We start from the raw sequence: 505,297 nt of genomic DNA, 5'->3' as shown, positions 1-505,297 counted from the left end.
GACTTTTTACAATGTACTAATTTTCATCTGTTTTAACTTACTACCTACTACCCTTCAGATCTCGCTGTTATTTGGGTTGCTTATTTCGTTTACACGTACAATTTTATCATCCAAGTCGACCTTTCGGAGATGATAATACTTTTTAAGGTTAGGGTTATCTTTCTTTAGTTATTGTTAAGTTTTGCATAAAATATTTTGTTACTCACTCGGCTTGATTATGATTATGAAGCTGCGTTTGAATTGACTCATAAAGGCCCACTATTTGAGCTTTATTTATGTTAAAAACATGGTCTTTATCAGCAAGCAAAAAAGCATTTCTGGAAGGATGCAAAATTACGGTATGAAGTTGGAGCCATCGAGAGACATTACAAATGCATCTGCAACGAACTTTACATCTGTATTTGCAAAACCCATTGATGTACCTCTTCCTTCACTAAATTTTCAACAGTTCAAATTACTGCCCAAGTCATGAAAGCGTCTTCATCAATATTTACGCTACTCGTGGTTTAAAACCAAATTTACGACGGGAATGGATTTGCTTCCAGACATCCCTCAAAAAAGCTGTGGATGCTCTTTTCAAACACGTCTCCTCACATCTTCAGTCTTGTTCTCCAGGAATCAGTATACCCGCGATGTTGGAAAATATCTCGCATAACTTTCCGCTATAAGTGAGGTGCTAGATATGACAATACAATATTGATATCCTGGTTTGAAATCATTTCAGTTCTTCTCTGGGGGTGTCCCAGAGGTCGAATTTGGAACCTTTCATTTTTTAATACTTCTTAATGATGTTAGTTTCTCAATGTTTACTCTACGTAGGCGAAAACATATCAATACTGTCTTTAATTGGGGTAATTCAAATTTCTGTACCTAAATACAGTCTATGATGGTTTCTCGAAAGATACAAGCAGTTCATTTTGTATTCTCAATAAACAAGAAATTTTGAAGAAGATATGATGCAACAGTTGATTTAGATTCTAAACTCACATTTAACATTCATGAAGTATGTGAACTTTCTTTCAAGTTACCCGTGTTCTTAAAAAATGTGTTTTCTCATTCACCCTAACGTAGTTCAAATAGGAAAAAAAATGCTCTCAGGTTCTACAACGTACATGGTTAAACCCAGTAACATATTCAGCACAAGAATTTTATTCAATACCAAAGAAGAACAGATACTGGTTTCCTAAGTAAGTAGCCTCATTACTTATATAAACTAAAATTTTTAAGTGCCCATTAAAATTTCAGTTGTATGGAGAAAAATTACCTGAAAGACCTTTGCCGTCTGAACCACTTCTAAGCACACGCAAGCAGCAATATTTTACGTTAACTGTTTGCAAAATATGAGGGAATTTAATGTACAGTTTTATGCAGAGGACAATACAAGTATAAAAAGAATTTAAACTATTCAAAATAGTAATAGTAATAGTAATAGTAATTTATTATTCAACGGGACCATGCCCAGTTACAGAATAATATTAAAAATAATATATATAAACATGAAAATAACAAAAATATTGACAGAAAAAAAACATTAAATTAAATTAATTGTCATGACTTTGTGACTATCATGAAAGATGTCGTTGGACAAATGGATGTTTATGGAATGAACTTCTCTTCATTAAAACAAATTGCAACCGAATCGATAAACTTGCAAAAGAATTCAGGAAAAACTCTGTAAAAGTTCTAGGAAAATTGGGGCAAGCAATATTTAAAAAGTGTTTAAACTTTCTGTAAAAAAGTATTAGTTTTTAAGTCTTATTGGTAAATATTGCTCAAGTTTTAGACGTCTGTGTAGGAATTAATTAGAAAAATATGTCATAGTAAACTGTAGTAGACTATTTCTTTAACTTTTGTGTTATTTGTTTGTTTACAGAATTTGTTTAATAATTGTACATATTTTACACAAAACTGTCATATTCAACATGCATTATATAATGTATACGTGTATATATAAATCATCGTGCACACAATATACATTATTGAGTCCTTATGCTTTAACGTGATTGGTCATTTCCGTAATAGAGCAGCTAGTACAAATCTAGAGCAGCCGGACAGCAGTCGTGCACAGTACACTAAATATCCGAATTTAAATGGGGACGGATTTCAATCGGAGCGGATGTGCTGAAACCCTTTGAGAAGAGATTAGATTCAATTGCGCGGATATGAGAGCGAGCTCTTGATCAATCAATCACCTTTCCACTTTGCGCCCCTCTATCATTGCAGACAAATATTTCTTTAATGGTTTTTTTAATTAAAGATCTCATCGGTGGCCCACGAGAGAGGAGGATGATTGGATTAAATTGCTCGCCAATATTGACTGCTAGACTATATTAAATTTTTCAAGGAAATTAACGGAGCCTCATTAAAATAACGCTAACTGACGGTTTTTCCGCTTATGGATATTGGCTGCCCGGGGGACATATTTATATCAAATTTATTGGGAAAATTTGGCTGACCTCGTTTTTAGAACGAATTGGATTTGCATTTTTTAATAATTAACGTTTGTGGAGAAGTTTATGGTTTTGAGTTAGTTGCTGGCATCAAGCAACATGTGTAAATAATAATAGTAATAATAGGTGTAACTAGATATATGAGAAAACTGTTTATTTAATACAATTTCACAATAATCGATGCCGGTCGAACTTATTCATATATCGGTGTTTGAGAATCTACCAATTTCGAACTGTCGTTTGGGGGAATTTTATCCACGTTTATAGGTAATAAGACAATATATTTGTAAAACAAAGTTTAAACATGAAATAATTATTGCTTCTCTTTGCAATTAGCAGGTAATATTAGGTGTTGACTGTAGGAGTGGCATTTTTTTGGCTCCGTGTTAATTATTCATAGAGGCAATAAAGAGCTTCCTTAAGATAAATATGAAATTTTCCGCTAAGAGTAATATTTGGCGCAAAAAGACGTTAAATGAGGAAAACATTCAACAAGTGATGAAGTCTAAATATTACATTGCTTGACCTTAGCAACGCAATAAAGTACGGAAGCAGCCTTTATTAAAATTTAATCTAACAAATAAGACAAAGTCTAACTCAATTTACGGTCGCTGCGAAGCTATATTCACGGCTAAATTTCAGCGGAAACCCTAAAAGGAAAAATTATAAAATATTAGTCAAAAACGAGCGGAATGAATTTTTTTCTAATCTAATAATAACCATTTTTGCAGAGTCGGTGTGAAATGTACTAATTAACCCATTCTGTAGCAGCCAGTTTAATATGAACTGTAAATTTGCATGCGGCCTGCATATTTTAAAATGGAAATGTTATTTTTTGGAGGAGGGATAAACAAACCATTATCTTTCGGGCCATAATCACCCATTTTTAAATGTATGCGTTCAACTGACCGTTAATGAAAATAATAATTGCATTGAATCAAATGTCAGATTATTTGAAATTTAAATTTGTTTCATGTAATTAAATTGTCACATTGAATTTATTATGCTAACTTTGATATTATTTTAGCGTGCGCTGGGTATGTTTTTGGTGTTTGTTTTATTAATTAATTATAATGTCTACACTACAAATAATGTTAATATAATTAAAGCAATAAGTTGAAAAAATAATTTCACGTTTTCATGCACAAATAATAACTGCTTTAGAGCTTTGTACACAAACGTGGTTGTGGTTTCGTAATAAATGATACAAACAGAATACAGGATTAAATTCGACACCATGTTTGTTTTCTTAATCTCTGGTGACCTGTTTGATATTTATAGTTTGTAGTGTTGTAGTTCGTAATTAAAAAAAAATAAGTACAAAATGGTGAAATAATATTGAAAAAATTACATCAAGAAAATTAAGTTTCCCTTGCTTTAACTCAAAGTGGAGGAAATATTGTTAATCAAGTGATTATAATATAAATAATAATTATCTGATTCTGATTTCTGTCGAAAATTTCTCGCCTCCCGTACGAATTGCACTTATGTACGGTCACTGCTGGCAACGATTACAACCAGTGACGCAATTCCTTCCACGACGAACGGAACGCACAGAGAACCGCAATTCAACATCATCCGTGACGAGAAGACTGCCTCGAACGCCGCAGTTAACCCCACCCTGCGAAGTTGCAGATTGCGTGACAGTGATGTTCATCAAACTCTATATTGGACTTGTGCATGTATATAACAATGAAATGCTTTTACCACCCCTACAATGTTCTTTTTTGTCAATATTGTTTATTTCAACACAGACAACTGACTCCAAAGACAGAAATATTAAATGCTTACCAATTTTTCCGTTAAATGTAGAACAAACAATTCGATATAAGAAAAAATTTTAAAATTGTGTCTACGAGTTGAGGGATAAACAGATTAGCAATTTACGATTTCTACGATAACCTTACAGCGTTTTCAAGAATTCAGAGTAGTCGGTTTTCTATTTTCCAAAAAAGAAATATAATTTTTGAATTTTGACTTTCTTGAAAATTTCTAAATTTTGCCTATAAAACTAAGGATGTAAAAAAATTGTCTAAGTTTATTTAGAACGAACTTCTCTATCTCTTGAGTTGCGATGCAACAAATTCCGTTTTTCAAGAAATTATAAAATTTGATTTTGCGAAATTTAATGCCTTGATGATTGACACTCTATAAGCCATAAACATAAAGATAATACCACTCACAGTGTAAGAAAAAAAAATTACGCGTAAATTGATCAAGTCCACGACCTTCACATTACAAGCAGGTAAGTGTTAATTTTTTTACCCTACGGGCTTAAAAGATTCTTGACATTACAATTTTTTTCCTAATTAACAAAAACCAAATAAATACATTTTATAAACCAAATAACTCATTTTAACCTTTACCCCATCCCCCCTTACCCCAGCCTTACTCTTGTCCTCTCCACTTCTTTCATCCATTCCACCCCTCTTCCGTCTTCATTCAATATTTCTGTCACACTCTCCTCTCTTTCGTCCAAAACATTTCACTTTCTATTCCTTTCACTCTTACACTAGTCACTGTCTCTCTATAAATCTCTCTTGCTGCTACAAATTACTTTTCACTCAATCCTCTTCTTTCCATGCATTCCCACAAACACTCTCTGTCCACCGTATCAAACGCGGCTTTTAGGTCTACAAACAGTGCATATACCCCACCTCCTTCCTTTAGCAACTCTTTTTCTATTAGATGATGCAGGATATATACATTGTCCATAGCCCTACCTCTTCTAAATTATTATATATATAATTCTCTACTTTTTCTTTACTACACTTTTTATCAATTGGGCATATTTGCCTTACTCTCCATTCCCTGGGAAAACCTTTACCCGTCCACACATCATTCATTAACTCGCTCAATCTTTCAATCATCCCATCCGTCCCAAATACCCACACTTCGTTTACCAACCCATCCCTCCCCGGTGCTTTTCCTCTTTTCAGTGTTCCTACTTATTTTCCTACTTCTTCTACTCGAATCTCAGCCTCCCTTTCTCTACCACCAAACCCGGTTTTACTATCTTGCACTACAATTCTCTTTTCCTTTCCATTCAACAGTTCCATAAAATGTTTCTTCCACTGTATTATAGGTATGTCTTGACTAATCGTGATTTTGTTCTTCTGTTCTTTATTTATATACTGCCATGCCTGTTGCTCAGTTCGTATGGCTTTAATTTTTTCTTCTTCTTCTTGCTGTATCTCTTCTTTCTTTTCTTTCCATCGTTTTCTATAATTATTTTTTGTTTGCCAGTACTCTTCTTTTATAACTTTCACCCTTTTCCACCTTCGTAAACATTTCCTTGCTTCTGTTTTTAAATCTCTGCATCTGCTATCCCACCATCTGCTTCTCTTTTCTAAATTTCTCGTTACAATTTCTTTTCTTATGGCTGCTTTTTCAATTTCTCTTTTTAATTCTTCCATTTTCTTTTCAGTTCCTTTTTCTTTAAATTCCACTTCCAACATTTTTTTTTTTATAATGCTCAATTCCTTTTTCATTCCATACCCATATCTTCTTCTCTTTTCCTACTTCATTCCTTAAGCATCCGCTCCCTCTACTTATGCCCCTCACTTTTACTTCTAGTGGCATGTGATCGGAGTCCACTCTTTCTCCTATCTTGAATGTTTCTACCTCTTCTTCTGTTAATCCGTTTACTATTATGTAGTCTATTACCGATTCCCCTCTTTTACCTATCCAGGTAAATTCCTCCTCCTCGTCCCCTTCCTTCACCCCATTCAAGACTTCCCAACCTCTTTCTTCAATTAATTCCCATAGCAATTTTCCGTCTTTGTTTTCTACTTTATCTTTCGATTTTCATCTGTTTTCCCCGTCTTCTTCCCTGCTTTTGTTTCCTATTCTGGCGTTAAAGTCCCCTCCTAACAGTAGAAATTCTTCTTCGGACTCTTCGATTTTTTCTTGTTTTTCTTGTTTCGTGTTTCTCATTCCTCTACTATATATTGTGCAGATTCTCCATTTTTTTTTATTTACAGTCAATTTTCTTTCAACCATGCCTTCCATTTCTATCGCCGCCTCTTCTATTTCTTTTATATCTTTCTTCACTCCTGTCATGATTCTACCTTCTGCTCTACCCTTGCGTTTTTCTTTTTTTGCCCCTTGTAATTTCCACTGAAATTCCTTTGGCAACACGTCTTTCAGTTTGTTCCAGCCTCTCTCTAGTATCCATGTTTCTGTTAGTCCCACAAAATCAAAATTTTTCACGTAGTCCCAAAATAAATTATCTTTCTTTTTCAGACTCGCAATATTCCAATAGAGTAATTTTAAACCACGTTTATCTTCCCCATTCTTCTTTCCCATTCCCCTATTATGTACAAAATCTACATTCTTAAACCTAAAGTCTTTATTTGTCCTATCATTATTACCGCTCCCCTTTGTGCTTTTTTCTTCGGTTAGTGCTGACTTGATTTGCGAAATTTTTCTTCCAATTTTCCTTAATTGTCATTCCATGTATGTATGCATTTTGTCCCCTACTTCCAGCTTCTTATATCCCACCTTTGTTGTATATCCTTTTTTTCTTTCCTTTTTAGCTATCTCCCTAATTCCTTTTTGAATTTTTTGCTCTTGTACTGTCCAATCGTTATCAATATATATTCTCTTTCCTCTCAGTTTATTTTTATTCTTCATCATCTCTTGTTTTTCCTCCCAAAGCGTCATAGCCAGTATTTTCTTGCTTTCCTATTTCCTTATAATTATTGTTTCCAACACTTTTACTTCTACCTCAATTTCCTTTTTCAAAAATTCCTCTACTTCTTTTGCATCTGTTTTTTCCCTTATTTCCATACGCCAAATTATGAAATTGTTTCTTCTTTCTTGTTTCTCTTTTTTTTCTAACTTCTTCTCTAAATTATTGATTTATTCTTCGAAGGTTCTCTCCTTTTCTTTCCATTCTTCTCTTTCTCTTTCCAGTATTCCATTTATTGTCTGTAATTCTTTTTTTACCCCTCTATTCTCTTCTCTCAGTTGTTTGATTTCTTCCATTAGTTGTTTCATCATTTCCATCAACGGATCTTGTCCTTGCTTTATTTGTTCTCTTTCTTCCATTTTCAATGTTTTCGCTGACTCTTTGCTCACTATCAGCTCTTTCTCGCCAGGCCACAAAAACGTCACCAATCTTATCACTCTCAATCGTTTTCTGATTCGACATAACCTTGCTGTTTTTCTTGTCTCACCAGTTGCACTCGCTTTTTTTTTACGAAATATTCTCTTGTGCTGCTTCTACTATCACGCAATCACACTTGTTACCCCTGAAAAATCACTGTTTACTATGACTTTAACTTCAGCTGTTGCTAACAATGTGCACTCGCTCGCTGCTCAATCAAGCAGATCTCACTAATTATTACACTATCGGATTTCGGGACAGCTCAAGGCCGGTCAAGTCAGATTAGTTAATTTAAACTATTATTATAAAATTTCGATTTTTTTTGTGAAAATTTGGGTGACCGGAGGAAAAACTCAAAGCGGATTCACTGACTGGCGTGAGTAAAACTCAACAATTTATTTCTCAGTTGTACTAGCTTACACGACTAACTATATATTTACAGAATAATTCCGAATCGACTGGAATGGATTTGACTGGGCTCAAATTTTCTCACTGACTGGACTCGACTGGATAAGACTAGACTGGCCAGCTCTATACGGTGGTCTCCATTTAAACCCATACGTTCCTTTTTAGGTATTTCCCGATCGAGGTTGTTCTGGAGTGTCCATCGCAAATTCCGCTTCAAGACTTTTCTTTATTCGAGCGCCGCCGTCGATGATCATGAGTCACCGCCACATACCAGAAAACCTATTGACGTTGTACCAGGATGGCGTATGGGTTTATTTCTTAACAATACATATAATATTTGACAAAACTCGGCCCAGTAATAAAAAAAAATCAGCTCAGGTGATAGACGCACTGAAAAGGGAGATCTATTTTTTCAAACTCTAGAGGCCATGAAACGCCGAGAAAACATGAAAGTAGCCGCTCGCCAAATGGACCCTATTACAATACTTCCTTAGCTCCGGAATTAGAAAATATTTCTAGTTTGCAGTTTATAAACATATAATTACATCAAGTGGTATAAAATTAATGGACCAGTATAGTACGAGTACATGTAGTGACAAATAGTCCGTCTGAGAGGCTAGAATATTTTGTTAATTTAAACGCATAAGTAAATACGTATTCAAAATTGAAAGATCAAGTTTACTATTCACATAGTTTGTAAGTTTTTTTGAACAGTCTGATCATGTTAGAATAGAATCGCAGAAATCGTTTCATATTTTCACCAGACTTATTATTGCATGCCATTTCGAGGTCTCTCCAACTATGGAAATATTTTTTGAGTTTTAACTGAAAATTATGGCTGTAATTCTATAAAATTAAAACAACTTGTTGATAACTTATTTTATTATTGCATATATTATATTTATATATCTACAAATAAAATTCTGTCTCATTTCAGACAATAAAGAATCTTTGTTATAAGTTTTTGTTTTGAATATTCACTTGGGGTAGTGCTTATTCGGGTGACTTTTAAAAAATTACAGTCTAATTTTTATCATGCAAAAAAACTGTCAAAGAGAACAGAAGGGGTTAGGGTAACAACATCAAATAAAAATTTTAATTTTTTGGCATTTAGGGTCTCCCAACAGAATAAATAAAAAACAGTAGTATTACAAAATTAAATTTAGTCCGATATTTTAAAAATGAAACATGAAAAATTTTGGTGATTTATTTGGAAAAGAACAACTGGCATGATAAATTCTGCAGAAAAACATCCTAATACGTTAAATACTGTATTAGCTCACATAAGAACTATTTTGGATGATTTAAATTCAAGAACCGATGTACATTCCAAGAATAGGCAACAATATCGTCGAACTGCAGTTCGGATGCAGGGGTTCGTTAATATTTCATATGTTGTACATCGGGTACATTCCATTGTGCTAATGTGAATATGTTCCACCCAAACATGTTCTGCATATTTTAATAAAACATTCACAGTCTAAACCAAACTTGCACCTGTCCTCTTTTTTTAATTTCAGTTCCCATCAAGGCATCCAATATCGTAATCTCGTTTCTTCCATACACGCTGCAGTTTTTTTGTTTTAAAATGACGAAGAGGTTATTTTACAGAAAATTGCTGACATAAGCTCTGCGGAAAATTCCACGTGTTTGAGAATAAAATAATATATAACATCGCAATAATTTCAATTATTTTTCTAATTTCGTCCTTTATATGTTATCTCGAACAAATTGCGTTTCTGGTCAATTTCTCATACCGAGAACGGCTCTCGGTGAGGTACTCGTATAACAAAATTGAAAAAATTTCCCGCGTATTACGTTATTACATTCTTGAAAAAGATACCGTAGATTTTTCAGATCGTCCTGAAATAATTCCTTGTTCCGCAATATTTATGTTACATGAAATTTCTTTTATTTCATTATTCTGCATTTCGTGCGATCACATCTCGGAATAGTAAAGTAGGCTTGCCGTAGAACAGAACTTATTTAATTTATGATATCGATGTCTAGCAAAGCATGAGAAAGGCATTAAAAGGACTGGTGAAGAGAAAAGTGATGGATATTTTATTACACATCCTAATGCAATTTGCAGCATGCACTTTACATGAAGTTTCCTTGTGAATTATTGATGGCAGTCATTTTCTGTAGGATCAGAAAAATGCGCCGACGAATTTCTCCAGTCGAGTCCGTTTGTTCCATTTTTCTTATTACATTATCCCACTTTTTATAATGATTAGATAAATCAGACAAAAAAATGCTTCCTATTTTCTCGAGGAAACATTACTTTACAACTGTTTTTCATTGTTAATTTGAAGTGGTATGTCGTAAATTCATAATTTTCTGTAGTTGGATGTTTCTATATATAGCATCGTTGTTACAGTTTTAAATGAAATATCAATTTAAACCACCAAGAAAGATGAATGACAGCAAATCGAATAAAAGCCAAAAGTGGGTTTACTCGATTGGAATACTACGTCGTAAAAATAACGCTGAAAATATGATTGACGTTCAGTCCTGGAAACTTAATTCATTTTTTCGTATTGACTAAACTTTAAGACATTATAGAATCATTTAATTCTGAAGATCTGGTTAGTCATAATATATGATAACATTCCTTCAAAAGTAATATTTACCAACTTTCTACGATTTTCATGTAACCTCACGCTCGGAAAATTCTTCAAAAAGATATTTATTTCTTGGCCAAAAATTATGACTCTGTCATCGTGACTATAAATGTTAAGAAAATTTGAGTTTCTTTTGGCCATTATGTTTTCAAAAGCAAAATCGGGAAATATGTGACTGATGACTAAAATGTGTTACATTTATTAAATATGAACGTCAGAATAAGACAATGTTTTTTATTACATAATAAGTTGCAAAATTACTTTAAACATGGGAACATTTTAAGAAAAAAAATTATTAAAATCATAAAAGCAATATGGTTGCATTACGAACTTGTAGCTTCAACAGCAATATTTAATTATTGTATCACGAAGTCAGTAACTTTTATTTACTGTACACAACTAGCATAAACTTCTTTAAATAAATTTCTAATTGTGTAATTTTTTTTCTATAATTTTTCGTGTTCTAATGATGGCAAAACACATGTCAACAAAAATTCATGTCAAAAGTATTAAAAGTCATTTCGAAAACGGAAAACCTACGTTATTCTCTGAAAACAAATAACATGACAAAAAATATTTACACACATAGTTGCCGAAGAAACATTGAAGAAAATTACATTAAACATTATATGTTGCTATATGACTTTTTCATTATCTAATGACCACTAATGAGAAAAAGTGGAAAATAAATTTCAGAGTTTGATGGGAAAAAACACTAAAACATAAAATGTTATTATTTAGCTATAAAAATTATACAGTTTGCTTTACATGACTCTGACTTCCATTGCCACATCCAGACTATAAAATGTAACCCGTGTATATAGAATCTGCAGCATTTTCGGTCGTAAGGAAACTTTAAACCAACGAGTAAATTGTAAAATAGAATAATGGAGTATGTTTTACGAAAAGAATGGCGTGCTGTATTTTACCCTCACACTACCTTAACACCACAAATAGTTTAACAACCGGCTCAGGTACTGTGGAATGAAATTTAAAGGTTTGTGTTTGAACCGATACAACAACTTATTGGCTATATTGGTAACGTATTTCCTAACACTGATTTAATTATCATCGAGTATAATGCGTTTATTCATCGCCTGCAGAAATATTATTGCGTCACCTCAAAAACAGGGGGCGCAAATTCCAAGGAGCTGCCGTCCGCAGACATACGGACAATATGAAATATATTCAAGGAAAAGAGTGTATTACTATCAGTGTATATGCTTAGCATCAATTGTTTGTGTTTACACATCGAAAGAATGTCGCGTAGAAATTTGTTTAATTTGAATGAGCTGTCTCCTCAAAACAGAGGACTAAAATTATTAATTAATCCACAATGGAACAAAATGTTTTGAATACGATTATTATTGTTACGTTGATCGGTGAATAAAATCGGCGTGGGTTAAACTCAACAATTTATTTCTTAGTAACTCAAATTCACACGACTTATCTACAAAATAATTGCGGCGCGCTTGTCTGGATTTATTCGACACTCGCTGGACTCGACTTGTTAACTCAACTGGCTGAATAATAATCATTCCCGACGGTGGCCTCTATTTAAATCTATACATTTCTCTCGATGGATCGAGAATGCCGCTTCGAGGGTTTTCTGAGCCTGTCACGACATCCGTTTCCAGGGTTTCCTTTAGCGAACGCCGTGCCGACCGGCCGATGAGTCATACTACATACTGGAAGAAACACATACATACTAGAAGACCCATAGGCGTCGTACCGGGGCGGCGTATGGGTTTATTTCGTAACACTGCTACCTCCTTAGTTCTGATTGTCCCGAATCTTCATTTTAGTCTTTGGCCCTCGTCGAATTCTGTAAACGACATCGTTGATTCCTGTCACGACAGCATATGAAGATTCCCAGTCTGGCGACAATTTCGGGCAACGACCTTTCCTTCTTCGGGGATTATAAAGCCATACCAAATCCCCTGCCTGGAATTCTAGTGAGTTAACCTTAAGGTCATAGCGTGTTTTCATTCTGTCACTCGCCACCCGGATCTTGTGGCGCACCGTTTCCTGAACGCTCAGCAGCTTCTCCTTCAAGTCATCGACGTAATCTATGACCTTAGGTTCTTCACTCGGCACATGAAGTTCTCTTCCGAAAACTATCCGCGCCGGTGTCTGACCCGTCGTGTCATAGACAGCTGAACGGTAAGCCAATAGAAACAGTTGGAGGTGTCGATCCCAATCTTTCTGATGTTCGGCCACTACCTTCGAAAGATGTTCTTCCATGGTACGATTGAACCGATTGTGGGTGCAACGGCGTAGTTCGTGTCTTCTATATCCCTAGGACTTCAGTCACCCTTTGGAATAGGTTTGACTCGAAGTTTTTGCCTTGGTCCGAATGGAGTTCCAGTGGGACCCCAAACCTGCTGATACAATTGTCAATCAGCGTTGTTGCACCCGTCGTGGCTTCTTGGTCGCGTATGGTATAAGCTTCGGGCCATATGCTGAAGTAATCGCTAACGACCTAATGGTACTTATTGCCGTCCTCGGTCACATTCTCGACACACAGGGAGTCCCACCGAGCCCATGACGCCTTGAAAGAGGGTGACTCGTCTGATATTTCCCACTAAGCTGGCCGTTCCGCCCCATATTTTTTCCATTTGATCAACGGCCCGATATCAACGTCTTCCTCTTGGTCTCTTCTAAGCTGTGCTGTAGTCCACTCTTCATCTTCTACGACTGCTGTCCTTCCATAATTGAACGACGTTTCACGCTGCTCGCCATCTAGCCACTTGTCCTTCGGGATTCTTCATCTGAAGCAGCCATGTGAAAGCTGCGTGATCGGTTCTAATCAGGAATTCTCGTCCATAGAGATAATACTTGTGAAAGTATTCAACAGCTCCGACAATCGCCCACAACTCCTTCCTCGTAGCACAGTAGTTCTTCTCGGATTTCGAAAGTACGTTGCTGAAATACTCGGTGAATTTTTCCTCGTTGTTCTGCGCCTGTGGCAATGCAGCACCTATTCCGATGTTGCTCGAGTCTCTCCCTGTCGAAGATGAGTATTCCTGATGATTGAGGATAGAATAGAATCGGACTAAAGCATAGTGCGTTCTTCACTCTTTTAAACTGAGACTTCAAATTCGTTAGCCTGTGCAGAGGAGCAGCAATATCAGCAAACCCGTTGACAAATCTTCTGTAGTACGTGCACCATCCCAAGAAATTCCGGACTTCGTGCTTATGTCTTGGTCTTGGCCAATCGCGCATTGCCCTGATTTTCGTTTCGGTAGTCTTGAACCCGTTTGTCGAAACACTATGCTCCAGAAATCCTACTTCTTTTTAGAAGAGGAGGCATTTCTTCGGATTCAGCTTCAAGTTTGCCTCCTTCATTCGACTAAATACTTCTACCAAGTTAGTTAAGTGGTTCTCGAATATCTTTCCCATTACCATGATGTCTTCTAAATAAACCAAACATGTTTTCCATGTTAGCCTTCGTAATACCATCTCCATTAGTCTCTCAAAAGTAGCCAGAGTATTACACAGTCCAAAAGGCATTACGGTAAATTGATACAAGCCGCTCCCGGCAGTCTACGCTGAATCTCGTCAACCCATCTTTTTTGGTGACTAGCACTACAGGCAAAGACCATCAACTGTTTGGTTCCTCAATAACGCCGTGCATCCAGCATGTTCCGTATAACTTTTTCGGCTTATTCTTGTTTTGCCAAAGGTACTCTTCGCGTGTTCGTTTCTTCTCCAGTGTTTATCCGATGTGGCACTATGTTAGTGCGCCCAGAAGACTCTCCAGATGCAAACATTCCTCTGTGTTTCTGCAGAAACTCTCTTGCTACATTACGTTTATGATCGGTTAGATGACCAAGCTCTAGGGCAGGAACTTCTAAGTTGCCTTTTCTTTCTAATTCAGTGTTGTCAGGAAGTCCTCCATTATAATGCACTATCTTCGTGACTAGTTCACAGATGGCAAGAACCTCCCCATTCTTGATGTTCCTGGGTTTGGGAAAAACATTTGCGACGCGTACAGGGATTCTTGAGATTCTTCTTGGGTGTGTGTGGTGGTTGAATAATGCTGAGGACAAATCCGGGTTGGATTTCTGCTCTAACTGGAACAGTCGTCTTTGCATTCCCTCTGACTTTCACATTCTGGCACGCGATCAATCTTATAGGCTTGGATTCAGGATAAACTCTTCATTGCCAAGGCGTAGGACTTTCTCCCCTGGATCGACCGTCAATTCATGGCGGCTAATCAAATCCATTCCCAGAATGAAGTCATCTTCGATGCCAGCCGCAAGGGCGCGATGTCTTATCTTCAGCTGTAGAATTCTACTTCTGCCTGGCCCATGGTTGGTGCCGACTGTCCAGTGACTGTCTTCAATCTGATAGTTTCGGATGAAGTCGCTAGGTCTTTAGCTCTCACAAGTCTTCGATGTATAATTGATACCTCAGCGCTAGTATCGATAGTGATTGCTGCGGTAGTTGGACCACTGCCTCTGGTGTGTTCACTTCCTTGGGGGCCTTATTCACAGCAGCCAGCACATCCACCAAAGTAATGGCTGTTTTTAGTTTGCCTACAGATTCCTTTCCGCATCGCATCGCATTTGAGATGCTCCTGGCTCCAACACCTATAGGATTCTAGGGTTTTCCTACGAGGCATACCATTCATCAATTCTTGAGATATACCATCCATTTGTTGTGACAGTTTTTCCAATATCTTCTTTATTCCGTCGTTTTCTTCCATCTCTAGTTCTGCTACTCTGACTTTGTGGCATGTTCTTGAAGAACTGTACACCGCCTCCACTTCCAGCGCATGAATCAAGGGTTCTGATGATGTCTGATACCTTGACAGCTGTAGGACCTTCTTAACTTCAACGTTTACGAAGGTTTCTACCGCAAGCCGTCCTTGAAAAGTTGGTGGTGCGTCGATGTATGTAAGACTTATCAGTCTATTCACATCTGCTTCAGATTCTTGAAGGGACTCTCCAACTTTCTGGGTTCTTGTCTTCACTTAGGTTGCAAAAACCTGTCTCAAATGTTCATCCCCAAATCGAAGTTTCAAAGCAGCATTTAGGGCACTATATCTGTTTCTATCTTCTTCAGACAGAGTTTGGAATATCTCCAGCGCTGCACCTCGCAACGCTATTACCAAGGCTGAAGCTTTCTGTTCTTTTTCCCAAAGGTTCGCCGTCGCTGCTGCCTCAAACTGCTTTTTGTACAATGACCAAGGTGTCTACCATCATAGGTGTGTGGTTGAATCTGTTCAAATTTCTTCATTTTACTCTCCACGCTCTCTATACACATTCCACTGATTTTTCTAACTCACTCTTTAAATGATGTTTCATTGAGACCATTTTCGTCCTACAATATTTTCCATATTTTCCAAATTTGTTTTTACGTCCTTCATTTCTTCTCTGATTTCTTGTATTTCATTATTGTTTGCTTCCACTTCCTTGTGGAATTTTTCACTTAGGCTGGTGATTATGTCATCTTTTTGCTTGTCTATTTTTTCGTCCATCTTTTCCATTCTTGCGTCCATTTTTTCGTTCATTTCTTTGTTTCTTACGTCCACTTCTTTGTTTCTTGCATCCATGTTTTCGTGTATTTCTTTGTTTCTTGCGTCCATTTTTTCGTTCATTTTTTGTCCATATTTTCCATTTTTGCGTTAATTTGTTCGCCTCTTGCATCCATTTTTTCCATTCTTGCCCCCGTATCTGCCAGCATAGCCATGAGCTTTTTGTCCATTTTCGCAGTTTGAGCTCTTGTCTCGACAGGCATAAATTCTTTCGAATTCTTTTCCGATCTGCCGGGATGTCGTAAAACCAGTTATTAATCTCAAATCTCACTCCTGACACCAGTGTTACGTTGTACGGGTGAATGAAATCGGCGTATATGAAACTCAACAATTTATTTCTTAACAACTCGAATTACACACTAACTATTACAGCGATTCCGTACAAAATAACTTCGTAACTTAAATACATTCGCTCACTCGATTCTTGACTGAATGAATCATTCCCGAAGGTGGCCTCTATTTAAATCCATATTTCGGTGATCGAGCTCTTTCTCGAATTGAGTATTCGCGACTTCCGCTTCCAGGCTTTTCGGGCACCATTTCAAGACTTTTTCTGATGAGTCATACTACATACGAGAAGAAACGCGTACATACTAGACGACCCATAGGCGTCGTACAGGGGCGGCGTATGGGTTTATTTCGTAACAATATAGAAATAAGTTTCTATTTACGTCCGTTTGTGGTCTGTCGTCTGTCAATCGTCTGTTTGTGACTTGTTATTTATGTTATAATACAGGGTGTCTCTTTTATTTAACTCCTGTAACTATTTTATTCTTAAAGATAAACCTGTAGTTCTTTGAGCAAATTTGTATCATTTGAAAAGATCTGCGTGACGGCATTCTCACATTTTTATTATCGCTTCCGGTAGAAACGGAAATGATGTCAACTTTATTTCTTTTTATGGAACACTAGGTATATTTTTTCATAATTGGAAAGATTATTTTTTTATAAAAAATCAAAAGCACCCAATATTCTAAAATTAATACTTTAAAAGTTTTTCAATAAAATGGACGAAAATTCATATTTATTCATAACAATCTAGTAGCTTAAAAAAATTGACATTGATATAATGCATTCATATAAGTGATCTTTTAAAATGATACAAATTTGCTCAAAAAAAAAAAAATTACAGCGGTTGTATCAAATAGAAGAAACACGTGGTATAAACTTTCAAATTACTCGCCTTATTTCCGTGACATTGCAGTGACTCCTAAGTGTTTATCCTTCTTAAAGCCATCCCAAAATTTTGCTAAGAAAATTTCTTGAAATTTTATGTTTTATCCTAGTCCTGTGTTTGTGGTTTAATAATTTATTGATATATTTTTTACTTTACTATTACGAGTTGTGGTAAAAATTGTTGAATGAAAATATATTTTTCCTTATGGTTGTGTTGTTCTACTGTTCTACGAGTAGAAATACTGTTTTAGATTCGATTCCAGGTATCTTCATTTATATTATTATTATTATTAATATTATATCACAAATGGTACATTTAATGTTATGGTGTCTCAATTTAAAATTTAAATCAGGCAAGGTCATCAATAAAAATTTGGGTACATTTGACGCCGTTACTAGATAACTGTTTAAAGAAAAACGAATCTCATTTGACTCCACGGTCCTCCTTCAGCGAGTATAGTTAATGTAAGATCAGTTAATTAACGAGTATATAATCTTAAATGTTGTGAATTTTGACTATGCCTAATTGCCTATATAATTTTTATTTCGCTGTTTGTAAATTCGCACGTTAGGTTTTTAATCGTTAATGGTCGTAATTTCACTTATTCAGGCTCAACTTATTTTATTACCGATAAATATCTAAAGTTCTGATGATTTTATTTGAGTTATTAGGTATATTTTTCGTAATGCGTAATTACTCACTCCATATTTAAAATAGTTCGTTTATTGACATTTAAACGTTAAACCATTTTGAAAGCAAGGACACTTGAATTAATACATGATTTAACATCAAGAAGTAAACTCTTTGTTGTTTGAAACTCTTGATGAAGCGTGGCCGTGATAATAACTTGAGTATTATCATACAGTTATTTTAAAACGATTTCTTTTTTCTTTGTGTATTTATTTTAAATTTATGATGTTCAAATATTTGCATCAATCTGTAACATTTGTTGATTCTTGAAAGGTGGAGGTTTTTGTAGCTAAATCAATAAATCCTTCAGGCTTATTTTACAGCTTTTTCTATAGTTTACAGTTTAATCAAAGGTCACTTTTCCAACGTTAGAGGTCACCTCTTTGCATTTGAATGCGTTTCGCCATACAAAAAAGATATAAAGGGATCCATTTTGTTGACTACCACAGTGTAAGGCCTAATTTTGAATTTATCTACTATGTTCTAGCACAATATATTTCTCGTATTTCACTAACGTTTAACAGAGCTGTTAAAACATCCAACCTGGGTGCTCTAGCAGCTTCATTGAATTTCGTAATAGAATTGGTGTAATTTATGTTTTGAAGATTGCTAGTTACAATTTATTAGTATTGTTTTACGTATATAAAAAATGTAATACTGTCTCAAAAATTAAAGCCTCCACTGACATTAATTCAATGTGTTTATGCTCCATAAGCCAGGGAAGTTACATGTAAATAACATTTTTTTTTTCACGTGTAAAGTGAATTCTATCCAACGTTCTAGCATGTTCACTGGTTTAATTGATCGAATGGATGCCTGTTGGTCTATGTAATTATCCCGGTGTATTATTCACATCAGATTAATTGCTAATTAATCTGAAGTTTTAATTTTTAAGTAACACGGTATACTAATATATTACTTCAACTCTCCAACTTGATAGCTTGAAAGTAATGATCAAGCCGTTTTTAGACCCAAAAGCCCTTTTTTCGGTTGTATAAATGTCACACGCTATCAATATATGCGGACTGCCCCTATAAGAACCCCGAAAAAATAATTTCCACAATTTATGGGGAGCCGAAACACCCACACTGCGACATATACGTGTTGTATATTAAAAAAGCTCCTCCTGCGCTGATTTAACGCACCCTCCATTACACCCTCCCACGGAATTGAAATATCTGCTTAAGATTTTCCTCCATCACGCAGTGGTTCTAATTCCCCTTTGGGCTCCATGTTGGATCTTCCGATCTAATTATTATGTCACCCAATGCCGGATGATCTCGAAGCGAACAGGTAGACTCGGGAATGCGCCTCTCATCGACGTAATATTCCTCTAAACTGAAATCCCAACAGCTGTATGAGGAATTCGAAAGCAATCTCACGTAGAGCGCTGTACAGCCACATTCCTGATGAAATTTAGCGGAGCAGCACGCAACAGTCTAACCAACTTGATACATCCGCAAGACACTAATTTAGCAGCTTGACACATGAACATTAAAGACATTTTCACAAAAGAGGGGAATCGACTTGCGAAATTTGCACTAAACTTTGAATTCCGGCAGGGGGAGACGTTCGAGTTGCGAACCGTGATAGCTACGTTAAAAATAGATTATTTGACACTTGATACGGGTACAGCTTTGTTTTTGTGCGGTTTTATTTCAAAGTCGAAGCGAGGAAACATGAAAAGGGTATCTGCAACGAAAAAACATTACAGTTTCTTTGACGCGAAGTAAGATATAATGAGCGTAAATTGATACGGTTCTATTTTATGCAAGGAACTGCTGGAAATAGATACTTATTGAATTTAAAGAAACCCAAGGCTGTCGCATCTTAATGTCGTTATTTCTCGAAACAAAGGTGTGGGGAAGTTGAACTAACACCACACTTTTTAATAAAACACGCTGTAAACTTTAAGGAAAAAAGATATTCTGAACATGTGCTGCAACAGTTTTAGCATAGTTTTCTGGATTGGAAAAATTACTTCCTTTTGTAAACTGGTCAGCACTTTGTGGTTAAAATATTTAATTCAGTGAACTCGCTTTGTAGTTATAAAAATTGCAAACTGTTTAACTTGGTGTTTACAATGTTCGATCGATTTTAGGATAATGGACGAATATGAATCACTAGGCTATTGTCGATAGAGGACAGGGTTAGTTTTAAATAATAAACAGAGTTATCTAATTAGCTCGGTCTTGACAGAAAAAAACAAACAATCGTTTGAAGACAACTTAGCTAATAAACAAAATTCACTGACGCTTATGTCCGCCAACCAATATCATCTAAAGTTTCGACACCTCTAATGAAAAATACAGCGGGAAACTTGTAAGTTGGTGACACTTTTGCTGACCTCATCCAACTTATTTATTCCTGCGAACCACCAATTTTTTACCTAGGTGTCCTTGCTACACGAAACACAACTTTAATGACGGAATATTCGTCCTATTGGGGAAGCTTTAGACGAATTAATTTTTCACCAAATTACCCTATTCCAGACCATATCTCCGCCTAGATACTGAAAAATCTATTAATATCTCTCTTATTCTCTATGCACAATCGCCCTTTCAGAATGGTATATTATTTTTCGATTTTTATGTGAAGGAAGACTGTATCATAATCAATGTATTATGTGTTGTTTGAAAAAAAAAAAACGTACCTAACTATAAATTCCCTCCTCCTTGTACAATTAGACAAGTTTTGTTTTTTCTGCGTAAATATGATTTACTTGGCAAAATTTTGAAGTGACGTCATCAAATTTTTCGTGCAGAGCATCAGACAAATGTTGGTTACTGTTTTATCATTTACACGATAGTTTTCAAATAGATCTAAAATTTTACGACAATTACTTCAGTAGTTTCTCACTATTACAAACTTCTATGTTGTCCGAAAAACTTTGACTTTTAGAAAATATTGATACGTTGATGAGATTAAGGTGTATTAAAATTGGAACAAACGAGTTCTAATTGCTGATATTGTCGTTCTAGAGTAATCTCACAACAAGCATAAACCTTATGCTTTGTTTCAGCGGTTCTGATTTTTTTTATTAATTGGTTCGATAAATATGTACTTAATTGTATTATTTCAGTTTACCTTCGTGAACTGATTTTCATTGTGTTTAACATTGTTATTAATTTTTTTAATAATATTCATGATAGAAGAGTCAGTATCTAATTAAAGTAGCAATTCCAAAATTTTGCTGATACTAGTTCTATTGCTTCTATAAAGAATGTGTTAAGCACATTTGACTTACATCACATACGATATCTACGAACACGTTTGATAAACTAAATCACTATATATTCTCGCGAAAAAACTAAAGCTAATCAATTTTTCTGACCCGTTGCTAGATGTCGTAATTTTACTTCTAGTTGTTTCATACCATGCTCCGGTGTGCTACAAGGGTTTAATTTAAGTCCGAGTTGTTTTCATTTTTATTAACAAGATTACTAGAATGTGTGAGAAATTATTGTATTCTATGACCTCAAACTATATATAATCAAATTAGAAGTGTCATAGATTAGAAAGTATTTCAAATTCATGATCCTGAAAGTTTCTGGCGTCCTTGATGAAGCTATTCAAATTTGGTTTGATCTGGAAAATCTGGAAAATAAAAAGTTTTTATTGTCTAAGTACGATGTTCCTTCAGGCAGCATGTTGGTGAATGTCAACTCTAATGTCCAAAAAAATGCTTAATCGTAATAGGGAATCCTAGTTCCGGCTTTCATCGTGGCAGGGAAGGAATAACAAGAAGATGGATAGTTTAGATTAGATATTATCTGTTCTATGGTAAACAAAATTTTGGAAAGCATGGAAGTCTCGCACTCAATTTTTTTGTACTAAGGGAGCGAAATTAAAGAACTGGTTTTTCTGGATGTGAAATATAAGAATTAAATTCCGTTATTAACAGACTTATTGCTATGAAATTTTAAATATAAATTATCCACAACTTACTCTATACCTATAATGTAGAGAGGGAAGCGACGGCAGAGGCGTGCGCCGCACGAGAGAAGACGATTCGCCGCGCAAAGAGCCAGCGAAAACATTGAAAATGGAAGAAAGAGAACAAATAAAGCAAGGACAAGAGCCGTTGATGGAAATGATGAAACAACTAATGGAAGAAATGAAACAACTGAGAGAAGAAAATACAGGGGTAAAAAAAGAATTACAGACAATAAATGGAATACTGGAAAAAGAAAGAGAAGAATGGAAAGAAAAGGAGAGAAGCTTCGAAGAAAGAATCAATAATTTAGAGAAGAAGTTGGAAAAAAAAGAGAGGCAAGAGAGAAGAAACAATTTCATAATTAGGGGTATGGAAATAAGGGAAAAAACAGAGGTAGAGGAATTTTTGAAAAAAGAACTTGAGGTAGAAGTAAAAGTGTTGGAAACAATAATTACAGGGAAAGAGGAAAGCAAGAAAATACTGGTTAAGACGCTTTGGGAGGAAAAAGAAGAGGTGATGAAGAATAAAAATAAACTGAGAGGAAAGAGAATATATATAGATAATGATTGGATAGTACAAGAGCAAAAAATTCAAAAAGGAATTAGAGAGGTAGCTAAAGAGGAAAGAAAAAAAGGATACACAACAAGTATGGGATATAAGAAGCTGGAAGTAGGAGACAAAATGTATACATGGAATAACAATAAAGGAAAATTGGAAGAAAAATTTCGCAAATGAAGTCAGCACTAACCGAAGAAAAAAAACACAAAGGGGAGGGGTAGTAATGATAGGACAAATAAAGACTTTAGGTTTAAGAATTTAGATTTTGTACATAATAGGGGAATGGGAAAGAAGAATGGGGAAGATAAACGTGGTTTAAAATTACTCTTTTGGAATATTGCGCGTCTGAAAGAGAAAGATAATTTATTTTGGAACTAGGTGAAAAATTTTGATTTTGTGGTACTAACAGAAACATGGATACTAGAGAGAGGCTGAAACAAACTGAAAAACGTGTTAACAAACGAATTTCAGTGGAAATTGCAAGGGGCAAAAAAAGAAAATTCAAGGGTAGAGCAAAAGGTGAAATCATGACAGGAGTGAAGAAAAATATAAAAGAAATAGAAGAGGGGGCGATAGAAATGGAAGGCATGGTTGAAAGAAAATTGACTGTAAATAAAAAAAGATGGAGAATCTGCACAATATATAGTAGAGGAATGAGAAACACGAAACAAAAAATACAAGAAAAAATCGAAGAGTCCGAAGAAGAATTTCTACTGTTAGGAGGGGACTTTAATGCCAGATAGGGAACAAAAGCAGGGAAGACGACGGGAAAAACACACAAACATCGAAAGATAAAGTAGAAAACAAAGATCGAAAATTGCTATGGGAATTAATTGAAGAAAGAGGTTGGGAAGTCTTGAATGGGGTCAAGGAAGGGGACGAGGAGGGGAAATGTACCTGGATAGGTAAAAGAGGGGAATCGGTAATAGACTACGTAATAGTAAACGGATTAGCGAAAGAAGAGGTAGAAACATTCAAAATAGGAGAAAGACTGGACTCCGATCACATGCCACTAGAAGTAAAATTGAGGGGCATAAATAGAAGGAGCGGATGCTTAAGTAATAAAGTAGGAAAAGAGAAGAAGATATAGGTATCGAATGAAAAAGGAATTGCGCATTATAAAAAAAATGTTGGAAGTGGAATTTAAAGAAAAAGGAACTGAAAAGACAATGGAAGAATTAAAAAGAGAAACTGACAAAGCAGCCATAAGAAAAGAAATTGTAACGAGAAATTTAGAAAAGAGAAACAGATGGTGGGATAGCAGATGCAGAGATTTAAAAACAGAAGCAAGGAAATGTTTACGAAGGTGGAAAAAGGGGAAAGGTAGAAAAGAAGAGTACTGGCAAGCAAAAAATAGTTATAGAAAACGATGCAAAGAAAAGAAAGAAGAGATACAGCAAGAAGAAGAAGAAAAAAAAAGAACAAAATCACGATTAGTGAAGGCATACCTATAATACATTTAATGGAACTGTCGAATGGAACGGAAGAGAGAATTGTAGGGCAAGATAGTAAAACCGGGATTGGTGGTAGAGAAAAGGAGGCTGAGATGCGAGTAGAGAAAGTATGAAAACAAGTAGGAAGACTGAAAAGAGGAAAAGCACCGGGGAGGGATGGGTTGGTAAACGAAGTGTGGATATTTGGGACGGATGGGATGATTGAAAGATTGAGCGAGTTAATGAATGATGTGTGGACGTACAAAGGTTTTCGCAGGGAATGGAGAGTAGGGCAAATACATATGCCCAATTCATAAAAAGGGTAATAAAGAAAAAGTACAGAATTATCGGGGAATAACTCTCCTAAATACGGCATATAAACTGAACGCAATGGTGTTAAATGAAAGGTTGGTGACAGAGATGAACGAAAAGAGTATTTTACCGGAAAGCCAAGCGAGATTTAGAAGAGGTAGAGGGGCTATAGCAATGTATATATCCTGCATCATCTAATAGAAAAAGCGTTGCCAAAGAAAGGAGGTTGGGTATATGCACTGTTTCTAGACCTAAGAGCCGCGTTTGATACGGTGGACAGAGAGTGTTTGTTGGAATGCATGGTGAGAAGAGGACTGAGTGAAAAGTTAATTGTAGCAGCAAGAGAGATCTATAGATAGACAGGGACTGGTGTGACAGTGGGAGGAGTAGAAAGTGAAATGCTTTGGACGACGAAAGGTTTGAGACAGGGATGTCCATTAAGTCCCAGTCTGTTTGCTTGCTACATAAGCGATATCGAGGAAATGTTTAGAGGAGTACAAGCGAGAGGAATTGTGGTGGGGAGAGAAAAGGAATGGTGTTTGGCATTTCCAGATGATTTGGTAATATTGGCGAAGGATGAGTGTGGAATGAATGAGATGAAAAAAATCTGCAAATGTACTTTAAAAGAAAGAAACTGGAGGTAAATGTAAAAAAAAATGATGGTGTTTAGAAAAAAGGGAAGAAAAGGGGAGTTAACCTAAAACAGGGTATATCGGAAATGGGTTCAAAGAGCGAGAGCACAGATCAGAGAGACAGAAAGAGAGCGGCGGAGGAAGACATATTTAGAAACTAGAAGATTCGGTGTGGGTTTCTTGATCAGTATGGAGATGAAGGTGAGGTTAAAGAGTTTTACACCGCTGTCTGGCAGATTATGTTATATGGAATTTGAAGAAGGAGGGAGAGTGGCACTGCTGAATGTGTACCGACCCACAGAGGAGAAAAGCGAAGAGGAAAAGGATACATTCTATAAAGGGATCGAGGCTGCTTTTAACTGTATGAAAAAGGGGGCAATAAGGGTAGTGATGGGAGATTTCAATGCGAAGGTGGGAAAGGAGGGCATATACAAACACATAACCCGGAGTGAAAGTAGGTACCAGGAAAGCAATGACAATGGGAAAAGATTAATGGAATTTGCGGAGGAGAATTGTTTAAAAATTATGAGCACACACTTTTGAAGAAAGGACATACATAAAGTTACGTGGGTCTCACTGGATGGCAGGTATAACAATCAGATCGATCACGTGTTGATTGATGAAAAAATGTAAAAGCCTAATTAAGAACGTAAAATCGAGACGAGGCGCAAGTGTGGAGTCCGACGATTATCTGGTACAAGTAGACTGAACAAATAAGTTGGCGAACAGAGTGAAAGAAAAAATTTGGGGGGAAAGAAAGTACGATGTGGGAAAACTAGTAGAGGTAAAGGTGCAGAGAACATACCAAGAAGAGATAGAACGAAACCTCGGATATGAAGGTGAGTAAAACACGCAGAGCAACGAAGGGAATGGGAAAAAATTGTGAGGGCAAGTAGTGTATCCTCTAGGGAAGCAATACCCTTAAAAACGAGACGCAAATGCAATAAATGGTGGGAAGCAGATCGTGAAAAATAGGCAGAACAGAAAGGTATTCTAAGGCTAAAAGCATTACAAACAGAAACTGAGCAAGATGTAATAGCATACAGGAACTTGAGGAAAAAGACAAAGATGTTATACAGGCAAAAGAAGAGGAACTGCGAAGAACAAAAGATGCAAAGGATGCAGGAATATTACAGAAGGAAAGAAATGCGCAAACTTTATAAGGAAGTAAATAAAGGAAAAAGGCTACGTCAAGTGAATCTTATCAAGGGGATGGATAGCGCACTAACTGGGGATGAGACAGGAATGCGAGATAGATGGATGGAACATTTTAAACACATACTGATTGAGGATGATCATAACTTGGAGGAGTGTGATCAGGAGGACAGCGAAGATCAAATTGGGGAATGTAGCAAACCAACCGAGAATGAGGTAAATGACATTTTGAATAAGCTAAAGAACAACAAGAGCCCAGGCGGAAATGGAATAGCAACGGAGAATATAAGGTATGAGGGGGAAAGCTAAAACATAGGATATATGAATTAGTAAAAACCGTATGGAAGAAAAAGAGTATGCCAAAAAGCTGATAGAGCACCACAATAGTCCCTCTCCACAAAAAAGGAGATATTAGAGAATGTAATAATTTCCGAGGGATATCCCTACTCGACGTGGTTTACGAAGTATTAGCGACCCTCATGAAAATGAGAATTGAAAGCGTCGTGGATCCGTAGATAGGCGAGATCAAGCGGGGTTCAGGAAGGGAAGAGGCACAGGACCAGATCTTCAGTATGAAAGAAGTGCTAATGAACTGTTACGAATATAAGATCCCAGCGATGGTTTTGTTTATAGACTTTAAGAAGGCATACGACTCTGTGAGTAGGAAGCAACTATTGAAGGCGATGAGGGAATTTGGAGTATCGCCGAAATTGGTCAACTTAACAAGGATGACGCTGAAGTTAACTACAGGCAGGGTGAAAGTTAATGGAAAATTGTCGGATAGTTTCGAAATAAAAACGGGGTTGCGGCAAGCTGACCCTTTGTCAACGCTGTTGTTTAATATAGTCTTCGAAAAAATTATTAGAATGGGGAATTTAAACTGAGAGGGACACTTGGGTTTTAACAGTCATCAAGTGGTGGCATATGCAGATGATATAGATATAATAGCAAGAGGAAAAACACTCTAAAAGACATCACCACCAAACTGATTGAAACAGCACAGAAAATGGGCTTGCATATCAACCAAGAGAAAAGTAACCTTTTAATACTGGGAATTAAGGCAGAACTTACAACGCTGGATATAGAATACAGTGGAGGATAAGCAAGTTTTAAGGAAGTGAAGGAATTTATTTATTTATTTGGGAAGTAGATTATCGAACAATTGCGACGAAGAGAGCGAGATAGAATGGAGATTACTAAAAGGGAACAAATGTGCAGGAGAACTAAATAGGTGTATTGGGGCGAGGAAAATATTCAGGAATATAAAGGAACGGGTGTACGAAACAATAATAGGCCTACCATAGTATATGGATGCGAAGTATTGCGAAGCCTGGATTCTAAATAAGAAACTAGAACAGAAATTGCTTAAGTAGGAGAGAAAAATCCTCGGAAGAATATGCGGAGGGAAAAAAGTAGGTGAAGGGTATGAAAGAAGGGAAAACAAAGAAATTTATGACTTATATGGCAAAATTGACATCTTGGAGGTAATAAAAGGAAGAAGATTGGAGTGGCTGGGGCATATGGAGAGGATGCCTGATCCTGGTGGTAAAACAAAAATTGGACAGGCAACAAGAGGGAACAAGAAAAAAGGAAGACCGATATTAAGATGAGGACAAAGACTGCTGAAAGACATTGAAGAAAGAAAAATCAAGAATTGGAAAAGAGAGGCAACGGACAAGAAGTTTTCGAACAAACTCATGTAATATAACTCCGAGCGAAAGCGTGTGCGGCTTTCTCAGAGTTTGCATAGTTACTTTTTTTAAGTAGCCATATTGGAATGGGGGATTTTTCTAAATCCAAGTCGAACAAGACTCCGAATTCCCGAACAACTCCAGATCACTGCTATCAACTTCCTGGGGCAGATCGCTGTTGCTTCGCCTGTAAAATCGCTGCCATCCCACCAGCTACAGATGTTCTTGGGTCTACAACCAGCTAAGTCCATTAGCGTTTTTGTCGCCTTTGAAATATCGCAAAATTTGATTTTCGCTTTGGTTGAGACATAATTTTATTTCTTTGCGTTCAATAATTAATAATTGAAAGCAGTGGTGAAAACCGCGTTACGAAATTTCCATTAATAATCGAGATATTAATTTTTAAAGAGAAGGGAAACAAATTTTACGAAAATGCTAAAAAGAAGATGACGATAAAGTGTTTTTAAGAAAACTGCTCTTGCGTTATATGGCTAAAGGCGTGGACAGCTTATATTGGGTGATTTATATCGATTGTAATATTTTTGAGAATCGGACGTTCGATTCAAAAGAGAAAGTATTTAGACCGATTTTTGCTTATGAACGTCACAGGATATCCAGCGCTTCTGGAATTTTTACCTTCACATTCGCCATTTTGCCATTTTTGTGTTTACAATTTAGACTTTATTTGACATAGGTCGATACAAGGCTATCAAAAGCATGGGCATTAAAAGTCGTGGATATGACTCGATTACAATCATTTAAAATCAACCGTTACTTAAAATTTCATAACAAAAAGTGTACTAACAACGGAGACATTACATTCTCAAAATATATTGAAAATTCCATAAACCAAAGGTGATAGTTTTTTTTTCCGGAGATGTTTATAACTATAACATTGTTACCTCCTGAGCGTAAGCTAAGGAGGTATTGTAATCGAAACCATTACACGATAGGCTACTTTTATATTGTCTCGACGTTTCATGGTCTCTAAGGTGCGAAAAAATGGGTCTCCCATTTCCGTCTGTCTGTCTGCCTGTCTGTCTGTCAGATATTCTTCGAAACTACTGATCTGTTTGTTGTAAAATTTTGTGTTTATATTAGGAATTCCGTGTGGAAGGTAAAACGCTAACTAAAATTTGGATAATGAGCCTCAACAACAATAAGATGACGTCATCTCCAGAATTTACATCAGTAAATATTATTTAAATTTTAGAAAAGACGATACTTCTGCACATGTGGTTGATGAATACGTGTTGAGTTTTTACTCTAAATATTGTTATAAAATTTTATAACATTTAGCAATTTAGATTTGAAACTGTAAAACCGAATGCTCCGAGGTTTTGCAGATTTTTTAATTTATCGTAAGCATGGTAAATCTCTATCCGCATTTTTTAGTTTATGCCCCGTCAAAAAGTTATTTTATAATTTAACTTTGAAACCGTAAAACCGAATCCTCTGAAATTTTTTAAGATTATTAGAAACTTGGTAAATCGTTAAAAAAATGTATCCGTCATCTACTATTTGGCCAAATGAATGTTCTTGAAACTTGTGAGTGTTTTTGGAAAAAACCGAGCGCGGTAAATCAGTTCACTCTTCTGCGTTGAGGAGACAAAATCAGTCAAATTTCTTTTTCTTTTAACCGTTGATGCTTCTAATCTAAACGTGCCAATAATCGAATGCTATATAAACATAGACAGTCGATGTTAAGCATATACTGAGAATCTGAGAATATCTGCATTTGTTCCCGTTGGTTATCTGCTTTAAATACATTTCATATTGTACACGCGTCTGCGGACCACGCCCCCTGGAATTTGCACCCCTGAGGCACAGGGACTGTGGGAGTGTTAATTACGCCCCCGGTTTTTACCTTATAGACGTTACCACAAAACGAATATCGCAACATCAAATTTTATAATTTTTAATTAAGAGAGACTTTCGGATTATATTTTAAGAGCGAAGGAAGTTCTGTTGGAATAAAAAACCTTTGATAATTTTTTTGGGGTACAGAATTAGTTACAGATTGCACGTAATTACTGCTTTTCTTTTTGCGGATTTCTGAAGTTTATAACACTTTGTGTATGAAATTAACATAAAATAGACAACAATAGATAGAATAATTTTGTAATTTAATTATTTTCAGTTGTACAGAGTGTTCTGCTTTTAACGCTAACACAACTTATTTTTTTCAATTAAAATACCATATATATTTTTATATAGTCTAACGACCCTTTTAGAAAAACTATGATAAGCAAGTTTCAAAAAGTAAACGGAACTTGAACTCAGAAAGAAGGAAAAAGAATGAAAACGTTTGGACAAACGTTCCAGCCACAATCTGTCTACGATCTGAAAGATCGCTCGCCTTTTACGTTTCCGTGTATTTACCACTCCTGCTCTCCCCCTAACAAAACTACCTTCAAACAAAAAGTAACCTTCCATGTACCAATTATCACCGTAGATTTCTTCCCCACCCAGAAGGCAACTTTCTCAATTTCATTACTTATTTAATTTGACTCTGTGCCAGCTACGTCGTCAACCCTTCTTCGACTCGTTTCGCTCCGTCACCGCCACCACCCCCAGCATAATTGTTTCGAAGATTCCCCCAAGATAGTTTGTAGGACATTTTGGCGGTTTCTGTTTTCCCGTCCGGAAGAATACATTTAGTTGAATTCAGTTTGATGTGATTACGGCTTGCGGCGGGTTTAAAGTGGTGAAGTTAGGGTAATATTTCAGGGGGCGGAGCGCTGACAGGTAAGACCGGTAAAGTTAGCAATTGTGGCGGCGTGTCGCGGTTGCGGCAGAACCTCCCGGAACGGAAACGGAACTGTTCCCTAACGCACGTAGCGCATCGTACAACCCTCTCCGAGTGCCCATTAGATTACCTAGACTTGTTCAAGAATTAGCGACTAATTGCTCAAGCCTGGTGGTGATGAGACGGCCGATCCGGGATTCTTTTGCGGATCGAATCGGGCCATTGCTGCAGATTAAATTTCCGGTGGGTATGAGCACGATTCATCATCCCCGGAGAATTCGACGCAAATATCGACATTATGAAAATGACAAGACTGTGGAGAAAGGTAAAACGAACGAGGGTAGCGGTCGGGATGCGGCGGGAGACAACAAATTATAAAATTGACACCTAGGTGCTGATTTCATTTTTGGAAAACACTTGATGGAGTCCATTCTTTTGCTATTTCTTGAGCAAAAATAGTTCAAAATTTGGATTAGCCACGGAAAAGTGAAATCCTTACTGATTAAATTAGCTATTGAAGAACAAGGCAGCTATTGAAGAACATTGAATTTTAATGAAATTTTAATGTACTCTGATAAAATATTTTGTGCAAATAATTTAATTTGTGTTGTATAGGGATTTCTGAGTGAGAATTGAGCAATAACTTCTAAATTCACTTTGACATTTCGATTTTCCTTCCAAGGAAGCGATTGTCGAACGTTTTAAAATACGATTTTTAAAGCCTTTTTACAGTGAATGGGTGCGAAGCAACGATTTGAAAAAAAATACTGGTCGAAAGCTCTTGTTCAATTCCACAAATGCATCGTTCAATAATAATAGCTTTAAAGTGATCTGGAGAGATATTATAAAATAAAAACCAATTCTCATCCTCTAAGGGAATGAAAAAGGGTGTGGCTAAATTTGTATGTGAAAAAATATTTTTATGGTAATGTTTACTTAAAACTTGGTACTAATGCTCTTCAATACAAATAATGAAAGACATATTTAACCACTCACCGAGATTCAACCCCTAAGATGGTGAAAAGTGGTGCAAGGTTTGTATGGAAAAAATATTTCTATTATAAATTTAAATTTTTACGTGAAACTTGGTATTAATACTCTTCAAAACAAATAACGAAACATGTATTTTAGCATTTTCCGAGATTTAACCCCTAAGGGGGTGAAAAGTGATGGTAAGTCTGTATGGGAAAATTTTTCTGTTGTGAATTTTTACACGAAATTTGGAATTAATGCATAATGAAACACGTATTTAAGCCTCTTCCGAGATTCAACCCCTCAGGAGGTGAAAAGTGGTGGCTAAGTTTGTAGGTATCGGAAAAATATTTTTATTGTAAAATTTTTACATGGAACTTGGTGCTAATTCTCTTCAACACAAAAATGAAACACGTATTTCAGCTTTTTTGGCGATTCCACCCCTAAAAAGATGAAAAGAGGTGACAAAGTTGGTATGAGGAAAAGTACTCTTATGGCAACTTTGACTTGAAACTTTGTATTAATACTCTTCAACATATTTTTTAATTGAAACTTGGTAAGAGTGGTCTTCAACATTACGAATCTTCTACGCGAGCGAAGTCGTGGGCGAAAAGGTAGTAGTAGCTATATTGTCACTTTTTGTCAAAATAAATACATTTTAAACTTAAAATAAAATATACTCTTATATTCGTTATCGAAAAAAGAACTTCAAGTTCGTTTTCTGCATTGAATTTTCAACAGAATAGTTACATTTTCGGTCTTAGTAGAGTCAATTTTAATTTTTTTTCGGAAAAATTTTGTCAATTAAATTCTCATTTTTCTTAGTTATTTGAAGATCTCGCCTAAAAGCACCTCCAGATTCATAATCTAAATCGAATTCTTCGTATGATTTTTATTTTTCCGCCTAAATAAAGCCGTTTTTTAGATTCCTTTTACCAAATTTTAAAAATTATATGCCCCTTTTACAGCGGTATTTGAAGAGATTTTCCAAAAAATTTCATATTCATAATTTAAGTAAATTGCCTATATTTTCATAATTTTTTTTTAAAGAATAAAGGCGTTTTTTGGATTTTTTTTAATTAAAGTCGAATTTATAATCTGCGTTGAATTTTCTATACGCTAGTCTTTTTTTCGATTTGAATACAGTAAAATTATATTTAGTACTTTTTGGAAAAATTTTGACAATTAAGTTCTCATTTTTCTCGATTACTTGAAGGTCTTTCCTAAAAGCAGCTTCAGATTCATAACCTACCTCGAATTCTTTATACATGTGATACTGTTTTTTCCACCCACATAAAGCCGTGTTATTACAATATTTTGAAAAAAATTTGCACAATAAATTCCCGTTTATCACAGCAAGTAGAAGATTTATCACAGAAAAGACTTTATATTCATAATTCAAATAGAATATTCTGTTTTGTTACTTTTTGCCAAAATCAACACACTTTCAATTTTTTTTTTTTCAAATTCTGATTTTTTTTTAAAATAGGATCTTATTTTCGTTATCGAACAATGAACTTTAACTTCGTTACCTGTATTGAATTTTTCATATAATAGTTACTTTTTCGGTCTTAGTAGAGTAAATTTTAAAATTTTTTCGGAAAAATTTTGTCAATTAAATTCTCATTTTTTTTTAGTTATTTGAAGGTCTATCCGAAAAGGTACTTCAGATTCATAATCTAAAAGAATTTTTTATGTCATTTTGCTTTTTCCGCCTAAATGAAAGCATTTTTTAGAGTTTTTTGACAACAGTTTGAAAATTGTATTCTCGTTTTTCGGGGTTATTTGAAGAGCTATGTCAAAAACAATTTTGTATTCATAATTTGCGCTGAATTGTCTATAGTTTGACACTTTTTTGCCAAAATAAAAGCGTTTTTTACATTTTTTTGGGTTTGTCTTTTTTTAATTAGATTATCATTCGAAGAGTTATGGAAAGTTAAACTCAAATTTGTAATCTGCGTTGAATTTTTGAACAATTTGAAAATTAAATTATCGTTTTTCACAGTTACTTGAAGCTGTGTTTAGGAAAAAAAATCAGAATATAATTTACTGAAAAGATTTTAAGGATCGACTTCTGTTTCATTTAATTATGTTAATAAATAATTCATATGTTACAATACGTTTCTTAATGACAATCTTAAATTTTGGAAGTTCTTTTCGACACTAGTAGTGAGTTAAATAGATCGAGCTATACACGAACAGAATTTTCTCAGTCCCTGTGCTACAAGATGTGAATAATGTTCGTTGTATTAAATGCTTTTAATGATAAAAGGAACAGAAATCCAGAAGTTTCACAGCGTTTATCGAAAACGTGAGTAAAGTTTCGTGAGATGAGATGGTATTTTTCAATGGATGCAATATAAATTATTATTATATCGCTCCATTGTTTCACAGGAATCTCTAATGCCTTTAAGATGTTCGATTAATATTAATTTGAATTAAAAATATTTTATAGTTATGTTTGTGTGTTTTTAATATTAGGACCCATCTGAGGTGAACAGGTAGCTCGAACTTACAGCCTCGGTAGAGCAATTCACTATTTCTTCTGACGCCAAATCGTTCCAACGATCGAGGGCACGATCCAGAACACCCGTTAAGAAAAACTTGTGTTGATACCTTTCAAAATTTGCTGCAAAAGCCAAGAAATGCATCCAACCTTGGGCTTTCAAAAAACAACAGTCGATGGCGGAAAACAACTAATCTCATTGGTTGAAACGACACAACACAATCCGGCCAAACTTAATTCTTGCTGTCTTTTTATAACAAACAAAATCACCAACAACAAATTTCAAACAACAAAGAGTACGGCCTGTACCACTGGCCGGTCTTTTGGTGCGGCATTTCTTATCGGCGGCTCGTACGATAGTCGAAGACCAAAGGGTTGGGCTGACCGTTTCACATCTGCCTTTATCCCACTTGAACATTTTTTCGTTTGTTAAAATGTGAACGTCAAATGTCATTTTTTGTATTTAAGATGGTAATGATGTACCCATCCATGCTCTGAAGTACCTTTATTTCGTTGCCTACTTATGCTCCGAAAATATTTGCCCTGTTACTAAAAATGGCAAATTGTAATTTCAACTCCTACTCCAAATATATATATTTTTGTTGTACACCCGTTAGTACCTACCTACGATAGGGAGCTTTTAGCCGCATACTCCGTTATCAAACATTTTCGTTATTGTCTAGAAGCACGAAATTTCATTTTGTATACTGTTCAAAAACCGTTAACTTTTGCGTTCCTACAAAAAAGCGGCAAAGCTACGCCAAGACAATTGCGTCACCTCGACTTCATAGGTCAATTTACAACAGACATAAAATACCTTCCAGGTAAATACAATATTCCTACTGATTTTTTCTTTAGAACCGTTTCTTCAATCTCTAACACCGCTGCAATCTCTTTGGAAAACATAGCTAGACTTCAAACATCAGATCCTGAGCTTAGATTCCTAATAGTATATTAAAGAACGAGTTTCATAAGGCAAATATTGAGGCACGAATCCGAGTTTATAGAACGAGCGGCGAAGCCGCGAGTTATATAAAGGATGAGTGCCTCAATGGCCTTATGAACGAGTTATTTATACTATTTTTTCTACCGCACACGTTTTTTCCCAAAATTTAATTGAAATTTGCATTTTTTTTAATCTGGGGACTTTTGTCGTGGTTGGTGATGGGTCGGTCTGACACTAACCACGAAATATTTGAGGTTCGAATTTTCACAACAACAATTGTAATTCGAACCAATTCGAGTTTTTGTAATTTAAAATTGGTTAAAATGTCTTGCGAAGAAGTTACGTGTCCGGAAACATGGAAAATTTTAAGTTTAGATTTGCCACTGACATTCACCTGACATTTCTCGTCATTGCTACCAATCTTACCGATCTAAATTACACCAGATCTATTAAAGAACGCCTTTCCTCTATTAACGAACTGCTGTGACGTCATTTGCGTGCGTTAATAGCTCTATTAGAAAACCAAAAAACGTGGGCGGTAGAAAAAAGAAAATAATAGCACTTCACTGCTCCTCACCACAGTCACATTTCCTGACGGTACCGAGCTTACTGTCGAATCTTCAACAGACAAAGTGAGCGCCTGCTTGGCATTGGAAATGCGAAGACACCCCCTTGCCATCTTACATAATCCAGTTCACTCAGGATTCCGGGGATTCGTTAAACTAATACATCAGCGTTTTATTTGGCCATCTCTTAGAAAAGACGTCGGTGTATAGGCCTAAACCTGCATTCCTTGCCAACGTGTTAAAGTTACAAGACTACCAGCAGTGAAATAGGGGAATACCCAGATTTTCGCATGTACATATCGACATTGTTCGGCCCTTACCTCCGTCCAATAATTTTGTGTATTTAGTAACGATGATAGACAGATATTCACGATGGGCGCAAGCAGTACCAATTAACGACATAACGGCCGAAAATATTTTTAAAAATTATTAATTTAACTAGTGATCGTTATTTTATTAAAGAACTGTTCACTATTGTATAAATTACCAAAAAAAAGAACACAAATAAAGGCAGAATTAAATTTAATTTAACAAAATAACAGAAACAGAGCGACAATTTGAGAGACGTCTGTAAGAGTTAACGGCATTCTTTTCGCGTTAAAACGTTTCTTTCTTTTTTTGTTCATTTGTACAACATGTGTGTCAATAGTGATATATATAATCAATAAACCTCTTGTACCTTTCGGTGTCGAGGTAACAAAAATTTCAATAATTCTTAAGAAATTTCAACTAATTATCAATTCAGAAATACTAATTACAGTGTTGTAACGTATTATTTTATATCACTGATAAAACTTTTCCACTCTGTTCTGTCCCTGCACCGTACTGATGCTTGTTGCCAGGATGTGTTATTTCTGACCAGAATCCTAATTATGGTACCGTTCTAATCTGCTCTGGGTCTCCCTACACGCCTCTTTCCTGTTCCTCTTCCCAGACTTTCTTTACCTGCCTATTTTCACCCATCCTGTTCAGATGCCCAAACCAGCGTAGTTGGGACTGTTCAATAATTCTAATAGCACTATTAACATTTAGCTCCTGTCTTATTGTTTCATTCCTAATCTTGTCTAGTCGAGTTTTTCCTGCGATTCTTCTTAGGAATTTCATTTCTGCCGCCTGTATCTTACTTTTTTGCTTTTCACTTAATATCCAGGTTTCACTGCCGTAGAGGTGAGTAGGCAAGTATATGGACTTAGAAACAGCTAGTTTTGTTTTTCGACTGACTTCTTTCTTGTTAATGAAACCATTCTTAAAATTCATGTAGACTCCCGCTGCTGCCGATATTCTCGCATTAATTTCTCTATCCAGTTTTCCATTTGAATCAGTTATGGTACCCAAGTATTTAAATTTTGTTACCTGCTGGATTCTCGACCTCCCTAAACGTATGTCTATTTGCTTATTATCTCTAGCCACAACCATGGCTTTGGTTTTGTCTTTATTAATTGCTATTTTCGATTCTTCTAAGACCTCATTCCATTTGTTTAAGGAGTTTTGGAGTTGCTTTTCTGAACTAGCTATTAAGGTGATGTCATCTGCAAAAGTACAATTTACGATTTGCTGTCTTTGTAGATGTTTATACCCGACTGTGGTTTTGTTGGTTTCTTCTTCGCATTTGCAGATGATTTCGTTCATGAAGATGATGAATAGTAGTGGGCTTAGCACTCCTCCTTGTCTAACACCCTTTGTAGTTGCAAATCTAGTTGATTTCATATTGTGGGCCCTAACTATATTCCAATTGTTTCTGTATAACGATTTTATGGCTTCTAATAAGTTGTTGTCGGTGTTATGTTTTTCTAGAGCTCTCCATATAAGATTTCTTGGGACTTTGTCAAATGCCTTTTGTAGGTCAATAAAGCATAGGTAAAGTTCTTTGTCATCCTTCTTATATTTCTCCATGCATTGTCTGATCGTGAATATATGATCTTGAACGCTGTGGTCCGGCCTAAAACCGCTTTGTGCATCGTTCAGTGAATCTTCTACTGTTGATCTCAGCCTTATTTCCAAAATTCTTTCATATATTTTTGCTGCCACGCTTAATAATGAAATCCCTCTATAATTTCCGCATTCTATATAATTTCCTTTCTTATGTACTGGTATGATCGCTGCAGTGGACCAATCCTCGGGCACTCTCCTTGATCTCCATGCTGTTTGTAGTATCTTGTGTAGATATTTAGTGCCAGTTCTGCCCATATATATATTTGATCATCTCTGGTTTGATCATGTCAATACCTGCCGCTTTGCCGTTTTTCAATGATTTAATTGCCGATGTTACTTCGTCTATGTGGATGTCGTTTTCTGTGATCTCAGCTTTAGGTTCTGATACCGTTGTGCCATCGTAGTTTGATGCTTCCTGATTATTTTCTGTTCCTTCGAGCAATTCGGTGAAGTACTCCTTCCATCTGTCGAGAATTTCCGTGGGGTTGTTGAGAATCTGTCCTTCTTTGTTAATGATTTGACTCACTGATTTGTTTTCTTCTTGTCTCAATCGCTTTAGGTTCGCATAGAAAAGTTTTTGGTTACTTTTTCTGTTCTCCTCCATTTTTTCCACAAATTCTTCCCACTCCTTTGCTTTTTCTTTTTTAATTGTGATTTTGGCAATGCTTCTGCACGTTTTATATTCCTCATATGATTCTATAGTCCCTAATTGGTGGTACTTTTTCCAAGCATCTTTCTTTTTCTTTACTGCTTCTTGTGTTTTTTTGTTCCACCAGTGGGTCTTTTTCTTCCTTCCCCCTGTTGTCACAGTTCCGCAAACTGACTCTGCCGCTTTATGTAGTATCCCTTTGTAGCAGCCCCACATTTGTTCTAGGTTGTAATCACTATCTCTATTTTCCAAATCTATTATCATTGTGTTTATTTGCCTCTGGTAATCTCGTCTTCCTTCTACTTCAGCTAGTTTATATACTTTCGTGCTTTTCTTTGCTTTCTTGGCAGTTCTAATCATTCTTGGCTCTTCCTGGATTCCTAACTTGTGTCAATAGTGAATGGTTCTTTAATCAAATAACTCAATCACTAGTTAAATTAATAATTTTTAAAGTAGTTTTGCGAAATTTTTCAGGATGACCGGTTTTTTTTTGCCGGTCAGTGTAAATATGTGTAATTTTTGACGAATGAATTGGTTTTATCAATTTATGATAAACAACTTTTAAGGAATCACTTGAATCATTTAATAGAAGCACTGTGCCTCGCTTGGTCAGTACAAATGTGGAAATATTAATTACACTGGTCAACAAAATTCAATTTTTTCTCTCTAACTTTGACATAATTGTAATGTTTTCGTTTAATTTGTCTCTGTGTTTGTAACAAATGGCATAAACCTTACAACTTAGCTCAATTAAAAAGAAAAATGCATATTTGATGTTAAAAACAAAAAATCAGGTAAAACAATTTAATTTTTGTATATTTAACGGCAAAAAGTGATGTATTAACAAAAGAACAACCATAATTAAGAAAAAAACAACGATTTTAGTTTAAAAAACGAAAAAAACAAAAGAAACAGCTAGGGCCGACGTTTTTTCGGTTGCCTCCTATAGATTTCATTGGAGATCGCTCGCTTGATGATCCCGCAGTATTCTTCGAGCATTTAGGTGTTCCATCGATCTTGGTAACGTTTTTCTATCCACAAAATGCCCAGATGGAAGCGTTCTCTATGTCCGTCATGCACGTCGTCATAATTTTTGGGGAAAAAATCAAGATGCGAATACATAAAATGCACTTTTAAGAATATGTTAATTAAAAATTTTTTATATGATGATAACATGTTTTCTACTTACTAAACGTAGTTTTCTTATTGTTTCCCAAGAAGTTTGTAGCAATTTGATCACAAAAAAATACACCTTATAGAAAGTTTCGTATTACTCAATAGTACGATTTTTGTATTTTTCAAAGGATAATATTTTAAGATTACTTTTAAATGAGAGCTAAGTTTTGGTTTAGCCGTTTATAATATCATTTAAAATTGTTAATTAAATAATAATTGGCTGCTACAATAAAAGTTAGAGCTTAGCTGTTGACCAGTGTTATTATTAATTAATTACCTTTACCCTAGAAATCTATATTGGTTTGCAGGTGAACGATTTTAAGTGGTATTTTTATTTAACGAAAATAATTGTGCCACCATTTGCATCCGAGAACACTCAGGTTATTTTATGACAAGACGTAATAAGAATCCTTCGCTTTTTTGTAGGCAACGGATTGTGTTCTTAATCTCGCGTATCTTTTTAATTTCTTTCGGTAGATCTCAAAACCGGAAAATTCTCCATAGTTACACAAAAAGTGCGAAGGGTGTTAGTTTCGTCACGACTGAAAGTGTTCCACCTCACTTGCAGCTAAAATCTGCAGCTGAGATTTCTCTTAGTACAAGTAAACAAACACCCGGCTTGCACCGAGTTGGCTATTTAATGGTAAGTAAATTTCCCACGCATTCACCTAATGAGAAATTAAATAGTTAACTTTCTGGTAAGTTTGTTCGCGGGAATTAGTTCAGGAGTAGGTTTGTGGAAATGTACCCACAATATTGCTCCTGCAATTTTTGTAGATGTGGGAATACCGATATAAAAAACCTTTGTAATTAAACCTTTCATTACCTTCAAGAATGAAAACAAATACATTTTTCAGAAAGTCAAAAGTTGCGTCTGTTGAGGAATACTTTTTAAACAGCTTTGTTTTCATTTCTTAGTAAATATTATTTACTTGATACTTTACTTAATATTAAAAAAAAACAGTTTTCATGTTTATGAAGAGCAAAAAACAAGCTTAGAAACACCCATCGTAATCTTTGTCGTACTTTTCATCAGGATTTGGACAAACCACTTCAAATTATTAAACCACAGAAAAAATCAAATTGAATTAAAAGATCCGATCTCCTACAGTTTTTTTAGAAGTACATTTAACTTTCCAACTTATCAAGTTTCAGTAAATAAATCAGAAAAACTCTCCCTTAATCACTTAATATTACGTGAACATGTTGCTATGTATGCTTTCTAATGTGGATTTGTTGATAAATAATAAACACTGCGACCGCACATTAATCAGAAACACCCAAAACCAGTGAACCATCCTCTTTAATCTTTGCTGTTATGTTGTGGGATATCTGTGTTCGTAAGTCTCTACCCTATTTGTATCAAATATTAATATTTCGTAGAGAACTGAAGCTTCTTGCAAAGTGAAATATCTACATTAGATTGTAAGACACGGTTTATTGTGAATAATTGGTTTACCAAGTTTTAAGCAGAATGAATGATATGCGTGTGTTAAAACGAGGGCGATTAATAATGGAAACTAATGGGTGTGGATAGCAACAGTAAGTACAAGCATTAATCCCTAATTATTTGGACAAGCCAAAAATAATGCGTAGTTTTGGAACGAATTTAATGATTTTAATCATAAATGTAGTAAACTGATTGATGATGTTTGCATCGAAAAAATCTTGAAGACTAAAATCTGCTTTTTTAAACTCGATATCAAATCCAATAATTACTCAAGAAAAATAAAAAATACTTCTCCGATTTTACAGTGGGATAAATTTTACTATCTTGAAGTGCAGTTTAATTTATTTTTCCATTCCTCTGTCACATTCTGCAGATAGAAATAGTAATTTAAGATTTTTGTGTGTTGATAATGTTAACTGAGTTACGATAACACTAAAAGCTTAAATGAAGTTTTAACTGTAAGTTATGGCTTTCCATTACGTACGTCCATGTCGTACAACATCTCTTTTTCACGACGTACTATTCAACTAAAACAAGGAAAAAATCATTTATTATTGACATAGTATAATGTGTTCTTATTTTATTATTGTACATTATTAAAGCACGTGAAGAGGAAACTGCTCAAGTTTCAAAACATAAATTAAATATATATACGCCGGATATTAAAGTTTCCTTTGTGACAGTAATTCTATTCTTAATGGAAACTGTGAAAGTCAGTTTTAATGGTAAATTGAGTATTTCACAAAAAGAATAGCACAAAAGCTTTAACTGTTATTGAGTTTGCACTGCTGTCTTCATTTTTATACACAAAGTTTCTGTTTTTTGTCGAAATCTAAATATAATTATTTTTCAACAGACTGTCGCCATTTAATTGTAGACAGTTTTCTTTTAAATGGTTCTGAGTTGCCGGATTTTGTCTAGGTCATAATATAACCCTAAAGTGCATTATGTTCATCCAAAAATCTTTCATACATATTTACAATTATGACTGGAATTTTTTAAATATAATACTGAAGCTATAGAGACATCCAATAAAATTACTGTATAATAAAAAAATTATGACGGAGACGACAACGTAAAATAAACATACCTAACTAATCTAAATCTTTTGATTGCCTACTTATGTAAATAATTTCAGTTTTAATATATCGGTAAATATAAAGTAAATGGTGAGCTTCTCAATTTTGAAAAAGGTCGGATATTTGGAATTCTTTTGTGATCGAAGTAGTGTATTTTAACACATTATATAACGGACAAACAATCAGGATTTGAGTGACACTTTCAAGTTGATGAAGGTTACACATAAATCGATGTTCAATGATTTTAATTTAAGTAAATTAAGTTGATAAAATATAGACGCACATCACTCTTCGGTGACTTTAATTTTATTAGCAATTAGTTTTATATTATTAAAAGTAGGTATATTTCGTTCCAACTTATTTTTTAAGAAACACGGTAAAAATCAAATTTAATGACAAATTGAATAATAATTTGAAAATATGGCCAAAAGTGTCTTCCTTGTGTTTTTTTCTTATATTATTCTGTACACTTTATGTTTTGGAAAATGATTTTCATAAAACTGGTTACAACTTGTTGAATTGAGTCGGTAAAATTTAGTGAAATTGGAAAAAATCTTACGTGCAACACGAGATACAAGTTTTTTATGAGTTGACGTGTCCATACTATGTTCGCTTCGATGAGCAGTCTGATGCCTAGAGATAAAAAGAAATACTCGTGTCGCCTCCCACATCAATAACTATTCCCTTTGAATAAGGATATATTTACCTCACATTCGCATGTAGTAAAAGATTTATATTTCTTGGTGTATAAGTCAATCCAAAGATAGTAAAAGTAACGGCATTAATAGAACCTAAGACTAACTAATAACAATACTTTTAGCAACAGGTTAATTAAAATTCTAGCTTAGTGTTATTTCATTTAGTTAAATCTTAACGGAGATTATTATTCAGAAATTTCTCACTCCGTCAATTTTACACTGAAAGTTTCTATAGTTACGTTGTTTTAATAGACGTATAAAATCCAACAGTATTATCACTTTTTCGTTTAGAGTTCATTAACAATTTGGAAATCGTACTTTTACCAGTTTCAGTTTCTAAGTGTGTTTCGAATAAGACGTCCTATATTTTACAACAGTTTCAAACTTGTCTTAATGAAACTTTCTCTTAATACTGGATTTATCAGGACTTACCTTCGTAATTTTTGTGTTGAGTTTTTTTATTTGGTAGGAGGTTTTATTTTTGTGCTGTTAAAGAATAATGAACAGTTTATATAAAGTAATAATGTGAAGAAAAAATTGGTCGAAAGCTGTTTCAATAGAACTTTCCTCGCACCTAAAGTACAGTGAAACATATCCAGCATTTTTGAGTTGACATCTTCTTTTACTTTACTTTTGTGATGACGCCATCAACATTTTTGCAAGAACACGTATATCAACTTGGATTGGTGCACTGTAATACTAAAAATAACAGTATTGTATTCTCAAAATTTTCTGGGAAAATAGAGTGAGCCGCTCCTGACTTAACAAAATAAATTGACACAATCGTTAATTTTTTTGAGCCACTTAAATTAACAAATGTTAGGCCCGCCTACCCGCCCCCTATTTTCTCAGAGGATATGTCTTTTGCCAAAATAAGACTTATGTTAGCAAGTACTAGCCGCGCCCACCCACCCTTTATTTTCTGAGAGGGTAGTACTTGCTAGTTCTTGCTAAGATAAGTCTTATTTTGATAAATGACATATCCTTTGAGAAAACAGGGGCGGGTGGGCGGGGCTAGTACTTGCTCAGATAAGACTGATTTTGCCCCTATTAAACTTGTAAAAATTTAAAAGTGTATTAAATTGCATATTTCCATAGTAACGAGCTAAATTTGTAAATCTGATTGGATATTTATTTTTCAACAATTCACTTATTAATTTTTCTGAGACAACCTGTATAAGTAAATTTAAAAAATATGAATTATATTTTAAAAATAAATCACAAGTATAGACTATGTTATTTGATACAATTTTAAACCAATTTACTATGTACAATTTTGAAGTGATGTCATCATATTAGCGGTGGGGACGATTAGAGAAATTTTGGTTAGCGTTTTACCATTTACATGATATACCTAATATAAATACAAAATTTGACAACTTTCGGAGATTATCTGTCTAATAAAAATCCGGGACGGCAGACAGACGGACAGACGGACAGACAGACGGAAATGGGAGACCTATTTCTTCATCCTCTAGGGGTCATGATAGGTCGAGAAAATGTAAAAGTAGAGAGTCGACCGACGGTTTTGATTACAATACTTCCTTTGCTTACGCTCGGGAAGTAAAAATTTAAACACGGAAACATGAAATATATTTCGTTAAACAGAACGGCAACAGTGTTGGTTAATTTTCGAGTAAAACACCCTGTATAAGCGGAAATAAGGTATAACGTGTGTATATTTCAGTTAATAGAGCTCGACCCTGAACCGTAGAACACTAATCACTATCTCCGGCTACATGTTTTATAGTATAGTACAAATTTTCTTAAAATATTTTGTATTATCGAATGGTAATACATATATTAAGTAATAACAGAGCTAATATGTGTTATCAAGTTTTGTTATATCTACCTTAATTATTTGAGAACGTAGAAAATTAGAAGCAAATTATTTTTAAATATCTTATGATCTTGTTTTACAAGCGAAATGTTTATTTAATTTCAAAATTTGGCTGTGTTGCTGATGTTAAATAATGAATAACTAAAAACAGTTACGTTGAAAGTTTGTGATTTTAATAATTACAAAGCAAAATTATTTGGAGCTTTCGTTTTTGCTATTGAAATTAAACATAAAAAATTCATATTCCACGTGAATTGAGGTACGAAACTCTTCCCTAACTCATTCGACAAAATTCAAAATACAATTAGGGTAAACAAGTATCTTGATGTTAAATAATTAGAGTCTAAACATACAATTTTTTCAGTGCGTTTTTTGGTAGTAATTAACCGTTCTTAAAAAGCAATATAAGACTTAAATATTTTTCAAATTTTATCTGGTTAAAATATTGACTTTTGGCTGAATTTTCCTCGTAAAGTATTTCAATACGTTAATTATTATTTAACACAAGGCATCTCATGGAATAAATGTAGGTCCTTTCTGAAGGGTATTTTGTTGTCAGTGATTGGACAATTTTCACTCTAACCTATTATGTTTCGATATAAAAATGATTTAGAGCAAAAGTCAGTATTCCTTAGGGAACTCTTTTCAGGATATATGTACTTTCTTCTTTAAAAGGAACCTCGCAACAAGATTATCAGAGCACTTCGAAGTCTTTTTAACAACTTATCATTAATATCTATATTTCATCCTTCAATATATGCCTTTATCTGCTTTTGTTCTGATTATAAACATTTGCCATACTTATTTTCTTAGTGCTCTATTGTTACAAATGAATTTTATACGAGCACAAACACATAAAACAACTGTCATTGCTTTTAATTTTCCATCGTGAATATTTTTTTTTTATTATTTGTAGGATCAAAACGGTTGTTTCGTGAAAGCTGCGGTCATACCAGTATATGAATTAAAATAAAGGAATAACTCAAAGTTTGATGCTTCAACAAAGACAAAAAAGTGAGCTTTGAATAGTTTCATATATCTAAGTAGTACTAACAATAATTAAAACTGTTTGGTCATAGCTACGTTTTTGATAATCCGTTGGGTTAATCTATTAGGATTAAATTTCCAAACTCATTTTCACTGATTTCTTCCCAACAAGTCTGAATTTGCTCAAATAATTCATCAGTAGTTTGTGGTCTAAAATGTTGCCGATTGTTACGAAATAAACCCATACGCCGCCCCGGTACGAGGCCTATGGGCCGTCGAGAGCTTTCTAGTATGTACGGCGATGATGACTCATTGTCGGTGACGCCGGCCGGAGAAGAGCTTGGAAGCGAATGGGTGCTCTCGAAGGTCTAGTACAAGGTTTAAGTAGAGGCCACCGTCGGGAACGAGGATTATTATTCAGTTGACTCCGTCAGCAAGGAGTCCACTGAACGAATTCAGTTGCGCCGGGATTATTTTGTACATAATCTCTGTGTAATCAGTCTTGTAAATTCGAGTTATTAAGAATTAAATTGTTGAGTTTACTATATATTTTCTTAACAATTGAGACCCTAATATTTTTAATGCGGTTCTAATCAAAGCTATACTGCGAACCATGCTTTTATAATGTTAATAGTGTGGCCTAGGCAATTATCTTGTTGATAAATTAATTCATTATTTGGAAACCACAGTTCTATTGATGACAGCATCACATTTTTCAAAATATTTTTATAATTATTAGCGTTCTACCTGCCGTGTATCTCCAGCATACTCTAATTTCGCAGAAGCTAAACCACCTCCACACAGTAACCAAAAAGCGGCCAAACTAATACGGCAAATTATTTATGTACCGCTCATTAAATCTTGCATTATCCGGTCCACAGACGCGCATTCGCCCATTAGAGGTTGACTGAAGGGTTTTTTCGTCACTAAATCTTACTTGTTCCCAAAATCGGAAACCAAGATTTAATTTAACTAATTTCAAGCAATTAGTTATTGTGATTGTTTGCATTTTAAATAATTTAAAAGAGCAACATCTTCTTCAGAATTTGGTTTTCTAACTCCATGTGAGTCATATGTGAAAATTATAGTTGCATATGATGATACTGACCAATTAATATTAGACAACCTTTTTGACAAATCGTGTGACTAAATTGTCACAAAGTACATCGATCAATTTGGATACGTTCAGTGTAATGCTAATGATAACAATATTGTATTTCCAAATTTTTAAGAAAATACAGTTAGCCGTTCCTGATTTAATCAATAAAATAAATTCACTCATTCATTAATTTTTATGAGTCACTCTGAATAAACAATTCAAAATTTAATTTGAAATTAAAACGAATTGCTTTTTAAAATTTCCAGTAAGTGCCTTCTTGAATCGATCGATAAAAACGAAAGTTTCGTTCAAAATTAACACTAATTTGGGTCCGTTGGTTGTTTGGTTCTTCGTATTGTTGGTGTCAGTTTCATGACCAGAATTTAAAAGTATCTGTATGGTAGCTATAGCTACACTTTATTTTCTTTTCCTGTTTTCGTTAACTGGTAAAAGTTAAGAAGTACTTTGAGAACACAATATTTAATTTTAAACATAGTTTGTGTCTTTGACGTTCCGACGAAATAACAATGGAAGTGAAAATTAGGCTTTCGCATTCTGTCCCCTCCATCTGATGCTTAAAGTTGTGCGAAACCGGGACACGAAAAATCCTTCTTTATCGAGGTGTTAGATAGAATCGATATAATATACAGCCTTCGAGATGTGTTTCAAACAAATAAAATAAATTTTCCAACCTCTCCGGCTCCAAAAGCCCCGTCGCAGACCTACGAAAGGGAAGAGCGAGAAGTTCGCCGCAGCCGCAAACCCTCATAGAAATTACAAAGTGTATCCTTCTCGACGAGTTTTAAATAAATTTCCGAGATTGGCGCACGTCATCGGGCAGTTTGTCGTTTTGTCGTATATTTATGCGGAAGTGGATGACCCGGTGTGTGTATGGCAGAATCCTCGTGCGATTTTCGACTTTATATATGATATGGTATATTAGATAAGTGTCAGCGCGGATCAGGCACGAAGCAGAAAACGGTGCGTGACGAGGAAATAAATCAAGGGAAAAGTGTGATATGGCCACTTCCTTTGCGCACTGTGAAGCTGCGATTCCGCATTCGCGTAACAAACGAAGTATAATGGGCCGGAAGTCTTTCCTGCGTGAAGAGTGCGAAAAAAATGCATGGCTGCTGGGATTCCAGCCAGAGACAGACTTTGTGTTTCAGTAAGTAGAAAATTCAACTTGTTTGCCAACTGAGGTGGATCTTCGTATGTAGGTGTGAGTTTCACGTCGATATTTTTATTGGGATCTCTGGGGATTCGGAGCAGACGGAAATTATTGAACAACAAACTTCAGATTTTGACAGCTTTAGGCGGGAACCTGGTGCTGGGGTATGCTTCGAAAGCTGAATGGGATGGGACTGCGGCGATTTTCTTCCTATCGCATTAGAAGTGAAACAACTCTTTTAAAAAGACGTGGTTGTCGTTTTTAATTTGTTACTTACAGCTTGCTGGTATAAATTTTCGTATGTCACGGCTTCTATAGTGAAACGAGAATTGTCACTGCGTAGCACTAGGCCAAAGTAGGGATAAAAATAATAGCGATCGACAGAAAAGGGACACGACAAAATGTCCTCTGACAGAAATGAGATGCAAATAGAAATAAAAATGTTCTGTCGACAGTGTGGCTATAAGCGGCGTGTGATAAAACGGCATTTCAACGACGTGCGAGCTACAAAATATCGACCAACAAAGGACAGGTAAAGTGCATGGATATTTATACGAAGTTTACTCCTTCGTACCCTGTTTAATTTTTCGGGTCGTTTAGGCACTCTTTAAGCGACAGAGCGGCTTATGTATAGTCGAGGAAATCTAAAGTGGCAGATTTAACCTTTAAACCCTCCATAAGATTATCATAAATGTAATAACTTCTGTTGAATCATGTCTCTTTACACATAAACAGCTGCATAGGAGCGGGATGAAAATGAGTCAAGCGAAGCGGCGTTGAAAGTAGGGACAGGTAGAGAAGACTGACATTTGCCAATATTCATTGTTTTTTTTAAATTAAATAGTTATACGAAAATAAGTTAATTGAAAAGAGCAGAATTATTTCAAAGCAGCTAATAAAGAAATTTCATGAATTACAGTTGCAACGTATCGACAGCTCGTTCCATGTTAACTAAATTACAGTAAATAGAAAGTTGACAACCCACAAAACATTGGACATTGTTAAGAAAATAAATGTTCTGACATATTTCATACAAATACGGATAAGAAAAGAAGGAAAATTATACCACCAAAGAATTTCTCGTTTCTTTAATGTTAAAATTGGATAATATAATAACACTTCATCATACTTTTATCAATATACCATTGATGCAGCACAAGTCTAAACATAAACAAACAATGAGACAACAAATCAGCAAAAAAAGTACATGCAAAGTAGATAACAACAAAGCTTGTGCTGAACACATAAGGATCTGCAATGTTTACGTGATCTGACAGCAGGTATTATTCTAATCTTTTTTTTCTCAAGGATAAACACACTGTGGCCCATAGAAGAGTTGCCTCAGAAAGTAACACCATAATTCAAATCCGAGTGAAACACTCCAAAGTATGCATTCCGAAGAACTTCGCAAGTCAATAGGTATTGCAGCCTCCTAAATAAGAAAATTACCAAAGCCAATTTACCACGTAAAGATTCAATATGCTAACAGTAAACACCATTTTAGTCTACTATCCGGATGTATTCCAAGTAGCTTAACAGAAGTACGATTAGTACTATTAGTGTCAATCATAACGTTTTGTGATTTATCATCATTAAGCTTGAGTTTATTAATTGTGCACAAGGCAAAATCTTTATTTTCTAGTTGAGCTGATTTACGACTTAGGTGATCTACACGATTATGCAGACACATCAGAGTAGTGTCATCTAGGCAGCAAGTAGTAATACAAGTATAAAATTATGAATAGTAATGGCCCTAAAATACTACCACGCGGGACTCCTTTGCTCATTCTTTCAACATTCGAACTGACTCCAATCTCTTGGATTATTGAAAGCGTTTTTTAAGATAAAATTTTAAGAGTGATAACGGGATGGCTCTCACACCATTATATTCTAGCTTCATTAACAATAGATCACGGTCCATGCGATCGAATGCTTTGCTTAGATCGCGTAGTGTAACCGAAGTTCTGTCTCCCTTTTCTAAATTATCTACAGCATATGGGATAACTTACCTTCCCGCCATAGTTTTTCCCAAATTCGAACTATCCTGGGCTGAATAAATCATTATCACCAAAAAAAGAATGTAGCCTCTTTTTGATAACTTTCTCTAAAACTTTAGGTAAAATAGGTTTTATTGAAATTGGTCTATAGCTGTGAGTACTATTTCTATCACCTTTTTTGAATACAGGTATCACTTTTATTAGCGTCAGTAAACATATCTTTAACAAAACATTCATTTACTAATGACGTTAATGAACAGGTGACCACTTCAGCAGTACTTTTGAAGATTTCAGCATTGATTACTAAGTATTATAAATAAGTATAAAAAAATTTGGAATTGTGTAAAAATAAAATTTCATTAAAAATTTCAGCTTAAGTGACAAATACTAAGAGAAAGCTAGTGTAGTATGTGTTGCATATTATGAGCTCGTGCAGTTATCATAGGTAAGTCAATTTGCCTGTCTAGCAACTGAATAAAAAAATCTGGACGTTTCGGGTAAAAACTGAATACGGATTCATAAACTACATGGGTAGGACCATATTATTTCATACAATTTAAAGGCCATTTTCTAGGTCCAATTATGAAGTGACGTCATCACATGGGCATGATTAGACAAATTTTGGTTAGCGTTTGACCATCTACATGATATTCCTAATATAAATACAAAATTTGACAACTTTAGGCCCAGTACTTTCGGAGATTATCTATATAATTAATATCCGGGACGGCAGACAGACGGACGGATAGACAGACGTACAGACGGACGGAAACGGGAGACTTTAAATAGTTTTTATGTATTACATCTGTTTCATCCTTTGTAACCGAACAAATTATTTTAAGAGTAGAAAAAGTTGTAGGTAAATTGTGGGTCTGCATGGAACAGTTTTAAGAGGAAAACATTTATGTTATTAATATTATCTGAATAAATTTTGATTAAAAGATTTGATCCCTGATCAATACTTAAAGTATTGTCAATGCACTGCCAGCTGACATTTTGCATTTCATTTTTAAATTGTTGTAATTTAATTTTACTCACTATTCTTCTTACATCTCGAGCGTAATCAAATGAAGTATTGTAATCGAGTCTGTCGGTCGACTCTCTACTTTTGCATTTTCTCGACTTATCATGACCCCAAGAGGACGAAGAAATAGGTCTCCCGGTTCCGTCTGTCTGTCCGTCTGTCTGTCTGCCGTCCCGGATTTATATTACACACATAATCTCCGAAAGTACTGAGCCGATTGTTGTCAAATTTTGTATTTATATTAGATATATCATTAGAATGTAAAACGCTAACCAAAATTTGTCTAATCATGCGCACCACTAATGTGTGTCACTTCAAAATTGTACATAGTAATTGGGTTCAAATGTATCAAAAAACATAGTCGTACACAAGTCTTTATAACTCCGAATTGAGATTTTACTCGAAACGTCCAGATTTTTGGAAAAAAAATCAAAATTATGAAACAACAGTTTCACATTTAATTTGGAATCTACAAAACCGAATGCTTTGAAATTTTGAAATCTTGCAGATGGTTTACTGTTATGGTAAGCCTGACAAAATTTTAATCACAATATATTTACTTGTCCCCTCCAAAAAATTGATGACGTCAGCTCAAAAGTTTGCCGAAAAAATCCTATCTAAAACGTACAAAATATGATGAGCCCGTACTTGTAATTTATCATTCCATTCATATTTTTTGGATTTGCATATACAGGTGACTCAAAAATATTAATGAATGTGTGAGTTTATTTTATTAATTTAATCAGAAATTACAAGACCGAATGATTTGAAATTATGGGGGTGTGTTAAATTTATCATACGGACGGTAAATTTGTGATCAAAATGTATTTACCCATCCCCCCTAAAAAATTAATGAAGCCACCCCAAAATTTTGCAGAAAAAATGTTATCTTAAATGTGTAAAAAATGATGAGTCTATACTTGTGATTTATCACTGCATTAATATTTTTTAGATTTGCTTATGCAGGGTGTCTGAAAAAAATTAATGACTGAGACAATTAATTTTATTGATTAAATCAAGAATTGCAAAACTGAATACTTTGAAATCTTTCAGACGCCTTAAAGTCATTGTAAGCATCTGTTTATTTCCCCCAGAAAATTGATGACGTTATCTCAAATTTTGCGGCATAAGTTCTACCCAAAATGTGCAAATATGACTTTTTACTTGTGATTCATGATAGCATTCATATTTTTTATTGATCAAATTAAGAGCGGGTCATCCTATTTTCTCCAAAATGTGAAAATACAAACGTTTTTATTTAATAAGGATTATAATAATGATATTAAGAACATTTTGTCGATTGTAGCTTACTAGTTAATTGTTTTTTTCCTCTGTTTTGAGGGGTCAAACCTATTCAAATCAAAATAATTTGTACGTGACATTCTTCCGATGTATAAACATAAACACTGTCAAGTTGTTTTTCTAATCGAGGATAATCTAAAGACGTAGGAAGGCTAGAGGATGCTCCCCTAGACACAGACAAGTTATTATTAACCAAATGTGCATTACAGCATCCAAAAACCAAATAAAATGTAGTGTTTTATTCAATAAACGGAAGTCAGAGCAATAAAAAGTCTGGACCGTTGCATTGTCATCCGGTTATTGCAATTCGTAGAAACCATGTTTTAGTTTAGTTTGTGTTTCACCGTCACGTCTACAGGTTGATATCAGTGTTATCGCTATTTGTCTTAAATTACAAGTACTATACAGGATGTTCAGTTTATCTGTTCACTTTATCTGTTCACTTTATCTGTTCACACCTGACAATTTTTGCATAGGCAACATATTATACATCCCAGAGACGACTTCGTGCAATTCGATTTATTTTAAAATGCCCCTCTACAAAAATGTAATACGAAAAAAACATAATAGGCACGCAGTCGTCATGTTTCCCACGGCTAGGGAAGTACTGTCTAAACTCTTTAAACTAATTTTTTTGCAAAAATGATAAGGAGATTCACATTTCACAAAATTAGACGACATTACTCCCCCATGATTAGAGAGTTTTCGTTCAATGACATTGGCCGTATAGCAGCGTTCCTTAAGTTAGTTATTATGTTATCAATGCATGTTGCTGAGGAAGTAGTAACCTTAGTGGGCTCATTAATAGCAGTATTGAACCCAAATTGAGGCAGAATATTGGCATGTTCCTTACGTTTAGTTGGTTTATCATTAATATCAATATTAAAATCATCGACCAAAATTGTTTTATTGTATTTGTCACTAAAGAATTCAAGTAAATTCTTTAACTTTTCAAAGAACAAGGTGGAATTTCTTAAACCTGATGTGCATATACATACAATCACCGAATTTGAAATAAGAAATTTGCCATTTTCCAAGCCGCTTGTTCCACACCACCTTTCTTTCAACTTCTCCGGCGTATCCTCCTGTGCAGCTCCCCTTTCGACGGCTTCGTATATTCTGATCCTTTCATGCACTATTAGGTCCAGCAGTGGTGTTCCCGCTAGAACCTGCAGCACCTCCGTGGCCAAAGTTCGGTATGCGATGCATATTCGTATCGCCAACATTCTTTGGAAGCTCTCTCCCATTGTCTGGTATTTCTTATGCCCCAGAGTTCTCTTTTAGTCCGGTACCCCAAATGTCATTTCTATGTTAATGTTTTCGGCTACCTCGAACCAGCGCCCATTTCGGTAGCTTAAGATCATTCTGCGTAGATACGAAGTTTTTCAGTGATTTCCATAAGACCTCCCCAAGGAACTGCGTTAAAGGTGTTTTGAACGTCAAAAGTGACGAATATGCAGTTTCTAGTGTTGGTATGTTTGACACGTTTGCTTCGTGACAAAGACTTGCAGCCTTTTCATTGCGTCCTGACTTGACATTTCCGTCTGAAGCCGAATTGCCTTTCTGACAGGCAACCACTGTCTTCTGTTGCTTTGTTAGGTCTCGTAAGCACCAGATGTTCCAAAAGTTTACTACATACGTCTAGTAGACACAGTGGTCGTTATTTCACTACGCTTATATTGTTACCCTCGGTTGCTTTAAGTGTGAGGACTACGCGTGCTCTCTTCCATATTTTCGGAATTTCCCCTTTACTTCAGGCAGACCTCAGGTGTTACAGTTAGTATAATCATAACGAGTTCAGGTGTCGTGCCGTCCGGACCAGGGGCTTTCTTTGGTTTGATCTTTTCAGCATATAATTCCAGCTCCCTCATGGTGAATAATGGGATTTCATCCTGCTTTACATTTAATTTTTTCCATTCGGACCTTATGACGCTTGGAAATTGTTGCTCGACAAGTTTCTATTTCTCCTCGTCGCTCATGATAGCATGCTGCATCACCTGTATCTTTTTTGTAGCGATTTTGTAAGCGTCTCCCTAGACATACACACATACATACATAGGACTTTATTCATGATATAATGATACATGATTAGTAGGAGTCTAGCCATAGGCTATTCCACTCAACCTTACAAAATAAATATTAAATGCAAAAACAATAAAATAATAAAATTAACTTACAGATGCAATAGCTAGGAAGAAAATAATAAACTAAATATGTAATAACCACAACAAAAATATATATTTCACACAATAATTTAACAATAAATATTAAGAATTAGGATACAGAATATATATCTACAAATATAGGCGTCCTAGATAGCTAAATTTATGACGAATCAGAGTGCAACAGAATGTTTTTTATTTTTTTCCGAAAGCTGTTCACAGAAGTACAGTACAGCAATTCAGAATTAAACTTATTATAAGACTTAATAATGTTAAATGACAATGATTTACAAAAAATAGAGGTAGAAGGTCTTGGCATTGACAACTGCTTAAGGTTCCTTAGACCTGGTTTATAGAAACCGAAGTTAAAGTTAATTCGCGATTAACTTTTAATTGAGGTTCGTTGCTAGGCGACGTGCAGGTTTTAACCAATCACGAGCTCCCATTTCACATTTTAATCCAGTGTTAAATTAATCGAGGATTAAATATTTAACTTGCGCTTCTATAAACCGGCCCTTAGTATCTAAAATACTTTGTCTTGAGCGAAACTTCCTACGCAAGTACGGAAGAGATGGAGTTTTAAACAACCGATATACAAAAACCGCTAAATCATACGAGTACGTCCAGCTTCATCCACCCAAATTCACGAATTTTGGCTGACACATGGTCATATTTTCTCAACCCAAAAATAAAGCGCCAGTAGTTATTTTGAGTTTTTTGAAGACGATTTTTGTCAACACAATCAAGAAATGGATAGTATATTATAAAACAGTAGTTAATATGAGATAATAGTAACGCTTCGCACAATTTTTTCCTGAGTTTGACGTTCATAATTAGAAAATTGGAATAAAGCATTTTTAGCGCAAATAACATTTTTTTATGACGTTTGAAACATGAGATTTAAATTTAAAACCATCATCAATAAAGAGACCTAAGTTCTTTACAGATTGCAAAATAGGCAACTTCTTATTTCCAATTCGAATATCTATATTATTGGCAATAGCCATTCGGAGTTTTTTAGGTGCAAAGCACATTAGTTTGCATTTACCAGCATTAAGTTTTAAGTTGATTGAAGACGCAACTTTAATAATATTCACAAGATTATATACAATATCATTACACGCATCCTCAACTAGGGAAGGTTGAAAATGAAGCAAAAATTGCGTATCGTCAGCAAACGCTCTTTTTTAATTGATGAACGCATGCTTAGCAATTGGGCAGTACATATAATAAATAAGATGGGTCTTAAGATCGATCCCTGAGGGACACCCGATGTAATTAAGGCTAATTTAGATTTTACCGATTCAAGCACAACTTGTTGATAACGATTGGAGAGATATGATCTCAAAAAAATAGTCGAAGTTAAATCAAAACCATAGTCCTGCAATTTAGCACATAGTAGATCGTGATCCAGCGTATCAAAAACCTTAGAGAAGTCTAGAAAGGTAGCTACAGCTGCATAGTTTTTATCAATGGAGTCTATACAGTCATCCACTGTGACTGCTAAAATAGAAGTTGTACTGAAAGCTATACGAAAACCAGATTGATCTTTTGTTAGAATGCCGTCAGCAGAGATGTAATTATAAACCTGTTTATAAATAACTTTCTCAAGGATTTTTGATAACGCTGGAAGGATACTTATAGGTCGTAAATCAGATAACGATTTGACAACAGATGATTTGGGAACAGGACGGACAAAGGCCATTTTCCAACTTTGTGGAAAAAAAAACAGTCTCTAAACAGCAATTGATAATGTGAACCATATGTTTACATATGACAGAGAAGCATAATTTGATCATCATATCCTGACGCATTTGATTTTAGAGCAGAAATTATGTCTAAAACCTCATCTTCCGTAGTGAGCGAAAATTTGAAATTACTTCCATCACGGTATTTTTTCTTCCGAATTTCATCAGTTGCATCCTTACAGTTATGTGGTGGAGTAAAAACTGAAGAAAAATAATCATTGATTTCACTGGGGCTAAATGAACATGTATCCGAAAATTTGTTAGTATGCTGGATATTAAGACGTTTGAGGGATGCCCACAAACCTTTTTTGTTCATAGACTGAGCCTGAAAAGTAAGAAGAGCTCTTTTTTCTCGTCTAATTGCTGCTAATGTGAGATTTCTTAATTTTTTATAGTAAGTCCAGTCGTCCACTGTTCGAGATTTTTTATATGAACTTAAAGCATTGTTGCGCAGTGTCAAGAGTTCCTTGATTGAAGGCGTTAACCAAGGTGCATAAGGTTTCGTAAGAACTGCTGTTTTTACAGGTGCATGTAGGTTAAATAATTCAGTGATGCATTCATTGAGATATTGGACCTTGTCATCAATACTGATTAAATAAAAAATGTTGTCAAACGGCGCTGAATGTAGATCAAGTAAGAACTGATCATGAATGAAATGTTTAAAATCGCGGTATGTAACAATTTTAGGCGAAATATTCGGGACATCAATTTTTAATGTGCTGTATGCTAACTGTTGGTCCGAAATTAGATCGGCATTAATTACACCACTTTCATATATAAACAAATATGGGATCAACTAAAGTAGCAGATGTTGCGGTAACTCTTGTACTTTCAGTAATAACTTTTCTAAAATCATATGTGGTAAAACATTCCTGTAACCTGTTGTCAAAATCAAAATCGATATTCAGGTCGCCAGTAATGATAATATTACATCTCTAAGATTTCGTGGCAAAGTCTTTTCCAGGCCGATTCTCTGGACATTCCTATTAGTTTCCTCAGTTTCTTCCTGCATTTTTTGTACTTGCTCCACCACTCAAGCTTCTCGGTTTCGTCTGTCGTACTTTTCCAGTTTTGTCTTACCACAACTCTTTTATTCCTCAGGCATTCTCTCCTTGGTGCGGCTATTTCCGCATTCCACCAATATATATTCTTCCTGTTCGTTTCTCCCTTGCTCTTGGCGAAAGTAGCATTACACAGCTTTTGCATTTGGCGGATCCAGTTTTCAATATTTGTCTGATCATTTCAGCTTTCTTCTAGTTTATCTACGCCCCCACGGAAATTAGCGAGGAGATCTGGTTTGATGATCCATTTGGTAGTGAAGCTGTAAGTTCCCTGTCTTTGCGACTCAAAAGTGATGTGGTGGTGGTCACTTCCTCCTCTGAGAGTACTCTCCATTTTCCTATATTTTTTGCCACTGTGGGTGTACTTATCGTACCGTCGACTAAAGTGCCCTTTTCAGTTCCAAAAAAGGTTGGAATCTCTCCTGTGTCGTGCACTATTAATTAGATTCAGCAATCCATGGTCTTGTCAGTCGTAGAAAACAGGATCCAGGGGGGTAAACTCAACTTGGAGGGGGGTTATTTTTTAAATGCAACTGACAAAAAAAATCACAGAATTAATTAATTATCATTTTTATTACAAAAATGTACGTCGCATGCATTTATTTGATTCATTGTGAGTCAAGGGCAGGTATTGCACTGGTGCCTCCGTACAGCACTTGGGTGTGCATGTTTTGTATTTTCTCGATATCATAGCCATAAACAAAAGATCAAATAAACCCAATCGTCATTGCACACTTTCGATAGAGGGTGTAATTTTCAGCATTCATTTTCAAGCTTATGAAGAAGGTATATTCTGTTTGTGAAAATAAGAATCACTTCTAATCAGACTTGTATATTTCCACATTTTTGTTCCAAAAATCAATCTTTCTTTAACTTTATTCTAAGTCGACTTCAATATATATGATAAAAATAACCACTTGATTTGCATACTTTACTCATCTTTTTGGACAGAGGTTTTAAAATGTGTCTACTCTCTCGATAGTGAACTTCCCGTTAATGAATCAGAAGCTTAAATGACGAATGAGGGTGTCGGGTTGCCTACATTTACAAAAAATGGACTATCTAAGTTTTGCTTTAATCACTAAAAAATGGATAGTTTAACAAAAGATTAAAGATTATGCTGATGTAAGTAGACAATAATATTGTTAGTGTCAGCAGTTTTGTAATAAAAAAAAATTGTTTTTCGGTATTGTTATATTTTTTATTTTTTTTATTTCCAACAAGGAACGTGTTGTATAAATCTTCAAGTGTTATGTAAGAACGAAATTGGAAAATGAGTTCTGCTTTACTTTAGTGACTGCAAGGAGGATCCGGGATCATAAACACTGATGATGTAATTAAAATTTATTCAAAACAACTACTCTCCCGAGAGATTTGTGTCGCTGGGCGTACCGCAGGGGTCGCTGTTAGATCCTGTCTTGTTTATTATTGTTGTTAACGATTTGTAAAATATATGGGTCTTACGGGAAAGTAGTTTCTTATGCAGATGATATTAACATCTTAGTGTCATGTAAAAACATATGTGATGTAATAGAGCGTGGTAATTTACCAACTGAGACATTAAAGAGGTATTGTGCTATAAATGGACTAAAATTAAATTCGATGAAGACCTACTACATGCGTTTTATACCTAAAAATGTTACTTTAGACCACAACCTTCTTTTCCGTTTGGGAGAATATTCCATATTGTCTTTAGATAAAACTAAATTTTTAGGAATCACTATTGATTCTAAACTCACGTGGAATGCACACATAGATACAGTTTGTGAAGAGATCAGCAAAGCATGTCACCTGCTTAGAAGTTTAAAAAATTATGTCTCAATACATGTGTTGCTTAAAGTTTACTTTGCTGTTGTACAGTCAAGGCTGTTCTACGGAATTTTGTATTGGGGATCTTCCTCCTCATGGGATAAATTATTTAGAATGCAGAAACTTGTATTGAGAATCATATTTAATCTGCGCCCAATGGAATCCTGTAAGCCATTTTTTTGTTGGTTTAGAATCTTAACAGTACCAGCACTTTACATTTTATCTGTGCTTATAAATGTAAAGGAAAACATAGCATGGTATCAGAGAGTTGAAGAGGTGCAAGATTATAATTTAAGAGACAATAATAGCTTACGATTGCCATTCTCAAGATTAGAAATCGGTAAACAACATCCAGATTATATGGGAATTTTATGTTAAATAAAATTAGGAAAATTATAGTAAATTGTGATAGGTTAAGCGTAGATTTATTTAAGATTAAGGTTATGATGCACTTAAACCTAAAGGCCTATTATAATACTGAGGAATTTTTTAATTCATAAACTTTATGTTGACGTAGCCGATGTACACCTTTTGTATCTGTGCTAAATAAACCATTATTATTATTATTAATATTAAAGATTCGGGAATGAGGAACAAAAGCGATTTGAATTTGTTATTTAATTAATACATTTATGCTTTTGCTTTTTTCTATTCGGTGTGTTATTTTTTCATCGACTAAAAGCCTCTGTATTAAATGTAAGGATGACCTATGCTACAGAATACAACTGTGCACGTCTGATGTCGAAGTTGATTCAGTCTAAAATTGCCTCTTAAGAGTTGCTGCCTTTTGTGCAGTTTCATGCTCTACGTCAAAGTACTCGTAATGGTTGTTGCAGTTTTCCATCAATCCTAAACACAAATAGCCTAAGAAAAGCACCTTTAGCTTTGATGTTTGATACCGCCAATACGTTTCAAGATATTTTTATTTTTTTGATTTCAGTTAGAATAGAATTATTTATTTAACACATTTTAATTATTTCTGTTTGATACATAATTGTAATTTCTCTTCTGCCTGCAAAACGAGTGTTTGTAAGTCCATCGGTACTATCGTCGGTTTGCACTTCGCCAGAAATTCTCTTCTTTACAAACTTTACATGAACAAAAATATGTAATATTTAAAATTTTAATTTCTTTTAATATGACGATTCAAGTACTGAAACATTTTGTATAGAAAAGACTCTTTATTTTAAACATTTTAGGTAAATAAATTTTAAATTGTTTGACCGTTCACAGGAAATAATTCTTCCGATTTCATTTTAAAATTGTTCGTACTGAATTTCAATTTGCGTCAAATACTAGATGACATACTTACCAATTTTCTTTTAAAATATGTGCAATCTAAAGCATCTATGACTCGTGGAAATCTACAATTTGATGAAAACTTTATTGCAGTGGGGACTCTTCGTCTCCTGTTCCGGAAAATTGAATGTACGCTCTCGCACATTTGCAATAGGTCTTGTAACTTTCAGTTTATTGTAGCCTATTTACCCACAGTAATCTTTTTATCTTTTTAACAGCTCTAAAATCCTCAGTTATAGTTAAAAAACTGAGAATAGCAAATATCCCATTTTCATTGAAGCGAGGAGGTGTTTCTTATAACAAATAGATTAGCATGGTGCAAGTTGCTCGACTGACATGACTACATATTTTACATAGCTACTAGAGATTTTTCTATTATATATATATTTGCACTCATATTACCTTTTGTTTTAAATAAGGCGCCCCACCTGAGAATCTTCTCAGTGCCTCGACATCTGTGGTGAAATTTATTTTCAACTTGACTTCTTCAAAAGCTAAAGGTTCCAATTTTTATTGTTTTGGTTTTACTAGTGTTAATTATATATTTAATTTCTTTCAACTATTATCAGTATTAATGATGACAGTTCAGTGTTTGGAGCCATAGTGAATCAAAATTTTCGTGATCAAGTGTCAGAAAAGGATTTTTTTCGGTTGACTAATTAACAATAATTTTACTTCAACCAAAATCGATATTCGGAAGTAGTAATTTGAAGAGCTCGAAAAGTTCTAATTTATCACTATCGATACCCAAGCTTACATAAATCGTAAACCTGTAAATGAACCTATCAAAATTTAAAAAGGAGTTTTAAAAATACTAGGATAATTGTTTTCACTACCCATTATACAGTCTTCACGCTAACAACCTAGAAAATATATGGTAAAATTTATAAAGACGTCAGTCTAATTTGGTAGTTGGCTGAAGTGAATCCAGATCATTGCGGCAGATTTACGATAATTTTATGCACTTTACGCGAAATTCCTAAATTTATGAGGCTAAAAGCATGGAAACATGTGGCGACTATATGCTAAAACATTTTAATGTCGATTTTAGGTGCGGTTAAGCCGAAATATTCACTGGAAACGTGAATCTTCATTCACTAATACGAATTCTTGTTCGCTTTCATTGCTTTCAACTAACGATAAATTTTTGCCTCGTCATGTATGTATCAAAACTATATTTTGGTAATTTGAAATGGATAAACAATCTTAAATATATGATATGCATTTATCGCGAAAGAAAAAAGTAACATATTGGCTTATATGACTGACTCATAGTCATAGGTTACTACATATCAGTTTTGAAATGGTATGGAAGCTAATGAAAAAGCTGTATTTCTAATTCATGTTCGCAATCGTGTATTTACCTCAGGTGAAATTGCTCTTTATGAAATATTTGTTATGATTCTAAAATCGATACACATATTTCAAACCAATTTCCAACTTTGTTGAAAGTTTGGGATAATTTTTTACATCAACATGAAAAGAAATTTCCGGCGCAAATTTACATTAAGAAACACAAAGAGCACATCACGTTTTTTTAGGCTATAATAAAAAATGTAAACGTATCTCAACCAAACACTCATCAGTTTTACTTACCTAACTTTAAATTATCCTCAAGGCAAATGGACCGAATTAAAGTATGAAAACATTACACCTTTTTTTAAATTAACAGTTGGCTGTGAGTGCTATCAGACAGTAAATCGGTTAAAATGTATTATTTTTGTTGCATATAATTTGATTATGTCTTCCACGTCAGCTATTTTGGTTTTCCAATTATTGGAAAATAAAATATCAGAATACTATTTAAGATAGTCAAGCGCTAAACCTGTTCAGCTTTAAATAAACCATTCTAGCACATATGGATACCATCCAAATTATTCGTTAACCAATTTCCTCTCATGGATGTACTGTAGCATTTCCCGGAAAAGCTGTTTCGAATCCAACACACCCTTCGCCGCTTTCCGGAAATGTATTTCTGACTAAATATGCCACATGTAATTAAAAATAACTAATCTCGTTTACGAATCTGATAGATGGTGGGTGTCCATTTTTTGTAAAATATTTCAATTTTTATCATAAATTTGGTTGTAATAAAATTGTAAAAATAATTCAGCGATACGTTGAACGTAAAAAAGTGTGAAAATTATGCATATTTAAAAAACAGTGTAAATATCTTTAATTTGCAAAATTTCTGCACGTTTGGCTTGTAAAAATTTTGCTTGGGGTCCAATTGGTTTCTGCAGGTATATTCAACGAATCAGAGGATGAAAAATTCTCAAGCAAGCTGTTACACATTGCATAAATTTACTTAATTGTAGGCAGATACTGAAATTAGATATCCGCAAAGTTTATTCTTGCAAAAGCATGGAATGTTAGGGGTCTTCAGAAATTGTTTATATGTAGATACCGGAAATAATATGAAGCTCTGAAAGATATTCTGACTTCCTTTGAAGACAGTAACTTTTAGTCGTTGAAATAGAAGAGAAATATATCTTGACATTCGTTACATTATGTCGTAGGATTACATGTACATCACAATTTGTTACTACCTACGAATTAATCCGCGTCAATAACTTCTAGGTAGTTTCATTAGATTACTGAACTAAACGGTACATCGCAATTGACATGGTATCATGTTCCTAGACCTATTAAATGTAGACAGGTATAAAATGTCGATTTCAATTAAGGTTAAGTGCTGTTTAAAGAATTCAATTTTTCAATAGAGGTACACCGTTTTCAGTGATATTATCCTTGAAACAACATTAAATGAATAAGAATGTCTATATAAGAGAATGTTCTCACACATAATGCACAGCAACCACAGAATTTAAATATTGAAGATAAACATTTTCACATTCATGCCACTATAATGGGCATTGCTTTCACAGCAGATCTAGAAATTATGGGAAGAAGAGGAAATTTTCGGTTGCCGCCGACTGAAACTAAATGTCATTAAAAAGCTCAAATGTAAAAAGAGACCATAGTATTTGACGAACTACCGCCCACTAATCGTTATAACCGCATGTCGATGACTTAAATTATTTTTTTCACACCAATCCATTTTCTTTCATTTTAATCCCCAGTTATTGCAATGTAATGGCTGTTTTTAATCCCTAGGGAGTTAAAAACTTAACTCCCACTTCATAAAAAGACAGGTAGGAAATTAGAAACAACAGGTATTTAATTCCTTGATACGCATTACATACTATTAATACTACATATTTTTGCTGCATAAGTATATTGATACGATCGTTACACTCTAAATTACTCAATTTTGAGAGGTTAATGTTTCTAGTAGATCTAGTGGTTCCGCTTGTAATGAATATATTTTTGAAGTATTTGCCTCCGCTTCGTCAAAACTAGACAAAATCTTCCTTGAAACTTGTATTGTAGCCCTCCGCAGCAATAGAGGACTTCCATCTACCATGATTCCTTAAAGTTAGTAGATCTCCACCGCCGTCAACTAAAAATGATGCTGAGGAGCGGCGGAAGCAATGTCCCGTGTATGGAGCAAAATCTGGTAACTGTAAGAATTCAGCTATCAGCTTGGGAACTTTAGAGAAAGTATCTTTTCCCACCGCATGTAATAAAAATCTTTTGTGTGGCACCTTCTTTGGTCTCAGATCTTTATACATCTTGTATAATTGTAAATAACGTGTGTTCCTTCTCTCGTCATCGACAACGGTAAATAATTTAGGCTTTTTGGTTTTCGTATCTGGAATGTTAACAACAAGAACAGAACCACGATCTTCTATATGATCGATCTGCATATCAGCTAATTCGGCAGTTCTACAACTACAATAAGTAAACTTCTTTTGATATTTTAGAACTTTTTAGGAAAATGTGGAAAATGGAAATTGAGAAGAAAAATCCGTCGAAATTTTAAGTCTAAAATCTACTAGTTTATTCAAATCATGTCTGCATCGTTTAACCAAATAAACCATTCTAAATATTTACAACGCGTTAAAGTAAATAGAAGACTGTTAGAATTAATAACTTATTAAAGGAATTAAAGGTTTAACGAAAATTCCCTACAACTCTATGGCAAACAGTTAATTATGGAATTATGCCAGGAAGTGAAGAAGTGACAAAAGTACTGCTCGAAGTCGAAAGATGGTGGAATATGTTTCCGTTGTAACAAAATTTTAACAGTTATTTTTGTACCTAAATGAAAATTGAAATATTAAACTCGAGTTCGAAAATTTCAAAGCAAAGCGAAGCGAGCTAAGAGACTTTTGGGTTATGTTACATACAATATTTTTCCTACGGATGGGGCTGTAACAGAAAATAATAATAGAAAACTGAACATAACATGTTACAATTACATTATTTATAAACACGTTGTAACATGCTACTTTTACTTGCCGGCAGACAAATAAAAATACTAAAGGGCCTAAAAAATATGGTAGTGTGGAGGTGGTTAAATTAAGTATAACTGGTTTATTTTCTTTTCGATTTTTTAGGCGCCAGCTGATATGAGACGATTTCTTTGCCGGCTGCTACAAGCTGCACGGGGTGTCTCTCTGCATCCCTGGGTGCCGTATCACCCAAAACTCTTTTCTTACACTTTTTTCTTTCCTCTCGCCTTCTCTCTTCTATTTACCAGAGTACCGTCGTACTGTTTTGAGGATGATCTTCCCTTCCTTTCTACTCTTTGTCGACACCCCAAATAGTGTAACCCTTCTTCTCTCTTTCCATTCTTACTTTACTATCGCTTTTTCTTCACGCATCTACTCTCCACTTCACCTCTTTTGCTAATCAAACAAATAACATCTCTCCAAGTACGATCATAGTAAGCCTACGTGAACCTAAAATATCGGTACGAATTCCGAATGTAACAATACGCCATCTGCCAATCAAAGACACGCGTGTACGGCTCCAATTAAAAGTCAACCTTAAATACAGATTTATTAAGATCCCTCATGACCGGGTCAGAAGTTTCCCTAAGAGGGGGAGGATTAGAGGAGTCTTCCATTTTGAGAGGATTCGGTCGAGGCGATCCGAAGGATCAAGTTGTGTCGTGAAGATCAGAAGGTGTCCTGAAAAGACATCTACAATTTTTTTCGGGTGTTTAGCTCCTAAGCTCCACCTATCCTAACGCACTTGTAGCGCTCTTTTCAACCAAAATAAGATTTAAATTATACCGACCGCAGAGAACTGCCCACTTATTTATTTAACTGTCCACTCAATAATTTTACCGCCCAAATAATAATTGCACTGCCCCTGTAGGATTAAATAATTAATCAAGTTCTTCTATAATACTGACCAAGTTTTACTTTTACTATTTTTTTTTCAATTACTATAATGATTACTATTATTATTATAATTTAATTGTTTTTTTACTATTTTGATTTAATTACTGCCTAAATAATTAATCCCCTCTTGAAAATCTCGTTCCAACTACCGGTATCGTCCCATCACTTTTTTATATCGTTTAGGGTTGCATTACGCAACGAACTATCGTTACTTCTTTTGCGTCGCTATATTGAAATAGAGCGATTTTCCAAAATCCAAGTCGAAAAAGACGCCGAATATAGCTTCCCGAACAACTTCAGATCGCTCACATCAACTTCCTAGGGCAGATCGCTGTTGTTTCGCCTGTAAGATCGCTGCCATCCCACCAGCTGCAGATGTCTTTGGGTCTAAAACCAGCTAAGTCGTTTATCGTTCTTATCCCCTTTGAAATATCGCAAAATTTGACTTTCGCTTTGGTTGAGACTTATAATTCTATTTCTTTGCATTCAATAATAATTAGTAATTAGATAAGTTTCTTACACCTTGAAACGTCAATCAGTACTGAGTGGTCATAATAGTATTCAATAGTATCCTTAAGGACCTCCATGTTATAGGGGCACGTTTCAGCTTTATTTTGTTGATTCGTTTTTCTATATTATAGTTCCATATTATTTCTCCATATTGTAATTTTCTATGTTAATTTTTTTGTTGCTTCAATATTTTTAAGCTTATCGCTATCGCTCATTCTATCACATTAATACGAAGTTTGTTATATGCTTTCAACACTTCAATTTCACATAGAATCTAAACTTTTATTTTTGTATTATATTCATCTAGTTTAGAAGATTAATTTAATTGTTAAAAATCAAATATCTTAGTTATTTTAATTTAAATTTCCTAATTTAATTGACCCAATTTATTCTACAACTTTTGTACAAACTTATGACGGCTGGAACTGGAAATCCTGTCGACTGTTAATTTACTCATTTTTAAATTTAATTAATTAAAGTTGACCTTATTTAATTCGTTGTGTTAATTTTGAACAAAACCAAGATAATAATCTGAATACGCAAGCACTGTTGATTTCAAAAAGTATATCTCTACATAAAATTTATTATGCAAGTGGATTTTTCTCATTTTTAACAAACTATAAGATTCGCTAATAAACTTTTGAAATTACTGAACGAATAGAAAATCAAATTAAGAATTGATACTGAAAACAAAACATAGCCGTCCGGCAGCCGGAGATCTTTATGTAGAAGGATGACTAGTTGCAAGTCATAAATTACTGAAACCACCGGAAGTGACCAATTTTGCATTTTGCACAATCTCGAAATCATATGCGTTAACCAATGCTCAGGCGAAGACGAAGCATGCCTATAAATCCGCCTCCGGTCCGACGCCGCACAAGTACAGACAATTTACAGTAGATAATAATCAACGAGAAAAATGGCCTCTCAGTGCCATGCGTAACTTGAAGTATTTATGTTTATATATTTATATATTGGAAGAATGCGTATTCTCACATTTTCGAGAATTTGGGGTGACTCGTTCGATCAATAGAAAATGAGAGAGTGATTAATTTTATTAAAGTTATTTTATCTAAACAAAAAAAAAAAAAAGGAATGGCCCTCTAGTTTGAGCCCGTGGATCTGTGAAGAAAAAACTTTCCCACTGAGCTACGCCGGCTGTAACAAGGTTGCGTATTATATTGGTAAAGAACAAAGCGGATTAAACAGTACACAAATATATTTACATATAATAAACAAAATCTAATAAAGCATTCTATCGTCCTACTCGTCGTGCTATAATATGCCGTATTAAACATGTAATATGTACTATTTTTTACTTCCCGAGCGTAAGCAAAGGAAGTATTGTAATCGAGTCCGTCGGCCGACTCTCTACTTTTACGTTTTCTCGATCTTTCATGACCCCTAGAAGACGAAGAAATAGGTCTCCCATTTCCGTCTGTCTGTCCGTCCGTCTGTCCGTCTGTCCGTCTGTTGTCCCGGATTTTTATTAGACAGATAATCTCCGAAAGTACTCGACCGATTGTTGTGAAATTTTGTACTTATATTAAGAATATCATGTAGATGGTAAAACGCTGACCAAAATTTGTCTAATCATCCCCACCACTAATGCGATGACGTCACTTCAAAATTGTACATAGTAAATGGGTTTTCAATTGTATAAAATAACATAGTCCTACACATGTAGTTTACAACTCTGAATCGACTTTTCACCCGAAACGTCCAGATTTTTGGAAAAAAAATCAAAATTATAAAACAACATTTTGAAATTTAATTTTTAATCTGCTAACCAGAATGCTTTGAAATGTTGCAGATGTTTTAAGGCTATAAAGAGCATCATAAATCTTTAGTCAAAAAATATTTGCTTATCCCCTCCAAAAACTTGATGACGTCAGCTCAAAAGTTTGTGGAATAAATCATACCTAAAATGTACAAAATATGATGAGCCTGTACTTGTGATCTATCATTCCATTCATATTTTTTGGATTTGCATATACAGGTGACTCAAAAAAATTAATGAATGCGTAAATATATTTTATTGATTTAATCAGGAACTACAAAACCGAATGCTCTGAAATCTTGCAGATGTTTTAAGGTCATAAAGAGCATAATAAATGTTTAGTCAAAATATATTTGCTTATCCCCTCCAAAAACTTGATGACGTCAGCTCGAAAGTTTGCCGAATAAATCATATCTAAAATGTACAAAATATGATGAGCCTGTACTTGTCATTTATCACTCCATTCATATTTTTTGGATTTGCATATACAGAGTGACTCAAAAAAATTAATGAATGCGTAAATATATTTTATTGATTTAATCAGGAACTACAAAACGGAATGCTCTGACATCTTGCAGATGTTTTAAGGTTATAAAGGGCATAATAAATGTTTAGTCAAAATATATTTGCTTATCCCCTCCAAAAACTTGATGACGTCAGCTCGAAAATTTGCCGAATAAATCATATCTAAAATGTACAAAATATGATCAGTCTGTACTTGTGATCTATCACTCCATTCATATTTTTTGGATTTGCATATACAGGGTGATTCAAGAAAATAAATGAAAGCGTAAATTTATTTTACTGATTTACTCAGGAACTACAAAACCGAATGCTTCGAAATCTTGAAGACATTTTAAAATTATCATAAGCATGGTAAATTTTTGATCAAAACGTATTTGGTCGTCCCCCCTAAAAAATTTATGATGTCACCACAAAATTTAGCTGAAAAAATCCTATCTAAAATGTACAAAATATGGTGAGTCTCTTCTCGTGATTTATCATTCCATTCAATTTTTTTCGATTTGCATATACAGGGTGACTCAAAAAAATTAATGAATGCGTAAATTTATTTTATTGATTTAATCAGGAACTACAAAAACGAATGCTTTGAAATCTTGCAGATGTTTTAAGGTTATAAAGAGCATAATAAATTTTTAGTCAAAATATATTTGGTTATCTTCTACAAAAAAACTGATGACGTCAGCTCAAAAGTTTGCCGAATAAATCGTATCTAAAATGTACAAAATATGATGAGTCTGTACTTGTGATTTATCATTCCATTCATATTTGTGGATTTGCATATGCAGGGTGACTCAAAAAAATTAATGAAGGCGTGAATTTATTTTATCGATTTAATCAGGAATTACAAAACCGAATGCTTTGAAATCTTGGGAATATTTTAAAGTTATTATAAGCATGGTAAACTTTTGTTCAAAATGTATTTGTTCATCCCTCCTAAAAAAATTGATGACGTCACCCTTAAATTTTGCTGAATAAATCCTATCTAAAATGCAAAAAATATGATGAGTTTGTACTTGTGATTTATCATTCCATTCATATTTTTTAGATTTTCTTAAGAGGTGGTTCAAAAAAATTAATGAAGTCAATTTATTTTATTGATTAAATTAAAGGCAACACTTATTATTAGCATTACACCCCAACCAACCCAATTTGGTAGACACAAAATTTGTTAAAGGAAAAACTCGGTTGAAACATAAGGGTAGCACGCTTATTTACATCGACCTTAACATTACAGACCTGCATTTGTTTTATGCGTTCACTTGATTCCGCGAATGTTAAATAGACATGTTTATAATCAACCAATTGTGAATTTCACCGTCAAGAATTAAAATAAAACCCAATGTTTTATATAATAAGCGGAAGTCGAAGCAATAAAACCGACGGTCGTTTTGTTTACAGTTTCTCTGTTTGGCTCTCACGTATGCTGTTACGCCTGTCATCTTAAATTAAGAATGTTTATACATACACGATTTTCAGTTGCCTCTGATACGTAGGTATACGTGAGTAAATTGTTTCGTTATTTTATTGATTATTACAAATCAATATTCAAACGACCCAATTCATTTTCCCGAAAATTTGAGAATATAATAATTTTATTCTTAGTATTACACTACATCTATCCCAACTGATATACGTGTCCTTGCAAAAATGTTGATGACGTCATCGCAATTTTTTTTTAAATTCCCACTACAAAAATGTAATGAGAAAAAAAACACAATAGGCATGCAGTCGTCAAGTTTCCGACAGCGAGGGAAGTACTGTCTAAACTCTTTAGACCAATTTTTCTATTTTGCACAAGATTTTATAAAAGAAAAATTGGCAAGTCACTCGATAAACTCGATTACTAAATTTCCTTAGCGAACGCTCGGAAAGTAAAAATTCGAAATTCTGTTATAGTTTAGAATTGTTGAATGTGATATGCGTAGATAGCAACACTGTCAATTATCAATTGATATTAATGTGGAATACAGTTTCAAATCATTCATAGCGGAAGCTCCTGTAACCTGAAAGTGCTTCGAGTGCCAGCTTTAGTGTTCATCACGAGCTACCCAGACGTGATTTTGACCACATTAAGTACACTAGCAACATCAAGCACAACCAAAATGTGTTTACCTAAGGCCGCCAAGTACTTCCATCATTGCAAAGGATGTACCGTTATTCTAACAACTATAAATTTTACACAGATTGCAATTAAAAGACTACGTATATATTTCTTGATTTAATATTTATTTCTTGTGTAAAATTGTAATTAAAGTGTTTGAAATAATTTTTAAATGAGATATGTTATTACGTTTTTGACGAGTTACAATGTGTCTAGAAACAACTTCCAAAAAAACCTTTTCGCACTAACGTGTATCTTGCGGGACAGGATATGTACCTCTGAATTTTTTAAAAACGATGTCGAAGATCTCTGAAAACAATGCTCTATATACATGGAAGCGTCAAACGATTTCAAAAATATTGATGCCCACAGGTCATTTAATTCATTGGCCATTTCTAAAGGTAATAAAAAATCCCCGATGATCAGTTTGCGGGGGACGCAAACCATTATGTTTCCAGACAATTACCACTAAATACTTTCTCTCCAATTTTCCATAGATAATTAAAAATCGTCGAAGTTTTGGCCCTTCTACGGGGTACTGTTTTAATAAAATATCCCCTTTTTTCTTCCACGTCATCGAATAATACTCGACTCATTTCGTCTATCCTGCAGCCCCAACTATTTCAGAGAGTAACCCTGTCTTAAAAAATTCCATGTGTTAGGGCAGTTGCTTGCTTTAGCGGAATATACCTAACTCTATCATCAAAAATATTTTATCCGCTTCTGTTAGAAAATTTTTAATATTTTTCTTGGTTAGCGCATTAAATTTTTTAGTTTTTTAGTTCTATGACTACTTTTAAAAGTGCAGTAAGATTAATGGTAAAACATATTAACTAACCTCGAAAACGGCAAAGGCGATTGTGAGAACGACGACAAAAACCCGAACGCCTCCGAACATGAAGTCACTCGACATCGACAGCTGCCAGATGAGATGTTAATCAAACAAGTCTCTAACGATCACCCGCAACCAGAACGCTCCGGGGCGCCTAAGAATAGAAAAAAGACCAGTCGAAAGAAGAGTCACAAACGAAAATCGCAAAACCTAACATTAAGACGAGCAAGAAAATTATTGGAGCGGCGCCGGTCAAAGCCGTGGAACTTGGACAAAACGACACGATATTCGCTGCGGTGGCACGAAGAGCATACATTTATGTGGGAAACGTTAATCCAAAAGTGACAGAAGATACCGTACGCAAGTACCTCGAGAGTAAGAAACCACAACATCACTTGTAGTAGAAAATATTCTCAAGCGGGAGGGGGCACACAAAAAAAACATAGCAGGCAATCTGGAGGTTCAAAGTGGCGTTGGACAAATGCGTCGCTTAAAAAAATACGTCAAAAATATGTTTCCCAGAAATGAGATCAAACCTGTGGCGTTGTGCAAATAATGGTCTAAATCCAAGGGATAAAATGCACGTCCCCCATGACCCACAAAGTTGTTAAAACAAAGAATTTACCTGATGTTAAATTATGCCACACTTTATCAAGGATTCAAACAAAGAGTTTACATTACGTTAAATTATGCCTTGATCCAAGTGACTGGCTACTTAAAACCATTAGCTTTGAGAGTTTATGCCTTAGACTGTCCTCAGCTTATCCCAAACAAAACACATGATAAATAAATAACACAAAATGTATCAGGCGTTGCGAGGAAAACTGCTCGGTGATTATCCACGTTATCCACGTTGCGCCAAAGATATCTCAGTGATATGATGATGATATGATGATAATAACTGCCTAAGGGAGAAATTTTTAATCCCCCTGTACCTCAGTGCACGATATTATGAATTCTACCACACTTTCACGGTCTTTTTCCCAAAGTAGGACAACGTTAGGTTAATTTAACTGCCGTTAGTGAAATATCTTGTGTGAGGAATTAAGAAGTGTTATAATGTAATAGTTAAAATAAGCATCCAGAAACTTATTCATAACTTTGTAAATAAAGGCATTTACTAGGAGATTTCATGAAATTCACTTAGTCAGGATAATACTGACTGCAGTTGAGGTCATGTCTACGGAACCACTCGATAAAAAGTCAAGTTGGTAGCACTGTTGTATGTTTTGTTCATCTATTTATTAAAATAAAATACTAACTGACAATGGGGCAATCTAACCTGTCAAATTTTTGACACATGTTTCCCCCAGACACCCGAAAAGGTCACTTACACCAAATAAATTTTGAAAATTTACATTAGGGAGTGGTTCTATAGAAAACATCTGAACTGTAGGCGAATTTCATGAAATCTCCTAGTAAATGCTCTACCTCAATAAATTCCTGATTGTTAAACTATGTTAGATCTAGTTAACGATTAAACTCCTAACATGAACTGTGCATTTACAAATAATAAAACAAATTTACACAACGCGTTAGCGTCGGTCCAAAATTCACTTACTTCCGCTTGAAAAAAACCGCAAGAATTAGCTACGCATGTTGGGGAAACTGTGGCTTCGTCGTCGTTACGATTAATTTTCGTTAAACAACGAGCCAAATAAACTTAACCTAGCTAACTCACCGCGTCTTTTCACCATGCTTTCACTTACAAAACCAAAACAACAGTGAACCAACCCTCTAACTAAAATTCCTGCAGAACTGCCCACTACCCAAAAAGCGCTAACGTGCACATGGTTGCCTATGTTTAACGGTGTTAATTTTTTCAGTGCGAAATTTTTAATTCAAAAACAGTATATCCGCCAATAATTGCAATATAGACGCTGAAAACTTAAATGACTATTTCACAAATGTCCCAGAACAAATAATTAAACAAGAGTTGTTTGTAAAAAAACACAAAAATGCACATTTGTTGGTGATTTCCTAGATAATTTGTTTACGAATCCACAATCACCATCAATTTTTTAAATTATTTAAGGTAAGTTCACGAGAAAAAAAAAATGTAAAATACTAATGCATAAAATACGTTTAAGATTTAAGACACGTGTATGAATGTCTTACCCGTGAAATAAGACCTCGCATCCGCAAATTTGTATGGATAATAATCGACCGGAGCCTACTTGGTTCTGTTAATTATGCCGCGTCACTGATTATACGACAGTTGATGGGCTCCTGTTATTGAAGGGAATATGATTAACAGCCATTCAGAAACATGTACATTGGATCATCTAAACTACATTACCCACTATTACGCTTTTCCAGACACAAGCTAAAATAAAAGATATCTTGTTCAATCCGCAGTTGTAAACCGACTTTCTTGAAACCTCCATCGAATCTGCCATTTAGGTTACAATATAGGTACAGACACTTTAGTTTTACTGCAATAATTTCATCGATTCTGAAAATAAACAATAAATATTTATAGGTCCCTCATATCCGTCGGTTTATACCCGTTGCCGTGGCACTTACCTCTAAAATAGCATGTTACCGATTCAGTTTTTTCCGAATTACAAATACATACAAGAGAATTTCTTTTTTTCTCCTCCGACAACACAGCTTCCAAAGCACATAGTTAAAATTTCCATCAGTTCAGTAAGTGGGAAGGTAATTGGTGCGCGTTTTCCATCGGAATCGGATCGAGCCGAGAGAACAGAAACGGTGGTATTACGGCTAAAGTTAGCACTAATCTGATTACTGGGTTACAGCAATCGCTTCTGCGATTAATCGAAAACTCCAACTACTACTCCACAACGTTAACCTATTCGCAACTTGTGTAACACTTGCTGTTACAAATAAATTAATGATTGCCTTCTTAGGTGGAGCAGTCGCAAGACGTCAAAGGCCGTTAATGGGGGAATCTGGATTAAAATAAATTTGGGCAATTAAAATTAATGGCAAACGGCGGAGGAGATTGATTTTGTAAAGCGTATACAGTGTATAGTTTCTGGTGAAAAAGCGAACCCAAAAGTGCTAGTTACTAAATAACGTTCCAATTTACACACGAAGAATTTAAAGGGCAATTCCAAGAATTGATAGTCATTTAATTCACCTTACTAATTGAATAAAGATGAGCCATTTAAAAGACAAATTCTCGTTTGGCAAACACTGATAACAGACGTTAATATAGGTTACTATCAATATAGTTAGTTAAAGTAAGTAAGTTATATATTTTCAGTTTAATGGAAACCGCACTTTGGTATCGGATGCAACTTTTTCTTATTTGATATTACAATTACATACTTTTTGTCAGTGGAATTCCAAACAACATGTTCTCTTTGTGTGTGGAAACATATGAACATTATTGAATGCAAGCACCAGTTGTTCTTGATGAAATGTATGTCAACTAGTGTTACGTTTATTTGTTAATGCACAGCAGTGCAGGAAACTGAGTTCGGAAATTTCGAAGTTATACATATGTATGCTTTGTGAAGTTTCGTAATACGGTAGATTAACTTCCTGAATAATAACTGTTTATTTAATGAGTGTTTTTTTTGTAACTTAGTTATAATTTATTTGATACAAAATTTTACATCATGTTTGCTCACCAACAAAACGGAGGAAAAAGGAAATAAAAAAAAACTTACAGTGATTTTTTAATTCTCGCGAGAACATTTCTTAACTTGACGTCAGTTTAGGTTTTCTATTTTTAATTTTTTTTCTATAAGGCAATTATTGCAATAAAGTGAAATACGTGTCTAGTGTACCCTTAACTAATTTTTAGCCACTTCTGTATCTAGTGTATTTCTGAAATTTTTGTATATACAAGAAAAATACTATCGATTACAACATCAACTTTATATATACAGTTTTAAAGAATAAATATTTCGTTTGAATTCTTGTTACAACAAACACATTTATTAAGTCGTTAAGTAGTGATTTGACAATGTAACTATTTCTCCCTTAACATTCGTATTTTTATATCTATTTAGAGTAAGAATGCTGAAGAAATAAGGTACAATACATTGAATAAGTAATCGACCGATATATAAAGCCTAACAGCAAGATTTACCCTTTAAATGCTGATTTCCTTTCCTTTCGCGATGATCCTTCCAGACTCCTTCCTCATGGACACATTATAACACTCACCTTTCACTTTAACTCCGAAGCCAAATTATTTTTAACAAAAATAAACCCCTTAAACAAACTAATTTAGACACCGCACACGCCCTCCACAAATTTAAAACCAACAGAACTTTTGGATGCGTACCACGAAAATGAACAAAAAATTCTCGCCCATACCATATCACCATATCAGAAATTTTTTGCAGTTTTTATTCATCGAGCATTACACAGTAAATGAATTATACTTAAAATACTTCTGTATTATTCATTAGCAGAACATAATATTTGCGCTGTGTGAAGGAATAACAAATCACGAATTTTACAAACAATTTGTCAAAATTAAAAAAAAAATCTCGATTTAAATGCGTCGTTCGAAAATATTTTATTTTTCGACAGTTAATGACACAACATAGAATTCAAATTTTTCCACTATTTCTGCCAAAATACTCATGCAAAATTTTTGCAACTATCAAACGGCGGAAAATTAAACATTTGAATAATGCTATAGATAGATATATTGAATAAGAAATTACGAATTTTTTCGACGGCTATTTTTTTCGTATTCTAGGGGTCATGAAACGTCGAGAAAACATAAAATGGCCAATGGACTCGATAACTATACTTCCTTAGCGGGAAGAAAATTATGAGAAAACTAACGTTAACTGAATGTCAGTTGATGATTTTAAAATACATATCCACGACGTAATAATAATAATATTTTTAATAATTTTCAAGTGTCGGTCTCGCTGAAAATAAAACTATTTCTGTAAATTATTAAAAATGATGCACAATTGAAAAGTCAGAAGCGAGTAAGGCAAGGATGCACCGGACGCACTTCAGACGGGTAGATAGGATGAATAAATTTCGACCGCCCAACTTTATTTATAAACAACGACGTCATAACAAAACGCATCTGTGCGTGATGTTCGACGTCCCGCATGCTGTTGAATGCCCCAAGGTCATCAAAAAAGATTATGAGTGCAAAAAATTTATTTACAGCACATTATCAACGGAAATACATTACATCGGAAGAATGTCACGTAGACATTTGTTTAATTTCAATGAGTTTATCGCCCCAAAACAGATGACTAAAGTTATTTCTAAGCCTCCATTGAACAAAATATTCTGAATGTTATTATTATAATTCTTACCTTATCATTATTATTTTATCGTTATAAAGACGAGCGTATTCTCACAATTTCCAGAAAATGGGGTAGCTCGTTCTTAATTTAATCAATAGTAAATTGACTGATTCATTAATTTTTTTGAGTCACTTGTTTAAGCAAATCTAAAAAATATCAATGCAATGATTAAAAGTCTGTTCATATTTTGCACATTTCCGAAAGAATTTATTCGGCAAAATTTTGAGACGCCGCAATCAATTTTTTGGGGTTGATAAACAGATACATTTTCATTAAAAAGTTACCATGCTTACAATAAGTTCAAAACGTCAAGATTTCAAAGTATTCAGTTTTGAAATTCTTGATTTAATCGATAAAATAAATTTACTCAGTCATTAATTTTTTTCACACATCCCGTATAAGCAAATCTAAAAAATATTTATGCAATGATAAATCACAATTGTAGACTCATCATACTTTGCACAATCCACATACAAAAAAAGGATTTATTCAGCAAAATTTTGAGGTGATGTCATCAATTTTTTGGAGGGACAAGTAAATATATTTTGAATAAAAACTTATCATGCTTATCATAACTGTAAACCATCTGCATGATTTCAAACCATTGAGTTTTGCAGATTCCAAATTAAATGTCAAAATTTTTTGATTTTTTTTTTTAATCTGGACGGTTCGGGTAAAATCTCAATTCGGAGTCCTAAACTACATGTGTAAGACTATGTTATTTGATACAATTTAAAACCCATTCACTATGTACAATTTTGAAGTGACGTCATCATATTAGTCGTGGGGACGATTAGTCAAATTTTGGTTAGCGTTTTACCATTCACATGATATACCTAATATAAGTGCAAAATTTGACAACAATCGGCTCAGTACTTTCGGAGATTATCTGTGTAATAAAAATCCGGGACGACAGACAGACGAACAGACAGACGGACAGACGGACAGACAGACGGAAACGGGAGACCTATTTCTTCGTCCTCTAGGGGTCATGATAGGTCGAGAAAATGTAAAAGTAGAGAGTCGGATGACGGACTCGATCAGAATACTTCCTTTGCTTATGCTCCGGAAGTAAAAATCCAATAAAATAAAATCTAACAAAGAAATCGGGTAATTGGGGGGTATAAGAAGCAACGCTGGCATTTTTGAAAAAGCTCGGCGATCAACGAGAAGATGATTAACAGTTTTTATTGCTATGTATTTTCCAAACAAAACGTATTTCCGTAAATCACGAAGAACAAAAAAATCGTAAAATAATCCAAAGAATAACAACCGAACTTTTGCTGCTTGTTTAGTAAACACCTTGTATAGTATTAATACGAAATAAACCCAAACGCCGCCCCGGTACGGACCTATGCGCCGTTGAGAGCTTTCTGGTATGTGAGGTGGCCGGGCGACGGTTCCATAAAGACAAGTCTGGGACGGGTTACCGGAAGTCACGATTGCGGGACCTAGAAAAACCTCGAAGCGGCGTTCTCGATCCATCGAGAGGAACGTATAGATTTAAATACAGGCCACCGTCGGGGACGATCATTATTCAGTCAATTCAGTCCACGAGAGTACGGTCACGTTGCGCCGGAATTATTTTGTACACAATCACTGTGCGAGCAGTCGTGTAAATTCGAGTTATTAAGAAATAAATTGTTGAGTTTTACCCACGCCGATTTCAATTACCAATTATCGTAACAGTATATTGTGACGACTATTAGGTTATTACCCTACCATTGTCTAAACAATGTCAGCGTGGTTGGTAAAACGTGTCGACAGTTTTTGTAATTTTGCATGTTATTAAACACCATAGGGTGTCGTGCACCGAGTGATCGAAGAAGATTCCTGTTTAATGTACATCAATTAACGACTAGAAATTCTTTAAACACAATGAAAACGGGGAAATAATAGAAATGAAGAGGTGATTTCAGGAATCAAACCCGGAACCTTCGAAATTCAAAGCGGAGCGCTTTCCGGTTATTCTTTACAGTCTGTGATGAAAACGTTGATATCATAGTTTTTATGTAGGAGTATCAAGCATCATTCTGCTTCCACGAATTGTCCAGGGAATACTATTGAGAACAATAAAACTATAACAAAAAGATACAATTTACTGAATGTTGTGTAATTCTGAAGTCTTACGTTCACTATTACTGTTTCACTAAAATTTAAAAAAAAATTCTTGATGTAGACTCAAAGAGAAATTATAAAATTTCATTTTAGAATTTTATAATTTTTGCTATAACCTATATGCGTATGTTTGAAAATTTGAAATTTTAAGTGAAAAAATATTTACGTCATGAAATTTTTGGTGGGCATGAACAAATCAAACGGAAACGGAAAACCAAGTAACTAAAACTTTAAACAAAATAAATTATAGTTAAAATAAATTGGCAATAAACTGATAACTATTAAAGTTATTTTTCAGAGGCTGTCAATTCATTCAATTACTTTGTAACCAAGTATAAAATCGATTATAAATTATATTGGACCTAATTTATTCCATTTAATGTCTGTCGTGATTTCAAGAATGTGGAAAAAGTGTTCACCGTGGTGTTCAGTGTATTTAAATAAACTATGGTACATACTAATATTGCAACTATAAAAATAAAGGCACAGGAGGGAAACGTGAAGAAATATGTATTGTAATACTCTTAATAATGACATCAAAATTGTCTCCAACAATGAACAATTACAAGGTTTACTAAACTTGTGGTATAACTTTTGTTTTATTGTACTCTGTGAGATAAGATTAATTGTTGATATTTTCACGTACAAGAAAGATATTTTAATGACGTATTCATTTCGTATAATTGAAACTTTACCTGAAAGCCAAATTCAGGTACAACCTTCTGCGCGACAAATTGCTCGCTGGGAATCGAAAGAGTGATTCGGTTAATTTAGGCTCACACAAGATTAAATAAAATGTACAGTAATCTAAAGCTAAAACGTAAATAATACAAACAATGTGTATCACCGCGCAAACAAACAAACTGACGACGAATTACAATGGCACTGGTTTCCGACTCGAGGGATTTACCGGTCCCCCTGCCAGAGAATGTGCATCGAGTCACATGTTCTCCTGAGGTACACAACTAGATGGACTTTAATTAAATTAAATAACTCCTGTTACTAGCACGTGTCCGCTATGTTTTGAGTAGTTAACTTAGCTACGGGAGGATAGCAGGACGGCATTCTCTTTGTGCTGTGCGAACTTCTGCCTTCTATTCCTAATTTAGAGTTCCTTGATCACATGTTGAGTCTGGTTCGGTCGCAGGATTTCCAGACACGTTGCGATTGCATTTCTACTCTCTGCTATCGTAAACATTCGGTGTGCGAATTAGATCAGTACGAACAGACGGAAAGGTTTGTTACGAACTTGATATGAAATACTGCAGTATTGGAAGGCATACACCAAGTATAAAATAGTTTTGGTTTAACAATATTGAAGAAGAAATTTTCAGCCACAGAAAATGGAACTATTCATAACATTCTCATACTTGTGTCTTCTCGAAAGCAGAATGGGAAATTTGGGAGTATTTGTAAGTGATGAAGTTACTTGAGGATGATCGAACAAGTTTTGGTTAACGCTTTACTATCTGCACGAAAATCCTAGTATATTTAGAAAATTTGGTAACAGTGGGCCCGGTAGTTTCTAGTTTCGGTATTAAAAATATCTAGAACATTAAAAAATCTGAAATAATTTCTATCGATAATGTTTAATGAAAATTTATATTTTATTTTTTTAAACTATGACTGGATTTTCACTTCAAATTGCATGTAATTTTAATCATCGTATGTGTCCAATGCATTGTCGTTTATAGATATTACTAGCTAGAAACTCCTACACACTGAATGCCAACGATTTATTACATATCTACCTGTCTCAAAATAAAGTAAGAACATCAATTCTGAAAGCTTTTTGTCCTGTTTAAGCTCTCTTTTTGTACACGAGATCGTTTCTTATTGATTGATGTCAACATACACCCACTTGTCTATTGCCACAAGAGATACAACTGTTTTATGACTTTGGTTTTTCGAAACAAAGAGCTTCTTAAACTAATATCTCTATAAATAATTCGGTACGTACCACCCAAATACAAAAAAGTTTGTATGTAAGTTTGGGATGGTGTCATACATTCCCATCTAATACGCTGCATTATTCGCTACAAGATACAACGAAGTCAAAGTCATAAAAGCACTATATTTCTTGTGTCAGAATACAAAAATTTGATTTTTGGAGAAACGATTGTCATTTTCCATCCACAATCATTTGTAAAAGTTGAATTAGTAACACCTTGTTTCACAGGGTGATCCTAGTCAGTCAACCTTAGTTTAAACGTCTTATTTTGGAATCTAGTGTTTCTGTTGTTCTGTCAGACCAAACTGTAACCATTGTAAGACTTTCACAACTAGGATCGAAGAGTAGCTAACAATTACATATACAGAAAGTTAGAAGTTTTTCTTTATCATCTGTTAAACTAAAGCGTTTTTGATCATTTGGTACTCTTTGATACTCATGGGAAAGATGTCTATTAATATGAGAAGCGTAGTATTTCATACAAATATTCATCACTTGGCCATGTACGACCACGTAATAGAAAAAGGAAAATTTAGCTTAAATCAAGGGGCCAGAAAATTCATCCCTTACAAAACTTAGTTACATATCTATATAGAAATTGCTGAGCCTTTTCAGTAATCTATAAACAGTAAGTAAAGCAAAGACAAAAGAAAACTCTAGGATTTATGAAATGAACTGTAAAGCTATTGCTGACATTTTTTTTTTAGATATACAGGTCATCATAAATTATTGTAGTCAAGGAAGGCCATGAATTTGTTAAGATTGTGTGCCGCCTCTTACAGTTTTGTGGAAACGATTACACTAATATTGGAATTTTTATTTTTAACTCCACATTAGTGACTGCACAGTTTAGGTGCCAACGCTTCGTCAGATTCGCTGAGGAGACAAACTCATTCAAATCCAACGGATTTCTACGTGACATTTTTGCGATCTATAAACATAAACTATTGAAATTAAGTATACTATTATCAGGGGCGGCTCATGACTTGAAAAGTTGATGAGGCAAAGCACAATACGCTCCAAAATATAAATAAATCAAGATTACTTAAATATTTTCTACTTAGTCAAATAAACAAATTTGTAAACTCATTTAACTGTCCACCAAGAACCAACGTGAAGGTGTAAGGAACTCTTGTAAGGAAAGGATGGGAATGACAGGACAAAAGGAAAGGGAAACGTGGTCAGAAAAAACTAATATAACTTAAAAAAAACAAAATTAAAATAAACTTTAAAGAAAACATATCGAAAAAAATCAAATACAACATAAAATAAACCTAATTTGATTTATAACAAAAAACAAAACGAAAAACATATAAAACATAAATACTCTGGATTTATTTTAAACTTTTTTATAGATCAATTAACGATTTACTCAAATCAGGAACCGGCCGTTTTAATTCCTTAACTACCTACAATTTATCATCATACGTGAAAGTAGAAAAAACAGAACTGCTATTGTCATTTAACGTTAGTAGAGAAAAATTCCGATTTACTCGTAATCTTAAATAACGATTACCGAAATCAAATTATGACAAGCACAAAGCACTAACGCGACACACGCAAACGTAGGCACTTTTAAGACAAAATTCTGTTACCGAAATTTTGAATCAATTTATACACACACAGATTTGTGGCAAAACAATCAACGGCCTAATTTTGAATACTTCTGCAAATGCAGACTGCATTGTAATCGCACGTTCTCCGCGCGCAAATATTGTTGTTCATCTCTTTTGCAAGCACGGAAATGAGGCTAGCCTCAATTTTGTCTTTTTTCAACTCATACCGCTTATGAGTGTATTGCAGGTTGCTTGCCTATTAATGATATGATTTCTATATCTGCTTTAGAGGCAAGCTTCAAGTTTGCCTCATTCGCGTCACAAAATACATGTTGTGTCGAGTGTTTCAGCGCGCTGTTTAATTAAGGGAGCAACGAGTACCTACTGAGATAAAAATAAGAATATAATTTTACATATTTATTTTTAAAATTTTAGAAAAAAGACACAAATTATTGGCCGAAATGTGTCGTTAAAAAATAGTAAAAATCTTAATAAGGCGTAAAATTCATTGGTGAGGCACTGCCTCACCTGCCTCATAGGACAAGCCGCCCCTGACTATTATTGTCTTTGCATGTGCGGACCACGTCCCCTTGGAATTTGATCTCCCACAACGCAAGGGCTACGGAGTGTTATTTATGCCGATAGTTTTTACTTTATGGAGGTTATCACAAAAAAAAAACAATTGCAAAATAATTTTTTATCATTTTTCGAAGAAGCGGAATTTATTGGACTGTACTTCAGGCGAGAGACAAATTCTGTCGAAATAAACTTCGACCAGATTTTTATAATCAATTTGCGAATGATTTTTATGTCTCTCAGGTTACAAGTCTTAATTAATTTTAGAGGTAGCATCAATACACAAATAATACTATTGTTACGAAATAAACCCATACGACGCTCCGGCACGACGTCTATGGGTCTTCTAGTATGTATATGTTTCTTCTAGTATGTAGTATGACTCATCGGCCGAACGACGCGGCATTCGCTAAAGAAAGGCTTGGAAGCCGAAGTCGTGATGGATTCGAGAATGACCTCGATTGCGAAACATCGAGAAGGGAATGCTGGTTTAAATGGAGCCCACCTTCGGGAACGAGATTAAGTCTTTAAATTTATTGATGAATAAAGGTGCTTTATAGTAAGATTAAGACTGTGAAATTCTGATCGCTTAATAAGAAGTTGTTTTAAATAATCTGGACTATTCAGTTTATAGGATACATCCTAAAAGGTACTGACAACTGAATTAAAATTTTAAAATTTTTTCAGAGTTATATACAGGAGTAACATGATCAAACCTACTTATGTTGAATGCAAATCGTAAGCAACAATTGCATAATACCTTGATCTTGTTCTTAAATTTACCATTAAGAAAACTAAAATATACCACACAATAATAATCTAGTAGACTTAAAATGAAACTGTCAATTAATGTCCATTTTTCTTTAGTCGGTAAAATGTGTCTATATTGATGTAAGCTACGCAATATGAAATAGCCATTCTTACACTTTATAATAACATGTTTTTGAAAGTTCAAATGTGAATCTATTAACAGACCTAAGTTTTTTTTTTCGCACATGCTGATATTAATTACTTTGCCGTGAATTCTAATATCGCTACTTAATAAAGATAGAGCTTCTGCGCGTAACACATGCATTTACATTTATTTGCATTGAGACGTAAACCATTATTTGAGGACCATTCTGACGTACGTTCCAGGTTCTTGTTTAGTAAGGATACCGCTGAGTTAATATCTTGAGGATTACAAAAGACATACATTTGTGTATCGTCCGCGTATAGATGAGCAGAGACGTCTGAGGATAGACAGGATGGTAAATCTGCAGTAAAAATGGTGAAAAGCATTGCAGACAGAGAGATACCTTGAGAGACTCCTACATTCTTTTCAATTTCTGACGACACGTTATCTTCTAATTTGACGACTTGCGTTCTATTCGATAAATAGCTGTTGAACCAATTGCAGAATGCTTCGGCTAGATCATAGTTCTAAGTTTCGCTAAAAGTAGTTGATGATTCACCATGTCGAATGCCTTACTGTACTCCAGGAGCGTTAGTATACATAACTGGGAGCCATCGAGAGCTGCCCAGGCAACATGATGTCGTCTTTTTCACGTGAATAAATGGTCATCATTTACGTCATAGTGACCAAAGATTTCACGTGATATTGACGTACCAATGACGGTCAAATGTCTCGTCTAGATGACGTCATTTTCTCACGAACTATTGACGTGATGTACTGATGTCTTAGAGTCGTCATTTTGTAACGAATTATTGACGTGATTTACTGACGTCCTAGAGACGGCATTTATTGTCCATTTTAAGACGTTTTTTATATTTTGATTTTTAGAAAAAAATATACATAAAACGCTAAAATAATTTTATTTTTTTATATTGTTTAGCTTAAATAAAATATAATAATTCGTTATAATCACCAAGTAAAGCCCAAAACAAAGTATATATTAATTAAAGTTAAAACAAATTAGTGTAAAAAAATTAAATTTACTACAATTTTGTACAACCAACAATGAACTTCAATAAACAAATAAAAAATATGTCAATTAAACAAATTAAAGATAAACCACTCCTAAGAACACAAACAAATCTACATACAGGTAATTACGAGTATAATTAGTATAAATCAAAAAAAGGATATTGTACAACATATAATCAAAAATAAATGCAATAAAATATGCTATTTAAAGAAAAATCAGTTTTAAAAACACAAAGAAATCTATTTAGTTACAAAGAATATTAAAAAAAAGTACATATAATAAACTATAGATGAGTCTTAAAAGCACAAACAAATCTATTTACAAAAAATATTTAAAAAAAACTAGAATAAAGGGAACAGACAACTGAATCGCATTGTTGAAGTAACTTGATTGAAAATGCACCGTAAAACCACAGTATATGTAAAACTATCTAATTCACGACGACTTGACTGTCCCCAACACACAAAAAAGTACCGTTAAGAATTAATTCTGTTTTAACAATCATATCAATAACCTAAGTTTTTTAAGTTTGCCTCAATTTATTGCACTGAAAAGAAAAACCCGTTAGAGTGCATGGATTAATGGAAATGCAATCATAGCAAGCATTTGACTATTATTAAATTTAAGGGATTACAGCTTAAAGCAGAAGACAAATTCTGTATTTTAAAAATGCTAAATTTACTTGAATCTAACGGATAATCGTAAAACGGTTGCATTGACAAAAACGTACAGCCTATCAGGAAAATCTCGTTGTCAATACTTTTTGGAATGAAGCGAAATGTGTATGTGTAAATAGTAAGTTACCAAAAAGTATCGTAGTATTACAGGCATCTACCGGTATATAATATCCAATATTAATGTTATATATGTATATGTGAATTCATTGTATTTTTTTAATTTACAAAGAAATCTGCTTGTTCTAATATGCAGACATAATCTTGTAATTCGTCAAAATTTGTTTAGGTGTGGTTTTGGCGGCATAATTTCTATTTTTGTTTTCTTTTTCAGTTGTCAGATTTGATGACGTTTCCATGTTGGAGATTTTTTCACTCGTTTCCTTTAGCATTTCTTTCGTTTCGCACATGTGTTTTGTATTTCTTTCAAATCTAAAATAAAATTATGTTCATTAGCATTATGAAGGCTACTTTTTAAAGAATACGACGACCCACATCTAATTGATCATATAATCTATAAAAAATGACGAAGAAAGGACGGCCTTTTGACGTCATTAATTGACGTCAGATGTAAGTCATTAAAATCTCGTCATTTTCACGTGATTTTTTGGGCGAATGACGTCGCCGACGAGTTATGACCAAAAATTGACGTGAATTAGACGACAGTCTGCTGCTTGGGTGTCGAGATGTCAGAAGTTGTTTTCAGTAAGGCGATCCAAGTGCTGCAATTTCTTCTGAAACCAGACTGATATGAAGGTAGAAAATTAAATTCATTCATGTATTTCGTAATTCGGTAGGCGATAATCTTCTCAACTATTTTAGATGTGACTGGCAATAGACTAATCGGACGCAATTCTGTCAGTTTAGTTGCTTTCGTAACTTTGGCTAGCGGAACAACAACACACTTTAGGAACCATACCTAATAAAAAGGATGTATTAATTAAATGAGTAATTATGTCTACACAGAAAGGAAAAATAAGTTTAAGCATCTGCAGACTTATGTTGTCCAATCCGGTGGCGTTAGATTTTATAGATAATAGAGCATTTTTGACTTCTTCCGCAGTTACTAATGTAAGTTCTAAAGTTTGATGTGGATTGTGGTGTCTATTGTAATTAAGGAATTCACACCAAATTGGGATCAATAGAGATTAAAGTAGTTTTTTCTCTAGATTGAATATACTTTTTCCTTGCTTTGTCTTTGAGTTTGATTATTTCCTTTATTGTCGGTTATATAAGGTTTAGCAGGTCTCTTAGTGGTGGTAGTTTTGAGAGGAGCATGAACGTCGAAGAGGGCTATTATTGCTGAGTTAAAAAAAGATAACTTGTCAATAGATTCAAGATTAATAATATGATTCCAGTTTATAAGGGAGGCATCTCGAGAAAATTCATTTGTATCAAAATACTTAAAACTTCTATAGGTAACCGTATTAATTTTATCTTTTGGAGGCTGCGAGTTGATTTCACCAAAAGTTTTGTCACTCACACACTGCTGAGGCGTTTTCGGCAACCCAAACATGATAATGTTTTTCTTTCTTTTCTGTCTCGCTACTGCTTCTTGTATTATATCTTCTGTTGAAACATAGATTCTGGTTTAGGTTGTTCTAGAGATGATTTAATATTGACAATTTGAGTCTTGAAATCCTCTCTTAATTTATCGACTTGGGCATTGAATTCAGATTGAATCATTACAATTACATTTTTAATATCTCTAAATTGCACCATATGTGTTACTAAAAATTTTCACAGGTTTAGACTTTGTTTTGGTTAGTTTTATTCCGTCTTCGGATACACCGAGGCAACTTATATGTAGTGCCCCTTGACATGCATCACATTGCAAGCTGGATGGGTTTTTTGCTTTGCTGAATATGCCACAATTTAGACAGGAATTCATTATTATCAGTTTTATTGATTGGGAAAAAGAAAAACAAGGATACAACTTTTCACACTTTGCGATCCTTCAAAGTGATTATCAGTTTAAGTGTAAAAACTTCTAAAGATAGTGGGCGCAAAATCAATTCGATACGAACCCTTCTTTATTAGGCTGGCATTAAATTTCGTAAGACTGCTCAAAACTCGCATAAGGGTAGTCGAAACAATGTGCGCTTTTATCAGCTGGATGATCTTGCCTGGAGCTAACGGATGGTGTACACTTCACCCCAGTTGATTCAGTCGAACCACGAGTCCAGCGAATGTTAAGAAGAGCCAGCCAAGTTGCGCTGGAATTAGTTTGTACATAATTGTTGTGCAGTTAGTCGTGTAAATTTGAGTTAGTAAGAAATAAATTGTTGAGTTTTACCCACGGCGATTTTATTCGTCTGCGCAACGTAACACTATAAAGAACGTATCTGTATGAAGAAAATGATAATCATCCTAACCAGCTGAATGCAACAAGGCTCGATTGTAGTTCCAGTAACTAAATCTTAGTTAACACTACGTACGTTAACGATTATTGTTTTTTCTAAATTGTCCTTTGTAGAAATGAGTTTACATCTAATGTGTAGTACGACGGCGCTGGATATGCTTGAATTTGAAGAAAAAAACGAAACTTTAGATTTAGATTTACTCTTCTTCAATAAGTTACTGTGGGGGAAAAAAACACTGTGTTCTGTGCAAGAGAGGTTCGGTTCTGATTTTTCTCAATAATATCGCCAAAACTATTATTGTGATACGTAAGCATACTTTAGATACAGTAATCGCTGCTGAATCCACATTTGGAACGACAGTAATTTGGTAACTGGTCGCTTTTTACCAAATTTACGTTGTTTTTCGACCAGTTTTTATTTCTACTGTTTGTAGTGAGGTGGGCTATCAGCTTCATTTTTAATGAAGTTTGTTGGGCTGCCTACTCTACTCTCAGAATAAGGATGTCAACACAGTATAGATATGAATTGATCTCTATACTGTGATGTCAACAATGAATGTATTCCCAGACAAAGACCACGCAATTATTTTAGGCGGAGTTGATGACATCAAATTGTCTGAATATGTAAGTGCAGTAGGTACCCTAGTGCAACCAAAAAACGTCGTTTTCGCGTCTCGGATTGCTAATAACCGCATATGTGTTTATTTAAGCAGCAAATCCCTTGTAGACAAAGTTGTAACTGATCATCCTGTGTTAACGATACAAAATCATTTAATTGACATAAGGCGTCTCATCAATCCTGCTAGAAGAATAATATTATCAAATGTTTGCCCTTCAATCCCGCACGATATTTTCGTCAATAGTATCAAGACCCTAGGGTTCATGGTTATCTCTCCTATGACTTTCTTAAGAGCAGGTCTTCCTGGAGGTGAATATGCCCATGTACTAAGTTTTAGGAGACAAATATTTGTGCAGCCGGACGACAACATTGAATTACCATGATCTCTGCTTATAAAATTTGAGGGCACAAATTATAGAATATTTTTAAGTTACGACAACGTTTGTTATAAGTGTAGACAATTGGGACATATAACAAATGACTGCCCACAAAATAATGAAGCAACTGCTGAAAGGGCTAATGCACAAACTGAGCCTATTTTCCCCGAGCAGAATACACCTACTAACGATATCCCTCGGACATCATCTGCAGCCTACGCAGAGTGGTGGCGAGTAATAAAAGAACTAAAGATTCATCTCCAGTTGAAGATGCAGGTCCCTTGGACTTTTCACTTAAATCACCGGACTCTTTAGGAAATTTAGATACGGAAGAAACGTCTCATAAGAAACTTAAACCTAGTGAATCTTTAGAAAGCTTAACGTCACTTGCAGAAAAATTTATCCCAGCAAAGCAGATTATTGAGAATACAGATCATGAATTTCTCTTGGATTTTGATCAACTAATCGAAGTGATGGACAACATCAATCAGCAACCAGATCCTATAGAATATCTCCTCGATTTTACATCTAATATAGAAGGTGTAGTATTTATGTTGCATGAGATATGTATACCCGGCATTACAATACAGAAATGTCAAAAGTAGATGTTTAAATATTCAACGAAAGTTACGGAAGGCCTTCTCACGTCAAATGGACATGTTCAACACTGCGAAAAGCAATACTGGGAAGACACAAACGACAGCACTTCTTTCGCAAAATTCAGTGACCAACAAATGAATGATAATACTCCTAATACTAATAATTTTACTAGCTCGGTAGTTTAGACTAATATAGCTTCGCTGACTGCCCAATTTAATGAACTTTGTGCGTTTGTATTTTATGATTATGAAAAACCAGCGTTTATTTTTTTATCTGAAACCTGGCTCTCAGCTGCTTTGCCTGACAGTATAATTGCCATTAATGGGTATACAGTTTTTAGGAGTGACCGTGTTGGTAAAAGAGGAGGTGGTGTTTGCATTTACGTATCAGACGCTGTATTGGTCAAATTTTTTGTAGATCCTTTAAATGTTAATACCAAAGGAATTGATTCTCTTTTTTTAAAAATTTCTAATAGGTCCATCAATTTTGTCATCGGTTGCATTTATCGTCCTCCAGACTCATTATTACCTCACGATTCTAATTTATTTGCGATGTTTTCGGATGTAGCTTCAAATAATAATCACCTATTTTTATTTGGTGATTTTAACATGCCTCAAGTAACATGGCCTATAAATATTTCTCAATGCTTAAGTAATGCATCACAAACGTTACGTGAATTACTCATCGATAGTCACTTAACGCAGTTAGTAGATCAACCTACTCGATATAGATTGCAGCAACAACCCTCGAAATTAGATCTTCTTATAAAATCGGATGAAAACTTACTAGCCAATTTAGAATATTTAGACCCTATTGGAAAATCAGATCATTCGGTCTTGTAGGCGGAATTACAGATGTGTTTTATATGGAATAGCAAGGTTATGGTATACCAGAAAAGAATTGTCGACTTTAGTGCACTGGATAATGAACTAAATAAACTAAACTGGTCATCATGATTCACCGGCTCTTCTGTATGTGACAATTGGGACATTTTTAAGCAAAAGTTTAACGACTTAATAGAATCTAAGTCAAAAACGATAACACTGAAAAAGTCATATAAAAAGCCATGGATATATAATAGAATCCTTAAGCTTATCAACAGGAAAAGATGTTTATGGCGTAGATTCAGAAGAACAAGTAGTCAGGCGGATTATAATGTACATCGAGTAGTCTCAAAGTAGCTGTCAAAAATTATCAAAGATGCCAGAAATAAATATGAGAAAACAATTGGTGAAAACAAAGATCCTAAAAGTTTTTACAAGTATATCAAGTGTGCTCTATCAAGCCCTGTCAGAACTCCACAATTGCGCGATTCTAAATGGGTTCTTATAGATCGTCACGAAGTCATTTCCAATATGTTCGCCAAGTCATTTTCTGAGGCATTTGTATGTGAGCCTCCCACAGTCTCATCTACCGTTTACTCACCGCCTAACTCCGATCAACTTACAAATGTGGGTGTTACCGAAACTGCGGTTTATGAAAGACTAAAAAGATAAAATATATCTACCTCTCCTGGCCCGGATAATATCTCCGCAAATGTTTTAAATAACTGCGCGACCTCACTTTGTAAACCCTTGCGTTTCTTAATGAACGAATCTTTGGAGTCAAGAGTTCTTCCACTAGATTGGAGAACTGCAACAGTTAAACCGATTTATAAATCAGGCGACAAATTTGATCCGGCCAACTACCGCCCGATTAGTTTAACATCATTGGTGGTGAAGATAATGGAAGCTATAATCTACGAGAAAACGCTAGACTTTTTGCAGAAACATAAGATAATCCCTTCACAGCAGCATGGGTTCGTACCAGGGAAGTCTGTTTCCTCCAACTTGTTGTGTTGTCTATCGGATTGGTCACTGGAGGTGAATCGTGGCAACTCGGTAGATGTTGCATATCTTGACTTCTCCAAAGCTTTTGACCGGGTACCCAAACGGCGGCTTTTATTCAAGCTTCAACATTACGGTATTAGTGGTCTTCTTCACCGGTGGATTGAATCTTTCCTCACTGATCGTATTTTCAAATTCACGGTCGGAAACTGTTTTAGTCTTTCCGCCCCAGTTTTAAGTGGCGTCCCTCAGGGCTCCACTTTAGGCCCTCTTCTTTTTATTACATATGTCGCCGATCTCAGTGGTATATTAAAGTCTCCTCATGCGTTTTATGCAGATGACTTAAAAATATATGGTATTTCATCTGACCATCAGAAAATAAAAAGAGATTTGACTATAACTGAACGATGGTGTGAAGATTAGTTACCTCCTCTCTTACCAGTAAGTGCAAATTATTATATATTGGAAAAAATAATCCTAGGCATAGATACTTTATTAATAACGTGGAACTCTCGACATGTGATGAGTACCTGGACCTAGGGGTGTTGATTACATCAAGTCTATCGTGGTCAGAGCATTTAACTCGTATTATTGCTAAGGCAAATAAGATCATTTATTTAGTATCTAAAACTTTTGTCCAACCTAGTGTTCAAACGACAGCAAAAATTTATAAAACTTATATTCGCCCAATAGTAGAATTTGCAAATAACGTTTGAACTCGTGTTCTGGAAAGAGATAAGAAACTATTGGAATCTACTCAACGCAGAGTAACCAGAATGCCGTATGGTATAAATCGTCCGCAATACTTGGATAGACTAGCCACCATGAACCTAACTTCACTCTCTGTTAGAAGAACAAGAGGAGATGTTATTACAACTTTTCAGCCTTTAACAACTGCAAATTCACCTATTAGGCACCTATTTTCACTCAATCCTGATACACGAACTAGAGGACATATTTTCAAGCTTCAAAAAGAGAATTTCAAAACCCGGAGTAGACAGCACTTTTTGTCAAATAGAGTTTTTGATCCTTGGAACTCACTACCGGACTATGTAGTTTTAAGTAATTCTGTAATGTCATTTAAAATTAACTATGACCATTACTGCACTGAATAACTTTATATTGCTACTTTTATTATAGTTTTGTAAATAATAGGCTGCGCGGGCATAACAGGTTTAACCTCTGCCCGAACGCATTTATTTAATAATAATAATAATAATATTTTTTCTTATGCGTCGACATTTCAAAAAATAAGAGATTTTAAAAAGAATTTACAATTTAGAAAAATAAACGTTAAGTTTTATGGTAATAGTTTGTCTAATTTTCTAGTCTAGATATGCGCCAGTTTTAGTTCTGTAAGATGAGGGAATCTACAGGGCAAGTTTTGAGGTGTGATATTTCAATCAGTATTTGAACGTTGAAATTTCCCATCGATTACACATTTAACCTTCAAACTACCGGGTGGGAAAAATTGCACATCATTTCGGGTGGGGTCCGCTTGGACCCCCTGGCCTTATTTAGCCAAAATTAAAGGATTAATGAAAAATTTTTGGCGAATCCAAATTATTTATTAATTTTAAACACAACCAAGTAAAAAAAATATATAACAATATTAAATAAGCATTTTTCGTTACAGTTTTTTGTTCCAGCATTCCTGACATTTAACAGTACGAGTAGAATGTTCTCGGCAAAGAAATCTTTTGCAGGAAATGCAAAAATTTCTTGATTTCTGTCAATGTTACTTATATAGACGAAACAGGGTCCCCGGGATTGTACTGATATCGATTTTGATAAGGTGCCATTAATAAAACAAAATTTAATTTTTTACAGTGATTACATTGTCACACTGACACCGATACTGACACCTGCAAGTTTGTAACAAAACTGCAACGCCGTCTATAAACTAGTAAAGAATAAAACAATGGTTTTTGTAAGACTAAATTCTCAGAATAAGACCTGCAGATGCATTAAAATCTCCAAAATGCGGACCCCGAGATATTAATTTTTTTTTTGTAACAGACTGTTACACCTATACAATTGAAATTTTTTGAATGCATAGCAAAAGACCTTAATCGAAGCTACTAAAAATACCACTATCGTTAAACCAGAAATAACTGAAAAAAAATAGGAAAATGCATCAATGGGGTCCGTTTGGACCTCACCCGGTAGTTTGAAGGTTAAGAAAACAAGCATCAGTTTTACTGCACGTGTCAAATCGATCACCTAACTGTGGTAACAAAATTTTGAAAAGAATCACCCAAAAATGAGATTGATCGACAAATATCCGCCTTAAGTGGAACAGAAAAAAAATGCAAAATCACATGATATAGTTTTTTAAATAAGCGGGACTTGTTGGTCTGTACCCTAGGGACGAAATAACTTTCGACCAAATTTTTTCTGAGGTAACAACTTTGTTGGCTTTTTCCAATTTGTCTTTTCTTTTAACTTTAAACAGCAATTTGACTGCTTATTGTTAAACACCCTTTTGCATTATTTTGATAATCCTGAAATGATCTGACGTAAAGAACTAGCAACTAGACTGGTTTTGCTAACTGGAATTTCAGAATTCTACCACACGGCGCATTTGCTTTTTAAGATAACTGTCAGCATTTACCAAGTACCCGTGATAATCTCAATTTATTGATAGCAGAAACAAAGGCGGCAGAAAAAGTCACTTTTTCTAACGCCGTCAGAAAAAACATTTTTATAGACATTTCATTGAAATGCGTCTTTTACTATGTGTATGGTGGTATACAAAGGTCCATTTTTCTGACGTTTGAAGAAAAACATGTTTTTATAAGGTGCGCTATTATTACTGGTGTTCAAGTTTGTGTGGCGAGTTTCTTCAAAGAACGAATGACCCTTTAAAACAGCTTTTCTATCCTATTTTCTCTAATAAGGAAATTTAACGTCTTTATTTTCAAAAGTCATCAAAATAAAGTGATTTTTGCAATCGTTGTTGGCAGCCATCAATTTATTAGTCAAATCTGAATTGTGCCACATGAAATCAGTAATACCAACACACAAAACAATACTTGAAGTTTGTAGCGAAGATACGATTTCATAGAAATTGTAAGAGAATAGCATAAGTTTATACTTTGCTGACGAAGACTTGTTGATGAAAAACCAAACATTGCCATTTGATGTTAACATTGATGGAGATGAGATGGGTGAGGGAAACAATAAAGATGAAACAAGAAGCTCTTGACGCTTTATAGTGCGGGTAATTACTTAGAGCTAGTATAATAGTAATAACGTGGTGACTGATACACTAATGATTTTATATAATCTGTCGTAACTCCGATCTGGTACTCATCGTAGCAATAAGTTATATGTTTGGTGATACGAAGAAAATAAAAACTTGACTGAGCTTTATCCACACGTAAATACAGCAACTGTGAAGGAAAGAACATCTCCCAGTAAATGCGTTATCCTGTCCATAATTTTTAAGGTCCCGCCATTCCATTTACGTTTGGAAACATCAGAAGAAGTGGTGCGTAATTCGATGTTTGTTGAACCGACTCCGCAAAGTAGTTGTTTTGCGGCATGAAAAAAATGTAAACAGCACTAGAGAGAATTGAAACGTTATTGAGAGCACCTTACGAGGCGTCTCCTCTAAATAAACGTCACCTTTTTATATGCATCGGAAAAAATAACCGTAAGCCATCTCTATATAAAATAATTCGGGATTAAACTAATAAAAAGCCAACGGCCGTTCCGAACTGGGTCAACGGTCTTCTATTCCACCACCGATCGCGTATTAGCCTAAACCTGCGTCGTGTTTTTACGATAACCGATCTTTACAGAAAATTAATTCGTTATCCCGTGGCAGCGTCCCGTTTTTTACGAGCGGGTCATCCGCAGACAATGCAATGTGTAAAATTGCGTCTGCTCTTGCGGACAAATATAACTCTTGAGGTATCCACTTCAATTTCTCCGTAATACCGCTTTTTATATCTCTCATCTCCGCTATGTTGCTGCGTGTATATTGCACGACTTTCTAAATTTCCTACGAAATTCCGTCCTCATTCCTATTTATCCCGGATAAAAACATAATACCGGGAGTCAAGTGGCTTACGTTCGCTGTAAACGCACTGTCCAATCCATCAAGGCTCAATTTCTTCCTAATTCCAATTTTCAAAGAGCTGGGAAAGTTTGCGGAAAAGAGAAGTGCGGTACGGAGTGCTCGATCACGATTACGGTTTCGTACGTACAATTAACTAAATTAAATGCCCATTAGCCCGTGGCTAATTATTGCGAACGATGCGATTTCGGGGTTTGATTTGATGTGTGTAGATTTTACGCGGAAACAGGGAATCTAACTAAAGCTGTTACGTGCGGAAATTTATACTATGTTATAAAGTTTAGTGTATGAACGCTAACTGTGCTATGAGGATTAATCGTTGTTGCTTGACCACAAAATTATTACGACCAAAAGCTTTGGAATTAAACGTTGCTGAAAATGCGAATATTTATCAACAAAATATGTAATACAGCGTGATCATAAAATACCCTAGTCACCTCACTTATGAAAAACAACTGAAATTTTTCTCGTGCCGCTAACCACCAAAATGATTTAAAATCTTTTGAAATTTGAGGTTTAATTTCATTTTAAATAGACACTAAAATACGCCAAAGCATTAGGCGTTGCAGTGTTATCGAGCATCTGTGAACGCTACTGCAACGCATTTGACCTTCAACAATTGTAAATTATCAGAAAAACGTTTAAGAGCTTTGTCATGAATTACACCTTGGAAAGTCGATAAGAGTTGAGCAGAATAAATCATCTGGTCTGTTTTGCAAAGAAACAATAATTTTTCAAATTATGAAATCCAAAAAGTGAGCTTAAATTTGTCGAAACCAATGAACACGGTAATTAAATAAAAAATTACATTTTTGTAGGTATTCTGAAGGTAAAAATTGTGAAAAATCACGTAATGGACAATGGCAGAGCAAGTCTTATCACAATTAAAGAACACCACTGCTTTAAAATTGCAATGAGTAGTTTTGCATAAAATAATTTTGCTAAAGTTGTGATTCCGCGAAAGGTCAGGTCAGGTCAGGTCAGCTCAGGTCAGGTCAGGTAGTAAGTTTTAAATTAAGAGAGTACAACTACCACAGAAAGAAAAATGAAAGTTACCAAAAATAAAAATTTTTATTGTAGTACCTACGGACACTTTTTACATCCAATTTTGTTTACTGATCACATTCATTTTAGTTAGCACAAATGTAATAAAATGTAAAATACACATGTATGTATTTTATAAAAGATGTTTCCGTAAACACAAAGCCACTTCTCTTTTTTTATTTTCAAAAATGGCTGGTACGCTTCTTCATTCACTCTGGATTGGCTGTTAAACTTATTATGCGATCGCCATAAAATTGTTTCAAATATCTTAAATTTTCTTTTCTCGTATGCGCTGTAGCACCATCTTGCTGAAAATAACCGGACTCTAATTCTTCAGCCAATAACTGATTCACAAACACATCCAAAATTTGTTCCCTGTATCTCGTCGCATTAATTTGTCACTTGGTAAAATATTGCGGCTATGAATCGTCGTCTGGAAACAGTTAACCACATACCAATCTTCACTACGTGCAATGGTGTTTCTTCAAAAGCGTGAGGATTTTCTGTACTCCAAATCCTGAAGTTCTGTGAGTTGACGTAGTGTTAATTGTTAAGTAGTAGTTGCAACATGCCGCCTTTGCCGCAACTCAACGCTCCAAAGATGCAGGTGTTCAGAGTACACGACTTCCTGGCGGAGCGTGTAGTCGGATCTCTTTGGAGCGGCTCCCTTTGGGGTGGCTCGCTCCTTTTGAAGAATTGGCGGCGATCACAGGGGAAGTCGGCCTAACCCCCTCTTATTTTTATACTTTGTGTTAATTTTTTAATTTTAAACCCAGCAGCGATGTAACCACCGAAAGCGAAACAATAAACCAAGTGTAGCAACACAAGACTTTCATTTTAGATCTATGAACACAAAATATGGCTGGAAAAAGCTCCAGTCGTCAACACGTAGACAGATGAAATCAGGCTTCTTCAGAAAAGAATGACAAATCAAGAATCCTGTTATCGTCCATATTAGCTTGAAACCAAGGACAATACCGGACATTGCGAGGAAAAGCCGCTGGTTGCAGCTTCTGAACCAACGTAATCTTTTCACTTCTCTTTTACGATTTTCTGGCACGTACTGTATGGTACTCCGGAGTTTTGACAAAGATTTCTTCGGACTTTGTTCCATTCTCGTCCTTAAATTTTCAACAACATCTTCACTATGCGGTCTCCCCGCCGGTTTTCCCTTAGAGACGCTATCACTGTCGTTAAATCTGGCCACAATTCGGCGTATGTGTTCTTCAAAGACTCTCCCTCGACGACAACAGGATATTTCACCAGATACTCGCGTTTACACGCATCCACAGAGTACACCCAGTCCCCATCCTCATTTAACACCCCATGACAGTAATAGAACATGATGATGAACATGTTTTGCTCCAAAGAATAACCCATCCTAACCTAAAACAATAATTTGTGACACTGACCATAGTCATTCCCCTGTGTTCATTACTTGAGTTTATTACACAATAATCTGAATTTTTGATAAAAACTGTTTTTTGAGACACTTGAAGTTCGAACAAAGCGGAAGATAGCAAATGAAAACAACAAGACACGTCGATTAACGCACAAAGTGTGGGAAGACACACCAGGGTAGTCAATAAAAACGAAAAAATTATTGACATCCGACAGAATCTGATGAAGCCTTGGCGCCGAAACAGTGCAGCGACTAATGTGGCGTCAAAAATAAAAATTCCAATATTAGTTAAATTGACTATGGAAGGCGGCACACAATGTCAATAAAGTCATGGACATCGTTGACTACAATATTTTATGATGACCCTGTATATTTACTAAAAAAAAAAAACTTCTAATATTTAAATCTTTCATTAATGGACACCCAATCATATTCAGTTATTTCAATAGAAGTTCCTTCGCTTCCAAAGTGCAGTCCAACAAACCCATTCCTTATTAGAGACCTATTTTCTAAAATTACTGCAAGTTCAAATAGAGATATGTGTGTGGTGTGTAACGGTTGAAAAGCCGGAGCTGTGACCTATCTAAGGGCTTCTGTCACTAGGTAAGTAGCATAAATTTGGCGCCCAACGTGTGGCCCGATTTTTTTGCTGCCTCTTTTTTTGCTAGCAGTAACCTACGATTTTGTGGTCGTTGGATTTGAAAGTAAAATTTCTTATCACCTTTTTATTATCTCAATTGTCAGTATTTTATCGTGGCTCACTGTAGTTCATTTTTTCATTTTCATTTTGGTGGTCGGAAACAGTCGGAAATTTATTATTTATTTTTTATGGTAACCAGCAAATATTCTTGCGTGTATTTATTACAGTTCGAACTCGATTACGAATTGCGTATTCGGGGCGCTCGTGTGGATAAGGGTGTCGAAACTAACAGAATAGTTCTTGGCAATCTTTTGCGGAAGAAGGCGAGCATTCTTTCTCTAACGTTCCTAGATCTGGACCAGGAAATCAACGCCATTAACACCACGTTGATCAGTTTAACAACCCTCGGGTTCGAATTCGAAGGTGGTCCTCCGACTGATAGTATGGTCAAACGTGTTTGCTCCCGTTTAGCTCACGTGTCCTGTAGAATAGAGCGGTTGCCGATTCCAGAGGATCGAAAGGAAGAGGCAGATACTTTTCGCGATAATGCCCTCAGCACGTTCAACGTGTTGGAAGCTGATTTATTCGAAAAAATACGCGATCCCGCCGTAGCTGATTCATGCCCCTTTCTCCGTCACAAAAATATGTACCTGTGTACAAACTTTATCTCTACTTCATGAGCGTTATTACTGGCCGCGTATGAAGTCTGACATGCGTAAATACCTAACAGCCAGCGAAGTTTGCACGAAACATAAGGCACCCAATTTCCTACCATTTGGACTCATGGGCCAAGAAAAAAATGTACAGTTTCCGTGGCAGATAATTGCCATAGATTTAGTGGGACCACTGCCCCTTTTCCGTAAACGCAATAGTTATCTGCTTGTAGCGATTGGTTCACCAAATTTTCACTTCTTTTAGCGCTGAAGAGAGCAGTTTCGTGTTCTATCAGCCCGATCTTGTAAAACGCGTTTTTCTTGTCTTTGGAGTGCCCCAGTATATAATCGCGGATAATGGTACCCAATTCGCTGGCACGCAATTCCAGCATTTGGCCACCAAGAACAAAGAAGAAACAATATGGTACACTGCCAGGTACCACCCCCAGTCTAACTTCGTAGAAAGGAATAAGAATAGGACAGTTGGTACCGCCATAAAATCTTTTATCGATCAAGACCACAGCGAGTGGGACGAAAAATTGCCTCATAACAATTTTTTAATTTCGATCGTATAGTCCCTATAGCTGGTGATTTCTATGGAAAAGTGGCATCACCTGATGACGTTCAGTTACTCCCCGAAAGCCGCGAACCATAGGCGAACGAGTTGACTAAGTTGCCCGATTGATACAAGTCCATGAGAGACCGGTTACATACTGCAGCGATTCTCAACCTTTTCATCTTCGCGACCCATTTGCCAATTTGCGGCTTTGTAAAAATTTCCGAATTCTCTCGACCGATCTGGAACGTCTCCAAACCATCCAGCGCATATAAATGCAGTATCTCGTCCGTTGCTAATTAGTACCAGCCAAACACAGCGTTGTAAGGTAAGTCACACTCAGTGATCCGGTCAATGTTTATCGAGACGTTAATGCAGAATCATGCAAAAATTTTTAAGTGGGCGTAAACAGGTATTACACGATGGTGAAGCATCAACAAGTGCATTGACGAGCGTGGTTCCAAAAAGCAAATCGAGAAAATATTCTCAAGAATACATACAATTTGGATTTACTACATAGTACAGTACGGAAGTAAATGAAGAAGAAAGGCCTCTGTGTGTCATTTGCTCAAAAATTTTGGCAGCAGACAGCATGAAGCCTAATAAACTTAAACGCCATTTGGAAACACTTCATAGCGAATATGTTAACAAACCTCGACAATTTTTCGAATTAAAATTGAAATCATTTGAAAAGCAAAAAACATTTTTTAAAAAATCGTTGTCTGTAAATGAAAAAGCTTTACTTGCGTTACAAAGTTACATATAGAATAACCAGATGTAAGAAGCCGTAAGAATGGTACGGTCCTGACTACGATAAGCAGAACACGCTCCGAAATCCAAACTCGAAAATCGAGAGATATCGAGCGTCAAAAGCGAAAGAGAAGTAGTAGAAAACAAAGAAGTGAAGTGGAATAAGAGTAAGAAGCACCAAGAAATGTAAGGACAACAATTATTAGGGAAAGTGTGGAATCAAAAGAACCTAACCTCCGAAGAGATAGTCTGGGTGACAGTTCTTATCGCGGCACGAAGTAAACAACACAGGAACGTACTAGATACACAGGAAGCAAGAAAGTCGGCCAGGGAATGCTAAACGGGAATCCTGAACCGGAAAAAGGACACAAACTAGCAATAGAAGAACAAGACAACCAGAAACGAAAAAGAGAAACCTCCTTTTCACCATCACCGGAAGGTCAAAGAGTACAGAGGAAGCAGAAGAGGGTACAAGCAGGAGACATGGATGAAGTAAAGAATATGTTCAAAACGTTAATGGAGGAAATCGCAGAAATGAAAAGAGACCAAAGAGCATACCAAACAGAAGTAACAACACTAAGAGAAGAAAACCAAAGACTGACCGAAAGATTAGAAAGAGTGGAGCAACACTTAGAAAAACTGGAAAAGCAGAAAGGAGAAACAACATTGTATTCAAAGGAGGGAAACTACAAGGAAGCGAAATAACAGCAGAGGTGGAAGAACTCCTAAAAAATAAGGTAGGAATCCAAACTAAGATACAAGACGCAAGATTAGTCAGCGAAAAATAGGACATAGTAGTAGCAAAGATAGAGAACTGGGACACAAAAAGAGCAATCATGAAACAGAAGAACAAATTAAAAGGATCAAAAACGTTTATTGAAGACGATTACCTCAAACAAGAGAGCGAGATACAGAAGAAAATAAGAGGAATAGCAGCAGCAGAAAAAGGGAAAGGAGTCGAGGCAAAAGTAGGGTACAAAAAGATGATATGGGCTGGAGAAGTCTGGCACTGGGACACTAAATTAGACAAATTAGTGAAAGCACCGTCGCACCCCAAAGAAAATCCAAAAAACTAACAGAGGAAGAAACCACACACCGGAAAACAATGACGACGTATGCAAAGCTCATGGATGACCCGATAGGAATTACGAAGAGAAAGAAAAACCCGAAAATTAGAATAGGAACATGGAATGTTCGAGGAACATATAGCGAAGGAAAACTCAAACAAATAGTTCAAGAATTACAAAGGTATAATATAGATGTAGCAGCTATAGAGGAGACGAAACAAAAAGGCAAATTCATCACTGAAATAGACAACTACATATTATTTAATAGCGGAATTGACAACAGAGAACTAGGAACAGGATTCATGGTGAAGAAGAGCCTGAAAGGAGCAGTAATTACCTTCAAACCAATCTCAGAAAAAATGAGCTATATAAGATTGAGAAGTAAGTACAGGAAAATAAGCCTACTGAATATACATGCACCGACTGAAGAGAAAGATCTAGAAGTAAAAACAGAATATTACGAAGAACTAGAAAGAGAACATGTGAAAATACCAAAGCATGACATTAAAATGGTTATAGGAGACGCCAACGCAATGATAGGTAAAGAGAATTGCTACAGGCCAACAATCGGGAAAGAAAGCAAACACCAAAAAACGAATCAAAATGGAGAAAAACAGATAGAGTTTGCAGAAGAAAATAAAATGGTAGTCAAAAGCACCTTCTTTGCGCAGAAAGAGATCTACAAAGGCACATGGATGTCGCCTGACGGAAAAACGGTTAACCAAATAGACCACATACTAGTAGAAAGAAGAGATGCCCAACTAATAACCAGATTAAGAAGCTACAGGGGAGCAGAAGCGAATTCAGACCACTTTCTAGTAAGAGCAGGACTCAAACAAGAAATACCGAAGAAAAAAGAAGGAAAGAAGACGCAAAGTGATATAAATGTAAACAAACTTAAGAAAGCTGAAGGACAACGGAATACGAACAAAAGATGAATGAGAGAATAAGATCAACAGAGCAAGACATACCTATAGAAGAGAGGTGGGAAGAACTACAAGAGAACATATGGAAGACCTCGGAAGAAGTACTAGGGTTCGTCAAAAAAGACAACAAAAATAGAAACGAATGGTTTGACGAGGAATGTAGAAAAGCAATAGAAGCGGGGAGGTCAGCCAGACAGAAATATCTAAAATCAAAAAATGAGAAGAACCAAAAAGATTACCAAGAAAAAAGCAAAGAGTACAAGAAGATATGCAGAAATAAGAAACGAGCAAAGATGGAAAAACAAATACGACAAATAGAAGAAAACTTCAACAAGAATGAAATAAGGAACTTCTACCAGGACGTGAAAAAAGAGAAAAGAGGCTATCAACCACGAGTAATATATTGTAAAGACAAGGACGGCAAACTGATAAGAGACGAACAAGCAAGTATAAAACGATGGGCAGAATACTTTGTAGAGCTGCTAAACGAACAGGATACGCAGCAAGATAGGAACGAAAGAGTGAACGACTCGGATGACGAAGAATAGAAATTGACGAAGGAGAGATCAGAGAAACACTAAAGCAGATGAAAAACAACAGAAGTCCTGGTAGAAACGGAATAAAGGGCGAGATGCTAAAGTACGGAGGAGAAGCAGTAGCATCAGAGATACATCGACTAATGCTAGAATGTTGGAAGGAAGGAAAAATGCCAGAACAATGGAGTGAAGCAGTACTTTGCCCGATATTTAAAAAAGGAGATATTACGAAATGCGAAAATTATCGCGGAATAGCGCTGCTAGACGTAACGTATAAGGTAATGGCCACTTGCATCAACCGAAGACTAAAGCAGCATATGGAAAAAATAGTAGGAGAATATCAAGCAGGGTTTAGGAAAAATAGATCTACTGTAAACCAGATATTTATATTGAAGCAACTACAAGAAGTACATTACGAACAGGGAATCAACTTATATCAGCTGTTCATAGAGTTTAAAAAAGCCTGTGACACGGTTAACAGGAAAGAACTGCTAGAAGCCATGCAAGAACTGGGAGTCCCAAGAAAACTAATAAAACTGACAAAGATGACTCTGCAGAGCACCAGAAACAGAGTCAGGATAAATGGTCTGTTGTCAGAACCATTCCAAGTAAGAACAGGACTCCGGCAAGGAGATCCAATATCAACTACCCTGTTCAATCTAGTACTCGAAACAATAATAAGGAGAAGTGGCATCCACAGAACGAGCACGATATACGAAAAGAGACACCAAAATATAGCCTTTGCAGATGACGTGACATGTATAACGAGAACAGAAGCAGAAATGAAGAAAATGACAAAAAATCTAATCAGAGAAGCGAAACGAATGGGTTTAGCGATCAACCAAGAGAAAACAAAGTTTATGAAGATGGAAACAAAACAAACCCCAGCAAAACCACTGAAAGTAACTACAGAAGAAGGAACAACATACGAATTCGAAGAAGTAAATAGGTTCAAATATCTAGGAGTAGTAATTACAAACAAAAACGAAATGAACGAAGAGATAGAAGAACGGATCGCGAAAGCAAACAAGAGTGTAGGAAGATTAAACAAACTTCTGAGGAGTAAGAATGTAACACGACGAACAAAGAAACAAGTATATAAGACAATAGTAAGACCTACAGTCCTGTACGCTAGTGAAACATGGACGCTAACGAACGAAAAGGAACAGAAGTTGGAAGTATGGGAACGCAAGATACTACGAAAGATATATGGAGGTATAAAAGAACTAGACCAATGGAGAAGAAAAACAAACCGAGAGATCGAGGAAATATACGGAGAATCAACAATCACGAAGATAATCAGAACACAGAGACTAAGATGGCTAGGCCACGTCGGAAGAGCACCAGAGGAAAGGACAATTGGGAAAGTATTAGACGGCCTAAAAGGAGGAAAGAAAAAGAGAGGAAGGCCAAAACTGAAGTGAATAGACGATGTTCGAAAAGATCTTCAAAACTTAGGCATTGAAGATTGGAGATCCAAAGCAGCCGACAGGAACAAATGGAAAATTATTCTTAAAAAAGCCCAGGGCCTTTAAGGCCTGCAGAGCTGAATTATATATATAAGAAGCCGCATACCATTGGCGAAGAACTTATTCTACCAGCTGCAATTGAAATTGTAGTAACTATGTTTGGAGATAATTTTACCAAACAATTACAGTCTATACCTCTATTAAATGACACTGTTGCACGTCGAATTAGCGATATAGCTAACGATGTACAGCATCAACTTTTTGAGAAATTGCATGATAAATTGTTTTCAATTCAGCTTGATGAGGCAACAGATAGCAATAAAGATGCTCATTTAATTGCCTATGTTCGATTTTGTGCTGGTACGTCAGCAGTAGAAGAACTGCTTTTCTGCAAACCAATAGAACTCAAAGCAACAGCACTTGCATTATTTGCTATTTTAAATGATTTTGTAAACGAGGGAAACATAGAATGGAAAAACTGCGTCGGAATGTGCACCGATGGTGAAACAAAAATCTCCACAATGTGTATGGACGCATTGCATGATCCATAGAGAAGCTTTGGCTTCCAAGGAAATGAGTCCTGGTTTGAATATTGTGCTAACGACGGTTTTAACAGCAGTAAATTATATAAAAATGAGACCTTTAAAATCCAGAATATTTTCTGGATTACATTCATCGTTATTATTTTATTACGAGACGAGATGGTTATCACGGGGAAGATTTTTGCAACGTGTTTATGAATTAAGAGAAGAAATCGCCATTTATTTAGAAGAGGAACCCCGACCGGAAGCCGAGAAGTTTCGGGATTATTTATTTGTTATGAAATCGTGCTACTTGGTCGATATTTTCGAGAAATTAAACATTTTGAATGTTCAACTCCAAGGAGCAAACACACATATGTTAGATACTAGTGATAAAGTTACTGATTTTTGTAAAAAATTGGAATTGTGGAACAGAAATGTAAAGCAAAAAAACCTAGAAATGTTTCCAAACGTGGATGAATGTGTTAAAACTTACAAGGTTGAAGAACAACATATAAAAATTGTTTTTGTAACCATTGAAAATCATCTAGCTATGCTGGTAAAGAATTTTAAAAAGTATTTTTTTGCTGATGACAACTTGCTAGCAGGTTACGACTGGGTTAGGGATCCATTTCAAAACACTCCTGATGGCCTCTCAACTGCTGAAGAAGAAATCTTCATAGATTTCACGGCAGGCGGCGAAATAAAAGACAATTTAGTAACAAACCACTCTTTGAATTTTGGACAAACTTGGATAATGAGTTCTCTGCGCTGAAAACAAGAGCGCTACGTATACTACTACCATTTTCTACATCGTACCTTTCTGAAACTGGATTTTCTGCGATGGCTGCAATGAAGACAAAATATAGATCTCGACTGAATGTAGAAAAAGAACTTAGAGTGTCATTTTCTCAAATTAAACCGCGTTTCGATAACCTTTGTGCGGCTAAACAGGCTCAAGGGAGTCACTAATAATAACCATTATTTCTGTATTTTTATTTAATTATTCAGAATGAATTTTATTTACTTTTTTTAAAATATATATATATATATTTTTTCAATAACATATTTTATTTTTTCTAAATAATATATTTTCTTATTGGCTCGCGCCCCCCCTCTGGTGTTATCGCGCTCCCCAAGGGGGGCGCGCTCCACAGGTTGAGAATCGCTGACATACTGCATATAATAAAGCTGCCCAAAGATATAATCTTCGACTGAAGTCAATCTCATTTCGACAAGGGGAAAAGGTTTGGAAGAGAATTTTCGGGTAAGCTAGCCCCTCGTTATGTGGCCTGTATAGTTCATAAGAAAATCTCCAACCTGCTGTATGCTTTGAAACACCTCGACGGAACCCTTGCCGGAAATTGGCACGTCCAGGACCTGAAACCCTTCACGAACGTCGACCCTAATAACGAGTAGTGCAGTGCTGCAATAACACCCCGAGAATACCCCAACCGAAACAGAAACCGCTAAGTATGACGACGATGACCCCCCATTTTACCGTGACTTTTCTCGAATAAGACGCGCTTTGGGCGTTTGATACGCGTAGGTATCGCAGATCACGTCACTACTGTTTTCTTACCAGCATACTGCCAAATAAAAGTGGATAAACGTATTCGGTGGTACGCGCAAACGTAGGTTGGTTCATCCAATCTTTTTTTGAACAGACCAGGTGGTGTAACGGTTGAAAAGCCGGAGCTGTGACCTATCTAACGGCTTTGGTTACTAGGTAGGTAACAGGTGTTAAGGTAAAAGTAAACAAACATGTTACACCTATGTTTCAACTGAGTTTACCATAACAAACTGTTGAGATGACGCTATCAACATTTTAGAAAGAACACTGTGGTGTCCCAATTTGAAAAATTAAATCGCGTGACTTAATCGCATTCTAGGCCGCTGTCCCCCTTGACGTGTGTAATTAGTGTATTAAACAAATTGAAAATGGATCTTGAATATTATAATTTGTTAAATAAATGGCATCGTGGACTCGAAAATGAAAGAATTTTAATATTTTCTTAAAGGTTTAATAATTTTCTGTCGCTTGAACTTGAACATTTAGTCTTTAGATCGTCTTATTCTGATACTTACCCTATTAAATATGTGCTTTTTGGTTTTAATCATATGTGCTTTGTTTCAGGTGAATTGGGAATCAATTCGGCTCACGATGTGATTGTTATGTGCCTACTCATTTTGATTTAACCATTAATTTGACTTAAAGCATAATTTGACCTTATGTAAATTGTTGCTAGGGCGTGAAATATTTAAATGCACCATCGTCAAAATTTAGAAAATTTTAACTTTAACCAAAATAAACGTACGGCATGGAAGCACCCAAACAGTTTTTTCTCAGTGTCATTATTCATGTGAATGTTTATCTGCAATATCTACCAGTAAAACAAGTCGTCAAGTTGATTGTCTCCGTTACAGACACGAAGGTAAGTCTCCGGAAAGCATGTGTTTAAACGCACATCACATACTGTAGCTGTGGTTAGGGCCAATAGATCTTCACGGGAAGACTCCCTTCGCGCTGCTGTCGCTATGCGTCGCCATGCTGCGTAGTTTGTTTTTCACTGAATTTTGTTTTTTTTTGCTCGACGGTCCATATTTAAATTTGCGGCCACACCATTGTAATAATTTGTGCATTGCCATCCAGTTACATTAATTACGATTTGTCTTTTTTGTGTTCAAAATTGCGATTTTAAATATTTGTATTAATTCAAATATTTGATTTCATTTTTGAAAGCTGGAGAAGTTTTTACAGCTGGGAAGTAGGTTCCGCCTATCTTATTTCACCAGTTTTTTCTTTTTATAGAGGGGGGGAATAAACAATTTGCCCTACATGTTTTGCATTTTGATTTAAGGGCACTTTTTCAACCACAGGATTTTTTTTGCAATTGAATGCATTCCGCTGAATAGAAAAAACACAACATAGGGTTCTATATTGTTGACGATCATAGTTTAAGGCTAAATTTTAAATTTATCACAGGTCTTAAAAATTATGGACATGCCTCATAAAAAAAATGAGTCACCAGTTATAAACAATTCTAAAAAAGACATGAATCCAGTGATAAACCATACGTCTAGACTCATAATAAATTGTATATTGTAGGTGGGATTGATCCAGTTTTTGGGGAGGATGAACAGCTAAATTTTGAATAAGGATTTACCATAATTCTGGTAACCTAGTTGAAATTGTAAAATCTTAGAATTTTGATTTTTTTTCTCTAAAAAATGTGAATGAGTATATAAAATTTACGTCATCAGATTTTAGTGCGGACGATGAAAGAAATTTTGTTTACTGTTTTACCATCTACAAAATATTCCTAAAAATATATATAAAATTTTATAACAATTAATCGAATAGTTTCGGCGTTTATATATATATATTATATGTCTAATCATATCACCAATATACCTACAGACAGACATACAGATAGACAGATAGACGACATACAGACAAAAACGGGAAAACATTAAAGTAACCGTTCGCCAGATTACAATCCTCTCTGGCGCGCTCGGGGAGTAAAAAGATTCAAAGAATATGTTATAACATCATATAAAAACGAGAATGGATACTAAGGAGATATCAAAATCAGGACAGTATTACATTCTAGGGATATTGAAAGAATGTCCCTAGGACGTTTTTCTCTAATGAATATATTAGTTATAGATCATTTTACTTAGAAACTCACTAGTGGATATTTCCATCAACTGTCTGATAGGGCTGGACGACAAATCTCGTTAGCTATTTATCACGTTGATAAAAATAAAAAAATATGCAGTAAATTTCAAATAACTTGCAGTTTCTAAGATAAATCCTAAGATTTTATTAAACAATTATGATTTTTTTTAATCTGTACACTATTAGCGTGTGCACTGATAAACTACAAATATAAACGCACAAATTTTGCATGTTTCAGATAAGATTTGTCTATAGAAATTTTTAGATAATGTTATGTTACCATGTTAACGATAACCTTAAAACGGTTGCAAGGTTTCAGAATTGTAAGGTATAATGTTCGTTGCTGCAAAAATTTTCGCTGCGTTGAATAGCATACTAATATTATTATTACTATGAAGATAATTTTTCAAATTTTCTTGTCGGTCGATTAGCACAAACATTCCTTTTTTACTTAATTTATTTCTAATGCCTTAGTAACAACCTTCATAACTTATTCATATCTGTGTTGGAAAACAGACAATATCTTGAATTTAAAAAAAAAGGGATCGTTCTCATATAGAGCTACAACTGATGTTATGCAAGGGTTTAATTTAGTCCCATTACTGTTTCGTATTTGTAATAATGATATACTGAAACGATTTTTATTCAAGGGTGTACACCAAACTTTTGACAAGTGCGCTATAAACAAAAAGGATTTAGGCATTATTTTTGACTCAACAGTATGATTTACAAACCGTTTTAATGTTGCATCCGATTACTTATTATAAACTATTAGGATTTAGTTTTAAGAATGCTAGTAGTTTCACGAATATTGACTGTCTGAAAACTTTGTTTTCGACTTTATTAGGTTATTAGAATAGATTTGTATCATTTGGAACCCGTATTATCAGTGTCATACTTACTTTATTCTAAGAGCATAAATATTTAATTTATTTTATTTATTTAATAATATTTAATCTGGCGATAAGGATTTACATTGTATGATAGCAAGCTCGTTTTTTAATTATTGAAAGTTGTTTCAATATCTTGATATGGTAAAATAATACATATTTTCACTCAGTAAAAAACTTTCAAACGTGCAGCATGAATTTGAATTAGATAAAATGTGAAACATGTTACATACTGAGAATTAAAATTTACTCATTATGCCTTTTGTGCTGTAGGTGAATATTATCAAGCTCCTGGCTTCAAAATTTAGTCAGAGGTTATTTTCAACCATCACATTAAGAAAACGACCGTTCTTTCCCGGAACATCCAACTTTTCCGGAACTGTAAAATTGCTTGAAAACAACATTTCGCCATATGATCATCGGAAAGTAATTTGTTTTAAAACTTGATAAAAGAAATTCAAGAAAGTTGTACGCGTCGATAAGGATCTGAGTGTGGTGAGAGGTATACAATTTCCTATTTAGCAAACATTTTCAAGTTGCGGCTTCTCGACTCCTCAGTTTTCAGAAACAATAAAAGCAAAAACCGTGCGACGTTCTTCGGATTTCATCGAACTTAAAACGGGTGCACCTTTATGGATTAGAAACACTTGCATCTTTGGCATCTTAACATGGTGTAACCTTTGTGGTGTTCCTTTTGCAGCTACTGATATAAAATTTCAGAGCATGTACTTTACTCTACAAAGGTACAACACGATATTTTAAATATTGGGTTAAACTTCTACGTTCAGAAAGTGTTCACAGATGTTAGTTTTATATATTTTTATTTCTACAGTGGTGAAGTGAGCAGTTTCGTTTTAACGAATGTTTCATGTTTCTTTGCGCGTAATGCAAATATACAGGTTTCCAGTTGAAATTTAAAATTTATCTCATTAAATATTTATAATTATAAACTTTTTTAATCCATATTGCCAACCTGAAATTAATACGAAATTTCCATAAAAATGTGACATATCTGTTTACAACGTTTCTGATGATCGGATGTTTCAGAGGTGATTTTTTCAACAACCAGAAAAATAAAAGGTAAACTTAATACTGATGACCTCTTTGGCTCTATTAAAGTAATATCGTCGTCATTGACGCCGTACCAAAACACATTAACTAAATTAGGACCTTATTTACAGTTAATGCTGTGCAAAGTCGAGCTATATTATAACGTTGTTGTTATAATATAATCATGACATATTGATCTATGGTAGAATAAAGAATGACCATTGTTATTATTTAATACGTCAGGTCAGAAGTGACACTCTTAGTTATCTTGGTCAGCACCAAAATAGTGTCAAGGTTCACTGAAAACAATGATCTTCAGAATTTATTTATCTCGAATGGTGATAAAACACCTGTTGTACACCTGACTTTTTACGATATCTTTCACTTGATGCAGGCACTCGATTTGGTGAGTATGTTTAAACTAAGTGCGATAAAACAATTCAATAAGAGATAATTAATTAAGGAACTTTGATCTTGATGTTGGAGATAAAAATATAATTATACATTGTCAAAGTGACAACTTCTGCTTAGAATATTTTTGCAGCAGGTACTAACTAGAATGCTGGAATAAAAATAATAAAAATTTGTGTACATTTTATTTCAGTTACATATCAGGAATAGAAACATATTTATGTTAAAAGTCATAGTAAAGACTTCTTTAAATTTTTAGAAATTATCTATTTTAAGAGGGGTATAGTTCAGAAGGACATCGATAGTTTTGGTATCTTGGAAGTGAAAACTTGCCTGGCGAAAAAAAATTTTTGATTCAAAAATCGGTTTCAAGTTTGGACATTTTTTTATTTTTTATTTTTTTGCTAGGTTGTTGTAAATATTTTGATATGGATATATCGAAATCAGTATCTACTTATATGTACCTGTTTGATTACTAAATCATTTTACTCATTTATATTTCCATTTTTTTTTATTATTTGATTGCTTTCCCATTACAGCAAACATTTAACAACATTTTGAAACTGTGTGTTCCTTTTTTTTGAAGGAAACATTTTTTACCATTTTTTAACCTAAACTAAGATTTTTATAACCTAATTCGTCAATTATGGGACCTAAAAGTGTCTCCTTTTATTCATTTTTAACGACTTAAAATCTGAAGCCTACGAATTGAATTCAACGCGTTATCTTGATAAAACAGATAGTTGAATCACTTTTTTTTGGTTTCGCTACCAAATTTTTGTGTCTGCTTAGTTTCATGTATCAAGATTAAAGTGTGTCCATTATTTATTAATAGAACAGTTCATTGCCAATTAGAAGACGATCTTTGTCGATCATATCATTTACGTTACATTAACATTTTTTATAATAATAACTCAATTTTTAGTAAATACTGTTATCAGGAGTTTATTAGATTATTTTATTTGACTATTTTACTAAATTCAAGTTCATTTTAAGACTATAAGAGTATATTAAAGAACGAGTTTCATAAGGCAAATATTGAGGCACGAATCCAAGTTTATAGAACAAGCGGCGAAGCCACTAGTTATACAAAGGATAAGTGTCACAATGGCCTTATGAACGAGTAATTTATACTATTTTTTCTACCGCGCACGTTTTTTCGCAAAATTTAATTGAAATTTGCCTTTTTTTAAATCTGGGGAATTTTGTCGTGGTTGGTGATGGGTTGGTTTGACACTAACCACGAAATATTTGAGGTTCGAATTTTCGCAACAACAACTGTATTTCGAATCAATTCGAGTTTTTGTAAGTTAAAATTGGTTAAAATGTGCTTTTAAAGTTGTAATACAGGTGAGTAACGTATCATTAGAAACATTATCAACTTGTGTATTTGAGGATCAAAGTTAAATAAATTTAAGATTTGAAACAAATATCATTCCTTTAAACGGAATTATTAAACTTTTTAAGATGCTTGATTGGATTATATACTGGAAGGAAGCCACTATTACTGCGCACTAAACACAACTTATAAATAAAAAAACAAATTAAATAAAAATGTGTATTCCACAAACCAACCAGTGAACAGTTCTAATCTTCTACACAATTTTAATTAACTCACTGACACAAGTGATTGTCTTGATAACAATAAAACAATATTCACAGATAAGAACCGTGCTATAAAAAGTGTACATTAAATTTGGTACCGATTTTATATAGGTAATTGTAAATAGTGTACTTACTTCTCGCACTTTCAAATACACACCGTTCCCAAAATGAAGCAAATAATTTTTTTAACGGTTCTTTTCGCTGGTGCGTTTTGCAGCAGGGTGAACCAAGACATCATTGGCAAGTTTTGTTAAAATAAGGTAAAACTTAAAGTGAGTGAAAATATATTTTAGAGACGTCGATCGATCCCTACGTTTTTGAAGATATTATTAACAGCACTATCGAAGGCTACAGACCCGACATCCCAGATCCCCTTCTGATTGACACTTACGAAATTTCACTTCCTGCCGAAGAAGACGCAGTTATTGTGTAAAATAATCATAAACAATCAGGTTCGAAAAAACGATACTAACAGGAGCGTTTTACAGAGGCAATGGCACCATCAGTAACTTAGATCTAGCTGGACTTCAAGGCTTCCAGGTGTCAGCTTTAAATTTCGCTATTATAGGAATGACTCTAAACTTTACAATTGACCTACCGGTACTTGATTTATTTACTGACTTCGACCTAGATTTGCTTATTGCTGACACTCTGGCTATTTGGGGAGTCGGAAATATTACGTAAGATGAAGTTTAGGTTTAGTGATAGTTTAATGTTAATTTCAAAATGTATGTCAGGGTTCATCTTGACGGACTGTCAATTGACGGAAGTGGTCAAGCTAACCTCACCGGAGGGATACAAGTCGAAAATCTACGGCTAACGGTTTCGTTGCAAAATGCTACGGTAGGTTAATCTAGACAGTTATTGAGAAGTGTATGACTTTTTGCTTCCAGTTTGACATTCACGGTTTGCTTGACGATGAAGATTTAAGTGAGCTTCTGTCCGACATACTTAATGACTTAGCAGTTAACTTAATCGATGAGAATCAAGAACTGATATCGGAAGTTATTAGTCCCATTGCTGAGACTCTTATTAATGAAATTCTGGCAAGTATGTCTGCGACTACAACTGTAGCTCCCGAGACTACTCCTGTAGGGATAAAGTAGAAATGTATTTTCTGTGTTTTTGTGAAATAAAGAAAAAGTGACTTATATGTATAATGACTAATGAGTTATTAATCAGATAAAATGTCATTTCGAGCCTATTAAAAAATTATCTATAAGATACTTCATAAAAAATATTAACTGTAACAAAAAAGAGAGACAAAGATAAATGAGTCCTTACAATTTGTTGTTCTTATAAACAAAAAGCGCAAAGGTCAACATCACTGAATAAAAACCGATAGTTCTGTGTAACAGGTGTCTAAGATATACAGAACGAGACGCATAATTAGATTACAACATATACAACTGTTTACAATGTTTCACATTTTGATTGTAGCGGTTTTTGTTAATTTGTCATTTGCTAACTTTATCGAATACGACGTTAACAAAGGTAAGCTGAAACTGTTTCTTTGGTGCGTGAATAAAACCCGTCAATTTTATTTTATTTTACTACAGATAACGTACTAATTGAACCGTACGTTTTTGAAGATTTAATTAATAGTACAATTGAAGGTGTAAGGCCAGACATTCCTGAACCATTAGAAATTGAGACCTTGGATCTTACTTTTGTGGATGAAGAAGGCGCCATTTTAAAGTAAGTTATATAATTTAGCCAAATTCGAACGATGTAGTTATATTTTTAGACAGAGTTAGTTTAAAATATTAGTAAAAACTGAAACCAAGACTGATGTCCGTTTTTGAGATCAAGGATATATTTATCATGGAAATTCCATGTTAAATGGTAAAGTTTTCAAAATTCAGTAGGTTTTAGTGTATAATACATATAATTATATATTTTATTTTGTCTAACTAATTATACAAAAAATACAAATACCTTTAAGATTAGAAGTGTAAGCAGTAATGTAAGGACGTATAATCATAAACAATCAATAGATAAGTCAATAAGTTTTTCAAAGCACAAGGCAGTAGTAGTAGTACCTTACAAAAACATTTTTTTTTTGTTTCGCTAGTTTGGAAACTATAAAATATATGAGACTAACCTTATCAGAAACTGTCTTTGCGAATACTCTTTTTTTGGCAAACTCGCTCTTATTCCCAAAAGTTTCTAGCCTTCTAATACAAATAACTATATCGTTCAGAAAGTTTGCTACAACATATCTATGACCGCTTCAAAAACACGACTAACCAAACCAGGAAATTTTGTTAGGCAAGGAGGTTTCAGTAAAGCACAGGCTTAAATCCAACACAACAGACTACCCACGTTGGGTCACTATGTTACCCAAAATTAATAATTTACCATAGAGAGAGTACTTAGTATCGAGAATATCGTTTTAGGCAATGGCATACTCATGCTGAATTCTATAACCGATTCAGTTTGAATAGTAAATAATTCCAGAGGTTAATAAGGTAAATTGAATTTCGACACTAATTGTTTACATCTAATACACAATATCGGGTTGACACCATAACTGACATAATATATTATTCAAAACGTGAAGTGATGAAGTGTGTTACTATTCATTACCCTCATTAAGAAATTTCTAGTGAATCATTAACACAACACAACACATAAACTGATTAAGGTTATTTAAACCGAACTTACGTCCCCCTTAAATGCAATCAAATAAATTGAATTTTTTTCTAAAAAATCATAAAATTTGATTCAAATGTTAACTATTTATTTTACGAAAATGTAAAAGATACTCGATAAGGAGGTGAATCGAACCCACACGGGCAGAGGACGTCTCCGACAATCCTCCACCTAAGTGATTTAACCCAAGATGAAACACGTAGAAACAACAAAAACAAGGTGGATTCATAAACCGTGACTATAAGAATATATTATTTCATAATTATAAAGTTTCGATAACCTTTACTAGGCAAAATGATAAGAGGACGCTATCAAATTAGCATTGGTTAGCATTTTACCATCCTGACAATATTCTTAAATCACATATAAAATTTGACAACAATCCGCCCATTAGTTTCGGAGATTACCTCTTGACTAAAAACGGTACATATATAGACGGCAGACGACATATAGATAGACGGAAACGCTAGACCTATTTTTTTCTTACTCTAATCCCTAGAAACGTCTAGAAAACATGAAAGTAGTCATACGTTTTAGGCTTCCTATTACAATCCTTCGCTTGCGCATGGGAAGCAAGAAGCTGATTATGTTTTCCATTAGACTACATCTTCTGCAATCTGTAGCAATAAAAGTGTCCTGACTGACTAAGTGACAGACTGACCGATTCATAAACACAGAGCTTAAACTACTGAAGCCACGGGGTTTTTATAAATGTTTATAGGGTCGAAGTAGATAATGGGAATGTTCCGCCTCTCACTTTTGGACTTTACTAAATGCCCAAAGACTTACGACAAATAACACACGGATCTGTATGTCTCGTTACCTAAATGCTTCGTATCTTACTAAAAAATAAAACTACTAACTAACTAACCTATAAACCGGGATGATTGTAAATCAACAATTATCACCCGGTAAGTAGACTTTTACCGCGTTTCTTCTGTTAAAGAGCAATCTGTTCCCTTCTTTTCGCATGTAAACGTTGAATCTCAGTGTGTCCTTATCTTTTAGTATAGGGCAAATGAGTTGAAGAAAGAAAACCAGCAATTCACTCAGCGCAAATATTGAATTACTGCATGTAGATGTACAAGAGGAACTGAAATAGCATTTTTTTAAAGGTAACCTATTTCTTTATTATTTACAATTAATAAAACAAAACGAATCGTTTGCTCCATTGCGGTAGTGATTTTTGAGAATTACCATCTCTCAACTAAGTAACGGTTGAGAAACCCCGGAATCTGCCAATGTTTGGGATGGTTTATGGCTTAGGCGAACGGAGTTTTGAAATACACTATAGAAACATAAAATTTGCACAGTAGGTTCCTTTTGTAATATAAGCACCTAATATGAAATAAGTTTGGGAAATTCTACCACCAAGGGACTAAAAGGATGAAAATTTGTATGAAAATCCCGTGAGTTTTTAAGTTCGCGGGTTCACAATTTTAAATAGTATGTGGATGACCAAAATTGGTATTTTGAGCCACAATTTCAGACTTAACTGACTTCATTTGTCTGATGTTACGTGTAAGATGTTACAGTTACTTAGAGGCAAAAAATATAAATATAATATTTTAGTATATTTGACTATGCATTGGAAGAATTATAGTGTCTTAATTAGGTGTTCCTTCTCAATTTTCTTTATGGGGTGCCAAGTAGTTCCAATAAAAAATTTTGAATTATTTATTTTTCATTGTAAAACATGATATTTTAAAATTATGTTCATAAAGTAGTGTTAAATAACATAACACAAAAAATTGGTCGAAGTTTATTTCGATATAATTTTCCTCGCCTCTGAAGTACAATAAAACATCCAGCTTTTTCGAAAAATTATAAAATTTTATTTTTTGAGTTTTATTTTTTTATGAGAGAGAACCTCAACAAGTGAATATAAAAATATGTATGTAATGTTAAAGTAAATGTATGCTGTTTCAATGTTTCAAATGAGATTTGCCTTTCGATATTTTTGCAAAGACACGTATATTAATTGGCTCATTAATTTTTTTCAGTCACTCTGTATAAGCAGTTCTAAAAAATATCAATACAGTGGTAACTGATGACCATAAGGATCATATTTTGCATATCTTAGATAGGATTTATTCGGTAAAATTTTGAGGTAACGTCATCAATTTTTTAGAGGGCATAAACAAATTTATTTTGGTTAAAAATTTGGCATGCTCACGATAACCTTAAGGGTCTACAAGATTTAATGAGTCACTTGATCATTATATCTTGATTGCTAAATTACAACAGTTGGGCTTTTCCGCTCCCCTGATCGTTAAATATCGTAACTTTTATTAACAACCACTTTCTCCTACCTTGAGTGTGCCACAAGGATCGAACTTAGGTCCATTATTATTTCTTCTGCTTGTTAATGATATTGTTAATGGTCTGTCATGCGAGAAACTTTTATATGCGGATGACCTCAAGTTGTTTAGGAAGATTAAAAATATTAACGATAGCATGACTCATCAAACTAATACTCAGATTATTCTGCAATAGTGCATTCGTAATCGATTATCTCTTAACCAAGACAAATGTTTCGTTGTGTCCTATACAATAAAACTTCATGTTTTGTTATACCATAGCCAATATTGAGTTACATCGTTGTGTCAATTTTAAAGATTTAGGCATTACGTTGGACTCTAAACTCAGTTTTGCGAAACATACAGATGATGTAATAGCAAAATCTTTTAGGATATATGGTGCTATAATTTGGTGTTCCTTATATGATGTGCATGTTAATGATATTGAAGCTGTTCAACGTAAATTTCTAAAATTTTCGTGTTATTGTGTGGATAAAGTATATCCTGAAAGGGGTTGTGATCATGCTGCACTATTGAGTAGGTTTGAATTTCCAGCTCTCCAGGATCGGCGCAATATTATTGTTCCTAAAATTTGTTTCTAATTTATTTAACAACTAAGTAGATTGTCCGAATCTTCTGGACAAATTTAACTTGGTCGTACCTCGTATTAATTCACCCCAATCTCAAACTTTTTATAGTCCACAATATATAATATCTGTTAATTGCGATATACATTACGATTCGCTATCGGTTGTAATCAAGTCCTTCTTTGTCCCAGTGAGTAGTAAGATTCATAGTTTGTAGTTTTGTGGGAGCTACTATTATTATTTTAATACTTTGTTACACTTAAGTTCACTGATTTTGGAACTGCATGTTATTTATTTATTGTCTCCGGTTGATTTGAGGATAACTTTTAGGTTTTCTTGTTGTTGAGTGTAAACCTGTTAGGACTAAAACCTTATTGTCATTATTATTATTATTAAAATTTCAGAACATTTAGGTTGCAGATTAAAATTTAAATTACAAAATATCCTTATAAAATACTGACTTTTTTTTAAATCGGGTAAAACTCAACACACATTCGTAAACTACAAGTGAGGGAATATGTTATTTTATATAATTTGCAAGCCATTTACTATGTACAGTTTTGATGTGACGTCATTACATTGTTGGTGGGGATGATTGAAATTTTGGTTAGCGTTTTACTATGTACATGATTTTCATAATCATAACACAGTTTTAAGATAAAACAATGGGTTCAGTAGTCTCTAAAAAAATCGACACAGACGGTGGACAGACGAAGGGAAACGGGAGACCCACTTTTTCGTACCATGGAGGTCCTGAAATATCGAGAAAATTTGAAAGTAATCAGTCGGCCGATGGATTCTTTCTACTTCCTTAGCTTACACTCGGGAGGAAAGAACTTAAATTTGTAAATTAATGACATTTTATTATTTTCTAAAACTCAGTAGATACCAAAATATACTAGAGGCTATGTCATAAAAAATTGTGTACGGGGTCCCAGCTATCTTTCTCCAAAATTATTTTTTGATTCATAAAATGGTATTAAATTTTCTAATTTTTACTTCCCGAGTGTAAGAAGAGGAAGTATTGTAATCGAGTCCGTCGACCGACATGCTACTTTACATTTTCTCGACCTTTCATGACCCCTAGAGGACGAAGAAACAGGTCTCCCGTTTCCGTCTGTCTAACAGTCTGTCAGTCCGCTTGTCTGTCCGTGTGTCTGCCGTCCTGGATTTTTACTAAATAGATAATCTCCGAAAGTACTGGGCCGATTGTTGCCAAATTTTGTATTTATAGTAGGAATATCATGTAAATGGTAAAACGCTAACCAAAATTTGCCTAATCATCCCCACAAATAATCTGATGACGTCGCTTCAAATAGTAAATGGGTTTTAAGTTCTATAAAATGTAGTTTATGACTCCGAATTGAATTTTTACTGAAACGTCCAGATTTTTGGAAAAAAAATCGAAATTATGAAACAACATTTTCGAATTTAATTTGGAATTTGCAAAACTGAATGCTGTGAAATCTTGCAGACTGTTTACACCTATGATAAGCATTATAATATTTTAATCAAAATATATTTACTTATCCCCTCCAAAAAATTGACGACGTCAGCTCAAAAGTTTGCCGAATAAATCCTATCTAAAATGTACAAAATGCGATGAGTCTGTACTGGTGATTTAGTACTCCATTCATATTTTTTTGATTTGGATATACAGGGTCACTGAAAAAAATTAATGAATGCGTGAATTTATGAATTTATTTTATTGATTTAATCAGAAACTACAAAACCAAATGCTTTGAAATTTTGGAGATGTTTTAAATTTGTCGCAAGCATGGTAAATTTTTGATCAAAATGTATTTGCTCATCCCTCCTAAAAAATTGAAAACGCTACCCCAAAATTTTGCTGAATAAATCCTATATAAAATGCGCAAAACATGATGAGTCTGTACTTGTGATTTATCATTCCTTTCATATTTTTTGGATTTGCGTATACAAGGTGACTCAAAAAATTTATTGAATGCGTAAATTTATTTTATTGATTTAATCGGTAACTACAAAACCGAATGGTTTAAAATCTTGGAGATGTTTTAAAATTATCATAGGCATGGTAAATTTTTGATAAGCTCCAAAACTACCGGACCGATTGTATTTTATATGTATGTTAAGAATATTGTGTAGATGGTAAAACGCTAATCAAAATTTGCCCAATCTCTCTATCAATTTCGCGACATCTCAAAAATGTTTATAATAAATTTTATAAAATAGGTACTCTTGGATTTGTTTTATTGAAAACGAATTCGCAAAATCAATTTTATTTTATTTTTTAAAGAAGCGGGATTTGTGACACTGCACTTCGGGGGCGAAGGAAGTCCTGTCGAAATAACTTTCGGCCATTTTTTTTAAGTGCTATAGTAAAAATATACTTCCGGTGAATCGCTCCGTTCATTATCCCAAGTATGAAGAAGGAGGTCGTTCTTTTCCGTCTGTCTGTTTGTTGTATGTCGGTGTAGATTTTTATTAGATAAATAATCGCCGAAACTACTACATTCTTCATACAATGGAAAAACTCACTTGCAACATATGCATGCATTTTTACCTTAACTTTAACACTACAAAATGACTTACGTATAATTTTTCGAAAAAGCTGGATCTGTTACTTCAGAGGCGAAGAAAGTTGTGTCTTAATAACCGTAGAGCTATGTTTTTCTTAATATTTCGAAGATGATACAAATTGTCAGTCTGCTTGACGATTATATTGATCTGTACAAAATTAGAAACATAGTAGAATAGTAGGAACTATAGAACGTTAGTGATCATCGTAAGTTCAGTTCACATACATATATAAAATTTGGTTATAAAGAAGAAGCTTTGCTGTATATTTTACATTCGTCAAAATTAAGAGAGAAAAAAACTAGATGGTATGTTACCGATAAGGTAGAGAAGGAGATAAAATTTTTTAAAAATAATGGAGTGATAATATAGTGCTTTCAGAAGAAGAAAGCCTACAATGGATGTAATGTAGAAAGAAATATTATCTGATAAATTCACATTAATGTCAGTGCGCAAAGAGAACTACAATAATTATTAAGTTGAAATTAATAAATTGGGTAATACTTAATTGTAATAACAATATAAATAATGTAAATTACAAACACAGAATCTCCACAGGCAGAAAAGCAATAAAGCTTGCTTTTACGCACATAACATTTTTTAATTATAAGAATTTAAATAAAGTAAAATTTTATTCGTACCAAAATAATTCTTCAACTGAATAGAAAATAATGCAATCTCAACTAACATCATTAAGCATTTATTCAAAATGGCAGCTGCAATAAAATTACAAGCTACTATTTTATTTCCTGCACAATATCTGAATTTGGTTGCTTACAATTATATCGACTCATATACACACTGTATCTACAGGCAACACTGGATCACCAAAAACGGATTGTACGGTCTTTTAGGACAATAACCTAGGTCAAAATGTGCTGATAAAATAATGTAGGAAAATGGTGTACCGCAGTGTAATACTATTATTCTGATTGCTATAACAAACTCTATGCAGATCCTCTTCATACATTAATCTAAATAAGTTTATTATTATAATTTTGTCACACCATAAGCTTACCACTTAAATATTAAAACAATTTGTTTATAACACTAATTAGCCTAAACGTAAAAACCACTATCGATAAATTAAAATTGTATAAATTGCCCTTGACAAAGTATTTATTTTTCAAATAGAAAGAAATATAATATAATAATAATAATAATACTTTTATTTAAACTATCTTTTATCTAAAAATGACTATTTCTAATGAACATAATGCTGTTAATTGCAGCGGCAATGCCACCCTCTCCAACTTAAACATGCACGGACTTCAGGGCTTCCAAATCCCGTCCCTAAGTTTCGAGATTATCGGAATGATGTTAAACCTTACCTTAGTCTTTCCAGAAATCGATTTGTTTACAGACTATAGGGCAGATCTGCTCGTAGCTGGTTCCCCTCTCCTCATCTTCGGAACTGGAAACTCATCGTAATATAGCTAAATATTCTTTTTATTCGTAATGTAGTAATTATGGCTTATTACAACACAAGGGTGAATTTCGGGGACGTAGTGATTGACGTGAGCGCGCAAGTTAATCTGACTGGCGGAATATCGGTGGAAAATCTGAATATGCAGATTTACGTAGGTAATGGCACGGTGAGTAGAGAAAATAGAATTGTAATAGCTATGATTATTGACTCTCGCTTTTAGTTTGAGCTTCATGGTTTGTATGACAACGAAGATTTCAGTGAGCTCATTGAAACAGTTTTGAATGAAATGGTAGTCGACTTGATAGACTCAAACCAAGAGTTAATTTCACAAGTTTTGAGTCCTACGGTGGAGTCGCTCATCAATGAGATTCTAAAGAATGCGTTTCAGACAACCACTACGTCGACTACTACCGTCACGGTTCCGTTGTAGCTGTAAAAAATTTAAATTTGATTAAAAAATATTGTAAAATTTTTAATTTCCGTAAACGTGCGAGTAAGTGAGGTTTTTTTTGTATTTGTTTTTAATATTAAATAAAGCTTTTACAAAAGATTCTCCGTTGTTTTCATTGCGTATATTAGAAAGTCAAGTGTACTTTGTATTTTCAATACATTTTAAAATTTTATTAGCTAGTATATTTGTTTACAGGTTTTTATGTTATTTTACCCTTAAAAGAAAAAGGAAGCTTTTTCATGTTTGTTTGCTCGTTCAGGAAATGGCTCAAAAGAAATTCTTGCTTATATTTTATAAGTTAATTTCATATATGTGAACTTGATGGAATTGCTACTTCGCTCCTAAAATTGGTGAAATTTAAAACATAAGATTAAATTTAGTTTGAGTGTTAGAAATGATTCGCAATGTATGGTTTGAGGATTTATACATGAATAAAGTTGAAAAAATAGTTTATCCTACATTTTGGTTTGTTTGTAATTTGCAAAACGTAAAAGTATGCCCGTTTTCATTGTACTTTTAATAACCTGACGAACGTTGTGTTTCACTTAATTTGGATTTGCTTGCATCTGTCAAATTAAGTAAAACATAACGTTAATCATGTAATTAAAAGTGCGGTGCAAACGAGCCTAAATATCATCAAGAGGATTTATATCTCGTTAAATCTGAAAATCTAAAATTTCACGTCCAGACCTATAATATTTTAATACCACATTATCAGTTTCCTTTTAATGTAAGAAACAGATACTAATATGCTTTGGTTAACATTTTACCATTTTTACGTCTGTATATGTAAATTTTAATGAATCGGTCTGGAAATTTCAAGGATTATCAGTCAATATATTAATTATATTATTATTTCCATCAGACTAATTACGAATAGTTGGAAGTTTAACAAGAACGACGCCTAGTATGTGGTAGTCATAGGATATAGTTTTACTTTTGCAAGTGAATGTCATCACTTTACATTTGTCAGAATTGAGATAAAAGTTGTTTTTAGAGCACCAGTTATCCACAGCGTCTAAGTTTCTTTGTAATTTCAAAGAGTCAGCAGTCGAATTAATTATACTGTAGATCTTAAAATCATCTACAAACAGGAGATAAGAAACGTCCAGAACATCTGAAACATCATCAATAAAGATGTGAAAGAGCAGGGGACCCAATATGGATCCCTAAGAGACACCGGTCTCCTGTTTGAAACTTTTGGATTTGAAACACCTGACATAGACAAATGAGTACCTATCATGTAAATATGACCTAAATAACTTGCTAATGTTGTCTGAAAAACCGAAATGTTCCAGTTTGCACAACAACGCGGTCAAACGCGTTTGAAAAGACGGTATAGATAACGTCAACCTGCTGACAGGGGATCTGAGTTATTGAAACTAAATCAGTTTCAGTCGATCGTGCTTCCATGAACCCATGCTTATATTGACTCAATCCTTGTATTGTATGGCGGTAAAGAGGAGCATGTAGAGGAGTTTCAAAGATCTTAGCAAAGTTGGAAATATGAGCAACGGGACGATAATTTTTCAAATCCGTTTTATTACCTTTTTTATATACAGGACAGATCTGAGAAATCTTCCATTGACTGGGAAATACATTGGTTTTTAGGAGTAAATTATATATAATGCTTAGTGGCTGGCAAAAGACATACATGCAATCCCTGATAATAAAGGCAGGTATCTGATCAGGGCCACATGCCATAGTAGGTTTTAACTCTTTAATAGCGGTTAAAACTTCCGATTCGGACACAGACTTAATGTAAAGGGTATTCCTGATCAGATTTGGGGAAGAATAGATTCGCTGCCCATTATTGGGAGTGAAGGATTTTGAAAAGTAGTCAGCGAAACCGTCAACAATAGCCTGTGGTTTATTAAGTTCAAAACCATCGTAAATCATGCCAGAAGGAATCTTACCCGAGTCAGTTTTTGATTTTATAAAAAATCAAAATTTCTTAGGGTCTGATTTTAAATTACTATTGGTGATATTGACATAGGATTTATAAGCATGATATATTTCTGATTTAGCATGGGGCCGTAAGATTGAAATAATTCATAATCATCTCTTGATCCAGTCTTAATAATATTTCCAAGCCTTATGTTTCCGCTTTAAATTCTGGATTATACTACCACTAAACTACGGAGGGTATTGATATTTGGTGGTTTTCTTCTTAGGCACGTACATTTCAAAGACACGATTCAAGGTTTTATACATAATGGAGACAGCATCATTTATGTCAGAACATTGCGAAAGATAAGCCCAATTAATTTCAGACAGAGCAATATATAAAACAGTGTGTCATGTGTGTTGGTGATACGCTTGGACGCTCTTCTCTATAAATTGAGAAAGTTATAATAATAAATAGTGATAATTTTTGTTCTGTTTGGTTCAACGATGTCACAACCTTGTGCCCTTTGTGAAAATAATCTTACTAGAACGTAGGAACGTGATATTTATGGCATATGTAAAACTGCCTATCATGGAGATTGTTCCGGTTTAACCAAACAAGAAATTACCTGTGTAAAGAATCCTAAATGTAAGCTAAACTTTTTCTGCAATAAATGTAACATTATGGACTTCATTGGTAATTTGAACAACGAAATAATATTGTTGAAAAAAGAATTAGAGGAATTGAAAACATCGATAAGTAGTCAAGGTGGAGAAAAAACGGAGAATGTTATCAATCGGTCAGGTTTAACGGACGATCAATTACTGGATGAAATTGATGAAAGGCAAAGGCGGGCTACTAACATTGTTATTAGCAACATACCTGAGTCTCAATCTGCAAATGTTGAAGAACAAATTGTCGATGATCTTAACAAAGTAAAAGAAATCATTGTAGGTACTGGAATTTCGACAGAAATAGTAAAAGTGTTTCGTCTCGGGAAGCAATTGCCTTCAAAAAATCGTCTTATCAAAGTTATTTTACCAACCCCTGAAGTTGCTCAGAAAATACTGCGAAATTATAAGTTCACTAGTAATATATATCTGAATAGAGATCTGACGCAGCTACAACAAGAGAAGTCATATTCTGTCCGTCAAGAATTTAAGAATCGTGTTCAAAATGGTGAGAAAAATATCAAACTTAAATACTACAATGGAATGCCCAAAATTATTGCAGTAAAAAACAAGTAGTTTCCCAGCAGACAACAGACAATAATTTTTATCGCTTTAATATAGTATATCAGAACACCAGGGGATTAAATAAAAAAATTTGTGATTTTTATTTAAATGTTTGTGCAACGGATGCAGATATTATTTTACTAACAGAAACTTGGCTGCGTGCAGATGTCTGTTCTAATGAAATTTTTCCAAGTCATTTCAATGTTTATATAGATGTGACAGGGAAAACAAAGGGGAGGTGGTGTTTTGATCGGAGTCAATAACAAAATTAAATCAAAAAATCTTAATTTACGCAACTCTGTGGACAATATAGAGTTAGTAGGAGTCAAATTATTTATAGAAGACATGCAATGGACTGTAGTAGTTGTGTATATTCCTCCAGGTTCTGCTTGTACAGTATACTTGCAACTTTTTGAATATCTGGAAACCAATCTTGATCTTACCAATCCTGTGCTGCTGACCGGTGATTTTAATATAACAGAACTTAATGACTGCTTAACAGAAGAACGGTCTACGTACTTATTTAACATTTACAACCATTTTTTGTCTCTAAATAATCTCAGTCAGCATAACAATGTACTAAATAGAAGAGGCAGAATTCTTGATTTAATAATTGCTACAAGTGATATTGCAAGTGAAATAAAAAAGCATGAAGACCCGCTAATTTCGGAAGATCATCACCATCCTTGCCTTGATATCAGTATTAACCTACGAAAAAAAAAGAATTCAAAGGAATTTTCTTAAAAAAGATAAATTAGTCTTCAATTTCCGTACAGCGAATTTACTTAATCTCTATAATGAATTATCGTCGGCAGATTGGTCATGTGTTCAAAATTGTGATGAGGTTGATGATGCGTGCGATAATTTTTACCAAGTAATAAATGATATCTTTCTAAAACATGTGCCATTGTACAGAACAGTTTCCAGAGGAACCTATCCAAAATGGTTTACTAAAAACGTTATGGATCTTATAAAAGTGAAAAGGAAACATTGGAATCATTATAGGAAATCAAAATTATTGTACCATTTAGACAAATATAAGGAACTGAGAAGCAAAATTAAGTATCAAATTCGCATAGAATATGCAAACTTTATCAAAGATTCGGAAAATTCAATCAAACAAGATCCTAAAAAATTTTGGAATATGATTAACACAAAAAAAAACACTAGCAATATACCGGGAGTGATAACTAGTTATGATAAAATTTTAACGTCTCTTCAAGAAATAGTGGAAGCTTTTGCCCACCAGTGTGCCAGCGTTTTTAATTATAGCAATGACCATTTCTGTGATAATTCTTGTGATATTTATCTGGGTTTCTGTAAATTTTGTGATAAAGTTTGCTGTCCATCTGTAATTAGTGATAAATCTGTGATAATTCTAATGATCAAGGCTGTGTTATTTCTGATTTTTTACCAACATTTTGTGTATGTGATAGTGATTTACTAAAGGTGGCAAAGAAGATAAAACCCAACTATGTATGTGGACTTGACAACATACCTGCTTTTATTGTTGCGGATTGCATTAGCTGTTTCATGATACCTTTACTAAATGTCTTTAATCTCATTTTGAGAAATCGTGTAAACCCACACCACTGGAAAATATCTCGCATTATGCCTGTGCCTAAATCTGGTGATAAATCTGATTTGAAAAACTATAGGCCTATAACACTACTTAATAACTTTGCAAAATTATTTCAGTCTATATTATCTGAGAGATTGTACTTGTACATTGCTAAGTACATAATTCCTAAACACGGATTTATGCGAGGAAAATCAACCACAACTAATTTATGTTCATTTACAAACTTTGTATCTCAGGCTTTAGATCAGAGATTACAGGTGGATGTGGTCTACACTGACCTGACAAGGTCAACCACTGTATCTTGTTTAGCAAATTAGAAAAATTTGGAATATGTGATAGTTTAGCATTACTTATAAGATCTTTGTTAACTTGTAGGCAGCAGTATGTTGAGTATAATGGGTATAGATCACAGATATTTTATGTAAACACTGGAGTTGCTCAAAGCTCGAACTTGGGGCCTTTGTTGTTTATAATCTTTTTTAATGATATTATCACCTATATCAAGTGTAAATTATGTATATACGCAGATGATTTAAAATTAGTTAAGATAATTCGTACACCTGCAGACTGTATAATTACAAGGCAACATTGATAGGTTTATAGAATATTGTAAGTTAAACAAATTTGATATTAATTATAAAAAGTGCAAAATTATGTCACTTACACGGAAAGAGAGCTTAATCAATTATTATTATAACATGAAGGGTTTCATTCTTGAACGTTGTGAGAAGTTTTCAGACTTAGGTATAGTTGTGGATAATACACTGTCTTTCGCCAATCATATCGAGTATATTTGCAATAATGCCATGAAAGTACTGGGTTTTGTAATCAGAAATACGGTTGATTTTAAAGACATCTTCAGTATTCGCTTACTCAATTACAGTTTGGTACGGTCGAAGTTAGAGTATTGCAATATCGTTTGGTGCCCATACCAACAAACCTATATGTCACTAATTGAAAACGTCCAGCGCAAGTTTTGTAAGTTCCTATACTTCAAAATGTTTGGTGTTTATCCTCAAAGGCATATTGAACAAAATATACTATTAAATGTAGTTAATGGAAAACCTTTGGCAGCAAGAAGGAATGTAAGTCGACTTATATTTTTGCAAAACATTATCAATAATACCATTAAATGTGATGACTTGTTTAATGAAATCCACATTTATGTTCAACTGCAGAAATCCGATTATGTTTTATTATAGTATACCAAATACTTATTATCATTTCAACCGCTGTCTTATAGCTTGCTTAAGGCTATATAACTGTATAATGCACCATTTAAATATTGATATTTTTAGTGACAATTTTAAAAGTAAGTCAATGAAACAAATATTATTAAATACGTATACACCAAAAACAAATGTTATTGTGTAGTATTGTGTAATTATGTTTATATTATTCTATGTTAATTTGTAGTAATGTATAAGCACTAATCATGTTTATATTATATGTAAATTTTTTGTCCCAGTTTGGACAACTGTCTGTTGGGAATAATAAACGTTATTATTATTATTATTAACATATAAAAGGTAGAAATTACATCTGCGAAAGTTGTATCCTGTATCAATGGCAGTGCGAGATGTTTTACATTCACTTCTAAGAATAAAGAACTCGATGTCGAGGGCAGGATGATAATCATCTTCTGCAACAAGCGGAACTGGAGATCTACTAACGGAACAATTAATATTTCTTACTTAATGATAAATAAAATCTTTGCCTAGTTCTAACTGGACAAAATGTATGACGTAGCTCAAAATTATTAAAGTTGTCGCCAGGTGCAAAAGTTTTGACACAGGTATTTGTAGATAAGATTATTAATAAGTTTAAAAATATAAATTGAAAAAATTGTCTAATTTGCAAAAAGATAAGGCACAGGTGACACTTTTGGACACTTCAAACTCCAAAGGATAGAAAACGGCTTACGCTTCAAGAGTCGAGCTTCAAAATCTTCTCAGTAACCCGAAGCATAAAGCAGGATTTAAGAAATATCGAAGCTCCACAAAACAAATTGTGAAGATTATGAACGAAGCTATTTGTCTGTTGGATAAGAATCAATTAGTAGAGGCCAACAACGATGAATTTTTAGACAATTTTGATGGTTTCAAACGATTTAAAACAGGCTGTTTGTTACTGAAAATTTTAAAAATATCGTGCTCCGACGCGAAAACATGAATTTTTAACACAACTACATTTAATTTCGTTGTTAAGGCACAGAGACCACGAAGAAATATTTAACTTAGACAAAATTAAAAAATTGTTGAATCATGATGACGCAAAATCTATATAGTGATCTAAAAAGCAAGCTGAAATTACTGTTCTGTAAATCTAATATATTTATTTCTAAAGCAATAAAATAAAAAAAGAATAAAGAGAGTTGAGTAATGTATAATAAAAAACAAAGCAAAATCCAGTGCTATCCTCTAAATGAGACTCTAAAATAAGTTCAAAATTACCTCAAAGGGAAACATTTTTTTTGCAATAAAATTTTAAAACGCCTAATTCAAATGAATGTTGCAACAAAGCATTTTAATTTTTTACCAAGTGGATATCTACAGTCGGTATTTCAAAAGTACTTTTAATATAAAAATAGTAACGAACAATGAGAAAAGATAAAACGGTCAATAAACAGAATAATGTGTAAAAGTATTTTCTTGTTGAAACCCAGGTGTCGATTGGTAAACAAAATAATCTTCATCTTATCGACACTTTATTTTTTTAAAGGTCAATAAGAGTACTTAAAGTATATAATAATACATATTGTTTGGAAAACTTCACAAGGTTTTTGCTTGTTGCAGTGTCCGTTTAGAAACTCGCGTGTTGTAGCAGAACGAGAACTCAAGATATAATTATGCTGCGGTTTCTAGTTTGTGCCTTTTTTGCCCTCCTCGGAGGAGCAGTGATTGCATCAAATCAAATTTACGGTAAATCTAAACTGGCTTGTCTACACCACAACCTATTATTGTGTATTAAATACGTGTTTTGCAGACTCTAACAAGGACCCCTACGCTTTTGAAGGACTAATCAACGAAACCATTGAGGGTATCAGAGATGACCTGCCGGAACCTATAGTCATTGAAAATCTGACAATCACGGTCCCAGAAGATATTGACATACTTACGTAAGTTAAAGATCGAAACACTAGAATGAAAAAAGTAAATTCTGAATGTAATTTCAGAGGAAGTGCAGATTTGTCTAATCTTGAAATATCAGGAGTCAAAGCTTTTCAAGTACCAGCTTTGAGTTTTACTCTTGTTGGAATGCGACTTAACTTCACTTTCGTTCTCCCATCTCTTAATATAAACACTGACTACTGGGGCGATCTTGTTCTGCTGGATTTGGTGCCCATTTATGGCGACGGTAAAGCAAAGTAAGATTTAGTAGAAATTTTCAAACAGAATGAGATAAAATAATCTATTTTTTAACGCAGCATCCATTTGGAAGATCTTGAAATTGTAGGCAGTGCTCAAGCGTCGCTTAGTGGAGGAATTTCTGTCAGCGGTCTTCGCATTCAAGTGTACCTAGGAGCATCTACCGTAAGTTTATCTAACCTAAATAAACTGTGTTAATATTTGATGCATATTTTATTTTCAGTTTGATATTCATGGTGCTCTTGACAACGAAGACTTTAGTGCTATTCTCAGCGAATTATTGAATGATGCAGTGACATCTCTGATTGATAACCATCAAGAGGCAATTTCAAATATTGTTAGCCCTATTGTTGAAGAACTTCTGAACGCAATTCTTGCTGGCGCCAATACTGACACTACTGCAGCTCCCGCACGTGCAACTGCCCCTGTTGCAAAGGTCTAATAATTTGAATTGGGAGACTAGACACAATTTTGTCTATTTCACAACTCTTATAAAACAAATTGTTTTACATATTAAATAAATATCTTAAAACAATTGTGTAATATTTTAACGACCTTATAAGCCCCTCGGTATGCTCATTCAAATTATTGTAATAGCAGTTAGTAACTGCAAAGTTTATATTATAGAATACAGTTATGTTAAGATGAACTAAAAGCGTCAACAATAAGGACAAATATTTGTTGTTTATTTCGTGATGAGTAACGTCACAAGGCCAGCATTCTATTAAATTAATAAGTTAATTAATTAGATTACAGTTTTAATAAGAGAAATTAAATAATAACATGGAAAAGGTCAACAACTAAAATGAATCTTGGAAAATACCTTATACTAAATTAAATATTAAAATTATAATACTCCTATAACTTTTCCACAAACTAATGAATTTTTTATAATTTTCACTGTTTAGTTTATCATAAATTCCTAACTAAAATTAACCATTTCTTCATAAAACGTTGACCTGTCGAAACAATATTTTCTTTGTTATATTTATTAAAAAAATTTATACAAATGATTTAACACAATGTTATCAAATTTGTATTAAATATATAAATTTATTTATACCAAACTCCCCTTGCTTCTACCAATCTAACTAATTCTGTGTTGGTTATACACGCAAGAAAAAAATTGTGAGGTTTTTTTTGGTACAACAGTATAAATAAAGTAATAGTTTTGTGTTAGCGCAGTATTAGATTGTAAATGCAGACTTTTAGTAACTTGAAGATAATTTAAATAAAATATTATCTTACAGTTAGGTATATTTTTGAGTTTGTACTGACCAAATTTCACTTGAAAATTCAGAAATTTATTATGCAAAATTTGGAAGTGCCTTCGTCAGTCTTTTGAGAGGATCGTACAGATTGTGATTGTGATTTTATATTGTTTGTAATTTATCGTTTATGTGATAATGATAACCCAAAATAGACCAAAATAGCAGTCGTAGAATCTATCGATTTGAAGGTTTTGTAAATTATCTTTCAAAGTTATATGTAGCAGACCGGCGAAAAAAAACAGACACCAAATTTGCATTTCATTTTTGATGGTCTATGAAGCACAAATGAAATGCCTATTATAGCATGAGTACTTCTTTCGGCTATTAGAAAATTAACTATGAAAGAAATTGAATGAAAACAGTAGGGAAAACGGATAGGTTAAATAGCTTATTGTGTAGTCAATTGTAACCCGTGAACATTTCTATTGGAAAATATCTGTAACAGTTTTTTCTTTGTTGAAAAAGCATAAATAGTATATTATTAGCCAAGGTTGCAGAGCCAAGCATTCTAGACCGAGCGCAAATTAGAACCCGAGACGCGCAGCGTCGAGGGCTCTAAGTGCGAGGTCTAGAAGTGGCTTTGCAACCGTGGTTAATATACTATTTTTTTCACTAGTAGAAACCATAAGACAATAAACTGAAAAATAAACGTTCAATTTTTTGACGCAACATGATTTTGTTTTGATTTCTAATCAAACTTGATCTAAATCTTCAACACAAAGAAAACCGTTTATACTTGTCGCTGAGTTAATCATTTTATCTTCCACCGTCTACCAACTACCATGCGTATACTCAAGTAATCTTTGTAGCACACATTTGTTCATTTTTTAAGAAATAATCACATCAAACATTTCGTACATAACCTCAATTTTTCTTTTTGAACCCGTGGTAGCAAAAGTTGAATTTGCTACCACTAAATGAGTCGACATTTGCATGCGTCCAGGCTGCTAGTGAAAAAAACTAATTTTATGGTTACAAAGGAACGTATATTTCCTAGCAACTATTACTTTGGTGTCCCATATTGAGCTACTTTCGGGAAATGAATTATTTTTTTAATAGGAGTTCCCTGCTTTGTGATATCCACCTAAGTGTTCTTGACACGAGCGGCGGTAATAATAATAATGATGATGACGATGACGATAGAAATCTGGTCTGTACACCGGTTATTTCCGAGCCAGTGGTGGATTTTAATAATATCATAATAATAAAATGTACAATTTGAGCTAATGTATAAATACTCTATGGTTGTAGTCTGATAAAAGTAAGATAGGATTAAAATATAAGAATCGTTGGTAAAGCTTCATATGACAGATTTACTTAAGTAACTTAAGATGTTAAAAGTACCTCGAAATGACTACTCTAAGAATAGCAAACATTGTTTTTTACTTCCTGAGCGTAAGCTAAGAAAGTATAATAATCGAGTTCATTGAACGAATTGCTACTTTTAATTTTTTTACAAAAGTTGAAGTGTTGCAAAAATATTTTCAACATAATTATTTCTCGGAGCTACAGTAAATGTAAGACGCTTTAAAAACAGTTGCAGTTTTTCTTGCATCAATCAGTTACTTGGCTTTTTTGTATCCAATTTTATATACAGAATGATTCACTAGGTGCGTGGTTCTCGACATCTCATTAAGTATTAGAAATAGAACAAACTGGTCCAAGGTAAAAACCTGTATACCTCGAGAAAAACACATGCCGGATTAATAAACCGCGAGTACAAGTATGTTATTTTATAAAATTTTAACAAAAATGACTATACACAGTTTTGATGTGACGTCGTTAACATTTGATATTCCGCCTTTGGAATTAGGTCTTGATTCTTACGATCGCGTTTTACCCGAAGAACAACTGGTACGAATTAATGTAGAAGATTTGTACATTTATTTTATTTGTTAATAACCTTTCAACATAGGCTTTAGCCACAGCGCTGGATTTCCATCCCCATGCATTTTTAAATCCACGATATTTGCTCCTCCATAAGTAAATATTGAAGATCTTCGCAGGCAGTGACCCGTATATTTTTCAGGATTTGGTAAATTTAAATAATTGAATAGTTGTTTGCCAAACGATCTAAATTTCTTAATTCCAGTTACTTGTAGGTGCATTTGCAAAGTAAATACGTAACCGTAGTAAACAAATTATTTAACTTAGATAAGTTGTTTAAGTGCAGTGCAAACAGTCTTCAAATTGTTTTTGAATGTACAATAGGGTTAAGCGACGACTCAGTAATGGTAGACTATTATATAGTTTGGATGACTGATATGTAGGCCGCCGAATATCCGTTGGGCCGAAGAAGGTCAAATTCGGTACGGCTCGTGCGGAATGGAATTCAGTGCAGTGCTTCGTTGCACTCTAATGCTATCTCGTTCTCATTTACCTAGCCGTTTTACTAATTAAGTTTTCGTTAATTTTATTTATGGAACAAGTGACGATTAAATTCACTGATTATCACCCGCTACTGATTCCCCGCGATCCACGCGTCTGCACCTATAATCGTAATGTAGCCCGACGGAAATTCGCTCTCTGCTGGTAAGTGATAACTAAAAGAGCTTCGATGTCTGGGTATAAAAATATAAAAGTTACTGTTGCATGTGGTCGTTGACGAATATCAGAATATTTGATTAATTTATGATATACATTTTCAGGACATCTAATTTGAAACTAATGTCTACTCGACAAATGATACTGTAAGTGTAGCTTAATCTCAACCATTTAGTCTGTTGAAACTTAAATTAAAAATAAATCTGCTGCCGTCCGTCAACACAATTTACATTCCTTTATTTATCTTGTACATACAGAATTTTGGTTTTATTATACTCCTATATTCGTTAGTCCTGCTCGGGTATTCGTTACTTTTTCTTTTTCTTCCCTTTCATTTCTTTCTTCTACTCTTCTTTCTTTCTCTGCTTTCCTGTCGTCTTTTTTTAAGTATGCCCTCTTGAGGCATACTAGCGCCCTAAGAAACACCAGGTTCGACATTTGATCGACCCACCACCCCGCACCAGCAAAAGAGTTGGTCTGGCCGTGGGCGTCCTTCGAGAAGGACGTCACAGTACATAAACGTGCTAAGTACTGAGAGGAAAAGTAGAGGTTAGACGGACAGAATTTATAAGGGTGCATGATTTGAATCCCGTTTTGCGTATCAAATTGGACCAGCCCAATCTAAGTAATTAGAGATATTGTTCATTTCCAGAATGTCCAAAAGAGGAAAGTACGGGTGTTTTGGACTCGCCAAGACCTTGAAATGGCTGTTGAAGCTTATCGTTCTCGTGACGTCGGGCTTAATGAGTATCAAAGAAGATTTACAGTGACAAAAGTAACTTTAAAAAGACACTTAAGCAATGAAAAAAATAGCCAACAGTGTCAAGAAAGTCATAGGACGAATTACTACGTTTAGAAAAAATTAGTTTAGAGACATTTAGACAGAACTTCCCTCGCACCTAAAGACAAATATTCAAGCAAATTCAATGTGCTAGAAAAAAAAAACCGACAAGGATGATGGGATCGAACTAACGCGAACCGAGCTCCAGTTCTCTAAGAAGTCCATAGTCGTTATGCACGTAACCCAATTACAAACACTAAATAAAACGGTTTATAAACAATTAATAATAATATATAATTAACCGGGTCAAACGATTTTATGATATTCGACCTTAATTGTGCCAGTCTTCTCATCTGAACATTTCTTTATCTAACTAGGTAGTACTGCACCGATACTACTTCCATGCACAAATTTTGAAAAGTTGGCGCTGTGCTTCATTAAATTTAAAGTGAGCATGCAACAATATTTGGGAGGGCTGTTCTTGCACGTTAGGGTGGGTGGGGCCGAATGTTTAGATGAGAAGACTAGCACAATTAAGGTCGAACATAATAAAATCGTTTGACCTGTTTAATTGTGCAAACGTCTTCTCATTTGAACATTTCTTTAACTAACTAGGTGGATGTTTAAAGAAATAATGTTGCGCAACTGAAAAGCATGTATATATATACATATATACGTATACAGAAAAAACTAATAAGAGTTTATAATGTTTATGAAAAGGTGGACTCTAGAATGGAGTCTGAGAAGATTGTGTCAGAGACCACAGGTCGTTGGTAAAACCTGGCAAAACTTTTGGGTATGATCTCTATCCTGCGGTCTGGCGAATAGTATCTAGGGCAGTGCCTCTGCGAGCGCCAGCGGAAGTGCTCTAACATTGTCGACAACTGAACAAGTGTTACGAGTTTCAAAAAGATCAATAAACAACATGTAAATTCGCCATACAATCTTGTGGAATTTTAAACAACAAATAAATCTTATGTGAGATTAAAAGTTGACATCAGATCATTTATACGATGGAAACATTCATCAACAAAATATTTACAAAAAAAAAAACTAGCGAAGATTTATAAAGACAAAAGATCTGGTGTGAAATAAACTATTTGAGGTTAAAACTGTAGAGCATGACATTTATGTCCAATAAAAATTATACAACAAAGGAAAATTACTGAGGTTAAAACTGTGAGATAAAGAAATATTGTATGGGGTGAAAAATTGCAAAGTTAACAAAATTTACATGAAATTACTACTTGCCACACTTTATCAACGATTCAAACAAAGAGTTTACATTATGTTAAATTATATAATGATCTAAGTGACGTGTTACTTAAAAAAAAAAAACAATTTACTTTGAAAATTTAGAATACCGCGAACTGGTTACCCCAACAAATCACATAATAAATAAACACAAAAATATCCAGTCATCTTTGCGAGGAAAAAGGGTGTCGGTGATGTAAATTTTATCGTTGCGAGGAAATATCTCGATGATGTAAATTTTAACATGGCGAGGAAACGCCTCGATGATGTAAATTTTAACGTTGCGAGGAAATACCTCGATGGTGTAAATTTTTAACGTTGTGAGGAAAAAGCGTCTCGGTGATGTAATCAATCTTTAGCGTTGCGAAGACATACCTCAGTGATGTAATCAATCTGTAGCGTTGAGGACATGCCTCGATGAAGTAATCATTCTTTAGCGTTGTGAGCATTTTTTGATGATTCTGAGCGACGAAACACACTTAAAGCATCCCCCGTCAGTTCGCGGTATTAATTAGTTAGTTCAACTGCCGTAAATGAACTATCAGCAATCTTGTGTGAAGAATTATGAAGTGTTATAACGTAACACTTACATACACCCTGACTTTGAAATAGGGGCAAAAAAAAAAATCCATTAAAGCTTACTGTAAATGAGGAAAATTGGCAGATTTCGTTTTTGAAATTGCTGCCTCAATTTCAAGAAAAAAATAAAACAAATTGAGTTCAATTTTCATGGGACGCCAATGATTATAATAATTTTTTTAACTTCCATAGTAACCTAACGATTTATGCTTTCCGAACGTAAGTTAAGGAAGTTTATCAAGTTACCTACGTTTTTTCCACCTTTAATTTCAAACCATCAGTTTGACATAAATGAATTAATTTTCATTTTAAAATGGCAATGTACACAAATATTGAACGAACCGATATGGTTCTCATTTATGGTGAAGCACGAGGAAATGCTGAAGAAGCCAGGCGGACTTACATGGAACGTTTTCCCCAGCGGTTTGCTCCTGCTGCCGGGACATTTATAAAAAACGTTCAGCATCTGAGGGATCATGGAACTTTTAAGCCACAAACCCAAGATCGGGGACGTGTTAGGACCAGGCGGATCCTAGACGTGGAACCCCAAATTCTTCACACGGTTGAAGCTGTACCGGGTATTAGCACTAGGAGACTTGCGGTACGTCATGGTATTTCTCAGTTCATAGCGTGGCGAACATTAAAAGAACAGGGCTTACACCCGTACCACGTTCAGAAGGTGCAAGCGCTACAACCTGGTGATCCTGCGCGTCGGCAAGTGTTCTGTCGGTGGTTATTACACAAAGCTGAAGAACAACCAAATTTTGTAAATAATTTGTTAACAACTGACGAAGCAGGATTTACAAGAGGTGGGGTGTTTAACATGCATAATACCCATGTTTGGGCTGATGAAAATCCTCACGCCATTTGGGAACACCGATTTCAACGAAAGTTTCACGTCAACGTATGGGCAGGACTTGTAGGTGGTCGTCTAATTGGACCTCACGTTTTACCACCTCGTTTAAATGGAGTTAGGTACTTACATTTTTTGGAAAATGGATTGGTCGCGGTGGTCCTGTTTTGTGGCCTGCCCGGTCACCAGATTTAAATCCTTGCGATTTCTATTTGTGAGGCCATTTGAAACAACTAGTTTACGCCACACCGGTCGACAGTGTCGAAGAATTAGTGGATAGAATAGAAAATGCTGCTCAAACTATTCGACAAAACCCCGCCGTTTTATCAAGGGTTCAAGAATCGCTGATTCGACGAGCTAGAGCATGTCTCGATAATAACGGTTTACATTTTGAACAGTTTCTTTAATGTTGTTTTATTTTTATTTTATTTTTTTCCTTTATTAAAAATTCGAGTTCAACTAACATAACTGTTTACGAAGTTTTATTTCTATGAACTATTAGCAATAATTGCAGCAACAAGTTTTAACAATCAGGTTGCTATGCATATAATTTTTACCTGTAGGTTGTTGGTAAGGTAATTTTGTGCATATCAATGGCGCCGAGTGGGGTCAGGATTTTGGAGTTTTTACCTCTGCATTAAAATTAATAAAACAAAACGAAAACTTCTTCTACACATTTTCATGAAGCCGTGTTTTTTTTTCCACCTCTATTTCAAAGTCACCCTGTATATGCGTCCAGAAACTTATTTATAATTTGTTAAACAAAGAATGATTATCCTGATTAAATGAATTTCATGAAATCTTCTAGCAACTGGTTTATTTAAATAATCCTGATTGTTAAATTGTGTTAGCACTAGCTGACGATTAACTCCTAATAATAATAATAATAATAATAATAATAGTAATTTATTTCCAACGGGCATTGCCCAATAGGACACTACAACGAAAACAATTAGTGCAAAATAAATTTTAAACTAAAAATAAGTGGAGATAAACTAATTGAAAGAGATAACTAAGGTAATTAAAAAATACAGATTTACAAAGTTGTATAAATTTTTTCTGACTAGTACCAAATATATCAACTGCGAACTGAATATTATTGTAAATTCTACACATATTCAGTAACGGTGAATGCATATGTTGATTATTATGAGCTACAGTATACGTAAATGTTCGAAAATGCCTAATATTTGTTCTAGGAACATTCAACTGAATTTGGCGCAATAGGTTACTATCTTGAAAGGTACCATGCATTAGCTTATACAAACAAATTACAGACATGTATTCTCGTCTAGTTTGTAGTGGTACCAAATTACACTCCGTAAGTAATTCCTGATACGAAAAGTTCCTAACAGGGTAACAGCCATGAATTTTGAAATAAACATATTTACAAAATTTCTTCTGAATTCTTTCTAAAGAAGTGATATGCATTATATAATAAGGATTCCAAACGACGGCACAATATTCCAGTACAGATCTAATATAAGCCGTATACAACATTAACAGAGAATCGATATTAACAAATTCTTTGGTGTTTCTAACTATAAATCCCAACATTTTGGCGGTCTTATTACATATGTAATTAATATGAGGGACAAATGAAAGAGCCGTATCAAACACTACACCTAAATCCGTATGCTCGTAAACCCTAATTAGTTGTGAATCGTTCATGATGTAATTAAACAATACAGTATTTGGTTTTCTCGAAAAACTCATAACCTTACATTTACTTATATTAATCAGTAATCTATTTTGCTTACACCAGAGTACAAATGCGTCAATAATATTTTGTAACAAGTAACAATCAGTGTTTTGTCTTATAACACGTACAATTTTCACATCATCTGCATACAAAAATATACGATAATCATTATCCGCCTTCAAACGAGTATTTAAATCATTTATAAAAATTACAAACAGTAATGGTCCCAAGTTTTACCCTTGACACACACCACTTGTACAATCATATAAAGGTGACTTAAAACCCAGGTATTCCACATATTGCTTTTGATTTACTAAAATATTCTTAAATAACTTTACCAAATTATCATTTACGCCAACCGAACCAAGTTTACTTAAAAGAATATCGTGATTCACTTTGTCGAAGGCCTTGGACAAGTCCGTGTAAACTACATCTACTTGTAGTTTTAAATCAAGATGATGCGAGATATATTGTGTAAATGAACACAGATTTGTGCAGGTGGATCTACCTTGTACATAACCATGCTGTGCATCAGAGACCAACTGTGACAAGTGGTAGTTAACATATTTATATACAAGGTGACTGCGAAATACATGCAAAAAAAAAAATGGGGAATAGCTCACAATATGATTATGTCACTGGGTAAAATTCACGGTCCTAAGTAGTAGCAGTGTCTAGAAAAAATTATTTGAAATTCAATGTAAATTGTTGTACGCGCCGCTGGACTGTTTTGTGACCTACATAATTACTACAATGAATGGAACAGAGCGAGTCGGTTAAAGAACCAAAAAAGTTACTTTATCAGGCACTTTTTTAATCGCAACGTGAAAAACACGAAAAGGGCCAGTTAGCATCGAGCGTCGGTGAAATCGGTTTATGGTGCAGTTTTCCCATGCAGATTGTGTCGATATGGTAATGGGTGCATCAGTGGTACAGCATCTTCGAGATCATGGTACCTTCAACCTCAAACTCACGATCGTGGCCGTGATAGGACAGAAAGAAGAAGTTGGATTTTCACAGCTTGTAGTGCATCCTACATTAAAAGAATACGGCCACATCCATACCATGTTGACAAAGTACAGGGTTTGGAGCCCGCTGATTGTCCACCTTGTGTAACTCACTTTTTGTCCGATGGAACTCCAGGTAGTCGTCAACAAGTACGATTTCAAGAGACGGTTTTCGATAAATGTGTATCAGTTGAATGAAACAGTTCGTTTGTGGAAATCAACAGTGTCCAGAAATTATCGAAGAGCTTCAACAAGTGAAAGTGACACCCGCTACTCCGGTGTTTTTTTACCTATCAACAAACCTCTTGCGACGCTCTGACGCCTGTATTGCTAGTCAAGGACAACATTTTCAACATTTCTTGTAAAAAGGTAGTAGCATTCTAAGTTGCTCTTATTTCTGTTCCAATAAACAACGTAAAATCGTTGTGACAAGGACCAAACATCCGTCAGAATCAAAATTACCAAAAAACTTTCACACTGACCTTTAACGATGAATGAGTAAATGAATGAACGAATGATAAGCAGCAAAAAGTCGGTTTTACTTTTAATTGAAACTGAAAGTGTTTAGGTCGTTTTTATTCAAACGTTTTTCCAACTCTGTTTACAAGGTGGCTCAGTGCCTTCGTATCGAGGGTGGTTCATGGGGGTTTTGCCCCATTCGATTTTTAATTTCTTTTTTCTATATTTCGGCTCTACTAGGGTGGGGGATGCCGTGGTTAAAATATTTGCACTTATTTCGCAGTCACCCTGTACAATACACTGAAACAATTTAGCAAAATTTGGAACTATGGCTACAGGTCTATAATTCTTTACATCTGATTTACCACCACATTTATATATTGGACTTACTTTTCCTATTTTCCAGCTCTTTGGGTAAGCAGCTGATTTAAGTGACAGATTAAATAAATGTGAGAGAGGTGCTGAAAAGCATGTTATGCAGTCTTTTACTATAAATGCCGGCACGTTGTCTATTCCCATTGTGAGGTTGGCTTTCAATTTTCTTGTTGCTTCTAAGATGTCCGCTTCCGAAATAGTGAAGTTATGCAGAACATTAACACTACATTCACTAGTATCAACACTAGGAGTAATTACATTTTCACGTACAGAATTATCATAGTCATTAGAATTAGAATTTAACTCCTTAACCCCTGCTACTGGTTCATATACACTGCTGAAGTATGAGGCAAACTGGTTCACGATATCCTGAGGATTGTCAAAAACTTCATCGTCATAGGTCATCCTTCCTGGAATTCTAGATGTCTTCTTTTTACAGTTTACAAAAGTCCAAAGCTGTTTCGGATCTGTTTTAATGTTAGCTTGAATACGAGAGATAAACTTATTATATTGTTCCTTTATTTGCACTTTTAATTTTTGTTCTATTTTTCTAGTTTGGTGTTTATAATACAAATACTGATGTTTTTTATATAATTTCCAATAACGGTTCTTTTGTTTCAAATTTAATATTATTTCCTTTGTAAACCAGTATGGATATTTACCTTTTTTTTGACGATATTTTGGGACATGAAGGTCAAACAAATCATATATTTTTTTGTATAAAATATTACACGCCTGCTCAACTTCTTCACTGACTAAGACATCATCCCAATTGCATTTCGTTATATCTTCATAAAGTTGCGATAAATTTGCTTTACGAAAGTTAAAAGGGGTAGAGAATGTAGTGCTATTAAATTTATCTTCTGATGTGATTACAAAATCTAAAATTCTATTGTTTTGATTCACAATACCATTATGTTGAACCAGTGAATTAAAGTTTAAAAAAGCATTAAACAAGCTGTACAAAGGTGATGCATTTTGAGATCCTATTAAGCATGATTGATATTCTGTGATGTTGAAGTCACCAAAAATTAAACACAATTCGGATAAGTTGTAATTCTGCTCAAGGTGTTCGAAAATCTCATCATATATTTGCAGACTACTGCTGGGTGGTATATACATATTTATTACAAGAATGAAACTTTTGTCTATAAAAATTTTAACAAGCCTGAACTGTGAATTTACAACAGTAAAACAAATTTACGCCACGTGGTTCGCGTTGGTCCCGAAAATTAACACTTTTCCGATTACAAAGCCTCAAGAATTAGCCGCGGGGATTGGGGAAACTGGACGCCGTCGGTTACGATTGATTGTCGTTAAATAAATTCTTCCTCTCTTTTCTTAACTACCAAACCAGCTAATTTAAACCTAGCTACTTACAGCGTCCTTTCACAATGCATCCACTACACCGAACAGAAACATAATGGTGCTAGCTTGTCTACCACTATCGCTACCTAACTACCTAACTCTAATTAAAACATGCAGAACTAACCCCAACCGCTATGTGCATATTTGGTTGCCTATGTTTAACGATTTTTTGATTGAATTCTTTCTTTCAAATTCAAATTATTCAAATGTGATTTCGCGCCGCTGTTATTAAATTTCAGCGCGAAAATTTGATTCAAATTCGGTCACCACACCCATGGTAGAAGGAGACATGGTATAGGCATACGCATCGGGTGTGACGTCAAGTGGGGTGAAATTAGCGCGAAATTTAAAATACAAACTTTCGTTATCCGACAACGAATTGACGTATTGGACAGAGCAATGACAACTCAAGCTGAAATTCCCTAGACTTCCCTAGCGAAGCTCACAAGAGTCACAAGGACGTTGATGCCACCTAACGTCACAAATGGATGCGCAGACCATTTTTAAATTTGTACATCGGATGCCTATACCATGTCTCCTTCTACCATGACCACACCATTAACTCTGAAATCTCCAGAAAACAAGACATGAAAGTTTAATAAAAATAACCCTGTTACATTGTGTTTGGAAATTAAGAAGATTCCAAAGTTAATTTCACCGAAATTTCAATAAACACTTCCCAATAAACTCAAACATTGAAGACTGCCGTTTTCAATTAAAGTGATTGTCTCAAACGTTTTGCTGATTTAATGAACTTTTTTTAGTTGTAGTTAAGTGGTCCGCACAAGTGTGATCTGTAGAAAACATATTTAAACCAAATAACCAACGGGAAAATGAACTCTTAGTAATTACATGGTTAACTTCGAGTATTTATGTTTATACTTCGAAAGAATTCGACTATAATCACGTACAAGTATCAGCGAAAGCATAAAAGAAAAGAAAATTTGATTAATTTTGTGTCCTTAAACCAGGGGAGTGGACTAATTAATAGTAAATCTACAAAAAAAAAACAGTTAAATTTGCATGAGATTTCAGAGATCTACTTATATAAAATTTTTGACCATTGATTTGAATGCAAATAGTCTAAATCACGCGAATCATGAAAAAAAAAAGCAAACCGAGATACACTTTGCCTTCAGGGGACTATTTACAAAAAAAGTGACCGGCGGTCTTTACGACAAAGAGTTTCATAAGAGCTACTTTTCATTGACTTAGTCAATCAGGTTCGGATAGACCAAGAATGTCAGCTGACATATCATTGATGAATTGAACAAAAAGATCAAGTTATTTACTTATATTAAATTTTTAACAAACTATGGGCGATTGATGGAGTAATTTGTGAATTCATTACTTTTTTTCTTTTATACCAAAAAAAACATTTTCTTTTCTGGTCTTTCGTCTTTCTGAAATAATTGTGTCAAATCTATTTTACTCTTATTTGATGGGACGTAATATGCATCTTCGTCGCTCCATTAATTCATCAATTTTGCTGTGTCTGTTCCATGTATTATTAAAAGTTTGTCGCAATATACCCCAGTTGCATCAGTAGGTCTCGTATTTAATATTAACAATAATTAACATGGATCCTGCCGACCGAACAACATGTGCATGGCATTGTCGCCGGTAATTATTAAATTTTATACTAACCTACGTTTTAATTTACCCTGTAACGCTGAATTCACGTAAAAGCTAATTTTGTAATTCTACAGCCATGAAATTATGATTAATTTTTATAGAAGAATTTTCACTGCATACATTAAGTATTAACCACACCATTCTTAAGTTGCTGCGAATATCAAAGTTTACCAAAATTAATTTCAGTAGATGGTGAAAACCGAAAACATATTTCAACTTATGCATGAGGTAAGGAATTAAAAAAACTTCGAAAAGGGAAACGGATAACTGCTTACTGTCTGAATAAGACATAAAATTTACTTACCTACATTTTTCCTCATACCGTAGAAAACTTTTCATTCGCGGTTGTCTTTTTAGTTGAACAAATGTAATCGAACTTGGCGTTCTCGTAAAAATGTGGAAAACTTCTCTAATGTTTGCCAAACAATCGTCAGACCTTATACAAAGTAGGTAACTCTTGCACTTACGTGTATATCAATCATGCAGTAACGAACTTTCTTATTAAATGCTATCGACAATGAACGAACTCCTGAGAGTAAATAATTTAATTTTTGCTGGTGTCGATGTCTACTTGTTTAGAGTTTAATTTGTTTGTAGTTTAGCATACATTCCAGCATAGTGTGGAACGAGAAGAAATGTTTAGCGTTTCATATTTTACAAAAAAGTTAAATCTTTATTATTGGGCGAGTCTAGTTACCAGGTTTTGTTATTTCTGCACACAGCTATATAATCAACTTCTAGACCTTTCTAGTTCCTTTGGCTAGTGTGATTCTGACTTTTCAGTTTTGAATAGGTATCATGCATATTAATCGATATGGCGCAATTCTCAAAAATAAAATAAAAGCTTCCCGTTCGTTCACACGCTTTTAACCCGTCATAAAACAAAACTATGGCATCCGAGGAATGTTCTCTATTTTAAATATCTCATGTCGACCAATTCCACGTTAGTGTTATCAGAACGACGCGGTTAGCGATACGCCCAGATATTTTCTGTCAAATTTGGTGTTTTCAGGAGATTATACCCTTGTATTTGTATTGTATTTATTTAGAATGGATTCATATAAATTAATTGGTAACTGATCAGATAGGTATATATTTATTATACATTTAATCATTCATGGGTCTCTTAAAAACAAATGTAAGTAAAGAATGTTTCGACATGTGCCAACAAAGAAACATGTTGAATACAATGGAATCTATATTTATATTAATGACACGTTTTCGAGAGTGCAATTGAACTTCAAGATTAAAAAGCACTCGATGGTTATAAGTGATAACAAACGACATATTATGTAAACAATAAATATACGAGCCAACGAACTGCCGTGGAGTCCACTTGTAATTACATGTAACTCGCGGTTAGGTAAAATAGCAAACTCTATCTACAATCTACACTTCCTAGTCAATCTTTCAAGTATTTAAAGATTGAAATACTGAGCATATTGATCGCATATTTACTTGTATTAGAATTTGTAATTTTGTGTTTGACTGTTCGTTTTCACGAAAGAATGCTTTAAAAATATCTTTTCGATGGTCATCGATCACATCAAAGTGTTTTCAATTTGCATCTAGCGTTCTTCCCTTCACTCAATTTTCAAGTATCTCAAGGTCTCGTTCGTTCTACTAGAGGTTGTTTACATTAAAAATCTTGTTCACACATTATTTCATTCACTTTAGAAAAAGTGCTGAGGGCTGTATGTGTATTATTACGAGATTGTATGAGTCCAAGTGGACTGATTAGGCGTCAAAATCGTCTTGAAAGACTAAAATAACTTCTAATTTGTTTTCTAACGACGTTTAAGTATTTTACAGAAGGACATAAAAATTCCACCGGGTGGCAGTGCAAGATCATGTATTCCAAAATATTTTTTGAAAAAACTCTGATGCATTTGAAACATAACACACCTTACACAGGGTTTTTATAAATGAGTATAACAGTTCTCACTTGTAATTAATGTCATTTGTAACATGTAATTTAAAGTAATCGTTTTTATTGTTTTAACGTTTTTTAAGTGTGTATTACAGTAACTCTCTTTGATCCAAGCTCAAAACAACAAAATAGTCGTTTTCAAAACTTTTGGTGCGTGCGTACGAGAATTTTTGTTGTTGTGCTAGGAAGCGAAGACCGTGAAAATGGTTTATTCTGTTGAACAAGACATTTGCATTGTTATGTCGCAATGGGACATTCGTAAACGTAGAGTGGGTGCATTGTGTAACCGCTTGTAAGCAAGAATATCTGGCCAAATACCGTGATTTAATAATTCAATAACATCGTTAGTGGCTCAGTTTAGAGATGTAATGAACAGATTTGTTCGAACTGGCAGTGTCTGAGGAAGTTGTTGATGATTTGAGATAACTTGAGCAGTATCCGCAAACATCTTTCACAGTCAGGAGTTCCTGTTGCAACATGAAATTGATCAAGGAGTCGAAAATATTGACGAAAAGATGTTACAGAACATTTTTGAAATTAAAGAGAGTGAACATGTGCCTTGAACAAAGCGGTGGATATTTTCAATATTTATTTTATTTGTCGTAAGTCCTTGGACATTTAGTAAAGTCTAAAACTGAGAGGCGGCACGTCTCCATGACCTATTTTGACCCTATAATAATTTATAAAAACCCTGTATTTTTGCGGATTTAGGCTCCCCATCAAAATTGGTCTAAAGCGTTTAGACAGTACTTCCCTCGCTGTCGGAAACGTGACGACGGCTTGCCTGTTATGTTTTTTTCTCATTAGTTTTTTGTAAAGGAGTATTTTCAAAAATTTTTGCAATGATGTCATCAACATTTTTGCAAGGACACGTATATCAGTTTGGATAGCCGCTATTGTTCAACCAGAAGAAGGGTTAAGAACTGCTCGGATTATTTGTCTTCCTCTTGTCCGGTTTTCAAATTACAATTTATGGTGGCTATGAACCGCTGTGAAGTTAACTGGCTTAAACCATCATAACATTCATAACATTTTATTGTATACAATAGGAACGTTGTCACTGTATGAGAAAATTAACGTTAACTGAACGTCAGTTCATGATTTTAAAATCCATATCCACGACATAATAATATTAATATTTTTAATAATTTTCAAGTGTCGGTCTCGCTGAAAATAAAACTATTTCTGTAAATTATTAAAAATGATGCACAATTAGAAAGCGAGAAGCGATTAAGACGAGGATGCACCGGCCGCACTTCAGACGGGTAGACAGGATGAATAAATTTCGACCGCCCAGCTTTATTTATAAACAATGACGTCATAGCAAAACGCATCTGTGCGTGATGTTCGACGTCCCGCATGCTGTTGAATGCGCCAAGGTCATCAAAAAAGGTTTATAGTGCAAAAAATTTATTTACAGCACCTTATCAACGGGAATACATTACATCGGAAGAATATCACGTAGACATTTGTTTGATTTGAATGAGTTGAGCCCCAAAACAGATGACTAAAATTATTCATAAGCCTCCATTGAACAAAATATTCTGAGTGTTATTATTAGAATTCTTACTTTACCTTTTATTGTTATAAAAACGAGGGTATTTTCACATTTTCCAGAAAATGGGGTGAGTCGTTCTTAATTAGATCAATAATAATTTTTAAGATGCCGTAATCAATTTTTTGGGGTTGATAAGCAGATTTTCATTAAAAAGTTACCATGCTTATAATAACTTCAAAACGTCAAGATTTCAAAGTATTCGGTTTTGCAAATCTTGATTTAATCAATAAAATAAATTGACTCAGTCATTAATTGTTTTCACACACCCCGTACAAGCAAATCTAAAAAATATTTATGCCGTGATAAATGACAATTATAGATTCATCATACTTCGCAAAAGGGACAATTAAGATAACATTTTTTTGGAAAAATTTTGGGGTGGCATTATCAATTTTTTAGGGAAGGATGAGCAAATATATATTGATCGAAAATTTACCATGTCTATGATAACTTTAAAACATCTCCAAGATTTCAAAGCATTTGGTTTTGAAGTTCCTGATTAAATCAATAAAATACATTGACACATTCATTAATTTTTTTTTAGTCACCCTGTATATACAAATCCAAAAAATATGAATGGAAAGATAAATCACAAGTACAGACTCATCATATGTTGTACATTTTAGATAGGATTTATTCGGCAAACTTTTGAGCTGACGTCATCAATTTTTTGGAGGGGACAAGTAAATATATTGTGATTAAAATTTTGCCAGGCTTACCATAACTGTAAACCATCTGTAAGATTTCAAGGCATTCGGTTTTGTAGATTCCAAATTAAATGTCAAAATGTTGTTTCCTAATTTTGATGTTTTTCCAAAAATCTGGACGTTTCGATTAAAATCTCAATTCGGAGTCATAAACTACATGTGCAAGACTATGCTATTTGATACAATTTATAACCCATTTACTATGTACAATTTTGAAGTGATATTAGTGGTGGGGACGACTTGACAAATTTTGGTTAGTGTTTTACGATCTACATGATATACCTAATATAAATACAAAATTTGACAACAATCGGCCCAGTACTTTCCGAGATTATCTGTCTAAAAAAATCCGAGACGGCAGACAGACGGACAGATAGACAGACAGACAGAGGGACCGACCGACGGAAACGTGAGACCTATTTCTTCGTCGTCTACGGGTCATGATAGGTCGAGAAAATGCAAAAGTAGATAGTTGGCCGACGGACTCGATTACAATACTTCCTTTGCTTATGCTCGGGAAGTAAAAATTGGTCCAGATTTATTGAGGCAGAACTTCCCCGTCCCTAATTTTTTTTTCTCTATAAGTTAAAATAAAGACAGGTGTGTGTTCGTAAGGTGGAGGTAAATGAGTATGCTACGCGTTTGTTATCAGTAAATTTTTCTTAAGAAAATGTTTCATAGTAAGAACAAGTTTATCAATTCGAATAAGTAGGTACCATTAACAACAGTACAGTTTTTCCAGAATTTCAAAAAAATCAGATAAAATGTTGTTAGTCAATTATTTTTTCAAACATCTCGAAAAAAATAAAGGCCCATTAATAATAAAGCGTAGGATTTACTTTGCAAAATATTGAGATGACATCATTAAATTGTTGATGGTGACGATGAGATAAATTTTGGTTAGCGTTTTACTACCTAAGCGATATTCTAAAAGCAAAAGTAAAATTTCACAACAAGAAGTTCAGTAATTTCAGAAATTACCTGTCTGACAAAGTCATCTATAGACGATAGAAATGCAAACGGGAGACCTACTTTTCTGTGGTCTAGACACACAGCGCACATGAAATTAGTCATTGGCCAAAAAGTCTTTATTACGCTTGAGAAAGATGATATAAATTTATATACTTTTGACCAAAACTTTTCAACATATTTGCATCTGTTCGTAAAAAAATCACATTTAAGTTTCTTAATTTGATCATATTAATTAAATAACAACTTTTTGAATTAACGTGAGCACAATTAGAATACATGTTAAAATTAGAAATTAAACACGGATTTCTAGAATTTTGTAAGAAACTTTTTAGTTTGTTATCTTGAGGAATATACAAAAACCTGGAGAGTATTATAACGTATTATACCACGTGTTTCTTTTATTTGATAAAATCCCTAAATTTTTTTATTCTTAAAGATAAACATATAGTTCTTCATTTTAAAAGATAACTTATGTCAATAAATATGAATTGTTCGTCTGTTTTATTGAATTTTAAGTATTGATTTTAGAATATTGGTTGCTATTGAGTTTTTCGAAAAAAATCAACCTTTCCATTTATGGAAAAATATACCTAGTGTTCCGTAAAGCAAAATAAAGTTGACGTCATTTCCGGTTCTGCCCGAAGTCATAATAAAAATGTGAGGTTGCCATCACATAGATCTTTCAAAAGAGACACCTTGTATATGCAATGACTAAATTTATTTTTTTTTCTGTTCTTGTATAATTCAAATGAAATATCCCATATTTTATAGTACTTTGAAACTTTTCTCTAAGTAAGTTTTCTTTTGATATTATCTTCGTCCAGGTTTATCCCAACTGGTTTCTTAATAATACTGCACGAGATACGCTAAGGGAGTATTGTAATCGACTTCGTCGGATGATTTGGACTTTCCATGTTTTTTCCTACGACTCATGACCCCTACAACCCGAAAAAGTGCTAGCCCGTTTCCGTCTGTGTCGATTTTTATTTAATTCATTCCAGCTTCGCACTACAGCTCACCTCAGGGTTTCAACTCTCATTTAGAATTACTTATACAAGGTCACTCAAACCAATTGATTATTTTATTGATTAAATCAGGAACGGTTCACTTCATCTTCGTGAAAATTTAGGAATACAATACTGTTATTACTAGTAATTCATGTGTCTTTGCAAAAATGTCCATGACGTCATCACAAAATTTTGTAATGGATAGACTCACTTGAAACATGGCCTAGCACACTTCTCCACATTTACTTGAACTTATAGGGGTTCTCATAAAAAACTGTAACTTTTCCAAAAAGCTACATATATGATTTACTGTACTTCAGGAGCGATGGAAGTTTTGACAAAATAACCTTTAACCGATTTTTTTCTTCTCAAGTGTAAGCGAAGGAAGTATTGTAGTTGAGTCCAAAAGGTGGTTTTTCGTTTCCATATGTCTGTCGTCTCTGACAATTTTTATTACACAAATAATCCCCGAAACTACTAGACCTATTACTGTCAAATTTTTTAAGTATATTAGTAACATCATGTAGATGGTAAAACGCTGACCAAGAATTTGATGACGTCTTCAAAAAAGTTTCTATATTAAAATGCCTTAAATGCCACTGGTGGTCTGCTAATTCGCTTTGAATTTTTACCCGAGACATTCAAATTTCGCAAAAAAATCGAAATTGTATGATCATAGAGAGTAGATTTCTGTTGGGCTATGTCACGATTATGGGTAGGGACGCGTGGATCGCCGGGAAGCAGTAACGGGTGATAATCAGTACATTTAATCGCCACTTATTCCATAAATAAAATTAACCAAAAGTTAATTAGTAAAACTGCTAAGTAAATGAGAACGGGAATTAACAGCAGAATGCAACGAAGCAACGTTATTCTATTCTAAAATAAACGAAGTGCAGGCCGTAACTGCACTAAATTCCCATACCGCACGAGCCGTGCGGAGATTGACCTTTCTCGGCCTGACGGACATTCGGTCTCTAAATTGAAATGATCATTGATCAGCTCTCATACTAGTATTATCGGCAATCTAAGTGCGTCTCCGTAGCAGTGTTGAGTGCGTCTCCACCTGTTAAGTCGTAGGTTTCGCTTTCGCAGCGCTTTTTAAACTATGATTTTTATCATCTTTATTTGTTTTATTGAATAAATTAAGAACGGCTCCCTCTACTTTTTATTGATCAAATTTCAAAAACGATACACCCTAGTGTTTTATTATTAGTATTACACTGCACTTGTCGAAACTGACATAGGTGTCCTTGCTGATCGGAACATTTTCTAATGGCAAAACTTGCTAGAAATACAGGCATAACATCGCCTTTTATCAATGCATTCACATTTTTTAAACAATTGTTAATTAAGGCAGGTGAGACAATTATATTTTTTAAATTTCTGCCCAATAAAATGTTCTTTCAATAATATTTTAAAAATATTTTAAAAATAAATGTGAATAATTATGTTTATTCTTATCCCGACAGGTAGGTATTTACGTTCCCGTATTTAAACCTTGCGCTTCAGCACATCACACGGAAGTAAACTCGAATCTTCCTCTGTAGTGCACACAAAACTGTTGTCGTTTAATATGTAGGCTGTCCGGAATGTACTCATAAATGGTATATTTCTGAAATTCTTGATATTACAATAAACTGCACATTTTTGAATTACTTAATTTTTCTAGAATATAATTTTTGCGAAAAAATTTCTGCTATCATAATATTATAATTTTTTCGATATTTAGATACTGGATTATCTTGTGTTTTGGCTCATTAACTTTTCATCTCATAAGCCGTCTCTCTCCGTTTCCTAACGACAAGTGCACCCCAGATCAAATATAAACAAGTATGTTTTCGTAACATAATGCGTTGGAATCATAGACAATAGCGGAATATGGGTGGCCTAAGTATGATACGTTAATGAATTCAGAAAAACAGGCTCTATAAGCATTCTAAAAAATATACAGTTTTATTAAAAAAAGTTGGACGACATATATAAACACAAAAAATGTATAGGTTGAAAAACACATTTAGAGGATACAATTTAGCTTCTTACACTCTTACTGGTATTATATACTTATCTATATTTGTTTTAATGTATAGAGGGTATGACATGTAACAATTCGGAAAATCCATTTTTCCAATTTTTGAAATAACATTTTTTTTAATCGACCAGAATGTGTACCGCCAGATATCTATGCGATATCTGAAGAAGGTAAAATGTTAACCAAATTTGTCTAATCATTCCCACTAGCTCTTGATGTCAGCATAAAATTGTGTGAAGTTGCTCGCATGAATTTGGATTTCATTCTCGTAGACATTTTGTTTCTAAAACATTAAATTTGTTTGAATTTTTAACTTCAAGAAATCTAAATCGAATCTATCTATCTGTCTAAACATGGAAAATTGTATGGGTTGTTCTATGGGAAAATGCTACTTTGGTGTGTAGTTTTTAAATTAAATAAGTGCTCTTAAGGACATTCTAAAATCAATTTATATTAGGATGTGTCAGTATAGTTTGACCACTAGATTGTCGGGACACCTTGTATTAAATAATGAGAATTTTGAACGTAAAAAGCATGAGCCTAGTTTTCGGATCAGAAATTCTAACATGATGAATAAAAAATCAGTTTATTTTCAACCAAATTAAAACCAGCTTTTGTTCAACAAAATATCCAGACTTTAAATACAATTTCGAGAATAATAATAATGTTATTGTTCGAATAACACAGAATAATTCTAACAATAAGTGTGCTAATTTTAGAAATTTCAGTTAAGTTTAGTACTCGGACGATAATAATTTATCGATTACGTAGGTGTTACGGAAAATGAGTTCGTGGCCAGGAAAACTTAATCTATTGTAATACTATCGGATGGAAAAAGCAGATATTGTCCCTCTCAGTTTCATCCCTCGATCCCGAAATATGCACCGAGTTAATTATATGCATTCAGATTATAAACCCTCCACACCTGATTTGCCCACCACTTAACCCTTTCAATTTGCCCCGAAAATTCGCATGCGCCACCTCCGTCAAACCCATTCAAACAGTTGGCGGCTTCAGTAGCGTCGCGACGTTCTTCGGCGGCGGCGGCGGTGGTGGCGCACCACTCCTCGCGCTCCAATCCAACTTTCTTAACAAGTCGTAAAAATAATAATGTTCACTCGACCACAAAATATAATCTCTTCTTATCTGTAAAGGTCAAGTTCCGCGACACGATGCTCATCTTAAAGGTTTCCAGTTAAAAAAACGCATCCAAGATGAAGACTGTGTGTGGACTTTGTGAAAAATGTTTTTTCGTTTTGGGATTGACTGTGCTAATCGGTAAGTGCGATACGTCTTTATCTCGGTTAGATAAGCGAAGGGAAACTGTCCCTCTGAACCTTGGCAGCGCGCCAACAAAAGTTGCACCGTTGCTTGGTCAAGCAGGAAGTACACCGGTCGTTGTTTTCGCCAGAGTTGAGTCGTACTGAATTGCCATCCCGGTGCGTGTAAATTTGTCACTTGGTGATCCGGAGCTCGCTCGCTTTGATTTCACGCGCTTTTGCCTTTATTTACTAAAACGCGAAGACCCGAGCGCTAAATTTGCCTTCGAGTTGTGTTATAAACAAACCATTATTGGGGATCGGGCTCGCTCTTGTGGACGTAATTACCACTATACAGGCCCGATGAGTTCCGGTTCAGTAAGTGGATGGCGCATTTTCGGGAAAGCCGGCCCTGGAGGCGATCGTCAAGACGAAAATTTCGATTTCGTCTTCACATATACGTGCGCAAGCAGTTAGGCTGCGATGATAAGAAACTTACATTGTCGTTAAGGAAGAGTGAAATATGCGATAGTTACATGTGGAGCTAAAATGTTACTAACCTCACTCAGGTAAAATGATTAAAAATTGGGTTAAGTAAAACTTCAAAGTTGTGCAGAAAAAGGTGTATACAACGACCTGGCTGTCAAACTTGCTGAAAAAACAAAAAGAAAAAAGTTCCCACTTTCATTTGCCGATGAACAACGAGCTAAGTATTTTAAAGAGATTATTTTGACGAACTTCCTGTTTCACGTTTCCGTCGGTCTGTAGATCAGTGTGTTGTTTTTACAAATTTCATATAATAATATTACTAATAATATACAAATTTTATTTAATTTTTTTCTTAGCTTTAGTGAAAGATGAGAAGTCAGGAGATTTCATAGTTAATAAACACATACATATATACAGTATAATAATATCACTGATTTGTCAACAGTGATTTATGAGCTTTAAATTTGAGAGTTTTTTTAAGTTTCCTAAATAATTCGAAATCTGTAATTCCTTGAGGGAACATATAATAAATTGTAATAAAAATTCTCATGAGCAACAAACAAAATACGAGTAATATACGTATAAAAGCGGTCGTTATCTTATGAATCACGAATTATAGCATACACAAGCCATTTTATCATTTCTCGATAGACTTGTTGCTGATATTTGTCGAGGCGTTCTTATTAGGGCGGATTATTGTTTGTACAAAAAGAAAAGTATAGGTATATACTTTTCAATGAACTTCCGAAATCGTCAATAAATACTGCAAATAATAAAGGTCTAAAAATACCTCCCTCAAGAACTCTTCGGATGTGACACAGATCGCCCTAACTATTTGAGTATTTTCTGAAAGATACGATTGAACCCACTTGAGAGCTGTATCTCTAACTCCATATAACTCGATTTTTACAAAGTAGAGTTTATAACTGATGGTATCGAGCGGTTTGGTTAAATCACCTAAGGGATAATAAATTTCTAAAAAATGATATATTATTTAGTGAAAAAATCCTTTGTGTAATTTATCGTGTAGTAAACTCGGAACTATTTTCATTTCCTGTTAAAATAATTGACCCATAATGGTCAGATGTATCAGAATAGATAATACTGAAGTTATCATTAACAAAATGGTTGTTGGAAAAAATAATTTCCATAACACTATAGGTATTACTTGATTGGTTCAAAAACGCACTTACATAACGCTTTTAAACTGAAAGGATGTCGATAATCTCGGCAGCTTTTCGATCAGTTTGATTGAATTTTGTGACAAATGTTTTGATTACCCTGAGGAGAACTGAAAAGGCAATCGACAAAAAAATTAATCTGAATATTCAGTGTAATCATTTTGAAATCTCTGTTAACACAAATGAAATTCAAGTTAACGATAGATGAAATAAATATGTTTTTTATATTTAACTGTAACTGCAAACAGAATGAAACTGTATTTCCTCAGAAAAAGTGGGAGACTTTTTTTTAGTTAATAAAATTAGCGGGTAAATATAACTGGGATTTTCTTTTTTCTTTTGTTACAAAATCTTCAAAATTCTAATATTATGTAATTCTACCTATGTTTACTCTTTTCCTTTTAGAGAAAAAACATATTTGCCGCTGTACGGCGGAAATAATGCCTCGTGTATCTCTCTGGATTTTCTAACTTAACTTTTCCTAGTACTCGCTGGTCGATTTTAATAAAGCTTTATTATTCCAACTTATCATATTATTTATTTAACAGATTAAAAGGTTCATTTAATTTTTTCAGATTCTGGTAATATAGGGACTTAATTAAATTAATTACACCATATTTATTGTGGCTGTTTTGAGATAATAGTTTATTAATATATTTATGTTCTCTGATTTGCTTGTGACGTTATTTTAAAATATGTTTGGTAAACATTGTTGTATAACAAATTCGGTACTTAAATATGATTATTGTTTATTGTATTAATTTTTGTCTTGTCATCTTTACTGCATCTTTCATTGATTAGTTTATATCTCTGGAAAAAATATTACCCTATCACTTGCAAATTAATTTATTTAATCAAGTCAGACTTAGTTAACAACTTACTATTAATCGATATATTATCATTATTAAAATTTAGTATTTATATCATTACCAACTGACGAGTTTTAAATTGTGAAAATATTTATGTCATTCCAGTGACACGACTGTCTATCAACCTCTCTGATGCAAAAATCAATTTTTAATTCAATTTAGAACGTTATTAAAAATTAAACGTCTTTCGTAATAAAATATTAACATAAAATGTATCAGCCGTGAAAAAGTTTTATTTATTCCAGTTAATAAATTTCATTTCGCCGGATGCAGAATTTATTATTGGAGCAAAAAAAATTACCCTAGATAATATTAACCCATTTAAAATTCAAGTTAATACCTAAGTTTAATTGAAATTGTTCATTATTAAGAAAACACGACCTGCAGTCGAGGGTGTATTAAACAAACTTCATATATGTAGATAACAACATGCTAAAGTTCAAAGTTCAAAGCTACCGAACTCATCAGTAATGGATAGTTAAATCAGTAAAAAGGTCTAGAGACCAGAGGATTTGAAAGTAAAATTAATTAGGCGAGTACCTCTGTTGATTTTATGGAAGGTAGCGGAGGAGGCAAAATTAATGAAGAAGTAGTAGCGCGATAGGTTATTATAAGGATTAAGTAATTTTTAATTTTCACACTGACATAAATGTGTCTCTACATGAACATTATATCTTGTGTTAGTATGAGATTATTAAGTTATTTAACGAGCGTGTAATAACGACTGTTGGCTGGAATGAGTTTATTACATGCGAGTGAAATACTGCTATTTGCAAATCAGTGACACACATTATCCAAAACGCCAGATAAAAAAAAATAAAATCATTTGCGATTGAGTTCGTCGATATAAAGTAAAAAAAGCCATCAATCGAAAACGGATCCCTGCAGTACTCCGTAACTTACTCAAAACTAGATCTTGCAGTTCTGTACATAACATCATGTGCTCTATTTGACAAGCATGAAATGATATCTGTACCTAGAACGATGGATGTTATAAGTGTCAGCAAAGTTACCCGCCCCGAAACTTGTTTCCACCGCAGAGACAAACTATGTAAGCACTTCATATATACCGATGAATTGATTACTAGGCAATAACTTCAAAATACGTTAAGCGTTGTTTGTATCAGCAAAATATTCTCGAGTAAGGAAAGGAAAGATCCGTGTATGAAATGATGTTTAATACCGCCGGAATGACCTCTTTTTAAATAACAGCACCCAGATATTTAGATGGAGAAACGAAAATTGTATCCTTGACATTATTGATTATTTACACATTTGTGTTGTCAAAGAACTCATTACTTTTATTTTTTAGATTACTAATCGTGTTTTGTAGCGAGGCGCAAGGAATTCTAGGTTGTGGACTTTTTACACACTTAAAATACAGACTAGGCATTCAATCAGCTAATATAGTTGTACTACGTTAAACGTTATGTCAGAAGAGGGAAGATTAAAATCATTCGCTGCTAAACTTCCAATTTTTATTGATTATGGACTACGTAACTTTCTGATCGTTATAATAAGGTTCAACAAATGTCGCTGACGTCAATTTTAGTGCTTTTGATACCATTTCAGTCTAAATTTATCTCTTTCAGGCTTTAGTCCTTCGTTTATGGTTACCTATAATATAAATTACATAACTATACCTATACAAATACATACAAAGAACAAAGCTATAGATGTTTCAACTTTTGTTTGTTCTGATGAGCAGTAAAATACATTTATTTGTATAGTTCTATATATAATTTTGAAATATAAAGTTAATTCGGATGATAAGAATAAGTACGGTTCATTTTCTAAGGACTTGGACACAATTATGAAACATAATATACACAAAAATAAGAACTCTTTTGTTTAAAGAAGTAGTACACGTTAAGGAACGGCATTAATTATAGACTTTCGTGAACCTTTTTTTTTAAAAAAGACTATTGTAATAATTATTGAACATTTTGCTTTTGTTTCTTTTTTGCCTGTGTAAATTTTTTGGTTTATCTAAAAAACTGTATATCCAAATTCTTTAAAATTCATCTTCTTCGAAAATAGTACGATGTGATCTCATAAAACAACTTTCACCATTTTAATAAATTATATGCGACTGTATAAGCTGCAAAAATTTCAGTGTCTCTTTTGACTACTTTTGTAAAAATAGTATGAAGGATAAATTAATGGAGTCATAACGTCAATATCAGCTGACAAATATTTTGTGTCTCGTTTTTATTTACACACTAAATTTATTTATACTGTTCTGTGTTAAATATACATTGTAGTGTATTGATGTTAGACTATGGACAACAGAATGCTAAAAGTAATAAATTATTATCATTATTATTATTATTATTAAAAAGATATCGATTAGAAGAATTGTTTGCAAAATATGTTTTGGAATGAGGTACTGTTATACCTTGACAACCTGATGTTGTATTTTCAGAAACTGCTTTAAAGAATATCTGAAAAATTTTATATTTGAATGTACTTATTACAGTGGTTTATTTATTATCTCAAAAATTATGGAAAGTTATAATCTAATGTTAGAAAAAACGAGTAGTTATGTCCACTCTAAAATACGCGCTACGAGAAAAATGGTATTGATTGTGTTCCTAAGGCAAGGGAAATCAATGTTCTCATAAGCCTGCAGATTTTTTGTGAACAAAGAGAGCAAAATAACAGGAGTGAATATTATTATAGGTATTTTTGTGGCTTTATTTGGCTCGTAATGTTGGCATATTAAGCAGACTTATTTTACATAATAATTTAATTAAATTTCTTAGAAGAGACGTCATTTGCTAAAATCAGTCTTATCTTAGCAGGTACCTACTAGTGTAGTTAGCAATTTTTTATCCAAAACTAATGCCAAAATGTCAGTGGCGTTACTAGGAAAATTTTAAATAGGGGCTACTATTGAATTAGTGGTATTAAGCTTATTTACATAATATAATAAACAAAATATCGAATATAATTATTTTTTATCTCGAAATATATCAGTTAAATAGTTTTAATGTAAACTCAAGAAATTTTGGACAACGAAACTGTTACGAAACTTATTTTTTTTCAAATTTTTTATTTGCATTTTCAACCAAATCCCTCATTGGATGGCTTTTGCTGGACCATTTAATTCTTTGTTTTTTCTTATTTCTTCTTTAGCTTTTCTGGTATAGATTTTCAGACGGTAAACTATCATTCTTGCAGTTAATTTTGTTTTGCTGTTGCAGCATGTTGGAAATTGTATTGAGCGATAAGTCGAATTTTTCCTAATTTTTTTTTCATGACTTCCAAAACATTACCAGTGAAAAAATTATTATTATTTAAATAATCTCTCAAATTACAAAATATTTGCTCTACTAAAGTTACTACATATTTCGAGCGCGTTCTCTGAAGCGTAATGTAAAGGACCAGTTTTATATTCTTTTAATGCCACAAATTTTGCATAATTTTCATTACAATTCTTCTTAAGAGACCAAAGCAACAACACATTTTTTGCAAAAATTTTGATTTTTTATCAAGCTTTTAACAACGTAACCTGTGCAACTGCACAAAGCATTTTTTTCGCTCAAAGAAAGTTCTTTTTTCTTCAAATTCCAATTTCTAGGTAAAGCTAAATTTTCTTTTCCATTAGGAACATCGTTTTCTTTTCTGTTATTATTTTTAATATAATTCAAAAAACCAACTAAAGGTGTTGTATTGTCGGTTTCGTAACTTGAGTTATTTGAAATATTGAGAAACTGATAAAAGTTTTAAGTCATAGTTAAATTCAATGGCTGTAGGGACCGGATGTCTTGACCGAATTTGGGAAAATTCATTTTCTAAACAATCTTGAGAAAATCTCGATGTTAATAAATATGAGTATTTTTTTTCGTTCAAAAACAAGTTTTGCAGGTCTAAAATTGATGTTGTAGTCAGCATAACACCTGTTTGAATAGACTTCCAAACTGCTTTTCCAAATTTGTCAGGAGCGACTTTTAAGTTTAAAAATAACTTAATGAATTCTTGAAGGAATTCTATAGCTTCCCAATAGACAGCCATATTAAACTTGCTCAAGGCCAAAACAGTTGATCTAGAACTAATCAACTGGAACCACCTATATACAACATCAATAAAAACAGCTGTCGTTAGAGAAGATTTGTCTTTTCTCTCCTCGTCCGCATCAAATTTTATTCCACAACTAACATTTCGATTCAAAACGTATAGTATTTAGTATTTAGTATTTAGTATTTATTACGTCAAAAAAAAGGCAATACAAAAATAGCAGTTACAAAGTACAATATTACAAAAATTAATTACACAATACAATTTTGCGACATTCTCTTTTGAATGAATTGAAAAAAACACCAAAAAAATTAAGAGTATGACAATAATTATTTCCAAGTAAAATAATACTACTCAAAGGAGAATGCAGTGCATAATTACTTCTATGTAGAGGAACAAAAAATATAAACGGCGAACGAACAGTCCGAACAGAAACATTAAAATTAATCTCCGACAACAATTCAGGAGCATCAATTACCCATTGACTAGCTTAAAGAGAAAACACAGTTTATGATAATTCCTGGGATTTTCAAGACTGCTCAAACATACATAACTAGCAACTAAACTAATATTCTCAAAAATAATATTGTTTAACGATAATCTGTATTTTAAATATTTCAAAAAACTATTTTGAATAGCCTCAAAACGTTTAACACGTGTGACATAAAGCGGCGAGAAGATAACAGTATTATATTCAAGCAACGATCTAATAAAAGAATTAAAGAGCACAATAAGAACACGAACATCAGAAAAATCACCTGACCACCTTTTCACACAACCCAACATCTTTCTACCTTTAGCAATTATGGCATCATAATGGCATAGAAAAGTTAACTTGGAATCCAAATACACACCCAAATCTTTAATCACATCAACCGACAATAATTCAATTCCACCAAGATTATATATACAAGGCAAAGCCATTTTTTTACGGCTGAAACGAATCACTCTACACTTATTTTTATTAAGTGCCATACCATTATTACTGGACCAATTCTCAACTAGGGTAACATCAGATTGTAACCTAACGATGTCATTCTGTGAACAAATAATTTTAAAAATCTTAAGATCATCAGCATAAAGGAGTTTATGACGCTTAATAGTAAAACAAATATCATTAATAAAAACTTTAAAAAGAAATGGACCAATAACTGAGCCTTGTGGAACACCCGACGTAACATCATAGTGAGCAGATTTGGAACCATTTAAAAATACACATTGTGTTGTGTCAAGAATGTAACTACGTAGCCATGAGAACAGTGGGTCACGAACTCCATACACATACAACTTATGCAAGAGTGCAGAGTGGTTAACCGTATCAAACGCTTTACTAAAATCGGTGTAAATCGCGTGAAAATCTAAGCCATTTTCAAATGCATTAATAACATAGCTGACCAATGTAAGTGGATTGGTTGTAGTGGAACGTTTCGAATAGAAGCCATGTTGACAAGAGGATATAACATTTTTAAATTTTTCAGACATTTGGTCAGTTACAATGCTCTCAAAGATTTTTGAACGGGTACTTAGAATGCGAATTGATCTATAATTTTCAATGTCAAATTTTGACCCCGCTTTAAAGACAGGAACAACATGAGCAGATTTCCAGAGAGTAGGAAATTTACCGGAGTTAAGCGAAACAGTAAATAAATTGGACAAAGGCAAAGCAAGAGATGATCCGCATGTTTTAAAAAATGACTGTGGAAGACCATCTGGACCAATTGAATTTTTACCATCCAGTTTGTTTAACATATTCAACACTGAGTCCCTACAAATACAAATATTGTTCAAATCGACAGTTATGGACATTGGAGGATTAAAATTTTTCAAATGAAAATTATTAGATTTAGTGTATATCGAAGAAAAATATTTGGCAAAGCTATCAATAATATTTTCAATTCCATAAACTGCATTACCACCATACGACATGTAATTAGGAAGATGTTTACAGTTAGATTTAGCTTTAACAAAATCCCAAAATTTCTTAGGATTATACCTAATAGCATTTTCAGTGCGCCGAACATAAGAAGCATAAGAACTGCAAGCAGCAGCCTTACATTCACTTCTAAGTTTAGAAAAAATTAAATAATCACTAAACTCTGCACTAATTTTATATCGTCTATGAGCAGATCGCTTTAAATCAATTAATTTACGAGTGTGGTGAGAAAATCAAGCAGGAAAGCGAATATTAAATCTTTTCTTAAGTGGAATAAATGTGTCACAAGCATAAGAGATATAAGTATAAAATAAAGAAACGGCATCATCAATATCGGAGCAATCGACAATAAAGGACCAGTTAACAGACGATAAATAATCATTAATAGCATTATAACTAGCATTTTTAAAATCATAGTAAAAAATCACAAAAATCATCTATAAAATATCACAATTATATATAGTAAAGGTAAACGGGGGATGGTATAAATCTAATTTGCAAAGTGCATCACAGTTCTTAATTGTTATATTATCACTGTTTGAAAAACATAGATCGAGAACATTATTGCAACAATTAACAAGAAAATTAAACTAAGATAAGTCAAACGAGTGAAATGTATCGCAAATCAAAAGTTCTTTTTCTGATTTAACATTGGTTGGCAGGTAGCAACTAGAATCACAATCGGAAATCCACCTAATGTTAGGCAAATTATAATCACCTAATATGTAAAACAGAGAATGAGGAAACTTAATCATAATTTTAACATTTTGAATACAATTCACTATTTAAATCAGGTGGAAGATACACAACACAAAAAATATACATTTTGTCAGCACAGTAAACAGATACACATAATTCCTCAATAAGCGACGTAATAATTAAAAGTTGATAAGAAAATACTTTTCTGACAGCAATCAACACACCACCACCATCAGTTTTGTTGCTATTTGTTTGACATCGATCATTATGATAAATTATATATCCTATCATCTAAAACTTCAAAGTCAGAAATCATTGGTATTAACCATGTTTCAACAAATATAATAACATCATAATTTTCACTTGCACAAGATAAATAACAATCCTTCAGTATGGTACGCAATCCTCGAAAATTTTGGAGCCCAGTATCAAGATCTGTTGTATGAGGATTGTTTATCAGAGAGAATGGCATTAGCATTGTATAAATCCGAATTATTAGGAAGTGCACTCTTAAGGTTTGATGGGAAAAATCTTCTTTAGTTTAGAGAATTTGACACCTTCATTTTGTTAAAATGGTTAGATTGTAAAAATCCACATTTAATTTAGACGCAAATTGCAGCTCAAATTTTCCTTCTTCTTCACAAAAATCTTTAATGCGTTGCACGTCAACCAAATCAGAAGTTAGTTTATATTTTTCAACAAAATCATTTGGTGATTGAATGATTTTGTTTTGTACCAAACATTTCTTTATATTTTTTAATAAATGTGGCCCATCTGCTAAAAAGTAATTTTTTTCGCCATTAACTGGGTTTAGGACATAATTTTTTGTTTCGCATATTCTTCCAAAGGTTTTCCACATAGCTTGATTCGCCGATCCTATATCTGAAGTTACAGAATGAACCTTCAAACCAATTGCACTGATTTTCTTAAAAACGTCTTTAAAAACATCAGCTAGAACTGCCCCATTCATACTGTCTCCAATAAAATAGCATGAAACAATTTGTTTCCAGCGAGTAGTAATACCTCCCACAAGAATTACCAACGCTTTTGTCGCTACTCCCTCATGTTTTGGTACACTAATTCCCCCAATATACGTCCACTATGTACACAATAATCAATCCCAGCTTTTATATCCATTTCGTCTAATCCCACCATACAATCCCTTCCAAAATCCTGATTAAGCGATTCACATTTAATTTTCAAAAACCCTATAATTTCATCCAAAACTTCAGATTTAAACTCTAAATTTTGTAAATGAAAATTCAATGTTCGAATAGCTGGAAATGGTAGTTTAATTTTTCTTAACAAGTTATATCCACTGGTCCCACATCCAAATTTAAGCTTCAAAGATTTAGTGATTGTTTGCTCGGAACATTTTTTTAATTTTTTCCCTTTTAGAGCTTCAATTTAATACTTTGTTAATATACTTGCCAAATTTTTCCTAAATTTGCATTACACACTTTTTGCAAGTATAGTTTCTGGCTTAATTTTTTGTTACTAAGTTTTAACATTCCAATTTTTTTCTTGGCGTATCATGTTCTTTCTGTAGCGTTACATAGTCAGGTGGTATATCATTAGCGAGAATTAGTTTTATTTTACAGGTACTAGCTCCGCCCACCCACCCTCCCTTTTTTTTGGAGGATATGTCATTTGCCAAAATCAGCTTTATCTTAGCAGGGACTAGCCTCGCGCGCCCATCCTTTCTTTTCTTAGAGGCTATGTCATTGCCAACATCAGTTTTATTTCAGCAAGTAGGGATGACTAACTTTTACAAAAAATAATCAAAAATTGACAACATTAGGAGCTTACTTACTTATATGCACAAGGCAGGAATTTTCAATATCTTCGATAGTGTTTGGTTGGTTATGCTTTAATGGATTTTTCTTTTGTTGCTTTTGTTTTTGTTTATGATGTATAAATATTTATTTTTTATTATTGAAAAATAAGAGCTTGTTGTATTAACAATAATGGGTAACGATTAATAACTAATAGTTGTTATGGTTATTGCCTTGAAAAAATAAAAGCCGGGGTATTTTCTAATTAGGTGCGTGCAGTTTTGCTAATTTTACTTTTAGAAAATTACGTTGTTTTCGTAATCTACATCATAAAGAATTGTTTTATTATTTTTTTGGAACTCCCGAAACCTCCGTATATAACCTACTGAAGAGTTAATCTGCCATTTTCCAGACACCCGGTATAGTTTGGAATCACATAAAAGCAGAGTACCTACACGGAACTTATTGTAAAATTTAATCCAAAACTTCAATACCTACATGTAAAATTATTTAGGGTTATATTATTGTTAAGAAAAGGAAATAGCAAGGAAACAAAAATTTTACTCTGCGAATTTTGTTTTTTGTTATAATAACTCCTTAAATTTAACATAAACGCGAGATCTGATCATAAAATTTGGATGTTTTTAAGCGAAAATTTGGAAATCTAGAGGAAAAACCTAAAGTGGATTCATAGACCACAAATGCAGGAGTATATTTTTATATAACATTTAAATTATTTTAATGTCAAATTTTTGGTGACAGACAGGCAAGCAGACGTAACAGGAGACCTACTTTTTCGTACCTGGAGGTCGTTGGATAGACCCTGTTACAGTAGGTCCTTAGTTGATCCTCGGAAATAAAAACAGAAAGTAGAAAGAAAATATATGTATGCAGTTTTATACATTTGCTTTTAATATTTCGAGATGCCGTTATCAAGTTTTCGGAAGGAATGAACAGATGAATCCCAACTAGTGATTTACAGTGCCCACCAAAATCTTTAAATGCCCAAAATTTTAGAATAATCGATGTTCTTGTATTTATGACAAATTGTATAACTTTGTAAAATAAATTGTAACTTTTTTCCAAAAACTTTCACGCTCAAGGTTAGAAACGAGGCTAGGTTGATAAGATACAAGTAAAGCAGAACACGATTTTGAATGTTTTAAATAGGATTTACTTGGAAAAATTTCAAGGTGACGTCATCACATTTCTGGTAGGGATGGACACACAAATTTTTGTTAGTGTTTTATCATCTTCACTATGTTATCAAAATAAATCTAAAAGTTACCCAACAGACCACAGACGACAGATACACGGAAATAGAAGACTTTTTTTTATATTACGGGAGTTTGCAGTTGTTGTTTTAGTTATTTAATTATTATTAATCATAATGATTCTACAGTTGTTCGCCGTAACCTGTCTAGAGTGAATTTATACTACCGATAGAAATCACCGCTAAAACACAAAAATTCAGTGAATGAAATTATGATGTTGCGATAAATCGATAACGTCTAATAAAACGAAAAGATCGTATTGAAAATGTGAAACAAAATAAATCTTTTTCAGAAACATTAATATCGCATTACGAAGCACACGTGTATGTACAAAATATCAAATCACGTTTTGTACGTCCGCAAGATACACAGGACAATAAATAATTCAAAGGATAGAATAGACAATAGCGACAAGTCGCAAGTTTACAAACTATGTAGTTTGAGCTCCGAGTGCTTTATGTGTCAAATTGGAAGAGAGAAAATTTGCGAGATAGAAAAAAATTTCATCAATTATAACGAGGAAATTTATTTAGCGTTTCTTTCATTTCTTTTTCTAAAATAAAAATAAATGGGGTAAAGAAATTAAGCAATCAGAAACGAAAGCGGCATTTTTTCATGTTAAGTGGGTTAATATACTTTGTGTGTATCTTAATGGTGGGCGGGAATTTCTTTGTCATTACCCTCGGCGTTGACAATTCAGGCGCAACCCAAAATAATAACAACAGCACAAAACGATTCGTTACAGAAACTCATTTAATTTCCGCCTCAAAAATAAGTAATATACATTTTATTGGCATAACCATCATGATTATTATCATTAATATTAATTTCGCCCCGGCAGAAAAATGTGTTAGCACGATAAAGAAAACTCGTGACATTTACAAATTTAGTAATCTGATTATGTGACGCCCTCTTTCATCAATTTTATTATCAAAGGAAGTTATTTTCATTCCTTCCTGTGCTGAGGCAGGAATAACAGAGAAATGTTCTGCCGAACTTCGACCTGCTACAGTCATTTAGTTTGTTAGCGTTAGTAGAATTTCCGTAAGAGATGATGTAGATTCCGATAACGTGTTAACATTTTCTTTCGTTTATGTGAAACCTTTTCTCGGATTTCGGATTGGGAGCCGCTAACAAAGGATTTTGGAGTTGCGCTTTGAACTAAGGTGGTGAAATTGTGTGAATTAACTTTTTTCTCTAAGTTCTAAAATAAATAGAGTGGAGAAGTCATTAGCGTTATTTATTTTTCCACAACTGCGCCTTGATAAAGTAATGAAGCTTTCTCTTTGCGTTTTTCGTTTGAATTCGTGCCGGTTCAACTTCTTAAGAAATGCAGACTAAAAGGAAAATTCCAAATCCTTACGCTGCAGAAGAGTTCCTCCCCGGGCATTTTTACAATATTCTAAGAAATTTAAGAGTTTTATCCGGGAATTTTTTAAAGGAAAAACAAATCAAAGCGCCTTTTCATAATTTTCAAGTAAATAGAGCTCTAAATACGGTACGACAGGCATAAAAAATGCGCTACAAGCTTGATTGCAAATTTTCGCTAAGCGATGATAGATGAGCTCCTACGGTGTGTTTTTAATCTTAATAAGCTGCAACCCGGCTTGTATACTTCACTTGTAATATATTCTACAGATATTCGGCGGCTGAATTAATTCTAGAAAATACCCAGCACCGACGCCACCGCAAAATAAGATAACTATATTCCACCTAACGATACAGGTTTTAGATAACGTACGTACGAACGTACATTCCACATCTAGCACACATATTTCAGACCTGTATACATTATTAATCAATCTGTTCTGCATACATACATATCAAGTATCTTTCTCGCGAACGTACGAAAGTAATGTATAGATACGTAAGTACGAAGCAAAAAATAAAACGTCGTCGGCTGACTTGAAGTTTCTTTGTTACAAAGCTGTCATATTTTATTGTATTTTGTAAAATTTATGCACATATTTTTAAAAGAAACATAAAACTCTTTATGGCAGAGTGTGTTTGAGTTATCGCGTGTGAAAATATCTGAGTTGGAAAGCTAAGATGGATCATTTTAATTTTTTGTCTATAACGTTCCTATCGGAACAGGAGCAAATATGTTTTTTTACTCGAACTACTTATATTAGAGGTCACGTTATCTTGAACTTTTGAATGTTACAAGTTTTCGAGGTGAAAGTTTCAGGAGCAATTTTTATCACTGATATTGTGCAGAACAATGTATGGAAGAATTATTTGTGACGTGATTTGAATCGTTACAGTTGTTTATAAATAGGAGACAAGAAAGTCAAACGTTCCCGTAATTGGAATGAACAAAAGAACCAATAGTAAAAAGTATTTATCTATCTACAGTGTGAGTTTTACTTCCCGAGCGTAAGCAAAGGAATTATTGTGATCGAGTCCGTCGGCCGACTCTGTGCTTTTACATTTTCTCGACCTTTCATGACCCCTAGAAGACGAAGAAATAGGTCACCGGTTTTCTTCTGTTTGTCCGTCTGTCCGTCTGTCTGCCGTCTCGGATTTTTATTAGACAGATAATCTCCGAAAATACTGGACCGATTGTTGTGAAATTCTGTAGGTATTTGTATTAGGAATATCCTGTAGATGGTGAAACGCTAACCAAAATTTGTCTAATCCTCCCCACCAATAATGTGATGACGTCGCTTCAAAATTGTACATAGTGAATGGGTTTTAAATTGTATAAAATAACATAGTCCTACACATGTAGTTTATGACTGCGAATTAAGTTTCTACCCGAAACGTCCAGATTTTTTGAAAAAAAAAATTAAAATTATGAAACAACATTTTGCAATTTAATTTGGAATCTCCAAAACCGAATGCTTTGAAATCTTGCAGATGATTTACAGTTATGATAAGCATGGTAAATTTTTATTTAAAATATATTTACCTGTCCCCTCCGAAAAACCGATGAGGTCACCTCAAAAGTTTGCCGAATAAATCCTATCTTAAATGTACAAAATATGATGAGTCTGCAATTGTGATTTATCACTGCATTCATATTTTTTAGATTTGCTTATCAGGTCGCTCAAAAAAATTATGAGTTAATTTATTTTATTGTTTAAATCAGGAATAGTCCACCCTATTTTTCCCGAAAATTTGGAGATACAACAGTGTTATTTTTAGTATTACATTGCACCAACCCAATTTAATAGACACAAAATTTTGTAAAGTAAAAACGCGTTTGAAACATAGGCATAGCACGCTTATTTACTTAAACATTATACACGTGCATTTGTTTTGTTGCGCTGACTGTGAATGTAGTATAGACTACTTATAATTAACTAATTGTGAATTACATCATCAAAAATTAAAATAGAATACAATGTTTTATATAATAAGCCGAATTCGAAGCAATAAAAAAGTCTGGGTGACCATCGGTAGTGTTTGCAGTTTCTCTGTCTGACTCTCACGTGTACAATCTCAACAAGTGTTACCGCTTGTTGTCTTAAATTAAGAATGCTTATACATAAATAATTTTGAGTCGCCTTTGCTAATGCACGCGGCATACATAAATAAACTGTTTCGTTATTTTATTGATTATAACTCAATATTCAAGACGACCCAATTCATTTTCCCGAAAATTTGGGAATACAGTGCTTTTATTTTTAGTATTACACTACATCTATCCAAACTGATATACGTGTCCTTGCAAAAATGTTGATGACGTCATCGCAATTTTTTTTTAAATTGCCTCACTACAAAAATGTAATGAGAAAAAAACATAATAGGCATGCAGTCATCATGTTTCCGACAGCGAGGGAAGTACTGTTTAAACTCTTTAGAACAATTTTTTAAATTTCTGTTTTCGTTACTCATGACGCTTATTACGTCATCAGCGAAATGTGTTGGGTAATTTTAACTTGAAGGGTGTATTTTGGATTGCATAACAGCTAGCGTCGTAGTCAACATAAATATAATCTTCTCTTCTATGCTGTTTTCGTTGCTTACACGTGTCTTTTAATTAGTCCTATTCGTTTTCTCGATTTTTACCAAAAATTTGTCCTTTACAAGACTAATCTGTTGTTTGGAATGAATCAATTATACTATTACAATTAGGACTTTTCAATAAAAAAATCATTTTCATCTCTGCAAATGTTCACCCAAAAACAAAAAAATTGGAATCTACTCCTGCAATGGGCGTCGAGTTAACCGTAAATGGGTGTATAAAGTCAAACGAGGTTAAATTTCTTAAGAGAATTTTATGATGACTGATTGATTAGTTACCATACTGACAACATCTATCCACCGCGAGCACCAGATTTGAAACCCGTGGATTATTTCCTGTGTCCCACGTTGAAAAACACCATCTTGAGATAAAATCAACTTGTGGCTAAAGGGTGAGGGTCAAAATTGCCAGCAGTTATTATAAACTAAGTGTGATGACTGATGATATTCATTGTTTAAATTGTTATCGATAAATAAATAAATAAATAAATAAATAAATAAATAAATAAATAAATAAATAAATAAATAAATAAATAAATAAATAAACAAATAAATAAATAAACAAATAAATAATTAAACAAATAAATAAATAAATTTTATTTCCAACAGGTAATACATCAACAATTACAGGAGAAATTAACTTAGCTCTGTGTAATACAGTGTGGCAGATATGCTTACAAAAGATAAATTAAACAACATATATAAAATCCTAATATTATTATCAAATTACAAATATAAACATAATAAATGAAAATTAAAAATGTATGTACCTAGACCCGCAACAATGACTGTTTTATAACATAAAATGCGTTAATATCTCAAAACATTGAAATTTTGTTAAACAATTCCGACATTAATGCTATTGGAGACCTACGTAAAATATTACTTTTGAAGGAAAATAGTTATTTATCTTATTAGTGGGATAGAGCCATTATTACAGCACTACGAGTGTGAAGATTGCAGAAGACGAGGTCGTTAGACCGAGTCATCTGTAATCACACGAGTTGCTGTAATATGCTCTAGCCCACGTATGAAATACAAAACTTTATCTACAACTGCCCAAAAATGAAAAAGAAAAAAAGCCGATTAAATTTTTTTATTAATTAAAAATCAAGAATCAAGAGAATTTTTGCAGTGTTATGACAACCGCTCAAATTTGTTGTAAACAACGCGTCAGTTTTTAGAAAAAAAATGTTGTTCAATCGAGAAATGAGTGATTCTGAAGCAGAAAGCTTGCCTTTCGAAACAGAAGAAGCTGCTACAAACCTAGTGTCTTCATTGTTCCCTGATAAATCAAAAACTAAATACGAAAAACGGTTCACTGACTGGTGTGCATCCAAGAAAATAAATCATGAAGCAAGATAGAAGGTGCTGTTGCCATTTTTTGAAGATTTGTCGAAAAGTTATAAATGCAGCAGCCTTTGGGCTGTATGTGAAGGTACTGAAGGTTATATCGACACTTCGATTGAAAACAAGAAAAAGACCGCTTCTGATATTCTTGGAGGTGATCCTGGAGCCAGAACAAGTACGGCCAGTAGCTACAACCGAGATTCAAGCATTGTTAGAAGAGAAATCTTAAATACTGGAGCTGTAACAAACATTTTGTTAACAAAACCTAAGCATTATGGACAAAGATACAAATAATTTCATTTCATCTGGTATTAATATCAGTAATTGTAAGAAATGTATTATCGACGTGTATAGCAAATAAGTTAAGAATTAATCAATGTAATTTGTTGTAATTTACATGTTAATAAAATTCAACTAAGAAGTGGAGACCTTCATTACACCACTAGTGGTGTAATCTTTCTATTACACCATTAGTGGAATAAGAGGGTTTATTACTCAACTCAAACAGTGCCGAATGAGTTGTGTAATAAGGCCTTTATAAAGCAGTTGTAGATAAAGTATTAAACGTTAAATTTTGTCTTGAATAAGTTAAACAGAAATTTGCTATAAAGAGGTTTCGTTGAATTTCTAAACTAATAAAGTTGAATCGATTTAATAACTGAGAGTGGTCATAACCTCGTTCAGGGTAAACTCCGACTAAAACATAGTGTAAATTAATTAAAGTTCTTATAAGCTTTTCCCGTTATTATGTTCTGAAAAACTAAATTTCAAATAAAAAGGGCTCTACATTTTCTAAAGAGACGAGAAAGTGTTTATCTTTATTAAGTGATAACCGATTTCGAATGCACCAATCAAACACGACACTGATGTTATACTCGTAATGCAGTTTCAACTAATAATAAGTAGTATTAACTTCTAAAAATAATTTGAGATCGTCAGCAAATAATAGTTTTTCACAAGTAATATTTTCAACAATATCGTTTATGGACATCAGAAATAACAGAGGTCCTAGATAAGATGCTGGCGGTACTCCAGAAGTAGGTATAAAGACTTTTCAAAAAAAGTTGTGATATCTAACTACTTTCTCCCGATCAGTGGGATAGGAGCGAAACAATTTCAAGACTCAGAAAAACCATACCTGCGGAGCTTACCTAGTAACACAAAGTGATCGATCTAATCAAAGGCCTTACAAAAATCTGTGCAAATTGTATATACTTGACCTCTACTGTCGATACAGTCAGAAACGCATTGTGAAAAGCATGCCAAATTAGTTATGGTAGACCTTTTTTCAACAAAATCACGCTGCTGCGGGGATATGTAGCAACACGTAAAAAGCTGTTTATATAGCAGTCTCAAATACTTTCGCAAAATTGCTCAAAAGATCTATAGTTTTTAACGTTCGTTATATTTTTTTGCTCTTTTAAAGTTATAATGTTCAATTCGTCGTTCATGGGAAATTATCGTCAGGACGAGTTTGAAGTAATTACAATTATATACAAAAGGGAGGATGGTGACAATCTTCCAGAAGCAGGTCAGACGCTTCAGCTTGACAATGAACACATGACCGTTTCCCGGCTTGGAACCGTGTTAATTGAGTTTTTGGGCTCAACGTGTTTGAAAATTCCCAAGTTCTGTCCACAGCACCATATTTCTATGACCGGGAAGCTCTTGAAATCCAGACAAAAGTTATTATCTGTCAAATATTTGAATGCAAAGGCTCTTTATAATTAGGTCATAACCACATTCTTCCCGCCAGGAGAGTTTCGCCATTGGTATGGTTGACATACTGAGTTACCGTGCTCTTTTGTCTTATTATTAACCTTGCTCCTGAAGATACCACTTACGAAAGTGTGCGAAACGTTGAGCCTAAAAACTCAATAAACACGGTTCCAACCCGGAAAACGATCATGTATTGATTCCGACCGTGAAAGCCTCCGAAATTATTGACAATGAACATTTAAGAAGTCCAAGATGTGATTATGAGTACTCAGTATTTCGCTGTATTGATTTAAGTTACAAAATTCTTTGAAATTGTTTAAAGTTTAAAGAGATTGTAAATGGATTTGTGACACCACATATTCATGGACATTAAAATCACCTAGTATAAGTATATCATTATTATTTAGAAAATATATACTATGCCAATACAAGATTGTAGACTGACGATAGATTTAAAAGTGTTGTTTTAAATGTATTCTTAATGCTTACGACAACGCCACCCCCTCGAGTTACATTAAGCGCTTCCAGGTTGCGATATTTTCTGTATACTGACTACAAACTCATGCCGAAAATATTCACCATTCTCAATATTGTTGATGAACCAGGTTTCTGATATGATTATGATGTCGTAGTTGTCAAGGTTACAAATATTACTATAGAAGTCAGTAGCTTTTGGTCTGAGCCCCTGATAAAAACAACGCAACATAACACTGTGTCTGGGTGAGGCGGTTAATTTAAAGAAGATACTATGTTAGGAGTTCCGTTAACGTATCTCCTTTGGCGATTCGAGTGTTAAGTTGTTGCTTAACTAGTCCATAAGTAATAGAAAAATAAAAGAGAGCGTTGACCTAGGGACGCACGGTTGGAGTTTTTACTCTGCGTCGTCAATTTATATAAATTAAACACGGCGGCGAAGTCATTAATTTTCTCTTAAAACATAATGAATACCAAAAGTATGTTGCATTTGTATTTTTTGACAAAATGATGATTAATGTAGATTGGGTTTTTTGGGTTAATTGGGTTAATCAGCACCACTTTCTGAGGTGTTTCATGTACATATTTTTTGATAGTTTACTTCTGTCTCTCTTTCTATAACGCGGCGTTACATGTCGATGTTCAGACTCAGTTCAGACCGGTGTCGATGACCTCAACACCGACACCGACACCTAGTTCGAGCTCGACCTCGGAATACTTTCTGTCGTTCCATAACTTCATGCACGATTTCATCAAATTGATTTGTGGATTGCTGCTGGTTACCAGAGCTTTTCAGCACTGATAACGGAGTTTCAAAATCTTGTTTTAATTGTGGTTCCAAACAATAGATAACGACAATTTAAATTTTTTTATAGGTTGCGTTGATCATAGACATACTTCCGGAGCTGTTGACAAGACAGACTCGTTAAATTGTCGGTGGGTTATATTAAAGATAAACGACTTTTTATGATCAATAATAATATGTAAATATGACTCTTAAATTGTCCAGTTTAAGATAAGAGAAATACCCAGAAGCAATACTTTAATTGGTTACATTCTGCTCCACACAAGACAATTTTAGACGTTCTTCCTTATAAACGCCGGGCAAAATCTAACAGAATTAACAAGACATAGAAATTAGACATCAAGCATCAATCTTCAAGGTTATATTGTGTTTTTTTGATAATAAATTTGCACCAATAAAAAACATTGGGAACGTTATTTCCTCCAGATAATAGGATCTTAAATCAATTGTGACTACATCTGATATATGTTAAAAATTTATATCCACTTGCATTTTATATGCTAATATTAAATATTATGTCATATTCGCACATTTAAAGTTAAATTTAGATAACTGATATCAATGCAGTTGCTCAAAGAATTTAAATTAATTTCCACGCATTGCAATGTTTTCTTGAATCTATTATTCTAAGGCAAGATTTCAAATCATCAACAAAAAAACATTAGTATGGACTTCAATTTTAAAATCTAAACTGTCGTGGAGAAACTGAACAAGCTTCACTAAGTTACCCCTGGTGCATCGGTTTTACATGGAAATATCTTATACGACCAATATTTTATGTTTATAGGTTTGTAGATATCTTTGCAAAGCATAGATTAAACTATTTTGGGGAGAACAGACAAAATTAGCATAGTCAATAAATTTATAATAATAAAAGGCATTTTTAGTTAAAATGCAAAGCATGAACAAAATTTGATAAAATTTTAGCAACAGTATTAGTCGTAATATCAGGCATTTGATTATATATGTAATTTTAGTTTCAATTTTTAACTGCGTCAATTTAGCTTTGGAACGATTTTTTAAAGTAATATTATTTTACAGAAATTGATATTGTAAAATAATTGGTTTTCAGAGTTCGCAATATCAAAATAAATTTAAAACAAGGGATGCACGAGTAATGAATAATTGAATCACAATTTTCTATAGCATATTTTTTGTTAATAAATAAAATTGTAATTTATTTATTTCGTGTCAAAGGAATATTTGCTTGTTATCGATTCAGATTCAATAATAAAAAAATATTTGTTAAAAATATGAGACTGCTATGATGCATTTATTACAGCACTTTTCTCACACCATTTTTGTGTCAAATTTTTAAAACACTAGCGCCAGCAAGAGTAAATTTATCTCTTGCGAATTATACTAATTTAAATATTAAAAGTTCTATATTTAGAGGCGATCAATAAGGATTTATTAAAAAACCTTTAGAGGAAACTATTTCATAATTATTAAACGACGCAATTTAGCAGGAATTTTAATCAAACTTGAGGTGATTAAAACTATAACCTTAGTTTAACTAAAATTTTGATAAGCTTGTTTTCACAAGAATATACGTGAATTTTCCAGAAAACAAAAACATTTCTTCCGGTAACTATCGTTACAACCACCATAAATACAGGCTGAGAACATTTTACAATCTGATTATCGTTGCAGAAACAACCACAACATAAAATTTTTATCAAATATCTAACAAAAGCTTTACGTGACTTATTTTAGTGTTCATTTACTTCTACGATAGTATTTAAATGCAATTAAGCTTTTATTACCTGTTGTTTAACAATTCAACATTAATAATTAATTGTGCTCGAGCTTTACAACTTTGATCTGCCAGATTAACTGACACCTTTAATAAAATCACTGAAGACATAAGTGCACTGAAAAAACTCAGTATTCATTAAGACCAGAAATTGAAATAATTTCAAAAAAGCTACCTATTTACATAAATAGTATTGTCATAGGACGCTTCAAATTCTAAAAATAACTTGAATCAGTGATATTTTGTGTTGCACACCTGCTAAATTATTCGCAAACTCTGGATTTTGTTTTAAAACGACTTAATTAATGGCTCAATATGTAATGGCGCTGTTAGTTTTACCCATTTAAATGGCCTACAAATTAAAGTTAAAACAATTAAACTTAATCTCTTTTTAGGCTTTGTTATGCAAACGTTTTCAATTTAATTCGCATAAACATGCAATCTAATAAATTGGAAATCCTAAAATATTGTAAGTTATTACAGTTGAAAAATATAGAACATTAAATAAATTTCGAGTAAATTCAGTGTTATCGTCTCGTATATGCGCATATTACAATCCCTATTTTTAGAATTATACTTATTTGCAGTCATTATTCAAGGAGATCGATGTCGTTTTGGTTATCAGGAACAAGTATGCGTACTGATATATCCGTAAAAGCATTAAATAAATTTATTGGTGGTGTTATTACGGCGGTATTATGTAAAGTGGCGATAAAGTAATGCTTACAATTAATTTCCTAGTGATTAGATTGCTCACATACATGGCATTTCAAGATTCTGAAGATGGATTTTCTTGCATTTCGTTAACGTTCGTGGTAGGATTGTCAGAATGTTAATATTAATAACATAATTGTTAATTTGGTCGCTTTTTATACTTACCTTTCTAATAAAATATTAAGTTATCAGAAAAACCTTTCAACGTTTTTTGAAACATTTTAGATTTTTCAAAGGACGCAGAAGAGATAATTAAACCTCTCAATGTATACGAAGGAGATTAATAAAATCCCAAGGAATGCCGAGAAAGTAAATGAGCATCATTTTCTTTTTTTCTCTTAACTCAGCTGTGTGCTGATTGCTGCACTTGAAATACCATACTATCCGAATTAATTAGTAATTACGACAACTCGGATGACTAATGGCTGAAATGATGATATTGAATCCCACAGTTGCTGTTCTATTTTGATCAATATTTTTTTTGGAAATGGTGTCGTCGTTGTTTTATTTACAGGTGTCTGTCAATGTCGAGCTACATTTCTAGTAATTTGACAGGTTTTGCTTCAAATAATTTTGGAATAAAGTGGGTACATTGTGTTTTATCCGTATTGTGGAAATTCTGGTGTGAAGTAAAACTTTGTGCAGACAAAAAAAAAAATAAATACGTGAGATTAGGAACTGCAGAGCATGTAAAAATTACATATTAAAGAAAGTTACTGAAGCTTTAATTACGAAATAGAGAAAAATCGCATGAGGTGAAAAACTGCAAAGTTAAAAGAATTACATTAGGTTAATATCTGCCATACTTTATCAACGATTCAAACAAAGAATTTACATGATGTAAAATTATACCACACTTTATTAACGTTTTAAATAAAGAATTTACACAATGTTAAATTATGACACACATTATCAACGATCAAGTGATTGGTTACTTGAAACAATTAGCTTTGAGGGTTTATATCGTGGACTGTCCGCAGCTTATCCCAAACAAAACACATGATAAATAAACACAAAATGACTCCTGACTGTTAATTTATTACAGTTGAAAAATATAGAACATTAAATAAATTTCGAGTAAATTCAGTGTTATCGTCTCGTATATGCGCATATTACTAACACAATTTGTGTTAGAATCAGTTAACGATTAAAATCCTGACATGGGCTTGAATCTCAAGCAACGTTTCCTTTTCTTTTTCGTCTTTCGGCTTGTCACTTCTAGATTAAAATAAATAAAATATTGTATTTTCAAGAAATGGAAAACGAAAACGAAATTCAGCAATGCCGAAAAGTTAGATATGATACTTATATATGGAGAGTGTAGTCGAAATACAAGGCAGTCCAGAACATTATACGAAGAATGATTTTCGGAAAGATAGCAATAAAGTTGCACATGAATTTCGAAAGATTGGCAAAAAATTAAATTATTATATTAATTTAAAGTTATTGTTTTTTATCGTTACATGTTTTTTATTTTAAGGACGTTTTAAAATATGCAAGTAAATAACATCGTGTCATGTGATATATCGTTGAAAAGACAAAATATAGCACTATTTAATGTATTGAAAAATTACACCCCTTCGTATCAAGGAAAAGAAAATTCATGTCATTTTGGGCAAAACCGAAGCTAATAAAACGCCAGTAATCTAAAATCTAAATTTAACTATTTTGTCTTAGAATAACTGATTTTTTTAATTTCTGTCTCTAGTTGGCCATGACGCTCACGTCAGCCGTTTCAATTGCTGCCGTATGCGTTATGGCCAACTAGAGCAAAAATTAAAAAAATCATCCGGTACAAAGTGTATGGAAAATATATTAAAACTGTACATTTGATGTAATAACTCTAAAGATAACAAATAACAAAAAGATACCCCCAAAAGCATAATTCAGAAAAGTATTGTATCCGCTCTATAAAATATTTCCAGTTTTTAAATCGCTCATTTATTCCGCTCGCTAAATTAATCCGATGTTCGGTTAAATGTTCCAAATTTCGCGAACAGCGCTAATTTGTTGCCATGCAAGATATCCAGTAAATCTGATTAACAACATTCTTAGATACTTTTTTTAAGTGTGACTCTTACATTCAAACTGTTTTGAAGTATCAAACGTTTTATTAATTTTTCGCAGGTTTCGCATTTTAAAGCTTATTTAATTAATGGCACAAATATGTGACGACTCTCTTAATTCAGTCCGCTTAAATAAACCGACAAATTAAAATTAAAGCAATTAAACTTAATCTCTCTCGAGGCATTGTCAACCAAATCTTTTCAATTTAACTTAAAATTAAATATGTCAAAGTATAATTTGATTGGTTTCAAAAAGCAGTGTAGCGAAGATTTGTGTCATCAGGTTTGTGGATATACAGATTATAATTGCTATTTTTAGAACTATATTGACAGTGATTAATCAAAGAGATTAATATCGTTTTTGTAAGTAAGAACTGAATATACAGATTAAGTATTTTATTTTAATTTTGCACACGAAGAGAAATCACACGTTGCATATTAAATACTTTTCATGTATATTATGCTTGTGCTAAAATTTTCTGTTTTTCTAGCAATAAATTTCCGGTGATGATATTGCCACACATTTTTTAGTTTTTAGCCAACAGAAATTATTGCGTGGGTAATATCTGGAAAAATTAATTTCCGGAATGGGGTCTTATCGATACATCAGACCCTATCTTTCTACCCTAGAACGTAATATCATTTCAAATAGAACTTGATAAAATAATCATCGAAGGCCTAACGCATAAGTGTTAAACCAATTCCGTCGGATACGCAGTATAGCGGATCATATTTATCGAATCGCGACTCCTTTTCAAGAAAATTGCCAAACTTTAAAAGAGTATCTGCACGAAACAACTTGAACTTTTCGGTAACTCCTAAAACCTTCAATTTATATTAAAGAAGCGACAATTAAAAATTTTCCGTTCAATATCCGCTTCAAGAGTTGAAAGAAACTCGAAAGTGGGACAAACTCGCGACTTCTTTCACGGAAAATCGACATTAAAAGAGACAAATCGTTCAGTTTATGCAGTCTGTCTACAAACAATTGCTGTAGCAGCTAGCATTAACACAAAGAAGTGTCGTTCAGCAGTGAATCATTCCCACTGTAGCAAACTTTTATTTGTCCATTGTCGTACCGAAACTTTGGAATTATTGGTTTTACTGTTGCGATTGTTCCGCTGGCTCTCGGGCTAATAATTTAAACGCATTAGCCACCTCAAATTGACAATTTCAGACTTTATTACCTCAATACGTCCATTGATGTTTCCATAATAGCGCTTAAAATTGCTTATTCATCGAAAGCAAAGCTCGAACGAGCGCAAAATAACAGAATAAAATTTAAATTAGGATTCGAAAAAAAAGAGAGAATGGAAGAGACGACGTTCATCCCTGAAAACAGCAGTTAATCTAAAGTTTGACTCCATATAGAGTTACAAACCATTAAGGAAGTTTTAATTTAGCGATATTAACCCTCCAACTGGATATAAAGTTTTCATTGCAACCCTGATTACTTTATCATTTTTATTGCCTTCGACTCGCTTCTAGAACCGATTTTACTTTTTGAATTACTTGTGCAGCGAATGGTCAAAGATAAAAGTGTCCTTTAGCGAAGGCTAAATTACTACATGAAATTTCTGACGAGGAGACCAAACGTGAGCCGCAATTTCAAACCAACTTGTAACATAATCTCGAACAAGTTTTAAAGATTAAACGAGTGATTCGAAACTATGAATGTCGTTAGTTTAAAATGACTTTTCGGGCATGTTTTAGAGGTGATTCTTTCTAGTTCGGTTAAGTACAAACGCTAGAGAATTACGATGACTAGAAAATTTTGTTTGAAAAGTTCACATATTTACAAAAATTGTTGAATTTTCGCAAGAATTTGAAGATAAGTGTGTAGATATTTATTCATTGTTGATACTCATCTTTGTTAATCTTCTTGAAAAGCGTCAACTTTGTGTTTAATCCTATTTTTGACGTCCAATTATTTACTACGGAGTGTAAATGTTGTATCGTCCACAAACACGATATATCTAATTCGAAATTCCACGAACTAATGCTTGATAACTGTAGATAGTCGGTTAATAATATTAATGATTATTATTATTGACCAGGAAAAGTACCTAACTACCTGTATTAAAAACCTAAGTTATTATTTGATTATCATCGTTGCGTTTTCCCATCGCATGTCTATAAACTTAAAAATCAAGTGTCAACATCTATTATTCTGTTCATCAATAAATTTCCATATGTACTATCCGTTCGGAAAACTACCGCACCATTATAGTGACATTATGTTGTTAAGAAAAAAAAAATGCTGAATGATTTTTATGTTTGTATTGTTAGTAGGTACTACAGTGCTGCTTCAACTTGAATTTGCAAGGGAGGGAGATTTGAAATTTGCATGGAGGTAAATTTTAACACTATAGTCGCACCAACAACGCAAACATAAAAATGATTTATGTCCGATTGCTCTACCGGGTGTCTGGAAAAAGGCGGATTAACTCTCCGCTACGCTCTTAACAATCAACTGGTGAGTCTGGGAAAAATAGTAAAAAAAATCCTTCTCACATTTTGGGTCAGTTATAATTAGAGAGCGGATTTTATGAAATTTGCATATCCGTTATTTTTTGCATATAAGTCTTGATATTTAATATGTGAACGAACCATGCTAATTAAAAATGAATACAGCTATAAAAAAATTGCATATTTGCATATATTTACCTTCTGCTGCATATTTCACGGAACGGGTGCATATTTTGCATTTTTATCCATTTTTGTGCTAAATTGAAAAAAAAAATTATTGTCATTCTATCGGCATTTATCTAGAAAGACGAAATTTTATGAATTATATTGCAGATATTGTCCTGAGCTTCAAATAACTAGGAATGGTTTGGGTTTAATGGTAGTTTGGAGGCACCACTGGGTGTTAAGCTATCCTTCCAGGTAAATTCGCGCCCTAATTACTTTTGGAAATACAGTTCATTCCCAATATTTTTGTTCGTTAGTTAAGTGTATTAATGGTACGTTTAGTGGTGGTCGAAGGGACGTTATACTATTATATTTCATCGTGAGTTTGTATTGAAAGCATTTAAACATACAGGTGTATCAATATGTCGAAGATAACTCAAATTAATTTATGGATTAAACCTTTTCCTGAACTTATTCTTCAAGAACGCACTGTGTTTTGTCGCGCTTGCCCTAAACTGGTAAGTATTTTTACATCTGTGGATGTAGTACACAGTTTTTCTATTTAAAAATACATATACCTACTTTAGAATCAGCGGAAAAACTTTTTGTTAGAATATTTCGAAAAATATTTAAAAATAAATTGTTACCAAAATAGTAATTAAATGGTGGATTACTACTATTTTTTAATGTGTTCTGTTTATATTTATTTTTTAGTATAATAATATTATCTTTAAAAACGTGATCTTTGTGTTAGTGAGATGTAATTAAACACTATGTAATGTGATTTATGTATTTTTTGTAATACAACATAAGCTTGGGAAACCTGTTTTTGTATTTTATAAATAAATTTAGTTCACTTATCAAGCTTTTTTTTAATTTTTGGAGCATATGCAACTGCATATTTCTGCATATATTAAGAAAGTTACTGCATATTTGCATAAATTTGGTGCATATCATATGATCATATTTCTCAAAATTTTGCTGCATATTTTCCGCTCTCTAGTTATAATGATTTTAAAATTGCTTCTTTTGCTACGTTTAACAACTAAACCACTCATTCATTATCGGAATAACTAGTAGTAAAACTTTTAGCTAATATTTTTCTCGCCCATGACCATGTTTAATTACCATTTCAGTTAGAATGCACAAAGATATGGCTGTGTTGTTTTTGTAATAATTTGATAAATTTCCATTTGACAACAATGTTTGCCTGATATAAAGCGAAGGTGGATTTCAGTCAGCATCGTTACTAGGAAACCAGAAAGTAAGCCGGAGGTATTCACGCATTAGGTGTGTACAGTGTTGCCAATTTTACGTTTATAAAATCACGTTTTTTTCGTTATCTGCATTATAAAGAATTTTTTTATAATTTTTTTGGGACTCCCGAAACCCCCGTATATAACGTAGGTACTGAAGAGTTAATCCGCCATTTTCCAGTCAGCCGGTATAAATGTTACTTTATTTTATAATTTAGCGGCCGTAATGTGGTACTTTATGGTACTAGTACAATAAAGACAACTTTATTTTACACTTGCTAGTAGTTAATAAATGGGGCTGACGTCACACAAGCTCCGTGTAAATCTTATGGACTTCCGGTCTACTGAAACGGTATCGCTCTCCTTGTCTAACACGTGGCGTTTTTGGATCCCTGTTTGTCGTCTCGCTCTCGCTTATTGTTGTAATGGAGAGGTGTGTGTGGTGCGCGCGCAGGATGGAAGATGGCGCCACCGCTGTATCGCGCGGCGCTCAATTTTTAAATTTATGAAAAAAAGTTTTTTTTCCTCGTCTTTATGCGGGAATCGAACGTCGTCCGATCTCGTGCTAACCGTCACCTCGGCATCTCGACTATCGCAGGGACCCTGAATGGAGCGTATTGTCAATCGTATTTATGCGTGTGTTTGTATGACCTCGAGTGGAGGAGGGGCCGCCGAGTCGGCCTTTTCCTGCAGCTTATCACACACGGTGCAGTTGGCACATTAAAATTTCGCATGCACAGCGTATGGGCAGGGCCGGCTCAACACGGTAAGCAAAAGATGCACCGCATTGGGGCGCCCGTGACAAGGGGCGCCGGGTGGCGAGCGTCGCATATGCTTTTATATTAACTCTACAAAATATTGTAGCAGGAACAGACCAAGGCGCCCATCGAAAACTTTTTTCAGAAAAAGCTACATTTTAACATTCCACTATGAAGACTGGTTCACCAAAACAGGTCCTAAGAAGTTAATTCCTGGTACTTATTTCTGACTGTAATTGAAAAAGAGTGCGCCTTTGGGTTGGGTGATTGGACCTTTAGATCAATACCGACAAAAAATAATATGATTGCATTATCTGGGTAACAATTTGACGAGATAGCGGTATGACCAAAACCAGATGTTTTTCCTAACATTTGTTTGTTTTTACCATACAACTCCATGTTGGCACATACTTAAAAAAATTATTTTCCAAGTCTAGTCGATTGGTTGTGGTGGTTGTTCAACAGTTTTGTTATACGTATTTTTCACTGTTCCTATTTGTAGCCGAATTTGGTTGTGTGTATCATTCGGTGGCTCTTTGTCATCATGAATTTTAAATTTAAATTTCGATCAACATTAAAGTAAGATTAAATTAAAAATAACTTTGAAATCGTATCAATTTTAAATATTAAAAATTGAAAAACTTTTACAATATAAATATTTTTATACTGCAATTAGGACACATCATTTTTCATCTCACTCACTCCCCCGGGCCCCAGTGAACCCGTCTAATTTAAAAATTCACGGGATTCCTACACAAAATTTCATCCCCTATTTTGTCCCCGCAGGGGCGAAATTTTCAAAAATCCTTTCTTAATGGGTGCTTATGACACAAAAGGAACCTACTGTCCAAATTTCATGTTTGTAGCTTCATTGGTTTAGGCTTTGCGTTGATGAATCAGTCAGTCTGTCAGTCAGGACAAACACTTTTATAGGTATATCAAGATTGATTCATCATAATTTTATGTATGATTGTTAATAAAAAGTGTCTCTCCACAAAAATATGTGATTACAAAATTTTATTTGTTTTTTTTTTACAAACATTTTTTAGAGGGCGTTAAAGAGTAAGTTGCATCGGGGCGCCTGGTTCCTTAGAGCCGGCCCTGCGTATGGGAACTAAATACTATTTTAAAATAGATTGAATATTTAATAATAATAATAATAATGGTTTTTATTGCGATTTTATTTTTAAAAGGGTCTATACAAATTATAGGTAGGAAGTCATGTTTTCATAGTTACATATATTGACTTAAATATGAATAGAGCAGTAATTCGTTTCTTCAGCTTTGTCGTTGGATTAAGCACTCTGGGCATTGGTTTTTCGTTGAAGGTGGTCCATCTTTTACATCTTCATGGCAAAAATTATAATGTTCTACACATGGCAAAGAACCCTTGATGTCTCTATCCTTTGTATAAAAATTAGGTAACATCGGAAAGACGTCTAGCAGCTGAAGAGGTTGAAGTTTTAATAATTCGATTTTTACTATTTCGCGTATTTGTCGGATTGTCTCTTCGAAATGAATAGCTCGTTGCAAGATAGCGTCTGGACTTTGTGCCATCTTAATAGATACTAACGCAAATCTTCTGTTGAAATCCAGCTCGTCTGTTGGTTTTTAGGTAGTCCCAACCATTTGACAAATAATTTTTTTCCTTTGCGTCGCAGTACTTTTTCAATGAGAAAGACATCAATGTTTTTCGTTTTTTGTAATTCTGGCTCATAAAAAGATCCCTTAATAGGTCGATCTTGAAAATCTCTCAAAACATAAGTTGTAGGATTAGTAGCGTTTACTTTAGAGATTTTAAATAATTCAGTACTCCATGAAGGTTTATAACCAGGTTCAAATATATGTTTAAACTTACTGACACGAACTATATCTCCTTCCTTGAATTTATGTTTAGTTTCAGCTTTTGGATTAATACCATATAATTTAATTTCATGAGCGTTTTGTTTATTGATGTCTATAGGTTTTTTTCCAGTTATGCGATGTCTTGTCTTGTTATATTCTGCATTAATATTTTCTAATTTATTAGTCCAATTGTATGAAGCAGTTAAAGTAAATGAACGATATAATTTTGATTTGATAGTCCTAATTACACGTTCAACTATAGCCGCCTTTTTTACACTGTACGTATGATAATGGATAATCTTATTTTTCTTCATTAGATCAGAAAATTGTGCGTTAAAGAATTCTTTACCTTGGTCGGTTTGTAAGAGCGTGGGTTTTCTTCCTTTGTTCAATATTGATTCCATAGCTCTACTGACATCAGATGCGGATTTTGTCTTTAAAGGTCTCATCCATAAGAATTTAGATAAACAATCAATAACAACTAAGACATATTTATAACCATGATTTTCTTTTGCATAACTTTGAAAATCGGCTAAATCAGCTTGCCATAGTTCGTCAAATCCATTTATAACCGTGTGTCGTCTTTTAAAATTTTTTCTCGCAAGTTTAAATATTTCGTCTACCACTTGTTTTTTCGTGTCGGTTACAGTAACATTTTTACTTCGAACCATCGTGTATAGTACGAGGACAATGCTCAATTATTATTATTTTTATTGGGCGTTTGTTTATTCGTTTTGCGATCTCTTTATTAATCGAGATAAACCCCTGAATGTGGTTGAGGTCATTTTGACTGCACCGCTCGAGGTTGCAGTCTTTTAATCTTTTCATCAGGCACAGGATCCTTCTGTAATCGTTTCAATCTATTAGACAATTTTTCGTAGTCAGCTAACATCTTAATCCACTTTTTATCGATTTCATCAACGGTAATGGTCATTTGATTATCTAGATCAGATACTTTTTTGCTTAAATCTATTTCAGCTTTCAAAAAAGCTTTTTTCGCATCTGTCAAGACACTGCCGAATTTATCGATTCGTAAAATGGCATTTTCGTGAAGTTTATCGGCATACTTTTTGGTCGTTACGTCCGTTTCTTCGATCGGATCTTGAACATTGCACAATTTACGATTTTCCATGTCGAAATTGCCGTCTTCAGTGTAGCGTATTGTATTTCTTGGATGTTCAAAAAGTTGTCGCTTTCTGTATAGTCTATAAATTGATGATGATGATGAACGACCGAACTTGTCGACACTCATGATTAAACTAAACAATAACATGAAGTTCTCGTAATTCTTCTTCGATGTTTCTAATTTCATTCAAATGACAATCACTTCCTGCTTTCTTTGCAGCATGTAGCAGGTTGAGACGTTGTACCAGCTCATTCACGTCATCCCAATAAACATATTCCACAGGATAGTTATGAGAAATCTTATAAGCACCACCCCCTTTTTTACTAGATGTGCTACTAGTAGTACTACGCGTCGAGATTCTAGTTCTCACGGGAGTGATTTTAGTAGACTTTTTAGGTGATTTTCTTTTTTTCGGACTGTTTGAGAAAAGCGGCTTTATAACGTCAAGGAATTTTAAACTTGTTCTTTTTTCTTTTCGAAGATTTGTTCCTGCTCGATAAACATTTGCACTTTCCAACATTTGCTTATAATTATGAAAATCATTCTCGGTTACTATGTTCTTGTCGATGTTTTCGGGTGTATTAAATAATAGCTGATACAATCCTTCAGTACCCGTGAACGATTTATCATTGAGTGTAAAATCACTATTTGAGTTAATATGCAACAACGAGTCACCAAAGTAAAAGGTATTGGTAGCTGGATTTATGACTGGTCCAAATAGAGTGTCGCCTTTCTGTAATAATGTTTGCATAACATATAATTGGGCCACGTCAGGAAACTGTTCAATAAAGTTGTTTAAAACCTCTTCCGTAAATTGTTCATTTTTAACTTGTTGGTTCGTTTTTTCTCCTTCATCATTGTCATCTTTATCGTCATCTTCGTTCGTCTCCTCGGGTTTTGCTTCAAATACCTCTTCGCTCATAGGTAAATGTCGTTGAAACAACAAGTCCTTGCGATTGCCTTCACGTCCATAACTTTTGCGACGTTGTCCGTTTGATTCGAATACTTCAGGAAATTCTGTTTCAGATTTAGCAGTAGTACTTCTTGTTGGTAGCACTTCTTTGAGTAGTGGTAACTGCTCTTGTATTTGTTGCAATTTATCTAAATGTTGGCGTTGTTGGTTTTGCTGCTCTTGATGTATTCGTCGTTGTTCGAGAAGTTGTTCGAAAGCCTGCTGTTGTTGTTGGAGCTGGTTCTTTTCTAATTTCATGGAAACTGTCTTTATAGGCTCCACTATAGGTTGAAATAGTTTATTTAGTGATTCATCATGCTCTTGTATTCCCAACTTCAAAGCCCTATGTTTTGTTCTAATGTCATCAGATATTGCAGTAAGGCGTCGCTTTAGTTTAACGTCGCTCATGATACCTATTCAAATTGAAACTGGATCGTTGAAATTAATGTTTCTCTCTTTATATCTTAATGAAACTGTCAAATCCTTTTCGATATCGTCCGCTTTTTAGATTGTTTTCTTTACTTATTACTAAAAATCCAAATTTGTCCTTCCAACATTCTTGACAAATTTTGAAAAATTTATCAAACGTCATGTCTGTACCCACGTGATCTCGATGAACATGTCGCAGATTCATTTCATCTTGTTGTAGTAATATTAAAAAATTTGCGTTGTCGCGTATCAAATGCTTGGGAATCCGAGTATAGGTCTGACAAAGATAGAAGCAATCTATATTTCTATGTCTACCCATACAAAAGTAGCATCTTATAATATTTTGCTTATCACATGCTACGTCATCAAAAACGAAAATCGAATTTGGTCTTGCATTAAAAGGATCCACAATCTTGGCGTCTTCATCGTATGGGAAATATCCTATTCCTTTGATTGATTTTAAAACCGTCTGCAGCAGCTGATACTTTTGTTGAAAAAGCGATTTCGAATAAACATACACATTTTCAAACTTCAATTCGTTTTTATCAAAAATCAAGGATAGCAGAATATTAGTTTTCCCAGAACCTGATGGTCCTGCTATAATTGCACGAACGGTATTAGGAAAGAGTTCCCCATGTCGTGATGGTTGTAGTTTTGTTTCAGAAATATCGTGATTCTTCACTGACAGGATCGTGTGCTGCTTAACGATCTTCATTGTTTATACTAACATAAATATATATACAGTGTTCGTTTTTATAAAGATTGTTCAGTTCAATGTTAGTCATCAAAGGTAAAGGACTTGTTAACAGTCTCATTAACAAATTACCTGTCGAATTACATTTACCTGGTTATCAATATTGCGGTCCGGGTACTAAGCTTGCGAAGAGGCTTGAACGCGGCGACCCTGGAATTAACGAGCTAGATAGAAGTTGTAAAGAGCACGATATCGCATATTCACGAACTAAAGATCTGAAAGAAAGACATAAAGCAGACGAAACTTTAGAAAACAAGGCTTGGGCACGTGTCAAAGCATCAGACGCTTCGTTAGGAGAAAAAGCAAGTGCTTGGTTCGTAACGAATGCAATGAAAGTTAAAAGAAAGTTAGGGATGAGTTTGCAACTACAAAGAAAGAATTCGAAGAAGAAGAAACCGCAGACGCAAACAACTCTTCAAAAAGCTGTGTTAAAAAAATTGAAGAAACAAATTAATGATGTTGATGATGTGTCGACCTTATTAAAAACAGCCCGTGTAGCGGTGAAAAAAGCTGGTGGTAAAAAACGCATTCGAATACCACGAATAATACCACTGCCTAAAATAGGTGGTATACTACCAATTTTACCTGCAATATTTGCTGGTTTATCGGCTATAGGTGCTATCTCAGGAGGGGCCGCAGGTATAGCTAAAGCGATTAACGATGCTAAAGCGGCGAAAAAAGCGTTGGAAGAATCTGAACGACATAACAAACAAATGGAAGCTATAGCTATAGGTAAACAGGGCGATGGTTTATACTTGATGAAACATCTCAAAGGTTATGGACTTTTTCTCAAAAAGTTTCGAAAAAACTTCCAATAAGGCTACCCAAAAGAGCACTCACGGACTTTGATCTACGGAAGTACGCAAAACTCTTAAACATTCCACATTTTCGAGACGTTTTCATGAGAGATGATCTGCCAAAAGATGGTCCTCGAAAACATGAATCTGGTATTGTAAATTTGGATTCAAAACATGGATGTGGAACTCATTGGGTAGCCTATAAGAAATCGAACAATATTATACGATACTTTGATAGTTTCGGTAATCTGAAACCGTGTTCAGAGCTAGTAAGTTATCTAAATAATTGTAGAATACTATATAATCAAGATAAATACCAAAATCTAGGATACAATTGTGGACATTTATGTTTGCAGTTCTTGATTCAATAAATTTGTAAGCAAAACTAGTTTTTATTTAGTCATGAGTCGAACCTTCACACTAAAAGGTCACGGTAGCTTCCTAGAAGCTGATTTATATCCACCTGTGGAATTAAATCCTAATTACGATTATTGTTTGGGATTAATAGGATTATTCACATATAATAGCATACCTAACGTCGAAACCGGAGTAAATGATAAACTTTATTATTATTATTCTTCATCGTCGTCAAACTCGAAAGAGAAAGAAGATGTGGATCTAAAGAAATTAATTATTCCGACAGGTAGCTATGAAATAAGCGATCTGGAACGTTACATCCAAGAACATATCAATGGATCGACTAAAACATCGAGAGATCAAATTTTTTCGTTGAAACCGAATAATAACACATTGAAAGCAGAACTACAAAGTATCTACAATATTGATTTTGGTAAAGAAGGGACACTAGGAAATTTATTGGGTTTCTCTAAAAAAGTATTAGTAGCGAATACAAAACACGAGTCTGATATGCCTGTAAATATTATTAAAGTAACGTCAATTCGAGTGGAATGTAACATTGTGACAGGTTCATTTTACGCTGGCCTACCTTGTCACACCCTCTATGAATTCTCTCCAACAGTAGATCCTGGATATGCCATAAATATCGAACCAATGCATCCTTTATATTTGCCATTAATTAACAAAAACGTCATTGATAAAATAACCATCAAACTGATCGATCAAAACTCAGATCCCGTCAACTTTCGTGGTGAAGAAGTAGTGGTCCGATTGGAATTAAAAACTATTAATGGGTCTTACATTTCGCAATAACACACGTAATATAAATAAGAAGTCATTTAGGATCGCATCTTTAGTTGACAGATATTCGCCAGTGAAGACACTATCACCGTACAGCGTTTACATTCTACGTTCCTTGGGTTACAATGTCAGAAATTTTGGATATCTATCAATCCCCCTCAATAGACCAAAGCGTAGATAGAGAAGAGGAACGTACTTATTATCCTTACGTGCAATCGTTTAATAACAGTGATGAGATACAAATTGACATTCATCAACCTGATGCATTTATTTGCATGAGTGATTCGAAACTTCGCATTATTGGCGAACTAAAAGAAGAAGCAACTACTACAATACCTGTTGCTATAGAAAGTAAAAAAACAGAAACCCCTGTTGCGGGAGAATGTAAATTAACAAATAATGCAGGTCTTTACCTGTTTGAATCCATAATTTACTCTTTTAATGGCAAAGAAGTTGAAAAAATAAGAGATCCTGGTACTACAACAACCATTCATAATTATTGTGCTTATTCAGCAAATCAGTCTAAGAATCTTATACAAGCCGGTTGGAATCCAAATGCAACAGGCCATACAATACTTACCCAAGACGAAAAAACCAAGAAATTTGAAATATGGGTGCCATTTAGTTATATTTTTGGTATATTCTTTTACTATAGAAACGTTATGTTTGGACATCATTCTATACGACTTGTACGCAGTCGCAATGATGATAACGCGTATATGGTCACTGGAAGTGCAAAGAAAGCAACCATAAAAGTGCATAGCGTGTCGATACAAGCAAAGCACATTTATCCCAGCGACAAAGCGAAAATAACGCTATGGCCGAAAATTCAAACCGATAAACCTATAACTATAGGTTACAGAAAATGTGAACTTCATGAATTACCAAAGTTAAAAACAGGCACTGACAAAGAAATTTGGAGTATTAAAACAACGACAAATTTGGAAACGCCCAGATACATCGTCCTCGCATTCCAAACAAACATAAAAGACAATCATAAAAAAGATGTTGCGAAATTCAGCCATATTAACTTGAGAAAATATCAAGCATGGGTGGGTTCAAGTGTTTATCCTTATGCAGATCATAGTCTCGATTTTACATCTAATCAGTATCTATCAGCATATACGGCATATATGAATTTAGTGCAACAGTTGACTGGAAATTCTGCTGCCGATCCAATAATTGACTACTCTACTTTTGCCAACACACCTCTGTTTGTAATTGATTGTTCAAAACAACCTGAACCTCTGAAAGCGTCAGTGGTAGACATAAAGTTAGAATTTGAAAGTCATGAAAATTTTCCCTAATCGACCAAGGCTTATTGTTTAATTATACACGATAAGATAATTGAATATAGACCTAAAAGTGAAAAAGTGCAATTCTTAATATGAAAAAAAGTGTTAGTTTCTCTGAAGCACCTCCAACTATTCATTATATGTGTCATTGGTCATACGCTTACTCTCAAGCCAGAAGAGGTGATAAATGGATACAATGTGCTGCAGATAGAGATAGATTTCGTTTACGTATTCTGAGGACTGAACAAATTTTAAATCCTGTATTAAAAGTTGAACACAGATCGAAAAAATTTATCAGTCTTGGTTTGACAGTCTGAACAAGATGAAGTTTCTGGTAATAGATATGCAGGGATTTTGTATTCCTGAATTTATACCGAAGGAGATGACATTCACGGATGGTCGGTATGTAGCGCATTATTGGATTAAATCACTCAAGCCGTTTAAAGATCTTGATCCGAAAATTAAAAAACATATACGATGGTTCGAAAACAATCATCATCATCTGAGATACAACGACGGCATCGTAGATTCTAACGAGGTCCCGAATATTTTATACAAACATATTATACAGGATCAAGTAGACACGGTCTATGTAAAAGGACACATCAAACAACACTTTCTCCAATTCAACCTTGGACAATATAATGGAATTCGTCTAATAAATTTGGAAAACACACTGGACGTTCCACACCTTCTTCAGTGTATACCGTACAATTGTACGCACCACATAAACGGACAGAAAACAGCATGTGTATGTAGTTACGAAAATTGTAAGACTATATACAATTGGTTGATTGGAAAATTACCTTAAATAAAATTGTTTGTGGAACTTAATATTGAAGTTTTTTTTTTTGTTGACATGTGCAGAGTTTTTGTTATCAGTTATAATATATTAAGTGCATCGCAATGTTATCGATAATTTTGAGCAACAATAACTCGAATGCTTGTTGCATTGAAAACGCACGAGTGCTTTAGCACGAGTGCATTTTTCTTAGGCAACAAGCATGAGAGATTATTGTTGTTCAAAATTATCGATTTCATTGTGATGCACGCAATATATTCAACAGATTATTGCAAGAACAAACATTTTAAAAATAATTTTATAATGATTTACGAAGTAGTTTGGTGTGCGATACTATGGCGACGCAAGTAAATAAGAACAGCCATTTTGCAAAATTTGTGTGGGTTTAAAAAACCATGTCCAATTTTCGTTTTGGTCGTAACACGCCAAAAGAAATTGATGATTCTATTACAAACATTACGCCGCTAAATACGAAGAACTCACGAAATTCAATCTGGAGGCAATTTGAGAAGTTTTGCGGTGAACGCAAATATGTTTTTGATGGAAACACTTCCACGGAAAAACTAGCATTCATCCTCAAAGATTGGGGGTACAATATGAAAAAAGTCGATGGTAATGACTACAAAGAAGCAGTAATAAAAACGATGTGGAATGTAACGGCAAAGCAGTTGCAAGAACTGTATTTCAATAAATTTGGTATAAAGTTTGATCCTTTTGTTGACCTGGAATTCAAGGGTAGTAGAAATGCACGCGACGCAAAACGCCGGAACCTACAAATACAACCGGAAAAACGCAAAACTAGTTCCTCAATTTTGACTCTAGAAGAATACAACAAGATTCTAAAGATTTATAACGAAGACACGCCAGATGGTTTACAGAAAATGTTTTTTTATGTGGCTGGATTAGAATTAGCTTGGAGGGGATGTGAAGGTGTTAACGTTACTATCAAACATTTTAAGGAAGAAAGTGATAATTGTGGTTTGCCTACGGGGCGAATAGAATACAATTGTATTTTTTCCAAAACAGCTCAAGGAGGTAGCCATAAATTAACAGACAGCAAATGGCTTGCAACAAACACCACAGATCCTAGAATTTGCCCTGTTAGGTAATTAAATACTGTTTCAAATACAAAATAATAATTATTTTATTATTTAAGGCTCTACAAAAAAATGCTGAGCAAGAGAGGTAAACATATAACCACCGATCGTTTATTTTTAACGCCAAATCCTGCATGGAGAGAACCTAGTTCTGTAGGATGGTTCAAAAATTCACCCGTTGGAAGGAATGAAATGGGGAAATGGACAAGAACCGCCGCAGAAGAAATAGGCATCGACATAAAGAAAAAGAAGATTAGTAATCATTCATTACGGTCAACTGCAGTGTCGCAACTTGCAAAAGCGGGAGTCGGTGAAGAACAGCTTATAAAGATTACCGGTCATGCCAATACTTTCTCCATCAAACCATACCTTCAGCTCGATGGAGATCATCATTATCAAATGATTGACAAATTACGCGCCAACTCAACGGCTATGGAAGAGTCTAATAACAAATCCACAAATTGCGCACCGTCTGCTTTGGTACAAATGTCTAAAAATATAGTTACTACTTCACCAAGCACACAAACCCCTGTAAATTACTACAACTGTACCATAATTAATTACAATTCTTAGTTTCATAATTAAATATTTGGTTAGTAACCTCTTGTTTTTTTTTGCAATTAACTGGTACTTGCTTATCTTATAGTTGGCACATCTGGCTAGTGATAATTATCGGTAGTGGTAATTGCACAGTGTGCAATTATCACGTAATTGTATGCTGATTGGTTGAATTTACAAATATTGACGCGTTTGATTGGTCAGTTGACATCATGTGACATGTGAGTGCAATAATCTTAGAAAAAGTTAGTACTTACGGTCTATTATTTTATCAGCTTGATTCAAATGAACATTTGTGTTAGTTTACGTTCAGCCATGGACGAAGGTGCTTGCATTTCAAGCATGCACCGTGATAAAAGTGCTAGTGAATACACAACATGCGATTGTCCTACTTTTGCGAAAGCAAGAAATAACGTTAACAGCATCAATTTCGATTCCCGTACTATTTCGATAGATGATGACTTTCCGTTACTTGATCGAGACGACGAATTAAATCATGAGAAAAATTCGATATTTGAAGAAAAATATGAATTGACGAATCCCTTATTTCGCATTTCTACTGGCTTAAGTGTTGTGTTAGATTTTTTACATGTCGTAAAAATTCTGAACTGGCAAAATCGTTGTGTAACATTTACTACAGAAAACTGGAAGTGTTTTGTGCAGTTTTTGAATATTTTAATTAAAATACATTTTGAAACATCGAATTTGGACTGTGATGCTCCTAAGAAATTTCAGTTCGACGGTTTCGAATTGAACATTGCAACATCACATGATTTTTGCAGTGGACCAACAGTCATCGAATTGAGAAGAGGCGATACGGTTTTACATTTAGGACCAGCGCTTTGCCGTGAAATCATAGCATTAGACGAAACAATATGTTATAGATTAAAATTCTTAGAAGAGTTACAATTTTGTAATTTTTATAATAATATGATTCGTTACTTAAAATATGTCCCACCTGAAAAAATTTATTATGCTACGACTGCTAATTTACACTGCATGAAAGAACTGCTAGCACAGCGAAGTTTCAAGGTTTTTGCAGATCTCGCATCAACCGATTAATATTAAATTTAGATTTTTGTTAACATATATATAACAAATGTAATTTTCAAAATTACCAGCACGGAAAAGTTTCAAGTTTTTTTCTGATCTCGCATCGAACGATTAATAATAATTATTAAATGTATTATTTCAGCGTTTTTCCTGCAGACATGTACTATTCAAGAATTTGTAGGCTGAATGATAAAATAAATAAATGAATAAAAAATAAATAAAAGCGTCTTTGTTTTAATTCCCTACCACAATAATGAATAACAATAATAATAGAGCTATCTATTCATATTCGCGACTCACTTGCGTGCAGTACCTACGTGTGAAATCTTAACTCTCATATCAGCGAAAATATAAAATGGCTGCTAGTTTGAATGAATTGAACAAAATTGGGAAATGTGAAACTAAACCGAAATTAAATCCCGATGAGCTAAAGATTGGTGAGAAATACCCGATTTGTGATGTGAAAAAAGTTAAAGGAAAATTTGGTGATTGTGTCCTTGTGGAACTCGAAGAAGGTGTCATATTTTTACCAAAAAGGATGGCAGATAATATGTCCGATGACTTGATCGAATCTATCCATGAGGACGTTCTTTGTTTGGCTTTGGTATATCATGGCACCAAGGACACTGGAAAGAGCAACCCAGCGCATCTCTACGAAATCGTGCAGATATAACAATATAATTATTATCAATTTATATTTAATCAGCATTATTAGTGTTAGTACTTAGTGGTGTTTTTTTTTTTTTTCACAATGGAATCAGCTACAACAGAAGTAATCGAGAAAATGATCGATTCTGTTACCAAAATGATGCAACTGTGTAACAACAACGTCCAGAAATTAGAAAAAGTGTTAAAATTGAATCGAAAAAATCTACGAATCGTGAATGGTGTATTGCGAAATTCTGACTGTGTTGGGGAGAAAAGAAGATTGGAAAATTATTTAGCACGTATCAAAGGATTAAATTTACATATCGAATCAAAAATCGAGAATGAAAAAATTGGATACGGTAATAGTAAAAAGAGAAGAAACAGTAAGGTTCGCTGGATAGAGGTAAGTTTTATTCATTCCCCTTAGTATCAAATAAGAAACATTAATTTTACTTAGGTAAAATCAGCTTTCGTCGGTCGCGTGAGAACAGGAGCAGTTGTTAATTTAGATGAGAATCTTGTTGATATTCGTCGATTTTTTCACGACGCCAGCCCGTTAATTTTTTCAAGAATCACAAATATTCTCAAAAAGATGACAGCGATTAAACTAAATTTCGAGATGTCTTGTGAATACATAATTCCATCGACAGGAGAAGTGTCCCTGAAGTATTTCAACACACCCAACACTATGATTTTATTATCGACCGACATTCAGAAATCTATTGACGATTTAGCTGGAATTATTCAAACCAAAGTAAGTTATTTAGATTTTTTTTTTCACTTAATAACAAGGTATGGTATTATTACAGATGGAAGAATTCGCAGAATCTAAATCTGGATGGAGTCTACGGAAAATATGTCAGCTAATGGTTGCGTTCAACAAGTACACTCCAATAAACGGCCGAATCTACATACCGTTGCCAACAGAATTGAAAAAGAAAGGAGGCATTATTAATATAATGAATACTGATCGTCTTTGTTTTGTATGGTCGGTACTTGCAAGTCTTTATCCCTGTAAAGATAGTAATTATGAACGTACTGATGCCTATCCGCAGAACTATCACGATATATTAAATTTACGTGGTGTACAAATGCCTGTTCAGTTATCAAGTATTCCTAAATTTGAAGCTCAAAATTCTAACATATCAATTAACGTGTTCACGGTCAATGACAAAACGCATGAAATTGAAGGCCCTATATATCATACAAAAAATGTAAAAAACCATCACATAAATTTATTATATTTAAAAAAGACTCGATCCAAACATGGCCATTATTGTCTTATTAGCGACTTAAGTAAAGTTTGTGGAAGAAATATTTCGGCTCATAAAGCGAAAATGTTCATTTGCGATAGATGTTTAAATCATTTCTCCCTTAAATCACATTACGAGTCGCATCAGCAGGATTGTAAATTATTTTCTCCAGTTAAGATTACTTTACCTGATGAATCTAGTGCTCATTTAGAATTTTCAAATTACAAAGCGCTTCTTAAAAAAGGTTTTGTTATTTATGCAGATTTTGAATGTTTGTTAATTAAAGGTAATGATCATCCGATGAAATATCGACATATACCTTACAGTGTAGCGTTCACGAGTGTCTGTTCTTTTGACAATAGTTTAAATACATTCTTTAGTTATATTGCCAGTTCACCAAATGATCAAACACCGGCTTCTTGGTTCATTGCAAAACTTCAGAAAGAAATTAACAAAATGTCGCAAATTCTACGCTCGCGAGATTTGCCAATGTTGCCCCTTTCGGACGAGGAAAAATTAAATTATAATTCGTCAATGGAATGTCCTATCTGCGGTCGCGTTTATTGCGAAACCAATCCAAAAGTCCACCATCATGATCATCTTACAGGGAAATATATAGCACCGTATTGTCAAAATTGTAATTTACAATGCAAAAAAGATTATAGTATACCCGTTTTTTTACATAATCTTAGTGGGTATGACGCTCATCTTTTTATTGAGGAATTGGCTCGTAGTAATTATGTCAATTTGGTACCATTAAATATGGAAAAATATATTGGATTTTCGACTTATTTCAATCAAACTCGAGTTACATTTTTAGATTCATACAGGTTTTTATCTTCGTCCTTAGATTCTCTTGTTAAAAATCTAACTCCCGATCAACTTTTAATTACAAAGTCATATTTTTCTGATGTAAAAAGTTTTCCATTGTTAACACGAAAACAAGTGTTTTGTTACGAGTACTTAGATTGTTGGGATAAATTATCGAAAACGAAACTGCCTGAAAAACATTATTTTTATAGTAGTCTGCACGATGAACACATATCAGACGAAGATTATGCTCACGCTAAACTAATATGGGATGAATTTTCTATTAAAAATTTAAGTGATTACGCCCTGTTTTATTTGAAACTCGACGTATTGCTTTTAGCTGACTGCTTTGAAAATTTTAGAAATCTGACTATGAAGTATTATGGACTCGATGCTGCCGGTTTTTTTACAGCACCTGGCTTATCATGGGCTGCTGCTTTGAAAATGACACAAATTAAACTCAGATTATTCACAGATATCGATATGACCCTTTTCATTGAAAAAGCTTTAAGAGGTGGTATATCACAATCTATATGTCGATATTCAAAAGCCAATAATAAGTATTGTTCGTCATATGATCCAAATTTGGATACTAAATATCTAATTTATTGGGACGTATGTAATCTTTACGGATGGGCACAGTGCCAGAGTTTACCATACGATCATTTTAGGTGGTTAGATAATTTCGAAATTGAAAGTCTAGATATAAATACATGCTATGCAAACACTGCTGATAAATGTTGTATTTTAGAAGTTGATTTGGAATATTCGCAGTCTCTTCATGATTTACATGAACAATTACCATTTTGTTGTGAACATCAGATGCCTCCTAATTCGCAAAATAATTCAGAGAAATTATTATGCACTTTATGCGACAAAACTAAATACGTAATTCATCTTGAGAACTTAAGACAAACAGTGCATTTCGGTCTGAAAGTGATAAAAATACATCGTGTTTTAGAATTCTCACAAAAACCTTGGTTAAAGCCATATATAATGTTCAATACTGATTTACGAATGCAAGCCAAATCTGCTTTTGAAAAAGACTTTTTTAAATTGATGATAAATGCCAATTATGGCAAAACACTGGAAAACGATCGAAAGAAACGTAAAATAAAACTAGCAAACAATTGGTTTACCGCTAGAAAATATATCTCTTTGCCAGAATTTAAGTGTTCGCAAATTATAAACGAAGATTTGGTTGTTGTTGAATTGAATAAAACAACTATAAATTTCGAGAAGCCGATTTACGTAGGATTTACAATTTTAGAATTATCAAAAACGTTAATGTACGATTTTCATTATAATTTTGTCAAAAAAGACCTATCAAATTGGTTCGCTTCCAAATTATTATATATGGATACCGACAGTTTCATTTACGAATTTACAACTTTACGTAACGAAGATACAACCGATATTTATCATATAATTCGAGATTACGCATCTTTGTTATTTGACACTTCAGATTTGCCTGTCGATAATCAGTGGGGTATTCCACAAGCGAATAAAAAGGTACCAGGAAAATTTAAAGATGAACTATGTGGTAAAATAATGACCGAATTTGTATCGCTTAAATCAAAAGTGTACGGCTTCAAAATCGACGGAAAAGATAGTAGCGTTCGAAAACTTAAAGGTGTTGGTAAAACAGCCATAAAGCATATTACGTTTGATGACTTTTATAAATGTTTATTTAATGAAGTAAATCAGAATTGCACTTTTAATACAATCCAGTCGAAAAACCACCAAGTTTTTACCGTAAAAATTCATAAAAAAGCACTCGATTCATCGGACAATAAACGATATATATTACCCAATAATGTAGTTGAAACTTTGCCTTGGGGTCATTATAAAATTGTCAACGAATGAAAAATATATAACTTTTTTTTCATAAGAAGCTGATTCTGTATGTGTTGAAATATTTTCTTTTTTGTTATGATTTATAATACATATACCTGTAACCTATATTATCAATAAATAATCAACAAATTATGGAGGTTTTTTTTCTCTGATTTGTATGTTATAAATGGTGCATGCGAAATTTAGAAACACCACATACACTTCCTGTACACGGCCACACGCTTTGTGTTAAGAAAATTTGGGGACGCTCATTTGAAATATTTTGGTTCATTAATAAATTATGACCGTATTTAATGAGTCATTCCCTTGATTTTCCTAACACAGTGGTTGCAGGAAAAGGCCGACTCGGCGGCCCCTCCTCCACTCGAGGTCATACAAACACACACGCATAAATACGATTGACAATACGCTCCATTCAGGGTCCCTGCGATAGTCGAGATGCCGAGGTGACGGTTAGCACGAGATCGGACGACGTTCGATTCCCGCATAAAGACGAGGAAAAAAAACTTTTTTTCATAAATTTAAAAATTGAGCGCCGCGCGATACAGCGGTGGCGCCATCTTCCATCCTGCGCGCGCACCACACACACCTCTCCATTACAACAATAAGCGAGAGCGAGACGACAAACAGGGATCCAAAAACGCCACGTGTTAGACAAGGAGAGCGATACCGTTTCAGTAGACCGGAAGTCCATAAGATTTACACGGAGCTTGTGTGACGTCAGCCCCATTTATTAACTACTCTTGCTTTATTAAAGTTTTCGTGAATACAATCAAACTTACTAACTAAAATAATCTAGGCATGATCGCAATGTTTAATATTTACAACATAACTACTACCAGAAAACGTATATTGGATATTTTCCTTGTCGCATTTCACTGAATTTGTTTCTATTACTGCTTCTGCTTTTCCACAACTGAACATATCTTCAGCAACATCTTTTTCCGAAAGATTTTTGCAACGTTAATTTTAGCAGTTTCATCAATATACCCCTCCGCTACAGTTGATGTCTTTTCATACGAGGAAAGCTCTGTAGTGAAATACGCCAAAATACTCTCTTCCCACGTTGATTTGACGTTCTTTTTAGAGCACCACTTCCGATAAAGGTTGTAAGTTTCTTCGTATAAATGTCTTGGTTTTGATGGTGGTAAAGACTCTTTCACACTCCTAGCAATCTCTGTTGTCTCACTTTCTGCTTGGTTCAAAAATCAAAATAATTTTCACTTGTGTAAACAGACAATGGGTTACTGTAGTAACAATGAAAAAGTAGACTAGATTTTCAGAATTTTTTTTTGCAATTGGTTTTCCTTAATTTTAATTTTTTTAAATTATAATAATTGTTGCAACCAGACATAAAACCTTGTATATAACGCGTACATAAACCGGCTTTATTGACGCGCCTTTTTTATCGACTCGGTCGCTACGCTCCCTCGTCTACTAAAATCGGCTTGTCAATAAAGACCTGGTTTATGTACTTGTTACATAAATAGCTATTAGAGGATTTTTTTCTATACCGACATAATGTCGCCGTAACAGTGCGGGAGTTTTCCGAATGTTAGTACTGTTAGTAATGCTTACGATCCTGAAAGTTTTTCACAGAGATATTGATATATCCTCTTAAATTAATCCTTTACAGTATTAAAACGGTCCAAGTGTCGATTTTGTCCATACTGAGCTAAGACCACTATCAAATAAAATAGATACCATGGATTCTGTTATTCGTAGTCTCGTTATTGAGAATTCTCTTCTCCGTGACGAGATCTTTAAGCTAACTAAAAACTTTCAACAGCAACCGCTGATCCCGCCGAATAATGTTACGCCTTCACATGTCAATGCTAAAGCGACATATGCTGCAATGATAGCTAAGAATGGGCAGCAAACAATTATTGTGAAACCAAAGGATAAAACACAGTCAGTACATAAAACTAAGTCTGATATTATGTCTAAAATTGATCCTGCTGATTCTTCGGTGCTTATTGGTAAGGTGAAAAATCTTGAAGAGGGAGGTGTCTTACTTGGATGTGATGATGTTAAACGATTTAAGCAGCTTCCAAAATCTCATAAGGTTTCTTCTGATTATGACATTAGTGACATTAAAACGTTACGCCCGAAAATTCAAATTCTGGGCATATCCAATTGTGTTGATGAAGGTAGTGTTATTATGTGTTTACTCAAACAGAATGAGTATATTTTTAATGCTGTGGACGAATATAAGCTGATAAAACTTGCTTCCCTGAAAAAGAAGAGAGATGATGACCGATTCTTTGCGTTACTTGAGGTTGACATTGAGACATATAAAAAGGCTGTAAACGTTGGTCACTGAAAGTGAAGAACCGTGAAAACTTCCATCACAAAAAAAGAGACTTTAAAATATCTGAAATTAAGTTCAGGTTAAGACTCGCTGCGACGGTCGACTCGATATCCACACTTTCGCCCCATCGCGCGAACCATGCTGATTCCTCTACCAAATCTGTTATGAACTAATGATCTTTGAACATAGCTATGAACCGTCCCGACTAAGCAGCTTTCAAACAAAAAACCGCATTGAAATCGGTTCATCCGTTTAAGAGCTACGGTGCCACAGACAGACACATAAAAGAGACAATGGTTTTAAAGTTATAACGCACTTGTTGTTGTAGAGGAGAAAAATAACGTAAAACGTATGTGTTTTCTACAGTTTTCAGTTTTTTTATCTACAAATCGAACAAAATATTGACATGCTTTTAAAAAATACAGTATACAGTACAATTTAGGAGAAATACGTGTAGAGGCTCGATTGGATTAGTAAATAAATTAAGTGAATCACTAAAAAAAGATTTGTGACGCCGCAATATGAAAATGTAAATAAAAAATTGTAATTGTGCAACTCGCCATCAGGACCGACTTCGCGATAATTTTATACTGTTAGAATCGTACGGAAGATAATTACAAACAACGATCATAACCATTTTTGGAAAAATATGATTTTTTTTAGAGTTTTCAGTCCTTTCTTTTCTTATTATAGATCACGTATACGACGCGCGCCGGAGTGTCGGTGTCGGTTTCGGTGTCGAGGTCACCGAGACCGACCTGAACTCAGTCTGAACATGAAACGCCTCAGAGAGTGGTGCTGATTCCGTCTCTTAGGACCCCCATAATGCTCCAAGAAAACACACTGCCAGAATTCAAAGAGTATCTAGACCACAACAACCCTCAGGATGCTGAAGTGATGCATAGTTAACTCTCGGTCCCTGGGTCGACGCACTATTTTTTTATTTATTTTTATTATTATTTATCGGTTTATAAGATCTACTTGACGCAAAAAATCCATATAATTTTCAACTAAATACATGTAAGATATGATATCACATGTGATGAGAAATATTTGGCATTGATGCAATTTTAAAATTTATCGTGAAGCCATGACCTATGTGTCATTATAAATATAGATATTTCATTCTAAAATTAAAAGTATACTCTTAATTTAATAACAAAATAATAAAAAATAAAATCCATCTTATAACAAGAGACTGTTCAAACAGAACTCGTTGGCGCAAGTAATGTATAAAATATTATTTAGTGAAACATTTTCTAAGTTTTTAATTGAATCGGTTGTGTCAAAAATGATTTTATCAGTTTTAAAGTCAAATTTCTAAATTAGACATATTCAGTCTAAATTTACAAGTAGTACAAAGTACGGTTCTTTTTCTTTGCGTGATAAAAGCTTTTAGTTTGTTTGAAACTCAGCGTGATCTACAATCAATAATTGCATAATAATTAACTACGTGGAACATGTGAGCATGAATAATAAACATGTCATACCATTTACGGTATTGACTGGACTTTAAATTATAATTTATTATTCTGAAAGCTGCAAATTACGTGCGCCAGATAATTTTTGCATAGCTCTGAATATTACTAAATGATAAAGCTTGGACAGTAAAGCACACTGAATTGTTTTGGTCGTATCTTATAGACAATAAATAAATGTAAGACAAATTAAATATTTTAGCGCAACATTAATAACTGATTCGTTGCTTAAGTATGTATATTCACCTAAAATCTTCAGCAAAGTTAGCACTTGAATGTATTCAAGCAGCATTTTCGTTTAACACCTACGGCTAGATAACTTTGATTGCATCACAACCTGCAGATCATAAGTTAGTAATAGTTACGTCACAAGTTAGGTAAATCCTTTATTATCATACAAGTTTGAAGTTTGTTCATAGTCGTGTAATTACAGGATTTCACTTTATTTATCAGACTGATTGTTTTCTCGAATTGTATTTTTTTACACCTCTCTATATAAGTGTGTGAGCTTAGTAAAGTAGGGTTATAACTTAGAAGGAACAGAACAATGCGATAAAAAAATCTAAGTTGCAAAAAAACTGGTGGGAGTTTAATAAAATAAGTAACATAAAGAAAGCGTTTATATAAAAGATTGCCGTGATTATGATTAAATACTCAACAATTAAAAAGAGCGTTAATATACACTACCGTAATTATAAATAATGAATTTCATTTTTAATTTAGTTTATGACCAATCCTTTTTCTAAATTACCAAGAAAGTGACACTTTTATTCAACACATAAATATGTACACATTTACGGTGAAAAATTCGGTCATTAAATTGTTTTTGTATAAAGAGTGGTTTAGCTACTGGTATAAATCAAAAACAAGTTAAATAACTTACATTACAAGTTACATAAATAGGTTGTAATTTTCCTCATATGAGACTGTGTATTTAATGTCTATATTAATTTACTATACAATAATAATTTATTAAACCTTGATGTATTTTGAGCAAAACAGAGGAATATTATTTAGTGAAACCTTTTCTAATAAAGTTTTCAGTTGAATTGGTCATTTCGAAAGTGTATATTCATAACAACGAACTTTTCGAAATCATAAAAAAAAATAGCTTGGATGCCAGACTTTACCTACAGGATCCATATAAGTCTACCACTAAACTCGACCCCTTCAACATTCTATATATATCAATGTTTTCACAATTGATGTTTGCTTTTCAAGGTTAACGAAATGTAAGGCAAATATGAAAATTGCAAATGTGTAAAGCTTTCGTAAAAATAAATCTCCTCATGTCTGTCGTCGGTCGTAAGTATGTGGTCTGTTGCATTCACGACTTTTTTAGACTGCAGCAAGCCATGGAATTCAAGTAATTTGGCTGATAATCAACATCAATAAACTAAAGTTTCTTGAAAAAGACTGACATTTCTTTTCTAAAAAACACGCTCTAACGATTTTAAACAATAGTCATTGCCTTTATTACAGAAAATTGGTGTGACAACAACACAATGCTACCGCTGAAATTACCGAGGTATGATATTGGTTCTTTCTCTAGAAAACACACATTCATGGCGGAGTATTGATAGCAATCGAAAAAAAGTATGAGGGCCTAACAAATAAATCGCATTAAGAATTTATCGGTGGAAATAGAGGCCGAATTCGTAGCTGCTGAACTAATTACTTCAAATATAGTCGTTATGGGTATGTATAGATCTCTAAAGGGAAATTTCGACACTTTTGTACAAACATTTTCTAAAACTTTAGAAATTCTCACCATAACCCATGAGAAAAAAGATTTATATCTAGGCGGAGTTTTCAAGACAGATTTTTTAATGCAAAGTAAAGAGAGAACAACAATTCTTGGTTTATTATTATCGTATGGCTTCAAACAATAGTCTTTGGATCTTCAAGAATATTCAAAAACACAGCGACCTGCATCGATTTTTGCCTTATAAACGACAAATCTCTGCTAGAACTTCGGACTAGTGTGTATCACATCATCTGTCACAACTGGCATAACCCCAGAACTAGTATCCTGCTACCTTAGCAGAGTCTTTGATACTGTACTCCATGACAATATTACTTAAACAAAAATATGTACTACGGTATAAGAGGAAGTGCATTTTAAATATTCATCTCGAAATTATCTCAACGTTAACAGCTGGTGCACTGGGAAGGAACGAATTCTAACTATTATACGGTCAAATGTGGAGTTCTGCAAAGGTCTATATTGGGACCTACTCTTTTCATATTATATATAAACGATCTAGGGCGTCATGTTCAGTGCGATTAGTAATATTCTCGTGCAAAAGAAAGCGATAAGAATATTTAAGACTCAGTTACAGAGAATATTTAAAAAAAAGGTGCTGTAAATATGTGTATGAACATCCTTAGGACAAAGAAACGTTCTACATTCTAACAAATATTACACTTTAGAAGCGAGAAAATTTCTGCGGTCACATTATTTCTGCGACAAGAATATTAATTTGATGTCTACAACCACAAGCTGAAATCAAATGAAATACCTAGCGAATGCAGACTTTAGCATTATTTTCATGATTTTGTATTAAGCTCTTTCTTTTAACAATGCCATTATTTCGAATAAATCACTTTTGTAAACACAATATCGCAACGACGAACACAAGAGACACTGGAATCATTCTCTTTTAAATCCTTTTTGCCTTTTGTACCTGAACATGTTTAATTTTAATTGATATTAAAGGTGGATTGTTTTAAAACGATTCACGTAACAGAATAAAAACGCTGATCCCATACATGTGGACTGCTAATACAATCCAGTTCTCTGTCCGTCGTATCGACAGACGCTCAGACTCAGACTGTATGGTCTGTTGTATAATAAAGAGGAGTGTTTGTGGTGGCTTCAAAATCGAAATTTAATTATTATCACATTGCGTCTGAGCGGCTGAATGAACTCTACTGCAAACAAAGTTTATTTGAAACTTCGGACGATTGTAGCACAAACTAAATATTATATCAAACATAAAACTGCCAGCACGTTATTTGATTTATTTTTTATAAATTGTTAGAAACTCGTTTAATGAAAGCCGCAATGTTGCGCTTAAAAACTTAAGCTAGGAAGTACGAAAGATTTTTAATTTAAATTCATGTCAAAGTCACCTGTTACCGCACTGAAGCATTATTACAAAGAGATACCTGATTTACTTTAGGGATATAGTGAAGATGGAATAGCGGATACATGCTTTAACTTTTAGAGTATTCGTATACATTTATGCTTCGTTTGATATTATTTCTAAAAAGGGCGTTTATTTTTTTGGTACTGTATGTTTACGTAGGGTGACATTGTAGTGAGCGTTTAAGAAAGGTACATCACAGGGAAGTCCGAAGTAATAATAGTAATAATAATCGTCTATTTCTCAGAACATATACGATATAGGATTCGCCGAGTAAAGTAGTACTTATAATAAACAAATCATTGTAAAATGCTACAGACAATATCATTCACACATTACTAAATTTATTGAAATATTCTTCAAAGGGGTAAATCGGTTCTTCTAAGAGCAGTTTCTTAGAGCTTTCTTAAAATTTTATGTAGAATTTGACGGTCCAGTATTGGAGGCTTTGTTGAGTCCTTTTTAATCTTCCCTCTTTTTTGTATTGTCAGCGTAATAACTAATATAAGCATTGAGTGCTTATCAAAAGAGCTTCTCAACAGCAGAATGTTATAAGGAGATAGTGGTTTAGAAGGACGAAAAGTAAATTATTGTGGCAGGTTGTGCTTCTTAAAATATCTACCAATAATCTGAGAATCACGTATATAGTTGTTAACTACATACCACCATCTTGTGACTTAAACACTGTTAACATATTTTTTGATTGGCTACTGTAATTAGATATTTTATATAACTCCAATCTTCTCGTAATGGGTGACTTTAATGTCCCAGAATTTGCTCTTTCTTCCTTTAACTGCATATCTTCCTCCAGATGTGTTCTAATAAAACAATTTATGAACTTCTTTAATCTTCAGCAATGTAATAAAATATTGAACTCCAAAGATGGACTGTTGGATTTTGTCTTCCCCAACAGAAGTCTTAATTGTTCCGTTAGTAGATCTCTAGTTCCGCTTGTTATAGAAGATGATTATCATCCTGCCCTCAACATAGAGTTACAATTCAAGCATTGAGTCCTCTAGTCGTATCCGGCTAGAGAATTTCCTCAGGAACTCCTTTTACAAAAGGCTAGTATGTCATCTTTGCAGTTAAGACGTACGCAACATTCTGTCATTTTTCTTTATAAGATACTTCCTGGCCTTTATGACTGTCCCTACTTACTTTTAAAAAAATCATAAGTATTTAACCATCTACACGATACTCCTAATATATATTCAAAATTTGGCAACAATCGGTCCAGGGGTGGGATTTTGTTTCTATAACGATAAAATATCGGTACCGATAAAATGTGGTGTTCTTTTTCTTTCGCATCTGAAATTTATATTTTCGTCCTTGTCATTTATCGCTTCGTTATCGCTTCGTATCGTATCGGTAGAAACAAAATCCCACCCCTGGGATTTTGTTTCTACCGATACGATACGAAGCGATAACGAAGCGATAACGAAGCGATAACGAAGCGATAAATGACAAGGCCGAAAATATAAATTTCAGATGCAAAAGAAAAAGACGACCACATTTTATTGGTACCGATATTTTATCGTTATAGAAACAAAATCCCTCCCAGCAGTTTCGGATATTACGTGGATAAAAGTGGATTGTGCGATGTCGCCTCTCTTCTCCAAAATCCAAGGATTATAGCCATTAATTGCAAACTTTGTTATTAGCTCGTTTATTATCAATGAGTAAAATAAAATAAACTTTAATCGTATAGCTAGATTGATTAAGTTTTTAAATTTGTTTGTAAACACTTCTGTGCCTATAGCTGCTTTTTTGCTGAGTTCTGTGTAGGAATCTTTATTAAAAACAGTTTTTGTTTAAATGCAATAAAGTTATTAAACTGTCTTAATAGAAAATTGGCGCTTAAGGCAAAGCTTTACAACATTATGTTTTTTTTAAGAATTTCCGCTCGTTTCATTCCCTGAGGTTTGAATAAAAAAAATCCAAAAATATCTTAAAAGCTTAACCTTTATAAGCACAAGTCAAGCTGATAATTTACTGAAAGTGAGAGCCTTTAAAGATTTTGTAAAAATATATTTCAGCTCTTTTTACGCCCTTAGAAATTAAATTTCTTAGCGACTGTATCGTGAAGGAGACGACTTCTAAAATTTCAAGTTTTTGGTTACTGTTTATTTGTATATATAAAAGAGTATGTTGTATGAATATATCAAACTGTTTTGTAGAAATAGTTAATTCAAAAGTGGCAAAGTTGTATTTTCGACAACAAATAACCACGACAGATAAAACTTAGATTAGACGCCGAAACAACTCATCAGTAACTGAAACCAGCCAACAACAGGCTTCGAAAACTTAAATTAGATCTTCAACAACAAACATTTGAAACAAAAAAGAAGAAAATTAATCTCAATGAGACATCGAAATGAAAATAAAAATTGTTCTGTTGATCAAAAACAAAGTATCATACAAAACGTTTCGAGGACGAACTGCGTTAGTCGATCCCTCGCTTAGATATAGATTATAGTACAGAATTATAAGCCAACTAGGGTAAACAGAAATGAATATTTATGGAGGTTAATAATCAAAATGTAAGGAAACATATTTTTAGAATTTAGTAAAGAATCCTCCTACAGAAAATTCGTTCCATTCATGAATATGCATTTACAACGTGATTGATATATTTACAATGGAACATTCGAACGTGGGTTGAAATTGTGTTTACTTACCAATTCAAACAAGTTGTGACATCTTAGTGTAATTGCTGAATCAGTCAAGATGTGTTTATTTAACGTTTGAGACATAAAGTTTTATTTTTACAATGAGCAAAATACAATAAAATACGATTACTTACCTAAGTAAGCCGGCATTGAATTCTAAATAAGACAGGTACTCTCAGAAATATTTTACAAATTTTGCTTCAGAAATTAAAAAAAAAATTCAAATATACAGGGTATACCCTCTAATAATATTAGTCACCTAGTTTAATTTTTAAACGTAATATCCTATATAATTTCATTTAAATTTAGATACTTTATTAAAGAGAACCTACATTTTCTTCCAGCTGTAGTTTTTACTATATTTGCATTTGCTGTCAAAAATTTGGTCAGATTAAATTTGTCATTTCGCTATATTTAATAATTGAAACTGGAATTTTGTACCTAATTTTTTATAGTTACTTTGTCTTGACAAAGTTATAAAAAACTTAAGAAGTTAAATTATACGTCATTAAATTTGTAAATTTTTTATCATTATATTCAAGTTGGACATCCTGTAGTTTACATAACTTTTCAGCTCATCTTTACCATTTCTTGTGATAACCTAACAGTCCTTTAAAATTATTGTTAGAACAAATCCCAACTAAAATTCTATTAGAGTGGACCAAAGAATGGTCCACGATTAATCGTTTATGACCACGACGTTGGGATATGTGTCATAATACGAAGTTCCATAAGGAGTTTTTATTCATGTACAGTAAAATAATCCGAGCTTTGTCTATAATGGATTCTTTGAAATCTTTTATTTTTGATTTTAACTTTGGTCGTGGCGATCTTTAACTGGAGTGCTTCTGGCATTCATTTATCATTTTAATGCTAGCGACTATTTTTAAACCAACACAGTAGTGCAGCATTCCATCAATAAAACTGCAGAAATTTTTCTTGAATCGCAACTCATCCAAAGCATTTACTTCCTCAGCTATTCACCAACATTTAAAGATAACAAAGGGCTATTGTTTTTTTCCTCCTTTTAGATAAGGGATCATGGTTCCAACGCGGCAGTTTAAAGCCTTGTTAGGAATAACAATGACCTAACTTATGATTAAAGCTAATACAAAATCTAAAATGAATTGTTTTCATAAAAGATATTTAAACACAAAAAGCAACGAAAACAACACCGAAATCCAAAAGACAATTACAATATGAATATGGATATGATACGACGGCAAATATAAGTTAAACGCACTTTGTACGAAATGTTTGCTAATAACGGTTTACAATATTAAATTACCACCGGAAACTTAATTGTGTTTAAATTTGCTGCTCACATTTACATTCACAATCACAACACTTCATACCGACGATTTGATTATAAATTACAATTCTTGTTTTGACAAGACGACAAAAGCGGGTTCTCATTTTGATGTAAGAATTATACGCAAACACGCCGGAATTTGGAAACAAAGACAATCGTCTTTATTATTTAGATTTTTTTGTTCACGTTGTAAATTTATTTTCAAATTTAGCATCATGTCTTGATATCAAGACAGCAGAACAAAGTTTTGTAATAATATTCTGTTAGCATCCACCACCGCGTACATTTTTAAACAAATTATATGTTCAGATTTACATCCGATTTACATCCGCTTGGCTGCGCCAATTGCAGAGCCGGCTTCAAATTTCTTCTCTTCGGCAATTTTTGCAATCTCATTGTGGCTCAATCGATAAACCGTGTCATTATTTCCAGGACTGTTCGAGTGCATCGACGGCGTGAAAATCAAGAGACTTGAAGTACCGAAAGTGACGCAATTTGGTGCTCCTATTGTCCTCAATTGCGATTACACATTGGAGGCGTCGGTGGACGAAGGACTGGTCGTTAAGTGGTTTTTTAACGATGTTAATACATTGATTTATCAGTGGATCCCCAACGAGAAACCACGAGAATTAGGTGAGATTTCTTTTAGTTTTTTCTCTGCGAGAGAGCGAAAAAATTGTCGTTTCCGATTGGAACGTCGTCGTCGACTTGAACATTTTCAATGCACAAGAATCTCTATAACGTGCAATTATTCTGATTCGAATCGGAGTGCTGTTCATAAATAATTTATTTCGACGGTTGAGAATAGATTTTGTAGGAATCGTACCGAACACAGGCCGATACAAATTGGCGTATAATTTTGTCAGAAAATTGTGAACTGAATTAATAGTTGAAGGCCTAAATTAGTTGGATATCGATTTTCTGATATCTATTATTAAAATTAAACACGGTACACTGGATAGAGAACACCCAGGTTAAAATGTTTAATTGGCGTTAATTAATTTATCGACAAACGTGAAAATTAGTCATACGGTTTCGTGAAATGTACACGTTTTAAGTTAGTTTTATTCGAAATTGGTTTCGTTTTATTTGTATTTTCAACGATATGTTGGAAAAACAAAAAACAAGAATATATTTGAAACAAACAATATGGGAAATTCGATATAATTAAGCCGTGCTGTACATTTTATAGAGTTAAAATAATATTGTACTATTTCCATGTTGGTATGACAGCTTGAACTTTAGTTGCAACTCTACTAAAAGGGTAATATTTGACTAAGTTAACCCTCTTTCTACTTATCGTATTTCCACCAAGGACAGGACAATTTTATTTATGAAATTTGAATGTCATTTAAGCTTGTATCTAACGCGCCATAACTTCATGCTTATTAAATTTTACAGTTAGGTTTCTATATTGCAAAAATCTTGCTGTGAAAGTGTAACATTTTTTGTTTGTGGTATTGCCTAAATTTCTATTTCATTAAAATTAAGTTAAATCGTTCGTTTCTAAAAGTTATCTGAATGATTGATTCATGCATTATTCATTTTTTATAATTTGTGCTTTTCTTGCTTATAACACAGGCAAATTCGTGATATGCCAACACGAACGTTCTCCACATGAAATCTTCAGTCATTGTGGTTGTAGTAATAACTGATTCAAAATTAAATAACCTTAAGACTACAAAGTTTCATGTCGTGAAAAGAAGTCTGCAAATATTAAAACAAAAAAACAAAATGTAAGCCCGCCCACCCGCCCTATCTCATTTGTGATGATTTTTTTTATTCAACGTGAATCAAGGAAGTGGAGCTTAACTGCAAACTACTTATTTCTTAAAAATAAATTAAAAATATGTTTTTGAGTATGGTGTTTTTCAAAGAATAGTGCATATTTATTCAGAAAAAAATGCAAAATATAAACCCCGCCCACCCACCCTATCTCAATTGTGATAATTTTTTTTTTAGAAACTTACAACATGTTTAACATTTTTGTAAGGAAATACGGATTTTGCAATTAGGTTCGCCCCCAGGTCTGTAAACGAATGAAAACTTCATTACTATTTAGATCAGGGCAGGTATGGGTGAGGCTTAATCTTTGGCTTTATTTTTTTATTAATATAAGTACATTGTAGTGTTTGAATAACACTATAGTGAAAAACATGTCTTGCATGGTAATTTCTTGTGGAGAAATAATAACGATTTTGCAATTAAATTCTGCTCCTTTGGCTCCAATGATTAAAAAAAATCATCACAATTGAGCTAAGGCAGGTGGACGGGGCTTATATTTTACTCTTTTCTTAACATACGTAGTCGTCTTTTCAGAACGCGAAACTTAAAACATGTTTAAAATGGTAAATTCTTGTAGACAAATATGGATCTTGCAGTTAAGCCCCGCCCTCGATCTGACAACGAATGAAAAACTCATCACTAGAGAGCGGATTTTATGAAATTTTGCATATCCGTTATTTTTAGCATATAAGTCTTGATATTTAATATGTGAACGAATCATGCTAATTAAAAATGAATACAGCTATAAAAAAAATTGCATATTTGCATATATTTGCCTTCTGCTGCATATTTCACGTAACCGGTGCATATTTTGCATTTTTATCCATTTTTGTGGTAATTTGAAAAAAAAAAGATTATCATTCTATCGGCATTTATTGTAGTCCCAGTTTAAAGCGGTTTTTATGACAAGATAATTAACATTATCACTTCGTTATTACCCCACGACGGACAATATTAAATAACAAAGTACGGCCTTGCAAAGAAACCGACCACGTTCTTATTTATGGCTAGGGAATGACTTCATTGTCCCCATCATCAACTTCGACACAATGGACCTATCATAAAAACCACTTTAAACTGGGAAGACTATATCTAGAAAGTCGAAATTTCATTCATCATATAGCAAATATTTTCCTGAGCTTCAAATAACTAGGAAAGGTTTGGGTTTTATGGTAGTTTGGAGAAACCACTGGGTGTTAAACCATCCAGCAGGTAAATTCGCGCTCTAATTCCTTTTGGAAATAAGGCTTGTCCCAGAAACTTTTGCACATATTTTGTTTTTGAATAAAATAAGAACGTCTCAACAAATCGAATCAAATTTATTTACAGTATACTATAACAGCAGTAAAATTATGAATTTCTTAATTACTTGTTTAAAATTAACGGCTTACGGGAAAATAATCTCACTTTAGATCTAATGCGACGCATTATTTTTTGCAAATTTGCACTAGAAGCTTTTTTACTTCCCATCATCCACAATTTTTTGAAGAATTCAAAATTTTTGGCGCATTTTCCTTCTTCCTTTAACTAGAACCCAATATCTTTCAACAAGCCGGAGTTCAGGTGAGTTTGAGGGGTTATTTTCATTTTCTGGATATTGCACTCTAATCTGCGCAAACCAATTCTTCGCTAATTGTGAGTAATGCAAAGTAGCCTAGGTCTGACCAAAAGAAAGTAGAACCAGGGTGAGCTCTTTAAAAAGATAGTAATCGAGCTTGAAGGCATTTTCGGACACAAAAATCAGTGTTGGTGCTGTTTTCAACAAAAAAATCCTGTTTCTCTTGCCACATTGGCAAATTGCTTGCCAAACAAGAACTTTGCGGCCAAATTTTTGCAAAAAAATATATTTTTCTTTGTCTCTGACATCTATCAATGGTCCGTTTTACCGTCCACTGCGTCGCATTAGCCTCTTTCACTATTAAATTTAAAGAGTTTTGATAATGTTCGGACCAAATTTGCAAAATTCGTTGTCTTACACTAACTCTTTTTGACGACATTTTGAGAGCCGACTGATTAAAACAAAAAAACTAATGACAGATGTGTAGACCATGGCCTACTGTAGCATATATATTTTACTTAATTCAAATGTCAATTAAACAACTTTAATAGCAGAATTTAAATATGGTGCAAAACTTTCTGGGACAAGCCTTACTTTCTTTCCCAATATTTTTGTTCGTTACTTCAGTGTATTAATGACATGTTTTGTGGTGGTCAAAGGGACGTTATCCTATTATTTTTCATCGTGAGTTTGCATTGAGGCATTTAAAGCGATACAGGTGTGTCAATATGTCGAAGATAACTCAAATTAATTTATGGATTAAACTTTTTCCTGAACTTATTCTTCAAGAAGCAACTGTGTTTTGTCGCGTCTGCTCTAAACCGGTATTTATTTTTACATCTGTGGACGTAGTAGGTACACAGTTTTTCTATTTACAAATACATACTTTAGAATCACTTTTTGTTCAATATTTCGAAAAATATTTAAAAATAAATTGTTACCAAAATAGTAATTAAATAGTCGATTACTACTATCTTGCGATTTGTTCTGTTTATATTTAATTTTTAGTATAAGAATATTAATATTTATGATTTATGTATTTTTTGTAATAAAACGGAAACCTGTTTTTGTAATTTGTAAATCAATTTAGTTCACTTATTAAGCTTTTTTTTTAATTGTTGGAGCATATGCAAATGCATATCTCTGCATATATTAAGAAAGTTACTGCATATTTCCATAAATTTCGTGCATATCATATGATCATATTTCCCAAAATTTTGCTGCATATTTTCCGCTCTCTACTCATCACAATTCAGAATTGAGATCGGGGCGGCTAGGGGTGGGGTCTAATCTTTGCCTTTATTTTTTTCTTAATATATCCAATATTCTTTGAACATCACGAAATTCAAAAACATATTTTTAATTTCTTGTAGAGAAATAAGGATTTTGCAGTCAAGCTCCGTCCTCTTGGATAACGACGAATAAAAAAAATCATCAGAATTGAGATAGGGCGGGTGGGTGGGGCTTATATATTGCCTTCTTTTTCTTAATATGTGCAGTCATCTTTTCAGAACAAGAAACTTAAAACAAGTTTAAAGTGGTAAATTTGTATAGGGAAATATCGATTTTGCAATTACGCTCTGCCCCTCGGTTTGACAATGAATGAAAATTTCATCACGAATGGTCTCAATTTGCCCTTTTCATATTTCTTATCACCTGATTACTAAATCGGTCAATGGAAAAATATAAATCTCTTGAAAATTAAAAAAAAAATTATTATCATTTTGAAAAATTAGTTATCAAATTTCAAGTTTATGTCTTAACGTTGATAATAATATATTTAGTGTCGAAACATCGTAACAAAATTGTAATTACATTCTTGGTACAATAATAATGATAACAGGAATAAATTTAGTATGCTCTTATAACAAATATGAAATAAACCCATTAAAAAAAAGGAAAAATGAACTATTGGAATTGGAATGAATAGATTGTCATTTTTAACAAAAATAACGCATTTTACTTAACATACTTTGCTGGGTAAAATCCTTATCTAAATTGAAATTTTATTATAAAATTTAATACAATAATAGTTGTACTATCTCTGGGTTTTGATAATTTTAACATGTGATAAACGATATCTGTAGTATTTGTGTTGTAATCATGGTCAGCATTTAATGTAACATTAGATGTGGGATGGGTTTAAGCATTTTTAAATGAACAGTCTGGGAAAGGTAAGAATATTAAGTTTTTCAAGAATTCCTTACAATCGTCTCTATATTTTTCTAATTTCTTATAATTCTAATTGCTCGCCACTCCAACTTGATTAATCTGTGCCTTGATGTAGAATGACCCTCAATTCCATAATCTCAAGAAAAATTGTTATGTTTTATGGAAATTAAATCGGTGTGCACACAACTACGAATGTTAACACAACGAGTTAAAGAAAACCGATAAAATTGCCATTCACCATTCTTAAAGTTTATTCACATTTTTATTTTGATTTTTCCTCTGCAAATATTACCTGACAAATCTCAAACCAAAGTACCGTGCAACGAAACTTAGCATTCTCTATAAAATGTTCCGAAAACGAGAAAATAGCAAAAAGTAAAAGACCGAAATCAAATCAAAATCAGACCGACCAAGGATACAGTTCTTCCAAAGAAATTTATTTTTACCAGCTTTGTACGAATCGAAGCCAAAGGAAAGCAAACGGAAAGTTTAAAGAAAATCAACAGTTAAACTCACGATTTGATATCATTTTAACTCCACATCAATTCATAAAGTTAAACTTCCTAAGTTCGCAGGTGCGTATAATTTCAAGTTTCATAGACACGGAAAGAAAATAATGTGTAACGTAGTAACTTCCAAACATAATGTGATTTCAAATCCGCTTCCGTGCCATTGATTTAAAATAATCACATTTTGTAAAAGTTATTACATATCTCGAAGGGTTAACTGTCGATACATTTTGTTATTTCTGTCTACTTTCATTGAATCGGATAATTCGGGCTGTCGGGTGAAAATCAGCAAGCTTGACATTAATTCGGAATTTGAATTATGAATAATTGAATATGTTGGAATGCATGAGTGCGGCTTCATCCACCTGGAACCATTGTCTCATAATTTCTAAAACTATAATTTCTGAAAAACGATATTAGAAGGACTTGTCTTTAGACGTGGCATATTGTCTTGCAGCTTAGATATTACATTAATTAAGTATTACATTACAAAAATAATATTGGAAACTTCAGTAAGGTCTTCCCCTAGGAAATTCGCCAAGACTGATAATTTCACATTTTTCGTGTTACTAAAGTAATTCTGCTATATGAAGCCGCGTCTGAAATTTGAGATTTAAGGTTCGCCTAATACGAATCCAACTAGACATCGTAATAAATTACTACCCTCCTGTTTCTGGTCAGCATCCAGAGCTAAAGCTGATCTCATTACTGGAGCAAATCGTTGGCGCTATTAACAAACCTCTCATTTAAGTACTGTAATTTTTGGCGTTCTAATTCTTTTACTTTGGTGTTACTGTCTTATAGCTTGCTCTGTAAAAACTGCTTTCAGATGTTGAAGAATCTCAGCACGCTTTTCTCATTATTTCTTTATGTCGGCTGAGAGCAAGAAGGAGAAACAGGGCTCCAGAAGTTTCATAAACGCAATCACGTGACTCCAAATTGTGAAAACCTGTTGAAAATTCCGTACCTATCGAAAATTTTGCCTCATTTTAGCTTCCCTGGGGGAAGTTGATAATTAACAAAAACTGTATGTTTTTCTTAATTTATCTGTTTCATTAGCAAAGTCGGTCAATATTTACTTTGGCGACACCTGCGACATCTTCAGTCTTGCATGCCATCGCTTCGTTAAGACGGGGATATTGCAATAAAGCTTGAGCCGTTCATTGCTCTATCACAGAGAGCTTTCAAATTAAAAATTAAGTGGTCATATCTTACAAATTTAATATCCAATGCTTGCATTACATCTTTATTAAAAAGATAAGAAACCCTAAATTATAGGAGACAATTTAAGCATCGTATGCTACAGGAAACGTTTCAGTTTTTGGAATTTGGAAGTAAGCATGAATATAGTTATTTAATTACGTGTTTCCACTTTCGCAGGGACAATGGTGACAGTAGATAATATAACACATGACATAGGCGTCATCGATTGTGTCTTATTTGGAACAATTTCCTTTTTGCGAAGTTTAAGCAACTTTCAAGGACGGTCTAAGACACGGTCTCGACCGGTATTTTATCAGCAAAGGGAAAATGTGTCCTGAAATAATGGCGAAGAATCGATTAGTATGGATGACATTATCTGTGGCACTTCAGAAGTTGGGCCACATACATTCAGTAAAAGGGGACGATAGACATGTGTTTAGCACATTTTCAAGCTCTGTGTTGAGTTAAGAATAGAAACAAGGTATCTTGTGTTGCCGGTTATTGACGAGAGTTATTAATAAATATTAATAATTAAATTAATTTAACTAAACTTAAGGATGGTAGAGTCTGAATGTCAAAAATTGTGGTTTTATAGGACGGGAAAATATTTAGAAGAGAGTTTTAAAACTGAGTGCATCAAAGTCAGAATTAAAGAAGCAAATAAAGGGAGATGAGAAATTTCAGTCGAAGAAAATATTACAGATATCTTAAATAAACACGCAGTAATTATGAGTTGTTACAATCATATTTTATTTTAAATGATTTGATAATGTTACAGACTTGACAATATCGACATTAGGTGAACCAATCCTAAAATAATTGACAAAATACACCTTCAACTGGGTTACCAGTTTTGGAAATTATATTTATAACAAATTTCCGGTCGAAAGATGCCAGACAGATTGACAAACCAAATCGGAACTACATATTTTCGTTTTATGCAAGCTGTGAAATAGTGGTATTCACGCAATCCGGATTATTCAAAAACCGGGACCAGATTCGGATGTGATTCGGGTTTTCAGTATTGTAAAATCCTTGCTTTGGATCCCGACCCGTACCCGGACTTTTGAGGCAGATTTACATCCTAATCCTTAGTGGATCTAAATGTTTTTCTTTGATGTTCACTCAATCCGCCTTAATTTTAAGGTCGGAGTTACATCCGCACGCTATTCGGATTTTCAGTGTGTAAAATCCGTAATTTATATTGAGATTTGAATCCCAGTCGTTAATAAATGTTCTTCATCAGGTTTTTTAAAGAAAATTGGAATTCAAGTGCGTAATCTGACCTGACCTGACCGGACCTGACCTGACCCGACCTAGGCTTATGCGGACGGGGGTGGCGCCTGCGGTCGGGAGCGGCGGTGCTCGGGCGCCAGCTCCATCTCCGGAGACACAAATCTCCAGGCGGAAACAATAATTGAATTAAAACGGAGGAAAACTAACAATAAATCGGGGTTTATTCCCTACCACCCGCTACACGGCTAAAATAATCTTGCGGCTAATTTAAATAATTACAAGACGGTTTTAAAAAAAAATAAACAAAACAAGAATTAAATGTCCGGCACGGTCTTTCTCTCCTGGACTGCGCCACGGGAGGGTAGCGCGGCGGCGGAAAATGATGCGTGGTCAACGGTTTCGGCTTCTGACGATAACGGAAAAAAAACGGTACGCAAACAGGCAGAAAACCCAAACTGTACTTACGGTGGTCGGTCCTTAACTCTGCGTTTGAATAAGAATTGTTGAGGAATATACCTAAATCTTTCACCTTTGATGCTTACGCAAAATTGATTATTTTAAAACCCGAATCAAATCTGAATTCAAATTGAATGGTTAGTATTGTACAATCCATAATTTACGGTCGAAATTGAATCCATCTGTAGCCGAGCATAAGTTAATGACGTATTCCTAGAGCTAGTCAGACTAATGGCTATTTTCATGTTTTCTCGATGTTTCGTGACTCTAAGAATATGAAAAATTAGCACTCTGCTTATCGTCTGTGTCGGTTTTTACTAAATAGATAATCTCCCTAACTACCCGATTGTTGTCAAATTTTAATCAAAATTTGCCTAATCATACCCACTAATAATAATTTGATAACGTCTGTTATTCAAATTTTTCTTAATTCTTCATTTTTTTTAATGTATAAATAAGGATTCCATTTTCCCGAAAGTTTGAGAATATATTATTGTTAGCACTACACTTCACCTATTAATTTGACACACGGGTCTTTTATAAAACGTTGATAACGTCATCACAAATTTTTTCCTAAAAAAAATCTGTTGACGCATGTCCATAACATTTGTGTTAAGAAAATCTTTTTTTCAGTATAACTGCAAAATCATAAAAATATTTTTTCACATTAAAAAAAGTCAGGCAATTTATCTAAGGAGGAGAAATAAGCGTAAATTGTAATCGTCCCGGTCTCCGCTTCCTATACTGAGTTTATGGTTTTTTAGAATAATGGATTTGTATCAATGCAAAATCGGATCCTGAAATCTCTTGATAGCAGAGGAGCAGTTAAAAATCTACTTTTATCTTAGATATTTCACTGTATATTGTTGTTGTGGATGACACATTATTTAGAATTAGTTATGCAGAGTAATCCAAAACAAATAGATATCGTGTGTTTAATAAAATATTGATGATCTCAGTACAAAATGTTACAAGAGAAAAACTCACTATGAATATATGCATTGCATGCTTCTTTACCTTTACTTTAACACTACGCAGGCATGTTTATTTTAATTTAAATGGGTTATTGTAAAAAAAATCCCAAAATCACATTTTTTAATTTTTTGAAAAATTTGAATATGTTGTGCTAGGGAAGTTCTATATAATAAACTTGGCCAATTTTTTGAAGCAGTTTTGAATTCGGATCTTTAATGGATTTAAATTGTTTATCTTTAATAAAATATTTTTTAAAACCGATTTAGATACAGTACACATGGTAGTGTGTGCTAGTTTTCTTAAAATAATTGTGTATAGAAGCAAAATTCAAAGAAAACTAAAATCTGGGTCCAAATCCAAATAGACGCTCGAAAATCGGATTCGGATTAAATTTCGCCATGGATTCTGACTTTTTCAAGATTCGGAGTTTTAAACTATGAATATATACTGACCAGCAAAAAAACCGGCCTTCTTGAAATATTTCGCAAAATCTCTTTAAAAATTATTAAATTAACTAGTAGTTATTATTTTATTTAAAAAACCATTCGCTCTTGATGCAAGATACACAAATCACCTAATAAAAGACGCAAACAAATACAATCACTAGTTAAAATATAATGTTTAAAATGGTTTTGCGAAATATTTCAGTATGGCCGTTTTTTTGTCGGTTAGTGTAAATCCCCAGAATCTACATCACTGCTGTGAACTATTCAATAAAAATAAAACTACATTTTTACAAAATTGTCCTGCAATAGTTTAGTTATCGGTCGGGAAGGAAAATAACATTACATACCGAGATGAAAAGTGTCTCACTCCCTTCGAAAAAAAATTTAGTTAAACCCAAACTCTCCTTCTCGAGGTTTCGTGATCGAGGTCTTTCTGGAATACCCATGGCGACTTCCGCTTTCAGGTCTTTCTTTAGCGAACGCCGCTCGGCCGCCGTCTCCGACGATGAGTCACCCATCATCGACACGCATACTAGAAAACCCATAGGCGTCGTACCGCCGTGGATGAGGACAACGACAGTTTAATTAAAGTTGTTTATGACAAGGTCACTTTAATTTTCTGTGTAGAGCTAGATGCCACGAGCTTACTTTCTGTAAGCTAATATTTTTTTTAATTTCACATAATGACAACAAAGCTCTTAAGCTGATTAAAGGTGGGCAATAAGACCTTTTTCCTGTTATTTGCGAACACGGTTACTGTTATATTTTGGTTTTAAACGGAGCAGGTAATTATGTTAACTGTATTTTACAAATTACTTTATTAAGCAAAGCTGTTGGAAATTTGTGCAACAAAAAATATACGTCTTTTAAGTGTTTTTTGTTATTAAAAAATAAAGGCACATTTAACACTGCCTCGTTAACAAACAATGCAAACTGTTTATTGGTAATATTTTTCGTCTGCCTGAGTGATAAATAAGTCTATGAAAAAAGAAAATCCTCGAGAATTTCGACATAAAAATTCTCTCGTATAAAATTCGAACACTGGAATTTAAGGAATTCGTTCAGAATATCCATTAGCAATGTTAGCCACAAATTCAATACATGTGGCACTAAAAAAAGACTTCAAGAAGCCGTGACAAATTCCACACACTTCTGAAATCTACTAAAGCAGTTTAGTATAATACGATAATAAATCTTCAAAATTGCATTTACTTTAAATAAGAGATGATTAACTCGGCTAGAAACAACGGTCTGAATAAAGTCAACTAAAATGTGTGTTTTTCTCTCAGTGAGATCATGAACTATTTAAAATTTGGAAGCGCTGAAGAGTTTTTTCTTGTTCTTTTTTTTGCTGCGAAATAATTTAGATCTGATGTCTCCTGTGGCTCGGATCGATATAGTAGGTGTCAGGTTTCATCTTCACAATGGAGTGTTAACCATTGCGGCTACGTATGTTCCTCCAACAGTTCAAGTTAATTTTTATACACATTTAATCGTTGGTAAGTTTTTGTACATCATTGCAATTTTTGGTGTATAATTGGAACAACTATAAAGTAATGATTTATTTAACTTAAGTAAGCATCAGAATTTTTTTGCCCTCAACTGAAAAATATATGACTTAATTAAAAATAAAACTCAAGCTAAGTTATTACCATAAATGAAATCAATATTTTCATTGTTGCTTTCACTTCAATCATCCTTTTCTAAGGATATTAATTATTATGCAACAGAACAATACCGTTTCCAATGCAACGCACCTGCAGGGTCTGTTCTACCACTATTCACAACTAAATAGACTAACATGCAAACTTTTGGCGATATTGATGCTACCTGCGATAACTTCTACAAAAAGTTCCTTGATTTATTTAGATAGTTTGTTTCCGTAACAATTTCCAATAAAAACGATTTATTTATTCAACGTGGTTCACTAGATATTTCATTAACAAAATAAAATTAAGAAGTAGAAACTGAAGTCCATTACGAGCCCAAAATTTTTGTATGACTTAGACAAAGTTATGTCAGTTCATATTTTTGGACAAAATATAAAGTTTTTAAGTCGTTTTCGTTTAAAATTAAATTTAACAAATCAAATTTAGTCCAATTATTGACAATACTAACGATTCAATTATTGGCTGCACTGACAGTATGATACAGACAACTGTTGAATAAAAAAATGTATTATAAATTAATGTTTATGAAAACGGATCAATATCAATTATACTTAGTACTAATAATTTATTACTAATTATTCTTTTTATTACTTGAAACTTTCCTCTCAATATCATAATACATAAATTGAACAAAAATCGAAATTCGCTTCCACTTTTACCAACTCAACCAAACATAGATTACAGTTAATTCAGAATTAAAGTTAAAAGTTTAATCTTTGTTTCCACACTTTCAAAGTCTCCTTAAATTAAATTTGGCAGTATTTTATTAAAAACATTTTAATTCTAAAATTAGGGATCGCCCTAGGAGTTGAAACGAGCTGTCATTATACAAATTAGATAAATGTTTATCTGCTTCGACTGTCGCTTTCCCAAAATAAAGGGAAACTTAGTTTTAAACAAGTATCAACACAATTTATATTATTTAGGAACAAACTATAAATCACCCTGCCGCAAAACCCGGTGCAGCTTAAGTTTCCGAAGTCATTGATTTGTCATCATTTTTAATTTGCGGAGCTTCTGATATGGTGGAAAGTGAACGGGAACTAATCAATGGACGTGCTTCTGTCAAAGATGCTTTAATTATTGAAGAGAATAATCGACTTTGGGAACCTAAATCTCATTTATCTTACTAAGAAAATAAAATATTTACACAGAGAGGAAACTTTTCCCGCTTTCTCTGGACTCCGTTTTTTATTTATCTTAAGAAAGGTCACTCTAACGAGTAAATTAAGAAAATTAATATAATTAATTGTTTTAGGTTTCCTTTTGTGTGTTTTCTGTTGGATTGGCGAACAAACTCAATTTAGCCCAATTAAGAAGACCGCAGTTCTTATTGACTTATAAAATAAGTAATTGTCCCTAAAAAAAAACTTCCTGTAGACATTACAAACACATTATACATAATTCAAGGAAAAACTCGGCTATTAGTCCCGGCCAGGTGAAATAAAGTAGTCATTATTAGGAGAAAAGTTTATTCGAGTTCACCTCCACAAACTCAAACTAGTCTGCGAGCTCATAAATAAATCGTAAGTGAGGGGTTGTTATTTTGCGGGTATTATGTAACGAGTGACGGTGTAAATTTGATGGCAAACTTTTTATAGGACAAGTTAGAAAACGGCTTTAAAAATTAAATTATTAATGGGAGATTTTTCGGGTCATCGCATAAAGTACGAAAACGTTCCACACGCGCCGCCATTAATTAAATATTAATAAATTATTCCCGGAAAAAATGGGAGATGTTTTTGAGCTTAAAAAACTTGGATCGCTTAAAATGGCAGAAAAAATGCCGCAATTAAAGTGTCGTTAACGACTGGAAGGAAACTATAAATCACTCGCGAAATTTTTGATGTTTTTTTTAATTATGTGGGGGAAAAATTATCGTCTGCGGAATTTCATGAAACGTATACAACAGATTTGTTCTGCGTTAGCCAAACCTGTCAGCGATTTGAATTCGAAGCTAACGTTTCTACATTTTATTTTTAACATCAATAAAAGAAGAGAATTAATTCTTTATGACAGGCATAGACAATTAAACATATTTTTATTAGTTCAAATTTCATAATATTGAAAATATTGTAACGATTTAGACAATGTCGAGATGTTCTGGAATAATGTGTCGAACCATGTTCTTTGGACTTACGACATTCTGCCTATTATTACAGTTTTTGGTTAGATTTTCCTGACTCTCTAGATTTATAATAAATAATAATCTATATGAAAGTAGTGTATAAAAACTAGAGCTAAGGATACAGACCTTTCAAAGTTTCCCGTATTCAATTCGTATAAAATCAACAAGTTTTATAAGTTGTTAGCAATGGACTCCACTATAGAGGGTAAATAGGATTGAGATGGATGCAGCGTAACCCAGGAACACTATTAGGAACTAACTCTTTAGACATGCCTGACAAGTCAACTTTAGATACAGGAATGTTCAATCCAATTAAAATATTAGACAAATCTTTTGAAAAATTCTTCGTTCAACAACTTTATATTCATTTGAAATTAATTGCTGAATTATTTGAAGAGGTTTTTTCGCGGTATAACTTGCAAACATTATAGAATTTGATTTTACGATTTCATTTTGTGATAACCGCTATAAAGTAAAAACCAGCGGCATAAATAACACCCCTTGTCCATCAGCACTAGCTAATAGCAATCTGAAGCTCAAGTATTTATTTATGTTTATACATCGAAAGAATGTCACGTAGAAATTAGTTTGATTTGAATGAATTTGTCTTCTCAAAACAGGACTACAATTATCAATTAAACCACAATCGAACAAAATGTTCTGAATGTTATAATTCTTACTTATATCTTTATTATATAAGGACGTGCGTATTATTCAAATTTTCGAGAAAATGGGATGACTCGTTCTTATTTAACCAATAAAAAATTTGTAATGACGACAGCAGACAGACAGACAGACATACAGACGGAAACGAGACACAGCACATATTTTTGACTTAATTTCTCTGCGCGTTTATGTACCAAATAACAGATTATATTTTAAACCGTTAGCAGAATCAATGGATGTCGACTTCTCGGTGCTTCGGCGTTTCGGAAATTCGCATTCACTTCACACGATAACTCCAACTTGACCTGGAAATTTCCATAAGTGCCGGAGTGACACAATCTCATTGAATTTCTTTTTTTTTTACAAACCCTAAAAATTCGGTTTTGCCCTGTTAACTTGCATTTTGCATAAAACCCGAGCTGCAATTTATTACCACAATTTGGTTACAATTTGTTTACTCAAATGCGAAATCGTTAATGTGGAACTGTATTCAGCCTGTGGCAATGTTCACCTCTTCAAAAACAATCGGATCCCACAGGGATAGAAAAATCATTAAGGATCATCTAAATTGTTTTCGGGGGGAGTAACATGGCGTAAATTGTATGCTGTATTGGTGAATTTCGAATTTATTTCATGGTAAAATGGATTAATTCGACTTTTTGCAACACGGAGCTTTCTCACATTTAGTTGAAAAAAATATACAAAACTTAGTGGAGTCGTATTGCTCAAATTTGAACATATATATCATTAAAAACTGACAAACTGTTTTAGTACGTGTTACATTATATCCAAATCAGAGGCTTCCCAATTTCCTTCTTCTATGATGACAAAGGTCGTTCACCTAATGTAAATCTTTAATTTCCACACCCCTCAACTTTGTTTTACCCTTGCTTACTTATTAATTTCATCAACCACCACATATTTACTCGTGATTGTGTTGGAATTTCAAACATTGTGCATATTTTCAATTTGCGAGCGTAACTCATCCGTATGCATGTCTGTTTGTCTGTCAGAGTCGTCTGCCTGTCTATTAACTATTATTTAAACACGTATTCTCCGAAAATGATGGATCAATTACTACAAAATTTTAGGTGTAGTTTGTAATTACCGCTAATCGAATTTGTCTGTTCATTATCAACAAAAATTTGCCCGCATCATATCAAATTTGATAAATAAATTTCGCGTGAAGTTGATATTATAACAAGCGTTTTTGTAGGGTTTACAAATGCTTCTGAACGCTCGTTTTAACCTTATTTAGTAAATCTAAAAACAAATTAAGACACGTTCTTAACAATGTCCTAGATAAAAGTCGGGCAGGATTCATTCCGAAAACGGATAGGGATACTGATATCCTGTAAATTTGATAGTTTATAGCTTGAATAGGGAAGCTTAATTTAATAAATTGCCAATTCGGCGTTGCGACGCGAACCAAGTAAAATATTCCCAATTTACGTGTTCTACAAATAATCTATAAGATCTGTTTAGTTATTTCAATTATTGAAGCATATGTCCTGACGTCCTTCACAATGAACACAAAAGTTTTTATTAGTTCTCGAGTTGCCGACGCATAAACATTCCTATTCTAATTTTCAAAACTTCTAAATCACGTAAAGTTTACAAATCGTAATGGTCCCTATTTTCTACAGGTATTATCTGTTCACGGAACATAAACGACAAACAGTGTCAAATTTTCAAAAATCGGAATTTGTCATTGTAATAAAATAATAGGTTAACTGATCTTCTTAGTTTTTGTTCAGTTAGTATCTCTACATAAATAAGCTAACAATGAAGAAACATTTGTTCAATAAGATTAAAAGGAAGGTCAAGAAATTATCCTAAATCAGAGACAAAATCAAATCAGATAATCGTTGAAACTACTGGACCGATTGTTGGCAAATTTAATGTGTATCATGAATATCATGTAGACGTTGAAACCAACCAAAATTGGTCTAGTCATCTCCACTAATAATGTGATAACCTCAAAATTGTAACTAGGTTTGTAGCAAGTATCATTTCTGTCAAAGCCAACGAACCTTTAACTGACAATGAGGAGTTTAGTGGTGTAAATGAAATCTCACTTTTTGTTCAGTTTTATATTGTACCCATTCAGACTATGAAATATCAATGTTTGTTAGGTGGGGATGTTTTATGTTCAGATAAAGTGAAATTTACTGTAGTTAGTAGCCAAGTTCATATTGAGCTTGTTGAGGCAAAAAACATTTCTGATTTTACTAATGAAATTTTAAACATTGATGTGTGCAATGATGACACTAAAATAAATTTGGGTCTAGACCATAACTAGACAATTGATGTCAAACAACAAGTAGAAAATGATTTAATCCAAAACTATGTTGAGTGTGAGCGCCCTGAGAAGACTATTACCGATCTATTTATGAAAATAATTGTTAATGATAATCACAATCCATTTTTCCACACTCCCTGAAGACTTTCATACCGACAAAATAGAGGTAGAAAAAATAATTCGCGATTTAAATCATCGAAAAATTGTTTTAGTTAAAAGGAGTAAACAGCGTATGTACGTAGATTTTAGGGATCTCAATAAGATTACACAAAGAGATAATTATCCGTTACTGTTAATTGACGATCAATTGAATTTCTGAGAGACCAAAGCTATTCCACCAAACTAGATCTCAAGGATGCGTTCTACCATATTTCGATAGACAAGGATTCCGTCAAATATACCAGTTTTGTCACCCGATTCGGTCAGTTAGGGGAGGCTGAGCTACGGCCCTGTCTAAAGGTGAGAAAATATTAAAGTACCAATTTGCCCGAAGGACGCCGTTACTATACTTTCTTACTTTACGTTGGATAAGCAAAACTACTTGAAAGTGTTTATATTTACACATCGGAAGAATGTCACGTAGAAATTAATTTGATTTGAATGAGTTTGTCGCCTCAAACCAGATGATTAAAATTATTTAGTAAGGAAATATACAATCGACTTGATCGGAAACCCATCACCAAAGGCAAATTTGAAAATCTATTAACTCTTTTGAAATGGATGCCCGAAGATTGTCGAGACGATTTTCCAAACTTACCCCTCATACCAGGAAATGATTTGTTAGAAGAAGAAATTTAGTGTTTTTTTTTGTTTTGCCATTTTTTTTAAGTTGTAACAGAAATGTAATTATAAATATTTTAGTTTTGTGTTGTGATAATAATAAAAATAATATTGGGCTTAAGTTGTTTTGATTTTAAAACATATCAGCTATGTATATAAAACTTTTAGTGTATAATAGTACTAAGTCCAATATAAATTATCTAAATTTCAATGACTTGTTTACTATTTAATTTTCTTTTCCCAATAATTTGCCAAGCTGTCTTATTTTTGTTTGTAGAATTGAGTAATAATTTGTTATTATGGTTTATTTTGGCTCGCTTAATAACATTTATATACACCTTTTTGTATTGCTTATAGTGTTCTTTTAAATGTAAATTATATTTTGACAATTCGAATAGTTCTTTCAATTTCAAAGATGAGATTCTAATTCCTTTGGTAATCCAGTTGTTATTTTTTTTTTGAAGACGTTTTATTTTTACATATTAGCGGGAAGGCTTTATCAAAATAATAATGTATTATGTTTTGAACGCAACTGTATTGTTGATTCACATCATCGCAATTGTAGACATTGTCCCAATTTTCATTTTCTAATAAATATTTAAAATAGCGTATATTTTCTGTGTTCTTAGTTTGCCTATATCGAGTCATACCTGATCTATCCTCGGTGGTCTGTTTATATAGATTTAACATCGTGGCTGCATGGTCAGACCATCCAACTGTAATTACCTTTGTATCGAAGGGTGTCACATCTCCAGAAACAAAGATGTTGTCTAGACAGTTCTTTCCTCTGGTTGGTTGATCTAATGTGGGTTTGTAGTTGTATAATTCTTATAAGTCCAGGATATTTCTTCTTTCATGAGAATCCTCCAAAAAATTTATATTAAAATCTCCACAGATAAAAATTTCATATCCACCAAAATATTTTGACAAGTAATCTAACAACAATTCAAATTTTTCAAAGAATATAGATAAAATTCCATTACCACTACTACCATAGATACATACAATTAATGTCTTGGAAGAATTATTCCTATATTTAATTGCAGAGCAGTCGAAATGAAATTCTAATGACATACAACGTATTTCTTCAATTGGCTCAGCATGCACTGCCAGATTCTCGTTACAAAAAATTGCTACACCTCCATGTTTGTGGTTTCTTCTGCTAAAGTTTTCAATGAGTTGGAAGTCCTCTAATTTTATTGTCGAGATGTTGTTGTCAGTGTACCAATGTTCTAATACACATAACACTTGACAGAGATAAATGTCTAAAAAAATTTCAAGCATGTCGCATTTGTTCACTAAGCACTGCGTATTGAGATGGATTATCGAAAGTGTTTTAAAATTGTCCGTTACTTTTTGATCGAAAAATGTAAATTTTTTTACCATGATGCCGGCAGGCCAATTTTCAGGTTTATAAAGTTGAACAATTAATATTTTATCTGCGCCTACTTTGAACGAAATACTCGTTGCTTCCGGTCGTGGTGGCAACAAAGTAATGTTAAATGAATATCCAGGATATTTCTTGATTAAGTAATTTTCAATTTGCTCACATGTCGTATTTTTTCTTACACGTCCGACGTAGATTCAAGCTTTCCCAATGGCTGCATTAAATCCATCAGAAGTAGATTGTGTTTCATTTCCATAGATAGTAATATTTCTTTTAGTATTGGTTTGTCGACCTCCCTGTTGGTCTTTGTCAGTTTTTATATATTTATGTTTTTTTGTAGCCTTTTTTGGTACAGGTTTCTTTGGTGTTGCATTGATAATCGTTTCCGTGGACCTTTCCAATTAATCACTTGTATCATCATCTGAATTATCTTCGTTGTTGTTTAACTTGTCCAATATAAATTATCTAGAACCATTTATTGATATGTCATATTGCAAATAAAAAAAAAAGAATGCATAAATGATTAAATAAAAACAAAATCAAAAGAATATTAAAAATTTTATTTCCTAATAGAGCTACTAAAGCACCCAAACGACATCAAAGCGGTTCGTTAATAGCAGAAAGTGTAGTGGTGTAATTTAGATTGGTAAGATTGGTAGCCATGACGAGAAATGTCAGGTGAATGTCAGTGGCCAATGTCCAATTAAAATTTCCCGTATTTCGGGAGCCGTAAGGACTTCACTAACTTCTTCAAGACGTCACCTACCCGTCACCAACCACGACAAAATTCCCCAGATTTAAAAAAACGCAAATTTCAATTAAATTTTGCGAAAAAACGTGCGCGATAGAAAGAAAAGTATAAATAAATCTTTCATAAGGCCATTGTGGCACTCATCCTTTAAACCAGAACTTTACCATGGCATGACGACATTGGTTATGTTGGCGTGGAAAAGGTTACCGAATTGATAACATAGTGGTTCCCAAATATGTGGCAAACGGTACACCTCACGCCAGTGGCCAAATAGACCGTTTTAATAGGGACACCTATGTTGACTAAACTTACTCCAGAACCCAGAAATGGGATACCGTCCTTCATAAAGTGGAATTCGCGATGAATAACACACACCACAAAGGCATAGATAACATACCGTCGGTTTTGTTATTTAGCTTATGTCAAAGAGGCCAAGTCACTGATTTATTGAGAGAATATTTGGCAAATTATCAGCAACGGCCGAATCGTAACTCACCCGAGATTAGGCAAGCGGCGGAAGACAGGGTAGAATTGGAAGAGACGCAAAACAAATTATACTTTGACAAGCGCCATAAGAAACCCCACGTGTACAGGGTAGATGATTTCGTGATGGTTTCTAATGTGAACACTAGAGTCGGCGTAAACAAAAAGTTTATACCGAAGTTTAAAGGACCTTATGTTTTTACCAAAATCCTTCCGAACGATCGGTATGTAGTTGAGGACATACAAGGTTTTCAATTGACCCAAATGTCCTATAGAAGTACCTTGGAGCCATCGCGTTTGCAATTATGGCTCGACCCAGATTTCGGATCTCACTAAATTTTGCGGAAATGCTTTCTGACACTTACGACTCCCAAATTTGCCATCATAAACTTTTACGCCTTATTTATGCCTTACGTTTGTGTCCTATTTATGACTTACGTTAATTTATGCCTTACGTGTCATGTTTATGCCCTATTCATGTCTTATGTTCATGATTTATTTACCCACAACTTACGTTTATGCCTTACTTATGTTCACTGACGACTTCTGTTTCACTCTCACGTGCACAATCTCCACAAGCGTTATCGCTATTTGTCTTACATTACCTACGAGTGCTTAAATATGCTTTTTTATACATGTTTTCGTTATTTTATTGATTAAATCAAGACTCAAGAGCGACTAACTCCATTTTCCTGAATATTTGGGAATACAGTACTGTTATTATTAGTATTACACTGCATCTATCCAACTTGATACATGTGTCCTTGCAGAAATGTTAATAACGTCATCACAAAATTTTCTAATGGAAACACTCACTTGAAACAAATGCGAATATTACATATATATTTTTATTTTAACGTTTATTTTAACGTATCATAAAAAAAATTATCTTTCATTTATATTTTCCGCCAATTCCATTGTAGAAAGTCAACTACGAAATTTTTCGGTGTTTGCTTCTCACCTCAACACTAGGATTATATTTGAATCAACAAACTTTCACGAAATAGTCTATTCAATTTTTTAATTCATAATTAAAGTATGATTTATTTCAAAAGTAACTTTTTCAAATAATAAAACAAATATTCGTTACTAGTCCTTCAAGACAGTGGGTACTTAAATATAAATATAAACTAAGTATTATAACGTAGTTAAAATATAATTTTGTAAATAATAAAATAATGTTGGTCTGCCTGTCCATTAGGGTTCTGAATATTTAAATCCAAGTAATAATTCAATAGAACGCTCCGGTTTCCTTCGTGATATCGCACGACTGTGCAAGTTTACACAGTGACCGACTGTAAATTACGTCGAAAGTGCAAACATCTGCACCATGCTCTTGAATGCAACTAAAGATTCAATTAAAATTTGTGATTGAAACTGGAACCATTATGAAACTACATTAATCAAGTTATGTTTGAAGTTGCAGATCTACTGTACGTGCTTATTAGAAGCACAGCTTTTTGCTTAGCAAACTTACCACCATTTATGAGCCCGTATAATGTAACTTTGCTTTAAACAAATTGAATTTTTCGTTCACTTGTTGGAGCGCCGTATCTGAGCAAACTAAAGTAAGTACACAGTAGTAAATAACTCAGCTCCCGCGATCATCTCGGCTGTTTAAGTTAAGACAGTCCTTCCTTAATATTAAAACATTCACTTAAGAAATGTGAATAATTACCGTCCTTGTCAACACAACTCCGCCAGCAAAACCCCGTCCATAAATCATACTCGTCTGAGCAAATTCGCGTTAAAATCGTGCTAGTTTTTCGTCGAAAGTAATTTGAATAAATTTTCCCTGCGAATAGTCACGAAACCGTGCGTCCCAGTCTTCTGGGCGTGAGGTTCCTCAAATTTGGCTAAAAGTTTCCTCTCTCCGGACGGATTTGAAAGTCAGCTTCGCGAAAGTTTGTTTTGAGATAAGTGTAGCTCTGATGGTGTTTCCAGGTATACTTAAGGGACGTCTGGATCTGGAGTACACCACCAGCAACGGTACGCAGAGCGCCTTGCATATCATACAGCCGGGACCGGATCTTTCCGGAGATTACACTTGCGTCGTCTCCACTTTCACCAGCGAAGATAGGAAGACGAAGAGGATGCTCGTTTTCGGTAAGTCGGATTGTTTGCTAATAAGGCAACGCCGCATTAGAAGCGTTAAACGTGCAACGGGAGACGAAGGACAGATTAGGTTCGTTCCTATGCAAACACTATGGAATTGATGTTATAGGAGCTCGAGGAGATTCACTTCTACGAGAGGATTAAAAGTCGTGCATTTTTTATGTAAGAAGTAAATTATTTGATAACGTGAACACGGAAATAAAACGACCGATTATTATTATAGTGACGCACTTCTTCAATTATGTCTAAGTGGCAGTAATAAAATCGTCTATTAAGTAAGAGCTAATGACCACTGCATTGAAGGGATCAGGTACATACATATAACTCAGAACATTGTTTTTGTAACCACTAAAATTATTTTTATGAGGGGTTGGATGGCACAATAACAGTTAGTGACGATTATAAAATGACCCGTACCGGTTAGCCTTCGGTGAAAATATAGAGGTTGTAATTGAGAGAATAGAGGTTCGTAGAAAAGAAAAAGAAACAAATTATTTACGCATTAGAAAAACATAAAATATAAACCAAGCAATACAATCTAAACAATATTTTTATGCAAGATAGACATCACAAATAATAAAAATAAAAATATGACGGTTTTAGCAAAGAATATTAACAAGAATGAACAATAAGCGACGCTTGTATCCGTGCCTTTGATGTTTTGTCGATCAATTTTGATGACCTTCAGCCATTTTGTTGTGGTTGTCGAAAATAATGAAGCACTGTCTACCTCGGTATGTAATATACTAGTTTTATAAATGTTTACAGTTCGGTTCCTGTTATCCTATTTCTTTAAAAAAGTTATTCTTTCTTCGTTCCGTGTTAAACAAAATTTCGCAGCATAAAAGTAACCTCGTTTTCTTTTCCAAAATTCACATGTTTCTTAGGAATGTCATAGAATAAAATGTGTGTGAAATATGTGACAACAAATGTTTGTATTACAATTGCGATGTACGCTTACAATAGACCAAGACAGAACAATACGATGTAGCTTTGCTAGACACAATGTGGTGAAATTGAGTTGTAAAAATCACTTCTTCCTTGTCCGTAAGAGTGTCGCTTCTTGTTCATTCTTGTTAATATTCGTTGGTCAAGTGTACTCAACTCAGGCACGGATTTGTCAGCCAATGTTGTAAAACTGAAGAAGCTTTCAATAACTCTAATTTCTGTTTAGTCCGTTCATGTCTAGTCACACATTACTTTTTCTTTGTAGCGGCAAGTAGGGTTTTTTGTGAAACACATTTATGTACAAGTCTCGCATGAAAACCTATTCTAGAAATTAAAAGCCATTTGCCCAAAGATCCGCTTTCTAAATTAGTAGCAGACATACTAATAATTTTCAATAAAAGAAGCTTAAAGAAGTTAGTGTCTAAAAAATAAATTGAGTTTTTAAACATAAATTAGTGACTGGAATTTCTCCTAATAAAACCACATTGGGGACAAGTATGTTCAGACATAATTAAAAAGTGAAATACAATTTTTAATATATTTGCAAAATTATTTATGACTCTAATTAGACGATAATTTGTAATGCTTATACTATTTTTGTATGGACTGGTGTAACCCGAGATATTTTCAAGTATAATCTCTAATAAGAAATGACTGTACTCAATTCGAACCGGTAGATCTGAGTTGTTTTATCCACTACAAATTTCATCATCATTAGTCTCTATTACCCTCTGTAAGATAAATAATATTTTGATTTAAATCGTCCAAATTATTCTCATAGGTTAAACTGCTGGGATTTACGGAAATACTTAATAATTGACTTGCATCCGGGAATTCGGGTCTTTTGCACATCCTCTATATTTGTATTCCGTCTCTATTTGAATTTTAATGGGAACTTCTTTTAGATTTTTTTAATAATAATTGGATTACGGTAAGGGATCAGCAAAATTTGTTCCCAAGCTGACTTTGAATGTCTGGCTATTTTTGTCGTTCCCGTTGTAAATACAAGAAGGCAGTTTGCTTATTCAACGTCAACTTGAAGATAAATTTTCTAAATGGCACGTAATTATACCTTCACAATTTATTACAATCAAAGAAAAGTTCATTACAATGTGATTTATTCCATTAGCATCAAGTAAGACGGAACTGTTGCTTTTCAAATTTTCAACACGTGCGTGATTTATTGGACTACCGGATACCTCTGTGAACCACTCAATTACTAGTACTTAGAAACTACAATGCTGTCATATAAACTTAGCGAAATCACTTTTTAGAGTCGTGGAGTTGTGTTTTGTTCACACTTGGGTGAGTATGGTCCAAGAAGGTTCAGCTAGTATGTAGTTTCGTTACGGCCGTTTAACGACTAACGCTTACTAATTATTACAGAATTATCGTTACACATCGTAGTCTAAAATTTTAAGTTAAAGCGACTTCGTCAATAAAAATTGATAACAGCGAGAATTCTTTATGGATTAAACCAACTAAAGTGCAGGGAAAGGTTTATAATTTCTCAATATTTAAATTATTCAGATATGCTAGACTGCAACGTTATAATATTGTCAGCTATTTTACTAGCAGAGACATGTAATTACTTTATTATTTAGTCTTAAATAATGCAAGAGTTCACAAGTCGATAGAAAAATAGGTGGTACACTATCAATCATCCACAATAATTTCCTCACGCAAGTAAATTATTCTCCATTATCGGTTAGACGTTGTAGCGATATTTTCACGATCTGTTCGTGTGGAGGATTATTGAGTCTCAACCAGTTTTTAAAATCTGGAACCAACAAATTGCTTTATAACTGGTTACGTGTAAAAGAGATCGGCCTTTTTGTATGAATTAGTTTCAGTAATACAAATGTGACTTAATCTTCACTACACTGAAAATTTCAATAAACTGTCGACGTGTTTCGGCAACCACGCTGTCATCTTCTCGAATTAACCTCAGTTTAACAATGTCGCAAAATGTAAACGAGAGTCGTACAATGTAGTAGTAAGTGTTTATTTTTACCCTACGGGCATAAAAATTCTTGATTTACACTACAATTTTTTCCTAATTAACTAAAACCAAATAAAACATTTTAAAAACCAAATAACTCATTTTTTTCTTTTATCCCATCCCCTCTTGCCCCAGCCTTACTCTTGTCCTCTCCACTTTTTTCATCCATTCCACCCCTCTTCCGTCTTCATTCAATATCTCTGTCATACTCTCCTCTCTTTCTTTGCTCTCCTCCTCACAGTAATGCAGCATGTGCTCTATCGTCTCTCACCCTTCTCCACACATCCTACACATTCTTTCACCTTCGCTTACCCAAAACTTATTATTTGTTTCTTCATTTCCACACCTAAATCTCGCAATTATTTTTTTTTCTTTCGCGCATTCTCTGTCTAGGTACTTTGGTACTGCTTCTGTTATTATCTTTCTATAGTCTGCATTGTACCTAGATTTACTTACACTCGCTCTTCTCTCTTGTTTATCTTTGTCTTTGTCACGCATACACAACTTTTCTTTATATTCACCCCCATTTCCCTTTTTTTCTCTATTTCCATCCATCCCAGTCTTTCATAATATCCTTGCCTACCCTTGTGATGTTCTTTCTCTGCTTCCCTTCTTTCTCCTTCCAGCATTCATACAATATCCTACATTCCTCTCTTTCTTTCAACCTTTCATCATACTTTGCAGCTCTTTTCTCAGTGTATACTCTTAATTTTTCTCTTTTACATTCTTCTCTTACTATATAGTCTGACGTCTCTTTCCGTAGCCCTAACATCCACCTCAAATATTTTTCTTGTACTGCTTCAATCTCTGCATATTCCTTCCATCCCCATATCTCCACTACATACATTAATACACTCCTAACTAAACTATCAAACATTTTCGTCCTTCTTCTTACGTCATGTCCAAATTTTCTTTCACCTATACTCCACACCATTCCCATTATCTGCATTGCTTTGACCTTTCTTTCTCTTATGTGTGCTTTTACCGTGTTAGTTGTTGTAAACTTAAATCCTAAATATTTAAACTCCTTTACCGTGTCTATGATTCGATCTTCCCAACGCCACACTTTTTCCTCCCCTTTTCTTCCTTTTTTTCTAAACACCATCATTTTTGTTTTTTCTACATTTACCTCCAGTTTCTTTCTTTTCAAGTGTCTTTGCAGATTTTTTTTCATCTCATTCATTCCACATTCATCCTTCTCTAATATTACCAAATCATCTGCAAATGCCAAACAACATACTTTTTCTCTCCCCACCACAATTCCTCCCGCTTGTACTCCTCTAAACATTTCCTCGATATCGCTTATGTAACAAGCAAACATACTGGGACTTAATGGGCATCCCTGTCTCAATCTTTTCGTCGTCCAAAACATTTCACTTTCTACTCCTCCCACTCTCACACTAGTCACTGTCTCGGTATAGATCTCTCTTGCCGCTGCAATTAACTTTTCACTCAGTCCTCTTCTCTCCATGCATTTCCACAAACACTCTCTGTCCACCGTATCAAACGCGGCTTTTAGGTCTACAAACAGTGCATATACCCGACCTCCTTCCTTTAGCAAAGCTTTTTCTATTAGATGATGCAGGATATATACATTGTCCATAGCCCCTCTACCTCTTCTAAATCCCGCTTCACTTTCCGGTAATATACTCTTTTCGTTCGTCTCTGTCACCAAACTTTCATTTAACACCATTGCGTACAGTTTATATGCCGTATTTAGGAAAGTTATTCCCCGGTAATTCTCTACTTTTTCTTTATTACCCTTTTTATGAATTGGAAATATTTACCCTACTCTCCATTCCCGGTGAAAACCTTTACACGTCCACACATCATTCATTAACTCGCTCAATCTTTCAATCATCCCAACCGTCCCAAATATCCACACTTCGTTTACCAACCCATCCCTCCCCGGTGCTTTTCCTTGTTTCAGTCTTCCTACTTGTTTTCCTACTTCCTCTACTCGAATCTCAGCCTCCCTTTCTCTACCACCATTCCCGGTTTTACTATCTTGCGCTACAATTCTCTCTTCCTTTCCATTCAACAGTTCCATAAAATGTTTCTTCCACTGTATTATAGGTATGTCTTCACTAATCGTGATTTTGTTCTTCCGTTCTTTATTTATATACTGCCATGCCTCTTGCTCAGTTCTTATGGCTTTAATTTTTTCTTCTTCTTCTTGCTGTATCTCTTCTTTCTTTTCTTTGCATCGTTTTCTATAATTATTTTTTGCTTGCCAGTACTCTTCTTTTATACCTTTCCCCTTTTTCCACCTTCGTAAACATTTCCATGCTTCTATTTTTAAATCTCTGCATCTGCTATCCCACCATCTGTTTCTCTTTTCTAAATTTCTCGTTACAATTTCTTTTCTTATGGCTGCTTTTTCAATTTCTCTTTGTAATTCTTCCATTTTCTTTTCAGTTCCTTTTTCTTTAAATTCCACTTCCAACATTTTTTTTTATAATGCTCGATTCCTTTTTCATTCCATACCCATATCTTCTTCTTCTTTCCTACTTCACTACTTTAACATCCGCTTCTTCTACTTATGCCCCTCAATTTTACTTCTAGTGGCATGTGACCGGAGTCCACTCTTTCTCCTATTTCGAATGTTTCTACCTCTTCTTCTGATAATCCGTTTACTATTCCGTAGTCTATTACCGACTCTCCTCTTTTACCTATCCAGGTAAATTCCCCATCCTAGCCCCCTTCCTTCCCCCATTCAAGACTTCCCAACCTCTTTCTAGCATTAATTCCCATAGCAATTTTCCGTCTTTGTTTTCTACTTTATCTTTCGATTTTCGTGTGTTTTCCCCGTCTTCTTCCCTGATTTTGTTCCCTATTCGGGCATTAAAGTCCCCTTCTAACAGTAGAAATTCTTCTTCGGACTCTTCGATTTTTTCTTGTATTTCTTGTTTCCTGTTTCTCGTGTTGTGCAGATTCTCCATCTTTTTTATTTACAGTTAGTTTTCTTTCAACCATGCCTTCCATTTCTATCGCCCCCTCTTCTATTTCTTTTATATCTTTCGTCACTTCTGTTATGATTCCACTTTTTGCTCCACCCTTGCGTTTTTCTTTTTTTGCCCCTTGCAGTTTCCACTTAAATTCCTATGGCAACCCGTCTTTCAGTTTGTTCCAGTCTCTCTTTAGTATCCATGTTTCTGCTAGTCCCACAAAATCAAAATTTTTCACGTAGTTCCAAAATAAATCATCTTTCTTTTCCAAACCCGCAATATTCCAAAAGAGTCATTTTAAACCATGTTTATCTTTCCCATTCTTCTTTCCCATTCCCCTATTATGTACAAAATCTATATTCTTAAACCTAAAATCTTTATTTGTCCTATCATTACTAACTGTCCCCTTTGTGTTTCTTCCTTCGGTTAGTGCTGACTTGATTTGCGAAATTTTTCTTCCAATTTTCCTTTATTGTCATTCCATGTATACATTTTGTCCCCTACTTCCAGCTTCTTATATCCCACCCTTGTTGTGTATCCTTTTTTTCTTTCCTCTTTAGCTACCTCCCTAATTCCTTTTTGAATTTTTTGCTCTTGTACTGTCCAATCATTATTATCAATATATATTCTCTTTCCTCTCAGTTTATTTTTATTCTACACCACCTCTTGTTTTTCCCCCCAAAGCGTCTTAACCAGTATTTTCTTGCTTTCCTCTTTCCCTATAATTATTGCTTCCAACACTTTTACTTCTACCTCAATTTCTTTTTTCAAAAATTCCTCTACTTCTTTTGCATCTGTTTTTTCCCTTATTTCCATACCCGTAATTAAGGTATGAAATTGTTTCTTCTTTCTTGCCTCTCTTTTTTTTCCAAATTCTTCTCTAAATTATTGATTCTTTCTTCGAAGCTTCTCTCCTTTTCTTTCCATTCTTCTCTTTCTCTTTCCAGTATTCCATTTATTGTCGGTAATTCTTTTTTTACGCCTCTATTTTCTTCTCTCAGTTGTTTCATTTCTTCCATTAGTTGCTTCATCGTTTCCATCAACCGTCGTACAATGATAATAATAATACATCTAGTCACACTCGTATACCTAAAAGATACCTGTTTTGAGAAAAATGTGACCCAAATTAAGTTTATTACAGACATCATTCTAATAAAATCTCCTTATTAAGATAGTAAAAAAAGGCAATGTTGTTTTTTTGATAATCGAGCAAAGCATAAGGATGTGAAGAAACTATAAAATATGAAAAAGGTATCAAAAGCTTAGGTGTTACAGAAATCGTGCAATTTTTTGGTTTTCTTCGGAAAGTTTCCCACATATACTCGCTTTACAAATTATTGCTGGGTAACAGAATAGGTTTACAGGTCTTGGAGGTACTGGACACCTACGGAAACATTTCACTGTTTTTTAGAGTCATCTTATCATGCTGATTTACAGAGAATACGAAAAAATTTTTCCTTTTCGAACTGACGAATAATCAGGCGTGTTCTTATTTAAAGAAGTTATAACGAGAAGTTTTTTATAACATAATTTGAGCAGAATCAAATGTAATGAACTATTTTATATGGTTAGAGAGAAAAATCCTCTCATATATTGAAGTAGTTTTATCGATTTCAAGCTGAATTTGTTTTATATATAATAACGTTTTCCGCAATATTACTGACTTCACTTTATGGAGGTATGCATATACCAGCTTGTATTTTATTTTGCGTCAAAATAGATAATCCAGTCTGGGTGATTATTTCATAACAAACTTAGAGGAAATTACAAATTGTACCTCAGCATTATTCAAACAACCCTAGATTTATTTTTGAGGTAGACTTTTTTGAAACTGCGGTTCTATTTTCCACTTGAATAAATTTATAGCATACATATTTCAGAACTGTTTTCTTACTTCCAGAGGATAAGATACGGAAATATTGTAATAATTCCTAAAATACGAAAAAGTGCGTTTTCCGTTTCCATCTGTCTATTTTTTTCTTAATCGATATATTTTACACAAAGTAAAATAATTTATCAGTAAGCTTCATACTTTTAAATTTATCCACAAATGCAGCAAACGTATTTTTTTCCTGGAGGATAAACGACGCTTCGTGTCCTAGATTAGGCATGGAGTCGTTATAAGTGGCCGTTCGGATAACCAAAAATTAAATGGGAAATCGTGCATGAGAGATCCGATCTAAAACACAAGGCGCAGCGTTCTGATAAGTTCTCAAAGTATATACATAAACACTCTAACAACAGAAATTCCAAACGTTAAACAATGATTATAGGATAATTTTATTCACAGATAAATTAATTTCAATATTAGGTGCACATGCAGCCGTGATTCGTGTCTGTTGTATTAGTAGTAATCTGTAAATAAAGACGGAATAAAATTTTACAATAAGTGTCGCTGATTACTACTTATTACGAGAAATAACGAATTTCGCGACTGTGTTGAATACGTTACTAACTTGGCGAACATAGAGAGCTGCGTTAATTGAGCAAACATTTTACAAGTAAATGTTGAACACTATTAACATATATGCAAAACAGAATGGTTACGGATATCATGTTCTTATGAAATAGGTTGTGTGCTATTAGTTTCAGACATATCCAGAAAGTTAGACGTACGAGAAGATAAATGTGTGCTATAAAAGTATACTACAGTGTATATTTCTGTTTGTTCTTGTTTCTAATATTGCAAGACGCAGTGCAGTACACCAGAACAAACAAATGCAGTAACATATGTCTACACTTTATTAAGCGTATTCTAGTCTTGTTTGTGTTGACTGTTGCCTCCATTTTTGTTTTTATGTGGAACATACTATTATAGCAAGACAAATTCATTTGAATGCAAGTATTGTGTTTATAGTTCGTAGTACAACCAGTAACGAAATAAGAGATTATTGAGTGTACAAACATTATTTGGTTTCGATTATATTTAAGCCTTGAGGCCATTGTTTTTTTTTTCATTCACAAAATGAAATCCTAATCTTTTTCTTGTACTGTCGTTACAGCAGTATGATAAAACTTATTTTCAAGCATACAAAATGTGTCAATATGTTCCACTGTACAGGTTTTCCAGTAAAACTTCGCTGTCCAATAATAATCTGAGACAGGATACAAAAATTAAAATTCTAACTGTAAACGCAACTGTTCTTAGTATGAAGCTTAGTTGAATATATATATAAGGCAGTGACGAAAACTTGTATTTGAAGTTACGACTATAATGATCTAAAATATTTGTGGGTTCAAAGCATGATACAATAATTACAAGGTATTTGACTTTTTTCTTCTAAAATAAATATTAATTACTTTTATTAAAAATAATGAAGGAAGTAAGTTCTCTTGGATTCTGATTCTTTCTTAATTCTTAAATTAAACAAAAAAAAATTTGATGTGAATAGTTTAATAAAACAAAAATACAGTTTGAAAATCATGACAACGATGATATCACTTATAATGTTCCCTATAATATAATCTTAAAATTATACTTGATTATACCTATTGCTACGTTAATCGGTGAATAAAATCGGCCTAGGTGAAACTCAACAATTTTATTTCTCACTAACTCCAATTTACACAATTAACTATACAGCGATTATGTACAGAATAATTCCGACTCGTCTGGAATGGATTTGACTAGACTGCTCTCATTATCTGGACTACACTAACTGCTCCCATGTAAACAGTCGCGCGGTTCTTCTCCAAGGTCTCCGTCACCGTTTCTAGGCTTGTTCTCGAACACCCGTCGCGACATTCGCGTCCAGGCTCTTCTTCGGCCGCTGTCACCGACAATGAGGAACCATCGCCGTACATACTAGAACCCATCAGCGTCGTACCAGGTGGCGTATTAGTTTATTTTGTAACACTATAATAGAATTACGTTTAATTTATTATTTTAATTTCTTTTTTCGTTTAATTTTACTCCTGGCTTCTTTTCAATGAAGCGTTTAGTTTTTTTATCCGAAAATACATTCTCGAGCTAAAGAATAATTATTTCATTTCATCACTGCATTCAACCATCCGTGCCCGATTTAACAAGTGTTTTAAATAATTTTTATTATTTTGATGTTATTGCCGTTCCCGTTTCATCATCTTTGCTACCAATTTTGGAGGAGTTTTTATAAGACCTCCTTCAGAGAGCTGGTCGATCCAAGTAGATCTTGTGGGTTGGTTTCTGACAGGCTCAGTAATAAATTTTAGTCGATGGCAGATGTAATCTGCTAAATGCTCAACGGCATCATAATGTAGGTCGTTTAATTCATTTGATGCTGATTCACTATAGACTTTATTGATCTATTCTTGTCCTTAAGGGGCAGTGTATTCTGAATCAGCTAACGCACTTACTCCAGAAACCCCCATTGGAGATGCTTCGATTTCTTGATTTTCATTCTTTTCTGATAGCGAAGATAAACATTTTCCACTAAGAAGTACTTCAATATTTTCTGTGGGTGCATCGGCGGTATCATCTCCTTCAACATTACCACCCACAGTATTTCACTTTCAAAGCATCTGGATGATTATGGACTCCCTTTTTGACCTAAGAACACCAAAGAACTGTGCCAAAACGTCTTGATTTAGTCTATATGTCAAAACATATTTGACAGCAAATTTTTTGGTCAAGTTATTATATAATAGTTTTAAAGCATTGTTACTCTGAATAGTTCCCTTTTGAAAAGGCAATAAAAATGATTTTCCTGTAACCCTTATAGCACCCATTGCAATAGACATTTCATCTAGAATATTTTCTTGTATATCTAATTCAATTCCAAAAGCCGTTACTTTTGCTCTAGAATCACTTTTAGGCACTCCCACATTGAACCAATCAAACCAGACATTCACTTACAAATTTGCAAGAAAACATATTTTAGCTGCAAAAAGTTACCATAAAATTATTATTACCAGCTTGAAATACCCCCTATCAAGTTTCCCGGGTTCCTTCCATTATTTCTCTCGATTCTTCAATTAGTTCTGGAGTTCGTTTCTTTGGACGGCCACTTCCAGGTTTTCGTATCACAGATCCATTTTCTTGGACATTTTTTAAAGAGATATTTAAAGTTTGTCGAAACTGTGTACGCTCTACGGCAAAATCAGGGAATTCTTCTCGAAACTCTTCCATACATAATCCAATTGAATACTGCCAAGTTCCATCTTTTTTTTACACCGTTTCAGTAGTAAGACATTACCATGAATATTTTGTGTTGTTCAGAAAAAGCCATTTTTGTTAAAAAATGACTTAAACGCAAAATTTACACGCTAGTTCTTAAAAGAACTGATTTTTATCACGCAAACAAAGCAAAAGATGAAATAACAATAAACTGCAAAAGGCGATACGAACGTTAGAGTTAGGAAATTTGAACGTCAAATGTCTTTTTTTTGTATTTAAGATGGTAATGATGTACCCATCCATGTTCTGAAGTATATTTGGTTGCCTATTTATGCTCCGAAAATATTTACCCTGTTACTAAAAATGGCGAATTGTAATTCCAACGCCTACTCCAAATATATTTTTTATTGTACACCCGTTATAATGCTGTGTTACTTCCTCCCAAATCAGAAACTATAGCGCGGACATAAGAACCCGCATCTTCTGCACATTTAATGATATTATTTATCGTTTCCTTTGTCATCTTTTGGTCAAAATCGAAATATAAGGGTCGTTTCCATGAACCTGTCAGGCCTCTTATTATCGTAACCTGTATATTTTTATATGGTTTTAAAAATTCATCCCCAACTTTGTTATAAGTATCAGCTTCCCCAATGTTTGTTTCATCGAATGATAAGACGCATATTTTATCTAAAATGGTCATCTCAGTCTCTTTAATAATGTTAATTAGTTGCTTGAGAATACGCGGCATGATTTTAATTTTCTTGGTCCACGCTCTAAGTGTCGAGACACTTGGAAATGGACATCTCTTTTTAAAAAGACCCAAAACGCTATAAATTGTGAAAAACAAAAATACCAAAAGAAAAGTTACATATGGAAAACTTTTTGAAAGATATCTCCACGAGACTGATTTGAGATTATCCAACACCTGCATTCTGAGGTTATCCAACACGTACTAAAAAGAAGCGTAGAGCAATGGATCCAACAGGAATCATCAATGTCGGTCTTTTGGAAGGAAAGTCGAACTGGGATAAGTGGAAGTACAAAATTACTATTTATCTACGAGGAATTTCAGGAGCTCTGGATATCATTGAGGACAGGTCAGCGAAACCTAGTCCATTAGCTGATGGTGCAAAGCCGGAAGAAAAGACAGTGCACCAAACTTCACTCGACGCATTTAACAAAACAGAGAGCAGTGCATTGATTATTCTAACAAATAAGATTACTGAGGAAACTCTAAAGAAAATGATGCGTCTAACCAGTGCCAGAGAAGTATGTCTAGAATTACACAAACTTTTTGATGGCGTTTCAGAAGACAAAATGTACAACGTGTGTCTGTCTACAATTCTTCATCAACAAGGACTCCCACACAAGCAAGTTCTACCGAACAAAAGAAAAAAACAACTATTGTAATAAATCTAACCATGTAATAAAAGTAGCAGAAAGTGGATTGCGGATGGAAGGCCTCCAAAACTTGATAACAAGCCAGAACAAACTTCAAACATGGTTCTTCTGACTGTTACATTGCCAATGATGAATTCAGAATGTAGTGAAAAGGTGAAGTTGACATAGAGGCAGTAATCGGTGCCAACTGGCACAGGATCACTCTGGCAGAGAACTCAACGTTAAGGTGGAAATGGGTAGTGAACTGTGTGAAGGATGTATCCACGGGATAGCTCATCATTTCCCTTTCGGTACCAAAGGAGAAAACTACAACTTTCGAGATGGCTCGCTTCAAGTCAGTCAAACTCACTACATGGAAAACTTGTTACAACGATTTAACAGCAACAACTGCCATGCAGTGTTCAACCATCAAGGCAAACATCGAGTCACCAAAATATAAGTTAGTATGGGGTAGACACCTTGAGATGGGACTCGTTATGGTCCGTGTTAGAAAAAACGCATTGCACAATTTATGCATAAATAAAAGTTAATTACCTGAAAAGTTTTCGATATTCCCGCTCCTAATGTGTTTTTCAAACTGAATGCACCTTTTGACGACGTTCCACGTTCATGAAAGTCGCCATGTTTAGTTAAAATTCACTCTTAAAACGATCCTGCTCGTTTTATATGCTGTTGTACAGACAGCTCAGTTATTTGTCACGCCGATGCTCATTTTTAGATTAAATGCTCACAAAACGCGTAGATGTTCAATTTGTGTCCGGGGAGATACAATGTTTCCAAGTAGGTACTCAGTACATAGAGTAGATGCTCAGGTATATAAGAGTAATAATGAAGTAGGTAGTTCGTACTTCGAATATGAGTATCTACTCAATTGTATTCATACCACCCAATGTCTTCCTTCAATGTTTGATTATGTTGATTATGAGCACAATGCTGATCAACTTCCATATCCGAATTACCCATGAAATAAATCATTGCGATTTGCACCTAAGGTAGTTCGCCGCATATTTGATTGACTTCGTGGACCTATGTCAGCTTGTCGTCTTCTCGGCATTGTAATGAACTTCATAAAACGACACAGAATTATTTTCACAGTCAATCAAATCTGTAAATTTTGTCTTGAGAATTTTAAAATATTGAAAACTTCAAATTAAATCCTCGAATAACGGTAAAGTTTGAGGTTTTGTCGAAATCAACAAAGTGAATATAGGTAAATAGAATGGCAGATCAAAATTAATAAGAAACTTTCGCAATGTGTAACTAAATTCACTTTAACCAAGACTTTTCTTAAAATAAACGACGTTTTTTTTTACAAAAAAACAAAGAGCGATTTGAAATGCAATATACTTTTCACAATCGCACGGAAGAATTAGTTTTGTATGACACGTCAGTTAGACGACAGGTCCGTCAGAAACGCCAACTATTGAAATTAATTCGAAGTGGCGATTCCCAATCAGAATTTTTTGATTTTTTAGCTGTTCTTCTAAGTTTTCCGTATTTTTTTATTTATAAACCATCCCCGTAATATAAAAAATTCTTCAAATCGGTCAAGCCGTTTTTGAGTTTTAGCGAGACTAACAGGAAAAGCAATTGATTTTTATTATATAGAAGATTAAAAAATGGGGGTTGGTGGTAGAAAGCAGAGATATGTAAAAGACAGATGCGGTTATAGCTTTCCCGATCTAGGGCCAAAATCTATGATCTAAGAGTAGCAATACTTTGTGTCGCCTATCCTTTTCTATATCAGCACCAGTACTATGGATTGCCAAGTGTAGGCTACATCCATGACTCTCTAAAAGGTGGTTGTCTTGTTATTGGCCCGTTCTGATGGCGGCAATTATAAATAATCATAACCACCCACAGTCTGATTGGCTGACAGGGACCGGCACAAACACAAGAACGGCATCAACGACAAACGTTGCGCCAACTGATTGGTTGCGCCGTACAGAGCGAGACCTTAAGATATCGGGTTACCATTGTACGTGCTAGAGAAAAAGAGGGAGATATAAACGTACACTGACATCTTGGGCCTTAACGTATGTCCACGAGAACATTAAATATCTGTATCTAGTCTTTTACATATCTCTGGTAGAAAGGTGAAAATTTAGGGTTATATGTATTTTTTGATGCCAAATCTTAAAAAAATAAAAATACAAAATTTTGTCCAAAAAATAAACAAAAATTGTTTAGGTTGGGCCACCTTTATCACTTAGGGGTATAAAAATACTTTACAACCTATTCTCAGACCTACCGAATATACATAAAATATTTCATATAAATCGGTAAACCCATTTCGGAGGAGTTCGGCTACAAACATTGTGACGCAAGAATTTTATACGTAATGCATTATTATTTTAGAAGAAATTTCATTACCATAAAAAAGGTTATACTGAGTCGACCTTAAAAGATAGACATATGTTGTCGCGGACTTTTCTTTGGAACTTTTAGATGGGAACAATTTCGTCATACATGACTTTTAGGTAACTTTAACCGTTTAAGCAGCGTAAGCAACGGAAGCTGTCAAAGGAGGAATACTTTTCCCGTTTTTCCGAATTTTTCATTGCTACTTCGCTCCTATTGATCGTAGCGTGATATTGTATAGCCTATATATAGATACGATAAATGGACTATCCAACACAAAAAGATTTTTTGAATTCGAACCAGTAGTTTCTGAGATTAGCGCGTTCAATTGAACAATCACTTCAGCTTTGTTATATAAGTATAGATTTAATAATTTTGTAATAAGGAGTTACGTTTCGTTGTGTCTGTCTATGTTTACAATGGATTTGCATTAGATTCCTTTGTGTACAACAAGTCTATGAATAGAAAAATAATTATGTGGCTGGTATTTTTTCACAAAATCAACAGTCTCTAAGAGCAAAAGAAAAAGGCAAAACCATGCAAAAAAATAACTCTTAATTAAAAGTCAATTTCAAATATATAAAAAATTAATAAAAATATACCCCACAGATCTAGAGGTTGAAGGTATATCTTCAAAATTTACAGGAACCGGGTCTTTATTTTAATATCATATCTTATTTAGTGAAGAGTCAAAATAGAAAAAATCAAGAGTGTTTTATAAAAAAAATATTCCCGGATAAAACAGAACTTACTGTAGTATAAGTCTGACAATTACTCATTATAAAATTGCCGTTAAATATTTAATTTAAGTAAATTATTTTTTGACTGAACAGTAAATCATTATTCATCAATTAGGTGTCAAGGTAATTGGTGAAATTTAATATCAAATCTTCGCTCTTGCAATCTTTCCTAAATAAATTTAAGTACACACTACTTCCACTGAATAAAAAATAATAAAATATTATGATTAAACTTACTTTATGTCAACAAATATTTCTTTTACCAACTTAGCCGACTGTCTCCTTAAAGCTCTTTGTTGTCGTGGTTTGTCTTTAGTATTCAAGGATTTTCTTTTCTGAAGGAATAATGAGGAAACTGCTCCTGCTTTTAATTTTAGTCCTTGTTTGGAAAGATAGTTTAAAAGTTCAAATTTCAAGTTTCTTTCGTAATTTTCCAGCGGTGAAATGTTTGGAGCATTTAACTCGTTAAAAGAATCCGACCGGCAGCAAAAAATCACACACAATTGTCTGGTCGCATTGTCTTTGGGAAATCGAAAAAATCTAATGTCTTAATTTGATTGTCATTACGACACCCAAAAAATTAGCAAACTGATTAAATTCTAAAATTTTATAACAATATAAAGCAGTGTAACCAATATCACAACTTCTTAAGATTATTATATGTTCTTTGGGTTAATAATACTCACGTTCTGAAACTGTTACTACTGAGGCTATCATAGCGTTGGGATTTATTGTGCGAAATGTAGCAGCTGATTTTAAAAGTGTGTCAGGTATCACGCCATTGTTAGATCCAAACTTCAATATTGTAGCGTCAGTTGGAGTTGTAATTTAAAATGTTCGGATACTTTCAAGTACGACATTAGCAGCGTAAATTCATTTCCTGCTTGGTCTGAAAGTGAACTCTTTAGACATCTCCAAATCAATAATTTTACAAAAATCGCATGTTGAACAAACAGACATTGCACGCTTTTCAGTCAGGTAAATTAATTAGGTCTTATAATGTGGTCTGCACTGTAAATGGGTATTTATGCAACTAATGCAGAAAGTGTATTTTGACTCACGAGAGAATTTTTTTGTTTCAATGCGAAAAAAACGTTTCGTGAACAAATTATTACGGACATGATTTTTGTACATTACGTTCTAACAATAAGGCTTTGTAGAGTTATTCGTATTGATTTATGACAGCAAGTGGGTGATTTCATTATATTTACCGAATTGGGTGATTTTACACTTTTGGGTTGAAACAAGAACATGAAAAAATATGTGAGGCAAAAAAATATTTTTTAAGGTTGCCATGGACAACATCAAAACAAAGGCGATTTTCAGAAATTCAATATAGTCATAATAAGCTTTTTTGTTTTCACAGATGCAGGAAAAAAAAATCTCTTAATTTGACTTTTGTTGATATATTTTATAGTAATTTTACAAAGCCTATTTAAAAGGGAGCTATTGACCCATTATATTTTTTTATATGGAATATGTGCCTCCGTTTTGTGTTGTTAGCGTACAAATAAAAAAAAAAACTCTCCAACACGTCAACGATATTATCTACTGGGACATTTTGAAAGCAATTTGAGGTTCTATCGTCAACCCCGTCAGAATGATGATATCGACATTTTTTTAATATTTAAAAACAGTTTAAAAAATAGAGCAACTAACTAAAAATAAGTATTTATGGTTGGAACAAATTTCTGTAATTCAGTTTGAGTAAAATCTGACAATTTCTTGGAAACACCAAGCAAGTTTTCGCATAAACTACAAGTAAAAGACAAATTTAACGGTTACTCCACTATTATTCTAGAAATTATGTTTCCATCAATTTGTTTTTCGTGCCAACTTTATTTGCTCGAGCGATATCTCGAACGATCGTACAAAATTAGAATGTAATTTATGTAATATCAAATCAAATTAAATGAAAACCGTCGAACATTCTTAAAAAGACTTTGTATTAAATCCATAACAAACTATACTACATAAACCAGTAAGTAGGATTCAGATACTGCATAATATATTTTTAAATATTGTATCACATTATTATCAAAATGGATGTTTATTATAATTTTTACGCCGAGACCAATCAAAGATCACCCTAGTGGAATTAAGAACAAAAGTGCAATCGAGTGTGACTTTAAAATTTAATGTGTAGGAAAGTCTTTTTTGTGAATGTTATATTACACTACTTTAATGAATTGTTCCTATGAAAAACATTGTTCGTTTCGGTACTACCAAATAACCACTGGGCGGAAAAATATCTTACGGATGCAATTCCCCAGTTGAAGCAAGGTGTGTTTTACGGCGAGTAGCGGGGACGCTTTGATCTGGTCCACAAGGTCGTAGCCAGAGCGTCGCTTGGAGTGTTTACAGCTTGTTAAAAAACTACTTCTATATTACTATATTACTTCAAATAAAAATACTCGATGCCCATTTTAATTTTTCAAACACATGACCACAGATTTGTGATCTTGAAATGTTATATTATGTTGATATAGTCCAAAAGAAAAATATATTTGTAATCAAACTATCGCCGCGACAGCACTGGATCGAGCGTATGAAACACAATTCCGCGCCTTGCAAATAACCCAATTTTTTAATTGTTAAGCAAAATTTAATGGCAATCGATTTTATGTTTTATTGATCATGTATTAATTTCATGTATTAGTAATGCTGTACATTTGTCACAATTGACAGCTACCATTACAGATAACAAAATATTCTAACATTTTCCAATAACAGAACCATCAACAGCTGTGTATGAAATAAATCGTTCCAGAAATGGTGGATGCGCCGGGTCAACGTCGCGTTAAACATGTAAAATAAATATTTAATTATTGTTCTTCTTTAAAAATTTAAAAATAATTAAATTTTACTAGGATGCACTGGCACACATATATACAAAATATATACAATCCAAAGCCTTGCTACAGAGCATTTTCCAGTAGATCGAGATGTACGGCTTCAAGGTAATTCATCGATAACGGAAAAGATTTAGATATACAGCCGATCGTGCTACTTTCCAGTCTCTGGAGATGATGAGAAGCATTAGTAGCAGCTCTCGGGAACGCTGCAACAACAAAAGTGTCCAAGTATGTGAAAAAAATTAACCTTGCTGGAAATCAGTGGGATTAAAAAGGGGTGACAGAAATGTGTTCAAGGAATAAAAAACTGAACCTAATTGAACAAAGTTAATTGATGAAAATGTGTAAGAAAAGAGTAGTTTTCGAGGAAAGAGAAATAAAACGACCGTACGAAGCTGGGTCTTGAGGCATAAAAGAAGTTTTGTCGTAAAGTATGTTGCAAGTGTTGTCAAGTTCTACTAGAGGGAGGTTCCGATGGTCAACATGAAAGGAAAAACGACAAAGCATATTGCAGTAAATTGAAAATCCTTTGTTTGACCATGCTTTGTGAGAAAGATGAATATCTAGGTAATTTAATGAAAATTTCAGTTTCAATCGAGCTTTATTTTAGAGTGGTTACAAAACAGTTGCGGTTGTGTAATTAAACACCGAAATGTATAACACTGTTAGAATGAGGAATAATTATTAAAACGAGTAGTGGAAATAGGATTCAATTCGGCCACGGTAATTAAAACGCAATAATTCAGGTATTTAGAAAATAACAGTTATATAACGCTACAGAAAATGTTAATATAGGTTAGTGAAGTAAAAAGAGTCCAGCAAAATAAATTAATAAAAGAAAAACTTTCTCAAATTACAACACCGTAGTAAATAAAGTTATGAAGTTCTTACATTTAATTTTTTTTAATTTATTGATGATTAAAATTTACACTTGTAACAATTTGTTATAACTTTCATGGGTATGTATTGGTTACTTATTTAACTAATGAATCCTTGCGGCGAAATCGATCTTGTATAAACTATTGATGAAACGAAAATTAACTAAATATTACAGTCATAAAGAAAAAATAAATGATACTGTATTTTATTTAAATAGTTTCCACGTTTGGTGCTGCTTAGCAATATGAAACATATGTCTTGTTACCATAATTTGTTCAGATAGGAGTAAATTTAAAGTCAAATTAGCAAGCAGCTACAAATGTGAAGTTAATTGAAATCTAACTTCAAATTAAATTCAAACATAATTGTTTATATATTTCTAGGAGTAAATTTTTGTTTATTGTACTCAGATGGCAACAAAACGTTGTAATGAAAATGCAGTAGACGGCAATACTGGATATTGAGAATTGTTTTGTTGTGTGCTTGTGAAATTAATATAAGTAAAATTGCTTGTGCAGACTACGCAATAAATTAAAAGGTGTTGGGAAGTCATATTGAACTTTGGAATGTCAGACAAATGCTCATATTGTATTCCTGGAATTACTCATGATTAATTAATATAAGGTTTTGTTCTTGACAGAAAAGGTGTATCCAGAATTCTAATCGAATTGTTTTTTCCGACGTTCAGTAACTTCAAACTTTGCAGAAATGTTGGTTAATTATGTTTAAAGTTATATAAAATATAATAAAATTTCTCTAGAATTGTTAATTAATTTTTTGCCATCAAATTCAAGTGGCGCTGTATTAGAAGATTTATTAATTTAGAAGACAGTTCTAGACATAAATGGCATTTAAGGTAACAAAAATTATTCTTCACTTATCTTAAATATTTAGTAGGTCGGTTTGGGCCTATTTTTACTGCAGTATATCATAAATTAAGTATTAGTTATGGACATTAGAGAATTCCGAAGTTCGACTCTGTAACGACAAAACTGCTGAATTTGTTACGTGATGATAATTAATTAAATGGAATGAAAAAAACCAAAAACAAGATAAAAAAAATTTTTAAGAGTTTTTTTTATTGTACTTTTTATTGCTTTCTAGGTATTTTTACGCTGTAACTTTCCAGAAAACTAGCATTTATTAAAAATTTTCAAATGTTTTTAACAATAACAGCTTAATCCAACCTTTTGAATTATAAAATTTAATTAATTAAATTAATAAATTTGTTTCATTGATTATATTTTTGTTTCACTTTATTTAACCAATTCTACAAATAGAGTTATAATATTTTTGATATCATCAATTTTGGGGGTGGGGGGATTAAAGGGATATATTTAACGATTTACCGTGCTTACGATAATTTTAAAACGTTTCCATACCATTCGATTTGAAGTTTCAAAGTTCAATTGTTAAATATTTTTAGAAAATTCAGATTTTTCTCTAAATTTCTAAATGTCTAAGGAAGTCAAAAACAAAAAGGAAGGGTATTTTTAAGTTCTTGCAGTGTTCGTAAAGTGTGTCTCTATTTATTTTTTTTCCAAAAACCACAAAATGAGTTTCTGTGATATATAATGTATTTACAATATTTTATTACTAAAGTTTATATAAAATTTTAAACAACTCTGAGATAAAACTTGATAGAAATTATGCTTAGTATTTTTCCCTCTCGAAATAAACTGTTTTGGTTTCTAAATATTCAAAAATTTTTAATTCCTCAACAAACATGTCTTTGTCGTCGGTACTGTTTTCTAACTTAGTTAAAACGTGAACTAGTTGATAGATAATATGTTTAGACTATAGTCACTTGAGTGCTTTATAACGACATGTATTACACGTACAAAGCTCGGCTCCCTGGTTTACATCTATCCAGTTTATTAGAAACACGTGTTAGATGTAATTTAGTTCTGGTGTATCGCATACCTCATAGAATGTTTACTGCGATCTGATACACTTCAGGATCATAAATTGAGAGAATAGGCACAATGGACATTGTTCTAAATTAAGGAAGCAAAGTTTTCGTAACAATTTTTATCAAAATTTCTTTAATACTAGTTCCTTTACTATAGGTATAGAATAGTCGACTATTAAAAAAAAGAATTAATACATAACTGACCCTTGTCAAGAAATAAGTAACAAAGCGCTGTTATAACAGCGGCCTTCTGCATCCATTCAATTAAAACATGGGAAGCTACCAACTCAGGGCTTTTACGTTTTCCCGACCTTTGATGACCCGTAGAGTACGAAGAAATAGGTAGTTCGTTTCCGTCAGTCTGTCTGTCCGTCTATCCGCTTGTCCATTTGTCCGTCTGTCCCGGATATTTATTAGACAGATAATCTTCGAAAGTACCAGGTCGATTGTTGTGAAATTCTGTATTTACTCGAATATTAGAAATGTAGTTTGTAAAACACTAACCAAAATTTGTCTAATCATTTCCCTCAATAATGTGATGACGTCACTTCAAAATTGTAGATAGTAAATGGGTTTTAAATTGTATAAGATAACATAGTTCTACTCATGTAGTATATGCCGCACTGTTGAATTTTTACCTGAATTCCCCAGACTTGTTAATCAAAATGTATCTGTATATCAACCCCAAAAAATTGATGACGTCATCTCAAAATTTTGCCGAATAAATCCTATTTAAAATGTTCAAAGTATGATTAGTCTATACGTGTGATTTACTACTTCATTCATATTTTTTAGATTTGCTTAAACACGCGGCTAAAAATTAAAATGAAAGAGTCAAATTATTTGATTGATTAAATTAGGAACGGTTCACTCCACTATCCCAGAAAAGTTTCGAAATGCAATACTGTTATTTTTGGTATTAATACTGCACCAATCCAAGTTGATATACATGTCCTTGTTTTAAGAATATTAAACCCTCAGGGAGTCTCAACTGTCTTTTTAAAAATGTGAAACCTCCTTGCTGACTCCAACTGTATTATTTTAAGGATGAGGAATCTTCTCGGGGGCCCTAAATATCTTTTCTTAAGAATGTAAAACCTTCCCGAGGATCCCAACTGTTTTTTTTTTAACGTAAAACTTTGAAGACACCAAATATCTTTTTTTTAACGTGAAACCTTCTCAGGGATCCCAGCTGTCTTGTTTTAAGAATGTGAAACCTACCCGGGGGCCCCAAATGTATTTTTTTAAGAATATGAAACATTCACGCGGGTTCCAACTGCCTTTTTTTTAATTCAGAACCTTCTCAGGGGCCCCAATTGTCTTCTTTTAATGTGAAACCTTCACGTGTGTTCTAAGTGTCTTTTTTAAAAATGTAAAATCTACCCAGGGGCCCAAATATCTTTCTTTAAAAATGTGAAACCTTCTCGGGGTTCCCAATTGTCTTTTTTAAAAAATTTAAAACCTTCTCGGGATCTCCAAATATCTTTAAGAATGTGAAACCTTCTTCGGGACCACAAATGTATTTTTTTAAGAATTTGAAAGCTTCTCGGGGGTCCCAATTGTCCTTATTTAAGGAAAGCGAAACCTTTTCGAGAGACTCAGCTGTCTTTTTTTAAGAATATTAAATTTTCTCGGTGCACAAAACTGCCTTTTTAAGAAGGTGAAACTTTCTTTTTTACTGTTACACTGTAACTAATACGGTTTTTACTCCATAGAGGTTATCAGGAAAAAATAAAATTCCGCAAAACCAAATTTTATAATTTTTTAGAGAAACCTTCCCGATAGTCCCAACTGTTTTTTTTTGTACAACCTCGAGAGCCTCAAATATCTTTTTTTTAACCTGAAACCTTCTCGGGGATCCCATCTGTCTTCCTTAAAAATATAAAAACTTCTCGAGGGCTCCAAATATCATATTTACAAATGTGAAACCTTTTCGGGGGTTTTAATTGTCTTGTTTAAAGGATGTGAGACCTTCTCGGGGACTCCAAATGTATTTTTTTAAGAATGTGAAACCTTCACGGGGGTCCCAACTGTCTTTTTTTTAAATGTAAAACCTTCTCAGGGGCCCCAAGTGTCTTTTTTTTTAATGTGATACCTTCACGGGGTCCTAACTGTCGTTTTTAAAAATGTAAAACCTGCTCAGGGGCCCTTAATATCTTTCTTTAAAAATGTGAGACCTTCTCGGGGGTCCCAACCATCTTTTTTTAAAAATGAAAAACCTTCTCGAGGGCCTCAAATATGTTTTTTTTAAGAATGTGAAATCTTCTCAGGAGCTCCTAACTGTCCTTTTTTAAGAATGTGAAACCTTCTCGGGGGCTCCAAATTTCTTTTTTTTAAGAATTTGAAACCTTTTCGAGTGTCTTTTTTAGGAGTATTAAATCTTCTCGGTGTTCCCAACTGGTTTTTTTTGAGAAGGTGAAACTTTCTTTTTTTTCTATTACATTATGACTAATACTTTCTATAGGTTTTTACGCCATAGAAGATATCATGAAAAAATAAAATTCCGCAAAATAAGTTTTCAGAGAAACTTTCTCGAGGGTCCCAACTGTTTTTCTTTTATGTAAAACCTCGAAAGTCCCAAAATATCTTTTTTTTTAACGTGAGACTTTTTCGAGGATCCCAACTGTCTTTTTTTAAAATGTAAAACTTTCTGGGGAGCGCCAAATACCTTTTTAAAAATGTGAAACATTCTCGGGGTTTCCAACTGTCTTGTTTTAAGAATGTGAAATCTACTCAGAAGCCCCAAGTGTATTTTTTTAAGTGTAAGACTTCTCCAAATATCTTTCTTTAAAAATGTGAAATCTTCTCGGGGGTCCCAACTGTCTTTTTTTTAATTTAAAACCTTCTCAGGGTCCCCACATATCTTTATTTAAGAATGTGGAACCTTCTCGGGGGGTCTTAACGGTCTTGTTTCAAGAATGTGAAACCTTCTCGGGGACCTCAAATGTATTTTTTACAAATGTTAAACCTTCTCGGGGGTTCCAACTCTCTTGTTTTAAGAATGTTAAACCTTCTCGGAGACCCCAAATGTATTTTTTTAAGAATGTGAAACCTTCACGGGGGTCCCAACTGTCTTTTTTTAAAATATAAAACCTCCTCAGGGGCCCCAAGTGTCTTTTTTTAATGTGAAACATTCACGGGGGCCTTAACTGTCAATTTTAAAAATGTAAAACCTTCTCAGGGCTCCCGATATCTTTCTTTAAGAATATGAAACCTTCTCGGGGGTCGCAACTATCTTTTTTTAAATATGTAATACCTTCTCGAGGGCCCCAAATATCTTTTTTTAAGAATGTGAAACCTTCACGCGGGTTCCAACTGTCTTTTTTTTTAATTCAGAACCTTCTCAGGGGCCACAATTGTCTTTTTTTAATGTGAAACCTTCACGTGTGTTCTAAGTGCCTTTTTTAAAAATGTAAAATCTACCCAGGGGCCCCAAATATCTTTCTTTAAGAATTTGAAACCAACTCGGAGGTCCCAATTATCCGTATTTAAAGAAGACGAAACTTTTTCGAGAGTCCCAAGTGTCTTTTTTAAGAATATTAAATCTTCTCTGTGCTCCCAACTGGCTTTTTTTGAGAAGGTGAAACTTTCTTTTTTTCTGTTACACTATGACTAATACTTTCTATAGGGTTTTCACGAACAAATAAAATTCTGCAAAATCATTTTTCAGAGAAACCTTCCCGACGGTCCCCACCCTCCATTCTCTTGGGAGTTATGTCATTTGCCAAAATCAGTCTTATCTTATCAAGTACTAGCCCCGCCCACCCGCCCTCTATTTTCTTGGAAGGTATGCGACTTGCCAAAATCAGTATTATCTTAGCAAGTACTATTTAATTATTCTTTAATAATTTATTTTGCCATTTCAATATTTAATATAGTACTTGCTAAGACAAGACTGATTTTGGCAAATGACATATCCTACAAGGAAAGAGAGGGCGGGTGGGCGGGATTAGTACTTGCTAAAATAAGACAATTTTTGGCAAATGACGTACTCTTTAAGAAAATAGAGGGTGGGTGGGCGGAGCTAGTATTTTATAAGATAAATCTTCAATTAATACTCTATGAAACTAGAACCGCAATGTTTTCCTCTCAAATAAAGCCATTTAGAACGGTTTCAAATTTTTTGGAAATTTTGGGGATTTTTGGAGCCTTTTCTTAGCATTTCTCAGTTATTTGAAGGCAAATTGTCAAAAATATTTTAGATTCGTAATCTGCGTAAAATTATCTATAAGCCAACCATTTTGCATTGGGTCACATCGTCTTTTAACTGTTTCAGACAAAAAATTTTTGGAAATCACGATAAAATGTTTCTCACTTTTCTCGCTAATTTTCGGAAATAGTTGAAAAATAGTCGAAAATGTCAAAAGTGCGAAAATCAGTTTCATCTTATGAAATACTAGCCCCGCTCACCCACCCTCTATTTTCTTAGAGAATGTTATTTGCCAAAATTAGTCTTATCTTATCAAATACTAGCCCCGCCCACCCACCCTCTATTTTCTTGGAAGGTATGTGATTTGCCGAAATCAGTATTATCTTAGAAAGTACTAGCCCCACCCACCCGCCCTCTATTTTCTTGGAAGGTATGTGATTAGCCAAAATCAGTATTATCTTAGGAAGTACTATTTAATTATTGTTTAATAATTTATTTTGCCATTGCAATATATAATATAGTACTTGCTAAGGTAAGACTGATTTTGGCAAATGACATGTCCTACAAGGAAAGAGAGAGCGGGTGGGCGGGGCTAGCACTTGCTAAATTAAGACAATTTTTGGAAAATGACGTACTCTTTAAGAAAATAGAGGGTGGGTGGGCGGGGCTACTATTTCATAAGATAAATCTGAGATTAATACTCTATATAACTAGAAACTTAATGTTTTCCTCTCAAATAAAGCCATTTAGAACGGTTTCAAATTTTTTGGAAATTTTGGCGATTTTTGGAGTCCTTTCTTCGTATTTCTTAGTTATTTGAAGACAAATTGTTAAAAATATTTTAGATTCGTAATCTGCATAAAATTATCTATAAGCCAACTATTTTCCATTGGATCAGATCGTCTTTTAATTGTTTCAGACAAAAAATTTTTGGAAATTACGATAATATTTTCTCAATTTTCTCGCTAATTTTCGGAAATAGTTGAAAAATAGTCGAAAATGTCAAAAGTGCGAAAATCAGTTTCATCTTATGAAATACTAGCCCCGCTCACCCACCCTCTATTTTCTTAGAGAATGTTATTTGCCAGAACTGTTTTTTATGTAAAACCTCGAAAGCCCCAAAATATCTTTTTTTTTAATATGAAATTTTTTCGAGGATCCCAACTGTCTTTTTTAAAAATGTGAAACCTTCTCGGGGGTTCCAACTGTCTTGCTTTAAGAATGTGAAATCTACTCGGAGGCCCCAAGTGTATTTTTTAAGAGTGTGAAACCTACTCGGGGGTCCTAAATGTAATTTTTAATGTAAAACCTTCACATAGACCCTAAATATCTTTCTTAAAAAATGTGAAACCTTCTCGGGGGTCCCAACTGTCTTTTTTTTTTTAATTTAAAACCCTCTCGAGGTCCCCACATATCTTTATTTTGAGAATGTGAAACCTTCTCGGAGGGTCCTAACCGTCTTGTTTCAAGAATGTTGCCGGGGGCCCCAAATGTCTTTTCTATTTAAAGAAGACGAAACCTTTTCGAGGGCTCCAAGTGTCTTTTTTTAAGAATATTAAATCTGTTCGGTGCTCCCAACTGGCTTTTTTTAAAAAGGTGAAACTTTATTTTTTACTCCATAGAGACTATCAGAAACAAATAAAATTCCCCAAAATCAAATTTTTCAGAAAAACCTTCCCAACTGTTTTTGTTTATATATAAAACCTCCAGAGCCCCAACAATCTTGTTTTTTAACGTGAAACCTTCTCGGGGGCCCCAAATATCTTTATTTAAGAATGTGAAACCTTCTCGTGTGTCCCGATTTTCTTGTTTTAAGAATGTAAAACCTTCTCGTGGGCCCCGAATGTCATATTTTTAAGAATGTGCTACTTTCTCCGGGGTCCCAACTGTCCTTATTGAAAGAAGGCGAAACCTTTTCGAGGGCTCTAAGTGTCTTATTTTAAGACACTGAAACTTTCTTTTGCAGTTACACTGTGACTAATACTTATTATATGGTTTTTACTTCATTGAGATTAATTATTATCACGAAAAAATAAAATTTCTCAAAATCAAATTTTATAATTTTCAAAAGGAGCAGTTTGTTGGACTGTATTTCAAAAGCGAGGGAAGCTCTATCGAAATAACTTTCAACAATTTTTTTTACTCTTTGTATTGTGTGTAGAGTTCACAATATTTTTAAAATTAAGTAATTTTTACTCATCAGTAACGTTAATCCTATAGGAATGACATTTTCATAATATATACTTATTATAATTATCTTTGTTTAAATTCTCCCATACATTCCATTACCATCAGGTCCAAAATTTAATCCAAATACAACATTACAAAAAAAAGACGATTTGTTTCTGCGAAATATGTTTTCGAACTACAGAGAAAAATTGAGAAATTTATAAAAACTGAACACTGAGTATAACATTTTAGCTAAATATGAGTTTTAAAGCAAGGATTTAGTTTACATGACTGCTACAAATTGAATATAACATTTTAGTTCGATACGTGTTTTAACGCAAGGATTTACTTTCTTGCGAAGGAAAGCAACAGAAAGCACGAGCTTTAGAGATATAAACCTCAAAATTGTGGGAGCAGAAACAGTGGAATGCGACATGCACTTCAAAATATCTACCAAGCAATTTATTGGAAGCTTATGGAATGAAGTGAAATATGTAATTTTAAATTCGTTGCGACAGAGATGTCACTGTGTAGGGCACGAGAAAAATCTAGTTTAAGCGGATATTTTGTGTGAAAAACAACAATTTCTCAACGCTCGCTAGAAAAGTGTAATCACGTTGATTCAACACCTAATCTGAGAATGTAGTGTAAAAAATCATTTTGAACAAGGTTCAAGTTCATATTTTGAATACGAAATTACGGCTTCTCACTTTCCGTCTGCACTTTGTCAATTATGTGTCTGTCTGTGTGCGGTGGCGTCTGTTTGTTTTGTTGTTTATTCATTCATATTGTGATGTGGTTTTTAGTTTATGATTTAATAATCTACAGTTGTAGTACTAGAAGTATGGCTTATTAAAATATAAATTAATTAAATATTCTCAGAACAACAAAACAAACAATTTTCTTAATAAAAATAATAAAAACTATCGCAAAACACAACTTTATTTTTCCGGATATATTTATAAAAATATTCGGGAGCACAAACCAACAAAAATATATGGCATCCTTCATTAAACTTAATATCTTTCATTAATACGACACTGCACACACTAAATTTAGTAAACAAAATATACACAGTTGATTTACCAACTAATTATAAATTAGTTTCCTTTGATGTTACATGTTTTCACGAAAATTCCACCAAATGAAGTCATAAACATCATTCGAGAAACTCTTATTTCCAAGAAGACTAATCCAGTTATTGTCGATGAAATTATAAGCTTATTATAAATTTGTGTATCTCAGAACTAGTTTCATTTTAATGGCGAATTATACCGAGAAAATAATGGTCTTTTTAGATCTTCTAATTAGCCATCCTAATAATTGCCAATTTAATATTTTCGATTAAGCCACAGGGAGAGGTCCAACCATTCACAAAAACTCATCACGTCTATGCAGATACAGATTTGCAGAAAATTAAGTTTCAAAACAAATCAAACAGAATAGTTGGTTTAAAATTATGTAGAGAGAACTTCCCTCGTACTTGAGTATAGACCGACAAATCATGCTTCTTTAAAAAATTATAAAATATAATTTTGAGATTTTCAGTGGTGTGATGACAATATGAAATATATTCAAACCAGATAATCAACGGAAAATGTGAAAACATATTCTCAGTCTTTTAGCACATGTCAAACTTCGACTGTTTATGTTTATACTTCGAAATAATTCGACGTTCAGATTACAAGAATCAACGGTTAAAAGAAAATGAAATTTGACAGAATTTTATCGCCACAACGAAGAGAAGAGGATTGATTAATTAATTAACCCCCCTCCGTGTTTTTCTCAACAACATTAATAAATTTGAAGAGATTTTTTGGCAAAACTAAACAGAATAAACGGAAGAATTTCAGTGATTTTGTCTCTGAGGAGACTAATAAAATTATTAATTAAGCTCCAATGGAGAAACAATTGCTGAATATTATTTTGGGAAATTGGGTCTTATTATGTATGAATTGATGAATATTCTTGTTTTGTCATTATCAAATATAGGCGTGCGCAACATTACTGTATTATCAAATTTTCTATCCGTCTATTAGAATACTTTCTTAACTCAGACTCGATAAGTAAAATCAACTGTTTTTCAAAGGATCTTATACCATTTGTCTAAAAATAAAAAAGGTAAAATAGCTACGAGAATGTTTAAATAATTCAGTAATACAATTAAAAATTAGGAGTAGGTATTATAATACATTTCCCTATTCTAGATATTCAGGAATTAAAACTGCGACTAGTTTAGTTTACAAAATCGCATTTAGAATATATAATAACTCGTTAAATAAATTATAATAGTAAGTTGCAAAAAATTCAAATTTTTTGAATTTCAAATTGTGGGATATGTGGGAAATTTGGTGTATATGGACAAAACTGTAAAAAGAAAATAACTATTTTGTTGTTAAAAATAATAGCTCTACTTACTTTAGATCAAAACGATTTTAGCAATTTATCTTAGTTAAATTTAACTTAGATTTAAAATTGTAATATATAATATAACTTAACTCCTCCTCCTCTAGTCATAAGTTTATTTGCCTGATGAAGATCTTGTACATCGAAACACGTCCTCATGGTTCAAATCAGTAGACCCCTCGTCAATTTAAATATTTATTAGTTTTTTCAAAACAAGCCTTTTTTATTATTTTAAAAACGGTCCATTTAATTTTTATAAAATTCGTACAACAGTTCGTAATGTTTACATTATACACGCCAAAAAAAAGTTCAGCTTTACAAAAAAATACTGAATAAATCTTTTATCAAAAAATAGATTAACATGTATGCAAAATTGGTTTACACATGTAATTTTAAACATTAAATCAGTTTGTGTATATACGTAATATATCATTCTAAGTCATTGTTTTTATATTTAAAAGCACAATTACACATTACAGTTCATGGAATATTGTTTTTTTGCGGCAACACAATGATAAGTTATTTTTGGAGAAACAGCAAGACCTGAATGCGAGTTTCGGCAAACATCGGAGATACATCTCCTTTAAAAAATTTCACCCAACAACTAAAGAAATTTATCCGGTGCAAGTGGCACACATTGCAAAAATGCAGCACCCTCGTGAATAACTTTTTATCATTTCCTCTGAAAAAAATTCATGAGTTTGTACTCGGGGGATGCGAAATGAAAACTTCAGCCACGATTTTTACATGTCGCTGCAGCAGGAGCGCAACTTTTGCACGAGTTGGTTTTAATAACAAATTAACCACGGTTTGAATAATTCACATTTACATATTCATGCGGGAATTGCGACACACCGAACAGTGGCGTTCGCTTAATTATTCCAATTTTCATAGTGGCAGGAACGGGGCTTCTCTGTATTTAGCGCATCGGAAAAATCGAAACTGTGACGTTCCGGATAAAATTTCAAGGGAATCGACATAAATGGATCAAACATTCGGAGGAGTTTGGCGAGTTTCAGGAGAAGCGGATTCTGTGTACCATAACATAAATTGCGCGGAATGGAAGCCGTGTGACAACGTCTTCCCAAGCGTTTTTACAAAAATTGGGTTAGAATAGTTTCTTTAATAATGAATAAGCTGGGATATACGAGACAGCCTTCTCGCAAAATTGTATTGTGCCGAAAGATAAAAAATTCTATCTCGTTAAGGTTTTTGCAAGTCTGGAAAAAAATTGATTTTTTTACAAGGCAACTTTGCGCCGGAATGTTTGTTTTTCTTTTGTTAATGTATTTTAACCTGTCTGCTCTTCCCCGAATTCTTTGTGTTCCGTCCAATTTAAACAAAACTCCAGTTGTCTTCTTTAACTTATACACTTGACTTTATACAAACTTCTTCAGAACTGAATTTATCAGAATTATTTGTTGCTTGTGAAAATTTCAAAAGTTTGCCAACTTTTTTATCTCTTTTGAATTGATTGTTTTGTAGGCTTGAAGTTTCTTGACGATAGCGAGAAGTTTTATTTTCACTTTGTTGAAGGCAATTCGGGGGATTGAGTATTTGTACTGTTAACGCTCAAGTTATTTCATGCAACTTATAATCTCTTCATTAATCATTTATTCATTACATCGTTTGAGTTTTTGCGTCGACAAAAATGACTGATAATTACAAAAATCTGCAAGGGTTAAATAATTGGAACTTTATTCGTTTCTTGACAAACTTAAAGCCGAGGATTTCATGTTAAGTCACGTTTGGCAATATAATGCTAGAGATAAAACTACTGAAAGTAAGATTAATGAAACCAGTGTAATACTAGGATGCAGCTGGAATTACATCCAACCAGCGAAATCATGGTTCGTTTCGTTTGGGAACATTATTTACATTCCCCGTTACTACACCCAAAACTCAAAAAAATTTAATAGGATTTATACATTTGTCACCAGAATGAATTCGAGTATTTACTTTTAAATGATTTACAAAACGCTTTTTAACTTTAAATCCGATCCATGTATTAAAAAAACACTTTTTTATACTGTGGGCATTCGTTTAAAACTGTTAGAAAGAATTGTTTTCATGCAGTACGAAACAAATGATCTCCCGTTTCGTCTGTCTGTCTGCCCATCGTCTGTGTCAATATATTAGACAGATAATCTCCGAAACTACTGGACCGATTTTTGTTAAATTATTAAGGTGGTAAAACTCTAACCAAAATTTGAGTAATCATCTCCACCAACAATTTGATAACGTCATCTCAAAGGATTGTAGCGTAAACTGATTCAAATGTTATCCAGTATTATACCCCTACATTCGTGATGTACGAATCCATTTTGAGTTTTTTCCCTAAACGTCCAAAGTTTCTCAAAAAAAAAAATTCCCGCTGGTTACCTGCTTTAAGTATATTTTACCCCCCCTTGGAATTGCTAGGAGTGTTATTTATGCCGCTACTTTTTACTGTATAGATGTTATCATAAAACAAAAACGCGAGGAAATTTCTGTCCAAAATAAACTTCGACAATTTTTTAAGCTTAAAATGGATATATACTGCAGATTCTAATGGTGTAATATTTATTGCAATAAGTTCTTTATTTTCTTAAAAACATTCTTTCTTTATAAGTTATAGAATAATAAAGGAGCAAATTGTATTGGACGAGTATTACATATTAAAAAGTCACGGCATCAATTTTCTCGGAGGGATATATAATAAATTTCTGTTAACTTTTCGTAAAATCGAAATCGACGATAAATAACGTCAGGCAGGCAGACGAGTCAAAATTTAAAACGTTTAAGTATTCTAAGATTTGTGAAACCGTAAGACAAAAAAAAAAGCGTGTGGGATATACTTAAAAATTTATCGGTTTGAAAATGCTAAATGCATTGAAAACTAGCAAACTATAAACATAAATATGTAGGTACCAGTTGAAAATTTACATCGTATATAAAACATGCCCGCTGGGAGTTTCGTGGTTATTTAAGTGAAACTGGTAATCTAAAATGTTGACTGCATTGTTTTCAACACTGTTATTTAAATACTTTGCAAAAACGAAACTTTTTGTTCTACAGAATAAACTTTAGCAAAACACGCGAATGAGTTTCTACATACAGAATCCTTGGGCGTTCCTTGAGTGTACATCTTACGGCAAGATTAACTGGGGTCCAATTATACAATCTTAAAAGGTAATTTATGTAGAGCATCCCAAACTCTTGGATAGTTTTCTTAACTATAATATATAAGCTATACAGTTCTGAAATTTTACTGTTTACGTCAGCATCAATAACATCAAAACGCGGGTTTATACATAATATGGCTTTGTCTATTAACCTTGCAATCTGTTATTACTTTATTAAAGTAGATACAAGACTTAATGTTGTGCCCCAAAAAACTAAAACTATTGTTAATTTACCTTGGATGAAATAAATATTGCAAGAAAAAATTACTCCGTTGTACAAAAAGATCCTGAGCGCAAAATTTCTTAAGATCTAGAATTTGCACTTATTTTTGTCTCATCTTTTGGAATAACACAGAAGTGCTTCGTTCTGAAAAAAATTTAAGTTAATTGAATCTAGCCGAAAAGCGGTTATTTATCTTAATATAACTCTGTGGATGTCCTGTTATTTATTGAGAAAATCATGTCATATTTTCTGTTGGTGGCTCTATTTCGTTTGTTTCTCAGTTAATTGGTTGAATAGGTTATGGGCCCAGAAAGACGTTCACGTGCATTGAAAGAAAGTAGTCCTTGTGCCAAAACACTTTTATATTTTCTCGACGTTTCATGACCCCTACAGTATGAAAAAAGTAGTCTCCCGTTTCCGTCTGTCTGTCTGTTTGTCTGTCTGTCTGTATCTATTTTTATTAGACACATAATCTCCGAAACTGTTGAATCGATTGTTGTTAAATTTTGTATGTATATTATAAATATCATATAGATGGTTAAATGCTAACCAACATTTGGCTAATCATCCCCACCAACAACTTGATGATGTATTTTCAATGAATGGTATTTAAAACTGATTTTAGTGTTAGACAAAAATATACTCATATACCTTACTTCTCATGTGCGAATCCGCTTTCAGTTTTTTCGAGTTCAAATTTTCGCAAAAATATTTGCAAGGTATAGTACGTCTCCGTCTTGCAGCGGGTGTATCGGAGTGAGTGTGAAAAATCTTATATAATAATGATAAAATAAGAATTATAATATTCAGAATATTTTGATTGATTGTGGTTTAATTAATAATTTTAGTCCTGTTTTGAGAAGACAAACTCAAATCAAACTAATTTCGACGTAACATCTTTCGATATATAAACATAAATAAACACTTGAGCTTCAGATTGCTATAGTGCTGAATGACAAGGGGTGTCATTTATGCCTCTAGTTTTTACTTTACAGCGATTATCACAAAACGAAAATCGTAAAATCAAGTTTTATAATTTTTTTAATGATCTGGGTTTGTTGGATTATACATACTTACAGCCTTCGACCAATATTTTATTTATCATATTAAGAACCTCATTTTTTAGCTTTGCTTATACAGGGTCACTCAAAAAATTTATTGAATCAGTCAATATATTTTATTGAATCAGTCAATATATTTTATTGAATAAATCAAGAATTGCAACATTGAATACTTTGAAATCTTGCAGACGTTTTACAGTTATTGTAAGCATGGTAAATTGTTAATCAAAATCTGTCTGTTTATTTCCTCCAAAATATTGATGACGTCTCAAAATTTTGCCGAATAAATTCTACCCAAAATGTGCAAAATATGGCGGGTGTTTACTTGTGCTTTATTATTGTGTTCATATTTTTTAGATTTGCCTGTTTAAGGTGGCTCAAAATATTAATAAACGAGATTATTTATTTTATTGATTAAATCAGGAACGGCTCAGTCCATTTTCCCAGAAAATTCTTGGAATACAATACTGTTATTTTTAGTATTACACTGCACCAATGCAAGTTGACATACGTGTCCTTACAAAAATGTTGATGACGTCATCACCAAATTTTATAAAGAAAAAACTCATTTCGAAAATTCTGAATATGTTTTATTGTACTTCAGGAGCGACGGACGTTCAATCGAAACAACTTTCGACGAATTCTTTTTAAATTGCATTCCCAAATGACCTGTTGAATTGGTTACTATGATTACGAAAAACTAAAGATAATTTGTTTGCAAAAAACAAGGTTGCTTGTTTTATTTTCACGCCTCATTCATTGTGGACACGGAAAACAAAAATTTGTTTAACACTGTGTACTCTGTTTAAACAAAAAATCTATGAGTGATATAGTCTAAAAAAATTATCGCATGTGGAAACTTATCGAAATTCAAAATCCGTTAAATTGGTTCTAAAAAAGATTTATTGAAGACTTATTGGAAATTTTCTTAAGAGTAAAATAATTCGAAAAGTGACTTCTCAACGAAAATTATTGATTGATTAAATTGATCTGAAACGAGATTAAACCATTCGAAAAGAAAACATTACTATCCCGGCGCCTCCACCTATTTTACACAAATGCAAAATTTATTTTTTCCACTAGTAGCATTACAATGTCTAATTGTCGACTTGTCTAGAGGTCTGTAATTTGGAAAATTGTGAACCTTGGTCAATAATGTAAACGTGAAGTTGGCCACCTAATGTGACAACTGTCCACAACTGTCAGAAAAACTGAGACATAACCTGAAAACGATCATTTTGGAAAATTTGCTTTTAAATTATGCCCTGGAATGATTTCCAAACCCTGAATTGATTATAAATTGAGGATAAATTGGTGAAACAACGTTGATGAAGTTGATGGGAGTGAAAATGAAGTTTACGGTACTGAAACTGAATCATGGTTCCGATTTGGTTTGACTTGATTTGCCGTTGATGAGCTTTGGACGATTTCGGCGATTTTTTTTTAATTGAAGATCGAGCCGTCGTTGTATCCTTCTGCTATGCTGGAGGATTTCCATTCCCCGTGTCGCTTTAACGATAAAAGGTCAATACCTTTTTCAGCCAAATTTGTCGCGGTCGCGTAAATACGAGGGAATGAGGAGGGGTACATGATGGTTCACTTTACAACATTTTTCACACAAAAATTTATTAAAAACGGGAAATATGGAGGAAATGAAAACAAAAGTTCTGGACCATTTCTGGATTGTCAAAAAATAATAAAATTCCAAAGCTTACTAAAATAACGTGAGTACACGTTTTTATTGATGCACTTCAGAAAAAACATTTTGAAAATTCGCAAACCTCAAATGGGCTACTAGTGGAAAAAATAGTATATTAACCACGTTTGTGAAGCCAATTCTAGACCTCGCGCTTTAGAGCCCTCGACGCTGCGCGTCTCAGGTTCTAATTTGCGCTCGGTCTAGAATGTCTGTCTTCACAACCTTAGTTAATAATATACTATTATCCACAATCGTCATTATAATGAAACTATTGTTAACTTTTTAGAAGGCGACAAATAGCACATTACCAACTCGTTTTTCTGTCATTCTACATTATTAACTTGTCATAAGTACATATAAAATTCAATAGAGGTCGCTCATTGTGTTCATTAAAAATGTTTCAAATATTTAAACAAAGTCTACATAATTATTTTTAATAGCTAAATTAAGTTTATTCTGGCAGTGATGAGTGCGGTTGATTAATAATTGTTCTTTTTTAAATTAAATTTAAGGAATTCAATCTCGAAATCTCAAATCGGTATTGAAGTACGCTACCCGCTACAGATTGACAGTTGCCAATGAAAACTCATAGTCGATAACCTGCAAATTACTTCACTTATAAATCTAATAAACAAGTTTTCGAAGAGTAATTTAACTGATTTTGTATTGTTACATCAGTGAACATCAGCACTAAACCCACAGATAATTTCTGTTTTTGTTTTTGGGGCCAAGTTGGGGAAACCGAATCATTGAAACTTCCCAAAGAAATTTTATGACAAAAGCTTAAAATGAAGGTAACATAAGTAGATTGAGTTAAAACGTTTGTGAAAGTATTGTTTCCGAAGATGCACCTGCCCTATTTGCAGTTTCCTGTGCCTAACTTCCCCAAAGTTCCAAGACTCCTCATCAACCAAAGAACGAAAGAAATTATAGGAAATATTGAAGCTAGGAAATTCTCTATATTTTTAAAGTAATTTGTGTTTACAACCGATTATATCCAATAAATTTATTGTGTCAAATAATTATTAAATTTATGAATTTCCTCTTTCGACAATACTCGCGATTTTTTTCCGCTTTTTCTGCAAAATATGCTAGCAAAATACTTTCTGATCCAATGTTTGTTGCACCTTGCACCAATCCATATAAATTTTGTAGGCTTTGTTATGTTTTGTTTTGGTTTTTTCGGGAAAAAGATTTTTTTACAATTTCGCCAGCCTTCTGGCGTAGTTCTGGCAGAGTACATTCATTATCGCTGGTCTCAGACATGATTTGAATGGAGTTAAAGTCGCACAAACAATGCACAATGACATAAACGAAAAAAGCAGTAAACCAGTGACAGATGAAGTGACAGCCCACTTACAAAATATTTTATGAAACATTTTTTTTAGATTTGAATATAAATTTTTTGTGAATAAAACTGATTGTGGATAAAATAGTATACTAACCTCGTGAAATGGGTGATTCCAGCTTCGCACTATGGTTCACCTCGAGGCTTCGCCTCTCGGTAAACCACCTTAGTGCTCATCAGTAATCAACCTCATTTCACTCGAGTTAGTAATCTACTATAATCAGTTCTAGTGTACCTAGATAATATTTATGAGGAGAGTAAGGTAAATAACGTGATTCATTTTTACTGGTGAATTATTTTTTCCACGGCCTATTTAAAAGAAATTTTATTTAAATGCTGTGAATTTGACATTCATAACCGTTCGTCAAGTTGAAATTTGAACGATGACGTGAAAGGTTGTAAAAATAGATCTGACAATCGAATGTTCTTTAAACCTATTCCACAAAAGCTATATTTTCGTGCCCTATGGTTAAAAAACCTGAACATTGCGCCGAGTAAATATGGACGAGTTTGCGGCCAACATTTCTGTGAGGATCAACGGGAAATAAGTATATGGCCAAAAATTAAAGAAAAACGCTGTTCCGTCAATTTTTCCCTGTGCAACGGAGAGTAATAGTTCAAATTGTAAGCTCTGCAGTGAATCTTTTCAGTTTGGATGTCCCCTGTAAAATATTTCTCTTTCTTCTCAACCTCTCTGGCCTGAATTTGTTAAAGTGCAAACAACCACCTGACTATGTAACGCTACAGAAAGAAAATAATACGCCAAGAGAAAAAGTTAGAATGTTAAAAATTAGTAACAAAAAATTAAGCCAGAAATTATACGGGCAAAAAGTGTATAATACAAATTTAAGGAACAATTTGGTAAATATACTAACAAAGGCTTCAGGCTCTAAAAGAGAAAAAATTCAAAAAATGTTCCCAGTAAACAATCACTAAATCTTTGAAGCTTAAATTTGGATGTGGGACCAATGGATATAAGTTATTCAGAAAAATGAAACCACCATTTCCAGCTATTCGATCATTGGATTTTCATTTACAAAATTTACAGTTTAAATCTGGAGTTTTGGATGAAATTATAGGCTTTATGAAAATTAAATGTGAATCGCTTAATCAGGATTTTGGGAGGGATTGTATGGTGGCATTGGACGAAATGGATATAAAAGCTGGGATTGATTATTGTGTAGATAGTGGGACGTATATTGGGGGAACTACTTTACTAAAACATGAGGAGTAGCGACAAAAGCGTTGGTAATTCTTGTGGAAGGTATTACTACTCTCTGGAAACAAATTATTTCATACTATTTTACTGGAACCAGCATGAATGGGACAGTTCTAGCTGATGTTCTTAAACAAGTATATTCTTATAATCTATAAGAAAAGTAAAAGAAGAAGGATCGTGGTCTGAGCTCTTGCATTTTTCGATGTTTTTTGGGGTTTATAAATAAAATTTTTGCTTGAATTTTGGAAGGTAAATGAAAGCATGGATGGTCTGCCCATTGTGTAAGTCTTTTCCATTTTCATTAAGAATAACTTGCTTAATAATTGGTGCAACGGTATTTTGTGATTACATTTTTTTTATCAAGCTATCGGTTTTTGTTCACCTGACGGATAACATTATCGTGAATTAGGTAGTCTAAATAATTTTCTCGTTACTGAAACCTGTGTTTCTCTCTTGTTAACCCTACAGTGGTCCACCTCTACCTTATCCTATTTAGTTAGCCACCACAAAGGACCATGTGGTGTGAAAATATTGTGTCCCTGTCCTTGTTGGATTCATTTATATTTTTATTAAATTGTTTCGCTATGACCAACTTCTGTTTAAATTGCGATGGTGCGGTAACACCTACAACACCATATACGAAATGTAATGAGCCGTGCAAGAAGTACTCACATCTGAAGTGTTTAAGATTGAGCGAAGCAAATGTGAATAATATTATCAATGTATATTTATATTAATAAAATTATTAAAACGCAGTTGTTAAATATGAAACTGGAGTTAAAGCAGGCCATTGATGATAACTAGAGAGCGGATTTTATGAAATTTGCATATCCGTTATTTTTTGCATATAAGTCTTGATATTTAATATGTGAACGAACCATGCTAATTAAAAATGAATACAGCTATAAAAAAATTGCATATTAGCATATATTTACCTTCTGCTGCATATTTCACGGAACGGGTGCATATTTTGCATTTTTATCCATTTTTGTGCTAATTTGAAAAAAAAAATTATTGTCATTCTATCGGCATTTATCTAGAAAGACGAAATTTTATGAATTATATTGCAGATATTGTCCTGAGCTTCAAATAACTAGGAATGGTTTGGGTTTAATGGTAGTTTGGAGGCACCACTGGGTGTTAAGCTATCCTTCCAGGTAAATTCGCGCCCTAATTACTTTTGGAAATACAGTTCATTCCCAATATTTTTGTTCGTTAGTTAAGTGTATTAATGGTACGTTTAGTGGTGGTCGAAGGGACGTTATACTATTATATTTCATCGTGAGTTTGTATTGAAAGCATTTAAACATACAGGTGTATCAATATGTCGAAGATAACTCAAATTAATTTATGGATTAAACCTTTTCCTGAACTTATTCTTCAAGAACGCACTGTGTTTTGTCGCGCTTGCCCTAAACTGGTAAGTATTTTTACATCTGTGGATGTAGTACACAGTTTTTCTATTTAAAAATACATATACCTACTTTAGAATCAGCGGAAAAACTTTTTGTTAGAATATTTCGAAAAATATTTAAAAATAAATTGTTACCAAAATAGTAATTAAATGGTGGATTACTACTATTTTTTAATGTGTTCTGTTTATATTTATTTTTTAGTATAATAATATTATCTTTAAGAACGTGATCTTTGTGTTAGTGAGATGTAATTAAACACTATGTAATGTGATTTATGTATTTTTTGTAATACAACATAAGCTTGGGAAACCTGTTTTTGTATTTTATAAATAAATTTAGTTCACTTATCAAGCTTTTTTTTAATTTTTGGAGCATATGCAACTGCATATTTCTGCATATATTAAGAAAGTTACTGCATATTTGCATAAATTTGGTGCATATCATATGATCATATTTCTCAAAATTTTGCTGCATATTTTCCGCTCTCTAATGATAACTTTAAAGTGATCAGTAACAGACTGTTAGTAGTAGAAAATGATATTCGTCTGATTAAAAGCGAATGGGCTGAGTTAAAAAGATCTACTGTTAAGGTAGATAACAAAGGTGATCTAAATGATATTATTTCTGGACTCGAGGAACGTAATTTGCGTAATTCCAATGTATTACTTTTTAATATACCGGAATCAAAGGCATCTGAGCTGGCTAATAAAATTCATGATGATATTCAGAAAGTAACGTCTATTTTGGTACCTTTGGGCTCATTTCCGGAACCCAAGAAAGTTCCTCGTATTGGTCTAGCCAAACCCAATGTAGTTCGTCCATTAAAAATCCTTTTTGAGAATAAAGATATCGTTAAAGACATTCTTCGTTCGAACAAGAATATTTCTAATCGCAACTACCATTTCCGTCCGGATTTAACTAAAAGGCAAAGAGATTTTAATAACGAGGTTCGGAAAGAATTTAAGGATAGAGTGGCTAAAGGTGAAACTGATATTATGTTGAAATATAAGAATAATCAGCCTTACATCGTTAAACAAAATATATCTCAAGATGTGTCTCAAAATAGACCTCAGGATAATCGATGAAAAAAGTAATCAATTTTTACTACCAAAATCTTGGCTGCCTAGGGATTAAGATAAATGATTTTTCGATTAATGCTAATTCTTCTGTCTATGATATTCTCATTATAACCGAATCTTGGCTTTGCGAAGCAGTTTCTAATACTGAATTAAGTTTAAATAATTATGATATTTTTAGGGCCGATCGCAATATTAACACTAGCTCTAAAGTGCGTGGTGGTGGGGTATAAATAGCGGTAAGAAAGGAACTACATTCTTCTGTTGTTCTTTGTTGGCATTCTGTGGAAAGCATTTACGTAGAGGTTAAATTTTGTGATTGGAACATAATTGTAGCCGCAGTGTATATTCCACCTTCAAGTGGTTTAAATGCTTACGAAAACTTTTGTTATGACCTGGAGTCAATCTATGATCGTGCCCCGGGCTCATATTATATTATTGCTGGTAACTATAATTTACCAAATATTGTTTGGAACGGTGATGATATTCACGCTAACTTACCTTTAATCTCAAGCGTGTATGACGTTATTAGCTCCTCTTGCGCTTAATGAATATGAAGCAGATTAATAAATTTCCTAACGCAAGAAATGTTTTTTCTTGATCTTGTTTTTTCTAATATTGAGGATCTGAACATTGAAACCCCATTAGATACTATATTACCTGAGAGTATTCATCATATTTCTTATTCCTGGTCTATCTCTTCGACTTCAGCACCTTCATTGGAATCTGATTATCGTGTGTTTGATTTTATAAATGGAAATTACGAACTTTTAAATGAGTTTGATGCATCAGTGTGTTGGGATGCCTATTTCATTGGAACCTTAGATGAGAAAGTAAATGCTTTCTATGAAATTTTACATGCTGGCTTACACAAATTCATTTCTACCAAAATTATATGCCATAAGGTTCGCAAATATCCGATTTGGTTTAATCAAAAACTAAAAGAGTTGTGTCGTCTTAAAAGAAAGGCTCATTTGGAATTTAAAAGAAAGGTTTATTTGGAATTTAAAAGAACTGGTAAACTTGACAATTATATATATTTTAAGGCAGTAAGAGCTCGTTGTAAAGATCTTCATGAAGAGCTGTACGCCAGGCATATCTTTACTGCAGATAGCAACATAGTCTCTAGTCCGAAATTGTTTTGGAAATTTGTTAATAGTAAAAAGAATGATAGCGCTAATTTTCCCCTGGAAATGAATTTGGATCAGCTCTCCGCTAAGGGAGGTGATGAAATAGCTAATCTTTTTGCTCAATATTTTTCCTCCGTTTATAGGATTGATAATGTCAGACAAAATTTGTGTGATTTTGATCCCCAACTACAAGTGATCGATACTGGTTTAAATGTTAGTCTTTCCGATGTCTTTAATTGGATTTTTAAGTTAAATTCATCTTGTAAACCTGGTCCCGATGGTATTCCAAACATTCTTATTAAAAACTGTAAATTTTCACTCTGCTCGCCTGTATTTACTTTGTTTCAGTCATCTCTGAAGGAAGGTGTCTTTCCTACTAAATGGAAGATAGTTACATTATCCCTATTTTTAAGTCAGGGCAAGGTAACAAAATTGACAATTATAGAGGAGTTTGTAACCAGTCGGTAATCCCAAAATTACTTGATTGAATAGTCTCTGATCAACTCCAATGGTTCTCTAAATCGATTATTCCTTCGGAGCAGCACGGCTTTTTTGCTAATAGGTCTACGTTATCGAATCTTTTAGAGTTTCAATCTTTCATAACTGAAGCATTTACTGATCATTTGCAAGTTGATTCGGTGTATACCGATTTTGCCAAGGCATTTGACTGTGTCAACCACAGGTTTTTACTTGCTAAACTGGATAAGCTGGGATTTAAAGATACCACAGTTAAATGGCTCTCATCTTTTTTGTACGATAGGAGTCAACAAGTTCGTATTGATAATTTTATTTCTACTCCAATCGATGTTACATCAGGGGTTCCGCAAGGTACTCATTGTGGACCTATATTATTCTTACTATTTATCAACGACATAATCGATTGCTTCCAGTTCTCGAATTATTTACTGTTTGCTGATGATTTGAAAATCTTTAGGATCATTAAAACCATTCTGGATGCTGAACACTTGCAAATGGACCTTAACAGATTATTTGCTTGGTGTATCAAAAATCAACTTTTCCAGAACCTAGATAAATGTTATACTATCTCGTTTTTAAACATAAAGTCGAACATTAATTTTGATTACCAAATAAACATACAACTTTTGAAACGAGTGTTTGAAATTAAGGATTTGGGGATAGTCTTCGATGCGGCACTCTCGTTTAAGAGTCATTATTCTTACATTGCTAAGAAAGCTTTAAAAATGTGGGGATTCATATGGCGAATATGTAAAGACCTATCACCGTTGTCACCAAAAACACCATATTGCTCATTAGTTCGATCGAAGTTAGAATATTGCTCTCCGGTGTGGACACCGATATATAAAGTTGATTTGGAGATGCTGGAAAAAATCCAAAAAAGATTTTTGCGTACGATAGAATTTAAAGTTGGTCATAGGCATATTATTGGGGACTACAGCTGGGTTATGCACACTTTCAATATTCCACCGCTGAGTGTTAGAAGACGTGTATACGATGCTTGCGTTTTACATGGATTAATTAATGGTCGAATTGATAATTCTCATCTGCTGTCCGAGTTGTCCTTTATAGTGCCAGTTTCTAACACTCGTTTAACCAGAAGCAGAATCATTTTTAGAGTGACGTCGGCTTTGACGAATATAGTCAAGAACCATCCTCTACGTAGAATGATGCTCGCTGCCAATGATTTAGCAGGCCGTAGGGAGGTTTCTATTATTGATTCGACACTTTCTAATTTCAGGCATAACGTTTTGTTGTTTTATAATAATTATAATTGAGCTGTATACCACGAATACTTACTTTTTGTGTTGAATTATGTAATTTTATGTAAATTAATTTCATTTATATATATTTTTTTCTTTTTTGGTATCAAGTTAATTTTGTTAAAATGGAGTTTCCGTAAAATTAAAAAAAAAAATTAAAAAAAAGTTTTTAAGAAAATAATTGCAATTTGTTTGAAGGTTCATTCTGTAACCTCAGATATGGGATCGGCGAATCAAGGTATGTGGTAAACCTTTGGAATAAAAGATGGAAATAAATGCGAAACAAAAAATTATGTGCCAAACACAGTTAATGGCGAAAAAAATTACTTTTTAGCAGATGGGCCACATTTATTAAAAAATATAAAGCCATGTTTGGTTCAAAACAGAATCATTCAATTACCAAATGATTTTGTTGAAAAATATAAACTAACTTCTGATTTGGTTGACGTGCAACACATTAAAACCCACATGAACCTACCGTTCCGAAAACGGAACGTGTGGAGATTTTTTTTTTAATATATGTTAAACTACCTGCTATTAGTTTCCAGTTATGTTAACTTCTACAAGACATCATAATAATTGTCATTTGGCAAACAACCTGTCATCTCAATTCTATTCTCGTTTTATGATTTTTGAAAAATGTGTATTATATTTGGTCTGTGCAGCATGTTCAATTGGAAGCAAGTATTATATTATTGTTTATAACAATGGACATGTATGCAGCGTATTTTACTTTAAAATTGTTCTAAGAAAAATATGGTATAAGCTGATGGGTGTTGTTTTTTCTCTTTTTGTTGTTATTGTGGGGAAAATTTGGGCGTTCCGATATCGGAACGGTAGGACCACAAGCTGTTGACTTTTATCAGCGTATTTATCTTCATCTCTTCATAATAAATTGTTTTAAATGTTTACATCGACCGTTGACGTTTGTTGAATTATTAGAAGAGTTAGAAAATATAGACGATATTCCCCTTGCTCCAGATGGCATAGTTTTCTTACCACCCGAAAATGCTTGTGATGAAAATATTGATGAGGATTCTGGAGAGGAAGACAATGTTGTTCTAAATAATCTACGAGGAAGTCAGTTAAAGAATGAAGCTGTGTTTTCTTATGATGACGATATGCATTATCATGTCCTTTCTGATGATGGTTGGGATAAAGAAGATGGATTACCCTTGTCTTCAATTGTGAGCAAAAAAGAAAGGCCAAAACTGTAGATTCGTCAGCAGTAAAAAAAAACAAAAATGTAATGAAGTAAACAGATGAAGATTTAGAGTATAACTTTCCAGAATGACAAGAAATGTCAATTGCAAAAACAACCTTTCCCCTGTAGATCAGTTCAAATGTATATTTGACAATGATGTTATTGAAATGTTGGTCAATTTTAGTAACACTTATGTTGCATAAAAACATCTAAATGGAAATATAACGACTGACGAAATGATGTGCTTCTTGGGAGTTCTAATTCTAAGCGGATGCAATATTGTAAGTCGAAGAAAAATGTATTGGCAAAATTCAAGTGACACTAAAAACGATCTTACTTCTGATGCAATTTCAATGGTTAGATTTCAGTTTATCATGTCCAACATTCATTGCATTGATAACACAAAATTATGCCAAAACAACAAATTTTCTACAATGAGGCCATTATTCACCATTTTAAACGAAAAATTTTAAAAATGGCTCGTGTAGAACAATACCACAGTGTCGATGAAACAATGGTACCGTACTTTGGACGTCTCAGTTGCAAAGAGTTTATTAGGAGCAAGCCCATAAAATGGAGATATAAACAATTGGCCTTATATCCTGAAGAATGATTTATTAATTAACATTCTACTACATAATTCCTAATATTGACTTGGAACTATTTCTTTAATTAAAAAAATACGCTCAGTGGTCCATTGTCCTACCGTTCCGTTAAAGGAACATCCCCTAATCAAGGGTGGAAATGAAAAAAAAAATTACTGGTGGTTTTAATAGTGTCTAATACATTATCTTAGTCGAAAAAAGCAATAAAAATAATAAATTTTGATAAATAATAATTTCTGGTTCATGTGGGTTAAAGATTTTTGTGAAGAAGAAGGCAAATTTGAGCTGCAATTTGCGTCTAAATTAAATGTGGATCTTTTACAATTTAACTATTTTAACAAAATAAAGGTGTCAAATTCTTTGAACGTTTTGAATCAAAATGTTAGTTGTGGAATAAAATTGTATGAGGAAGAGGAGAGTGAAGACAAATCTTCTCTAACGACAGCTGTTTTTATTGATGTTGTACATAGGTGGTTCTAGTTGACTAGTTCTCGATCAACTATTTTGGCCTTGAGCAAGTTTAATATGGTTGTCTATAGGGAAACTATAGAAATCCTTCAAGAGTTCATTAAGCTATTTTTAAACTTAAAAGTCGCTCCTGACAAATTTGGAAAAGCAGCTTGGAAGCCTATTCAAGCAGGTGTTATGCTGACCACAACATCAATTTTAGACCTGCAAAACTTGTTTTTAAACGAAAAATAATACTCATATTTATTAACATCTAGATTTACTCAAGATTGTTTAGAAAATGTATTTTCCCATATTCGGTCAAGACATCCAGTCCCTACGCCCATTCAATTTAAATATGACTTAGAACTTTTATCAGTTTCTCAATATTTGGACGTTTCGAATAACTCAACTTACGAAACCGACAAAACAACACTTCTAGTTGATTTTTTGAGTTATCTTAAAAATAATAACAGAAAAGAAAACGATGTTCCTAAAGGAAAAGAAAATTTAGCTTTAGCTAGAAATTTGAATTTGAAGAAAAAAGAACTTTCTTTGAGAGAAAAAAATTCTTTGCACAGTTGCACAGGTTACCTTGTTAAAAGCTTTATAAAATATCAAAATTTTTGTAAAAAATGTATTGTTGCTTTGGTCTCTAAGAAAAATTGTTATGAAAATTATGCAAAAATGGGGGCATTAAAGGAATATAAAACTGGTGCTCTACATTACGCTTCAAAGAACGCGTTCCAAATAGCAATTTTAGTAGAGCAAATATTTTGTAATTTGAGAGATTGTTTAAAGAATAATGATTTTCGCACTGGTAATGTTTTGGAAGTCATGAAGAAAGAAATTAGGAAAAATTCGTCTTATCGGTCAATAGAATTTCCAACATGCTGTCACAGCAAAACAAAATTTACTGCAAGAATGATAGTTTACCGTCTGAAAATCTATACCAGAAAAGTTAAAGAATTTAAAATATATATTTGTAAAAAATTGCGAATGCTTCAGGTACAAGTGGTAAATTCAAAGCACTCCATTTTGTATGAACAATTTTATATAATTTATTTGCGGATGTCATTGCAAACCACATGTTATAAAAAATTTAAAATATGTCCATGTTCAGCCCAATTGATTGATCTTTGTTTAATCGATATGTTTTGTTATGTGTCTGTATACCGAAAATGAAATGTTTATTTGTTATTATTTATTTAACATCACGTTGCACTCCTTAAGTTCTCGTCAGTGTTGTATAAGTCTTATTACCGTGTTACCAATCTACTGCCTACTTTATTAGACGTATTTATAGTGCGTACTCGAAACGGTATTTGAATGCATAAGAATGTAGTTATTTCTGATTATACGATACCATAGGTTAGTATTTATTCGGGATTGTTTCGAAAATGAATTAAAGACAACGTTTATACGTAATTGATTATACAACTGAATTTTAACAACAAACAATAATTAATTGATAGATATTTATTAATTGTAATATTTTTATTTTTTTTCTTTGAAGAAAATAACTTTATATACTTACTTATATAAAAAAAATAGACATATTGAACTCACTAATACCTTGGTTGTGGTGTATCGATTTCAATGTTCAGAACAAAAGAATTCTCACAAACCCAAATAACTCTCATAATGTTGCATTAGGGAAAAACCTGCGTCCTCTGGGCGATCCAGCGCAGCTAGATTAAATCACGTTACCACTATAAACCAATAAAACCATATTTTTTACCAATAACGTGAACGAATAACAAACTATTTTGTTTCACAACTGCTTAGTTTTCTCGAAAAAAAAAAACTCCTAAGTATTAATAATTCAACTGCTACAAATTTCGGTCCAAATTGACTTTTTATCTTAACTTGTTTACGCAAGTTTGATTTTAATTAATATAGTTACACTCACTTTTAAAATTCCACGAGGGATTATTTAGTTTGCGCTGGGATCAAAGGGATTGTTGTAACAGCGGATTACCGGTCTTTGTCATCGTATTGATGTTTTAACGAACGGCCAACATACTGACCAATTTCCAAGCATTTATTTCATTTAAATTCGTGAACATTCGCTACAGGCATAAATCAGTTTCATTGTTTTTATTTGCCGATGTTAAAAACGAGGTTAGATTTCATCTTAAATTTTCCCACGGAAAACAATGGATACATAAAAAACACAATACACAATGGCGTCATCTATAAAAATGATGCGGTTTGATCTTACTTTATAAATTTCGTAATTTAGAATGTTGTAAATCTGTAACAGTAAATGACTTGCTGACAAAGACATTGTTTGCATGGGCGTTATTTTGTGTTTATGTAGTTGTAAATTTTACGATTACTTTCATTTGGCGTTTTTTACGATGACTATGTTGTAAAGCAGAATGCTACAAAAATTTTCTATTAAAAATGATTAAAAAGTTTTTATTGAGAGCAGTAATGTGGTATTGGTGCACAAATACATGGCCTAGCGGGTAATCGACATTAATTACCCTTTCACATACATAACGCAATGAAACGTGAAATGACTCGTAACTTTGAAAAACTATTAACGCAATGCGCTGCTTGAATTGTAACAATTATGTAGGGTACAGGAATTTCCAACTAAACTAGTTTAATTATATTACTACGTTGTAAGAAGAAAATCTACTAAATCCATCTTACTGCACATTATGTGATCGGATTATCAACAATATACATTGAGGGTTAAACGTAGCTCACCTCGTGGTACGGTGGATTACAATTCTCCAGTGTTAATTATTTTATAGCGGATAGCAGTATTAATGATGTAGTAACACAATAGATTCAATAAGACATTGTAATTTACGATACATGATTTCATGTTTGGTACGTTACAACGTATCTAACCACAACAAATTAGTTAAACATGATACAAATACTTAACGTTGGTCGATTCTGTGCGACTATATATATGATCTTAGTCCAGGTGTGAATGTTTTCTTATTTCCTTAGAAAATCAAGAATTTTAAAGAAAACCATAATCGCTCATTGCTATCCCGGCGCCTCCACCATTTTAATGCAAACATTATTAACTAAATAGTTTGTCAAAGTGGCGATTTAATTTGGTCCAATCCTATCCTATTTTGTTATTTTGTTTAAATGATTTCAAACTCAATGAAGGAGTTTTATTATCGCTGGTCACGCTTCAGAGCTCTTCTTTCACATAATTTCGCTAATACTACAATGGAGTTATTACCACTTGCTTCCAACAGTAATGACAAAAACAAGCTGTCGTCCTTCACTTCGGTATCAAAAACTAATTATTCACAATAATCTTATTTTACTGCTCATCGTGAACGCCGTCATATTGTCACCTGAGAACTTGGTTGAACCACAGACCAGAGCGCGCTCAAGCCAGTGTCGACCCTAGCGTTCAAAAGCGATTTGGTTGGTTTGCAGTATAAATTTCTGCGAGAAAAAATTTTTGGTACATATTTAGATGGTTTTATTTACAAATATAATACTATTTGTCACATGTTTCATTCGGGTTTTTTTTGGGAAACTTTTGTTATTCTTATGTTTTGAAAACACTGTGTTCTACTTCGTACGAATTTTTAAATGCGTTTAGTGACAATTTTTGTGGTTAGTTTTGATACATTAAATGATGTTAATATGAAAAATCGAGAAATCAAAACTTCTAAAATTTAAAATATCGAAAAATTGAAAAACAGGAAAATCGAAAAACCTAAAATACGAAAAGTAAAAAATCCAAAAATCGAGAAATGGAAAAATCAAAAGATCGAGGAATCAAGAAGTCGAAAACTTAAAAATTGAAAATGATAAATCCAAAAACATCGAAACATCCAAATCTCGATAAATGGAGAAAACAAAAAATTTAAAAATCGGAAAAATTGAAAAACTGAAAAACTGAGAAATCGAAAAATCAAAAGATCGAGAAATCGAAGTCAGTAAGTCGAAAAGTCGAAGTTAGGAAGTCGAAAAATCGAAAAATTGAGAAACCGAAAAAGGCCAAAATGGAAAAAACGAAAAATTAGACGACGAAAAATTGGAAAGACGAAAAATCTAAAAGTGGAAAAATAAAAAACGGAAAAATGGAAAAATGGAATAACTGAGAAACCGAAATAGGCCAAAATAAAAATAAATTGGAAAACTCATAAATCGGGAAACTGAACAATCAAAGTATCTCCAAACCTCGATAAATCGGGAAATCAAAACATTGAAAAATCGAAAAATTTTAAAAAAGAGAAATAAAAAAAATCGAAATTTTGTAAAAACGAAAAATTGAAAACAGTAAATCTTAAACCAAGAAGTCAAAAAATCGAGACATTAAGAAATCGACACACTTGAAAAATTCGAATACTTGAGAAATTGAAATATCGAAGAAGTGAAATGAAAAATCGAGAAATCGAAAAAATTTTAAAAATTGAAAAATGAAAATATCAAAAAATTGAAAAATTTAAAATTTAAAAATTGTAATTTTGAAAAATCGAAAATGTAAAAAAATCGACACATCGAAAATTTCGAAGTCAAAAATCAAAAACTCCAAGAATCGAAATTCTGAAAAATGAAAGAAAACTGAAAATCTAAAAAATTGAAACATTGAGAAATGAAAAAATGAAAATAGTCAAAATTGAAACACTGAGAAATCAAAAAATCAAAAAAGTCAAGGTGAAAATGGACACCTCAAACAAACTCGAAAAACTGTAAAATCAAAAACCTGAAAAATCGAAAAATGGAAGAACAGGAGAATCGAAACAGTCGAAACTCGGGAAATGGGAAAATCAAAACATATATTAATTGAAAAATCGAAAAACTGAGAATTTAGAGAAGTGAAAAACTGAAAAATCGAAATATTTAAAAATTGTAAAATTGAAGAGAAAAATTGAAAAAATGTAAAACTGAAATGTTGGAAAATTGAGAAATTGGAAAACTGAGAATTTGTAAAATCGAAAAATTGAATTAGAAATAATCGGAAAAATCCCAAAAATGATTTTCGAAAAGTTGAAAATTTAAAAAAAAATGAAGGATAGATAAACTGAAAAATCTGAAAACTGAACTGCAGAAACCAAATGTTTAAATATCGTAAAATCGAAGAGAAAAATGAAAAATTGTAAAACTGAAACGTGGGAAAATTGAGAAATCAAACAATTGATAATCGAGAAATTGAAAAATTGAGACATTGGAAAATCGAAACATTGGATAATAAATCTGAAAATCCCAAAACTGAAACAACTGAGAAATAATAAAAAAATGAAAAGTCGAACAATTAGAAAGTCAAAAAAGTGAGTTCGAAAAATCAAAACCTTAAAAAATCGATACATTGAAAAATCAAAAACTTAAACAAATTGAAAAATTTAAGAATTGGAGAAATGAAAAATCGAAAAGCTGAGAGTTTATAAAAGTCAAATTTGAAAAAAATTGCAAAAACCAAATATTTAAAAATTGTAAAATTGAAGAGGGGAATAATTGGAAAAACGAAAAATTGGAAATCGTTAAATTGAAAAACTGAAAAATCCCAAAGCTGAAATTTCTAAAAATTCAAAACTGAAATAAAATCTGAAGAATGGATCAACGGGAAATCTCAGAATTGAAATATCCAAAAATTGAAAAATTAAAAACTAAAAAATTTAGAAATCAGAAAGTCAAAAAGTGATGTCGAAAAATCAAAATCTTAAAAAATCCAAACATGAAAAATCAAAAACTTAAACAAATTGAAAAATTGAAGAATTGGAGAAATGAAAAATTGAAAAGCTGAGAGTTTATAAAAGTCAAATTTGAAAAATTACAAAAACCAAATATTTAAAAATTGTAGAATTGAAGAGGGGAAAAATTGGAAAAACGAAAAATTGGAAATCGTGAAATTGAAAAATTGAGAAATTGTGAAATTGAAAAATTGAATAACAAATAAACTGAAAAATCTTAAAGCTGAAATTTCGAAAAATTCAAAACGGAAATAAAATTTGAAGAATGGATAAACTGAAAAATCTCAGAAGTCGAAGAATCAAAACCTTGAAAATGCGAAAAACTGAAAAGTCAAAAACCTAGAAATTTGAAAAACTGAAGAATTGAAGAAATAAAAAATCGAAAAACTGAGAGTTCATAAAAGTCAAATTAGAAAAACTGCAGAAACCAAATGTTTAAATATCGTAAAATCGAAGAGAAAAATGAAAAATTGTAAAACTGAAACGTGGGAAAATTGAGAAATCAAACAATTGATAATCGAGAAATTGAAAAATTGAGACATTGGAAAATCGAAACATTGGATAATAAATCTGAAAATCCCAAAACTGAAATTTCGAAAAATTGAAGAATGAAATAAAATCTGAACAATGGATAAACTGAAAAATCTCAAAACTGAAATGTCCAAAACCTAGAATTTAAAAAATTAAAAAATTGAAAAATAAAAAAGTCAAAAAAGTGAAGTCAAAAATTCAAAATCTTAAAAGTTGAAAAATTGAAAAATCAAAAACCTAAAAAATTCAAAAATTGAAGAATTGAAGAAATGAAAAATCGAAAAACTGAGAGTTTATAAAAGTCAAATTACAAAAATTGCAACAACCAAATATGTATTTAAAAATCGTAAAATTGAAGAGGAGAAAAATTTTAAAAACGTAAAATTAAAACACCGGAAAATTGAAAAATAATAAACCGAAAAATCCCAAAACTGAAGTTTGGAAAAATTGAAAAATGAAAGAAAAACTGAAAAATCCCAAAACTGAAAGATCCAAAAACTGAGAAATTAGAAAATTGAAAAATTGAGAATTCGAAAAATCAAAAAAGTGAAGTCGAAAAATCGAAATCGTAAAAAAATAGCAAAAGTGAAAAATCTAAAACCTTAAAAATCCAAAAATTGAAGAATTGAAAAACTGAAAAATCGAAACAGTCGAAAGTCAAGAAATGGGAAAATCAAAGCATCGATTAAGTGAAAAGTCGCAAAATTGGGAGTTTATAAAAACTAAATAAAATTCATCCAAAGAAGATGATAACGATTCCAAAAGTATTGTTTATTTATGGAATTTTGCTAGTACCAAATGTTAAAGAATCATTTGTTAATTAAACAAAAAATACTTGCATGTCAATTATTAACACAACATGTACCTACCAAAATGTTCACTTATTCGTCCGATCAAGCTATTCTTTCCCGTACAAATTATGGTCGAAACCGGTTAGAATATATATTAAATCACGGATCATGGCTTATAGATCAAATCGTTTCTGAACGGTTAGAGTCGACATTGGCCTGAGTGCGCTCTGGTCTGCAGATCAAACAAGTTCTCAGGAGACAATAAACCATGAAAGTTTTATAAAGGTGATTATAAGAATATTTTGTTGTATGACCTGACAGAACCAGTGGAAGTTGCATCACGTATCACGGTGTTTGGGCGTAGCGTTGTGCTATTTTTAGGAAACCACACCTCATATGTGCCTATTTAAAAAATAAAAACTCTGAAGTTATTTTCAGCGAAGCGCTTTCCCCGGTAAATATGGATTTATACATTTAAAGTTTAGGACAGTTATTCCTTCACCCATCTTTTTTTAGTATTTTTGTCGCGTATATTAAATACAAGGTGATTATCGAAGATTGTAGAACAAGCTGACTTTGAAATATCGTGATTTTTGAAAACTGATTGTGATGATTGATGAGTGATGACGACACATCGTTGTTCGTCACAAGTGTCAATCATAACCCAATTTTTAAGCTTTTTCAGCATTTTCTGCCCCGGACAGTAAACAATAATTTAGGTATATATAGATGATTACCTGTATGATGGAAGCGGCAAATGTTTGTTAAAGATGCAATGACAGATTTTCTAAAATCAACTTGATGTACGATATTTTATAATCGCTCTGCATATAAATTACTAATGTTGGCATAAAATAATAATCAAAATGGTAAAAAAATATGGAAGCACCAAGTTGCCTGATGTACACCATTTCTATAATTCCTTAGCTTACACCCAATAAGTAAAATGGCCTCTAAGCAATAACTTGAAGGGTTTATATTTATACATTCGAAGAATGTCACGTAGAAAAAAAAATTCTCGCCTAAAACAGAGGATTAAAACTATCAATTTAGCCACCCTCGAACAAAATATTCTGAGTATCATTATTTTAATTCTTAGAGGACGTTGGGTGTTTTTCATGAGCATTAGGCAAAATTCTCCACACTGGATTTTTCAAGTTCAATACAAACTCGTAGTCGTAGGATGATGAAAGTTTACGTTGTAAAGAAATTTACCCGAACTTAACCCTTAAATAGCTGAAAGGAAGTGAAATGTAATTTTACAACTTCTTAAAAAAGCACGTTAAGTGAGTTGTCAACTTGGTTTACGCTTATGAATGTTAAATATAACAACGCTTTTAAAGCATTTTTGGATTTATTTAATTCTATTCCCAAGGGTCTGAAACGAAGTAAAATTCTTAAACAGTCTAAGGTTGAAAAGGTTTGCTTTGAATATGATTAACTGAGTGAGGTCTGGAGCAAAAGGGTAACATTGGATTATTTAAATCCTTGCATTGGATATCAATTTCTGAAATATTGACTGATTATTCATGCGATTTTTATATGAAATAAGAAAAATCTGTTCTTAAGAAAATATACATTTACATATCCCACATGCTGACAATTAAAGGAAAAAAGATGTACGAATTTATTTATGGTAATGCTGGTGTCATGATAAATGAACAACAGTTGTACAGTTTTGCATTCAAATTATGAATGACTGGCCAGATTTTACTGCAGTGTTTAATGGTAAAACACACCACATTCAACCGTTCTAAGCCGGATAACGCACTGTACAACTCCCACTTACTCCAAGGGCAATTTAACACATACATAATTAATTTTTTTTTTCGTGGATTTTAGCGCTTCCTTTGTTTCTCTAAATTAGTTTTGGCATGCTTGAAATAAGCATAACGCATCTTCATCTCACCAAAAAAAATCTTAAAATATCTTATTTCTTTACACGATTTACTGTTAAAGTGAGTTTGGTTAAACTCATCGCACGTACAACAGTATTTTTTAAGTCAGCTTTGTTAATTATTTATTGGAAATGTTTTAGTCCGTATTCTGCAGAATCTCCCCGTTCTCGTTACCAGTGAGGGATTAAAGCCATTCAGATGTCGTTTTTTTGCTTGCTCAGTAAATCAGAATTCGCAAGTATTTCATTTATGGCTCGATTTAGCGTATTCTATCTCTTTTAAAATAACAACTGTAGTCTGTTTTTGCATAATAAGTGCATTGCTGTATTTCAGCAAACCGCAACATAAAGGAAACGTTTGTGAATGCCAGTTTATTAGCGGTTGAGCGATGCAGAAAAACCGCACTTGTGTTTACGTCTGAGTTAGTAAATGGCAGCCATATTACGTAATTCGTTGATTAATTGCACTCAATGAAACTCTCGCAGATCTTGTGTCCATTCTGCTTTAATCGTTACTGTTGTACAAATTGTACGAAACCTATTATTTAAGGTCAGTTAACAAAGATGGTGATCTTCTAACTCGTGGCCACTTCCAGAAAACTGGTATGTGGTAAATTTGGCATGACTTCTCGAGGCCTAGCAATTCACGTCACAAAAACGAGATTTGGACTTTTGCGCGTTTGTATTAACGATGAATGATTCCGAAAATTGAGAATGTTGTTTAGAAATAACGACAGCTGGGAAACATTTGGTGCATTTGTCTCCTTTTGCCAAGTTTCCACTTAATTACTTTAACTTTTACAGTAAAATGTAATAACGGCTTTCCATAATTGGCACTGTTCATCCCGTTGTTGTAAATTAATATTTTTATTGGCAATAACTAAAGAAATCGTAGCCGGTTCTTTAATACTACTGATTTGTTTGGATTTCAAAGTTTTCAATGCCGTGAATAAATAACTCTAATGGGAAAACCATAAGCGTGTTTTTAAAGTCGAAGAAAATTCATAATTAGAAAAAACTAATTTTAATGTAAGAATTCCAGATTACAAAGTTAAATTTATTATTTTGTGATCGAACTTTTTTTTTTGAAAACAAATCTCAATTATGGAAACATTTCAAAGAACCTTCTAACTAAAAAAGGATTGATTCATCAAGTTGTACACAAAATAATCCACTTTAGTTACAGGTTATTGTCTAGTAATATTTCTTTCAATCAAAATAAAGTGTTTTTATTGGAATAGAGAATGGTGGAGGCGCCGGGATAAATAAATAAATTATTTCTCTTACTCTTAATTACTTTTAATTAATAACAATGATTATATTAATTACTCTAATTTTTCTGTTTTGTTAGAGAAGCTTTTCTTTATAAAGTTCGTGTTCCTAAGATAGACAACCAAAACTGTTAAATATGGATAAAAAAATGCAAAAAATAACAGCAAGTTTCTCAATATGTAGTTAGTACGAATCTGAGAAAATATTGCAAGACTAATTAAAAAATAAAAAAAAACTTAGTACGTTACTTTGATATTTTATTGAAGTCATTTTAAGATATTAATTTGGTTCAGTCTGTGCCGTTGTTGATCATAAATCCTAACAGATATGTTAGTTAAGTGTAATGTTTGTATTACAGTTAGTTTCGATTAATGTATTACAGGTATTAATTACAAGTACTTCCATATCAACACGTGCAATTTATAAGCACGGAGGCCGTGATAAACATTTGGTGGTGAAATTTGATTCTGTCCATTAGAGTGAGATGATTGTGAAGGTTACCAAATCTGTTTGTGGTCCAAATCTCGGTTGTTTACATTAATATCTACTTACTCGAAATTGGCTGATATTATTGGCTGTAATTAAATAAATTGGTGGTTGTTAACTTAACGCACTGGCATTATGACTTGTCATAAAGTATGCATTACTTCTTTACTACAACAGGGAAAAGAAGATAAAGTGTGTTTTGTCAAAAATTACACGTAAGTATATTAATTAAACAAAAACCGTAAATCGTTTTTAGATTTTCCGAGTGATCATTTTAGCGAAGAATTCCCCGATGGAGCACTTTTTCCATACATAAAACTCATTGAAACACCAGTTAAAAATGTTCAGGGATGCTTGTTCGAAAATAACTATATTGTCACCTGCCAACCACAAAGGTGTCGTTAATTTTATTTAAGTGCTTCGGACCTACATATACGCAGAGAGTGTTGTTAAACAACAAATACGATTGTGTGTTGGATCAATGGATATGTTTTGGGATGAATAGAGTCTCTTTAGGGCAACATTTTATATACACTTAGATATAAAGTACCTACATAATAAAATAGATTAAAAATAATTCCCATTTTTCTCCAAAAATATGCAAAAAAATATTTTAACTACTGATTGTATTTACTTGTCTCTTTTTTAACCAGTTTGTCCATCCTGTGTCTACAGGAATGGTCCTTTAAACAAAATAGCAATCACACTAGTCAATTGTAGAGCGTTTTTGCAGATCAGTATTTAAAACAACAGGTAAAGTTGCACGTTCGTTATAAAAAATAATTGCATTTTACGGCAAAAGACAATTTCCATTTTTTTTATACCAAGCAAAGCGTTTCACACAGAATTGTTCATTTCAGTTATTTTAAACCATAAAACTAAGCGAATAATCAACCTGAATATTTCTCATGTATGTAAATAAGAAAAAAATTCAATGAGATTTTAACGTATGTTGCTCAAACGTGTTATTATTAAATGAAAATATTTGTCTGTGGAGCTTCAAATATTTTTTTTTAAAGTGGTTTTGTAAAATATTTCAGGATGGCTGGTTTTTTGCCAGTCATTGTATATAACAGGGTTTTATAAAATAAAAAAGTTAGTCGAAAGTTGTAAACATGTCCAGCATTTTCGAGTTGCGTTTTTTCTTTACACAATTCTGTGATGACATTATCAAGGGCATGTATATCAACTTGGATTGGTGTAGTGTATTTTATTCCAAAAATCTTCTGGGAAAATAGAGTAAGTCGTTTCTGATTTAATCAATTAAAGTCAGACGGACCTACGCAAACGGGAGACCTATTTCTTCGTACTCTAGGCGCCATGAAAGGTCGAGATAACGTAAAAGTACTCGACTACAATACTTCCTTCGCTTACGCTCAAAAAGTAAAAGATGATACATTCGCATTGACTTAATCATTATAGTGCACAAGGACATGTATTTATTTATTCATTACACAAACTTGATGACGTCATCTCAACAAACTACTACGAACGTTTACTACAAACGTGCCATGACATGTTACTTGTTCTTTGGTAGTGTTTCTATTTTATAATTTTTTTTTTTGGGGACCATTACAAATTCAATCAATATTAAGTGTCACTTTTTGTGCAGAAATGTAAAAATTGTTTTTTTTCACTAGCAGCCAGGACGCATGAAAATGTCGACTCATTTAGTGGTAGCAAATTCAACTTTTGCTACCACGGGTTCAAAAAGAAAAATTGAGGTTATGTACGCAATGTTTGATGTGATTATTTCTTAAAAAATGAACAAATGTGTGCTACAAACATTACTTGAGTATACGCATGATAGTTGGTAGACGGTAGAAGATAAAATGATTAACTCAGCGACAAGTATAAACGGTTTTCTTTGTGTTGAAGATTTAGATTAAGTTTGATTAGAAATCAAAACAAAATCATGTTGCGTCAAAAAATTGAACGTTTATTTTTTCAATTTATTGTCTTATGGTGTCTACTAGTGAAAAAAATAGTATATTAACCACGGTTGCAAAGCCACTTCTAGACCTCGCGCTTCAGAGCCCTCGACGCTGCGCGTCTCGGGTTCTAATTTGCGCTCGGTCTAGAATGCTTGGCCTTGCAACCTTGGCTAATAATATACTATTTCGGACTCGCTTGCCACTTTTTTGTACTCAGATGTCGAAAACTTACTTTTGCGTCCTTAGTTTTGTGTTTTTGATCAAAGATGACGGTATCAAATTTTTTCTTAGTAGAGAAGCAAAGTAGCACGTTGGTTTTTACCAGATCTGCAGGACTGTTCTCCAACAGCGAAAAAAAGATTTTCTAACCTCAAAACCACTTACATAACCAATTATTTTTCTGGTATACCGTGTATTTCGGCCAAAGAGAACTTTTCTGGCCTCGGCTTCAAACTTCAGATCGGTCGAAAAAGTTCTTTTTATCGTCGCTTATTGAGGAATTAAGGGTATCTGTTTACTGTGCTGACAAAATGTATATTTTTTGTGTTGTGTATCTTCCACCTGATTTAAATAGTGAATTGTATTCTATTCATGTTCAAAATGTTAAAATTATGATTAATAAGTTTCCTCATTCTCTGTTTTACATATTAGGTGATTATAATTTGCCTAACATTAGGTGGATTTCCGATTGTGATTCTAGTTGCTACCTGCCAACCAATGTTAAATCAGAGAAAAGCTTTTGATTTGCGATACATTTCACTCGTTTGACTTATCTCAGTTTAATTTTCTTGTCAATTGTTGCAATAATGTTCTCGATCTATGTTTTTCAAACAGTGATAATATAACAATTAAGAATTGCGATGCACTTTGCAAATTAGATTTATACCATCCGCCGTTTGCCTTTACTATATATAATTGTGATATTTTTATAGATGATTTTTGTGATTTTTACTATGATTTTAAAAATGCTAGTTATAATGCTATTAATGATTATTTATCGTCTGTTAACTGGTCCTTTATTGTCGATTGTTCCGATATTGATGATGCCGTTTCTTTATTTTATACTTACATCTCTTACGCTTGTGACAAATTTATTCCGCTTAAGAAAAGATTTAATATTCGCTTTCCTGCTTGATTTTCTCACCACACTCGTAAATTAATTGATTTAAAGCGATCTGCTCATAGACGATATAAAATTAGTGGAGAGTTTAGTGATTATTTAATTTTTTCTAAATTTAGAAGTGAATGTAAGGCTGCTGTTCGCAGTTCTTATGCTTCTTATGTTCGGCGCACTGAAAATCATATTAAGTATAATCCTAAGAAATTTTGGGATTTTGTTAAAGCTAAATCTAACTGTAAACATCTTCCTAATTACATGTCGTATGGTGGTAATGCAGTTCTGGAATTGAAAATATTATTGATAACTTTGGCAAATATTTTTCTTCGACATATATTAAATCTAATAATTTTCATTTGAAAAATTTTAGTCCTCCAATGTCCATAACTGTCGACTTGAACAATGTTTGTATTTGTAGAGACTCAGTGTTGAATATGTTAAACAAACTGGATGGTAAAAATTCAATTGGTCCAGATGGTCTTCCACAGTAATTTTTTAAAGCATGCAGATCATCTCTTGCTTTGTTTTTGTCCAATTTATTTACTGTTCCGCTTAACTCCGGTAAATTTCCTACTCTCTGGAAATCTGCTCATGGTGTTCCTGTTTTTAAAGCTGGGTCAAAATTTGACATTGAAAATTATAGACCTATTTGCATTCTAAGTACCCCTTCAAAAATCTTTGAGAGCATTGTAACTGACCAAATGTCTGAAAAATTTAAAAATGTTAGCGTGGCTTCTATTCGCAACGTTCCACTACAACTAATCTACTTACATTGGTCAGCTATGTTATTAATGCATTTGAAAATGGCTTAAATGTTCACGCGATTTACACCGATTTTAGTAAAGCGTTTGATACGGTTAACCACTCTGTACCCTTGCATAAGTTGTATGTGTATGGAGTTCATGACCCACTGTTCTCATGGCTACGTAGTTACATTCTTGACAGAACACAATGTGTATTTTTAAATGGTTCCAAATCTGTTCACTATGATGTTACGTCGGGTGTTCCACAAGGCTCAGTTATTGGTCCATTTCTTTTTAACGTTTTTATTAATGACATTTGTTTTACTATTAAGTGTTATAAACTCCTTTATGCTGATGATCTTAAGATTTTTAAAAGTATTGGTTTACAGAATGACATCGTTAGGTTGCAATCTGATGTTACCCTAGTTGAGAATTGGTCCAGTAATAATGGTATGGCACTTAATAAAAATAAGTGTAGGGTGATTCGTTTCAGCCGTAAAAACATGGCTTTGCCTTGTATATATAATCTTGGTGGAATTGAATTATTGTCGGTTGATGTGATTAAAGATTTGGGTGTGTATTTGGATTCCAAGTTAACTTTTCTATGCCATTATGATCCCATAATTGCTAAAGGTAGAAAGATGTTGGGTTGTGTGAAAAGGCGGTCAGGTGATTTTTCTGATGTTCGTATTTTTATTGTGCTCTTTAATTCACTTATTAGATCGTTGCTTGAATATAATACTGTTATCTGGTCGCCGCTTTATGTCACACCTGTTAAACGTTTTGAGGCTATTCAAAATAGTTTTTTGAAATATCTAAAATACAGATTATTCCTTAAATAATATTATTTTTGAGAATATTAGTTTAGTTGCTAGTTATGTATCTTTGAGCAGTCTTCAAAATAGCAGGAATTATCATTAATTATGTTTTCTCTTTAAGTTAGTCAATGGGTTAATTGATGCTCCTGAATTGTTGTCGGAGATTAATTTTAATGTTCCTGTTCGAACTGTTTGTTCGCCGTTTATATTTTTTGTTCCTCTACATAGAAGTAATTATGCACTGCATTTTCCTTTGAGTAGTATTATTTTACTTGGAAATAATTATTGTCACACTGTTGATTTTTTTGGAGTTTCTTTCAATTAATTCAAAAGAGATTGTCGTAAAATTGTATTGTGTAATTAATTTTTGTAATATTGTATTTTGTAACTGCTATTTTTGTATTGCCCCTTTTTTTTGGCGTAATAAACACTACACTACACTAAATATGTATATATTAGCGCTGCAGGCCCTCTAGGCCCTTGAATTCTATGGTGGCAGTTATTTGTTTCTATCTCTTCCGGTCTGTGACTACACTTTTCCAGTTTTTCACTCCATTTGCTTACAGATCTTTCTGCACCTCCTCTAGCCATTTCTTTCTTGGGCGTCCTCTTCTTCGTTTCTCATCCCTTCCTTCTTGTAATACTCTTTTTGCTATTCTTTGTCCTGGCATTCTAGTTATAGGTATGTCCTAACCATCAGATTCTTTGCGCTCGAATTTTTTGTGTGATCCTTGGTTGTCTATACAGGTTCATGACTTCCAGGTTTATCCTTCTTCTCCATTCTCCTTCTATATTTTTAATCCTTCCGAAAATTTTTCTCAGTATTTTTCCTTCCCATGTTTCTAATTTCATTTCGTCTTGGTTATTTAGTGTCCAGGTTTCACTTGCATACGTTACCACTGGTCTTATCATTGTTTCGTACATTCGTATTTTTGATTTTCGCCATATATTTTTTCCCTGCAATATTGATGTTAGAGAACCCATTGGTCTGCTGCCTTTTAGCATTTTTTTCTATTTCCTTTGCCTCTTTGGCTTTACTTGTTATTGTGGCTCCTAGGTATATAAATTCATTTACTTTTTCTATCTTGTATTCTTTTCTATCTGTTTTTAATTTAATATATCTGTCTTCTTTTACGTCATCTGTATTCATTTCCATGTATTTCGTCTTCTGCTCATTTACCACTAGACCGTACTTCCTCGCCTCTTTTTCGAATTGCTTGAATCTCCTTTCTAGCTTCTTTCTTGATCTCGTAAGCAAGGCGACATCGTCTGCATATGCAATGCATTGCTTCTTATGGTGATATATTAATCCATTTGTTTGTATTCTGCTTTCCCTTATTATTTATTATGTCCTCTGGTACAACATTAACAGGTCGCTTAATAGTGGATCTCCTTGCCGTAGCTCTTTTCTAACCAAGAATTCTCTTGACATGTTTCCTTCCAAAATAATTTTGTTGCTAGTGTTTTGTTGTGTAATTTTTACTAACCTTATCTCTTTTCTTGGTATTTCTAGGTTTTCCATAGCTTCGTATAACATGTTTCGGTCTATGGAATCATAGGCTTGTTTAAGTCTATGAGAAGGATGTGCAGGCTTAGGTTTTATTCATAGCTGCTATTTTGGATCGTTTTTTAGAGTAAAAATCTGATCTGTGGTTGATCTTCCTGCTCTAAACCCTCCTTGATATTCTCCTATTGTTTACGTGGTGTATTCTCTCAATATAGTTCTTATGATTTTTGCTAAGATCTTATATATTACATCAAGTATGGCTATTCCTCTGTAGTCTTCAGATTCCGTTTTGTCTACTTTTTTAAATATGGGGCAGATAATGGCGCTGTTCCATCCTTTCGGTGTTATCTCCTCTTGCCCTATTCTCTTTGTATGTTGTTCGGCTCCTATTTTCAGTAGTTCTGCAGGTATTTTATTTTCTCCGGGGCTTTCATGACTTTTCATTTCTTGTATCATTCTACTCACTTCTTGTTTTGTTGGTTCTTCTATTTTTTCTTGTTTTTCATTGTTTTCTTGTCTTCTTCTTTTCACTACTTTTGGCGTTGTTCTTCCTCCGTCTTGTCATTTAGTAGGTCTTCAAAATGTTCAGCCCATCCGTCTAGTTTTTCTACTGTCTCCAATCAGTTGTCCTTCTTTTCTTCTCCAGTATACCGTTCTCGTGCTCGTGGTCTGTCTTGTTTCCCTGACTTATTGGTAGAAGTTTTGTATTTCTTTGTTATGGTAGTGTTTTTCCATTTTATCCATTTTTTTTTCTAATATTCTCTTTTTTTCCGTTTGCATATTTGCTTGGCTATTTTCCTTTTTTCTTCATAATCTTTTATTGCTTCCTTTGTTGGTTTTTAATCTTTTCCTATTTTTTGCAATGTTTCTACTTATTACGGCTTTCTTACATTCTTCATCATACGAATCTTTTTTTCTACTCCTTCATTCTGTGTTGTCCATGCATTTCTTTGCTATTTCTACCATTTCTGCTTCAATTTGGCTCCATTCATCTTCTATTGTTTCGTGTGTTGTATCTTTACTTCCTAGTCTTTTATTAAATTCTATTTTAGATTGTTGTGTTATTTTTTTGTCCTTTAGTATCTCAACATTGACTCTTTTTCTTTCTTTTTTTAGTTTTCTATTGCTAGTTTTTCTTTTATTTTTGCTATAACTAGTGTGCGGTCGCTGTTAGCATCTGCTCTATTTTCTATTAGCACATGGTCTATTTGGTTCTTTGTCTTGTTATTCGGGGAGGTCCATGTTTCTTTATGTATAATTTTATGGTCAAAATGAGTGCTTATTATTTTCATTTTATTTTCTTCGGCAAAATCTGTAAGCATTTTTCCATTTTCGTTGGTTTCTTTATGTAGACTTTTTCCTTCGATGATATGCCGGAAGTCTTCTTCTCTTCCTACTTTTGCATTTGTGTCTCCGATAAATATTTGTATGTCATATTTTGGAATTTGTCTTATTATATCTGCAATCGTTTCATAAAATTCATTTTTTATTTCTATGCTTTTCTCTTCCGTAGGTGCACGTCCATTTATAATGGTTATTTTTTTACATTTTCCTCGGATTCTTATGTAACATATTCTGCCCGATATTGATTTGAAGTCGATCGCGGTCCTCTTCATCCTTTCATTCACTACAAATCCAATCCCAAAGTACTTTTTGTTTCCTCCACTTTTAAAGAATACGTTTTTTCTTATCTCCATAACTTCATTTCCTTGCTGCTTTGTTTCTTGTAGAACTAAGTAATATGTCCAGCCGATACTTTTCCATTGTGGCTATCAGGTTTCTCAGAGCTCCTTCTTCGTAACTACCAATTCCCAATTTAATTTTTGTTTTTTCCTCTTTCCTGCTGCTTTTTTTCTTGTTTTCCATTTCGTGTCCCTTTATCTCTCCATGTCGTCTTCGCTCGTTCCGAGTTTTTTTCCGCCTTGTCTAGTTTATTAATTCTTTGTTTTTGTCTGTATCAATCCCATTTTTTTCCTTATTCCATCTCCATGTTTCTCCCTCTATTGTGATCTTTTGATATCCTACCTTGATTCTCTTCCCCTTATTCCTTTCTAGTTGTGCTATTCTTCTAAGTTCCTTTTGTATTATTCTTTCTTCCTTTGTCATGTCATCATTTATGTAAATTGGTTCGTCATTTCTGTTCTTTAATTTACTTTTGTTTTCCATTATTTTCATTTTATCTTGGAATGTTCAATTCCCCTACAGCAATTTCCTCCCTCAACTTCCTTACTGTGTTTACTTCTACCTTTACTCCCAATTCTTTGTCCATAAAATTTTTCATTGCCTCTCTCAAAATGTTTGTTTCGATTTATTTTAATACCTTTTACTACTATATTTTTCTTCCTCTTTTCCTTTTCTAGCTTTTCTACTCTCTCTTTGGCAGCTATTATTTCCGCTTTTAGCCCATCCAGTTCTCTTACCATTTTCTCATTAAATTCTGATAAACAAAAAACTATTATTTATATCGATGTTCTAAATTGACAGCATCATCTTTTTGTATGACGACTCAGTAGTTATAATGATGTTATCGACTGTCTGGAGCAGACAACTAAACATATTTAATTATGTCCTGTAACTCCTGAGTTGATCTTAGTGTCTCCCGATCTCTTTAATTATACAATTTCTGAAGCAAGTCGTAAAATTTCACACGAATGTGTTTTTAGAATAATCTGCGAACGTAAAGTTCAAAGCTCCCTTTTTTAACAAATTTCCAGACAATGAACAGAAGGACACAAACAGGACATTTTTATTTTCGAATTCCACGCCGAGATGAACTCGAACTTTGGTCAAAGTGACCTCATTACAATAATTCTTTACCGGTTGCTTGGCAAGAAGTAAAGGAAAAGAATTATTTCAGACTACGACAAAAAAACATTTTAAGGTTGATATTCGTTAAATTAGATGGATTTGTCGAATAGAAATCAAGCCCAAGCTCCGAAAATTAGTATTCATGGCCTTAACAAATTTAATTAAAATTTAATGTGTCGTTGTGCGTTATTGTTTATATTGTGATTGCTCTTGTGTAAATCAACACGAACAAACGAAGCAAATATTCTTGTTGTTAAACAACGGCGTAATTATTTTTAGAATTTCAAATTTCTGCACAGACACGATCTCAACACGAAGAAGAAGTTATTTTTGGCATTTAACCTCTGGAACCAAAAATATCTTGTCTTGCTTGTAACAAAGGAATCAGTATAAGATCATAAGCGAACTCTCCTTCGTTATTGACCTTTGTATATATTTAAGATTTGAGCGAGTGAGTGACATTTTACAGCCAAACAATGTTGGCTTGGTCTAGTCGTATCTAAATTCGTTATTCTAGTGCAATCATGCTTAGACATTTAATGTCAAATGTTTGCAATCAGTGACGTTTTCGATGGCACAACTTGCAATTTAATGTGCGCTTTTATCGATGGAAACATCTGAACTATCAACACCCCGGCAATAACTATTCACCAGTAAATTCTAATTTTTACGTAAATGATCGCATGTCATAATGCCCGTGCGATAATAACTAAAGATAAACTTGAACAAATTTAATACTTCATTAAAATTTATTATCTGACTATATGAACGTACTATCGGGTTGATAACATCAATACATCCTCTATATCAGGACATATTATTACCGAACATGTCATGAAACCGAAATGTGCTCTAATAAATTGTGCCTTCAACAATTAACTAGTAATTCTTGTTTTGCGTTACCCAATTGTTAGTTTTACTTGCACGGTTTTAATTTGTCATAAGAAGCAGAACAAAGGCTGTGGCTCACAAAGTCAAAGAACGAAGTAAATAAATAAAGAAATGCCAGCGTTTACTCAAACATGCATTAAATAAACGGCCTTCGGGCAAAAACGAAAAATTCGATGTTAAAAGGAAAAAGAGCTCGGGGGTTGTGCCTTTGTGTTTGCTGACATAAACAAGGCTTGAAGTACTACAATGATTAAAGTTATTAAATTATGCGGTAGTCGATTTAGAAATTTAAATGTAAACCACTTAAATAACGTTCATTAATTCGTTCTTGTTTACTTACCAGTTTCGAACATTACAAAATAATCTTTTAAATAAAGGGAGTCGGTGAACTGTAAGCTCACAAATTAACTTTACGAACTTTCTAGTTTTATTAACATAAAGCCGAAGTTCATCAAGTCTATGAATTTTCACACAGAAGAATAAACAGTTGCGTTAAACTGCCTCAACAAGACGGCAGACGTTGAAGAACTTAACTTACTTTGCTGGATCAACGGTGGATCAAAGCCAGTTTCATTAACCTTAATATTTCACGGAATTATTTAACACACAATTTTTTACATAAATTGCGAAATGTATATAACTCTATTATCGTTTTAAAAAAGTGGAAATTACGTTTATAACTCTGACGCCGCACAATAACACACTTAAACAAACACAAGTCTTTTTCTCATACCGTACGTCAGCGGCTGACGTAAGTGTCATGGTCAACTATAGCAGAAATTTAAAAAATCACCCGACAAAATTAAATTCGCATGATTTATCGCCAAGTCAAATATAATAAAATACGATTTTCAAGTGGATTATAAACACAACTATTAAGACTGAGTTTCGTCAATGTTTAAGTATGCATGAACAAAAGATTTACTTAAAATTATAATAACGTCTCCGACATCAAAATATTGCTGTAAACAGGAAACATAAGTTTTCAACTCGTTGAGCTTCTCCTTGTGTGTTTTCTGCATTTATTATTAAATACCACTCAAGATGTACCAGATTAAAACTAAGTTCTTTTGTAAGTTTTCAACTCAATACAGCATCTCTGTTTAAATGTGGCACTCGTAATTCTGTTTGAAATAATTACTAGAACTGATGTTAATTATTTAGGGGGAAAATTTGCTTTTCCGATTCGATTAATTGACGTATCGTCCAGAGATTGGCTTGGGACTAACGGAGAGTGTGTTGTGGTTTTTAAATCGGTTGACATTACTTCTGTTAAAAAAAATATTTTCGCTACATATGATGTAACACAGTCAAAACGTAGTTGTGTTTTAGGAATTTCAAAGAAATTAAATTTGTTAGATTTGAAAACCCAACAAAATAAATTTATTATATATTTTTAATTACATTTCTAAAACAGTCTGTGCCATAACAGAGTAAAAAATTGGTCTAAAGAGTTTAGACAGTACTTCCCTCGCTGTCGGAAACTTGACGACTGCATGCCTATTGTGTTTTGTTTCTCATTACATTTTTGTAGTGGGAATTTAAAAAAAAATTGCGATGACGTCATCAACATTTTTGCAAGGACACGTATATCAGTTGGGATAGATGTAGTGTACCTAATACTAAGAATAAAATTATTATATTCTCAAATTTTCGGGAAAATGAATTGGGACGTTTTGAATATTGATTTGTAATAATCAATAAAATAACGAAACAATTTACTCACGTGTACGTATCAGAGGCAACTGAAAATCGTGTATGTATAAACATTCTTAATTTAAGATGACAGGCGTAACAGCATACGTGAGAGTCAAACAGAGAAACTGTAAACAAAACGACCATCGGTTTTATTGCTTCGACTTCCGCTTATTATATAAAACATTGGGTTTTATTTTAATTCTTGACGGTGAAATTCACAATTGGTTGATTACAAATATCTCTATTTCACATTCGCGGAACCAAGTGAGCGCATAAAACAAATGCAGGTCTGTAATGTTAAAGTCGATGTAAATAAGCGTGCTACCCTTATGTTTCAACCGAGTTTTCCCTTCAACAAATTTTGTGTCTACCAAATTGGGTTGGTTGGGGTGTAATACTAATAATAAGTGTTGCCTTTAATTTAATCAATAAAATAAATTGACTTCATTAATTTTTTTGAACCACCTCTTAAGAAAATCTAAAAAATATGAATGGAATGATAAATCACAAGTACAAACTCATCATATTTTTTGCATTTTAGATAGGATTTATTCAGCAAAATTTAAGGGTGACGTTATCAATTTTTTTAGGAGGGATGAACAAAAGTTTACCATGCTTATAATAACTTTAAAATATTCCCAAGATTTCAAAGCATTCGGTTTTGTAGTTCCTGATTAAATCAATAAAATTAATTTACGCATTCATTAATTTTTTTGAGTCACCCTGTATATGCAAATCGAAAAAATTTGAATGGAATGATAAATCACAAGAAGAGACTCACCATATTTTGTACATTTTAGATAGGATTTATTCAGCAAAATTTTGTGGTGACGTCATACATTTTTTAGGGGGGACGATCAAATACGTTTTGATCAAAAATTTACCATGCTTATGATAATTTTAAAATATCTTCAAGATTTCGAAGCATTCGGTTTTGTAGTTCCTGAATAAATCAGTAAAATAAATTTACGCTTTCATTTATTTTCTTGAATCACCCTGTATATGCAAATCCAAAAAATATGAATGGAGTGATAAATGACAAGTACAGGCTCATCATATTTTGTACATTTTAGATATGATTTATTCGGCAAACTTTCGAGCTGACGTCATCAAGTTTTTGGAGCGGATAAGCAAATATATTTTGACTAAACATTTATTATGCTCTTTATGACCTTAAAACATCTGCAAGATTTCAGAGCATTCGGTTTTGTAGTCCCTGATTAAATCAATAAAATATATTTACGCATTCATTAATTTTTTTGAGTCACCCTGTATATGCAAATCCAAAAAATATGAATGGAGTGATAGATCACAAGTACAGACTCATCATATTTTGTACATTTTAGATATGATTTATTCCACAAACTTTTGAGCCGACGTCATCAAGTTTTTGGAGGGGATAAGCAAATATTTTTTGACTAAAGATTTATGATGCTCTTTATAGCCTTAAAACATCTGCAACATTTCAAAGCATTCTGGTTAGCAGATTAAAAATTAAATTTCAAAATGTTGTTTTATAATTTTGATTTTTTTTCCAAAAATCTGGACGTTTCGGGTGAAAAGTCGATTCAGAGTTGTAAACTACATGTGTAGGACTATGTTATTTTATACAATTGAAAACCCATTTACTATGTACAATTTTGAAGTGACGTCATCGCATTAGTGGTGGGGATAATTAGACAAATTTTGGTTAGCGTTTTACCATCTACATGATATTCTTAATATAAGTACAAAATTTCACAACAATCGGTCGAGTACTTTCGGAGATTATCTGTGTAATAAAAATCCGGGACGGCAGACGGACAGACAGACGGACGGACAGACGGACAGACGGACAGACGGACAGACAGACGGAAATGGGAGACCTATTTCTTCGTCTTCTAGGGGTCATGAAAGATCGAGAAAACGTAAAAGTAGAGAGTCGGCCGACGGACTCGATTACAATACTTCCTTTGCTTACGCTCGGGAAGTAAAAAAACATCAAACTGCACATAGCCAGTTGGAAAAATAAAACTAAGTCATTTAAATATCATTCTGTATTACGTATAAGTTCATTTTTTTTAATTCAGCATCCCGATGAATATTTTCCATCAGCATGAACAACACTTTTTTGGAAAAATCTATCAGCGTTTGGAAGTATTGCAACGTAAAAAAACAGTTATGAATAAATTTTTGAAATTCAGTCCATCTGTGAACAGAGTGGAAGTTTTAAAATAATAGTTCCAACAAAGCAAGTGTTATCATTGGAAAGATAGATTCGCTTGCATAAACCACCTTAAATCAGAATCCATTAACTTAATAAAACTACCGACCGAATTGTCTATACAAAAACATTGCCGGTCATTATTGTTTCCCAAATTTAATGATTTTTTCTTAAAAGCAAGCTCGTGTTAAAAATATATTGCAATTATGACGTCTGTAGCCATTATATAGTATAAATAATAATAATTAATAACTCATAGCACAATAATTTAAGCTAATACTAAATTCAGAACTTTGTAAAAAACCAAGGAGGAGGAGGAGAAAAAGAGGAAGAAAATAAAAACAAGAAGCAATAAAAATTGGTGTAACATTATTTAGACACAACTTCCCTCGCTTCTAAAGTAGAGTACAAGAAATCCAGCTTTTTCGAAAAATTATAAGATTTTTACTTCCCGAGCGTAATCTAAGGAAGTATTGTAATCGAGTCCATCGGGGGACAGTCATGACTCATGGAGTGCGAAAAAATGGATCTTCCGTTGATTTTTAAATTGTATAAAATAACATAGTCATATACGTGCAATCTATGAAGCCGTGTTGAGTTTTTACCAGAAAAGTTTAATTTTGAATCTACAAAAAATTTGATTTTGCGAATTTTATTTTTTCATAAGTGTTGAAATAGCCATACGTACTCATATGTAATGTTAAAAGTAAATGTAAAGAAGCGTGCTACGCGAGCAATTTTTTTTATTTTTATTTAGAATAACTCCTGTAATTAAAATAAATTTAATTATGTGATCTGAAAATTTACTGTGTGTACGTTTCAAGTGAGTTGTTAACATTTTTGACACATGTGTGACCAAGTTCAGGATGATTATACTAAATTAACTGATTACAAACCCTCAAAATTCTTTCTCTCAAAGTGAATCAATATTTACATTTAATTTAAAATTTTACTAATGCAGTTTTTAAATTCCGGAATGACGAGTTACTAAAAATATAACTCAACTTGGGGAAAACTATCCAAAAACCTTTTATACGAATGTATATATGTATATTCATTACTAAAATAGCCTAAAACGGAATAAGTGAATTTCTCTGTTAACATTTACATAACTGCGACAAAATTGTTGAGAGTTAAAAATATCATGGCAAATCGAAACAAGGTAACTGTGTCCTATTATGACAAACGCATATGTTCAAAAAGCTTGTGTGTCAGTTTAACCAAACGGAACGAATTCCGTTTCGCAAATCCTATCTGACTCTCCACACTAACAACAAAGGGTTGTGTGCCAGTTTGTATTTCGCTATTACTATGAACGTGTAGGGGATGTGGGTTGCTGACTACATCATCGAAAAGAGTTTTTCTTAATAAAGGCGTCGTTTTTAACATCCCGATCGTAAGCTAAGAAGGTATTGTAATATTATTATGTTGTTTATTACTTAGATAATCTCCGAAACTACTGCAGCGATTGTTGTCAAATTTTATGCGTACATTAGGCATATCTTGAAAAAAATGTGTCTAATCGTCGCCACCAACAATTTGATAACTCGGTTCTGAAGCCCTCTCTGAGTACCCTCATTATAATACTAGATACATAATTTCCTTTTTTCATTCCTCAAGTTGCTTATGTCAGTGGAATATTAATAATCACATTGTCCATCTCGAACACCTTCAACTTTTAATTTTGGAATTAAACCCTTGATTTTACCCTTCCAAAAAACTCGTATTAGTTAGAGGACTTCATCTCCGAAACTATAAGTTGTATTAGAAAATAGAAAACATTATTCTACATTTTTAACAGATGCAGCTTTTTTTCCTCGAATTTATAGCTTCCGAGTAGATCGACATTAATCCAAATCTCGAAGTCATAACAGCAACTCCTATCTCTGCTACTCTTGAAAATATTCCATCTCCTAGACATATAGTTGTCGATTTTAGACGTGAGGACATTACCTCAACCCGACATATTAAACTTACTCACGTCCTCCATCTTCAGCATAACGATCAACCCCTCTGTAATCAATGCAACCCCCCTATAACCACGCCCTCTTGTATCCTTGGACATATCCTGACATGTATTGAAGAAAGCGAGAAAATAGTTTTAAACCCCGACACAACTCCGACCGCAGTTATTATGATAAAAATTTAAAAAATGGTCCAAGGCTATTTAAATAGAAGTTCCCTTGTTCCTGAAGTACAATCGAACAAATACAGCTTCTTTTATAAAATTGAATTTTACGATTTTTATTTTGTCATGTCGCCGACGCGTTTAAAATTCCCTGATTGTCAAAATGAAATTTAGAGCACCAAGTCATCTTCTTATCACGTTTCTGTGGCACGAAAATGAGCCGTTCTTGATTTGATCAAAAAAGTAAGGTACCTTATTCATTAATTTTTGTGTTACCTGTAGAAGCACATATACAGGTTGGCAACAAATTAAAATTTTATGATGGCATACCTGATTGTCAAATTGAAATTTTGGGCGCCAAGTCAGTAGCGGCCACCTTCTAATCACGTTTGTTATGCGTCTTCGCCTTGGACGAATGAGTATAAAGGATAAAGTTAGAGCTCAATTAAGAGATCCCGCGCCAGAATAGACGAAAGTAATAAAAGATGCTTCTATATGACTGCCGCTTCAGTGGCGTATCCTAAAGGTATTCATGAGGGACCTCACATCTCAAAAGTACATTCAAAGAAAATAAAAATTTTTTAGAATATCTAAAACTTGGTATTTTTACTCACAGAAATTTAGTTTGTATAATATAATCAATAAAAAACGCAAACTCACACAATAGTTTGAAATGTTGCAGTATCGGGTGTCTGGAAGATGGCAGATTTTTCAGACACCCGCTACGCTCTTAACAATCTGATGAGTTCCTTCTCACATTTTGGTATAGTTATAATTATTTTAAAATTGGTTCGTTTGCTACGTTTAACAACTAAACAACACATTCATTATATTATCAGTTATCACAATAACTACTAGTAATAAAACTTTTAGTGAATATTTCGCTCGCCCATAACCATGTTTAAATTGACATGTGATCGACTATGTCAGTTTCATTCTAAAGCACAACAAAAATACGCATAAGGGCGTTGTAGTACGAGCGGAGTTTGGGGCTCCCGGCCGCGGCTGTTCTCCCCCCGCGACGGTGATTCTATCTATCGCAAGCCTACCGCAAAGCAATTCTCTATTACGGACAAGCCGTACGTGCAAGCCGTTACGGTCGCAAACGCGCAGTTGGGTCCCAACTATAGGGTAGAAGCCGACAGCGTTACCTTATTTCGACCGCCCCTGAATTTTATTCTAACCTGTACCTTTCGTGCAGGTGGCACGATAAATCTCGCCAGTTCAACTAGGAACCGCGCACTCCGCTTCCGCCACGTTTTTCTGTGTTATTTAAACTACAATTGAACAAGTGTCAAAGTTTCAAAAAGAGCAATAAACAACATTTAAATTCGCCATACAATGTTGTGAAATTTTAAACAACAAGTAATTCTTATGTGAGATTAAAATTGGGAGATGGAAACATCAACAAAATATTTACAAAACAAAAACTAGCAAAGATTTATAAAAACAACAAAAATATCTGGTGTGAAATAAACTTGTGAAGATAAAATATTGCGTGAAGTTAGAAACTACAGAGAATGAAAGTTTACGTTCAATTTAACTTATACAACAAATAAAATTGCTGAAGTTAAAATTGGGAGATAAAGAAAATTGGATGAGGTGAAAAATTGTAAAGCTAACAAAATTACATGAGATTAATATTTGCCACACTTTATCAACCAAACAAAGAATTTACATTGCGTTAAATGCTGTCTTGATCCAAGTGCTTGGTTACTTAAAATAATCTGTTTTGAGAATTTATATCGTAAACTGTTTACCCCAAACAAAACACATGATAAATAAACACAAAAATATCCAGTCAGCGTCGCGAGGAATAAGCATCTCGGTGATGTAATTTTTAGCATTGCGAGAAAATGCCTCGGTGATGTAAATTTTTAACTTTGGGAGGAAATGCCTCGGTGATGTAATGATGATAATAATGATGATAACTTCCTAAGGGAAGAAATTATTTTAAACCCCCGCCACTTCACGATATTATGAATTTTGTTAATTTACTGCCGTAAATGAACAATTAGCAATCTTGTGTGAAGAATTAAGAAGTGTTATAATGTAACACTTAAGTATATGCATCCAGAAACCTCATTCATACTTTCGTAAACAAGGAGGGTGTTATCCTGACTAAGTGAATTTCCTGAAATCTCCTAGTAACGATTTATCTAAACCAGCGCCTGATTGTTAAATTGTGTTAGAACTAGTTAACGACTAAACTCTTAACATGAACTGTGAATTTACAAACAATGAATTAAATTTACACGCGTCGGCAAAAAATCACATGTTTACCGATTAAAAAGCCGCAAGAATTAGCTGCGAGCGTTGGGGAAAGCTGTGATGTCGTCGTTACGATTAATTTTCGTTAAACAAAGACTTCCTTCCTTTTGTTAACTACCAAACCAACTAATTTAACCTAGTTAACTTACAGTGTCTTTTTCACGATGCTTCCACACATACCACCAAATCAACAATGACCACAAACCACCTATATAGAGTGGGTGGTTTGTGACAATGACGCTTTCACCTCTCTACCAAGCGGCCATAATTTCTACCAACCAACCCTCTAACTAAAATCCCCCAGTGAGCTACCAACTGCCAAAACTATTTAACGATTTGTTTGATTGAATTTTTTTTTAACTCAAATTATTCAAATGTGATTTCGCGCCGCTGTTAATTAATATCAGCGCGAAAATTTTATTCGAACTCGGTCACCGTTAATTTTAGGTCCCCTGGTGTTTTCCTTCCGGATAAATTTAAAAGAATCTGGTGTTTTGTTGCTGGATGAATTTGGAAAAATCTTTTGAGCACCTGGTGTTTATTTTTTATGATTTGAAAAAGTCTTGAGTTCCGCAGTGTTTTTTTTATTTCGGGGAACTCTTGGGTACGCACGGTGTATTATTTTGGATGTTCATGGTGATTTTGTTGTAAATTACATATTTAAAACAATTTTGGGGATCTTTGGTGTTCTAGTTTTGGAAAATTCCGACCTACCTGTTTTTGAGGTAATTTTAGGACGCCGTTTTTTTTTGAAAAATTTTAAACCATCTTGAGGTTCTAGGTATTCCTGTTTGGAAAGAATTTGAAAGTGCTTTGGAGCCTCTAGTGTCTTTTCTTGTAATAATTTAATTAAATTTCTTAGAGGATACGTCATTTGATAAAATCAGTCTTATCTTAACAGCTACTAGTACTACCCACCCACCCTCTCTTTTCTTAGAGGGTATGTCATTTGCCAAAATCGGTCTTATTTTAACAGATACTAGCCCCGCCCACCCACCCCCTCTTTTCTTAGAGGGTATGTCATTTACCAAAATCAGTTTTATCTTAGCAGCTCTACAGGCCTTTTCTTCTCTTAGAGAGTGAACATGTACCTTGGACAAAACGGTAAACATTTCCAACATTTATTGTGATGTTTAACCTCAATAAATTTGTTTCTTTTTATTGTAATGAATTAGTTTTATTTTTTAATAAGGTTTAGGCAACCAGTCATATAGATGCGTGTGGTCTTTGTCATGCGTCCTTGAGCATTTAGTAAAGTTAAAATCTGAGAGGCGGCACCTTTACATGACTTACTGCGATCATATATAGAAACCTGGTATTAGGAGATATATTGTGGTAACTGTTAGTAATTAGTGTATTAGTGAATACTAAAAAAAAAATGGAAACATGCTTGAAATGTACTCTTTGGTTTTACTTATTTTAATTGATTACACTTAAAAATGATTAAATTTCATAGGTTTTGTAATAAGAAAAAATGCAGTTTAGATAAAATTTTGTTTCTTTTTAGACACAAGTCATTAGTTAAGTTTTTTTAAAGTCATATATAGTACTTGTCGAAGATTCAAGCAATCATATACTACATAACATATTCAAATAACATCCGAAGTTTGAAGTTTGAATAATGCTTTAGATTTATAAATAAGTGCCAACTTAAAATTCAGAGAACTGCGTGTTGGTTATCTGAAAATAAATATTTTTATGTATTGTTTTTTAAAATTATTAGTAACCTTCATGTTGATAATTGACTATACTTAATCATATTATACGTATGTAAGATAGTCATTATCTCATGACCTCGTTGTAATAAAAGTTGTGTAACTCAGAGCATTTTACCTTTAATATGAAATTCTGAGAGATAATTATCCTCTACGAGTATTACAATTACGAGAACATTTAACAAAACTGTAAAAAGTCTTGCTTCTTTAAACCAACCTGTCGCATTTGAATGACTTTTATTCGCTAAATGCTAATTTAACAAAGTGCATGCAAACATGGTTAGGACATGCATCGAATAACAACTTCAAGTCATTCGTGGTTGGAAACAATTTGTTTTTTGTTTTCGAGTACATTTAAAATTTCAACAAAACTTCAATTAATTTCAGGCAGTGACCCTTTGTAAGACCGCCACTCCTATTTCTGAATTTCTGAACTGTCCAGGTGGAATGCAAGCCTCAACCAGACTAGTTGTGAACTTTGGACGCCTTTCGAGGTGTTTCAGACAACAGCAGTTTTGTGCCATGAATCATCATTAGCGCGACGATTTATCATCAAGTTTATTTGAACTAGTGCATTTAAAACTGGCGTACATCTGCCGCTGCAATAGGCTTATTTAGATTATACTTCATAACGTCGGGATTAAGAGTTAGCAGCTTATCTCGGTAAACCGTAAAGTGACACTAAACGCCGTACATGCGGGACCTATTATTTACACTTTTTTTAATCTGCAGTGTTTTCACTCCTTGTGTAAAATACTTGTAGCCATATCAGGGGTCGATAAAGCTCCACAAATTCACCCAACACTCCAGCACGATAAATTCCAGTGAATGTTTCCTGCTCCTGCAGCACTCCGCCATTTCCTATTCTAAAAATGTTCACGTTTCGATCCGACTAATCAAAAATGGAATTAGCGAATTTCGCAGTGTGGGTATGTTTGACAGACCCCGTCCCATCCAGCGGCGTCCCTTTGACTGCAGTGATTAGACGCGTCGAATAATTGATGAAAGGTCGTCCCATAAAACTTTCCACGATAAAACCCCTGACATGTTTTATTAATTTCAGTGCCGGAGAAGCGGCTCGAGCTGCGGCAGGAATACATCGGAGTAGACACGTTGCAGGTGGTGTGTTCTGCAGAGGGCGTTTTCCCGAAGCCCAATATGACCCTGCATGTGGGCAACAGGTAATAACTTGTGCACTGAAATTAATTAGATCCGTTTGTTTAGCACCTCGTTAAATTAAATCCACAAAGAAAATGCAACGGGTGTTTTGCACTCGTTAACATTTACGGTTGTAATGAAGACTCGTGTCGAAATGAAGAGAGAGACGTGTGGGTTCGTGTCACGAGTTGTGTTTAAAATTAGAATTTAATAAACTAACCAGTAAGCGACACAACAGAGGCAAAATAATTTCTTTCAGTGTTTAAAAAGCGAATTCGAATTGTTAAAATCTGAATTTTGACAAATTTTTAACATCGAATGTTTAAGGGTTAATACTTGAACAATTTTTTTCTCAACATCTTGAGCTTCAATCTCAAAATCTTTCCTTTTTTTTTTAATTTTGATACTTCAACTTAAGGAAAAAGACAAGTTCTTCTCAAGGTTTTGAGTTTTTCTCAAGATAAAAGGTCATTTTAAGAAAAAAGTCTCAAGATCCTATGAGTTCTTCACTCGATCTTGACTGCTTTTTAGAGTTAAAACATCAAAATTTTGCTAATAAATCTAAAGATTTAGAATTCTTATCTGGGGGTCCTAACATGTTTTCTCAAGAATACAAGTTTAGGCGTTCAGGAAAAGTTGAAATGTTGGATTTCAGAATATATTTCACGAAGATGTTGTGGACAAGGGTCAAAATCTTGCATTTGTATTTCAAGAATGTGATTCTTGTATCTCAAAATATTGACATTTTATCCCAAGAAACAAAATTGTAATCATTAACAGTCGAAATTAATATAGTCCGACTGTAAATTTCTCAGCAGAACAAGTTGAAAAAAAGTGATGGCGAATTTGTGATGAATTTCTTGAGTTAATTTCATCAGGATCTTGAGGTTTTGTCTCCATCTTAACACTTTTAGAAGATGTAAGATTTTAAGTCAGGGAAAATCTCGATACTCTCGGAGAAAATGTGCATATTTTTAGACTGACTTTCAAGTTCTAAAAGTCACCTCAATGTCTTCCAGTTTAATTGTTTTTTTTATGTCAAAGAAAAATTTGAGTTCTTCAGAAAAAGTCAAAATCCTGAGGTAAAACCTTAAGTTTCTAAAATTTCTTCTCAATATCTTGACTTTTATCATTGAAGTGGGAAGAAAGTACTTTCTTCTATACGTTTTAACTGTTTCTTCAAATAAAAGCGCAGATTTTGGGGAAGAAACAAAATTCTACCTAAGAAAAAACTAACGATCTTGAGATAAAAATTCAAATACTTAAGATCTTGAATGCTTATCGTCATGTCTTAACTTTTTCTCAAGAGGAATGTTTAGATTTTACCAAAAACATCTCAAGATCTTAATCTCCAAGTAATGAAAGCTTCTCTGGAAAAAAACAACTGTCTGGGTCATGTGGAAAAAAGCCAAGATTCTAGAGAAAACGCCAAGATCTTGAGAAAAAAATCTTAAGACCTAAATTGAATAAGAACTAGTCCAACAGTGACACTTTTCTATAAACTTTATATTTGAGATAATCATTGTTGCCTCCTGGTACTAATTTCGATCTACGAAAAAACCAGCATTCACTGCTATACAAATTTCCATGATTTCCTGAATTTTTCCCAAAATTTTGTGGTGCTATCTTGTCGAGGTTTGAAATATTTGCTGAAGATAAATTCACAAGATTTTGGGAAGAAATCGGGATTTTTATCTTGAATATAAATTCTCTAGATTTTTGAAAGGAACAAGTTTTTTGATTTTAAGAAGCAATTTGACATCTTGAAAAAGTAGTCAAGATGTTGAGATTAAATCTTAGAACTCCAAAATTTGTCCCAAAAATTTTCACTTTTTCCTGGAAATGAAATGTCAAAATTTCGAGATGCAATTTCAGGATTTTCATGATTTTTAATTTATCTCCAAATTATAGCTTAAACTTTGAGAATACAAGTAACATTTATCTCGAAAAAACAACTTAAGGAAAAACACAGGTTCTTCTCAAGGTTTTGATTTTTTCTCAAGATAAAAGATCATTTTAAGAAAAAATTCTCAAGATCCTAACGTTTCTTCACTAGATCTTGACTGTTTTCTGGAGTTGAAACACCAAAATTTTGCTAAGAAATCTAAAGATGTTGAATTATTATCTGGAGGTCCTAACATTAACATTTTTTCTCAAGAATACAAGTCTGGGCGTGCAGGAAAATTTGAAATGTTGGATTTCAGAATAGATTTCACGAAGATGTTGTGGAAAAGCGTCAGAATTTTGCATTTGTATCTCAAAAACATCATTTTTGCATCTCAAAATATTGACATTTTATCGCAAGAAACAAAATTGTAATTATTAAGAGTCGAAATTAGTATAGTCCGACTGTAAATTTCTCAACAGAAAAAGTTGAAAACTTAGAAAAAAAGTGATGGCGAATTTGTGATGAATTTCTTGAGTTAATTTCCTCAAGATCTTGAGGTTTTGTCTCCATCTTAACACTTTTAGAAGATGTAAGATTTTAAGTCAGGGAAAATCTCGATACTCTCGGAGAAAATGTGCATATTTTTAGACTGACTTTCAAGTTCTAAAATTTACCTTAATGTCTTGCAGTTTAATTGTTTTTTTATGTCAAAGAAATGTTTGACTTCTTGAGAAAAAGTCAAAGTGCTGAGATAAAACCTTAAGTTTCTAAAATTTCTTCTCAAGATCTTGACTTTTATCATTGAAGTGGGAAGAAAGTACTTTCTTCTATACGTTTTAACTGTTTCTTCAAATAAAAGCGCAGATTTTGGGGAAGAAACAAAATTTTATCGTCATGTCTTGACTTTTTCTCAAGGCGAATGTCAAGATTTTGAAAAAAACAACTCAAGACCTTAATCTCCAAGTAATGAGAGCTCTGTAAAAAACAACAGTAAGGGTCATGTAGAAAAAGGCCAAGATTCTAAAAAAGAACGCCAAGATCTCGAGAAAAAATTCTTAAGACCTAAATTGAATAAGAACTAATCCAACAATAACACTTTTTCATAAACTTTATATTTGAGATAATTATTGTTGTCCCCTGGTACTAATTTCGATCTACGAAAAAACCAGCATTCACTGCTATACAAATTTCCATGATTTCCTGGATTTTTCCCTAAATTTTGGGGTCCTATTTTGTCGAGATTTGGAGCATTTTCTGAAGATAAATTCTCAAGATTTTTGGAACAAATCAATATTTTTTTCTTGAATATAAATTTTCCAGATTTTTGAAAGAAACATGTTTTTTGATTTTAAGAAGCAATTTGACATCTTGAAAAAGTAGTCAAGATCTTGAGATTAATCTTAGAACATCAAAATTTTCACTTTTTCCTGGAAATGTCAAAATTTCGAGATGTTATTTCACGATTTTCATAATTTTTAATTCATGTTCAAGTTTTAGCTTAAACTTTGAGAATGCAAGTAATATTTTATCTCGAAAAAACTTCACAATTTTCTCTTAAATCGCAGAATATCAAGAAGTTGAATATTTGTCTCAAGCTTTTGTCATTATTCTGAAGAATTTGATCTGAGAAAGTTAATATCTTAAGTCAAAAATCCAAAGATACTGATCTTTGTTTCAGAAAACGAAGTCAAAACGTTGAAGGGAACCGTTAAGATTTTGGGAAAACAATCTCAAAAAAAGAGCAAAATTGATGCTAGGAATGATACGTTAACATTCCCATAAATCTTACGTTAGAGATAAATGAGTTCAGTCGATGTCATGCTTATAAAGATGTAAGAACTAATAGTCGTCTCTGTCACCATTTCTGAATTTTCGACGCATTTCTTGACCTGTTTTCAAGTTATCGAGAGATCTTTAGAAGACGCTACATTTTAGTTTGAAAAAGTTGAGATTAATAAAAATTAATTAAAATTTTTTAATCGTCTCTTAAGGTTTTGACTGGTGTTTTCAAAATCTTGACTTTTTTGATGCAAAATTTCAATACACCTAGGAAGGCAGGATTTTTGTTCAAGAAAAAACTGGAACAAATCTTGAGAGTAAAATAAGAAAGTCAAATAAGAAGGGAATGTAATAGGGTCCAATTGGCAAATGAGTACTTTCATGTTTTCTCGACGTTTCATGACCACCAAAGTACAAAAGAATAGGTGTTCTGCTTTTTTCATTGCAATTTATATTTTCTATGCTTATTTTTATTTGTAGGGGTTATCATAAACTAGACAAAATTTTTCAAAAAAAAAGTATTTGTTCAATTCTGTCTAAATAACTTTGGATCATTTTTTTCTGCATTCAAATTGAAAATTCACTGTTTTCATCGAGTTCTAGATGAATCGTTGCTAGATAATCATCCGGCATCAACCGTAGAGGAAAAAATTGGTCGAAAGTTATTTCGACAGGACTTCCCTCGCTTCTGAAGTACAGTCCAACAAATACTGTTTTTCTGAAAAATTATAAAATTTGATTTTGCGGAATTTTACTTTTTCGTTATAATCTCTATGGATCAAAAGCGATATAGAAAGTATTAATCACAGTAATAGAAAAAAAGTAAGTTTCACCTTCTTAAAGAAAGACATTTAGGGCCCCTAGAAGATTTCACATTCTTAAAGAATCAGACAGACAGACAGAGAGACGGACAGATAGACAGACAGAAACGGGTGACCTATTTTTTCGTACTGTAGGTGTCATGAAAGGTCGAGGAAACGTAAAAGTGGGGAGTCGGCCGACAGATTCGATTACAATACTGACTTCGTCTACACTCGGGAAGTAAAAATGTTAACTCAAAGATAAATCACAAGTATAGACTATATTTTGCACAATTTAGAGAGTATTTTTTCGACAAAGTTATGACACGACGTCATCAATTTTTTGGGGGTATATAGAGATATATTTTGATTAAAAATTTATCATCCCTGGAATAACTCCAAAACATCTGCAAGGTTTCAATGCATTCGATTTTACAATTCTTGATTTAATCAGTAGAATAAATTGAGTCATTAATTATATTTTTTTTACATCACTCTGTATAAGCAAACCGAAAAAATATAAATGCAAATGCAATAATTTCAAAAATGTGCGGTATACTTTATTGAATGATAAAAAAAGCAACATAAAAATGAGAAACGATACTGCAAACAAAATTCAGGCGGCAGCTCTTTGTGCAGGTGACTACCTGGCTGCAAGTCATAAATTAGTTCAACGACCTGTTAATTTTAATCTTGAGATCATATGTGTGAACAAACGGTCAGTCAAAGATGAAATCGTATTTTTGTAATAACCAAATTAAAAACAAATAATTATATTTTTCCTTAAATTTAGGCTAGAAGGCCCTTAACTTCGGGGGTCTTATGATGCAGCATCCCAAGCATTTGCGTATAAACCGTTTCTGCACAAATACGAGCGGCCATTGTAAAATATATATTAGCAGTGGTATCTGAGCAATATGCGTACTGTTTAAAATGTTAATGTTTATACATCGGAAGAATGCCACGTAGACATTTGTTTGATCAGAATGAGTGTATCGCCTCAAAACAGATGACTAAAATTATTCAAAAGCCTCAATTGAACATAATATAAAAGCGTCAGAATCTTAATTTGTATCTCAAGAACGTGATTCTATATATCGTATCTTATGATACAATTATAAAAGTCGAAACTAGTATAGTCTGACTGTAAATTTTTCAACTGAAAAAGTACATTTTTCAACTGAAAAAGTTAAAAAATTTAGAAAAAGAAGTAATGGTGAGCTTGTGATGAATTTCTTGAGCTATTTTCCTCAAGATCTTGAGGTTTTGTCTTTTAGAAGCAGCAAGATTTTAAGTCAAGGAAAATCTTGATACTCTGGGAAAAAATGTGAATATTTTTAGACTGACTTTCAAGTTCTAAAATTTACCTCAAAGCCTTGCAGTTTAATTGGTTTTATCTCAAGGAAAAGTTTGAGTTCTTGAAAAAAAGTCCTGAGATAAAAAATGAAGTTTGTAAAATTTCTCCTCAATATCTTGAATTTATCGTAGAAGTGGAAAGAAATTTCAAGATGTTGAGTTACTATCTCAAGGACTTTGTTCTGCAGCTTCTAGCTGTTTCTTCAAATAAAATCACAAATTTTGAGAAAGAAACAAACTTTTATCTCAAGAAAAATTCCAGATATTTAGATAAAACTTCAAATCCTTAAAATAAAATTAAGATTTTCAATTTTTATCTCAATGTCTTGACTTTTTTCTCAAGACAAATGTCAAGATCTTGAGAAAAAGATCTCAAGATCTTAATCTCCAAGCAATGAGAGTCTGGGTCATGGGGAAAAAGGCCAAGAATCTAAAGAAAACGCCAAGATCTTGACAAAAAAAAATTAAGATCTAAATTGAATGAGAACTATTTCAACAACAGCACTTTTCCATATATTTTATATTTGAGATAATCATTGTTGTCCCCTGGTACTAATCTGGATCTACGAAAAAACGAGCATCCACTGCTATACAAATTTCCATGATTTTCTGGATTTTTCCCAAAATTTTGGGGTGCTGTTTTGTGGAGGTTTGGAGTATTTTCTGAAGATAAATTTTCAAGATCTTTGGAAGAAATCAAGATTCTTTCTTGAAGATAAATTCTCCTGATTTTTGGGGGAAACAAGTTTTTTGACTTTAAGAAGCAATTTGACATCTTGAGAAAGTAGTCAAGATCTTGAGATTAAATCTTAGATCTCAAGGTTTTCACTTTTTCCTGGAAATGAAATGTCAAAATTTTGAGTTGCTATTTCACGATTTTCATGGTTTTTCGTTCATCTCCAAATTATAGTTCAAACTTTGAGAACACAAGTAACATTTTATCTCGAAAAACTGTCACAATTTTCTGTTAAATCGCAGAATATCAAGAAGTTCAATTTTGTCTCAAGCTTTTGACATTATTCTCAAGAATATGAGAAAGCTAAAATCTTAACCCAGAAATCCAAAGATATTGACTTTTGTTTCAGAAACAGAAGTCAAGACGTTGACGGGAAACGTTAAGATCTTGACAAAACAATCTCCAACAAAAAAACAAAATTTATCCAAGTAATGATACGTTAACACTCCCATAAACCTTACGTTAGAGATAGATAGGTTCGGGCTATGTTATGCTTATAAAAGATGTAAGAACTAATCGCCGTCTTCATCACCATTTCTGACTATGGAAGAAACAAACTACCTGAATTTTTGACGTATTTTTTTGCCTGTTCTCAAGTTATTGAGAGATTTTTAAAAGATGCTAGCTTTTAGTTTAAGAAAAACTTGAGATTTAAAAAAAAATAAATTAAAATTTTGAAATCGTCTCTCAAGGTTTTGACTGCTGTTTTCAGAATTTTGATTTTTTTTATGCAAAATTTCAATACACCTAGGAAAGCAGGATTTTTGTTCAAGAAACAACTGGAACAAATCATGAGAGTAAAATAAGAAAGTAAAATAAAGGACGAATGTAATAAGGTCCACTCGGGAAACGGCTGCTTTCATGTTTTTTCGACGTTTCATGACCATGTTAATGCAATGATGAATCACAAGTATAGACTCATCATATTTTGCACAAGTTAGATAATATTTTTTAGGCAAAATTATGACATAACATCACCAATTTTCTGGGGTGATAAAAAGATATTTTGGTTAAGAATTTGCCATGCCTCCAATAACTTCAAAACCTCTGCAAGATTTCAATGCATTCGGTTTTGCAGCTCTTGATTTATTCAACAAAATAAATCGAGTCATTATTTTTTTTTGCATCACGCTGTATAAGCAAATAGAAAAAATATGAAAGCAAATGTAGTAATTTCAAAAGTGTGCGGTATACTTCAATGAACGATAAAAAAACTCAGGCGGCAGCTCTTTGTGCAGGTGGCTGCCTAGCTGCAAGTCATACATTAGTGAAACGCCCGAAAGTGGCCAATTTTGGATTTTGCCCATTCTCGATATCATGTGTCCACAAACGGTCAGTCGAAGACGAAATCGTATTTTTGTAATAACTAATGACCAAATTAAAAACAAATAAATTTTATTTTCCGTTACATTTCGGCCAGAAGGGGTCCTTTAACTTCGGGAGTCTGCAACATCATAAGCATATGCGTATAAATCGTCTCAGCACAAATACCGACAAAAAATATATATTTACAATACATTATCGTCGGGAATAGTGGAATCTGAGCAATATGGGAACTGTTTAAAATGTTGATGCTTATACATTGGAAGAATGCCACGTAGACGTTTGTTTGATTTCAATGAGTTTATCACCTCAAAACTGATTTCTAAAATTATTTATAAGCCGCAATTGAACAAAATATTCTAAATATTATTAAATTATTATAATATACGATATATCAGTATTTTACTGTTATAAAGAGTAGCGTATTCTCATATTGGCTCGCTCTTAATTTGATCAACAATGAATTGACTGATTCATTAATTTTTTGAGTCACCCTGTATATGTATATCCAAAAAATATGAATGGAATGATAAATACACACTCATCAAATTTTGTACAATTTAGACAGGATTTATTCGGCAAAATTTTTAGCTGACGTCATCAATTTGTTGGAGGGGATAAGTAAATATATTTTTATTTAAAATTTATCATGCTTGTCATAACTTTAAAACATCTATAAGATTTCAAAGCATTCGGTTTTGCAGATTCAAAATTAAATTGGAAAATGTTGTTTTATAATTTAGGTTGTTTCCAAAAATCTGGACGTCTCGGGTAAAAGCTCAATACGGAGTCATAAACTACATGTGGAGGTCTGTTTTGAAGTGACGTCATCACATTAGTGGTGGGGATGATTAGACAAATTTTGGTTCGCGTTTTACCATGTACTTACCTAATGTTCCTAATAAGTATAAATAGAAACATTGACAACAATCGATCCATTACTCGGAGATTATCTGTCTAATAACAGTCCGGGACGAACAGACAGACGGAAACGGGTGACCTATTTTTTCGTACTGTAAGTGTCATGAATTGTCGAGAAAATGAAATAATAGAGATTAGACCGACGGATTCAAGTAAAAAAAATGCGATATTAGACTGGAGACATTTTTCCGGTCAGTTCTTAATTTCAAAATTAAAACAAAGTAGGTGCATATTTTTACCTGGAAAAATTCACAAAAGAAAAATAAAAAGTGGTCATTTCGATTGAATACCCTTAGTTTACGTTGTATTAACCCTTTCAAGCTTACACATTAATATTTTTTGACAGTGTGGCTATGACTTCTCTTTTTTTTCCCTGTATACGTAACCAAAAAGGGTCGATTTAGTAACCATATCAAGTATCATATCACTGCAAGTTATGTACCCTTAACATCTTCCTTTAATAATTTTCTTTTTTTTCTATCAGATATGATTTGAAAATTTGACGCTTTAAAAAACTGGCAAAATTACATTTCTCGGGATTTGGAAGGGGGTAAATTCCGGGAGTACTTCCACTAGCGTTCCAAGTGTATGTTACTCTGCTCATCACTAGCCATCATGCTCAGCACTTTTGAAACCACTATTTAATTGCTAATAATTATAATAATTTGATAGTGACAAATGAAAGTCGCCGAGCAAATGTTTGAGAAAACAACCTCGGTTTCTTGTTTACCTTACATAATTCAACTGCTTGATTTTTCCGTTTAAGCGTAAAATAAAAAATCTTTCATTTCGATACTTATTTTTTGTCATTATCTTTTTCTATCAGCGAAAAATTAGTGTGTAATTCGCAGGAAAAGTATTGTTACGTTGATCGGTAATTTAAAATCGGCGTGGGTAAAACTGAACAATTTATTTCACACTAATAAGAAACTACACAACTAACTATACAGCGATTATGTACGAAATATGACTCGACTGGAATGGATTTGACTAGACTCTACTTTGCCTGGACTACTCTTGTTGCTTCCGACGGTGGTTCCCATTTAAACAGCCACGCGGTCCTTCTCGAATCGCCTTTTTTTTAGCGAACGTCGTCCGGCCGCCGTCACCGACGATGAGTTACCCACCATCGCAGCACATACTACAAAACCCGTAGGCGTCGTTCCGGGGTACGTATGGGTTTATTTCATAACAACATATTTCCGGAAGTCTTGTCGTTCCTGGGCTTCAACTATTGCCGCGGCCGAAATTTGTACCAGCGTCCGGAAATATTACACCTCTTCTACTAATTAAACAACTAACTATCCTTAGAAAACGTCTTAACAAATTAGCTTAGCAACTATATCTCGGAGGAATGGAGCTATTGTACGTTAAATAAAGATTACAAAATATATATTCCAGCGAAATTGATGTCCCTTCATAATTACAGACACGTTATACCTTTTGTGTAATATTTATCTCCTGGTACTTTGTGTTGTTCCACATTTACCGTTTCATACAACATGCAAAACCCTTATTTCACCGCTCGCCACAACTCTCATATGTCCCAAGATAAAATAACGGACGTAGAAACGCATGCCCGAAATTTACAATTCACCTAGTAAAACAATGCGGCTGTTTTAACACGATCTATAGTAATGTTTTTCCAATAAAGGACTACAGAACGGGGTTATTTTCTGAAAGCTCAATATGAGCCTGCATGTGGGCAACAGGTAATAACTTATGCACACTTTATGACTCAATTAAATCCGGCAAATTAAAATTAACCACCGTCGAGATGAAGCCGGTTTTAATAAGGCCGCCCCGATAATTGCTACATGCTGAACGGGAGATTTTACGCTACGATAAAAGAGCTCATATCACGATAAATAGAGCCGTAACCTGGCTCATTAAACCTATTCGGCTTGCTCGACTTGCATAAAGCCAAATTTCACTGTGGATCATTTAAGGCCTACACAAGCTGGAAGGGACGAAACTGAAAATGACAGCGCGATTGATCATGGCGGTGATGAACGGAATTTGTGTAACTAGTGCGCGGAATGGTAAAATGAAGTTTTCTGACGAGGCGGTAGTGATTAAAAAAGTTATTCCGAGCGCTAAAAATGCTTTGTGAATGTTTTGCATACGAAACCCTAATTTAAGGAGAAGATAGTTTGTTTACTTTCGTTTTTCAAATTGTTTCATTTTATATTTTTTTCATTTCAGACATAAAAAAGCGTTTTCAAAAGTGCAATCAACATGATAAATTATGCTGGATCTGCAAGGTTATTAATCGTCGCCTGAGAACTTGTTTGATTTACAGACCAGAGCGCATTCAGGCCACTATCGACTCTAAACCATTTGATCTACAAGCCGACTTTCGTTAGAGCTGAATAAGTGAACAAGTTAAAACGTAATGATCCAAATGACAAAATTTACATTTCAAATTGTATTATCAACTGGTAAAACGCTCACTAAAATTTGTCTTCTCATACCCATCAACAATGAAATGACTTTTATGAATCCGTGTTAAAAAGTAGCATATGCAGTACTGAACCTGTGGTTTATGAATACGCCTTGAATTTTTATTCTCGATATTGGCATTTTTCGGCTTTTCGATTTTTCGTTTTTTCAACTTTAGATTTCTCAATTTTTCAATATTTCAATTTTTTCTTTCTTCAAATTTACGATTTCTCAATTTTTCTCTTCTTGAATTTTACGATAAATATTTAGATTTTTCAATTTTTCAGTATTTTTCAGTTTTTCGTTTTCTTTATGTTTTCCATTTTTCGAAATTGGTTTTTTGCTTTTTCGTTTTCTTAATTTTTCACTCTCTTAACTTCGCAATTTTTGGATTTCTTTCAGTTCTAGGATGTTTGGAAATTTTTAGTATTGGGATTCTTCGACTTTTCGATTTTTCGACTTCTAGATTTTTTACTTTTTGGATTTTCAGTTTTTCCTTTCTTAAATTTAAATTTTTCAGTTTTTCCACTGCCTAAAATTTTGATTTCTCAATTTTTCAACTTTTCGGTACTTTAATTTTTTAATTTTTAAATTCTAGATTTTTTGATTTCCCGATTTTTCAGTTCTTCTATATTTCAGTTTTTTTAATTTTCCGAATTTTTAAATTTTCGATTATCCAATTTTTTTTTTAAATATTTCGATTTTTCAATTATTTGATTTCTCAATTTTTTTATATTTCTTCCAGTTTTGGCATTTTTCAATTTTTCTATTGTTAATTTTTTTTATATTTTTTAGTTTTTCAATATTTCAGCATTTCGATTCTTGGATTTTTCGATTTTTTGACTTGTGGATTTTTAATGCCTTGATTTTGTACATTTTGAATTTTAAATTTTTCGTTCCTTAAACTTTAAGTTTTTTAATTTTTCGACTGTTTTATACTTTGATTTTCAATTTTTCAACTTTTCGATATTTTATTTTTTAAGTTTTAAAATTCTGGATGTTTCGTTTCCTCGAGCTTTCTTTGTTATTTTTTTGTATATTTCACTTTTACAATTTTCCGACTTTTCGATTTTTCAATTTTTTGATGTCTCGGTTTATCGGACATTTCGATTATTCGATTTCTCGGTTTATCAATTTTTCAATTTTTACCTTTTCGATTTTTCGATTTTGGCCTATTTCGGTTTTTGATTTTCCATTGATTTTTCAATTTCTCAGTGTCTCAGTTTTTGAATTTTTCGATGTTAAGATTTTTCAATTTCTCGGTTTTTCGATTTTTTATTTTTTGCTTCCAATTTTTCGATATCTCGATTTTTCAGTTATCAATTGTTTTATTTTTCAATTTTACGATTTTAGAATTCAGTTAGTGGATTTTAAACCATTAGCATTTATTCGATGTTTCAATTTTTCGACTTCTGATTTTTCAAGTTATCTACATTTAATTTTTATTTTTTTTGATCTCTTAAGTTACAGTTTTTGGATCTCATAATTTTGAAGATTTCATCTTTTTTCGGTTTTACAGTTTTTGAGTTTTCCAAATTTTTATTTCAATTCGTTTTTTATTCTTTCCAATTTTTCGATTTTTAGATTTCTCGATTTTGAGTTTTTCAATGTTTCGATTCTTCGGTTCTTCAGTTTGTCAGTGTTCTACTTTTTCGATTTTGCAATTCTTCGTTTTTTCAGTTTTTTGAATTTTGTATCTTTTCCGATTTTTTAGTTTCTCGAATTTTAATTTTTTAAACTGAACAATCAAAAATGAAAAAACGAAAAAGTATAAATATATATATATCTTTCGGCTTTTGGATTTCTCGATTTTTCTATTTTTCGATTTCCCGATGTTTCATTTTTACGATTTCTCAATTTTCCTCCTCTTCCATTTTACGATTTTTAAATATTTCGAATTTTCAATTTTTCACTATTTTGACGCTTATAAATTTTCTGTTTTTCGGTTTTTCAGTTTTTGATATTTTAAGTTTTCGATTTTTCTAAATCACGTTTCTGCTTGTTCGATTTCTAAATTTTTTACTTAATTTTTTTAGCTTTTCGATATTTCCCCCTTGGGATTTTTCAGTATTGCGATTCGACTTTTCGATTTTTCGACTTGGATTTTTTACGTTTTAAATTTTCAGTTTTCCGTTTTCTAAATATATATTTTTCAGTTTTTCGACTGTTAATATTTTGATTTCTCAATTTTTCAACTTTTCGATACTTTAATTTTTCAGTTTCTAAATTCTAGATTTTTTTATTTCCCAATTTGTCAGTTTTTCTATATTTCAGTTTTCAATTTTCCGAATTTTTAAATTTTCGATTTTCCAAATTTTTCTTTTTTAAAATATTCCGATTCTTCAATTTTTCGATTCTTTAATTTTTCTCATGTTTTTTAATTTTTCGATATTTCAGTTTTGAGATATTTCAGCGTTTCGATTCTTCGACTTTACGATTTTTTGACTTTTAAAATTCTGGAGTTTTCGTTTCCTCGAGCTTTCTTTTTTCTTATATTTTAATTTTTCAATTTTCCGAATTTTTAAATTTTCGTCTTTTCGATTATGGCAATAGTTTTGATGCAATCTGGATCAACCAGCAGATATAGAGGTTTCGTAAAGACATAAATTCCTCCATGTGGCCATCCCTTTCTCTTCATGTCTTTATACAGTTGAGTAAATATTAATCCGGGTTACTAAATTTTTCGACTTCTTGACTTTTCGACTCATCTGTTTCTCGATCGTTTGATTTTCGATTTCTCGGTTTTTTGAGTTTTCGATATTTTGATTTTTCAATGTTCTAAATTTCAGATTTTTCGATTTCTCGATTCTTTTTCAGTTCTTCAATATTTCCATTTTTCCATTCTTTGATTTTTGGATTATTCAGTTTTGCGGTTTTACGATATTTTTATGTTTCGATTTCTTGCTTTCTTGAGTTTTCGATGTTAAAAATTTTTCGACTTTCCGATTTTTATATTTCTATTCCACTAGTACTACTAATTTAGGAAGGTTTGCTAGTATTAAACACAAGTAAAGAATAGAGTCGACATTGGCGTGGGCGCGCTCTAGTCTGTAGATAAAACAAGTTTTTAGGCGACGTAATGTATAGATACGTTAATTTGTGATAACACTGTATGTATGGAACTTTATGTTACTGCGAAATAGTCAGTCAACAAGGATTCTTTTTCATCGCAACGAACCAATAAAAATCACTACTACTTATACAAAAAATAAATATTGAAACATTATCCATAAAATATCTAACTATTTAGAAATATTAAAAACTTTAAAGATAAATAAAAATGTATATCCTGAAATGGCTTGTAACAAATATACATATACCATGCTACGGTTAAAATTGCTGGTCATTAAATTATGTACAAACACTATCTTTATTGTTTTTTTATCTACTAAGTAAATGTTTTTAGACGTAAAATATAACTGAACTAAGTTTATATTCAATGTAAATTATAAGTCAAACCATGTAAGCAACATTTCTAAATAAATACAACTCCAACCTAGTTTCAAACACATTTCATAGTGTTGGTGAAGCGTCGTAATGTTAATTCTAACAGTGTTGGTTGTAAAATTTTTGACTGGCATAGCAGCATTTGCCTTCTTCAAATGGAAATTCACTTACTGGAAACGTAAAAACATGCCTTTTATCCAGCCACAGTTCCCCTTCGGAAACGTACCGAATCCTTTCACGGTAAAACAAGCACCCGGATTAATATTTACTCAACTGTATAAAGAGATGAAGAGAAAGGGATGGCCACATGGAGGAATTTATGTCTTCACGAAACCTCTATATCTGCTGGTTGATCCAGATTGCATCAAAACTATTATGACAAAAGATTTTGAATATTTCAACAGTCGCGGAATTTACTACAACGAAAAAGACGATCCTGTAAGTGCTCATGTTCTTCATGTAGGTGGTACCAAATGGAAGACACTTCGATCTAAACTAAATCCCACTTTTACCGCTAGTAAAGTGAAAATATTTTTCCCAATTATGGTAAATCGTGCAGAAAAGTTGTTGAAAAAGCTATGGGCGGTCTATCACCAGAGTGCAACTTTAGATTCCTATAACACTATGTCGTGTTTCACGATTGATATTTTAGGATCGTGTGCTTTTGGTCTTGATTGTAAGGCACTCGAAGACGACAGCTCGGTGTTCACAAAAAGTATAATGAAGTGTGTGGAGCTATCAAAATTACGAGTACTGACGATCCTTATGGCTTCAGTATTTCCAAAAGCTGCGAGAAATTTTAAAGTTAGACACTATCCTAAAGATATAGGTGATTTTTTTATAAATTTCGTAACAAACGTCGTTAAACAAAGACAAGAAAACGTCTGCACTCGTCAAGATTTCATGCAACAGTTAATCGATTTGAAAAATCACAATGCAGAAACGCTAAGCACAGAAGAAATGGCCGCTCAGTGTTTAATATTCTTTTTAGCGGGATTTGAAACTTCAAGTATTACCATGACATTTGCTCTTTATGAATTATCAAAACAACAAAAATTTCAAGACAGAGTGCGACAAGAAATCACTCAAGTTCTTGCTGAATATAATAATGAAATTAGCTACGAAATGATTACGGATTTAAAATATCTGAACCAAGTAATCGATGGTAGGTTGTTTTATGCTTATAAATATAAGTCTTATGTTTTCTGTTCAAGAAACTTTTAGAAAGTATCCAGCGGTGCTCTACCTAACAAGGAAATGCAGTAAAACTTATTGTGAGCCTAATAAAAATATCGTTATAGAGAAGGGAACGCTCGTTTTAATACCTTTGCATGGAATACATCATGATGAGGAGTATTATCCTGAACCGGAAAAATTTGATCCTGAGCGCTTTAACGACACCAATAAAAAAGCTAGACATCATTATAAGCATCTTCCTTTCGGTGCAGGGCCGAGAATGTGTATAGGTATGTTTAAAACAGAGTTTTGGCTAGATAATACACTAATTTTCTCTAGGCCAACGTCTCGCTTTGTTGCAAGTAAAACTGGGTTTATTTATGATGTTGAGAAATTTCAAATTTTCACTTAATGAAAGAACGGAGGAACCTGTAAAACTTACTATGAACTCTACCATAGTCAAACCAGAGGGCGAAATATGGCTAGATATTTGTCCAGCATAAGACAATATTTGAATATTTTCGTAATAATCATGTGAGAGAGAAATGATAGAAAGATAGAAAATATAAATAAAAAAAAATTATCCTATAATAAAGATGTAGCGGAGACACATATAGTGTAGCAATAATGACTTAATTAATTCTTAAAGAAATCAATTTATATGGATTCTTACTCCACCAGCAAATATTTTTTTAACTTTTGTTTTTATGAATAAAATTTCTAAAACTTAGATAACATTTTATTAGATTAGCGAGTTGATCCGGGCGGTCATCGTCGCTGTATATTTATAAGAAAACCAATTCCTGCTCTAGTGGGCCATGACGTCTACGTCTACCGTTTCAATTACACTGCTAACGTACGCGTCATGGCCAACTAGAGCAGAAATTTAAAATATTACACAGTATGGTTTATATTCTCACTTTAAAAACTGTGTGTAGTTGCATCTTAATATACATTTATTTCTGTATCTGTTTTTGGCTTAATGTTGATGTCATTATATACTTATCAAAATTTTTGCATCCTTACATATAAATGATAAGTGATAAAATTCCGAATTTTGCAATAATCAGACTAGTAAGTTGCGTGAAAACAGTAAGCTTTTAGTAATATCTAACAGTGTTTGTTTGTCGAGAGTAGAATTTAATTTAAGAGATTCGTGTATCACAACTTTTAAAAGATAATACTTAAAGTATAATTTCTCAAGTCACCGTCAAATTTGCGCTCTAAATCAGGGATAAGCTCATCCAGGATTAATATTAAACCTGCTTTGACTTTCTCAAAATACTTTAAAAGTAAGCCAAGGAATGCAGTTGCTTTTATTATTAATTTTGAAATTAAAGTTTTATCGCAGTAACACGATTCGTTTTTCATCTAGAGCCCGTGTCACGAGTCCATAAACATTTTACATCGACTAGTATCGGGAAAGTACATAGAATAGAATTGTCAATTGGTCATGTTAGGAAAACTCACTACGCCACAAGTGTAGGATTATATTATTGTATATTTTTAAATTATTTTAATATAGGAACTTCTGAGAAGACGTTATCAAATTATTGGCTTTCGTTTGATCATCATACATGATATTCTTAATGCATATACAAAATTTGACAACCATCGGTCCAGTAGTTTTTAGGAGATTAGTGTCCGATTAAGATAGACACAGACGATAAACGAGAAACAGATGGAAAAAGAAAATCTGTTTTGTTGTACTCTAGGGGTCATGAAACGTCAAGAAAACGTGAAGGAAATTTCCTGCAAACCTTTCTTGGCTTATGCTAGAGAAGACGAAAAATATTTTAACAAAAAATTTTCACAGTTAACGTTGTAAAAGATATTTAGTTCAGAACCTAAAACGTACTTCTAAAATCTAATCTACTAGAAACGAAAGAAATGTTATCAGATAAAGTTTAACAAAAAAGGCATCGAAATTAATGTTACTAGTTACTTATTATCACGAAACGTATACATTTACAGTTTGTTTAAAAAAAATAAAATTATAGCTTTTATCTACACAAAACGATGTAATAAATAAAAATTTAAGTAATATTTTTAACCTTGTTAAGCAAATTTAGCACCGCAATTTAAATGTAAAAAAAACACTATTTATTTTTTTAAACTTTAAAACATGTCTCGTAAATCTAAGTTTTTTTAATAAAAAAAGTGACCTTCTACGTAATACTGATTAACGGAGGGAACTTGTTGCGTATTTAGCAGTTTAGATATTTTTTATATTATTCTTTATTTCACTGAAATGTCATAATCCTGCTGACGTAATTTTTTTCTCTTGAATCAGGTCTTGATTTAGTGTGTTTTCTGTTGATTGAATCGGAATGTTGGTGTTTGGAGAATTCTTACAATCAACTTCTGGATCCAAGGTAGTGCCAAAACCTGTTTCAGTGTTGATATTCATTTTCTTTTCCACATTACAGGAACGAAGTTGATTGTAATGACGCTTAATTACATAACCATCATCTAGTTCTACTAAATAGTGTAAATTACCAATACATTTTGTAATTATTCCATACTTCCATAATTCATGTCTTGAATAATTTCTGGATTGAACTCTATCACCCACTTGAAAATGTTTCTCGAAACTCGATTTGTTTTTCTTTTTTGCTGATTCAGTTGGACTCATAAAATCTAACTTGGATTGTACATTTCTTTCAAAAAAGAGTTCAGAAGGTGTCTGTCCAGAAGATAACGGAGTAACTTGATACCATAGGAAGAAATTTTCGCGTGTAAGTCACCGGGTTCATTCATTATGCATTTAAATTTTGTTTTAAGTGTTTGACAGTATCGTTCTGCATGACCATTTGATCTGCTTGATTTGAAGATGGTTGCATTGCCACTAACTAATATTTCTGGTAATCCATACTGGCCAAAGATTTCTCGTAAATGATACATGGTGCTCGCTGATGTACGAGAATTTTTAACCATAATTACTTAAGGCCATTTGGATTTGGCATCAACAAGAATAAGAAAATGATGGTTGTAAAATGGGCCTGCATAATCCACGTGTACACGTTGCCAATTCTTTTCTGGTATTTCCCATTGATTAATTGATGCCTTTGTAGGATTTTTCTTAACATCGCAACAAGCTTGACAACTTTAACAATATTTTCGATGTCAGAATCGATGCCTTTCCAGTAGCAATAATAGTTTTTTGCTAGATACTTCATTTTAACCATTCCTAGGTGTGTTGATGAAGTTCTTGTAGAAAAATGTGTTGTATTTTTTTTGGAATTACCACACCTCTAAATATTATTCCATCGTGCAGTGAAAATTCTAGATCTCTTCTGGTTCCATTTAGAATTTCTTTCTTCATTTTACACAATTCCGGATCTGCTCTTGTTTCTGTATTTAACACGTATTCATCATCAGTTTTTTCTTCTTCTTTTGGTGATAATTTCAATGGACTTTTGGAGAAATAATCAACATTTACGTGTTCACTGGATTTTGACATTCCATGGAATAATTGAAACCGGATAAAAATTGTGCATATCTTAACATTCTGGTTGCAGATAAGGCTGGAAGTTGTTTTTGAGGGTTTAAAATAATACTCAGTGGTTTATTATTCACAATTAGAATAAATTTCCTTCCCTAAATATAATGAAAAAATCTTTTGAAACTCCGATAAATGGCTGTTGCTTCTTTATCTATTTGACTATAACTACGTTCAGCTTTTGTCAACGACCTGGATGCAAAAGGAACTGGTTTTTCAGATCCGTCTGGAAAACGATGTGACAAAACATCTGAAAGTCCATATGGGCTGGTGTCTGTGGCAAGTGCTATGTCTAAATCAGGTGTAAAAGACATGAGAACTCGTTCACTGGCTATTTCAGCTTTGATTTTTTTGAACGCTGTTTCACATTCGACTGACCATTTAAAATTTGTGTCTTTTCTTAACAGACGGTTTAAAGGATATAATATGCTGGATGCACTGGGAATAAATTTTGTACATATAATACATCACCATTTCAAGAAAACGTTGAAGTTCTTCGAAAGAGTTCGGCCTTGGTGCTTCTATGGTCGCTTTGATTTTAACTTCAGATTTTTCGAGTCCTTTTTTTGAAACGACATGACCCAAATATTGAATTCTCTTCTTGAAAAATTGACATTTTTGTCGATTTAGATGCAAATTATATTTATGTAATCGTTCAAGAACTTTAATTAAACGAAATTTGCAGTCTTCAATAGAAAAACCTTGAACCATTATATCATCAAAATACGCTGGGGTACCTTCTAAATCGTGAACAATTTGATCGATGACTTTATGAAATTCATTTGGAGCCGTTTTGATACCAAAGAAGTGACGTTTTCAGTCTAATGTCACCATTCTTCTTCGGCACAATAACCAAAGGTGTTCTCCACTCAGAGTGATCAGTTTTCTTAATAGTACCTTGATTTTCTAAGTCATCTAATTCCTATTCAATTTTCTCTTGGAGAGCGTATCGAATTAGGCGAGGCTTTATAAAAATTGGTTGTGCATTAGCTCGAAGAGATAAAGAGCATTGATAGTTTGGAATTTCACCAACTTTTGGTTGAAAAATGTCGCTAAATTGATTTTTTTTTCTGACATTGATAGTTGACAAGTAGAAAGAGAATAAAAGTCATGATTACTTATCTGTAGGTTTCGAATCCATCTTCTTCCCATAATGGATGTACCATAATCCATTATGTTCCGCCCAAGTCATCTGTTGATGATTATATCTCATTATTTAATTTGCTCGGTAATCTTGCTGATTTATGGAATGATCGTGTGGTTATCATAGGTGACTTTAACATTGCTGAATATCATATTGGTTTAGAGAACAATATTGTTGGTAATAACAAGTTGTCTGCCCTAAGCACTTTTTTAAATCTTAATAACTATTGTCAGTTTAATACTATTATGAACACTAATGGCAGACTTTTAGATTTGATTCTTTCTAACTATGAGTGCTCTCTTAATGGTTGTCATGATTATCTTTTGCCAGAAGACAGTCATCATCCTTCTCTGGTAATTACCATAGATACTCATCAAGGAAAAAGTGAGATTTTAGGTAATTCTGAAATATTAGTTAAACGGTGGAACTTTCGGAAAGCTGATTATCCCAACCTTTATCACCATCTTGGGCAAATTAATTGGTCGTTTTTAAATGGAGTTAATGATCCGAATACTGCATGTACTTTATTCTACAATAAACTTATTAACATCCTTGATATTTATGTGCCCAAGACTCGTAACATTCGTCATAGCCCCTTCCCGCCTTGGTTCACATTTGACATTATTAATAAAATCAAATTTAAATGGAAACTTTGGTCTAGGTATAAACGAAGTAAAAGTTTAGAGGATCTTTTGAATTTCAAATCTGTACGTTCAGAAATAAAACGTGATGTCAAAATTGCCTATCGTGATTACATCTGCGATTTGGAAAATAACATAAAAGCCAATCCTAATAAATTCTGGACACATATAAGCAGACTTAAAAAACAAGGGGGTATACCGTCCCAAATGAGTTATAATAACAAGGTACTCTGTAATCCTGCAGATATAGTAAATGCATTTGCAACCCATTTTAGTTCAGGTTACACTGACTGTAAAGCCACAAATTTGAATGAATTCGTATGTGAGTCTTACAATGTTCTTATACAATTCAACACGATAAGTGAAGCAGATGTGTTTAAAGCGCTAAAAAAAATTAAGTGTAACTTAACGAGTGGTCACGATAATATTCCGGGTTTTTTATTATCTGATTGTGCTTCGGTGCTTTCTCATCCCTTATCAGTCATCTTTAATTTAATAATAAATTCTGCCATCTTTCCCGATATCTGGAAACATTCTATTATTTCTCCAATTTTTAAGAAAGGGAGTAGAAATACAATTGAAAATTACAGGCCCATTTCGCTAATTTGTAACTTTGCCAAAGTTTTTGAATTTGTTTTACATAAATTTTTGTTATTTAATGTTCGTAGTAAAATATCTGATTGTCAACATGGATTTGTAAGTAACCGTTCCACCATATCTAACCTCTGTGTATTCACACAGTTTGTTTCAGAAAGCTTTGATGCTATGCTTCAGGTTGACGTGGCCTATACTGATTTTTCCAAGGCCTTCGACAAACTTAATCATGATATTTTGCTGGTTAAATTAAGTAATTTTGGGTTTTCTGCTTCATTACTTTCATTGTTTAAATCGTATTTATCCAATAGGACTCAGTGCGTTAAATATAATGGTCATGTGTCAGATAGTATTTCTGTCTTGTCTGGAGTGCCTCAGGGTTCGGTTCTTGGACCTCTTTTGTTCGTGATTTACATAAATGAGATCGGAAAGAGTATTAGTTCAAACATTCTTATGTACGCGGATGATTTAAAAATTTTTAGAACTGTTTCGAGTATTAATGACTGCCGGATGTTACAAGATGATCTGCAGAAATTTCTATGTTGGAGCAATTGTAACTTTCTCCCGGTAAATTTTGACAAATGCTTTATTATGTCATTTACTAACAAAAATATCCAAACCTTGTATCCCTATGATCTCAATAATACCATTTTGACTAGAGTTGATTCTTTCTGTGATTTGGGAGTCACTTTTGATTCCAAACTCTCTTTTGTAAATCACATAAATAATATATGTGCCAATGCTCTCAAATCACTCGGTTTTATACTAAGATGTGGCAGTAGTTTTAGTGACTTTGATTGTTTGAAAATTTTATATTTTGCTTATGTGCGATCTAAGCTTGAATATGCAAGTGTTGTTTGGTCTCCATTTTCTCGGATTCATATAGACACATTGGAGAAGATTCAACGACGTTTTTTGAAGTACTTAGCTTTTAGGGCGGATGGTGTTTATCCACCAAGGGGTTCGTCCCATATTACTCTTTTAAATAAATTTGGGTTTAGAGATTTACATTGCAGACGGACTATTGCATCGTTGAATTTTTTAAAAAAGTTGGTTCATTTTCATATTGATTGTCCGGATCTTTTGAGTCGATTATATTTGCTTGTCCCCAGATTGTCATCTCGTTCTCATGATTGCTTCTATTTGCCTACTCCTCGCTTAAACGTTGTAAAACACTCACCTATATACGAGATGTGTACTTTATACAATTCGGAACAGAATGCATTTGATATATTTAAATAGATAGGTTTTTTTTTCTTTGTATATGTAGCTACATTCAGTCTGTTTAACTTTGCCTTCGTGGGTTCAGCTGTTGGTCATATATTTTGCTAAGGTGGTCAGTAATTGGGCTATTGCCTGTTGACCATCACTGACATAATAATAATAATAATAATAATAATAATAATAATCAGAAACGAAAAATAAATCTTCCATGAACTCCTTCTTTTTATATGTAACAGGTATTCGTATGTAACCCAGAGGTTTAAATATTTGTTTTGTACAGGAACGAAATTGAATGTCTTCAAAGTACAAACATTACTTTAATATTCAATGCATCGAAGATTTTCTTTGAAATGATGCTAACTGGACTGCCGGTATCACACTCAAATTTAACTGGTTTGCCAAGAATTTGTACTGTAATGAACATTCTTGGTTCATAAGCTGACGAAGAAGTATTGAAGATGTCGATAATATTATTTATTTGAAATTCTTCATCAACAGAGGAGCTTGAACTGATATCGACGTTTCTGACAGTTTGTTGATTTTTTTGAAGTAATGTAGAATTACATAGTTTATTTGTGTGCCCTTTTTTTCGACAGAAATTACAGTAAAGTTTTTCTTTGAAGCGACAGTTGTCAGTTTGATGATTCTTTTTCCACAATGTAAGCATAATCCGGATAGACCCAATTCTTGTAAATGTATGCTTCGACCTGTTATTTTTGAAGATTTTTGATGTGAAGATCTGTTTTGATTATATTTTGATGCTGATTGTCCTTTAGTAAAACCAATTTTATGAACATTATTTGACGCATGTGATGAGTTGTTATAAACTTCTCGATTTTGAATTCGTGAACCTTCGATTGCCAATGCAGTTTCTAACGCTTTATCAAAGAAGACATTTACTAATTGGAAAATTCTTTCTCTAATACTGGAATCTTGCAGTCCTCGGATAAACTGAGCTCGTAGTAACATGTCGATCACAGATTTCGAACAAGTAAAACAAGGAGGTTCTTTTTCTTTACATTCCGTTTTGGATTCACAATTTTTAATTAATTCTTTCAATCCTGCAACGAATGTAGAAATTGATTCACCTGGTTGTTGAACTCTTGAAAAGAATTTATGTTATTCAGCTAAAACATTTTTCTTCGGTACAAGATGATTTCTTAGAAGATCCATTAATTCTTGGTAGGTTTTTGTAGCTGGTAGTTCTGGAGAGGTCAAACTTGCAAGCAATTTGTAATATCTGTTGCCCAAACAATTTATTAATACCATAACTTTGGTATCACTAGTTTCTTTGTCGTTTTTATCCAAAACTCTTAATTTGAAAAAATTTTCGAGTCTTTGACTGTAACTCTCAAAATTTTCAACGCTTTCATCAAATCCGTCGAAAGTTATAGCCGGGGTCTGTAAAACTTTTTATATTATTCTTTATTTCATTGAAATGTCATAATTGAAAATTATTCTAAACATAATAATAATAACATCTTTTGCTTTTTAACATTGTAACTTGATTAATATATACATAACAGAAGTTGTTTTTAATTTTATGTACTGTGCTAACTAGACTCCGGCGTAAATAAGTTAGAACTAGGCAGATACCCCCACTACAACTACTATGCACTGCACATCATAAGCGTTCGAGTTACGGCATGCCAACCCGGTCAACCAAATACTGGTGTTTATCCATTATTTGTATATAAGAATTACTATACACGCTACCAACAAGTGGATGATGGAAATATATTCGCAAATCTGTCAGAATTATTGCTGAAAATTGCTTGTTCTTTTGGTTCAAGATTGACATCAAATTCGTCTCATACATTTTGTAAGTGATTATTAGTGGCAATAATTTATTTATTTTAAATACACTATTTGATTGTGTTCGATTTGTATGAATTACTGAATAATTTGTTATTTAATTTTATTTGTTGTCTTACGAACTCTTTATTTCTTTTTACTCTTATTGTGACACGTGTTTCGAGCTATACAGTATAGTGACCATCGTCAGGTTTCACATGAACTGAAACTAAAGTTAATGTTATTTTAACAAAATGTAAACAGGCCTTTCGTTTCCTTTGGAAAAAATTGTACTTGCGAATTGGAATAGTTAAAAATATAATTATTTACCGTTTATATAAAACACTTACATATAAGTATGTATATTATGTCGTTGTTGTTGTTGACATGTGACAAAATGTAATAATAGAGACATTACCTTATTGCAGCACAAATATAATTTAATGGACTAAAATACCAATTTAAAAATTATATACCATTAAACTTCGATCGGTTCAATATCAACATTTGCCTCAAAAGCGATTACCTCAATTGATACGAGAGATTACCTTTATTAACACTTAAACTTCTATGGAGCGCTTAATTACATGTATTAAAAATGTACAAACTGCTCAAAGTTTCAAAAAATTCTTAGCTCCACCTCAAAGTTAAATTAGAAGCGTCATTTCAAGACCGAAAACTTGAGAAGTTTGTTTAATAATAATATACATGACAGAGTTCATACACCACGAACGTGCTTTCGAAAATATTAGTAAGCATGTACCCTGAATAAAATAAATTAGTGAAAATTACAGTGTGGGAAGCAAAGTAAACGCAGAGTGATTACCTCTGGAAAAACATTAAATATTGAACTGAACAAACGATGGTGTAGTGAAAGCGGTCTCTGTAATTATTGCCGGCGCTTTCAGAATAAGTCACATTGTTGAAGTTGTTTGATTATTGTACCCTGCCACAATCAGGGACTTAATATCAAACATCGTCATACAATTCCCGATCTTGGCTTGTTAGAAATCAATGTAATCGCTGATTATGGCAATACAGTTTGAGCGGAAATGTCATGAAACGTAGAAAGATTGCATCAACTTTGATTACGACAGCATTCTCTGTGGTCCAGATTCTTAAGCAAACTTATTCGTTTTTGATGGAAACGAATATTTGAAATGTATAGATACTATAAAACCGTCTTCTTGTGTGACGCCGCACTGACAGAATCTCATCAATAACGTCCTAAAGCTGCGACATCAGATGCAAGCAAACAGAAAATGTTATAAAATTTAATAAAATGACTTTCAAGTCTGAATTTTTCCTGTTAAGAATGTGGATGTATTTCGAGAAAGTGGATCTTGAGAAGCGTAAATCATTACAGTGATCAGACAAATTTTGATTGCCGTTTTATTATCTTCATGATATGCCTAACGTATATTTCTCCTACCAGAAAGTAGAAAGGGATAAGTATTTGTAAGGTCAATTTCTTGTTTAAGTGTTGCAGATCGTCTGACGCTTTTTCTTTAGGTATTCAGTTTTCTATGTCATACTGTAGCTCGAAATGCTGCTAATTTTTCGTATTTCAAAAAGAGTCTTTGTTGTAAGAAAATTTAAATAATAGAACACAGACAAAGGCTTTCCTGAAATTTATTGTCTTGATGTCGCAACATCGTAGGCATATTTTCTTTTCAACTCATTTGTAATTATTTCTTGCTTGCGTTGTTTACGCACTGTAAACGTCGGAAACAAGAATTACCCTTGTACCGAAATCTCCTAATCAAATTTTCAGACTGGGAGTTACAATTCTTAGGAGTAGAGGAATATAAAGAGAATAATGAATTGATTTTGAATTGATGTAGTGCACTACACTGATTGCAGGAAATTTGACGTGTGTAGTTCTGATAACCCGTATCTTTCTCTTTTCTAATAATGCCTTACCATTATCCCAAAGGCAGTTATTCATCTTGCGAAAGAAGGTTTTAAATTGCGTTCAGTTTTCATCCCTAATAATTTATAGAGTCTTCTGCTAATCTTGGATAAATTCTCATCAGGATTTACGTCACGTAAGACTTTATGGACTGCTTCCATTTAATACTTTTGAAATCTATAAGACCAATGTTATTTCTAATCCGAATGGCGCAATTACATTAAAGTAGATTCCTCTGGGCTGTGCATCAGAAACATACTTTGCTAGATTTATTTCACAACACACTTTTTATAAATAAAATGTAGAAACTTTTGTTTCGCAGTTACAGCTTTATCAATAAAAAAATCTCGTGTGTCATTAACTGAACTGAATTATTTATTGCATGAAAAATAATTGGAAACAGTGTCCGAAGTTTATAATGTATACCACTAAAAGTGTAATTTACGAATGACGTCGTTCAATGACAACTTCAATGGTTTATAAAAACGTGATACAAAAATATTGTGTTTCAAAATGAGTACCCTACAAATTTTTTCTTTCGCAAAATCCGTAACTCTTCATTGAGACTCGTATGAAATAACATAATATTTCTAATAATTATTATTAATTAGTTTGTTGACTTTAAGCCAAGGAGGTATGCATGATTTCATGTTTGTTCAATATTTGGCAACTCCCAGAATATGAAAATTTAGTCTCACGGTCACAAAAATATTGATGTTCATTAACTCGCCTAAAAAAAACAAAAAAAGATGTTTCTTAGGCATGATTAAAATACTATGGTTTCACATTTCTTTGAGTGTGAAAAATTTTACTTCAAAACACTAGTTCGAAAAAAAGTAGGCTTAAAGTATAAGTGTTAAACATTCATAAACAGTGCTTTGGAAAGACCAGGTAGTTCTAGCAGGTGTTTAGTATGAATGTTTTGGACGTTTGAACAAGCAACGCAAAATCTGCATCCAGGTTGCATGTGAGAATTTCCAAAAAGTTTTCACCATGTTCATTTTCTCAAATTTTGACACAACTAATTAAAAATTGTTTTGAAATTTTAAGTTTACATTTTGTTGTGACAAAAATATCTCCTTCTCTTCCACGTCATCGATTAACGCTCGACTCGATTCGCTTCTCTTGCAACCCCTCCTATTCCAAATATTAGCACAATCTTCAAAACGTTTCCTTTGATTAAATTTTTACTTGCTTTATGAGATTAAACTAACTTCTATTTAAAAAAATATATATAATCGTCTGTTTTATTAATTACTTAACAACAAAATTACAAGAGCATTCAATGAAAAAAATACAGAAAATACTTTGAGGCATATTTTCCAAACAAACGGGTTAGCACTGAGAATTATAAAATCAAACGAAGTTACCTTAAGTGAAGTTCAATCTTAATCTGAATACTTTTACGAGATGATCATAATGTAATGTACTCTCCTGAGTACTGGTTAGTGGCACTAATTTAAAGCTCATGGTTCTAAAAAACTTTTGGTTTAGTAGGTACGTGCTGAGTATTGTTTCGCGTATGACAGTCTTCAATATTTTTAAACTTAAATAGTGCAATTATGGAGGGCAAAATTTATAGGTGGGTAGGGTGTGATCATCTCGTAAAAGCGTTCATATAATTAAGATAGAACTTCACTTAAGGTAAGTTCGTTTAATCTTATAATTATGTATCACAATGTATATGTTGAAACACAGTTGCGGAAACTAAGCGAAATTTGTTTATATAATCAAAAATAGAAATTAAACATAGTTAAATATTATATTCAAAGATATACTTTCTTCATAAAATTCGTTGTATTGGTAATGAGTTCCTTTAAAATTTTAGTAAGTTATTGAAACGTTCCGACGCTCCAGCAATTTTCCTAATCTCAATTCCCACTTCTCTATAATTTCTTTTCGATATAAATACGTGCTGTCTGCTACGAGAAACAAATTTGTTAGTGTCAGTAGTAATTTTCGCTGAAAATGTCTTAAGTTATTTTGTTAAATTAAATTTAATTCTGCGTTTATTTGTCTCATTTTTTGCTAATTTATACATAATGTGTCAAAAGTGAAAGGTTCTTTAACAAAATAACCATCACTAGTTAAATTAATAATTTTTAAAGTTTGGTTTTGCGAAATTTTTCAGGGTGCCCGGTTGTTTTGCCGATCATTGTATTTATATTATGGCATGATTAAACTTTGATCCTCAACATTTTTTCGCAGAGTGCTTATATTTGAAAGTTTCAGGTTAAAAAAATCACTCTGTATAATAATAAACATAGCAAAATATATACCCAAGTAACTGTTAAAATCTTAAATTTTACGAAAGTTGCCTTGCAATCATCTCGATATCTTAGTCTACCTATAACACATTTCCTTTGTTTAAAAATATTTTGTAACTGAGGAGAATGACTTCACACTAAGATGGGGTGATTGATGAGCTAAATATGAAGATATAAAAGCGGTTGTTATTACCAATTAATAGACGAAGATCATCCACGCCAGTATTAATCCAGAGTGATGGTTTTAACTTATTACTGAGGAGACACACAAAACAAAGCAGTTTATTTTTTTTTTCACAACCGCACATTCACGAATATTTATTGTACGTATTAGGTCCATTAAAATATCTATGAAAGTAACTTGTTTTGCCATGAACGCTTTTTTATTAATAAATCGCGGGTGGCACTCCCTAAATTTTTCACTAAAATTTTACCATTGTGACACACAGGACGATTTTTATAAATATTCAACCGAATTAATTATTTTTATTTAAAATCAAACCATTTCACTCGGACAGAACGAAAATTAAAATCCGCGATTGAGTCACTGCTGGTGGTCACTGTCGGAACAGGACCCAATTCCAGCCCAATACCGCGACTAGATGCACGGTTTCCATGGCAAAGGTGTAAACAAAACGTCTAAATGAGCCATGATTTGGTCTCCGTCTCCGCTTTTATCAACACTTCATCAGCAATGCAAAATCGTGTCATATATCCAAAACACAACATCTTGAGATGTAAGTTTTGATTAATTTTATACAAGTGGAGTGAGATAAAAAAAAATTACTTTTGATAATTAAGACAGAAATTTCCGGATCCCAAGCAACTTGATGGCATCATTAATTGCTTCTAGTTCTCTTAATGAAAAACAGATATTTTGGGTTTTATTTTGATGAACAACAATTTTCAATCAACCAGTTCAATCTGATTTTAGTTGACTTAAAATAGAGTCTGCAGTGCATACAGTTGTATCATCAGGAAAAAGAAGAATTCTGTTAGAAGGTACTGATTGTGGTAAAACATTAATTTGCCATAAGAATAACAGCGGGCCTAAAACAGAGCCCTCTGGTAATAACTTTACTTACTTTAAATCAAAGCGATTTTAGCAATTTATCTTAGATAAATTTATCTTAAATTTAAAATTGTAATATGTGATCTAACTTAACTGCTCCTCCTCTAGTCATAAGTTTATTTGTCTGATGAACGTCTTGTACAGCATATGGGTAGTTTAGGCAATATATTTTGATTGACATTTACACATTGTAGTCTGTTGGTAAAATAAGATTTTATTAGTTCAATACATTTTCTATCAAATCCATAATAAATTAATTTTTGCAACGCCATGGATATACAAAACAGACTGCAATTGTTTGATATTTATTTTCAAATGCTTAACATATTCACTGATACTATTTACAATGTGGTTCATAAATGACTTGTGAAACCAAATTGAAGTTCAGAACAAAATTTATTTTTTATAACATAATCATTCATCTCCTTTTTTCATAAAAAATCAAAAACTTTTCCCCGTGTAAGAACCAAGGATACTGGTCTATAATTATTCGTATCGTTAACATCACCTTTTTTATTTCCTGGGCGTAAGTTAAGGAAGTATAGTAATTGAGTCCATCGGACGAATAGACACTTTTATGTTTTTTCGACGTTTCTTGACCCCTAGAGTACGAAAGGAGTAGTCTCCCGTTTACATCTGCTTGTCTGTTTGTCTGTCTGGTGTCTGTACCCATTTTTATTAGTTACATAATCTCCAAGCTTAAGGCGTCAGTATGCTGACTGGAGGTCGTAAGTTGGATGCCAAACTTTGCTGTTTCATTTTTTCATTTTTTCTCTAGAGCAAATTTTTTATTGATCATCTTAAAAACGAGTCGCCCAATTCCTATATGGGAATTCTAATAATAATTTTCAGAACATTCCGTTCGACTGTGGTTTAATTAATAATTTTAGTCCTCTGTTTTGAGGTGACAAACTCATTCAAATCAAACAAATTTCTACGAGAGACGTTTCTATGGTGTGTAAACAAACACTTGAAGCCAAAGCTTATTATTGCTGAGAGGCCATCTTTACCTTTGGTTATCTACGTTGTCGGTATTTATGCAATTCGCACAATCTACTGCAATTTGCGCCCCCACGTCGCAGGAACTGCGGGGGTGTTATTTATGGTGCTGATTTTTACTTTATACAAGTTTTCACAAAAAAATCGTCGCCAAAATCTAATTTTATAATTTTCCAAAGCGGGATTTCTCGGACTTGTACTTCAGGAGCGAGGAAAATTCAGACGAAATAAACTTGGATCAGTTTTTGTAAATCGGAATTAATATCGAAATTTTGAAAATCTGGGGAAAAACACACTATACGTTTATTGAAAATTTTAGTCAGAGGAATGATTATAACCTTAATAAGATTTGTTGGTGTTTTTTTTTAATTATACACAAAAATGTCTTTGCATTTAGAGTGACTCAGAGAATCTGGACGTTTCGGGTAAAATCTCAATTCGGAGTCATAAACTAGATGTGTAAGACTATGTTATTTGATACAATTTAAAACCCATTTACTATGTACAATTTTGAAGTAACGTCATCACGTTAGTTATAAATACAAAATTTGACAACAATCGGCGCAGTACTTTCGGAGATTACCTGTCTAATAAAAATCAGGGACGGCAGACAGACGGACAGACGGAAAGACAGACGGAAAGGGGAGGCCTATTTCTTCATCCTCTAGGGGTCATGATAGGTCGAGAATATGCAAAATTAGAGAGTCGGCCGACGGACTCGTTTACAGTGCTTCCTTTGCTTACGCTCGGGAAGTAAAAATGCATTTATTAAAGTCGAAGCTTTGTCCGTTTGTGTTAAAATCAACATTAAAGTCATCGGTAATAATAATTTTATTATTTTTTTACAACTGTTTCCAGTTTTTACACCCGCAAACTCGCAGTGAAAGCTCTTTGCAATATTTTACAATATTTATGGGTTCCGATTTATAATTATGTTATGAATAAAAATTGCCACTTCACCTTGGGAAGTACAGTATCGCTACAGAGTAATTATTAAGACTGAGAGAAGTTTTTCAATTGGTAAAAACATTTCAAGTTCTAAAATTTTGTTGCTTAAGGATTAAATATTTAAATGAAACATATTTATTAGTTATTTCAAAATTGTGGTTAGTATTAATAACACTAGAATTACTCATTATTACCTACTATTTTATTTCCTCCTTTCTGGGTGCTGTTCTTTGTTGAAAAAACAATGACATTAATATGTCGCTCGTGGTCACCTATTTGTCTTCATTGTTCTTTCTTTGTTGACGAGATCGGTAAATATTTTGTATGATGAGCAGAAGTCCGAGTGTTTGGAGTTCATTTTACACACTGAACTTCAGGAAAATCCTTATTTAAAAGTTAATAAGTTGCTAAGTGGTTTTCGAAGATAAGGCACAAACGTAAATCAAAGCCTTTTTTTTACAATCGCTATATAAAGTGGACATTTTGATTGTCATTTTAATTTCGAAATGGCACGTTTTTAGACACAGAAGGGTCACTGGAAATGTTTATTTCTAAATTTTGCTGCGATTGTAGAAAAATTCTTGTTTGCTATACGTGCGGAATGACGTGTTGTCCAAACTCGTCCTACGGGTTGTTAGACAAACTTCAAGTCTAGTACGTAAAACACTACCATTTCGCAACTTGTACCAAAAATAGATATTAGGGTGCCGCTTTTAAACTATTCACCTGTGTTTCGGTACCAATAGTCTCATCCGTTCTAGCTACAAAATTTTCTTGTCTAGATGGTGCCCTTTTCCTTTTATATTGAGTCTTTTTAGACAGTCAAATTATGGACGGTATTTATGCAAATAGTTAGCAACATTGTACGTAATGTAGTGCGACCCTGTAATGTGGGTACAGTTAAACATTCTACTTTGGTGTTTTCAAAGTATTATTTTTGCACTATGTGTTATTGTACATTGGGGCCACTTCTCTGAAGCTCAAAGAGCCTTTATTATCCAAAAGTGGCCCATACGACTTGTAGCTGGTCTAAAAGATAGACATGAAACTAAGAAAAAATTCTAAATTGTAACATTTGACATGAAGGTAGTACTATACCATAATTTGCCTTATTCTATTATAATTATCAAATTGTGACTAATTACTAAACTGGATATGTGTCTAGATATGTTTCTATTTTTATTGTAAGTGTGTATCATTAATCTTTATATTTATTATTTATGTGAGTTTGATGACAAAATTTTGGGTCATTTGTACAATGACACTAACCTAATAAATGATTATTATTAGAACTGCATGTAAAAGAAGAATCAAACATTCATTAATCATTACCTTAGATAGAATGGGTTTCTAGCAAGAAATGTTTAGTGAGAAATGTAGAATCAATTACTTATTATTTTATAATTTTTGAGATTTAATATAAATTTTTATGTAAAAAAAAATATTGTATTCTCACATTTCTATTAGAATTACCTATTACTTAATGATTTTAATTAATATGTTTTTAGTTTAAATGTTTATGCAAATTAGCATTAGTTTTAGTTGTCTATAATATCAGCGGAAATTTTGTGGCTTCATCATGTATGTTACATGATATTTACTAAATCTCTGTAAACCCCAGAAGAATTATTTAGTAGCTTGTTTTTGCAAAGTATTAGTTGAAACAATGCTTATTAGCTTATTACATTAACAAACAGCAAAATATATTATGAATTTCTAATTTTGTAATTGTGTTCTTGCTTTTTTGCCACAACAGCCAACGCGCAACATTCCCGAATTTGCGGCGTCAATACTTATCTATCTCTATCTGTTTCAACCGCCGCCCCGCTTTCACGAGCACAAAAAAATTTGTCTTGAAAATATGTAAGGGCGCATTTATAAGCGCGTTATTTATGGCGCTCGACCGGAAATTAAAAAGGATGCCTAATTTTCGTCGGCGGAAAAATCACTACCTTATTTTCTCTTTCCATCAAAGTGAAAATCGCTACTGTACTCTCGCGTTATCTCTTTTCAGCGAAGTGAACAGCTCGAAGGTGACCGTGCTGGAAAGGGCCGGACTGTTCGACATTAGAGCAACGGCGGAGGTACCGTCTTTAAATGGCCCTGAGGAATTCTCGTGTGAGCTCCGCATCCCCCAGGCCAATTACACCGTCAGAAAGGAAGCTATCTATTATCCCGGTGGGTGAGCCTAATTTCTATATTTTATAAACTAAGCGCCACCTTTAGAACTAACGTTGCATGTGTGCCATCCACAACATACTTGAAAGAACATAAATTCAAAGACAACAACGACTGTGGTGAAAAGTTTTAATGCACTGCCTCGTTACGGTGCTACACAAAGAGACAATGATGGTAATACGTGGGATTCTTCTGGGAGGCATAGTGTCTGGGAGAGACGGGGTTATTAACGGTGCTCCGTCGGTGGAAAAAAATTATGGAGATTGCGTTTGGCTTTGCATGTTACAGAAATTTTCCTAATTTATATCGCAAGTGCAATATGGGTTTCTAAAAATAATTTGGCGGTTCTGTAGAAATTTCATTGCTAATTGGAGGTAACTAAAATTATTTCAAGTGTAGCTGGAAATCGAGAAACCACTTGTGCTCGAATCAAACACCAAAAATTCTCTAAATAAAATAAATTCGTTTGAGAATTTGTGTTTGTGACACTATTTACTAGTAAATAAACACATAATTATTTGGTAATTACCTTCCGAGGACTCTATTGCTAATGAGGGTTGTTTTGGGTAGAAGCTAAGGGAATACAAGTAAAAATAAATATTGATTGATTTAAAATTCTACCGTTTAAAACAGTATACTGGACTTCCAAAGCTTGGTTATTGATAACAGTATTAAATTGTTTATTAACTTATGATATCTGTAGATGTAACCACTTTATAAATAATTTGTTATGCAGGTTCTTTAATTGAAATGCCCTGTATATTTCTGGACATTCAGACACTGAACTTCAAAATATCGGACCACTGAAAGAATTTCCATTAACAGAAACAATTAAATTTTTGTTATTTATGAGAAAATTGTTAAAGTTTTCTAGTGGTCTCCTGGAGGTCCTTTATTGATTTTTGAAGATGTAAAAAAAATTACATTGTTGAGGTTTTTTATCTTCGCCGATGTTACAAAAAATTTAATGCGTCAAATATAACTCCCAGGTCTTTGAAATACTGTACTCTTTCAATGATGTAAGCATTTATATTATAGCCATAACTAATAACAATTCATTGTTTTCGGGAATAGGGTAAAATTTTGCATTTATCGTAATTGAGCGATTTTGTACACACCATCTGTGTGGGATTTTGAGACACGATTGTAGAAAAATACAGTCATAGATGAAATTTATTTCAGCAGATAACTTGAAATCATCCGCATACATTAGTTTATTGCTTGGTATCACATCAACCAGATCATTAATGAAAAGCAAAAACAGTAACGGGCCTAGGTTCGAACCCTGAGGCACACCCAAATATGGACTAAAGGACCTTGAAGTAAAATTTATATATCTGACTACAAATTGTTTCTGTCGTAAACACGAAGTAAAAAGTTTAGATAGTAGATTCTCTAGAACGATCCTTGCGAAAAACATTGAAATTTGGAGGAAATAATTAATTGCTGGAAATATCGCTAGATAGCCAGGACTCGGAAATAGCTATAAAATCATATTCACATTTTACGGAATTATAAAAATTAACTACTTTCGAGTTTAGCCCTCTAACATTTTGATAAAAAATGTAGATGTGTAATTGGCTATTAGTTTAACTTAACTATGGTAGGAATTCCGTGGACGTAACGTATCTTGAAATTCGTTTCTTCATTCGTAATTCATTCATTTCTTCTTTTAGTTGCCTATAGAAATCTATTTGTCTGGGTACTTTGTCAAAGGAAATGGAGATTTCCTTATTATTAGAAGAATTACGTAGCAATTTAGCATTTAATAAAGTTCAAATTATTTTTGTCCAAGATGAAGTAAATAGTGTCAAATGTCAATCAGCATTCGTTATTAAATAAATACACCGGAAAAGCTTAAAAAAGTTAGGTTATGATTGACATCTGTTCAGGACATCGGCAATCATTAATCTGCACAACGAGGCGGCAAAATTTACGAAATTTAAAAGAAAACTTGATGTACATTCTTTTATAATCACCAGCAATACATAAATAATACATTATTGGAGTCGCCAATACATAGTTAATACTTTACTGTTGAAAAAATAAGATTATAAAATTCGAAACAAATTCAGAATTATGTACACAATTGTATGTACTGTTATACAGAATTATAAATATGTATATTACTATTAATAACTATTTTGTATCCTTGTGTCCGATCTATTACGAAATTTAAAGATTAAATGCTTCTTAGTTTTTTTAGATTTTTCTGATATCTGTAACAAAAGATAGAAGTTATACATCATCTTATTAAAACATTTCCTAATCACTAATATGTATCACAGGTTGATCATAAACTTTTCTACTAACTCATAAATATCACGTAATGTAGCTTTTTCGTCATGACTGATCTAGTCATCATCATCTGGGAATCAACCAGAAGGATACATTTTGTATAAATTTCAGGCTATTCGCCCAGAAAAACCCAAACGAAATCTATTGAACAACAGGAATAACAAAAGTGGAATACTTTAATTGGCCGAAATCCCTAAGGTACATCTGATTGTGAAATGAAAAATTCTGGATTCTTGTTTATAAATAAATAATTTTTATTTTTGCATTAAACAGGTTTTTAACTAGCGAAGTTTAACCCACTCTGTTGAAGTTTCAGTATCACTTATATTGGTGCCAAACAATTGCGAACATTGGTAATTTCTTAAAAAATGACTTGTTTGAGTGCAGGTTTAGTAAAAAACAGCGCTGTAATGCGTTTCTGGAGTACAGGGGAGAAACGAAATGCTTTTGTGCTATTATTTAAATGCAAAAAATACTCGTATATAAGTATTTATCAAATGGATAATAACAGCTCAGCACAAAATTGGTAGAGCATTGATCAAAAGCAGTGGCGGCTCGTCAGATGAGGCAAGTGAGGCGGCGCCTCACAGCATATGTCTTAAGAACAGATTGACTTAATTTATAATTAAAAAAGAGTTTTCAATGCATTTTTAGTTACAAAAATATGTTGAAATGGGAAATCTGTACATGATTTTTTATTTTTTACGCTTCCTGCTGACATTTTTCGTTGAATACCGTACGATTTATGCCCCTAGTTCTTTAACTGAAGCGGCCAGAACTTCGGTTCACTTGAACCAGCGAAGCCCAATCACAGACACGGATTTCCATGGCTTGGCTCCTATACTCCTATACATGAGTTCGCTCGGAACTGAGGCGATATCTTCGGTGCTTCTCGGCCAATTTCGGCGTACTCATGAAACCATTTTTCCATTTATTTTACAGAACGGTAGGGTTGCGGGGTGCGTGGGTAATTAGCATGAACGTGAATAAAAACCCACGTGTTGGTGTTTTGTGTTATTGTCTCTTTCATAGGTACAGGTGAGTGAAAAATGAATCCCGAGTACGATATCGTCATGTTGCTTCTTGAAACGCCGTTTTCACGGCGAACCGATCTAGAACGTCGGCAAATTTTGCTAAATATCGAGCAGTCAAAACCGTTAATTCATTTAAATTTCATTGATAAGCGACAGAATCGTCAGTACTCCAAGTTTTTTAAATCAACTTGGTACCTACGAAACATATAAATGGCTCTGCCGTAATATTTACACAACATCCCGGGATATAACGATTTATAGAATTTCATCCGAAGTGCAAAATTACATGAAAGTTCCAAAGTACACATTAAAAATTTCATGGGCTTAAAACGTTTAGAAAAGAACACATCAACTATTCCCGAATCCCTCCAAGAAAGTGCTACTTTCAACAAAATTTTGACTTGTAAAAACATTGTTGATTCAATGTGTTATGGGTGTTATTATTATTATTATTATTATTGGGACCTACCACTGACCCAGGAATGACCGGTATTCAGGCAAGACTTCTATTATTACTAACTAGTAAGACCAAGTAATATTACGATTATTGTCAAACTTCTATCATCGCCTCACCACATCAGACAGTCACGAGCCGCCACTGATCAAAAGTGAGGTTAGATGAAGGAATTTCGTTGAATAACCTTTCGTCGAAACCGTATAATTTAGTTTCAAGTTGAATTTCATTTCAGTACATCTTTTTTCCTGGACTTTTGCTTATAGAGATTTAATAGTGCGAACGAGAATTATTACAGGATTCCTCTTTATCCGATCGCAGACCTCAGTGACTTCGAGCTGCATTAGAAGATTTAGTGATGAGATTTAGATTAACTGATCTTTAAGAGTTCTAAATAGTGTGTAGGACAATTAAATGACCCTAATTATAGCCATTAAGAGAGAAATTTAAAATAAATCGACCTAGCAAACGTCCCAAAATAAGAACAACATCTGCACCATATATATCTTCAATAGTGTACAACAAATATCACCCTTTGTGCAGTTACAACCGGAACGACCACAACTAGTCGGTTTTCAATTAAGTTTAACCCAGAAAATTCATACCTGTTTTTATTTTCATTAAACAGTACGGCTAAATGTCAGTTTAAATTGGATACTCGCATTTAAATCTTTCCGAGGAATTTTTAAATCCCTTTTAAACAAATAACACTGTTACGAATTTTAGTATTTTCATTCGTTTTACACAATTAATTTAAAAATCATTCTAGTTTGATCGTATGCAATTGTTGCATATACGATAAAGTTTTTCTGCATTAACTATAGAGATTTGAGCAAATAAAATGTCTGGTTATATGTAAAATCGAGAGAGATTTTAAATGAAGTGTCATCTGACTCACTTGGTTATTTAAAATTTTCCATCAGAATAGCAAACTCGCCATATTTGAAAACGTTAATATTAATTAAGTTCTGAAATTTTAGGCAAAAATATTCATTTATTAAAAACTGAATATGAGGAAATTGATTTTAGAAAATCACGTATTTTACATCAAACTAGCAAAGCTTCCAGGAAAGAACGGATGCCGTTCTAAAAAATTAAATACAAGAATCTCAAAAGAGGACATCAAGTGGTGCCCCCAATAAAATTTACTTTATAAAGGTAGGTACTGTAATGTTTTAAAAGTCCGCGTAAGGACCAAGTTTTTTCTAGTTCTTAAACTTGGTAAAAATGCATTGATATAATTTGTGTGCGGTAAGTGTGCTGAAAAATTTGATCATGAAAAAAGTAAACTCACAGTTCTCCAGATAAGATTGACTTAATGTACTACGTCTACTTATCTACTGACGATTTTATTAGTCACACAAAAATTAATATGCAACGGCGCTAATAAAACTGAATTATAAGTACAGTTTTATTGGGTTGATATTTTTACTTCCTGAGCAATTGCATAAACAACTATGGTAATAACCTAATAAGATCATTTTGTCAAAAATAAAACTCCTGTTTTGCTTTGTCTCTCCTGTTCGTTGGAAATTTTTAGTACAGATAATTTTTAAGCACTTAACCGATTGAACTGAAAACCATAAAACACTGATCAGAATTTGTCTATTTATACTCTCTAAAATATCGTATTAAAATTGAAAAGCAAAATTGGCAATTTAGATTAAAAGCTACATCACACGGATTTCCTTAAAATATTTATAGCAACTAAAGTGGATTTAGGGATTACAGAATATTAACTCAAATTGATTTATCCATTTTCCCCCAGAACTTTATTGAAACTACGCTTTGAGATATGGTATTACATATAATTATGTCACTCAGTCAATTTATTAACATTGATTACTGAAAATATTTTGTTTGTTATTTCAGAAACGGTTTTTCTAATTTATTTTTTTGAAATTACATTATGATCGTAGTTACGTTATGTAGCTATCTTTAATTTTTTTGAAATACTAGAAATATATTTAGTATTTGAGTATGTAACTATTACAATGTGACTTGAATTTACTCCAACCAAAATTGTATCTTGTGAAAACAAATTACCCAAAAATTACAGAAGTTTCAAATCTTGTAAATATTTTCTTTTGAAAAAGGATGTGATATTACATTTATGTACAAAAATAATTTAAAAATTTGTTAAAAACATTGTTAAGAATAACTCAAAAGTGATGGACGCTGATAATGAGTTAAACCATCATAGGCAAATTCTAAATTTATTTATTTATGTATTTATGTATTTATTTATTTAAAAATGAAATAGGGCGGAGGCTGGAGCCTACTATGCCCAAGGGACAAATGCTACAAAAATAATTTATATACAAGCTAAGTATTATCAATTGCTATTTTGAAACTGATTAAAGAAGGACTTTCCATTATACTTGGAGATATGGAGTTTCAAATACCAAAAATCCGTTCTGGGAGGAAGAGTTGTCTCATTCTTGTTTTGAAAGCATATTTACGTAGTTTTAGTCGATGCACTCGTGTTCTTGGATCAACAGATCTTGAAAGAAGATGACGAATAGGTGAATCGAGTTGTGATAATATTTTAACTTTACTGTTCTGCAAAAATATTTGCAATTTTGTCATTATCTGAAATTACTGCACCAGTAGAATCTCTCAACTGTGGTTTTCGAACTGATCCTCCAAGAGTGTCACGGATGTATTTGTAAAAAGACTTAGGGTTTTTATTTCGAACAAGTTGAGCTTCATATGTGGATTTAGCATTTTTAATTTTCGACTGATTTGAAAAAGTTCGAAGATCAGCATAATTTACCACATTACCAGTACGTTTGAAGGAGCGCCACAAATTACTCAATCATAGCAACAACCTATTCCTCATACGTCCGGAGATATTCTCTAGCTGAACCGAGAACATTCGAAGAAATTTTAACATATGGCAAAACTACTGAAGCAACTGAAGCTGATCTAAACAAAATGGAAATCTCCAAAACAGAAACAGTTTACAAAGTCAAACAAAAGGGATCAAACAATCAACAGGTCATCTGTAAAAACTGTAAGAATAAGTGGCACATTGAAGGTTGTAGTAAATGCCCAGCCAGAAAAGCAATATATCACACATGTGGGAAAAAGGGACATTTTGCCAAAGTGTGCATGTCAAAAAAAGCACAGTATACAGCTAACAAAAGTAAACATCACATTTTTACGTCACCAGGGTATCAGCCTGATCCCAAAAAGATAGAAGCAATTTCAAACCTGCAACCCCCAACAATTACCTCAGAAGTTAGAAGTCTTCTCGGCATGATAAACTATGTAAGAAAGTTTTTACCAAATTTGGCGAACAACTCTGTCAAGATTCGGAAACTTCTCTCCGAAAAGTCACTTTCCTTGTGGAGTTCCGAAAAACAAGCAACTTTTGAAGAGATCAAACAACAGACAACACAAATTAAACGCTTGGGTTATTATGACATTAAGTACAAGACTATGGTTCATGTAGATGCTATCGCACATGGCCTAGGAGCAATGCTCTCATAAGAACAGCCAACAGTCAAACTAAATATTATATATAAGCTAATAGCGGTGGTGAAAACCACCCCCCACAACTATTTTTGAATTTTATTCTGATACTTGTAACAGAACCATAACGAAAACAGTCGGTATCGGTAGTGCCTCGTTAGTACAAAATTATTTATTATCAAACAGTGTTTGTGTTTGATATGATCCTTCGAAGTCATCACCAATTTATTCTTGAGCTTTCGGAGAGTTATGTTAATTTTATAGCGCATAGAAATCTGCCAAACAGGATGAAGGTGCAAGAAGTGCAAGAAGAAACAGCCAACGATTCAGCTCTTGTTCTACTGCAGCAGGCAATTAATGATAGATCCAGCAAGCTATGACACAAACTGGAACTAAAAAGCTACAAAAAGATGCAACATGAATTTTCGATCACGCAAGGAGTTATACTTAGGACACAACAAATACTAATCTCAGCTAAATTACGAAAAATAACACTAGAGTTAGCCCACATGGGACACCAAGGGATTGTCAAAACGAAGCAACTGTTATCCCCGACTCCTGTAAAGTCTGGTTTCCTGGTCTAGCCTCCTGAGACCCGAGACTTTAATTATTGTCCGATTTGAACAAAACTCGAAAACAACGTTCTCTAGAGTGTAAAAAGCATATACAAATTTTTTCAAAATTTTTATTGCAATACAAATACAAAAAAAGGATTGTCCATTCTAATGGACCAGAGGACATTGTGACTAAAAGTATTAGCGCATATGATATTCTTTAAAACAATTTTTGTTGCCTGTAATACATAAGTAAACGTTGCAACATTCACAAACAAATTTTGTTATGCTTTTGCAGCCTCGGTTTTTGCAACGTACTGAGTTTTTTAGGTCAGCAGCCAAGTTTGGAAAGTGTTGGGTTTTTCTTTTAGCTTCTGATGTACACGGTGAAGATTTTGAACCAGAATTCCTAGTCTTTAAGAACGTAAGGGATCCACCGTCCGTGACACCATGTCATTCTACGTCATCTAACAAAAGATTTGCGACTGAAATTTTAAAGTCAAGAAACTTTAAAATTGATTTTGGTCTATCACCAAGTGCCCGCCTGTCATCTCGATACTGAATCCATGCATTAGCGATACCTAAGTCAAATAAATGTATAATGGTTTTTACAGTCCATTTGTTTGTTCTAATGTTCATACGATAATAACTGATCATCTTGTCAATTAAATCAATTCCACCCATATATGCGTTGTACTCTCTAACTATGTTGGGTCTTTTTACAGTTATATATCGCGAATCTTTCTTAGACCAGCGTCTGCACTCATCTTGGGGTTCTATTTGTAACGCTGTTGACGCAAGCAATACAAGCTTCATGTTAACTTTCGAAATCAGAATATTCTCCTTGTTGGTTGTCCTTCTGATTGATTGTGTTGAAAATTTCTTGTTCAATTTCAAAATCATCGTCATCATCTGGGAGACCTATTTCTGAATCATCGGCTTCTAAGCATTCTTCGCCAAATCGTAAATGCGTTTTTGATCCAAAAACATCTAAAACAATTATTTCCATTAGGCACTACGTCCTAGCGTCCACCTGAATGGGCGCGACTTATTTTTCCATGTAAGTTAACATTGAAGCAATATGGACATAAAAATTTATTAACACACAATCAACTATACTGTAACTAATTAATACTGACCGAAAATTTAGATAAAGTGTACTTACCGTCAATTGTTTTTGACTTACGTGACTCCATTTTAATAACAAAACGATACTGTGCATAAACACGTTGAAACACGTGTAAATGGAATACCGCCAACCAGATCGCTCTATTTGGATGTCCACTACGATGGACCGTGGGATGTGAGACGATGTATACGCTGTGTAGCGTATAAATAATTAAAATCGGAGTGTCCATTTTAATGGACGTTGGGTCTCAAGAGGCTAGACAAGCTACTTAACTGAAAGCATGGTGTTACAATGTTTGGCTTGTCAAGCGGCGACACCCAGTCATGAAAAGATTTTATTACTAACACCAGAAGGCGCCAAGTACCCCTTTGAAATGGGTAGATATAGATTTTGCTGGTCCATTCCCAAACAACAAGTATGTACTTTTGATAGTAAATGCATTTTCTAGATTCCCAATAGCAGAAATAGTCCCGTCGACAAATATTTGCAACCCATTCTAGAAAAAATTTGCGCAGTATTTGGAATACCACAAATGATAAAAACCGATAACAGTCCTCCCTTCAACGAACATGAAATGTCTGACTTTTTAGATAGTTTCAACGTTAAACATCACCGAGTTACCCCTCTGTGGCCTGAAGCGAATGTTTGATATGTGCAGACTTTGGGACCAATAAATTTGAAACACAACTGCAACAATTTATACTAAACTACCGGAGCACCTCACATGCAGCTAAGGAGGAATCACCGTTTCAATTGATATTTAAACCATAAAACAACAATTTTCTGCCTTCTTTACAACAATTACAGCAACCCGATCAGGAAATCACACAGAAAGAAACCTTGAAGCGTCAACAAAGGAACAACATGAAACGACACAACTTTCAAATCAGAGATCCAGTTTTGTGCAAGCAAAGGAAACAACATGTTTTATCTCCACTTTACGACCCAAGACCCTGTTACAAGAGTGAACATCAAAGACACACAGATTACGGCAAAAAGACCTGATACCTGATTCACTAGAAACTCCTCCCTCTTTAAACATTTTATTCCCCCATCATCTCCCGAGCCTCCACCAGCTGAAACCCCCGGTCAAGACCCTAATGAAAGGCCTGTCAATATGCGTCCCCACAGACAACGACGATTACCTCAAAACCTAAAGGATTACGAATTATAGAGCACAGTATTAAAATATCATGTTAATTATGAGAATTGTTTTGTTAATTTTTAGAAGTGTTTCTTTTAAAGGTAGGAAGGAATGTAGCAAAGTTTAGGCTGGCATTATTTAAGTTAGAAGACTGTATTAGTAAGTTTGTTTTGACAGTAAACGGTTACCAAAGAACGTTTGATTTAACAACAAAAGCATCAGCAAACAGACTCAGATACACCAAAACACTACAGTAGCAGCGCCATAAGTGGCAGCAGCATCAATGGGTTTAGTTAGGGGATCAGGATTAAGGGAAACTTGTTGTTGGATTGTACACTGACTGGTTATATGACCAGTCTGGCGACATTTAAAACAATCTTGGTTATCATGTGTTAGCTAGTTTCTTCATATTTTAATGCCAAGGTGGAGGGTAGTTCTATTGTAGTATCCGCCCTTACAAATATTTGGCGTCTGAAGCTTAAGACGTGGTTGTAACCTTCATTTTGAATACCTGCCAATAAATAAGATAGAAGAGAAACAGGTTTGTAACCAGGATCTTGATATGATGATCATTTGCTCAGGAATAGTGAATTGCCGAATGCCAACTTCTTGATTATTAATCGTTAAATTCGGATGCTTTGCCAGTAAACGGTCGTAACTCGTCTACTAAAGATTTTTCCTTGAGGTAGGTACATATTCGATTGTTTGAAATTTTAGAGGCAAAAAAAAGATTCTTTGACTGAATTATGTTGATGACAGCAACAACATAATCGGTTAGTTTGTTGTTGTTGACTGCATTGAGGATGATGGCTTGATCTTTCTTGGGGAATTGCAGATGAGGATTAGAAGAAAGTGAAGTACTCTTGATCGACGGTTAAATTGGTAAATATATAGATTGTAACCAGAACACGTTCATAGTATAACTGGCTGCCAACCTCAGCAAGAAAAAAACCAGAAAGTTATCAGAGCGTTTTTACAAGAAAACCACTGGTAATTACAACAGTGAGGTTGGAGGTATCACCTTTCACGTGTATGAACCCAAACCTTCTATAATCTTCAGAATAGAGAGGTCCACTAATAAATCACACACAGTCGAATTTTCAAATTTTTCACGCAAATACTACTTTGAAAAATGTGTCCAAAAGAGACACACTGACAGTTGATGCACCAGTCGTGAACTTTTAAATGATAGGTTATCTAGATGATAGCTTAATCAGTTAACAATACTCCAGTTATATTACAAACCGGCTGAAGCTAGAATGAGGAATTCTAACCTTTTGTTGTAGACATATACATATGTCACAGGAAGTAGCCAATCCTTGCGAAAAACTGTTACTTTACTTCAAAACTTTTACGAGATAAAAAATTTTAAACCATTAAATCTTGGAGTGAATTGTGTGAAACTGCACAAGACTAATCTGGAAGGATTCAATGAAATTGACTACAGCTGCACATATTGCTAAAAAATGTGTGTTAAATTAAGTATACTATATCATTGATCATTAAATATATATCATTAATATTTAAATTTAAAATTTATATTTCCAAATCATTCGTATTTAGAAAAACATAAATTATAACAATTATTAAAAAATATATAACAAAATAATATGCTGCCTTATGATATAGAACTTAACAAAATAAGAAAACTTTTTTCTTTTATACATATAAAACCAAGTATGTCGTCCTCATGTATGTAATCTCTTATGCGTCGATCCTTTGATGTATTTTAAAACATTAAGAAACTTCAAATGGTAAGAAAAATCCCAAAAATGCGCTAATGTAATCAGTTGCACGTTTCAATAATCTACAAAATTCATTTTTACAAGCGCGCATTTAATTGGAATTCAGATTAAAATTTTATGAAACTTCCTCATTCAAGAAAAATTTCAACGAAAACCACGCGTGCATAAAAATGAACCGGATAACTCACCGTAAAAGCAGGTTAGGAATAGAAAACCGCATTCGTTCGTATTCTTTGTTACACGAAAAAAGGAGTTCTCGTTCTCTGAGTCGTGCTTTTTTGCTTATAAACAGCAAAAATACGCTCTTGTAGTTTTCATGTGGCATACTTTTTGTAGAATTATCGGTTACTTTCAACTATGCATAATGAAGTCATGTATACTTTATAGTAATATAATAACATTTATTGACAGGTGTCAGTTTAAATACAGTGAAAAAAATAATGTAGTCTCTATGGTCTTCTGATTTTTTGCAAGGCACTGTACGGTCGTGGACAGTGCATTTCGTCCACCCGATTTCTTTGACAGAAAAAAACTCTAAATTAGCCCTTAGATCTTTCTAACCTTTTTTTGTCATTTTGACATAAAGGGGCAAACATTTTTTTATACGATAACTAACACTAGTCCGCGGTAAGCCCAAAAGTGTAGCGACATCCCGTCTTGGAAAAGAGATATTAGTTTACCTTAATTAAAATAACTAATCGATGGCAGGTTCGAAGCTAAATTAAATTTGACAATACTTACGTCAGTCATCATGACAATAAATTACTGACTACAGTGAATTTTTGTGAATTCGCGTGAATTGTGTGGACGAAATTCACTGTCCGCGACTGTACGTATACAGCAACTTGTTTACTTGTTATCGTAAACAAATTGCAATTATTACGTACAACAAAACATACACTAGCATATATTTATGTAAATTTATCAGCTTGCATTTTATTTTGACCTACATTTTAGCACACAATATTACATGTTATATTATTTTCTAACACACAACACAAACAGTCCAGTGTTACTTTCATAATTATCGTAGAACCATTATCGTAAGCAAAATCGTTTACTTAATTTTAATACTAGAATAAAATGAGGCCTATCTTATTGTGTAGATTAAATAATAATTCATTGTTTTCGTTATAAATAAAAACGTATTTCTTCATTTAACCAATACTAATACTAATAAGTCAGTTAATTTATTAGTAGTAAACCTACGAGTAGTATATAGTGTTGGGTATGATAATAACTTTACTTTTTCTATTTAATTGAGGAAATTTTACTCCAAATATACATACTTTTTATTTCAACAGCAAAAGCAGTAATCGATGCCATCTTTCACAAATAAAAAATATCTAATTTCTTAAGATGCGTTGTGCAAGCAATTGTAAAGAATAAAAATATACTACGGCACTAGAATTACCGAAGGGAAGACGTGATCACATGAAAGTCGCATGAACTGCCTGCGCGAAAGCTTACTGAGTCGACCTTCAGTTTACAATAGTATAATCAAATCAAGACAAACTCGAACAGAACTCACCTAAATGCTTATGTTATGATAACTTTGAAACATCTCCAAGATTTCAAAGCGTTTGGTTTTGCAGTTCCTGATTAAATCAATAAAATAAATTCACGCATTCATGAATTTTTTGAGTCTCCCTGTAAAAGCAAATCCCAAACATATGAACGGAATGACAAATCACAACTACAGACTCATCATATTTTGCACATTTAAGATTTTGAGTTGACGTCATCAATTTTTTGGAGGAGATAAACAAACATATTAATATAACATCTAAGTTGGGTTCAATTTGTACTGCATATCTCGTTTTTAGACTGACCTAATGCTCAATGGGCCATGAGAGACTCAAGTTCTCTACACGTAAACCATACTTTCTTAATGTCTCAAACCTGCGACACTCAAGTTGCACATTAGCAACTTAGTACTTTTGTGTAAGTGACTCGGGTAATTATAAAGTTGAGTAAAGGCACTGATAAATTAAATAACACATACATAAATTCCACCAACCTAGAAAACACGTACTAATTAATTTCTACTTGTTTCACGTCACATCAAACATCAAACATTAATGAAAATACTGTCAGTTGTTTTAGATCTACAATAACGATAAAACTAGTAAATCTCTATGTTAAAATTTCAATAAAACTAATGCACTGTTTTAACAAATCCGTCAATAGCAGTATCTGTCAATAATTTATTCAAAGTAATAATTTTCGATGAATGTTTACAACGACGACGTTAAACCAAACACCTGAAACATTAAAACTGTAAACACAAAGTTTGTGCAACTTTTTTACCGGAGAGGTAAACACTACTAAAAAATGCAATACCCAATCTGCAACCGCTAAAATTATTTCTAATTCATTAACACCCTGTATATACGACGAACCGCTGTGGAGCATCATGTATTTTTAAATTGTACCGCCAGACTGCTACAGATTTACATATAAAATTGATAACAGAGACAGAATTTCGTGTAATGTATCTGTGTATTGGGATACATAAAAACTTCACAGGAACAACTTAGGGAATACGACTCTATGTTTTAATATTTGCTTTAAATACCTTGATTACATTTTCTGTTCGCCGTTTAAGTCATTTCGAACATCCATCGATCCTTTTTTTGCTTAATTTGTGCTTGAGGTGATTAGACGAAAATGCTTAAAGCTGTAATTTAAACTCTTCGGTAGAATTAATTCGTAATTAATACATCGTGAGAATGAAAAAATGTAGATAATTTAAAGGTTTCTCCACCGACGTGGAATAACCCGTATATATTTCAGATTTTAAACGTAGCAGACCTTCATCCTGAAGCCGTATATTTCAGAAATATTGCTACAGATAAAACGTGTCGTCTTTATAATGTGATATGGATTTCGTTTCAGCTTAGTAAAATGAAATCTCCAAATCTGTGCTACGAGCTCAATACGTCTGCCACTAGCAGAGATTATTAACTTTCAATGCTCGGTATTTTTATTAGAAAATTCTGTTAGCATATTTTGGCAGAAATCAAATAATAATAAAAGGAACAAATTTGGTGTAGTTGACTTACTTGATGTGTGTGCGTGTATGGGACGGTATTGATTTGACCTGCATGCTCAACAGACGGTGGCTTTCTGAAATGTTGACAAACTGTTCATTAGTAAGCCTCATTAATTATTTTGAATTGTTAGGTATTTAGATAAAAGCTATCGCTTTTGTAAAATTTATTTATATAATTAATTCATTATGTATGTAATTTTATCTTTGATATAAAAAAATTGGCGCAGTCGGTGGGATGACAACTGAACGTAAATTAAAACTTGTGCAAACTTTAAAAACATGTCTTACGTAAGTTTTTCGTCAATTATTATTAATATTAAACATATATAAGTACTTTAATAAGTAGATTTTTTACTACACTCGTACCAATCACTCAAGATCAATAACTCGAAGAATTCAACAGACCAGAAACTGTTCAAACTTTGGATAAGGGGAACATTCTTTCTATCCGTTTCTTGAAATAATGTTTTGAGAACTTTCTTTATAACTGTGCAAAAACTACTTTTAATAAATAACACGGTATTTAATTTTTCCGTCTTATAGATGCTGCGACGCTTCGCTGACTTTCAAATCTTTGTTTGATTTGCGATATTGCTGTGTTTATATAGAATTAATAGATCATAGCAAAAAATTTACTTACTGGAAGAATTCTTGTGGTAAGACAAAAATCGTATTTTTCTTTGATTAAAGTTCACATGGTTGCTAAACTAAGAAACAAGTGAGGCGTTATAAAGTTTAATGGACATTGTGATTTTTAAATATTTGTACCAGGATGTTCTAAAAACTAAAAAAGTTGCCAGTACAATACAATACAAAATAAATGATCCTACTAAGGGTTCAATCAAATCAGCTTGACCTTTATAAAGTTCAAGTGACGTACCCGGGACAAAAAAACAGATCCAGGTATAATATTGACACTATTTATAGTAATACTTATCCACACTTTTTCCCGATTCTCGACATCGACATCAAACTGATATGATTTTATTTTACTGTTTACAGCAATTAACACTCCACTTCCTCGGCTTTTATTCGTCTCCTTAAGAAATCTATCTCTCCTGTACACAATATAACGATTATCAAATATTTCAGAGCTATTTATGTTTTCAGTTAACCACGTTTCCGTCATACAGATGAAAATTTTCATACCAAAGATTAGCATAGATATCACTAATTTTTATTCTTAAACTCCGTACGTTTTTGATAGATCACAACTGAGTCATTACTGGTTGATTCGTTGGCTATATTGTAAAATTTGCTTTTGATTTTAGGCCCGTTGATAAAATTCCTGACTGCCAAATGGTGGATCCAGTTAACTCAGTACAGATGAGTTTAAAACAAGAAAGACATTTGTCATCATCATCAATATCATTCTTTCTCAAATTAACTGTGATATAATTTTGAATATTTTCAATATCAATAGTCGGTCTCACCATCGTAATATAAATATGACAATTTTTCACCCTATTAACGGAAAAAAAACCTTACATAAAAGTACACGCACCACTACACTTAAAAATTTTATTATTATTTACTTCTAATTGATTTGCACACACAGAGCGTCTATCAAACGACCTACTGTCGTCCGCCATGATGATAATAATAATAATAATAATATTAAGAATAAATAATATTGTAAAGCTACAACTGTGAGCAAGTATGGTACCGTAAGTCAAGAAGCTGAAAGTAAAAATCCAAACATAGGAAAAGTTGTTGAAATTCCTTCATTCCTGTTTTTTATCTTATGTTAAAAAAAAAGAAATTTAAAAATAAATTTAAATGAAATCTCATCAAGCGACTGTTTCGTACACGCTGCCAAAATGTGACTCTTTTATTTAGCACCTTTGGGAATTACTAAAAAAAAAACGGAAAAAACCTTTTACGAATTACTCATTTTAAAAGCTGTTACTTCATATAGAATGCTTTATTAAGAAAACTCAGCCCATTTTTTATATTCCATCACCATCCAGCGGCTTGACATAATAACATCCCGGCCCGTAGAATTTCAGTAATCCTTTGTTGAAGTAATTTCTTAATTTATGTTATACCAACAATATTTAACTTGTGGAGACGTAAAATATTCCCACGACGTAATAATGTTATAATTTTTTAATCTGGAAGGTCAAGTGGCCCTGTAAGAATCAGTCTCTTTTGGAAAATATTCGATATTCCGTAAGAAATATCATGTACAAATTACCCTGGTTGTAACAGATGTTCAATAAGCTTCACGTTTGCATCGTTGAACATACGTCGGTTTTCAACGACAATGTCAAATGAGTTTGACAACGAATGTGGAACATGACATACGTTTTCGAACGATAAGCAACTGCATGTACAAAATTTATGAGTACAATTCGAACGCAGCTCAAGATAACGAAATACTAACAGGCGAAAACTGTTCGTTAAAACGACGGTTTGACGCCCTTTCAACGGAATGGACAATTTCAAATCATTAGACAGACATCATGTCCCCTTTTGCCGAAATCTGCCTACCACAAATACTATGAAATTCAACTATTATTGGCGTTATTTGGCTCCTCCAGCTCGAATCTGTTAACGAGGACTTGCCAAAATCTCCAGTTCATGTTTACACCCGTTCATTACTCTCTATCTCTAAGCATGAATCTCCCGAAAACAACTAATTAAACGATTCAAAGCATCTGCTTATGAATTCCAGGCACGATCTTAAAACACTTTAAAATTTAATTAGAAATTTCGTTTTAAACAGCTTGAGGTTTTGTTTATTGTTTGTTGAAAGCGGTTTTAGAAAGCGCGCCCCCTATTGTACTCTCGCGTCCAGTAAATCGGCCATCAAATTTATGACCGCAGAAATCGCAACTGGAACTCCTGGAATGATTTCCTTGCCGCAATAAATTTTGACATTGTGTGTATTGTTCACGCCGAGAGTTCGAACAACTTTATGGAAAGTTCGTGTGCTGTTGTGTTTTTGATGCGGAAATAATGGGGCAGATACAAGATGAGGCTATGTGTGTATCTTAGCGGGGAAGCACCGAGCACGGTCTCAAAATGAAAGGATGTTTCCGCTTTTACAAGTGGTTTAATTATAGAAAAGCTCGGAGATAAACATTTGTTATATTTTCCGCTGGCTGGTGGAAATGATGAACGAGCCATGATGAAATGGCTTCATTATTTTCTCTTTGGAATGACGATTAATGCGATTAAGTGATGTCGCGGCGGCTCGATGGACTCTTTAATTCCATATTTATTGTTGCGGCCTTCATTAAAACAAGTAATGAGGGCTGCAAGTGGATAATTGTGGCAGCATGACGAGGGCTGACCGGTGGAAAATTTACAGGTCAAATCGATAGAGTCACTGGCCCGTTACACTAAAACAGAAGGACACGAGATATAATTATGCTAATTTTATGCATCATACTGTAACATCGGGACATGCCGCTTGTACATAAAAACACCCATTGTGTGGTCAAACACAAATGGTGAAATGTGTTATCGGTCAAATAGTGGACCAGCTAGGAAACGAAATAAAAAATACTATTTCTAATAGGAGACAAACTCGATGTATCAAATATGAAGGCGCAATTTTTAGCACAGGTAAACCACTTCTAAAAATGGCTCACAGAGCTCGCTTTGAATTCCAAAAACTGAAAAATCAAGTATTGTCCAAATTCGTAAAAGTCCAAAAATATTCAAAAACAAAAATTAACAAATCTTAAAATAGTGAAACCTTTAGTTTCTTCTTTTTGCTTTGTTTTTATCAAAATGCCAGGGGGCTAAGGTCTAAGGCTGCTAACTTCTATAGTAATGTTTATAACAGTGATCACTTCGAGTTAATGACCCTTTCGGAAACCTGGTTCACCGATCATATACTCAATAGTGAATTTTTTCGACATGAGTTTCTACTGAATAGGAAAAATCGCAAACTTCAAGCGCTCAATGTATTTCTTGGGGTGGTGTCCTCTTAAGTGTTAGGAATAGATTTAAAACGACAATATTGACGCGGGTGGTGTTAAGCTAAGCCATAGACCAAAATCTAATTATCCTTCACATTTATCAACGTCAAAGAATTCTACAACCTAAATCAATATAATGAAATATTCAATAGTCGTAATTACATCCTGGATTTAGTTTTTTCAAATGTTTATTGCCAAGTTCAGGTGTCTGACTTAATTCTGGTAGACGAAGATTCAAATCATTCTTCATTATGTATAACTAACTATCACCCCACCAACAGTTTCCTATGAACAACGAACTTGTACATTATAACTTCAAACGAACAAATTCTCCATTACTTTATGAATTGCTTTTATTGTCAAACTGGATTTTTTAGAAAATAACTTAGATGTACATCAAGCTTGTATACTTTTTTATAGTAAACTAAATCAGTTTTTGAACCAGCAGTACCGAAATATGAACCAAAAATCTCGCCTCATAGCAGATATCCGCCTTGGTTCGATGGAAAAATTATAAATATACAGGGGGATTTCGAAATATATGCAATAATTTTAACCACGGTATCACGTGCCGTAGTAGTGTAGGAATATATAAAAAACAAATTAAAAATCGAATGGGACAAAACCCCCATGAACCACCCTCGATACGAAGTCACTGAAAAACGTTCGAATAAAAACGATGTAAACTCTTTCAGTTTCAATTAAAAGTAAAACCGACTTTTTGCTGCTTATCACTCATCATTCATTCGTCGTTAAAGGCCAGTGCGAACAATTTTTGCTAATGTTGCACTTTTTGAACATGGTATGGATGTGACCTTGTTCTTTTAATGTACGATCCACTACAAACTGTGACGCTCCAACTTTAGCTGCAACTCGGCGAGTGCTGGTGTCGGGCTGTTCTTCGTCGCGTTCCAAAATTTATTCTTCAGCTTGCAGTATTCTTTCTGTCCTCTCACGGCCACGATCGTTAGTTTGAGGTTGAAAAGATGCTGTACCACTGATGCAAATGTTCGCGGAACCATAAGCATTACGATATTGACACACTCTAATTTGGAAAATTTCACAATAAACCAACTTCACTGACCGCTTGATGTTGACTGGCCCTTTTCATGTTTTTGCACCCTTGTTATCAATAACTTTTTTGGTTCTTAATGCGAGTTGTTCTGTGCCATTCATTGAAAGAAGAAGGTCAAGAGACACTACCAGCGGTGTGTATAGCAATTTATATTTAATTTCAAATAATTTGTACTAATCTTACTGTGAGTTATTGCCCTTGTTTATTGCACATATTTCGAAATCAGGTTGTAGAATTGGATACTACTTTAACGTGTTCAAATTTCATCGCTTACAGTGTAAAATGCTTATTGGCCTATCTTACAAAAAACATATTCAGAAATTTGAGAATAATATTTCACGCGAACCGAAATTTTTCAAAATAAAAAAAGTGTACTGGAATCCCAGGTGTGACGAATTTTAATAACTGCGATTTGTTTTCTCCCACTGCGATTCCAAATGCTTTCAGTCAATATTTTAGTAGCGTGTATGTACAATCTGATCCTCAGTATAATATTTATAATTCTTTGGATGTTGCACCTCAGCTATTTGTCTCTATCAATCATATGTCACAAAACGATGTATTCCTTGTTTTTTACTGAAGGCTTCCGCATGTTTTTTTACTAGTCCTCTCGGAAATTCGATATAAAAACGAAACCAGATACCTAAACAATGAAAAAAAGCGTAAGTTTGCCCTATATTCAAATCAGAAAATATACCGACGTTAAAACTGTAGACCTATAAGTATTTTGACTAATTTTGCAAAAGTATTCGAAACGTACTAATTTAGTTTTATTTTCGCAATGTGTTGCCGACTCGATCGACAGTAAAGGTCAAGTTGATACTATTTACACTAATAAATTAATAACTCGGGGGTGGCTGTCCCCAAATTTTTCACTAAAATTTTACCGTCGTGACAGAGGACGATTTTTTATTAAATATTCAACCGAATCCATTATTTTTATTTAAAATCAAACAATTTCACTTGCGCAGAATGAAAATTAAAACCCACAGATGAGTTACTGCTGCTGGACACTCTCGGAACAGGACCCGATTCCAGTCCAATACCGCGACCAGACGTACGGTTTCCATGGCAACGCTGTAAACAAAACGTCTAAATCAGCCATGATTTGGTCTCCGTCTCCCGCTTTTATCAGCACTTCATATATCTAAGACACATCTTTAAATCCCAGTGGATATAAGTTATGATACATTTTATACGAGTGGAGCGAGCTAAAAAAATTAGTTTTGATAATTATGACACCAATTTCCGGATAATTTTTATTGGTGGTTTAAGCTATGATAATCAATCAAAAACCTTCAAAACATTTTGACCTACCATAAGTGTGTTACGGAGGGTACAACTTGCGAGTTTACACGTTTGGGAACCACTGAGCGGTTTCTTAGCTGGGATGCTTGTAGCTAAGACTTTAGATAGATCATTACCAAAGATTTTAATTGTTAGAAGACTAATCATGTCGTACAGTGCTCAAGCTGGTAATTTCCACGGCAACGACCACCAAACAAAAATAGAAGTAGTGATCACTAACAGAAATTTGATCTTGCATACTGTTGCGTCGCAACAATAAGCAAAAATGTGTGTGTTTATTTTAACAATTTCGCTACAATCCATGGCAGCGTGCCAATGTCGGGATGGCGAAAGAAGCTGACTCGAGTGGAAGTCGCCGCAACCCAACACTTGCAATTTTTGTCAACACCAAACGCACACACTTTTCAGTCACTTGGTCTTTAGCTCTAGAGCGTTTGTAGCACCAGCGCTCCGACTAGTTATAAAGACTAACTTTGTAAATTGTAATGTAAATTAACTGTGTTCGCTACACATTACATACCTTGTGCTTACGCCAAATTAAAAACAAGGACAGTGGCTCTCAAACAAAGGCAAGTACAGTAATTACCGTAGCTTAACCGTATATGTTAGGTTAACATGTTATTATATTTTTTGAATCAGATATTGAACGTTTTTTAAAGTTGCTCTTCTTCCACCGATACTGAGGATCAGTCCTTAGACATAAGTACACTTCCCATTGAAATGATGAAAATATGTAATTATAAGCATATAAAAATTGAGAAAAACATCTAAAAATGCGAAATATGCATGCAATCTGCATTTTGCATTAAATCCGCTCTCTACTGATTAAAACCTGTCTGGTTTCTAAAGCCGCCAACACATAAGCCTGTTCGGTTTGGTAGTTGACAGCAAACTCCTTCTCAGTGTTTACCCTCAATACGAGTCGCATAGTTCCCAGTAAATTAATTAAATTTTGAAGACGTATTCCAATTTAGAAATGGTTGCACTAACATATTAAATGTCTTTTTAATATTTTTAAAATCCACGCACTTTCTGTATTTGAAAATAAAATTTTAATTTAAAATCAAAAGTGAATCACGCTGGTTAAACCAATAATGTGGAACACATCCTATATGGAAGCTCTAATAAAAGGCTTTTCTTGCTGAATGACATTAAAATACTTTTATCAGTATTCAGTTTCTTCAATAGCTGTCAGTTTTTCTTGTTTTTAAGGAGACAATATTTAATACTATTACTATTACCATTCATTTTGAAAAGTATTTTCAAATCGTCACCAAAAAGGTGCTCTACTCATTCAATCACGGCTGCGAGATCATTTCAGTTCATGTAAATGAAAAAGTATAAAGTACTCAAGATGGAGCTTTGGAACACTCCTAAAATCACTGAATAAAATAATGATCCGGTTAGTTGATCCAATACCCTTCATTCACGCATTATTAAATACGAATTCGAGTGTTACTCAGCTAGGTACTGAAGCAGGTTTGGTTAGCATTTGGAAGATCCTGAGTTCGAATTTGAATACTATCTGAGTTTTAGTGGGTTTTTAGGGATTTGACAATAGGTGAATGTCCGGTCAGCAACTCCCCCTGGTTAGTTTTTCTTAGTACTTGACTGTGGCCCTACTGCTCAGAAGAAAGATGACATGAGTTTATAAATAAATTTGAAAAATCTTTTCTCATGCGTTTCTTCCAAGGATATAACATTTGCTTCACATTAGAATGATTCAAATTTATGTAAACCTCTAAAAACATTCAGTTACTAAGATTGTTAACTGGACTTGTTGGTTCTACGTCACTGTATTATTGTACCAAGAATTCAAATTCACATTATGCAGGAGCTCCACAACTGTCGCAAAGAAACTACAAAGTCAAACAGACTGCATGAACTTTAGTTGAGAATTGTATATTTTTACTTCCCCAGCGTAAGCCAAAGAAGTACAGTAATCGAGTCCATCGGACGAAGTGCCACTTTCATGTTTTCTGGATGTTTCATGACCCCTACATACGAAAAAAGTATTCTTCCGTTTCCATCTGTTTGTCTGTCTGTCTGATGTATGTATCCATTTTTATTAAACAAGTAATCTTCGAAACTGCTGGACCCATTGTTGTCAAATTTTGTATGTATATTAGAAACATCATGTAGATGGTTAAATACTACCCCAAATTTGAATAATCATCCCCACCAACAATTTGATGATGTCATTTTATTGAATCGTGCGATATGCGGTAGTGGTTCGATGCCGAATTTGACTGTTTACTTTTTTTTCTTGCATTGTGATACCCTGCGACTACCTTTTTTTTGTGCTTTGACTAGTATTATCCATGGTGATGACTTCATTACCAATTTTCATTGGTCAAATTAATAACGAGTCACCCCATTTCCTCGAAAACGTGAAAAACTCGTCTTTATAATACATAATAATGATAAAATAAGAATTCTAATATTCAGATCATTTTTCTCGATTGCGGTTTAATTCAAATCAAACTAATTTCTACGTGACATTCTTTCGATGTATCAACATAAAAATACACTCGAAAATGCTGCATATGTTTCATTGTACTTTAGGAGCCAGGGAAGTTCTGTCGAAACAACTTTCGACCAATTTTTTAATTAGGTTACCCATTTTCAAGGTTTTTGTGGAAACATTTATTATACGCTGGCAGTATCATTAACAAATAAAAAACGTATATCAACTTGGATTGATGCAGTGTAATACTAAATTTAACAGTATTCTATTCCCAAAATTTTCTGGGTAAATGGAGAGAGCTGTTCCTGATTTAAGCAATAAAATAAACCGACTCATCCATTAATTTTTTTGAGCCACCTGTTTAAGCAAATCGAAAAAATATGAATGCAATGATAAATCACAAGGTAAAAATTCCTTATATTTTGCACATTTTGAGTACAATTTATTAGACAAAATTTTGAGATGACATCATCAAATTTTTGGGGGGAATAAATGGATATATTTTGATTACCAATTTACCATGCTTACAATAAATTTAACACGTCTGCAAGATTTCAAAGTATTCAGTTTTGCAATTGTTGATTTATTCAGTAAAACAAATTGATTGATTCATTAATTTTTTTGAGTTACCCTGTATAAACAAATCTAAAAAAAGAATGTCACGTAGAAATTTGTTTAATTTGAATGAGTTGTGTTCTCAAAATAGAACACTAAAATTATTAATTAAACCTCAATGGAACAAAAGGTTTTAAGTATGATTATCATCATTATACTTATTTGATCATAATTAAATAAAAACGTGGTTATTCGCACATTTTCTAGAAAATGAGGTTCTTAATTTGATCTTTAAAAAAGTTTAAAATTTGAGTTTCCGATTTTCGTTTTGTGTTAGTACCGCTGTAGGTAAAAACCAGAGGCATAAATAACACCTCTTGTCCTTCAGCACTAGGTAATAGCAATTTGAAGCTCAAGTGTTTATTTATGTATATATTACCGGCAATCAGTATAATTCAGGTATTCTATATAATACCTAGGCAATGTGTAGAATATCGGGGGCGTCTAGGCAATGTATGAAACATTATGATTGTCCATTATGTACTCTGCCTAGGTAATGTATACAACTCCACCGGTATTGTGTAAAATAAAACAATCTTTATTAAAAACGCAGGTATTTTTTAGCAGTAGAATTAAGAATTACTGCACTAAAAAATATTTATTTATTCTTCGGTTACTAGATCCTGCACAAAGAAATAATATTAGACATTAAACACATGAATACTTTTTACTCATAGGAACAAACTTTTTGTAATCTATACATTATTCTACAAAAAATGCACTTAGTACATTTCTGTGCCTATAGTAAAATCACAATTAAATCACGTTAAACTCAAAATTCTTCTAGGTTTAACTATCTGCCCGCGGATCTAACTCTTACCTACTCTCGTCTTTTACACACATTACCGGCTGCGTATTCGGCATTGTATAGAATACCTAGACAAAGTATAAAATGACTAATGTTTCATACATTACCTTCACGTTTTAGGCATTTTATACATTGCCTAGGTATTATTATACAGATTGTCGGTAACCTATATACATCCTAAGAATGTCACGTAGAAATTAGTTTGAATGAGTTTGTCTTCTCAAGACAGGACCAAAATTAACTAAACCACAATCGAACAAAATTGTCTGAATGTTATAATTCGTATTTTCTCATTATTATATAAAGACGTGCGACATTTTCGAGAAAATGGGGTGACTCGTTTTTAATCTGACAAAAAAATGTAATGACGTCATCAACATGGATAATTCTAGTCACAGCACAAAAGAAAAATAGTCACAGCGTTATACCAATGCAAGAAAAAAAAAAAAAAACGGAAAGCGCCAAGTTCGGTATCGAACCCACGACGGAATGTCGCCGGTTTGCCGAGAATGCCACTGAACCACTGCGCCACGAACTCACATATCTCCTAGTGGTAATATTATGTTATTATACCGTGCAAGTGTTTTTGCGAAAATTTGAACGTTTAGCAAAAAAACTGAGTATATTTTTGTATAACATTCAACTCATTTTAAAATACTGTCCACGTCATCAAATTGTTGGTGGGCATAATTAGCCGAATTCTGATTAGCATTTAACTATCTACACGATATTTCTATCCTACATACAAAATTTGATAAGAATCGGTCCAGTAGGTTCGGAGATTACTTACGTGTCTAATAAAGATGGGTACAGACAGACAGACAGGCAGACAAATAGACAGACAGACGGAAACGGGAGACTACTTTTTCCGTACTTTTTTGAAAAGTGGTCATTCGTCCGATGGACTCGATTACAATAATGCCTTCGCTTAGGCTTGGAAAGTCATAATGCTGAAAACAATTATTTCCATTGTCACAACTTTATTAATTATTATTATTTTACAGGTTTACCAAAATTTGAAAATCAAAAAACAGTACACACAAACGTAGAAAATTGGATCACTTAGACATTATAAAGTTTTAATTGTTAATTTTGTTTTTTAAATATCATAATTGCAATTTGAATGTACGCTAATTTGAAAAACAGGACAGTGACTTTGTTATATTTGTCCAAGAAAACATAATTTTTTTAATTTAGAAGTCTATGTCAAACCTAGTGGTCCAGTTTTCTATGGCCGCGACTGTACATCTAGGCATGCACGTACTCGTTATATGACACTTTCTTTAAGGTTTTTAACATTAGAGTTTGTGTAAATTAATTTATTTTCAAAGTTATTGTTGAGTTTTAGCTCTATAGATTTGTAAGTTTTTATCAATCATCTGAGGGCAAGATATTGCTCATTCACGTGGTTAATGTTTGTTATTCTCTACCTTAATTCATTCAAACTGGTAATAGGTGTTTGGTAAATAGTATTCTTTAAATAGGCAACAAAAAAGTCTGCAGAAGTAAGATTACAAGATTTTGGTAGCTGGATATTCTGGATATTTTAACCAATTATCCGTTTATCAAAATATCCCCGTCGCTATTATAGTCCTAGTCGAATGTGCTAGTTGAAAATAACCTACAGCCATTTCAAATTTCTTACTGATATCTAGCAACTCTTAGGTTACCTCAAAGAGGATTACATTGACTAAGCCAGTTAACCACTCATTATATCCAAGAAATAAATGCCCTACTATGTACAGGATGAAGGACAGTCTCGACATAAACATGTGGATTTTCGATCCTTTTCTCCAACAGCCAGTCATCAAATATGTCCAAAAACCATCGACAATGAGTTGAAAAAATGGGTACAATCGACGATGTTGTTTGGGAAATTCTTCTCGAAATTCATGCTGCTTGAATCGAGTGCTTCTACACGCCGTTTTATGAAACAATTGTTAAAGTCACAGCGAAATTGACTAATAATAATAAATTGACGTACAATTTAAATCGTAGTTAAAAATCAGTTTATGAGTACCTCAGATTTTGCCTTTCTGGGTATCTGCTTCAAATATTGGCTTCACAAAATTATCGACAATTAAAATTAATTTTATATGACGTAGCTTTAGAAGCAGCGTTAAACATATCAATCCAGAAAAGGAAAATTCAATTCCAAGTACGACTCCATTACAAATTATATTACTCCCCGATATCTGGGTACTGAGAGCATTCTCAGGTGGGATGGTTTTGTTCCATGACTTGGCAAATTGAAAACAAAGTCCTGAGTCTCTTAGGAATCAAAAAACACACGATTAGATATAAATCCTCCTTAATAATAATTAAGTTTCGATTAGTCAATGCCTTCATTCATCTTATTACTACAAATACACTAATGTTAGGTGGACCCATCTATAATGTTTAACTTCCAAAACCCAAACTTTACGAAACTAATATTCCCAGCGTACGATAATCACCCACCCACTCAACATGACCCAAGCTACGTATTTATCTATAAGTTTTCCAGAAAATTCAAAGCCCTTTTTGAATTTTCTCGTCCGCCATAACACACTTTGAATGCATCTCAATTTTCATCGTTAACCTGTCTCTGAACACGGACCTGGCAAAAAGCTTGTCAAAGCACACGAGCTTGAGATATCCTCTCGAAAGGAAATTGCATTCTGCACTTTTGGCTGCACATGTGGTGACTGTAGCAACTTCTATAAAAGCTCTCAAAAAATTCCATCTGCTATGAAAGAAAAACCCGGATCCACACTCTAAAGTAATTTAAAGTGTGGTAAGTGGCACAACTTCTGCAATTGACTCCCGTACACTTTTTAATTGCTGTTTTAGGTGCGCTTTATTAGAGTCCTGTTGATTTCACCCAAGCAAACGTGCGTCTATTTTCCGTTTAAACTGGACTCGTGCACTTCGTGCAATAAATACGAGAACGAGAGTTTTTTCGTTTGTTCTTAACGACATTTTTCAGAAGGCGTTGCACTGAATTCATTCCGAGTTGTTCATTTCCACGTCCGTTCCCGGAGCTCAAAGCACATACAATATTAAAGATTTGCAGACCTTGCGAATTCTCCTCATTCCACGTACTTGCTATTAATTGTATTTCGCTTGAACTTAACGCTTGGGAACTGACCCCATATCTTTGAGCGCATTACTCAAGACTTATCTGCTTCTTGCACTTCTAATATTTCCTGTTTTTATGCTCGACCCGACGTTCCTTATATTTCATACGTCCGTAACTAAGGGGCAACGTAATCTAGTTTCGTACCTTTCCTAGTCAAAGGCTACGTCACAGCTCCTTTCACAATTCAATTTGTTACTTTTAAACCCGCTGCTGATGCAAACGGAATTAATGTTATGTATACAGCCGGATCAAACAAAACGGTTTAAAACAGACATATTGATAAATAGGCAATATGTTATGAAGGGAGAAGAGAATTTCCAGTACATTTGTAACTGCAGACTGTAAACTACAGCAGTTGAAATGTGAGACAACAAATCGATAATGTAATGCCGCTGTAAGCTAAAAAGCGACAAAAACGTGAAAAAGACAGACAGGCTAACTAGTAATGGGAGTGCATGCATGGGTTGCATGTTTATACTTTTATTTCACTATTGTACACATAATTTTCAGATAAGCGAATTGTCTGTAATAAGTTTTAGTTATACAACGTATTATGATATAAATTCAATTGTTTTATCGCATTTCTATGAAAAAGCTTCGCTCGTAGCTTTCGTGCTGAGTTTAACTGAAGTCGAAAGCACGTGAATTTAAAAAGCGTCGAGTTGCCAAGTATAGCTGTAAATCTCTGTATGACATTATCGATTACAAGTATTTCAAATATTCCAGTAATAAATTTCATTAAAATTTAAATATCTTGAGAAAAATATAATTTTGGTGTATAGGCTTTAATTGTCTAACCTTGTTGAAACACGCTGTACACTGTATCAGGTGAACATTGCGGGGAGATATTTAGAAGTAAATTGAGAAAAAATATAGTCACTGTATTTGTATTTTAGAAAACTCAAGACCGATTTAATAATTCATAATAGTTATAAATTTGGTTAGAAGATTTCCCCAACACCAGGTTGTTAAAAGTAAGTTTTCTGGAAACGCATTACCAGCTTGTTCCAAAATACAACAAAATTTTTCCACTCCATTTAAAAAAGTGTTTATGACGGCGTGTGTTTTTGTGGAATATTTATTGGCTTTTAATTACTATTTTATCCATTAATAGTTTTCACACCGGGTAATTGAATAAGTGGTTAAAATATATTTGAATTAAATTTATCATTTTAATAAAATAGTAATGCGCAATGGCTACGAGTTAATTTGAAAACTCAAAGAGAAAATTGATATTTGCTTTCTGGTAAAATGTATTTGATATTCAACTTGCATGTATGAATACACAATCTGTTCAAACATATAATTGTGAAAAGTTGCGATTCCGAAGGGGTTTTTTTTCAAATTTAATTAGAAAATTAAAGGCTCGTTTAGAAGCAAGTTGTTATAAAACAATTAATTAAGAAGCGAAGTTTAAATGCTTTCATGTAAATTTTGCCACTGTAAAACACTGTAGTAACCTACCGGATAAGATAATAATAATAATAATAATAAGTTTATTTGCCCCACAGAAACAAGTTCCAATTATAGGACAAAGATACATAAATAAATAAATATACATTCTAATACTAATTCTAACACAGATGGCAAATTATACTAGAATAAAGTTAGAATTCTATGAAGCAATAAATTGCAAAAATTAAGAAGTAAAAAAATAAAAAATAACCAAAAACATATATGACAATCATAACTAACTAACTAACAGTAATACTCACTCCAACTTTGAAAATCGCTCACTAATACAAAGTTTAACTTGATTTAGTCTACAAGAAAATAAATCACAATCGCAGTACCTTTCCAAAATATTTAAATAAAAATGTATTACATATAGGGGCGCTTTCCTACCTATGTTCGTGCGAGGAGTTTTACTATATAAGGAAGTAGAGTATCTGTTATTTATTCTAGGTACATGAAAATTGACAAGAGCAAGAATGTCACTATTATCAATTATGTTATGTATAATTTTGTAAATAAATATTAGTGCATTAGCCACACGTCTGGAATGTAGGGTACTAAATTTGTATCTTTTCAATAACTCAAAATGAGAATAGTTGTGTAAGGACATCTTCCTTCTTCTTTAAAGTACAAAAATTTAAAAAATCTCCGCTGTACATTTTCAGTTTGATGCGTCTGATTACAATAATAAGGAAACCATACCAGGGAGCAATACTCTAACCTAGATCTCACAAGCGCGTTATAGAGTACCGTTAAAGTAGAAATGTTATTAAAATCCTTGCAGTTCCTAAGCATAAATCCTAAAATTTTTCCCGCACTCAACACGATATTATTCACATGTTCTCTAAAACTATACTCGGAATCATAGTACACACCAAGATCCTTTACAGATCGTAGTCTTTCAAGAGGATAGTTCTCAACCTAGTAAACATATTGACAGAGATTTTGACACAAAGAGTACGTAACCACTTCACATTTTTTATGGTTTAAAAGTAAACAATTTGCTATACACCGTTGTTGGAAATTCTCCAGGTCCATCTGCAATAAGAGGCAATCGTCCGGACTTTCTATTTTCCTAAAGATCTTAATGTCATCCGCGTACATTAAAATATGCGAGTTTTTAATAACTTCCACAACGTCATTGATATAAATTATGAAGAGCAAGGGCCCCATTACAAACCCTTGTGGTACACCCGACGTAGAAATATAAAAGTTAGATATAAAGCCATTACACATAACCAAATTTAGACGAGAAGACAAGTAGGAAGCAATTAGTTTAATTAATAATTCCGATGAATCGATGGATGATAACTTAAAGAGTAATAATTGATGGTCAGTTGTATCAAAAGCTTTACTTAGATCAGTGTATATAACATCAAGTTCACCAGTATTGTCTAAAGTATCAACTATAAATTGAGACATTGACGTCAGATTAGTTGAGATTGATCTACCTGAAATAAAGCCATGTTGACTATTCGAAATACACCCTCTAATACTAAAAGATATTTGATTATACAACATGGGTTCAAAAATCTTAGAAAAATTGCATAAAATAGATATAGGTTGGTAGTTTCTCACATCAGAAATATCGCCATCCTTAAACACCGGTGTAATTTTGGCAATTTTCCGTAATTTAGGAATATACGAATGCTTCAGCTTAAGATTGAATATGTAACCTAATGGCTTAAGAAATATATTTGAACAGTCTTTAATGAAAATGCCTGGTATTTGATCAACACCAGATACATGGTTATTTTTAATTTTACTGATGGCCTTTATAATATCATCATCATTGATTCGAACATTGATACATTGGTTGCTGCACCCTTCAAAGGAATTTAACGAATTAGTTTGCTGATTAGTCGATGACGAATTAAATGAGGAGGAAAAGTAACGGGCAAAAGCATTTACTACGTCAACAGGATCGTCATATGAAGTACCATTTAGCTGTACTTTTTTAGGAATAAACGAGCGGCCCCGTTTTTCCCTTAATAAATGACCAAAAGTACTTTGGATTTTGTAATAACGAGTTTTGAATGTTCCGAATATAATCATCAAAATCTCTGCGAATAAGTGTTTTTACTTTACGCCGTAGAAAAGTGAATTCATTATGTTGTTGAACAGAATATTTACGTTTACATTTCCGAAAAACTCTGTATTTCTCTTTTATCATACTTCTAAGCTCTATGGAGTACCACCTAGGATAACTATATTTTTTACATTTAAAAATGGGAACATGTTTGTCCAAAATTGTATACAACGTTGTATAAAAAAATTCGCATGCTTCATCGACGTTAGTAATTTGATATAGAAAATACCAGTCTGAATTAAGTATATCTTCATACAACATAATAAAATTGGCTTTCCTAAAATTGTAGATTTTGGTAGTTGTACATATGGGAAAGTTAACATAAGAGGTATTTTTCACTCCAAGATTAATGTGCAGTGCTGGATGATATTTATCTTCGATTACTATGGGGCATGAATCGTGAGTAACAATGCAGCTATTTAGTGAACAAAAAACTAAATCTAGAAAACGACCATCAGAGTTAGGGACAGTATTAACTTGCGTTAAGTTCAGTGGTGACATCATATTCTTTATTGAAAGAGTTTTCGTATCATTAGCGTTAGTAAAGAAGTTGGGCACATTGAAGTCTCCAATTAAGAGTAAATTGGGATACTGTAAAGCGTAATTTTCAAGACATTCCACGAAATATTCAAAGTCTGTTACGGGTATATCCGGAGGTACATACATGGTCAGAATATATATACTATGAGAATGACAATTAATTTTACAAGCCACCACATATTCTACTAAAGATGGAAATTCGGGTTTAGACAATTCTATGCGTACTACTTTAAATTTATTATGAACCGCAAGCAGCACACCACCTCGGCCTTGATGACATGGAATTCTTTAGGGATAATTTCGGAGTTAGAGATAGAGGAATCTAACCATGTTTCCGACAAACAAATAATATCACGTTCACAATCAGACAACCCAGCATAAACATTGTTAACCACAGATCTCACACTCCTTACATTTTGATAATATATATCTATCTCATTGACATTGTTGTTTTGATAATCAAAAAAGAGACTGCGATGATTATGGATAGAAGTATTTAAGGTGTTATTATTGAAAGAAGAGGAATTGACAACAGATTGAAGAGGAGAAAATTGTGACAATGATTGCTATATAGTGGAACGAAAAAGGTCATGTTTGATTTTATCCATCGTCTTCTTGAAACACATACAGAATTTATAGTCCCAAACCGCATGATCAGTGCTGATATCAAGGTTAACAATTTCATCATCTTTTAACGTTTTCATGGAGTTAACACAGTTGCTACATTTGAGATCATCAGTCTTACACTCAGCAACATTGTGCTCGCCAGCACATTTAGGACAACAAGTTTTATTTTTACACCCTCTCGATGAGTGTCCGTACTTGTTACAATTGAAACATCTTGTAACTTCAACCGAATCATATATAGTACAGCCATCAAGGCCAATTAGACAATGGCCTACATTCAAAGTCCTCTTATAGGTAGGCAGATCAACTTCAAATAGAGCCTGATAGATTTTTTTTTCGTTGCATTAAGTTTAAGCAATTTAATATCCGAATCTTCACCAAAAATTATTTAATTTTGTTTTCTTAAGTATGTTACAATATTATCATCTTCTTCTATATGATCGGAAAATCCAACTATTCTAATGCTTGGTCGTATGCTTCTGACTTCTCTTATTTCATATTGTTCAGAAAATTTCCCCTTTGCAATTTGCTTGAACGTTTTAGTATTTTCACTTCCGACCACCATCCTTAAGTATTTTTACCTTAATTCAACGATGAATTAAGAGGGTCAACTGCATTTAGCACATCTGACTTGGTTTTCGAAACCGATTGAGTTCTGTCTTTTGGTTGTACAATTACTGTTTTTTGCGAGTTTTTCACCACGGTTTCAACATACGACGTTTTTGCACTCAATTCACTACTATTAAGTTCGACGAATGTTTTAGGCTCAGAGGATTTATCGGATTTTAAATTTGAGCTAATCTTTTGAATTTCCAGCCGTAAAGCAATATTCTCGGTGATTAAGTTTTGAATTTCACTACGCAGTTCGTTATTTGATTTAAGAGTGTGCTAACTTTTTCTCTAACAGCTGAATTGATCAATGCTGTGATTTGGTCAACAGAAATATAAGTATTTAAGATAGGGTTCTGAAGAGTGGCAGTACTTTTACTAGTATTAACGATATTTACATCCGAAAATTTGATAGAACAGAAGCCACAGATCCAAGTCTCAATTTTATTAGAATCTTTTAACTTATCAAAAGCATTATCAGTAATACCAGCACAAATTAGATGATAGTGAGATTTGCATGTGTTGGCACATGTAATGTAGTTTTCAGTACGCGTATTAATTGAACGATTGCATTTCCCACATTTAGGTGCCATAATAAAAATTAAATTACAGGATAGGAATTGATAACTACGATAAACGTATAGGGAATGGTAACAACTAACTTAAAAAGAATCAAAGTGATACTATTAAGATAACGATATCCCAGTAACAAGGGATAACTCAACGAATAATGAGAGAAGTAAAAAAAATAATAATAATAATTACAGTAGAAAACCTCGCTTTCAGGCACCAAGAGCCACCACACACCATAACACACCGTTTTAAAGAATTAAAGTCAAGATCATTTAACTGATTTGTTATAAATATTTGAATTTAATAGCTTAAAAATAGTCCCACGACTTCGCCGATATTTTCTATTTTTTGGTTTTTCAGATTTATAGTTTGGTCAGTGCTGTCGCATTTAATTTTTATTAACATCTGAAACTGCTCAATTAACAGTGCCTACAGATGCCAGAAAGTTGGTGAAACAAAACGCTCGGAAAATATTAATGTCTACTAATGTGCTGAACAATGCTTAAACAACAAACTACTCGCGTAGGCTTTTTTGTCGCAGAAATGTTTGTTTTTATCAAAAGAACTTTTGTTATAGCGACTCACAAACGGCAAAGAAAATTAAAACTACGCAAATACTGAAACGCGTGGAAATTCAGCACAAAACAGAATATATTAATATTAATGTGGACAGTAATTGACTGTGATATTTCGTGACTATGTTATTTTGTATTTTTGCAGTAAGATCGGACAGTCCGTTATAATGCTATCTCTGCTGGTTCCAACTGTTTGCTACGTACGTAACGTACGTTCCCTGCTTCCGCATTGCTTCTTGAGTCGCCTACTCCCTTTTTTTAAGAAGTACGAGAAAGTGGTTGGAAAAATTTATAACTTGGCCTAGAAAGCAAAAGTTCAGCTGAAAGTGTTTAAGTATCAGGGATATGTATAAATGAGAAAGTTAATGTTGCTTCTATTGTAATGAGGTTTAAAAGCTAGAGCTATTTTTGATTATGCATCTGTATAACCCAGATTTTGATTAAATTATTATTTAAAAAATATTTTAAAATAAAGCTGTGGAAATTTCAATTGAAATGTAGACCTTAGAAAGACGTACTTTTGTAACTATTAATATAAGCGCTCATTTCGTTGTCTTCATTTTGCTTAAGTTTTTGCAGATTTGTGTTAAAGTTATTTGATAAAACATTATATAACAGTAATTTTCATGGTCTTTTATGATATTTTATGGCTTATAATTTATTAAGAGTTTGTTTTACATAGAAAGAAGACAAAATCGGTCGGTGACAAAATTTTAATAGCTGAAGTATAATTATAAGCAAAAATAAATATCTGCTGCTTAATTTACTAAACGTAACCACCAAATCAGACCAGCAGAGGCCTATTTTTATTTTTGGACTTCATCGAGGATAAAAGTAGAAAATAAAAAATTAGGAAACCAGAAAAACCACAGCAAATTAGGATAAACCTTCGAACGCGCCGGCAGTAGAAAACAGCAGCGAGAAATAACAGAATGCTTTAATGTAAAAAATTACAAACGTTAGACGCAGATGACTTAATTCAATAATAGCCGAATTTATTTCACCTAAGTCGGCATGAAACGACAAAAAATTTTATGGTGTTAACGACACCTATTATGAGACAATTCTTTATGTGGGTTCTGTGTGTAATTACACGTATATTTGTAATAAATTTGATTTTCTATAACATATAATTTTATTAGATAAATAATATTGCGGTGAGAACTAGAGGGAAACGAACTATTTTACTAAGCTTGTCTTAATATCGACCGAAGTGGAATTATTGGTTATTAAATTGTAATAGCAAAACCGAACTACCGCTCGCTGCTTTTAATTATACGTCTTGCAAACGCGTCTCCAGTTCTACCTACGTTTTACTTCGATCTAATATTCATACAAAGACTGGATAGTGTATTATTACGTTTAATTTTTAGCCGGGAAATTCTCCATGTCATGAAAGTTCTACTTGGCTGTATGCACAGTAAAATATGTAGGACTGCTTTAACAAAGTCGCTTTCAAAAAACAGTAAATTGGTGCTTTTCTCTTGTACTTTCAAACGGAGAAGCCCGAAGCTTAACGATTTCAAAGACGGTTTTATGTGTGCTTCCTTTATGCTTATATTATTTTGATGTTTGTTTACTTTTATCTCTCGAGCGGACATTCCTGTGTCCGTCTGTCTGTTGCCTCTTAGCGACAATTTATCTAAGCGAAACCTTGTGCTCTAACTTGAAATACTTTTTGTAATGGAAATTTAAAGGAAACTACAACAACAAAGAGTAACATAATTGCTGTTCGTCTCTTATTAATTTTTTTTTAATTACTTACATTAGATAAATAATCATAATCCTGGGATACAGAAATGGAGGAGGCGCCGGGCGAAGTTTTATTTATTAAAGAACTTTGGACCATTTTTTTTTTATCGGATGAAATTGTTATTGTAATTTTTTAAATCTCGAAATCTTATCATTATTTGTGTGTTTTTACGGTATAAGACAACTAAAATTCTTAGTTTTAATTAGAACATTTTTGTTCACGTATGAATGAAATTGACAATACCATAAAATTACCTCTGCAGCAAGTAAAAATCTTAGTAAGTTACGCAGAGCAATAATAGTTTGCGGTTTAATATTCTTTGTTAAAATGATGGAAACTATAATTTTTGACCAGGGTGTATCGATCGTCCGTTTTCTCGTTTTAACGTGAGATTAAAAGACTACCTGCTGTGCATTTAGCACTTCAGGAAGCATACGAGTCGAGGGAAAATGGAAATAAAAGGAATATAGAGTAGTACATTTTCATTAAATTAAATTCCTAAATGGAGCAGTATATGAATGAACCATTAGCTAAATAAACTGAGTGGGTCGGGCAGGCGTAAATTTGATTGTGCTGAAATCCGAATAAATTCGAGCTTAAAATCAAAGTTTAAGATTCTAAAGACTGTCGAAATATATTAAAATTGCAAAGTAGTCTGGCGGTGCACTGATAAAGGGACTAATTAAGAGAAAGAGCGGGCCATCAAAAAGTCAGCTGCGGAGCAGGTAGGATTTAATTAACTCAATACCCTCATATACATAATGCGATAACCAGAACAACAGTATGTAAAATACACGTCCATGTATCCTTGTAGTACATTCTAGGGTACAATTCTGTATTATTTAGTAGATAAGGGAATAATACCATCTCTATAATGAACATAGTTCTGTGATAACTATTTGCCGGATGTGCTAAAACTGGCACTAAAACTTTAAACTCATTCCAGCTTAGCTAACTAATAAGCTAAGCGACATTATTGTTCTTAGACCGCCGACATATTCTCCAGAAGCAAGGAAACTTTACAACATCCGAGCGGTTTAAATACTTTTTAATTAAAACCGACATAAACCCTAGATTTCAACATGCTTAGGCAGAATTAAACAACAAACTCGGAAGGGATTACTCTAAAACAATTGTCGAAACGATCGCAAAGAAATTTTTGGCTTTCTATCGACATTTTCAAGTCTGTGGTGTTACGATCGTCTGGGGAGAAGGAGAAGATTTCCGCTCTGACGTTGTTTTCGCAGACAGTGTTTTACACTCTCTTCGAGATGACTGTCTTGAGAGCTGAGACTCTGTTACGTATTTAATTTTCTGCAGAGGGATTTGCCCAGTTGAAAGTTACAGCAAACATTTATAAATTTATTCCCTTCGCCATTACTCGGGTCGTTCTTCGAGCACCGAACGAAATAAATACTCTTGGCCCTGACAGCTTTCACGGATCCGGAAGGACGTGACACGTGACATTCGGAAAAAGAAAATAGAAGATAAGCAGGAACAAGTATCTGTTCGAGATATTCATCCACACTTTCGCTCTAACAGATGCGTTGCTTGAAATACCAATTTACTCTTACATAACTTAGTCGGGAACTAAAACTTCTCACCTACCTTGGGATTTAACCGGAGTAAAAGTCGATATTTTATGTGCCGAGTCGCCTGAAATAGAGTTACACATTATCCCCTTTAATATCGCATCCGAAGGTCCCTAATGAAAAATTATTTTTTAAAACGCTCTCACCCAAAAAACGTACAATCGCAAGCAATCCGGAGCGGAAAAAGCCGTCATGCTCTCTTGCTGAAGAGTTAAAATGCAAAAAGCTGACAGCAGGTGGACAATTATGACGTACTTTACGCACGAAAAGCGAAAAAGAGACATTTTTATACCAGATTTAACTATTTGCGAACAACGCAGTGAGTTAGAATTCGTTGTAAAAGTTTCTGATGGTGACTAAAATTACAGATGACACTTTTTCAGCACTAATTTTACTACAAGTGAAACTTATAATGGTTCAATATATTTTTATAACACTCAAAATCCTTAAAATAAAATTAAGTCATAAGCTGTTTCTCTAAATAAATAAAGCTGAAAACCTGTGAGATTAAATGCTGCATTTAAGGGCGTAAAATTTATTTCATCATCCTCAGCAAAAGATTTTGTTGAGTAATAAGCGCAGTTTAAAATAGAAGTTACAAAACAAATTGTTCGTTTTATTGGTGGTTTAATAACGTATTCATATTTTTAAAACTAGTTATACAGATGCACAAAAAGTAAATAATAAAGCAATTTATTTTATCGATTAATTCCAAAACAATTTATTTAATTTCCTTGACACTCTCGAAACACATTACTGTTGTTATTAGAGTTCATTGTACTCATCAAAATTATTAGGTATTATTAAGGTAATTTTATTTGAAACATACATCACTGCATTATTCCTTGTCTGTACTTTAATAATCATTTACCCCTAAAAATAAAATTAGTCCAATAAAAATTTATAAGTTGCTTAAGAGACTCAATTTGTTAAACAGATTGCTGGTTTAGGAGCAAAGGAATTTTCATCTAGATAATTTTAGACCAATTTTTAAACAGACGAAAATATAGATTCTGGGCATAAGTTATAAATGTCGCTAAAATAAGGTCATCTTCATTATTTTATATAATAAAACGGCAGAATGCCAACCAGAAGAAAATAAAAGGAGTGAAAAAAACATTGGCAGTAGAGAAATCTTGCTTATGTCATTTTCTAAGACCCACCACTGACCCGGAAATGACCGGCATTCAGGCAAGACTTCTATCATTACGGGTACTAAGACCAAGTAATGATATGCATTGATTAGATTAACATTAATATTATTCACTGAATGATGAAGTTAAAAATTATTATCCGCCAATGAAGCATCCTTGAAATTAGGAGAAATTGGTGCTGAAGACCCAAGGGGTTCAATTTCTCTATTCATCATTTTAAATCCATCAAAACTCCCAACTACTTAGAACTCGCACTTTACGGATATTAGTCAGAAGGGAATTTTCGTTTCTTGATAGGGAGGCTGAGTTAATAAGATCAACTACATATATAGTTGGTATAGATAAGGGTGTTTTATTGTTACCTATAACTGTCAAGTCATTCAACAAGCTAGATAACTCAGAACAAATTAAGGAGAGGGAACACCCTGCTTTTGATTATAATATTAATTTAGGTGATATCGATTACAGACAGGGAAATAACGGGAATTACCTGGTATAAGTTTATATTATCTGAATTGTAGTTTATAGTTGTGAATGTTATGATTCTCTCTGAGGGTCTTGATCACTAGAATACGAAAAAATATGTCTCCGGTTTTCGTTTGCCTGTCTGTCTGTTCGCCATCTGTTTTATAATTGTGACAAAACTCTAACCAAACTTTATCTAGTCGTCCCCACCAACAGTGTGATGACGTCATCTCAAAACTGTGTTTAAAATAACATCCTCCTATATGTGTAGTTTATGAATACGTGTTGAGGAAAAAAAAGTTAAAAAATTTAATTTTGAATCTGCAAAACTTAAAATTGAAATTTGCAGAAGTTTTAAAGTTATCGTAAACAGCGTAAATTTTTAACCAAACTAACATTAACGAAAAAAAAATGATCCCATGTCATGAGTCCAGACTGAAGTTCAATCAAACAAGTCCAGCTTTTAGAAAAAAAGTCAAAAAAATATCGGTCACATTGTAAGAAAAAAAGAAATAACCCATAATCAATGCAAGCTTTGCAAAAATTGAAACACTTACATTGAAAAAAAGCAAAATTATAAGATCAAACCACTGAAAAGAAGAAAATTGAACAAATTAAGAAAAACTGAAACCTCGTGAAACTGCAAATCGAAAAATTTCAAAATTTCAAAATTGAAACTTCAAAATTTCGAAAAGCAGAAAACCAAAAACCTTAAAAATGGAAACCAGAAGATATGCATATCGTAATACAGAAGTAACAAAAAAAATAGAAAAACTGCAAATCGGAAAATCAAAAAACAAAAAATTTTAAAATGTCCCGAAACTAAAAGTTGAAAATCTTAAATTTCAAGAAATGAGAAATGGAAAAATTTAAATGAAAAATTAAAATGGGAAAACTCGAGAAATTTTAAATTAAAAAATTGCAAAACCTAAGAACTGAAGAAACAAAAAAAATAAAGATTGAAAAATTGTGAATTCAAAAGTTGAAGAAACGAAAAATTGAAACAACAAAAAATTTTATTACATTGAAAAACGAATAATTGAAAAAATAAAGAGAATAAAAAACCGAAACTAAAAATCGCAAATTGAATATTTTAAAAATTGAAATATCAAAAAACTCAAATCGAAAAATTGCAAGCCCTAAAAATTGAAAAATCATAAACTTGAAACACTTACATTGGAGAAAAGAAGAGTTATAAAATCAAAGCATTGAAAAACTGAAAAATCTAAAAATTGAAACCCCTTGAAACTGCAAATCGAAAAATTTTAAAATTTAAAAATAGAAAATTGAAAATTTCGAAAATCAGAAAACTGAAAAACATAAAATGAAAACCCGAAGAGATGCAAATAGTAAAATTGGAGCAACAAAAAAAATTAAAACCTGCAAATCGGAAAATTAAAAAAAAAAAACTTCAAAAATTTTAAAATCGGAACATTGAAAAATCGAAAAATTATAAAAATAAAAAATTAAACCAAAAGTTGCAAATCTAAAATTTCAAGAAATGAGCAATTAAAGTATCGAAGAATTAAAATGGGAAAATTCGAGATTTTAAATTAAAAAATTGCAAAACCTAAAAACTGAAGAAACAAAAAAATGAAAGATTGAACAATCGTGAATGGAAAAGTTAAAGAACCGAAAAATTGAAAAAATTAAAATTGAAAAAACAGAAAATTGAAACACTTACGACTACATTGAAAAAAGAAGAAAAATTATATAATTAAACCACTGAAAAACCGAAAAATTTAACAAATTAAGAAAATAAAAACCGAAGCGAAAAATTGTAGAAATGAAAAACTGAAAAATCTAAAAATTGAAAATTCGTGAAACTACAAATCGAAAAATTTGAAAATTTAAAAATTGAATCATTCAAAATTTAAAAAATCAGAAAACTTAAAAATGAAAACCCGAAGAGATGTATATCGTATAATAGAAGTAACAAAAAAAACAGAAAAACTGCAAAAAGTTCAAAAAACAAAGAATTTTAAAATCGGGACGTTGAAAGATCGAAAAATTATAAAAATAAAAATCGAAAGAAAAAAATTGCAAATCTAAAACTTCAAGAAATGAGAAATTATGGAATCGAAAAATTGAAAAATTAGAATGTGAAAATGAGAGAAATTTTAAATTAAAATATTGCAAAACCTAAAAACTGAAGAAACGAAAAAATGAGAGATTGAACAATCGGTAATTGAAAAGTGGAAGAAACCAAAATTGAAAAAAATATAATTGAAAAAACAAAAAACTTTAATATCGAAACATTGAAAAACGAATAATAATTTAAAAAATAAAGAGAATAAAAAAACGAAAGGAAAAATCGCAAATGAAATATTGAAAAATTAAAGATTGAAATATCAAGAAACTCAAATCGAAAAATTGCAAGTTCTAAAAATTGAAAAATCAGAAATTTGAAACACTTACCTTGGAGAAAAGAAAAATTATAAAATCAAAACATTGAAAAACCGAAAAATTGAATAAATTAAGAAAATAAAAAGCGAAACGAAAAATTGTAGAAATGAAAAACTGAAAAATCTAAAAATTGAGAACTCGTGAAACTGCAAATCGAAAAACTTTAAAATTTAAAATTAAAACATTCGAAATTTCGAAAACCAGAAAACCGAAAAACTTGAAAATGAAAACCCGAAAAGATGCATATCGTAAAATAGAAGTAAAAAAAAAACTAGAAAAACTGCAAATCGGAAAATTGAAGAAACAAAAAATTTTAAAATCGGAACATTGAAAAATCGAATAATATAAAAATTAAAAACGAAACCAAAAGTTGCAAATCTAAAATTTCAAGAAATGAGAAATTAAAGAATCGAAAAATTGAAAAATTAAAAATTGAAATATCAAAAAACTCAAATCGAAAAATTGTAAGCTCTAAAAATTGAAAAAATAAAAAAATTGAAACATTTCCATTGAAAAAAAGCGAAATTATATAACTAAACCACTGAAAAACCGAAAAATTGAACAAATTAAGAGAATAATGAACCGAAACGAAAAATTGTAGAAATGAAAAACTGAAAAATCTAAAAATTGAAAACTCGTGAAACTGCAAACCGAAAAATTTAAAAATTTAAAAATTGAAACATTCAAAATTTCGAAAATCAGAAAACCGAAAAACTTAAAAATGAAAACCCGAAGAGATGCAAATACTAAAATAAGAGCAACAAAAAAACTAGAAAAACTGCAAATCGGAAAATTTTAGAAAACAAAAATTTTAAATCGGAACATTGAAAAATCGAAAAATTTAAAAATTAAAAACAAAACCAAAAGTTGCAAATCTAAAATTTCAAGAAATGAGTTATTAAAGAGTCGAAAAATTGAAAAATTAAAATCGGAAAACTCGAGAAATTTCAAATTAAAAAATTGCAAAACCTAAAAACTGAAGAAACAAAAAACTAAAAGATTGAACAATCGTGAATTGAAAAATTGAAGACAAGAAAAATTGAAAAAATTAAAATTGAAAAAAAAAATTTTAATATCGAAACATTGAAAAGCGAATCATTGAAAAAATAAAGAGAATAAAAAACCGAAACGAAAAATAACAAATTGAAAAATTGAAAAATTAAAAATTGAAATACCAAAAAACTCAAATCAAAAAATTGCAAGCTCTAAAAATTGAAAAATCAAAAACTTGAAACACTTACATTGGAGAAAAGAAAAATTATGAATTTAAACCATTGAAAAACCGAAAAATTTAACAAATTAAGAAAATAAAAACCGAAACGAAAAATTGTAGAAATGAAAAAGTGAAAAATCTAAAAACTGAGAACTCGTGAAACCGCACATCGGAAAATTTTAAAATTCCAATACTGACACATTCAAAATTTCAAAAATCAGCAAACCGAAAAACTTAAAAAAGAAAACCTGAAGAGATGCATATCGTGAATTAGAAGTAACAAAAAAACTAGAAAAACTGCAAATCGGGAAATTGAAGAAACAGAAATTTAAAAAAAATTTAAAATCGGAAGACTGAAAAATCGAAGAATCTCAAAATTGAGAAATTAAAAAGTGAAAACTCCAAAAATTTTAAATTAGAAAATTGTAAATCTAAAAACTGAAAAATCAAAAAAGAATGAAGCATTGAACAGTCGTAAATTGAAAAATTGAAGAAACGAAAAATTATAACATAGGGACATTGAAAAACGAATAACTGAAAAAATAAAGAGGATAAAAAACCGAAACGAAAATTGGCAAATTGAAAAATTGAAAAATTAAAAATTGAAATCTCGAGAAACTCAAATCGAAAAATTGAAAATTTCAAATGTTGGATATTAAAAAACAGAAATTTTTCGGTTTTTTAATTTCGGACTACAAAACTCGAAAAATTGTAACTGAAGAAAAAAACAATAAAAATTGAATGATTAAAAAATTTGGTCAAAAAAAAATGCGGAAGTGTTAACTGTGTCACTGGATTTTACTTGAATAAATGTCATCAGAAAACAGAAACCCCAAATTTGTTTTTAATTTTCAAAGAGACGAATGCAACAGTTGTGTATAGAAAATTGTATCAAAATAACCAAAAAATTGAAAATTAAAAGAATTATGAACGTACATACCGAAATTGGTGTTTCGACGAAAATATCGTTTTTTATTACATTATATAAATTATTCATTTGACTACAATTTTTAATACAACAAGTACAGAGTTATAATATTTTGCATATTTTAGATGGGATATATTCCGTAAAATTTTGAGATGACGACATTAACTTTTTGAGATTATTTAACAATGTATGTGTAGGATCACCTTAAAGGGTTTTCAAGATTTGAGAGCATTCTATTTTGCAATTTCAAAGTTAATTTGTAAACTCTTGTGATACAATTTTGATTTTTTTTTCTAAAAATCTGGTGTGCGATACGTCGAGAAAACATAAAAGTAGCCATTCGTCGGATAGACCCTATTACAATACTACTTTAGCTTACGCACAGAAGAAAAATTCAACGCAGATTCGTAAACCACAAGGACGGGATTGTGTTATTTTAAAAACTGAAATTGTATTTAAAGTGCAAAAGTTTGAAGTGACTCATCAAATTATTCGTGGGCGGAACCATATTTCTACATACATATAAAATTTCACAAATATCGATTCCCTAGCTTTAAACGACAGTCGACAGACGGAAACGGGGAACCTATTTTCCCCTAGCATCGGGCTCATGAAACGTAGAGAAAAAGAAAATAACCATTTGCCAGATGGGCTCCCTTACAATACTTACTTAGTTTACGCTCGGATTTTGCAAAATTTTATTTGTGATAACGTCAATACATTAAAGAAAAAAATTGGTCGAAGCTATTTCGACAGAACTTCCGTTTATAAAATTAGATTTTACGATGTTCGTTTTGAAATAACAGCTGTAAAGTAAAAACCAGCGGCATAAATAACACCCTGCGCCGTAAGGAAAATGTAAAATGGTATTTAAAACACTTGACTAACGGGACAAGTCCTTCAGCACTAGGTAATAGCAATCTGAAGCTCAAGTGTGTATTTATGTTTATACATTGAAAGAATGTCACGTAGAAATTAATTTGATTTCGATGAGTTTGTCTTCTCAAAACAGAGGACCAAAATTATTAATTAAACCACAGTCGAACAAAATGTTCTGAATATTATATTAATTCTTATTTTAAATTTATTATATAAAGACGTGCGTATACTGACATTTTCGAAAAAATGGGGTTTGTTCTTAATTTCACCAATAAAAAATTTGTTATGAACAAAGAGAAAAAAACGGCAAAAACGAAAGGCCAAGCTTGGAATCGAACGCCCGACGTTCCGTCCGCATTCCTCAACCTCAACCACTAGACTACGACCGTGATGCCTTACGCTAATGGTAAACTACTATTATACATATTATATATTAAACATAGAATTCTTTAAAATGACGTCATCAAATCCCAATATCAATTATTTCACGCAACGGGCTTAGGTTTGAGCACAACACCAGCGTCATCCGCTTATCCAAGACTGCGTTGCCCTGGTCATACCAATAAACAATGTAACAAACTCATAGAAGATAAGAGAAGCCGGCCTCAGTTTTTGTGTCGTTTAGACTGACCTGAACTTCTCTACACTCCTTGAACCAGTTTGAAGCTCGTCTTTCAAAAGCGTCCGTAATATCAAGGCACATTCCAAAGTGTCCAGCAGTTCTCATTCTATAGGGTTTGCAACTTTACTTCGTGCAGAATCATTTGTGTGAAATTATATTGATTCGGATAAAGAGGTCACACGAATAAAACTACCTCACGTATTTCCTTTTCGCATAACTGTTCTAGCGTTTCCGAACAAAGAGGTGTTCAACTAAGTCCTCGGTTAGTGGAGTGCGGACTACGAAGCATTGGATAATATTTAAATTTTAAAGCTTATTTCTTATTGACAAGTAGGTAGTTTTGTGTAATCTTACAGAATGTAAATGCAGGCACAGTTCCACGAAGGTGTTTCGTTGGAACTGTTTTCGGTGACTATGTGGATACTAAAAAAGCGTCATTGCTGGTTTTAGTATACTTCAATTATCTTAGCCGATACCTGAGTTACTGCCTGTAAAAGAAAATATAGCCACTCTTGTTGTATTATCTATTTATTTACAATTTTCTGTTAGATATCTTTCGTCCAAACGAACTCCGCTGGATCTACTTTGAAAGGAAACTTTGTTCAGACAATTTCCTTTACTAATATATCCCGTAATTAATAATTGCAATAATAACATAATAACGTGATAAACTACCGAATAACCACCCACTCAACAATTAGATTACAAAGTTGGGAAGTTGGTTAGGTCTCTAAAGTGTTCTCTAACGTTAGGAAGTCTGTCGATATTTGGTCAGCAACATTTCGGCCCAGCTGACGAAACAGATTCTGAGACTTCTGAATAGACAAAACGGAACTTGACGGGAGATAATCTAAAGAGGAGTCGGTTTGAAATGTGGAGAGAAATTATATTTGCCAGTGACCTGAAAACGTGACAGCACGAATTACTTTTTAAACATTGCTTTTGTTTTATTTGCTTAATTTGAAATTTAAATCCGGAATTCACGTGCTGTTAAATTATTCATTATTTAGTCAAAATTCAAATAATAAAAGTGTGGGAAGTAAAAAGAGTTGTAAACGTTTATCTCTCGTTCCGGTCCCCTCGTGTTCAGTTATCACACATTATCCCCGTTCTATAATGTTCTTAATAATATTTTCTTAATGCAAGCTTTACAGTGTTACATCGTACGTACCAGCTATGCATTTATTAAAACTTTGCTCCGAGTTTAAATTAGCAACTAATGCACTACAAACTTGGATTTACGCCAGTTATAAAGTCTGCACTTTTCTTAGCCCTGCCATTCTCACCATCCCAACTTTAATGAAAAATGTTCGCCATTTCATAGTCTAATTGTTTCTTTTATCCGTCAATTTAAACGAGAGGTGCAGAGTTTGTAATAAATACATTTCCGTTCTTTAAAGCTGTAACATTGCTGTTTTAGACGCTTATCTGGAAGTGAAAATTGTTGGCTAAAATTGTAATAACAACCCCGGAAGTTTAATGTTGAGGCAAATTTTTGCGTGTTTAAGCATAAAAACAACACGAATTAAATTTTCGAACCTAAATAAAATATTTCGGAAGAAACCGTGCGTAATTCGTCGACATTAGTGCAGCAAGTTTTGCATTCGTATCGTAATAACGGCCTTTCCGCACATGTTTGGCAGTATATTATCTAGTTATTCTTCCATGTCTGACGCTAGTTTAATATTACGTCATTAAATTTTGTCTGCGTAAAATTAAAAATAAATAGGAATAGAGAGGCTAACGATGTGGAGCTGAATTTACAAACAAAATTCCTAGATACATTTGCCCTCTGCTTTTGATATTTTCGTATAATTGGAGTTATTCATTTCAACTGTTATTTATTTACCATTAGGTTTTAGCTGGTGAACATGAATAAATTAATTTGGTAGAATAGTGGTATGGGCGTGATTAAAATTTCATTATGTTTTAATAATTGAACATAATTTTAATTTAATTAATGATTCTGGTGTTAATTACATTGTACGGTTTGTTAGAAATTCGTTTTACTCTCTCTGCACGAATTTGTAACCCAGATCAATAGTCACACTTATGGTCAGATATAATACAGTGATAAGTTTTTCTATTTTCATCATTAGTTTATCGTAAAAAAATACATGATATGAATTCGTTGGGTTTTTTGCAGTTCTTTGTATTTCAGTTTGCTATTATTTCATTATTTATAAAATTGGACATGAAAAATAACAAAAATATAGAGTTCGTAAAAGAGTAAATTATTCGAAGACAACAAATAATGAAAAAATATGAATTAGAATCTCGTTCTTCATTTTTTACGTGTCAGTACTTTTTCACCACATGGATAACTGATATTGTGATATTTCTTAATTAAAATTACTTTCTAAATTCTTTTGTAAAACTACTAGAAATATAATCAAATATAGAACAGAAAAGATTTTCTTGAACGAATCTAGTAAAACATAGATAATTGACAAACTTTGTCATGAAAAATTGTAAAACACTTTAGAACTATAAAAATTTAAAGATAATTTTTCCATAACACAAAATACCGAAACGTGATTGAACACCACATGCTTCTGAAACTGTTACATGTAAACTGTCAACAAATTTGATAACTAATCGATATAAAGAACCACCATTTAACAAGATACGACCAGATTGATGAAGTAAATAAAGCGTTTAAAGCGAGAGTGATATATCAAAAATCAATAGAAACATTGCCGAAAGAAGTCTCAGTACACTATAAGAAACCGCTGCCCAGAACTTTCGTACAAGGAATTACAAAGAGAGGACAGATACCTTGATGGAAATTGGTAATATAAGGTCTACATAGTTTTATACCGCCTACAGGAGGAAGTTTGTGGACTCAGACAAGTATTTAAATGAAAATCGCGTCTGATGGGTTATGATGGAGTGTCTCCTCGAATGTTTCAACTTTGGTTATAACTCGTGCCACAGTCACATAAATTAATATTTTTTCAATAGTTTTTTCTAACTTTATGGAAAAAATAGTGCTTAACCACACCAAATATATGCAACATTCTAAATAATTTAAAGTTAAACTAAACATACAATCAAATAGTGTAGATGATGCTGAAAGACAAATAATTTAAAGGTTATACATATTTCATGTGGTTTTACATAATCATTTCACGTAACGCCAATTTTGTATTTTCTTTCCTTCAGTACTGGTCGTTTACTGACAACGATTTTTATGAGGTTAATTTCAGGAGAATGTTATTCTTTATTCTTGTTGTAGTCACGAAATATTTGGTTACAGAAACAAACATTTGTACGTTAATGACAAAAGTTAACTATCATTCTTCAAAAGACAACTGTTAAAAAGTGCCTTTTGTTTATCGTTTTTTTAATTCGTTGATAAACGGATGATTTTGCTGCAGAAATAAAGCATTAAAGTAATTAATTAATCTTGAATTAAAGTAAGGATACTTGCTCAAGTGTATATGCAGCCAAACATCCACTTGACAGATAACGCTTAATTCTGTATCAATATGATGTCATTTAAGGTGGCTAATTTGACAGTCATGTCAAAAATTCAAATTTAAATTTTTTAATTGAACTATTAAAAATAAAGCAAAAGAGCGTCACGATTCACACTGAAGAATCATGTTGGCTTATTTTCTTGAACTTACAGAAAGGAGCCAAAATATTATACTAAAATCAACCATAAGTTAAAAAAGTATTCACAATAGCCCCTTCTTAACGACGAAGGGGATAAAGTAATGATCAAGCAAACACAAAAAAAAAAAACATGCTGTACTTTACGGATTGCACTAATTTTTCAAGTGGCAAAATTCAGCAAAAAAAAACTTTTAAATTTCGCAAAAACAGATGTTCAAGATTTGAATCCTAAATTTGTGGTGACTATTACATCATCCGAAACAAACATGCAGAGAATAATTACAATAAAGGAAGGCAGTATTAAATTGTATTCCACATAACTGATTATTCATTTTTTCTAAAAACAATAGATATACAGGACAGCTAATTGGAATCAACCGCGTTTGTACACTGGACATTGTTTTCGGCGGTCTTCTGCATCAATATTATCCGATGCTAGTGTGGATTTCGCAGAAAATAAGCGATATGCTGGAAGTCGACAACTGTCACGGAAGACTATATTGATAGCTCCGTACAAATTAAAGTGAATCGCAAAATTTGGTGACAAATTTCCAGAAGAGCCAAAATATAAACCTGAAATTAAATTCAGAATATCATGAGTATTCATCAGTTAAATAATTTTCTTCCCTAATCTGTCAATTTTGGATTTTGAAATGATAGAATGGAAGACAGAAATTGCATGAGAAAAAATGCCTAGTCGGTTGAATAGTACAATTTTTATTTTCTGGTTTTTAAAGATTTTGATAATAGAAAAAACTAACACTAGTTAAAAGTCTCGATGTTCTTTTAATTCCACTGGCTCGCTTAGCTCGTTCTTGGAATGACATGTTAACAAGAATTCTTAATTAAGAAAAACCTCGACTGTTAATAGCTTTCATTAACCAACTCATCGTTACAGCACTATCGTCACACTTCTTTCGATACGCTAATTAAAAGTTAATTAAAAACAAATATACCGGGTGTCTGGAAAATTAGCTCTTCAGTACGTTATGTACGAGGCTTCCGGACGTCCCAAAAAAATTATAAAAGTAAAATTGGCAACACTACACGCACTTAATCCGTCAATACCTCTGGCTTACTTTCTGGTTTCTTAGCAACGATGATGTCTGAAATCCATCTTTTGTTTTTTGTTAGGACAATAACCATAGTCATTAATCGTTGTGCATTATTATTAATAAAACAAGCCGCTTTTTATTAATAAATAAACCAAAACAAAAGCATTTAATAAAACATTTATAAATTATAAACAAAAACAAAAGCAATAAAAGAAAAATCCATTAAACCTTAACCAACTAAACACTAGAGAAGATGTTCAAAATTCCTGCCTTGTGATATAAGTAAGCTCGTAATGTTTTTGATTTTGATCATTTTTTGTAAAAGTAACCTAAATTTAGCTTTTTTCTAGCCATATGAGCAAACAGTAACTCCGCCCACCCATCCCTTCATCATTCCAGTGGCCAAACTTAATATTGTTCAATTCTATCTTAGCAAGTTAAAACTGGCCTTTATTTTCTTAGAGGATATGTCATTTACCATAATCGGTCTTATCTTATCAAGTACGAGCCCCGCCCACCCGCCCTCCATTTTCTTAGAAGATATATCATTTGCCACAGTCAGTTTTATCTTAGCGAATGCTGACGCTACCCACCCGCCCTTTATTTTTTAAGGACTATGTCATTTAACAAAATCAGTTTTACGTTAACAAGTACTACCTCTAGTGTATTTTCTTATCCTCCCACCACCCACCCTCTCTTTTCTTAGAGGGTATGTCATTTGCCCCAAAAAGTCAGAACAATAGAGGAAGCATAGATTGTAGATGGAAAGAGATAAAAGAAAAGGAAAGAATGGATAAGTGATGGCACGTGGATTCTTATACAGAAAAGGAAAGACATTAAAGCCAAAATGAATGAAATGAGAGAGCAAGAAGAAAACGGAAAGCTAAGAGCAGAATACGATAAGCTAAACAGGTAAATAAAGAAAAGTGCAAAGAAGAACAAGCCAACATGGACGAACAAATTAGCACAAGAAGCGGAAGAAGCGGCAGCAACGAATAATATCAGGGAACTGTACAAAATAACGAAAATATTAACCAATAAAACATTACAACATCCGAAGAACAAGTGGAGCGATGCCAGGAATATTTGACAGAACTACTTGAAGAAGTAGGTATGAAAATAGAAGCAGCAAGCATAGAGGACAATGAGGAAACGTGCCAGCTGCTGAATATCAGTACCGAAAAACCATCCCGTGAGGAAGCCAAAGAAGCGATGAAACACATGAGGAATAACAAATCGCCAGGAGCTGACGAAATAACTGCGAAAATATGGAAAGCGGACACAGTGAGCACAATGGAACTACTAATACCATTAATAGAGGATATCTGGACAAACGAAGAGATATCAAAAGGATGGAACGATGAGATAACAGTAAAATTACCCAAGAAAGGCAGCATAAAAGAATGTATGAACTGGAGAGGAGTGATCCTACTGACAGCAAATAAAATTCTGGCACATATAGTCAACCAACGAATAAAGCAGAAAATAGACAATACTCAAGAACAAGCGGGTTTTAGAAGATCATATCGCAACGATAGAATGGTCTTCGTGGACTTTGAGAAAGCATTCGATAGGATAAATCATGGAGCAATGTGGAAGATATTAAAGCAGAAGGGGATCCCGGAAAAAATGATAAACCTCATCAAAATGATGTACAGCAATGCAACGTGTCAAGTCGAACATAAGGGATATATAACAAATCAAATAAAAATAAAAAAAGGGCTCAAGCAAGGGTGCATACTATCCCCATTACTTTTTCAATATCTGTCTGGGCCATATATTATGCAAAACAATAAACCAGAGAAATGGAATAAGCTGGAGCCCACTACACAATAAGAAACTAGCAAACCTAGACTACGCAGACGATATCTGCTTAATGTCAAGCAACGAAAAAGGTATTAAAAGGATGTTAGAAAAACTTGAAAGAGAAGCAGTTAAGGTAAGAATGAAGATTAATGCGAATAAAACAGTGCTAATGAAAACGGAAAAAACTTACTCTTGAATCAACGAGAAATAAAGGAAGTAAACGAGTTCTGCTACTTAGGAAGCGTAATCAGCATGGAAGGAGGAACGGAAGAAGGCAAAAAGCAAAGGATTTGGAAAGCACAAAAGGCCTTTAGAACACTAAAGAACATCTGGTCATACGCATCTTTAACAGCAATGTAAAATCTGTTTTGTTGTACGGCAGTGAAACATGGTCCATGACAGGAAAACTACAACAAAGAATACAAATTTTTGTCAATAAATGTCTACGCAAAATATTGAAAATATACTGGCCAAAAAAGATCCGAAATGAAGAGTTGTAGAAACTAACACACCAAAAAAGTATGACAGAACAAATCAGAAGAAAAAAGTCGAACTGGGCCATATATTAAGGAAAGACAACAAGGACATCACAAAACATTAAACACACTAAAGTGGACTAAGGAAGGAGATAGGAAGAGAGGAAAACCGGCAACCAGCTGGAGAGAGAAACAACAGAGACACAAGAATGGCCAAAGACAAACAACAATGGAAATGCTTCGTGGAGACATATGCTCCGAAAAGGAGTAAAAGGAAATATATATAGGACCTAGCCCCGCCCACCCACCCTCTTTTTTCTTAGAGGGTATGTCATTTGCCAAAATCAGTTTTATTTTAGCTAGTACTTGCTAAGATAAGAGTGACTGTGGCAAATTACATACCCTATAAGAAAATACAGGGCGGGTGGGCGGGGCTAGTAGCTGCTAAGATAAGATCGATTTTGGCAAATGACATAGCCTCCAAGAAAAGAGAGGGTGGGCGGTTAAGAAAAGACACTAGAGGCTCCGAAGCACTTTCAACTTTTTTCCAAACAGGAATACCTAGAACCTCAAGATTGTTTTAAATTTTCCAAAAAAAAAAACGGGGTCCCAAAATTTACTCAAAAACAGGTCGGCTCAGAATTTTCCAAAAATAGAACACCAAAGTCCCCCAAAACTCTTTTAAATAATTTGCAAAAAATAATTCCATGGGCTCAGAGAATAATACACCATGGGTACCCAAACACTGCGGCCCTCAAGATTTTTTCAAATTCGTAAAATATAAAACACTGAAAGTTCAAAAGATTTTTTCAGGTTCATCCAGCAACAAAACACTGGATTCTTTTAAATTTATTTGAAAATAAAACCTCAGGGGATCTAAAATTAACTGCAGACTTTTTAAAGGTAGGGTTTTGGAAACTTTGACAATTTTTGAAACGTGAAACATTTTTAACTGATTACTCGATTTTTGCTGACTTGGAATTTTATCAAATTATTACAAAAAAAACATAACCATATCTTTGTACATTCTAACTCATAAATACATTAAAACGCGAAATAAATATCAGTTATTACATATTAGATGTAGCTAAGAATATGAACTACTAGAATTTGTTTTTTATTTTTTGTTTAATTTTACACAAAACCTCTTTAAAATACTAAAGATACGGTTAGAAGACATTTTTTTACGAAATTGAGACGAAAATTATTTCAAGTTATTCAAGAGAAATACTTGAAGCATAAAACTTGAAATACATATTTCACCACAAAAATATACCAAACTTTTTTTTGTTAACACCCTTTAACAATTTACTGGGTTTCTTAAAAACTCTTCTCAATAGCCCTTAATCGATTTAAAGGAAACTCAATTTGCCAAACATGTTTAAATTCAGAAATAAAGCTAAAACATTTTGAAGGCAAAATTTTAATTTGTATATCCAGGAAAATTTTTTGCCCTAAATACATATAGTTGTGGCTATGATTTGACAGAGATGTATACAGGATGTCTCATCAACGCAGTGGCAACATGGAATATCGAAAAAATATTTGACACAATTTAAAACAATAAGGCAAAATTTAAGCCCGCCCACCCGCCCTATCTCAATTGTAATGATTTTTTTTATTCCCAGTGAAGCACGAGGGCGGAGCTTAACTGCAAAATACCCCATCTCAATTGTGATAACCTTTTTATTCTTATAAACCTAAAACACGATTAAAATGGTAATCTTTGGCCTTATTTTTTTTTTAATATATATGGTATTCTTTGAGCAACACTATACTCAAATTCATGTTTTTAATTTCTCGTAGAGAAATAAGGATTTTGGAGATAAGCTCTGCCGCCTTGGCTCACGACCAATAAAAAAATCATCACAATTGAGATAGGGCGGGTGGGCGGGGCTACATTTTGCCTTATTTTCCTTAATATGTGTAGTCATTTTTTCGCAACAAGAAACTTAAAACTTGTTTAAAATTGTAAATTTTTATAGGGAAATATCGATTTTGTAATTACGCTCCGCCCCTGGTTCTGACAACGAATTAAAATTTCATTAGGATTGAGACCGAGACAGATGGGTGGGGTTTTTCTTTTAGTTTTCTTTTTATAACACGATGACTTAAGAACATATTTCTTGTAAAAGACTTTCGAGCAAAAAGTTAAACTTAGCTCCACCAACCCACCCGTCTTCTCATTTTTTTTTCTTATGAAATAAGAAATAAATCTTATAACAAATAGTACAACAAAAAACTTACGATTAGCGTTTTTTTTACAGCCTAGTTTTTATCAGTTACATACCACTCCTAGGGGCCAATTCCAAGTTGGTGGCGCAAGTCACTGGTGCAGCGCAACTTTATAATGCTAATTTGGGTATCAAAGCCTGGTTGCTAGGGGTGACGGAATAAACAAACGCAATTTTTCGAGATAAATTGCGCCAACTTGCACTGCCTACTAGAGGTGCCGCAACACCATGGTGCAAATTTCAATGGAAAATTCGACAAAACTGCGTTTGTTGATTCCGTCACCCCTAGCAACCAGCATTTGATACCCAAATTAGCATTATAAAGTTGCGCTGCACCAGTGACTTGCGCCACCAACTTGGAATTGGCCCCCTAGTCTGCAGAAGATCATATTATAAACCCCGCCCACCCACCAGCCTCCATTTTGATGATTAATTTTATAAAAAAAGTACTATTAAAATTTATTGCGGCAGAAAGAAGACGAAATTTATTTAACTCTTTAAATTTGGAGAATTTAAAAATTAGTGATAAACTGTCCAAAATTTTGGTTGTTTTGGACTATTTACACTTGTATTTTATATTTTCCTTATTACACAATCTGTTTTTTGTATTTTTATGTGACATGCCTTGTACGTATGTTGTACCTATATGTAATATTAGGAATAAAACATCATTATCACTTTCGCTATAAACGAAGGAAAAACCCTTGAAATATAAAATGTAGATCGAATAATTTATAGAAGGAAAATAACAAAATATCTGTTTTCTCATCAACGGTTTAACAGATCAGCCGGAGATTCTAATAAGAAAATAATATTGGCAAAAATTAACAATATTAAGAGTGGTCACCAGAAGGAAGAGGGGGTGGGTGGGCGGGCGTATTGCTTTCTTGTAAAAGACTCTCGAGGAAAAATTAAACTTAGCCCCACCCACCCACCCCGCCTCTCAATTTTTTGCTTATGAAATAAGAAATAAATCTTATAACAAATAGTACAACAAAAAAGTTATGATTGGGGTTTTTTTTGTACAGCCTAGTTTCTATCAGTTACATACCACTCCCAGTTTGCAGAAGAACATATGATAAACCCCGCCCACCCACCCGGCTCCATTTTGATCATTAATTTTATAAAAAAAAGTACTACTAAAATTTATTGCAGCAGAAAGCAGACGAAATTTATTAACTGTTTCAATTTAGAATATTTAAAAATTAGTGATAAACTGTGCAAAATTTTGGTTGTTTTGGACTATTTACACTTGTATTTTATATTTTCCTTACTACACAATCTGTTTTTTGTATTTTTATGTCATATGATAGATAAGAATGTTGTACCTATATGTAATACGGGAAATAAAACATCACTATCACTATCGCTAGAAACGAGGAAACAAAACCCTTGAAATATAAGGTATATATCGAATAATTTATAGAAGGAAAATAACAAAATGTCTGTTTTCTCACCACCCGTTTAACAGATTTGCCGAAGATTCTAATAACATAATAGTATTGTCCACAATTAACAGTATTAAGAGTGATCGCCAGAAGGAAGAGGGGGTGGGTGGGCGGGCGTATTGGTTTCTTTTAAAAGACTCTCGAGGAAAAAGTTAAACTTAGCCCCACCCACCCACCCGTCTTCTCATTTTTTTAATGAAATAAGAAATAAATCTTATAACAAATAGTACAACAAAAAAGGTACGATTAGCGTTTTTTTTTTACAGCTTAGTTTCTATCAATTACATATCCCTCCCACTCTGCAGAAGAACATATTATAAACCCCGCCCACCCACCAGCCTCCATTTTGATGATTAATTTTATAAAAAAAGTACTACTAAAATTTATTGCGGCAGAAAGAAGACGAAATTTATTTAACTCTTTAAATTTAGAGAATTTAAAAATGAATGATACAAGTAAACGGTCCAACTTTTTGGTTGGATTAGACTATTTACACTTGTATTTTATATTTTCCTTATTACATAATCTGTTTATTGTATTTTTATGTGATATGCCATTTACGTATGTTGTACCTATGTGTAACATGACGAATAAAATATCACTATCACTATCGCTATGAACGAAGTAAAAACCCTTAAAATATGTATAAGGTGTAGATCGAATAATTTATAGAAGGAAAATAACAAAATATCTGTTTTCTCACCAACCGTTTAACAGATTTGCTGAAGATTCTAATAAGACAATAGTATTGTCCACAATTAACATTATTAAGAGTGGTCACCAGAAGGAAGCGGGGGTAGGTGGGCGGGCCTATTGCTTGCTTTTGAAAGACACTCTCGGAAAAAGTTAAACTTAGCCCCGCCCACCCACCCGTCTTCTCATTTTTTTTCTTATGAAATAAAAAATAAACCTTATAACAAATAGTACAACAAAAAAGTTATGATTAACGTTTTTTTTTACAACCCAGTTTCTATCAATTACATACCAGTACCGCTTTTGTGACTATATGTCATATAGTCACACAACTCATTTGGAGCTGCAATTTAGATTTATTTTCTTACACACAAGATATTTATCGAGATATTCCCTTCAAAAATTGTTTAGCCGCAATTGTTTCGGTCAGATAAAACGAGAAATGATATCGTAGAAAAGATTTCTTGATCAAGAATTTTTGATCAAATATTTTCAACGTATTTTCTCTTTTTATATTTACCATTTATATCCGCCATGTTTTAAGGCGGAGATAAAGTTTTAAATCACTGTGCTTTGACATATATCATGTTTAACTTATAAAGGTATGAATTTATGTATCTGGTGATTACACACTCTCAGTTTTTCAAGTTTTTCAAATGGGACACTATTCATTTTAAAGCATTTTTTAATATTTAAATAAGTCTTCTTTTATACCAAATTTGTAGGGGTTTATAGTGATAGTACTTTATTTTTGAAAGAAACCACAAATTTGTATAAAAAGGAAGTTTACTTATCGACAATTTATTAAATTTTGACGTCATCTTGCATTAGAAATGTCTCAAAAATGTTGTATTTGAAAATTGGATTATCCATTATTTAATACTCAAGTTAATTTTACAATCAGAAGCTAATGTATTCAAACACAGATAAAAATTTACAGTTCCTGCATGATGCAAATTACTTGTTATTAGCATTCATAATATTTTAAATCCACATAAGCAAAGAAAAAATATTTCTTTTTAAAAATGTGGTTATGACAGCATTAAAATAAAGTTCAAAGTGTAAAAATAGATAGCAATGCCAAAATTGAAACATATTGTAAGTATTCAACCAAAAAATAAATTGAGTGTATTTTAAGGTAACCTACTGCTGACTTACACATAAAAAATTAAACCCCTAAATCGAATTTCGCTTAATCATCGAATTTAGTTAATTTAAAAAAAGTTGAACAACACTACACATCCTTCAATTTCCGTTAAATTACAACTGGGACAGAACATCGCACGGAACGGAGTTCACCTCCGATTATTTCAAATTCAATTAATCATTTATTATTTAATCAAGCACCTATTATCTCAAATTCACCGTCATTATCCTCGGTGCACTGCGGCTTTAATTCTCTCAATAATTTATGCATTATATCGAGCACATCGTTGTTTGCATCTGGGTTACTCGGCTTTTATTATCAGGAACTTACATGATTTCCATAATTCATCTTCTAATGCATTGCATTAATGGAGCTTTTGTCAGGCGAGCTGCCTTTTTCAACACAAGAAATCGATAGCGTTTAAATAAAAGCGCGTGCGACGAAACAAAACCGTGCGGGAAATTGTGATATATTGCGAAAAAGTGGAGAAATTTTTAATGTGGCTTTTTGCCGCAAAAAAGGAGCCGGCGGAAAAATTTCCGCCTCAGTCATTTGCGGACGTAATGGGACGTCCTGGCGTGACCGCGCTATCTGCTACTGGTACATGACTACATGTCATACACAGGGCCGGCTTAACACGGTAAGCGAAAGATGCACCGCATCGGGGCGCCCGTGAAAAAGGGCGCCGGGCGGCGGGCGCCGCCTATGCTATTATATTAACTCTATAAAAAAAAAATAATATTAGTTTTGCATTGAATCACTACCAATAAAATATTATAGCAGTAACAGACCAAGGCGCCCATCGAAAACTTTTCAGAAAAAGCTACATTTTAACATTCCGCTATGACCACCAAAACAGATCCCAAGAAGTCAATTCCTGGCACTTTCAAACTGTAATAATTGAAAAAAAGTGCGCCTTTGGGTTGGGTGATGGGACCTTTAGATCAATACCGACAAAAAATAACCAGATTTATGATGCATTATCTGGGTAACAATTTGACGAGACAGCGGTATGACCTGGACCCAGATGTTTTCCCTAACATTTATCACGTTTGTTTTTACCATAAAAGTCCATGTCGGCATACTTAAAAAATTTATTTTCCAAGTCTAGTCGGTTGGTTTTGGTTGTGGTGGTTGTTCAACAGTTTTGTTATATTTTTCACTGTACCTGTTTGTAGCCGAATTTGGTTGTGTGTATCATTTCGTGGCTTTTTGTCATCATTAATTTTAAATTTAAATTTCGATTAACATTGAGGTAAGTCTAAATTAAAAATAACTTTGAAATCGTATCAATTTTACAATATTAAAAATTGAAAAACGTTTGCAATATAAATATTTTTATATTTATACTATGTATAGTTTAGGAAATATCGGTGTACCCTATAAAATTTTATTGACAATAACGAGGCGGACAGTAGTACAGTGGTAAGAAATATTTATGGCTCACACCAGTCCCCCCGAATTTTTCGGAGAACATTTAGCAGGTAATTGTACGCATAGGATTGGACTTCCGCTGCTTTAGAAATTTAAGGTCTGCGGATTACCGCCATGCGACAACTTTAAGTTGTAAATATATCTTGCTATTGTACTACTGTCCGTCTCGTTATTGACAAGAAAATTTTATAGGGTACAACGATATTTCCTAAACTATAGAAAAGTTGTTGCCCGCAGCTCCGTTTGCGTGGAATTCGCAATTAGGACTCATCATTTTTCATACATGATCGTTTTCCGGGTTGGAACCGTGTAAATTGGGTTTTTGGGCTCAGCGTTTCGCACACTTTCGTAAGTGGCGTCTTCAGGAGCAGGGTTAAGAATAAGGCAAAAGACCACGGTAACTCAGTGTGTCAACCATACCAGAGGCGAAACTCTTTTGAGAAATTACACGGTTCCAACCCGGAAAACGATCATGTATTGATTCCGACCGTGATGCCTCCGAAATTATCATTTTTCATCTCGTTCACTCCTCCCTCCCTAGTGAACCCGTCTGACTTAAAAACTCACGGCATTTCTGCACAAAGCTTCATCCCCTATTTTGTCCCCATAGGGGCGGAATTTCCAGAAATCTATTCTTAATGACACAAAAGTAACCTACTGTCCAAATTTCATGTTTGTAGCTTCAGTAGTTTAGGCTTTGCGTTGATGAATCAGTCAGTCTGTCAGTTAAGACAAACATTTTTATATATTAAGATTAATTCAACATAATTTTATGCCTGTTTGTTAATAAAAAGTATCTCTCTACAAAAATATGTGATTACAAAATTTTATTTGTTTTTTTTACAATTTTTTTTAAGGGCGTTGAACAGTAAATTTGCATCGGGGCGCCTGGTCCCTTAGAGCCGGCCCTGGTCATACACATTATACAGAAATAGAAGCGTTGATGTACGTATTTGAGGTAGCACATTATAAGGTGCACGGAAAATATGCAGTGGAAGTAAATTACCGAAAAGTTTCTACATAGATAATTCTTTTGCACTTTTTAAATAGATTTGCAGTTGAATACATCAAATTTTTGTTGAGGGTGATCAGAACTATACCTAAAAATTCCTACCAACCTGTCTAGTAATTTCGAAGAGTACTTATATAAAAGTCGTGACATACGATAGACAGACATGTAAACATGTAGTTAGCCATTTCTCAAAACAGTATTTTCCTAGCTTACACTCAGGACGTAAAAATAAATTGTAATTTTGTTTTATCCCGGCGCCTCCACCATTTTAATATGTCGCTAAATGTAATTTTTTAGTTGTCTAATGAAAACTAAATTTATGACCCTTTTACATAGAAATGGATTATTTCCGAATACATTAAATATATCTATAACTAATTCCTTACTTACCAAGCAAATTTTCATTTAAATTTCCACGATCAAAGCGTCGTTTTATAAATCAAGTTCTTAATTATCTATTCTGACCATGACACCAGAACATAACGAATAGTACAGAGAATGCAAACAGTGTAACTATTTAACTTCGAAAATGTCCCAGAATCAGGTTTAAAGGTTATGTTTGTTTTCCAAACTTGAAATTTTCATTTTAAATCAAGTTTGCTGCACACGTCTCGACAAAATAGAATGTGGTCAGATAGAGAAGTACGCTTTTGTGGGATCCTATCACGTACTTTTCATTATGTGAATCCATGTTTTCCTTATTTCGAGAAGGAAAGTTTGTATTTCCGGTGGGTTTTGTTGCTCTGTAATCATGAGGAAGGAACAAACCCATACTTAAACATGAATAATCCCTTTAGTTATCGGGCGAAGAAATTCTGAAAAAGCATTTAAATAGAAGAACAAACGCAAAGTGTTCGTCACGTTAATGATTTGAAATCAATTTTTAAATTTATGGCAATGGTAAAAACGTTACATGTGTTGCACATTATTTTTACGGTAGATTCCAGCATTGGTAAATTTTACTGGAATAAAAATTGTGAACTAAAAATTTTAAAAATAATCTGACTATGGCTGGAACTATTTCTGCGTTACTTTGTTTTGTTTAAAATGTGTTAAAACCTGATATTAAATTCGTGGAAAAATGTCAAATTGAATAACAGTCTTTTCTTTGTTTAAAATTTGTTGAATATTTTATTTACTTTACGTTGTTTTATTTCTTGAAAAATATGGATAGAAGGTAATGACTGTTTTTTTTTCGGCATATTTCTATAGTTTTTTACTTCCCGAGCATGAGTTAAGGAAGTATTGTAATCTAGTCTATAGGCTCTAGACTCTTATGTTTTCTCGACCTTTTATGTTCCCTAAGCCCGTTTCCGTCTGTCTGTCTGTCTACCGTCTGTCTGGACTTTTATTAGACAGGTAATCCCCGAAATTACTGAGGATAACGTCATCACTAAAATTTAAAATAGTATTTTTTTTTAATTTTTTAAAATAAAATACCATTGCAGTTGTGGTGTATGAATCCGTGTTGAATTTTAACCCTAGATTTTTTAGATTTTTGGAAAAAAACAATTGTATAACAATATTTTGCAATGTATCTGTAAACTGCAAATCAAATGCTCTGGAATCTTGTAAACGTTAATCAAAATTTATTTGTTTATCCCTTCCCAAAAAATTGATGACGTTGTCTCGAAACTTAACCGAATAAATCCTCTCTGAAATCCTCTACACTTGTGGTTTATCAATGTACTCATAGTTTTGAGAATTATTTATACAAGATGACTCAAAAAAATGAACCAGTCAGTCATTTCATTTCATTGATTAAATCAGGAACTGCAGAACTGAATGTTTTGAAATCTTGCAGACGTTTTCAAGTTATCGTAAGCATTGTAAATTGTTAATGAAAATATGTTTGTTTATCCCCCCAAAAGATTGATGACCTTGTCTTAAAATTTTCCCGAAAAAATCCTAACCAAAATATTGCATTAGAAGTTTTTGAATTGCTGTACAGGGTAACTCATAAAAATTAATTAACGGGCCTATATAATATATTTTATAGATCAAATCAGGGACAACTCACTCTATTTTGCCGAAAATTGGAGAATAAAATAATTTTATCGTTGGTATTACATTGCACCTATCCAAACTGGTAAAAAAATTTTAAGGGAAAACCCATTCGAAAAATTTCTTTGGCATTAGATACATAAATATTTTTATACCAACTTGTAGGGGTCTCTTAAAAAAGTAAAATTCGCCAAATAAAATTTAATATTTTTTCTAAAAAGCTGGATATGTTTTATTGTAACGAGTGTTCAAATGAAAAATAACTCAGAGTAGGCGTTGAAATTTCATTTGACACAAACGCCATGTCTATTCTTATACCATCCATTTGGCAGTAACATAACCTTACATTTTTTACAAATTTTTGGGATTAATTACATTGATAGGGAGATTGGGCGAATTTTGGTTAGCGTTTTACCATCTACACGATATTCCTAACATACACATAAAACATAATCGGCCCGGTAGTTTTGGAGATAATCTGAACAGACGGCAAACAGGCGGAACCAGGAGGCCTAGTTTTTCATACTCTATGGGTCACGAAATGTCGAGAAAACATAAAAGTAGCCAGTCGCCCCCTGATACACTCGATTACATTACTTGCTTACGCTCAAGAAGGAAAAATAATAATAATATCGGCAGGATTTCACTCGCCCCAGAAGTGCAATGCCACAAATCCCGTTTCTTTGAAAAATTAAAATTTTGATTTTGCGAATTTATATTCTCTATACATTAAAATAAATATGAATAAGTAATAGCAGTAACCGCCTAAGAAGGTTAGCGTTTTACCAAGTAGACGATATTTCTAACTACATATAAAGTGCAATCGGTCCGGTAGTTTTGGAGATTATTTTTATTTACTCCATGGGTCATGAAATATCGAGAAGAAATAAAAGTAGCCAGTCGCACCCAATAAACTCGATTACAGTACTTTCTTTGCTACGGAACTGCCACATTTCTAGCTGATATCTTCAATGTATCTGAGTGTATAGGGGATTTCCCTATATATTAAATTTATCACGTGTAGTACCTATAGCGAAAGTTTACATTGGAGTACATTTGATGGCGATATAGGTATCCCACAAGGAAGCGTTTTAGCGCCACTCATATTTCTGATATATATTAACTACTTGCCTGTGTACATATAAACAACTTCAAACCGCCTTTCTGTATGCCGATGACAAGTCAGTAGTTATATTAGCAATAAAGATCTGGACGAAGTTATACTAAAAGTTCAATCGATTCTAACATTATTTAAAAATTGGTGTAATAAAAATCGACTCATTATAAATTATGATAAAACGATTTTTACTGAAATTTACGGTTGTTACCGCTGCTTAGATGATTTTATGTTTTCTTTAAGCAACATTATTATCAAAACACAGCAAATTAGGTTATAAAGCCTTTGGATTATTCATGTAATAACATTAATAACTGTTATTATGTAATTGTTATAATTTGGGTCTATCTACTGTGATAAAAAGACTTTCCATTGCCAAGAAAAAAATCACTAGGGTGCAGAGCTGTTCAGTACTTCAAGTAAAAGTACTTGAAGTAATACTTCAAGTACTTTAAGTACTTCAAGTACTTTACTTGAAGTACTTTTATATTTAGGTACTTGGTACTTGGTACTTGGAGTATTTCTAAAATGTACTTGAGTTTAGTACTTGATTTTGCCAAGTACTTTACTCCAAGTACTTCACTCAGTATTTTAAATACTCTTGAATTACTTGAAGTATGAAAGTGGAAATTTCAAATACTTTAGTCTCTATTTTACGAAGTTTTCACATCTCAAAATAGGGTCTGTTAAATACTTGAAGTTATTAATTCAATTATTTTATTAGATGTATTTTTAGAGTAAAATCGTGTTTGTTTCCTGTGAGGTTATATTTTGATCTGTGATTGTGGATATCTTATCCACAATAAGACATACATTTCATAGGTACTTGCATAATGCCGATAGATAGGTAGGTAAGAAAATTAATGTCATAAATATGTCATTTGAGAGTGGATGACGACAGCAGAAGGGTCGGAGATCTGTGTAAAATTTTCAGCGATGTAAAGTTGTGAATATATGAATTTTGTCTTTTTTGTATTTTGGTCTGGAACTTAACTTTGCGGGTAGTTTTTCAGTACCTTCCCGGTACCCCAAAGGGAATCGGGTTTGTTGACGTACCTGCTAAAGTGCAAAGTCGGATTTGAAAATATTTGAGAAATGATTCAGTACTCGTTCAAAAATATATTTATTCTTTCGTTAGTTTCTTAACCCCGCCGTGTATTTGTCAGTAAGAAGCCTGGTCAGGGCGGAGAATTCGGCAGGGGATTATCCCTTTTATTATAATAGCAATAGCTGATGGCAGGTACAGACTTTCATATTCGCCTCTTCCTCGTAGAATTTAAACACAATTTTATGTTAAATATTTTGCAGTTTAATTTTCTTTATCATGTTAGACACTCGTTTTTTACCAAATTTTCTTTTTTTGTTTATACATGGTTCAGCCATATAAACTTAGTTTGTTATTACTACTTATATTTTTTCACATTACAGTTTCAAATAATCTGTTAAATTGTATGAATTATTTGAACACCAACAATTTAAAAAGACGTAATGCAGAAAAACAATGATTTTAAAAGTCACACTAATTAGTGTCATTTATCTTTCCTGTGCGGATTTTTGAGTTTTGTGAAATTCGGCTCGTAGTAACAATGTTTTTTGTAATCCAGTTGATACAACCATGATTGTATGGTTTTGATGAGTACCGAATTGTACTTTGATATTGCTCGAAGGACCTTTGTTTTGTTGTGTGCGAAATAATAGACAGCCTTCGGTTTCGATATTTAAATACAGGACGGTTACAGAAGTACTGAATTTACATTTGTATTTACAATATCAGGTAAAGATACCCAAAAGGGTCAGTAGCCGCTTCCGTAAATGGAACAAAATACATATTCACATTATAAAAAAATACAAAGTTAATGAAATTCGCGATTAGTTAGTATAATTGCCAAGATAAATACACCCCTACGAAATATTTTAACAATAATACATTTAGTACATATTTACCTGAATTTTCGCAAAAGCCGTTGTTAGGCATTCCCTGAAGTCATTGTAGTTATCAGTTACTAATGTCATCTTCTTTGGGTTTTCAGGTAAAAATAAAAAATAAGCCAATCGAAAATGTAAAGGAAAATTTTGAAAGTACATATTGTGGCATTAGAGGAACAAAATTTTGTATAAATGGACGGAACAGCATTACGAACCTATTATTTGTGATTTGCCAGTGTAAAGTTACGTACTTAGTTATTAGACAAACATTGTAGTGATTAGTGTTTACTATTTAGTCACTGTAGTAGTTGGGTTAATTTAATAATTTTTAGAATAGTAAATACCTACCTAAGTGGTAGACAGATATATTCAGAAATATGGGGCATTCATTCCAAGAAAATTCTCAGCATTTTTGGTAACCGCAAAAGTAAAAAACGACTAATTAGTTTGATCACCTTGATATTTCTCAAGAGTTATAGTTTTCGCTGAAAATGGACTCTCGTTTTAGGCATTTTATTTTTTATTTAAAAAATCCTTCCTTTTTTTTTGAAAATGCAACATAGTGACTTAAACATTTTTATGTCACGAGCATGTGTATATGTATCGCACTGCTCTTAAAATTTTTTTCTGAAAAATTTCAGTTTTACAAATCCGGCCCTGTGCACTTTCACAATGGGTAATGATTAAGGGTGCTGTAAACTACCCACAAACTTAAACACGGAACCGGTTCATAAAATTCACATATTTTTAACACAACTTTATTAAAAAATCACAACGTTTTGGTGGTGAACCAAAATTCAAAATATTAAAAAAAGGCAACAGAAGCCTGAGAAAATACCATACAGCGCCGATGTTTTTGTTATAAATTAATAGTAAGCATACATAGACAACGCCGTCATGTATTTTATTTTAAATTTTAAATTAGAAATAGACGTTAATTTTGTCGAAGGCATTGTGTCAACAGAAAGATGTAAAAGTATTTCAAAAGAATATTGTTTATAAATAACATAGTATTATTAATAAGTGAGCTACCATTCTGCATTTAAGTTGATGCTTATGCAATTTGTTATGTGGCGAAATATGTATTATTGTATACTTAAATTCTGAATATTAAAAAATTCAGTTCTAAAATATATTAAGGAAAAGTTATCTAATTCTACAGTATTTCAAATAATTAGAAAGTACTTGAACCATTTTCAGTACTTCAGGTATTTGTAAGTACTTGAAGTATACCTCCAGTACTTCAAGTACTCGTAAGTACTTGAAGTAATGTACTTGGCTTGTACTTCAAGTACATCTGAAAAGTACTTGATACTTGAAATACTCTTGCTGAAAGTAAGTACTTGGTACTTTACTTAAACACTATTTCAAGTAGTACTTTGTACTTGGTACTTCAAGTACTTCTTTTGAGTACTTTGAACAGCTCTGCTAGGGTGGTATTTAATATATCTTGTAGGCAATTTTGTAGGAAAACATTTACTAAATTTAACACCAACACTACGATCAACATCTCTATATAAAATTTTATTCTGCATCCATTACACGCGTAATAAGTCTAAATTCCAAATTTGTAATAATGTAGACAGTTGCCAAACAAGAACTAGATACATTTTTTATTATAAAACGGTTGGAGTTTTAACTCTGCGTTGTCAATTTATATAAATTGAACGCGTATACGTGACGAAAGTCATTAATTTTCTCTTAAAAACTAATAAAAACCAAAAATATGTTGCATTTGTATTTTTTGAAAAAGTGATGATTAGTAATGATGATTGGGTTAATTAAAGTAAAATCCATGTATTGTCAATTGTTGGTTATTATAAAATATACTTTTTTCATTTATTTATGTTATAAAAATATCATAATTAATTATTATATTAATATTGTATAAAAAAATTAAAGTACAGTGTCTAATTTACCAACTAAAGTAACAAGTTATTTTTGCATCGTGAGAGTCGTTGTGGTCTTACTCTTTCAATTCTGGCAGTGGGTGTAGATTGTGTTCTCTTAGAGCATCCTGCACCTACTAATGGAATGGAATCAACACCACTCTCTGAGGCGTTTTCATGTACATATTGTTTGATGGTTCATTTCTATATCTCTTTCTATAGCGGTATTATATGCCAATGTTCAGACTCAGTTTAGACCGCTCTAGGTGACCTCGACACCGACACCGACAGCAACACCGAATTCGAGCTCGTAGCACGAACTCGACATCCTATTCCGGCGCGCGTCGTATAAGTGTTCTATATTACGGAAAGAAAGGAGTTAAAACTCCAAAAAAAAGCCTAAGATGCTGGAGGCTATTACAGAATTTATGACCTGAACATTTCAAAAATATTTCAGTCGAAATTTTATTGAGGAAACACGAAAATGTTGCAAAATATTGTGTCATTTGTGTTTTACTTTTTGTATTTATTATATTGTATCGATATTTCTTATTACCGTACTTATTGCTCTTCTTTAATTATGTTTAACACGTATAAATGTAGACACAATTTTGTAAAGAAAAAACTAATTTGAAAATTCACTTTGACAGTAAATACATATCTTTATATTAACTTGTAGGGCTTCTCATAAAAAATAAAATTCGCAAAATCAAATTTTATAATTTTTATTGTGACGGGTGGTTAAATGAAAAATCACTCAGAGTAGGCTTTGCAATTTCATTTGACATAAACGACATATCAATTTTTATACCATCCAGAAACTGTAAGGTTATGTTTCTGCCAAATGGATGTTATAAGAATAGACATGCCTTTTGTGTCAAATGAAATTCTAGCGCCTACTCCGAGTGATATTTTCGATTAAATATCTGTTATTTCAGAGGCGAAGGAAATAATCTTCGACTAATTTTTTTTACTCACAATTCTAAGGGCCATTTTTTTAACAGACAGAAAAGAAGACCTTTTCATGCTCTAGAAACTATAAAACGTGAAGGTAACACGAAGTTAACTATTCGGGCAGTCGTTCATGGACCCCAACTTCAATACTCTCTTAGCTCACGTAATATTAGTTTAAAATTTATATCGTGTCACACCAATCTTACAAACAAATTATCAAATATAGAAGGAAAACAGAAATATATATGATAATAAATAATTAATTAACTAACAAATCATAAAATCAAGTTAAACAAAGAAAGAGAATAAGTATCTGAGTTCTCTGATATTACAAAACCACTGAAATAGTTTTCTCTCAGCTTGAACTTTGCCATTGAAGTATTTTTAATTTCACTTCTTGGTCGTCTGTCTACCGCAACCACGAGTACAAACACGAATGTACGGAAAGTCATTACAACGAAACAATATCCTGTTACGGTAATAAACTATTATTTCCAAAATAGCTAGATGCAAAGCTCGTTCGCGTTTAAAAGACTTATTAACTGTTTTTGCATTTCAGCGAATGCATGTACCATAGACTCAGCTATTATTTCCGGGAAATAAATTATTTCCGCCAAAGTATGTTGTGGATTTAATTCAGCATAATAGCAAACGTTGTTATGTGCATGTTTTTGTTGCAGCAACAGCAAGCGGAAGCAGCGCATTTCACTCATCATCAGCAGTTTTAGAGTCCGTTCTACTCGTTTTCCATGTACTCTTACTACGTAAGTGCTGAGAAGACCAGCCAGTTTCAGCAGCAGCTAACACCCTCATCCTTTCCAGGTTAAATTGAACTTCTTGTCGAATGGCCAAAGTGTGTTATGTAAAATATTTTCTATAAATGTGTAAATTAAAAGAATGTTATATTCCTTGAATAAATTGTGTACATTTTTTTATGTCTGCTTTTCGTTTCTTGGAAAACGGCGAGGACAGCTATTCAGACAGGTGCATGTAGGCTCGGGAAGTCGTTTGTTGAGTCGGCTTTTTATGTCGTTTTTATTTCCTTTTTTGTGGATTGAACGCATTACCCTCTTTACGTTTCCGACAAAACCCTCTATCCTTTCATACTCTCGGCGCCCCTTTAATTCATTCTCTTCGTCAGGCCGTTCTTAATGCAAAAGAGTGTTCATAGAAAACGTTATCCATATCCGGCCTTTGCTGATTTTCGATTTGCCATTTTTATTATTCTATGGATAGTTTCTCTTGTTCACTTTGCCGCATTCAGCTCAAAATTACTACGCAATTCTCGACTAAATACATCGATCGCAATCAATATCCAGTGACGAAAACACATCAGCAAGAACCCATGGAATACAATACATTTACAAAGCGAAAACAATAATATCAAAGGTACGTATATTTGTATCATCGTAACCCACAATTTATTGTTGTGAAATTTACATAAATTCGCACTTTATTGTAGGGTCTGTCTCTCATTTGATACTATAAGATCTGCAGTGTCTAACATTCAATTAAATTAAAGCATAAGCTTACCGTGGAACCTAGTTTCAAAGCGAATTTTGTTTCTTGTTTTTTACTTAATAGACATATCTACTGCTGATTTCAGAAAAATTATACATCGATTGACAGCGAAATGTAAGTTGTTGGATTAAAATTCATGTCAGTGACAGTTTATTAATAAAAACTTTGGCAAGTGTATTTATTTCGAATTCTGCAACATTACACGTATTTATAGTCTTTATTTAGAATTAGAAAATTTATTATCAAGAATAATCTGACGACGTTACCTCAAATTTCTGTTAGCTAATTCCTATTTATTGTATTTTAATAATATGCCGCTATAAATCACTAAAAACTATTAGAAATAGAAAAAATTGGTCGAAAGTTATTTCGACCGAACATCCCTCACTTCTGAAGTAGAGTCCAAATCTTTTTTTTTGCCTAATTTTACTTTTCAGTGATAACCTCAATTGAGTAAAAACAATATAGAAGGTACTAATCACAGTATAATAAAAAAAAAGAAGGTTTCACCTTCTTAAAAAAAACATAGTTGGGAGCCTTGACAAGATTTTATATTCTTAAAAAAAGACACTTGGGACCTTCGAGAAGGTTTCGCCTTCTTTAAAAAAGACAGTCGGGACCGCCGAAAAGGTTTCACATTAAAAAATAATACATTTAGGGCCCCCGAGAAGGTTTTACATTTATAAAAAAGACAGTCGGGACTCCCGAGAAGGTTTCATATTTAAACAAAAAGACATCTGGGGTCCCCGAGAAGGTTTCACAATCTTAAAAAACACAATTGGTACCCCTGAGAACGATTCACATTCTAAAAAAAAAACATTTGGCGCCCCCGAGAAGGTTTTACATTTTAAAAAAAGACAGTTGGGAACTCCGAGAAGGTTTTAAAAACAGTTGCGATCAGCGAGAAGGTTTCGTATTAAAAGCAGGACATTTGGCGCTCCTTAGTAAGTTTTACAATTTTAAAAAAGACAATTGAAACCCCCGAGAAGGTTTCATATTTAAAAAAAAGATATTTGGGGTCCCCGAGAAAGTTTCACATTCTTAAAAAAACGCAATTGGGACCCCCGAGAAGGTTTCACATTCTAAAAAAAACATTTGGCGCCCCCGAGTAGGTTTTACAATTTTAAAAAAGACAATTGAGACCCCGAGAATGTTTCATATTTAAAACAAAGACATTTGGGGTCAACGAGAAGGTTTCACAATCTTAAAAAAACACAATTGGTACCCCTGAGAAGGGTTCACATTCTAAAAAAAAAACATTTGGCGCCCCCGAGAAGGTTTTACATTTTAAAAAAAGACAGTTGGGAACTCCGAGAAGGTTTCACATTCTAAAAAAAAATTTGGTGCCCACGAAACGGTTTTACATTTTTAAAAAAGACAGTTGGGAACTCCAAGAAGGTTTTAAAAACAGTTGCGATCAGCGAGAAAGTTTCGCATTAAAAGCAGGACATTTGGCGCCCACGAGTAGGTTTTACAATTTTAAAAAGACAATTGAGACCCCCGAGAAGGTTTCATATTAAAAAAAAGACATTTGGGGTCAACGAGAAGGTTCCACATTCTTAAAAAAACGCAATTGGGACCCCCGAGAAGGTTTCACATTCTAAAAAAAAACATTTCGTGCCCCTGAGAAGGTTTTACATTTCTAAAAAAGACAATTGGGACCCCCGAAAAGGCTTAAAAAAACAGCTGGGATTTGCGAGAAGGTGTCACATAAAAGCAGGACCCTTGGCGCCCCCGACTAGGTTTCACATTTTGAAAAAAGACAGTTGGGGCCCCTGAGAATGTTTCACCTACGTAAAAAAAGAAAACTGGCGCCCCGAGAAAGTTTTACATTTTTAAAAAAGATAGTTGGGAACCCGAGAAGATTTTAAAAACAGTTACGATCAGTGAGAAGGTTTCACATTAAAAGCAGGACATTTGGCGCCCACGAGTAGGTTTTACAATTTTAAAAAAGACAATTGAGACCCCGAGAAGGTTTCATATTTAAAACAAAGACATTTGGGGTCCCCGAGAAGGTTTCACATTCTTAAAAAAACGCAATTGGGACCCCGGAGAAGGTTTCACATTCTAAAGAAACATTTGGCGCCCCCGAGAAGGTTTTACATTTCGAAAAAAGACAATTGGGGCCCCCCAAAAGGTTTAAAAAACAGCTGGGATTTGCGAGAAGGTGTCACATTAAAAACAGGACCCTTGGCGCTGCTCCCCCGACTAGGTTTCAGATTTTAAAAAAAGACAGTTGGGGCCCCCGAGAATGTTTCACCTTCGTAAAAAAAAAGAAATTTGGCGGCCCGAGAATGTTTTACATTTTTGAAAAAGACAGTTGGGACCCCCGAGAAGGTTTGACATTGAATAGGAAGATATTTGCGGCCCCCGACAACGATTTACATTTTTAAAAAAGAAAGCTGGGACACCCGAGAAGGTTTCATATTCTTAAAACAGAGAATTGGCACTTCCGAGAAGGTTTTATATTTTTAAAAAAGACAGTAGGGACACTGTTCCCATTAAAAAAATAGTCATTTGGGGTCTCCGAGAAGGTATTACATTCTTAAAAAAAAACAGTTGGGAGCCCGAGGAGGTTTCATATTCTTAAAAAAAAACATTTGGCGCCCCCGAGGGGGTTTTAAATTTTTTAAATTGACAACTAGTCCCCCGAGAAGGTTTCACATTTTTAAAAAAGACATTTGGGGCCTCCGAGAAGGTTTCATATTTTTAAAAAAGACAGTCGGCACCACCGAGAAGGTTTCACAACCTAAAAAAACATTGGGAGAGAAAGTTTAACATTTCTAACAAGACAGTTAGGACCCCGTGAATTGTTCACATTCTAAAATGAGATATTTGGCACCCCCGAGAAAGTTTTAGATTTTTAAAAAAGACAGTTGGGACTCCCGAGAAGGTTTCACATTAAAAAAACGACGCTTAGAGCCCTCGAGAAGATTTTACATTTTTAGAAAAGACAATTGGGACCCCGAAGAATGTTTCAGATTAAAAATAAAACATTTGGCGCCCACGAGAAGGTTTTACAATTTTAAAAAAGACAGTTGGAACCCCCGAGAAGGTTATACATTTTCAAAAAAGACAATTGGGACCCTCGAGAACGTTTTACATTTTCAAAAAAGACGGTCCGGACCTCCAAGGTCTTTTGCAATAAAAAAAAGAGATTAAGGGCTCTCGAGAAGTTTTACATTTTTAAAAAAGAAAGTTGGGACCCCGGGAAAGTTTCACATTCTTAAGGAAGACAATTGGCGCCCCCAAGAAAGTTTTACATTTTTAAAAAGACTGTTGGGATCTTCGAGAAGGTTTCACTTTAGAAACAAGACATTTAGGGCCTCCGAGAAAGTTTTACATTTTTAAAAATAGGGACCCCCGAGAAGGTTTCTCATAAAAAAAATTGGGTGCCCCCCGGACGGTTTTACATTTTTAGAAAAGACAGTTTGGACACAATTCGCATTAAAAAATAGTTATTTGGGGTCTCCGAAAAGGTATCACATTCTTGAAAAAACAGTTGGGACCCCCGAGAAGGTTTTATATTCTTAAAAAAAACGTTTGGCGCCCCCAAGAGGGTTTTTAAATTTTTAAAAAAGAAAACTAAGGCCCCCGAGAAGGTTTCACATTTTTAAAGAAGACAGTCGGGACCCCCGAGAAGGTTCCACATTCTAAAAAAACATTGGGCGCCCCCGAGAAAGTTTAACATTTCTAATAAGACATTTGGGACCCCGAGAAATTTTTGACATTCTAAAAAGAGATATTTGGCACCCCCGAGAAAGTTTTAGATTTTTAAAAAAGGCAGTTGGGACCCACGAGAAGGTTTCACATTAAGAAAACGACGTTTAGGGCCCTCGAGAAGGTTTTACATTTTTAGAAAAGACACCTGCGACCCCCAAGAAGGAAGGTTTGGCATTAAAAATAAAACATTTGGCGTCCACGAGAAGGTTCTAGAATTTTAAAAAAGACAATTGGGACTCCCGAAAAGGTTACACATTTTCAAAAAAGACAATTGGGACCCTCGAGAAAGTTTTACATTTTCAAAAAGACGGTCGGGACCGCCAAGGTCTTTTGCAATAAAAAAAAAGATATTAAGGGTTCTCGAGAAGTTTTACATTTTTAAAAAAGAAAGTTGGGACCCCCGGGAAGGTTTCACATTCTTAAGGAAGACAATTGGCGCCCCCAAGAAAGTTTTACATTTTTAAAAAGACTTTTGGGATCTTCGAGAAGGTTTCACTTTAGAAACAAAATATTTAGGGCCTCCGAGAAAGTTTTACATTTTTAAAAATAGGGACCCCCGAGAAGGTTTCTCATAAAAAAAATTTGGTGCCCCCCGGACGGTTTTACATTTTTAGAAAAGACAGTTTGGACACAATTCGCATTAAAAAAAAGTTATTTGGGGTCTCCGAGAAGGTTTTATGTTCTTAAAAAAAACATTTGGCGCCCCCAAGGGGGTTTTAAATTTTTAAAAAAGAAAACTAGGGCCCCCGAGAAGGTTTCACATTTTTAAAAAAGACAGTCGGGACCCCCGAGAAGGTCTCACATTCTAAAAAAACATTGGGCGCCCCCGAGAAAGTTTAACATTTCTAATAAGACATTTGGGACCCCGAGAAAATTTTGACATTCTAAAAAGAGATATTTGGCACCCCCGAGAAAGTTTTAGATTTTTAAAAAAGACAGTTGGAACTCCCGAGAGGGTTTCATTTTAAAAAAAATCATATTTGAGGTCCCCGAGAAGGTTTCACATTCTAAAAAAAAACATTTGGGATCTCCGAGAATATTTCACAATAAAAACAGGACATTTTTACATTTAAAATAAAGACAGTTTGCGTCCCCGGAAATGTGTCGCCTTCTTAAAAAAGACATCTGGCGTCCCCAAGAAGGTTTCACATTTTTAAAAAGACAGTTGGGACCTCCAACAAGGTGTCACATTTTTAAAAGTGCAATTGGGACCCCGAGAAGGTTTTACATTTTTAAAAAAGACAGTTGGGATCTCTGAGAAGATTTCATATTAAAAACACAACACTTGGCGCCTCCGAGTAGGTTTTACATTTTTAAAAAACACAATTGGGACCCCCGAGAAGGTTTTAAAAACAGTTGGGATCTGCGAGAAGGTTTCATATTAAATGCAGGACATTTGGCGCCCCCGAGAAGATTTTAGATTTTTAAATAAAAAGGGGCGCATTCTCACTTTTAGAGAAAGTGGGATAATTTCATCAGTAAAAAATTTGTTATGGCGTCAAAAACATAAATAATACCATATTAATGCTAGAGAAAGAGAAAAAAAAAAAAACTGAAGGCCAAGCTTGGAGTCGAACGCGCGACGTCCCGTCCGCGTTCCTGACTCGTAACCACTAGACCACCACGGGGATGTCTTAAGCTAATGGTAAACTGTTACTATAGCGTGCATTATGTTTTTGCAAAAATTTGGACGATTACGAAAAAACTCAAAGCGGATTCTTACACCCCACTTATAGGACCATATTGTTCTATAACAGTTAAATCAAATAAACATAGAGTTCTTTGAAATGACGTCATTAAATTGTTGGTGGGGATGATTTGCGAAATTTTGGTTAGCATTTAACCTGCATGATTTTCCATAAATTTTTGAGGAAGGGTTAACAAAAAAATCGCAGTAAGTTTATCGTCAAACTTTATGTGACAATATTTTATGAAGAAATAAATAAAGATACGCACTTTCTTGTGGTATACATAACATTGACAGAGTGTTTATAAAAAAAATAACATTACATTTTTCATATGTCGATATTTCAGTTTTTCAAACAAAATATTCTGTATTTTATTACTGCAGCTTATTCTATTGTCTGTTCTCTTTCGTGGTTTAGTATTTTATATACTTAAAGTTGATAGTTACTATTTTTGAATGTGTTTTATTAAAAAAATAAAACTGAAATATCGATATTTGAAAATTATGAAGATTTGGGATTTTTTTATAAACATACAATAACCAACTTACAGAAAAAGATCTCTTGTACTCGCATCCGTTAAAACATCATCGATTGTTAAATACGATAATATAAAAATTAGATTAGGTTTTATAAGACAATTTTGAACAAAATACGCTTTGGAAGCTTCTTTTTAACAACACTCGTTACTCTGCTCTCATGTTAGAACCGTGTGCTGTTGAATAAAAAAATATGTTTTAAACCATATGTTTGTAATTACTATATTTTCAACCAATTATATTATTAAAACGCAGTTTCATCTGAATTGGTTTGACCGTTTTTTATGTAGGTAGAAATTGTTTCCGTTTTAACTGAAGCCAATTTTAATAAGTAAGTCAATAATCAAATAGAACAAAAAGACTAAGCAAAGCGACACTTAACTAAAGCTACTTTAATTTTTTTTTTGGCTGATGACGTGCTGTAAGCTACTACATAACAAAGTGTGCACCCACTTAGGAAAACTCAACACTGAAACAAATTTGCTTAAATGAAGTAAGTTATAATTGGACTGGCAGGAGAACATCAACAAAGTTCTTCACTAACTAAAAACTACGTCGAGTTGAAAACCAAAGCGCTATAATTTTCAGCATTGTTTTAATAAATTTCACTCGCAGGAATTTCAGTTGTTACACATAAGTTTGCTTGATTAGCGAATAGTTTATAGTTTTATGAAAACTAAAGCACATTTATCTAATAATTTTGGGAAGGCTTGTTGTTTTTAATTCAAAAAAGGATAAAATAGTCATTACGTAGTATTAACTGAAATCTTTATATTACTTTCCTACGGAATATTTTTTGTTTATTTTAACATAAGTCTAGGTTTTCTTTTATCTTCATTTAATTTATAATAATATCCAACAAAAATTCTGAATTAACCATCAGCATTTACACACATATACAAAAGTATTAATACAATCTGGACAAAATTGTATCGCTTCGTAATGAAATGAATATTGAATTTAATAACCTCGTTCTTCGTAAAAAAATTGTTATGTAAACAGTTTTATTAAAAACGTTAATTTTTTATGACTTCCTTTTAGACTGCAGTTAATATTTAGGTACTACAGATTTAGCGAGGAGAATTTTTAACGAAATGCCTTAGAGTTATTATAAGAATCGTGAAAGTCCGATGCTAATCTGTATTTCCTTGCAAAAGCAAAATTTAGACGTAAAAATCTACCAGATTTATTATTATTTAAATCAGTTACGCAACCTTTCCTTCGATAATTAATGTAAATATTTTTTGCTCTATTGACCTAAACTGAGTGTTCTAACTTGACTTTCCACAGTGCAATAAATCTGACGTTTATATTTTGATTATGACATTATAGTATACAAGCACATTTTTATTTGACGTTGGAATCGTTAAGTGCCTTATAACAAGTTTCTAAAATTAGAATTGTACCGTTTTTCCAGCTGCTACATGGCATTTTATCGATCATGCATTGTAATGTTCGACAAATAATTCAAGCGAAAATACAGAAATTACAGCACACATGAAACAAAATTATGAAATCAAATTAGATAAATATAAAAGAATATAATGTCAGTACGCAGAAATTGAATAGTTACGGAGTCTTCCTGACAGAACAATATGCTACATTTGAAACTGATATGTATGAGACTTATAGACTTAATGTATCAGATTATTTATTTAACAAGGGAAAATACAAATTACCATAAAAAAGAATAAAAGAAGGTATTCAAAAAAAATTATATCAGAACGCGTAGAAAACAAAAAAAAATTAGTTTCATTTCAGTCAAGATGGGTACTAGACCCAACGTATGCATAAAAAAACAATACAAAATTGGTCAAAGACTACTTCGACAGAACTTCCCTCGCCCATAAAGTACAGCTTTTTTATGGCAACCGTTGTAAACTGAAATAAAATATTTGGGTAAAGCTAAAGAAACGTGCTAAACGTTTGTTACAAGTGAGTTTTTCTATTACAAAATTTTGTGTTGATGTCATCCACATTTTTGCAAAAAAGCATATATCAGTTTGGATAGATGCATTGTAATACTAATAATAACAGTATTGTATTATAGTTATTCTTGAATAGTGATAACACTTATAGACGAGAGAGTGAAACAGAAACTAAACGTGAAGATGTTTTCTACGAATTGCAATAACCGGACCACAACGCCGACGGTCCACACTTTTTTATTGCTCTGACTTTCGCTTATTGAATAAAACACTACAGTTTATTTTGATTTTCGATGTTGTAATTCACATTTGGTTAATCATAACTTGTCTAGATCTAGGCTCAGCAGTAAGAACTGCAAACCTTGAATGCATACTATTTAGAAATTAAAAAAGAATGTCTGAAGTCTTCTGGAAGTTAAATATATGATAGCAAAATTTTACTAGAGGTAATCTAAGATCCGTATATAAAGACTGAGCTCTAATTGTTCCTAACGCTATTAAACATTGAACTCTGAAGTGCAATCCGTGCTACATGCACATAAGAAGATTTATTTGACAATTTTGTAAGATCCCGTCGTGAAAGTTTTCGTATTACCAGAATTATGAGAACATTCTCAAGGTAATCGATAAACTAAATCGCGCCATACATTCATTTATTAAGACTTTTTACGTAAGCGCTTCTAAAAATGAAAAAATAGTTTCCAAGTTTTACCCAATCAAACACTAGAACTGAGAAAACTTTCCCGCTACTTTGTCAAATTTTTGGTAGCGAATACCACGAATCAAATGAGATTTACCTAATTAAACAACTCGATTAATTTAAACTTAACATTTTGATGTAGTCCGTTCAATAGTTTTAAAGCTGACTTGTTTAATGTGTTTCCCACAGGTAGATAAAACATCGACGAAAACTATAAATAAACGGAAACGCAGAACCTGCATTTTTTCCTTTTACGTGCTGTGAAACGTCAAGGAAACATAAATTTGACATTCGTCAAAGTGACCTTATTATAATACTTTCTCCTTTTGTTGTCGTTCGACAGGAAAAATTCTCTCAGAAAATTATCCTTTAGAAACGAAAACGATTTCAAGGCTAGTTTCTAATTTAATAACAGGGAAAGTAATCGATTATTCTAGAACCGTCGAGGGTTAGAAACCTAGTCTTTGTTCCATGTAATCAGTCTAGTTTTCTTGAAGTCGTATATCCAGACCTTTCCTTACTTTATTGAGGATAACCTAGTCTTCCGTACAGCTAAGATTAGGGTATCATTCTTATGCAGTGAATCTCTTTTTATGTCTCTACTTGTTTATGAAAATATACAGCAAAACGAACGTGAAATACTGTTCCCAGCGCTCTATATCCAACTTTTCCTCATCTAAAAGCTTCCTAAATTCTAAACAAGCCAGCTTCAATACTGTCGCAAGCATCAGAGTCGGACGTTTCATTAATTCGCGGGTGAAACCCATCGACAGGAAAGAAAAGGCAGTTCCAACACAACTAATTAAAACTGTTCTATTCGGAATAAATTATAGTGCGCATTTTTAGCGCCCGCTTTTCCTTCCTAGCGTCTAAATTAGCGTGAAAATAGTGTCGGAACCGCAACGGAAAGGCGTGAATAAATTTCGTGTTGCCGGTTTGATGGATGTCTTCAGCCGTGTAATTTTCGCGGGATTGTACCATTACGTATCGAAATGGGACGTACGTCTTCGAATTCCCGAATTCGATATGAATTGGAAAGGCATTAAATGTAAAATGGATGCGGAGAGCTGCAACACATATGTGAAAACTTCTGCAGCGGTAGTATATTGTTTCCAATATGGCTATATCACATGGGACTATACCGGAATAGACCATTATTTTTATTGCGGATCTACCTCGCGATGAAAATTCAAAGTTGCAAATGTGTGTTTGTGCGCCGGAAGGAACAAAGACGGGATTTTCTGACGTTTTCTTTCGACTACATTCGAGAATTTGAAAAGCATCAAGTGGAACTAATACAGATTAATGAAAGTCTTTGTTCTTCGGCCGGCTTTTATCTTTTGTTTATGAAGTTTCTTATTTAAACGACGAAAAGGAGCCAAATCCCATGGTTACTTTCATGTTACATTTTCATTCGATTCGCAAATCGACTTTGCAGCTTCTTATTGTGAACAAGATACAATTGAAACTGGACGTTTAATTAGTACAAGAGGCAACGAGGTGGAAACTACAAAACGAACACGTGCAAAGCGCACAATCGATTTTATGCGCTTTCCTTAAACAAAAACCTTTGTGAACTCAGCGAAACAGATATCAAAAGTCGGCAAAAAGGGAAATAGTAACTGAGATTTTGATCATTTAATTAAATTAAGTTTTGATTAAAATTCACTAATTTATCATGCGCCCATTCGGGTGTGGTGATAACAGTTTATTCAGGTTCATTTCAGAAAATTATTAACTAATAAACGAATCAATATACAACTTAACGGTTTCTAATGTCACTTGTATTTAATAACCTAAGTGGAAATCAACTTTATAAAATGACACACTGTAAACATAACAGTTGATATATTTATCGCCTATCAAAAATTGATGTCGCAACATTTCTTCTATAACAGTATACAATGTTCTGTACTTGTCAATAATATAATATATTAAATAGTATACAACCAAACAAATCAGTAAGAAAATGATATAAAATATTAAAACAAAAACACTGTTAATAAAATAGACAAATTCATTATCAAAGCTGTACGAAGTAAAGAACTCAAAGCCATAAAAGGCTTTTTTCATCGAAAAGCTTTTAACAGTCACAGGACATTTTGTTGCTGACAGGCTTGTCATATTTTATACGGTGTTAGAATTTCGGTTAAATAATTTACTTTATAATGTTTCAATTTTATAACATATAAAATATACACAATTACTAGAAAACTAATATAAACTAACACAATAAAATTTATTCTGATATATAAGTATTTCCAGAATCCTTTCTAGTGACTTAAGCATATACTAACTAATTAGTTCAGAATTAATCAGTTGAAGCTTAAGCCATATTTATTAAACTTTTTTTTCAACCTAAGATATTGCTGCTTACAAATCTTACAACTACATAAGCCATTTTCTTAGCACTAGTCCAGGCGAAAAATCGATTTGAGGAAATTTTTCTCTATATATGTAACTGACTACACAATAGACATTTTAGAAATTTTCGGTGGAGAAGCTTTTATGATGTTAGTCCTGGCTATTGGAACTTCAAACATATTAACATTTCCGAAATGAGATGTAGATGTTCTAAATTTCTAACATGGGAATTGTTTTTTATTTTATAATATCTTCTCAGTATATATATATATATATATATCGGCTAGTATTTTTTTCGAGTCGTTGCATCGCGCTCATTCACTGTAAAAGGTTTTAAAAATCGTATTTTGAAATTCGCGCCCGAGCCGATTTGTCGCGAAATGTCAAAGTGAAATTAGAAATTATTCTCAGAAATCAACGAACCACTCAAATTGAATTATTTTATCCAGTGTGATGATTATTGTAGGACAAATTAAACGGAATAAATGCACAAATTGATTCATTCATTCGTCATAGTGCGCGACCCCGTCAAACGAGCCATCTCGAACTACACTCAGGCCGTATCCAAAAAGCCCGAGATGAAGACTTCGAGCAGCTGGTCTTCCTCAAAACCCCATCGGTAGCATTGTGACATGTCCTGGGAGCCCGTCAAGCTAGGAATGTACTCGCGCTGCCTCACTCAGTAATCACTGAACGACCCAAATTGAATTATTTTATCCAATCTGACGATTATTGTAGGTCAATTTAAGCGGAATAAATGCACAAACTGCACAAAATATTTTATTACGTTATGCTATGTTCTACTGCGATTAGATGAAAAAGCGAGGGCCTGCTTGTTCTTCAACGGTTAATTTAGTAGGTAATTTGGGTAAATCTCACACTTTTTTTCGAATCACTAAAGATTGGAAGTCAATTGATTTTACATTCGTTAATCAGGTATGGAACTTTTGCAGCTTGGAAACATGTTCGTTGGAAGAAATTTTTGAGAGAGAAATGTGGAACACTGACTCATCAACATTTTAAAATATTTTTCTTTATTACGAATGGGTTTTGGGATTCAGAAACTTTTGTATTACTGTTTCATTTCTTTATTGTGTTAACAACAACAAAAATAAAAATAATCTTTCACAAAACAAAGTTACATTTATTTTCAAAGGTGATAAAAAGCAAATAAAATGACGTGGGCACGACGTTTTCTAGGGATCTTAAACAGATGGGATAGAAGAGTTTCAAAAAGCACCATGACAAAAAATTGAAGCCTGGGGACTACTTCTAACGTATGGAGTTTTACGAAGGAACGTTTGAGAGAATCAAGGCTGATGGGGACTTTTTGAGGAACATTTGTTTTACTGACGAATGTTCATTTGTTGACTCCCTTGTCAGCGAATAATGAATTCAGCTTCAGTAGTGCTTACAATTGTCTCCTGTTAGTAATACGCAAATTTGTTTTTTAAGGTAGGAAATCATATTTACAAATTCACATATTGATATCGGTTGTTCTTATTTCTAATATCTTATCTAATTGCCTTTTTGTGGCCCTCCCTTTTATATGCTTCTAATTTTCCACTGTACACCGTTGCTGATCCCATCCGCTGCCCACGTGTACCTGGTGTTGGTCTTGATATTTGATCACCGCTAGCGAGAAGGTTGTGTCCCTGTTGACTCCCTTTTTTAGTTAGTTTAATAGTAAATTAAGTAAAGTACATCATGCCTGTTTGTACCTGCTGCGGTGTAAATGTTGAGTCTCACAAAATTGTCAACTGTACTATTTGCTCTAAACCATTCAAATCTGATTGTATGGAATTAACGAATTCTGAAGTTCGCAAGATACAGCAGCGTAGGTTAGGTCTGTCCTGGTCATGCAAAGATTGTGCTGCCTTTGGGAATACCATGAATGAACTTAAAGTCGCCATTGTTGCTCTCCAACATGAAATAAAATCATTAAAATCATCTATTGCAAGTCCACCTGAATCTTGCACGTCCTTAGTTATGACTGAAAAAATTATTCAGGAGATATCTGAGCGTGATAAGCGCAAGTCCAATATTATGATATATGGTTGCATAGAAAATAATGGAATATCGAAGGAGGACCAAGCTGAATTAGATACCACAGTTGTTATGGGAATGTTACAGACTCTTGGAACTCCTGATATTCCTAGTGACATTAAGCATTTTAGAGTAGGTAAATTAGATCAGACTAATCAAAATAGTTCGCGACCGATTAAGGTTATCCTGTCATCTGAAAAATCAGTACTTTCCGTCATACGAAACGCTGGACAATTAAAATCGTCATCAGAATGGGCCACTATCTCTATTTTTCGGGATCGTACTCCAATGCAGATGGAAATTCACAGAAATGCAAAGAAGGAATTAGAAGACCGTCTGGCAAATGGTGAAATGGATTTGACAATTAAGTATAAAAATGGAATTTCTAGTGTAGTCTCTTCGTTAAACTAACGCAGCCCAATAGATCCCTGACTTCCATGAGACTTTATTATCAAAATGCGCGCGGTATAAAATCAAAACTACATAATTTATTTCTCAACTCATCTGAACTTGTCTATGATATCATAATTATTACGACTTCGTATATGACTCTGAAATCTTTCCTCCATTTTATGAAGTTTTTAGGTGTGATCGCAGATTTTCTGCTTTGGGGCGTCAAAAAGGTGGTGGTGCTCTTATTGACATTTCAAATAACTATTCTACAGAAATGGTAGATGCATCTTCTGTCACTACAATCGTGTCGGCAATTGATTTAGTTATCGTGAAATGTACAGTCAACATGTTTATTTTTTTTCCTGCAGCGGTTTATGTTCCCTCTAATATATCTACTTCTGGCTTTACACTCTTCCTGGAACGGCTTGAACCTCTACTATTAGGGAAACCCGTCATTCTTGTTGGTGACTTTAATATCCCACAATTCAATAATCTTCCATCTAATTCATCCTTGAGCAGCAAACTTCAGACATTCATTCAGTTTACTACACTACTTAAATTTATGCAACATAATCATGTTCCTAATTGTAATGGACGTTGTTTGGACTTAGTCTTTACCAACTTTGTGTCTGCTGATGTTTATCATGAGGAGTTACCACTCTTGAGGGAAGATTTATATCATCCAGCCCTTGGAATTACTGCTGAATTTGTGTTGTCCTCTAAGCCTTCGCAATTTCCATCACTGGAGCTAAATGCTACAATTTTAAAAAAGCTAACTTTGTTAAGCTTTATAATGATATTTTTGAAACTGAGGGGTCATCTTTGTCAGCATATAGTGATGTAAATGATGCTGTAACTGAGTTCTATAGAATATTTTACAATATACTTGACTCTTCTGTTCCCCTGTACTCGTTTAAAAAGTCTAGCTACCCAGTGTGGTTTAATAAACAGATAATTGAAACTTTAAAAATGAAGAATTATTACAGAAAGAAGTGGAAGAAGACGTCCAGTGCATTCTATCACATTGAATTCGAAAGGCTTAGGGCATTGGCAAAACAATTAATCAGGTCAGGTCATGATAATTATCTTAGAGAAATTGAACAGTCTATTCATTCTACACCCAAAAATTTATGGAAATACGTGCGGTCCAAGAAAGGTACAACTCGTATTCCTGGCAAAATCACCTATAATGGAAATGTCTCAGATGATCCACAGAAAATTCTGGATATGTTTGCCGAAAAATTTTCAAATGTGTATCTTTCTGGTGCAAACACTGGCATTCCCGACATCATTACAAATAAATTATCTTTTAGTATGCAGCCTGTTACGGAGGAACAGTTAGTAGAAGTTATCAGTACTTTAACAAACAAGCTTACTTTTGGTGAGGATCTTATCCCCAGTTTTCTTGTTCGGGATGCTAGATTTGTGTTAGCTAAACCATTATCAATCATAATAATCAATCTAGCTATAAAAAGTTTTTCCGTATTCTTAAAAATGTGCTAGAATCACACCAATTTTCAAAAAGGGAGATAAGTCAGATGTCAATAATTACAGACCCATTTCAATTCTTTCTAACTTTGCCAAAGTATTCGAGTTAGTCATTTATAGAAACATCTTGTGCAATGTTCGTAGTCATTTGTCAACACACCAACATGGATTTATTCCTGGTCGCTCAACTGTTACCAATCTGGCTACCTTGACCCAATATCTCAGTGAGATTCTTGACAACCGTGGGCAGGTTGACGTCATTTACACCGATTTCTCCAGTGCTTTTGATAGCATCAATCACAGTATTTTATTGCAAAAGCTTAGTGCATTCGGATTTACGTCTAGCTTTTTAAAACTCAAAGGGTCTTACCTCATTAATAGAATCAATTTTGTTTTTTACAATGGTTTCACGTCGTTTAGTTATGTTGGATCCTCTGGGGTACCTCAAGGTTCTAATTTGGGTCCGCTACTATTTACATTGTTTATCAGTGATTTACTTGCGTCAATGAAGTGTAAAATACTAGCTTATGCTGATGACAAAACTATATGCCTCTATCAACAGTGAATCTGATTATATTAATTTTCAAGCTCAATTAAATCTGTTTATTGATGGCTGTCAGTTTTTGCAATTAAGACTAAATCCTGATAAGTGTTTCTATCTGACTTATACAAAAAAAGTAAATCCAATTCCTACTTCTTATGTAATTTGTAACCAATCATTACAAAAGAGAGAAATTGTTAAAGATCTTGGTGTTACCTTTGATCCGCAGTTATCTTTTTTGAGCACATCAGTGACATATGTTTAATTTCTTCCAAGATGTTGGGATTTATGTACCAAACAACTATTGGCTTTATGAACACTTGTTTAATTAAAACTCTATATTTTGCGTTTATAGCCAGTAAATTGGAGTATGCTTCTATTGTATGGTACCCAATTTATGTTACACACCAGTTCGCAATTGAGAAAATTCAGCGTCGCTTCTTGAAATTTTTGACTTTTAGGTCTGCAGGTATATATTAGGTATTATCCAGAGCGAAATGCTGATTACAATATGTTGATGCAAAGACATGGGGTCATAAGTCTTGCCAGAAGGAGAGAAATACATAGTGCCAGCTTTGCATGGAAACTGGTGAACGGGAAACTTGATTGTCCTGATCTCTTGTCGTCGTTAAATTTCTCTGTCCCAGGGATTGCAACTCGTCATATGTCTACATTTGATTTTCCAACTCCTAAAACCAATATTCTTTGGAAAGCTCCCATTACTCACATGTCTAGAAATGCTAACAAAGAATATGATGGTGGAATGCTTCTTCAGATTCGTACAATATTTCATATCTTTATTCATCAACAACTGTTAAGTTTTGTTATTTGTAGCTATCTAAATGGTTCATTAGAAGGTTCTCTTCAAAAGCGGCAGCTGTTTTGATGGTAGATATTATCATCACACAATAAGAAAAGCGGGCCCTCGCTTTTTCATCTAATCGCAGTAGAACATGGCATTTTAATGAGATTTGACTAATAAGACTCGACCAGCACCAGCAACACACCCTAATAAAATATTTTGTTCAGTTTGTGCATTTATTCCGTTTAAATTGAGCTACAATAATCGTCATATTGGATAAAATAATTCAATTTGGGTCGTTCAGTGATTACTGAGTGAGGCCGCGCGAGTACATTCCTGGATTGACGGGCTCCCAGGACATGTCACAATGCTGCCGATGGGGTTTTGAGGAAGACCAGCAGCTCGAAGTTTTCCTCTCGGGCTTTTTGGATACGACCTGAGTGTAGTTCGACATGGCTCGTTTCACGCGGTCGCCCACTATGACGAATGAATGGATCAATTTGTGCATTTATTCCATTTAATTTTTTCTACAATAATCATCACACTGGATAAAAGCATTCAGTTTGAGTGGTTTGTTGATTTCTGAGAATAATTTCTAATTTCACTTTGACATTTGGATTTTGCATGATTAATCAAAAGACGCGATCGCCGAACTTCGACAGTGCGACGGAACATTTCGCAACAAATCGGCTCGGGCGCGAATTTCAAAATACTTAGTGAGTAAATTATTTCGTTGTTTTATTGATTATTACAAATCAATATTCAAAACGACCCAATTCATTTTCCCGAAAATTTGGGAATACAATAATTTTATTCTTAATATTACACTACATCTATCCCAACTGATATACGTGTCCTTGCAAAAATGTTGATGACGTCATCGCAATTTTTTTTAAATTTCCACTACAAAAATGTAATGAGAAACGAAAATACAATGGGCATGCAGTCGTCAAGTTTTCGACAGCGAGGGAACTACTGTCTAAACTATTTAGACCAATTTTTTGATTTGTAAACATTCCGTCGCAATTGGTTAGTATTTAACTCAAAAAGAGTTCTGAGGTGGCGCATATTTGGATTGTGAATAAATCTTGTAAACCAATATCAAGTGTCCTCTCTTTCGTCGTTGTTCCAATGACGTAAGATAAGAGGTCTTAACCGGATTTGATAATTTTGTGTTCTATAGCCCAAGACCGCTGTAAAATGGGTGACCACACAACATTGGCATATTTCAAAATTGGACGTATATACGTTTTGAATAATTTAAGAAATATATCCCTTGAAGGATGTCTGAATGCATTGAATAACATAGAGAATGCAGAATTCGTTTATCGTGCAACGTAGGCTATCATCTTAACAGCCTCATTCATTGTTTGTCATGTAAATGTTTTTGGGGATATTAGAGTACCCAAGTGCAATACTTGCGGTTATTCAACGGAATCAACCAGTCTAAATAATATTTGAATTGACGTAATTGAATAAAATAAAAAAATAAAAATAAAATTAAATCCGTTTGCAGTCCTTGATAATTTAGAATAGAATTGGCATGCAGTTTACAGTCGTTAGCATAGAAAACGTGATTTGACAAAATTAAATGTGCTAAGTGGGATATGTAGAGGGTCAAAATACAGAACCCTGCGGGACACCAGAGACAACCACTCGTTCACAGAATACCGAATCGCCCACTGTGACGTAAAACTTTTGACCATGAAGAAAGGGTCTGATGTAATTTAGTAGTTAAACGAAGATGCGGTACCCGATCGAAGGCTTTTTTAAAAGTTCAAGTATATCATGTCAACATGATTCTTATTATCAATTTGTGGACTCCACTCATCTAAACATTTTAACAAACATGAAGCCACTGACCGACCTGGAACAAAGACGTGCTGAGCATTTGGAATTAAATTGTGGTCAAGTGCCCAACCTCTCAGTTGCTTACAGATCATTATTTCCACAATTTTGCAACACGCAGGTGTGAGACTTATGTGGACGGTAGTTTGAAGCTAATGTTTTGTCATCTTTCTTAAAAATAGCTATAACATTATGTGAAGCAACGGTTTTACAATCTCATGAGCACAACTCTTTAGCACAATACAAGTAATGATTTCAGAACCCGGCGCACTGTTTAAAGCTGATAACTCATTTAGCAAACTTTCCTCTGTTAAGATCACACATTCGAGACAGTCCGTGAGACGAGGTGTAGGTAGTATACCTACCTGGTGGTTCAGTGACGTAGACACTTTCAAAATAATCAGCTAACATGTTCGCAGTTTACAAATTACTATCGCTTAAAGATCCGTCAGGTCTTCTGACTAGCGGCGTTGATACTTTAGTCGACATTTTCTGTCGAGCGTATTTATAAAGCTATATAAGGTTAAATCATTTATAAAAATACGAAAAGAAACGGCCCCAGAACGCAACCCTGTGGAACACCTGACATTTATACATAAGCATCAAAACTGAAACCATATAAATAGACATAAGCTAAGAGTGTCAACCATCATAGGTAATAGGTGCGTGATTGTGCGATCCCCGCTTTCACCTGGTATTTGGTGAGCCCTTTCCAATTGTTAATTTGCGAATTGGATTATTGTTATTCCTGTTTGATGGTGTTCATGTTTTTGTATTGATATTGGTGCATTTTCGGTTGTTTTCTGGGAATTCAGTACTTGTTTTCCCAGTAACAAAGTTTAGTTATCAATTCGAGTTTTATCGTAATTTTTTTGCACTGATAACGGATATTTTTGAGGAGGTGTAGTACTGTAGCATTATACTCGCCCCAAGGGCGAGTATAATTTATTGTATCTAAATAACATACACCCAGTCGAAATGGAGACGCCTACGACTTCATTTCCGGCAAGGGACCAGGCTATAGTTCTAAATGCAATTAAAGATTTAAAACTTATTGATTATGTCGTGGCTGTAGGGGATATAGTTACGACTAAAAATGTCATATTCGCGTCCCATATGTCGAACGATAGAGTATGTATATATTTAAAAGAAAAATCATATGTTGACTTAATCATTTCAGATCATCAAAATATTGTCGTTAAGGAAAATGTCAGTGTGCACCGGCTTATAAACCCCGCTAAACGTATTATCTTTTCTAATGTGTGTCCTTCGATCCCTCACAAGATTGTTGAGGATCTCATCAAAAGATTGGGTTTTACCTTAGTATCTAATATATCCTTTTTGAGAGCTGGCATACAAAACAGTGAATATAATCATGTTTTGAGTTTTCGTCGTCATGTTTATGTCCAGCCTAATGATTCAGTTGAACTTCCATCTTCGTTGATATTGAAGTATGATGACACGAACTACCGTATTTTTCTAAATTACGACGACGTTTGCTTTAAATGTAAGCAGGTTGGTCATTTCGCACAAGAATGTCCCTCAACCTCAGGTACTTCAGATCTTAGATCATATAATAAATAGATACCACCATGCCGTGTTCTTTCCCTAGGACAGCCTGTGACGACATCCGCCTGTCACACATCTCTCTCTTGCATGGAGGGATTACAATGAAGCTATCCTTGCCTGATCACTATTTGAACTTTGCGCGCCTAAATTTTAGGAAGTATGTCTGAACTAACTTCGGAAGAAAGATGTTGACAGCTTGATTTTATAAATAATTCACAGTAGATAACGAAAGGAATAGTAAATTATTGGGCAGCAATTGTTATCCTTTGTGACTACATCACTTAAAATAGGATCTTTGTTCTAAATTCTAAAATTGTTTTTTGTACAACAACTCGAAAGAGAGGTTAGAAGAAACATCTGTCAAAAGCGATTTGTTGCGCTGGTGCGGTACAAGGATGGAAGTGAAATAGACATATACAGATGAAATGCATATAACAAAGATGAAGATGTGGTGATCACACAAGGATAGCATTATACTACTCCCCTTGACGTAGAAAACGACAACAGATAGCTTCATGTCTAGTCACAGCTTTCAGTTTGAGTATTGGTATCTATTTATTATATGATCTAAGCTTCAGATACTTCTTCTCCCACTATTTTACAGGTAAATGACACTTCACTTGAGAAGTCGAATAAGAGATCTAATGGGGATGTGGACGAGGACCGTCCCGATGACGAAGAGGAAATGGAAGGTTTTCAGCCTCTAGATCTGAGTAAAAAGTTATCTTGTGAGGTGGAGAATGTTTTAAGCTCTAGACAAACCAAAAAAATTAAAACTTGTGACTCCGCTGAGAATTTAACTTCGACCTCTGATTTGATCCAGCCCGCTAAAGATTTAATAGATAACGCCCAGTACCCGCTAAATTTTGAAGAGGTAACCCGATTTGTGGAGAAAGCTGTTGGTGAATTGGATATCTTAGAGTTAATACGAAAATACACGACTGACGTAGAAGGGGTCTCTGCTATGCTATTCGATATTTTTCCACTGCTTACTCATAATAGCGTCCGCAATCGTATTAAAAAAATTAGACATAAAATAAAAAAGGCGCTTGCTAGGCTTGCAGATAACACACCTAATAAAGCTACGGATACTGTGGCTGGCCCCTCAGGCGGTTCCTAATAGGGATTCGATTTCGTTTCTTTTCTTTTTTTTTTTTAAATTCAGTTTTCAAAATAATTCATCTGTTAAATATTTTGTTGGCAATTTAGTATACACTAATATAGATTCTCTGATGGCAAAATATGACGACTTCTCTGTGCTGGTACAATCTTTGAAACCGACTTTTATAATGTTGTCAGAGTCGTGGCTAAGCCCTGCGATTCCTGATACATTAGTGGCTATAAACGGTTACACTCTTTTTAGGAACGACCGGCACGGCAGAAGGGGTGGCGGTGTGTGTATCTTTGTAGCGAACTTGATTTGTTCCAGTTTCACAATTAATATCTTAAGCTCGGAAGTCGGCAATAATGAAGCACTATTTCTCAAATTATTATCGAACAGTAGTATCTCATTTGTGTTAGGATGTATATACAGACCCCCAGACTCTGCAATTGGTGATGATAGAAAACTCTTTACGTTTGTGTCAAAAATTGCCGATAGCTGCGACAGACTGATTATCGCGGTAGACTTTAATTTACCTGTCATAACCTGGCCTCTTGATCATAACGCTAATTTTGACGCTTCTTCCCAGTTGTTGCGTGATGTATTGATAAACAGTCATCTAGAGCAAATTATTACTAAACCGACCCGTTATAGAACGAACCAAATACCGTCAACCCTCGATCTAATTATCACCTCGGACGATAAGTTACTAGCAAACTTGGATTATCTGGATCCTGTTGGTAAATCTGATCACGTGGTGTTAAAGGTAGAAGTGCAAATCTGTTTTGAAAGACGAAGGAGGATTACCTCTACTTGTAGGGATATTACGAATTATGAGCTGGTCAACAGAGATCTGTTCAACACTGACTGGTCCACCATTCTTGTGGAACCATCTGTAGAAGATAATTAGACTAGATTTAAGAAACAGCTTAATTCTGTGGTGATCAAACACACAGTTTCCGCAGTAAGAAAACAGTCTTCAAATAAACCATGGATCACCAAACAGATTCTCAAACTTATTAGAAAAAAGAGGGCGCTGTGGCGATGTTACAAGCGCACTGGTAGTGAGAGTGATTACAAGGCACACAGAGTGTTTTCAAACAAAGTTTCTGCTACTATAAGAGATGCCAGATGCAACTATGAGAAGCGCATTGCTGCTTTAAAAGATGTCAAATGTTTTTACAAATACGTGCGGTCTTCCTTAGTTGGGCCTGTGAAGACCCCTCACCTAAGAGACGTAAGTGGACGTGTCACTGAGGATAGTCAATTGGTCGCTAATTTGTTTGCGGACACGTTGGCTAAAGTTTTTACAGTTGACACAAATTCTAATCTCCCTACTGTACAGACACCCCCAAATTCCACAACTATTACTTCCTTTGAATTCTCTGAGGTAGCAATAGCTAAAAAGATATCTAAACTGCGCATAACCAAATCTCCTGGACCAGATAGCATTACCGTGAGTCTTCTCAAAAAGTGCCAATGTTTGTGCCAACCTTTAAAGATTCTAATGGAGCAGTCATTTGAGTCGGGGACTCTTCCTATTGAATGGAGGTCCGCGATGGTGAAACCCATATATAAAAAGGGTGATAAGTTTGTTGCTGACAATTATAGACCTGTCAGTTTAACGTCTCACGTAGTCAAAATCGCTGAATCCATTGTTTATGATGCGTTGATAGAGTTCATGATTAACTGTAATATAATCCCTACAGAGCAACACGGATTTGTGCCTGGTAGGTCTGTTACTACAAATTTACTCTGTAGTCTTGAGGACTGGACCAAGACATTTGATTCCGGCGAATCAACTGATGTTCTGTACTTGGACTTCTCGAAGGCCTTCGATCGAGTGCCTTTGCGACATCTTCTACTTAAACTCAACCATTTTGGCGTTCGTGGAAACCTTCTTCGCTGGATAGAGGTTTTTCTTTCTAATCGGTTGTTCAGTGTTAAAGTGGGTGACGTATTTAGTACGCAGAGAAGAGTGCTGAGTAGAGTTCCTCAGGGATCGGTACTTGGGCCCCTTCTTTTTGTGATCTATACCTCCGACATTAAATATTCTTTGAAATCGCCTTTTGTAATGTATGCGGATGACCTGAAGATCTATATTAAGAGTTGCAATTTCACTGTTCTGCAAAATGACTTAGATGTGGTTGCCAATTGGTCGTGTACATGGTTGCTGCCTATTAACTCCGCAAAATGCGTCGTGCTATATACTAATAGTAGCCGAAATCCAAAGCATGATTATCATGTGAATGGCACGCAACTGTTCAAGGTTGACTCTTATCGCGACCTGGGTGTAATGGTGTCATCCTCTCTCTTGTGGTCCGAACACATACCTGAAGTAGTTAAGAAGGCGAATAGAATTATATTTCTTATTAGTCGGACGTTTAAGGCTATTACAATATCGATGTTCATCAATTTATATAAAACGTTAGTTCGACCAGTTCTAGAATTTGCCAATACTGTATGGGCACCGTCTCTGAAAGGCGATATTCAATTATTGGAGGGTGTACAGCGTCGTGCCACTCGTTTGCCGTTTGGGAGAGTTCGCCCTTCATATGAAGGGAGACTGGCCCTATGGCACTTACCTTCCTTGGCTGATAGAAGGGTAAGCGGGGACATGATTACAACATTTCAAGCACTTACTAACAACAACTCGGTCCTTTTTTAAGCTAGACATGCGTGGTCGGACAAGGGGTCATTCCTTTAAATTAGTTAAAGGTAACTTTAAAACAACAGCTAAACAGATATACATTGTTAACAGGGTGTTTGGTAAGTCGAATTCTTTACAAACGGAGGTTGTGTTGAGTGACTCGGTTTTAAGTTTCAAACGTAGCTACGATCAGTATAACAAAGTGTAGGTATTAAAGATGCGCGAGCACAACAGGCTTAGGCCTCTGCCCGATAGCAGTTTCATAATAATATTATTAATAATAATAATAATATTGACGTCGATCAATCAAATACGATTTAAGCAAATTTATTAACAAATCTGGCAGACCAAACTCAAAAAGTAACAAATTATCATTAATAGGATCAAAAGTCTTTGCAAAGTCCGCATAAATGCAATCCACGTCTCCACCCTGATCTAACAATTCAGACACAAACTGATTTATGCTCGCAAGATTTGTAATTGTCAATATACCTGCCATGAAACTGTATTGTCTAGTACATATTACCTATATATTAGTTAGAAACGTCAGACCAGACCCGGGCTTAAAAACTGGTGAAACTCGTGAAACTGTCCATGCGCCAGGAAATATGAATACCATCAGTATAGAATTAAATATCAGTATTAAGAGTCTTGCAAGGACGACTGAATAGTTTTTCAAAAACAGATGGCATAAGATCCGGACCAGCAGTCATTATTGGTTTTAGTCTCTTCAGAGCCTTTTCAACAACTGCTTTACTGAAATGGAACTCCTGAAGAGTATTAACATTAAGTTAGTCTGAGTAAAATTAATTTAAAAGAATGCAGGAAAGGTTTTAACAATTTGTCTTGGATCTTCAATTGTTTTTACATCGAAGGTCATGATAGACGAAATTGCAATTTGGTTATTTTTTTGCTCTAAAAAATGACAAAATTTCTTAGGGTTCGTTTTCATATTATTACTAAGTAATATTTTCCAAATAATGAGTATATGCAACCCTGACAGATCTCTTTATTTTAGACCTTACTAATTTAAAGTTCTCATAATCTTGGTCAGATTTAGTACGTCCAAATTTGCACCAAAACATACGCTTCCTCCTTAGTTGATCAATAGTTGCATTATTATACCACACTGGATATTTACCAGAATGTCTTCGTTTGTAGGGAACGCAATTAGCGAATTTATATAGGAGTATTTATAAAATCTAATAATATTCTAATATTTTGTCTAGTATCACATAGCTTTCGGTTACAACAGGAAGAGCACCGACCCAAGAACAGACACATACATTGTGTTTTTTCCTTCTATATGATCTTTTTAAAACAACAAATACTGTGGTTAACGTGATCAAATGTCTGAAGCCCAACAACAAGTCCCGTGAAAAATTTTATTATTCTATAATGTGTACAACTGCATGTTAACTAATTGCTGTAGTAAAATTCCGAATAGGCTTATTATATTTGGGCATGCAGTGATGGATGTGCAAAAATATTTGCTTTAAAATCTCAAGACATATGCAGTACGTACCGACACATTTACAAAAACATCCTTGAAAATTTGACACTAATTTGTTCATCAACATTTGGGACATAATTTCATACATTGGCACAAAATTACAAGGGGGAAAAAACAGACTTTTTTCATTTACACGAACTTGTCTTCTTCCGTCTTATTTTATTAGTTTTGAGCTTATAACTATTATTGATGTTATTTAGCAAAGTTGCAGAAAGTTAAAAATGTAATTATTGCGCCCGCAAAGTTCAAAATTGAAAACACTCCTGTCAAAAGTTCTATACGTGACTGAAGTTAAAAAAAATGTTCAGCAGTGTTGCATAGTGTTCGAGTAACTACGTGTTTTTTCGACGAATATTACAAAAAGCTTTATTGGCAGACAATGTTCTATCAAAAACTAAATTTAGCTCGTACCAGTGTGCCATGCTAATTGAACAATTCTCTTCAGTTTACTGTTAGTTTAATTTTCATTTTGGTACACAGATTGCCTTATTTTTTGTGATGACATGATTTAAACGAGGATTCATTTAACATTGTGACATGCACGTCCTCGAAGAGATAAATTTCGCTGTTATATTTAGTGGTGTTCACTCGATCAGAATTATTTTTAACCCGGATCAAATCCGGATGTGACCCGGATTTCCAGTTTTGTAGAACCCGTAATTAGAATCGAGATCTACGTCCGGAACTTTGATTTGAACCGTACAAGTGGATCCGAATCTAGATCTTTATCCGGATCCAACTTGCTTTGTTTCCATAAATACTATTTTAATAGAAAATAATTTAGAATTCTATTGAGTAAAGAAAATTGGTCACAAATATATAAAAGGATGTTTAAAAAACAGAAGATGGAATCATTAAGAGATTTATTAACAACATTATTAAGTTTTAGTTTCTATGAAAAGCGATATATCTTAAAAAAAAGTATAATAAGTAGAATTTCATTAAAATTAAATATTTTTGAAACGTAATATTTCATGACACTTTTTGTAAAATAAAATAGAGAATAGGACTTTACAACAATCCTCTGCTCAATAAATTTTTAATGTCATGATTGAAACAAAATCTATTCTACAGTACAGGTGATCAAACAACAAAACTGGGAACAGATTTAAATGAACAAATTTGTATTCCAACGGTTAACTGAAAAAAGTCAAAAAAGTGACGCAAACACTACTGGTTATAAATAAAGCACAAATAAATCGAAACTTGTACCATGAGCATTACAAAGATAAAACAACAAATACCAATTACCTATAACAACTTTTTCATCAGCGACTTCCCTGAGTGTTCATTTTTCATTGCTCAACAATCGATTTCTCCTGCTGGTGTAAGGGTGTACAAAAAAATGTTCATCATAACATAATATGTATCTTATGACTCAGTATACGGAGTTAAGGTATTCTTGCCATCGATGCTACGGATGATGTCTATTAAGAATTAACACTGTAATTCCGTGAAGAATGCTAAAGCTTTAAATTAGACTAATTATTCACACTGTAGAGTTTCTTTCCCATTAATTACCAGGTCTGAACAAATGGAACGTGTTGTTATGGAGAGAAATTTGCTTTAAATGTACAGAGAAAAAAAAGCATGCATTATTTGTTAAAAAAGTGGCTTTTTATGAATCTTTTCATCTAAGACTTTATTTTTCTAAATTATAAACAAATAAAAATATTTCAAATTATCGATTTACCATGCTTATGCTTAGGATAACTTTACTAGGCAAAATTTTAAATAAGATGTCATAGGTTAGCTAGGTTTCGTTAATAAAAATGGTGACAAATTTCATATGTGCATATTTTTGGTTGAGGAGTGTTTCGCATAAATTTAAATGGCATTATCTAATTTACAAAATAATAGCTATTTTATACAAAATATGTTATTTAGCATACTAACTCGGTTTAAGACTTTAGTAAAATTGTGTAGGCATAAAAATAATGTCATTGACGTAACGCCTTCAGGCAAGTGCCCTTTTACAATTTCATGTCCCGCGTTTATAAATTTGTGTATTTAAAAAATAAATTAAAATTTAATGAAAAACCAAATAAAGGCCAACCACAAAAACAGTTAATTAAAAAACGATCAACCAAATTACATTGCCACTTTTATATTATACAAATAACAAATATCTTTTGTATTCCCCATTTTGCCCGCAGTTAGGAAACAACAAATTAAAGTCGTATGCCGCCCATTTTATAAATACGCTTTCATGAACAAAAATGTGGTTGGTCTGTACGGTAAACTACGGAATATTTATATCAAAGCCACTAAAAAGTTTTGTAGAACTGAAAGCGTTGGTATTTATGTACACAGTATTCATATTTATACATAAATAAAATTCAGTGTAACTCAAGTCCTTGTTGATCTTTTTCGAACGGAAAAGATAAACAGTTTTAACAGCACCCCAGTTGTTTTCTTAAAAAAAACATCCAAATGGCCTAAACTCTTCAGCAGATTTCCTCGATTGAAAAGTTTTGTTATGTTAACAGAACTCGATTAATCCTACTTTACGGAGTAATCTCTATAAAAAAATCGTTTTTAAAACTTTCAGAACGACCCTAAAATGCGAATCCGGCCTAAATATTGTAAAAGTACAGTTATGCCTGCCTTTATCTTCAAAACGCGATCTTTCTCTTTCGGTAAAAGTTTACACGTACGCGAAACTACTCATTCCGTGTGTCACCCTTTTCGCTATTAATAGTTCAAGTCTATTGAAACTACAAACACACTTGCAATTTCGAGTACTTCGGAAGGTTAATTTGAGGGTTCCTCGTTGTGTACTACCTCGAGTGAGTTTACGGTCTTAACACGACACTTCACCAAGTTTTCAATTTAAGAGCACTCCTACTTCTTGTTCACCGTTAACTAAGTAAACTAGGCTGATGTTCACATATTATTATAGTTTCTCAACAAGTTATGTTACTTAGACATAACGAAGCCACTGCAAGCCACATTTGCCTTTCAGCACTGTGATAATTATGAGTCTCGATGACAAATTGTGGAATATCCCGAAATGTTTTGTACGGTCCTCATTCAGAAGAATAAAAAAATTATTAAATCGTTGATCAATCTTTGATTTAATTTATATTGATTAATATAAAAAAAAATAAAATTCGACAAAGCTCTATATGTATATTGTACTCTACATACTTCAGAAGCGAGGGACGCTTTATCTAAATAACCTTAGATTTTTTTTATGCCTTTGGTTACGTTGTGTTGGAGTTTTTACTTCCCGAGCGTAAGCAAAGGAAGTATTGTAATCGAGTCCGTCGGCCGACTCTCTACTTTTACGTTTTCTCGATCTTTCATGACCTCTAGAAGACGAAGAAATAGGTCTCCCATTTCCGTCTGTCTGTCCGTCTGTCCGTCTGTCCGTCCGTCTGTCCGTCTGTCCGTCTGTTGTCCCGGATTTTTATTAGACAGATAATCTCCGAAAGTACTCGACCGATTGTTGTGAAATTTTGTACTTATATTAAGAATATCATGTAGATGGTAAAACGCTAACCAAAATTTGTCTAATCATCCCCATCACTAATGCGATGACGTCACTTCAAAATTGTACATAGTAAATGGGTTTTCAATTGTATAAAATAACATAGTCCTACACATGTAGTTTACAACTCTCAATCGACTTTTCACCCGAAACGTCCAGATTTTTGGAAAAAAAATCAAAATTATAAAACAACATTTTGAAATTTATTTTTAATCTGCTAACCAGAATGCTTTGAAATGTTACAGATGTTTTAAGGCTATAAAGAGCATCATAAATCTTTAGTTAAAAAATATTTGCTTATCCCCTCCAAAAACTTGATGACGTCAGCTCAAAAGTTTGTGGAATAAATCATATCTAAAATGTACAAAATATGATGAGTCTGTACTTGTGATCTATCACTCCATTCATATTTTTTGGATTTGCATATACAGGGTGACTCAAAAAAATTAATGAATGCGTAAATATATTTTATTGAGTTAATCAGGAACTACAAAACCGAATGCTCTGAAATCTTGCAGATGTTTTAAGGTCATAAAGAGCATAATAAATGTTTAGTCAAAATATATTTGCTTATCCCCTCCAAAAACTTGATGACGTCAGCTCAAAAGTTTGCCGAATAAATCATATCTAAAATGTACAAAATATGATGAGTCTGTACTTGTCATTTATCACTCCATTCATATTTTTTGGTTTGCATATACAGAGTGACTCAAAAAAATTAATGAATGCGTAAATATATTTTATTGATTTAATCAGGAACTACAAAACGGAATGCTCTGACATCTTGCAGATGTTTTAAGGTTATAAAGAGCATAATAAATGTTTAATCAAAATATATTTGCTTATCCCCTCCAAAAACTTGATGATGTCAGCTCGAAAATTTGCCGAATAAATCATTTCTAAAATGTACAAAATATGATCAGTCTGTACTTGTGATCTATCACTCCATTCATATTTTTTGGATTTGCATATACAGGGTGATTCAAGAAAATAAATTAAAGCGTAAATTTATTTTACTGATTTACTCAGGAACTACAAAACCGAATGCTTCGAAATCTTGAAGATATTTTAAAATTATCATAAGCATGGTAAATTTTTGATCAAAATGTATTTGGTCGTCCCCCCTAAAAAATTTATGACGTCACCACAAAATTTTGCTGAATAAATCCTATCTAAAATGTACAAAATATGGTGAGTCTCTTCTTGTGATTTATCATTCCATTCAAATTTTTTCGATTTGCATATACAGGGTGACTCAAAAAAATTAATGAATGCGTAAATTTATTTTATTGATTTAATCAGGAACTACAAAACCGAATGCTTTGAAATCTTGCAGATGTTTTAAGGTTATAAAGAGCATAATAAATTTTTAGTCAAAATATATTTGGTTATCTTCTACAAAAAACTGATGACGTCAGCTCAAAAGTTTGCCGAATAAATCGTATCTAAAATGTACAAAATATGATGAGTCTGTACTTGTGATTTATCATTCCATTCATATTTTTGGATTTGCATATGCAGGGTGACTCAAAAAAATTAATGAAGGCGTGAATTTATTTTATCGATTTAATTAGGAATTACAAAACCGAATGCTTTGAAATCTTGGGAATATTTTAAAGTTATTATAAGCATGGTTAACTTTTGTTCAAAATGTATTTGTTCACCCCTCCTAAAAAAATTGATGACAATTGATGACGTCACCCTTAAATTTTGCTGAATAAATCCTATCTAAAATGCAAAAAATATGATGAGTTTGTACTTGTGATTTATCATTCCATTCATATTTTTTAGATTTTCTTAAGAGGTGGTTCAAAAAAATTAATGAAGTCAATTTATTTTATTGATTAAATTAAAGGCAACACTTATTATTAGTATTACACCTCAACCAACCCAATTTGGTAGACACAAAATTTGTTAAAGGAAAAACTCGGTTGAAACATAAGGGTAGCACGCTTATTTACATCGACTTTAACATTACAGACCTGCATTTGTTTTATGCGATCACTTGGTTCCGCGAATGTGAAATAGACATGTTTATAATCAACCAATTGTGAATTTCACTGTCAAGAATTAAAATAAAACCCAATGTTTTATATAATAAGCGGAAGTCGAAGCAATAAAACCGATGGTCGTTTTGTTTACAGTTTCTCTGTTTGACTCTCACATATGCTGTTACGCTTGTCATCTTAAATTAAGAATGTTTATACATAAACGATTTTCAGTTGCCGTATACGTGAGTAAATTATTTCGTTATTTTATTGATTATAAAAAATCAATATTCAAAACGACCCAATTCATTTTCCCGAAAATTTGGGAATACAATAATTTTATTCTTAGTATTACACTACATCTATCCCAACTGATATACGTGTCCTTGCAAAAATGTTGACGTCATCGCAATTTATTTTTAATTCCCACTACAAAAATGTAATGAGAAAAAAACACAATAGCCATGCAGTCTTCAAGTTTCCGACAGCGAGGGAAGTACTGTCTAAACTCTTTAGACCAATTTTTTATTTTCTCTTGTACAGTCTTGTGGTCGTATCACTTGTGAGCACATAAAACTGACGTGACAGCTTTTGTTTTTTCAATGGATCCGAAACTGCTCCTAAAGTACCAGAACCGAAATTAGTTAAAAACGGCAGTCCAAATTCAACTTTATTACGAGAGTTTTTTTGTGAATTTAAACGTATAATTGGTTCGCAGTTTTAAGTGAAAAAAGCTCTGCAAAAAAAAACGACCTGCCATCGCCATTAACTGGGCTTCTATTATACAATTTCGTAAAAATTTCATCAACAAGTTGACAAAAAAATGTGTAAGGTTACTCACATCGATTTTCTCTCGCAATTGCAGCAGCATAAACGAAGCGATATTAGTTATCTTCAGTTATTAATTTTCGCTGAAGATTTATACAAATTTTTGAATTGAGAGGGAGGACTGATGGGTGTGGCATATTGTACTTACTGCTTAATTTTTCTTAAAGTAAGGTTACAAAAAAAAAACAAAATCATATCATTACATCTTTAAAATTTAAAAGTCATATAGTGTGGAAGATCTTTTTAATCAGGGATTTAAATTAACAGGAATTTGTGTAAACTCTATCTATAGTGAGTAAATGGTAGATCTGACCGAGTTTGATCAAATGTGTCATTTATTTTCGTGTTGCTAAAATTAGAAACCTTTCGCTAAATTACAGTTCTTTATAAATCTTTAAAACACTCAGCTCCATTTTATACGATATTTTAATTGAGATTAAATTAATGACGCATTTAATGAGGCATTTAGCGCCATCTGATTGGTGTAGAGTCGACCACGTGGTACTTCATTGCCGCATTAAAAATTTAGTTGCAATCAATTATTTCATTGAGCTTTCGTAAATCGGTATTTATTTCTCAGAAACATGACTCATATCACAATATAGACAGGGTGTTCTTGAAAGCTATGTAAAAAAAGAAAAATCAAAATCACCTTAAAAAGTTCTTTCGTTTTTGAGATAGAACTCGCTTAAAAATTGATCTAAATTTGCTCGGCGCTACAGATTTACAATTCGTTGGTTGTTAAGCAACTTTTGCGGCAGGCTAATTTTACTTTTGTAGTAAAAAATGACAAACGTAGGTCAGCAACAAAAAGTTTCACGTGAAAAAAATTGGGCGTTTTTTCTCCATTGCTTGGAAAGTGTTTTTTCTAAAAAATGCAACGTTACACAAATGCCCAAATGACCGACATGGTCTTAATGTAAGGCAGAGAATTTGGAAATGATCTAGAAGTTCGACCTCTCTATGTCCAAGTTTTGCCGTCGGAGTTTACTAATACTATTGGGATGTCAGAGAAAACGGAGAATTTCGTCCTTGTACGTCGAACTGGAGTCGCCAAAGGACCAACTAAACGGTAAATGCGGAACCCGAAATTTTAAATATCGTGGAAGAAAATCTGGGTATAATCGTGGGAAGATTGGTGTGCTAAATAGGAGTTTCCCCATGTGTCCTTTGGAGGACGTTAAGGGGGACGTCTGCCCGCCAATTTTACCACTTTAGGAAAGTCCATTCTAAAAGTTCGACAGGCAGTGTCTCCTGGTGGTGATATTTTCAGTAACTCTACTGAAAATATCGGTAAAGATCGAAATATTCTACAGGTATCTGCAAGGAAACCCATCTACCTACACCTTATTACCTTTCGGTATTAGGGATCCGTTTTGTTTCCAGACTTAAGCTTCATTCACAATGACAAAATTAGTAATTAGAATTAGTATTAGAATTAAGCTCAGAAAATCTCCAAAAACATACATTCACAATGATAAAATTAATAAACTAATTTTTGTAGCGCCCTCTATGATACAAATATCGCAGCACGCAGATTCTCTATCGCATTCTGTATTTTTGGTTGTTGGCTTTACTTACCCACCATCTTCGTTGTTTTTTGCGTATAGTAAGTAATTAATCTGACAACACTGCCACAGCAAGTCGTAATGTTTTGCGTCTTGAAACCATTATTGACAATTGACTCTTTCCCGAGTTTCTTCAATTTTATTGTAGGTTAGGACACTAGTTAACATTCGTGCGCAGGCGCAAAATTAAAATTAATACAGAAATTAACGCAAAACTTTGGAGCTTGCAAGCTTCTGCGTTAATTGCTAAGAGTAATTACTAATTTATTTCATTGTGAATGTTTGTATGATATTTCACCTTGCAAGGTTTTGAGCTTAATTCTAATGCTAATTCTAATTACTAATTTTGTCATTGTGAATGAACCTTTAAACTGTTGCAAATGGGCATAAACTTTTATGAACCTCAACTGTGGGTATAATCCTATCTCTCTTTCTATTATTATTAAAAAATGAAATATTGGACGGATATATGTTTTCGTGTCTAGATAAAACAATTTTCTCGATATTTCTTCATTTCTATTAATTATTATTTTATGTAAAATTTTCAGATTTTCGTTTTCTTTTTTGTTATTGAGTTCGGTTTGTTTATTATGAATGAGTGAAAAAACAAGCATTTTTTTTCTCCCAGTTCCCTAATGTCATATTACACTGTGTATAGTTGAAAAGAATTTTAGTGTATGCTATTTCAAAACCATACAGTTCTAGTCGTTGACTTTTTTCTTAATATTAAAACTAGAAAAGGAATTAATAAAATATGAAGGAGAATACGTTTAGTAGCAATAATCGGTGCGAAATATTAACATGATTAATCATAAATTGATCACATATTCCAACGGTGAACGACTCTAAGAAACTCTATTTTAAGTGTAGCAAAAAATAAAAAGATCATACAGATGAATTTGAACTAATCTTTTTTTTACTTCTGGTAATTAAGGTGTATATTCTCTTTCGAATTTAGAAATCACAATCGGGACTGTATAAAATGTCAATTATTTGTAAATCCGAGGTAATGTAAGTAATTGTTGATAAGGTAAAATTGTTTTCAAAACAATCTGGAAGTGAATATGCAGTACAGATTTTTGTACTACATTCTGCACATTTTTAAATGTTTTTAATACATATATTGTAGTGTGAAGTGATTTTTTGTTTAATTTATATTTATTCAAAATTAACAGAAGAATTACCATAAAATAAACATGTTTTTTTTTTTCATGTGAGGATACAAATATTTAATTTTTATACTGAATAATCATAAAATTTGTGTCTAATAAGTTAATTTTTTTAACCAAAACAAGCATTGATTTAATGCAAAAGTGAAATGATTATGATCAATAACCTAATTAAACAGCTTTATATTAGTTTAAAAAATTACAATAATCTTTATTAGTCGTGCAATAATTATGACTACAAATTCTTTTATTCGACATTTTCATTATGGAAACCGGAGGTGGATTACGAATTTAAACACGGAAATACAACAGAAAACTGTAAAAATATACGAATTGCGACTTCTGGTATGTTTCTGTTTCTGTCTTCGTCTAATACACTGTGCGCAAATAAAGACTGCCCGCACTTTTTAGCATTTTACGAGTGGAAACGTATACCTGCTAACTATGTCCATAGAAATATAAATACATATACCATTCCTACTCTACTATATGGACTATTGCACGCAGCGGCGAGAGGTATTAAGCTTTTCTACCTCCTCTTTACGAGTTTCCATACTCCCATAAACATTTAGGTATATAAAATAAAATGGACAAGGACTAAAAGTTCCGTGTTTGAAAGTTTTGAATTCGAAACAAGAACTTTATGAGATAATGTGCATACACTAGCACTAGAGTGACTTAAAAAAATTGAATAAATCGTATAAAATGTATAAAAATTAATACAACGTTTGTGTCTGTTGAAATGATGAAACATGTTCCCCGTTCTTTAATTGTTTTTTATATTCTTTTTTAATATTACTTTTCTTCTTCACGTGCTACGCGGTGTTTCAAGTGATTTTTTCCTATACAAAATTTTGTGATAACGTCATCAACATTTTTGTAAGACTATATATCAGTTACAAATCCAATGTAATACTGTTAACAGTAGTACTGTAATGCCAAATTTTCGGGAAGATAGAGTGGTTTTTAACGCAATCAATACAATAAACTGCGTCACTCATTCAGTTTTTTGGGTGCCCCTGTATAAGTAGTTCTAAAAACTATGCATCCATTGGTAAACCACAAGTATAGAGTCATAGTATTTTGAAAATTTGAAATTGAATTTATTCGGAAAAAATTGGAATCAGTCATCAATTTTGGTTAACGACTTACCAGGACTACGATATCCTTAAAACGGTTGCAAGATTTCAGAGCATTCGGTTTTGCAGTTTCAAAGTTAAAGTGCAAAATGTTATACAATTTTAATTTTTTATCAGTTTTTGAAATTTGAACTGAGAACTTAGCAGGGTTACCTACGATTTTTTATTTTTAACATCTTTAATTTAATATTTGCGTGGGCGTGACGTCACCGCCTCGCCGGGCACCAGTCCCCGAATTTTCCATATTCCTGACGAACCAACCTAAATGAAACCCAATTCGTTTCATAACGGCCGTATTTAATTGTGGCGATAATTCGGCCCTGCATCGCCGTCCACAACGTATGAATTACTAAAATAATCCCCATAAAACGCATAAATGATCTCAGTTTATTTAGACAAATCCTATTATAATACGAACTTAGCTGACACTCGGGAACTAAAAAGCATAAATTTGACATACAGTAAAACATATGTATGATTTTAAATAAAAAAAGAAATGTTAGAAATTAGCAGCAAAGAAAAATGTAAGTGCATTACCAAGTTAGGAATTAGCTCTATACATCTGTATCTATTTTGATAAAAAAAAAACATTTTAGGTCACATTTTGAAAATTTATTTTAGAAAGTATAAAATTCGGTTGCTCTGAAGTTCTGTACACAGTTAGTTATTACAAACCATAAATAACTGATCAAAATTCATGTAGTATTACAAATAACAAAAGTTCTTTTTTTTGTACAAAATATATTATCTATATCCATAAATCCATTTAATTTTTTTGGTTGTCTGTGAGCATGTCTCAATTTTTGAAGAAACTTAATAATAATAACATGAAATAATATTGATTTTTTTAATTAAATACTATACATTTACGAATATTATCCGAGCGTCATTTAGGAAACTGTTGTAATAGACTCCACAAAATAATACGCTTTCTACCTATCGTCGATTCTAATATGCTCTTTCAGTATACGTATGTCGGCTTCGGCGGATTATAAACTATTGACATAAACGGATACTATTGCTATGGTTTCACTTTTTCTAACGCCTGTAGTGGTGGAAATGGTATATTATACAACGAAGCTATAATGATAGCTATTATTCCCGCGGACGAAGATCCATGTGTCGTTCCAGGATCTTCTAAAACTGATCTGTTATAGTGAATCGTCTTATGACCATTGTTTTGGTTTTGGGTGGTTATCAGTAATGGTGTACCTAGATCTTCTACATCTTTAGTGTTCATTTCATAAAACTCTGCTAAAGTAAGACTGATATTAGCAAATGACCTACTCTCTATAAAAACAAAGGGCGGGTGGGCGGGGTTAGTGCGTGCCTAGAAAAGACTGATATTGCCAAATGGCATACCCTCGAAGAAAATAAAGGGTACGTGGGTGGGGCCAATACTTGCCAAGACAAGACTGATTTTTCCAAATGATATACCCTCTAACCTTCATTTTCTTAGAGGGTACATTTGGCAAAATCAGTCTTATCTTAGTAAGTATCAGCCCTGTCCACTCGTCCTTCATTTTCTTAGATAGTGGGTTATTTGCCAATATCAGTCTTATCACAGCAGATGCTAGCCCCACCCACCCACCCTCTTTTTTCTTAGAGGATATGTCATCTGCAAAATCAGTTTTATCTAAGCAAGTACTAACCCCGCCCACCCGCCCTGTATTTTCTTACAGGATACGTCATGTGCCAAAATCGGTCTTATCTTAGCAAGTACTAGCTCCGCCCACCCGCCCTCTATTTTCTTATAGTGTATGTCATTTGCCAAAATCAGTCTTATTTTAAGAAGTACTAGTCAAGATAAGACTGATATTGCCAAATAACATATCCTGAATAAAATAAAGGGCGGGTGGGCGGGGCTAGTACTTGCCAAAATTAAACTCATATTGTCAAATGGCATACCTTCGAAAACATAAAGGGCAGGTGGGCGGGGCCAGTACTAATCTATGATATCCAACGACCATGTTTTTAGCAGGCACTAACCCTGCCTACCCGCCCTCTATTTTCTTAGAGGGATCTCGTTTGCCAAAATCAATGTTTCTTACCAGGTACTAGCCTCTGTTATAGCGAATTTTTCTATCTGCGTAAGAGTATCTGTTTAGAATAGAACATTCTTGGACAATGACTTTATCTTCTTTTGTATGCGCCAGTCCATGAAAGTCTGGTATATCTTCTCGTAGAAGTGTTTGCATTTTTGGGATAACAAATCAGAAGTAGTTGATTCTGCTTTCTGCAGAATTTCTGGTAGTGTACAACTTATCGATTCTTCTACATCACGCCCCATCTTTTCTTCACAAAGAATGTTTATTTATATTTTTCTTCATAGTTACCAGTATCCATATCTACAGTAGCATATCAGAGACATTTATTGCAGCGGACAGTTTTTTTATCGGTTTTCAAGAGGGAATAATGGACCATTATTCCCTCACAAGTATTCCCTCATGGAATAATAGATATCATTATTTATAAAAAATAGGATATAATGTTATTTCTAAATAACATCTTGGGCAACGTTTTAGGGGATGTACCACTTGATACTGGGCGTCATACAGGGTGACTGCGAAATAAGTGCAAATATTTTAACCACGGCATCCCCCACCCTAGTAGAGCCGAAATATAGAAAAAAGAAATTAAAAATCGAATGGGGCAAAACCCCCATGAACCACCCTCGATACGAAGGCACTGAGCCACCTTGTAAACAGAGTTGGAAAAACGTTCGAATAAAAACGACCTAAACACTTTCAGTTTCAATTAAAAGTAAAACCGACTTTTTGCTGCTTATCATTCGTTCATTCATTTACTCATTCATCGTTAAAGGTCAGTGTGAAAGTTTTTTGGTAATTTTGATTCTGACGGATGTTTGGTCCTTGTCACAACGATTTTACGTTGTTTATTGGAACAGAAATAAGAGCAACTTAGAATGCTACTACCTTTTTACAAGAAATGTTGAAAATGTTGTCCTTGACTAGCAATACAGGCGTCAGAGCGTCGCAAGAGGTTTGTTGATAGGTAAAAAAACACCGGAGTAGCGGCTGCCACTTTCACTTGTTGAAGCTCTTCGATAATTTCTGGACACTGTTGATTTCCACAAACGAACTGTTTCATCCAACTGATACACATTTATCGAAAACCGTCTCTTGAAATCGTACTTGTTGACGACTACGTGGAGTTCTATCGGACAAAAAGTGAGTTACACAACGTCAACAATCAGTGGACTCCAAACCGTGCACTTTGTCAACATGGTATGGATGTGGCCGTATTCTTTTAATTTAGGATGCACTACAAGCTGTGAAAATCCAACTTCTTCTTTCTGTCCTATCACGGCCACGATCGTGAGTTTGAGGTTGAAGGTACCATGATCTCGGAGATGCTGTACCACTGATGCACCCATTACCATATCGACACAATCTGCATGGGAAAACTGCACCATAAACCGATTTCACCGACCGCTCGATGCTAACTGGCCCTTTTCGTGTTTTTCACGTTGCGATTAAAAAAGTGCCTGATAAAGTAACTTTTTTGGTTCTTTAACCGACTCGCTCTGTTCCATTCATTGTAGTAATTATGTAGGTCACAAAACAGTCCAGCGGCGCGTACAACAATTTACATTGAATTTCAAATAATTTTTTCTAGACACTGCTACTACTTAGGACCGTGAATTTTACCTAGTGACATAATCATATTGTGAGCTATTCCCCATTTTTTTTTTTGCATGTATTTCGCAGTCACCTTGTATATAGTGTCTCCACGATGGGGCTCCTGCTCTTTATACCCATGAAGTGCATACGTTGTTAAAAGAGAATTTCCCAGGACGGCGTAGGCGTGGCGTGCCTCAATACCAAGCCTTGGGTCCACTAATATCACTGAACAGAAACACATATGGCTGAGCTAGATTAGTGCGGTCACCTTCACGCCAACGGGGGTGGCGCCGTCGATTGGGAGCGGCGGTGCTCGGGCGCCACCTCTCTGTCCAGGGAGCTGGAGCACCGGGATTGCTCTAAAGCCGGAGACACGGATCTCCCGATGGTCTGGTGAGGGCGCGCGGAAACAAGAAATAAAATAAAACGGAGGAAAATTAACAATAATCGCGTTTTTATTCCTTGCCACCAGCTACAGGACTAAAATACTACTTACGGTGGTCGGTTGGATCTTGGACTGTGCACTTCTCACAAAACACCTTCTGCACCCCCAACACTGTCGGTACATGTCTACCTGCCTTATGACCCTCCCCGGCCCCCGACCACAGTCTTTGCGATTTTTTTGTGGAGGTACAGAAAGGTAGATCAGTTCACTTTGGAGAGAGTTAAGCAGCTAAGAAATCGCATTGACAAATTTGTGATATTAGACCGAATCTTGATAGGATTTTTAGGACCCAGTAATCACTAATTCGGCGTGCGGAAGCTTGCATTAGATAGTAATCACTAATCAGGAATGTCATTCGACAAAGTAAATTTTGCTTTGCGACTTTTAATAATTGTTTTTTGAAAAACTAAAATATATATTTTTTTTTAATTCAGGCTATTTACAAAGTTCAACATCTGCAAAATAGAATTAAGTAGAGTACATGGCTAACAAGAAAAGTGCCGTTGGTTGGTTACTTCGTTGCTGTGAATGAATGAATTATGTACATATTGAACATAATCAATATTTCCAACTGGCGCAAGAAAAGTATAGATGGGGATAATTTGTTTTTTGTGAAATTATTACACTGAAAAAGTTTTATAACTATGAGTTTTTTTCTGAGATGACCGGATTTACCTTTTTTTCTCATCGGTTTCAAAAACGCCCTGTACATACATACTACTAAAATAATTATAAAGTGTTTTGTAAAAGGGAGGCATCTAATACCAATTACTAAGTAATATCAGTAATTTCTATTCTACAAAGCATAACGCTTTTGTAATAACGGCGAGGAGAATTCAGAATGCCAATGGACAACGTTCCTGCACTATCACCAAAGTTTAAAGTAGAAGAGACGAAAAAAGTGTTTTCGCTTAATATTTATCATTTAAAAGTTAAATCTACTTTTATCAAAAGTTTTCTGGTAATTCAAGCGTGCAGTGTATACGCTGAACAATTTAAAAATACTCACTGTTAGATTATAAATTCACGACGTATTAAAGTAACTAGATAGGGGGATTGAATTGAAATGAAATGAATTTATTGGGCTTTAAAAATAACATGAAATAGTAGTGCATGTCTAGTATTACAACATACACAGTACACGGACTGAATAATAAAACCGTCAATAAAAAGGTTTTAACAATTAAAGCAAATTTAATTATTACTTCGATAAAACTCTTAATAATCATGGTTCATTCAATGAATTTTATTGATCATAAGTCACCAGATTCATTTATTGAGGGCACAAATATTTAGATTTATTTTAAAGAAACAGATCCTCTTTTTAAGTTTTTAAGTCTTTGTTTCTCTGTTTTGTAGATTTTTTTGCAAATTTTACATTGATCGATATTATCCCTTCTACACGAAACTCATGTAGGTACCTCCCTCTTTCCGTAATATACTGTTTAAAACAGCCGTGCTGAGGCGACTTGTAGAGTTGTCCTAAATTTAATCAAGAGAAAGACGACATTCCTACAAAGTAGAGAGTAAAATTTCTCATAAATCTGGTCCTTACTTACCTCCCATAAAACAAACAATACGGAACAACATTATTAGCTCGTGTTTCGACAATTCATTTTTCGAAAACGAGAAAAAATTACTCGAGTAAATAAAACATTTCCATTATCTGAGCGTAATAATATAAGGGAACGTAATGACTAACAATACATAATTTATCCCGTTAAAGTAAACGAGGAACACGCGACGACATTTTATCGATCGCCTTTTAGCAAAATTGTATAAAAATTCACCTCGGTTCGTATTTTCCAGCGGATCTAATCTTGTACAAACGTACACATCCAGCAGGAAGTGTATAACAGTTCAAAGTGCAAATTAAGGACGATTGTTGGTGTCAGGTAACGGAGGTGTCGGGAATTCAATTTCAGTAAGACGCGAGTTATCTAGAAAGTGCGTTTCTGAGAAATGGCATCACTACACTTGACGTTATTTACTGACAGTGGACAAATAGTTGTGCTTTAGAAGGAACTTGCTAGATATGTGAATGCATCAATCAGCCGAGCAGGAATGCTGGGGTTATAAATTTAATTCTGTGCTACATTTATAGACATACAGTATTAGCCCTGCCGTCGCCGCCGCCACCGCCGCCGCTACCGCCGTCTTATTTTCGTCCATTCATTCTTACAATGAGACGTTCTCCCTGGAGGTGCACTGTTGAAAAAAAAAATTTAATGAAGTTTCAAAGGATCGAACGCGGATGGAATTGATAAATATAAACAAGCAAGTCTATTACTGGAAGTTGGGGGAATGTACATTCATATAATGAGCCGAATGGAACTCATGAATATTCTTTAATGAATTAGATTACCGTGTTAATTAACCTAAATTATAAAACAAATAAACATGAATCGCCAACAACTTATTCAAAGCAAGCGGAAATCTAAATTAATTAAAATATAACTGAGCTACAATGGGAATAATGTTACGTTTACGATCAACGCTTACAAAAAGATATAATAAGCAAAAAATTCTCTACGTTGTGATTAAAATAGCTAATTGAATTCTCCCAAGGTTCTCGCTATAGTTCAATTCTTACTTCAAACACTCCCATTCTTTTATTTTAGTCAGATTTTCACATTTAAAAGTCACGTGTTTCTTGATATGATTTTTTTTGTACAATTCCAATATTTATTAATATTATACGTGATTAATCCTATAGTTTTTTTTTAATTTTTAAGCGTAAAACTGTTGAAGTCTTTTACATTTACATACACACATTTATTTTTGTTTTGAAAAGTTTTGTTTTCAATGGTTTAAAGTAGAAAACGTATCAAAATTAGTCTAAGGTTATTATTGAGATCCATTGCCATTGAGGTACAATCGAACGAATCCACTTTCTTCGAAGAACTATGAAATTTGATTTTATGACTTCTACTTTTTATGATAATACCTATCTATATTTTAAAATAAAAGTATGCGTGAACTGTTAAAGTTCAGAGAAAGAAGCATGCTATGCGTTTGTTTTAAGTGAGTTTTTCTATAACAGAAACCAAAAAAAGTGACCCAAGAGGAGATCGAAGATTTGTTTTTAATTGTCATGAAGATCCTAATCTTCTTCAAAAATTAAAGACATTTCACATTTTTTGGTAACTGTCACCTTAAAAAAAATTTAGAATATTTCAGCAAAGTTGAAACGACTTGGTGATACAGGAAATCAATCAAAATTTATTTATTCATCCCTTCCAAAAACTGGATGACGTCATATTAGAAAATTAATGTTGATTTATTACTTCCCGAGCGTAAGCAAAGGAAGAATTGTAATCGACTCCATCGGCCGACTCTCTACTTTTACGTTTTCTCGATCTTTCATGACCCCTAGAAGACGAAGAAATAGGTCTGCCATTTCCGTCTGTCTGTCCGTCTGTCCGTCTGTCCGTCTGTCCGTCTGTCTGCCGTCCCGGATTTTTTTACGATTATGTCAAGAACAGTTCATTTAATTATCGTGAAATTCCAAGTTGACAATATACATCAATATTAATATGTAAATATGATGTACACCACGTTGATTTTTACTTCCCGAGCTTAAGCTAAAGAAGTATTGTAATAGTTCATTGGGCGAATGATTACTTTCATGTTTTCTCGGTCTGTCGTTTAACTCGATTTTTATTAGAATGATAATCTCACAAACTACTGGACCGATTGATATAAAGTTTTATGTATATTTTAATTATTATTTTATTATTACATTGTATTATTAATTTTTTTCTGGTAGGCATCCAAATTTTTTCAAAAACTCCACCGGTTAAAGTTGTCGAGTCCGTATTTATAATGCAAAAATAGTCGGGTGCTGGATTGCCTGGTGGGTTTTTTTTTTCATTGCTAAATATTATGAAGATCATTTTTCATGTTTATGTCACAATAACAAGTCATGAAATTAAATTTTGTAATTTTTTCAAGAAGCGTAATTTGTTATTAGACAGTTAGACTTTAACCAATTTTTTTAAATTATCTACTTAATGAACGAACTATCTATCTGTTTAAAATAAGAATATGAAATCTCCTACAAAGTATCAAACAATCTGATTTCTTTTAGGTGCCATAAAACTGAAATGAAATAAAAAAAATTGGTCCAAGGTTTTTCCAAATTACGAGATATTTAAAACAATTTCATTTTCAAATCAAAGTTTTCGAAAATCTTAGTCCGGGACCGTTGACATAAAAGTTTTTCGAATCAGCTCGTCGAAACCTTTCTTGCCGAGGTTTTTTAGACAACTTTTTAAAAAGCTCATCTTTTCAAATTTTCCAGTTATTTAAAAAAATCATTTTCAAATCAAAATTTTTAAAAATTTAATTAAATACCTGCCACTTCATGTTGCTCGAATCAGCTCGTCGAGATCTTTGTTCCCGAATTTTTTTAAGGTTTTTTAGACGACTTTCGAAAAAGCTCAATTTTTGAATATGAAAATTTTTTAGATACTCGTATTTCGAGGTATCTAAAATAATTTCATTTTAAAACCAAATGTTCCGGAAAACTTGCTCGTGAGGCATTAAACAATTTACGTTTTCCGAATCAGCTACTTAATATTTTAATAATAATAATATTTTATTATAACCCAACAAACATAAATGTTTTTGTAGGGTATTAAAAAGAATACAATCTTACAAACTAAAGATAAATTCACTTAAAAGAAGTTCGTATCAAGTAAAAGTTTGATTCTATTCTGAAAAATAATATAAGATTCAAAAATATCGACGTTGTTTTGAACGCTGTGATAATAACGAAACATATTTAAAAGTGGCGAGTGTAGATGCTGATTCGTATTAGGCGTTTCAAAAGAAATGCTAGTAAAGGAACGAACTCCATAACTCGGTACCTGAAAATTAACATTGCTAAGTAAAACAGGGCTATCAATAATACTATGAATTAATTTATATAAAAATACAAGTAAATTATAAGTTCGCCTCGAATTTAAGCTTGGCATATTAAACTGATCTAAAAGACTATCGTATGATACATTCCTATAAGGATAAGTGCCAGACATTACAAAATATAAATGTTTTAAGTGTTTTTTCTGAACACGCTCAATTGCATTGATATGTACATTGTAATAAGGACTCCATATTACGCTTGCATACTCTAATCTACTACGAACAAGAGTCTTATACAACAATTTTATACATTCTAGACTTCTAAACTCACGTGTATTACGATTTATAAAACCTAACATTTTAACGGCAGTGTTAACTATATAATTAACATGAGGCACAAAAGACAAACTAGAATCCATTATAACCCCCAAATCTTTAAATTCATTACATCTATCAATTTCCTCGTTGTTTATATAATAACTGCTTACTATATTTTTTATTTTTTTACTAAAAGTCATGACTTTACATTTTTTTCGATTTATTTCTAAGCCGTTATTAATGCACCAACTAACCACTATATCTATGTCACTTTGCAGTGATTTACAATCATTATCGTTAGCAATAACTTTGATGATCTTTAGATCATCAGCATATAGAAGGGGTTTACAATGTAAATGCTTAACAAGGTCATTAATAAAAATTAAAAATAATATCGGACCTAAATTTGATCCTTGCGTAACACCTGAATGAGTCCCGAACTGTATTGATTTATATCCTTGGTACTCAACATATTGAAACCTATGACTAAGAATCGAATACACTAAGTGAACAAGATTATTACATAGTCCAAATTTTTCGAGCTTAGTAATTAAAATGGTATGACTGACTCGATCAAAAGCCTTAGTCAGGTCTGTATACACTACATCTACTTGCTGCTTGCTGTTCAATGCATTCGAGACAAATTGTGTAAAGTCACATAGGTTTGTAATAGTAGACCGACCTTTGTAAAAACCATGTTGTTCTACAACAATTAAATTAGATACATGACTATAAATATGATTCGATAATATAGATTCAAACATCTTTGAGAAATTCGATAGTAAGCTAATTGGTCTGTAATTAACAATGTCATTATGCGAGCCTGATTTATGCACAGGGCAAATTTTGGAAAGTTTCCATCTCTTTGGAAAGTGCGCATTTGTAATAATAAGATTAAAAATATGTAAAAGCTACTTGAGATTTATATCAAATAATTTTTTTACCGTTTCACCCGTTTGTCGAAATTTCGAGATATTTAAAAAAAATAATTTTCAAATCAAAGTTTTCGAAAATCCGGGACCACTGACATTTAAGTTTTTCGAAAAAGTTCAATTTTTGAATATGAATGTTTTTTCGAGCTTCAAGAGATCTAAAAAAATTCTATTTAAAACCGGATTTGTCGAAAAACTTGTTTTACAAGGCTTAACAATTTATGTTTTTCGAATCAGCTCTTCGAGATCTATATCAAAGAATTTTTTGAGCATTTTTAGGCAATTTTTCAAAAACTCATTTTTCAATACCGTGAATTTTTTTATCGTTTCTCGAAATACCGAAATATTTAAATAACTGAATTTTCAAATCAAAGACATTTTATATTTTTCGAATCAGCTCGTCGAGACCTTCATTGCCGAATTTTGACAAATTTTAAACAACTGTTCAAAAATTTCTCGTAGTTTTTATTTTCAGCTCTAGCGACTGTTTTTCTCCCCACATCCTCAACAAACCAAACATAGACATAACTAACGAGATAAAATGTCCTTCAGCACTAGGTAATAGCAATCTGAAGTTCAAGTGTTTACTTAAGTTTTTACATCGAAATAATGTCAAAAAAACTGAAAGCGGATTCGTACAGTACAAGTATAGGAGGAAATTTTTGTATAACATTCAAATCATTTTAAAATATAGTTCATTGAAATGACGCCATCAAATTGTTGGCGGGGATAATTAGCAAAATTTTGGTTAGCATTTAACCATCTGCATGATATTTCTAATATACATACAAAATTTGACAACAATCGATCCAGCAGTTTTGGAGATTACGTGTCTAATAAAAATGGATACAGACACTAGACAGACAGATAGACAGGCAGACAGACAGACAGACGGAAACGGGGGACTACTTTTTTCGTATTGTAGTGGTCATGAAACGTCAAGAAAATATAAAAATGGCCGTTCGTCGGATGGACTCGATTAGTATACTTCCTTAGCTTACGCTCGAGAAGTAAAAATCTTTTATTTTATAAAAAAAAAGTAAATTAAATTGTTCTTAATCAAAATCTAAATAATGTTTAGTTTATGGTTAGAATTTCTTTTGTAGGCAACACTTGAATAATAAAATAATATACAGGGTGGGTCACTAAGCGCATGTTCCTCGATATCTCATTAATTACTAAAATATAAACTGCGCGTCAAAGTTAAGGGTATCGATCAAACAAATGTTTATTAATAGTTTCTTTACAATTTTCGACACAATTAAATAGGTTTAAATAAAATTAATTAAGATATCCTTATCTTTTGACGCCCAGTTTATTATAATAAAAGTTAGAAGTTTACAGTCCTTTGAATAGGATGCACTAAAATTACTCATACAAAGTGTTCTTAGGTACATTGAGCTCTTTTAGATGGAACACCCTATATATTTTAACATATTCTATTTGGATTATTCCTAGACCACAAAATTCCGATGAGACCATGCCACACAATTTCACTTTATTTGAAGTTTTACTTCCCGAGTTTAAGCTATAGAAGTATTATAATAAAATTCGGCGAATGGCTGCTTTCATGTTTTCTCGACGTTTCATGATCCACAGATTATGAAGTAATAGGTCGTCCGTTTTCGTCTGTCTGTCTGTGTATCATCTGTGTCGAATCTTAATAGAGAGATAATCTCCGAAACTACTTAGTTCGAAAATAAGAACTAGATCATTAATGGCCATCATAATAAAGTAAAAATTAGCCTCGCCCACTCACTCCTATTTTTTTTTGTCCATTTATATTTCCCGAGCGTAAAAGTTAAGGCAAATGATTACTTTCATGTTTTCTCGACGCTTTGCGACGAAATTCCGGTGTGACGGACGGACGGTCTGAAATGTCGCCGATAACGTGTGGTGGCAGCGTACCTGGGTGCTAAGCTTTGGGCCGACTAGTGTCGCTGATTTAAAAATACGTCTGGCCTACCTAAGCTTATGCGGCGACCTTCACGCCGCCGAGAGTGGCGCCTTCGATTAGGAGCGGCGGTCGCTCGGGCGCCAGCGTCCTCTCCGGGGAAGGGAGCACCGGCATTGCTCTCAGGTGGCAAACGCCCGCGAAAACAAGACAATAAAATAAAACGGCAAGGAATATTTTAAATCATGATCGGGTCTATGCGACTATTAAGCACGCACCAAACTGTCCCTCAAAACAAAGCAATAAAGTTATTAATTAACCTAAAATGGAGTAAAACATTATGAATATTATTTTGGGTAGGTAGGTGTTATTATGATAATTCTTATTTTTATTACTATTAAATCTAGAACGGCGCAACATTACTGTTTTTTCAAATATTATAGAAAATGGAGGAACCGTTCTTGATTTGATCACGTTTGTTTTTTTTATGGTGGTACAAAATGTAATGATGACAAACGACAAACAGACGTCAAACAGATAACGACAGATGATAAATAGACGACAAACAGACGACCTACTTTTTCGTGCGGTACGGATCATGAAACATCGCGAAAATATGAAAGCAGCCATTCGCCCAATGAATCTTATTACAAAATTTCCTTAGGTTATGCTCAGGAAGTAATAAAAAGTATATTGTTTTAGTTATTCTATATTAGTTCTGTTGTTTTTGAAATAAATTTTTACACACAAAGGCTAAAAATTAGTGCATTAACAAAACAACAAGACAGACCTGTCACATTTTACCCGTTAAAAAAAAATAAATCTTGTAAAATTTTGATTAGGTATTTTGCTTATTTGCCATGACCAAACCCAGATATTTGCAATTGTCTAGATATTTAAGGTGGTTTATAGGTGAATTACTTAATAGAATACAAATATATTACTTATAATTTTATATAAACATAATGGTAATCCGAAGGTACACACAGCAACTGATTCAGAAGTTGAGGAAAGTACGTTTCTAATCAAATCGACAGCAGACAGACAAACTGAAACGGATGACAAACATTTTGGTACTGTAGGAGCCTTAAACCGGGAAGGAAAGCATAAGATTTACACATTATTCTTCTCAAGATGTTAACAAAGCGGTAGAATTTTAATTTGTACGTTCGATTATCTCAGAAACCAACTCTCTTGCTAAAGGTAACGCGGTAGTGAAGTAAATTGAATTTGAAACTAGGTAGAAAAGTTGGTTCAGTTGTGTGAATTCTGACGTCGGCTATACAAGTACCATAAATTTCAGTCCTAGTAAATTTTATATTAGCGAAAACTAACAAAAGAGAGAAAGCGGGAAGACTATGGTTTATGAAAGGATTTACTAGTGTAGGACGATTCCAATCGATACAACTACACAACTGATTGCAGAAGAATTGAATTAAAAACGTGAAATTTTTATAAAGAGTAATCTCTAGTACGTTATTGAGAGCCGTTATTCGAGTCGTATTTCGTGGTTAATAAAAACACATATGCCTCAAAATGTTTACCTTTATTTTTAATTATATTAAGTGGTACTTTATATACAACAAAAAAAAAGTAGACAATACTTTTTTGGCATTATATTCTAGCCCGTTGAAACAAACGTTAATGCGTCAATACTTTTAAAATTTCTAACTCAACCATTATTGTTTTTTTATAACCGTTAACTAAGTAAAGACCCTTGAATTATTCATCTGTATGTAGGAAATTACCGTCCACAAAATCGATTTTGGCATGTGTTCAGAATGGAAGTTGTTTTAAGACGAAACCTAAATATTGAAAATCTCTGAATTTATATTAGAAGTCCAAAAGTAAAAAAAGAAATCAGTGTTAGTTCTCATAACCTATAACAGCAATAAAAATTGTACTATCACAACGACAGTACCAATTTCATTTACTGTTGTATCGTTATTTGTAAAACTACATCCCATAAATTGGTTCTTTCACCAAAAATAAGTAAAATCGAATCCTACTATTAGCTTAAACACTAATTTAAAATGTTCTCCACGCGAAAGAACACAAACTTCGAACATTACTTGATTTCATTAAAGTTGACACCAGTCAGTTTCGACCCCCTTAGGTCTCATCAGTACAGCATATGGTTGTCTATTATTGGAAAGTTATTTAACCTTACAATGATGATCAGGCACATTTCTTCCACCAAAATGTTTAGCTATTTTAGACAAACTGATGAAAAATATTGTTTGGTAATTTGGTGTGATTTAAGCTTTATTTAGTATAGAAATTATTAAAACTGCCCAAATTATCCACCGCTTTTGGTCTTATAAATATTCACATATTTATATAACACTCCTACATCAGTACAAATTAAAATGTAAACCGGCAAAGATTTAATTCGGCAAACACCCGTAATCCTGGAATTTGATAACAGTCAAAAATGGATGATGTTTCCGTTATTAGACTTTGTAATACGGAAATATAATGGATTTCGAGTAACTCTTCCGGGAATAACCACTCAAAAAGACCACGTTTGAAATGCGTTCATTAACAAGAATTTTCTTAAAAATCCTCTCCTCACAAGGGCTCTCTTGGGCTTGCGTCCCTTTGTGAGTAATCAGAATTTTTCGTTGTTGCGGTAGATTTTAATTAAGTTTCACGCTCGTCCCTTTTTAACTTATCACTGCACTTCCCGTAATAATATCGTTTGTATTTAGTATCTTTAAATTATCTGTATTGTTTGCCAAATTAAAAGCAAACCACTTAGTATACATCACTTTCCTTGATTTATTAATGTATGTTGCAGGGAAGTAACAGGAAAGGAGAAAGTAATCTTAATGGTGAACACAAAATGTAAATCTTAATAAATCCTTATCCCCTTCGTTTCTGCATTTCCTCATGAGAGCTTTCTTGGAGCTAAAATTTGTGCTAATTATGGAAAGAAACTCCATATAAAAGCTCTGAAACGAGAAATAAGCTTGAGAAAGGCGTAATCTAAGGAAAAAATGGTGCCGAAATTTATAAAATTCCTGAAATATGTCATATAATTTATAAAGAGACTCTCTTTTTTGTAGGTTTTTCAACTTTATTAATCACGTTTCGCGCCATGGAAGGACGATTTTAAAATTATAAAACCGCAGTGTTCTCCGCAACTAGAAAAAACGTAAAAGTAGTATCCTTGAATACCAGCAGTTTCATAGCTTAGATCGTCTTTTACTCTTCACGTAAGCACCATCAGCTAGGAGAATAGCAATATCGGACGCCATTTCATACGACGATAAAGCGTATGCTTACATATTTGTTTTAAGTACGTTAGATGCTTTTACAGTAGTTTTATATTATTGCTCAGAATATGTAACATCGCCTGTTTTTCGTTCCAAAAAGCTTACATTCATTGTGAAGCTATTTAAATTCATGTATAGTAAGCAAGGGTAACAATCCAGACTTAATGCAAATGTTAGCCTAGTCTATAACCTTTAATGAATAATTTTAATGAGGTTTTCGTCCTGCGACTGTTTAGAAAATACATTATTTTCCAATAGGGATCTGCAAGAAAAAAATAGTTGTTGGATACCGACACCGCAAATTATTACTATCTGTAAAGTATAAATATATGTATCTTTTAATGTACTGTAACCTCAAAATAAGTAAAAAGTGTATAAGGTGTACTGATCTATGCCCTGGTGGAATAAGTTATGCATTTTCATTGCGTGGGTTTATTCAGAGCAGAAGTGCGATATCTACGACAAAAACAACGTAGAATCCCTTTCTGTTGTGTAGTAAAATTGGCAAAATCACTTAAAGACCAAATTCAACGTTTATTGGATGCAATTGTAAACATCAAAAAAGAAGTATCACCTGTGTCATCGATTGATAACACGCTGTCTGAGGACATTGTCAATGAGATTATGGGGCGAAAAAAAAGCGGTAAATATAATTGTGTACAATTTACCGGAATCCGCTTTTACAGTAGTAAAACGTGGAAATGGTGATGTTAATAAATGCATTAATATTATTAAGAAAAAAAACGCCAAATGTTACTATTGTTAAATGCAGTCCTTTGGGAAACCCTAACAAGGATCGCCCTTCAGCCCTTCAGCCAATCAAGTTCTAAAAGTTCTAAAATCTTATAAAGTGGAAAATAACATATACCTGAATCGAGACCTTACAATAAAACAAAGGAATTATACATATAATATCCGTAAAGAATTCAGAACTCGTAAGGCTAAAAGTGAAAATGATATTGTTCTTATTAAATGGCATGCCTAAAATTGTCAAAAAAAACCTTTCTCAACCCAGCAGCCATTAAAAACTATAAATATGTCAATAACGCATTATCATTTGAAAGTGACGTTATAATCTTATCTAAAACATGGCTTCGTGGAGACGTTGCATCTGAAGTATATTTTGGTCACTTTTATGATGTACATCGTTGTAATGGAGGTTATAGAGGTCGTGGTGTACTTATCGCCATTGAATATACTTTTACTTCAATGGTATTGAAACTGCGTTCTCCAATAGATTTTGTTGATATTGTTGGTACTAAATTAGAATACAACAATGTTTATGAGGCCATATTTGAATATCTGGAATTGATTTTTCCAACAGAATCATTATTGCTGGTGACTTTAGTATTCCAAAATACATGTTAAATATTTCATCCAGTCAAGGATACTTAAATTTACTACACACCTTTATGACTTTCAATTCGCTTATACAGATAAATAATATTCCGAACAAAAATGGTAGATTTTTATATTTTATTTTATTTTCTAAAGACATAGTTTTTACTGTTACACGTCAGCAATTTCTCCATCATCAATCAGAATTCATCTATTCCTGTAGATTTATGTATATCTAAATAAGTCTGAACATAACGTACCATTCATACCTGATAACTCAAAGTTTTACTATAATTTAATAAAAGGGAACCTTGTACAAACATGATTGTATATATTTAAGTCGTGGGACGATCTTTTTAAAATCTCGAATGCGGATGAAGCCTGTGAATTTCTTTATGTTGAATTAATGACGCCCATTAATTCATGTATTCCTCTTACACCTGTTAAGAATCGCTTATATCCGAAATGGTACTCCCGTCGACTAATTAAGATGATTGAAAAAAATAATTCGTAGGAATATTAAGACTTTAATTAAACATGAATATAAGAAATTGATTAGTGACGCTCAAAAGGAACTTCAGAATGCTCCTAACAAGTTCTGATCGCTAATTAGCTCCGAAAAGAATGTATCTACAATACCTGGAAAAACGAGCCTCGGAGGTGGAAGACTCCATATAATATTGTTGAAGGATTTGCAGACGTTTTTAGCAGTTTTTAGACGTTCAACATCAATGACGGTGCGAGTAATTTTTGTGATGTGTTACCTATTGTTTGTGATAACTGATAGCCATGGTTGAGACTAAGGGACGGGGGGATTAATTTTTCTACTTACGTATTTATCATCACATCATCATCTCAACGTGGTAAATTACTTCACCGAGAAACTTTTCTCGCGATGCGGGATGCATTTTGTGTTTATTTATCATGCGTTTGTTTGGAATAAGCTGAGGACAGTCCACGATATAAACTCTGAAAGCTAGTTGTTTTACCAGGCTATTGGATCACAACATAATTTAACCTCATGTAAATTCTTTGTTTGAATCGTTGATAAAGTGTGGCATAATTTAACATCTTGTAAATTATTTCTTTGAATCGTTGATAAAGTGTGATATAATTTAACCTAATATAAATTTTTGTTTGAATCGTTGATAAAGAAGTTAAATTTAAACAAGGCCACTGAAATTTTTAAGACAGCAGAAGCAGCAAAAAATCAGTTGAATACAATTTGTAGGCAAGGAATGGAGAATTTAGAAATTTTACATATTGAGTGTAATAGACAACGTAGAATGCAAGGAAAAAAAGAAGAATATGGAAAGTTTCCATTAGGGAAATGAAAAGAGATGCATGGTGCTTCGAGGTCGTACCGTCAGCAGAAAACAAATGAAGGATGAAGAAAGACATATGTGACTACAGTTTCAAGAAAACAAGGATGGACATCTAATGCAAAAAGGAGAAGTGATGCGTTAAATCTAATAATGACTTTAGAATTTGCATGGATCCTGTGGTGACCGAATTTAAATCAAAATTTTCGCGCTGAAATTAATTAACAGCGGCGCGAAATCACATTTGAATAATTTGAATTTGAAAAAGGAAAAAAGAATTCAAATCAGAAATCGTTAAACATAGGGACCCAGGTGCACGTTAGCTCTTGCTGGGTAGTCGGACAATTATTAGCGCTAGGGGATTTTACTTAGAGGGTTGGTAGAGACAGAACACTGCATGGCGGAGCGTCAGTCTGAATGTGTTGGTGTGAGTGTAAACACGTAGTAAGAGCTAGTTTAAATTAGTTGGTTTTGGTAGTTAATGAAATGGGAGGAAGGCTTTGTTTAACGACAATCAATCGTAAAACTGACGTCACTGGGTTGTCCCCAACCCGCGGGGTTAATCCTTGCGGCCCTTTTAATCGAAAAATTGCTGCCTTCTGTTCAACGCGTGCTGTAAATTTGTTTTATTGTTTGTAAATTCACCAATCAAGTTAGTTTTTTTTAATCGTCAGCTATTGCAAACACAATTTAACAATCAGGATTATTTAAATAAACCACATGCTAGAAGATTTCATGAAATTCACTTCGGAAAATACCTTGTTGTTTATTTACGAATAGGTTTCTGGATGCATATACGTAAGTGTTACATTATTATAATATACTAAGTGCAAAAAAAATCCGAACACTTGGATAGAATAATAATTTTTTGAAAATCTTTTGGGTTTACAGTCTACTACTTACTACTAGTAAATGATGAAAAATTCAAATGGAAATATTAACACCTAAGCTAGTAATGGGTTGGAGCAGCCCTGTTATTGAGGCATTCGTTTACACGTCTTGGCATGGACCTAATGAGTCGATCAATGTCATCCTGATTTAATTCATCTCGAGTGGCTTATACTTCACGCTTCAGGTCGTTTAAAGTTTGTGGTGGTCGCTGAAGATGAGTTAAACGTCGTCCTATCATATCCCGTACATGTTCTATGGGTGAGAGGTTAGGAGATCTAGGAGGCCATGGCAATAACTCCACTTCATACTCTTCAAAAAAGTTAAAAGTGTTTCTAGCGATGTGTGGACGCGCATTGTCTTGTTGAAAACCAAGCCCAAGTTGCGTTATTAAGAAGTGAAGCAGATATGGTTCTACCACTTCTTCCACATATCGCGGAGAGGTCGTACTCCCCCTAATAAACACTAACGTAGATCTACTATCGTAAGCAATGCACCCCCACACCATTAATCCTACTGTGCGGTGTACATGTCTTTCCACAGCAAATTGAGAATTTCGTCTTTCTCTACGTCTTCTTCTCACTAACATACGGCCATCATGCATGGATAAACAAAAGCGCAATTCGTCACTGAATGCAACAGTGTTCCATTCCTTGTCCCATCCACTACGTTCCCTGCACCATTCGAGTCGTTGACGCTTATGTGCAGGTGTTAAAGGTAAAACAAAGTGTGGGTGGTAAGTTTTAAGGACAAAAGATCTAATACGGTAGTATGCGGAACGCATGTTTATAGGTCTAACAACATCAGCAAACCATTCGTTGGCAATTGCCCGAGTTGTAGACTTTCGGTTTCTTAGAGCTAACAAACGCAGACGATGGTCTTGGCGCCCGGTGGTAGCTCCTGGTCGCCCGGATCCTGTAGCTCTGTGTCTTCTACCGTCTTGACTTCACGCCTACCAACATTCCGTCACTGTAGACACAACTCTGTTAACACGAAGTGCAATTTCTCTAAAGGACAATATTGCTTCATGCATGCCTATTATTCGACGCTTATCAAAATCACCTAATTGTGAATACTGAAGACGTATTCGCACTGGGGGCATGTTAACGGCTTTTTAAGGAATTTAAATTGTCGAAATCGAATACCGAAAAACGTCAAAATTTTACAGAACAGCCCCATCTTGCTAGACCTCAAATCAGGACAATAAAAATTAAAATGACGTAAAAGTTCTTCAATTGTCTTCATATGTTCATCATTTCTTACTTATACAACAAGCAATGTGTGTATAAAATTTCATTTAAATATATTGACGTTTTCAAGGTGTTCGGATTTTTTTTGCACTTAGTATATTTCTAAATTCTTCACACAATATTGCTAATAGTTCATTTACGGCAGTTAAACAAGTTCATTATACTGCGAACAGGCGGGGAGGTTTGAAATAATTCCTTTCTTTAGGCGGTTATCATCGTTATTATCGTCGTTATCGTGACTACATCACTAGGGCATGTCCTCACAACGCTACAGATTAATTACATCATCGACGCATGCCCTCAATACGTTAAAAATTGATTACATCATCGAGGCTTGCCCTCGCAACGCCATAGATTGATTACATCATCGAGGCATGCCCTCACAACGCTACACATTGATTACTTCATCGAGGTTCGTCCTCGCAACGCTACAGATTAATAACATCAACGAGGCAATTGCTCGCAACGATTTAAAATTTACCTCACCCAGACGCTTTTTCCTCGCAACGATTTAGAATTTACATCACCGAGACGCTTTTTCCCTCGGGACGATGATTGGATATTTTTGTGTTTGTTGGGGTAACCAATTCGCGGTATTTTAAACTCTCAAAGTAAATTGTTTTTTTTAAGTAACCAATCACTTAGATCATGATATAATTTGGCATAATGTAAACTCTCTGTTTGAATCTTTGATAAAGTGTGGCAATTATTAATCTCATGTAAATTTTGTTAACTTTGCAATTTTCCACCTCATACAATATTTCTTTAATCTCAAAATTTTAACTTCTGTAATTTTCTTTGTTGTATAATTTTAATTGAACGTAAATTTCATGCTCTACAATTTTAACTTTACATAACATTTCTATTGGCACAAGTTTATTTCTCACCAGATCTTTTGTTTTTCATAAATCTTTACTAGTTTTGTTTTGTAAATACTTTGTTGATGAATGTTTCTATCATATAAATTATTTGATGTCCAGTTTTAATCTCACATAAGAATTATTTGTTGTTTAAAATTTCACAAGATTGCATGGCGAATTTAAATGTTATTTATTGCTCGTTGAAACTTTAACACTTGCTCAGTTGTTGTTAATATCAGAGTTATTAGAGACTGAACATTTAAAAATGGAATTGAGATTAAATAACACAGAAAACGTGGCAGAAGCGAAGTGTAGTTCCTAGTCGAGCTGGCGAGATTTATCATGTCACCTGTACAAGTCCACATGGTTGGATAGCTTCAGGGGCTGCCGCCGATGTTGTGGGGGGAGAACAGCCCCAGACCGGTAGCCCCAAACTCCGCTTATGCTAAAACGCCCAGGGGTACTTTTGTTGTGCTCCTGTTAACTGCCGTAACTTTTAAATCTGCCGCCACACGCGTGTGATATTCAAATATTGGCATTGAATCCAAACAGATGTATAGAATTTTGTTTGTTCGTTTTTCTGTCAATTCGCGAGTGTTTTTTCTTTCATATATCTTAAGGTGTTTGAATGTAATATGTCTGTGAATATAGCAGTTCCTGCTGGACCGCCAGAAGGGCACGGCCGAGTCACTCTCGCTCTTCGCTTCTTTTCCTCCAAGGGAGGGAATAGCATCCGATCCCAAATTTTTGTCTATTATTTCTTGCGCTCTCGACTCACACGCAGTGTGCTCACTTGTAAGACAGAACGTCTTCCCGCCACCTTTCAAAAAAAAAAAAACACAACGTAGGTTCCCCTTTATTAGACGATCACAGCCAAGGCCGAATTTTGAATTTTTCGCGGGCCAGATAAATGTAAATTTGCACTGAATGAAATAAAATATACTGGACACGTTATAGTGGCAAACGGTATTAAGCCAGATAAAATATGAGTAATAAAAAATTTTCCTCAACCCATGAATGTCAAAGAACTTCACAGATTCTTGGGTATCGTAAATTATTTACATAGATTCATTCCTGATTTAGCACAGATAACTTCACGAGTAAGAGATTTATTAAAGAAAAATATAATGTTTAAATGTGAATATGAACAAAACGAAGCATTTCTGAAATTAAAACATTTGTTGGGAAGATCACCAGTTTTACAAACTTTGAAGCCAAATGAGCAATTAGTTTTAACAGCAGATGCTTCAAGCATGGGTTTGGGAGCGGCATTATTGCAAAGGTCAGGTCCAATTGCTTATGTTTCAAAATCATTATCAATAAATCAACAGTCATATGCTCAAATAGAAAAAGAGCTATTAGCCATTTTATATGGTTGTAAAAAATTTCATATGTACTTATATGCAAGACAAATAATAGTCGAAACTGATCATAAGCCTCTGACACACATTTTCAAAAATTCATTGAGAAATTCTCGTATGCGTATTCAAAGAATGTTATTAGATTTACAAGTTTATGATTTAAAAGTTATATATAAACCACGACGTGAAATGCAAATAACTGATGCACTTTCTAGAATTAAAAACGTAGATTGATGTGATCTTAGATCTGAATTAATAATCTATACTTATATAATAAAGCTGAAGCTTTTGTTTATTTGAACACGCTTATCTCAGAAACTATTGGTTCAAATTCAAAAAATCTTTTTGTGTTGGATAGTCCATGTATCATATCTACATGTAGGCTATATAACATCACGCTACGATCATTAGGAGCGAAGTAGCAATGAAAAATTCGGAAAAACGGGAAAATTATTCCTCCTTTGACAGCTTCCGTTGCTTACGCTGCTTAAACGGTTAAAGTTACGTGAAAATCATGTATGACGAAATTGTTCCCCTCTAAAAGAACTAAAGAAAAGTCCCCGACAGCATATGTCTATCTTTTAAGGTCGAGTCAGTATAACCTTTTTTATGGTAATGAAATTTGTTCTAAAATAATAATGCATTATGTATAAAATTCTCGCGTCACAGTGTTTGTAACCGAACTTCTCCGAAATGGGTTGACCGATTTGTATGAAATTTTTTATACATATTCGGTCGGTCTGACAATAAGTTGTAAACTATTTTTTAAACCCCTAAGTGATAAGGGTGGCCCACCCTAAAAAATGTTTGTCTATTTTTTGGACAAAACTTTTTATTTTTATTTTTTTAAGATTTGGCATCAAAAAATACACATAACCCTAAATTTTTACCTTTCTACCACCAACCCCCATTTTTTAATCGTCTATAAAATAAAAATCAATTGCTGTTCCTGTTAGTCTCGCTAAGACTCAAAAACGGCTTGACCGATTTGAACATTTTTTTATATTACGGGGATGGTTTATAAATAAAAAAAATAAGGATAACTTAAAAGAACAGTTAAAAAATAAAAAAAATCTAAAAATTTTGTATGGGAATCGCCACTTCAAATTAATTTCAATAGTTGGCGTTTCTAACGGACCTGTCGTCTAACTGACGTGTCATACGAAACTAATTCTTCCGTGCGATTGTGAAAAGTATATTGCATTTCAAATCGTTCTTTGTTTTTTCGTAAAAAAAAAACGTCATTTATTTTACATTGCGAAAGTTTCTTATTCATTTTGATCTGCCATTCTTTTTACCTATATTCACTTTGTTGGTTTCGACAAAACCTTAAACTTTACCGTTATTCGAGGATTTAATTTGAAGTTTTCAATATTTTAAAATTCTCAAGACAAAATTTACAGATTTGATTGACTGTGAAAATAATTCTGTGTCGTTTTTTGAAGTTCATTAAAATGCCGAGAAGACGACAAGCTCACATAGGTCCACGAAGTCTATCAAATGTGCGACGAACTACCTCAGGTGCAAACCGCAATGATTTATTTCATGGGTAATTCGGATATGGAAGTTGATCAGCGTTGTGCTCATAATCAACATAATCAAACATTGAAGCGAGACATGGGGTGGTATGAATAAAACTGACTAGATACTCATATTCGAAGTACGAAGTACCTACTTCATTATTACTCTTATATACCTGAGCATCTACTCTATGTACTGAGTACCTACTTGGAAACATTGTATCTCCCCGGACACAAACTTAACATCTACGCGTTTTGTGAGCATTTAATCTAGAAATGAGCATCAGCGTGGCAAATAACTAAGCTGTCTGTAAAGCAGCTTAGAAAACCAGTAGGATCGTTGTAAGAGTGAATTTTAACTAAACATGGTGACTTTCATGAACGTGGAACGTCGTCAAAACGTGCATTCAGTTTGAAAAACACATTAGGAGCAGGAATATCGAAAACTTTTCATGTAATTAACTTTTATTTATGCATAAATTGTGCAGTGCGTTTTTTCTAACACTGGCCATAGAGATTCCCATCTCAAGGTGTCTACCGCATGCTAACTTATATTTTGGTAACTCGATTTTTGCCTTGATGGTTGAACACTGTCACTGTTGTCTTTTTTGTTGTATCGAGATGCTACTAGAGCATCAACTGTTACTTACTGAAGTATTAGTATCATCTAGAAAAACTAGAAATATTTTGATTTGATATTCGAGTAGATACTTCGTATTTCGAGTGTGAGCATCTACTGAGTTTTATTTATATCAACCATTGTCAAAAAATTGATCGAACGTTGTTTCGACAGAACTTCCTTCGCACCAAAAGTATAATAAAACCTATTCAGCATTTTCGAGTTGAGTCTGTTCTTCACACAATTTTGTGATGACCTAATCAACATTTACTATCAACACGTATACCACCTTGGATTGGTGCAGTGTAATACTAAAAATAACTGTATTGTATTCCCAAAGTTATCTGCGAAAATCGAGTGAGCCATTCCATCAATTTTTTGGGGGGAATAAATAAATATTCTTAACAATTTACCATGCTTACAATAACTTTAAAACGTCTGCAAGATCTCAAAGTATTCATTTTTGCAACTCTTGAGTTATTCACTAAAATAAATTGACTGATCCATATATTTTTTTGAGTCATTGTAAAAGCAAATCTAAAAAATATGAATGCAATGATAAATTACGAAAATATACTGATGATGTTTCCATTCGGCAAAATCTTGAGATGACGTCTTCAAGTTTTTGGGCTTGATAAACAGATATATTTTGATTGAAAACCTACCATGTCAAACAGTAACTTCAGAATGTCTACAAAATTTCAAAATTCAGTTTTGCAGTTCTTGATTCAATCAATAAAATAAATGGACTCAGGGATTAATTTTTTTGAGACACCCCCTATAAGCAAAATTAAAAAATATGAATGGAATGATAAATCACAAGTATAGTCTCATCCTATTTTGGACATTTTAGACAGGATTCATTTGGGAAAATTTTGGGCTGACGTTACGATTTTTTTGGAGGGGATAAGTAAATATATTTTGAATAAAAATTTATTATGCTTATCATATGTTTAAAATATCTGCAAGATTTCAAAGCATTCGATTTTGCAGATTCAAAATTAAATTGTAGGTGAAACGGAGTTCACGGGGTCAGTTAGTGATAGATAATTTGTTATACAGAAATAATGCGTTAGTTGTTCCATACACATTAAGAAAGTATATATTAAAATTATTACATATTAGTAACTTAGGAATTATTAAAACAAAGTTATGAGCAGCAGGTATAGTTTTTTGGCCTCATATATGAATAAGCATATTGAAGATACTGTGATCTTGTGAAGCGTGTATTCGATACTCCCGATCTAGACCCTTTAGAGAGAACGCAGCTCCACATTATCCTTGGGAAAAGGCAGGATATGATATGTATGAGTTAAATGACAAAAAATATCTAATTGTAGTAGACTACTTTTCAAAGTTTGTAGAAGTTTGTGAACTTACATCGACAACGTCACAATCTAAGTATAATTAGAAAACTTAAAATAATTTTTAGTAAACATGGTACTCCTTTTTTTTTTTTCTGACAATGAGAAACAATACACTAGTGATGAATTTAAGAATTCTATAAAGAGTTGGGATATCACAAATCTAATGGTAGGGTTGAACGTAGTATTGGTACTATAAAAGGGATTATTAAAAAATGTCCTTATACAAATTCTGACCTGAACTTATTAGCTTTATTAGAATATAGAATTACAAGAATTACAAGTAATATTATGTCACCACTTAAAGATAATCAACCCATTTATGTACAGAAAGGTACGTTTTATAAATCTTTATAATTTCGGGATTTCTAACCACGAGTGTCCGACCATAACGGCCTGCTCGAACGGCACGTTTCTTCGTGATAGAGGAGTGCTGGGTGGCATGCTTGCCGATAAAGTAGAATCACCGAAGTGGTGGGAGAACAGCCACAACCAGGAGCCCCAAACTCCGCTCGTGCTACAATGCCCCCTATGGGTAATTCTGCTGTAACCGTGGGGGTCCACCACTTGCATTTGAGCAACAACAAACAAAATATTGGGTTCCATTTTGTTAGACGACCATAACCAAGGCCAAATTTTTGAATTTTTGAGATTCTCGCGGGCTTTTCAAATTTTTTCACATGTCAATCTAAGGCGGGATGTTTGGGTTATCACAATATATATACATATTTATCGTGTTAACATTAAATAACATTTTATCGAAATGAATTTTTAAACTAATATTTACAACAACGTTTTAATTTTACTACAAAGAATAAATAACGATGGACATGAAAACTTCTAATATAACGTCAAGTACATACCTAGACTGTACATCCAATAAATAAAATACAGGTTGGAGGCTACATACTTAGTAACTTCAAGTGGAATTGATCTGCAGTCTGCTTTTATTCTTTACCAGAGTTTTGTAATATTTCTCAAGCGAACAGAACCCTCGTGTAGCTTCATATCGAATTGTACACGAAACAACTTTGTTTTTCTTCTTTAAAAACTATTTATTTGAAAAAAGTATTACGTGAGAAAGTACTAATCATTTGTGTTATTTCAAAAGAAATAGTTTGTGCAACGTATAGATTACGTATTGACTTTTTTCTGAAAAAACAAATCACCGTTTTTGTTAAAAACCATCGAATCAATATGAAATTTGTTCTTTGTTTCCTTGCAACGAAAATAGAATGATTTCCTGGGATGTGACCTCATTAATTTTTTAGTCGACCGTTTATTACCAACAGTTTATGTCAAATATAATTGAATAAAAATTCATTTCCTTTGTTTACCTTTTTAAATTGATGTCCTATTATTGTCTCCATCTATTATTACGAGTGTGCTGAAAGTTATTGATTGATCCAAAGTATATGTTTGTATTCTCTAATAAATAATCCACAGTTAGACTCTTGCAATGTTGTGCAATGAAATTAAATTTTAAAAGAGCCTTATCTGCGCATACGTGCACGTATGGAATTTATTCAATGCTATGAACGCTGTAATATGCCAATCTATCTTGGAAACTGAATCAAGCTAACATCACTTTAACATTAATTAATTATTGTTATTAGCGTTCTGCGTGCATAGCAACCACCGCCGCAGCGCGCCAACAGTAGATCATAACATTTTCCTGAATAGCCTTCATTGTTCATGATGTGTTTGAAAGTCAAGCCCTCTGACAAAATCATAACAAACGAGCGACATACAAGAGAAAATCAACAATATGGAGACGAACTCTCCTACTATTAACTATACGAAAATAAACTTGAATTATCTAACAGCAGCAAACACTCCCAAACTAGTCGTTCGAATGGAATTCCGTAAAATTGTTTGCTGGAGAGGATATTTTTCTTCGGTTGTTAATAAAGGAAAAATAATGAAGGCACCTTGAAGCTGGAATTCCATCCACATTCGAAGTCTTCGTTTCTGCAAGGAATTAATTAACATCGTTAAAGTTTCCCAAATAAGTTTAATTACAGTCCGAATTCCTATTATCAGAAAATGATAGAAGAGAGAGGAATGAAAAATTATGTGCGAGCTTCCAAGCTCACGTTTCGAAGCTGCGATCCGCAGTGCTGGAAAACGTTGCAGTTTCTTTCCACCATTTGAGGTTCTAATACGGAGTTTTTGGAATAATTTCGTTTTTGACGCATAATGAACTTAGTTTTTTCTGACATTTAGAAGTGCAGCTAAAGCAACGGAAAGGTGGTGATTTTTCTTAAATTTTTCCAAAAAAGGGGAAACTAGTTCTGTCTCACTGTCACTCATACACTAACTTATTGAACTGTAACTGTAATCCTAATTAAATTTTATAAAATATGGTTTACTAATCTAATAATATACTAATTTCTAAAAGGAATCGCTTGATTTAAACTTGAAATATTTGGTTTAGAAAAGACCTAAAAAAAAATTAAAATGAAACAGGGAATACAACGAAAATACAAAGTTGAAGATTGGGCTAATCCTGTATCCATTGAAGCTATGTTGTCATTACAATTAATTTTATAAGTGTTTCTGGAAATTCAGCGAGAAAACCCAAGTTTGCAATCTCTAAGCAGAACTTTAGCGAGGCGCAACCAGCAAATACAACTAAATAGATCTAACTATATAAAGACGATTATGAAGTTAAGACTGCACGTCAGGTAGTCAACTTCAGGCTCCCCAGGACCTAGATATTCGTGTTCAAGGATTCACTTAATTACTGTGTCTAAACAGTCGGACTCTAAACGCTAGGCGTCAACATTCTAACCGCAACTGTCCGACCGCAACAACATAATAGAACCAAGAACATCTACTATTAGTCACAGAAAGTTTAGAAACACAAAAATACAAATTTTGTAAGTGTGTTTTGAAATAAAAGTTTTCCAAATAAATAAAAAATTGCAAATAGAATCAATAAAACATTTAATTAAATCTTTCTTAAGGTATTTCTTTAATACAAAGAATAATTTAACACATTTATTAGACAATGAATATCTGAAGACTCCAGTTTCGACATCCTTATGTCTCATCAGTACGGCTCGGAAAATATGCAAAAAACATATTTTTGCATATTCTGCATAATAAACAATTTTTTTGATTTTATTGCATCTTATAATGTTAGTAGCATATTTATGCATATTTTAAAATTTTTGCTGCATTTTTCGTGGTAATTGGTGAAAATCTTAATTTTAATACAGTTGGTTATTGGCAGTACCCAGGTAAATAAGTACTGACCTTTTCTAGTAAGGCGGACGGGTTTTTCCAAGACTTTATTATGAGCATCCTCAATTAGGCGTATGTTGTAAATATGGAATAGAATAGAATAGAATAGAATAGAATAAAATAGAATTTTATTTGCGCTAAAAACATAAGTTTACACACGTCACAGAAAAGAAAACATTATGGATTGATAATAATTAACATCAACTCTAAAATACAATTTCCTAATTAATACAATATAGTATAATCTAATAATGCAATATACGTTAAGTTAGGAATTATTAAACTGCACTACTAAGTCATCAAAATTATTATTTAGAAACTCCTCTAATGAATAAAAGGCCTTCTCGATTAGATATGCTTTTAAATGTTTCAAGAAAATTTTGGATGTACAATTATTTCTAAGTATTATTTTTTGGTAAAGCATTTAAAAGTTTAATGCAAACATAATTAGTGCCATCTCTAGATTTTGTTAGTCGTAATTTTTTAAATAAAATATCTTGACGTCTTGTGCTGTTATTATGGTTGAAATTGACTTTTGGATACAGATTAACATTCATAGTAATAAATTGCAAGAAACTGTATATGTAGAGAGAGGGTAATGTAAGAATGTTCAATGAAGTAAAAGACTTTCTGCAATCGTCTTTGTATCCTAAATTGTCTATGATTCTAATTGCTTTTCATTGTAATTTAAATATTCTTATTAAAAAAGACGAATGGCCCCAGACTAAGATAGAATAATCGAGATAGCTATGAATTAATGCATAATAAACGTTGCGCAGATATTTAAGGGATAGTTTATTAGCTAAGTTCCGAAGAACAAACGTGTTTTTGCTATTTTGTAAGATAAATAATTACCATGTTGATTCCAGTTAAGTTCTTTATCAATATAGACACCTAATATTTTGTAAATTCAGCAAAACATATTATACATTTATACATTTCTTACTTTGTTTTGAAACAATATCGACAGTAGTGCCTGTAATACAAGTGTCGTCAGCATAAAGCATTACATCAGCTTCGGGAATATAATTTGGAAGATCATTGATGAACAATAAAAATAATATAGGTCCCAAAATAGATCCCTGGGAAACTCCGTAGTTAATAGAAGAAAAGTCTGATAAGTTACTATTAAAGGTTACTTGTTGAGTTCTATTTTTTAAATAACTCATGATGAGATTTATGCTTGCCCGATGGAAGTTATAGAAGTACAGTTTTCGTAGCAGAATATCATGCGATAAATAATCGAATGCTTTGCTAAGATCTAAAAAGTGATTTACATAGAATTTTTTGTGCTCAAAGCTCTGAATAATACTATTTGTTAATGAATTTGTAGCAGAAGATGTAGAGAATCCTTTACGGAAACCAAATTGAAAAGACGACAATAAATTGTACTTATTTAGATGATGTATCATTTGTTTTAACACCAATTTTTCAATAATCTTTGACAAGATCAGAAGTACGGATATGGGTCTATAGTTACTGGCATAATCCACGTTGCCTCTTTTGTATAATGGAACTACCTTTGCTGTTTTCAGACAATCTGGGAAGACACTTTCTTTAATACATATGTTAATAAGTTTGGTAAGTGGCCATATTAAAATATTTTTTACAGATTTGATAACTGGAACTGTTAACCCATAAATGTCTTTAGAGTTCTTATTTTATAAGCTGTCAAAAGCATCACGTACTTGCACATATGAGACTTGTTCAAATTGAAAGATATTATTTGTTAGGAATATATTTTCCATTAACCTAATTGGGTCCAATGTTGAGGAAGGCAAAGATGAAATAATGTTTTCTGCAATATTTGTAGTAGTGATGTCTGACAAGAACGCACGTGTGATATGTGCTGTCTGCGATTCGGCCGAAGACGACACTAAGGCCTTAATTACGTGCTCTGTGTGTACCAAAAGCTTCCACCCCCGCTGCGTTAATGTGAACCTACGAGGTTTCCATAAGAACAAGAACTGGATATGTAACACCGCTTTTTGCCGTGAAACCTCCGAAGATTCCGAGGATATGGAACTCGAAAGTGACATTTTTCTGGACGCAGATGACAAAGTAGTGGATTATAAACTTTTCCATTACATTTTGAAACAGAAAGATGAGTTAATCCTCGAATTAAGAGGTGTTATCAAATTAATGAAGAGTCACATTGAGCTACTATACTATAAAAACCCTGAAAACCCCTACAAGAAGGTCGGTAAGAAACCTGATAACGATATCGCCAACAGCGCTGAAGGCGAACCATCAAGAGAGACAGCAGCTATGGTCGACACGATTGAACACATAAAAACGAGAAGCGACACTACAATCAAAACAAACTCGAAATTGCCAAAAACGACCTTAAACGACACAAAAAAGGACGCTAAACATCATCAGACCCAAAAGAAAATAAGCGGATCCAACAAAAGCAAAGTAGGTGATACCTTCGGCGTCACCAAAACATCGAGCATGCCGAGACCAAAAAACGACACACCTAACAAAAAGTGTGTTATTGGGATAAATAGTGATTCCGGTGCTTTGAAATCATCACCAGCAAAAGCATACCTCTATATTAGACGACTTGCCAAAACTACTACAGCCGATGACCTGAAGACGTATCTTATGAACGACTTCCCGGAAGTGATCTGTGAATTACTTGACAACAAACACGAAGAAAACCACGCCAGATTCAAAGTAACCATTAATTTTGAAAACCTCGAAAAAATTAACAAACCGAAATATTGGCCAAGCGGAGTTTTAATATCACGATTTTTTCACCCAAGGAACCCGCCGCAGCACCACAAATGACCACGGTAACAAGTGAGAGGAAACGTAGCAAATTGTCTCAGGAACGTTTAACAACTGACAATTGGTTGAATATTTTCTACATTAACATTCAGTCATTGAGATGTAAAATTAACGCAATAGAATTATTTTTTTTATTCCATTTTGACAATTTAAACTGGCTTTATTAACTCCATAGTAACCTTCATAAGGAGTTCATGATTCACTAGTGAAATCAAAGCGTTTGAATTCACTAGTAGAATCAAAGCGTTCATTGAATTAAAAAATTTCAATTAAGAACAGATTTTTATTTCTTCTCCAAAAATATTAACATTGAATTAGTCTTTGTCATTGTAGTGTGAAATATAAAAGTTACAATTATTCAAATTATTAAAATTTATATCAAATTTCCGATGAATGGGCAAAATAATGTCTTCGTGTCTGGAATTTGGACTACAAGTACGCTACCCCTGTCTTCAACATCATCAACTGACATGGCCACCAATTCACCCATTCTACATCCTCCAAAAACTCCCACGACAAAAATTACTTTTTGCAGTAAATATTCATCATCAGAAGCATTATCTAAAAACCTTTCCATTTCTTCGAGCGTGAACACTTTCGATTTCTTTGGTCTGTGCCCTACAGACTGTTGTTTTAGGAAAGCTGACACTTGATGAAATCTATAATAATGAATATTTTAAACCTTATATTAATCATTGCGATGTCACAAACCTGTTTATATCAATATTTTCCTTCACAGATAACATCTTCTTCAGTTGGGAATAATACGACCATAGTGATGAAGATTTAGCATTTTTTGACCGTTCCGAAATATAAGCCAAAATTATTCTTTCATCTACTCCTTTTGCATGCTTTCGTTTCCTCCATTCACAAAAATTCGTATACTCTTTTTCATATGAATGCTTGGATTTTGCTGGCACCACCTTATTGATAGCTTCCAAAGCTTCGTCTAGGACTGCTGAGGGTACAAACACTTCGTTTTCGTCTTTATCTTCCAAAATTCCAGACATTTTTGTCTAGGAAAACACAAATGCCGCCAGTGTCACAAATTTAGAAAAATGTAAACAACTGGTTGTTAAGCTGGTTGTCACGAAAATTAGTTTCGCAGTTTACACGATTTCTCGATTCGAATTTTTATTTATTGAAATTTTATTAATAAAATTCGTCAAAATGGAATAAAAACATATATACACCGCATGAATCAAACATATTTATTCACTCGAAGAAATGATCTCACTCGCACTGCGTGCTCGTGATATCTACATCTTCTCGTGAATAAACGTATGTTTGATTCACTTGGTGTATAATATTTATTAGACAACCCTTTTGACATTATCTGTTTTAGCGAACACTGGCTGAAGATGGAGGAAATGGAGATTCTAACAATACTCAAATATAAGGTCGCTGGTAGTTTTTGCCGTAGCAACGGATATGGAAGATGCGCGATATTGGTAAATACTAGCATAAGATACTGGGTTGTAAATTTAACATCGGTTTGTAAAGAAGAAGTTTTGGAAGCAGCCGGAATATACTTAGTCGGCAAGGGGGTTTATATCATTACCATTTACCGACCGCCAAAATGTAATTTTGAAGAATTTTTATACTTATTTAACAACCTTCTTTTAAAGTTGGGCGATAAGGACGCAATAATAATAGGCGATTTTAATATTACATTTAATTCACCAGATCATAAGGTAATGACTTTCCTAGATCTTATTCACAGTTACCAAATGAGAGTTCTAGTTAAGGAAAACACGAGAAAGCTAAACTGCATTGACAACATTATAACTAATATAAATACACCATACAGAACTAAAATTATTGAGACTAGACTATCAGATCATGATGCCATCAGTATCGACGTGAGTGGTCCAAAGTCCGAACCAAATTGTGGGAGTAAAATATCGTGCAGACCTTTTACAAAACACGGATTATATATGTTCTATAACTATGTATCTGAAATTAACTGGTTCTTTGTTGAGGATGTCAGCCTCAGTCTAGAACAAAAATGGTAACAATTTGTAACTTCACTATCAAATGCAGCAAAAAAATCATTCCCACTAAAGACTTTCAAAAAGGAGAAGTCTGCTAGTAAAATTACAGTTAAAGGAGTATGTAGAATTATTTCATAGTTTAAAATCACATTTCCCGGGGAATGAATATTTTAAAATTGCATGCAAAGAGTACAAGAAACTTCTTAATGACAAAGTAAACTATCTCAAAAAGAAAAATATAGAACACGTACTCAAAAACTCGCCCAACTTACCTAGGGACGCGTGGAAAATAATTAATACCAGCAGAAATAGTAATAAAAATAATAATTGTTCTGAGGTACTCAATGCGGAGGATTTTAATAGCTACTTTGTTAATGTTGTTCATGACTTAAAAGTAAAAATGGCGAATGACCCGGAAATTCTAGCTGACCTAGCTGACACACAAACAAATAAACATTGCCCTACAAAGTTCACTTTTAAAGAAATAAGTTTTAATGAACTTAGAGATGCAGTAACTAAATTAAAAAACAAAAATAGTAGGGACTTGGATGAACTTAACATTATCATGGTTAAATATGTAATAAACTTAATAATTTCGCCGTTGACAAAACTAATAAATCTGAGTATAAAGCATGCATTTTTTCCACAATGTCTAAAATATTCCAAAGTACTCCCAGTTCATAAAAAAAACAGTGGGGACAGCTGCAGTAATTACCGCCCAATTTCAATAATCCCGACATTATCAAAAATTTTAGAAAAACTTTTACACAAACAATTAACGGAATTTGCCTATAGCAAGGATTTGTTATGTTCATCACAATTTGGATTTAGGGCTAAGAGATCGACAACTTTGGCGATTCAGGAATTGATAACGTATATATCTGAAGGATTTGAAGAAAAAATGTATATTGGGGTCGCGTTTTGCGATTTGTCTAGGGCGTTCGATTGTGTGGACCATAATTTACTGCTCAGCAAATTAATAGAAATTGGAATTACGGATCAATCTCTCACACTACTAGAAAGTTATCTATTAGATCGTTATCAAGTCACAGTATATAATTCCGCCACATCTACTCTTTGCAAGATCGCGTACGGCGTGCCTCAAGGCTCCATTTTGGGACCCTTACTTTTCCTAATATACGTAAATAATTTACCGGCAGATGTAGATGTTAAAATGATCCTATACGCGGATGATACAACTCTGCTATTAAAAGATGACGAACCAAATAAACTAGTAGACAGGCTTAACTCAGCACAAACAAAGGTGGCGGATTGGTTTCTGAAAAACGGTCTCTTCTTAAACAAAGACAAAACGGCCTCAATGATCTTCTCAACAAAAACAATAACTTCAGAGAATCTTGAAAATATAAAATTCCTTGGAGTAATAGTGGATTCAAAGTTATCTAGAGATGAGCGATATTTCACTACCGGTGATTATTTCACCGTGATCGGTTTGTCACTGTTGGTAACCGTGACTGGTATCGGCAAGTAACGGCGACCGTGATTTTCCCTTTTAAAATTGATTCCAGTAATACGAAACAGTGAATGGTAAATTTTGCTTTTATTTTCTTTTCATACAGTTTGCTATAAAATCTGAGGCGACATCTAGTTATTTGGAGGTAGTTTTTCTTTAATTAATTATGCATTTTATGCATGTTTTTATGTGCCAATAAATTTACATTTACTATATGATTTGTTGTTATTTATTTGTTCCCAACAATTACTGTTTATTCATTCATCGATATATCGGAATTTTCTGCTGTTCACATGGCACACCGTTTCACCGTTCCTCCGCGAAAGAATATTGAAACCGTTCCTACGATCACCGTTCCTGCGATCACCGTTCCTCCGCGAGAGAATATTGAAACCGTTCCTGTGATCACCGTCACGGTGACAAGAAAGAACCGTGAAAAGTCGCGGTTCGCGCCGGCGCCGTGATCCTAATATTAAATCGCTACTTTCGTCGCTCGCCGTTCCTTGATCACCGTGACAAAATCACCGTTTAAAATCACCGTGATTCAAAAGGAACGGTCGCCGTGATCACCGTGATCGCAAAATCACGGTATCGCTCATCTCTAAAGTTATCCTGGGACGCTCACGTTGATGCTGTTTGCAGTAAGCTTAATGGAACAATATATTTACTACGCAAGATCGGCAGACAAGTCCCAATAACTATTACTAAATTAGTTTACTATAGCCTTTTCGAAAGTCACTATGCTTATGCCATCCTAGCATGGGGACACCCAGCGCATCTTTGTAGAATATTTTAGTTACAAAGAAAAGCGGTCAGAATAATACTGAACTTGAACTATCAAGCGGATGTGAGACATTTTTTTCCTGAACTAAACATACTCACGGTACCGGCATCATATGTCTACCAGTGTCTAATACATACAAAAAAATGTTTAGACAACTATACAAAAATTAGTGATAGAGATCTATATAACACTCGGAGTGGTAATGGTATATACCTCAATTATCTCAGAATATATAAAAGCCGTAATTCAATTAATTACTACGGCCCTAAATACTTTAACAGCCTACCTTGCAATATCGCAGTACTTCCGGAGCCACAGTTTGGGAACACTGTGAGACAAAAATTGTTAGAATCTCCACTTTACGACCTAAATATGAGATCTATAAGCCAGGTTTTTAATTAATTCTGCTGATGTACAATATACTAAGGTGTAATTGTTTTGTATACGATATATGTGTATTTATGTTCTTTTATTTTGACCTTACTTAATCTGTGTACATTTTTAAAGTATAATAAATATTATTATTATTATTAATTAAGACCCACCACTGACCCGGAAATGACCGGCATTCAGGCAAGACTTCTATCATTACGGGTACTAAGACCAAGTAATGATATGCATTGATTTATATTATTAATATTTGTAAAAAAGCCATTAAATTCATTAGATGTAAACAATGAACTTTGTTTAGATTGTTTTTTGGGTATTTTATCATTTATCAATTCCCACATCGCTTTAACATTATTTTGATGATCTCTAATATATTTATCATTAGCCTGTTTTTTAGCCTGCTTAATCGCTAAATTATATTTGCTTCTAAATTCTGATAGCATTGATTTTAGTTTCAGAGTTCCACGTAATTTATAGGCTTTATTAAGAAAGTTTAAAGTTTCTGTCATTTTTCTAAAGTCATTAGAAAACCAATTAATACGTGAAACTTTGTATTTGTTATTAATTAAAATAGTTTTCTCAGTAAAAGCAATATAATAACTATGTAAAATATTATTCAAAAACATACTAAATTTATTACTAGTATCAATGTCGCAATCTACAAAGTCCCAATTTACTGCATTTATTAAATTAAATAAATAGAATTTGCCAGAATCTGTCAAGGGTCTAGTGAGTTTATATTTACGTTCATTAGTCTTGGCGATCTTTGACAAACGGACAATAATACAGTATGGTCAGATAATGGAGTATCATATGGAGTTATTCTAAGATTTTCGCACGATATATTAGAAAAAACGTTATCAATACGAGCATTTTTTCTTGTTGCAAACTGCACTAGGGATTGAAAACCATAACTAAGGAAAAGATTTGAAAACATTTGTGCTTTTGTGTTATTAACGTTAAAGTGAAGATTAAACTCTCCGCCTAGTAGAACACTTTTTTGTTTATACTTAATTACGTTTAATAACTTAATTATTTTGTCCATAAAAATATCATAATCACCGTCTGGTGATCTGTATAATGAAATTAATATTAAATCAAGATTGTTAATTCACATTGCATTTCACTCGACAGGTTTTGTATTTCGGACAGATTTTCATAGTCAACTGAAACATCTGTGAACTGTATCACACCTCCGTGAATGTGAACCTTTCTGGTAAAATAAGTTGCAGCACTGAAATTGTTGATTTTTACACACTCCGCTTCTTTACTAGTCAACCAATGCTCACTCATACATAGCACATTAAATTTCTGGTCAGTTAAAGCCGCCTCTACCAGGTTTATTTTATTTCTAAGACACTGAATGTTTAAAAACAAAATGTCTGGATGCAACATTTTACAGTTCTGCTGTGGTTGCTATATTTTATATAGAGTTTTGGTTTGCATACGTTGCACTAATCTTTTGTACAGTTCCCAATTGGTGTCAAAACGCGAATGGTTAATTTCCAAATTTAAGTTCAAATTTTTGTTTGCTCTGATGCAATTAACACATGTTTCTTCCTGTTTATCACAGTCATCCTGAATGTGATCACGGCTATCACATCTTAAACAAATCTTCGTCCCTTCTTTACAATACTTAGACGTGGGACTATATCCTCCACAATTGAAGCAACGCGTTATTCCAAAGTGTTCAAAGATTCGACATTCATCCCAATTAACAAGCACTGTTTTTAAATGGATAAATTCTAAAAACGAATCTGGGTCAACTTCCACTATCGCCATGTATTTCTTTTTCATTTTTTTGCAGATAACTAATTTCCACGCTTTCATGAGATCTCTTAAAGTACAATTTTGCTTAACTAAACATCTCTTTAGTGACTCTTCATGATATAATTCATCTAGTCCTACAATTTTTATCTTGGGGTTGCGTAAACCAGATTTTCGAATTAAGTACTCTTCACCTAACTTTTGTTTACTGATATCTTGAAGTTTCGTTATATCTTCCTTTTTGTTACAACCAATGATTACACTTCCGTTTCTCAGATGGTCGACACTTATGTCTTCAACCACTGGATCAATATTTTGCTGTATCGATTGTAGAGTAGCTTTACTATTTTGGATATTTTTTGGTTTTATTATTACAACGTCCTGTTTTTTTCTACCACATCGCTGTATTTTGTTGTAGAAATTGGGATTTCCTTTTTAGCTTGAAATTCATTGAGTTTATTGTCTATAGTTTTATTGATTTCGTTTCTAAATTTATTGAAATTATCAAGAAGCTCTTTTTTTAAATCGTCGATTACGCTTTTTGTATTGTCGATAGTATCAGTTTTATCGGAATGCTCACCTTCCACCTGCTGATTAAGACGCATTTTCATGTGGCGCAGTTCCTCTTTTCACGATGATAATTGAATTTTTAAAGGTTCATTTTCAGTTTGCAACCTATATGTGATTAACTGCTGGGATTCCGCGCCTTTTCCATCTTTGGGAGGTACACTGTCGTTCACTTGTTGATGAGTACTATTATGTTTGTAGCACACCATATCATTCTCAGACAATAGCGTATTTTTTTTTACCTCGTGATGCTAATACTTGTACACAACTTTTGTGATATGTCTCGTTGCACTTTATGCATATTACAATAGCGTTTGTAGCTTTGGAATTACACTTTTTACACACTTTATCCACATTTGTTGCCGGAACGATTTCTGGTGCGACTTCGCTGCACGACATACCGATTTGGATATCATATAGATAGTTCTGCAAATGTGTTTAACCAGTGGTTGAAAGTGTTATTTATAATTATATGTTAATCGGTACTTTTTTATTGTGAAAATAAAGTAGGAGTATAATTTATTCAAATTCGCTACTTGGAATAAGTATATTCCTGTTTCAAGATATTTACGCAGAATGACGTTTTGATGCAACACCATTCTGAAAAACATTAATTAGTTTTTAGCCATTTTGTTTGTCAGTAATTTATAAAAGTCACTAATTTATATCAATCATTATATCTTTTTTTTTGATAATTTGTTTTCAAACAAAACTTTGATATAAATTAAAGTTAGATATTTGAGCCGCGTTTAACTAACGAATTTTAGGGGTTATTTGTTTTCCTATTTCCATTTTGGACCGATTCGTTAATTAACCCTTAATTAAAAGATTTCTAAACAAGCGTAGCTGTCACTTATGAAGTTGTCAATCGGTCCAAGTAAATACAAAACTTTTACTCTGATCGCTATCGGAATCCTTTGATAAAAAGAAATAAATTACTAATTATTCAAAAAAAGGTAAAACTCAAACAAACTAAATTTTAAGCATAAAACACAGTTTCTTTACTTAATGCCTCAACAGCAATGAAACCGAGTCCCAGTCTCTTCATATAAACAAAGTAATAGTTGTCTTTGAGGAAACAATTTTAATTAGTAGAATACTTACTAGAACACTACATATTCTACAGTTCTTTATTAGCAACATAGAACGACACAACCCCAGATTCCGCTCATATCTCCCACTCACTTCAACTCGCGCTCAGAAAAAAGATTACAATCAAATTTTATTATAGGATAATATTTTTTCTGCGGAACACGGAATTGTATTGTATTTCACATTTTAGGAGTATAAGGGCGCCTCGAAGCTGGAATTCCATCCACATCCCAGTTCTTCGTTTCTGCAAGGTATTAATTAACATCGTTAAAGTTTCCCAAATAAGTTTAATTACAGTCCGAGTTGCTATTATTAGAAAATGATAGAAGAGAGAGGAATGAAAAATAATGTGCGGTCTTCCGAGATCACGTTTCAAAAATGTGATTCCGCAATTCCGATGTCGGGGGTTGCGGTTGGAAACCCTGGTAAGGCGATCTAGTCCGTTCAAATACATCACTATTTATTACCGGGATATTTTTCCTGCGAGAACACGGAGTTTCCGGTTCAGCCGTGCCATATTTCACATTTTACGAGAAAACAATACTGCCTGGCTGGGATCAAGAAGCGGCGATCTTTTACATATGATGCCGGGCTTTTGTAAGTGGAGAATTATTCAAATTAAGGGTTAGTTGGAGTGGTAATTCAGTTTCGGACAGTTTATCATTTCTTTGAGAGAGGCCAAAGGAATTTTTTTGCGGCGCTTGTTGTGGAAAAATAATGTCAGCGACAGTTGGAATTGATTTTTTGGGCGGTGTTGGTGGAGTTATCATTTTATAAAAAGAGAGTATTTCCTACAAAGCTTTGAATCAGAAAATTGATTCACGGTGGTCGTGCGAGCTCCAGTTTTTGTGGAATCTCTGGTGTTAAATTGTGGAGTAGCCGGAGCGCAATTCGTGATAAGAGTCCTGGGCATCTCACTTATTGAACACCAAAGGTCTGCGTTATAAATTTTCTGAGTGACAGATAATAACACCTGCAGCATTATGGAGTGGCAAATAATTTTACTTATTTCCGACGGATTTGTAGATCTGAAATGTTTTCTGATTACTCGTTTTAGTCCTAGGTGAGCTGGAGCTAACTCCCCTGTGAATATGGGGCTTTAGCTCTAAATTATACTTACAAAAACCCCAACAGATTAAGGTTAATCGTGCTAAACTAATGACTGATCACCCCCTTCTAGAAAAGACGTTTATTTACATTAGCACCTACTTGGTGAACAGCCATTACTCAAATATTTGTCTCTTGTGGGAGATTTATTTTTAACGACAACCTGCTACAAAGTCGATATTTTGTAATTTCATTAACAGAACATTTTTATAATACTTATTAACATTGTAAACACAAAACAAAGGACAAATAAAAGAATAATTATGTACCATATTAAAAAAATGCGTTCTTGTATATGTTATAATATTTTAATCGTATTTTTTTTAAATACGCCGTATTTGTTAACAATAAATATAAATAGAATGTCGTTCAAAAATTATTTTTAATAAAAATTGTACATTTACAAAATTAAAATTTAGAGAACATAATAATGGATCTTAAGAAATGTGGTTTTCTTATACTTTCCGTTCTACCCAAGTACGTTTGTAAAATTATCGCCTAAAATACATTAAAATTTAGGACTTTCTACGGTTATTAAGTAGGGATTAATTTATTTGTTTTCTTTTAAATATCATCAATGAGTAAATCAGTTTTAGTCAATATTCTAAAATTCAATATCAATTCATATTAAACAGTTACATGATGTTCGAGCTTCATTGTACTAGTTGTCTCATCCGAACACTCTTCATTAACTAACTAGGTAGTATGACAAAGTACTTGTTTCCACGCAAAAATCTTAAAGTGACTGCGCTTTCTGAACAACGATCTCATCATCTTATCTCATTTGCCCCCAAGGATGGCCGCCGTTCTATCAAAATCTACAATAATATTCGAAGAACGTATTATCCGTGTTAAGTGCATGGAAACCGAATGTTCGGATGAGAAGACTAGCACAAACAAAGTCAAACATTAAATCATTTAACCAGCTTAACTGTGATTAAGTTTTCTCATCCGAACACTCGGTCCTCTCCAACATAGATAGTAAGACTCCAGATAATTCTGGAGTTCCTTAATTGTGTCACAACGTATGCAGCAATTATGGCAATGTTCAAGTTTTAACAGGTGTCTCACTAAATGGAACATGCTCGTTGGATTACAGCCTTACCACTGCAATTTGTAAGTTACCTAATATTTTGTTCAAGGTAGTTAGGGCTAAGGAATTTAGCATAACTTCACTGTACGATATGAAAATTTGGAGGCCGTAGAACGAGATCGTTTGCCGCTGTTTAGTTTGCTAAAAAATATGATCAACTGTTAAAAAAAGTTTTAGTAGATTTGCGTGTGTTTAGTAAATTTGTGTGTGTAAATGAGTACTGCACTACTACCCAGTCAGATAACACGGAGTGTTCGGATGAGAAGATGTGAGCATAACATTATTGTCATTTCAAAATTTCAAGACGACCCTTTATGATGTTTCTAAAATACATTCTAGCATGTTCTTTTAGAATGTACTGCGCTAAAAAGCGGAACAGACGAAGGAGAATATAACTTTGATTTTCAAATTATGTCTTTATTTTCTGTGAAAGATGAATAAATCAATTTCATTTTAAAATCTATAAACTAAAATGAAATATCTTACGTCCTTATTTTTAAAACAAATTGTATGTATGAGGCTAAAAATTAAAACAAATTTTAAACTAAAGTTAGAAGAAAACAGATTACCGCAAATTTAAACAGATAACGTCACACATTTTCTGAAAGAATTGTATAGCAAATTTTGAGTTGAGTATTACTAAAATAATAATATCAAAGTACACCTTAATTTTAAAGTCGTTGATTGGGAAATTTTCTGGTCTAATAATATCGTCAACAAATAAAGGAAAACAACAAATCAGAATTTTCGTAGTTTACAAACTGTGAATGCCAAGAAAACATGAAATTGGATCTTCAAAATTACCATATTATTTATTTTTTTTACTTAAATCCGAATTTTATTAAATCTAGCTGTTTCTGGTGGTTAGCAACTCACAACACAAAATTTTTGTAATTATATAATGTTTAATGTGTTTTATTTTTTTCTGCTTTGAAGACGGTACCAGTGGCTACCAAAACTTTGTTACTCTATTTTTTTTTTTTAATGAAAACTTCTTTTTGATGAAGCATCGACCTAATTTATCTACCATTTCTGTTTAAGATATAGTATTTACGTGAAATGACAATCTTATTCAATTTTTTTTCCATTTTCAGTGAAACCACAACAAACTCCCTAGCAGGAACAAAACCTTTCAGGCAAACAATTTTCCTCTTAAATTTTACAATCAATTATATTGTTTGCAACATTTTTTATCGAAAAAGAAACGAAAAATGCCACCACAAATTATATTGTAATGAATTATATATCGGATGTTCCATTGAAAAAGTCCTTAAATTTGTTTTCATTTTTTGTAAACATTGTGAAGCATGTCGATGAATAACGTAAAATTTAACATGTGGCAGCTGACAAGGCGGAAATGTCAATTAAACATTACAGTATGGATTAATAAAACACATGCGTTTTTTGCTGACATTTTTTTCTGTCAAAAAATCAACTTGATGACTTTTTCAATTAAACACCCGTTATTTGCCCATTTTTTTTTTACACAATTTTTCGTTCACATTAACTCTAACAACGACTACCGAACGTTATTTTATCGTAAAAATAAATACACGATACATTTCAGACCAGTTTTTGCTATTAATTTAATTAAATCCGAAATTACCGTAAACATTTATTTTCGAGTAAACGTTTCTGTCTCGAATCGAAAAACATAAATCACTAGATAATATCAAGTTCTTAATCCTCAATCCTACTCACATTGTCAATTTATGAATATCAAACCCGCAGAATCATGTTTTTTGCTTTATTGCTACTTTTTTATTCATACATTCTACATGAACAGTGTAATAAAAAAGTTTCAGAATTTTAAGCAACTTTCCTTTGGATTCGATATAAATTTTTACTCGAACTAAAAGTTTAATAATGTAATTTATAAGAATAGATACACAAGCAACGAAAACTCGTAATGGACAAGAAACTAAAATTCCATCGGTCGTATTACTGACTCCAGAGTAAAATTTTAAAGCACTTGCAAATGAAAATTTAATAGTGCGGAACAATATCTCCGTAGTCGAAGCACCAATTAGATACAAGGAACTATCTTCTAGGGAGCGTGAACGTGTTGTTGCAGTAGTAACAAAAGGAAATTTCTACCTCTCTGGCTTTACACTGAAATAAATGTATTAGAGGGAAATATTTAGGACAAACCTGGTGTTAACATGCTTATTACTATTTTCAATTTTATTCTAATCTAGGAAATTTACTTCGTTTAGTATAGTATACGAATGCATAATTTCCATTAACTTTAATTTAATTAACACAGTGGCTAAAGAACGTGCTTAATGTATTTCTTATTTACAGAATTTTGGGTAAAACCACTAATAAATCTACAACAAACACCGAAATTTACTTTCAGCCGATTCTAGACATGGCATCAATAATGTACGTTCCATCCGTTCCTTTTTTTTAAACGTTCCGGAATTTACCCAATATACAAATTGTTTCAAGAGCCACCTTCTGGCATTCGGTTATATCCCAGTGTACTTTTTATTCTCTACAAGACTTCTTGTTTTTTGTAAATAATTGTAGTCTTGTTGGAGTCTATCTAAATCATTTTCCCAAGAGTTCGTGACATTTTCCTTTCTTCGACTCCCAGGCACTCTGTATTTTTGTTTGCATTATTGATGTGTTCTAAACGTTATCTCTTGATTTCTATTTCATAACGCTGGAAAATTTTAGCATAAAGTTTGATCATTTCCATTTTACTCTAATCTGGAATATGTATAATACCATTCCGAGTTTGTAACTTCCTCAGATACAACTGTAAAACACATACGCTCAGAGACAAACCGAAACACCCGAACAACAAACCTGAATTTAGCATCTGGAGTTAGAGAGCTCACTGATGGATGTATTGCTTATAGGTAAATATAGAAATGCCAGTTACTTCATTTTGAAAAAATGTTCGTCAGAAAAATCTGAAACTTATTCTTTTATGAACTTCTTTTTTTCACATCGGTATTTTGCTTTTTGAAAAATAACTGAGACAGTTAGGCTTCTAAAAATCGATGGCCAGCATAATCTAGAAACTACTGAAAATATTTCATTACCTTCGTAGCCAGCTTTTTGTAATCTAACCGAAACGGTATCTGCTGCAGTCACGGGAGGATCCCATCCAAGAGAAATAAAAAATTCAAGATCCGGTATAGGTACAGAAAACAAATATTGTCGTTAATCTACATGCATTTACACTGGCCTCGCTAAACGAAAAAGCAAACAGAAAAATGTCATTAAGCGCAATTTAAAAGCCTACGTTTCGAGCAAATGTCGCTAAAAGGATATAAAAAATTGATAAAAAAGCAAACTGAACTTTTTCGTTAATTATGAATTTCTCTGTAACAATACGGAAAACAAATACGATGGAAATTCATACTGCAGAAATTCAATTTTACTCACAATTATTATTTACCTGTACCATTGTGTCAGTATTTTAACATGTTTTTTCGCTGCAGTTGTTTCACAGGAACGATGCACTACGCTGTAGGGTATAAATTCTGTGCTGTTTTGTGGTGGTTGATATTTTTAATCGGAGCAAATGCTACTGGTCCTCAAAACCATTTTCTAATACGTATGTAGTGAAAAGTTAAATTTTATTGTCAGCGGTAATTTTGTCGGTGATAAAAATCTAAAAAGAATCATTCCACAAAATAGTGTCAAACTCCTTAAGCCGGAGAATATTTGGTTCGACTTAAATTCTCTGTCTTTATTAGCTTGTCTATTGAACTAATGAGTTTTTTACTAATTTTTACCTTGTGTATTCAGTATTTTCAACCAAAGTCAATAGAGTTCTTTTTTACACGATACTAATAAAATTTACTAGAAAGTACTATTGTTAAGAAACGTGTCTAAATCTCGCGTTAATGATGTAATTAAGGCTAGTTTGTATAACTAACCTTCAACGAAAACTTGGGTATTGATTTCGGTGAACTACCGAAGCTGAAACAATGATTTTTATAATGAATTTATTTTCAAATGCGTGTGTTTTACAATTACCCATTTTAACAAGCTTGTTCAAGCATGTGTCACGCGAATGCGTGACTAATTGTATAGTTAACTGTGACGAAAGAACTTATGAAATTGTTCTTAAGTATTGAAACGTTAAAACTGAACTCAACAAAATCTACCTAGTTAAATACCCAACTTACTAGAAAAAATATCTCGTGCTATCGTCCAGGATATTCGTCAAATTAGAACTACATATTACTAAAATTATATTCATGTTATTTTTACTGAAGCTATTAATTACTAACGTCGTTATTTGGTTCGTAAAAACAACTTTATTTACACCAATGCCATTGACATAAAACAAACACATTAATTGACGTTATTTATCAGATGTCAGTAATATATTAATAATTCGATTAGCTGGGGACGGCCGAATTCCAAGAAAAGCTTTATTGACTTACCTGGATCGACTGGTCGCTAGTAAGTGCCGGCTAATAATTGTTTGGAAGTCGTGGTCGAAAACAAACGGGCGTCTGGAATTTAACCAACTGCAGTTTCAGACTAGATTCCACGATATCTCCAAAATAAATGAGAAAATACGATTACCGGATGACTAAGAGTGATTTATTTAAAGTAGGTAATAAATGGCAAATAATTAATTAACATTCCGAATAAGATCTTCTGTTCCTAATTTCAGACTTTCAAACATTTTAATAAACAAAATATTCAACTCAAATGTCTGGACGTAAAAGTCTGTGCTTGTTTGTCAACTTATTTATTTCTGATATTTTCTAATTAAAAAACAACTAAAATAGTACTTCTAACTTAAGAAAGAGTATGGACTACTAAAACATAGGTAAACCAGTTAGAATGTAAGTAAAAAAATAGGATATATCGGAGATGGAATCTCGGAGCCTTCAGAATTGATCCATAGATCTTCGTATCAGACTGTAAAATGTTTCTTTAGAATTTTTAATTAATTAGCCTAAAATGTTGCTTACAACCATACCCCATTTCGATAGCACCGGTTCGGACGAAAAAGTGATTAATTTTCTCAATATAATTGAATACATGATGAAATGTAGACAATTTCTTGTATTACTAATAAAGCTGTTTACGTTAGGAAACTGATATCTAATCTCATCTTACTACTCGATTAAATCCGTGTGCTTAACAAGTTATATCAACTAAATTAAGATGAATCAGTCTGAGGTGTTGACCAGCGCTTTAATCATGTAGGTTGCAGCTTCTAACAGCATTAATAATGTTTTCTTAAGTTCATTAACAAATCTTAAAATAACTAAAGAGTTAATTTTTCCTTATTGCTTACAAGGGATCACAACACTCAACTTATTGTTTTTTAATGAAACACTCTGTATATTTTTACATATTCTCATTAGCATTTTTCTAGGCTTTATACTTGCTGTTTGTTTTTAAAATTGCAATGCCAAGTTATTGACATTTCTTGAAATTTTTTGACAGTGGAAGGGTTCACAAAAAGTCGTAATAGCGTTATTTTTAAAATCTGTAGTACAATATTTTGTATATCGATAAATTAAAGTATATAATGTACTTTGTTGTGATGTTAATTAAATCAAATTTTAATAACCAGAATAAAAAAAATCTAAATCATTACAATTTTCAAATATTGATATTTCAGGTTTTGCAAATAGAACACCCTGTATTTTATTACTGTATCTTACTCTGTCTTACCCAATTATTTGTTCTCATTTTTCTAATATGCCGATGTGTCTCTTAAAAAATTAAAAAATAGGTCAAAAGTTGTTTCAACAGAACTTCCTGCACTCCTGAAGTACAATGAATATCCAGCATTTTCGAGTTGAGTTTTTCTTTACACAATTTTGAAATGATATTAAACCCGAATTAAAGAAATAAATACGGCTTCTAATGAAATGGAAGAAGTGTCAGTTTTTAAAATAAAATTGATATTTTCTGCAAAATTTGGAAACTGTAAAATTGGTGGTTTTGCTAAAGCATTTTTCAATGTTTCAAAAGAGTTTAGACATTCCACGTTCCAACTAAATAGCACATTTTTCTTGCTTAATCTGTTTACTAGCGCGGCTAGATTAGCAAAATTTAGTAAAGTTTTATTTTTGTAAAGTTTTTTCTCTTCTTCATTCCCTATTTTTTCTCAAAACCATAGGATAATGCTTCAAACATATTTCACTCCGTAATTTCTTGTACAGAAATATGGACTTTGCGGTTAAGCTCCACCCCTAGGTCTCACGACGAATAAAAAAATTCATCACAATTGAGATGGGGCGAGTGGGTGGGGCTTATCCATTTCAATAGTAAAATACTTAGAATATCAAATAGTGAATTCGAGGTCAGAATTATGTTCTAAGTATTATATTGTTGAACGAAAACTCTATACATTAAGAAAAAGAAGACAATGTGTAATTGCCTGATTAATTAATTATTTTGTGACACATGTTTAATCAAATCCAAAAAATATTAATGGAATGATAAATCACAAGTATAGACTCATTATATTTTGTACATTTAAGATATGAATTATTCAGCAATATTGTGAGGTGACGTCATCAATTTTTTAGGCGGGATGAGCAGATACATTTTGATCAAAAATTTACCATGCTTATGATAACTTTAAAACATCTCCAGAATTTAAAAGCATTCGGTTTTGCAATTCCTGATTAAATCAATAAAATATATCGACGTATTCATTAATTTTTTTGAATCAGCGTGTATAAGCAAATCGAAAAATATGAATGCAATGATAAATCATAAGTATAGACTCATCATATTTTGGATATTTTTAGGCAAAATTTTGAGCTAACGTCATCAAATTTTTGGAGGCTATAAGCAAATGTTTTTGATTAAAAATTTATCATGCTTATCACAACTTTAAAAAACCCGCAAGATTTCAAAGTATTCACTTTAGCAGATTCAAAATTAAATTGGATAATATTGTTTTACAATTTTGATTTTTTTTCGAAATATCTGGACGTTTCGGGTAAAAACTCAAGACGGCGTCATAAACTATATGTGTAGGTAAGTATTTTATACAAATTAAAACCCATTTACTATTTACAATGTTGATGTGACATCATCACATTATTGGTGGGGATGAGTAGACAAATTTTGGTTAGCGTTTTACCATCTGCGTGATATTCGTAATATAAATACAAAATTTGCCAACAGTCGGCGCTGCACCTACTTTGGAAGACTATCTGTCTAATAAAAATCCGGGACTGCAGACAGACCGACCAACGGACAGACAGACATTAAATCTCGAAAATACTAGTAACAAGAAAGAGAACAAAAAATAGAATAAGAGGTAGTACTTAGACACAGGGTATCCTATTTGAAAAATAAAATATCGATTTATGAGAGGGGTAATGAGGCGAGATTATTATTATCATTCTATATATTTAACCAACTGATATCTTGAATTACTTTTTACATATCAATATTCCGGCACTGAAATGTAGCATAGATCCAGTATTTTTACTGACAAATAATGCAATACTTTGAAGATTTAAACATGGTTGAAAGATAAATAGATTATATTTTAGAGTAGGGTGAAACTACGGAAGGGTATGATGAAAGATTCAAATTTAGGTATACAGTTGCTGAATATTGATTACTCCACGTTTATTTCCCCACTATGTATAATACAAACATATAATATGACAATAGTATAATATGAGAATAGTCTTGGTGGTTTTAATTCGTGAATTTGCTTGAATGGTTTTTTTTCATACTGCAGCATATAGCCAGGAGTTTGTCTGTCTAATTTCACAATTTTTTTCAGCAACACATATTTTTCCATTTTCCACTGCTCCCTCATACATTGCGATGGTTTTAACTAGCCAATAATTATTATTATACAAGTTTATTACTTTTTTAAAATCACCTCCAAATTTTTCCAGTTCCCCACACAATACTTCAGGCCTTATTTGTTTTGCATATTTTATTCTTAAGTAATTTTTTGCATTCTGTTTGTCTACTTTTTGCTTCCCGAGCGTAAGCGAAGGAAGTATTGTAATGGAATCCACTGGCCACTTTTATGCTTTCTCGATGTTTCATGACCCAGTACGAAAACAGAAGTCTTCCATTTCCGTCTGTCTCTCTTTCTGTATTCATTTTTATTAGACATGTAATTTCCGAAACTGTTGGACCGATTGTTATCAAATTTTGTGTATATTAAAAATATCATGTAGATGGTTAAATGCTCATCAACATTTGGTTAATCATGCGCACCAACAATTAGATGACGTCATTTCAATGTACGGTACGAATCCATTTTCACTTTTTTCGCTAAAACTTCAAATTTTCGCAAAAACATCTGCAAGGTATAATAACGTTTTATTCCCGACACAATTTGACTCTTTCCTTTTTTTTGTTGCATGAGTATAACGCTGTGACTACTTCTACGTCACATTCTTTCGATGTATAAAAAATAAACATAAATAAACAGTAAATTGCTTTTAAAAAAATGTGAAAATAGGTCTTCGTTGGTATCTCGAAAAACAGAGACTCTTACATCCATGCCAGTGTGGCTTTAGACAGTACAGATCCACAATGGACAATATCGTCCATCTAGAGTCAGAAATATACACAGCATTCACAAACAAGCAGAAAGTGTTAGCACTTTCTACGACACCGGGAAAGCGTACGACATGACCTCGAGGAATAACATACTCAGAAGCTTGTTCAACTTTGCATTTACTGACAATATTGCTCACTGTCAATAACTTCCTTCAAGACAGCAGTTTCATTGTTCGCATGAACAACACCAATTCTTCTGTCAAAATGGCATACCACAAGGCTCTGTTATCAGTGTCACTCTTTTCCTGTTAACATCAATAACATCTTTCAGAAAATGTGTCCATCAATTAAACACCACCTTTTCGCCTATGATCTGGTGATATTCACTCAAGGGAAAGACCTAGCGTCTATACGTAACCTTATGCAGAGCTCCCTACAAGATCTGGACGAATGGGCAACAACGACGGGTCTCAAATTTTCGCCTACTAAATCTAAATGTATGTTGTCCACTAAACGACAAGTTAAAGAGAAAGCAACTCTAAAACTAGGAAATGACAACCTAGAGTACGTAGAAGAAAATAAATTGTTAGGCTTAATTTTCGACCAACATTTGACATGGAAGCCACACATAAACTTTCTCAAACGAACCTGTACCAAACTGCATGATCTCTTAAAGGTCTTAACCCATCACAGCTGGGGAGGTGATACCGTGATACTTCTCCTAGTCTACAAAATGATAATAAGATCAAGTATCGATTACGAACCAATTGTGTACTCCACCTGTAAAAAGTACCTTGCCCCTATTTGCACAATTCAGAACACTGCTCTTAAACTCGCGTTGGGCGCATTTCGAACGTCATCGGTTTCTAACTTACATTGCTTAGCAAATGAGCTGCCCATCATTGATCGTTTACACTATCTTCGTCTCAAAATTCTTTCAACAAAAGACAACTTCGTGACCTATCCAGCCTCCCTCAGACACTTTCTCACACCTTTACTTCAAACCCTACTTGGGTCAATTCTTCACTGCCGGTCAATACCCCTTCGTCTATCTACAAAACAGACACCATACCACATTCCGTCATTCAGGCGGAGTACTGAGCCTTAATATCGCAATTGCCGGACCACACACATCTCTTCACGGAGGCATCTAACTCATCACAGGGTGTCGACGCTGCAGTGAAGACCCCAACCCACATCCTTCAATTTTCACTTCCAACTTACAGCAGCGTGTTGACTGGGGAATTGTACGCTATTCTGGAAGCCCTTAACAACAGCGCCAAATCAAAAGAATTCCAATTCGTGCTCTTCACGGACTCCATGAGTGCGCTGCAAGCCTTCTAGGCGTTGTTTCCAGTCAATCCACTCGTAGTTCGCATTCCAGATTGACTCATGTTCATCTGTTCACACTCGATAAGGCCTCACCTCAATGTACGAAGTGCAAGTTAGTGCTAACAGTAGAACATATTTTCCTCCACTGTACAATATGTCATCAAAACCGCATCTGGTGGTCACTGTCCTCAACACTTACCGAAGTTCTGGGCGGTCTCCCATCTGTAGAAAATCTTTTGTAGTTCCTCTCAACAGCTGGTGTTTCGCAATTACTCTAAGGACTGGTCATTGTATTATCCCTATGTAGTATTTTACCGCCCTGTCACTGCCTTCGTGGTCGATGTGATAAACATTAAAAAAAAAGAATTGTAAAACTGAATACTTTGAAATTCTATCTGTTTATTCCTCCCAAAAAATTGTTCACGCCATCTCAAAATTTTGCCGAATAAATTCTACCCAAAATGTGCAAAATATGATAAGCTTTTACTTGTGACTATCACTGCATTCACATATTTTAGATTTGTTTAAACAGGTGGCTCAAAAACATTTATGAATGAGACAATTTATTTTGTTGATTAAATCAAGAACTTTACTTTCCCAGAAAATTTTGGCAATACAATATTGTTATTTTTAGTATTACTCCCCACCAATCCAAGTTGATATACGTGTCTTTGCAAAAATGTTGATGACGTCATCACAAAAATTGGGTAAAGAAAAAACTCAAGTCGAAAATTCTGGATATGTTTCATTGTACTTCAGGAGCAAGGAAAGTTCTGTCGAAACAACTTTCGACCAATTTTTGCAAAACAGTTCGCTTCTTTTTGTGTTCTTATCCTTTTCCCAAACATCAACATTTTAGTCTTCTTTACATCCATGTCTAACTTTATATACTCCTCCATCTTTGTTTTTCATCAATTTGCTTTTTGTGCGCTTTGATAACCAAACCATCAGCATCAAGTAAATTCCACACGTTCTCTTTTCTCGCAGCGTCTCATATCTGAACTTTTTGCAAAAAAGTTAACTACTTATATATCGCTCAAGCACATTGTAAATATGCTGGGGCTTAACTAAATCCTTGTCCAACGCCTGTACCTCTATGAAAGCCATCTTCACTTTACTCTCACTTCTAAGTTTACATTTATAATTCTCTTTCTCATATTTTTCCATATTTTACACTGTGAAAAGCCACCAATGACCAATTTCTCTAAGTTTTACGACTTCTTCAATACGAAAATATCGATCTCCTATTTCCATATATCTGTCGTTTACTGAACCAAATGCTGTGTGTTTTGGGTGTACCTTAAGACCATACGGTATGTGATTAAATGCTAACCAAAATTTCTTTGTTCATCCGCACCAACAATTTTATGACGTCATCTCAAAATTTTGCCAGCTCAATCTTGTTGAACTAAAAAATAATCTGCTTCTGTAGTTTTATAGTTTATTAATCCACGGTTATTTATAATAATTGATTTTAACAAGTACGAAACCAACTGCTATGATATTTTATAAACGTTTTAAGGTTATTATGGACATAACTAATCAAAATTTATTTTTTTACCTTTAAACACTTAATGACGTCATTGTAAAATTTTATAAGGTAAAATCTTATACCTCTATTCTAGTTCAAGAACAAGAAAATTTGTAAAATCAGCTTTTATAATTTATCAGTGAGACTGATTATTATCTGTGCTTCAGGACAGAAAGAAGTTCGGTCTTAAATTTTAGACTAATTTTTTCACGGTTGCTTCTTCCTAGTTTTTTCTTGATGAGACCTAATGACCTCATTTATTTTTACTGCATAAATTTTAGCTAACAGTTTCCCATCTTAGCAATAATCTAGTTATAATTAAAGTTTCGAAGCAACTGATTCAGTAGTTTCAAACATTACCTCCAATAAATTTCAAACTGACAAACAACTAACCAACTGCAGACCACACACAGACATGACATTAACGCTAAACCTGAATTTTCATGTTCTACGACATGTGAAAGAACAAGTACACATAAAATTAAACATTGGTCAAAATCACGTGCTGCAATATTCCTTTTGGGAAAGGAAAAATACGTAGGTATGTAAATCACCACAAACTGTTCTATGCATTTTAGAATAGTGCAACGCTCTACAGAAAGTTTCTCGCAAACTCTCATTAGAAGAAAAATATTTGCATCGTTTGGAGACAGACAAATCGTGAAGAGAAAGTAATTACCAACGGAAAACTTTGTTCGGATTCATTTAATAGTTCCGTAATTGCATTAATAACTAGGCAAGATAAAAATATTGTACAAACAGTACATATTATTATTGATTAAGAAAAAAATCGCAATTTATGCAATCTGACCAAACTTTTCTTTAAAAAGTTGAAAAATTTTAAGTCAAAATTGAAAAATTACTCCATAAATAACCTACTGTTGTTAAATTGGCTACTTGCGAAAATAGTACACAAATGGAGGCTCACCTTCACCACGACATATTAAGTAGTTCCTGTAACTTGGGAAGTGCGTGATACAACCGATATACTTCGTAGATAGGAAGAAAAATTCATGCACTTTGTATAATATACGCCAATAGTTATCCACCGTGAAAATATGGTTCACAATATTTCTTATCCCACCCCGCCAAAGCTCGTTTATGTTTTTAATCAATGATTCGTTATATCGTTCGACGACTCCAATGCTTGATCATTACTTTAGTTACGACAATAATAACATATCTGCATGTTCATAGATGCACATGTGTGCATAACAATTGAACAGCAGATTATTACATTTGCTATCAACGACATGGGGCTTTGTGTACAGAACAGCTGTCTATTGCATTATCAATGCACCTCTGAACACCTCGAGGATCTCATAAAGTTCTCATCGAATTACAGGCCATAATCGATTTCACTTAACTGGTTTGAACAAGTAATTTAAATCGGAACAAGATGGGAGCAATTTGTTGTGCAGCGACGAAGGTCTTTGCAAACTTTACAAAATAAGGACAGTAGGGAGAGCCATGCATGATGCATGAACCTGAACACCGCACAAA

General features: G+C 33.4%; 10 protein-coding genes across 13 annotated transcripts; 9 read left to right on the top strand and 1 right to left on the bottom strand.

Moving 5' to 3' along the window:
* Positions 1-37,625: 37,625 nt before the first annotated feature.
* LOC135125709 (uncharacterized) lies at positions 37,626-38,399 on the bottom strand. Its single transcript, XM_064051367.1, has one exon. It carries the CDS (start codon positions 38,397-38,399, stop codon positions 37,626-37,628), a length of 774 nt encoding a protein of 257 aa, XP_063907437.1.
* Positions 38,400-90,552: 52,153 nt separating this feature from the next.
* Positions 90,553-93,436, top strand: LOC135125708 (uncharacterized). Its single transcript, XM_064051366.1, has 2 exons — positions 90,553-90,976; positions 93,357-93,436. Exons 1-2 carry the CDS (start codon positions 90,553-90,555, stop codon positions 93,434-93,436), a joined length of 504 nt encoding a protein of 167 aa, XP_063907436.1.
* Positions 93,437-101,026: 7,590 nt separating this feature from the next.
* Positions 101,027-101,926, top strand: LOC135125707 (craniofacial development protein 2-like). The gene has a single exon (XM_064051365.1). The coding sequence runs from the start codon at positions 101,027-101,029 to the stop codon at positions 101,924-101,926; it is 900 nt and encodes a 299-aa protein (XP_063907435.1).
* Positions 101,927-112,160: 10,234 nt separating this feature from the next.
* Positions 112,161-113,238, top strand: LOC135125645 (uncharacterized). The gene is made up of 5 exons (XM_064051296.1): positions 112,161-112,318; positions 112,372-112,507; positions 112,567-112,758; positions 112,816-112,921; positions 112,972-113,238. The coding sequence occupies exons 1-5, from the start codon at positions 112,246-112,248 to the stop codon at positions 113,182-113,184; spliced, it is 720 nt and encodes a 239-aa protein (XP_063907366.1). The 5' UTR covers positions 112,161-112,245; the 3' UTR covers positions 113,185-113,238.
* A 206-nt stretch (positions 113,239-113,444) lies between these two features.
* LOC135125644 (uncharacterized) lies at positions 113,445-122,082 on the top strand. Its single transcript, XM_064051295.1, has 5 exons — positions 113,445-113,572; positions 113,638-113,776; positions 121,409-121,603; positions 121,666-121,771; positions 121,826-122,082. Exons 1-5 carry the CDS (start codon positions 113,497-113,499, stop codon positions 122,033-122,035), a joined length of 726 nt encoding a protein of 241 aa, XP_063907365.1. The 5' UTR covers positions 113,445-113,496; the 3' UTR covers positions 122,036-122,082.
* Positions 122,083-129,526: 7,444 nt separating this feature from the next.
* On the top strand, positions 129,527-130,664 carry LOC135125643 (uncharacterized). The gene is made up of 5 exons (XM_064051294.1): positions 129,527-129,682; positions 129,747-129,879; positions 129,937-130,128; positions 130,189-130,294; positions 130,353-130,664. The coding sequence occupies exons 1-5, from the start codon at positions 129,610-129,612 to the stop codon at positions 130,569-130,571; spliced, it is 723 nt and encodes a 240-aa protein (XP_063907364.1). The 5' UTR covers positions 129,527-129,609; the 3' UTR covers positions 130,572-130,664.
* Positions 130,665-153,194: 22,530 nt separating this feature from the next.
* Positions 153,195-414,579, top strand: LOC135125816 (uncharacterized). 4 transcript variants are annotated; one of them, XM_064051523.1, is made up of 7 exons: positions 153,195-153,441; positions 210,949-211,149; positions 232,968-233,129; positions 310,895-311,012; positions 344,969-345,132; positions 414,325-414,408; positions 414,467-414,579. In XM_064051523.1, exons 1-7 carry the CDS (start codon positions 153,378-153,380, stop codon positions 414,469-414,471), a joined length of 798 nt encoding a protein of 265 aa, XP_063907593.1. In that variant the 5' UTR covers positions 153,195-153,377; the 3' UTR covers positions 414,472-414,579. The 4 variants fall into 4 exon arrangements, with proteins under 4 accessions (XP_063907593.1, XP_063907592.1, XP_063907594.1 ...); XM_064051522.1 differs by having other exon boundaries at positions 414,325-414,579; XM_064051524.1 differs by lacking the exons at positions 414,325-414,408; positions 414,467-414,579 and adding an exon at positions 347,542-347,700.
* On the top strand, positions 193,125-195,038 carry LOC135125937 (uncharacterized). Its single transcript, XM_064051725.1, has 4 exons — positions 193,125-193,426; positions 193,478-193,965; positions 194,290-194,570; positions 194,640-195,038. Exons 1-4 carry the CDS (start codon positions 193,203-193,205, stop codon positions 195,036-195,038), a joined length of 1,392 nt encoding a protein of 463 aa, XP_063907795.1. The 5' UTR covers positions 193,125-193,202.
* LOC135125936 (uncharacterized) lies at positions 195,747-200,205 on the top strand. Its single transcript, XM_064051724.1, has 5 exons — positions 195,747-196,080; positions 196,135-196,431; positions 196,487-199,252; positions 199,931-199,966; positions 200,017-200,205. Exons 1-5 carry the CDS (start codon positions 195,781-195,783, stop codon positions 200,203-200,205), a joined length of 3,588 nt encoding a protein of 1,195 aa, XP_063907794.1. The 5' UTR covers positions 195,747-195,780.
* Positions 325,759-327,473, top strand: LOC135125642 (cytochrome P450 6A1-like). The gene is made up of 3 exons (XM_064051292.1): positions 325,759-326,846; positions 326,896-327,147; positions 327,197-327,473. Exons 1-3 carry the CDS (start codon positions 325,772-325,774, stop codon positions 327,358-327,360), a joined length of 1,491 nt encoding a protein of 496 aa, XP_063907362.1. The 5' UTR covers positions 325,759-325,771; the 3' UTR covers positions 327,361-327,473.
* Positions 414,580-505,297: the final 90,718 nt, after the last annotated feature.

Source organism: Zophobas morio, unplaced genomic scaffold (genome assembly GCF_036711695.1).
Source record: "Zophobas morio isolate AGI-343-1 ecotype UQ-CSIRO unplaced genomic scaffold, CSIRO_AGI_Zmor_V1 ptg000009l, whole genome shotgun sequence".
Classification (NCBI taxonomy): Eukaryota; Metazoa; Arthropoda; class Insecta; order Coleoptera; family Tenebrionidae; genus Zophobas; species Zophobas morio.
The sequence above is the reverse complement of the archived record's forward strand: the minus strand, read 5'-3'. Positions and strand labels throughout refer to the sequence as shown.

Bases quoted from the DNA above. Each gene is read 5' to 3' on its own strand.
- LOC135125709 (XM_064051367.1), bottom strand. From the start codon at position 38,399: ATGATTAGAACTGCCAAGAAAGCAAAGAAAAGCACGAAAGTATATAAA.
- LOC135125708 (XM_064051366.1), top strand. From the start codon at position 90,553: ATGAACGAATCTTTGGAGTCAAGAGTTCTTCCACTAGATTGGAGAACT. The intron at 90,977-93,356 runs GTATTTTCAAAT...CTGGAATTTCAG, and splicing joins TGAATCTTTCCTCACTGATC to AATTCTACCACACGGCGCAT.
- LOC135125707 (XM_064051365.1), top strand. From the start codon at position 101,027: ATGACGACGTATGCAAAGCTCATGGATGACCCGATAGGAATTACGAAG.
- LOC135125645 (XM_064051296.1), top strand. From the start codon at position 112,246: ATGAAGCAAATAATTTTTTTAACGGTTCTTTTCGCTGGTGCGTTTTGC. The intron at 112,319-112,371 runs GCAAGTTTTGTT...AATATATTTTAG, and splicing joins GGTGAACCAAGACATCATTG to AGACGTCGATCGATCCCTAC. The intron at 112,508-112,566 runs GTAAAATAATCA...AGCGTTTTACAG, and splicing joins GAAGAAGACGCAGTTATTGT to AGGCAATGGCACCATCAGTA.
- LOC135125644 (XM_064051295.1), top strand. From the start codon at position 113,497: ATGTTTCACATTTTGATTGTAGCGGTTTTTGTTAATTTGTCATTTGCT. The intron at 113,573-113,637 runs GTAAGCTGAAAC...ATTTTACTACAG, and splicing joins CGAATACGACGTTAACAAAG to ATAACGTACTAATTGAACCG. The intron at 121,604-121,665 runs GTAATATAGCTA...TTACAACACAAG, and splicing joins TTCGGAACTGGAAACTCATC to GGTGAATTTCGGGGACGTAG.
- LOC135125643 (XM_064051294.1), top strand. From the start codon at position 129,610: ATGCTGCGGTTTCTAGTTTGTGCCTTTTTTGCCCTCCTCGGAGGAGCA. The intron at 129,880-129,936 runs GTAAGTTAAAGA...ATGTAATTTCAG, and splicing joins GAAGATATTGACATACTTAC to AGGAAGTGCAGATTTGTCTA. The intron at 130,295-130,352 runs GTAAGTTTATCT...TTTTATTTTCAG, and splicing joins TGTACCTAGGAGCATCTACC to TTTGATATTCATGGTGCTCT.
- LOC135125816 (XM_064051522.1), top strand. From the start codon at position 153,378: ATGAAGACTGTGTGTGGACTTTGTGAAAAATGTTTTTTCGTTTTGGGA. The intron at 153,442-210,948 runs GTAAGTGCGATA...CATTATTTCCAG, and splicing joins GGGATTGACTGTGCTAATCG to GACTGTTCGAGTGCATCGAC. The intron at 345,133-414,324 runs GTGGGTGAGCCT...TTTTTGTTGCAG, and splicing joins GGAAGCTATCTATTATCCCG to CAACAGCAAGCGGAAGCAGC.
- LOC135125937 (XM_064051725.1), top strand. From the start codon at position 193,203: ATGTTTTTTTATGTGGCTGGATTAGAATTAGCTTGGAGGGGATGTGAA. The intron at 193,427-193,477 runs GTAATTAAATAC...TTATTATTTAAG, and splicing joins CCTAGAATTTGCCCTGTTAG to GCTCTACAAAAAAATGCTGA. The intron at 194,571-194,639 runs GTAAAAATTCTG...TGTTTTGTGCAG, and splicing joins TGTTAGATTTTTTACATGTC to TTTTTGAATATTTTAATTAA.
- LOC135125936 (XM_064051724.1), top strand. From the start codon at position 195,781: ATGGAATCAGCTACAACAGAAGTAATCGAGAAAATGATCGATTCTGTT. The intron at 196,432-196,486 runs GTAAGTTATTTA...GTATTATTACAG, and splicing joins CTGGAATTATTCAAACCAAA to ATGGAAGAATTCGCAGAATC. The intron at 199,253-199,930 runs GTACCAGGAAAA...CAGTGGTTGCAG, and splicing joins TTCCACAAGCGAATAAAAAG to GAAAAGGCCGACTCGGCGGC.
- LOC135125642 (XM_064051292.1), top strand. From the start codon at position 325,772: ATGTTAATTCTAACAGTGTTGGTTGTAAAATTTTTGACTGGCATAGCA. The intron at 326,847-326,895 runs GTAGGTTGTTTT...TTTCTGTTCAAG, and splicing joins TCTGAACCAAGTAATCGATG to AAACTTTTAGAAAGTATCCA. The intron at 327,148-327,196 runs GTATGTTTAAAA...AATTTTCTCTAG, and splicing joins AGGGCCGAGAATGTGTATAG to GCCAACGTCTCGCTTTGTTG.